The 561,952-nt window shown below is 39.4% G+C and overlaps 14 protein-coding genes and 4 long non-coding RNA genes across 57 annotated transcripts; 11 read left to right on the top strand and 7 right to left on the bottom strand.

The window, feature by feature from the left end:
* The first annotated feature begins 2,452 nt into the window (after positions 1-2,452).
* bicd2a (BICD cargo adaptor 2a) lies at positions 2,453-46,624 on the top strand. Its single transcript, XM_077512066.1, has 10 exons — positions 2,453-3,022; positions 18,118-18,330; positions 31,728-31,880; positions 33,239-33,453; positions 33,537-33,768; positions 35,084-35,341; positions 36,740-36,943; positions 37,024-37,572; positions 38,584-38,735; positions 46,267-46,624. Exons 1-10 carry the CDS (start codon positions 2,783-2,785, stop codon positions 46,613-46,615), a joined length of 2,565 nt encoding a protein of 854 aa, XP_077368192.1. The 5' UTR covers positions 2,453-2,782; the 3' UTR covers positions 46,616-46,624.
* Positions 46,625-47,723: 1,099 nt separating this feature from the next.
* Positions 47,724-124,347, top strand: fgd (faciogenital dysplasia). 4 transcript variants are annotated; one of them, XM_077512063.1, is made up of 21 exons: positions 47,724-47,839; positions 55,714-55,843; positions 58,307-58,426; positions 99,051-99,209; positions 101,900-102,083; positions 103,484-104,093; positions 106,494-106,583; positions 110,995-111,131; positions 111,299-111,455; positions 112,318-112,456; positions 114,055-114,113; positions 114,513-114,659; positions 114,750-114,842; positions 115,684-115,763; positions 116,166-116,196; positions 118,114-118,218; positions 118,583-118,636; positions 118,719-118,820; positions 119,884-120,012; positions 122,075-122,215; positions 123,168-124,347. In XM_077512063.1, the coding sequence occupies exons 3-21, from the start codon at positions 58,405-58,407 to the stop codon at positions 123,405-123,407; spliced, it is 2,679 nt and encodes an 892-aa protein (XP_077368189.1). In that variant the 5' UTR covers positions 47,724-47,839; positions 55,714-55,843; positions 58,307-58,404; the 3' UTR covers positions 123,408-124,347. The 4 variants fall into 4 exon arrangements, with proteins under 4 accessions (XP_077368189.1, XP_077368188.1, XP_077368187.1 ...); XM_077512062.1 differs by lacking the exon at positions 47,724-47,839 and adding an exon at positions 53,744-53,996; XM_077512061.1 differs by lacking the exon at positions 47,724-47,839 and adding an exon at positions 53,744-54,030.
* Positions 124,348-126,055: 1,708 nt separating this feature from the next.
* Positions 126,056-132,055, top strand: LOC144013339 (uncharacterized). Its single transcript, XM_077512060.1, has 6 exons — positions 126,056-126,167; positions 128,422-128,683; positions 129,966-130,163; positions 130,881-131,028; positions 131,095-131,223; positions 131,318-132,055. Exons 1-6 carry the CDS (start codon positions 126,165-126,167, stop codon positions 131,565-131,567), a joined length of 990 nt encoding a protein of 329 aa, XP_077368186.1. The 5' UTR covers positions 126,056-126,164; the 3' UTR covers positions 131,568-132,055.
* mul1 (mitochondrial E3 ubiquitin protein ligase 1) lies at positions 130,610-137,416 on the bottom strand. 2 transcript variants are annotated; one of them, XM_077512059.1, is made up of 5 exons: positions 137,296-137,416; positions 136,458-136,575; positions 136,286-136,373; positions 135,244-135,364; positions 130,610-133,422 (listed from the first exon to the last, which is right to left on the bottom strand). In XM_077512059.1, exons 2-5 carry the CDS (start codon positions 136,569-136,571, stop codon positions 132,684-132,686), a joined length of 1,062 nt encoding a protein of 353 aa, XP_077368185.1. In that variant the 5' UTR covers positions 136,572-136,575; positions 137,296-137,416; the 3' UTR covers positions 130,610-132,683. The 2 variants fall into 2 exon arrangements, with proteins under 2 accessions (XP_077368185.1, XP_077368184.1); XM_077512058.1 differs by having other exon boundaries at positions 137,054-137,406.
* A 5,075-nt stretch (positions 137,417-142,491) lies between these two features.
* On the top strand, positions 142,492-144,354 carry fam43b (family with sequence similarity 43 member B). The gene has a single exon (XM_077512057.1). The coding sequence runs from the start codon at positions 142,745-142,747 to the stop codon at positions 143,723-143,725; it is 981 nt and encodes a 326-aa protein (XP_077368183.1). The 5' UTR covers positions 142,492-142,744; the 3' UTR covers positions 143,726-144,354.
* Positions 144,355-188,596: 44,242 nt separating this feature from the next.
* LOC144013335 (tubulin alpha-1B chain-like) lies at positions 188,597-194,474 on the bottom strand. 3 transcript variants are annotated; one of them, XM_077512053.1, is made up of 4 exons: positions 194,405-194,474; positions 193,067-193,289; positions 192,836-192,984; positions 188,597-190,311 (listed from the first exon to the last, which is right to left on the bottom strand). In XM_077512053.1, exons 2-4 carry the CDS (start codon positions 193,185-193,187, stop codon positions 189,337-189,339), a joined length of 1,245 nt encoding a protein of 414 aa, XP_077368179.1. In that variant the 5' UTR covers positions 193,188-193,289; positions 194,405-194,474; the 3' UTR covers positions 188,597-189,336. The 3 variants fall into 3 exon arrangements, with proteins under 3 accessions (XP_077368179.1, XP_077368178.1, XP_077368180.1); XM_077512052.1 differs by having other exon boundaries at positions 193,691-194,468; XM_077512054.1 differs by lacking the exon at positions 194,405-194,474 and adding an exon at positions 193,417-193,543.
* Positions 194,093-204,548, top strand: agmat (agmatinase (putative)). Its single transcript, XM_077512056.1, has 7 exons — positions 194,093-194,484; positions 196,445-196,647; positions 198,791-198,839; positions 200,931-201,126; positions 202,298-202,477; positions 202,567-202,651; positions 202,735-204,548. The coding sequence occupies exons 1-7, from the start codon at positions 194,165-194,167 to the stop codon at positions 202,806-202,808; spliced, it is 1,107 nt and encodes a 368-aa protein (XP_077368182.1). The 5' UTR covers positions 194,093-194,164; the 3' UTR covers positions 202,809-204,548.
* A 1,584-nt stretch (positions 204,549-206,132) lies between these two features.
* Positions 206,133-359,868, top strand: hspg2 (heparan sulfate proteoglycan 2). Of its 10 annotated transcripts, XM_077512043.1 has the most exons (87): positions 206,133-206,770; positions 209,390-209,810; positions 248,214-248,343; positions 249,563-249,622; positions 261,600-261,709; positions 262,778-262,836; positions 263,908-264,080; positions 266,335-266,460; positions 267,450-267,641; positions 267,707-267,826; positions 269,771-269,902; positions 271,073-271,217; positions 271,805-271,962; positions 272,055-272,195; positions 274,504-274,667; positions 275,834-276,013; positions 276,087-276,283; positions 277,681-277,828; positions 278,865-278,992; positions 279,110-279,196; positions 279,299-279,363; positions 279,525-279,583; positions 280,368-280,508; positions 280,629-280,802; positions 282,194-282,373; positions 282,469-282,587; positions 283,552-283,663; positions 283,741-283,854; positions 284,052-284,179; positions 285,132-285,215; positions 292,776-292,846; positions 293,465-293,529; positions 293,625-293,765; positions 295,920-296,111; positions 296,288-296,326; positions 299,135-299,365; positions 299,483-299,539; positions 301,627-301,710; positions 303,317-303,409; positions 303,492-303,584; positions 304,724-304,954; positions 305,044-305,157; positions 305,234-305,361; positions 307,609-307,695; positions 307,993-308,051; positions 308,436-308,600; positions 308,692-308,802; positions 310,437-310,537; positions 310,654-310,834; positions 315,900-315,959; positions 320,369-320,491; positions 320,595-320,747; positions 321,935-322,095; positions 322,319-322,396; positions 325,750-325,885; positions 325,964-326,115; positions 327,407-327,542; positions 327,837-327,980; positions 328,117-328,251; positions 330,124-330,305; positions 330,409-330,604; positions 331,514-331,693; positions 332,736-332,996; positions 334,461-334,623; positions 334,999-335,096; positions 335,640-335,906; positions 337,357-337,469; positions 338,963-339,110; positions 339,196-339,312; positions 339,446-339,463; positions 342,000-342,084; positions 343,458-343,602; positions 343,680-343,782; positions 343,871-343,980; positions 344,055-344,163; positions 344,983-345,081; positions 345,267-345,488; positions 346,236-346,480; positions 346,561-346,732; positions 347,733-347,855; positions 349,750-349,825; positions 349,913-349,991; positions 350,199-350,240; positions 351,434-351,504; positions 351,581-351,664; positions 352,377-352,480; positions 357,060-359,868. In XM_077512043.1, exons 2-87 carry the CDS (start codon positions 209,754-209,756, stop codon positions 357,233-357,235), a joined length of 10,992 nt encoding a protein of 3,663 aa, XP_077368169.1. In that variant the 5' UTR covers positions 206,133-206,770; positions 209,390-209,753; the 3' UTR covers positions 357,236-359,868. The 10 variants fall into 10 exon arrangements, with proteins under 10 accessions (XP_077368169.1, XP_077368177.1, XP_077368168.1 ...); XM_077512042.1 differs by lacking the exon at positions 206,133-206,770 and having other exon boundaries at positions 209,305-209,810; XM_077512045.1 differs by lacking the exons at positions 206,133-206,770; positions 209,390-209,810 and adding an exon at positions 246,626-246,790.
* Positions 357,795-371,178, top strand: LOC144014998 (mucin-5AC-like). Its single transcript, XM_077515296.1, has 11 exons — positions 357,795-357,822; positions 362,803-362,891; positions 363,142-363,169; positions 363,379-363,550; positions 365,008-365,111; positions 365,195-365,366; positions 365,444-365,547; positions 367,988-368,168; positions 368,261-368,367; positions 369,350-369,521; positions 370,974-371,178. Exons 1-11 carry the CDS (start codon positions 357,795-357,797, stop codon positions 371,101-371,103), a joined length of 1,287 nt encoding a protein of 428 aa, XP_077371422.1. The 3' UTR covers positions 371,104-371,178.
* Positions 371,179-373,521: 2,343 nt separating this feature from the next.
* Positions 373,522-385,528, top strand: tmem269 (transmembrane protein 269). Of its 5 annotated transcripts, none has more exons than XM_077512040.1 (7): positions 373,522-373,681; positions 374,192-374,238; positions 375,862-376,009; positions 376,974-377,071; positions 379,846-379,989; positions 381,454-381,654; positions 383,464-385,528. In XM_077512040.1, the coding sequence occupies exons 2-7, from the start codon at positions 374,214-374,216 to the stop codon at positions 383,571-383,573; spliced, it is 726 nt and encodes a 241-aa protein (XP_077368166.1). In that variant the 5' UTR covers positions 373,522-373,681; positions 374,192-374,213; the 3' UTR covers positions 383,574-385,528. The 5 variants fall into 5 exon arrangements, with proteins under 5 accessions (XP_077368166.1, XP_077368164.1, XP_077368165.1 ...); XM_077512039.1 differs by lacking the exon at positions 373,522-373,681 and adding an exon at positions 373,692-373,845; XM_077512041.1 differs by lacking the exon at positions 373,522-373,681 and adding an exon at positions 373,716-373,845 and having other exon boundaries at positions 374,192-374,968.
* A 401-nt stretch (positions 385,529-385,929) lies between these two features.
* On the bottom strand, positions 385,930-389,314 carry LOC144013331 (uncharacterized). The gene is made up of 2 exons (XR_013282226.1): positions 387,337-389,314; positions 385,930-386,013 (listed from the first exon to the last, which is right to left on the bottom strand). It is a non-coding gene; the product is annotated as an uncharacterized LOC144013331 (long non-coding RNA).
* Positions 387,739-485,860, top strand: magi3a (membrane associated guanylate kinase, WW and PDZ domain containing 3a). 5 transcript variants are annotated; one of them, XM_077512016.1, is made up of 22 exons: positions 387,739-388,813; positions 444,192-444,308; positions 449,381-449,500; positions 457,167-457,373; positions 458,798-458,966; positions 459,351-459,430; positions 461,943-462,000; positions 466,535-466,629; positions 469,226-469,423; positions 470,786-471,409; positions 471,867-471,898; positions 473,702-473,960; positions 474,735-474,829; positions 474,920-475,112; positions 476,358-476,567; positions 477,318-477,503; positions 477,588-477,681; positions 479,724-479,766; positions 479,916-480,053; positions 480,145-480,283; positions 480,505-480,577; positions 482,183-482,335. In XM_077512016.1, the coding sequence occupies exons 1-21, from the start codon at positions 388,507-388,509 to the stop codon at positions 480,555-480,557; spliced, it is 3,417 nt and encodes a 1,138-aa protein (XP_077368142.1). In that variant the 5' UTR covers positions 387,739-388,506; the 3' UTR covers positions 480,558-480,577; positions 482,183-482,335. The 5 variants fall into 5 exon arrangements, with proteins under 5 accessions (XP_077368142.1, XP_077368143.1, XP_077368140.1 ...); XM_077512017.1 differs by having other exon boundaries at positions 480,505-480,598; positions 482,183-482,319; XM_077512014.1 differs by lacking the exon at positions 480,505-480,577 and adding an exon at positions 485,777-485,860 and having other exon boundaries at positions 387,740-388,813; positions 482,183-483,061.
* On the bottom strand, positions 477,865-486,646 carry LOC144013330 (uncharacterized). Its single transcript, XR_013282225.1, has 3 exons — positions 486,183-486,646; positions 480,125-480,728; positions 477,865-478,032 (listed from the first exon to the last, which is right to left on the bottom strand). It is a non-coding gene; the product is annotated as an uncharacterized LOC144013330 (long non-coding RNA).
* A 924-nt stretch (positions 486,647-487,570) lies between these two features.
* ptpn22 (protein tyrosine phosphatase non-receptor type 22) lies at positions 487,571-503,163 on the bottom strand. Of its 8 annotated transcripts, none has more exons than XM_077512019.1 (22): positions 503,006-503,163; positions 500,808-500,951; positions 498,995-499,103; positions 498,022-498,098; positions 497,826-497,921; positions 496,141-496,179; positions 495,977-496,048; positions 495,810-495,869; positions 495,537-495,679; positions 493,739-493,805; positions 493,568-493,645; positions 492,808-492,894; positions 492,247-492,709; positions 491,860-491,937; positions 491,019-491,084; positions 490,861-490,932; positions 489,753-489,889; positions 489,299-489,326; positions 488,970-489,026; positions 488,437-488,549; positions 488,319-488,349; positions 487,571-488,211 (listed from the first exon to the last, which is right to left on the bottom strand). In XM_077512019.1, the coding sequence occupies exons 2-22, from the start codon at positions 500,928-500,930 to the stop codon at positions 487,946-487,948; spliced, it is 2,262 nt and encodes a 753-aa protein (XP_077368145.1). In that variant the 5' UTR covers positions 500,931-500,951; positions 503,006-503,163; the 3' UTR covers positions 487,571-487,945. The 8 variants fall into 8 exon arrangements, 7 of the variants coding, with proteins under 7 accessions (XP_077368145.1, XP_077368147.1, XP_077368144.1 ...); XM_077512021.1 differs by lacking the exon at positions 503,006-503,163 and having other exon boundaries at positions 487,571-488,039; positions 488,143-488,211; positions 500,808-501,330; XM_077512018.1 differs by lacking the exon at positions 503,006-503,163 and having other exon boundaries at positions 500,808-501,343.
* Positions 492,237-515,421, top strand: LOC144013329 (membrane cofactor protein-like). Of its 10 annotated transcripts, none has more exons than XM_077512036.1 (14): positions 492,237-492,472; positions 495,491-495,574; positions 503,894-503,987; positions 504,060-504,248; positions 505,296-505,395; positions 506,903-506,982; positions 507,058-507,237; positions 507,315-507,494; positions 508,978-509,028; positions 509,509-509,559; positions 509,737-509,757; positions 509,850-509,897; positions 511,656-511,740; positions 513,136-513,401. In XM_077512036.1, exons 3-14 carry the CDS (start codon positions 503,927-503,929, stop codon positions 513,206-513,208), a joined length of 1,119 nt encoding a protein of 372 aa, XP_077368162.1. In that variant the 5' UTR covers positions 492,237-492,472; positions 495,491-495,574; positions 503,894-503,926; the 3' UTR covers positions 513,209-513,401. The 10 variants fall into 10 exon arrangements, with proteins under 10 accessions (XP_077368162.1, XP_077368160.1, XP_077368154.1 ...); XM_077512034.1 differs by having other exon boundaries at positions 492,239-492,472; positions 504,054-504,248; XM_077512028.1 differs by lacking the exons at positions 492,237-492,472; positions 495,491-495,574 and adding exons at positions 502,562-502,715; positions 513,408-515,421 and having other exon boundaries at positions 504,054-504,248; positions 513,136-513,196.
* Positions 515,422-517,585: 2,164 nt separating this feature from the next.
* On the bottom strand, positions 517,586-527,297 carry LOC144013325 (uncharacterized). Its single transcript, XR_013282223.1, has 4 exons — positions 524,764-527,297; positions 524,557-524,682; positions 524,394-524,453; positions 517,586-519,029 (listed from the first exon to the last, which is right to left on the bottom strand). It is a non-coding gene; the product is annotated as an uncharacterized LOC144013325 (long non-coding RNA).
* Positions 527,298-532,391: 5,094 nt separating this feature from the next.
* On the bottom strand, positions 532,392-561,176 carry cd34 (CD34 molecule). Its single transcript, XM_077512012.1, has 10 exons — positions 560,785-561,176; positions 560,578-560,679; positions 554,374-554,706; positions 543,360-543,431; positions 542,034-542,284; positions 541,882-541,959; positions 535,668-535,776; positions 535,521-535,570; positions 535,215-535,379; positions 532,392-534,132 (listed from the first exon to the last, which is right to left on the bottom strand). Exons 2-10 carry the CDS (start codon positions 560,579-560,581, stop codon positions 533,944-533,946), a joined length of 1,251 nt encoding a protein of 416 aa, XP_077368138.1. The 5' UTR covers positions 560,582-560,679; positions 560,785-561,176; the 3' UTR covers positions 532,392-533,943.
* On the top strand, positions 533,182-536,717 carry LOC144013324 (uncharacterized). Its single transcript, XR_013282222.1, has 3 exons — positions 533,182-533,354; positions 533,433-533,634; positions 535,238-536,717. It is a non-coding gene; the product is annotated as an uncharacterized LOC144013324 (long non-coding RNA).
* Positions 561,177-561,952: the final 776 nt, after the last annotated feature.

Raw genomic sequence — 561,952 nt, 5'->3', positions numbered from 1 at the left:
AAGGCATTTATCAACAAATTATTCATAAAATTAAGAAACTGGTAGTATATTTATTTAACACAAATCTAATCAAACAGGGTTACTCAAATGATCAAATTGAATAAATGGCATTTGAAAAAAAAATAATCATAAAAACATTCATTTTAAACGTCAAAATTAAAACTACTCTGAATAAATGACAAGAACAAAACAAAATACAACTTTGACGAAGAAGATAAAGTAGTAGTACTATATCCTTCTGCTACTTCAAAGGTAGGTTAATAATAATAATAATAATAATAATATACATACATACATTTTTTTTTTTTTTTTTTTTTACCGCTTACTCCTCACAAGTTTTGTGGGGGTGCTGGAGCCTATCGCAGCTGGCTCCGGGCAGTAGGCGGGGTACACCCTGATCTGGTTGATGATGATGATGATATTAATAATAATATAAATAATAATATTAATAATTTTAAAAAATCTGACCTTCCTCTGTTCTTTATTGATCAATGGCAAGCAGGAGAAGATCAGAGTGCCCTTAGAAGCCAGGATCTTTAGGTAGTAAATGATGGCACATCATGGCAGTTAAGTAACATTTTTCCATGTGTTATGCTTTTTGAATGCTGCTTTGTATGAGAATTACATTTATCCTTCCACATATGTTAGTTTTTTAACGTTAATTACCTTGCGAAATTATTACTCCGTTGTAAACCCCAACTGTTCGAATATGCTTTGCATGAAAATATGTCATTGACACACAAGGCATTGTTTAGGATAGGATTCTGCAATAAGTAAACATGTTCATCTTACTGTGAGAGCTACTTGACATAGTACATCAAAGTGATTCTAGTTATGATTTATTTACTTCAGGCTTTCACGTTAAAATAATGATCATCCGTCCATCCATTTCCTTAACCGCTTTTCCTCACAAGGGTCGCGGGGGGTGCTGGAGCCTACCCCAGCTGGCTTTGGGCAGTAGGCGGGGTACACCCTGAATGGGTTGCCAGCCAATCACAATTAAAAAATAATGAAGATTTTTAATTAAAATAAAACAAGTGACTCTTCTTTGAGGTATTCATGTGTTAACAATTATCCAAGGAGCTAACTTTTGGGGGCTTTATGGCAGGGTGACCCAAGGCAACTAGGTCCTCGATGAGGGACAACACAAAACGTGGCTCTGAACCCCCAATGAAGAATAAAATATTTGTAATGTGTCATGTTCATCAGGCCTCACACAGATATGGATTAACACTACAGCCTGAAAAAAAAGCCAAATGTCAGGAAAAGCCTACTAGAACGTTTTAACTTGATTTGGGGTTATTCAAAGGCATGCACATTTCTTTAATGTTTCAATATTAATTTCCGTAGTATAACAGTTACACATATTGGTAGCAGTAAACAATCATGAAAACCGTACATACATTGGTTGGTGCTTACACAAATCTTAAACAGGCTACATCAGGTGAAAATTGGTATTATAATCAGATTAAAAAGGACATATGCTGTTTGTTTTTAGTCTATTAGTTCAGCAGACATAGTGTGCGTCTGAATGGGTGAATGAGACGCATTAACTTTGACACTGTGCATACACTTGCATTAATTTATGAACAGTTCTGCCACATCCAATATGGCGGACGCACTGACGTAGGTTCAATGATCCTCTTTATTCATTTCCCTCAGGAGAAATGTTTCTTGCAGCAAGGGACAGTTGCATACATCAACATTGCATATAAACACCACAAAGACCATATACAGATGTTTACATTAGTGCAAAACGCCCTCACCCACCCAAACAGTGACAGTCACACCTAATCATTGTTCATGTTGATTAAGAGAGGAACAAATACGTTTTCCTATCTGTTGTTACCTAATATCGTAGCAACGGACCAACCCCACAAGGCGACGCCTCGTGTACATGTTCAATATTTCATTAACGTCATATCGTATTCGACGGGTTCAAGTAATTTCCAGCAGATGGCAGCAGGCAGCCATATGGTATCTAAAGCCTTTAATCCCCAGTTGCTTGACAACAACCGGCGCTGACAGATATTTCCGGGTTCCACATAAGCAAACGCGTAAAGCGTAGCGGGAAATGTTGTCCTTTCACTGTGTCGCCAGCCTTCTTTCACTCACGACAGTACTACGTTTCCCAAAATGCACCGCAATCGTTGTAGCGGCTGACCCAACCGGCTGCGCAGATTTCTAAACAGCGCGCTCAGCTGTTTCATTGAAAACGCTACCACTTGCATGAAAGCACCGGAAGCTGATTGACTTTACTTTCAAAATAAAACTACATTTTGTTTATATTTTGGTGAGACGTGATACAGTTTCGCTTTACACGTTTCATTTGTGTTTAGATACACGTCATTACACGGAAATTATCAAATATGGCCAAAAACTACACAGTGTTGTGTTATAGTCTGGTTGTGATCATTTAATTTAGAAAGTCGTAAATAGAAGGAGTCCATCCGTTCCCTCGTCGTCACAATGAGTACACTCCCACTTCTGCGGTAAGAGCTGGGACAAGTCGATGGAGGGGCGAGAAAAGCTTCGAGCGACAACGATGAAGCTTTTCTAAGGGGTTACGGCGTATATCCTTAGTGGGTATTGACCGGAGTCAGCTCCATGACCAAAGACGCTACACCAGCAACGAAAGACGCAAACGCCGCAATCATGCAATTCAAATACAGACGAATTTGAGCAACCACCTACCGTTCTTCAAGGTTACATCGCCTGAACACGTACCATCATCCTTCTTGTCCGAGACCAGCTGTTTGGCCCGTCGTCACCCGCTACGAAAATGTCCGCGGAAGAGCAGTGCTATCCCGACGCTTTGCTGTTGCTCCAGGCCGGTCCGGAGTGGATGCGGGCCGAGATCCAGCGCCTGTCCCGGGAGTTGGGCGAAACCACCAACGAGAAGATCCAGGCGGCCGAGTACGGGTTGGCGGTACTGGAGGAGAAACAGCAACTCAAACAGCAGTACGACGAGCTGGAGATCGACTATGAAGGTGTAAGGCAGGAGCTCGACTTGCTGAAAGAGGTAAAAATGCTGAAGAAATCGTGTGTACAGTACTTGAGTATTTAAAGAATTGGCCTCGAACGATCGTTGAATTCGGTGATGTCAGCTGAGCTGATGCATATTCCATTAATTATGCTTTTTAAATGTGGGTTTTGGATATGTCAAACGGTGTGTGATTTGAAATATCTTCCACCATAACGTAGTTGTCTCTCAATGCTGCAAGGTCAAGATAATGATGGGCATTGGTTGCTGTACACTGTACAGTGTACAGTGTACACCCAACCCCCACTTTGCTCAGGGTATCCCTGTCTCACTTCAACCTTTATTATTATTATTAATTCATGATTTTTCCTCAAAATGTCTGTTGTGGCTATGCAAGACATTGGTTTTGTGCCTTATTTTCATCATGTTAAACTTGGTCCTGTCTTTTGGTTATCTTATGAAAGTTGGTTAAGACTTGATTTGTTTCCCTGACCAAAAAAAACAAAACAAAAAACAAAAACTGCACTTGACGTTAAATTTGTTATATCAAAATTAACATTTTCAAATCACATTCAAAATTGCCACATTTGCATGGCTTCTAACTTGCAAAAAAAAAAAAAATTCTGCTAACAAGTATGACCAGTTTCCGTTGCAAGGGGCGGTGTAGGTTTGAATTTCGAAACCTTCCCGCGCAGAAGAGAGGAGGACGGGCAACCGACAACGGAAAGCAGACTTGTTCCAATCCTTTGGGAATGGAAAGAATGTGACAGCTGAAGTTAGAGTCACATGAAAGGAGGTTCCTGTTTCTCAGCAGTGGCTGGCTGGACTCACTCCCGCCCTTCTCTCATACTGCGTCCAACTGTTTACTCCAGTCGAGATGCACTTTATTATATTGTGGACAGAGAGGAATGCAACTAAAGCATTACATGCTCTCATGGAGGGTGACAAAAAAACAAAACAAGATTCCTGTCCTGAAACAGGCTAGTTTTGTGGTTGCTCACATCCTGTTGTCAGGTCACTGCAGCCAGCCAGGCCAGATAAGACCACAACTGGTTAAATGATAAAGAATTCTAATCATCCCTCCTTAGTTTTTGTTCTTTTTTTGTGAAGTCAATGAGCTTTTGAGTTCTCTAATTTTCATTTTGTTTTGTTTTTTGGGTGGCCAACCATTAATGGCTTGTTCAGGCAAGAAGTCCTCGAGCTCTGCATGATTTGTTTTTGGTCACCTCGATGTGCCCATATGTGTTAAAGCCAGTTTTGATGGGAGAAATTAGTCATTGAGGTCATCGAAATATGACTTTGTCCTCGTCTGGGGTGAGCTTACCGGTTTCAACGGCAATATTACATGTTTAAGAAATGCTTCAACTCCACGTTTCAGTTGAAATTCAGTCAAAATGTCACTTAAACCAAGAAAGCTGTTTTCCATTTAACTCATTCACTCGCCGCCATTTTCACATTTCGCAATCCCGTTCGCTCCCGGCTGTTTTACTGGATTTTGACTCATTTTGCAAGGCCCACAGAATATTGTGTTCAATTGCTATAAAAGCAAAAGAAAGATTAAAGTCTCTTCTTTCATCAGGAAAAAAAAGTATGTTTCTATCTGTTTCCATTTTGCAGAAATTAGCATTAGAAGAGAGCTAAGTTTCATCAGTTTTCACAAATCTATTTAAAATTGTAAGTAATTTAGCTTTTTTTCTAGATGGCCCTGGTTGATCTCCTTTGCTCTGCTGCCACCTGCTGGCCGTTTGTGTAATAACTACCATTTCTGCAACCGTTCTTTGCAGTTGAGAGGCTGCATCAAAGCCTTCTGTATGCTCTTGCATAAAAAAACAACAACAAAAAAACGTATAAAGACGTCTTTGGGACACTTACAGCATTAAAAAAACGTATTTACACGTCATTGGGAGCAAATGAGTTAATAAGTATTGGACTTTGGATCATTGTAATTTCATTTGTGATGATTATTTTGATTCAAAAACGTGATCAAATGTTGTTTGACTGCTATAACAATATGCTGGTTGTTTGTATGCAAGTCATAGGCAAAAGCAATCCAATACGCCGTGCAAAATGAAGCGTATAATATCACATTGTAGAAATATAAGAAGTGCGAAGCTCTTCGGAATTGTCAATTAGTGTCTTTCTCAAAGGACACCGCAGCCCCGAGGTGATAGCGTCATCTTCCAAACAATTTTTGAAGTATTTGAATCACTCTTCTTTCATAACTTTAAACAACAAAGCGTATGTATGAATGGAGACTACTGCCGGTAGAGAAACTACACCATTCTCACTTGATGCATAAATACATCTAAAATCGATTTCTACAGATTTGATATGTACGTGGATATGTAGTGTCGCACAACTAGCAAGATTTGCCTCTTGTTCGATGTTGGACAGAAACCACTGGCAGTGTGCATTGTGCAAATATCCACGTCTTGTCTTCTGTAGGATGGGCTACTAATATTTCCACCCACTCATTCACACTAACCTCCAGGCAGTGTGATGGAGGAATTTTGTGCTGTGGCGTTGCTTAGTAACAACACACTTCTATTCCCGCACGTAAGCGGCCACGCTGCTTCCAACAGTAGGTGTTGATTGGTGTGTTCCGAGGGAGCCTTTCATAGCTAGATGGACTTGATTCTGATATTTTGCAGTCTAACTAGATTAGTATTTACTAGGGGTGTTAAAAAAAAAAAAGATTCGGCAATATATCGCGATACTACAGCACGCAATTTTCGAATCGATTCAATAGGCAGCCGAATCGATGTTTTAACATCCATTTTTGATGGAAAAATATTCAACAAAAACGTCTAACTTTCACACCTTAAGCATGGAAGAATGTTATATTAATGGAACATTAAGCCTTAATACTTTATTTCAATCCTGTTCAAACATGAAAAATGTTACAACCTGTTTGTTAAATACTAGTGTTGTTCCGATACCGGTTTTTGGCCCCCGATACCGATAGCCAGCTTTGCAGTATCGGCCGTTACCGATACCATACCGATACATTAGTTTTTTTTTCCTCAACATGAAAAAGCTGTGCTGCCATTGGTTCAGAGCATTCAAGGGCCAATAGGATATCTTAGATCAGCATGCAGTGAACATGTCACATACCAGTGAATGTCGTGCACGAGCAAGACACAAGATGCTGCATCCAAAATCCTATATTAGCGTTGGAATTAGTGCTATCGGCATGTTATTTGTGAGTACTCACCGATACCGCTGTTTTAATGTAGTATCGGTGCCCCTGCCGATACCAGTATCGGTATCGGAACAACACTATTAAATACAGTGGCTCACAGTTCTAAGACTGAAGTTTCAGATCAATAAATAATACATTTTCATACAAATCTTACAGAGTACATGTATAAGTTTACTGAATGGTATTTTCTAGGGGTGTTAAAAAAAAATCGATTCGGCGATATATCGCGATACTACATTGCGCGATTCTCGAATCGATTCAATAAAAAAAAAATCGATTTTTTTTTTTTTTTGAGCTCAGAATTGTTCATTCGGTAGTCTTACCGATTCAACGTCTTATCATCATTGCCTTTTTGTGTGTGTGTGTGTGTGTGTGTGTGTGTGTGTGTGTGTGTGTGTGTGTGTGTGTGTGTGAATCGATTTTTAAACTTCCATTTTTAATGGAAAAATATTCAACAAAACGTCTGACTTCGGGTTAGGATTCACACCTTGAGCATGGAAGAATGTTATATGAACGGAACATTAAGCCTTAATATTTTATTTTAATGCTGTTCAAACATGAAACAGATTACAATTACCTCTATAAGACTGAAATTTCAGATAAATAAATAATACATTTTCATATAAATCTTACACTCTACAAGCTTACTGATTAGTATTTTCTAAATATGAATGACAAAAAATCGTAACAATCGACTTATAAATTCGTATCGGGATTAATCGGTATCGAATCGTGACCATTCGTATCGGGATTAATCGGTATCGAATCGAATCGTGACCTGTGAATCGTGATACGAATCGAATCGTCAGGTACTAGGCAATTCACACCCCTCGTATTTTCTAAATTTGAGTTTAAAAAACAATGGCAACAATCGACTTGTAAGTTCATATCGAGATTAATCGGAATCGAATCGTGACCTATGAATCGTGATACGGATCGAATCGTCAGGTACGAGGCAATTCACACCCCTCGTATTTACATTGTCAATAAATTGCATTGTCAGCCATCTGGGTTTTCCAATCTCTCATTAACTTCGGACAACGTCATTCCTCCTCCCATCGTTTGCATCTCCCCCGGGATGCAGTGCAATCCGTTGGGTTTATTTCCTTTGAGGGTGACAAAGACGTCTCTTAGACGAAAAAGAATGAGGTAAACTAAACAAAACACGTCGACTGGCAACAAACGCGATGGTGCTCAAGGCCATCTGCTGCGACGGTTTTGCTATTGTGAACTTGCTGGATCCATTCAAAGGACACAGTACGAACCCGTTCCAAAAATGCAAAAGGCACGCACCGTATTGACCTAAGACGGCGCTTCTCAATTATTTTCTGTCATGCCCCCCAGTAAGAAGAAAACATCTCGCGCACCCCCCCCCCCCCCCCCCCCGCTATTATAAATAGTATCATTTGTCTATGAAATTGTTATAAGCACACCTCTGCATAAAGGTATAAGAGAATAAAAAAAAGAAAGAAATATGGAATAGCTTTATTAACTGTAACAGAAAAGATTTAAAGTGCATCTGAAATTGAAAAATAAAATTAAATCCTTAATTAAACTATAAACATTTTTTGACTGACCATGTCAAGCCATATGATACGGAAAAATAACATAAAATTAATAAATAGTGCAATCAAACTGATCACCAACATTAACTCAGGAACACAATATTTTAAAAAAAACAAACTTTAACCTGCAAAACAAAAATATGAAATAATTTGTGCTGATTTATTTATTTTTTTTTTTGCTGTGCGCAAAGCGCGCATGCTCAGTGCAAACAAAACCCCCACACCACCAAGAGAATGAGAAGCACTGACCTAAGCCAAGCTGGCGTGCATGTTGGAGGAAACAAGGCCAAACCTACTCACTATTTGCATCGTGTTGATAAAAACTGCATACCCGGCCTGATAATGAAGTTGTTGGTTTACTGTTGCAGTCATGTGAAGGCACGTCAAGACATAAATTGTCAACCGTAAAGGTGGCATGTATGTATATCGCGAGGCGGAAGGCTGATTGCTCCCTCAGCTGTTGTTGATAGTCTTACCCTAAGCCAATCACAGATGACATCATGTGGCACACCTTCAACTGTTCATGCACGTGTGAGGGAAGCTGTCGCTCCTGTCAGTGTGTCGTCAAATATGGAGTTTCGGTCTTATTTTGCTAACATGTATACTAAAATTGGAATGACACAGACAAGGATCACATGCACAATAGTGAAGTGTTACAAAAAAATCTCTCTCTATATATATATATATTTATTTTTTTTCTGCTTACTTAATGGGATACTTTACTTATTGAGCCATTTTTGGCAGTCAAATATTAATATTTTGCCTATAATGTGATATTTTCATTATTTTTTTATGTACAATTAGTACCTTTAGAAACACATTTTGCGACTGACTTGCTGTGGACTGAAAATGACATCACAAGGGCTCAGGTAACCAATCACAGCTCAGGTTTGGTCATGTGACATTCACAAGCTGCGCTGTGATTGGTTACCTGAGCCCTTGTGATGTCATTTTCAGTCCACAGCAAGTTGCAAAATGTGTTTTTTAAAGGCACTAATTGTACATGAAAAATGAATTGTATGTGAAAAATAATGAAAGCATCAAATTAATGATATAAATATCACAATTAAGTCGTTGGTAGCTATTTGTAAACGTGTCTTGTCAACCACCCATCCACAATTCTGCCACTGGTGCAAAATTACAACTCACAAAAACATTTGGAAGTAACAAGAACGTAAGAACAACAGCTTTTAATAATCCAGAAGACAAAACTCATGATTTAACAAATTTTCAACGATTCGAGTTTTAAAAGACGATGTATTGAATTAATTAATTTATTGCCCAGCCCTCGTACGTATACATAAACTAGCATCCATAATATTCTATGACCTTGTAAAAGAAAAGAAAAAACCAACAACTCTCAAACCTTTCAGCATTTTTGAGCGATGTTGATCATTCCTTTTATCCATTCTGGACTACAAGTCTGCAGTTGAGGGGTAATCTTTTCTAAATGGCCCTAAATAAAGACCCAAATCCCCTTCTCTCGGGCCAAAAGAGGATGAATCCCAACCACTATGCGGGGTTTAGAGGGGACTGGGCATCTGCCAGGCCCGCCCATTCTCGGCAGTGACGGGCCAGTCTGACAGGCCCTAAGGTGGGACCCCAGGACCCTTGACAAGAACTCAAGCGTTAAAGTTCTCAGTCGTCGGGATGGATTTCTGACATTTATAAAAAATTAAGTCCATGACTGTGTCCGAATGTCTACCAATATCCCCTAACCATATATATATATATATATATATATATATATATATATATATATATATATATATATATATATATATATATATATATATGTGTATATATATATATATATATATATATATATATATATGTATATATAATAGTCAACACGTCCCTCCTTTGCTGTATCATCTCCAGTACATCCTGTTTATGTGAAAGGTATTTTTTTGTATTTTTTTTTTAAATAGCTGGATTGGGAAGCACGAGTGGCTCACAATAGGCCGGATATCTTGAAATGGATCAGAGGAAATGATCACATGTAGCCCAGCAGTGAAGTCAGCTCAGCCAAAAACATGGAGGAAGTCAACACCCATTTTGTGATTACTTCTGTTTACAGCATCAGTGTAATGCCACTGCGATTTTATTTATTTTTTCCCAAGAAAAGAAACTGAAAGTGAACTCCTCCGTATTTCAATTGGACACTTATAAAACATATGTAAATGCAATTTAAAAGGGTTGCCGCTTCAGCTTGGGGATTCGTTTTTTTTCTTTTTTTTTTCTTTTTTTTTTCTTGACACGACGATACAATCGGAGACCAGCGGAATGAACATTCTCTCCAAACATTACAATTGAAGGCAAATAGAAGTAGAATTAACTGTGGGGATGTTATTTTTGTTGTTGTTGTTGTTTTGTTTTTAGGCAAGCATGATCAACACTTGGCTTGTTTTTCTCCAGCCACTCCATATCTTTCAATTGCTTCAGGCTTTCTCTCGTTCTCTGCCAAGAGAACCTCTCGTGATACACTAACTGGTAGGGAAGATGTTTTTTTTTTTTGTTTTTTTTTTTTTTTGTTTTTTTTTTTTTTTGTTTTTTTTTTTTTTTTCTCTCTCAAGTGGCATACCTCAAGTGAATTGATTTTGTACTGGAGGCAAAAAGTATGTATTTTTAAGGAAGTATAAATTCCCTTTCCGCTTGTATGTTCTCTTGTGCTCGCCCTGCTTCACCTTGATGTGTTTTCAATGTGATTTACGACCGATTTTGCCCCCACGCCTCCATTACAAAGGCGAGAATATCCACAAGAGCTGAGCACCAGGTGCTGCTGTACTGTTGACTGGTGGGCAGACTTTCAAAATTCATACCCCCACGTTTCTGATGTCTATAATTCACAGTGGTGCAGTGCCACGGAGCAGATAATATTTCAACCTGCCTCCCTGTTATTCCCCTTGGATACCGTTACATGAATTTCTCTCTGTGAATATTCATCTAGAATTACCACTCTTTGTGCACAAAAGATTCAAAGTTGAAATCCACAATTAACTCATTTGCTCCCAATAACGTGTAAATACGTTTTTTTTGTTTTTATGTGTCCCAAAGACGTATTTATACGTTTTTTTTTTTTTCCTTATGCTAGAGCATACAGAAGGCTTTGATGCAGCCTCTCAACTGCAAAGAACGGTTGCAGAAACGGTAGTTATTACACAAACGGCCAGCAGGTGGCAGCAGAGCAAAGGAGATCAACCAGGGCCATGTCGAAAAAAAGCTCAATTACTTACAATTTTAAATAGATTTGTGAAAACTGATGAAACTTTGCTCTCTTCTAATGCTAATTGCTGCAGAACTGAAACAGATAGAAACATACTTTTTTTTCCTGATGAAGGAAGAGACTTTACTCTTTCTTTTGATAGGTTCCATGTTTTTATAGCAATTAAACACAATATTCTGTGGGCCTTGCAAAATCAGTCAAAATCCAGTAAAACAGCCAGGAGCGAACGGGACTGCGAAATGTGAAAATGGCGGCGAGTGGATGAGTTAATGATGAAACTGTGAGTCGATAAAAATGGGGGAAGAACTCAAACCACTTGGGAGCTCATTTCTGCAGATGGTCGCTGAAGACTCAAATCTAAAGCAATCATTAGCTACTCAGTTACTCATTCGAGCAGCGAGCGTCACTGGTGTTGACATCCGCTAATCAGTAACTGGCTGTAAATTGAGTTAACTCCCGCCGGCACGCAGTGGCACACTGGCACGTGACCTGGCGCGCATTCCTCACAGAACCGTCTTGTGACAAAAAGAATATTGTGCTGGCTCAGTCTGCAGCGTCGGATCGCGGATGTGTTTTCATACTCTAAACAGTTTTCATGCCCCCTAAAGAACTTTATTGCGAAGAGTTGAGAGTCAAGAGCTCAATAAAGCAACGCAACACATCTGGGAGCAATGTCGCTGACTGCTCAGTGGCCCGTGAGTCAATATGGAGACGCAGGAAGGAGGAGGGAGGACGACGTGCCGGTTTATCGTGGCAAACTCTTCTCTCCACGTGAGCTGTGATTCACGAGGCAGGAGATTCCATTCACTGCGTTGGACTGATTTCCCCGCTTCCTGTTCCAGTTCTTCATCCGCAGCAACGTTCGCCGTCTTGGCACTTTCTTTCAAGCGGTCTCTGCGTCGGAATGTGGAAACTACTTTTGGAAAGTTGCAGTCTTCCACACGACTCGCATGCCTTCGTGTCGTGGCAAAAAGAATGTTGCAAGAAAGCCTAAACAGCACCAGCACGTCATGTCCGGGCATGTTTATTGCAGTATCGCGTTTTAACATCTCAAGGGAATGTGCTTTTCTTTTTGCCCTTATGGCATCATCTCATCAATATTTTTATAAACATGATATGTTTTCTCCTCGGTATTAAGCGAAATGATCATCTCCTGTCAGCTTGGACATTGATTGGTTCTGTGCAATGTACTAAATGAAGACTTATTGTGACACTTGTCTGAATGGGAGCTGCAACATCTTTGAATGTGTCATCATTAGGGGTGTTAAAAAAAAAATCCATTCGACGATATATCGCGATATTACATCGCGCAATTCTCGAATCGATTCAATAGGCGGCCGAATCGATTTTTAAATATCCATTTTTGATGGAAAAGTATTTCCCAAAACGTCTTAGCACCTTAAGCATGAGAAAATGTTATATTAATGGAACATTAAGCCTTAATATTTTATTTGAATGCTGTTCAAACATGAAACCGATTACAACCTGTATAAGACTGAAGTTTCCGATAAATAAATACATTTTCATACAAATCTTACACTGTACAAGTTTACTGATTAGTATTTTCTAAATTTAAATAAAAAAAATAAATAAATCACAACAATGGACTTATAATTTCGTATCGGGATTAATCGGTACCGAATCGAATCGTGATCCGAATGGAATCGTCAGGTACGAGACAATTCACACCCCTCGTCATCATTGAATAAAAGAATCTGCCGTTTGTCACATTTTGTTTTGAATTTGGCCGTTAAAGTTTTGAGGTCAAAGTTTGGTTTTGGAGTGGGGTTATCCAAATGGTGCTCTGGTGTTGCAAACCCCGAAATTTTTGTCACACATGCAATCATTTGTTTATCTTTTGAGTAGAGACTGAAAAATGGATATTTGTAGTTTGTTTCAAACCATGAGTATTGATCTAGAGGGAGAACGAAATTCAATTTCCCATTGCTCTTCATAGGCAGTGGATAACAAAATTTGACTGTATTGACCCATATTTCCTCTGCGTTGTCTCATCCTTCACCAGGGAACAATTTGCCTTTTAATTCTACGTGAGCAGGTGGTCATGGCAGTAAAATTGAAAAAAAACAGAAAACATTTTCATTAATTAAATAAAATAATTTTTTTTAAAAGCTTAAAAAAAAGAAAAGAAAACAAACTTCATCTTATGTTTCTAAAACTAACTAAAGCTAACTACAATTATTGCAAAAATGTGCTTAGTTTTTAATCTGGTCAGTTCATTTATTTTTTATTTCTTTATATTATTGTATGTCTGTACAGAAGAAGAAAGGTCAAACAGTCGCTTGAGAATTGTGGTCTTTGGTCTCTTCACTTTTATAGCGCTTATCCACTTGGAGGATACTTTATTAATTTGAATCATTTCTTAGTGACCTTTTTTTTTTTTTTTTTTTTTTTTTTTTTTTTTTTATTAAATCTTGTACTAGACAAATACTCCATACCATATATTAAAAAAAAAAAAAAAAAAGACTAAATTACAGCATTTTCGTAAAAATTAAAACTACTAAAAACTAGGGGTGCACCGATCACAATTTTCCGGCCGATCGCCGATCCCCGATCATTTAACAAGTCTGATCTGCCGATCCCGATTTTTGCCGATGCCGATTCCCCCCCCCCCCCAAGCAGCAAGCAGCATATACCTTCAGTGTTCGAATCTTGTTTTATTGGAAAACATTGAACAATATCAGCGAAATAATACAAATTGGTTGTTTTAACTGCACATAAAGTTGTTCTTTAAAATAAAAATGACTTTTTCAGACCTCTGAGGAGGGGAGACGAGGTAGGTGGAAAAGATCGGTTTATTCTTAAGGGATCGGCCGATCACCGATCTTCCAAAATTAAGGAAATCGGGGCCGATAAATCGGCCGGCCGATCGATCGGTGCACCCCTACTAAAAACTATCATAACTACTTTAAAACTAACCAAATAATTAAATGAATTAATTGATATAAAAACGAACTAAAATGCAAAATCCAAAACTATTATATTTTAACGCTGGGTATTACATGTGCAGGCGAAGTCTAAAACGCCGGATCTCAAATTATAGCCACACTCAGAACCTGTTCTGACATGTTTTCAACAATCCGCATTGTTTTTAAATCAACGATTTGGCCATCAGTAGAGTTGCTGAACAATCGAGCCACAATTGGCCGTGCGGAATCGATCGCATTCAACTAACGATGCGGGACATAGCAACTTGCTCGTTCGTATGCGCTCAACTGGAATCAAACATCAGAAGTTGTGAAGAGGTTATTAATGTCCGTATGTTCCATAGCGCCGTAACGAGGGCGGATTTTTCAATCTGTCAGGCAATCCAGATTTCGTACTGTAACAATGACTGAAGACCAGCTTTTGATTAGCTCCACATCGGATGAATAATCCATGCTCTCAATGTGCAACGTAAAACTGCAGCATATGGCAAGCTAAAGATGAATATTAAATTGAGTCGGCACTGGCAGCTCCCCCTGAGATTAGAGGCTCGGTGGCGCGTGTCCCAAAAAAGTTACACTCCCTCAATCCGTGCTTGGGCTCTCCAGATTAGAGGCCTTCAGTTCAGTCGGCTTTTGTCTTGGGGGGGTGCGCACGCTTTAAAGGACAAACCTTTTTGATTGGCGTGGAATCGGAATCCAGCATGCGGCAAAAATAAACGGATGGGATTCCCCGGATTTGTGATTTGATTCATCTTATTCACTTTGAAATCCACTTCAAAAATAAATGCCTTTTTTTCCTCTTGTAACAGGGGTGGAAAGATATGAGGCATTTTCTGTCCTTTAACAGAAATGAACTTTTGAATGATGCCAAAAGTCTCAGTCGTGTCCTTTGGCTGCCTGACTGGTTGATCGGCAACTTGTTTTGACCAAATTTGCATTGGCCAGGTAGACCCGTGTTAGTTACTTAAGGAGGAAATCTCTTCCTCTCAATAGCCTTCTCAGACTAATCCATTATTTTCATTGGTGGAAGGAGGTTGTTTTTGCCAGCGTTCATTTGTCTGTCTGTGAGTAGGATTAGACAAAAAAACCTTGCGGTTTATTTCTTTCAAGTTTTGGTACAAGAGTATCGAATGAGATGATGATGAAAAATAATTAGATTAATTCAATATGGTGCAGTGTCGGGCTGGGTATTTATTCAGATTTCCAGAATCGATTCGATTCGATTCACAACAATTTTCGATTCAGTTGAGGAATTCGCGCAGTAGCTATTTTAGGCAGTCAAAATGACCAATGCTGCAAATAGTAGAAACTTATTAATCTAATTTAATGCTTTAGTAAAAATATGAATATTTACATTAAGAATTGAATCCATTGCAGTTACAGTAATAGTCTGTTTTATTTAACATGGCCTTATGAAAACGAATAATAATTTAAATCAATTACAACCACAGTACAGTGTGTAAATAAAATGACAAAAAAAACTGACACCACTTTCACATCCATCCATCCATCCAACCAACCAACCATCCATCCATTCATCCACCCAACCAATCATCCATCCATCCAACCAATCATCCATCCAACCAATCATCCATCCATCCAACCAATCATCCATCCATCCAACCAATCATCCATCCAACCAATCATCCATCCAACCAATCATCCATCCATCCAACCAACCAACCATCCATCCATTCATCCACCCAACCAATCATCCATCCACCCAACCAATCATCCATCCATCCAACCAATCATCCATCCATCCAACCAATCATCCATCCATCCAACCAATCATCCATCCATCCAACCAATCATCCATCCAACCAATCATCCATCCAACCAATCATCCATCCATCCAACCAACCAACCATCCATCCATTCATCCACCCAACCAACCAATCATCCATCCATCCAACCAATCATCCATCCATCCATCCAACCAATCATCCATCCATCCAACCAATCATCCATCCAACCAATCATCCATCTATCCATCCAATCATCCATCCATCCATCCATCCAACCAATCATCCATCCATCCAACCAATCATCCATCCATCCAACCAATCATCCATCCATCCAACCAATCATCCATCCATCCAACCAATCATCCATCCATCCAACCAATCATCCATCCATCCAACCAATCATCCATCCATCCAACCAATCATCCATCCAACCAACCAATCATCCATCCATCCATCCAACCAATCATCCATCCATCCAACCAATCATCCATCCATCCAACCAATCATCCATCCATCCATCCAACCAATCATCCATCTATCCAACCAATCATCCATCTATCCAACCAATCATCCATCTATCCAACCAATCATCCATCCATCCATCCAACCAATCATCCATCCATCCATCCAACCAATCATCCATCCATCCAACCAATCATCCATCCATCCAACCAATCATCCATCTATCCAACCAATCATCCATCCATCCAACCAATCATCCGTCCATCCATCCATTTTCTTAACAACTTTTCCTCACAAGGCTCGCGGGGGTGCTGGAGCCTCAGCTGGTTTTGGGGGGTGAATCGGTATATCGATACATGGTTTTATGTATTGATATTGGGATATGAAAAGGCGTATCGATACGATATCGATATTTTGAACCGAGCCCGAGTGCAGTGGTGCACTTTTCTTTGCTACACATGAGACTGGTTTCACCTGTGGGGACTAAAATTACCTCTTCATATTACCTACATACTGTATTTCATAAATATATACGCTATGCTATAATATGATTTCCAAAGAAAAAATATTCGTTTGCTAAAGTCCCAAAAATAGGTCAGTTCGACTTGATACAAAATGCCACTTTTTTTTTTTTTTTCTTCCTAGAGCTTAATCTAATACAGTGTTAAATGGCGACAATCCGGCAGCAGCCACACACGTGCGAGTCTGCATTCCTCGATGAGAGCGCTACGCCACCGCAAACAAGCTCAGATGAATCCCGCAGGTGATTCTCGATTACGCGATGCACTTGACTGTGAAGCAAGATGAGAATCTGCGTTTGTCAGTGGAGCGCTGCTGATTACAGAGTGGGGAATTAAATCTGGGAGGTGATTATGATGGGAGGGAATTTCCTAACCTCGATTCTACTGTATATATTTCCCACTCGTAACTGGCTGGGCATCCATACATACACTTTTGCCCCTCTTCATTAACTCATTCACTCACAGCCATTTTCACATTTCGCAATCCCGTTCGCTCCCGACTGTTCCACTGGATTTTGACTGATTTTGCAAGGCCCACAGAATATTGTGTTCAATTGCTATAAAAACATGGAACCTATCAAAAGAAAGATTAAGGTCTCTTCTTTCATCAGGAAAAAAAAAAAAAGTATGATTCTGTTTCCGTTTTGCAGCATTTAGCATTAGAAGAGAGCTAAGTTTCATCAATTTTCACAAATTATTAAAATTGTAAGTAATTGAGCTTTTTTTCAACATGGCCCTGGTTGATCTCCTTTGCTCTGCTGCCACCTGCTGGCCGTTTATGTAATAACTACCATTTCTGCAACCGTTCTTTTCAGTTGAGAGGCTGCATCAAAGCCTTCTGTATGCTCTAGCATAAAAAACAACAACAACAAAAAAAAACTCACAAAAACAAAACAAAACGTATAAATACGTCTTTGGGACAATTACATTTAAAAAAACGTATTTACACGTTATTGGGAGCAAATGAGTTAAAAGCCATAAACAAGTTAAGTGTAAAAATGTATTTATTTACAAATGTTACCCTGCTGACGAGAATTATCTTCAAATGTGCCCTCCTTTATTGACTTAATCTGCATAAAATTCAAATAGCCAGTGACCTTCCTCAACTCTGTGATGATCTCCCTCCTACAGTATTAAGAGTATTAGAATACAGGCCTCTCATGATCGCCCACTCTTTTCGACCCATTGCTCTACTTTTTCCTGTGTGCATTCCCATCCGTTGAGTCGCTGCAGTGCACATGCAAGGGGAGGGGGAGGATGGGGTGGAATTTATGAAGCGGTCCAGATGGAGCTAAACTGATTATTTTTCTGATTATTATTGCGAGCCCCAGTCCATAGCTCAGCCTCACTGATAGACCAGTTACTGAATATTAAGTCCTGCTGAGAATAAATCATTGACTTCTTTTTTTTTTTTCTGCATTCTAAATGTTCTAACTCAGGTTGTCTTCCTCTTTTTTTGTTCCAGGCATTTGGTCAAGCCTACTCCAACCACCGGAAAGTGGCAGCGGATGGGGAGAGCCGGGAGGAGTCTCTCATCCAGGAGTCGGCCTGCAAGGAGGCCTATTACGAGCAGAGGGTCCTCGAACTGCAGAATGAGCTGCGCCAAACTCGCAACATTCTGACCAACACCCAGTCTGAGAACGAACGCCTGAGCACGATCTCCCAAGAGATAAGAGAGGTAAGAAATTACCTTCAAATTATTTTTGCTCAACTACGATATTTTTTTTTTTTTTATTGCTTGCATCCGTTGTGCTCAACAGCAAATAAGAGCTTATCTAACTAAAAACAATGTGCAGTGCATCTGTGTAGCATGTTCATCTGTACTAACGTTGTGTTCGTTCTAGTGATAGACCGATCCGTTGTTTTTTTTGTTTTTTTTTCAGAGCCGATGCCGATACCGATTATTAGTCGTCAAGGAGGCTGATAACTGATAGTTAAAGCAGATATTCATTTCCAGTAAAAGAGAAAATAATAGAGTAAAAAAAAAATAAGAAATTATTATTAAACAGATAAAGAATAGCTTTGTTTAATTTAAAAATGTTAACAGAAATGATAGAAATTGTAGGGAACTTCCAAGGGTTATCAGCATATGTTCAGCTAAATTCAAAACTAAGTAAGCAAATAAATAAATAAATAAATACATAGTTTTCAACAAAATTTCAACATAATTTTAAAAAAAAAAAGAAGTTTTTTTTTAAAATATAAATTGAAAAATGTTGGGACTTCCCAGTGTTTGCAGTGAATTAATAAATAATGAAATAATAAAACAATCTACTGTAATTAAAATTTTGCAAAATTTCAGCATAATTTCTAAATTTAATTTTAATTTTTATTATTATTATTTTTATAAATAGTGTTGGGACTCCCCAGTGTCAGCAGTGGCAAATCTATGCAAAATTAAATATCTAATTTTGGGTTTTCGTCAGGGTTCAAAAGATCTTCACAGACAGTGAAAAAATTGTCTGAATATGTTTGGAATGTCTTTGCAACAAGTACAAACGGAACATCTTACAAATCCTGATGAAAACACAAAATTTGCTACGTTTGCAAGCATTTTCACTGCTCAGTGAGATTCCAGCTTTATCGGCCTTTAGAGGCGAAAAAAGGCCGATGCCGATATTTGTCAACGTGCTAAATATCGGCACCGGTAATCGTTCCGGCCAATCATCGGTCTATCCCGAGTTCATTCCATAATATGCAAGGATCAGTTTCTCATTGAAATGCAAGCAAGTGCATGAGTGTGGTGTTAGGTCAACCATAATTCTTTCAGTGTTGTCCAAGCCATGAGGAGTTGGTGTTAGATTGCATAACTCGGTCTTTTTTTTTTTTTCTTTTTTTTTTTTTTTTTTTTCACCTGCCTGCTAATTATTTTTGGAGATTTGATTTGAATTGAAGGAACGTCTGCTTTGGCTTTTACTGATGTCCTCTACCTGGCTTTTTGCGGCGCTTGGCTATATCTCGAGCTAATACATCCACTCTTGCCAGGGAACTGCTTTTTTTGCACATTCTATTCCTGCCAGCTTATTGTCTATGCCCCACTTTGGACAATGTCTGACCCCGTCATCGCATCTATCACTTGCACTATTAAACTGACCTCATTAGGAGAGACAAGAGAGCTGTGCAGAGGCGGGAGGGTGCCTTGTGTGTCTTAAGTCATGTGATGTGTGATGAGGAGAGTAGCAATCAATCTTGAAGAGCTTTGAAGAGGCCCCGTTTGACTGACTGACTGACTGACTGACAGGGGAGACCCAAACGGATGAACAAACTGATGAGAGCAGAATTTGCGGTTCACCTTCACCGCCTTTATTTGATGTCTCCATATAGACTAGTGACCCCCCCCTCCAGGGTGCGTTTGACCTTGGGGAACATGCTTTTTTATTTTTTTATTGAGATTTTTTTTTTTACTGTCCTAGAATAAAGTGTAATTGCACCTCCACTGCATTAGGGGGCAGTGGCGCTCTCATTATTGGCAGAGTGTGCGCAGGGAGCATTCGCTCGGTGGTGTCGGGGTTTTGTTTGCACTGAGCATGTGCGCTTTGCACACAGCACAAAAAAAAATCAGCACAAATCATTTTATTATTTTTATTTTTTTTAATATTGTGCTCCTGAGTCAATGTTGGTGATCAGTTTGAATGCATTATTATTTCTTGATTTTATGTAATTTTATTTTTCCGTATCATATGGTTTGACATAGTCAGTCAAAAATGTTTATAGTTTAATTAAGGATATAATTTTATTTTTGAATTTCAGATGACAGAAAATAATTGAGAAGCACTGATTTCGACCAATTTTTTAGATGCTGGGTTAGAAGACTTTTTGGGCTTGAAAAATATGCCCCCATCCAGTTTTCACTTTGACACTTAAATGCATCATTATTCTGTCTTATCACTATATATGATCAAAGCAGAACCTTAAGGTCAAATATATAACTACAGCATAGGCTATTGGTAAAATGGTAATAAAAAAATAAAACTACGGTAATATAGCGGCAGGGGATCGCTGCTGTTTTCTATGACCCGTCGCTTGAGACAGATGTCAGCAGTGTTTCTTTACTGAGATTAGTGAAATACTTAAAAATAGCATGTCGGTCACGACTTAAGTTTGGAAAATCTCCGAGTCGCTCTTTTTAATTGGGTCAACTGCTGCTGAGCACCGCATCCGAGTTGGTATTTGTCGGGTGTCACGGAAACCAGATGTGCCTCGCCGGATTTGCTTCAATAGAGCATTTGTATTTTCAAACATTTTATAAAATGATGTATCTAGTTAATGTTTAATGGAAAATAATGACTTTATACACTAGGGCCCGACCGATAGGCTTTTTGTGAGGCCGATGTTGATACCGATTTTTGGCAGGAAAAAAATACCGATTACCGATTAATCTGCCGATTATTTATTAAAAATATATATAATGCAAATACTGACAGCTAAGGCTGTTTGAAAGTACTATACAAATTAAGATTATTGACTGTTCCCGTGCGTTTTGGCCTCTTGGGGCAGTGTGGTGACATGCATCCATTGGGCTACACACTTAGTGAGTACAGAAGAAAGTTGCGAGTGAATTCGATTAAAATAACTCGTTTTTCACACATTGGAAAAAATGTGTGCCTTTGCGTAGTGTTATCCCATCTGTGGGAATGTCTTCCCACAAGATTTGTGTGTGGATATTCGTTATTTGAAGGGAAAACACTCCTGAAGTTGACGCTAACTTCCCGTCTTAGGCTAGGCTAGCGACGTGTTTGAAACGAAGCATGTTTTGTATTTAAATAAACAGTGGATGTCATTTTTAACGTTGTGTGTTTTTTACTTTTACGGTTAACGCCAACTGCGGTGTCATTAAAAAACTTAAAGGACGCTTAGGGACAACAGAATAACCAGAATAACATACGCACACACTTGCTATTTGCTAATGCTATGAAAGCAAAATGGTGCATTCGGGGCACTTTCACAGCGTTGGAAACGTTGGTTTTCTTCGAAAATGTTTTAAAGGAGAAATAATCAGCCATTTGGCCCAATTGGCCGATTGTTTTGGCTGAGGTTTGAAGGCCAATAATCGGCCAATTATAATCGGCGGCCGATTAATCGGTCGTGCCCTATTATACACCATCCATGATCCACTTTTCAAAACAAGTTACAAAATACTAAACAACAAAGCAGATACAGCCGAGTTTTTGGGAACTTAACTCATTAGCTCCCAAAAGCGCATAAATACGTCATATTTTAAATGTTTTAAGTGTCCCAAAGACGTATTTATACTTTTTTTTTTTTTTTTTTTTTTTTTTTAGTTTTTTTTTTAATGCTAGAGCATAGAGAAGGCTTTCATGCAGTCGCTCTACTGCAGAAAATGGTTGAGTGGCAGCATAGTATAAGAGATCAACCAGTCCATGTTAAAACAAGCTGATTTTCCCATAGTTCTAAGCAGAATTGTGAATAATGATGAAACGTAGCTATGTTCTATTGCAAATTGCTGCACAGCGGAAACAGATTTTTTCCTGATAAAAGAAGAGACTCTAATCTCTCTTTTGGTAGGTTCCATATTTTTATAGCAATAGAACATACAATATTTCGCGGGCCTTGCAAAATCAGTCAAAATCCAGGAAAACACTTCAGTGAAAATGGTTGGGAGTGAATGAGTTAAGAAGTGGGAGGATAGGCTCATAGAGAATAAGCAGGTCACCGATATAAACAGCAGCTCTGACCGTTTGAGTCTTTCGATATGTATTTTTAGTATTTGTAAGTATGACATGAAATGCGAGCCATTCAAACACAGCATGTTTGAGGTACGTCCTTCGCCTTTGAAAACATGAAGCGATTGCCTTGTTTACACTGCACACTTGCCAATGAATTACAGTTACAGAGCACAAGCAGGCCACCAAGTATTTTTCTGGTGACCCGCATTACTGTATTGTCCACACTTTTCCATCACTAATGGGCCTCAGCCAATTTCAGTTGGTTTCATGGAACCGTCTGAATCGTTGAATAGCCCCATCTATTGCAGATAATGACCCCCTCTAATGGTGCTTGGCAGAATTTGTGTGGCAGGCAAATGGAGGCAGCCGACGTTGGCATTGTGACGAGATCTCAAAGAGGTTTTTTGTCTCTTGAATTTAAATTAGCCCGGAAGCTGAAACTGGGAAAGAAAGGAGGAGATGAAAATGGTGCGATAAGAAGGAAACCAGCATCAAGTCTTTTAGGAAAGGAGACCAGCTTATTTGATAGGGGACAGTAGTCCGTTCCCGAGACAGAATTTGTCTGAATAATTAAAATGATTGTAGAATAAAAGTCGTAATTAGGCTTTTTTTTGTGTGTGTTTCCTCAAAGGCTTTCATGGCATCCAGCAGATCTTGAACAGATCCACTAGGCACATCACAGTTAAATCTCACAGGCGGTATCTCAACATGTCCAAATTAGTGATAGACCGATATGCTTTTTTGTTACAGGGCCGATGCAGATACCGATTATTAGTCGTCAAGGAGGCCGATAACCGATATTTCAGGCCGATATTCATTTGCCGTAAAAGAGAAAATAATAGCGTAAAAAAAACCCAAAAACGTTTCTTTTAATTTTAAACATATTAAGAATAGACAGTTTTGTTTAATTAGAAATTAACAGAAATTGTAGGGAACTTCCAGGGTCATCAGCATGTGTTAAGCTCAATTCAAAACTAAGCAAGTAAATAAATAAATAGTTTTCTACTGTAAATAACGTTTTCCAAAATTTCAACATAATTTCTAAATTTATTGTATTTTTTATTATTATTTTTTATATAAATTAAAAAGTGTTGGGACTTCAGTGTTTGCAAAGAATAAATAATTTTCTAAAATTTTCTACTGTAAAGAAAGTTTTCCAAAATTTCAACATAATTTCTAAATTTATTGTATTTTTTATTATTATTTTTTATATAAATTAAAAAGTGTTGGGACTTCAGTGTTTGCAAAGAATAAATAATTTTCTAAAATTTTCTACTGTAAAGAAAGTTTTCCAAAATTTCAACATAATTTCTTCTTCTTTTTTTTTTTTTTTTAATTATTATTATTATTTTTATAAATTAAAAAGTGTTGGGACTTCCCAGTGTCAGCAGTGACAAATGTATACAAAATTAAATGTATCTAATTTTGGGTTTTCGCCAGGGTTCAAAAGATCTTCGCAGACAGTGAAAAATTGTCTGAATATGTTTGAAAAGTCTTTGTAACAAGTAAAACGTGTCAATTTGCTACGTTCGCAAGCATTCGCTGCTCGGTGAGATTCCAGCTTTAATCGGCCTTCACGTTCGTAAAAAGGCCGATGCCGATATTTGTCAACATGCCAAATATCGGCACCGATAATGGGCCCGGCCGATAATCGGTCTATCCCTAGTCCAAATGTATCCCCCTTAGAATGACACATTTCACACATGCAAGACACATTTCATCGCTGCTTTTCAGTCGACAGGATTAAGCCTACACAAAGAGTGGGAAACATCGTAGGGAGGCGCGCGCTAATAGGCATAAGCTCATTAAATCCATTTGCATGTCATCAGAGGAATATGCCTCCAGTGATGGCTTTCATTATGTGCACAAAATGGGCATTCACATTGCTAACGTTTTACTGCAAGTGCTACACTGAAGATAACCGCTTTTTGTTGTCACAATAATCTCCATTTGCTGTTTGCAGTCAGATAATTTTGGTCCTTCAAGGCTTCCTTTCTACAGGGGGCCTCACTCCATCTGGTGCACTCTTCACATGTTCACTCCTCCCAGACCTCATGTCAGTCAGCAGAATGAGAAATTGAGGGAAACCCATTCAAATGTCAAACATGATTGATTAGACATGGAGTCGACATTAGCATCTTTCCATGTGGATTTGTTGACATGGTTGGTTTGCTTTGGGGTTGGTTGGTTGCATCAAGACAACAAATTGACATGAATGGATTTTCATACCGCATGCAAGCTTGAGGAGGTTGATCGTGGAAAGAGTTGCAAAATGAGCTATCTTTTGTTCTCTTATTCTCTAGCGCAGGGGTGTCAAACTCATGCTAGCTCAGGGGCCGCATGGAGGAAAATATATTATCAAGTGGGCCGAATCGGGAAAATAACGGTATATAACTTAAAAACAATTGCCATAATTGATACGCATATTTTCGTGGACCAGCCCTAAATTACGGAGCTCATCTGTAATCATATTGTTCCGAAAAATAAGACGGATGCAAATGGAATGCGGCAACACTTTGCCGGTATACATTCCGGACGTGTTAAATTGACCTGTTTTCAATATATATTGTTCCCAGAATGCATTGCATGGGTGTTAATAATGTTATAAGCACGTTAATCCTTGTCATATCTATTTGTGTTACCAGTAATTTAACACATTTATGTCTGTGAATGATTTAAAAAAAAAAAAAAAAAAAAAAAAAAGTTTAAGTTTAGTGCAAAATAAAGACATCCAGGATGACGATTCCCCGTTCAAGTTGCATTACTCATCTGAGGACTGCTTGTGAAATTACAAATGTGTATGTTTTGATTGTGGCTGGCTGATTAATTAGACATTACATTCTTTTTATTTTTTTTAACTTTACAAAATCAACTCGCGGGCCGGATTAAACCCACATGCGGGCCGGATTAAACCCACATGCGGGCCTGATCCGGCCCGCGGGCCGCAAGTTTGACACCCCTGCTCTAGCGTAAGGAAAATGTAGCAGGACTCCGCGAGGGCTTCCGGCTTTTTGAAATCATCAGTCCTCATTCATGATGTCAATCAAGACGGCTCACCCCTTGTTTTTTGGGACCATGAGTGCCTTCAGCAGATTAAGACAATGCAGCATTAGATTGAAAATGTATTTTTAGGTGTGATTTGGAAGATTGGATAGGCGCTAGGTGTCTTATGATCAATGTACCATACTGTTCAGCCAAATCCAATTTTAATATCAGGCGGTTGTATTTACCATTCTCATTCAAATCCCCAAACGTTTTCCTCAAACTGCTACTACTTTTTGTTTTTTCTTCGCCAATGTCCAGAACATGCATTTGGAATCATGCTGACTATAGACAATGATGGCTACTAGAAATAATGATGAAAACTGACTTGTTGAAATTGGCTTCATAGTGACTGACGGTTTTACATCTTGAGCAGCACAACTAAAGCAACAAATGGAAAAAACTCTTTTGGAGAAAACTCTTTATTGATGGATGAATTAGCAAAACATTGGACGATCTCAATAACCGGGCGCACTTAATTGTTCAGTGAGCAACTGTTAAGCAAACACATTCGGAATTATTATTGAACTACTCGGGCTGGGAATCTTTGACTGTCTCACGATTCGATTCGATTGCGATTTTTGGGTCTACGATTCGATTCAGAATCGATTTTCGATTCAACATGATTTGATTGACAAATGATTTCTGCTTCAATTTACAGATATGCACAACATTGTCAGGATCGACTCCAGTCTGCTTTGCAAGACAAAAAGACAAATAGAGACATTCAAGTGTCTTTTTTTTTTTTTTTTTTTTTTTTTTTTTTGAAACATTTATTAATTTTGTATTGTAAGTGCCTTTTCCCACAAAAACAGCATGTGGGGCTACAACTGCCTTTTCTCCTTCTTCTTCATTTCTAATTGAAATAAAATCGATTTTTGGATATTAATATCGATTCGCTTCATAAATGAGAATCTCGATTCTTGGATGAATCCATTTTTTGGCACACCCCTATGAACTACTGCATTTCTGACCGCTGTGAGCCTGTGAGGACTTGACAGCTCTACTACTGTACTCTAAACCCTCCAGATGTGATGCGGGTTAGCGGGTCGCAGCAGCCAGCGCCATTTAATCCAACTCTGCTAAATCTGTCAATGTGTCCATTTGTCGCCTTTCAAGTCACTGGACCATATCAGACAGAATTGCCTTTCCATTAACACCAGAAGATGTCTCGTCTTTTGTCTGCTTTCAGGGCGCAAACAAAGTGTCAGTCTTGATTTAAGCCCGAGGCTCCGTTGACAAGAGGATGCTGCCGTGCTGGATCAATTGACTTGAATAAATCGACAGCACATTGACACATTCACATGCACTTCACGAATGGGGACAGGTTTCTCCACCTTTGTCCAAATGGCCTAAAAAAAACAACAACTTTATGCAGACTGGCCATTCAGCAGTTGCAGACTTGGAAATGTGCAATCAAGTACACACTTGCAACTCTTCAATTCAAACTCTAAAGCTTTTATTTTGAAAGTATGTCTTCCTGACTGTAGTCAGGGAAAAGTCCAAGTCAAATAATACTTGACGAAGAAACACAAATACAGATCGTGCTAATTTTCTCTCTTTCATAATCCATTTATTTTATTTTTTTATAATTGTGCTGTTAACCCTCACAGACTGTAGTAAATGTTGACTGAGCACCATTGATATCACGTGATGACATTGGAGTTGGGTGAGCATTTTCCTAATCTACTGAAGGTGATCTGAGATATGAACAAGCAAGATACTGAGCACGTGTTGGGTTTCATTTTTAGTATAATTATTTTATTTGGGGTGTGAATTGCCTCGTAACTGACGATTCGATTCGTATCACGATTCATAGGTCATGATTCGATTCAATGCCGATTAATCCCGATACAGATTTATTAGGGATGCACGATAATGCTATTTTCAACCGATACCGATAAAGCAATCTTTTAGAAAGTGCCGATGTCGATAACCGATAAGTGTTTGCAAAATTAATTTGAATACAATTGAAATCAAATTGGTCGATAATTGCAGATAACTTTTAGCAAATTTCTTTATTATCTGGTTTATCTGTATGATGTCAAATTGGTCAATAATTGCCGATAATTTTTGGCAAATTTCTTTATCTGGTTTATCTGTATGAAATCAAATTGGTCGATAATTGCCGATATTTTTCTGCAAATTTCTTTATTATCTGGTTTATATTTATGATGTCAAATTGGTCGATAATCGCCGGTAATTATCGGCCGATTTCTCTATTATCTGCTTTATCTGTTTGAAATCAAATTGGTCCATAATTGCCGATAATTATCTGCCACCGATATTATCGTGCACCCCTAAAATTTATAAGTCGATTGTTACGATTTTTTTTTTTTTTTTTAACTTAAATTTAGAAAATGCTATTCAGAACACTTGTACATGTACACTGTAGGATTTGTATGATACACTGTAAGATTTGTATGATTTGTATTTTTATTTATTTATCTCAAAAATCAGTCTTATAACTGTGAGCCACTGTATTTAACAAACAGGTTGTAATCTGTTTCGTCTTTGAACAGCAATGAAATACAATATTAAGGCTTAATGTTCCATTACTGTAACATTCTTCCATGATTAAGGTGTGAAGCCTAACCCTAAGTAAGATGTTTTGTTGAATATTTTTCCCCAAAAAAATGGATGTTTAAAAATCGATTCGGCCGCCTATTGAATCGATTCGAGAATTGCACGCTGTAATATCGCGATATATTGCCGACTCGATTTTTTTTTAAACACCCCTAATACTTATCTATTTATTACTATATAATATAATTACAGTAAGCAAATGCTGTACTGTAAGTGTCAGCCTGAGTCTGGACAGCACCCGCTTCCGATCATCCAAGCCATCGGCTTAATTAAATATCGGCTGTAGAATGGTAAGTGAGATTCTCTGGCGTTAAGAAAATAGCATTTAACAAAGCACGAAAATCCTAATCTACAGTCGGCGTAATCCCGATACTTTGCCACTATGACTGAGCTATTTCCCATTGAAGTTTTGACTGTAGCAGCTTAAACACATTGGGAAATAACTCCGCGCTTTGGGGTGACTTAAGCAGGCTCAGCATCAGCGTGCTGTTAAGCTTTTATTGCTGCACTTGACAGCCTTGGAGGGTCCATCAGACGTTTTGAGCTGGGACTTTTAAAAGCCTTCCCGAGTAAGGTTTTTTTTTTTTTTTTTTTCTGCAGCACTCTGTGGCCGAGAAGTAGTACAGTATATAGTATGAAAAGTGACCCATCTGCTTGATCATGCATACATATTCACTGTAATCTGGATTCTTCCTTCAAAACATGACTACCGTAAGAGCATTTATTGCAAAAAGCGACCACCCACTTTGAATGGAAGTGGCACATTTGTTGGTCTGTGGGTGAGCAGCTGTCAAGGCGTCGCCTGTTATGGTTGGGGGAAGAAGCGAGCTCTTTTTTTTATTTTTTGTGATCCCTCGAATGGCTGTAGATCACACCTGGCTATCTAATCTGCCACACACATTTTGCCACCTCCCTAGGAGATATTTTAGTGTCATTTGCCTGTTTAGTTCACAAGGTCGGGCAGCCAGGCCGTTTGCGCCAACCCCCAGTGTGGAAAAAGAGAGACTTGCGCAGGATGTGGAGGTGAAAGGTCAAAGCTCTGGCCCGCCGTGTTAATCGGATGCATGGGGGGATTTTCATCAAGACCCCCTCCAGCAGCTGAGACAAATGACATTTGACCGAGAAGACACTTTAAGCAAGCAGCTGCCACGACTCTTGTACAAAAACATTGAACTCCATGTAAAACACATTGCTTCTTGCCACACAAGTCTCCCATCATGCAACGCGCAAACATCCTCCTTATTGATTAAATGTCTTTTGAGGCACGTGAGTGATGTTAGTGTTGTGGGGGAAAAAAATGCATTTTAGTGGAAATCAACTTGAATTGTGTTGGAAGAACTCACTGATGCTGTGGTTATTGAAAGGAACCTCCTACTATCAGGCCACCCATTCAGCACAGGTGATCACCTAGTACCGTTACTAGCGATGTCACGATAAGGGCAATATCGTGATGTCGCGATATTAAAACTGCCACAATATCGTTGTTGTCATGTTCACAATATTTAAAAGGAACAGATTTGTAAAAAAAAAAAAAAAAAGTTGTTGATTTCCATGTGTGCAGTTCTAGCACCCTCTAGTGGCTAGTTGATTAGTGCAATTTAATTTTCATGAGGGATGTTTTGGCCTTCTATGTTTAAAATCTCTGCTAATCGTCAGATGAAGGGGAACCGAATTTGCTCGTGAAGCGATCAATGTGTGCTTGCATTAGCAAGTAAGTGCCTCAATATTGTTATTAGAGATTGTAGGTGGTTTATATGCATTGCTGTTATGTACAAAAGCACAATATTGTGCTTTTTTTTTTTAAGTATGAGCGCTTATTTTTTTTCCCAATATTGTGATCTTTTTTAAATATCGCCACAATATCGTGATAATATCGTATCGTTTGATAAATCGCTCACACATGACACAGGACGCTTGCACCTCAGAAGCCAAAGTTGCAACATTGAGCAGCAAAAACAATCGTGTGATACGTATCGCGATACATATATATCCCATTACTTGATCTTCAAGGCAATACGTATCCCGATTTATTACATGAATTTTCTTGCATTTTATAATAACTACGTATACCTAAACGATAGGGGTGTGAATTGCCTCGTACCTGACGATTCGATTCGTATCACGATTCACAGGTCACGATTCGATTCGATACCGATTAATCCCGATACGAATTTATAAGTCGATTGTTGCGATTTTTTTTCATTCAAATTTAGAAAATACTAATCAGTAAGCTTGTAGAGTGTAAGATTTATATGAAAATGTATTATTTATTTATCTGAAATTTCAGTCTTATAGAGGTTGTAATCTGTTTCATGTTTGAACAGCATTAAAATAAAATATTAAGGCTTAATGTTCCGTTCATATAACATTCTTCCATGCTCAAGGTGTGAATCCTAACCCGAAATCAGACGTTTTGTTGAGTATTTTTCCATTAAAAATGGAAGTTTAAAAATCGATTCACACACACACACAAAAAAAAAAAAAAAGGCAATGATGATAAGACGTTGAATCGGTAAGACTACCGAATGAGCAATTCTGAGCTCTTAAAAAAAAAAAAAAAAAAAAAACCGATTTTTTTTTTTATTGAATCGATTCGAGAATCGCGCGATGTAGTATCGCGATATATCGCCGAATCGATTTTTTTTTAACACCCCTACTAAACGATATGTTTGTTATGCTGCCTGACACAATTATTTTTGTTAGCAGCTCTTCTGGTTTGCCACCTAGCGGCATGCCTGGTCGAAATGTGAACGCGCTGCAGAGCAAGGAGGAGTTTTCACAGACACACCAGGAACATTTATTAATAGGCATGAGCCGATAGGAGCAAAAATATCAAAGTGTTAAAATTACAGCTCTAAAATATGCTTATTTGAAAAATATGGGAAATAAAAACAGCATTTTTTTTTCCATGTAACACATTCTATTTCGTTTTTAAACAAAACGTACATTAAGACACATGTGCCATGTTAAGTTTATAAGTAAATAAATGTTGATATTCTTCCTCTGCTTTCATTTTTCTTAGCAAGACACGTTGTCCAATCACTGGTGAGCTATTTTTTGCATTAATTGAAGGCAATTAACTTCAAAGACGCTGCTGGTTTTTATTTTTTAGGTACAATGCAAGCTGCAAAGGCAAACGTTAACTGCCTATTTAAAGTTAACGAGCAATATCGATTCTGATGCCTGCGTATCGATACGTGTATTGTAATGAGGCCCGCAACGATATATTGCCGTATCGATTTTTTGAGCACACCCCTACAGGTGGCTTAGTAGGACTGACGGCATCCTTACAGATTCAGGTTTGCGGGTAAAATTGGGGGAGGGGGATTTCTTTTGGCTCTCTTAGCTTTTCATAATTAATGAAGGCTTTTCTGCACTGCACGACTCCTGCCAGCACGTTTTCTCTTGAAACGTACGTTCATTCTGTTCGACGTCTTCAATTGCGCCATTGAACACTTGTCATCAAGGAGGCTTAAGTGTCATTTTTGTGGCACCACAGACGGAAGACACCTGGCATCTCACGTCGTCATCCAGCACACGCAGCAAAGCAAGCACATGTTGCTAATGAGCAGATGGGGATTTAGATTTAGTTAATGAGACAATCTGACACATACAGTTGCGCTAAAGCAACATTATCCTGAATGTCAGTCGCCCTTTTGTCCTCTCCTGTGTTTAAAATAAAAAAAAAAAAAAAAGGTTTGGAAAGGTGTTTCCTGACAACTATTTTTCTCGTTCCCTGTGTCTTGCTTTGATGCCACAGAACAGCCAGATGGTGGAGCTCCAGAGGAATCAGTTGCGCGATGACGTCAAGGAGTACAAGTTCCGGGAGGCTCGTCTGCTGCAGGACTACACGGAGCTGGAGGAGGAAAACATCTCGTTGCAGAAGCAGGTCTCAGGGCTCAAGCAGAGCCAGGTGAGGTCGCGCTTGCTCATATACGGAAAATTTCAGGGGCCGTTTTTTTTTTTTTTTTTTTTGAGGCTTTATTGTGTAGATAATTTCATGAAGATTAACTTCCTCTCGGATTGCATGATACACCAAAACTCCATTTTAGGGATACTCTCTAAAACAAACGGTGTCTTGAATAAAAAAATGATTATATACATTATATTGTTCATTATTATGACCATATTTGATCTATTGTGTGGAAATCTGGGGAAACGCATATAAAACAAATAAAAAAATAATAATAATGTCTTCAAATTGCAAAAGCGTGCCATAAGAATTATTAATCGATCAAAATTTAGAGAACCAACACATTCACTATTCATTAAACTAAATATAATGAAATTTTATGACTTGGTTGAGTTTAAAATAGCACAAATAATGTACAAAGTACATAACAATCTACTCTGCCACATTACTCGGAAGCTATTTGAAATTAGACACAGTCCTTATGACATAAGGGGTACAAGTGTCTATAAAAAAAAATAAAATAAATAAGAACAAATATTAAGCTAAGGTGTGTTTCTGTAAGAGGTGTAAATTTGTGGAACAATTTTGGTAATGAGCTGAAAAGATGCAAGTCAATCGTTGAGTTTAAAATTTTTTTTAAAAGTAAAGTTCAAGAGAATTATTTAAGTCTGACATAAGCTAGTACAATTGTAGCAATGTAATTTCTTTTTTCGATGTACAGTGTTCCCTCGTTTTCCGCTGGGGTTCGGTTCCAAAAAATACCCGCAATAAATGAAATCCGCAAAGTAGTTCGCTTTATGTTTTACAACTCTTAGAAATGTTTTAAGGCTCTAAAATCCCCGACCGCACAATTTATACACTTTTCTCATTGAGGCATTGATAATGTTCAAAACTTCATAAATTTTATAAAATGGGTATATTACTGCAAAAAAATATGCAAAATTGCACTTAAAAAAAGAATCCGCGAAAAGTGAACGGCGTTATAGCGAGGGAAGACTGTACCAGAATGAGTGTCATGAAAATTGTATATGTGAGCACGTGGATGTATTATTATCGTGTATTTCTATTAATTTTATGTATATACGCTATATGAGTAGGATCATATATTTTCTTTTATTGAAATATAACCTATTGTATTATAAATGAAATAAGTTCAAAGATATAATGAATAAGGGGAAGGACTAGATAAGTTTTCAACTTCTTCCTACTCCCTTTTTGAACATGCAGATTGTTATTGACTGATTTTGCGTTTCTTCTATGTTCAATTTTCTTTTCTGCTGTCTCTCTGTTTGTGTGTTTATGCTGTATGTTCAATCAAAAAAAAATCTTTTTTTTTTTTTTTTTTTTTTCCTGCCTAGGTTGAGTTTGAGGGTTTGAAGCACGAAATCCGTCGTCTGGAGGAGGATATGCAGTTCCTGAACAGCCAACTGGAGGATGCCATCCGCCTAAAAGAGATTGCTGAGCGTCAGCTGGGCGAAGCCCTGGAGACCATCAAGACTGAGCGTGAACTGAAAGCTTCTCTGAGGAAGGAGCTGTCCCACTACATGAACATTGGCGACACACTCTACAACAGGCAAGCGATGAACAGCGGCAGAAAATCCCGATCATCTCTCAGTGCCATCAAATGTTCTCAACAACCACTTTCCTCCTTTTCAGTCCTCTCAGTATATCTCTGGATGGCCTCAAATTCTCTGACGATGCCGCCGCGGAGCCCAACAACGACGACGCCCTCCATGGTTACGAGAACGGCTTCAGCAAGCTGCTCACCGATGACAACCGCATGTCGAAGGAGGCGGAGCTCTTCCACCCAGCACCCAGCCTGGTGGATGATCTACTGAGTGAGCTGAACATCTCCGAGATCCAGAAGCTCAAGCAGCAACTGATTCAGGTTTGTATTTTGAACAGGAGACCGGATTGTCGGCATCTCCGTTTTATTTTTGTGGTGTAACTCAAACTCAACCCGAGCGACGAGGACTTACTGTAGGTTGCAAGCTCAGGCTGATGGGATGTTGGCGTACACATCGAAGCGCTCACTCTTCACATCCTGAGCAGTCACACGGCGGGTGTTGGCACCAGTTGACCTGCCATCTGCTTCATTGCCACTCCATCAGTTCAACTCTTATCTCTTGAGTGGCTACGAGAATGAGTCTGGATTTTTTTTCTTATTTTTTTTTCTTTCACACACATTCTACTGTCTTTTGTCCAACATAAACACAATGTCAGATTTTCTTGTGCTATGACCGTATTTTTTATAATTTTTTTTTTCTGTAAGCTTCAATTCCAGACAGAAGTTGACGAGACTACGATGACGTCAGCTGGGTATCAAAATTAGGGATAGACCGATTATCGGCCGGGCCGATTATCGGTGCCGATATTTGGCCTTTTTACGAATGTGAAGGCCGACAAAGCTGGAATCTCACCGAGCAGCGAATGCTTGCGAACGTAACAAATTTTGTGCTTTCATCAAGATTTGTAAGATGTTTATAAGACACTTTTTACTTGTTGCAAAGACTTTTCAAACATATTCAGACAATTTTTCACTGTCTGCGAAGATCTTTTGAACCCTGACGAAAACCCCAAATTAGATACATTTAATTTTGTATACATTTGTCACTGCTGACACTGGGAAGTCCCAACACTTTTTAATTTATAAAAAATAATAATAATTTAAAAAAAAAATTAGAAATTACGTTGAAATTTTGGAAAACTTTATTTACAGTAGAAAATTTTAGAAAACTATTTATTCTCTGCAAACACTGAAGTCCCAACACTTTTTAATTTATATAAAAAAAAATACTAATTAAAAATACAATAAATTTAGAAATGATGTTGAAATTTTGGAAAACTTTATTTACAGTAGAAAACTATTTATTTATTTATTTATTTATTTATTTACTTGCTTAGTTTTGAATTGAGCTTAACACATGCTGATGACCCTGGAAGTTCCCTACAATTTCTGTAAATTTTTAATTGAACAAAACTGTCTATTCTTAATATGTTTAAAATCAAAAGAAAAGCATTTTTTTACGCTATTATTTTCTCTTTTACTGCAAATGAATATCGGCTTGAAATATCGGTTATCGGCCTCTTTGACGACTAATAATCGGTATCTGCATCGGCCCTGAAATAAAGCATGTCGGTCTATCACTAATCAAAATGGTCAACATCTGATTACAAATCTCGGTGTGGTCGTCTCTCCTCAGATGGAGCGCGAGAAAGTCAACCTGCTGTCCACTCTGCAGGACTCCCAGAAACAACTTGAGCAGGCCAATGGTGCTCTGTCAGAGCACCAGGAGAAAGTGAACCGTCTGACGGAAAACCTTAATGCCATCCGCAAGCTGCAGGCCAGCAAGGAGCGCCAGTCTGCCCTGGACAATGAGAAAGAACGCGACAGCAATGAAGATGGGGACTACTACGAGGTGGACATCAATGGGCCAGAGATCCTGGAGTGCAAGTACAAGGTGAGGAGCTTTCTTGGACTTGAGTAGAGTAGAAAGAACAACTTAACCTTGTGTGGTATTTGTACAAAATTTTGACATTTTAGGATTATTTATAGTATCATAGATAAAGCATTTAAAAAAAAATCACTGAGGGGGCTGAAATTTCACCCAGATTGTCCAAACATGTTGAAATTCAAAATGGCTCCAACCATCATTTTTTTATTTTATTTTATTTTTTTTAAATTATCATTGTCATTAACTCATTCACTCGCCGCCATTTTCACATAAGCTCCCGGCTGTTTTCCTGTATTTTGACTGATTTTGCAAGGCCCACAGAATATTGTGTTCTATTGCTATAAAAACTCGGAATGAAAGATTAAAGTCTCTTCTTTCATCAGGAAAAAAAGTATGTTTCTATCTGTTACCGTTTTGCAGTAATTAGCATTACAAGAGAGCTAAGTTTCATCAGTTTTCACAAATCTATTCAAAATTGTAAGTAATTGAGCTTTTTTTCTAGATGGCCCTGGTTGATCTTTACTCTGCTGCCACCTGCTGGCCGTTTGTGTAATAACTACCATTTCTGCAACCGTTCTTTGCAGCTGAGAGGCTGCATCAAAGCCTAAAATAAAAAAAACGACAACAAAAAAACATATAAATACGTCTTTGGGACACTTAGAACATTAAAACAAAAAAACAAAAACATATTTATACGTTATTGGGAGTAAATGAGTTAATATATGTGGGAGCCAAATACTTATTGTGCAAAATGAGTATTTGTCCAAAATTTGGACCCATTGACTCCCATTATAAGTCATAATTTTGCATGTTTTTTGATGCACTGCACACCTGATGTTTAATAGGGTATATGCCACGGAAGCGGCGGAACATGATTTTCCACAACAGTTTATTTTCGGTCTGGGTTGCGAACGCGCAACCAATGGGCACAAAGTCAGAAGCACAAATATTTTTGACGCATCCCACACGTCCGAACCGAACCGGAAACAAACTGATGGGCAAAAACCAGTCCCGCCTCTTCTGTGGCATATACCCCATCGGGTATTTCCCATGATTACCCAATTCATCTCTTCAGTGGGACCTCAACTAAAGGTGGAAAAGACAAAATGAGTTGAGAGACTTAAAAATCATAATCCTCCAGGTGGCGCTAAAGAGCTACTTAGCATTGTTTGCTTGAGCTGACGTATGTCTGAAACGTGACGATAGTCGGACCAAAACAAGCCAGCATGGTCACGATTGATAGAACAGGTCTGATGCCACTGAACATTTTGAGTGGTTGAAAATAAAATAATATTCATCAATGACTTAGTTTTGACAAATTTTGGACCATATGGGGTACAAGTGTTTTTTTAGTCTCAAGGGTTTGAAGGAAAGGTTTTGTTACCGTCATCTTTGCTTTTCTAGGTTGCTGTTTCAGAAGCTGGGGAGCTGAAGGAGGAACTCAAAACTTTGAAGGCGGAGTTTCAGGCGTGTCAGTCCCGTTACGAAGAGGAGCGCAGCCGGCTGGAGAACGATGTCACGACACTCGGGGAGAAGCTGTCGGTTCTGGAGAAGACGAGAGGTTTCGAGAAAGACGAGAAAGACAAGCTGGAGAAGGAGTTGCGCAAGGTAAGCTTCATCTGACGTCCTTACTTGAAAGTCGGCACCGAGTCCGTTCGCGCGCATCATTTCTGTCCCTTTGCCAACAGCTGAGCGACGTGGCCGGCGAATCTCAGGGCAGTCTGAGTGTGGCTCAGGACGAGCTGGTCACGTTCAGCGAAGAACTGGCGACCCTCTACAACCACGTGTGCATGTGCAACAATGAGACCCCCAACCGCGTTATGCTCGACTTCTACAAAGAGGGCAAGGGTGGGCGCAGCAGCCCCGAAGGCCGCGGCCGCCGCTCTCCCATCCTGCTCACCAAGGGCCTCTTCCCCGAGCCCGCCAAGAGCGAGCACAATGACGGCGTTCCGTCCCCGGGTTCCTCCCTGCCTTCCCCCGTGTCGGAGCACCGCCGCGAGCCCATGAACATCTACAATCTGGTGGCCATCATCAGGGACCAGATCAAGCACTTGCAGCTGGCCGTGGACCGCACCACCGAGCTGTCGCGCCAGAGGGTGGCCTCTCTGGAGCTCGGCACCGTGGCCGACAAGGACCAAGAGGCGTGCATGGAGGAGATCCTCAAGCTGAAATCGCTTCTCAGCACAAAGAGGGAACAGATCGCTACGCTGAGGACTGTTCTGAAGGCTAACAAGCAGGTCAGTTTGTCTTGCAGGTAATTCAACATCACAAACGTGTTCGTTTGCCTTGAAGGGCAGAAAACGAAGAGGCGGGGTGGAAGCCATTTCAAGGCGTTTCAGCTGTTGAGCAAATGTGGACGTGGTTGTATAGCTAACATGGGTGGGGACAAACGTCCTTTGGTGTCAGCTGCACAAAGAAGTGGAGCCGAATTGTATACGGGATGCAGTTGTCTCTTTGAAGTGTGTGGCAAAATTACAACAGAGACATGAAAGCCCCTCATTTTTAACTCTTTTACTGCCACACGTTATTTATAAAAAATAAAATGCCAGCGGATTTCGAGCATTTTAACTCATTTTTCGAAGCAAACAGAATATTGTCTTCTTTTGCTACATCAACAACACATGAAAGATCGCGTTCCATTCTTTCATTAGAAAAATAAAGTATGTTTCTACCTGATTCCGTTCTTTAGTAATCACCATTTGAAAGTGGGTCATTTGAGTGACATTGAGCGAAAATTGAAAAGAAAAGTTACATTTTCTTCACAACAGTGACTTTGATGCTAATATTTTTTGTTTAGTGACGCTCCGTCGAATTAGGTTTAATGTTACAAAGGCTTTGATGATTCGCGTCAGCCTTGAAAACGTTTTATTTCATCAGATTTTTCATTGTAATTTGCAGCTCTAGTTAGGGCCCGAGCAGCTACCGCTGCCATCTGCTGGCCATAGTTAGTGGGTGTTTTTGATTTCACAACTCATTGACCCGGCTGCGCTGCACTTGGATGTTGCACTAACCACTGATATATTTAAAAAAAATAAAAAATAATAGTTGACGTCACTTACCGTTTATGGCGGCATACATCGTGATTTTACGAAACGTGATTAAACGTTTTTGGCGGTCAAAGAGTTAAACAACCGACTGTATGATTTACTGTACACATGGCAAAAATTAAGTAGATCTATCACAAAAGTTAATAGTTGTCCTTGGTTTTCAACTTCACTTACGTTGTTCTATTTTTCTGCTGCCTCCAGACAGCGGAAGTTGCTCTCGCCAACCTGAAGAGCAAGTACGAAAACGAGAAGGCAATGGTGACTGAGACCATGATGAAATTGAGGAATGAGCTCAAAACCCTGAAGGAGGACGCCGCCACCTTTTCCTCCCTCCGAGCTATGTTTGCCACACGGTAAGACACTTGACAGACCTCTTCCCAGTTCACGTCATAGGTCGTAAAAACATTTACGATCGTCAGCTGCTCTGTTGCTATCGTCGCGATGTTAGATCAGGCGTGTCCAAACTACGGCCCGGGGGCCATTTGCGGCCCGCCATACACTTTTTGACGGCCCGCGGCAAATACTAAAAATAATTTTTCAATGCTGTTTTAAAAAAAAAATTGAAAAAAAGAGGGTGGATTAAACATTTCTAGCTATGCAAAGACACAAATTTGCAGCTCATAATTCATTTTCAGAAATAAAAATAATTCCATCCACTTGTTGCTTAGTGTCAAGGTCCAATTTGTGAAAACATCACATTAGATTAATGGTTCTTAATAGGGATGTTCGATACCACTTTTTTTCAGACCGATACCGATACTCACACCCTCAGTACTCACCGATGCCGATACCAACTGCCGATACCAGTAGTACATTCTGAAAAATCACTAAAAGATATTTTTAAACAAATATATCCTTTAATTTTTTCACCAAAAAAACAGCACAGTCACTCTTCAATAGTCTTAACGCTCAAAATAAAACACAAAAATGCTCGTTTAGTTTAAGATTCACAATTTTGAAGTATTTCTAAACCGGTGAAGCTCTGGTGAAAAACTGCCGCAAGCTAGCGCCACTTACAGGCAAGGAGGACTCACTTAACGTCTTCCCACTCCGCCATCGGCCGCTTGTACTCGTCTGCGTCACGAGTACTCGAGTACTTGAAAAAAGGCTGGTATCGGACCGATACCGATACCTGGTATCGGTACTCGCCCATCCCTAGTTCTTAAATGTGGTCAGTTGACGATCGATTGTTCTTGTTGTGGTTCAGAACGTCAAGTTGGGATTCAGCTGCTGCTCAGTGGAGAGGCGGATCCATTATAGTGGCACACAGGGGTCACGATTTGCCTTGTGACTGTTAGCAGTTTTCAATAAGTAACTGTACAATTATATAAACTATTTATAATTGCTTCATTGATTTTTACCATGTTTAACTCATTCAATGCCATTGACGGAAAAAGACGTCAAATTTTTTTTTTTTTTTGCTCGTCTGGCAATGAATGTGTTAATAAATATCTTTAAAAAAATCAAGCAGCTTTCTATTTTTCCGTATGTGGCCCTCAGAGGAAAAAGTTTGGACACCCCTGTGTTAGATGGTTAAGAATGTAGTTTCCTACGTTAACATGCAGTTGTTTGCTGAGATTTCTTAATGTTAATCGTGTACAGTTTATATACAGCATCTCACTCAAGTACACTGTGTGCCTGAGATGTTTTGATCTGCGTATGTCCAAAGGAGGGGGGGGGCACCATGGTCCAATGCACTCGCTAATCTTTTGGTATTGCACAGAGAAGCCGGTCAAAGATTCTGTGTGTAATCCCACTTTAGTTTTTGTCTGGATTACACATCGACCCCCTTGACTCAAATGCGTTCATATGTTCCCTGACGACGTGTTTACGTTTGAGTTTGCTGACGAAGATAAATGACTGGTTGTAAAGGGCCGCGTTTCCCTTCCTAGCCTTGCTCAGTTGCCGCCACGCGACGGTCCCGTGAACATCATCGCTGACCCAAATAGCTGCTCTCCGTTCCACATTTACGACCACTCTTTAATCCACGGCCCGACTCAGGTAGTGGAGAGATGGCGGTGGTATTAAGAGTGTTTGGTTTTCTTCCAGTGCGCAGGGGTTGGACATGGACAACTCCCTTGTTTTGCAAATGTAAAAGGCCCTGCAGAACCACATGGTCGCAGGTTGTCCATGGAACGCTGGAACGGGATCACTGATCACGCTTTTGTTGCTCTCCATCATGTGTTTTCTCCTCCAAAACGCCTCCCTTGATGACAATATCTGTCAGGCTCTGGTTCTGTTTCCTCCTTCGCATGAATTACTGTTCTGTTTTTACGGGATCCTTATATTGGTATGTTAATTTTGTCCTATACAGCATGAGGTTAGGTTGGGGGGAATGTTTGAGGGACTGGAGTTTTCCCACACTCTCTTTCCTTTGTGTACCCTCCCCTCCATCCTTCCGCATCTCACCTCCGAAAGAAGAAAGGGAGGAAAGAGTCCTTCATGTGCTGTTTTTTTTTTCTTCCCAGTCACAGTGTTCACCACCATGGCAATGCCAGTGATGGTGGAGAAATGTTACCGTTTAGAAACCAAAAGGAGAAATGTGTGGGTTTTTGTGTGTGAGTTCACGCTGCGGTGACAGTTTGGAAGAGAGTAGGACAGTGGTGTCCAAACTACGGCCCGGGGGCCATTTGTGGCCCGCCGGCCATTTTTCAGTGGCCCGCGACATATGCTAAAAAAATGGCATTTGACTCAGTTCAAATAAAATAAACAAAACAAAAATGTTTGGAGATGGTCAAAGCAAGAAGGGAGGCTACCGAAAATCAGGTGCCATTAAAAGGTTATTTAAATTAAATAAAACTAATGAAAAAACTAGAACTAAAACTAAAAAAATGTTCACCAAATAAAATAAAAATGAAAATGCTTTTTAAGAAACAAAAACTAACTGAAACTACATTTTATGTTTACAAAACTAACTAAAATGAACTATAATTATAGCAAGCATGTCCTTCGTTTTAGTCTTTGGTAATTAATTTAATGAATGAGCCTTTGGCGATGATTTTAAGTGTGATTTTTAGTAGATTTATTTTGATATAAACCGGAATAATGACGTTTGGAAAGTATGTCACACAGAAGTGACGTCATCTAGCAGCAGCCAATAGAAAAGCACCAAAAGATGACATCACTCCCATGCTGTTTTTAAATATTGCGCACAAGTAATACACATTTAAAAAAAATAAAAATACTAATACTGAAACTAACACACTAAACTAAAACTAAGCATTTTTTTGAAGTTTGAAGTTTATTGAACATATGCATATATACATATATAATTATATAAACACATAAACAAATAAAGAAAGTTAAAAGTAAAAAATAAAAGAAACATCCAAAGAACTAAACTAATAAAAACTAACTAAAATGAAAAATTCCAAAACTATAATAACCCAATTGGCATATTACAAATAAATTGGTTTATATACTGTAGCATTTAAATCAATTATTTGTGCAATTTTTAGGACTAAACACAATTTCTCTTCATAACATGATGTGGCCCTTGCGTCCTTCGGATTTTCTGTATGTGGCCCTCAAATGAAAAAATGTGGACACCCCTGGATTAGGGTCTGTATGTTGCTTTTATCTGGGCTGCTGTCATTCCAGCTGTGGTTAGCTCTTAACCTCTTCACATTCCGAAAACATTTTCTCAATAAACTTGCCTTGCCTCATGAACAGCCTTTCCATTCGCCCGAGTCACTTTTGCTCCTCACCCTCGTCGGACCTGCTGCCCCTTTGTTAGTCGTCGCCTCCCGTCATCATTCAATTAAAGCTCCTCCGCCTTCTCTTTGCGGTGTCGCCAACCCAGCATGACCAATCAGGTTCCAGACAACACAGCAGCTGTGCACGAATGATGCAACAGTTGAGAGATCGTCGTTTGACACGATTTTTGGTCACATGATGCAGAAAAGTTGCTGTTTGTTAAAATTTGTGAATGTGGTTAACTATTCCAGCAGCCTTCCCTGCAATTGTGCGCCATCAACCAGCACAGAAACGCTCCTATTGTGTCCAAGCAGTCCCAAGAATAGACTCCTCAGTTTGTTTGTTTTCCCGGGGGAAGAAAAACACTCTTAGCCCCCACCCACCCTTAAGTCAAGCCCACCCGCCCCACCTCCCGTATCATGGTGGGTTTCACGAAGCAGGACTGACCCCTTTTTGTCCGCGTGTACGACCCACTGGGAATCGAACTGCAAACACAAGGGGGAGGGGCTATGGATATGTTTGTCCGGCGGCGGTCACTCGGGTTCACGTTGTGCAAGCACGTGTAACATCTGCACATGGTCTCACTCTTTTGAGACAACGGTATCCTTTTTACACATCAACACATTTAGTTTGTTTTTCTGTGTCTTATAACTAGAAAGGAAACGAACTTAGAAATTACATTTAGAAGACATTTTAGAAAATGAAAAAGAAGTAAATAAAAGGTGCAACCTGATGATTAAAAAAAAAACTGTGGGCGGAGACCACAACATCAGAACGTTTAGGGAAATAAACAGACAACACAGTAAGTACTAGGGGTGTGAATTGCCTAGTACCTGACGATTCGATTCGTATCACGATTCACAGGTCACGATTCGATTCGATACCGATTAATCCCGATACGAATGGTCACGATTCGATACCGATTAATCCCGATACGAATTTATAAGTCGATTGTTGCGATTTTTTTCCATTCATATTTAGAAAATACTAATCAGTAAGCTTGTAGAGTGTAAGATTTATATGAAAATGTATTATTTATTTATCTGAAATTTCAGTCTTATAGAGGTTGTAATCTGTTTCATGTTTGAACAGCATTAAAATAAAAATATTAAGGCTTAATGTGCCGTTCATATAACATTCTTCCATGCTCAAGGTGTGAATCCTTTAAAAAAAAAAAAAAAAACCTATTCTGCCGATTATTGAATCGATTCGAGAATCGCGCGATGTAGTATCGCGATATATCGCCGAATCGATTTTTTTAACACCCCTAGTAAGTACACAAGTGCAAACGAATTGTGCAAACTCGTCGGGCAAATGCGGGAAGTGCGCAAACTAGGGCTGCTCGATTATGGGGAAGAAAAAAAAAAAAAAACCCGTGTAGTTGTCCGCTGTCAATAAAGACTCGCTTCCCATCGTTCACATTGACGAGCCAGTCAAATGACTCGATTCGTTCATCATTGATAAACTAAAAAGGCGGCCAAACCAGCGTCCGGTTTCGGGTTACGCATGACGGCTAACGCTGCTGTTAGCTCGCTGTTAGCTAGCAGTCACGGCTAACCGCTGGCAACAGGCGCCGTACAATACAACATCAGCATAATTGTGTCTTATTAGCCTCTTACATGAGGCTTGAACGTAACTTCAGGACGAGGTTGCGTTACTGACGTCTGGCCCAACAGTTTGGTGCATTGATGTTGCCAACGTTCACAAACTCGGAATGGAGGCGCACATCTACAGCCCCGATGACACGCTTCCCGTAACAATTTCAAAATAAAAGTTACAATGCATCGATCTGCATATACTACTTGGTAGGGGTGTGAATTGCCTAGTACCTGACGATTCGATTCGTATCACGATTCACAGGTCACGATTCGATTCGATACCGATTAATCCCGATACGAATTTATAAGTCGATTGTTGCGATTTTTTTTCATTCATATTTAGAAAATACTAATCAGTAAGCTTGTAGAGTGTAAGATTTATATGAAAATGTATTATTTATTTATCTGAAATTTCAGTCTTATAGAGGTTGTAATCTGTTTCATGTTTGAACAGCATTAAAATAAAAATATTAAGGCTTAATGTGCCGTTCATATAACATTCTTCCATGCTCAAGGTGTGAATCCTAAAAAAAAAAAAAAAAAAAAAAAAAAAAAAAAAAAATAAATCGATTCTGCCGATTATTGAATCGATTCGAGAATCGCGCGATGTAGTATCGCGATATATCGCCGAATCGATTTTTTTTTAACACCCCTACTACTTGGTAAGGTAAGGTTTATTTTGAAATTTGGTTTCTCACAGACCCGTGTACTGTCATGCATTCTGCCAGACAGAGAAATAGGAGACGGGTGAGGTAACCATTGGAGAATTATATGAAATCAAAAGACTCCTCCCCACTCGGGGAGTTGTCCTCCAAGGAGCGTCACTTTGATGTCTTTGTGAAGCGACTGTGAGTGAGTCACTGTCACTTTTCTACATCAAATTGCACCAAGTGTTGGATGACGCAGTGCAGCGTGCATGCAGCAAGTCATGTGGGACAGTGCGCTGTTGTGCACTATTTTGCACAGAGATGGTACCAAAAAAAACAGTAATATGATCTGACTTTTTGAAAATTTAAGATGAGGTCTGCCACAGAGTGATCAACAATGTTGTGTGAGAAGTGAAGCTAGATTTTAATTTCTTCCTCTTCCTCATGTGTAATGGATTCTTGCAAGTGGCTTTTGGTTTTCAAGTAGAGAGTGTAAAAAACAAAACAAAACAATAAGAAGAAGCCAATTTAGATCAATTATGAAAATGGAACCAGTTTAGTGACAAACGTATGAGAACTGAACTTGGGTAATGTCTGTATAGACCTGGAGGCTCAACAGCACCACCTGATGGTGGCAAAGAAGAACAAATCTGGGAAGGGTGTGTTTGGACGCGCGTTTACATTCAAAACTTTCAGATTATAGATCGACAATTGATGTGATTTCAAGTATTTATTTGTTTATCTTTACATGATTTGGGCTTCCAGCTCATAAAACCCATGAAAACGGGATTTCAGAAAATTCGAATACTGGGAAGAAATCACCATAAATACTTCCCATAAATGGATGGATGGTCATGGATGGTATTTTCAAAACAATATGTCAATCTTTAGTAGTTTGTTATTTGCCGTAATGCGCCAGGCTTGCTGTCAGCTCTTTGGTTTTCATTTTCCTCTTGCTAATACTATACTGCATTGTGGCTCTCGTTTTCCTCTTGTAATACATTACAGCCCCGAATCTATCATCTATGAAAGTTTGACTTTTTGAAAGGAATTATGGCAAATGGCACTTCATTTATATCGCGCTTTTTCACTTTTTAAGGCCCTCAAAGCGCTTTACATTTTTGACTACCCGGTCGCCGACTGATGACGCAGCATCAGGAGCAATTGGGGGTTCATCGCTCGCTTGTACTCGTCTGCGTCACGAGTACTCGAGTACTTGAAAAAAGACTGGTATCCGCCCGATACCTGGTATCGGTACTCGCCCATCCCTAATTTATGTATTCACTCGACTACTTCTTATTTATTTACTGATGTAAAATGTATTGTATTGTAAACAAACAAACAAAAAAACTTGTATTTGCACTTCAAAATGTTTGCTTTGTTCTTGCTTACTGCAAAACTGATATTTATGTTTATGTACAGCAATTTGTATACAGCAATGCCTGTTCTTAAAGCGCTTTATAAATAAAGTTGAGTTGAGTACAGTACTGCAACTGTTATAATGTTAGAATGTTTAACTCATTCACTGCCTTTGACAAGTATACTTGTCAATTGTATTTTTTAGAGCGGTGCTAAATCTGAGCATGCTCCACTGTAAATATCAAACTTGGAAACAACTTTACTGATGCCCAACCACCGGTAGATGACATCATTGCCCCATTTTATAGGAAATAAACACAGTTTCAGAGTCCATGGGAGAAATGGCTGTATTTTGGCAAACCTACATTTTTCTGCTGTCAATTATAAAAGAACGGGACGGGACAAAAAGTAGGGAGTCTATTCTGTTATTTGGTAGATTCGGTTTATATATAATTATTGAATGTAATATCACGTGAGTATTGGAAATGTAAAAATTTTCTAGAATGACTGGCAGTGAATGAGTTGTGACTATACTGCCATCTCCTCCCAGTAAAAATTCCCCACGTTTTTTGTCTCCCCTCCAGTTGTGACGAATACGTCACCCAGCTTGAGGCCATGCAGAGGCAGCTGGCCGCGGCGGAGGACGAAAAGAAGACCCTCAACTCCCTGCTGCGGATGGCCATCCAGCAGAAGCTGGGCCTGACGCAGCGCCTGGAGGACCTGGAGTTCGACCACGAGCAGACGCGCCGCACCGGCGCCGGCGTGCGGCCGAAAACCCGCGGCAAGGCTCCGGCGGCCGCCAACCCCAACATGAGCCACGGCGGCGGCGGCGGCGGCGTCTGCGTCGGGCACGGCGCCGACGCCGTGCCCAGCGGCCTCCTGGGCGGGCCCGCCGTCTTCTGCAGCGAGAAGTACAAGATCTACTGCGATTGAAGCAGGCTGCAGAGGGTGTACAGAAGGGGGAGGGGGCGGCCCCTCCCCCTTGCCATAGTGTTAAAGAGCCCCACTCGCTCGCTTTGCTCCCTGGTCGGCCTGTGCTCCTCTAGGGACGCCCGTGTGACTAACCAACCATCTGCTTGTGTGTGATCGTGCCGAGGCTTGATGATGCACAGGTGTGCGTACAGTGTGCACTCGACGTTTGGACTGTAGTAGACAAAACGAGGCATGTGGATTGCATATTCCGACCGGAGTGTCTATTCGTTCCATAGTCTCTTGTGCTGTACATAGCAAGTACACGGTGGCGTTTGTGCTTCTTTTTTTTTTTTTTTTGTGGCCTCCTGACTGTGTCTGTTGCCCGGCAACAGGAACACATCATGGAGCTGTGTTGAGCCAAGGATGTCCAAAAGATGACATCTGGTGGCACGGGTGCTCCTTTGCAAACAATGAAAAGTTGTTCAATGTTTACCAAAAGAAGATTGAAGAGAAATATATTATGCAAGCTCACCCAGCCCCTGCAGTGGGGACCGTTTTGAATCAATACATGAGAATCAGGAACTTTTTTTTTACAGCAAAAGGAAGCACCCGTGACCGCGGCAGGTTTGTTGTTATTATTTCAAGGATTTGCTTTGGAGTTGAAGCTGTGACTCGAGTTACAGCGAGACGGCTCGTGCACGATAGAAACGCATGGCTTTGCAGCTGTATGAGCTTTTTAAGTGCTTTTCTTTTTTTTTGTGGAAGTGTGTACTAGATTGTCAGTTCAAACGTAAGGGCGTCTTTCCAGTGTTCGGGTTGCATTGGACGATTTCAGAGCCATACGAGGAGGGAGAACAGGATAATATGACAAATCGAATCTCCAAACCTAAAATAAGTGCGCTTCAGCATCGGTGCCTCAGGTTCAACCTTCTGGCAAAAAAAAAAAACAAAAAATGGCTTTCTTGATTACTGTGAACAGAGCTAACATCTCGTTTTTTTTGGACGAAATGGTTATTTTCAAATCCTAAAAGAGCACAAATTGGATGATGAATCTCCAGACGTGTAAAACCACGCGGCGAAAGTGCCTGACGAAGCAAACAACGGATAGATTTATTTATTTATCCGGTTGATCTTGTGTCCTACTCTCCCTTTTACCTCCAGTTGGCCGTGAGGAGCATTTCGATAGCCGGCGTCCCCTCGCAAGGTCAACCTTAAAAGTACAATTGAGGATTTGTGTCGGTTCAGGTAACGTCCTCAGTCTTGTGTTTAGAACGCGTGTTATGTGTGTTCAAATGGTACGGAGCCCCTAAGGTGACATGGTAGAAAAAAAGAAAATAAAAACATCTTTGTGTTCCCTCGCAAAACAACTTTGCGGGAGAGCGCAAAGTTGTTGTTTTTTCGCCTACCATGTCACCAAAGGTGCGCCGTAAACACTTCCGGGTCGTCTTTCATGTGAACAAAAGCGACGTGTAAACAAAGCAGTGGAAAAATACATGCTCCATCCTAGTCGCTTTGGGAAAGCTTTCCCACTGTTTTGCTTCATGTTTACAAACGTTCCATCCTCGTCGCTTTTGTTCACATGGAGGATGACCCGGAAGTGTTTACGGCGCAGCGAAGGTGCCATGGTAGGCGAAAAAAACAACTTTGCGTTCGCAAATGTTTTTTGTTTTTTTTTCTACCATGTCACCTTAGGGGCTCCGTAAAATGGAAACTCATCCTCCATTTTATTATTATTATTTTACTTTGTTTGGTGTGCGAGGACAAAGCGAAGTACTGTCTTAGTAGCCAGAATAGCTTTAACCCTTTGCCGAATTTATGTTACGCAAACAGTCAAAACATGAGTGGGGCTTGTGTTTATACTCAAACGTATTGCTTGTGGATCATAGAAACATTTAGCTTTATGATTCTAAAAGCAGGGTTGACGCGAGGGATTCCTGCAAGATGGAGCAAATTTTGCAATTGTTTTTTTTTTTTTATTCTACCAGTATATATGAATCTATATTCTTAACGCGATCTCGTTCAGGTGAAGCATCTTGCAGGATCCTGCTCCAGTATTTGTTCCTCGCGTCACAAATATCGGCGTCGCGTCAACCCCGCTCGAGTGAGCGCCGATTAAACGAGCGCTCGCAGAATGGAGATGATGATGATGATGATGATGATGATGATGATGAGCAAACTCCTCACAAGTCCGTCGCTCTTCCGTTGACTCTTCTCACATCTCGAGAATCACTCGTCGTTTCCGACGGAGACGCTCGTTTCATTATTTTTGGAGGAGAAAACTGCGGACTGGTTGTTCAACCGCGAGACTCTGATTTGCCGAGTCACTCGTTCTTCACGTCGGAGCTCAGAAAAAAAGAAAAAAGAGAGAGCGTTAAATAGACCTTTACTTTGATTCCTACATCTGCGTCCATTTTACGTGTTATAGCGTGCCACCTGATTGGCTCCTCCTACCTCCTATCACGTTTAATCTTTCCGTCTATCATATAAAAACATCCTGCATGTCAAAAGCATTACGAATTTGTGTGCACGAAAGCATCCGAATTGATTATGATTGGCTAATCTCATCCCACCTGTGAGAAAGCAGAGATGTTTTTTTGTTTTTTTTTTTGTCCATGTTTATTTTTGTTGTTAGTTTGTTTTTAATCTGTGCACTTTCATAATATAGAACTTTAACAGATTATGATTAACCTTTAGGAAAGTGTGTTAGTTACGATGGTTTGTGAGATATTCACGATAGGATATTATAAATGCGAGTTATGACTGTATGCGTGTCCCACAAAATATGTACTCGACTAAAGTTTACCGCACAAACCACAGAGCTACAACTTTTGCCTAATCCTAAAGGAATTATACATCAGTTACTCATTCTTTGATATGTTTCATCACATGTTGTTGTTATTTATCTGTTGTTATGTTTGTTCTACTGCCATATTCGCTACAAAAATCCAGGGTGATCGAATTCTGGGGTTTTTCGTGTATTTATTATTCCTAGGAATAGTTCAAAAATAACGCAATGAAACTTGACGACGCTCTCACTTGAATCGCTAAGTTGCGTCTTTGTGACTTTTTTTTTTTTTTTTCCTCGCTTCTTACCGAGGGCGTTCCACTAAAAAAAAAAAAAAAAAACGGGATCGCTGACCTTCAGAATTCTCTGCAATCGCGACCATTAAATTCCAAATTGGAATTGTTTCGTTCTCTCTTGGTTTTATCGTGCCAAATCTTGGTACACCGTTTTAACGGTCTGACAGACAAAAGCACCGACTGCAAAAAAAAAAGTGTCAGTTGGGCTTGGGGATCTTTTTTGTTTGGTTCCGTTCTTTGTTTCTGACCAGTAGTGCCTTTCATTGTTTCAAGGGAGAATTTTAGACTAGCGTTTAGTGTTTTTTTTTTGTTTTTTTTTGTCTCGCCGGGTGAGGGCTTGGGACTCCAAAATGACGATGAGCAGCAATAAGCGCAAAAGGGAATCGTGCCCCTTTTTTCTGCATGACGAAGAAGTTTTTAGAATTAGCTCGGTAAATATCAAGATTGTATTGAATTCTGCCGGTCAGTGAGCCTCTCAAATAAATTCAGGGGTATTAAAAAAATGTTTTGTTTTTTTTCAATCAAACTTTTGAGAACCAAAAAGTCCCTTTTGGCCGACGGTTGTTGAACAAAACGGCTCCAAGCATCTTTCGTGTGTTTGTGTAGCTGAGTGTGTTGTTGGAAAACTACAAGCTTTGTTTGGTGAAGGTCGTTTGGTATCGATAGTATTATTGGAAAAAAAAATGTGCAGAGAGCGCATTTTATGTTATGTTTGTCTCTTTTTTTTTTTTTTTTTTTTTTTCATTTTCAAATCTTTTTTTTTTTTTTTTTTTTTTTTACTACATTGTTAAGCAATTTGTTTTCAGGAAACAGAAAACTAAATTAGCATCAACCAACGTGAATAGTGCCACGATAGCCAGTGCTCGTTTGTTGAGGCGTCAAAGTTAACAATACGGAAGTGAAGTTAACAAGAACAATAACAAAAAAAAAAAAGTGCAATTCTGATACTGCTGAAGATTTTAAAAAGAAAAGAAAAAAAGGTTTTCTGTTTGCTGGAAGCTGCCGCATTATGATAATTAAACTAGCCGTGCAAACTTTATATTGTGTTTTCAGTATTGATCCATAAGAGTTTGATATCTTTATATGAAATAATGACTTCACCTGTGCGTTCATATTTATTTGACTTGTCATGCAGTACTGTATTCTTATCAATAATGTGCATTATGATTAGCGGTCTGGATTACAACTAAATGTCATATGCATGTTTCATCAGTTATGGGACCTTTACACAGCGGGTGAAAACAAACAGGTGAACTTTTTGGGGTGTTGGAAAATTAGGACATAAATAAATTATCGTGAGACGAATCGGATGCAATACTGCTGAACTAACCCGGTTAAAAGTGTTTTGTTTGCTTTCCAGCTGGGATGTGGGTGCAACTGTGTAAAGGTAGTCATGCTGGCTAAAATCAATAAACGTGACTTAAGTCGCAGAGTTTTTTTGTTTTGTTTTGTGTGTGTGTGTGTGTTTAGACTTGACTTTATTGATCCCTTTGAGATGGCTCCCTCTGGGAAATTTACATGACCGGCAGCAATGAGAACAGATAATAAAATAAAAATTCAATCAATCAGTAAATGAGGTTATTACACCAGAGATTGAATTAGTAATAACAGTAAAATAACAAATAAAAAATTCAATCAATAAGGTTATTACACCAGAGATTGAATTAATAACAATAAAAATAAAATAAAAATTCAATCAATCAATAAATGAGGTTATTACACCAGAGATTGAATTAATAATAATAATAAAAATAGAATAACAAATAAAAGTTAAATCAATCAATAAATAAGATTACACCAGAGTGAATTAATAATAATAAAAATAAAATAAATAAAAATTCAATCAATCAATAAATAAGGTTATTACACCAGAGATTGAATTAATAAAAATAAAATAAATAAAATTTCAATCAATCAATAAATAAGGTTATTACACCAGAGATTGAATTAAATAATAATAATGAAATAAATAAAAATTCAATCAATCAATAAATGAGGTTATTACACCAGATTGAATTAATAATAATAATAATAATAAAATAACAAATAAAAATTCAGTCAATCAATAAATGAGGTTATTACACCAGAGATTGAATTAATAATAATAATAAAAAAAATAAAAATTCAATCAATAAATTGAAGATTGAATTAAATAAAGTACAGTATAGTGCCATATTTGTGAAGTGCATGCAACCCCCTAAAATGAGGAGTTGTAGAGAACAATGGCACGGTAGACAAAAAGAGTTCTTTAGTCTGTAAAAATTATTATTATTATGTATATTCAGTAGCTCCTCCACAGCAGCAGTTGCAGGGTTAACTCTGGAAGTGTGTGGCAGGCACTCCCAGATGGACGCCACGCATGGGAGAGCTTCCCAGCTGTGGACGGCTTCAGGATCACGTTTCATACAATGCGCAACAACAACTCCCACTTGCTGACTCTTCCCGGCCGGCCTTCGGGCTCAGCTGCCATCACTCTTGTTTTCCTCTCATTCTCCTGCTTCCCTCTGGGGACACACCCACACATCTCATCGCAGAGAATTTCCTCTGACCTTTGGTGACCCCCCCCCCCGTGCTTCCTGTTCAGGCTCTGGAGACCAGCAGATGTTGGGGCTCGTAGTACAGCCTGCTTTCTAAATAACTTTTTAAAATCCATTCAAAGATGTATTTTGTAGGGCTGTCAAAGTTAAAGCGTTAATAGATTAATTCATCACAGAAAAATGTCGCTTTAATCACGTATTAGCGCATATTAATCGTACTATTTTATTTTTTTACCGCACTTGAGCATTGAACGTAACCGCGGATGGTTACATTGAAGGCTGCGCATGTCAGTGATGAGGTCAATGCACGTCATTTCCGGCGCCTGTTTTTCCAAGTTGAGCGGGGAGACTCCAGTCGGTATGCTCGGTGGTAAATTTCGCTTAAAAAAAACAAAAAAATAAAAAATAAAAACACCCCGATGGGATTTTAAATAAAACAAAAGTAATTTGCGTTTAATTAATTAAGAATTGCTGAATGGCACCCAGTTGATATGATGCTGCATTTAAATCAATGTTTGCAAATGACATTCAGATAATAAAATGCGTTAATGTTAAAATATTACGGTATTTTGTATTTATTTTGTATTATGCAAGTAATTTAGCTGATTAATCAAAATTTAAAAGTGTGATTAATCATATTAAACATTTTAATCGTTTGACAGCACTCATTTTAGTGCATAAGTAAAAAGTGTCCCTTTCATTTGCTGGCTTTACATTAATAAGTCTTGAACCTCTTTATTAACTCATTTGATCCCAATAACGTGTAAATACGTTTTTGTTTTAATGTTTTAAGTGTCCCAAAGACGTATTTATACGTTGTTTTTTTGTTTTGTTTTTTATGCTAGAGCATACAGAAGGCTTTGATGCAGCCTCTCACCTGCAAAGAACGGTTGCAGAAATGGTAGTTATTACACAAACGGCCAGCAGGTGGCAGCAGAGCAAAGGAGAAAAAAGCTCAATTACTTACAATTTTAAGTAGATTTCTGAAAGCTGATGAAACTTAGCTCTCTTCTAATGCTAATTGCTGCAAAACGGTAACGGTAACGGATAGAAACATATTTTTTTTCCTGGTGAAAGAAGAGATTTTAATCTTTCTTTTGATAGGTTCCATGCTTTTATAGTAATAGAATACATTATTCTGTGGGCCTTGCAAAATCAGTCAAAATTCAGTACAACAGCCGGGAGCGAACGGGATTGCGAAATGTGAAAATGGCGGCGAGTGAATGAGTTAATAACCATGCCATTTTTAAAATAAATAAATAAATACAATAATAAGCAATGTGTTACAAGGCGTCACTTGTAGCATAAAGCTGATCATCACGTCTGTAAAAGTGGAGCCTCTGTTGGCTTTCTCACTAGGCTGCACTGGCAGACTTAAATGTGGGTCAGTAGGACTGCTCCCATGACTCCAATGCAGTCATGTTTAGGGCGGAGTCACGCGGCAGCAGCAGAACAGCTGTTTCCCATCTGAGACGTCGGAAGCGTTACCAGAAAGCGCCACTTGATGTCGCTCTAAGACCGTTTGAGTTGAGCTTCGGCACAATTCGCTGAAGGCAACTTTGAAAGATTTGGCCTGTGTGAGTTTGTGCCGACAAAAGAGCCCTCTTGCTAAGCATCGGCCATGTGATCAATCCATGTGGAGCCTGAAGGAGCAGTGAGCCATGAATCAGCTGGTCGGAAGGAAGACAAACTCTCACGTGGCTCTTCTTCGTACACACACCAGAGAGAGAGAGAGAGAGAGAACCACTGGAGCAGGAATAAGACCATTGATGGCGGAAACAAATGTGAGCTCGACCTCATGATGTGATTCAACGCGAGGTGAACTTGAGTTTTATCTCCACTACACATATTTGACCGCAGAATCGCTTTTCAGATGATGACTTGACAAAACACGCCATCAAAATTACACATTTATTATACAGGACGGTATACATCACATAAGCTAACTATATTGACAATAAGCGAAGTGCGCATCGCGAATTCAAGGTGCATTATGGGTAGGTGAAACTACCAAACGGTCATTGAAAATGACTGATAGAAACGGCTGGAAAGTTGCTGTTTTTTATTAACACGTATAGCATGTGGTTTACTGACATCGGAGAAGTTGACTTGCAAGCTTTAAAGTGTACTGTTAGGCAAAGATTGTCACTAATCTCCGCCATTCAAATTGATAGGGTAGTTGGGAGCCTCGTTGTTTTGTTTTGTTTTCTTCCCTCGCGCATGCGCAAACTTAATGCGCACTCTGCTTATTCCGAACAGCCCGGCATTTCTTATATTTCTTATATTATGTTATATATATATATATATATATATATATATATATATATATATATATATATATATATTAGGGGTGTGAATTGCCTAGTACCTGACGATTCGATTCGTATCACGATTCACAGGTCACGATCCGATTCGATACCGATTAATCCCGATACGAATGGTCACGATTCGATACCGATTAATCCCGATACGAATTTATAAGTCGATTGTTGCGATTTTTTTCCATTCAAATTTAGAAAATACTATCAGTAAATTTGTACATGTACACTGTAAGATTTGTATGAATATATTTATCTAAAACTTGAGGCTTATAACCGTGAGCCACTGTACACAAACAGTTTGCAATCTGTTTCACATTTGAACAGCATTAAAATAAAAATATTAAGGCTTAATGTGCCGTTCATATAACATTCTTCCATGCTCAAGGTGTGAATCCTAAAAAAAAAAAAAAAAAAAAAAAAAAAAAAAAAAAAAAAAAAAAAAAAAAAAAAAAAAAAAAAAATCGATTCTGCCGATTATTGAATCGATTCGAGAATCGCGCGATGTAGTATCGCGATATATCGCCGAATCGATTTTTTTTAACACCCCTAATATATATATATATATATATATATATATTCCACAATGCAACACTTCATTCCCACAGCGTATTGTATTGCTTTTGCCTGTTGTGACTAGCATACAAACCGGGCATATAGAAGTCAAACGGCATTTTATCACGTTTTCAAGCTAAAATAATCCTCACAAATGAAATTACAATGATCCAAAGTCGGATCGAACAACGTCCTTTCACCGAGGATAAGTGAGGCATTCAAGGAAAGTGGGAAATCGGACTTATCCCGCTCGGCTTGCGTCAGTTCCGACCTCAAAGCATTCAGGCAAATGAAAATACAAGACAATATAGTTCACATGGCACGACGTGATTTGGAATGACTGCGTTAAACAGAACAACATAGAATTTGGACAAATCGGCCTCCGCTTTGCAGTCCCTTTGAGACACTCCGAGTGGGATAAGTCCGATTTGAAAACCTGCCATTTAGACTTGTTGTGATCTTACTCGGAATGGTCAATACAGTAGTCTGTGGACCTATATGGATGGTGAAGGGTATCAGACAACTTTAAGGTTTTAACCGTAAACATGTTATAGTATTTTCATGTCTCATAATGTACTTAATACCGAGCTATGTATTTATTTACCATTACGTCTGTGCTTCGTTGCAGAACACGCTAACTGTTGATTCAAACAGTAGGAGGCATCTTGACACCTCCAAGACAAACAATGCTGACAAGCGTCTCAAGTCTGTGCGGTTATTAGCACCAGAGAAGATTTGAAATGTGGACAAACAACCAGGTAGCTCACGTCACACTCATCACTGGTCGGTTTCGCACTTGTTTTCTCGACACCTTTTGTGTGGTTATTCGTTGAGTTTCATGTTTATCCAAAAACAGTTGAGGGGAGAATATATCCCAGAGGGACCGACCGTGTTCAATTTGCTATTAAATCGACTCAACTCGAGTCACTGAATTTATGACTTAGGATTTGCTTGGCAAAAAAAAACAAAAAACTTCTGAAAGACTCAAATTGAGTTTGGCATTCAAGACTCGACTTGACTTTAACTTCAATTCCATGACTTGAAAAGGCGTTCTGTTTAAATTCGATATAGCGTTCCTTCAGCTAATTTGTGGAGTAAGTGTCACGGCGGATGCTCACAAATGATTTATTGGGATTCAAGTGTGATCTTTTTTGATGAAAGCAGAAACAAAAAAGACAACACGCAGGGTTTGTAACTCAAAAATAAGAGGCACAAGCTCTCTGATGTTTGCCTTCAACTGCCAGATGCGGATAAACTAGCTGCGCGAGATGTGAAGGGGAAGCTAGCTAGGTTAGCTTGAACCTTGTAGTGAACCAAAACTAAACATTCTTTGCTTGCGTTTGTTTCTGTCGCTTTGTTATAAGTGTGGCTGTGATGTCTTTAAAGTTGACGGCGCCAAGTGACGTCCTTTAACCACATATGAGGGAGTTACATGACATTATAGACTCCATTTTGAGCAACTGTTATCTTAGCTCTAAACTTTTATGCGAACTATTACAGAAAACAAATAAACAAACATGCATTCTTGTGAATAATATACATTCCATTCTCTAAAGATGTTTCATTTTTCAAGACCGAAATGTACTTTTTATGTGTGTTATGTGCCTCGATGCGATACGCAACATTTCTTCGAGAAGACCGAGATGCCGTCATAAGATGTCCGCCAGCCTTTGAAAACGACATGTCAAAGTTCAAAGAAGATTGCTTTATACTTGAGGAGCTTGTCGAATCTTTGATCATAGCTACTTTGTAGTCTAAAAAGATAGATTTTTCCTTTATTTGTCCCACAATATGGACATTTACATTGTTTTGTTTCTGCAGCAATAATGTCTGAAAGATTAAAAAAAAAAAAAAAAAGACATGCAATAGAAGACATTCGTACATCATTAAATGACTACTGAACTTTGACTAAATCCCAACTGCTTTCCATTTATCTTATGATGACTACTGTCACTCGTTTATGACTCATAAAGGCAGTGACTCGTTCATCTGATTGGAAAGCAGTTCAAAGCAAGCATGCAGCAAGTTGTTTTTGAGCTATTCCTCACAAATGGCTGGCCCGGAAACGATCAAGGCAGATTTGTTATTGGCTCCAACAGTCATCCTTATCAAAACGTTTCCAAATACAGTGCTTAATATTTACATTAGTACTGTATAGCTGCTCTCATGATGATGATGATTATTATTATTATTTTAGCTTTGCTAGACTTTTATAGCTAGTATTATTTTTGTAACAGCATTAAATACATTTTGTGTTTATGTGAACATTGACAAATTGCAACATTTGTGGGGGTATTTTATTCATTGACTTTTTAAATTCTTTTATTTTTAGTATAAGCGGGCAATGTTTCCAACTAATCTGTTGGAGTGTAATTATTTGTGCTGAGCACTGCACATAACAGCCTGTGAGGTAGGATCAAAGTTTTTTTGTTTTTGTTTTTAGTTGTGTGAATATTTGTGTCTTGATATACTCAGTATGTAATACTTCTTCAGATACCCGATTAACTTTTAATTATAATGAAGTCTTTTCAAACGTATTAAAATGTTTAAACCTAGAGCACTTTGGAGTTCAATAACAAACATTTCTATACAATCTCTTGTCATAGGGTTCAATTCGTCTTTAGTGCTATTGTTTAAAATATTCATATTATTGTACATATTCATATTCTTGTATGTGTAAGTTGATTCACTAATATAATTAGTATCAAGTCAAAAGTATATAATTGAGTGCTTATTCAAATACTTTTCTCTTTGTATATTCAGCTTAGCCATCACCATTTTAGTATAAAATAAATACAAAAATGCCACACCTGGCTGAGCTATAGAAAACTTAAAAACACAAAATTACTATTTTTATTGAGTACTGTATGTAGGCTAGTAGTTTTAAAGAACACTACAGGATCCAAGTGGCCTTTTTTTTTTATTTAATTTTATTTTTTAAACTTGATAAGTCACTTTCAAGTCGAACTCAATGAATGAGATTTGGCGTGAGCGCGCTTGGCACCGGTAGCGCGCATTTTCATTTTTCCAGCAGAAGGGAGGACAGGATAGAGTTCTTTATGTGTGGAGAGGGAGGAGGAAGGAGCAACGCAGAACCACGGCGATTTTTACAGAAAGAAAAAAAAAAAACTTCATAATGACCCGGTTTAAATCTGTTTTATCCACTAGCGAAATCATGGGCGGGTTCTTTTTCTTGTTTTAAATCCATATTTATTTTGAAGGGGTCCGCGAAGAGGAGACGCTTGTCCAAGCTGGATGCTCCACTTTCTCCTTGGAAAAGGATAAGCCTGCCGAGCAACTTTTTGTTTGTGTGTGCAAGATGCAGGGACTTTCAGCAACTGGTAAGTTACCGAGTCTGTGAACGCACTGTGTTGTGTAAAAAAAAAAGAAAAAAGGTCGCTTTTCCAAAGTTTTGATTCCGGGTTCGTCTCGCGGCTTCTTGTTACGTCTCGAAATGGTTCTTTTGAGAAGAGGGGGAGGAGGAGAAGGAAGATGTTTGTGTTGTTGTTGCCAGCTGTCAGCGGGACAGCTGCGGGCTTTTATCGGCTCCACGTCGGCCACACGATCGGGTTTCTGCCGGAGCTGACTTGACAAAATATTGGAGCACATTTGGGCCCAACTCTAAAGTTCCGACACACTTTCACTGCCGATTCCGTTGACATTCTAAATCGGATTTGCTGATAGCGTGATTATTGTTTCAAACCTGATTGATTCGTGTTTTACTCTGCATGGGTGTGTGTGATGGGCGAGGAGGATGCATAGAGGAAGAATGAATATGCGTGTGTGTGTGACACAAAGCGAGCGAGGTCACTACTTCCGGTCCAAATGTAGTGGAGTTGAGGTCCTGAGTTATTCAGTAGTTGTAAGCAGTGCGGCGAGGTACAGGTTAGCATGTCTGTCTCACAGTTCAAAGGTTTGAATTTCAGCTCATAGGCCATAATGTGTGGCATTTGAATATTCGTACGACTCCAAAAATGTTGATTGAAAGAAAGAAAGTGACAGACTGCCCCAAACGGAGATATACGAGCCAAGTCGAGCTGGTAACGTGTGGTGGAAAAGTACCAGTTAGGTAGGTTACAATACACGTAAAGAAAACTACAATACTGTACTCTTATTCTATCTAATGGACATACTGTTGTAACATACAGGCTTTTTTCATTACTGGCTCCCCCCCCCCCCCCCCCCCCCCCCCCCCCACCTTTTATGGCTACTTACAGGGTTCATTAAAGCTCAGTCATATATTATGCTACTAATGCTAGCTTACGTCCATTTGGCTCTTTGAATCACAAAGTAGATTCTGCTCACACTTTTCCAGTGGATGACACAAATGAAGGAAATTACAGTAAATATTTATTATTCATATTAACAGTAATCTCTGCTCTGTATTATACATAAAATACGTAACAGGGGGAAAATATTAAAACAGCGCCATCTGGTGGTCAAAATACATCCCAGCTGTTTTCTCCCACTTTCACTCAATCAAGGCCTTTTCTTGTTATTATTTTTTTGGAATTTGCCACTTGTCCCATATCAAACTTCAGTACCCAACTCTTTCGACACATTCTCGTGCACACGCACACATTTTTTTTATTTTTTTTTGCCAGTGTGCTCTCAGGTTGCTGACGGCAGTGTTTCCCAAGCCTGGTCCTCGGAGTCGTGGCACACTATCCATCCAGTTTTCCATGTCTCCTGATTCCAACGCAGGTGAGGATCGTTATCAGGCTTCTTCAGAGCTTGCTAACAAGGCTGTCATTGGAATCACCTGCGACGGGAATAGGGAGATATGGACAACATGCTGGAGTGGATATAGTGCGCCCCGAGGACCAGGCTTGAGAAACACTGGCTTCCAACTATCCCTTCCACATGGGAACCAAAGCAAGCTTGCGTGTTGCACGTTTTGCCTTATTTTCATTTCGGCCGGCGGAGGGTTCAAGTGAATTGAAGAAGACTCATCGTCTGCATATCTGTTATCACGATTATTAGGTGTTGCATGATTTTAAGTGACATTTGTATCACAGACTCAGGACTGAATTATCCCCTACCCTCCCTGACCCCCAGTTTATATAGCACAATGGTGGTTGGTTCTCACTAAGCATAGACGTCCTGGCTCGCTGTTTAAGTTATTTATTATTAACAAAAGCTATGCGAGCCTGTCTGTGTTTAACCAAGCCAATGTAAACATCTCCTCTCTTTGTGAGATAAACACCGTGCGAGAGGAAAATGAACAGGACGGTGAGAATATTATCTACTCGGCTTCCCTTGGTCCATCTTCTTTTTTTTTTTTTTTTTAAGACTTTTTCTTGCATTTTACATACTGGCTATCTAAGATGACTTTTTCTTCCCACATTTCTGGCAGCTACCTTACCCATGCTCAAACACCGCCTGCAATTTCAGGTCCTGTGAAAAATTATTACTTTGGGCGCCACCATTTCATTGGTATTAAATCAAAACACTGTTACCGTATTTTCCGCACTATAAGGCGCACCTAAAAGCTGTCAATTTTTTTCAAAAGCTGACCATGCGCCTTATATATGGATCAATATTGAGCCGCGACAGGTCTCGCTGTCAAGACGCTATCGGTGACCCTGCACGATCGGTGACGCGCATGCGCAGAAGATCCCACCATCTTGGATCACTCGCTAATACTAATACTTTACCTGAGAGAAAATAATAAAACAGCTGTTTATTCATTTTGGGAGTGAATGGAGTTGTCAGAAAGCTGGTTTGTAATCTATTAATAAAGTTTGACTGACCTATCTGACTGTTTTGTTGACATTCCCAATTAGCGCAGCACCATCTAATGGATGCATAACGTAACCCCAGCCTCTACTGTAGCGCCTTATATATGGAAAAAGTTTTAAAATATGTCATTCATTGAAGGTGCGCCTTATAATGCCTTATAGTGCAGAAAGTATGGTGAATTTTTTGAAGTCTTTAAAGTCATCACCACTTTTCTCCCCTTTAAAGAACCACTATTTCTTTGTTAAATGTACAGCTGGGGCTGAATTTTTCCAAGGTAGAAACAAAGGCACAACTTCACAAGGGTCGGGGGTGGGGGTGTTGGGGGGCTGAGGTTTAACACCAGAAAATGGCTGCACATGGCCCTTTATGTCAAAAGCGGTTGCTGCTGTTGCATGTCATGACATTGCCACACATCTAATGAACTCAATACGCGGAGCCGCACTGGCTGTGCCGTTGAAAAGGCACCGGTGATTAAATCCCACCTCGACTTGTTGCGTCCAGAAGATGCTACAATTTACAAGCCACAGTGTGAACGTGCTTATGAGGACAGAGACATCACAAATATCCACGCAATTGGACTCCCAAATGGGCACATTTTTGAGTAACAACACATTTAAAATGTTACTTTTAACAGTCAAGAAATCAGACTACAGTTACGACTGTAATATCACAAAGTGTTACTTTGTAGACTGCATTTATTTCCGCATGTTGGTAATATCAGTATTTCTGATCCCTAATGCATGATTTTTTTTTTTCCGTAAAACTAATAGTTAATGATTAGGAGAACACCTATTCCTAAAAACTATAGCAATCACTCTAGTCATTTTTTTTTTTTATGCTAGAGCAGGGGTGTCACAGTCATTCAGGGGCCGCATGAAGGAAAATATATTACTAAGTGGGCCGAACCGGTAAAATAATGGTGTATAACTTAAAAACAATTGCCGTCAATTATACGCAGATTTTTTTTGCAATTTTTGGGCCAGCCCTAAATTACGCTGCTTAACTGTAATGTGTTGTTTAAAAAAAATGACATGAATGCGGCAACACTTTGCCTGTATGAGTTCCGGATGTGTTAAATCTACTTGTTTTGCATATCTATAGTTCCCAGAATGCATTGTGTGGCACAGTTAATGACATTATAAGGATGTTAGTCCTTGTCCTATGTATTTGTGTTCCCAGTTATAGAATTTGTGTCGTATTACACATTTTTGTTGGTCTATGATAAAAAAATAAATAAATAAATATATATATATATATATATATATATATATATATATATATATATATATATATATATGTATATTTATTTATTTATTTATTTATTTATTCATTTTTAACCAATGCCCTGCGATTGGTTGGCAACCAGTCCAGGGTGTCCCCCGCCTACTGCCCAGAGCCAGCTGAGATAGGCGCCAGCACCCCCCGCGACCCTTGTGAGGAATAAGCGGTCAAGAAAATGGATGGATGGATGGATTTTTAACCAAACCATAACTTTAAGTTGTGTGTAAAATAATGACTCACAGGGCAATTCCGTGTACAAGTTACATTACTCATCTGTGGACTGCTTGTGAAATTACAAATGTATATATATTTGATTGTGGCTGGCTGATTAATTGGTCCGACATTACAATTTTTATTTTTTTTTTACCTTACAAAGGGCCGGATTAAACCCCTTTGCGGGCCTGATCCGGCCCGCGGGCCGTATGTTTGACACCACTGTGCTAGAGCATAGAAGGCTTTGATGCATCCTCTGAACTGAAGAAAAAGCTTGAAGCAATGGTAGTTATTACTAAAGCGGCCAATAGGTGGCAGCGGAGTATAAGAGATCAACCAGGGTTATGTTGAAACCTCTTTTCCCACTGTTTTAAACAGATTTGTGAATGATGATGAAACTTAGCTCCATTCTAATGCTAATTGCTGCAAAATGGAAACAGATGGAAATATGCTTTTTTTTTTTCCCTGATGAAAGAAGTCCGACATTCACACAGTTGCCATTTTCACATTTTGTCCACAGCCGGACTTGAAGCGCGACCTTCCGGTTGGAAAGTCCTCACGGATGAGCGACTGCACTTTTTCACCTGTTGATCTGCCATATTGGACGTAATATGGACAAATCGTTTTGCCCTTGAAGCTTAATCGAAATTACTGAGCGGCAGTAATGCAATACCGAGAGAACATTGAACCTAAAGTGCTGCGCTGCACTTTGGTTTCAAACGATATTTTCTCCAACCCCTGACAGATTCACGGAGCCTGAAATAAGTGCGGAAATCATGACAAGTTGAACTGCTTACCTTTTTATGCTTTGCTAATTTCTTTTCCCTGCCCAAAGTCGACATGCCGGGCGGTACATTTTCTCCTATTTCGCCAGTTTTTGCTATTTTGCGTTGTACCTTGCGGTTATTTTCATTTGCAGTCTCTCGATAAATCAATAAAACGACACAGAAAAGTGGTTGCAGTATTTTTGGCCCCATTGAAGGGGTGTCCGAACTTTTTCATTTGAGGGCCACATACAGAAAATCAGAAGGACTGAAGGGGCACATAATGTTATGTTGTACAAATAATTTATTTGTGCTTTTGCATATTTAGAAAAAAAATGCTACAGTATATAAACCAATTTATTTGTAATATGGCAGTAGGGTTATTATTATAGTTTTGGAATTTTTCATTTTCGTTCGTTTTTATTAGTTTTCAGGGTGGTTCTGTTACTTTTTGTTAGCTTAGTTCTTTAAAAAGATGCTTAGTTTTAGTTAAATTTTTGCTATAATTCTAGTAATTTTTAGTTAGTTTTGTAAACATAAAATGTAGTTTCAGTTAGTTTTCGTTTTTTTAAAAGCATTTTCGTTTTCATTTTATTTCGGTAACAGTATTGTTTTTTTAATTTTAGGTTTAGTTTTTTTTTTTTTTTTTAGTTTTAGTTAACTAAAATAACCTTTAATGACACCTGTGTTTTTCGATACCCTCCCTTCTTTCTTTCACCATCTCCAAACATTTTTGTTTTATTTTATTTGAACTGAGTCAAATGCCATTTTTAGCATATGTCGCGGGCCACTGAAAAAAAAATGGACGGCGGGCCGCAAATGGCCCCCGGGCCGTAGTTTGGACACCGCTGCCCTATTGTGTATTATATTTATTATGTGTATTGTGTAGTTTTCCTTTTAAACACATTGAAAACTAAGTTTTAATTGAAAATGTTTTATAATAGTACTTGGGCTCTCAACATAAGATGAAACCCTGTGCGACGCAAACGAAAACACACCTGTCACAACTTTCAGGTCTCCCAGTAAGCCGAGAACCAGTCCAACAGCCGCGTTTTCCTTTTCAAGATCAACACTTCACCTGACCTGACAGCTCTGCCGTGCGACTGACTTGATGCTCAAGTTCCGTTTTCTGAACCGCAGTACCTGATAACACTTTCCAATAGGGTGTGAATTGCCCAGTACCTGACGATTCGATTCGTATCACGATTCGACTCAATACCGATTAATCCCGATACAAATTTACAAGTCAATTGTTGTGATTTTTTACTCAAATTTAGAAAATACTATTTGGTAAACTTGCACGTGTACACTGTAAGATTTGCAATCTGTTTCATGTTTGAACAGCATTGAAATAATATATTAAGGTTTAATGCTCCATTAATTAATATAACATTTTTTCATGATTAAGGTGTGAACTAGGGGTGTGAATTGCCTAGTACCTGACGATTCGATTCGTATCACGATTCACAGGTCACGATTCGATTCGATACCGATTAATCCCGATACGAATGGTCACGATTCGATACCGATTAATCCCGATACGAATTTATAAGTCGATTGTTGCGATTTTTTTCCATTCATATTTAGAAAATACTAATCAGTAAGCTTGTAGAGTGTAAGATTTATATGAAAATGTATTATTTATTTATCTGAAATTTCAGTCTTATAGAGGTTGTAATCTGTTTCATGTTTGAACAGCATTAAAATAAAAATATTAAGGCTTAATGTGCCGTTCATATAACATTCTTCCATGCTCAAGGTGTGAATCCTTAAAAAAAAAAAAAAAAAAAAAAAAAAAAAAAAAAAAAATCGATTCTGCCGATTATTGAATCGATTCGAGAATCGCGCGATGTAGTATCGCGATATATCGCCGAATCGATTTTTTTTTTTACACCCCTAGTGTGAACCCTAACCGTACGTAAGACGTTTTGTTGAATATTTTTCTATCAAAAATGGATGTTTAAAAATCGATTCGGCCGCCTACATAATCGATTCGTGAATTGCAAGCTGTAGTATCGCGATATATTGCCGAATCGATTTTTGTTGACACCCCTACTTTCCATTATTCATATCAAAAGCCGTTTATGAGGCTTATTGCATCCTAACTTTAAACCAAATAACCATCAAATCTGATTGATGAGTGATGATTGGCTAAAGGTCAAGTCCAAGTCATTTACCACTTTTACGATTCACAAAAATTGGGTCAAGAGCCTCAGATGGGTCCACGTTTAGGACAGTCGGAAAGATAGAGAAAAAATGTCCAGTCAGAAAAGTGAGCCATGACAATCTCGAGCACTTTTCCCCCACATACACGCTTGCAAGAGCTGCAGTGGCGTCTTGACTGTGCAGCAGCAGCAGCAGCGTCCGCACATGACCGCCATTAGGAAAATCAATGTGACACTCAGGCCAGCGTGGAAAGAGCCTTGAGCTTCTGGATGGCCTGAAAAGTGACTCATGCTGTCTCACTGGCGTAACGTGACTGACAAGAAGATAGCGGAATGACGTGTGCGTGCGTGCGCGCCATCGGTAAGCAGAGTAATGCTCAAAATTTTGACTTCCAGGAATAAACAATGTTCACGAGTGACTGCTGTCGTGCTCATCCGTTCAGCGGCGAAAACTCTCTTGCTGTTAAGTGGAGAGAAACATCCTCCTGGCTACCAGCAATTCAAATGTGTCCTCTGTAGTGGACCTTTTTAAACCTGAATATCTCCCACCCAAGTACATACGATTGAATTAACTAATTTTGTGCTCTATAGAGGACATTCGGAGCTTTCCAGTTATACCAAATGTGTAGGGGCGGGGCTTTGCTACCTTGAATTGCATCATAAAAGAAAATGGCTTCCCTCAGTGCAAGCACTTTTTAGGAAAGAGGAAAAAGTGTATAACACATTTTATTGAACAAATTTCGGCTTTAAATGTTGTTAGCATGTTTTCTATAAGACTCTTAAGACCACATTAAAGTATTGTTTGAATCATTTTAACTGTATTTGAGCCGAGCATTTAAATTTAAAAAAATGTCCTCTGTAGTGGACACATCATAGCTTAACTCATTCACTCGCCGCCATTTTCACAGAACCAGTCCCGTTCGCTCCCGGCTGTTTTACTGGATTTTGACTGATTTTGCAAGGCCCACAGAATATTGTGTTCTATTGTTATAAAAGCATGGAACCTATCAAAAGAAAGATTAAAGTCTCTTCTTTCACCAGAAAAAAAAGTATGTTTCTATTTGTTTCCGTTTTGCAGCAATTAGCATTAGAAGAGAGCTAAGTTTCATCAGTTTTCGCAAATCTATTCAAAATTGTAAGTAATTTAGCTTTTTTTCTAGATGGCCCTGGTTGATCTCCTTTGCTCTGCTGCCACCTGCTGGCCGTTTGTGTCATAACTACCATTTCTGCAACCGTTCTTTGCAGTTGAGAGGCTGCATCAAAGCCTTCTGTATGCTCTAGCATAAAAACAAACAACAAAAAAACGTATAAATACGTCTTTGGGACACTTAAAAACATATTTACACGTTATTGGGAGCAAATGAGTTAAATATCGTGAACATGACGACGACGATATTGTGGCAGTTTTAACATCACGATATCACGATATTGCTGGCATCGTTACATCCCTATTATAACACGGTAGAACATAACGCTGCATGTATGTTTTTTTTTTTTCCTCCTCATGTTTCTCTGGGACACAAGTGACGTAGAGTTTGAACGCAGCTATCACATTTGAACAACTTTGACCTCCTCTTTCCACACGTTGGGAGGGAAAAAAAAAAAAAGTTCCAAAGTTTCTACTCGAGAGCTGAAGCTGCAGCATTGACATGCGATATCGCAGCTCGAGTGGCGCTCCAGCGCCCACAGAACCTCGACTCATGAGAAGGTTGCATAGTTGGAGCGCTTGAGGAGAGGAGACATGTTTGGTTTGAGGATGTTTCTGCTCAGAGTAGCACAACGTGTTTATACTGGAGGTCTCTCGGCCTATTGGAGGGTCCAGCAGAGGCGCGCACGCACGCACACACATACAGGAGGAGGAGGAAGTGACCTAGTTTTCCTAAATGGTACCAACTGTTGAAGTCAAACTGTGGCACCTAGTGAAGGACTCGCGTGTCTCATCAATATCATCCCGATTGTTGCACTTTGTTCACAATATTAACATGCCTTGCGAGGACAATTCTGAAGATTAACGGGTGGGAAAAAAATAATAAATAAATAAAAATAAAAATAGCAGCTCAACTGCAAAAGCCTTGAAAGAAGTCCGTCTTTGTGTCTTGGTCATGGGACTAAAGGCTGGGGTGTCCAAACTACGGCCCGGGTGCCATTTGCGGCCCGCCGTCCATTTTTCAGTGGCCTGCGACACATGCTAAAAATGGCATTTGACTCAAATAAAATAAACTAAATAAAAAATGTTTGGAGATGGTCAAAGTAAGACGGGAGGGTGTCGAAAAACAGGTGCCATTAAAAGGTTATTTTAGTTAACTAAAATGAATGAAAAAACTAAAACTCAAATTCAAAAAACAATATTGTTACCAAAATAAAATTAAAACTAAAATGCTTTTTAAAAAACAAAAACTAACTGAAACTACATTTTATGTTTACAAACTATAATTATAGCAAACGTCGTTTTCGTTTTCGTGTTTTGTAATTAATTTTATGCACGAACCTTTGGGGATGATTTTAAATGTGATTTTTAGTAGATTTATTTTGATATCAACCGGAATAATGACGTTTGAAAGTGTGTCACACAGAAGTGATGTCATCTGAAGCAGCCAATCGAAAAGCACCAAAAGATGACATCACTCCCATGGTGTTTTTTTTTTTTTAAATATTGGGCACAAGTAATACAGTTTTTAAAAAAACAACTAATACTAATACTGAAACTAACAAACTAAACTAAAACTAAGCATTTTTTAAAGAACTAATCTAATAAAAACTAACTACAATGAAAAATTCCAAAAGTATAATAACCCTACTGCCATATTACAAATAAATTGGTTTATATACTGTAGCATATTTCTAAATATGCAAAAGCACAAATCAATTATTTGTCCAATTTTTAGGACTAAACACAATTTCTCTTCATAACATGATGTGGCCCTTGCGTCCTTCGGATTTTCTGTATGTGGCCCCTCAAATGAAAAATTTTGGACACCCCTGGACTAAGGCATCAATTTCTCTTCATTTCACATCGTTTGTATCTGTCTGTCTGTCTGTCTAGTTGAACCTTTCCCAGATGAGGGGGGATTTTCCTGGGAAAGTCATATGGAAACAAAACAGCCCTAATAGTAAAAGCATGTTCCATTCCTTATTTCTCTGCCGTTGTGTGTGCGTGCGCATTTTATGAGCGCGGCTCCTCGAAGCACACTGAAGGCATTGTGTCGTTCGTCTGATCATCAGAGGAGTCGTCTCTGTAGAAACCGGCTTCCTTCGTGTACCGGGGGGCGGGGCTTGTGGGATTTGGGGGGTGGACGTGCTCAGGTCGAGGTTACATGTAGCAGATGGCAAGCAGTTGTTAGCATTATGATGTCACTCTAGCTTCATTTTGCACGTTTGTTTGTTCGGGCGGGGGAGTCTTTGTGCCTCAGGTTCTTATTCTTGTCCAAGTAAGTTCAAAGGGGACTCACAGGATTTGGACTGATAGTCATTGAAGGCCCAGTATGCCGATTTCACTCAGGAAAATGCACTTTTATAAATACAGGATTTAAACAAATTAACTACTTTTCAATTTATAGATATGGGCTTTTCTTAATTTCTGGTGGTGATTTTGTCCTAAACCCCCACGCCCCCAGCCTGTATTTTGCCATTTTGTGTTTGTTTTGGAAACAGCGGGATGTTTCTGTGGAAAGACAGTGTTTACACCCCTCCAGCCAATCGCAGAGGGGGGGGGGGGGGGGGGGGGGGGGGGGGGGGAGGGGGTGCCGCAAACGAGGCCGGCCGAACGTGTCGGCTGTGTGACGTCACTCCCGCGGCAATTTGAAAGCACGCATGGATTATTATTTTTTTTGTTCACTCACTCACTCACTCACTCACTCACTCACTCACTCACAGAAGCTTACGTGTGTGAATGAGTGAGTGAAAAAAAAAAAAAATCCGTGCGTGCTTTCAATTTTGTATTGTAAGTGCCTTTTTCCACCAAAACAGCATGTGGGCTACAACTGCCTTTTCCCCTTCTTCTTCATTTCTAATTTAAATAAAATCAATTTTTGGATATTAAATATCGATTCGATTAATAAATGAGAATCTCGATTCTTTTATGAATCGATTTTTTGGCACACCCCTAATCATTAGCATGATAATCGTTCAATGATCAAATCGTAGCACCCTTAATCGTAATCGATGGCACACCCCGAGTATGAAGGGATTCAAATCAAAAAGAATTCACACAATGTACGTTGACAAGAGTCACGAGTCGACTACTGATCGCACCAAATTGGTGGCAGAGAAATGATTGTAAAAAGCTAACCAAAATGAAATTGAAATACTTTAGTCTCACGTGTCCGGATGTTTATTTCCTGCTTGGAATGTAGGAAGTCCATCTAAAAGTCAATTGGACTCACTGTGGAAAATGACCAGAAGACAGGCCTTGCTAGATCATGTTTACTGTTTTTTTGTTTTTTGTTTTTTCCTTCTCTAAATTTAGAAGCCCCTCCTCCCACCCGAGCTTGTTTGCGTGTCCTAATCATCGCACACGCCCCCCATTCACTCACCTGGTGCGACCGTTAAGCATGTTGTAAATGTTGGTTGGCTGATTGTGGGCCAACAAAGGCGGCCTGTGTTGAGTCCTCCATGCCTTTTCCCCCGGGTGCCCTTCGACCCTCCACCACCGTCTGCTTCCTCGATACATTTTTCAGCATAATGTCCATGTCATTGGTTGTGTATACACTTATTGTGGGAACGCTATTTGACCAGTAGAGGGCAGTAATGTTTCAGATTTATTTTTCCTCCCTTCCAGTCTGACTGAAGGATGAAAGCTGTTGTTGAACTTCATAGATATTGGAAATCATTTTGTGGTGTTGGGAGTCTTTACTTTCATTCTGCTGGGTTTATTCAGGCAGATGTAAAGCCCTCGTAGGTACGGCACATTGGCATAGGCCAGCGCCAATTATTTTCTGTCATGCCCCCCCAGTAAGAAGAAAACATCTCGCCCCCCCACACACCCCCACGCGACTATAAATAGTATCATTTGTCTATGGAATTGTTATAAGCACACCTCTGCATAACACTGTATCCGTATTAACGTATAAGAGAATTTAAAAAAAGAAAAGAAATATGGACCAACTTACAACAAAGAATAGCTTGATTAACTGTAACAGAAAAGATTTAAAGTGCACCTGAAATTCACAAATAAAATTAAATCCTTAATTAAACTATAAATTTTTTTTGACTGACCATGTCAAACCATATGATACGGAAAAATTAAATGACATAAAATCAGTAAATAAGAATGCATTCAAACTGATCACCAACATTAACTCAGGAGCACAATATTTAAAAAAACAACAACTTTAACCTGCAAAACAAAATTATAAAATACTTTGTGCTGATTTTTATTTATTTTTTGCTATGTGCAAAGTTGCGCATGCTCATTGCAAACAAAACCCGTACACCACCGAGCGAATGCTCCCTGCGCGCACTCTGCCAATAATGAGAGCGCCACTGCCCCCTAATGTAGTGGAGGTGCCCCCACTATTTGAGAAGCACTGGCTTAGGCCAACTCTGCTTTATTTACGTTAGCTGTGTATCATCTGTATGGTTCTGCTTTGTTCCTTTCTGTAACAAGCTTCTGTCTGAATAATAAATAATCTTTCGTACTACCATCGTCTCATCATTGATCAAATTGCTTCTCCATTATGTAGGTAGTATTATTTTTGACATGAAGTCCCCCCACCCGCCCACCACCCCAACCCCCTCCACACCATATTGCACCCGCCACAGCTCTCATCACTGGACAGTCATAAGACCCTGATCCTAATGAAGAGATGAGAGCAACATCCACACAGATGGATCCGGTTCCATTGCCCCACTGTGGATTATCTTCCTCCGTTATTTCAGGCTTTTAGCTTTTTTTCCTCCCCTCTTTTACTGGGACTCACAACTTACCACCTCATGTGATGAGATATTATTAGGGCTGTGCATCTCTTCACTAAAGATTAGGGGTGTTAAAAAGAATCGATTCTGCAATATATGGCGATATTACATTGCGCAATTCTTGAATTGATTCAATAGGCGGCCGAATCGATTTTTAAATGTCCATTTTTCATGGGAAAATATTCACCAAAACGTCTTAGGGTTCACACCTTAAGCATGGAAGAATGTTCTATTAATGGAACATTAAGCCTTAATATTTTATTTTAATGCTGTTCAAACATAAAAGAGATTATAACCTTTATAAGACTGAAGTTTCAGATAAATAAAGAATACATTTTCATACAAATCTTACACTGTGCAAGTTTATTGATTAGGATTTTCTAAATTTAAATAAAAAAAATATATATATCGCAACAATCGACTTATAAATTTGTATCAGGATTAATCGGTTTCGAAACGAATCGTGACCTATGAATCGTGATACGAATCGAATCGTCAGGTACTAGGCAATTCGCACCCCTAGTTCACATCTCATTTGCTGCTGGTGACAAATTCCCTTTGTGTTTTTATTAGGGGTGTGCTCAAAAAAATTGATACGGCAATATATCGTTGCGGGCGTCATTACAATACACGTATCGAATCGATATTGCTCGTGAACTTTAAGCAGGCAGTTAACGTTGGCCTTTGCAGCTTGCATTGTACCTAAAAAATAAAAACCAGCAGCGTCTTTGAAGTTAATTGCCTTCAATTAATGCTAAAAATAGCTCACCAGTGATTGGATACTGTGTCTTGCGAAGAAAAAATAAAGCAGATGAAGAATATCAACATTTATTTACTTATAAACTTAACATGGCACATTTCTTAATGTACCAATTTTCATATATTTTGTTTAAAAACGAAATTGAATGTGTTGCATGAGAAAAATGCTGTTTTTATTTCCTCAAATATTACAAATAATCACATTTTAGAGCTGTAATTTTAATACTTTGATATTTATTTATTTAATACTTTGACAAAGCAACCCGGCGTTGTTGTGTTTTCTTCGACCTTTAACACGGCCGTTTTCACTTAACACCGTCCTCACTTTCACCTCATCGGAACTATTTATTCCCACTCTCCACGTTTCTATTTCCCTCTGCTGCACCCTAATCTGCGCTGATCCGTACGTAATCGCAGGCCATCTGGGCGCCGCAGGCGGAGATGAGCCCCGCGGCTCGTCAGATGACCAAAGCTCGCCGTCCGTTGTTCGTTCGTGGACGCTTGCTCACGTGCGTCCACGTGCTCTCGCTCTCGCACACAAACATGGTCGCACCTTCATTGGAGAAAAAAAAACCTTCACAGATGTCTACTTTCATCATCACCTTTTGTTCAGACGTGAGTTATGATATTGTTGTTATGTAGTGATGATGAAATGTATGGAATCGCATCCTGCTTTAAGTGTTAGCCGCGGCTTGTCATTTTTCTCGCTTCCTTAGTTTCTCTTTCTCACCACATCACTGTTCGGCATGAGCTTGATTTAGGAATATTGTAGACCAGGGGTGTCAAACTCATATTAGCTCAGGGGCCGCATGGAGGAAAATATACTACCAAGTGGGCCGGATTCGTAAAATAATGGTGTATATAACTTAAAAACGATTGCTCTTTTTTTTTTTGCTACCCAAAATGTAGAAATATTTGGGCTGGGAATCTTTGAATGTCTCACGATTCGATTCGATTACGATTTTGGGGTCTACAATTCGATTCTGAATCGATTCTCGATTCGATTCCGATTTTCGATTCAAAATTTTTTGCTTGACAAATGATTTCTGCTTCAGTTTACAGATATGCACAACATTGTCATGATCGACTCCAGTCTGCTTTGCAAGACAAAATGACAAATAGAGACATTAAAGTGTCTTTTTTGTTTTGTTTTGTTTAAACATGTATTAATTTTTATTAATTTGTATTGTAAGTGCCTTTTTCTACAAAAACAGCATGTGGGCTACAACTGCCTTTTCCCCTTCTTCTTCATTTCTAATTTAAATAAAATCAATTTTTGGATATTAAATAAATATATAAATATAATAAATATAATATAATAAATATATATATTTGATTAATAAATGAGAATCTCGATGCTTTTATGAATCGATTTTTTTTTGGCACACCCCTAATATATAGCGTTCCCAGAATGCATTATGTGGCACAGTTAATGACATTATAAGGGCATTAATCCTTGTCAGATGTATTTGTGTTATAATAGTAATAATAGTAATGAGTAATTGAATTCGTGTCATATTTAACACGTTTGTCGGTCTGTATAATAAAAAAAAAAAAAAAAAGTTTTTAAACAAACCGTAACTTTAAGTTGCGTGTAAAAAAATGACATCTAGGACGATTCCGCGTACAAGTTGCATTGCTCATCTGAGAACTGCTTGTGAAATGACAGATTTATGTTTTGATTGATGCCAGCTGATTAATATTTCCAACGTTACAATTTTTTTAACTTTACAAAATCATCTCACGGGCCAGATTAAACCCCTTTGGGGGGCCGTTCTCCAGTCACAGCAGTTCTTGCCATTTGATTTTATTTTTTTTTAACTCTTTGACCGCCAAAAACATTTAATGACGTATTCTAAAATCCTAATGAATGCCGGCAAAAACGTAAATTTATGTTTTTTTTGTTGGTTTTTTTTTGTTTTTGTTTTTGTTTTGTTTTTTCTCTTAATGGGCAGCGCAACGTCTTGTGCAGCGCTGCCTTGTCACTAAACAAAAAATATTCGTGTCAAATTCAAAAAATGTATCTTTTCACAAAAAGCTTGTTTTTCTATGAATATTTTTGTATTTTCTCTTATGTCACTCAAATGACCTAATTTCAAATGGTGATTACTAAAGAACGGAATAAGGTAGAAACATACTTTTTTCTCTCATGAAAGAATGGAATCCAATCTTTCATATGGTATCCACTAGGGGTGTCACGATTCGCCAACTCCACGATTCGATTTAAATTTCGATTTTGGGGTCACGATTCGATTTTTTTTTCGATTTTTTTTTTTTTTTTTTTTTTTCCGCTCCCCCACTTTATAACACAGAGGCATATGCTTCTGTAGGCTAAGGCTAGTCTATGATCATTGGTTCTATTCATTGTACAGTAAATCTTATTTCAAAAGATCGGCTACATATAGGTGATGCAATTTCCATATTATTTTTGTGTAAATTTATGTAATATATGATAATTGACATTAGGCAGGAATGATCAAATTCAAAGAATTTATTTACAATATAAAGTTAACCGTCTTGTTCTTACTGAAGTGTAAAATAAAAAATAAAAAAACAAAAACAAAAAGTCACAGTGGGTGCCTGCCATCTATTGACTGTTTTTGGTTACAACAGTGTGCTGTGCGTTCCTCTTAAAATAATGTGCAATGTGCAACAACAACAAAAAATATATTGTATCCAAAGTCATGGAACAAATACAGCCTGAACAAACTATATCCCAACATTTACAGTTGCTGGGCATACTGTAGCGTGGTTCAAGTACACTAATTAAATGTTTGAATCCAGCGTTTTCCAAGGCTGCAGGTCTGCTGCTATAAATAGACCTATGGATCTGGCGTTTCGCGCGAGCTGAAGTGTGTGGAAGTTTCACTGTAAATGAGGATGAAATAGTTGGTTGGACCGTTGTTTTCCCACTTCTAGTTGAATTTGATAAATCTAAATCTTTGTGATGCCTGCGTAAATGTCCCGTCATGTTTGTCGTGTTTCCCGTTGTTACGGCTGGCGGCTCGGGCCCGCCGCCGGCTCCGCTCCCCTAGTATGTATGTGTGTGTTTGTGTCGGCTGGTGCCCGTATAATGGTACTTCAGTTTGAATGCGCCAGCGCGACACTCTGATTGGAGGACTGTGCCAGCGCGACACTCCGATTGGACGACTGTGCCAGCGCGACACTCCGATTGGACGACTGTGCCAGCGCGACGCTATTGTGTATCCGTGTATTATACCCCTATTGGTTATTGTTGTTTCTCCTCCGTTCTGTCAGTTCTGTCAAATGCGGTTATTATTTGTTCACCTTCCACTTTCACTCCCTTGTCAAACCCCTGCCTGAAATTTCAATTAAAACTACTCAGATGTTAAAGTCGACCCGTGTTTATCTACTCTATATTTTCTGTTATTGTGTTACTTCCCTTCCCCTTGACGAGCCGGGCGTAACACCGTGGCCGAGTACAGTACGCGCACATAGCATATCTTGCAACTGTGGTCTTTTTATCGACAACGTGAACGTTGTCGACATAACTCACCGGGAACGCAAAATGTTTCCAAACTGGTGACGAGAGAAGCGGGAGCGGCTTGAAGCACCATTGCTGTGTCTGTCCGCGCTTGCCATCATGACTGCAGGAGAAGTCAGCTAACAAGTGCCGTTAGCTAGTAGCTGAATGGCTGCGTCTCATTTGCTTTCCTGGGAGGTGGCGGTGGCGGCGGTGGCGGCGGGCGCGGGGGGGGGGGGGGGCATCGAATCGTGTGTCCTCTCTTCTATTTCGATGCTCGAAATCGTGACGTAATTTCGATCGATTTCGATAAAAAATCGAAATCGTGACACCCTTAGTATCCACCATATTTATGTTGTCATAGCGCACAATATTCTGTTTGCTTTGAAAGATGAGTGAAAATGCTCCAAATCCGCTAGCACCGTTGGGCTTTTTTTGGATAACGTTTGGCAGTCAAAGAGTTAAGCAGTGACGGACTGAAGATTGATACTGCAAGGTTTCAACCTTTTTGTAATGCAGATGAGACCTTGCCCCTTGCTACATGTATTAATAATGAATTGAAGGATTCTCCTGTGGCTGAAATATTAATGGCATCTTCTTTAAAGTGACTCCCATGGGATTGAGGGAAGATGGCGTGCTTGTTAATATTATTGAAGACGTCTTTGATTTTTTTTAGGTGCTGAATGTTTTAAGAGCTTATGTCAAAGGTGGCGCTCAGCAGGCACATAAGAGTTACATACACTTTAATGTAGGGATAGACCGATTATCGGCCGGGCCGATTATCGATGCCGATATTTGGCATGTTGACAAATATCGGCATTGGCCTTTTAACGAATCTGAAGGCCAATAAAGTTGGCGGATGCTTGCGAACGTAGCAAATTTTGTGCTTTCATCAGGATTTGTAAGATGTCTATAGACACGTTTTACTTGTTGCAAAGACATTTCAAACATATTCAGACAATTTTTCACTGTCTGCAAAGATCTTTTGAACCCTGACGAAAACCCAAAATTAGTTTAATTTTGTATACATTTGTCACTCTGACACTGTGAAGTCCCAACACTTTTTAATTTATAAAAAAAATTAATAAAAAAAAAAAATTGAAATTACGTTGAAATTTTGGAAAACTTTATTTACAGTAGAAAATTTTAGAAAACTATTTATTCTCTGCAAACACTGAAGTCCCAACACTTTTTAAGTTATATAAAAAAGTAATAATAAAAAATACAATAAATTTAGAAATTATGTTGAAATTATGGAAAACTTTATTTACAGTAGAAAACTATTTATTTATTTACTTGCTTAGTTTTGAATTTAGCTTAACACATGCTGATGACCCTGGAAATTCCCTACAATTTCTGTTAATTTTTAATTAAACAAAACTGTCTATTCTTAATATGTTTAAAATTAAAAGAAAAGGTTTTTTTTTTTTCTACGCTATTATTTTCTCTTTTATTGCAAATGAATATCGGCTTGAAATATCGGTTATCGGCCTCCTTGACGACTAATAATCGGTATCTGCATCGGCCCTGAAAAAAGCATATCGGTCTATCACTAGTATAAAGTTTATTTTTCTAAAGGAATGTTAGCTTGTTTTGTACTGTAAATTGCTTCCATGGCAACAGTAACGGAAGTCAAGGTCACGATACGATAATTATCGTGATATTGTGGGGGCGTTGGCGATATTTAAAAAAGATCACTATATTGTAAAAAAAAATAGCTCATACTAAAAAAAAAATGTTATGTATAAAAGCACAATATTGTGCTTTTATACATAACAGCAATGCATATAAACCACCTACAAAATAACAATATTGAGGCACTTACTTGCTAATGCAAGCACACATTGATCGCTTCACAAGCAAATTAGGTTTCCCTTCATCTGACAATTAGCATCGATTTTAAACATAGAAGGCCAAAACCTGCCTCATGAAAATTAAATTGCACTAATAAACTAGCCACTAGAGGGTGGTAGAACAGCATGACACATGTTCCTTTTAAATATTGTGAACATGACGTCGACGATATTGTGGCAGTTTTAATATCACGATATCACAATATTGCCCTTATCGTGACATCCCTATTTTTTAGTGCAATTAAATTTTCATTAGGGATGTTTTGGCCCTTCTGTGTTGAAAATCTACACTAATTGTCAGATGAAGGGGAACGTAATATATCTAAATGCCTGTGAAGCAAGTCAATATGTGGGAGAACTGTCCTTCCCGTCTCAAGCGATGAATACATAATTCACCGTGTTCGCGATAATGTTCAGCTACGTGATGGCATGATGGGTCAGTAATCATCAGGGCATGAACTTGAGGACCAATCGGGAGTCTTGACAAGCTCCCGGGCAGACTTTGCTGATTGTCATACACAGGCGCCCACGTCCGCTGTTGCTATGGTTACCAGTGGCATTCGCCACATTCAACACAGGTTTCAGGCAATGTCACCCGCTCTTTTCGCCCGACGTTACTATTGAGTTAGACGAGGGGGTTTGTGGGGTGGATCTGGAGCAAACATTCTGCTTGCAATTATAGGTGCATAAGAAGCGGGTCGGTGCAGCTCGGGCCCGTCGATACGGCAGCTTTGGTGACCTCTGTTAGTGGGGGAAGACACACGGATGTACTCCCCAGAGACTCCTGTGACACTGGGACCCTCAAAACATGATTATTTAATCCCCCTTTTCAAGCAGACACACAAAATCTAACATTAGTAATTAGGGATGTTCGATACCACTTTTTTTCAGACCGATACCGATACTCAGACCCTCAGTACTCACCGATACCGATACCAAAAAAAAAAAAAAAAAAAAAGAAGAAAAAAAAAAGAAAGCTGTTTCTTCTTCGGTTGTTGCTTCAGGTCTTTTCGGTGTACTACTGTTGATATAGCGCCTCCATAATGGCGCAACACTGCAACTGCAGTTAAAATGCGTTCCTGCCAGGCTCAATCAATCAACACAGCTTTACAGCCACACGTTATCAAAACATCATCATTCACGTCATCCTCGAAAACGTTCTATTTCATCAGATTTCGTCATCTTTCATTGTAATTTGATACACGGGCAGCCCACTGAAGAGATACAATGCTGCCATCTGGTGGCCATGGTTAGTGAGTGTTTTTGATTCCACAACCCATTGACCAGGCAGCGCTGCACTTAGATGTTGCACTGCCCATTGATTTAAAAAAAAACAAAAAAAAACGTAGTTGACGTCATTTAACGTTTATGGCGGCATACATTGTGATTTTATTAGTCGAGATTAAACGTTTTTAGCAGTCAAAGAGTTAATGGGAGATATGCGACGGAAGAGGCGGGACTGTTTTTTGCACATGTTTGTTTCCGGTTCGGTTTGCGACGTGTGGGCTGCGTCAAAAATACTTCAGTGCTTCCGACTTTTGTGCCCCTCGGTTTCGCGTTCGCAACCCGGACCGGAAACAAACTGATGTGCAAAACCATGTCCCGCCTCTTCCATGACATATACCCCATTACTCAGGCTGGAGGTGGGGAGCAAATTAAGTGGAGGTGGCCGCCTCTGAATTTTGTATACAGGGAAAAACCCTGCAGTATAAAAAAAAAAATGGATTCGGACTTAGGACATGTTTTGATTTTTACTATTGTTGATCTGATACCGATACTGGTATCGGCAGAGGTGCCGATACTGCATAAAAACAGTGGTATCAGTATCGGTGACTACTCACAAGTAACATGCCGATACCATTAATTCCAACGCTAATATAGGATTTTGGATGCAGCATCATGTGTCTTGCTCGTGCACAAAATTCACTGATATGTGACATGTTCACTGCATGCCCATCTAAGATATCCTATTGGCCCTTGAATGCTCTGAACCAATGGCAGGACAGCTTTTTCATGTTGAGGGAAAAAAAACCCTGTAAGTATCGGTATGGTATCGGTATCGGCCGATAATGCAAAGCTGGGTATCGGTATCGGGAGCCAAAAAACGGTATTGGAACAACACAAATTTTTACACACCATGATTCTTTTACAAGATTTAATTACTGTAATTTTTGTTTATACTAATTTGTGTATGGGTTGTGTTAATATTAGTGAAAAAAATGTGTCGACTTTTCTGTCCCAAACAACAAAACGTGCAGGCACACTCGCCGATGCAAACGCACACTTCCCCCATCCTCCTTCATTCAAGCCACTTCTCTCGCTTCACTCTCCCCTCCGTCGCCATCTCCCCCTTCTCAACCTCCCTCCTTCCAGCCATCCAGTTTGTTGCCATGGAGACGGGTTGGGAGGCATTATTGCCGGTTGAGAACTGCTCCTGGGTTCCTTTCAGAACGCTGGCGGCGCAGGCATTGTTCGGTCCTTTTTTGCTCTGAATGGTGCCGGGATCAGGACGGGGAGAGCGGACCACAGGACAGGAGTGCAATTTTTCCCCTGGCTGGCTCGGTGCATTTGTAGAGGGTGCTGCTAAGGAGGAGGGGAAAGAGGAGGAGGAGGAGACGTAGGAAGAGAGAGAGGCAGGAAGTGCGGTGCTTGGAGTGAGTCAATGAGGGCACGGAGGAGAAGCGGCAGCCGCACACTCATGATCACGTAGCGAGAAGGCTACGCAAGCATCCAGGCTCCTCGTGCTGGACTGGATCGGCATTTTTAGTCTTTTACGTCTGCGTCGGATGACTTCCGGGTCTGAACAAACACCAAAGGCGGATTTTCGAATTGAGTTTTTTAGCTGGTGAGCGTTCCTTCTCCATTTTGTTTGCATTTGCATGCGAGTACAAAATGTTGTGAACATTTGATGAGGCACAGACGATTTCTCTCTATTTCTGTCTGCATGCGAGTGTGCGTGTGTGGCAGGTGGGTTATATTTGCATGTCTCTGAGTGTCTGGGTTTGGGTGTGTGGGCTCCACACCGTCTGCTGAATGCAGAATAATTCCCACTAGCCTCTGAAATATACATGCCGGGTCTGCATGTTTTATTAAGGATGCACGTTAGGGGCTATTTTCTGAGTTTTCTGTTGTTCCCCCCCCCAGATATTTCTAGGTGGCAGAGTTTGTTGGATTTCCTTTTCTGTCTGTGGCACACTTGAGTAAATTGGGAGTGAGCGTTGAGCCCTCCGGCTCCTTAACTCTTTTACCGCCACGCGTTATCAAAACGTTATCATTCACGTCATCCTTGAAAACGTTCTATTTCATCAGATTTCGTCATGTTTCATTGTAACATTGGGGCAGCCCATTGAAGAGATACAATGCTGCCATCTGGTGGTCATAGTTAGTGAGTGATTTTGATTCCACCACCCATTGACCAGACAGCGCTGCACTTAGATGTTGCGCTGCCCATTGATTAAAAAAAACAAAAAACAAAAAAAACATAGTTGACGTCATTTAACGTTTATGGCGGCATACGTTGTGATTTTATTAATCGTTGATTTAAAACAAAAAACAAAAAAACATAGTTGACGTCATTTAACGTTTATGGCGGCATACATTGTGATTTTATTAATCGTGATTATACGTTTTTGGCAGTAAAAGAGTTAACCAAGTGAAGTGTGCTGAGAATTGTAGTGAAAGGTGATTGGTGTTTTCTTTCTTTGCCTCTTCATGCCTTGTCACGATAAAACAGGATGAAGACCATTTCCCTCTGGCACTTACTACTGTATATAGACGACTATTGTTTACCACTTGCGGTTGTATTATGACCATCAGTGGCGCCACAACATCACTTCATAGTGTCATGATGTCACCTATTTCTTGCCGCACGTTGCGCGTTATCATTTCACCGGGATTTTTTGCTGAAGGAGTGTCGAGTGTGGATGTTTCCATGACGACCGGCAGCAGGCGGAGTGTGTGGCAGACACTGTGGCATCGCCTAGAGACGATGTGGCTCGGTCTAATCGCTGACCTTTTGACCCGGATCAATAGGATGATGCTGAGCCAAGCGTGCATGGGGCCCGCTTGACACATATTGTGTAGTCGGACCCCCGTGTTGAGCAGCTGCGGCCGCTTACACGATCGTTGACTGATCCTCCAAGATGGGTGGCGATAGGCTTCTTGTGTATCAACATCATCAAGTCCATTCGATGGATTTATTTACGTATAATTAAAGCGTGGCCTCGGAATATCCAAGTAATTGTCGATACTGGGTTTCTTGTTCTTTGATGTGGGATGATTTTACATCCAAAGTGAACATGGGAAAGCAGAAAGCTTCTCAAGGAAAGACTTTTATAAACAAACCGCAGAATTAGCTGGCGCACGGGTTCCAAACTTTTTCTGCTGTGCATCTTTAGGAAACTTTTTAAGCAGTCTTATTTCATTTGAAAAATTGTAAGTTGTCATGCGTCCGCAAATAATATTGTACATTTAATTAGGAGACTTTTAGAGCATCTTCCACATGAATGCACCTAAACTACTAAAACTAGCATTAGTACATTTTTATCCAGCACTTAAAAGGCCCAGTCTGCCGGTTTCACTCAGGAAAATGCACTTTTTTAAATACAGGATTTAAACAAACTACTTCTCAATTTACAGATGTGGGCTTTTCATAACATGTGGGGGTGATTTTGTCCTAAACCCCCCCCCCAGCGTGTATTTTGCCATTTTGTGTTTGTTTTGTAAACAGCGGGACGTTTCTGTGGAAAGACAGTGTTTACACCCCTCCGGCCAATCGCAGAGCGGGGGGTGTGGCATGTCGCAAACGGGGCCGGGCGAACGTGTCGGCTGCGTGACGTCACTCCCGCGGCAATTTGAAAGCACGCACGGATTATTATTATTATTATTTTTTCACTCACTCACTCACAGAAGCTTACATGTGTGAATGAGTGAGCGGGAAAAAAAATCTGTGCATTTAAATCCTGTATTTAAAAAGTGCATTTTCCTGAGTGAAACCGGCAGACGGCCCCTTTAAAGGTCACTCATACATCACTCGAAGAATAAACACTGAAGTCAGTCTGTAGCTTTTAAACTAGAACTGTCACGATTAATCACATCTTAGAATTTTGATTAATCACGATTAATGGCTGAATTAAAAAGGCTTTTTTATCAACTAATGAGGACGTCTTTCAACATTATTATCCCCTGCACATGCTCATCCTCCTCTATTTCTAATCTGTTAATTACTTGCATAATTTAAAATGGGAAAAAAGAGCCCAATAGTTTGACATGAACAAATATTCTGACGCTCATACGCAAACATTTATGAAATGCCTTACTTTAATAATGCATGTAGTTAAGTTTATTGCTCAAACACAACCTGTGCTACTTTTAACGTAACCATCCGCCGTGATTAATCTGCGTTAATATATGATTAATGCAATTCGTTTTTGTGATTAATCAGTTAATGCTTTGACAGCCCTATTTTAAACGAATAAATGTTGATCTTTAGCCTCTTACGAATTGTCATATTTTGTTGTTTCCTGAACAAATCTGAAAAGAAATGACTTTTAAGAAGGCATCGATATTCATGCATTTATGCTCAAGCTGTCCTGCTGGGATGACATTTGTTGTCAAGGTGACCGACAAAGACTCTCACAGTAGCCGTGTGTGAAAGGCAAAGCCCGCGAGTCTGCGAACCGCTGAGAAATGGAAAAAAAACTAGTGCGTCATGTATCACCTCAATCCTTTCGGGGACTGGACAGGTTGACTTTTAGAGAGAGCCAAAGGAAGGAATGTGTACAACCCACAACTACATAAATACATGGTGTGAAACAGCAAGGGCCGCTCGTCTGTGGAATTGGCAGCAATGTATGAAATGGTTAGCGTCACTTGCTTAAAAAAACGTTCTTATACTATTGTGAAGGTCTTTATTTTTATTATTTCGTCCACTCCCTGTAATTTTGAGCTCATGAACATCATTCCAGTGGTTTTTTTTCCCCCCCTCTTCATTGGGGAAGAAGCCATTTTGGTCAGAGTTGCTGGTGGTGATATGTTGCACGCACAGCGAAGAATGCACGCTAACATGCTGACTTTAAAGCAAACGACACCGATGTAAGGATGTCGCTGTGGAGCTTCTATAGCGTCGGGATGGCACATTGAAATTCTTCTGTTGCCATGGTGACCCCGGCTCAACTGAATTGATAGTCTATAATTCTGTTGGCCCAGCCTCTCATATTGCTAGCACTAGCTAGCGTCCATGCTAATGTTGCTGTGTTCACGATTGTGTTCAGTTTGGCAGTTATTTTGTCAACAAATGTATGTTTACTGTTGTTGTGTTTATCATAGAAATGCACAACTGTTGAGTGGACGTGAAACTGACACTTCGCCCCCAAAAATAGCTACCCTAGGCACTTACTTACTTTATTCAGTCATCATGGCGATTATGTCAATGGCTTCCCTCCTTTTTGAGTTGCTGATGGCATTTCCTGAGGTGTTAAGAATGATAAGAATCAGCTATAAAATGAAGTCAAATGATTGAATAAAAATAGAGCCGCATCCTTTGCAGCCGTCTTCTATCTTCACCAGAGTCCAACACGCTTGTCTTAAAGATGCGTGGATCGAACGGTATAAGACACAAGTGCTGCTTTGTGTGTCCTTTTGCGTGCATGCGCCCTTCACTTTTTTTTTCATCTGTTGTGGGCAGTCAGTCAGAAAGTGTTAGGAGCCCTCTTGTCTCCGTTGAAGCATGCGCGTTGTCTTTGAATGGGACTTTGGCATCCGACAGAAGTAGCTGCGAGGAAATCGCACGCAAACGCACCATACCAAAACATAACAAAGCTGTCCGACGAAATCACATTTAGCGTCTGATCAGCTGTGCGTGCTCACAAATAGGAGGCCTCTAATTGTGTCCCGTTTTTAAACCCGCTTGCTCCCATTTCAGTCTTTGTAAAGTTGTGTCCTGCTCATAAAGGAGGACATAGACTGGTTTCCCGAAGGTAGTAACCAGATAGTTAACTCATTTTCTACCAATAACGTATAAATACGTTGTTTTTTTTAATGTTCTAAGTGTCCCAAAGACGTATTTATACGTTTTTTTGTTGTTTGTTTGTTTTTATGCTAGAGCATACAGAAGGCTTCGATGCAGCCTCTCAACTGCAAAGAATGGTTGAAGAAATGGTAGTTATTACACAAACGGCCAGCAGGTGGCAGCAGAGCAAAGGAGATCAACCAGGGCCATGTAGAAAAAAAGCTAAATTACTTACAATTTTAAATAGATTTGTGAAAACTCTTCTAATGCTAATTGCTGCAAAACGTTAACAGATAGAAACATACTTTTTTTTTTCCTGATGAAAGAAGAGACTTTAATCTTTCTTTTGGTCATTTTTTCCATGCTTTTATAGCAATTGAACACAATATTCTGTGGGCCTTGCAAAATCAGTCAAAATCCAGTAAAACAGCCGGGAGCGAATGGGACTGCTTCTGTGAAAATGACGGCGAGTGAATGAGTTAATGAGGACGAAGTGTGTGTGCACGCGTGTTTTTTATTTATTTATTTATTTATTTATTTATTTATTTATTTTTTAATGAATGCTACAGTACTGTATGTGCATAATCTTCCAGACTGTCTCAAAACATACATCCTGCTTTGGGGACATTTTACCAGAGAGTCCGTTCCTGCTATATTCCCATCGGGGGGGGGAGACTTTATTACATCCTTGTAAAATGCAATCTTAGTACCTGTGCACACACATGGAGCAGCTCTCAACAGTCTGAGCAACTTCCTTACATGGTGAATAGCGAGACAGAAAACGTTCCTTCTGATCTCTCTTTTGTACTTTAGCCAGTTGCCGTTTTTATTCTTATCTTTTTTTTTTTTTCCCGCGTGCTTGAATTGTTGTGTTCTACAACTCAACCACACATGGCAGAACACGTGTCAGCAGCCAGGTCAGCATTGAAGAAGAGAATATGTTGGCGAATACATGAACTCGATTAGCAAAGGTATTGAAGAACTGTAGATTTTGATGATGATGATGATGAAGCTTTATTACTGAATAAAAGCATATATTTCCTTTAATTTTGACAAAAAACAAACAAACGCACAGTCACTCTTCAATCGTCTTAACGCTCAAAATAAAACACAAAAATGCTCTTTTAGTTTAAGATTCACAATTTTGAAGTATTTCCAAACCGGTGAAGTTTTGGTGAAAAAACTGCTGCAAGCTAGCGCCACTTACAGGCAAGGAGGACTCACTTAACGTCTTCCCCCTCTGCCATCGGCCGCTTGTACTCGTCTGCGTCACGAGTACTCGAGTACTTGAAAAAAGGCTGGCCTCGGTACTCGCCCATCCCTAGTTTTTATAATGAACGTTTTGTTTAGAATTGATTCATTTGTAGCAGTGTCACACGAGGACACCAATAAGAAAGCTTTGCTAGCCTCGCTCTCCATGTTGTCTAATAGGTGGAGCGAAACTCAACTCGACATAGTTATGGTCGTTCTTCCAGACGAGCTTCCGCTGTGCGAGTACGCTAGCGTGGCTCCGCGTTTTATAGCAGTGCTGCTGAAAGGGGAAATACTGGAGCCATTAGGGAGGAAATTGAAGCCTTTATTAGTCTGTCTAAGTGTACACCTGGATTTTATAACAAGTCTTTTCCTTGTGGAAAAATTGGTCTGGACACCGGGAACTTGTATGATTTGGCAATTTAAGGCTCCATCTTTTTGTGCTTGAATGCCTCATTTAAGAAATTGTAGCCAAGTGGACTTAGCGTTGTTCATTAGTAGGCTACAGACTGCTGACGCAGCCTTTTAGCAGCCAAGTGACATTTTGAAAACGATTGTGACGTCAAAAGAGACACAATGATCTTTTTGTCCCATCAGCATAGATGAACAGCGACCAGGGTCGGGTCATACTCGCCACCCGCCAGTTCCTCACCCTTATCGCCTCTTCCCTCGCCGCCCAGTCCCGGTCACGACGACACGCTGACCTGTGCTGGGCTGGGCTCATGTGCACTGAAACACTTTGGCTGTCAGCGGGCTCCCAGACGCTCCCCTCCACATGCTGACGTCCATCCTGCCTGGAACAGATGCTAAGGTGGCGCAGTGGGCATTTCCTCTCAGTCGAGTTGCCAGCACACGACATGAGTACAGTGCTCTGGATACATATTTAACTCATTTGCTCCCAATAACGTGTAAATACGTTTTTTGTTTTTAAAAAAAAATGTTTTAAGTGTCCCAAAGATGTATTTATACGTTTTTTTGGTGTTGTTTTTATGCTAAAGCATACAGAAGGCTTTGATGCAGCCTCTCAACTGCAAAGAACGGTTGCAGAAATGGTAGTTATTACACAAACGGCCAGCAGGTGGCAGCAGAGCAAAGGAGATCAACCCTAACCCTAACCCAAACAGATAAACCAGATCATAAAGAAATTTGGCAATAATTATTGGCAATTGTTAAATAATTTGGTGTCATAAACATAAACCAGATAATAGAGAAATTGGCTGAAAATGATTGGCAATTAGCGACCATTCGACCAATTTGATTTCATACAGATAAAGTAGATAATAAAGAAATCGGGCTATAATAATAGTCATGCCACGTTGGTCCATTAGTTGTGGTTGTGGCTCATATCAATCAAATTCAGCTTCGTGGCGCTTTACATACTTTGAAACATTGCGTAAAGTTTACACAATGTTTAGACTTAAAGTGGGAAATGAGAGTATATTTGTATTCAAGTTAATTTTGTAAACAATTATCGGCTTACTTATCGGTTATCGACATCGGCACTTTCTAAATGATTGATTTATCGGTATCGGTTTAGCATTATCGTGCATCCCTAATATGCATATGGTCAATTTATTGATTTTGCCATCAAATACATGTTTCAGTCTTTGACTGTTTTTTTTTTTGTCCTTTCCATCGAAATGTGGTAAATACTGGAGATTATAATATTTCGGCTTCGGAGACCTTCAAGAGATTGCTATCATCCACGTTATATAATACAGCCTTTGTAGGAGAGTGGATGATAGTAATTTGTTTTGAAAATGCTATTTCAGGCTTTGGATGCTGATGACTCATGGAGAAGACCCGCGTTTAAGACCTCAACCCTAATGACGATGGAAATAGAGAGAGTATCTATTTGTTTTCTCCCATGTAGGTGTGTTATTAACTCATTCACTCCCAACCATTTTCACTTAAGTTTTTTCCTGGATTTTGACTGATTTTTCAAGGCCCGTGAAATATTATGTTCTATTGCTATAAAAATATGGAACAGACCAAAAAAGAGATTAGAGTCTCTTCTTTTATCAGGGAAAAAAAAGTATATTCCTATTAGGGCTGCACGATATTGGAAAAACATGCGATATGCGATATACTTGCTGAACATAGCGATATCGATATTATTACGATATTTAACATTTACCTAAAGAAATTACATTTTTTTTACCTACTAAAAGAAAAATATTTTTCATGGGGCAAAATAAGCAACCTTCATGTAATCTTAGTTAATTAATTGTAATTATGTCTTGATAATTTTCAACTATTGAATGGCGATGCACATTTTAGTTAGCATCTGACTGGTCAAATTCATATAAAAAGCATAAAATTCCATATAAAACTTATTGCGTGCCTTTGCGATATGCATATTGCAAGGGCCAATATTGCGATATCGATATTTTTTCGATATATTGTGCAGCCCTAATTCCTATCTGTTTCCGCTGTGCAGCAATTTGCAATAGAACATAGCTAAGTTTCATCGTTTTTCACAATTCTGCTTAGAACTGTGGGGAAATCAGCTTGTTTTAACATGGCCTGGTTGATCTCTTATACTCTGCTGCCACTCAACCATTTTCTGCAGTAGAGAGACTGCATCAAAGCCTCCTCTATGCTCTGGCATAAAAAAAAAAAAAAAAAAACAAAAAAAAAAAAACGTATAAATACGTCTTTGGGACACTTAAAACATTTGAAATATGACATATTTATACGTTTTTGGGAGCTAATGAGTTCAATAAAACGTTCTGACAGGGAGCACTGTCTTCAGGCCTGAATTCTGTGCTAATCGACCAGTTGGGTTTTGAGTGTTGCAGCAGTGAAAGCCTCCATTGACAGTCGCTCACATTAGGCTTCAGTAGTTTCTGGGACGGTTCAGCAGTCTCTTCCATGGACATGTCTGTCAAAAAAACAAAAACAAAACCTTGTTCTCTTGTGTGTCTGCCCTAATTGCTAATGTGTGGCTGCCTCCTTTACAGTAGTGCTCTGGGCAACTACAGTTCACTGCAGACGGAACAAAACTGAGCATTGCTTCTCTCTTTTTTTTTTCTAAAACCATCTCTTGATGCTGTGGCTACGGAGGAACGCTTTTGAATCAGAGGTGAAATGTGCACAATTTTGCGTTGTTGTCTCGTCTACCGTTTGTCCTTGTTACTGTAAAAGTCTGACTGGTCCTCGTGACATCTGCTGCATGTGGCTGCTGAGTCGTTTGGGGCCTTGAGTCATGCTGCTGGAAAAAGGTCTCAGGTCAGTGAGTGTGTCACAACCCATCCCGTCTCTTTTTTTTTTTTTTTTTTTTTTTATGCAGGCAGCAAGGACATGAGGTAAATAAAGACTACTTCTTGCCCCGATTCTTTTAGTGGCTGTTGCCGATCTTCTCCTCTGCTTTGTAAAGGGCAACTGCCAAGATACTTCGGGATTTATGCTTCCACTGAGTAGTTTTTGTTCAACTCTTTTAGCATGACCTACCTACTATATTAACAATGTAGATCATCAGTGTTGCCAGGGTAAGAACCAAATCTGCTGATTTTTTTTCTTTTCCCTTCCAGGGCTTATTTAGAGACTCATTATTTGAGCTTGATATCGTTGTATCTGAAAACAGAATGTTGCGGTGCTGTCCCATTAGAAAGGCTAATTTGCATATACATGAGAATATCATATCCTTACTTGGGTTCATTCAATGAATGGATCTGTATTAATGTTTTTAACTCATTTACTCTCAATAACGTATAAATACGTTTTTTTTAATGTTCTAAGTGCCCCAAAGACGTATTTATACGGTTTTTTTGTTGTTTTTATGCTAGAGCAAACATAAGGCTTTGATGCAGCCTCTCAACTGCAAAGAACGGTTGCAGAAATGGTAGTTATTACACAAACGGCCAGCAGGTGGCAGCAGAGCAAAGGAGATCAACCAGGGCCATGTTGAAAAAAAAGCTCAATTACTTACCATTTTAAATCGATTTGTGAAAACTGATGAAACTTAGCTCTCTTCTAATGCTAATTGCTGCAAAACGGAAACAGATTACAACATTATTTTTTTCCTGATGAAAGAAGAGACTTTAATCTTTCTTTTGATAGGTTCCATGCTTTTATAGCAATAGAACACAATATTTTGTGGGCCTTGCAAAATCAATCAAAAACCAGTAAAACAGCCAGTAGCAAACGGGATTGCGAAATGTGAAAATGGCGGCGAGTGAATGAGTTAAACATACTGTTAGAGTCTCATACGAATTCTGTATTAATATTGAGAGCATTCTATCGTCAAGTATTCTATCTTAAGCTAGCTTTACTGGAAGTGAAAGCAGACAGAGCTATTTAACTTCCTCTGCCAGTTCATTTGCTGCTTCAGCACCACTTGACAATGTGGCGTGATTTTTCTCACAGCATCTCCGGTAAACATCTACTGTGCCATGCTGTGTTGTTTCTGCTCTATTCTCAGCCATCTGATACATCCGCGTCCTCTTGTGACCTCAAACATTTAGCCCATCCTCCCATGTATTTTTTTTTTTTTGTTACTGACTGGATTCAGCCTATCAAGACGACTTGAGGTCAGACGCAAATAACATCGTTAGATCCTGATTTGACTTGCCATTTTTTCTGAACATTGGTTCCACGTCAGTTCGTGTTTGCAATTATCGCTAACGTCTGTCTTGACCATCTTTACATCAATGTTCAGTCTTGCCTGTGGCCCCCGCTCATTATAAATTGTCTTTCAAGCTAAATGACTGTAGATAAATGATGATGATATAAGCCAGTTAACTCATTCACTCCCAGCCATTTTCACAGAAACAATCCCGTTCGCTCCCGGCTGTTTTACTGGATTTGGACTGATTTTGCAAGGCCCACAGAAAATTGTGTTCAATTGTTATAAAAGCATGGAACCTTTCAAAAGAAAGATTAAAGTCTCTTCTTTCATCAGGAAAAAAAAGTATGTTTCTATCTGGTTCCATTTTGCAGCAATTAGCATTAGAAGAGAGCTAAGTTTCATCATAATTGAGGAGTTTTTTTCTAGATGGCCCTGGTTGATCTCCTTTGCTCTGCTGCCACCTGCTGGCCGTTTGTGTAATAACTACCATTTCTGCAACCGTTCTTTGCAGGTGAGAGGCTGCATCAAAGCCTTCTGTATGCCCTAGAATTAAAAAAAAAAAGAAAAAAACATATTAATACGTCTTTGGGACACTTAGAGCATTTCAAAAAAACGTATTTACACGTTATTGGGAGCAAATGAGTTAAGAGAGAGAGAGGCAATATTATGTTCCATGCAGAATGAACCAGTACAGACGTTGTAATGCATCCAGCACCACTGGGAAATGTGATAGTCATATGGGAATAATGAGATGTCACGCACACACAAAAAAAAAAAGAAAAAAAAAAGAAGAAAAAAAAAGGTCTTGTTTGGTAGTCAGAAAGGGCATGGGGTTGGGTTGCTCTGCAGGAGCTGCGTCCAGCTGATTGACTGACTGACTGTGTGGTTGCTGAATGTCCCTGATCGACTATACAGGACTGGGGCGGGAGGACTTTACTGAAGGGATGATGGGTGATAAATGACGCTGATGAGGTTGCCTAAGGGTTGACAGTGACGGGCAGCCAGCGAGGTTTGTGTATCACCTCGATCTGCTAATATGGTGCAAATAAAGATAAGCATCAAGGCTGCTTCAAAGCTTCATGTATTTGAATAATAATTTGAATTTGAATACTATTTGAAATAACGTCTTATGTATTTTGCATATTCATCATTATGACAGGAGAATGTCAACGGCAGAATACAATATGCTGGATACTTGAAGAATCATTCAGAAACAATGACATGTCTTTAAAGGTTCAGAAAGTGGAGAAAAAATCAGTCAAAATAAAAATAAAAAAAAATAAAAAATCTAAGAATTTTCTCAGAATTTGACATACCTGGAAATATGAGCAATTTGTTTGATAACAAAGCTGACATTCATGCAAACTAGCCTGATTTGTTTGAGGCCGTGCAGTGGTCTAATGATTTTAGTTCACTGAACAATGAAAGGAACAAGTATTTTAATTGTAGAAATTATCAGAGCGTGTTATGGAGGAATGCATGGTACATGTAAATAGGGGGTGTGGCCTCAAAATCTATGCCAGAGGTTGTTGTGTGCCGTGTGCAAAGATGAGTGCTTTCAACTTTATTTAGATGTAGGTGCCAAAGTGTTATAGTCAAAATGTCAGTCTGTTTCTGTTAATTCCTCTCCAGCATGCTTCTCAAATAGTGGGGCGGGCCCCCCCCCAGGGGGACGCGTTTGACCTCGGGGAACATGCTTTTTTATTTTTTTATTTTGATTTTTTTTTCCACTGTCCTAGAATAAAGTGCAATTGCACCTCCACTACATTAGGGGGCAGTGGCGCGCTCATTATTGGCGGAGTGTGATTTTATTGAGTATTGATAGTAATTTTATTTTCCCGTATCATATGGTTTGACATGGTCAGTCAAAAAATGTTTATAGTTTAATTAAGGATTTAATTTTGTTTTTGAATTTCAGATGCGCTTTAAATCTTTTCTGTTACAGCTAATAAAGGTATTCTTTGTCGTAAGTTGGTCCATATTTCTTTCTTTTTTTATTCTCTGATACGTTAACTCATTCACTCCCAACCATTTTCACTGAAGCAAACCCCTTTTGCTCCCTGCTGTTTTGCTCGATTTTGACTGTTTTTGATTTTGATTCATCAGGTTAAAAAACAACAACAATATTTCTATCTTTCTGTTTCCCTTTTGCAGCAATTAGCAGTAGAATATAGCTCAGTGTCATCATTATTCACAATTCTGTTTAAAACTGTGGGGGGAAACAGCTTGTTGCAACATGGCCCTGGTTGATCTCTTATACTGTGCTGCCACCTGCTGGCCGTTTTTTTTAATAACTACAATTTCTTCAACCGTTATCTTCAGTTCAGCGGCTGCATCAAAGCATACAGTATGCTTTAGCATAAAAAACAAACAAACGTATACATACGTCTTTGGGACACTGGTAATGGTTAAAATAGAACGTATTTATACGTCTTTGGGAGCAAATGAGTTAATGCGGATACAGTGTTACGCAGAGGTGTGCTTATAACAATTTTATAGACAAATGATACTATTTATAGTCGTGTGGGGGTGTGGGGGGTCGCGAGATGTTTTCTTCTTACTCGGAGGGCATGACAGAAAATAATTGAGAAGCACTGCTCTCCAGAATGGTCTCATATTGGAGCTCCTATACTGTGATGTTAGGAAATTGTTATCCTCAACTTTTCCATGATACCGTGTGTTGGTGAATATTTGTGGGTCACCTAAACAGCTATCAGTCATACGCCGTAATCCAGTCTTTCAGGTTTCTCTCTGTTACAGTGACAGAGGTGCGTGTATATTACAACCAAGAGACGAAACTTGTGACACGACAGCTTCATTGTTGTCTGTTACCTGTTATATTTTTTTCCACCTAATTAATATGCTGTGAGGAAATGTGGCTTCGATATTTGGAGCAGTGGCTGGTTGTCATGGTGATGGGCAGCCAGTCGAGCTTAGTGCCAATGATGGTTCTCAGATGTGTAATTCCTGCCTAATTGTCCCATTCATCCCTCTCTCAATAACGGACTGAACTGAGTCAATTAATGAGCCTTTCTTTATCCTCGTGTGTTTTCGATTGTGTGTTTTTTTTTAGAAAATCCCTCTTAAAAATGGACACACGTGCCGTGTCAGTCACATCAGCTGTTTTCCCCAACGTGAGCGTCGCTAGTCTCGATGTCAACAGTAACTACGCTGAGGAGGCGTGGTCCATTTGTAAAGGTGTCTTTGTTTCGTCGTCCGGCCACTCTCACGCGTCACTTCTTCCCTGGGAAGGAGGAACTCGGATCGGGTTTGGCAGGAGGAGAATTAAGAATGCGCGGTACCGCGTACACGCGCCTGCGAAAGGACAAGTACGTGCTTATTAATGCGGGAATGAGCTGTAAAGAACGTCTGGCTGCGACCTCGTTTTCATCTTAATACAGTACATGGACTGTTTTTTTTTTGTGTGAGACGTGTGTGGTTAACTATTGATGAAGTTCTCTTGGAGTTGTTTACCTCCATTCCTGCTCTTTGAACTCCATGGATTTGTGAAACTAAAAGTGGATGTGAGGTATTGTGCGTATACTAGACAATTGTTATGACTAATTCTGTATTGCTTACCCTTTGAAACAACAACTGACATGTATTTATTTCAAATGAACTTCCGTCAATCCATTTTCTGAAGCACTCGGCATCATACTACTTCAGGACAATTTAGTCTTCAATGAACTTTCTTGGAATTTAGGAGGATTCTGGAGCCTTCGAAACTGTGAGGCGAATGTGTTAACTAGTGATAGACCGATACGTTTTTTTTTTTTTCAGAGCCGATGCCGATACCGGTTATTAGTCGTCAAGGAGGCCGATAACCGATACATCAAGCCGATAGTCATTTGCAGTAAAAGAGAAAATAATAGCATGAAAAATTACTTCTTTTTTTTTTATTTATTTTTTTTATTTTAAACATATAAAAAATAGACAGCTTTGTTTAATTAAAATTTTTTACAGAAATTGTAGGGAATTTCCAGGGTCATCAGCATGTGTTTAGCTAAATTCAAAACTAAGCAAGTAAATAAATAAATAAATACATAGTTTTCTACCAAGTTTTCCAAAATTTCAACATAATTTCTAAATGTATTTTATTTATTTTTTTAAATATAAATTAAAAAGTGTTGGGCCTTCCCAGTGTTTGCAGTGAATAATGAAATAAATTTTCTACTGTAAATAAAGTTTTGCAAAATTTCCACATAATTTCTAAATCTAAATTGTCTTTAATTAGCTTTTTTTTTTTTTTTTAAATAAATAGTGTTGGGACTTCCCAGTGTCAGCAGTGACAAATATGTATGCAAAATTAAATATCTAAGTTGGGGTTTTCATCAGGGTTCAAAAAGATCTTTGCAGACAGTGAAAAATTGTCTGTATATGTTTGAAAAGTCTTTGCAACAAGTAAAATCCCGATGAAAACGCAAAATTTGCTACGTTTGCAAGCAATCGCTGTTAGGTGAGATTCCAGCTTTATCGACTTTTAGATTCGTCAAAAAGGCCGATGCCGATATTTGACCGATAATCAGCCAGACCGATAAATCGGTCTATCCCTAGTGTTAACCACTTGAGCACTGCGCCATCTGAAATCCACTTCATTAGGGAAAACAATCTGCTACTTGACTACTTTCTGTGCTCAAGTTTGTGTTTAATGCTTTGATATGTGGGCCAAATCTTTTTTTTTTTTTTTTTTTTTTCTCGCTTGTTGCTTGGCTACGCAGAGTTGCCATAGGTACCAGCCCCGAGCCCCTTTGCCACCATCTTCCATGCTTGTTTGTTTTTCCCAGCCGCGACCCCTGAACGTTCCTGGTCGCAAAACTGCTTGGCTGGACAGTTGTTTCGAGGAAAAACCTGCACGTTGACTTGGTTCTCCTTTGACTTAATTCTGGCGCTCTGCAATAATAGTGCATGAATGATTAACGATAACATTTTTCTCTCCTGGCACGCTTCTTATTATGCCACGGAGCAAAAATGGTGTGAAGCCTGCGGCGTGCCACATGGGGCCGAAGGCGTAACGGGACTCATTACTGAGAGAATTCTCTCCTTCTGTTGCCTGGAGCTTCACAAAATTTGATGTTTCTTTGGAGGCTTTGTGCCATTTTGTTTCTAGTTGGGAAAGTATTCAACTTCACCCTGTAGTCAGTGCGACTTTTGTAGATCTGTAGCTCACAACATACTCTATGCACGTACAAACCGCAGTTCCAATGAAGTTGGGATGATGTGTAAAACAGAAACAACAACTAAATAGAATACAGTACGATTTACAAATATCTTTTAGCCTCTGTTCCAATGCAATACACTACAAAGACAAGATATTTAAAACTCTTTGACTGCCAAAAACGTTTAATCACGATTAATAAAATCACAATGTATGCCGCCATAAACGTTAAATGACGTCAACTACGTTTTTTTTTGTTTTTGTTTTTTTTTAATCAATGAGCAGTGCAACATCTAAGTGCAGCGCTGCCTGGTCAATGGGTTGTGGAATCAAAAACACTCACTAACTATGGCCACCAGATGGCAGCATTGTATCTCTTCAATGGGCTGCCCGTGTATCAAATTACAATGAAAGATGACAAAATCTGATGAAATAGAACGTTTTCAAGGATGACGTGAAGATAACCTTTTGATAACGTGTGGCAGTAAAAGAGTTAATGTTCAAATTGATGAACGTTATATTTTTGTAAATATTAATTTTGATAACTGCAACATGTTCCATAGAAGCTGGCAAAGGGGTGACAAAAGATAGGGAAAGTTGAGGAATGCTCAAAAACATTCCACAGGTGAACAGGTTAATTAGAAAACAGGTGAGTGTCATTATTGCGTGTAAAAGGAGAAAAAAGGATTTGACATACAGCTAACGTTTGGTTAGCTAGCGGTTAGGATATTCGCGCATGTAGCATCATGTAAATGCGGACTTATTGTAAGTCCGCGCATGTAAAAAGAATCCCACAAATAATGACTAATTTAAGTAATTTCAATCCCAACTAAATCTAGCCCTTATCATTGTCCAGGCTGAATCTGATCGTTTAATCTTACCTGATATGAAGTGTGACTGGCAAAGGCTGGGATGCGATAAAATTTCAAGTTTTTGTTGGTGCTTTTACAGTTCTGGCTACCAAAAACACAAGAAGACGACATTTTCGACAGACAACCAGCGTTGTTTACTTCTAGCTGCACTTCCGTTGCCTGCAGCGGCAAGTTTATTTTTATTTTTATTTTTTTTTATTGTAATTAAAAGCCAAACATGTCAAATACAACACAAAAAAATCATCACACAAACAGTAAAGAGAAAGGGAAAAAAGAAAAAACAATAACAAAATAAAAGTTGCCAGGGGTCTTAAACTAAGAAATATTAAAAATACCAAAATGAGAACACAACGTCAAAGTCTTGACAGCCTTCTTATTTTTGGAAGTAGAAATGGACTGAAAATATTCATCAATCTCTTTCATAAACAGAAAGAAATAGGTTTCGATTTTGCACATTTACATTTATGAATATAAAACTTACCAAGATAAATTAACAGATTAATCAAATAATATTAGTTGTAAAACCCCCCAAAAAAACATTTGACAAAGAAAGCACAAAATTACAATAGATATTGTCCAAAATAAATTTGCAAATGTCTTGCCAAAGCTTGCGAGCATAAGTACATTTGGAGCAGTTCAAATCCATATCATAACCAAATTTAACAAAAAATGATTTCACAGGATATCAACGATGAATCATTTTAAAAGACACTTCCTTCACGTTGTTGACCAAGAAGAATTTCTGAGGCAGGGTCCAAATTTTTTCCAATATAAATTCTTTATACGAGAGTTCCAGTACGATATTACAGGTGACACAGACACAATATCAGATTGGAAAAGAGCACAAACTTTGCAATTATTTTTATGACTAGAAGGATTAAAACATAATCTACCAATTGGTGATTCAGTAACCCTGCAGCGGCACGTTGCTTTTGCCTCCGGTAAACACCGTGACGTCATCGTGACGTCGGCCACAAAGGGGTCTATACGATAAAAAAAAAAAAAATCAGAGGTCATTCAAAGCATTTTGTTTGTCACTCATCTCCAAACGTGTTCAATCTGTTCAGCGCAGAGCCTTGTCGTACTTTTGTCGTTCAGAATCTGTTGATCCCAACGAACTCTTAATTTGACCTAGTTATTTTCCACCCCCATTAGGTTCATTTTGTAAAAACACACACAAACATTACATCATGTGGGACAGAAAATATTTGTAGTTGTTGGGTTTTCTGACCACTTTTCACTTCCTGTCATTGCAATGTCATTTCCTGTTACTCACAGGTGGAACTTGCAAAATAACCTTTGGATGCCTCATCTTCTCAAAAACGCATGTTTAACTCTCTGACTGCCAAATGTTATTAAAAGCCGCTTTGGAGCATTTTCACTCATCTTTCAAGGCAAACAGAATATTGTGTGGTATGACGACATAAATATGGTGGATACCATATGAAAGATTGGATTCCATTCTTTCATGAGAAAAAAAAAGTATGTTTCTACCTTATTCCGTTCTTTAGTAATCACTATTTTAAATTAGGTCATTTGAGTGACATAAGCGAAAATACAAAAATATTAAGAGAAAAACAAGCTTTTTGTGAAAAGATACATTTTTTTGCACAACAGTGACTTTGACACTAATATTTTTTTGTTTAGTGACAAGGCAGCGCTGCACAAGACGTTGCACTACCCATTGAGCGAGAGAGAGAGAAAAAAAACTTAATAAACGGAATTAAGGTTTTTGGCAGCATTCATTAGGATTTTAGAATATGTCATTAAACGTTTTTGGCGATCAAAGAGTTAATATTCTCAGTCATCCAGTTTATGGATGTCAAAGTTGCAGGCAACCCATCAAACCTTTTTGGAGTTGAATCTTCAAGTTGGCATATACGCCAGGCAAACATTCTCACGCCCGCCTAGTTGGGACATTCCCGAAAGGATTAAATGTAGTCAATCAGATAGCGATCTGCAGTTCAGTCCGCTGCCTCAGGCCGGTAGGGCCGATCAATATGGTGACTGCACCCCCCCCCCCCCCCCCCCACACACACACACTCGACATAATCCCGAGAACACAGTGAGTTCAAGGTCACCCGCCTTCACTACCGCACCTACAAACGCAAGCTGCAGCGTTTGTTCACGGATGCCGTGTGTTGGGTCTGTTAACTCTTTGACCGCTAAAAACGTTTAACTCATTCACGCGCCGCCATTTTCACAGAAGCAGTCTCGTTCGCTCCCGGCTGTTTTGTTGGATTTTGAGTGATTTTGCAAGGCCCACAGAATATTGTGTTCTATTGCTATAAAAGCATGGAACCTATCAAAAGAAAGATTAAAGTCTCTTCTTTCACCAGGAAAAAAAAAGTATGTTTCTATTTGTTTCCGTTTTGCAGCAATTCGATTTAGAAGAGAGCTAAGTTTCATCAGTTTTCACAAATCGATTCAAAATTGTAAGTAAAAAAACAAAAACAAAAAAAACGTATAAATACGTCTTTGGGACACTTAGAACATTAAAAAAACGTATTTACACGTTATTGGGAGCAAATGAGTTAATAACGATTAGTAAAATCACGATGTATGCCGCTATAAATGTTAAATGATGTCAACTATGTTTTTTTTTTTTTTTTGTTTTGTTTTGTGTTGTTTTTTATCAATGGGCAGTTCACCGTCTTAAGTGCAGCACGCGCTGCCTGGTCAATGAGTTGTGGAATCAAAAACACTCACTATCTATGACCAGCAGATGGCAGCACTGTATCTCCTTTAAATGGGCACTTTGCGTATGAAATTACAATGAAACAGGATGAAATTGAACGTTTTCAAGGATGATGTAAATGATCAAAGCCTTTGTCATATTAAAGTTGTTTTTTTCTTGATAACGTGGCAGTAAAAGAGTTAAGATCAATCCCGTCATACTCGTCTTTCTTCATGTTGATGTTTTGTTCTCCTCAGACCTCCCTGCCGCCCCCATCCAGTACCAGTATGGGTCGGCGGATTGCCCGTCTTCTCCACGGCTGCTAAAAAAAGGATCATGTCACGAGAAGCCCGCCGTCAAACCGCGGCCCCAGCAGTCCGCCTCTCCCAAACTGCCAGTGGCACAGAAACCTCGAGGTAAATAAAGCGCTGCCAGAAGCACAGCGACCACTGCTGGCGCCATTGCAATGTCTTGACTAGCTCTTTTCTGTTTAAAAAAAAAAAAAAAAGGAAAAGGAAAGCAAAATGCGTAGGTGTCTGCTCACTGGCCTCATGCCGTCACTCACTCTGCTCACTAGGTCACTTCCACGCAAGCTGCTGCTTTTAAAGCAGGCCAAAGGATCCCGTGAGATTCGACTGTGACATCTTTGATGAATGCTAATTATCAACATGTGTTGTGTTTGGGGAATTTGGGAAAATCACAGTCAAACTTGCCTCAAATTTCAAGTGGCCTATATTCATCCATGCTTTCCTGCTGTAGTAGAATAACAGTTAGATTCCCTTATTTCCATTTTCTGGCATGTTAGTTGGCCTCATTTTTTTTTTTTTTTTGGGTGGATATAACAATTGTGTCCGTTTGAAGTTGAAAACAATGGATTTGTGATTCCGTCTCCATTAGCAACCAGTGGAGCAAAATAGAAAAGTGAATCTAAATGATTTCATCCAAATCATTTATGTATAACAGGTGGTGTCCAAACTACGGCCCGGGGGCCATTCGCGGCCCGCCGTCCATTTTTCAGTGGCCCGCGACATATGCTAAAAAAAAAATGGCATTTGACTCAGTTCAAATAAAATAAACAAAAATGTTTGGAGACGGACAAAGTAAGAAAGGAAGGTGTTGAAAAACACAGGTGCTATGAAAGGTTATTTTAGTTAACTAAACTAACGAAAAAACTAAAATTAAAAAAACAATTTCGTTAACGAAATAAAATAAACACGAAAAAAGTTTGTTGTTTACAAAACTAACTAAAATAAAACTAACTATAATTATAGCAAGCATGTCCTTCGTTTTAGTCTTTGGTAATTAATTTAATGCATGAGCCTTTGGGGATGATTTTAAATGGGATTTTTAGTAGATTTATTTTGATATAAACCGGAATAATGACATCACGCCCACGGTGTTTTTTAAATATTGCGCACAAGTAATAAACATGAAAAAACTAAAACTAATACGGAAACTAACTCAACTAAAACTAAGCATTTATTAATGAACTAAAACTAATACGAAAACTAAAAGAACCACCCTGAAAAAATAAATTATTAATTAAAACTAACTAAATTTAAAAAAACAAAACTCAAAACAAAATAAAAACTAAAATGAAAAATTCCAAAACTGCCATATTACAAATAAATTGGTTTATATACTGTAGCATTTTTCTAAATATGCTAAAGCACAAATAAATTATTTATACAATTTTTAGTAGGGGTGTTAAAAAAAAATCTATTCGGCGATATATCGCGATACTACATCGCGCGATTCTCGAATCGATTCAATAAAAAAAAAAATCGATTTTTTTTTTTTTTTTTTTTTTTTTTTTTTAAAAGAGCTCAGAATTGTTCATTCGGTAGTCTTACCGATTCAACGTCTTATCATCATTGCCTTTTTGTGTGTGTGTGTGTGTGTGTGTGTGTGTGTGTGTGAATCGATTTTTAAACTTCCATTTTTAATGGAAAAATATTCAACAAAACGTCTGACTTCGGGTTAGGATTCACACCTTGAGCATGGAAGAATGTTATATGAACGGAACATTAAGCCTTAATATTTAATGCTGTTCAAACATGAAACAGATTACAACCTCTATAAGACTGAAATTTCAGATCAATAAATAATACATTTTCATATAAATCTTACACTCTACAAGCTTACTGATTAGTATTTTCTAAATTTGAATGAAAAAAAAATCCCAACAATCGACTTATAAATTCGTATCGGGATTAATCGGTATCGAATCGAATCGTGACCTGTGAATCGTGATACGAATCGAATCGTCAGGTACTAGGCAATTCACACCCCTAATTTTTAGGACTAAACACAATTTCTCTTCATAACATCATGTGGTCCTTGCATCCTTCTGATTTTCTGTTTGTGTGAAAAAGTTTGGACACCCCTGATGTATAACATGGGAATACGTTTAAACAAAAATGATTGTCCAAATTATATTAAATGCAGGATATGAAAATAGTTTTATTTTGTATTTTATTGACTGCAACTGTCGTGCTTGCAACTGGAACCGTTCATGTTTCAAATTACGCATTTAATTAAAGTGTTTCAATTTACTTGGAAGAACAGAATAGAATTTTAGATACTTTCCTATATTTGGCATCCAACATATTTTTAGGCTTGTCCGACTTCATTTGTGCTGTTTTGACAGGCACGTTCCATTTATCTGTAAAGAAACGTGGACAGATAAATAAGACACAGAAGAAGCTCACTATCAGCATCAACATGTCAGCCTGCCATTTATGAAAATATGAACACTTGTCAAATGACGGCGAGCGGGGAAGCATGAGCGCTGCGTGCATGCTTACGATAATCCACTCTGTGTGTCTGCGCATCTTTTCTAAATATACAGGAACTGTTGCGGCTCACGTGCACGCACGTCTCAGTATCCTGTTTGAAACAAGGAAGTCGTCAGAACGCTGAAGAAGTAGTTCAGCACTGCTATTTTTGATTACTATTTGCTGTTTTTGTTATTAAGATAGGACCAGGCAGGCTCAATTCTCAGAAACAACCATGGAGGATTTTTTTTTTTACATGATAGACGACTGATGACACGTTTGTCTCTCGTTCTGCTTTTCTCACTTTTTCCGGACGTGCTCCTCTTAAGTGCCCCCTAAACCGGCGCACCTGCTCGCTCTCGGCCAAGACAAGAAACCCAAGAGGATCCCGCCGGCGCCCTGCAGGCCTCTCCCGGCGCCGCCGCCCAAACCCAAACCCTTTGCTGCGGGAGCGCAGCCACAGAGGGAAATCCAGAAAGTGGGTCTGCTCATCGAGAAGTTTGAAAATTCCAGGTGAGGATATTTGTCGGGATGTCTTCAAATGAGGGGTGTTAAAAAAAAAATTATTCTGCAATGTATCGCGATACTACAGTACGCAATTCTCGAATCGATTCAATAGGCAGCCGAATCGATTTTTTTAACATCCATTTTTGATGACAAAATATTCAACAAAACGTCTAACTTTCACACCTTAACTCATTTACTCCCAATAACGTATAAATACGTTTTTTAATGCTCTGTGTCCCAAAGACGTATTTATACATTTTTTTTGTTTTTATGCTAGAGCATACAGAAGGTTTTGATGCAACCTCTCAACCGCAAAGAACGGTTGCAGAAATGGTAGTTATTACACAAACGGCCAGCAGGTGGCAGTAGAGCAAAGGAGAGCAACCAGGGCCATGTAGAAAAAAAAGCTCAATTACTTAAAACTGATGAAACTTAGCTCTCTTCTAATGCTAATTGCTGCAAAACGGAAACAGATAGAAACATACTTTTTTTCCTGATGAAAGAAGAGACTTTAATCTTTCTTTTGGTAGGTTCCGTTTTTTTTAATAGCAATAGAGCACAATATTCTGTGGGCCTTGCAAAATCAGTCAAAATCCAGTAAAACAGCCGGGGGCGAACGGGACTGCTTCTGTCAAAATGGCGGCGAGTGAATGAGTTAAGCATGGAAGAATGTTATATTAATGGAACATTAAGCCTTAATATTTTATTTCAATGCTGTTCTAACATGAAAAAGGTTACAACCTGTATGTTAACTCTTTTACTGCCACACGTGTTGAAAAGGGGGGGAAAAAAAAAAAAAAAACCACAGTGCCATTTCGCCGATTACGAGCATTCATCAGATTCCATCAGATTCCGTCACATTTCATTGTAATTCCATACACCAGCAGCCCATTGAAAAGAGACACAATGCTGCCATCTGCTGGCCATAGTTAGATGGTGTTTTTGATTCCACAACCCATTGACCAGGCAGCGCTGCACTTAGACGTTGCTCCGTCCATTGTCGGAAAAAAACAAAAAAAACGTAGATGACTTCATTTCACGTTTATGGCGAAATACATCGTGATTTTACTAATCGTTATTAAACGTTTTTGGCAGTCAAAGAGTTAAATGCAGTGGCTCACAGTTATAACACTGAAGTTTGTGATCAATAAATAATACATTTTCATACAAATCTTACAGTGTGAATGTACAAGTTTAGTGAATGGTATTTTCTAAATTGAGTAAAAAAAAATCGTAACAATCGACTTGTAAATTCATATCGGGATTAATCGGAATCGAATTGTGACCTATGAATCGTGATACGGATCGAATCGTCAGGTACGAGGCAATTCACACCCCTAGCACCTCCATTTTTTTTTTTTTCATCGTCGCTGTGCTTTACATGTCGTCCCTTCCTTTCTTGCCAGGGTCCCCATCTTGGGGGCGCTCCCCCGCTCCCAGCTGCACCTGTGTCTTAGAATGGACACTGCGAGTGCCATCGCGTCCTCCTGCGACCAGGGCACCGCAGCGAAGACCGCCGGAGACTCCTCCGCTTCGAGCAAACTCGCGCCCTGCTGCGCCTCCGAAGGAACCGACGACGCGGCCGAGCTGTCCCGTCTGGCGTCCATGCACCTGGACGGCTCCGACGACACGCCGTTGGACGTGGAGGTGGACATAACCCACGGCGACGGTTGCCTCGACGACGGGGAGCGGGACGAGGGCTCCTCCCACGATTTTCTCGACAATCCGGACTCCTCGGAGCAGACGAAGATCCCGAACCGGGACAGCGGCATCGACAGTCCGTCGTGCGCCGCCGAAGGCGAGGCCTTCCCCAACGAGGACGCCATTGACGAGGAGGATCGTTACGACAGCGTCACGGAAACGGAGAGCGTGTCTTGTTGCGTTGCCCTTAGCAACAAGCGGGATTCGACTCAGGACGAGGACAGTGACTTGGATGAGGGGAGCGGTGGAGAGATCAACTCTCTGACGGACACGCAAACCGGGTATCTGACGGACGCGCACACAGAGGCACAAAAAGTGAGTACCTGCAGTAAGCACGCTTCCGTCTCATTAGCACGTAAATTGAGAAATCGTAACAGTCCGTCACGTTTCATGTTCAATCTCCCAACGTCACATTCAGCAAGATTGTTTACTCCTGATGCTGTGTCATGTTTTTGCAACGGTTTTATAAAATCCTGTGTCATCATTATGTGAATGAGGCACTTCACTTTAGGGATGCACGATAATATCGGTGGCCGATAATTATCGGCAATTATCGACCAATTTGATTTCAAACAGATAAACCAGATAATAGAGAAACCGGCCGATAATTATCGGCGATTATCGACCAATTTGACATCATACAGATAAACCAGATAATAAAGAAATTTGCCGAAAAATATCGGCAATTATCGACCAATTTGATTTCATACAGATAAACCAGATAATAAAGAAATTTGCCGAAAATTATCGGCAGTTATCAACCAATTTGACATTATACAGATAAACCAGATAATAAAGAAATTTGCCGATAATTATCGGCACTTATCGACCAATTTGACATCATGCAGATAAACCAGATAATAAAGAAATTTGCCAAAAAATGTCGGCAATTATCGACCAATTTGATTTCATACCGATAAACCAGATAAAGACATTTGCCAAAAATTATCGACCAATTTGATTTCATCCAGATAAACCAGATCATAAAGAAATTTGCCAAAAGTTATCTGCAATTATCGACTAATTTGACATCATACAGATAAACCAGATAATAAAGAAATTTGCCAAAAATTATCAGCAATTATCGACCAATTTGACATCATACAGATAAACAAGATAATAAAGAAATTTGATTTCAATTGTATTCAAATTAATTTTGCAAACACTTATCGGCTTACTTATCGGTTATCGACATCGGCATTCGGCACTTTGTAAAAGATTGCTTTATCGGTATCGGTTGAAAATAACATTATCGTGCATTCCTACTTCACTTACATAAACATCAGTTCATCCCAATTTTCACGCCACATTTGAATCATCCTGAGAGGGGGCAAAAGCAGCCGCTCTTCTATTATTATCTCAGCCTGGTTGAAGCCCTTCAAAGAATCCTCTTGATGAAACGTTATACGCTGTGACGACCTCACACTGGTGGCCACAAGTGATCGACTTGACTCTAAAAGCGGCTCTGCAGTTCCATAAAGAGACAAATACCTGCCCGAGAGCGGTAACAGGAGCTCGCGTTGGATGAAAGACTGCCCACATTTAAGCTAGTTTCGCTTTTCTCTTGTCCTTCAGCTCCGCTATTGATCGGCGACGGCACCGCCCATGCACATCCCTCGACTGTATGTGCCGCGGCGCTAATAATTTGCCACTTAAAGGCAGCAGAGGCTAATCCCTTTATTTTTGTCCAATTATCCAGCCACATAGTGATGAGGGCTTTATAAATAAATTTAACCTGTAAATTAGGTGATAGATTTTAAAAAGTAAAAGTACATTCTAAGTGTATATTACAGTATGTAAACTTTGAGTTTAACTCATTCACTCGCCGCCATTTTCACATTTCGCAATCCCGTTCGCTCCCGGCTGTTTTACTGGATTTTGAGCATGGAACCTACCAAAAGAAAGATTAAAGTCTCTTCTTTCATCAGGAAAAAAAAGTCTGTTTCTATCTGTTTCCGTTTTGCAGCAATTAGCATTAGAAGAGAGCTAAGTTTCATCAGTTTTCACAAATCTATTTAAAATTGTAAGTAATTGAGCTTTTTTTCTACATGGCCCTGGTTGATCTCCTTTGCTCTGCTGCCACCTGCTGGCCGTTTGTGTAATAGCTACCATTTCTGCAACCGTTCTTTACAGTTGAGAGGCTGCATCAAAGCCTTCTGTATGCTCTAGCATAAAAAACAAAAAAACAAACGTATAAATATGTCTTTGGGACACTTACAACATTAAAAAACCGTATTTACACGTTATTGGCAGCAAATGAGTTAAAAGTAAACACAAGCATACTTAAATATACTTGTTTTTGGTGAAGGATATCATGACAACTTTGCATTTTGAGACTCCGTTTTAGAGGATGTGGGTTTGGTGAGTGATGCACTTTGCAAAACGGCATAGGGGAAAAACAGAATTGACTTTTTCACAATGTGAGATTTTTTTTAAGTAATAGAAATACTGCAAATAAGAAAAACAAGAAACGTGTTGTTCCCGCAGCTGTTAGCGAAGCGACTCAAGGTTTGAAGATTAGACTTTGTGTTCACATTCAATTTGAGCTTTTAGGGGAGAGGGAACATTTTCACTCGGGTAGCTGCGCAAATGAAGCTGCTCTGAAGGTCAAAGGATATCGCAGGAGGTCAACGGCTGAAACGTTTCTGTACGCGATGTTTGGAGGTTTGTTGTAATCCTTGCCGCGTGCGTGTGTGTGTGATGTGTCCCCATCAGTGCTCGGAGGTGCACAGGTTGCTGAACATTGCCAAAGAACTTCTCCACACTGAAGAGGCCTACGTCAAGAGGCTCAACCTCCTCGACCAGGTAACCTGACGGAAATCGGCTTCTCCCAAATGGCGCTTTCGTCATCGGTCCGCCTGCCTCTGGTCCAAATTTCAATATCCTGAGTGTTGCCAGCGGTTTTAGTGATTGAGATCAGGGCTTAGCCGGATTAAATAAGTGTTCCGTGATCCCGGAGGGTCACCGGCGTTTCCCTTGCGGTCCGAATTAATCCGCGTAAGCACGGTTGTGGGAGACGGCGAATCCGTGTTAACATGCGTGAGATTTATGCTACATGCTATTTGGTTACCTCAAAGCAGAGTTTACACCTCTGGACATCTGCAGAATGGCACATGTGCAAATATGTGTAAATCCCTTTAACTCATTCACTCGCCGCCGTTTTCACAGAAGCAGTCCCGTTCGCTCCCGGCTGTTTTACTGAATTTGGACTGATTTTGCAAGGCCCACAGAATATTGTGTTCTATTGCTATCAAAGCATGGAACCCATCAAATGAAAGATTAAAGTCTCTTCTTTCATCAGGAAAAAAAAACGTGTTTCTATCTGTTGCCGTTTTGCAGCAATTATCATTAGAAGAGAGCTAAGTTTCATCAGTTTTCAAAAATCTATTCGAAATTGTAAGTAATTGAGCTTTTTTTCGACATGGCCCTGGTTGATCTCCTTTGCTCTGCTGCCACCTGCTGGCCGTTTATGTAATTACTACAATTTCTGCAACCGTTCTTTGCAGTTGAGAGGCTGCATCAAAGCTCTAGCATTAAAAACACACACAAAAAAACGTATAAATACGTCTTTGGGACACTTAGACCATTTAAAAAAAACTTATTTATACGTTATTGGGAGTAAAACATTGTAAATATTATTTTAAACTTTTTTATGTTAAATGTTTTAAAGTTTGTTGAATAATGTTTTAAGATTGTTATTGTATGGTTTTTTTTGTTTTGTTTTTTTTGTTTTTTGTTTTTTAGTAAATTTTGTAACCTATTTTTATTTATTTATTTTTTTCCTCTGAATGTTTACTGTTTCTTCATGCTTATGTGTTGTCTTTCCTTGTGTAAAGCACATTGAGTTGCCTTGTGTATGAAATGTGCTATACAAATAAACTTGCCTTGCCTTGCCTTGCCTTGCCTAAATGAGTTTTAAGGATTAATGATGGATTAATGGTGTGTGTCTCCCAAATCTTAGCAGGGTTGGTAATTGGAAAGCTCGTGAAAACAAGTTTTAGATGGCGTCTATGTTAAGATGTGACTCGTTTGTGTGCAAAACACTGGTTACCATTTTATTAACAATGTTTTGACAAATGTAAGAGACTTTTTTTTTTTTTTTTTTGCTAAAGGGTTCATTTAGATCAGTGTTGTCCAAACGTTTTCATTTGAGGGCCACATACAGAAAATCCGAAGGACGCAAGGGCCACATAATCTTTTTTTTTTTTTTTTTTTTTTTTTTGTGCGTGCGTGCGTTTGCGTGCGTTTGCGTGCGTTTGCGTGCGTGCGTGTGCGTGCGTGCAAATACGTATAAATTTATACTCATTCATTCACCTAAAACCTTATAAATATCCCATTACCCTTCGCCTTAACCAGGTACTTCAGAATCTTGCCAGAGTCGTGAGATTTAAATGGTCAGGAGACCAGAGAAAAGGTCAGAAAAAAAAAGAAATAAAGAGAAAAGAAAGGTAAATCAAAGTGACATCCAGCACCGACCAAACACTTCCTGCCTTCCCCATGATTACAAAATCAAAGTCTTACGCCAACCCCGGAAGCCTCTAAATTCCAGCAAATTTAGCGAGATCTCAAGAGCCCAGAGGAAAAACTAAAGAGAGGAAGGAGGGAAGGATCGATAAGGCAGAGTGAGATCAATAGAAGCCAGTACATCCAATCCATCAAAGTGAAGTCCAGCACCAACAAGACCCCTCCTGCGTGGTTACAAAACCTTAGGGGCCACATAATCTTATGAAGAGAAATTGTGTTTCGTCATAAAAATTGCACAAATAATTTATTTGTGCTTTTGCATATTTAGAAAAATGCTTCAGTATATAAACCAATTTATTTGTAATATGGCAGTAGGGTTATTATAGTTTTGGATTTTTTCATTTGAGTTTTTATTTTGTTTTGAGTTTTGTTTTTTTAAATTTAGTTAGTTTTAATTGGTTTTCAGGGTGGTTCTGTTAGTTTTCGTATTAGTTTTAGTTCTTTAATAAATGCTTAGTTTTAGTTTAAGTTTTTTTTATGTGTATTACTTGTGCACAATATTTAAAAAACACCATGGGCGTGACGTCATTATTCCGGTTTATATCAAAATAAATCTACTAAAAATCACATTTAAAATCATCCCCAAAGGCTTTAAATTAATTACCAAAGACTAAAACGAAGGACAATTTTGCTGTAATTATAGTTATTTTTATTTTAGTTAGTTTTGTAAACATAAAATGTAGTTTCAGTTTTCTTTTTTTCAAAAGCATCTTCGTTTTTATTTTATTTCATAAACGAAATTGTTTTTTGAATTTTATTTTTTTCGTTAGTTTAGTTAGCTAAAATAACCTTTAATAGCACTTGTGTTTTTCGACACCTTCCCTTCTTACTTTGACCATCTCCAAACATTTTTGTTTTTATTTTATTTGAACCGAGTCAAACGTCATGTTTTAGCATATGTTGCGGGCCACTGAAAAATGGACGGCGGGCCGCAAATGGCCCCCGGGCCGTAGTTTGGACACCCCTGATTTAGCTGCAAATGAACTTTTCACTACATTTATCCCAAGCAAGCGTTTCCACTTAAGTCTGTTTTCCCCACTGAACACGTTTGCATGTTTTTGCCGTTTTTTGATGAGCTTTTGCGGCGCTTTCACCTCACATCAAATAGTTCGTCTCCTCTTGGTGTCATGTGACATTGATTGATTTCCATGGAAATGTTTGTGCCCATCCATGACTTTGCCTCTGGCTACAGTAACAAAAGGTTCCGCATGTAATTAATTAACAGCAGACAAATTCCAAATCTTAGCCCGATTGCAGCAACATATTAGAGCTGTCAAACGATTACATTTTTAAATCAGAGTAATCACATCGTAGAAATTTGATTAATCATGATTAATCACTGACCTAAAAAAGCTTTTTTTCCCCAACATATTTTGCCCGCTAAATTTGAAGCTCACCTGTTATGTGTTCATGTTTTCGACATTTAATTTAATTTATGAGGACGTCTTCAAAAATTTATATCCACTGCACACGCTCGTCCTGCTTTTTCTAATCAATTAATTATTTGCATAATTTAAAATGGGGAGAAAAAAATGACCTACGGCATATGTAAACGTTTATTAAATGCTTTACTTTAATGCATGTAGTTATGTTTATTGCTCAAACTCCAACAGCTACCTTTAACGTAACCATCCACTGTCGGCTAAAAAAGGATCATCTGCGGTCAAAATTAATAGTGTGATTAACTCTTTGACTGCCAAACGTTATCCAAAAAACAACCCCGACAGTGCCAGCTGATTTCGAGCATTTTCACTCATCTTTCAAGGCAACAAAATATTGTGCACTACGACTACATAAACATAAAAAAAAAAATGCGTTTCTACATTATTCCGTTCTTTAGTAATCACCATTTGAAAATGGGTCATTTGAGTGACATAAGCGAAAATAGAAAAACAAAATGGAGAAATTTTTTTTTGCACAACAGTGACTTTGACACTAAAACTGTATTTTTTGTTTAGTTTAGTGACACTCAAAGACTTTGATCATTCACGTCATCGTTGATAAATGTTCTACTTCATCAGATTTGTCATATTTCATTGTAATTCATACGCCTTGAAAAGATATACAATGCTGCCATCTGTGGCCATAGTTAGTGGGTGTTTTTGATTCCACAACCCATTGACCAGGCAGCGCTCCACTTAGACCTTGCAGTACCCATTGATTGAGAAAAAAAAAAAAAAACTTAGTAAACGTCAATTAACGTTTATGGCGGCACTCATTAGGATTTTAGCATACGTCATTAAACGTTTTTGGCGGTCAATGAGTTAATCTGTGGTAATGCGATTATTAATGTGATAATTTTTTGTGGTTAATTAATTAGTTACTGCTTTAACTTTGACAGCACTATATAATGTTTTTTAAACGTTTTCTTATTTTAATTTTGCACCATTTATAGGTTAGATTAAAATACTGTAAGGCACTGACTTGACATAGCAACCATAACTCATCTTCATTTTTTTTTTTTTTTTATCTATAATATTGGTGAACCAATCAGGTTTGAAGGATTTTATGCAGCTCATATAAACTTTGCTGCACAAATGTTTACATTATTATATTTTATGATCAGAGACATTTACATCCTGCTGTAAAATGTCTCCGGCCATTAATTAATGGAATTGAGGAAAACGTTTTTGGGGTATGTCCCCCCCCCCTCATTTGTTTTTGACACTTGCGCATATGTTCTCTCTTGCAGGTATTTTGCACTAAGCTCACAGAAGCCGGAATCCCTCAGGACGTCATTACAGGGATCTTCTCCAACATCTCCTCCATCTACTGCTTCCACGACAAGTTCCTGCTTCCAGAGCTCAAGACGCGCATCACTGGAGAATGGTGAGGAAGGATGCGCTGTTCCGCAGACGACTCTGGTGCTCAGTTAGCAGTCAGGATGTTTAGTTTTCGTATTGGACTCTGCGGGCTTTAGCAGAAAATCAGGAGACATACACCCTGGACTCCTCAGGTGGTTTTAATCAACCTTTAAATGCTTTTTTCTCCCGCAGGAATTCCAACCCTCGTATTGGGGACATCCTCCAGAAATTGGCACCTTTCATGAAGATGTATGGAGAGTATGTGAAAAACTTTGACCGAGCGATGGACTTGGTCAACACGTGGACGCAACGATCTTCACAGTTCAAGAGCGTCGTCCAAAATATTCAGGTGCGTGTGTGTGTGTGTTTTTTTTGGCTGGGTATGGTGCCATTTTTTCATGTCACTTTACTGTTAATTTCAAACTAAAAAGTCATTCTTTTTTTTTTTTTTTAAGATTTCTTTTATTGTAACATTTTCCTTTCACTCCCTCTTTTTATTTTTTTTAGATTTCTTTTATTGTAACATTTTCCTTTCACTCCCTCTTTTTTTTTTTTTTTTAAGATTTCTTTTATTGTAACATTTTCCTTTCACTCCCTCTTTTTTTTTTTTTTTTAGATTTCTTTTATTGTAACATTTTCCTTTCACTCCCTCTTTTTTTTTTTATTGTAACATTTTCATTTCACTCCTTTTTTTCAGATTTCTTTTATTGTAACATTTTCCTTTCACTCTTTTTTTTTTTTAGATTTCTTTTATTGTAACATTTTCCTTTCACTCCCTCTTTTTTTTTTTTTTTTTTAGATTGTAACATTTTCATTTCACTCCTTTTTTTTAAGATTTCTTTTATTGTGACATTTTCCTTTTACTCCCTCTTTTTTTTCTTTTTTTAGATTTCTTTTATTGTAACAATTTCCTTTCACTCCCTCATGTCCCAGTTTACAGGAACGTGGTCATGTCTCGGAATCTCAGTCATTTGTAATTAATGCTCGCTGTTATATTTACACTACCTGTACACTTAATTAGAGAAAGAAATGACACTGTTACAAAATTTAGTTTAATTTCGTACACATCAACACCAGTACAACTAAAATATAAAAATAAATCGCTACCTTTATCGGTGTCACTAAAAACTGAGCTCTTCTTGAGGCGTGAACATTCTGCAGGTCTGTTGAATGTTTTGTTTCTGTTTTGTTTGTCACGGCCGAACGCTCAGAAACAGGACGTCTGCGGCAACTTGACGTTGCAGCACCACATGCTGGAGCCCGTCCAGAGGATTCCCCGCTACGAGCTCTTGCTCAAGGACTACCTGAAGAAACTGCCCGATGACGCTCTCGACCGAAAGGATGCAGAAAGTGAGACCAAGATTCCGTCTGCCCTCGACTCGACACTGTCACATGAACGCATTGTCGCGAGTGTTTCTATGAGATTGGGCGTAGTAGCACTTTGGGGCTGGAAAGGTCAGATCATACTTGATATGCTCCATCGTCCAATTACGAAAGGCGTAAATGCAATCCTTTTGTTTAGTTTATAGAATTTCACTCATCCACTTCACATTCCACGGTAGTTTATCACAGTGGTGTTGTTTGCAACTTTCAACCGGCTTTCTCACACAATTAACTCATTCACTCGCCGCCATTTTCACATTTCGCAATCCCGTTCGCTCCCGACTGTTTTACTGGATTTTGACTGATTTTGCAAGGCCCACAGAATATTGTGTTCTATTGCTATAAAAGCATGGAATCTATCAAAAGAAAGATTCAAGTCTCTTCTTTCATCAGGAAAAAGAAAAGTACGTTTCTATCTGTTTCCGTTTTGCAGCAATTAGCATTAGAAGTGAGCCAAGTTTCCTCAGTTTTCACAAATATATTTAAAATTGTAAGTAATTGAGCTTTTTTTCTCGATGGCCCTGGTTGATCTCCTTTGCTCTGCTGCCATCTGCTGGCCGTTTGTGTAATAACTACAATTTCTGCAACCGTTCTTTGCAGTTGAGAGGCTGCATCAAAGCCTTCTGTATGCTCTAGCATAAAAAAAAACAAAAAAAACAAAAAAACGTATAAATACGTCTTTGGGACACTTAGAACATTAAAAAAACGTATTTATACGTTATTGGGAGTAAATGAATTAAGAGTGACCACGTTCAAATTTCTTGATAATAATATGGTCTATGCTAGTTGAAATATAGCATTCTTGTTAACCGCCAAAAACGTTTAATTAATAACGATCAGTAAAATCATGATGTATGCTGCCATAAATGTTAAATGACATCAACTACGATTTTTTATTTTATTTTTTTTTCCTCTAAACTTTCTTTTGGTAGGTTCCATGTTTTTATAGCAGTACAACACAATATTCTGTGGCCCTTGCAAAAATCAGTCCAAATCCAGTAAAACAGGGAACGAGGTTGCTTCAGTGAAAATGGCTGGGAGTGAATGAGTTAATGGTTCCGAAGTGTTATGTTTTGTTGGATATGTTTTAAGTTAAAGTTTCTTTGAGTCCTTTCGTCATAACGAATTAAAGGGGAAGTCAACCCAAAAAAATATTTTTACATTTCTAGACATGTTCTATGCAGCTCCACTAGTCCAAATACGGCATTTTAGTTAACATTGTGTTTTTTTTTTTGTGGAATATGAGTAAAGCAACAAAATGCCTCAATTTTTATCAATGCCGGCCATTTTGCCACTTGCTGTCGAGTGAAAATGACATCACAGTTGCTCAGGTCTCAGGTGGCAACCAATCACAGCCCGGCTTCAGAAAACAGGTGAGCTTTGATTGGTCTGTGATGTCATCTTCAGTCGACAGCAAGTGGCAAAATGGCCACCCCCTGAGATGGATCTAAACGGCTGGGTTTTGCTTCATAACTCATATTCCACAAATGGAACATTAACAGCATTATACTCTGTGTATTTTGATTTGATGCTAACATACAGTATTATTTCCGTTATTTCTACAGAGGCACTGGAGTTAATATCTACTGCAGCTAATCACTCCAACGCAGCAATCAAGAAAATGGTGAGACTCAACAAAATCTGTCACCGTCTGACTGAACTCTGTGCCGAGAACCCTCACATGAGCTGACGCATCGCCGATGCTGAACTCTTGCTGCAAGTGTTGGTCTGAGGGAGTGAGTCGCTTCAGACAGGAAGTTGCCGTTTCCTGCCTCATGTTTCACCGCTTGCGGATATGTCTGACGGGGCGTTCTGTAACACCCATCCCCTGCATCACTTTCCTCGGTCCCACTTGTGTTTCTTACTTCCCCGAAACCTCCAAATGTGCTCTAATGATCGATAAAGAAATGTAATATCTGCTCCCTGCCTGACCCGGTCAAGCTATGGATGACTGTTGTGGCAAAACAGCGCCCTCCGGTGGTGTGGATCTCATTCGCGTTGGTGCTTGTTTTATGTTTTCCAGGAGAAGATGCACAAACTGCTTGAGGTTTATGAGAGGCTGGGAGGGGAGGAGGATATTGTGAACCCAGCCAATGAGCTTATCAAGGAAGGACATATCAAGAAGATGTCCGCCAAAAATGGAACAGCACAAGACAGATACCTCTACTTGGTGAGAGGAAATGTCAAGACAGACAGATTGGATGCCCACAGAGAAGAGCCCCGTTATGACGATGATTTTTTTTTCTTTCTTGTCTTTCAGTTTAACAACATGGTGCTCTACTGTGTGCCTAAACTCAGACTGATGGGGCAGAAGTTCAGCGTTAGGGAGAGAATTGACATTGCTGGCATGGAGGTACTTTCTTAACTCTTTTACTGCCACACGTTATCAAAAGAAAAAAAAAAACAAAAAAAAAACTTTCATGCATCCTGGAAAACGTTCTATTTCATCAGATTTCGTCATTTTGCATTGCAATTTCTAGGGCTGGGAATCTTTGACTGTCTCACGATTCGATTCGATTACGATTTTTCAGAATCGATTTTCGATTCAAAATGGTTTTATTGACAAATGATTTCTGCTTCAATTTACAGATATGCACAACATTGTCATGATCGACTCCAGTCTGCTTTGCGAGACAAAATGACAAATAGAGACATTAAAGTGTCTTTTTTTTTTTTTGAAACATTTATTTATTTTGTATTGTAAGTGCCTTTTTCCACAAAAACAGCATGTGGGCTACAACTGCCTTTTCCCCTTCTTCTTCATTTCTTATTTATATAAAATCTATTTTTGGATATTAAATTTCGATTTGATTCGATTAATAAATGAGAATCTCAATTCTTTTATGAATCTATTTTTTGGCACACCCCAAGTCATTTCATACACCAGCAGCCCATTGAAAAGAGATACAATGCTGCCATCTGCTGGCCATAGTTAGTGAGTGTTTTTGATTCCACAATCCATTGACCAGGCAGCACTGCACTTAAGACGTTGCACTGCCCATTGATGAGAAAAAAAAATGTAGTTGACGTCATTTACCGTTTATGGCGGCATATATTGTATTTTTACTAATCGTTATTAAACTTTTTTGGCGGTCAAAGAGTTAACAGGATTTTTTTTTTTTTTTTTTTTTTAATGCAACATTACCTACATAGGTTTTATGAAAATTAATCATTATGCTTCTTTGTTTCTTCAGGTGCAAGAGAACGTGAAGCAGAATCTTCCTCACACATTTGCCATTATTGGCAAACAACGCTCACTCGAACTTCAAGCCAGGTTAATAAACAAAAACAAAAAAACATTTAAACTGTCACTATAGAAGCATTCCAAAGTTTTACTTTCATCTATATTAATTGTTGTCAAACAATAACATTCTTGGGTAACTGTGTGTGATTATGCTTGACAAAACCGTTAATGCAACACTTCATTTCATTTGTTCATTTATTTCAGGCAATAATCAACATTAACAATCAATAAATTTTTCTCAACATTTTTTTCCTTGCCTGAAAAGGAGTGGGAGGAAGAAAAACTTATTAAGTCCCACCCCCAATATCATTAGTATCAAAAACAAATTTAGCTACTTTCCTACAAACTTGCACTAACCAACAGCGGTTGTCACAATACTGAAAAACACGTATATAATGATGAGTTGTTGTTTTTTTCCTCTCTCTCTTATAGGACAGCTGAGGAGAAAGAAGATTGGATTCAGGTAAGGATGACATGCTAGTTTGGGCGATACCAATCTATTTAAACAAAAAAAAAAAAAAAGGAGGCTGTAATATTGCCTCTGGAATATGTCGGTGGAAACTTTTTCGATGGAACGCTGGCAAAAGAGTTAATGGGAACATTGTGTGTAAACAAACAAAGCAACATTATGGTGGACGGTGTTGCGCAATCTCGATGTGAGGGGCGGCGGGGGTTGGTGAATGATTTTGCCGGGAAATTGGAGGTCAGTCCTGATGACCCTTTTCGGTAGTTTAGCTGAATGAGAGGATGCAATTAGAAAAGATTTCCTGCCCACCCACATTGTGTCGGGGACGTCCATTCTCCGCTGAAGCCCCTCTTTAATGGCTCATTTAGCTCATTAGAGCTTTCAGAGAAAAGCTGATTAGGAGTTTTGCAGGCTTGACGAGGAGGTGGTCTCATTGCGAGGAGGGTCGAGGGCGAAAGCTTGCAAGCCGACAAGACGGTTACACGCAAAAGTTTTTGGATCGGGAGCAGGTTTGAATGCATGACGAGACAAACGAGCGTTACTATCTCATGTAGATGGACATGAGAAGATAACAAATCATTTTGAGAGACCACACATTATTAGAAACTACTGTCTGTACGCCACTTTGAAGAAGCATGATTATTTTTGTAATTAATAATTAATTAATTAATTAATCATTTTTGGGATGCAGTGTTTCCCTCGTTATATGCATTTTTTTTTATTATTATTATTTTTTTTTAGCAGCGTGCTTTTTGGTTTGTTTATTAATTTTTGATTTTTTTTGGTCTTTGCGCAGCCGTATCTCTCGAACCTTACATCCGACCGGGGACATACGAGCATCCGCGGATTCGTCTCGACGAGACCTTTCCAACTGTGTCTGTCCCGTCTATATAAATAAAGTTGAGTTGAGTGGAGTCACTGCACGGCATTGCATTCTGGAGGTAGAAAATAATATACTGTGCTGTCTAAATAAATTTAAAAAAAATAAATAAAAAAAACATACTTTTAATGGAAAAAAAAATAATGTAAATTAAAAAAAAACAAATGATGAATGAAAAAGCATTCATAATAAACTAAAAATCATACGAAAACGAAAAAACATATTTAATAAATGAAAAAAATATATATATATATACTGTGCTGTATAATAAGTACATTAAAAACAAAACAAAACATTACCGTACTTTTAATGGGAAAAAAATGAATGTAAATGAAAAAAGTACATATAGGATGAATGAAAAAGCATTTATAATAAAGTAAAAATCATACCAAAACGAAAATACAATATATAATAAATGAAAAAATATTTATCATCAACGAAATTTATTTTTTTAATTCCAATATTGTGATAAACGAGGGAACACTGTACAGCGCTTAACTCATTTGCTCCCAAAAATGTATAATTACGTTCTATTATTAATATATTAAGTGTCCCAAAGACGTATTTATACGTTTTTTTTATGCTGTTGTATTTTATTTTATTTTTTTAATGCTCGAACATACACAAGGCTTTGATGCAGCCTCTCAACTACAGAAAACGGGTGGAAAAAATGGATGTAATTACAAAAACGGCCAGCAGATGGCAGCAGAGTATAATAAATTAGCCAAGGCCACAAGCTCTTTCCCCACAATTGGAAGCATATTTGTGAATAATGATGAAGCTTAGCTATATTCTAATGCTTATTGCTGCAAAACGGAAACAGAAAGACTCTAATCTTTCTTTTGGTAGGTTCCGTGTTTTGTAGCAATCGAACGCAATGTTGTGTGGGCCTTGCAAAATCAGTCAAAATCCAGTCAAACGGCCGAGAGCGAACGGGACGTGCTTCATTGAAAATGGCTGTTCGTGAACGAGTTAAACTCCACGATTATCTCCATCATCCTCATCATCTACTCCAAATGTCTGTTCACGCTCAGGTCATCCGAGCCACTATCGATCGGCACAAGCAAAACAGCGAGACTTTCAACAAAGCCTTCAACAGCAGCTTCTCGCGGGACGATGACCACGCCACGGAATCACCGGTGAGCCCGCCTTGATCGTTTCATTGAGTGAAGTGTGAGACGTAAAGAGGCACCGAGCACGTTTTTAACCGTCATCTGCTCTTTGTCTGCTTGAACAATTCTCCATGTATGGATGTGACTCATACACGCGTTACAATTGAAGACGTTTGCAACTCGCTCATGACCTTATATAGAAAGCCCAAGTCCAAGTTTATTCCTATGGATGTGCTTTGACCCACTTTAGCTGGCGCACAGCCAAACACAACTGGCGTCTTCTGTCAATTTAGTTTAGACTGACATCTAGTGGAGGAGATGCACAACTGCAGGAGGAAGCCTGTGACGCTCAGATGTTGTTTTTTTTTGTTTTTGTTTTTTAAATTTCCAGGGTCCCTGGTCCAACACATCCATCGACTCTGACGGCGAAAGACTGCATGAAAGGGTGAGATATTTTATGATTCATATTCTACTCATGTGTTATGCTGAACAATCTGTATTATTATTATTTTATTTATTTTTTACAGAAGAGTTCAAGGAAAAAGGACAAAGAGAAGCAGACGTGTAAAGGATGCAACGAGAGTTTCAATTTCACAAAACGCAAACACCACTGCAAGTCTTGCGGAGGGGTGAGCGCTCACACAATCGCGTTGGAATTTGCACAGACGCTCGCCAATAGACCAGAGTTGTCCAAACTGCGGCCCGGGGGCCATTTGCGGCCCGCCGTCCATTTTTTAGTGGCCCGCGACATATGCTAAAAATGTCATTTGACTCAGTTCAAATCAAATAAAAACAAAAATGTTTGGAGATGGTCAAAGTAAGACGGGAGGGTGTCGAAAAACACAGGTGCCATTTTAAAGGTTATTTTAGTTAACTAAAACTAGCAAATAAATTAAAATTCAAAAAACAATTTTGTTAACAAAATCAAATAAAAACAAAGATGCTTTTTAAAAAAAGAAAACTAACTGAAACTACATTTTATGTTTACAAAACTAACTAAAATAACACTAACTATAATTATCGCAAAAATGTCCTTCGTTTTGGTTTTTGGTAATTAATTTAATGCATGAGTCTTTGGGGATGATTTTAAATGTGATTTTTAGTATTTATTTTGATATAAACCGGAAAAATTACGTTTGAAAGTATGTCACACAGAAGTGATGTCATCTAGCAGCAGCCAATAGAAAAGCACCAAAAGATGACGTTGCTCCCGTGCTGTTATTTAAATATTGCGCACAATACTACACATAAAAAAAACTAAAACTAATACTGAAACTAACTAAACTAAAACTAAGCATTTATTAAAGAATTAAAACTAATAAAAAAAAACAACTAACAGAACCACCCTGAAAACCAATTCAAACTAACTAAATTTAAAAAAACAAAACTCAAAACAAAATGAAAACTAAAATGAAAAAATCCAAAACTATAATAACCCTAATGCCATATTACAAATAAATTGGTTTATATACTGTAGCATTTTTCTAAATATACAAAAGCACAAATAAATTATTTGTACAATTTTGAGGACTAAACACAATTTCTCTTCATAACATGATGTGGCCCTTGCATCCTTCTAATTTTCTGTACGTGGCCCTCAAATGCAAAAGTTTGGACACCCCTGCAATAGACGGACCGATTGGGCCGATTTGACGTCAATGCTGTTCTCTCTCTTTCGGTGTCGTCCCGCAGGCCATATGTGCAAAGTGTTCCAAGACCTTGGACAACAAAACAAGTCGAGTGTGCCCGGAGTGTTTTGAGGCCAGCGTCAGTCTGGAGAATCTTGCTGGCGGTGAACAGAAGAGGAAAACGCCGCCCGAGGTCAGACGCGCGCCGAGAGACCAAAAATCTCACATGATTGGAATAGCCTATACTGATGCATAGCTAAGTCATAACTGTAAATATTTGTGGACAAATACTCTTATTTCAAAGCCATTATTAATGACATGAAGACACCAAAATCAAATACGGGCATAAAATCGGAAATGGCCACTTGCAGTGTAAAACCGATCATCTGGTGTACGACAATTCTCATAACAGGAAATACAACTGTCTACGTCAGGGGTGTCAAACTCATGTCAGCTCAGGGGCCGCATGGAGGAAAATATATGACCAAGTGGGCCGCATCGGTAAAATAACGGTAATAGAACTGAACTCTTTTACTGCCACACATTAAAGAAAAAACTCTGCTATGACAGCGGCTTTGATCATTGACGAAAAGAGAGACAATGCTTCCATCTGCTGGCCATGGTTTAGAGTGTTTTAGATTCCACAACCCATTGACCAGGCAGCGCTGCACTTAGACATTGGAGGGGGGGAAAAAAATAATAATTATGTTTTAACGTTGATTTTACTGATTGTTATTAAACGTTTTTGGCGGTCAAAGAGTTAAAAACGATTGCCGTCAATTAGACGCAGATTTTCGCTATTTGTGTGCCAGCCCAAAATTATGGAGCTCAACTGTCATCATATTGTTCCAAAAAAGAATACAAATGCAAATGGAACAGAGTCCTGGACGTGTTAAATCGACGTGTTTTTCATATATATTGTTCCCAGAATGCATTGCGTGGTGCAGTTAATGACGTTATAAGGACACTAATCCTTGTCATATTGATTTGTGTTAACTTACCAGGAATTGAATTTGTGTCGTATTTAACACGTTTGTTGGTCTAATGATAAAAATAAATAAATACATTAATAATAATAATAATAATAATAATAATAATAATAATAATAATTAAACAAACCGTAACTTTACGTTGTGTGTAAAATAATGACATCCAGGACGATTTCCCCCGTACAGGGACTGCTTGTGAAGTTACAAATTTGATATATTTTGATTGTGGCCGACTGATTAATTAGTCCGACATTACAATTTATTCATTTTTTTTTAACTTTACAAAATTATCTCGCGGGCCGGATTAAACCCCTTTGCGGGCCTGATCCGGCCCGCGGGCCTTATGTTTGACACCCCTGGTGTATGTAGTAAAAAGCAATCAATTCAAATCTGAAAAACTTGAGAAATTGAAATTGAGCAAATCTATTTACAAAGTTGTAGGATTTATTTATTTATTTTTTATCTATATTGCAGCCAGCAACCAAGCAAGCAGTGAATACAAACACATTCGCATTGTAATCCCTGTCTGGTGATGAATATCATAATGATAAGATGCTTATGCGGACGATCTTGTCTGCTAACTCAGCTGTCTGCTTGTGATCGTGTTATGCAGACAAGCGAGCTTTTCCCCTCTTCAACCTACTGACGTAATGCGGGTGAACAATTCTGATTTGGCTTCAAGCCCACCAAGGTCAAAAGGTCAAAACTTGAAATTCTATAAGGTTTGACCTAAATTATACATATTGGTAAACAATTACAAAAAAAAAAATGCTGTGGAAGTTGTTATCCAAGTACAACACACAAGGATGTTCAACCAATATTAGATGTTACAAAGTCATACTTGCTTAATTAACTCCCAATAACGTGTAAATACGTTTATTTATTTAGTTTTTGTCTTTGTTTTAAGTGTCCCAAAGACATATTTATACGGGTTTTTTTTTGTGTGTGTGTTTTTTTTTTTATGCTAGAGCATACAGAAGGCTTTGATGCAGCCTCTCAACTGCAAAGAACGGTTGCAGAAATGGTAGTTATTACACAAACGGCCAGCAGGTGGCAGCAGAGCAAAGGAGATCAACCAGGGCCATGATGTTGAAAAAAAAGCTACATTTTTTTCCTCCAATTTAATGAGGACAAAATTGATTTTGTGTGTTGGCCCCGAAAAGCTCTGAGGCTTTGTTGCGATTGGCATGCCAGAAACCTCGGCGTCATTTTTCCAGGCCTGCGTTTTCCCACCGTACTGAAGCGGGTGTGATGTCATCTGTTTAGAGACAAGCATCATTAACGGGGGACGGCTGCCTCTTGTGCGGACACCTCCACGTGCAGGAGAAAGGAAAGAGCTGGACCAAGATGTGGGTGGCGGTCACCAAGTCCGAGCCGCTGGTGCTGTACCTGCAGAGTAGCGGGCAGGTAGGACGGAAACACAACAGTCGGACTTGGACTACATCAGGGGTGTCCAAACTACAGCCCGGGGGCCATTTGCGGCCCTCCGTCCATTTTTTTTTTAGTGGCCCCCGACATGTGCTAAAAATGGCATTTGACTCAGTTCAAATAAAATAACAACAAAAATGTTTGGAGATGGTCAAAGTAAGAAGGGAGGGTGTCGAAAAACACGGGTGCTATTAAAGGTTATTTTAGTTCACTAAAACTAACAAAAAAACAAAATTTCAAAAAACAATTTCGTTAACGAAATAAAATAAAAACGAAGATGCTTTTTTAAAAAAGAAAAGTAACTGAAACTACATTTTATGTTTACAAAACTAACTAAAATAAAACTAACTATAATTATAGCAAAAATGTCCTTCGTTTTAGTCTTTGATAATTATTTTAATGCATGAGCCTTTGGGGATGATTTTAAATGAGATTTTTAGTAGATTTATTTTTATATAAACCAGAATAATGACGTCGCGCCCATGGTGTTTTTTAAATATTGCACACAAGTGATACACATTTAAAAAAACAAAAACTAATACTGAAACTAACTAAACTAAAACTAAGCATTTATTAAATAACTAAAACTAATAAAAAACTAACAGAACCACCCTGAAACCCAATTAAAACTAAATTTAAAAAAACAAAACTTAAAACAAAATAAAAACTAAAATGAAAAAATCCAAATCTATAATAACCCTACTGGCATATTACAAATAAATTGGTTTATATACTGTAGCATTTTTCTCAATATGCAAAAGCACAAATCAATGATTTGTCCAATTTTTCGGACTAAACACAATTTCTCTTCATAACATGATGTGGCCCTTGCGTCCTTCTGATTTTCTGTATGTGGCCCTCAAATGAACAAAGTTTGGACACCCCTGGACTCCATCTTGAAATATTGAACGTGTTCCTTCTTCCTCGTAAGGACCTGAAGGGTGCGAGAGCCGTTCCCCTGCCGGGGTTTGAGGTGACGTCGCCGTCCGCAAGCGAGAGGTCGGAGGTCAAGCACGCCATCCGGCTCAGCCACAACCAGCAAACTGTGCTCCTAAGTGCGCAGGACGGCGACCTCCAAGCCAAGTGGGCGGAGCTCCTCTCGAAAGCGGCGCGCGGCGAAAGCGCCGCCGACGCTCCGGCCAACGTGACGGAACACAGGAAGAGCCAGTAGTGGACACGCCCTCTTTCCCTCCCGTAACTCCTCCCACCACCCGTGTGTGCCCTGCGTAACGAGAGCACACCTTACTTGAATTTGCTCACCTTGGCACTTTTTGTTTGGGGGAGGGGCCTGCGCTGTCCTTCCTGTTACACCACTTCCGCCTCATCCCCACTCACGCTCGGGCGCATCTTTTGACGGACTCGTCTTTTATTTGTATTATAGCTGCAGATTCCCACGTGATTTGAATAGGTTACTTGTACATTGCCATATTATTATTATTGACTGTTAAAAAAGCATTAAGGTTTTTCCATGATGTGAAAGCGTGCGTGCGTGCGTGCGTGCGCTCCTTCCTGTGTATATGAATGAAGCGTTTGGATGTTTATTGTGTCCATAAACCTGCAGCACCTCTCTGGGGCACAGTGGCAGTTCAGTTGGTGTCGTTTTTGTACAGTGTGTATACTATCGCGTGATGTGAGAAAAAGAAAGAAAAGTTCAATTTTTAAGTTAAAAGAGGCGTGTACAAGTCGTGGCTGGCCACCTGACGCTCCCACTTGGCAGCTCCTCCCGTTGGACGAACACAATCTCGCCGCAACGTCCCGTCTCCAATCCCGTATTTAATTTCCCGTTATTTGTCTTCATACTTCAAATGTTCACCTTTTTCGAGACGGCTGAATTTGTTTTGTTTTCACGTGTTTTTCTGTCAGCGTAGCAAAACACTTGACCTCCTCTTCAGCCTTTTTTGGTGATGTGATGGAGATGAAGTACTGTTCGTGTCGCGTTCTGCTGCCTTTCCCTCGCTACCCTGCTCCTATAAGCACCAGCCTTTAACAACAAAAGTAGCAACAAAAATAAAAAATGTTGGATGTCATCTTGCATGTTAAGTCACCCATAAAGCAGTAAAGCATATCATCAATAAACGGACAATGTGCTCAACAAAATATGTCCAACAAGCTGTTTTTTTTATTTTATTTTATTTTTTTTTAAGAGAGAGCTCAGGATTGTTCATTCACTAGTCTTACCGATTCAACATCTTATCATCATTGTGCTTTTTTTTTTTTTTTTAAACCTAATGCAAATCCCATTACCCTTCACCTTAACCGGATACTTCAGAGTCTCGCCAGAGTCGTGAGGTTCAGACGGTCAGGAGACCAGAGAAAAGGTCAGAAAAGATAAAAAGAAAAGAAAGATAAATCAAAGTGAAATCCAGCACCGACCAAACACTTCCTGCCTTCCACATGGTTACAAAATAGTCTTATGCCAACCCCAGAAACCTCTAAATTCCAACAAATTAAAGAGATCTCAAGAGACCAGAGGAAAAACTAAAGAGAGGAAGGAGGGAAGGACAAGCTGTTTTGATTTCGTTTTGAGTTTTGTTTTTTAAAATGAGTTTTTATTCGTTTTCAGGGTGGTCCTGTTAGTTTTAGTTAAATGTTTTTTTTTTAAGTTAGTTTCAGTATTAGTTTTAGTCCCCAATTGTGTATTACACTATGCAATATTTAAAAAAAAAAAAACATGGGAGCGACGTCATCTTTTGGTGCTTTTCTATTGGCTGCTTATAGATGACGTCACTTCTGCATGACACACTTTCAAATGTCCTTATTCCGGTTAATGTCAAAATAAATCAACATCAAATCACATTTAAAATCCCCAAAGGCTCATGTATTAAATTAATTACCAAACATTAAAACAAAGGACATTTTTGCTATAATTATAGCTATAGTTTTGTAAACATAAAATGTAGTTTCAGTTTTCGTTTTTTAAAAAAGCATTTTGATTTTTATATTATTTTGTTAATTAATTTTTTTTTTTTTATTTTTTTTTTTTAGTTTGTTTGTTTTCGTTAGTTTTAGTTAACTAAAATAGCTAGAAACAACAGTTTCATTACCAAAAAATTTGTTAAAACAATTTCAAACTAATGGCTGATTTTCATTTGTTTTCATTAAACTGTTGTCATCAGTGATAATCGTCCGTTTTCTTTGAGAGGCTTCTAAACCATTTTTGGTCCACCTTTTGTATACTGTATTTGAGGTTAAAAGTATGAAATTTGATTCTCAAATCGCAGCTGAAGAGAATGGCTGTCACGGGAAAGCCGTCAATTGCCATTGAAGCGTACGCCTATTACCAGATGTTGGCTTTTTTTTAGTGCGTGCGTGCGCACATCTGTGTGGCCCAGAAAACATTTGCATTTCCAAATAACACCCCAGATGACCCATGTCTTTGCTGAAGTGAGATTTTAGGGGATTTTTGTAGGACATTACAACATGCAAACTAGCCAATTCTTCTCTTACACTGTTGGCGAGGCGAATTGTTCGTTTGTTTTTTTTATTTGGTTCCTTCACCTCTTCGATTAATGGCTGACAGAGAGAGACTTGTTTTTACGCGTGACAACAGCACGATAAAAAAGACCGTGTTGCTGTAGCCATCTTTTATTTCCTTCTTCAACAATGTACAGAATCTACGGAGCCCCTAAGCCTTAGGGCCTAAGGTGACATGGTAGGAAGAAAAAAAACTTTGCGTTTGCGAGGGAACGCAAAGTTATTTTTTTTCGCCTACCATGTCACCTTAGGTGCACCGTAAACACTTCCGGGTCATCTTCCATGTGACCAAAAGCGACGAGGATGGAACGTTTGTAAACATGAAACAAAGCAGTGGGAAAGCTTTCCCAAAGCGACTAGGATGGAGCATGTATTTTTCCACTGCTTTGTTTACACGTCGCTTTTGTTCACATGAAAGACGACCCGGAAGTGTTTACGGCGCAGCGAAGGTGACATGGTAGGTGAGAAAAACAACTTTGGGAACGCAATCTTTGCGTTTGCGAGAGAACGCAAAGTTTTTTTTTTTTTTCTAACATGTCACGTCAGGGGCTCCGTAAGAATCACACTTCTTCTTCGTATACAATAAAAACAATGAACTTGCGCCCCCTATCGCAACATTCTATAAGTAATTCAATACAAAAAAATATACACCAAAAATGTAATTTGTCTTTCATAAAAAAAAAATCAACTTAGAAAATATTCAAATATTTAAATCAAATATATTGCCAAAAATATAAATATCTAAACTTAAATGGCATTCACTTTAAATCAACTGAAATGGCGCTTACAACTGTAATCCCAAAAACAACATTGAAACATCCCCAAAATGTTGATTTCTGTGATTAGGGAGGATCGAACGTTGTGCGCAAATCAGTATTGCATTTTACAGTTTTGAAATTCCTCTTGGTGAGCAAAAGTCCAAATGATGTCCATTGCAAGATGCACCACAGGAGAAACATAAAAAGAGGTCATGTAGTCGTCAAACGCTTAACTCTAAAATATTGTCAAACGACTGTAGACAAATATGTTAACATGCACGCGCAACGACATTTTTTGCCACAAATGGAACCTCGTACATTTTTTTGTGCCAAAGAAAAATGTTCAAATGTTCAACAGACAAATAAATGTCCTTTCACATGCACAGAAGACGCATAATTGCATATGACAAAACTTGGTAATCAGTTACATTCACACAAGGTCGATGATGCGTCATGTTTCCTCCACCATCACATTTACGCAAAAGACGCGATTTACGAGTGAAGCGAGTTCTTCTTTTGTGTGGTTGCACCTGTTTCCTGTTGAGTGAGAATTTACACGATGAGATGAAACTTCTTGTGATGCTTCAAAAAGAAAAAGAAAAAAACAAAAAACGCCCGTGGGTAAATGGTAAGAAACAATGCTGAGAATAAACGACAGTAGAAAATACTTATTAGACTTAGATTTAGACTTGACTTTATTGATCCCTCTGGGAAATTTACATGTCCAGCAGCAATGAGAACAGATAATAAAATTAAAAAAATAATTCAATCAATCAATAAATAAGGTTATTACACCAGAGATTGAATTAATAATAATAATCCATCCATCCATCCATTTTCTTGACCGCTTATTCCTCACAAGGGTCGCGGGGGCTGCTGGCGCCTATCTCAGCTGGCTCTGGGCAGTAGGCGGGGGACACCCTGGACTGGTTGCCAGCCAATCGCAGGGCACACAGAGACGAACAACCATCCACACTCACACGCACACCTAGGGACAATTCGGAGCGCCCAATGAACCTACCATGCATGTCTTTGGAATGTGGGAGGAGACCGGAGTACCCGGAGAAGACCCACGCGGGCACGGGGAGAACATGCAAACTCCACCCAGGAAGGTCCGAGCCTGGACTCGAACCGGAGACCTCAGAACTGGGAAGCAAACGTGCTAACCACTCGACTACCGTGCCGCCCTAATAATAATAATAATAATAATAATAATAATAATACTAATAATAATAATAATAATAATAATTAAAAATTAAAATTCAATAATTCAATACATCAATAAATAAGGTTATTACACCAGAGATTGAATTAATAACAATAATAATAATCAATAATAATAATCAATAATAATAATAATAATAATTAAAAATTAAAATTCAATAAATCAATAAATAAGATTATTACACCAGAGATTGAATTAATAATAATAATAGTAATCAATAATAATAATAATAATAATAATAATACATTAAAATTCAATCAATCAATCAATAAATAAGGTTATTACACCAGAGATTGAATTAATTATAATAATACTACTAATAGTAATCAATAATGATAATAATGATGATAATAATAATAATAATAATTAATAATAATAGTAAAAATAAAATAAACAATAAAAATTCAATCAATCAATACTTTCTTCTCCTTTGTCAAAATAGGCTTCTGTTTTTAACTTCCGCGGATGACAACACAACAAAAAATAAATAAATTAAAGACGTAATTAAAGTGAGTCAAAGCCAATTTGAAAGGTTTTGTTGTTAGCTAAATGAGGACGTATTTGTGTACAGTAACGTTTATAGTAGGCAAAGTGCTCCTCTATTTTTTCTGTCAGCCTAGCCAAGCACCAGAACTCACATTTGTTGTTGATGAAAGTTTTTATGATGCTGATCAAATCCGTCCGTTACACCCACTTCTGCATTATGAAAACGAATTGCTCGCTCTCAGGCTGCACGCAAGAACAACAACACGTCAGTGCAGAACGCGCGATGCTCCCTCCACAACTGGCGCGCCACCCGGTGGCGTCACGTGACAATTGCTTGCGCCTGCGCAGCTCGCGCTGTGCTGCTGCTCTCCACAAGTTGCACGCACTCGTGCAGGTTGCTTACACGGGCGGAGAGACTCGCTTGGACCGCAGTCACGTCCTTCGCTTCGAACGCACCTGAGTCCAAAATGGATTCGACGAATGGAACTGACAAAAACACGCCGGGTAAGTTGATCGTTATGTCGTGAAAGTTGCCCGTGTTCGGTGGCTGGTTTGAATAAACTGTCGTGAGTCTTTTAATGAGTCCATTTTTTAAAAACTACTCTTAAGGCATGAAGATGTGGCAAAAAAAAAAAAAAAATTAGTTAAAAGTAGTTAGCTGATCAACGTTCCTGTTCCGTGAAGTTAAAGTTCAGACTCCGAAATTTGTTTGTTTGATAGATTTCTTAACAGCACATCTGCACACTATGTATTTATTTGAAAAGGTTTTTGTTTCATAGCAGCAGAAAACGGAGATCTTAGCAAAACAATCACAAAAAAACATTTCCCATCATTTTCCATAGAAGACAGAAAATATAATACTGTAACTGTGAGTATAAAATAAAAAAAATTAATAAAATGTAAGCAATCAAAAGTAATAGAAAAATGAGGATAAAGCATCATACATGACTGATTGGTTGGCCATTGATGTGACGTGTTATTGTCAAGTCAAATGTGGTGGAATTGTTATTAAATGTTTTCATTACAAATGTGTCTCTCTTTTTTTTTTAATAGAATGTATGAGAGCATGTGGGAATGAATTGGGAGTTTAAAATGACACTGCATTATTTTTTTTTTACTCTCTAGCAACTCATTTTGAGTGTTAAAAAAATATAACACTAAATAGTGTAATATTTTAACACTATACTCTAGTGTAGTGTAAAATCAACGCTGACCAGTTGTTGACTCGTGTTAAATTTTAACTACCATCAGAGTTGTTTTAATAACTCGCACTTAACTAACACTTTTGACACCAATATAAGCACTTTTGAAGTGTTAAATTTGACTCTATAGGAGTTGAATTAACACTGCTGATTTTGCTGTGCAAGGTCGATTTAAAGGTCAACTACAACAAAAAGTTAAATGGTTACTGGTTGAATTCCCTTTCTAACAAAATATATGTTTTGTAAAGATTGTAGTTTCTGAGAGAGAATGGTTCAGGCCACGCCCCTTTTTTTTGCCCAAAAATTGGCGGACAATAAACCTTTGCTCCAATTGACCTCAAATGTGAGATTCAGTGTGCCATCACTATATTAACAAGGACCACCAAATTCAAAATTTGTGCTGGGTGATTTGACGTGGAACGACCTGTAAAAAGCCAAAGTTTTGTACAAGGCAAAGATCTGGTAATTATCCCAAATATCAGTGGCCATATAATGTGCCATAATCTCGCGTCTTGGTCTCACTTGGCTTCTGGAACGCGTTCATTCATCTCCCCGTTGACGAGGAACCGTGCATGTGTTTTTAGCGCATTTCCAGGCTCAGTGCCCGCCTCCCCCCTCACCTCGCCCGGGTACCCACATCGTCAACACGGGCAACGGCCGCAGCGTGGGCACCGCCATTTCCCTGCAGTGCCCAAGCAAACACCGGCTGGTGGGCGGCGAGCTCAAGTGTGTCATGGATGGTGCCAGCAGCCCCCGCTGGGTGGGGGAACCTTCCTGCAAACGTACGTTGCTCGACTTCGAGATGGCGACTCCAAAGTGGAGCCCGCAACTCCCCGCGCGTGAATCGATAATGCAAGTGCTGCTGCTCATGTCTGTGTTAAGGATTCAGCCAATCACGTAACTGGCTCCGCCTCATGTCATTTGATTGACAGATCAAGTCATTCGGCTGTAAAACGCCATCACGTAAAAGTGGAAAAGGACATTATGAAATAAAAACTGACTTTGTAAAACAAACTTTTCTTATCTTATAAAACCTTGAAAATAAATTAAATGTCATTATTTTTTAAAAAGTATGACGTTGTTAAAAGAATCATTATGAAATATTTCATCAAAATAAAAATATTTGTTACATATTAAAGAAGAGCAGAACACTTTTCATAATAATACTAACACCTCATTTTAAAATGTAATGGCCATATTACATATTTGTTATTTATCAAAAGGATAGTGATTTTAAAATGACCTTTTTATTTATTGAATTTTGACACTTTTGGGCTTCCATAGTTTATAACCCCATATCATAGATTATTAATCATAAAAAGAAGAGTAGTATTTTTTCTTTTGGTCCGTTTTGGTGAAACTGCAATTAACCAACTTTCCCACTAGGTGGAGCTCCTACACTTTGACTCAACGCTAACACATACAGCTAAAAATAAAAATAATTAAAAAAACCACATACAGCTTCTAAACCTAAAATATGCTCTCTTCTCACTGTCTAGCGTTATCTCTCTACAAAGATGGCGGCTTCCGCGTGGCTGTCCTTGCATCCATTGTCAGCATGGGCATAATATTCATCATGTCCTTGGCATTTATCACCTGCTGTATTTTGGACAGTGTCCACAAAAACACGAGAAAAAATCAGCGCAGGTGAGTTTGTTCTAAGATTATCTGTCATTGTTGTTCCTCTGAAAAGTGGAAAGTTTTCCTTCCCAGGGATTCATTCAAAAGGCATTTGGAGGACGGCATGTCCCACTACAGCATTGAAGGCAGCAGCGATGTCCAACTGGGAGAACATTTCTCAGCACGGGACGCTGACGTCCCAGAGAACCTCAGTGGCAACAGGTGAGAACTTGGCCATGAAACAAAAAATTGAAGGAAATCCAACTGGCTTCAAAGACCCACTTAACTGAAACCGTTCATTTCCCCGCCCCAACAGTCCTCCTGGATGGTTCACGTATGGTCTCGGCCACACAAAGACCATCACGCCTCCACGTCCGTCTGGATTCCACGAGAACCAACATCCAATCCCACAAAAATCTGACTTGGGTCGGCCTCATTACGTCGCCGTTTCGTCATGTTGCAAGTGTTCAAGTTCAGGTCTGGTTTGGATCCCCAGCCAAGAAACTGATTCGGTTTGGCAGCCTCCCGATCAGAAGCGAAGTTTGTCGCAAATGAATTCCAAGTGAGTCCCCAACAGCAACAATGCGGGACGCTCGCCATTTGCAGGCGGGTTATGGACCAAATCATGGACACCGCGTGGGACGTGCTGCCGACTTCCCGAAGACAGCTGGGATGGGATCCAGCATTCCTCCGACCCCCTCGTGAGGACACCGTGCACTTTGGGTTTGGACTTCTGTTAACTTAATTCAGTCGTTTTAAAACGTAACATTTATCAATTGGAACTGAGAATAATTGAGTTGCTGTAACAGAAAGCTTCAAAGTAAAATGTATCAAAACAATTATGATGGCTGCAATCAAACCATTCAAGTTCTGGAAAATATTAACTTTTGAGTTCATCAATCAACTCGAAAAAAGTGTGGCAACTGATTACCTCACTTTTTTTTTTTTTTTTTTTTAGTTCTGCTAATTTATTCGGTGTAACAGCGTATTTAATCATTGGAAACACGTCTGAAGTACAAACAAAGTACTTTGCACATTTGTGTCGTTTTTTTTTTTTTTTTTAAATCAATAAAAAAAAACACTTATCAGGGTTTTTCCTGTGTACAAAATTCAGAGGTGGCCACCTCCACCTAATTTGCTCCTCACCTCCAGCCTGAGCTCAGAAGGAACACATTTCAACTGCAGTTGCAGTGTTGCACCATTGGAGGCACTATATCAACAGCAGTGCACCGGAAAGACCTGAAGCAACAACCGAAGAAGAAACAGCTTTCTTTTTTTTGTTTAAATTTTAATGTACCGAAGAAGAAATCTATATTTACAATTTAATATGCACTAGTGGATGAATTTTTTAATGATTGTAGTTGGCAAAAAATAATGGCAACTTTATATTCATATAATTTCTAGTCCCTGATCGTAAAGAGGCTGCAGGAGGGCGGCCCATAATAATATAATAATATCGGTCACCACCCCGAGTACCGATACCTGAAAATTAGACTGGTATCGGTAGTTACCGATCATAGTCAGGGTAATACCAGCTCTGCCTCAATTTGAGCCAGGAAAAACCCTGCTTGTGTTTTATATACACAAAGATTTGGACATATTCCGAAAATAAAAACAACCTAGTTGATGAAGAAAATGTAGTGAGAGCCATGAAAACGTATCGTTTGACCAAGATGTCCGCATTAGATGTTGTATATGAGCACGATCCTGTCGATATTTGCCCTGCAGATGGGACATTTCTTGGGCTCCGGCAGAGCCTCGTAGCATCCGGTGCACGCGCACACGTGGCCGCACTCCAGGAAGACGCACGAGCGCTCCCGGTGCAAGCAGACGGCGCACCTGCCGGCCGGCGCGCCGCCCTCCTCCTCCGCATCCCGCGCCTCCTTATTTTCCCTCTCTCGCTCCTCCAGCTCCCGCAGCATGCGGCCGACGCGCTTCTTCTGCCTGCGGCCGGCGTACTGCCGCCACAGCAGGTAGACGAAGGCGGAGCAGGCGGCCAGGCCGAAGAGCGCCGTCAGGATCCTCCACAGCCGGACGCCTCGCTCCTGCTTCCTGACGAGAGCGTCGTAGTCCATCCGGGTGAGGAAATAGGGGACGCCCTGCTTGGGCGGCTGCAGCTTGACCACGTCGTTGTCCAGCACCAGCTCGCCCACGGCCGTCACGCTGTCGCCCACGCGCAGCATCTCCTCCGTCTCGTGGACGCCTTTGGGTCGCTCGCCGCTGATGAAGTTGCCGATGGCGCTGGACAGGGACTGGACCGCCGGGTGGAAGTTCTCGTACGTGGTCTCCAGGTTCAGCTCCTCGGCGTCCAGCGGGCGCATGATGCGCACGGCGGCGGCGGCGGCGGCGGCGTCATCGTGGGGGCCCAGCGCAAACGGAACGGTGTTGGTGCGCTGGTGGATGACTTTCCGAGTGTTGTTCCTGCACATATGAAACCATTTCACGCTTACGCTTTTGGGCGGAATAATCATTCGATATGGCAAAGCCACCAATACAGTCCTGTTTGTAAAGATTTATGATATTATTTATTTTTAGGGAAGTTCGATTTGGCTTTCTTTTAGACTGATACCAGTACTCAAATCTTGAGTCGTCACAATAGACTTCGACTTCGACTTGACTTAATTGATGTCCAGCAGCAATGAGAACAGATAATAAAATAAAAAATAATTCAATCAAATAATAAATAAGGTTATTACACCAAAGATTGAATTAATAATAACAATAATAATAATAATAAAATAAAATGAAAAATATCAATAAATAAGGTTATTACACCAGAGATTGAATTAATAATAAGAAAAATAAAATAAAATAAAAAATTATTATATACTTATAATTTCTCCGCAAAAAACAATGACATAATTGTCATAATTGTTCCCTTTTTCTATATCTATACATATGCTTTCAAAAATTGTATTTTAATGGCAGTGATAATTTCGTCAACAAAAAATTTGTCAAAATTTTCGGCAAGAAATTTTTATTTTCATACGGAAATTAAACCAAAACTAAAATAGAAAGCAATTAATTGAGATTATAACTATAACCAAAATTGACTGAAAATTTTGTCAATGACTAAAACGAAAATGAAAACAATACAGTGACGGAAATTTACACAATTGAATCAAAAGGAATGAAACGTGGGTTGGAGAAAAACAAAAAAAACAAAAAACAGATTATATTATTGTCAGTTCAACAATTAATAAAAGACACCAATACTGTATTAAATGTGTCTTGGGTTTTAAACTAAAGTTACAAACAGGTGTGCCCTCATTTTCTGTATAAAAGTTGAAATGTATGCTGAAGGAAAATATCAACTAAAATGACAATTTATTCAACTAAAATTGCTCTTTTTTTGTCGACTAAAATTGGATTAAAACTAAAATACAACCAGACGACTAAATTATGACTAAAACTTTAATTAATTTTAGTCAAAAGACTAAAACTAAATAAAAATTTCTTCTCCAAATTAACACTGCTTAATGGGAATCTGTTTGCTTCTAGTTCTCAGTTGTAAAATGGCCACAAGAGGGCGACCAATAGCTTAAAATGAGGCTGGTATTGGCACACTATGAGCGCAATATGAGCGCAGTACATTTGCCATTACTTGATTCCATTTTCTTAACTGTTTATTCCTCACAAGGGTCGCGGGGGCTGCTGGAGCCTATCTCAGCTGGCTCTGGGCAGTAGGCAGGGGGGACACCCTGAACTGGTTGCCAGCCAATTGCAGGGCACACAGAGACAAACAATCACTCACACGGGACAATTCAGTGTCAATGAACCTGCCACGCATGTCTTTTGAATGTGGGAGGAGACCGGAGTACCCGGAGAAGACCCGCACGAGCACGGGGAGAACATGCAAACTCCACCCAGGAAGGCCGGAGCCTGGACTCGAACCCGAGTCCTCAGAACTGGGAGGCGGACGTGCTAACCAGTCAACCACATTACTTACCATTTAATATTATTTAATATATTCATAATGAATTTGATCAATTCCGAAAAGGAACCTATGAAACGTCACCTGCACTGTCAAGTTTCCAGGTATTTGTTTCAGTTGCATTGGTGGAATTTTTGGCTAAAAAGTTACTGAATCAATTTCCATCCACTGATTGGTTTCCGGTCAGGCTGCCCTAAATGAAGCGACGACCTTGACGATCCTTGACTCCAAACGGCAAACGCGGATCCTCGTTCCAATGGAATCATGACACCGCAACGTACATTTGAAATGCTCGTTTGCCGACTTACCACAGTTGAGTCGTGCGGTTCCACACCATTTTCTCCTCCTTCAAAGTCAGTCGCTCAATGACACCTTTGCAGTTGTCCAGAAACTGGCTGTTTAGAGTTTCCTTCACAGACCTCACGACTCCTGCGAATGCCAGATGGTGCGGAAGTCGTCATTTGACATATTGAATTAAATTGTGTTAATTCTGAGGGTCCGTGGAGACACCAAATGCGTAGTTGTATCAAGAACCTATTAATAAATCAAGAGAAGATGTGTTTCTGTATTCGTGTGGGATAAATACAACAAAAGAGCTTCTTTTTGTTGCTGGCGTATGTTTATGGTCATTGTAAACCTGCTACCGCTAGGGGTGTGCTCATAAAATCGATACGGCGATATATCGTTGCGGGCCTCATCACAATACACGTATCAATACGCAGGCGTCAGAATCGATATTGCTCGTTAACTTTAAATCGGCAGTTCACGTTTGCCTTTGCGGCTTGCATTGTCCCTAAAAAATCAAAACCAGCAGCGTCTTTGAAGTTAATTGCCTTCAATTAATGCAAAAATAGCTCACCAGTGATTGGACACTGTGTCTTGCTAAGAAAAATGAAAGCAGAGGAAGAATGTCAACATTTATTTATTGATAAACTTAACATGGCACGTGTCTCAGTGTACCAATTTTCCTATATTTTGTTTAAAAAAAAATAAAATGTGTCTTATTTGGGATACATATGTATCGCGATACGTATCGTATCGTGGCCCCTGTATCGCGATACGTATCGTATCGTGAGGTTGGCGGCAATACCCAGACCTCGCTACCGCTACGTCTGATTGTCAGCAGCCCAACCGTGTGTGAGTACATAGAACATCCAAGATTCTCTCTCAGCATGTGTGCAGGCTGCTCATGGTGCATTCAAGGGCAACTTTTGTGTAGCAAAAGGGGGAAAACTTCAATGGGTGTTACTACTACACTTATGAACCGAGTTGTGCATTCAATAAATCTTTGGACCAATTAAGTGAAATCTGAACTTTGCTCATGTAGTTGGGACTCACCCGTCTACTCACCCTCAATGACAGCATAAGGGAAACATCTTCCAGGTGTTTCAGAGAGAATCATTTTCAAATCCTGGTCAATAGAAACTTTCTTGGCTTCCTGCGCACAGGAGAGATTTCTGTTGCGTGACACCACCACATTGGCATTATTGTGACCCTGCGGTGACGGACGCGCGTTTGGAACCTTCAATTTGGCCACCGTCGCTGCTCTGTTCCTGTACACATTGAAGAAGACGGCAGTGAGGGCCGAGCTGGTGGCCAGGAGGCCGACCTGGATAGCTGACGGATTCCAGTCCATGATGCTGTGACGACAGAGGCAAGAGCACATTTGTGTGAAAATGTTCTACTTTGAAATAAATGTGATTATTGGGGATGACATGCTGCCTGCTTCGAAGCTTACTTCTATAAAGTGGAACTGAAAATGAGGGTCAGCGCAACCAATTTATTCATGTCGAAGACACTTTTATTTAACAAGGAGATTCTTAATTAAAAAGCTGCCTTAAATTCGGGCTTTCATTTTTATAATTCTATTCTCTTCGATCAGCCATGTGTTTTAAAGGCGATCTTGAAATGAAGATTAGGCCGCTAATATGATGGCAACAACTTTAACAACGACGGAATGATCAGATAGGAATTCCGGTGACACATCACTGACTAATTAACATCCGATTCGAACTTACTATTGATGACTCGAGTCTTTAATGAGTCAATGTGTTTAATAATCCCGTCGCAATACGCTCATTAACGCAATATGATATAACAAGCAAGAGGCGACCTTACCTTTTCTTCCCAATAGAAACTGGTGAAAGTTGACACTTTATTTAAAACAAGCGATAGTTTTGCGTGGAAACTCCGTTCATGAACGCTTTCGTTTCGCACAGGTTTCATTTGAGACGCTTGCTAGCATACATGCTAGCTCCCAGAATTGAGTTCGCTAGCGTCACTTGAGCCAACTAGACGACACGTTTCAAACGGTTACACAAGTTCATGTTGCTTGAGACATTTCCCAGTTGTCGGCATACCAGTAAGGACCATATGTGCGTCCAAGATGAGGTCACGGCGGCCTGTAGTCAGAGAAGCTTTGTCAACAAACCTTCAAAAACTGACGTCATTGCGTTGCCAGATACTGATGACGTTTCCGGTCATTATTGTCCAAAGAAAGACGGTGGTCAGTTATTTGAAATACACCGACATTTTGCTGAAAAATAATGTTATATATTAAATTATATTCTAATATTCATACTTAGTGACGCGCACGAGCTTGCAAAAATGGCATCAAGAGTTAAATACAAAAAGAATACCTGGCAACCTTGCACATGCACTTCGTCCTTTTCACCAGCAGATGGCAGTGTAGTTGTGTGGATTCTTTGGAACCGTGTAAGAGTTGAGTGTTGGCCATCCACATTTATTTATGTGGGCAAAAATATGTTTCTTGATTTACTTAAATTCCGTACTTACGCTATTACTACGTACTTAATCTACTTGTGGAAAAAAAATACTATAGTATAAGTAAAACAAACAAATAAGTATAGAGTAGACTGTGTCATGTAATTTTTACTGCCAACTGCGAGCTGATAAGCAAAAGATAATGTTGCATATTGCATGTAGTCTTCTATCCATCCATTTTCTTGACCGCTTATTCCTCACAAGGGTCGCGTAGGCGGTTTACACCCTGAATTGGTTGCCAACCAATTGCAGGGCACACAGACGAACAACCATTCACACTCACAAGCACAACTAGGGACAATTCAGTGTTCAACTTCAATTGACCTGCCAAGCATACTCTGTTTGATCCACAGCTCTTGCTTCTCCCCTGGCTGGATGTGTGTGACATGATCAACCTGACATGTGAATATTAGACCTTTGAGAATCCTTCTGACAGGAAGAGGTGTGAACTTCTTTGCAACCTCAAAAACATCTGCAGGCCTTTTGCTGTTTTTTTTTTGCGTTATTAGGACAACAAATCGATGTTGTGTTATAGCTCACACTGTGAGTGACAGGAAATGAAAATACAACTAGATTCATTGGAGAGACGCTAGTTTGGATTCTGCCTACGATCAAGGTGCTCATGAACCCTCCTGTTTGGTTATGTCTAATGATTCAAAACACATCCCAATATTAACCACTTTCGTTGTGTATATTTCACACTAACGATTTCAGCAAGTTTCACCACAAAATACTTGGGATGTAACGATATCCAAACATCCTGATACGATATTATCACGATATGAAGGTCACGATACGATAATTATCACGATATTGTGGGGGGGGGGGGGGGGGGTTGGCGATATTTAAAAAAAGATCACAATATTGTAAAAAAAAAATAAGCGCTCATACTTTAAAAAAAAAAAGCACAATATTGTGCTTTTGTACATAACAGCAATGCATATAAAACACCTACAATCTTTAATAACAATACTGAGGCACTTACTTGCTAATGCAAGCACGCTTTGATCGCTTCACAAGCAAATTCGGTTCCCCTTCATCTGACAATTAGCATCGATTTGAAACATGGAAGGCCAAAACATCCCTCATGGAAATTAAATTGCACTAATAAACGAGCCACTAGAGGGTGCTAGAACTGCACAAATGGAAATCAACCTGACTTTTTGAACAGATGTGTTCCTTTTAAATATTGTGAACATGACGGCGACGATATTGTGGCAGTTTTAATATCACAATATCACGATATTGCCCTTATCGTGACATCCCTACAAAATACTACTGTTTGGAGTCATTTAACTTTGAAATGGACCAATTTGACCCGGCTATATCCCAAACGCATTCTGCTAAACATTACTAAGCATTTCAATTGAAATTGTGTCCAAATTGGGGAATCGTGTTTATTTTATGAAATGAGTTATAGTATGTTTCCCAAAGTGTCGAACTTGCTCGTCATCTCTCCCATATCATGTGAAATTTCCTCTTTGATCGGTCCTGCACACTCAGTCCTCATTACTGTCGGCTAATTGTTGGATCTTCTCATTATTTGACCTTACAAGCTCACTTAATCGCTCGCTGTGGCACTTTCCTGATAACGGGGAGAAAGCCGCTGATTAAAAGTGAGCTGTGCTGCTTGCACATCTGGCTCCTCATTACATCATGAATGAAATGAGGTAGCTCCTAAATGTATATTGGTTTCCTTCCAACGTTGTTCACTCATTTACTCCCAAAAACGTATAAATACGTTCTATTTCAAATATTACCATGCTCCCAAAGATGTATTTATACGTTTTGGCTTTGATGCAACCTCTGAACTGAAGCGAATGCTTGAAGCAATGGTAGTTATTACAAAAACGGCCAGCAGATGGCAGCAGAGTATAAGAGATCAAAAAACTTTTCCCGTAGTTTTAAACAGATTTGTAAATAATGATGAAATGTAACCATATTTTAATGCTAAATGATGCAAAATGGAAAAAGATAGAAGTATACATTTTTTTTTTTGCTGATGAAAGAAGATGCTCTAATCTTTCTTTTGGTAGATTCCATGTTTTTATAGCAATAGGACACAATATTCTATGGGCCTTGCAAAATCAGTCCAAATCCAGTAAAATAGCGAAAAGTTAATAATTCTTCCTTCCTCATAACAACGCTCAGCAAAAATTTCCCAAGACTTTTTTTTTTTTTTTTTTTTTTTTGTGGGGAAACACAACACCTCTCATTATGGGATGCATTTGCTTTTCTTATCATCTTCCCTCCAGCGCGTTGCTGAGCGCTGCGCTGTCTCACCATAACCCTCGCAACCAGACATTAATCAGCCTTCCCAAAGGTGGGGCACTCTCACAAGGCCCTTTTTCATTTCATTGATTACTTTGCACTGTTGTGTGATGAAGAGTCTGACTCAGTGACGGCGCCCTTGCTTGAAAGTAAAACGAACAAACGCAGCTCCAAAATTCCCAACGTAATCTAATGGAAAAACAAAATGTGGAAGAGGATGAAGCATCACGACTAGACTATATTTATGAACTATGAGGAAATTATCTTTACCCGAGAGCAGCGGCATTCAAACTACGGCTTAAGGGCGTTTGTGGCCATCCATCCATTTTTCAGTGGCCCGCGGAAGATACTAAAAATGACATTTGACGTGGTTACTAGTAGGGATGTAACGATATCCAAACATCACGATACGATATTATCACGATATGAATGTGACGGTACGATAATTATCACGATATTGTGGGGAGGTTGGCGATATTTAAAAAAGATCTCAATATTGGAAAAAAAAAGAGAGTTCATACTAAAAAAAAAAAAAAAAGCACAATATTGTGCTTTCGTGGATCTACAATCTCTAATAACAATATTGAGGCACTTACTTGGTAATGCGAGCACACATTGATGGTTTCACAAGGAAATTCGGTTCCCCTTCATCTGACGATTAGCATAGATTTTAAACATAGAAGGCCAAAACATCCCTAATGAAAATGAAATTACACTAATAAACTAGCCACTAGAGGGTGCGAGAACTGCACAAATGGAAATCAACCTGATTTTTTTTTTAACACATGTGCTCCTTTTAAATATTGTGAACAGCATGACGATATTGTGGCAGTTTTGTTTCACGATATCACGATATTGCCCCTATCGTGACATCCCGAGTTACTAGGCTAGGCTACTTTGTAAAGAAAAGGGTGGAAGTGGGAAGAGTGAGAATGGAAGGTGTCACAAAAATACGTATTAATGGGGCTCTGGTGTGGCCGAGTGGTACCGTCACTACTTGCCTTTGATGCGGGTTCACTTCCCCACCTGGGAGACCATGTTTGTATGTGAGGGTGTTTTTTTTTTTTTTTGAGTGAGTGTACAAAAAAAAAAAAACATACTAAAAATTATATATATATATATATATATATATATATATATATATATATATATATATATATATATATAAATTAACTATTTATTCTTCAAAACACTGTGTTCAATAAAGATCATTCAATTTTAGAAGCAAAAAATGTTTCTTCCACTTGTCAAGATCTGATTTATGAACATGAATGATCATCAAAAAACTGCTTTAAGGGAGGTCAGCTTGCGTCAGTTTGCTCTCATTTTGTTTCTGAATGTGAAGATGGGATGTGGTCGATGTTCAGTGCAGAGGTTCTAACTTCCAATATACTGGTTGAGGCCACCCAGAATGTGACACCAGACATGCAGTCTTTGCTTTTCATCTTGACTCCTGCCGCCGCGTCGCTGACTATGATGAGTACACAAAAAGACAGTTTCGCCAACTAGGCGGTCTGAATGACATATTTGAAATTGGGTATATGATGCTTGCACCTGAACAGAGCACCGATAGGAATAGGAAGTCGGACAGATGCGCACCGTGGAAATTACTTAGGAAACAGCACTTGAAGGAGTTAGGAAAGTAGTAATTTTATAAACTTTTTATTACATTTGAAAGAGGCATTATTAACTCATTCCCTCCCAGCCAATTTCACAGAAGCAAGCCCCTTCGCTCCCGGCTGTTTTACTGGATGAATATTGTGTTCTATTGCTATAAAAATATGGAACCGACCAAAAGAAATATTCGTCTTTACTTTCATCAGGGAAAAAAAAAAATCTATTTACATTTCGTAGCAATTATAGCTAAGTTTCATCATTATTTGCAAATCTGTTTAAAACAGTGGGGGGGGGGGGATGAGTTTCTTGCAACATGGCCCTGGTTGAGCTCTTATACTCTGCTGTCACCTGTTGGCCGTTTTTGTAATAACTACCATTGCTTCAACCATTCTCTTCAGTTCAGAGGCTGGATCAAAGCCTTCTGTATGATCTAGCATTAAAAAAACATTCAAGAAAAATGTATAATATGTCTTTGGGAGCATGATAATATTTAAAATAGAACCTATTTATACGTTTTTTGGGAGCAAATGATTTAAGAAAAAATCACATGACACAAAAAATGACATTCTGCTCTGATACTTTTCGGACAAATCTCTTTTGTTGGTGTGTGCATCACACTCATTTAACAGATATGTGACACGTGTGAAGATTCTTTGCAAATTCCTCTCCCAAACACGAAAAAATGTTTGATGTTCTATCAAGCAGAATCCTAAAGTGGTCATTTGAGCCCCCTCGAGACTTCCCGCGGAGGATGGATCCTCTGCCACCGTTTATAGGAATCGTAAATACGTTGCGATACCTCGTTGCGGAGCTGGACAGCTCCGTAACGCTTCAGAGGGGATCCATTTGGAAGCCAAACAAAGAGGCGGGCGGGGAGGGGTGTGCAAGCTCCCAACACTCGGCTCAGCGCATCATGATGCAAACAGCGGAGGAGAAAGAAGAAAGAGGAGGCGAGGGAAGGAGGAGCGAGCAGACTGAGCGAGCCCGGTTGCTTTCAGTCGCTCTTCCGTGCTCGGCAAAGCGGCTTCTCCGTCTTGTCCTCTCTCGCTCTCAGCCGCACGGAACCCTTGCAGCTTTCTAGCCTGAGCTGAAAAGAGGCAACCGAGGAGCACAGGAGCTCCTCCCGCTGCCACAAACATGCTGCCCTGGAGGAGGAATAAGTTTGTTCTGGTGGAGGACGAGCATAAAATGAAAGGCAAGAGTCTGGGGACCGGACTGACCTACCACTCCATCCTTTCTTCTCTGCTGCGCTCCTGTCCTGACCTGCTGCCCGACTGCCCCTTCGACTGGGTGGGAAACATCTTCCACAGCAAGCGACAGAAGGTGGAACTCAACAGAGAGGAGCCGGTTTACAACGTGCGCTACCTGGGAAGCGTGGTCACCATCACGGCGAAGGGGGACGGTTGCACCCAGGACGCGGTGGCCAAGATCTGGGCGAAGAGCGGCTACGGGGAGCAGAGCGTCAAGATGAGCTTGACCGTGGGACCGCAAGGCATCCGCATGAGCGCCGGCAAAAAAAGTCCCGTCCATCTTTACTCCCTGAGCCGGATCACCTACTGTACGGCGGACCCGTGTCGGCCCAAGATCCTGGCGTGGATCTACAGGCACCAGATTAAGAACATGGCCGTCGTCCTGCGTTGCCACGCCGTGTCGGTGAGCAAGCCGGAGAAGGCCCAAGCCGTGGCGCAGAGCCTCTACCGGCACGCCACCTCGGCCTTCAGCGAGTTCAAGCGCCTCAAGCGGCAGAGCGACTTCCGGCACTGCCAGCGGCAGCTGCTGGGGGACGAGGCGGTGCCCCTGATGCCGCTGAGGAGGCTGCTGAACGGGCAGTGCCACTACAGGTCGGCCGCCGACACCCCCGGGAGCGCCACTCGGCTCCGCTCCATCACGGAGGAGGAGGAGGAGGACGACGACAGCGACGACAGTGACGGCGAGAAGGCGCGAGGACCCGAGAAGGAGCCCGAGAGGAAGCAGAAGGTTTTCACGACAAACACGGACCCAACTCAGTTGCTGTCCCAGTTGGATCTCGGGGATATCGCTCGACTGGAGCAGTGCCAAATCAACTTTGTCAGTGAGAGCAATAACAACACGTTTACGTTCATAACCTCGCTGGTGTAAGTGTGAACAGACAACAAATGGCCGAATCGCCACTTGGGCTGCCTCCTTTCCCCGTCCTTGAAATTTATTCACCAGCGTCTGTTCGCTGGCTGGTCTTTGTGCGAGGGCACTTTGTGTTCCGGCCAGATGGCTGTGACGCCGGCGCGCCAGATCGACTGTAGCGAGTCGGGCATGTTTACAAGGAGAGTCGCTGATGCACACCCTTACGAGCACAACGGCCAACGTCGCTCTTAGGCAGCGTGAGATGACGTTCGGCCAAGTTTTGATGATACTAGCGGTCGTTATTTTTGCTTTTTTTTTAAGCAAGGTGTTTGTATGTTTGTGTAGTATTTCTAACGTGACAATCCTAACTTATATTCAGATGGCAGAAGTTTGTAACTGATTTATTAACTCTTTGACTGCCAAAAACGTTTAATAACGATAAGTAAATTCGCGATGTATGCCGCCATAAACGTTAAATGACGTCAACTACGTTTTTTTATTTTATTTTATTTTTCTCAGTGCAGCGCTACCCGGTCAATGGGTTGTGGAATCAAAAACACTCTTAACTATGGCCAGCAGATGGAAGCAATGTATTTCTTTTCGTGAATGATCAAAGCATTTGTTATATCAAAGTTTTTTTTTTTTTTTTTTTTAATAACGTGGCAGTAAAAGAGTTAAAGAGATACTTTACTTATTTAGCCATTTTTGGCAGTCAAACATGAATATTTTGCCTCTAATAAATTTGATATTTTCATTATTTTTCATGTACAATTAGAAGAAGTTTGTAGCTGATTTATTAACTCTTTGACTGCCAAAAACGTTTAATAACGCTAAGTAAATTCGCGATGTATGCCGCCATAAACGTTAAATGACGTCAACTACTTTTTTTTTTTTTTTTAAATCAATGGGAAGTGCAACATCTAAGTGGAGCGCTGCCTGGTCAATGGATTGTGGAATCAAAAACACTAACTTTGGCCAGCAGATGGCAGCATTGAATCTCTTTTTCAAGGGGCTGCCAGTGTACGGAATTACAATGAAACATGGCGAAATCTGATGAAATTGGATGAAATCAAACGTTTTCAAGGATGGCGTGAACGATCAAAGCCTTTGTCACATTAAACCTAATTTGCAGAGCGTCGCAAAACAAAAATATTTTGTGTCAAAGTGACTGTTGTGGAGAAAAAGTATCTTGACAAAAAGCTTGTTTTCAATTTTTACTCAATATCACTCAAATGACCTCTTTTTGTTTTGTTTTGTTTTTTTCTAATGAAAGAATGGAATGCGTTCTTTCATTTGGTACCCAGTGCCCACATTGTATATGTAGTAAAAGTACACAATATTCTGTTTGCCTTGAAAGATGAGTTAAAATGCTCAAAATCGGCTGCTACTGTTTTTTTTTTTTTTTTTGTTGATAATGTATGGCAGTAAAAGAGTTAACGAGTTTGGCAACGGATTAGGATGCAAGCCATTGATGGCACGTCTTGATTACTGCCATTTGTTACCGTCCTTATCATTTATGCATGACGTGTCAACCGTAACATTTCGCGTGAAGCTTTTTGTCTTTAATCATGTGACACCTTCAAAGAGAACACTGTGATAAATGTGTGAGCAGGGACAAAGACATACAGCCAAGTCCAATTTACGTTGTGCATCTTTTTTGTAAGGCAAATCTCAGTCTGTCCTAATTGTGCTGTAGCTAAGTTTCCTTCCACGTCAGCTCTTGCATAACTTCACAGTTTGAAGGAATTGTTTTGGAATATGGCTGGCGCGCTACTTTCCTTTTAATTCAGTCCCTAACGACTGACAGCGTTGTGTTGTATGAAACAAAGCATTTAGGATATTTATTTTCAAAACATGATGAATAAAAAAAAAGGCTTCTGTATAATTCCTTGGTGATCTTCGAAAGATCAAGCGGGTTATTCAAATGAAGCTGAATTTGCACCTTTCAGATGGGAATAAATATCTTTCAATCCAACACTTCAGGGACACACAACAACCAAATACGCGACGACATATTCTATTTCCCGAGTCGACTGAAATAATGCAAACAGAGATTGGCACATTGGAAGTCAGCCCTATTGAATGTAGTTTGATGATTTCCCGCTGGCCGCTGCCGCCTTCCGGGCCGCGCGTGCTGAGGGGGGCAATTAATCAGCGGATTGAATTGTGCAAGGGGAGAACATAAAGAACCTGCCACAGCAGTTGGGCTGTCAGGCTCTGACATCACACACGGCTCCAAAACCAGGACAGCGACTCACGCGTCATCAGTTTTTTACCTCTAACATCAGCATTTTGTATTGACGACAAGCCTTGAAGATGTTCTAGAATCTCACACAATCTGCAGGTAGACGTTGCACTGTTGTATTTGATTTTGCTTGGCCTACATTAAGTTCCCGGCTGCCCCGTATTGAATTTGGGTTGTTGTGGGGCCACTGGAAACATAAACTTGTCTCAGACCCTGAGCATCATGTCATGATTGAATATAACACTTCATATCACACTGGGCCAAAAAATTAAAAAAAAAGAGATAGAACGTGACAAAATGGCGACCATGTACCCTATCTTGCTGTGAGAAACTGTGACAAAAGGTGGCAAATGAGACTAAATGTGCACAAAAGGTGGCAGACCGTCACAAACCTTCAAAGGACTGCGAGTTGCTGGAAAATAAATATACTGCTCGTCCCAGTATGGACCAAGTTTTTGTTGCGTACAAAATAAGCAGTCTCACGTCGCAATTTTCGCGTCAAAATGTGATTTTGCGAAACAAATGGACACACTGACTAGCAAAGCTGCGAGCAGGCGTTTATGTAGGGATTAAAATCTACGTCGGAATTCTGTCATTGGGGGGGGAAAACAAAAAAAAACAAAAAACGAGCACTTTCTTTCACTTAGGCAAAAATGACAATTGCGCACAGTGAAATGCACTGTTGTTGTTGCACCTCGTCACAATAAAGGTCTCTTGCCAGCTGGACCGCGTAGAGACGTTTTATTTTGTAAGTGCTGCGGGAAGTGGTAAAGTGAATCTTTACGACTTGTCTTCAAAACGATGCCCAGTGCACAGCCGCTGTGATAAACAAATCCACTGACACGTTGGCTCCACAAAGAAAGAGCCATTGGAAAGAGAAGTAAACCTTAAACACGCTTATTAACATCGTCCTCACCTGCTCCCCAACAGCTCTGACAAAAACAAAAACAAAAACAAAAAAACGGACTGAGTGTCTTATTTTGCACATAACGTTATTTGTTTCCTTTCACAGTAGTTAGAATTTTGCTTCGTTTAAGTTCCAAGTAGATTTTCCCAAATAGATTAGAAAATCAAAACCTGATTGTGTACTGTGTGTGTGTTTTATCAATTTATAGCAGGGGTGTCCAAACTACAGCCCGGGGGCCATTTGCGGCCCACCGTCCATTTTTTTAGTGGCCCGCGACGTATGCTAAAAATGCCATCTGACTCAGTTCAAATAAAAATAAACAAAACAAAAATGTTTGGAGATGGTCAAAGTAAGAAGGGAGGGTGTCGAAAAACACAGGTGCTATTAAAGGTTATTTTAGTTAACTAAAACCAACGAAAAAACTAAAATTCAAACAAATTTCGTTAACAAAATAAAATAAAAATAAAGTTGCTTTTTAAAAAAGAAAACTAACGGAAACTACATTTTATGTTTCCAAAAATAACTAAAATAAAACAAACAAAATAAAAAAAATATTGCGCGCAAGTAATACACATTAAAAAAAAAACTAAAACTAATACTGAAACTAACTAAATTAAAACAAAACATTTATTAAAGAACTAAAACTAATAAAAAAACTAACAGAACCACACTGAAAACTAATTAAAACTAACTAAATTAAAAAAACAACAACTCAAAACTAAATAAAAACTAAAATGAAAAAATCCAAATCTATAATAACCCTACTGCCATATTACAAATATTTGGTTTATATACTGTCGCATATTTCTAAATATGCAAAAGCACAAATCAATTATTTGTACAATTTTTAGGCCTAAACACAATTTCTCTTCATAACATGATGTGGCCCTTGCGTCCTTCTGATTTTCTGGATGTGGCCCTCAAATGAAAAAGTTTGGACACCCCTGATTTATAGTAACCTCTAAGCTGAACAAAAAAAAGTCACAAAATTGTAAAAAAAAAAAAAAAAAAAAAAAAAAAAAAAAAAGAAAGGGTACAACCTTCATTTTAATGACTGATTCAACGAGGTTCTCATCTCTTATCCCGATAAAATGATCAAAAATAGATGTGGTGCTCCGCAGCCTTAGTCAAAATTAGGTTCAATATTAAGTTTGAGTCTCCTACACTAACTCATTCACTGCCTTTGACGAGTATACTTGTCAATTGTATTTTTTAGAGCGGTGCTAAATGGGGGCGAATCTGAGCATGCTCCACTGTAAATATCAAACTTGGAAACAACTTTACTGATGCCCAACCACCGGTAGATGACATCATTGCCCCATTTTATAGGAAATAAACACAGTTTCAGAGTCCATGGGAGAAATGGCTGTATTTTGGCAAACCTACATTTTTCTGCTGTCAATTATAAAAGAACGGGACGGGACAAAAAGTAGGGAGTCTATTCTGTTATTTGGTAGATTCGGTTTATATATAATTATTGAATGGAATACCACGTGAGTATTGGAAATGTAAAAATATTCTATAATGACTGGCAGTGAATGAGTTTAATGAGTCAATTGATCATTAATGTAATCATGAACAATTCTTGATTTAATCATGAATTGAAGCACTTTCCCTGACAAAGTTGATGGTTGGGTGCTTGCGAATGCGTCATCTCGTCTGTATCTCTCGTTCTGTTTGTCTCGCACTCTGCGTTGTGTCTCACTCTCGGCCCACTCACTCACTCACTCTCGGGCTGCCGCTTTGTCTCGGCGGCGGCGCTCTCAACTTGCCTCGTTCGGTTCTCGCTGCGTCATCATCTGACTGGCTCAATGTCTGCCTCATTATTTGAGAAATAGGACATAATGTCCTTTATTCTCTTTTGAACTAAAACACAATGGAGAGGAGTACACAACGTTTCGGCAATCCTGTCTATAAATAACATTTAATAAAATAGGCTTTTTTTTTCTTTTTTTTTTTGTTAGGCTTGCTTGTTTTAGCTTTATGGTAAGCTTAACTAGTGCTAGATAGAAGTAGGTTGAATCTACCGCAAAAAACGAACTTAAGTAAGATATAATTTCTTAAATTAAACCTAAATTTGCTTATTTCCATCTGTCAAATTCTCTTGTCAACACACCCATGTGGGTTGGATATGCGCTGGTGAACGGGTCCCATTTTGGGCTGCCCAGCTGGGTCCCAGTTCATTTTGGCCAGGGATTTTATGGTGGCCCCGTGTGGGCAAGCCAAGATGGGATCAAGGTGGGCCTCATATAGGGCCCCTAGCTAAAACCCACATGGGCCCCATCTGAACCAGGGTAACATGGAATCAAAGTCAAACACCCCTAACCCAGTGCGTCTCAATGATTTTCTGTCATGCCCCCCCCCAGTAAGAAGAAAACATCTCGCGCCCCCACACACCCCCCCCGCGATTATAAATAGTATCATTTGTCTATAAAATTGTTCTAAGCACACCTCTGCATAACACTGTATCCCTATATAAGAGAATAAAAAAATAAAGAAATATGGAGCAACTTACAACAAAGAATAACTTTATTAACTGCATCAGAAAAGATTTAAAGTGCATCTGAAATTCAAAAATGAAATTAAGTCCTTAAACTATAAACATTTTTTGACTGACCATGTCAAACCATATGATACGGAAAAATAAAATTACATAAAATCAAGAAATAATAATGCATTCAAACTGATCACCAACATTAACTCAGGAGCACAATATTTAAAAAACAAACAAACAACCTTTAACCTGCAAAACAAAAATATAGAATTTGTGCTGAATTTTTGACATTTTTTTAATTTTTTTTTGCTATTTGCAAAACGCGCATGCTCAGTGCAAACAAAACCTCTACACCACCTGCGCACACTCTGCCAATAATGAGAGCGCCACTGCCCCCTAATGTAGTGGAGGTGCAATTGCACTTTATTCTAGGACAGTAAAAAAAAAAAAAAAAAAAAATCTAAATAAGAAATAAGTTCAGTTGGCTCGAAGAGGGAAAGATTTTCCCCATATCTTTTTGGAATGCTGTGCAGCGCTTTCTTCGAGGTCTGAATATTAATCTTGTGCTCTCAACCTTGTATGAAATAGACCCATTAATAGTCCAAATAATACATGTCGTTATCCTCATAAAATAATTGCCGAAGTCATGTTTGTTTGTTTTGTTTTGTTTTTGCAACAAAATATTATCTGTTGAACAGATAATTTTGCTTATTTGACTTTGCTGATTTAACTTTTCTTACTATTTTTTTCCCCTTAAAATTTCTTGTCCTTTTTGCAATGTGCCTCCCCCCCCGCCCACCATATCAGATCAATATAAGCGCTTTCTTGAAGTAATCCAGCTCAAAGGGTCGTTGCGTTGAATTCCCGTGGCCTCGTTTTATCGTCCAGGTTATTTCCATCATCTGCTCAAACCGTGCCCGAGTCACCACAAGGTGCATTGGCGCTACCGTGTTTACATGCGGCGCTTGGCAGAACAGCAACGGCGCTTTTATGTCAACATAACTCTCGGGCAAAGACGGTTGCAGCAGACGGTTGCAGCAAAAGGTGCACACTGAGCTTTATCACCGATACCGTCCAGAAAAACAAGAGCTGCACATCGCAAGCTTTGTTTTGTGTCACATTGTCGGCCACACGGGACCGCTAGGAGGAAATTGATTCACTCCTACAATACAGCTTGTCACTTCATATTAATAAATGTGCCGTTGCAGAGCAACGCACGGCGCTTCAAAATGTGAAAAGATGAGTGGCAGCGTCATGGCAAGCGGCATCTCATTTATTCCCGAGGTGTAATGTTCAATCAGAGCTAATTAATAAGACCAAAGAGAGGCGCTACTTTAAATGCAAATATTATGTTGATGTTTTTTTTATTTCATATTTTAAATATATTATTCATGTATGGGTTTTGAGGCTCTGCATAAAGTTTGTTGTACTGACGTAATGCAATTAACAATTCTTTACCTGTGGCGAGTTGGCAACACTCGCGTGTGAAAATGTTTGTATTTTTTGCTATATTGTGTTATATTCTACGATAATCAGTTTTGAACCAAAAATCTCTTGCATCATGTTACCTTGATATTTTAAGTTTTCTCAACTTTTTTTTTTTTTTTTCAGTGCTTATCACTTTTGTTTAAAACATAAAGTCAAGGAAGGAAGCGGTTGCTTCAGAAAGAAGACACGGGCAAATCCAAAAATGGGCTGCGGCTCGCTCCCATTCACTTGAACGTACCCGGCACAGTGTGTGCTGCTTACCCCGGGTTTTCACCGGATGCGGTTGCGGTGCGGTGCGTCTTGACTGCGTGCTCCGGACGGGTCAATTTTTTTGTCAATCCACACCGGCTCCGCACAGCTGCGGTCCGGCAGCTCCGTCGCCGCCCACTTCCCAACGTGTCTCGCGGGACCGCGCGCGCGCGATCATGTGGCATTTCACAACGAGAGGTGGACTTCTTTTGATTGAACATTTTCTTCTTCTTCTGCTATGAGATTCCATGCAGCATCCTTTTTTTGGTTGTCCTTGTAAAGTATATTAATAACGAGAGTCGGGTCAGTGCGGGTCCACTCTTTATTTCTGTCTTCCGCGTCCGGCTGCCGCTCAGTACGGCAAGCGAGACGGGCACAACAAGCAATCGCGAACATCAAACTCACAATACATTACAGTCCTTATAAAAAGGATGTGCCGTGTCATATATTATTTTGTGGTTTTCCACCTCCAATATAAACCTCTCCTCGTCCATGTTCGCTGGTGTCTAAACCGTGAATGAGCACATGGCCCGGCGACGCCCACGTCACGTTTTGCTGAAAAACTTGCGAAATAGGAGCTGGCGAGTGTTTTATTCTGAAAGGTAACCGGAAATTTATTTTGAAACTGCCTCGGTCTTCCTGTCCCGCTCGATGTGTTTTGTGCTAGCTTGCCATTTGCCGGAGGCCTACCGCTGCGGCGTCCGGCAAAAATAGAAAATAGGTCTATCCTTGCGGAAGGCTTGCGGCACGCCGCAGGCCTTCCGCAGTGGACACGCAACGCACCCGCAAGCGGTGTAAACTGCACCATTCGAATGAATGGAATCTAATTGCTTGCGTCGCCGGACCGCACCGCAACCGCACCGCAACCGCACCGCAACCGCATCCGGTGAAAACCCGGGGTAACACCCCGGAGAGACCGTCTCTCGGCTGGCCTGGCAACGCCTTGCGATAGCGCCCGAGGAGCTCGTTTGGTGTTCCCTTGCTAAAGCAACCTCGGATAAGGGGCAGAATTGGAGTACCACTTGTTGGGACAATTGCACTGACGTGAGCTCCATTGCAACCCGGATGCTGTTGTTCTGCGGGTAACATAATCGGCATGCTTTGCGGGAAATTTGCTTTTGGTCAGTGCACACTTTAGACCAGGGGTGTCCAAACATTTTCATTTGAGGGCCACATCCAGAAAATACGAAGGACGCAAGGGCCACATCATGTTATGAAGAGAAATTGTGTTTAGGCCTCAAAATTGTACAGATAATTGATTTGTGCTTTTGCATATTTAGAAAAATGCTACAGTATATACACCAATTTATTTGTAATATGGCAGTAGGGTTATTATAGTTTTGGAATTTTTCATTTTAGTGAGTTTTTATTACTTTTCAGGGTGGTGCTGTTAGTTGTTATTAGTTTAGTTCTTTAAAAAATGCTTAGTTTTAGTTTAGTTTGTTAGTTTCAGTATTAGTATTATTATTTTTTAAATGTGTATTACTTGTGCGCAATATTTAAAAAAAAACACCATGGGAGCGACATCATGTGAAGGTACTTTTCTATTGGCTGCTGCTAGATGACGTCACTTCTGTGTGACATACTTTCAAACGTCATTATTCCGGTTGATATCAAAATAAATCTACTAAAAATCACATTTAAAATCATCCCCAAAGACTCATGCATTAAATTAAAGACTAAAACGAAGGACATGTTTGCTATATAGTTAGTTTTGTAAACATAAAATGTAGTTCCAGTTAGTTTAAATTTTTTAAAAAGCATTTTCGTTTTTATTTTTACTTCGGTAACAATATTGTTTTTTTAATTTTAGTATTTTCATTAGTTTTAGTTAACTAAAATAACTTTTAATGGCACCTGTTTTTCGACACCGTCCCTTCTTACTTTGATCATCTCCAAACATTTTTCTTTTGTTTATTTGATTTGAACCGAGTCAAATGCCATTTTTAGCATATGTCGCGGGCCGCTGAAAAATGGACGGCGGGCCGCAAATGGCCCCCGGGCTGTAGTTTGGACACCTAGACATTTATTTTAAGACAATCGGGCCTTTGAAATTCTCATAGGCCACATTAAATAACATCTCAAGCCCATTTGGCTCGCGGACGGACGTTGAGTGCGAGTCCGATGAAAACTCGAGACGACAACGACGTACAAACGTTGTGAACGTGTATTAATGGGAGCGATGACCCTGGCATTAAAATCTGGCAAATACCTGAAAAAACGAGCAGTGTCAGATGGGAGCTTGTGAAACGTTGGAAGCAAAGTTATGCAGTGCATTCAAAATCAGACATTACACTCATGTGAAATTTGAATGTTGATGTAAACAACCCTTGGGATCGTCCCACGTTATTATAATCAGAATACAACACGAGTTCAAACTTTTCAGGCAGCTAAAACAGCCTCATGGCAGCTTCTGGGAGAAGAGCTGCAAACTTGTTTTGCTAGTCAGCAACACTGTCACTGTTGCTGTTGATCATCTCTGCTGCACGGCTCAAATGGCACAAGGTGCATCGTACTATTAATATTCATATTCTTGGTTTTTGTTTCGTGTTTAGTTGCAATCCAGTGAAAAGCAAGACAAGTTATTCAAGTAGCGAGATGAGCTCCGACATCCAAAATGTTTTGGCTTCAGTAAAACAAGAGTTTGCTCATTCCTGAGAATCAGTTATTAGTCGCAGTCGTCAGACAAGGAAGGTTTTCATGCCAAAAGAAGATTAGAATACACCAAAATGGTCTAAGGTGTGAATAAAGAAACGGGAAAAAAAAGTAGAGCTGTCCAACGATTAATCAGATTAATCACATCTTCGAATTTTGATTAATCATGATTAATCATCGACTTAAAAATGCGTTTTTTCCCCCCCCCAACATATTTTGCCCGCTCAATTTGAAGCGCACCTGTTGTGTTAATTTTTTTTCACATTTAATGTTATGAGGACGTCTTCAAAAATTGATATTCACTGCACACGCTCATCCTGCTTTTTCTAATCAATTAATTATTTGCATAATTTAAAATGGGAAAAAAATGACCGACGGCATATGTAAATATTTATTAAATGCTTTACTTTAATGCACGTAGTTATGTTTATTGCTCAAACTCAGGGATGTCAAACATAAGGCCCGCGGGCCGGATCAGGCCCGCAAAGGGGTTTAATCCGGCCCGCGAGATAATTTTGTAAAGTTACAAAAAAAAAAAAATTGTAATGTCGGACTAATTAATCAGTCGGCCACAATCAAAATATATCAAATTTGTAACTTCACAAGCAGTCCCTGTACGGGGGAAATCGTCCTGGATGTCATTGTTTTACACACAACGTAAAGTTACGGTTTGTTTAATTATTATTATTATTATTATTATTATTATTATTAATGTATTTATTTATTTTTATCATTAGACCAACAAACGTGTTAAATACGACACAAATTCAATTCCTGGTAAGTTAACACAAATCAATATGACAAGGATTAGTGTCCTTATAACGTCATTAACTGCACCACGCAATGCATTCTGGGAACAATATATATGAAAAACACGTCGATTTAACACGTCCAGGACTCTGTTCCATTTGCATTTGTATTCTTTTTTGGAACAATATGATGACAGTTGAGCTCCATAATTTTGGGCTGGCACACAAATAGCGAAAATCTGCGTCTAATTGACGGCAATCGTTTTTAACTCTTTGACCGCCAAAAACGTTTAATAACAATCAGTAAAATCAACGTTAAAACATAATTATTATTTTTTTCCCCCCCTCCAATGTCTAAGTGCAGCGCTGCCTGGTCAATGGGTTGTGGAATCTAAAACACTCTAAACCATGGCCAGCAGATGGAAGCATTGTCTCTCTTTTCGTCAATGATCAAAGCCGCTCTCATATCAAAGTTTTTTCTTTAATGTTCCCCGACCTTTCTGGCTCCATCTACTGCATCTGTACAAGGTGAAGGAATGCGAAAGGCAACTGTTATTGTTTTCCAGAGATAAAAAGATGTACCTAATATAATCATAAATCCAACATCGGTACATTTAACAGTGTCAACCTTTCACACAATCGTCCTCTGATGTCACCAGAGAACACTTTAAAGATCAAGGCCCGCGTTTCTCTATGCCAACAGTATTTCTAAAAAAGAAAAATATTTCCTTAGAATTTGGCATTGCACAATCACTCTCTGAAAATGATCCGAAAGAGGATTTGCAGAATGAGAGTTGTATTGTTCGTACCAGGCCTCAAGTTTGCGATATATTTAGGCACCATGGTTACATGCCGGGCGGCACCGTGGTCGAGTGGTTAGCACGTCCGCCTCCCAGCTCTGAGGGCTCGGGTTCGAGTCCAGGCTCCGGCCTTCCCGGGTGGAGTTTTCATGTTCACCCCGTGCCCGCGTGGGTCTTCTGCGGGTACTCCGCTCTCCTCCCACATTCCGAAGACATGCATGGCAGGTTCATTCGGGAATCGTCCCGAGGTGCGCTTGTGTGCGTGGGTGATTGTTCGTCTCTGTGTGCCCTGCGATTGGCTGGCAACCAGCTCAGGGTGTACCCCGCCCAAAGCCAGCTGAGATAGGCGCCAGCAGCCCCGGCGACCCTCGTGAGGAATAAGCGGTCAAGAAAATGCCTGACTCTGCTTCCTCGTCCTTCGAAGGTTAAATGCAGTGGAAAAAAATCTTTTGGGAGTGGTACAATGAAGTGGTTTAACAATACATCAATACCACAAGTTCAACCATTCACATAAACAGTCAATAGTTTCATTCATTTTGTCAATGTGACATTTGCAAGGTACGTTCATATTGACTTTTTCCAAATGAGCAAGATTGAATTCATCCATCCGTCGTTATTTACATAAGCAGAAGTCACCTTTTTTTTTTTTTTTTTTTGAACATATAAACAGATGAACAGCAGAGATAAAACAAAAAACAACAACAATCAAAATAGAAGAAAATCCCAATAACATAATCATTCAATTAATCATAACTTACATGTTCAAAAGGGAGTAGGAAGAAGTTAAAAACTTATCTAGTCCTACCCCTTTTACTAAATATATTTAAACTTATTTCATTATTAATACAATTTTAATTTACTAATTATTAAAAATAATAATGAAATAATAAATGATATATATAACCCAAGTTATATATATATATACACAAGTGCACTTAACATATTCACATTTACCAAAAACATATATATATAAATTTACTAAACATATACCATAATACCTATCCAGATCACTTACACATACTCACATGTACATTTTTCATATACTGGTCTGACATAGATAATTTTTTTGAACTTTACTTTTAAACATTTTTTTAAACTCCAGCATTGAGTCACAATTTTTCAGAGCAATTTCCAGATGATTCCACAGATCAACACCTTTTACAGATACACACCTTTGCTTAACATTTGTTCTTGTTTTGGGGTTTTTGTACACACTTGTACCCCTTATATCATAAGGACTGTGTCTAATTTCAAATAACTTCTGAGTACTTCTCACAATACGGAATGAATAAATATGAAGGAATCACATCATGAGTGTATGTCTCCATCTACGGCGATGTTTGTCATTTTCATTATTACAAAGCACTTTTTTCGCCTTTACTTCACACCTGATTTGCTTCCCCTTAAGATATGCTGGCAGTTTACGCGACTCTTGTTGAGCCGTGAGAGAGAGCGAGCGGGAGCAGATGGCGGCAACGAGGTGCATGTTCGGCTGTAGCATTTTCAGGCCTCCTGGCATGAGAACGTAAAAGGTCGCCGTTCCCCGGCTCAAGAGAAAGAACATCCAAATATAATTCTTGCATACTCAGGTGAAAAGGAAGAGAATGAGCCTCAGTGACTTTGCGTTTGAGCGAGATTTCAATTAAAATGCAAACAACCTGCTCATGCTGTCATTAAAACTGCTGCAATCACGTTTAATAATAAATTCTTAAAAATGCCACCGGAAGCGATGATGGACGGTTATGGTTAAAATGCAGGATTACCTCTTATACACACTACTGTAATGCTCACACATATCCAGAGGTGGGTAGTAACGAGTTACATTTACTTTGTTACATGTACTTGAGTAACTTTTTATAAAAAAAAAAAAAAAAAAAAAAAAGTACTTCTAAGAGTACCGTATTTTCCGCACTATAAGGCGCACCTTCAATGATTGACATATTTTTAAACTTTTTCCATACATAAGGCGCTACAGTAGAGGCTGGGGTTACGTTATGCATCCATTAGATGGTGCTGCGCTAAAGGGAATGTCAACAAAACAGTCAGATAGGTCAGTCAAACTTTATGAATAGATTACAAACCAGCATTCTGACAACGCCATTCACTCTCAAAATGAATAAACAGCTGTTTTATTATTTCCTACGGAGCCCCTAAGGTGACATGGTAGGGAAAAAAAAAACTTTGTGTTCCCTCGCAAAACAACTTTGCGTTCCCTCGCAAAGTTTGTGAGGGAACGCAATCTTTTCGTTCGAACGCAAAGTTGTTTTTTTTCGCCTACCATGTCGCCTTCGCTGTGCCGGAAACACTTCCGGGTCATCTTCCGCGTGACCAAAAGCGACGTGTAAACAAAGCAGTGGAAAAATACATGCTCCATCCTAGTCGCTTTGGGAAAAGCTTTCCCACTGTTTTGTTTCATGTTTACAAACGTTCCATTCTCGTCGCTTTTGGTCACACGGAAGATGGTTGGGTGGCAGAATTGCATGGATCAAATAACAGACATATTTATTTTACAACTAAAAACAAAAAAGACAGGGCTAACAAGTCAGGTGGAATGAGAAATACAAGCTATAAAGTAAGTAACAAACCAAAACTGGAGAAGGGGACAAGAGACAAACCACAAGGAAAGACCAAAATCATCCATCCAACCATGGCAACACGTTCCAAATTAAATCAAAATGGCTGACTTCCTGTTAGGTTTAGCATATGGTTCAAAAAGAGTTTTTTGTACCCTGAGGGCTGTTACATATGTCTTCAAATTTTGGTAAAGGTGAAACGTACAGCCGGGAATGCTTCATTAAGTAAGAATTTTGAAACACAAAATTTGATGCCTCGCCTCTGGCGGACTTCCTGTTAGGTTTAGCATATGGCACCAACAGACGTTTTTGTAGGTCATAGTCTCTTACATATGTGTACCAATTTTCGTGGCTCTCGATTAAACGTACAACCGGCAATGCTACGTTTAGTAAGAGTTTTGAAACTCTACATTTGATGCCTCGCCCCCGTCATATAGTATGTCAAAATCTTTAGATTTTTTACCATGATGTTGTCCCAGGTGTTGAGATGGTACAGCCCAAGTTTGAAGTCAATCGGGTTAACCGTGTAGGAGAAGCGGGCAAAAGTATGACCCCTGTAAATGTGCAAAAATGGGCCAAAATTGGACATTTAAATACTCATACCTCACTTCCTGTCGATTTTAGGGTACACATATCAAAGAGGTTTTTGTTCATCTGGATGTGCTACGGGTGCCACACAATATTTGTAGCCGTAGGACAATCGTAGCGGGACTATTCCTCACGTACAAATCTAAACAAAAACACAGATCATGACAGCATCATATCTTTCATAAATCAGTTCATCTTACCACACAACTTGGATTAAACTCAAAGTTAAGACACACAGTTAATCAAGGCAACAGCTGGAGCCAGCGACACACATTCCGTCTCTCCCTGTGGCAACATAATGAAGACTCGTTGAGGAACGCAAGCACAGCACGTGCGCCCGGCTGCGGGATATTTTGTTTGTTTATTTTATTGCTCTTCTTCAGACTGACACGGGAGACGCCGCCTTTGTGCGCTAATTGTCGTTAAAGAGAGTTTTTGTGTATTTGCCTCCAGCTGTTGACAACAGTTTTTGGCGCTGTGAGGAAAAGACTAAACTGACAAAACGCAAACTGGCATGTCCTGCATATCTGCGGCTGTATGTAAATAAGTGATGAGCAGCGATAGAGGAGAAAAGGAAACATAGTTAATATACATGAAGGTACGAGTCGTCGAATCAAGCTCGCTCTCCCTGCCATCGCCTCGATGTGATGTAACATGTTGCAAGTTTAATGAACTCTATGCTTAACTTTTTGGAGTTGCCAGCTTTCTGCGAGTAGTCAAGCGCACCCCAAAACGTCCATAACAACACGTCACATTCTCATCTGTAAAGTCGGGATGCCTGAAAATGCTCCCTTTGCTACGTTACATGATAATCGAGCGGTCTGCGTACCCTTGACTATTTCGAGCTTTGTGCATTTGCATCAAGTTAAATTGATATACAGTGGTACCTCTACTTTCGAAATTAATTGGTTCTGGAAGAAAGTTCTTAAGTAGAAAAGTTTGTAAGTAGAGACGCATTTTCCATGTAAATGCCCTAATCCGTTCCAAGCCTCCCAAAATTCAGACATAAATGTTTTATAAAGCATAAAAATGCATCAAAACATGTAACAAATACATGTTACAATTAGATTATTGCACAATAAATGAGAGTTGTGCGTAATGTAAAAAAAACAAAGAATAGAGTAAAGAATAAAAATGATGCTCATTCACCTTTTTGCTCATTTCGTTTTTTGCCCTCTTTGGTTCATGTTCTCCTCTCTCAGAAGTGTTTTTTCTTTTGCCCGGTGTTTTGTAAAGAACGGATCCATGGATGTTTTTTTTTTTTTTTTTTTTTTTTTTAAACAAAAAAAACAACAACAATCATTCGTAAATGTCCAAGGCAAACATCATCTTAGTGAGCAAACGCCCGACTGGTGAACACTTTTTCTGGCCGATTCTTTTAAACTAATTCTGAAACTTCATGGAAACTTCCGGTATGGCGAGGCATCTTTTTTTCCAAAAAAAGGCCCGTCTCGTCACAATTAAAAACTTACTGTGCCTTCATCAATCACCGATTGTTTGAATTTTTGCACAAATTCGTTGGCCGTTAGTTCAGACATTTACGAAAAACTATCGGAACACCTCATGGGCCGCTGATGAATGATGAGGACGCTGTATAGACACCGATCGAGTATACGCTCATCGATACCTATGGTAGGAAATAGCCATAGCCGAAAGTAAAGTATGTTGCGTTCGGTAATGTATTCTTACCTTTCGTATCTAGAAATTTCTTTCGTAACAAGAGGCAATATTTTCCCGTTGAGGCGTTTCGTAACTCGAAAATGTCGTATGAGGAGACGTTCGTAAGTCGAGCTTCCACTGTACTGTGTTCTTTCTCCCCAATGAACAAGAAACGATTCTTGTCGGTTTTATCCATGCAGGGGACAAATGGGTTTGAGCTGAGGGATTATTTTGTGTGCTCAGAAGAGAATGTTTGATTTTATGCTTCAAAGGAGAGAGAGAGAGCGGTGACTTGTAAACTAAATGAGCGTGATAGACTTTTTAGAGTTAAAGAATGATATGGGGGTCAGGAAACTGTAGGACTGAATCCTGGTGGGATTAGGGGGACGATTCTCGGGACTGATGACTGACGGGGGCTCGAGATAAGGACATGAAGCCAAGCAAAGGGATTTTTGTTCACCCCCTACTGGCAAAATTTGCTGCTAACAAGACATTTACAGTCAGAATATAAACGCTGCAGTGCACACAGCAAATGAAGAAAGATTTTGGTTCGGCTCTGTAGTAAAAAGGAAGGAATAGCTCAGTAGGGTGTGTCTGACAGGAGCGCCTCATAAACCCACAAATGAGACCACTGTAGCTAAGGTAACGCCGCAAGAGATAAATTAGCATGAGAGCCGTCTTGGGAAAGTGCACGTCGATGAACCTCAACCAACTTAAGCATCTGCCTATGAAATCATCAGGAGACCAAATCCAAGCCACTCCACTAATAATTCATGGCGAGAAAAGGGAATATGGGGACTCAGAGTAACTTTTATTTTAGTGCAGGAGTTTTTTAAACCCTGGCAACTCAACTTCACACACTTTTTTTTTTTTTTTTATTAAATGTCAGTTTCTTAGTTTGCTGAACTGCAATGCTCAAGTGAAACTGCATTTTTATTTCCTTTTTTTTTTCTGGACTCTAATGCTGCGTTCTCACCAAAAGCGGCGATTCAGCGGCGCGTTTGCATTGTAGTCAATGGAGTTGGCGTGCAACGGAACGAAAGTGCGTGGGGCGGCGCGGAGGACGAGTTTCGCGCGTTGGGACGCCGTGCCCGGCAGCGAAAATCCGCACATTCGCATATTCGTCGAAGTTCAAAACATTGAACTTTTTGCGCGTTTCGCCTCGCGGTAGCCAATCGGCTTCGAGTACGGGCCACGTCACGCACAGCGTCCTCTCTATTGTCACCCCGAGCGCAACAACATGGCCAGCAAAAAAGTAGCATTCGAGTGCTGGTAAATCTGTTTACATGCTAATGAACTGTACCGCAATGTTTATCATCCATGTTGAAGCTATTTTTAGCACAAATGTCGCCCGATTGCCATTAAAAAAGCGAAAGTGTCATCACATACCTCAAAAAAGGAGAAAATAGTGCCACGGCTGTTTAGTCCCAGGAAAGAAGTGAAAGTAGTTGGCGGTGCTCACTTTTTGTTGACTCGCTAAAGTGCTCCACTTCCTTGTTCACCAAGGGGACACGCCTCCTCCGCTCCGGTGAGCACGAAAGAGTAGCAACCGTTCCGAAAACGCTCACGAAGGAAGTGTTCCTTCCAGTTCGCCTTTTCGGATTCGGTGAGAACGTAGCATAAGTCACAATGTCGCAGTTCTCAACAAGTTTATCAGACTACCGCCCAATGTTTGGTTTTCCACAGATAATAGTAGACTATTAACCACTATGTTAGTACAGCCATGACCAGTATTAAGAATTTCTATGGAGCTCGAATTGTACTTGTAATTATTGTGATCTATCAATTTGGGATTTGATAGTTTCACAAAAAGAAAATAGTACCGCACTATAAGGTGCACCTCATAAGGCGCACCTTCAATGAATGACATATTTTCAAACTTTTTCCATAAATAAGGCGCTACAGTCGAGGCTGGGGTTACGTTATTGCATCCATTAGATGGTGCTGCGCTAAAGGGAATGTCAACAAAACAGTCGGATAGGTCAGTCAAACTTTATTAATAGACTACAAACCAGCTTTCTGACAACTCCATTCACTCTCAAAATGAATAAACAGCTGTTTTGTTATTTTTTCTGAGGTAAAGTATTAGTATTAGCTAGCGATCCAAGATGGCGGGATCTCCGATCGTGCAAGGTCACCGATAGCGTCTTGACGCGAGACCTGTTGCGGCTCAATATTGATCCATATATAAGGCGCACCGGATTATTGACAAGGCGAGGTCAAGTAGGACTCAGACGCAGGCGTAAGGTAGGCCACCAAGGCAGCAGGTTTATTTCCGGCCAACAGAGGTCTCCTCTCAAACTGAGAGGAGAACAGGGAGGGGAAAAAGTGGAGAACAAAAAGCGCTCCACTAGGGAGGAAAAAACAGGCAAAAGGTACTGGGGACAACAGAAAGCGCTCCGCTAGGGAGGAAAAAGGGCACAAGGCAAAAGGGGTAACTAAAGGCGCTCCAAAAGGGAGGAAAAGGCACAAAAACAAGGCAACAACGCTAGGCAACATGAACAAGGACATAAGGACTGTGGGACGCTTCCATGCACTGACGGTGACACTTCGGCAACGGAGGGGAGAATGCAGGTGGCTTTTATTGTGTGGGTTGATTGGTGGCAGGTGGTGATAATCATGGGCGGGGACCGGTAATGAGTGAGCGGCAGGAAGGGCAAGTGACCTGGGGTGAGAGGAGAGTTTAGGATTTCAGAGTAAAACGGGAAACAGAGACACAAAAATAAAAGCATGAGCCGCCACGCCTGGTGGCGGCGTGACAGTACCCCCCCCTCAACGGCCGGCTCTTGACGGCCCAGGAATGTCAGGGTGATCTTCATAAAATTCATCAATTAACGAGGGATCCACGATGAACCGGGAGGGGACCCATTGCCTTTCCTCCGGGCCGTATCCCTCCCAGTCCACCAGGTATTGTCTTCCGCGGCCCCGATTACGAACATCCAAAAGTTTTCTAACCTTGTAAACGGGGCCGCCTTCAATCATCTCCGGGGGGGGTGGGTCGGGTTCGGAGGGCACCAGTGTGCTTTCATGAACAGGCTTGACTTGGCTGACGTGGAATGTAGGATGAACTCTGAGGGATCGTGGCAGACGGAGTCGAACGGCGGCAGGTCCTATGGACTTGGTTACTGGAAAAGGCCCCACAAAGCGCGGGGCCAACTTTGGACAAGGTACCTTGAGCCTGAGGTGTTTGGCTGATAGCCAAACTCGCTGGCCTGGGCGGTATTCTGGTGCCGGTCTCCTCTTCCGGTCGGCGGCCCTCTTCACCCGGTCTCCCTGGCGTTGAAGCGCCGTCCGGGCCGCCGACCAGACCTTGTGGCACCGACGGATCATGGCCTTGACCGAGGGGACCGTTGCCTCCTCTTCCAGTTCGGCGAAGAATGGCGGATCGTAGCCGTGGACGCATTTAAAAGGGGTGAGACCTGTGGCAGATGTGGGCAAAGAGTTGTGCGCGAGCTCGACCCATACTAGATACTTGCTCCAGGTTGTCGGGTTCTGGGAGACGAGGCATCGGAGACCGGTTTCGAGCTGCTGGTTCAGCCGTTCTGCCTGCCCATTGGCCTCAGGATGGTACCCAGAAGTCAGGTTAGCTTTGGCACCTAGGGCTTTACAAAATTGAGTCCAAAAACGGGAGACGAACTGTGGTCCACGGTCGGAAACGATGTGTAAGGGGAAACCATAAAACCTGAATATGTGGTGGATCATGATGTCGGCTGTGGTCTTGGCGGATGGGAGCTTGGTTAATGGGATGAAACGAACCATCTTAGAGAATCTGTCGACGACTGTGAGGATTGTGGTTTTACCATGGGATGGTGGTAGTCCGGTCACAAAATCCACTGAAATTTCCGCCCATGGTCTGGATGGGATTGGTAGTGGCTGGAGTAGACCCATCCGGGACTGGTTTGACGTCTTGTTGCGGGCACAGGTAGGACAGGCAGCTACGTAGTCCCTGATTGTGGTCTCCATTGCCGGCCACCAGAATCTCCGGGCGACAGCATACATGGTCCTGCGGACTCCAGGATGGCAAAATAATCGTGAAGTATGGGCCCAGTGTATTACCTGGGCCCTCAGTTCCTCAGGCACAAAGAGTCGGCGTGGTGGGCATGACGTGGGGGGAGTGACGTTCCGTAGTGCCTCTTTGACGTCGTCCTCAATTTGCCACCTCATGGCCCCGACTATGCAGTCCCGGGGCAGAATGGTCTCAGGCTCGGCTTCCAGTGGTTCGGACTCGTGAATTCTTGACAAAGCGTCAGCCTTGACGTTCTTACTGCCGGGTCTGTAGGTCAGAGAGAAAACGAAGCGGTTAAAAAACAAAGACCATCTGGCCTGTCGAGGGTTGAGTCTTTTGGCCTGGCGTAGGTATTCCAGATTTCGGTGGTCGGTCCAGATCACGAAGGGGAGTTCGGCGCCTTCCAACCAGTGTCTCCACTCTTCGAGAGCCACCTTTACAGCTAGGAGCTCCCGATCACCGACTGAGTAGTTGCGTTCTGCTTTAGATAACTTTCGTGAGAGGAAGGCGCAGGGATGTGTCTTGCCGTCCTCCTGACAACGCTGAGACAGTACTGCCCCAATTCCAATACTCGAGGCGTCCACCTCCACCACGAACTGGCGTTTGGGGTCAGGGACTCTGAGGATTGGCGCATTGGTGAAGCGAGCCTTTAAGTCCTTGAATGCTCTTTCTGCTTCCGTGTTCCACCTAAATCGAACCTGTGGGGAGGTCAAGGCGTGCAGAGGGGCGGCAATGGTGCTGAAGTTTCTGATAAATCGCCGGTAGAAGTTGGCGAATCCGAGGAATTGTTGCACCTTCTTTCGTGAGTCCGGCGTGGGCCAATCTCTCACGGCGCTGACCTTGTCCGCTTCCATCTCCACTTTTCCGGGTGACACGACGAATCCCAAGAAGGAGATGGTGTTGACGTGGAACAGGCTCTTTTCTGCTTTCACGTAAAGCCGGTGATCCAGCAGGCGTTGCAAGACTCGGTTCACGTGGTTTCGATGGTTTGCTTGGTCAGGAGAGTAGATCAGGATATCATCCAGGTAGACGTACACGAAGTGGTCGATGAAATCTTTGAGTACTTCGTTTATCATGGCCTGGAAGACGGCGGGAGCATTCGTGAGGCCAAATGGCATGACCAGGTATTCATAATGTCCCCGAGGAGTGTTGAAGCCTGTCTTCCATTCGTCTCCCTCACGGATCCGAATGAGGTGATAGGCGTTCCGCAGATCGAGCTTTGTGAAGATTCTAGCTTGTTGCAACTGGTCAAACACAGAGGACATCAATGGCAATGGGTACCGGTTCTTGACCGTGATGTCATTCAAGGGGCTGTAGTCAATGCATGGGCGTAGGGATCCATCCTTCTTGCTCACAAAGAAGAAGCCTGCTCCTGCAGGCGAGGAAGACGGTCGGATGAGGCCGGCTTTCAAGGATTCGTCAATGTAACTGTTCATGGCTTGGCGTTCGGGTCCAGAGACCGAGTACAGTCTCCCCTTGGGAATGGTTGAGCCGGGAATCAGATCGATCGGGCAATCATATGGGCGGTGTGGAGGGAGAGTCATGGCTTTGGTCTTGCTGAAGACCTCCCGCAGATGGTGGTAGCAGGAGGGAACAGTGTGCAAGTTCGGGTACTCTTCTTGAGCCGGTGGGACGAGAGTCACCTGGTGAACCTGGGCTGTGGAGTTTCGGGGTGCGAGTTGTTCCAACCTGTGAGAGCTGCAGTCTTTTCCCCACTCCAGCACAACTCCAGTGTTCCAGTCGATTCTGGGACCATGTAGACACAGCCAAGGGTGTCCCAGAACCAAAGTGGGGGAAGCAGCGTGGAAAACGTGGAAACGGAGAGTCTCGAAGTGAGGTCCGATTCGGACTTCCAGAGGTTCAGTAATATGGGTGATTTTGAAGAGCTCCTTGCCATTCAGCGCTTTAGCCAGGATGGTCGCGGAAAGGGGTTCAGTGGAGCATCGTATTTGCCTTACGAGCTCCCAGTCCATGAGACTTTCGTCGGATCCGGAGTCGATAAGGGCTGACAGAACTGTGGTGACTTTGTGGTGAGTTATCTGAATTTGCGTGAGTCTGTGGTTCTTGGCTGGTCGGGGTGACGGAGAACTCACCGGAGGGTTGCCCTTCGTGGTGCAGGCTTCCACCAAGTGTCCAAGACCACCACAATAATAGCAACGGCCCTCTCGGCGTCGGCGCTGTCTCTCCTCCGGCGAAAGCCGAGCCCTTCCCAGTTGCATGGGTTCGTCGCTGGCGAGGTCCACCTCTCCTGGTTCCGGTCGGGAAGGAAAGATGGGTCGCAGCCTTCTGGCCTCCGGTGGCCGCGTCCAGGGGGTGGGTTCCTCCCTCCTTCGCGGTCCGCCGATCTTGGCCAGCTCCTGACGACGATGATCGGTCCGGATGGCGAGGGAAATCAAGGCGTCCAAGTCCGCGGGGAGATCTACGGGAACCAGAAGCTCTTGAATGACAGGTGAGAGTCCTTTCAAAAAATGGTCGTGAAGTGCGATGTCGTTCCAGCCACTGTTTGTTGCCAACGTTCGAAAGCGAACTGCATAGTCGCTGACAGATTCTTTGCCTTGCTGAAGTCGGCTCAGTGCTCGTGCCTTCTCTCGGTCATTGTTTTCTGGATCAAAAACTCGGCGCAAAGCGATTTGAAAGTCCTGTACGCTTTGGCAGACCGAGGAACCCCTGGCCCATTCCGCGGTCGCCCAGGTTTTGGCCCGACCCGTCAGGTGAGACAACATGAAGGCCACTCGGGATCGGGCTGTGGGAAATGCCTGTGGTAACTGTTCATAATGAATGTCGCATTCCGTGAGGAAAGTCTGACAGCGTCCGGGTTCACCGGAGTATCGTTCTGGGGAGGCCAGTCTCAATCCTACCCCGGTGAATGGCGTGGTCGATACGGAGAACTCAGGGTGAGGAATCTGTCCAGTGGGAGCTGGCGCTCGACGCCGTGAAAGGCTTACCAGCTCGTGGACCTGGCTGGTCAATTCCTCCATCCGGAACAGCATGGTCTGTTGGATCAGGTCCTGGTTGTTGAGCCGGGTCTCCTGGCTCTGCAGTGCGGCCTCGACCGTGCCTGCTGGGTCCATGCTGGCCGAAGTGTACTGACAAGGCGAGGTCAAGTAGGACTCAGACGCAGGCGTAAGGTAGGCCACCAAGGCAGCAGGTTTATTTCCGGCCAACAGAGGTCTCCTCTCAAACTGAGAGGAGAACAGGGAGGGGAAAAAGTGGAGAACAAAAAGCGCTCCACTAGGGAGGAAAAAACAGGCAAAAGGTACTGGGGACAACAGAAAGCGCTCCGCTAGGGAGGAAAAAGGGCACAAGGCAAAAGGGGTAACTAAAGGCGCTCCAAAAGGGAGGAAAAGGCACAAAAACAAGGCAACAACGCTAGGCAACATGAACAAGGACATAAGGACTGTGGGACGCTTCCATGCACTGACGGTGACACTTCGGCAACGGAGGGGAGAATGCAGGTGGCTTTTATTGTGTGGGTTGATTGGTGGCAGGTGGTGATAATCATGGGCGGGGACCGGTAATGAGTGAGCGGCAGGAAGGGCAAGTGACCTGGGGTGAGAGGAGAGTTTAGGATTTCAGAGTAAAACGGGAAACAGAGACACAAAAATAAAAGCATGAGCCGCCACGCCTGGTGGCGGCGTGACAATTATAAGGCGCATGGTCAGCTTTTGAAAAAAATTGAAGGCTTTTAAGTGCGCCTTGTAGTCCAAAAAATACGGTACTTTATTATTTGTTGATAAAGATGTCAAATTATACCAATTTACTTGAATTGCTGAAATTTTTTTTTCAAAACAAACCAGATGAGTGCACTCTGGGAGGCTGTGCTCTAGAATAAATGAAACCTACATGATTCACAGTGTACCTGACCTCAGAAGCTCAGTGAGGATGAAGTTGCCTGGAGGCGGAGGCATCGCTGTGGGGGCTATAACCAGCGATAATCCCCCCCCACCCTTGCAGCTCCAGGCTGTTTCAGTCTTTGTTGACAAGCTTCTCTTACAGTTGCTCAGCGGGTATAGCCTGCGGTTCCCGGCCCAAAGGTTCCCCCAGAGAGGCAGAGCCAACATCCATTCAGCGGGCCTGCCGTCATTTCTGCGGCAGTCGTATCAGAGGCTGGCAGCAGGCGAGGCTCAACTAATCTCATGAAGCTTTGAAACAATGTGTCGGACCTTCCGAGTCCCCCAGCTACAGAGACAAGTTTTCCACAAGCCTCGGGACACGAGTGGGATCTGGCTTCATTTGAAAGTAATGCATCCTTAAACTGACTGAGAACCAACTCTGAACTGTACACAATTTTACTGTCGTCGTAAAAAGAACGTTTCTGCAAGATAGTATTTGTCGTGTGAGAGGCTGCCGTCTGTTTCAACCTGCTCACTCGCGAAGAAAGTGTACAACATTTGGAAGCACTTTTTAATTAGGTCTTCTTTAAATTAGCACAGCAAAGATTAAACTCCACAAACTATTTACATGTGTTGTTAGATGCCACTATGACACCCAGTCAGTAAATGCTGGAATGCCTTCTTTGAAAGTGTCACGTTTTGGGTTTAAGGGTTGTTGTTGTTGTTTTGTGTGTTGTTTACTTTAGCTGCATTGTGGTTTGTTTTGTTGTGATTTCCTTGTATCCTTTTGTCTTGTTAAGTGTGACCTGTGTTACCAATCAGCACCGTCTGCCACTCATGTCTTGCCCATGTGTGTCTCATTGTGTCAATTAGTGTGTATTTAGGCACTTGTCTCCCCTCTGTCTGCGTTGATCCATTGTTGTTTTCCTCTCGTCATGCTGCTAATTTTTTTTTTTTGCCTTGTTGGTCCCCCCCACGTCTTGCATCGCTTGTCTTTTGGAGATTGCTTTTGTTTTGTTTAATTAAACTTCCTTTTGTACTTCACCTCTGCCTCCTCGCTCTGCTTCTCTGCGTTTTAACAGAAAGTAGGTTTCGACAAATGTATGAATGCCAAAGTGAAATGTTTAATGGCAACTGACTTTATAAATGTAACAGCACATTTACAGATAAAATAAATAGCTGGATAAAATAAACTGCTCCTGTTTAGTTGCCAAACTGTAAAAAATAAAAAATAAAAAATAAAAAAAATAAAAAAATAAAAAAGTTCATTCAAAGCGTAGCCCATTAAAGATACAGTGTGTAATAAGTGGCCAGTAGATGTCGCTCATCCTTTTAGAAGGACACACACTATAGTGGCTCAGAGAGACCACACTCCGCAAGCCTACCACCAATTCTGATTTGCTAGCGGGAGAAAATAGTTTAAAAAAAAAACAAAAACAAAAAGCTAGTAAAAATGTGCAAAAGCAAAGCAGAAGGTGACAAGCCTGAATCACGGGACTCAGCGACAACCACCTGTTGTGGTCGACCCATTCGACACTCCGACACTAGATGCGAGCACCACCAGGGCTAACTACTGTATGTTTGTGAAGTTGACCTTTGGGCATCCATGGCAGGAAGATGGCGGTGAAACATGTCAGCCTTTTGTAAGGTGAGACTCTAGCCATGTAATGTAATTACAAGACCTACGATATATATCTAAAAAAAAAAAAAATGCACGTTAATGTGGTAGAACATTATTGAAATCAATCAGTTTTTAAATTGAATGAATTACTCGTTCACCACTATATTACACACTGTCACTTTAAAGACTTTGTAAAGTGAATTCTGAGATTTGTTTGTGAATTCTTTATAATTCTAATTGGTGTTTATTCATTGCAACTGTGAGTTACTATTACGAGTCTCATTTCTGTCATTGCAGCGTGAAGCTAACTGACTAGCTTGTGCCTATGTGGGCAAAGTCACGAGAAGGTGACGTCTATCAGTCTATCCTTGCTTGCCTTATTTACTTACAAAACCAAACAAAGTTGGTAAATATTCAGCAGTGACAAGCTACATGTCATCGGTCAGTTGCACTTATTAACTAGCCAACTAATGGTAAACACGCTGAATTGAAAGAGCCCTTCTCATCAATCATTGGCATTAGCGGCCAGCCGCTAACGGCAAGCTAGGAAGCCTCAAGTTGCTCCCGCACTAGGTGGACTACTTTTCAAAGAAAGTGTAATAGGCAAAAATTAATCTGGACACTAAGCTTTGATGCTGATAGTCTGACACCGTTTCAGTTTCTGCCGATTCATCTTATTAAAAAAAAAAGAACACAAGTAAATGTGTGTTGTTGTTTTTTTGTTTGATTTTAAAAACTTTATTGATCTCGTCTCTCTGACATTTTCTCCTAAAATGGTACGTGCTGCTCCTTTTTTTTTTTTTTTTTTTTTTTTAGCTTGCTAAAAGGCCCCCAAATGAAATGGAAATCTGAAATAGCCTATGAAGAAAAGATTTACTGCATCATGAATTCTGGTGTTGAATTTTAGCTTTTGAATAAAAATGGACTCACGGTGTTTTTCTAATTAGTCATGTATTCTAACAAAACAACTACAAACATATGTTTCCACTACTTGAACTTTGGAAAATTCCTGTTTAGAGTACAATGTCATTAGATCAATCAGACTAGAGGACGGCATGGTGCAAAATCCCCCCCGGCATGTGAAAGCTTTTGCCTCCCACACTTGACACAGTTCACCATGAAGCTCTCATTGACGTCCATAAATAGCCACCCACTCGCGTGTTCTGCATGAGATGAGTGGATGACACAACTCTTAAACAAAAAGCAGCAGCGGTTGTGCCCACACACATGCTGGCGACTCATTTAATTTCTTCTCTGGCTGAATGCAGTTTCCTTAGATGACTCTGACTAAGCGTGGATGAAATTTGGGTTCACTCAAAATATGAACACGTTTCAATGTTTGTATTTGCTCTCAAAAAAGCATTTATCTTACAAAACAGTGATTGTTGACAAGGTTAGACTTCAAAAGACTTACTTCAAGAGTAAACATATTTCTACAGCGTCAATGTGTCTTCTCACGCAAACGCCTATGAGAAATGGTTAGAAACGAGTGAGTTCATTTAGCCCAATTCCCTGAGGAACACCCGGCTGACTTTCAGTCTTCATTAACATTCCACATGTCAAGTATAGTTACACAAGTAAGCAGGGTAAACAAATGATGAATTCAGAAGCCTCAACCGCAACTTGATGAATCATACGAGATGAAAATGCATTTGGGAATAACGTGCGCTTTTTTCCCTACATGGCTGAAAAGGACAACAGCAATATAGTAAATGACAGGGATAGATAGAGAAGGGGGGGGGGGGGGGGGGGTATTTGAAGAGAGCGTAAACTGCCACAATGCTACATAAAAAAAAAAAAAAAAGTAGGCCAGGAAAAAGAGGAGTTGCGTTTGGGAGTCTCTCCTCAGAACGCCCAAGCAGGAATATCAAGAAGATTCCACCAGCTGAATGATGAATTTAGGTTTTCCTTGGTTATTTTGATGTACAGAATGTGTTATGTTGCGACACAGTTCACATTCACCTCAATGTCAGTATAATAATAAGCACGGGTTAGAAACTGAAGCAAGTTCATTTCTGCTCACTGACAGCGATTTAATGTGAGCGCCTTAACTTACGTTTATACATTTTCTTATTGGCCTATTTTCTGTCTTTCCTTAGGAAACCACACACTCACACACACACACACACACTCACGCATACAGACACAAACAACTTAAACCAAAAGCTGCAAACAATGAAGATTGTTTGAAGATTGAAGAAATGCTGGAAGTGCATTTTTTTCCTCATCATTTTAGATAGGATATCTTCTATTAAAATAAAACTATATTATTAAAAATATTTCTACCCTTTTCTATTTATGGTAAACAGTATATAGTGCAGTTTATGGTGTAAAATAGTAAAAAAAAAAAAAAAAAAAAAAAAACTTAGAAAAAGTTTTTTTTTAAACTTGGAACGGATTAAAATTATTTACATTAATTTTAATGGGAAAAATTGTTTTGGATTTCGAACAATTCGGTTTTGGAACAGCCTTCTGGAACGGATTATGTTCGAAAAACCGAGGTTTGACTGTATTTACATAATTTACTTTTCAATATATAAGAGCTACTTGATAATGCGTGATCATTCAATCATGAAGTGACTTTCGGGCCATATGCACATTCACTGCCAAGAACGTATTATATTATTCATTAGCATTTGGCTTGTCTACAAAAGTACTCAGCCTGTAGGCTTCCCAAGACAAGCACATGTCCTTGTTACTGCAGCTTCAAAAGTTCTGATTCAAATGTGTCACTCATAAATTTGTCTGCGCATTTGTTTTGGTGTGTATATGTGCATGAATGTATAAAAAAAAAGAAAGAAGTGAATTTCAATTGGAGTTTGAAATGTATGCATGGTTGTACAATGAGCTTCATGACTGAAATCATGTCCAAAATAGTACAAATAAATTGACACATATGAAAGTAACTAGTTATCAAACGGCAAATGAATAATGTAGGAACGTGTTGGTTAATTAAGTAGCAGCAGGCAAAACTGCTTCAGGCTTCACAACAGGGCTAATTACTTCATTAGTGAATACCACTCGTTGGTACTCACGAAAATTTACCAAACATGCAAACAAACATCCGTGCACATAATACCTCAGTTATAATCATAATGTACTGTATAAATACTGATGTAGAAGAAAAAACACAGGGAAATTCTCAGCAAAGGGATGATGGTTGTATTTTATTTATTTTATTTACTGTGGCCTCTGTTTGACCTTGAATAATACGAATTCAAAATAATGAAAAGAAAGGTTGCTAATTAATTTCACTTTCTGCTATTGCATCATAAAACAGCCCTGAAGTCGCCATGAAGCTGCTTACGAATCACTTTGCCACAGACAATCTTCTCATCTCGACAACGGCAATGTCCGGTCATGGTTATTATTATTACCTTGCACAACTGGACTGTGAAAAAGCGCCCGAGGCGCAGTCGTAACTACGGCAACCGCGTTTGTGCCGGGTGACTTCCACTGTCATTAGTTGCAAATATTGTGTTACGTTTAGGATAATTGTCATTGTGATGGCCAATTGTCATTAGAATGATCATAGATCGGCAAGCTTTTTCCTCATCATATTTAGCCCCTTGTTGCCGGGCGGATTTCGCTGGGCCCACTCTGATGAGAAAATTACATATGACAGTGCAAACACATTGCTGTACTCGTACACATTTAAAATATACAGTGATACCTCGGCTCACGAACATAATTGGTGCCCAGAAAGTGTGTGTAAGGCAAAAAGTTTGTCTTCCGAACATTTATTTCCCATAAGAAACCATTAAAATGAGAATAATCCGTTCCCAGGTCCCTATAAAACATAATTTTCTACTAAATAAGCCTTAAAACGACACAAAAATATACCTTATTTTATGTATAATAAATGTGCTATTGTATTGTAATTAAAGAAATAAACTGTACTGTATAATAAAGTCGTTTTATTTACCTTTGTGATGGTAGTTCTTAAGGATGGTAGCAATGGTAGACTTACTTCATTCGCGAGCGTTTCACCGCGTAGAGTGTTTATGGAACGGTTGCCGCTCATTGTCGGAGGAGGCGTGTCCCTTGGTGAACAAGGAAGTGGAGCACTTTCGCGAGTCAACAAAAAGTGAGCACCGCCAACTACCTTCACTTCTTTCCTGGGACTAAACAGCCGTGGCACGATTTTCTCCTTTTTTGAGGTACGTGATGGCACTTTCGCTTTTTTTAGTGGCGCGAACTCCATTGACCACAATGCAAACGCGCCGCCGAATGGCCGTCGCTCGCTTTTGGCGAGAACGTAGCATTAGGCTTAACACTAGCCTGTGGTGGGGTCTTTTTCGGTCCCATAATAGCAAAAGTACCCTCAAAATGTCTATCAAACACAAACCGCGTCCGCACTCAAAGAAAGGTTGTGACGAACTGGGACGGCGTGAGCGTGCGTCAGCTTCTCGTGGCCGCTTTTCGACCGCGTGGTTTGGTTCGTCCGCCGAAAACTAGTTCGTCAGCAGAGACTAAATTCTCGCGAATTTAATGTTCGTGAGGCGAAAAGTTCGTGAGCTGAAGCGTTCATCAGCAGAGGTATCGCTGTATTGTGAACATGACGACGACGAGGATATTGTGGCAGTTTTAATATCGCGATATCACGATATTGCCCTTATTGTGACACCCCTAATAGACACACATGTTTAATAGGCTCATGGCCAACATAATTGGTGCAAAGCCTATACTGTCAGTTTCACTAATAACATCATTAAGTGTCAAACTGTGGTTCTCCCCAGGGAGTCACCACAAATTCATCACATCCTTTCATCATATCTGTGGTTAGCAGGGAGCTCTCTGTGTTGACTCGGCCGCGTTTCTTTCATGTGGCTTGTGTTTTCTCGTGAGATTGATTGGCCCGAAGCCGCACATAGCCAAGAGCAAATCCCAGCGAGCGGCCGGCAAGCAGCCGCATCCTTCTGGTCTCTGTGCTTTTAATTTGAAAGAAGAGTCTTGACGGCCCGGGCCAGAGTTGCAGTCGCTCTCTTTAATTGCTTCTTGTGCCGCTTTACAAAAGGGAGCTACAATATTGCTGCTTCAGCCTCTGAAATCCCCGGTGGATGTTCTCAAAAAGCCTTGCTTACCCCCCCTTAATCTGCTTTATAGTAGAAATGTGCTGAAACAGACTGAGAATGCATCGAGCGTAAATGAAATAAAACGCTTGAGCTCAAGGAAGAATCTTGTCTTTAATAAAATAGACTGCGGTTCCCCTTTTGATAACTCGCGACACCGATTTTCCTTTCACGTTTGCGACTCGGTTGTCCAAAGAATCAAAACAAACCATCTCCGCGATCGTCTCCCTTCATGTGACAGCCGAACATTTGCAACGTGACACTTCAAAAATCACTCGAGTTTGGTGTTTCCGTCACAAGTGTTCTCATGCTATCATAAGAATGCGATTTTTCCTCCTCCGGATTGCAAAGCAATGTTCCCATTCGGAGCTTTCAACATCTGTTAAGCTCAGAAACATTTTCCAAAGTTGCACTATCTTTTTTTTTTTTTGAAATCGCACTTTTACTTGTTTTCGCTCTAGCATCATCTTGTAAAGGAGCACAAATGTGACGGTGTATGCATATTTTAAAAGCCAAACCAATTAGGTGGGAGGCCACAAATACGCAAGGAGGCTCATAAAAAAGGTACTTCAAGCCCAAACAGGCCACCAGTCAGGCTGTTAATCGACCGATTGTCCAGTTTCACTGGGTGGGCTTCTTATTAAAACGCAGCAGCTGGAAAATGAGGAATCATGAGTTGAGGGGAGCCCGAGTGAGACATTAGCGTGCGAGGTGTGGAAGAGAAATGCTTTGCAATTTTCTTCTCTCACCCGCAGCAAGAAACGCGCGCGCGCACACACAGAGAACACACAACTATGGCGGATGGCCAGCAACGCTGACTCAACAGACTCAAGCCAACCGGATCGCTCGAGTGACTCAGAGTCACTCGAGTTTATAAAATTCTCAAATTTTCTGGCCGAAAACCGATTTGGTCGAGAACAGAAGCGTTCGAAAACCGAGGTTTGACTGTAGGTTGGCGATGAAGTATTTGCATACTAGGGGTGTGAATTGCCTCGCACCTGACGATTCGATCCGTATCACGATTCATAGGTCACGATTCCATTCGATTAATCCCGATATGAATTTACAAGTGGATTGTTCTGATTTTTTTTACTCAAATTTAGAAAATCCCATTGAGTAACTGTGAGTCACTGGATTTAACAAACAGGTTGAAATCTGTTTCATGTTTGAACAGCATTGAAATAAAATATTAAGGCTTAATATTCCATGAATATAACATTCTTCCATGCTTAAGGTGTGAAAGTTAGATGTTTTGTTGAATATTTTTCCATCAAAAATGGATGTAAAAAAATCGATTTGAGAATTGCGTGCTGTCGTATCGCGATATATTGCCGAATCGATTTTTTTTTTAACACCCCTATTGCATACTGTCAACCAAAACATTGATTAGTCTTATTTTAACCGATTCTATAAAGGAAAATCAGGAGCATCCACTAGGGGTGTTAAAAAAAAAATCGATTCGGCAATATATCGCGATACTACATTGCGCAATCCTCGAATCGATTCAATAGGCGGCTGAATCGATTTTTAAACTTTCATTTTTAATGCAAAAATATTCAACAAAACGTCTTACTTTGGGTTAGGATTCACACCTTGAGCATGGAAGAATGTTATACGAACGGAACATTAAGCCTTAATATTTTGTTTTAATGCTGTTCAAACATGAAACCGATTACAACCTCTATAAGACTAAAGTTTCAGATAAATAAATAATACATTTTCATACAAATCTTACACTCTACAAGTTTACTGATTAGTATTTTCTAAATTTGAATGAAAAAAAATCGCAACAATCAACTTAGAAATTCGTATCGGGATTAATCGGTATCGAATCGAATCGTGACCTGTGAATCGTGACACGAATCGAATCGTCAGGTACTAGGCAATTCACACCCCTGGCATCCACCAACAAAGTGTAAATATGAAAACCAGATTTTACAAGTCGACATGGCAATCGGCGGTTTAGTTCTCATGCAGCGCGTGTTCGACGACGTCCGTCACATTCGAGGTCAAAGCAAGGAGAGTGAAAAGGACAGAGGCGTGATTCACATGCAAAAACAAAGCCACGCTCATCAGTATAACGACATCAAACCTAAAATTGAAAATCAGCACATTATTGAACCAAAATGCAGATCCAACAGATCGCACAAACATAAAGAGGCTTCAACACTGAAGCATGAAAATTTGAAATGAAAGTTGAAGACCAAATAAGTGCAAAACTTATTTTTTTGAAGCAAAAGAGTTTTTTTTTTTTTTATGTCTTAGGTAATTTGGGTCACAATGAATTTCTTGTTAAGCTGCTTTTCTGCAAAGAGGATTGTCTTTACTCTTGTAGAACCCTTATTAAGTTTGCGCCTGGGGGCTCGACATATCTCAGATTGTACTTGACAAAGCATTAAAGCGAATCTTTTGAGCTTGCGCCCGTGCGCTTTTGTGTCCAATCGCTTTCGTCGCATATTGATTGCCAATCGGCCCTCTTCTCACAACTAATCACTGCATAAAGACAAGAGAAGACCGATGGCAGCAGTTCATCTATTGTGCATGTGGAAAAACGTGTAACGTGTGTCGGCCTTCTTCAGCTAAACGCGCTTCTCGTAACCTGCCGGTCATGGCGGCAGAAACGACTCCGTTATGTTCAATGACGATTCCCTCCCGGAAGATATTCCTTTTACGACTACCAGAGACGGGTCGTGCCTTTGCTGAGCCAATCGAAGACTCTCAAGGCCTCGTTGTACTTCTGCACCCGTTGAGGATTACAAATTTAAATTCTGCGATCGCATCACCTGTCCAGATTTGGAATGAAACGGCGCAATGTGGCATACTTTGAGTGGCAGTTATCCACGTAGCTCTCTGATTAGTCCGCGTTGTCCTCTCTTTGCCTTTGCCTCACACAATCGCATCTTGTTTTACAGTTGTCAGAACAATTATGCGTACTTTGTCAACACGACACTTTGGCCTACTTCTCAAAGTCTTACGAGTGGTTTGATCAGCGTTTGTACGACAAAACATTTCACTTTCTGTCTGAACTGCGCTGCTCCTATGTTCTCTATGATGCAACATGTGTACCAGAGGCTTGATACTAAGGGAAACATGCGCATTTAAATTGAGTATTTATGATATATTCCATTTTGTTATCTTTCTATTTCAACTACATTTGACTGGAGCCAGGCAGTGTTAAAATACAGAGTAAAAGTCGGAAAAGTAACTTTGGTAATAATGTTGGGCCTCGACACAAACTCATGATGTTTTTTAGATACACGAGGATGCCAAGTGCTGATAAACAGTACAGAGTATTCCAAGTACTGTATGCAATACTGTATTGTAGGGGTGTGAATTGCCTAGTACCCGACGATTCGATTCGTATCCCGATTCACAGGTCACGATTCGATTCGATACCGATTAATCCCGATACGAATTTATAAGTCGATTGTTGCGATTTTTTTTCATTCAAATTTAGAAAATACTAATCAGTAAGCTTGTAGAGTGTAAGATTTATATGAAAATGTATTATTTATTTATCTGAAATTTCAGTCTTATAGAGGTTGTAATCTGTTTCATGTTTGAACAGCATTAAAATAAAAATATTAAGGCTTAATGTGCCGTTCATATAACATTCTTCCATGCTCAAGGTGTGAATCCTAAAAAAATAAATAAAAAAAAATCAAAAAAAAATAAAAAATCGATTCTGCCGATTATTGAATCGATTCGAGAATCGCGCGATGTAGTATCGCGATATATCGCCGAATCGATTTTTTTTTTTTTTAACACCCCTACTGTATTGTGTATTTTTTTCCATTACATTGTGAAGAAACATAAGGGTAGACATTTTAGCGTTGCATTTCATCAACATGGAGCATTTTATTTTCACAAGATTTATTGCCAGTTGCCACTTTGATGGCATATACTGAGCATGGGAACAATAACATAAAACACAGGGTGGGTGCATAATAAAGTCATTGGAAAGAGCAGCTTGGTAAAGTGCTGATGGAATGCAAATGACTGAACATTTGCCAAGTGCTGCATTCTAATATGAATGAGTGAAATGAGTTCTGTGTCATCGACAATGTTGCAGAAAATATTTTGTTCTTTTGTATACATTACAAACCCAAGTCCACTGATGTTGGGACAATGTTTTAAACAAATGAAACCAGAATGCAATGATTTGCAAATCATGTTCAACTGACATTTAATTGAATACACGACTGACTTAGAATTTTCGATAAATCGATTTTGAACCGTAACCGTCTTTTCTGGTTAAAACGGTTTGAAAAACGCTCACATCGGCACTTTCGAATTTCAACCCGCACTATTTTTGGTTAATCTAAACCCGGCTGTAGTTTCCGCGTCATTTCCACTTCCTCCCAAGAGCGCAGCTGTTTGATGAGCATTCTTCAACTTTGTCAGTCTTTTTTTTTACTACCTGTCCCTGTTTTGTTTGTTTTTGTTTTTTTGGAACATGTTGCAGCTATACAATTCTAAGTTAATGATTACTTGCTAAAAGTTCAGTTTTTTTTTAATATGTTGTCTTTGTAGTGTATTCAATTAAATATGAACATGATTTGCAAATTATTGCATTCCATTTTTCTTTGTTTGACACAACGTCCCATCTTCATTGGAATTGGGTTTGTGTGACGATCCAGTGGGGGGATGTAGATTAGACTGTGTAATAACCAACCCTGGAGAAACACATCATGCAAACTCAAATATAGATTGGCCTAATATTTATTCAGAGGCAAAATCAGTTTTTCATCTGGAGTAGAAATAGAAGGCATTCCACTAACCCAAAACTGCAGATGGTTTATTATGCATATGGTTGCTTCAAAAGACCTTCTGGGAAAGTGATATGTGGAAACCGTACGGATGGAAATGTGCAGGCTCAGACGTTCTTTGGATTAGTGTTGCGCTCACAACCATGAAGGCTCAGTCAGATCAGAAGCATGAAGTACATAATGCTATCTTGAAAAGCAACCACTCTCTCGCAGATGTCAGTCAGGAGTAGCATTTATTCAATCAAAAATGGCGTCCTGTGCTTTTAATCTTCTTTTAATTCATCAAAATAATTCATCAAACTGCTGCTCAGGCATGTGAAGCTCGTTGTTTACCAGCTCCAGGTGTGCTATTGTTTATATTGGAAAATACAGGTAGCAAAATAATGTTAGACTCCTTGAATTGTTGCGACAAAATCCGTCCGCCTCACAAAAGTGGGCTGCCGGCGGCTTATCAGCAATAGCTTGTCCACAGAACAAAGCAATGACTCCCTTTGATGGCGGCCCACAGGACGGAAACATGATTAAAGTGTTCCACTTTCTGTCAATTCTCTCAGGGGAAACTTGATAAATGTACTGAGTGAGAGAAAAAGACAAGGAAGGGATGGAAGTTTTTTATTTATTTTTTAATCCAAAATGCATTTTGACATTCTTTTCTGTTAAATGCTAAAACAATGGACGTCAACTGACTTCATTTGACAGCGTAAGAACAAATTGTGCAAATGAGGATCTCTCTCTTTCCATCTCTGTTCTATCTAACTGTCATGGAAATTGACCGACTGTTATTTGCAATTATTTTTAGGCTTCCCACAGCTCATTACTCATCACTGGCCTTGTTCTCCTGCCTAAAACCATTTCCAGCTTTCTTGCGCTTGAAGGCTTCATCTCACTCCTGCCAGCGTCTGTCTAATGCAATTGTTTACCGCTTTTATCCATGTGAACTGTCAACACCTCAAAGCAACGCGGCTGTAGAGTTTCTTCTCTGTGTTCGAACTTCTACCAGTCCAACTCCTCAACTGATCTTCCTTTCATATAAACAAGTGTTTCACTATGCGGGGAAAAAAAAAAACAAAAAACTGATTGCTTTTCACTGATCTACTATGGAAGCCCAAAAGTGTAAAAATTCAATAAATAAGACTTATACTTGACTTTATTGATCCCTTTGGGATGTATTATTGTTATTATTATTATTATTATTATTAATTCAATCTCTGGTGTAATAACCTTATTTATTGATTGAATTTTTATTTTATTATTATTAATTCAATCTGGTTCAGCAAGCCTGTGATCGCCGCGGCTCCTCATCAGACGCTAAACTCTCCGCGCGTGAATCGATAATGCAAGTGCCGCTGCTCATGTCTGTATAAGGGATTCAGCCAATCACGTAACTGGCTCCGCCTCATGTCATTTGATTGACATGACCAAGTCATTCGGCTGTAAAACGCCATTATGTAAAAGAAGACCATTGTGGAAAAGGACATTATGAAATAAAAACTGACTTTGTAAAGAAAAAAAAAAAGAAAAAAAGAAAAAAAAAGTTTTCTTTATCCTATAAAACCTTGAAAAATAAATAAATGTCATTATTTTTAAAAAGTATGACATTGCTAAAATAATCATTGAAATATTTAATATTTGTTACATATTAAAGAATAGAATAACACTTTTCATAATAATACTAACACCTCATTTTACTATTTAATGGCTATTTTATATAATCGTCTGTTTTTATCATTAGATAGTTATTTCAAAATGGCCTTTTTATTTATTGAATTTTGACACTTTTGGGCTTCCACATTATTATTAGTAGCTCGGATTAGCTGTCAAATTAGAATATTTCATGTGTGCCAAGACTGATTAGTTAATTGAAAGTACAGATTATCAATTATTATTTTTCTCCTCATGCCTTGGCACCAGGAGGATTATTTATTTATGTATTTATTTATATTTTAAATCAGAAATGTTCATGTTCTATTCTCCAGACGATCAAGGACCATTTGGCTTGTAAGTGTTAACCGACCTTTTACACAATAAATTATCCAGCATATCAAATAAAATGTCTGACATTATCATAAGCGCTACGAAGTCAATACAGGAAACCATTTTTCCACCTTTTTTTTGTTGACAGAGAATCTACAGTACATGAGTGCAAAGATAGAACACACATTGAACCGTTCTGCATCGCACGCTAGAATAGACAATTCTCATGTTAACTCATTTGCTCCCAAAGACGTATTTATACGTTTTTTTTGTTTCTTTTATGCTAGAGCATACAGAAGGCTTTGACGCAGCATCTCAACTGCAAAGAACGGTTGCAGAAATGTTAGTTATTACACAAACGGCCAGCAGGTGGCAGCAGAGCAAAGGAGATCAACCAGGACCATCAAGAAAAACAGCTCAATTACTTACAATTTTGAATAGCTTTGTGAAAACTGATGAAACTTAGCTCTCTTCTAATGCAAATTGCTGCAAAACGGAAACAGATAAAAACATACTTTTTTTCCTGATGAAAGAAGAGACGTTAATCTTTCTTTTGATAGGTTCCATGTTTTTATAGCAATAGAACACAATATTCTGTGGGCCTTGCAAAATCAGTCAAAATCCAGTAAAACAGCCGGGAGCGAACGGGATTGCGAAATGTGAAAATGGCTGCCAGTGAATGAGTTAAAATTCATTGTTTATTATTCAGATGAACACTGCATAGTAGCGAGTCTGATTGCATGTAACTTGGATGTATTTCAGTAGCGGCTCCAGGCATCAACAGTACATCATCGAATCCAGATGTGTTAGATCGCACTTTTTAATTCATGAAGCACAGTTTCACGTGACGCCACCCAACTTGGCCTGAGCTTTCCAAATGTTTTCTGCAAGTCTACAGAATGAAATAAGGAGGAAATACTCTTGAATTCAAATACAAGCTAATAATAAATCAATCAAACTAATTGCATGATGTGTCTCAAACACAAAACTGCTGTTAATAAAAGCAACAGGCACGTTTTTATTTTAGTAGTACTGTACTGTATAAACGATACGGTCAGAAATCTGTGCACGTATAATCCTCATCCAGTCTGTTCTTTAAAGAAGTCGTTAAATGGTGGAAAGGAAGAACAGCCTAGCCAGTTCTGACAGCAACATCAAATTGTGCGTGTGTATGCGTCCAACCTTCAAAAGGACAGACGCATCTGAAATTCAAAAGGCTTTTAAAAGGTATCATGAAATGAACCTGCAAGGACTTGTCGGATTAAAAATCAAGGCGGTTCCTCTTCGTTAAACCAAAATCTGTTGAGCAATGGGCATTCAGGTTATATTTTGGCAAAGAACTGTCCAAAAAAAAAAAAAAAAAAAAGTGTCATGTGCTGGGGGTTGGATCCCAAAGCGCAGACACAAATAAGATTTGAACAATCCATTCACATCGAGAGGCATGGAACAAACTTGACTAGACGAGAAACAAAGAGAGTTGCACAGAGGTAACAGAAGTAATAATCCGACAAAGACACAAACTTCTCAGGAGGCTTATATAGACAAGGAATCGATCTGATTGGTTGTGGCTCGACATGTGGGTAACAGGACTGACATGGAATTATCTGATTGGCTGTTGACCAGGTAAAGGGATTAAAGATTCTTGGCATCACGTAGCCTAAAACTAGTTGAAACTAGATGCTAGTGACATCACATCAAAACAGACACTTGTTTACATCAGTACATAACAGGCACTTGACCTCACGGTCATAAACCCAATTTAACAGGTCATGAACTCAAACTCGACCCTGGCGTGACGCCAGACATGACAAAAAGTATATTTTGAAGAATTACGAGCATAACGTAATTTCCAATATTCTCTTTTGAGCTTTCACTTTGAAGCCAATTGTTTTGTTTGTTGTCCAGAATGATCACATACTATGAACTAAAAATATATTTTCCTATGAAAATAAAATAAACAGCATGATGGTAACAAGTAAATATTCCTCATATTGTGTCCATTTAAATGGAAAATAGAGTGATGGTGAAAGGAGGCATGTAGACCTGCTGTCCTAGATTCCGGGAAAAAGGCCTCCTGGCTGAAGCCATGTTGACAAATTAAGATGAGGAATCGCTAACGAAATGAATGTGCCTCCTCGGGGCCAGCACGGAAAGAAAGGAAGTGGACATCATAAATGGAAGGGGGGGGGAAAAATGAAAAGAATAAGAAAAAGCTTGTCTGGGAAGTTGAATGGCTCTTTGGTTCTGGAGGACAAAATAATAATCAAGTCACGTTTTCATACCAGCGTTCAGCATTCCTCAGAGTATCGACGCAAAAAAAAGTAACCTAACTGTGCCTTCTTCAAATCCACTTCTCATGTTTAACATTCGTGTTACAATTTCTGATTGAATTGATTTTAATTTACTTATGTGTGACATTCCGGCCCATGAATCGCACTTTGAGCTTTTCTTAAAAAAAAAAAAAAAAAAAAAAAAAGAAAGAAAGAAAGAAAGAAAGTGCCCCAGCAGGCGTTCACCTCAGCTGCTGTTGCCATTATGAATGCTTAAATGATCAAATGCCCCATAGTGGCTTTAAGTAAGTCATGCGCATTTCAATTTCACTCTTTTGTTGTTGTTGTTGTTGTTGTGGTCTTACGACAAATACTTTTTGGGTTATCTGGGCAACATATAATAATACAGTGTAGTCACAATTCTCATTTATTTGCACCCAGAAAACTTTACCCTTTACATAGAAACTTGGCTAAGTGTCATTTTCCATACTGAAGTAAGTCACGCTTGTCTCAGGTCCGTGTCTGTGCGTTGGTTTTTGCTTCTTTCCTTCTGTCAGAGTTAAAGCAGAAGATTCAAGAACACAAACTTTTCTTTTGCAAAATTAGGTCAATTTCTTTGATTTATTGCAATGCCATTCCAACGTCTTCTGACCGTCTCCTTGTTTTCTCAAACAGGGTGTGTTTTACAAGCTTTTAAAGGAATTCCACCTGTGGTTAATTGACCCATTCCTCACCACCAGGTGAGGAAATTCCAGAACATGACCTCTTACATGCAGAATTTTTCCTTATTTAAACAACAAACATTTTAATTGTTTCTTACTACACTATGCTGAATAAGTAAGTATTGAATACACATGTTAAATGTGTTTGAATGAGATAACATATATAACATATATACATTTTCCATCGCCTTCCTATTATTCTTTTAGTGATATACTGCATTTGAGGAAGGCGGGAAGTTGTACTTTTCCGACATCATACCAGGAAGTATGCACAGGAACGCCCCTTTGAACTCAGAAATCCGAGTTGCGAAGTCTGGGGGAAAAAAAAAAAAAAAAAAAAAGGACCCGGCTTCAATCTGACATCACTCAAAAATGCCGTAGAGACGAAGACCCTGAATGGCAAAACATAATTTACATGATGATAAAAAATATGTATCTATTTATTTATTATACATTTATTTCGTGATTCAGAAAAAATAACTTTGCATAACCCAACGTGATTTCGACTACTTCACAACCTGAGAACTCGCAGTCAATAAACCCTGAAACGTGGGAAACTCTGCGTTAAGGTAACTGAAACCAGAGGAAAAGAGGCAACTCTAGCCTGTTTCATAAAAAGAGGTAATTTAAAGGGATTTTTTTTTTTTTTTTTTTTTTTACATTTTCAGCAGTAAAAAAGTGAATATTTTGTCTATAATTAATGTGGTAACTTCATTATATTTCATCATGTACAATTAATACATTTAAAAGGTCATTTTTATACTTGCTGTCGACTGATGATGACATCACCTGTGCTGAGGAAGTAGGTAATGACCAATCATGGCTCAATTTACTGACCAAACCCAGAAAACAGGTGAGCCACGATTGGCCGTTACCTACTTTCTCAGCACAGGTGATGTCATCATCAGTCGACAGCAAGTAGAAAAATGGCTTTTTAAAGGTATTAATTGTACGTGAAAAATAATGAAGTTATCAAATTCATTCTGGACAAAATATTCACTTTTGACTGCTGAAAATTGTTCAATCAGTCAAGTATCCCTTTAAGCTCTCGGTCAGTTACCGTAATAACTCCTTTCAGCGACACACGACATTTCATTTCCTCAATTCATTCAATCTGCTGTGGCAACTTTTTGCGCAAATATGCTTATAGTCTATAGCGCAAAGTCGACTTTTGTCACAAACATGGCATGTCCTTTCGACAACGACCCTGTTGATGACGGTTTCGCATTATTGTGCAGAGATTTAAATATTCGTTGATAGAGATTGTTATCAGATCGCGCATGGATATGCTGCCATTTCCGGACACTTTTTTTTTTTTTTTTTTTTAGCAGTACCGTTTCACACAACTTAATCCGTCCTTACATTTGCAACTTTACCAGACAAAGTTACAGCATGTGTTGTGTATTGTGCTGTGTTTTTTTTTTCTTCTTATAACCGTTTGAATTATGTTTTTATATTTCATCTTAAGTCAAGTGCTATGCAGGAGGTGCTGCTGGTCAAAAGCAAACCCACTCACGGTGTCCTCCACATCCACTTACTACACTACAAAACAGTTTTATTTTCATCTCAGAACCAGGCCTTTTGAAATCTATTACATTTATATGACATCTCAAGTTACATAACCGTTTTTATGGTCCACTTGAACTATTTATCAGAAGATTTTGAATATTAATGTCTATTATCATCAAGAAATCATGAATTTGAGAAAATAACATTTCATGAGTGAAAGCCCTTTCTTGAGGATTATGATCTGTGAATCATCGTCGACACTTTTACTGTAATTGATGAGAACGTGAATCAACTTTTAGTATCGTTCGCCGTTTCAACCGTTTTAATGCTCACATCTTGATTCATCTCCGAGATGAAATGTGTCACTTGTCTCATTCGTCGCTTCATCTCGACTGCTTCCTCCTCAGCTGACACCGACGGCGGTGCGACAAGTATCTACGATAGCGTCTGCCTCTTGCTGTCGTCGCTGTCACTAATGCACATTCATCAGAAGGGGAAAAAAAACAAAAAAACGTGTTGATAAAAGACGAGAACTGTGCATTCCTTTCAACTTCTCGTTTCCCCTCCACACTCACAACACACCAAAAGGTTTATTTTGCTGTTTATTTTGGGTCGAGACACCACATGCGCTGTAAGGCGAGATTTGTAGGTCGCTTGGTACTGTTGGTTTAAATCTTTGTTGGGTGAGACTCAAAGTTTAACGGCCTCAAAGCCATTAAACAGATTGCTGAGACGGGAAGACAGATTGCATGCATATTTCATGGAGACGTTACAATTTTGGCAGCTGTCAGTGACCAGGATGAACATTCTGTTCTTGAAGGTAGCTTTTACAAAAATCTATTATTTATGTTAACATTATCGTTGATACTTGTATAAATTACATTTATTGTAGTCCCCCATATTGGATTTTTCTTAACAAACTTCAGTACCAGTAACTAAAACATTTTCTTTTGATACTCAACAACATTCTGATGGTAAATTATTTAAGTGTACCAAACATCAAAGTACACATGTTCATTGTTCCACTGACATTCAATCCAGCAAAGTGAGTTTATAAAGTTAGCATGCAAGTATTATACAGCTGCACAATTACAACGCAGGAAAAAAAAAATGCATCATGTTTAAATGTGCGCCATCTTGTAAAGAAAAAACAAAGAATTGAAAAATGTCATTGACTTGTGGCGGCTGTCTATACCGCCCACTGATTGCATGCGAGTCTCCGGTGCCTTTCACATGTTTATTGCTCAGCAATACACCGTAGAACTAAAAATTTAGACATACAAAACAAACGTATTTACGACAAACATAGCATTGCCTAGCATCTAAGCTAACGATAGATCATTGAAATGCTACTGACCACTTTGGCCTGCTCAGTCAACGGCAGTCTTCTTCCACAAGTGATAATCACAGTCATGAATGCTATAACAGCTTCTTAAATCAACTTTATCCATTTGCTCAACTTTTCCAACGAAGAATGATGACGAAAAGACGTGTCGTCCAATGCTTGTGGCTGTGTCAACATTCGGAAACGCTGTAAGCCCGCAACTTCCGGTTTAACATGTCAAAATAAAAACATCGTATTGAAAAAGGAAATAAAGATGGCAGCATTTACACTGTCGCTTGTCCACAGAGGTTGAAAGATCACATGGTAAGTAACTTTCTTTTGCAGTTGCGCATTTTCATGCTCACAACAGTTCAAAACGTTTGCAGTTCAACTTTCAAAATTCAGCATTATTACCCTTGTAAAATTAAACAGAAGTCAGATTGTATAGGAAATATTTCCATTTCTAATAAAGCCTTAAACCCTACTGGACCGCCATGATTAAAATATTTAAAGTAAAACTGGATTTCACACGTTTGAAGATATATTAGAGTTGCATGAATTCTCCACATCAGTGGACCACAAATCAATTTTGCACACTTAAGAGCTCATCCAAGTGGACGGTTGTCCACCACATGACTGACATTGAGCCTTTTCCACATGGCCTTTAGAGACATTCGCAGAAAGGGTTATTAGAGGTTATGCGGTCCAGCAGGACTCCAGCAAGTTTTTTTTTTTTTTTTTTTTTTTTTTTTTTTTTTTTATAGGACTCCAGCAAGTATCGGGCAAGTCTTCAATTTCAAAGTGTGCTGAAGAAACGGAAGCACTACTGTGGGTGGTGTCTGCTGCCCACTGCTGGAAACCGTAAGTACTGCACTAGAAGAGTCTCAGGAATTTAATGTGGTCACAAAAAAAACAAAAACACAATGCTATTGTTTAACTGTATGCAAACCACGTTATGCTTTGTGTGGGACTTCAAGGAGCAATAATGAGGGTGGTGTTAAAAGGATTTGAACTTTTTTCTGTTGACAGAGAATCTACAGTAAAAAAAAAGAAAAAAAAAAAGATTTGAACAGATCTTCAAGGTCTAAAAGATCTATGACTGCAAGTTTACCTACAAGACATTTTGACAATGACATCATGCTTATCAAGGTAGCAGAGGTTTGAACATGTACTTTCTAAAAAAAAGTAAAACATTACTCATGTTTAGTCTAAACTTTAGATTTTGCTAAAATTTCTGCACTTTCATTGCTTTCTCAAAACATTATTTTGACTTACTTTCATTATCAGCTCTTTGTAGTGTCATTTATGAACTAAAAGTGCATATTGAGTTGATACCAACATGCTTGTGCTCAACATTGACTACATGAAAAAGACACGCTCCAACAATTCGTCCACGGCTTTATTTTAAAACAGATTCCAGACATTTAAGTCCACCCATATAAACACATTCAACTGTTTAACTCTTTTACTGCCAAACGTTATTAAAAAAAAAAAAAACAACCCCCAATGCCAGCGGATTTCAAGCATTTCAACTCATTTTTCGAAGCAAACTGAATATTGTGTTCTTTTGCTACATAATCAACATGGTACCACATTAAAGATCGCATTCCATTCTTTCATTCGAAAAAAAAAGTATGCTTCTACTTTATTCCGTTGTTTTGTAATCACCATTTGAAAATAGGTCATTTGAGTGACATTGAGAGAAAATTGAAAAGAAAAGATATTTTCCCCACAACAGTGACTTTGATACTAATATTTTTTGTTTAGTGACGCTCCGTCAAATTAGGTTTAATGTTACAAAGGCTTTGATCATTCACGTCAGCCTTGAAAACGTTTTATTTCATCAGATTGCGTCATGCTTAATTGTAATTCGCAGCTCTAGTTAGGGCCCGAGCAGCTACTGCTGCCATCTGCTGGCCATAGTTAGCTGGTGCTTTTGATTTCACAACTCATTGACTCGGCTGCGCTGCACTTGGACGTTGCACTGATATATTCCCCCCCGCAAAAAAAGAAAAAGTAGTTGACGTCACTTAACGTTTATGGCAACATACATCGTGATTTTACTAAACGGTATTAAACGTTTTTGGCGGTCAAAGAGTTAACAGCTACCTGAAGATTTTTTTTACTCCTCTCCTTCTTCGCCGTCGCCATCGACAGAGTCGACTCCCACCTCCTCGTAATCCTTCTCCAGAGCAGCCATGTCTTCTCTGGCCTCGGAGAACTCGCCCTCCTCCATGCCCTCGCCCACGTACCAGTGAACAAAGGCGCGCTTGGCGTACATCAGGTCAAACTTGTGGTCGAGCCGAGCCCAGGCCTCTGCTACCGCCGTGGTGTTGCTCAGCATGCACACGGCCCTCTGGACCTTGGCCAGGTCTCCACCGGGAACCACAGTGGGCGGCTGGTAGTTGATGCCCACCTTGAAACCGGTGGGGCACCAGTCCACAAACTGGATGGAGCGCTTGGTTTTGATGGTGCCGATGGCGGCGTTGACGTCTTTGGGGACCACGTCGCCGCGGTACAGAAGGCAGCACGCCATGTATTTGCCGTGACGCGGGTCGCACTTCACCATCTGATTGGCCGGCTCGAAGCAGGCGTTGGTGATTTCCGCCACCGACAGCTGCTCGTGATACGCCTTCTCGGCCGAAATGACCGGGGCGTAGGTCGCCAGGGGGAAGTGGATGCGAGGATACGGCACCAGGTTTGTCTGGAATTCCGTCAGATCCACGTTGAGGGCGCCGTCGAAGCGGAGGGAGGCGGTGATGGACGAGACGATCTGACTGATCAGCCTGTTCAGGTTGGTGTAAGTCGGGCGCTCGATGTCGAGGTTCCTTCGGCAAATATCGTAAATGGCCTCGTTATCCACCATGAAGGCACAGTCGGAATGCTCGAGGGTGGTGTGGGTGGTCAGGATGGAGTTGTAGGGCTCCACCACAGCGGTGGACACCTGGGGGGCCGGGTAGATGGAGAACTCCAACTTGGACTTTTTGCCGTAGTCGACCGACAGACGCTCCATCAGGAGGGACGTGAAACCAGAGCCAGTGCCGCCTCCGAAGCTGTGAAACACCAGGAAGCCCTGGAGACCGGTGCACTGGTCGGCCTGGACACACAAAAAGGACACTTTAAAAAAAAATAATAATAATAATAATTACAACTACAATGGCAACCAGTTGTTCAAAAGCCTTCTCCAATTTCTAAGAATTAGCCAGGACAAAAAAAAAAAAAAAAAAGTTGATTGACGCTCAGTTTGTGTATTTATTAACTCATTCACTCCCAGCCATTTTCATGTTCTATTGCTATAAAAACATGGAACCTACCAATAGAAAAATGTCTCTTCTTTCATCAGGAAAAAAAAGAACACGGTATATTTTTTTATCCGTTAGAATTAGCGTTAGAATTAGCTAAGTTTCATCATTATTCACAAACCTGCTGAAAATACTTGGAAATAACTACCATCGCTTTAAGCGACCACTTCAGGTCAGAAACTGCATCAAAGCCTTCATACAAAAACCCTAGCAAAAAAAAAACTAAAAAACGTATAAATACGTTTTTGGGAGTGAATGAGTTAATTGAGCTTGACGTAATTCATACCATGTCCATTAGGGGTGTTAAAAAAAAATCGATTCGGCAATATATCGTGATACTACAGCACGCAATTCTCGAATCGATTCAATAGGCAGCCGAATCGATTTTTTAACATCCATTTTTGACGGAAAAATATTCAACAAAACGTCTAACTTTCACACCTTAAGCATGGAAGAATGTTATATTAATGGAACATTAGGCCTTAATATTTTATTTCAACGCTGTTCAAACATGAAAAATGTTACAACCCGTTTGTTACCGTAGCTTACAGTTATAAGACAAATCATCAGTCAATAAATAATACATTTTCATACAAATCTTACAGTGTACATGTATAAGTTTACTGAACGGTATTTTCTAAATTGGGTAAAAAAAAAATCGTAACAATCGACTTGTAAATTCATATCGGGATTAATCGAATCGAATCGTGACCCATGAATCGTGATACGGATCGAATCGTCAGGTACTACGCAATTCACTCCCCTAATGTCCATACTGGTGACTGAAAACACACCTTCAAATCATCACCAATTCAAATGAATAAAAAAAGCCATTCATCTGTTGTGGCCCCGCAAAATCTTTGGGGAAAAAAAAAAATATCTACACTATTGTACCTAATAAAAACATACAGTAATAACATAAATAGAATGCAAATAAATATTGCATCACAATTTCCTGCTTTCTTGCCGATTCACATTATCCTTCTTCTGGTGTATGTGCCTTGGCCACCAGGGGGCAGTATAACACATTTAAAGGATAGGAGCTTTTGTGTAAAAATAGACGATTTTGTGTCCTCTCAAGCTCCTCTGCCACATGGGGTTCCACAGGGGTCAATTCTTGGCCCTCTTTTATGTGCAGCACAATTTGGTTCCCCTGTGGATTTTTAAATGTGCTATACAAATAAAGTTGATTGATTGATTTATTAAATAAACAAGTTTCACAAAAGAGGCAGTAAACGGCTGTATTATTGGGAGTTTGTCTGAGCGTCGGTTTTATTGTCTGTCTACACCACTGCTTTCAAATATCCAGTGTTTAAAGCAGGGGTGTCAAACTCACGTTAGCTTAGGGGCCGCATGGAGGAAAATATATTATCAAGTGGGCCGCATCGGAAAAAATAACGGTATATAACTTAAAAACAATTGCTGTCATTTATACGCAGATTTTCGTGGACCAGACCTAAATTACGGAGCTCAATTGTAATCATATTGTTCCGAAAAATAACACAAATGCAACACAGCAACACTTTGCCGGTATACATTCTGGACGCGTGAAATCGACCTGTTTTGCATATATATTGTTCCCAGAATGCATTGCATGGCGCAGTTAATGATGTTATAAGGACGTTTATCCTTGTCATATCTATTTGTGTTACCAGTAATTGAATTTGTGTCGTATTTAACACATTTATGTTGGTGTAGGATTACAAAAAAATAATAATAATTAAACAAACTGTAGTTAAAGTTGTGTGTAAAATAATGACATCCCGGACGACGATTCCCTGGACAAGTTGCATTGGTCATCTGAGGACTGCTTGTGAAATTACAAAGTTATATGTTTTGATTGTGGCTGGCTGATTAATTAGTCGGACATTACAAATTTTAAAAAAAAATTTTATTTTTATTTTTTTGACTTTACAAAATTATCTCGCGGGCCGGATTAAACCCATTTGCGGGCCTGATCCGGCCCGCGGGCCGTATGTTTGACAACCCTGGTTTAAAGGGTTGCAACAGGCTGCATTGATATTAATTCAGCAAATTTTCAGATGTTATGTAATTTAGTTAAATACATCACATAATGTGTAATTTGTCTTAGTTGTATGTTGATGCTGGGACTGGCAATTAGCTTGAGCAGGCACTTGGCAGCGTTTTCGAAGAACAGTTCACTCTCTGCTGATTGTTGTGAAGTTCACCGCCACCGCTTATAATTTGTATTTGCTCAACAACAACAACAACAGAAAATGGCAGAGCAGCAGATCATATCTTGAAAAAAAAAAAAACAAGAGTCATCTTTCATTTTGACACGGGTATCACGTTACAGACCAGTTTGCGAATCCTGTCCAGCACCAGGTCAATTATCTCCTTGCCAATGGTGTAGTGTCCGCGGGCGTAGTTGTTTGCGGCATCCTCTTTGCCAGTGATCAGCTGCTCAGGGTGGAACAACTGGCGGTAGGACCCAGTGCGCACCTCATCTAAGAATATATTAGAAATGAAATGAGTGAGACGTATACATAGCAGGCCACGAGCCATATACTGTGTAGGAGGACGAGTTACCGATGACCGTTGGCTCCAGGTCCACAAAAACAGCCCTGGGGACGTGTTTGCCCGCTCCAGTCTCACTGAAAAAGGTGTTGAAGGAATCATCGCCGCCGCCGATTGTCTTGTCGCTGGGCATCTGTCCGTCAGGCTGGATGCCGTGTTCCAGGCAGTACAGTTCCCAGCAGGCGTTGCCGATCTGGACTCCAGCCTGACCAACGTGGATGGAAATGCACTCGCGCTGTGGAGGGGGGAAAGATTTCACCATCAGAAACATTCAATTGTGCGTCCGAGTCTTTTCCATCACTGCGAATTGGGGATTACTGCAGACGAAAGGGGATTGGCTAGCCGAAATCGGCTTTACTCACCAAAAAGGAAATGCGGAAAGGTATTGTGTTAATATGAATCAAATAATATGAGCGCGTGCATGTAAAACTACACAACACGGAAAGAGCGTGACGAAATTGTCATTTTCCTGGATGGGAGCCATTTTGAAATAAACACTTTCCCGCCTCAAGAGACGAAAATGTAAAAAAAATAATAATAATTGCTTCAATTGTCAACGATTATTAAAGTAAGGCCCAATTATTTGTCCTCTATCTTCATTCACACTAAGACAGATTTCACATAACAAGAGCTTACCATGTTGTCTCGTTGTAGAAGTTGAAAGTTGATCCAAATTAGTGAACAGGGTGATGACGTCACGAAATCTCCGCCCCGGGTTCGGCAGTAAACTTTTTTTTTTTTTTTTTTTTTTAACTCTACTTTATTGAGGAATAATGGTCCGAACAAACGAACGAGAGTTCGCGTACTGAGAAAAATCAGTATTAAAAGAATAAAATAAAAACGAATCAAACCGATCCTTCAACTTCGCTGATAATTCAACAATAAAATGCAAGTGATATACACAAATGTGTGAAATAAGTTGTCCGCATAATGGTTCAACTTTCATACCAACAGTAGGAGTGAAATTTGAAGTCGTGTCGAAATCAACACGAATAAAACACGTGTGCCAAGTTTCGAGTGAAGCCACCTTTTATACAAAGTTGCGGGAGGGGTCGAAGGTTCTCATATTCAGAGCTCCAAGAGCTCGAGTAACAAGTCCGACGTTGAACCATGTTCACAGCTCTGATAAGTCGTCCTCGTCTGTTTTCAACAGCTGCACGCTCGTTTTCGCCACCACTTCGTCTGCCACTTGATAACACGTCAGAGAGGCGAGTTTCGAGCCGAACCGGGTTCGCCGAACCCCGAACTCCCAACAGAAAATGTTCCGGCGGGAAACATTTCAACGTGCCGCCCAGCGCCGAGTTTGTCGCGAGGGTCACCGGGATCCCCACAATGGGGAAGCTGCCTTACCGGGACACGGCGGACGGTCTCGATGCAGCCTTCATCGGGGTTCCGATTGATACTGGAACCTCCAACCGACCCGGAGCCAGGTGCTGTTCACAAGCCTCATGATTCGGTCATTTTTATGCCTTGGTGGCTCTGTATGGTTTTATACAAATGCATTTATTTGTACACATCGGCATTGCGTTATTCACATTAACTCATTCACTGCCATCCCAGTAAAAATGGATCTGTGACGTAGGGCTGCTCGATTATGGGAAATATACAAATTATTGTGATTATTTTTGGCAAAAGTTGAAATCACGATTATTCAAACGGTTATTTATGTTTTGGCACAAAACAAGAAAATGTTTAAGCGTTTAAAAATATGAGGACCAATTAAAAAAAAAAAAAAGAAACACTATAATTTATAATAATATATATTTATTTATATTGGCAAAAACGTGAAAGTTTGAGTGCAGCATGTGCACTGTGCAGTAGGGCAATATATATTTTTTTTTTTTGGTACAAAACAAGAACATTTTTAAACATAAAAAACTAATAAAAAAATATTAAGACAAATAAAATTATTTCAAAAACTATATGGAAGTTCCTTTTGGGTGAAAAAAAAATATCAAAAATGTTTAAGCGTTTAAAAATATTAGGACCAAATAAAAAAAAAATAGAAACACTATAATTTATAATAATAGATATTTATTTATATTGGCAAAAACGTGAAAGTTTGAGTGCAGCATGTGCACTGTGCAGTAGGGCAATATTTTTTTATTTTTTTATTTTTTGGTACAAAACAAGAACATTTTTAAACATAAAAAAATATTAAGACAAATAAAATTATTTCAAAAACTATATGGAAGTTCCTTTTGGGTGAAAAAAAAATATCCAAAATGTTTAAGCGTTTAAAAATATTAGGACCAAATAAAAAAAAAATAGAAACACTATAATTTATAATAATAGATATTTATTTATATTGGCAAAAACGTGAAAGTTTGAGTGCAGCATGTGCACTGTGCAGTAGGGCAATATTTTTTTATTTTTTTATTTTTTGGTACAAAACAAGAACATTTTTAAACATAAAAAAATATTAAGACAAATAAAATTATTTCAAAAACTATATGGAAGTTCCTTTTGGGTGAAAAAAAAATATCCAAAATGTTTAAGCGTTTAAAAATATTAGGACCAAATAAAAAAAAAATAGAAACACTATAATTTATAATAATAGATATTTATTTATATTGGCAAAAACGTGAAAGTTTGAGTGCAGCATGTGCACTGTGCAGAAGGGCAATATTTTTTTATTTTTTTATTTTTTGGTACAAAACAAGAACATTTTTAAACACAAAAAACAAATAAAAGAAAATATTAAGACAAATAAAATTTGAAAAACTATATTTATGTAAGTTCCTTTTGGATGGAAAAAAATATCAAATTGGTTATTTTAAAATTTAAAAAAGGTGCAAATGTATAAATTTAAACAACACTAATCTTTTTAGTTTATGATTATGCTGATTTTGTAATTGTGGAGTGTAATAATTGAAATTATAATTGAATTTCGATAAATTGCACAGCCCTACTTTGACGTGTATAGCTGTCAATGGGACTGAATGAGTTACCGGGCTATAGCAATGTATAATATCTTAAAGTGTAACATTATCATTTATTTATTTACATTTTTTATTTTTAGTGGTTGAATGTTATGCTTGATTAATTTCTGACTTGTGAGAGAAGCCTGCAGTGAGCTGTCTCGAATTCGGCTATTAAAAGTCTGCACCCTGGACTGTCACAGGGTGCATAAGCCACAAGAACATTCATACTCACAATAGCAATGAGCAGGGGGGAAAAAAAAAAAAAAAAAAAAAAAAAAAAGCAATGAGCAGGAACTCAACCAACGCTTTCTGCATGTAAGACTGGCAAATGTACCACTACAATCGACAGTCACCCGCATACCAAACACGATAGAAATTCTTCATTCCTGTACAAAATGGTCAGTTGTCCAGAGCTCAGTGAAATTGAAGCTTTAAGTTTGAATGAGATTCCCGTTCACCATCTCAGGTTCGGTCCGAGGCAAATCCGAGTGGAATCGGCCTTGTTGAGAGCCTATAACAGCGGCACCAGAGCTGCTCCTTTTGAGTCTCTCGTGGTGGCTGACATTGGGGATGTCAACGTGAATGTGTACGACCTGAAGGACACGTGCAGACGTATCAGGGAGACCTACAGAAAGGTGCTGGCCTCTGGCTGCATCCCTCTGACAATGGGTGAGTGTGCTTGGTAAATGACATAAATGACACTTTTTTTTTTTTTTTTTTTTTTCTTAAAGCTGCCGTGTGTAACTTTTTTTTTTGTTTAAAATAAATAAATAAATAATGGTGAAATTCTCAATTGAAATGACAGCTAAATTCCAACTCCACGACTGGATGAATTTTTCTGTATTTTATTTTGTACATTTTGTGTCGACCAAGGAGATTCCTGTGATGGCGTAGCGAAAATGATAGACGGAGGGGCGCATTTGACCTAGCAATGGGTTAGCACAGCCACTTGTCTCCAATGAACACATTCACTGCCAGCCCAGCAAAAAAAAAAAAAAAAAAAAAATGCATCATTTGACGTCTTTTTCCGTCCATGGCAGTGAATGAGTTAAAAAAAAAAAATAACTATAATGAAGCATATTAGTTTGCATATCTCTCAGGGAAGTAATAATGCAACTATTTGATCATCTGCTGTCCAGCTGTCCTTCAAAAAGAAAAAAAAATTCTGACTAAAAGCATTCTAGAAACACACAATGAGGAGGCGCAGGGGCTTGCAGGAGCCGACCTCGTATCAAACTGTTGTAATATCAGAATCGTAATCCCATCTATTTCTTCTGAAAAGATACTTCAAGCTCTTTATTTCCACCGCAGTTAACGTTTACTTTCAAACCAGGCGTAAAACAAATAGAATTACACCTTGCTCATTTCAAACACAACCTTAGGTGGTGTAACCCTTTAAGCGATATTTGGAGGGAAAAAAAGGGTGCATCAACACATGGAGGAAGACGCACACATGCGCACACGCACTGTATGTGTCAATACAGTAATGTAAATTTTGCATGATTGTTCCTGCGCTAACACACCCTAAAAGTTTGACAAAAAACGAGATGAACATTGTGACTCATTGGGCGCTGACAAATCACAATAAGGAACTTTTAAAGTGGAAGTCACCCAAAAATGTATTATTATTTTTTTTGACAATAATATGTTCTATGCAGCCTCACTAGTCTAAATATGGTATTCTGGTTAATATTGCATTAGTTGGGGCGGCCATTTTGCTACTTGCTGTCGACTGACGATGACGTCACAGTTGCTCAGGTCTCGCGTTAACAACCAATCACAGCTCAGCTTCAGAAAACAGGTGAGCTTGTGATTGGTTGTTGGCTGAGCCCTGAGCAACTGTGATGTCATCTTCAGTCGACAGCAAGTGGCAAAAATGCCTGCCCCCTCAGATGGATAAAAACAGCTGGGTTTTGCTGCATAACTCGTATTCCATAAATCTAATATTAACTCTTTCACTCGCCGCCATTTTCCCTGATGCGAACCCTTTTGCTCCTGTCTGTTTTTACTGGATTTTGACTGATTTTGCAAGATCCACAGAATGTTCTGTTCTATTGCTATAAAAAAACATATCCGTTTCCATTTTGCAGCAATTAGCATTAGAATATTGAATAAGTTGATATAGACATAGTTAATATAGAATAAGTTGCATCATTATTCACAAACCTGTTGAAAACACTGGCAAAAAGAGCTTGTTGCAAATGGCCCTGGCTGATCTCTTATACTCTTCTGCCACCTGCTGGCCGTTTTTTTGCAATAACTACCATTGCTTAAACAACCTCTTCATGTCAGAAGCTCTATCTTTATGCTCTAGCATTAAAAAAACAAAACAAAACAAAAAACCCAGATAAAAACGTATATGTTATTGGGAGTAAAGAACAAAGTATTGAAAAACGTATTTATACGTCTTTGGGTTTGAATGAGTTAATCAGAATGTTATGTTTTAGACTAGTGAGGTCCCATATAGCATTATTGTCAAGAAATGTTCACAGTTGACTTCCACTTGAAGGGATTTTTGAGACACAGCAGATAAACAATAGTTTTAGGACCTAGCGCAGACCCTTGGAGAAAAAAACGCCACGAGTGATCTTCAATTGTTCTGATTGCATGTTGTTGAAGTGCCAATACTGATATTTGTTATTACAGTTCCTTGTACTTTGTGGAAGATGGATCAAAATTTTTTTACAAATAGCCTACTGAGAAGAATGACATACTCAATTTGACCTTTGAACTTCGAAAAGACTCGGGTTTCTGCTGCATAGAACACAGTTGACCAAACGGCACTTTTTTTTTTGTTTTTTTTGCTGTCCAGGCGGAGATCACACAATTACATATCCTATTCTGCAAGCTGTTTGTGAGAAGTAAGTATTATGTCGCGAGGAAGCTGCAATTATTATTTTAATTAACAATAAAATCTTTGATTATCTTCTGTTAATTTCCACGAAGAAAATAATCTTTTGCAGTAAAGTGAAACCCAAGTCAGGTGAAATTGTCATACCTCCGAAAGCTTCATTTTTCAGAGGACTTGACGGGTTTTTTTGTTGTTGTTTTTTTGCCAGTTGGCGAATAGCTTTGATGCGTTACCGCTGGTGGCCAGAAGGTGGCAGTAAATTCACCAAGCATTGCACACTGAGCATATTCCCGAAGGTGTCTGGGACTAGAGAACGAGTCTGAGATCCACTTTTCTTAGTGTTGGCTTTCGTAAAATAAATTACTCCAAAAAACATGTTTTAATATTCCGGAATGACTTATAGTCTGATAAATACTGTATCAGTATAAGGAGACTCCATTCGAAGCTTTAAAACTCTTTCGTCATAACTTATTTATGTTAAGTCGTTTCCTATTCACTATTAACTCATTCACTGCCAATGACGACTATAGACGTCAAAAATCCAAGCAAACAGCCAGGGCAAATTTTGACAAGAAATTTGATTTTAGTTTTAGTTATTCATTGTTTTCATTCATAGTTATTAACTCATTAGCTCCCCAAAACGTATAAATACGTCATATTTTAAATGTTTTAAGTGTCCCAAAGACGTATTTATATGTTTGTTTGTTTGTTTTTTTTGTTTGTTTTTTATGCTAGAGCATAGAGAAGGCTTTGATAGAGTCTCTTGACTGCAGAAAATGGTTGAGTGGCAGCAGAGTATAAGAGATCAACCAGGCCATGTTAAAACAGGCTGATTTCCCCACAGTTCTAAGCAGAATTGTGAAAAATGATGAAACTTAGCTATGTTCTATTGCTAATTGCTGCATAGCCGAAACAGATAGGAATATACTTTTTTTTTTTTTCCCTGATAAAAGAAGAGACTCTAATGTCTCTTTTGGTAGGTTCCATATTTTTATAGCAATAGAACATTAATATTTCGCGGGCCTTGAAAAATCAGTCAAAATCCAGGAAAACACCTTAAAGTGAAAATGGTTGGGAGTGAATGAGTTAATCATTGTTGTTATGAATAACAACGATGACAACAATTTCATTGCTAAGTGCTGCCATCGTGCGTAGAACGGATTCCTGTTACCCTACAACACGGGCGTTGACGTTCTTGTGATCGGTCTTGGTCTTACTGAGACCACATACTGGGTCTCGGCCTCCAAAAGCCAATTTTAGTCGACTAAAATTGCTCTTTATTTTTGACTAAAATTGGATTAAAACTAAAATACAATCAGATGACTGAGTTATGACTAAGGCGTTAATTAAATTTAGTCAGACTATAACTAAAACTAAATTAAAATTTATTTATTTTTTAATTAAAATTGTAATTTTATTTATTTATTTATTTTTTTCAAAATTAACGCTGGCTGTTTGCTTGGATTTTTGACGTCTATAGTTGTCATTGGCAGCGAATGAGTTAAATATGGTTGACTTGTTTTTGCACTTGAGGGCAAGAACTACAATTGTTTGTATAATAATGTTAATATTAACTCATTCACTCCCAGCCATTTTCACTGAAGCTCGATTTTGACTGATTTTGTTTTGATTCGTGGGGGGATATATTTCTATTTGTTTCCGTTTTGCAGCAATTAGCATTAGAATATAGATCGGTTTCATCATTATTCACAAATCTGTTTAAAACTGTGGGGGAAAACGGCTTGTTGCAACATGGCCATGGTTGATCTCTTATACTCTGCTGCCACCTGCTGGCCGTTTTTGTAATAACTACCATTGCTTCAACCGTTAGCTTCAGTTTCATAGGCTGCATCAAAGCCTTCTGTATGCTCTAGCATAAAAAAAAATAAAAAAAAATAAAAAATCATTTAAAAAAACGTATAAATATAGAACAGAAATAAAAATATAAAATTGAACATATCTATACGTCTTTGGGAGCTAATGAGTTAATAAAGTTTTGTGGTGACAACAGAAAAAAAAACATATCCTAAAATAGATTGTTTGACTTGAGAAGTTTCTCCATATCGAGGTTATTTATGATCCTACCTTGTGCAAACACCAGATATGGACCCGTTGGGCTCATCCATGTGGACGCTCACTCTGACACCAGTGATGTGGTCTTGGGGGAAAAGATTGGCCACGGGACCCCATTCAGGCGATGCGTGGAGGAGGGCCTGCTGGACTGCAAGCGAGTGGTCCAGATCGGCTTGAGAGGTTCCGGCTACTCTCCTGATTCGTACCAGTGGAGTCGGGCGCAGGTTCATCCTTCATCTTATAATTGGCAACAATAATAATAATATGACAATGGTGGCATTCTGGGCAAGATATGAGCTGTTGTCCTTAGGCAGATTATTTTTTTGTCTTCGACTTTGCAAGAAAAATATGTGTTGGCGGCAATGGATTGAACTCATCATCAATTCGCTTTTTTTGTGCCATTTCTTCTGAAAAGAAGCTTCCAAAAGCTCTTATATCCACTGAAGTTGAAGTCTACTTTCACACCAGAACAATTGTTGAACGGTGTCCTGGTTCTTCCAATACTGACTCATTCACTCGCCGCCATTTTCACATTTCGCAATCCCGTTCGCTCCCGGCTGTTTGACTGGATTTTCACTGATTTTGCAAGGCCCACAAGAATATTGTGTTCTATTGCTATAAAAGCATGGAACCCATCAAAAGAAAGATTAAAGTCTCTTCTTTCATCAGGAAAAAAAAGTATGTTTCTATCTGCTTCCATTTTGCAGCAATTAGCATTAGAAGAGAGCTAAGTTTCATCAGTTTTCCCAAATCTATTTTAAAATTGTAAGTAATTGTCGAGCTTTTTTTCTAGACGGCCCTGGTTGATCTCCTTTGCTCTGCTGCCACCTGCTGGCCGTTTGTGTAATAACTACAATTTCTGCAACCGTTCTTTGCAGTTGAGGCTGCATCAAAGCCTTCAGTATGCTCTAGTCTAGCATAAAAACAAAACAAAACAAAAAAACATATAAATACGTCTTTGGGACACTTAGAACATAAAAAAAAAAAAACGTATTTACACGTTATTGGGAGCAAATGAGTTAAGAGTAGTCAAGCAGACCGAGAACTGATACACAGAGTCAATATTTGTTAGTGGTGAAACTGAAAGTACTTACTCTTAAAATTGTAATGTTCAAAAGTAGATTTAGTTGTTTATCAAGGCAAGGCCATGTTTTCAACCTGAGCCAAGATGCCTGCGGTGGTAAGTGGTAAAGATTTACGACACTTCAATCGAACCACATTGATAACATTCCTTTTATCATTTCATGTCACTTTATGAGACATAATGTTTAAGTCTGCAAGCTCCCTGATTAGTATTTTAAAACAAATACGTCTGTTTTCTAAGTGGAATATTGAACTGAAAGCTTTAGTTTCAGAAAATAGTTAAATGATCTTTTTTTTTTTTTTTTTTTACAGGGATTTCGGGTGGTTCAAGTAGAGGAATGCTGGTTCAAATCTCTGGCACCTCTCATGGATGAGGTCAGGGGTCAAATGGGAAGTGGCCCCGTATACTTGACTTTTGACATCGATGCTCTTGACCCAGGTTTTGCCCCTGGAACAGGGACACCTGAGATTGCTGGGCTCACTCCGATTCAGGTATATATTTTTTGTTTGTTTGTTTTTTTATCATTAACTGGTCTTAACACATATACACAAATCTCTGTTTTCATGTCTCCGACATGAAGGGAGTCGAGATTATCCGAGGCTGCCGTGGACTGAGTCTTGTGGGATGCGATCTGGTCGAGGTGTCTCCACCCTACGACACGACGGGTACTTGACCTATTTTTGTTATCTTTCAAAACGCCCGACGACCGACGTTCTAACCGCTGTTTATCATGTTTTTCTTTTCACAGGAAACACTGCCCTGACAGGTGCCAACCTCCTCTTTGAAATGTTGTGCGTCCTCCCAAATATGAAATACTACTGATCATAGACAACAAACTGGTGCCACAAAAGAAATGTTCCTATTTCTAAGATAAATGCTAATAAGTACACAATTTCAGTATTTTTATTTTGTGTATTTCGGTTATGTTAACAAGCAGCTAAAAAAAACAAAAATGAATGTGAACATGCATTTGTTTATTTATGCCATAAATCAGGGGTGTCCAAACTTTTTCATTTGAGGGCCACATACAGAAAATCCGAAGGACGCAAGGGCCACATCATGTTATGGAGCAAAATTGTGTTTAGTCCTAAAAATTGCACAAATAATTTATTTGTGCTTTTGCATATTTACAAAAATGCTACAGTATATAAACCAATTTATTTGTAATATGGCAGTAGGGTTATTATTAGGGGTGTGAATTGCCTAGTACCTGACGATTCGATTCGTATCACGATTCACAGGTCACGATTCGATTCGATACCGATTAATCCCGATACGAATGGTCACGATTCGATACCGATTAATCCCGATACGAATTTATAAATCGATTGTTGCGATTTTTTTCCATTCAAATTTAGAAAATACTATCAGTAAATTTGTACATGTACACTGTAAGATTTGTATGAATATATTTATCTAAAACTTGAGGCTTATAACCGTGAGCCACTGTACACAAACAGTTTGCAATCTGTTTCACATTTGAACAGCATTAAAATAAAAATATTAAGGCTTAATGTGCCGTTCATATAACATTTTTCCATGCTCAAGGTGTGAATCCTAAAAAAAAAAAAAAAAAATCGATTCTGCCGATTATTGAATCGATTCGAGAATCGCGCGATGTAGTATCGCGATATATCGCCGAATCGATTTTTTTTTTTAACACCCCTAGTTATTATAGTTTTGGAATTTTTCATTTTAGTTAGTTTTTATTAGTTTTCAGGGTGGTTCTGATAGTTTTATTAGTTTTAGTTCTTTAATAAATGCTTAGTTTTAGGTTAGTTTCAGTGTTAATTTTAGTTGTTTTTTTTCATGTGAATTACTTGTGCGCAATATTTAAAAAAAAAACACCATGGACGCGGCGTCATTATTTCGGTTTATATCAAAATAAATCTACTAAAAGTCACATTTAAAATAATCCCAAAAGGCTCATGCGTTAAATTAATTACCAAAGACTAAAACAAAGGACACTTTTGCTATAATTATAGTAAGTTTTATTTTAGTTTTGTAAACACAAAAATGAATTTCAGTTAGTTTTCTTTTTTAAAAAGCATCTTCGTTTTTATTTTATTTTGTTAACGAAATTGTTTTTTGAATTTTAATTTCTTCGCTAGTTTTAGTTAACTAAAATAACCTTTAATAGCACCTGTTTTTCAACACCCTCCCTTCTTACTTTGACCATCTCCAAACATGTTTGTTTTTATTTTATTTGAACTGAGTCAAATGCCATTTTTAGCATATGTCGCGGGCCACTAAAAAAATGGACGGCGGGCCGCAAATGGCCCCCGGGCCGTCGTTTGGACACCGCTGCCATAAATGTATTTCTGGAATAACTTTGCAAACATTTTGTGCTGTGTTTCTTCATTTTCTTGAAAGGCATTTACAGTACTTTGTATTGAATTGATTGTGGAGAATTAAGAGATGGTGTGATGAGAACGGTGTATTTGTTGATATATTCACTGTTGGTTTATGGGAGGTGAGGAAGATTCAAATAATCCAATTCCAAATTCTGTGGTGAAAAAAAAACAAAAACCTTAAAGAAATAAAGAGGGGAACTCTCCTGTGAGTGGCTCTGTTTGTGTCTTGTCGATTCGAAAGCATATCCAACTCGAAAGGGCGTTGACCACCACGGAGAGCGTCAACATGTCACGTGACTTACTCTCTTATCACAGCTGCTTCCTGCAGCTGCCAAGTGCTGAGTCCAGTCTCGCTTGGACCGGACCAGAACATGTATTGTTATTTTCTACGGAGCCCCTAAGGTGACATGGTAGAAAAAAAAACAACTTTCCGTTCCCTCGCCGCAAAATTGTTTTTTTCGCCTACCATGTCACCTTCGCTGGGCCGTAAACACTTCCGGGTCATCTTCCATGTGAACAAAACCGACGTGTAAACAAAGCAGTGGAAAAATACATGCTCCATCCTAGTCGCTTTGGGAAAGCTTTCCCACTGTTTTGTTTCATGTTTACCAACGTTCCATCCTCGTCGCGTTTGTTCACATGGAAGATGACCCGGAAGTGTTTACGGCGCAGCTAAGGTGACATGGTAAGCGAAAAAAACAACTTTGCGTTCCCTCGCACCTCGCAATCTTTGCGAGGGCACGCAAAGTTTTTTTGCGAGGGCACGCAAAGTTGTTTTTTTTTCTACCATGTGACCTTCGGGGCTCCGTAATTTTCAGCGCCGTACCAGGTAGAACATAAGACTTTTTTTTTTTTTTTTTTTTTTTTAAATCCCGTTCGAACTCACAGGTGGGATCGGGTCATGGGCATGGAAGAGGATTTAATTGGTCACCAGTCATCACGGGGCACATACAGACAAGCCTTCTCAACAATGGGAAATTTCGAGCTTTCAATTGACCTTCAACCTGACATGTAAGATTTTGGATTATGTGAACAAACTGGAATAGTAAATTCACCCAAACACCTCAGAATGGTTCGATTTGAGCCAAGGACCTTTGTGATTATGCTTGGATTTAATCTGAAATATTGCAGGTTGACTACTCCCATGATTAACAAACTGCTGGTCACTAGCGTGATGGACGAGAATAATTTAATTTCAAGGGCTCTAAAATGGGTAATCTTTCAAAATATTTGAAGTATATATTGTCAGAATACATTGCTTGGATGAAATGTATGCATTTGCACATGTTTGGAATAATCACATGACCAGAGCTGTTTACTTCCTGGTTATACCTTGAAGATGGCTTCAACTCGTCCCAACATACATAAAACATAACATTTCACCTATGTGTCCATATTTATTTTTGTTGTTGTTTATTAAAAGGGCTATCAATGACACAAGTCATCTTGGTTATGCTTTCCCCTGCCTAACTAAAGATAACATACTTTAACCTACATATATCACTAAAGGCCTGATATAATGAAGGCTAATATTAATTTGGCATCACAGTATGGAAAACAACTAATGCAAGCAACTTGTGCCCAAAAAGATGCTCAATTTGTATTGAAACTGCTAGAGGAGGGACATTATCAACATTTAAATTGTAGCATTGTAGTTCTACACAACTGCAAATTACAATGATACAGTAATTGTTGCGGGTGGTCGAGATTGGCTTGTGTGTGACTGAGGGTGGAAAGAGACGCGAGTAGTCAGTGCGCATGCGTGAGTGGAAGCGGAAGCGGAAGCGAGAGAGAGAGGGAGTACGGTTGAGAGGGAAGCGTGGTTAGAGTAAGAAATAACGAAAAGTGTGTGAAAACTGATAATAAAAAGAAGACTACAGTGTCACTCTCTGTCTCCCGGTGCCCCCTTAAGCGACGTGGGTTTGGTTCGCAGGAAGGTTTCTTCCCGTGCTGCATGAATGACGCAACTTTTCCATAATTGCTAACAGGCTGGAACTGCTGAGTCAAAGATCTTCATATTTTAAGACTGTAAAAAAACGAGACACCTAAGTGCTGTGATCTGTTGTTGATAGGTATATTGGGGGCTAGTTTTGATGAGCATGTAAGTGCAGCTCATTTCTATTTCTATCCAGGCCTCAGCCTTTAATTGGCAGCAGCTGTTGTGACAAATCTGGTGGTAACAGTTGCTCTTCACACTGACTGCTACAGACACAATGAGTGGATTCATTCGAACCCTCTGCATTGGCTCGGCAATTATGCCCACATGTTTGCAAACTCTGGCGGCACCGTTCAAGTGCCATTATTTTTAATCTCATGAAAGAGGCACTGAACTCTCTCTCTCTTCCACAACTCGGACTCGTTCCAATTTTGGAGTATGGATTTTTTTTTTCCTCCACTAGAGGTCGCTTGATGATCAAGAATTCATTTAATGTGAGTAATCGTCTGAAAAAAAAAAAACACAGGTTGTGTATATTTTTCATGTATGATATTTTATTACCCTGTTTCATTAAACCCAGTGGGAATTATGTGGATAATAAAATAAATATCTCACCATGCAGGATGAATAAATGCTCCCTTGGTATATATCCTATATAAAGAAGCAAAAAGCCCATGATGGTTTGTGGACTAGTGCTGACACGATAGCCAAAAAACATGAATAATTGACTTTTGACCCCCTCCTTATTTTTGTTTTTATATTTCCCAACATCATCAGGCCCACAGCAATATCAACTACACAGTACACCACAAACTAGGATCGCAAAACTGTCTCAATATCAATTTAAAACTCATTTTATAATAAAAGAGAAATTGTTTTACCGATAATTTAATTTTGAAATTCTAACATACCAGGGACAGCTCCAGGATTATTATTATTTTTTTGCTTTCCAGGACTAAATGGGGGATTGACCGATACATCGGGGGACTGAGAAAATAAATTGGAAATATAGTTTTAGGATGCCAAATAAAATTTAACTGAAAAAAACAAAAAATAAATTAACTAAAAAACATTTTGCACTACTGTTGAATAAATTCTTTACAATTTAATACAGTATAATTGCATTTAAATATCAATTTGATTTTAGTATTACTGTAATTATGGTAACGGTTGTAAATCAATGCTAATGTTGAGCATTTTCCTCAAGAGCAGTCTTGTAACGTAGCACAGTAGAAATACTTTGCGACTGTACATAATTGAATTGTCATATCTTGTACTTTGTTATATTTATTTCTGGCAATTTCCAAAGTAAATGTATTGCTGTAGCCCAATACATTTCCCCTATAGCCATCGTCGTTACTCGTTAGTAGGCTGCGAGATCAAATCAGAAGAAATTCTTTGTTGTAGGGCACAAAGCAGAAGGTAGTCCTGCCGGTATTGACTTTTAAAAGAAAAAGAACTGGATATGTGGATGGAGCCTGAATTGTTTGCTAACTTTTTTTTTTTTTTTTGCTGTCAATCAACTGGCCAATCAGATCATCTCTTTGGCACTTGTCACCTCCCCTCCTTTTCTCTTAGCGCAAACAGTTACAAAGTTTATTCTAAAGCGTGAAATCAACTCAATAAAAATGTATTAGAAACATATATAACAATTAGGGATGGGCGAGTACCGATACGAGGTATCGGGTATCGGGCCGATACCAGCCTTTTTTTTTTTTTTCTCCTAAAAAGAGCTCAGAATTGTTCATTCGGTAGTCTTACCGAGTCAACGTCTTATCATCATTGCTCTTTTTTTTTTTTTTTTTTTGGTGTGTATGTGTGCGTGCGTTTGCGTGCGTTTGCGTGCGTGTGCGTGCAAATACGTATAAATTTATACTCATTAATTCACCTAAAGCCTTATAAATATCCCATTACCCTTCGCCTTAACCAGGTACTTCAGAATCTTGCCAGAGTCGTGAGGTTCAAATGGTCAGGAGACCAGAGAAAAGGTCAGAAAAAATAAAGAGAAAAGAAAGATAAATCAAAGTGAAATCCAGCACCGACCAAACACTTCCTGCCTTCCCCATGGTTACAAAATCAAAGTCTTACGCCAACCCCGGAAGCCTCTAAATTCCAGCAAATTAGCGAGATCTCAAGAGACCAGAGGAAAAACTAAAGAGAGGAAGGAGGGAAGGATAGATAAAGCAAAGTGAGATCCACAGACACCAGCACCCACTGATTCAAGGGGCTGTGGGAGGGAGAGGGTACTTCTGTTGAGTTTCAGTAGATGCTGGTGCGATGGATCTGGCATGCATAAGGACCACCACCAAAGAAAGAAGCCGTCAACCGCGGTCCAGCAAAGCCAGCACCGCCACCCCCCCCCGGAAATCCCCAGGCCGCGGCAGCACCAAGGCCACCCCCAAGCCACCCGAGCGGACACCGGTCGGCGAGCCGACCCAGACGCCCGGAACACCCCCGCCCCAGCCCCGGCCCAAGGCCGCAGAACGAGGCCCGGCGGGCCCCCACAGCGCCCCACCGGTCCCCAGCCACCATCCCCCCACGACCCCCCCGCACCCCACCCAAACCCGCCACGACCCAGGCCCCGCCACCCCCAGCCCCCAAACCCCCGAACACACCCCAGCACCCCAACACCGCACCCCACAGGGGGCCCAGGGAGCGGCCAAGACGCAACCGCTATCGAGCAGACAACGGGGGGGGGGGCAGAGCCACCCCCAGCCTTTTTTCAAGTACTCGAGTACTGGTGACGCAGACGAGTTACTTAATTAGTTAACGCTTTAACTTTGACAGCACTACTTTTAACTGATGAGAGAGAGAGAGAGAGAGCAAGAGAAAGAGTGAGAGAGAGCAAGAGAAAGAGAGAGAGCGAGAGAGAGAAAGCGAGAGAGAAAGAGAGAGAGGGGGAGAGAGAGAAAGAGAGCGAGAGAGAGAAAGAGCGAGAGAGAGAGAGCAAGAGAAAGAGAGAGAGAGAGAGAGAGAGAGAGAGAGAGGGAGGGAGGGAGGGAGGGAGGGAGGGAGGATTTGATTTGCGTTTTCCGGAAGTGTCTCTCCCAGGCCAGTACCGAGATTAGCCACCGGCTCCCTGAATTCCATTCCGCCTTTTTTTACTTTCCCAGTGCGCTGTTCCGTCCCACAACAGGACTTCCCAGTGAGTGACTTGCAAAGAGTGCTTTCACCCACCCCGCGACCACTTCACACAGTGTTGAAGCGCACAGAGCAGCGCGCGCACGTTTGGTGCCCCATCGCCGAACGCAAAAAAAGAAAAAGAAAAAGAAGCCAAATCAAAGAGAGGATCTCCCACTCCTCTTTTTTTCTTTTTCGCACCTGTTGATGCAGTCCGGACGGGTGACGGGACGCCGAGGAGACGTGTGATTTCGTCCCCGGAAGAAACACGCGGACCAGGCGCAGGAGTCGCGGAGAGAAGGACCTTGTTGTTTCCACTTTCGCCGGCAGTTGCAGCCTGTGCTGGGTTGGAGGAAAATGGGCTCTTGGATCTATGGACTTCTATATTTATTACTCTCATGCCAGTTGGTTACTGTAAGTAATGAATTTCTGTGACTTTTCTTCCCTTGAACTGCTCTTGTGCGACGTCTCTCTAATTATGATATATGAGTAATCGCATATACCTCCTGTAAGCAATAAGAGGAGCTTTTATTGACTTTTATTTACTTTTAAAGGCACCGAACTGATATTTTACTACACAGGTGAATACTGAATAGTAGCACTCACATGCAAGGTGGGCTGTATTACAGATTCCACTGCAGCATGCGAGGATGCTTTTTTAAAAGTGACAAATTAGAAGAGTCGTCTGGAGTGAGGCTGCTCTAAGTTTGTCCACAGAAACAAGCTATTCATAGTCAGACATGCACGGCCTTAATTCTTGTCTCGGCTTCAACCATCAAGCACTCACACAAGCATCAAAAAAGCCGTGCGGTAAAAACCTGGCAAAAAAAGAAATCGAAACAAACAGATATTTTTTTTGTATTTGGGTTAGCCAGCATTGATTACGTTTTTGTATTAATTACGAATTTGTTATGATTACAATTTGATGCTTTCAACACTCAGTGTATGAACTTCATATACTATTTCTTGAATTAAGGGATACTTAACGAATTTTGCCAGTTTTCAGTAGTAAAAAAAATGTTTAAAATGAATTTGATAACTTGCAAAAAAGCCTTTTTCAAAGTGTTAATTGTACATGGAAAAAAAATCTTTTTATGATAGACAAAAACGTTTTTGGGAGTAAATGAGTTAACTTTGTACTCCTGAAAATCGCAAAATTTATAAAGTATGCCTTCGATGAGAGTATGTGTACACTGAAAAGTAGGGATGTTCGATACCGCTTTTTTCCCCAGACCGATACCGATACTCAGACCCTCAGTACTTACCGATACCAACTGCCGATACCAGTAGTACATTTTGACAAAAAAAATCACTAAAAGATATTTTTAAACAAATATATTTCCTTTAATTTCAACTTCAAAATGTCTGCTTTGTTCTTGTTTATTGCAAAACTGATGTTTATGTACAGCATGTTGTATACAGCAACGTCTGTTCTTAAAGCGCTTTATAAATAAAGTTGAGTTGAGTTAATTTTGACACAAAAAAACCCAGCACAGTCACTCTTCAATCGTCTTAACGCTCAAAATAAAACACAAAAAATGCTCTTTTAGTTTAAGATTCCCAATTTTGAAGTATTTCCAAAGCGGTGAAGTTTTGGTGGAAAAACTGCTGCAAGCTAGCGCCACTTACAGGCAAGGAGGACTCATTTAACGTCGTCCCCCTCCGCCATCGCTCGCTTGTACTCGTCTGCGTCACGAGTACTCGAGTACTTGAAAAAAGGCCGGGGGTGGTGGGGCCTGGGTCGTGGCGGGTTTGGGTGGGGTGCGGGGGGGTCGTGGGGGGATGGGGGCTGGGGACCGGTGGGGCGCTGTGGGGCGCCCGCCGGGCCTCGTTCTGCAGCCTTGGGCTCGGGGGTGTGGGGCGGGGGTGTTCCGGGCGTCTGGGTCGGCTCGCCGACCGGTGTCCGCTCGGGTGGCTTGGGGGTGGCCTTGGTGCTGCCGCGGCCTGGGGATTTCGGGGGAGGGGGGGCGGTGCTGGCTTTGCTGGACCGCGGTTGACGGCTTCTTTCTTTGGTGGTGGTCCTTATGCATGCCAGATCCGTCGCACCAGCATCTACTGAAACTCAAACAGAAGTTGCCTCTCCCTCCCACAGCCCCTTGAATCAGTGGGTGCTGGTGTCTGTGGATCTCACTTTGCTTTATCTATCCTTCCCTCCTTCCTCTCTTTAGTTTTTCCTCTGGTCACTTGAGATCTCAATTTATTGGAAGTTTGAGGTTTCTGGGGTTGGCATAAGACTCTGGTTTTGTAACCACGCAGGAGGGGTTTGGTTGGTGCTGGATTTCACTTTGATGGATTGGATGTACTGGCTTCTATGGATCTCACTCTGCCTTATCGATCCTTCCCTCCTTCCTCTCTTTAGTTTTTCCTCTGGTCTTGAGATCTCGCTAATTTGCTGGAATTTAGAGGCTTCCGGGGTTGGCGTAAGACTTTGATTTTGTAACCATGGGGAAGGCAGGAAGTGTTTGGTCGGTGCTGGATTTCACTTTGATTTATCTTTCTTTTCTCTTTATTTTTTCTGACCTTTTCTCTGGTCTCCTGACCATTTGAACCTCACGACTCTGGCAAGATTCTGAAGTACCTGGTTAAGGCGAAGGGTAATGGGATATTTATAAGGTTTTAGGTGAATTAATGAGTATAAATTTATACGTATTTGCACGCACGCTCTTTCTCTCTCTCTCTCCCCCTCTCTCGCTTTCTCTCTCTCGCTCTCTCTCTTTCTCTTGCTCTCTCTCTCTCTTGCTCTCTTTCTCTCTCTCTCTCTCTCTCATCAGTTAAAAGTAGTGCTGTCAAAGTTAAAGCGTTAACTAATTAAGTAACTCGTCTGCGTCACCAGTACTCGAGTACTTGAAAAAAGGCCGGTATCGGCCCGATACCCGTACCAGCTGTCGCGGCTGCGATATCGGCCTCCCATTGCCGATTTGAACAGCGTTGAACAGACATCCACATCTTTCATCTACACCAAAGTATATTCTGAAAGCATTTTTGCCAACCGGCAGTGACATGCCGAGACGCGTCTTGTGTAGTTACAGACGCCAGAAGGCATCAGGTAAAGTCGTCCGCGCTTGAACCGCGGCCTCGATCCAGCACCGGCCGCAAACATACCGAAACATCATTGAATTATCTGGAACCACGAGCCATACGTTTCCTCTATGGTGGCTTTGAACTACGGCAGCAGGCTTCCCTGTTCCAGGATTCGATTAATATCATACGAGCAATTTTGCCGAAAATGCTTTAAAAAAAAAAAAAAAAAAAAAGAGTTGCATTCAAAATCAGTTTGAAGCTGTTCCTGAACCATTTAGAGTATCGGCATAGTTTATATATATTTTTTAAGAATGTTTGCCCACCAGAGACCATCCGAATTTTAAGGGGTTTTAAGTAGTGTTGTTCCGATGCCGTTTTTTGGCCCCCGATACCAATACCCAGCTTTGCAGTATCGGCCGATACCGATACCATACCGATACTTGTGTTTTTTTTCCCCTCAACATGAAAAATCTGTCCTGCTATTGGTTGAGAGCATTCAAGGGCCAATAGGATATCTTAGATCGGCATGCAGTGAACATGTCACATATCAGTGAATGTCGTGGACGAACAAGACTCAAGATTCTGCATCCAAAATCCTATATTAGCGTTGGAATTAATGGTATCGGCATGTTACTTGTGAGTAGTCACCGATACCGATATCACTGTTTTTATGCAGTATCGGCACCTCTGCCGATACCAGTATCGGTATCGGAACAACACTAGTTTTAAGCCCCGAGCACTGACGGTGTCGCCACGGGCAAATCCTCCCACCCTGCTGGAATGTTTGGGGTCATGCACATCAGCAAACCAAAAAAATCAAAGTCGGTGCAAATTCTCAGCGGACAAGACCTCGCGGGCCTCATTACAATACACGTATCGATACGCTGGCATCAGAATCGATATTGCGCGTTAAGTTTAAATTGGCAGTTAACGTTTGGTTTTGCAGCTTGCACTGTACCTAAAAAAAATAAAAACCAGCAGCGTCTTTGAAGTTAATTGCCTTCAATTAATGGTCACCACTGATTGGACACTGTGTCTTGCTAAGAAAAATGAAAGCAGAGGAAAAATATCAACATTTATTGACTTAAACTTAACATGGCACGTGTGTCAGTGTACCAATTTTTTGTTTAAAAAAAAATGAAATAAAATGCATCTTATGTGGGCTACCATATGTATCGCAATACGTATCGAGCGTGGCCCCTGTATCGTGATACCTATCGTATCGTGAGGTTGGTGGCAAAACCCAGCCCTAGAATCAACTATGGGTGTGAATTGCCTCGTACCTGACGATTCGATTCGCATCGCGATTCATAGGTCACGATTCGATTCGATACCGATTAATCCTGACACAAATTTATTCATCTATTGTTGCGATTTTGTTACTCAAATTTAGAAAATACTAACCGGTAAACTTGTACATGTACACTGTAAGATTTGCATGAACATGTTTTATTTATTGATCTGAAACTTAAGTCATAACTGTGAGTCACTGTATTGAACAGGTTGTTTCATATTTGAACAGCTTTTTAATAAAATATTAAGGCTTAATCTTCCATGAATTAATTTAACATTTTTCTATGAACCCTAAACGTAAGTAAGACGTTTTGTTGAATATTTTTCCATCAAAAGTGGATGTTTAAAAAAATCGATTCGGCCGCCTATTGAATCGATTCGAGAATCGTGCCATGTAACATCGCGATATATTGCCGAATCGATTTTTTTTTAACACCCCTAGAATCAACGTTAGAGTGCAAAGTTTTTTGTAATTTATCAGCTTTGGCTTAACTTGTTTCGGGTCACGTGACTTGTTTGTGTCATGGCTCACACGGTTGCTGAGACTTTTTGGCTCTGTGTTGTCTCCAAAGTGACACAAAGTGTCCCCTGACTTGATTGCTGGGGTGGGCTGGACTCGAGTCGGCCGGGGGTGGGGGTGGCCCGAATTCCTTTGACAGTATATCTTGCATGTGTGCCATTGGTGTAAATTGTTTCTCCGCTGTCACCCAACCATCAAACATCAAACTATTTCAACCTGACAACTTTAACTCTTGATTTATTTTTGCTCCGCAATATCTGACTCATTGACGAGGTAAGAGTTGATGTGCGGCTCTTTTGTTGATTCAGACTAGCTGGTGGTTCGTTCCCATTGCGAGCACAGCAGTGAGTGCAAACACCAGCCGCACTCCATCGTTTGAACAGAAGGGGAGCCCGTTCACGTTAATTGCTTGAAGACTTGGTTCAGTAAACATTGCGTTGTTGAGTTATAGCCCAGCAGAGAAGCCATCTTGGCCGGTGGCAAGAGGCCGCGCTGAAGCGGCGCGCCGACTCCTCAAGCAGACTGGTTTGTTGTGTGACTCGGTTCCGTGTGGAGGTCACAGATGTGATTTGATGAGTCATCAAGGTTTATTTCAAATTGAGATGGGCCAATCTCAACATTAACTCATTCGCTCGCCGCCATTTTCACATTTCGCAGTCCCGTTGGCTCCCGGCTGTTTTACTGGATTTTGACTGATTTTGCAAGGCCCACAGAATATTGTGTTCTATTGCTATAAAAACATGGAACCTATCAAAAGAAAGATTAAAGTCTCTTCTTTCATCAGGAAAAAAAAGGATATTTCTATCTGTTTCCGTTTTGCAGCAATTAGCATTAGAATATAGACAAGTTTAATCAATTTTCACAAATTTGAAATTGCGTTTTTTTTTCCAACATGGGCCCTGGTTGATCTCCTTTGCTCTGCTGCCACCTTTTGGCCGTTTGTGTAATAACTACCATTTCTGCAACCGTTCTTTGCAGTTGAGAGGCTGAATGCTCTCGCATGAAAACAAAAGCAAAAAACGAATAAATACGTCTTTGGGAAACTAAAAATACGTATTTATAAGTTATTGAGAGCAAATGAGTTGATATAAAATAGAGGTAGATTTATCTTGTTTACTTAAAAAAAAAGAGTCAGCAAATGTCAAAGTATGCATTAGATTATTTTAAATTAATCATTTCTAAATACGTTATTTCTGGTTAAAATATTGCGATAGTGGAATATGAGTTAAGCAGCAATATCTGGCAATTTTTTATCAATATCACAAGGCGGCCATTTTTGCCACTTGCTGTCGAGTGAGAATGACATCACAGTTGCGCGGGTCTCGGGTAACAACCAATCACAGCACAGCTTCCGAAAAACCGCTGAGCTGTGATTGGTCGTTGCCTGAGCCCTGAGCAACTGTGATGTCATCTTCAGTCGACAGCAAGTGTCAAAATGGCCGCCCCCTGAAATGGATGAAAAAAAACCAGCTGGATTTGAAGTTCTATTCCACAAAAGCAACATGCATCAGAATGTCAAGTTTAGACCAGTGAGGTCACATATAACTTATTATTGTCAAGAAATGTTTGAGGTTGACTTCCCCTTTTAAATAAAGGTTGGCACTGTGATAGTCACGCTTCACTTTTTGTGCATATCACTGCATCCGTGCAGGGCAAAGCCGCAGACTCCACATAGGCAGGGCTGCACCTCAGCAGCACTGTGCATGTGCCGACATGTGTGCGCATATTCTCCGTTGCTTCTCATTGTAACTACCGTCCCACTCTTTCCATTTGCACCTCTGAACAAAGTAGGGCCTTTTCCTATGTATTGCGCACGCTCACAAAGTTTCACTATAGTGTCTGCTTGAGCGCTCTGGGAAGGGCTCCAGCACCCCTGCGACCCTGAACAGGATAAGCACTGTTGAAAATAGTTGTGTCGATAGTTCAGTTGTGTTCTCAGTGCGTGTTGGGCCTTAGACCTCGAAACATGTGACAACTCTCGTCTGTTACGTGTTCATTTTCGGCATTCCGGGCCCTATTTTCATTCCCAGTTGCAAGTCTGGCGCGCGGGGCAGTTTATTGGATGTGGCAAAGTGACGCGATGTGAAGATGCCTCGTTTATTTTCTCCTCTGAGATGCATCGTCAAGCCATGGGATTAATACTTCATCGTAACTTTTGACTGTATAACGCCATTTGATAATAATATAACGTGCCGATTCTATGGCTCATGCGAAGGCCACATCCAATATGGCGGCCACACTGCCGTATTTCATGGAAATGGCCACCTGCTCATGCCAGTATCTGCAGCGGAAATAATAAAGAAAAGACAAATGATGTTGATTTTCAGTCCTGTTCTCTGTTTGAAAAGTGTTCAAATGTGTTGTAAGTAATCATCAAAATAGTGCGCATGTGACAATTTCCAGGAATCCAAAATTCAAATGTAGGGATGGAACGATAACGGCAATATCGTGATCTCGCGATATTAAAACTGCCACAATATATCGTCGTCGCCATGTCGCAATATTAAACGTTAGCACATCTGTTAAAAGGTCACGTTGATTTCCATTTGTGCCATTCTAGCACCCTCTGGTGGCTATTTTTTTCATGCAGTTTAATTTTTGCAAGGCATGTTTTGGCCCTTCTATTGTTTAAAATCCACGCTAATGGTCAGATGAAGGGGGAACGCAATACATGTTTACTTGTGATTTGTGCAAGTGAGTGCCTCAATATTAACTCATTCAATCCCAAAAATGTGTAAAAACGTTTTTAAATATTTTGTCATTCCCTCCCAAAAACATGTAAAAACGTTTTTTGTTTTTTTTGTTTTTTAATGCAAGAGCATGCAGAAGGCTTTGATGCAGCTTCTGACATGGTGTCAGCAGAGTATAAGAGATCAAGCCATGACATGTTGCAACAAGTTCTTTTTGTCAGTGTTTTCACCAGGAATATGAATATTGATGAAACTTAGCTCTCTTCTAATGCTAATTGCTGCAAAAGGGAAACAGATAGAAACATACTTTCTTTTTCCTGATGAAAGAAGAGACATTAATCTTTCTTTTGGTAGGCTCCATGTTATGATAGAAATGGAACACAATATTCTGTGGGCCTTGCAAAAGTGGCTGGGAGTGAATGGGTTAATAATAATAATAATAATAATAATAGACTTTATTTATTACGTATTATTCATGATTGTAGGTTGTTTATATGCATTGCTGTTATGTACAAAAGCACAATATTTTTTTTACAATATTGTGACCTTTTTTTTTTTGTATCGCCGTCCTCCCCACAATAGCGCGACAATTATCGTATCGTGATAATATCGTATCGTGATGTCTGGATATCGTTACATCCAAAGTTCAAATGTGCCCGTCGGCTCCTATATTATCATCCTCATTCCTGCGTTATGAAGCTACAGGTGCACTAAAACCCCGACAGAGTTCAGAATCGGGTCGCAGATGACTTGAGGACAAGCAGCAGCAGCAGCAGCAATAAAGGGCAATAAAAGTAGCGAATGGTCAGAAAGTATTTGCGTGTGGCAAATCACAACTTGATGTATGTGTTTAGGTTGTAAAACTCTGCCCTCTCCTTTGGAATTTGCTCTGACTCAACAGGAGTGATTGTTTTATCTAGCCTTGTTTTTTTGCCCTTTCTACAAGGGACCACCAGCAACAGGCTTTTCTTTTTTTTTTTTTTTTTTTGTATGCACTTAGTGGCGATCCATTGAAATGCTAAGCTGAGTGTAATGCGGCCAATGAAGCCGCTCCGTAGTCACCCATTGTCTTTTCTAAGTATATCTAAGAAGCCGCCGCCGCATTGTCTTATGTGTCGCGTTCCCTGTTTGAATATTCCTCACTACTCTTCCGATTGGAGTTGTTGCCCCTTTTTCAGGAGAAGTGGAGCAGGATTGCGCTCAAGCTTTTTTTTTTTTTCTTTTTTTTTTTTTCCAAAAGAATGTCACTGCTCTTTTGTGTCTTTCATTTTATAAGTTGAATAAATACGACCCTGTTGTTAGCGGAGGCTTCCTCTTAACTGTACAACAAGTCTCGACCTGCGTATCAACCCACCCGCGTGGCTTGTTTGCTCGACCGTTGTCTGAGGATCAGGAATTAAAAATCCACAGAAGCGTTTTTACGAAGCAACACGTAGCCAAATCAAATGTTTTATTCAGCAACACAGTAGAATAACAAATATGTGTGATTATGTTTAGAGCTAAATCAAGTGTAACCCTCACACATGACAACTGTAGATGCATCTTGATGTAGTTTGAAGAAGAAGCTTTTCCTGTCTGAGTTGCTGCCCCACCAGACATAACAACAACCCTCCAACCCCTCTCCAGACACACGTACATTTTTTTAATTTTTTTTTTAATCTCGCCATCGCCTCTCTCTCAATTCTTGTCTGATAAACTCGGGATGGGCAGTTGATGAATGCAACTCTCATGGCATACGGACTGGTAGCATATCTCAATATACACGTCTTCACGTTCGAAATGCACAAGCCAACTGTCACAAATGAAAATTAATGACCTATTAATTATTCTTGAGAAGTATGAACGACTCGTCACAGTGACGCCATTTGCAATTTATGTTGGTAAGTTCAAGCTATTTTTCTTATCACTTAATTTAATATGCAGCAATAAGCAATTGATGATAAATTATGTTGGAAGCCACATATAGAAAATGTTAAAAGGAAAATGTCAAAAATCATCGGGATACTCTATAAAACTGTCCTGAACATGAACTCATTATATATATTTATTATATAGTTCATTATTATTACCATATTTGACCTATTGTGTGGAAATCTGGGGAAATGCATATAAAACAAACACTTAACTCTGTTTTCAAATTGCAAAAAAAGAGCCATAAGGATTATTAATCGATCAAAATATACAGAATCAACACATCCATTAGTCATCAAATTAAATACAATGAAATTTTATGACTTTGGTTGAGTTTAAAATAGAACAAATAATGTACAAAGTATATAATAATCTACTCTGCTATAGTACTCAGACGTTGTTTGAAATTAGACACAGTCCTTATGATATAAGGTGTGTACAAAAAAAACAAAACAAGAACAAATATTAAGCAATGGTGTGTTTCTGTAAAAGTTGTTAATTTATGGAATAATTTGGGAATTGACTTGAAAAGATGTGACTCACTTGTTGAGTTTAAAAAATAGTTTAAAAGCAAAGTTAAAACAAAATTACTTATGTCAAATAAGAGCATGAAAATTGTATATAATGAGTATGAGTATATGATTTCTAAATGTATTATGGTATATGTCTCGGAATTTCATGTACATATGTTGCTGGATAATGCACGCATCATTTTATTTGTAAAAATATTAACCTAGTATTCTATTAATAATGAAATAAGTTTAAATGTATAATGTATGAGTGGTAGGACTAGATAAGTTTTTAACTTCTTCCTACTCCCTTTTGAACATGTAAAACTATGATGAGTTTGTTTTTTGTTTTTTCTTTTCTTCTTTTCTTTTTTAACTTTTGTTTCTATGCTGTTTGTTTTTATGTTTATATGTTCAATCAATCAATCAATAAGCATTAATTGCTATAGGTGGCTTGCAATCACGTGATTCTGGCGCAAAATTCAACGGTGGGTGTGGTCAGGAAGTAGGGAACACCCATTGAAAACAATGGAGAGTGACTAAGCAAAAGTGTTGGGTGAGCCTGGACGTAGCTGACAGGCTCTAAAAATAGAACAATATGTCGGATATGATCCTTACACTCTGAGGAAAAGAGATTTTTCCGAGCTCGTGTCGGATTTGCCTGGTGTCCTCCAGACATCGGACTACAACCGCTAGCCAAATGAAGGCGTTAAAAAAAAAGCCTGGAGCCTTACAACTATTTCGTGTTTGGTTGGGTCAGCGAACTCGGATCAAAAGAAGCACTAAATGACTTGCCTTTCTTGTTTTTGTTCGGGTGAGTAAATGTGATTCAGAATCATTCTCTTTTCAACTCAAATGTACACAAACGTACCAATGGCGTCGGGCTACAAGCTAGCCGACTAACTGTTACTTTTTAGCTGCTATTTTCTACGTGTTGCTAGGTTAACCATTCGCAGAGGTCTCTTCACGTAATGTTGTGGCCTTCCTGGAAGAAGGACCTCAATTTAAGAACCACTCGGTGTGATAGCTAACGTAGCTAGCGTCGCTAAAAACAAAGACACAGCCACCTAGCGTGGACACACAAGCTGTAGAACAAACTCCACATAGTATTACAGTGTTCCCTCGTTTTCCGCTGGGGTTAGGTTCCAAAAAAATACCCGCAATAAATGAAATCCGCGAAGTAGTTAGCTTTATGTTTTACAATTCTTATAAATGTTTTAAGGCTCTAAAATCCCCGACCGCACAATTTATACACTTTTCTCATTGAGGCATTTACATGTTCTCACATTTCTCTCTTGTTCAAACTTTGACAATGTTCAAACCTTCATAAATTTTATAAAATGGGTATATTACTGTAAAAAAATATGCAAAATTGCACTTAAAAAAAAAAATCCGCGATACAGCGAGACTGCGAAAAGTGAACCGCGTTATAGCGAGGGAAGACTGTAGCACGGTTAGCTATGTTTCCGGTAATATCACACCGGCCTGTTGAGAGTTTTATTCAGCTATGTAAGTAGTTTCGTTACTAGTTACTATCCATCCATCCATTTTCTTGACCGCTTATGCCTCCCCAAGGGTCGCGGGTACTAGTTACTAGTTTTCGTTAATTCGGCATTTTCACAGCTCTTTCCTATGGGGGAATTATTTCCCGTCCCCCAACTGGGGTTGGGCGCTTGCCGGGACGTCACATGAAACCCACCTATTGGAACTGGCGCAGAATTTATTCAAGGTCTTTCATTTCAACGCTGATTTACAACTTAACGGGTTCACAGCATGAACTTGTTAATGGAAACAATAGAATGATTAAATCCTCATAACAGATCAACTTGGTCAGCAAAATCAACGTATCATCATCTACCCAACTTGAAAGTATTATTTACACAACTGACCAGTCTCAGCTTCAGTAACGAATTCGGCCGTTCAAGATGGAAATGTTTGTGGTCGGCTATTGTTCAGGTGCATCTGCCTGTGATTGTTTGAAACCTTTTGACCCGCGCTGAGTCATCATCTTCCTGGAGGGGAAATGAAATCTGGTGTTGTCCTCACGCCAAGAGGACCGACCCCAAGTTGATTCAGGCTTTTCCTGTATGTAGTTTGAATGTCCTGCTTTATGCAGTATGCTCAGGCAAAATATGCAGCTGGGTTGGATGTGATTTTTTATTTTTTTTTCCTAACCAAGTGCCCTATTTTTTTTCCCACTTGAACTGGTGTGACGCATGCACTCATTTATATGACCCTAGTCTTTTTTTTTTTTTTTTTTTGTATGTGCAAAAAGAGGCTTTGTCATGGCAATACAGTGGAACCTCAACTTACGAACGTCTTTTCATACGAAATTTTCGAGTTACGACGGGAAAATATTGCCTCTTGTTACGAAAGAAATTTCTAGATACGAAAGGTAAAAATACATTACCGAACGCAGCATACTTTCGGCTATGGCTATTTCCTACCATAGGTATCTATGAGCGTAAATACTAGATCGTGTTTGTGCATTTTCTGGCATCCCATTGGCTAAGAGGAACCTCTACCATAGGTATCTATTAGCCTAGATACTAGATCGGTGTCTGTACAGCGTCCTCATCATTCATCCCGCGGCCCACGAGGTGTTCCGATAGTTTTTCGTAAATGTCTGAACTAACGGCCGACAAATTTGTGCAAAAGTTCAAACAATTGGTGATTGATGAAGGCACAGTAAGTTTTTAATTGTGACGAGACGGGCCTTTTTTTTTTTGAAAAAGATGCCTCGCCATACCGGAAGTTTCCATCAAGTTTGTTGAATTTGTTGAAAAGAATCGGCCAGAAAAAGTGTTCACCAGTCGGGCGTTTGCTCACTAAGATGATGTTTGCCTTGGACATTTACGAAGGATTGTTAAAAAAAAAAAAAAAAGCAAACATCCATGGATCAGTTTTACAAAACACCAGGCAAAAAAAACAAAACAAAAAAAACCCACTTCTGAGAGAGGAGAACATGAACCAAAGAGGGCAAAAAACGATGAGGACAGCAGTTAAAAAGGTAAATGAGCATCATTTTTATTCTTTACTCTATTCTTTGTTTTTTTTTACATTACGCACAACTCTCATTTATTGTGCAATAATCTAATTGTAACATGTATTTGTTACATGTTTTGATGCATTTTTTATGCTTTATAAAACATTTATGTCTGAATTTTGGGAGGCTTGGAACGGATTAGGGCGTTTACATGGAAAATGCGTCTCCACTTACAAAATTTTCTACTTACGAACTTTCTTCCAGAACCAATTAATTTCGTAAGTAGAGGTACCACTGTATACATTTGGCCATCATATTTTAATGTAAGAAGTCAAACGTAGCCACGGATAAGATTGGAATGTGAATCCTGTTAAGTGCTGAAAGCGTTTAACAAGATTAAAATCAAAACTCTTATTGTAAGCTTGTGGAAATGATGTCCACTAAGCATTCTGATCATGTTGAAACTCCCAAAGCTTGCACAGATTGCTATCAGTGAGAGGAGGATTTCACCTTTTATCCCCGCTCATTTTCAGTTATTCCAAATAAACCCAATGAAACCCAAAGACTTTACAAAGTGTCTCTGTCGCGCATTCGGCGCTTCGCAAGTCGAGCCGACACCGAGCAAGTCTGAGGCTGAAGGTTACACAGTTGCGCAATAGTAAAGCAGACAAATAAACGTCCAAGGTTGAGACTCAAGTGGCTTCGCCCAGGTGGGAGCAACGATTTGTTGACCTTGATTAACAATGTCTCTATGCAAGCGACCATTTTGTATGTTCCTGGCCTAGTCGCCAGTCAGTTGAAGGGCATAAAAACCATTCACGCTCACATTTCTGCCTACAGCAGTGCTTGTCAATTCATTTTTGTGACGCTCAAGGAGGAAGAAGAAATTTTGCGCCCTCCGCCCCAACTCGCCCAACAAAAGTGCTTTTACAAAAAATGGAAAACTTAAACTGAAACTACATCAACTAAAACCAACGATAATCCGTCGATGGCAGTGAATGAGTTAATTTTGTCATTGCTGTATTTGTGTCCATAAGAAGGAAAGTCAAACGGTTGTTTGGAGTTGAATCAATTACATAGCGGTGAATGTGATATCTCTTTTTTTTTTTTTTTCTTGTATCTGAAAAATACTCCGATATATAAATAAGGCTAAAACATTTTCAAAAAAACTGCTCTCAAAACTAATTCAAACAATTAAAAAAAGGAAAAACTGGAATGAAAATCCAAAACATAAAGTTGAGTTGAGTTGAGTTGAGTGTAGTGTAGTGTTCTTTTATCGGAAAACAACATTCTATTCTATTCTATTCTATTCTATTGAACCATAAAAACATGACAGGCTGTGACTACAAATATTATCATTTGTGTACAAAATTGCTCTGCAGTGGAGCTAATACTCGTTGCGCACCCTCTGATAATGAGAGCACCGCCGCCACCTACTGTAATGGATGTGCAATCAATTACACTTTATTCTAGTATGCCAAGAAAAAAAACAACAACCCCGCTAATACCTCGCTAACATGCGTCATATTTTTGGAATCTGGAGTACCTGATGGCCCAGAGTTGAGATTCGAACTCCAAACCTCAAAACTGAGCGCGAGATGTGCTAACCACTTCGTCAGAGTTCCGCTTAGCATCTTATGTTAATGAAAAAATAATCTTCTATTTGTGAAACAAAGTCAAACGGTAACATCAGTCTTGACTTCCGCAGCGCGTGTCTGTTAAGCCTCTGCGGTTCCGTCTAGAAAACAATTGATAAGATAACCTTTACAAGTCCCACAATGGGGAAATGTGTATTAACTCATTGACTTCCCGTCATTTTCATTGAAGAAACACCATTTTGACAGATTTTGCAAGGCCCACAGAATATTGTGTTCTATTGCTATAAAAACATGGAACCTACAAAAAGGTCAAGATTAAAGTCTCTTCTTTCATCAGGGGGAAAAAAAAAAATGTTTGTATCCGTTTCCATTTTGCAGCCATTAGCATTAGAATATAGCTAAGTTTCATCAATATTCACATTCCTGGTGAACACACTGAAAAACATAGCTTGTTGCAACATGGCCCTGGCTGATCTCTTATACTCTGCTGCCACCTGCTGGCCGTGTTTTTAACTCATTCACTCCCAACCATTTTCACTGAAGTGTTTTCCTGGATTTTGACTGATTTTGCAAGGCCCGTGAAATATCATGTTCTATTGCTATACAAATATGGAACCTACCAAAAGAGAGATTAGAGTCTCTTCTTTTATCAAGAAAAAAAAAAAAAAGTATATTCCTATTTGTTTCCGCTGTGCAGCAATTAGCAATAGAACATAGCTAAGTTTCGTCATTATTCACAATTCTGCTTAGGACTGTGGAGAAATCAGCTTGTTTTAACATGGCCCGGTTGATCTCTTATACTCTGCTGCCACTCAAACATTTTCTGCAGTAGAGAGACTGCATCAAAGCCTTCTCTATACTGGCATAAAACAAAAAAAAACAACCAAAAAAAACCAACAAAAAAACAACAACGTATAAATACGTCTTTGGGACACTTAAAACATTTAAAATATGACGCATTTATACGTTTTTGGGTGCTAATGAGTTAATAACTACCATTGCTTTAAGACACATCTTCATGTCAGACGCTGCATCAAAGCCTTCTGTATGCTCTTGCATTAAAAAAAACCAAAAACGTTTTTGGGAGTGAACAAAGTATTAAAAACGTTTTTACACGTTATTGGGCTTGAATTAACCCAAATGACATCATTAATGGCAGAGGAAATCTGTAGAGCCATTACTATCAGATTCCAAAAAAAAAACGATAATTGTATAAATGAAGTGTTTTGTATGCTTATGTGAGCCAAACTAATGAAAAACATCAATCCAGCCATTATCTGAACCGCTTATATACGTGCTTAATTATAACACTAAGATATTGAATTCTACATCATAAAACAAAACATTAATAGTCAACTAATTAATGTAAATACTTTCAATATTTTTGATAGATTTGACTGATTTGTGCAATTATAGCTCATAAATATGTCAGTGTTGCGCATCATGATTTTATTAAGTGCTCTTTTCGAACCACATCTGTCGCCCGTAGCTGAAGCGAGGAAGAATGCGCGGTGGCCATAATTCCAACTTAAACTACAAACAACAAGCCTAAAAGTGTAATAATATAGTAAGAAAACACAAGCTATCGCATAAGGACAGCTTGTAACGAGTACAAAAGGCGAGTAAAAGTTTCGACGCTAACGCAAATGTAAGCTAGTTCCCCGTGACTTGTAGTATAAAGTTGTAGCGAACGAGCAAAAGCGGGGAAGAATGGGACACCGTTGCCGTATATATCTGCTATCTAAACAGGATTTTTGTTTTCCCTATAAACACAAATAAAGATATGATAAAAAGGCACTGTGTTTTTCACAAACAGGAACGAGATGTTAGCATCAAAACAAAAAACAAAAACCCACCGGCAAGGCCATTACAAACAAAGTACAGAACATGCTTGGTGATTATTAAAATTATTATTATTTTTTTATAATGTTTATAAACAAATCATTTTTAAAAATTCAGAAAGGCATAAGTTGAAGTCAGTTTGGGATCCCGACGTTTTCCCCCCCCGCCGACTTGTTCAGAGGAGAGTTATGTAATAAAGGACTAAAAACAGAGTGTGAGCGTAGTTCAGTCTTAAATATGAAACCGCGGCCCAGTGGCTGGAGGGAGGCCAGTTTCTTTTCTTGCTTCCCATTTGAAGAAGGCACCGATTTCCAACTGCTGTGGGGTGTGACTCGGTTTGCACAGCACCCTCAATCTCGCCACAGGCCTCCACTGGGGATCAATAAGTATCATAAATCAACTTTACTGTATATATACATTTTGAATCATGTTCCCAGCCTGGACCTCTTGCAGTAGCATGTTTCAGTGAAGGGCAGGTCTTTTTTTGCTCTGACAAAAAAAAACGTTAGTCAGTAAAATTGTGACAGGTTGAAAAATAAAAATTGACGCGCTATTTTTGTGTGTGAGTGTGTTCATGACTCAGTTTGTTTGGTGTGAGGTGATGGCTTTTGTTTGCTATAGGTTGCTGTTATAAACCTCTGTCAGTTCTTCAGCCGACAACCATGTTGATGTCAGTGCTATGTAGCCCGAAAGTAGCGACGCACAGTTTTAATGCTGCCCCATTTGTTGTGGTGGTCACATTTCATACTAGCATAACAGACATAGCGTATTTTCCGCACGATAAGGCGCACCTAAAAGCTGACCATGCACCTAATAATCCAGTGCGCCTTATATATGGATCAATATGATGCCGGTAACAGGTCTCGCTGTCAAGACGCTATCGGTGACCCTGCGCGATCGGTGACGCACATGCCCAGAAGATGCCGCCATCTTGGATCGCTAGCTAATACTAATACTTTACATCAGGGAAAATAATAAAACAGCTGTTTATTCATTTTGGAGTTGTCAGAAAGCTGGTTTGTAATCTATTCATAAAGTTTGACTGACCTATCTGACCGTTTTGTTGACATTCCCTTGAGCGCAGCGCCATCTAATGGATGCATAACGTAACCCCAGCCTCTACTTTAGCGCCTTATATATGGAAAAAGTTTAAAAATATGTCAATCATTGAAGGAAAATACGGTACATGAAAAGAAGGCAAATGTTCGCATTGCGGTTAATAAGGGCACGAAACTCTCAACGTGTTCCATTGCTGACACACAGTTGGCCACATGTTTTTGGTCATCACGTTTTCAAACTTTGGTTACTGCTCATCAGTGGCGTCATCTGCTCCAATTTTGTAGTTGGACTTCTGTGGGGCGAGTATGAGTCAGCCTGTTGTAGTCACTTGAGAAGGTTTACTTCTACATCAAGTCTCTGGTGGCGAGCAGGGCCTGCGCCACACCACAACACAGGATCAAGTTGTGGGAACAGCAGCTGCCTTTTTCTTTTCTTTTTGTAATTGTTTCACAACTGCGGTATTTGCTTCAATGTGACACCCCCCAAGTCACTGTCTTGTATTCTCTTCATTTCGTTTCGAATGCCAGTCATGGAAAAATGATGCGATTTATGGTCTGGGTTGGGACAGTCGGGATGCCGCTTTTCTCAGTCATCTTCATGCCGGCCACACCTCTGGCCAAGTTGGTCAGTTAAGACTTTCAAAAAGGGGGTACGTAAACGTTGCTATTCCCACACCGTGTGATTTATGTGGGACAAACGGGAGTAGCGGGCTCTGCCAAGATCAAGAGGCGGGCGGGTGACTCGTGTATTGGATGCAAGGGGAGGAGACGAGGGCACGCGGGAGGCAAAGAGGTCGTCGACCTTCTACGACAGGCGAGGGCGGGCGGGCGCTGTTAGTTGACGTCCATTTTTCCATTCGGTTTCTGTTCAACCCTCTCAGGCTTGTCGACGCTGTTGCAGCCATGGAACTCGTCATTTCATCATGCTTGTCAGCCACGGATGATAAGCTCGGGCGGCGTATAATCATAATTAGAACCGTTTTGAATACCAGGCCGAGATCATTTATAGATAGCCGTCAATCAACACTTTTGCGCATAGTCGTAGGCTACAAGCATCAGTGCTAAAGTTTATTCAGCCTTCATCAGTTTTTGGCAAGGCAAGTTTATTTGTATAGCACATTTCATACACAAGGCAACTCAATGTGCTTTACACAAGGAAAGACAACACATAAGCATCAACAAACAGTAGTTAACATTCAGAGGAAGAAAAATACATGAAAATAGGTTACAAAATTGACTAAAAAGGACACACAATAACAATCTTAACACATTATTCAACAAAGTTGAAAACATTTAACATAAGGAAGTTTAAAATAATTTTAAAAAACAACAACACTTAATTAAAGTTGTTTAAAAGTCCCTCATCAAAGGTATCTGAAAAAAAGCAAAGTTTTTAACCTGGATTTAAAAGCATTTCCACTCGGGGCTGACGTCACTTCCGTTGGTCGCCTAATTCCATCTGTGTGCAGCATAATAGCTAAATGCAGCTTCACCATGTTTGCTTCGAAGTTTGGCTTCCACTCGTTGGCCCAAGTCAGCGATGAGATGCCAGCAAATGAGTGCTTGGAAATAAATGTTGGCGATATGTACCACCTCCAAAGTTGAACAATCTTTTCAAACCTAAGGTCGACACATGTTTACACTTTTCCTTTTTTTAATTTATTTTTATTTTTATTTTTTTTATAAAGAGCTCAGAATTGTTCATTCGGTAGTCTTACCGATTCAACGTCTTATCATCATTGCTCTTTTTTTTTTAAATTGATTTTTATTTTATTTCTATTTTTTTTGTGTGTGCGTGCGCGTGCGTGTGCGTGCAAATACGTATAAATTTATACTCATTAATTCACCTAAAACCTTAGAAATATCCCATTACCCTTCACCTTAACCAGGTACTTCAGAGTCTCGCCAGAGTCGTGAGGTTCAAACGGTCAGGAGACCAGAGAAAAGGTCAGAAGAGATCAAGAGAAAAGAAAGATAAATCAAAGTGAAATCCAGCACCGACCAAACACTTCCTGCCTTCCCCATGGCTACAAAATCAAAGGCCCGGAAGCCTCTAAATTCCAACAAATTAATGAGATCTTAAGAGACCAGAGGAAAAACTAAACCTCACGACTCTGGCGAGACTCTGAAGTACCTGGTTAAGGTGAAGGCGAATGGGATTTTTATGAGGTTTTAGGTGAATTAATTAGTATAAACTTACACGTATTTGCACGCACACATACACGTAATAAAACTAAAACTAAAAAAAAAGGGAGCAATGATGATAAGACGTTGATCGCTGGTGAAGGCTTGTCTGCGCCTTTCCTGCTGTAACTTGCTTGTTCTCGCTCGTCTGTATAAGCACAAGTCGTCAGTGATGTTCACCAGTTGTTGTTTTTTTTGGTGTTTCATTGCTGATTAACCAGCCGTCCTCGGCGTGTTTTCACGCAAGCACACCGTGCCTATAATTACATCTAATTATAGAAGGAAACGGCGCTCTCGCATCTGTGCCCAATGAAAGGGCTGCTTGCCTTCTTGTACGCATGCATCAACTCCCGCTTAACAGATGTTCTGTGGAGGTGTGGCGCACCTTCCAATTAAGGCCGGTTTGAGAGTTATGAGGACAGGTGAAATTTTATCTGCTGTGGGACCGATGTTCCAAGGTTCCGTTTTTGGACCGTTTCTTGTTGGTGCCGATGGGCTCCTGCGGTTAGTTGGTGGTAGGGGTGTTTAAAAAAAAAATCGATTCGGCGATATATCGCGATACTACATCGCGCGATTCTCGAATCGATTCAATAAAAAAAAAAATGATTTTTTTTTTTTTTTTTTTTTTTTTTTTTTTAAGAGCTCAGAATTGTTCATTCGGTAGTCTTACCGATTCAACGTCTTATCATCATTGCCTTTTTTTTTTCTTTTTTTTTGTGTGTGTGTGAATCGATTTTTAAACTTCCATTTTTAATGGAAAAATATTCAACAAAACGTCTGACTTCGGGTTAGGATTCACACCTTGAGCATGGAAGAATGTTATATGAACGGAACATTAAGCCTTAATATTTTATTTTAATGCTGTTCAAACATGAAACAGATTACAACCTCTATAAGACTGAAATTTCAGATAAATAAATAATACATTTTCATATAAATCTTACACTCTACAAGCTTACTGATTAGTATTTTCTAAATTTGAATGAAAAAAATCGCAACAATCGACTTACAAATTCGTATCGGGATTAATCGGTATCGAATCGAATCGTGACCTGTGAATCGTGATACGAATCGAATCGTCAGGTACTAGGCACACACCCCTAGTTGGTGGGAAGCCAAAATCTCTCGTCAAGGCCCAATTTGCTCAAGTGAGCAGTGGACCCAAAAGCTGCACCTCGACCCTTCTGCAGTGTTTTACTTCAAACAGATGTTTCTAGACATGACTAAATCAAAGCAGTCTTGTTGTTTGGAAACACATGGCCGCGATTAACCTTAACCTGTAAAAAAAAATGGCTTGTAAAAATGTCAAAAACCATTTGGCCAATTCTTGTTTTCTTGGTATATTGAACGGCCTAAAACGGATGACGCGAAAGCTGCTTTTCCACCAACAAGCCCAGGAACTTTGAGTTCGGGGTTAAAGGGAGTTCTTGGTTGTAAAAGTTCAGCAGGGAATTTCGAGTTGTGTTTCCACAGCGTCTTAAGAGTTCTCGGTAATTAATTCGAATGAGTTTGATTGAGTCCGGACGATGTAAAGACAAAGGCCCCCAAATTTGACCAATCAGCGGTGGTCATTGCAGCCCGCCCCCTCTCAAAGTTCCTGCCTGGCTCAGCAAGACCCTGTTGCTGAGATAGTACTTGGATGGCCCCTGGGGAACTTCATTACTCTGGAAATTGAAATTGGAAAAACGCACAACCTGAATTTTACCAAGATAAACTGAAAAGTTCTCCAGAAGAAGAAAAAAAGAAGAAAAAAAACAACCCTTATCATTATCATTTTTTTGCCCTAGTGCCCTTTTTGTGAGCTGCCCCATCGTCTTTCTTCATGGCTGACTTTTATATCCCGTGTCCGACCATTTGTAACAGGAGTGTTTTTACAAAGCAGGCTCATTAAATGGCTCTTTTGGACAAGCTCAACATCTGTAATGATTAACTTCAATAAATATAGCACTCCCAATTAGTTGTTCAGAGCAGTCTAACGAAACATTCTTCGAATGTTTCATGGATTTTGTGCTATAGGATCTATTGTTTATGATAAATTCCTTTAGGAACAAACCAATATGTATTTAAGGTGCAAGTAGCTTCGTTTTGGAGCTCATCATAAGAAGAAGTAAAATTGAAGTTGAATTCTTGCGGTGTTTGTGAGTTCACAAACTACCAAGAGTACATCTTGTACCGAGCCCGTTGATTTCCATTGATCGGTTCGGACCAATCACAGAGCGACATTGTGTTTGGGGGGCGGGACATGCGGCTGTGACGAAACCAGGAAGCCAGCGCTGATGCCGGGGCAAACAAACCAACAAACAAACAAACAAACAAACCTAACATGGACGAATAGACGCTGTAACTAATCTGTTCCGTTTCCTTGTTGAATGTTGAACAGCGAGAGACGCTTCGTGCATTTTTAGCTGCTAAATATATTCGTGTCCCATCTTAGTAAATTAATTTGCATGTATAGGTTTTAAATACCGTATTTTCCGCACTATAAGGCGCACCTAAAAGCCATTTTGTTTTTTTTCAAAAGCTGACCATGCTCCTTATAATCCGGTGCGCCTTATATATGGATCAATATTGAGCCGCAACAGGTCTCGCTGTCAAGACGCTATCGGTGACCTTGCACAATCGGAGATCCCGCCATCTTGGATCGCTAGCTAATACTAATACTTTACCTCAGAGAAAATAATAAAACAGCCGTTTATTCATTTTGGGAGTGAATGGAGTTGTCAGAAAGCTGCTTTGTAATCTATTCATAAAGTTTGACTGACCTATCTGACTGTTTTGTTGACATTCCCTTTAGCGCAGCACCATCTAATGGATGCATAACGTAACCCCGCCTCTAATGTAGTGCCTTACATATGGAAAAAGTTTTAAAATATGTCATTCATTGAAGGTGCGCCTTATAATGAGGAAAATACGGTAATTAATATGTGTTTCACTTTTTGTATTTATGTGCTCTTTTTTTTCTTAATTCTTTTATATTCATTTTACAACTGTCAAACTATTAACTCGTTCACTCGCCGCCATTTTCACATTTCGCAATCCCGTTCGCTCCCGGCTGTTTTACTGGATTTTGACTTATTTTGCAAGGCCCACAGAATATTGTGTTCGATTGCTATCAAAGCATGGAACCTATCAAAAGAAAGATTAAAGTCTCTTCTTTCATCAGAAAAAAGGTATGTTTCTATCTGTTTCCGTTTTGCAGCAATTAGGATGAGAAGAGAGCTAAGTTTCATCAGTTTTCACAAATCTATTTCAAATTTGAAGTAATTGAGCTTTTTTTTTTTCAACATGGCCCTGGTTGATCTCCTTTGCTCTGCTGCCACCTGCTGGCCGTTTGTGTAATAACTACCATTTCTGCAACCATTCTTTGCAGTTCTGTATGCTCTAGCATAAAAAAAAAACAAAAACAAACAAAAAAACGTATAAATACGTCTTTGGGACACTTAGAACATTAAAAAACGTATTTACACGTTATTGGGAGCAAATGAGTTAAATGTTTAAATCAGATTAATCACATCTTTCCACTTCACAATTTAATTACAATTTGGTGGTCGTTTGGTGTTGTCAATACATTCTTTGTACAGAGATCATAAACACCGCACCTCTGCTTGTGTTAAATCTTATACTTATAAACCAAAACAAAGCCTTCTTGTCAGTATGTTTGATTAAAAATGGGACAGATTGCCGCAGGCCTAAAGTCTCGACAGGATGATTCACCAGGTGAGTTAATAAACTGCAGTCAGCGAGTTCGCACCGTCAATAAAAAACATCCATATGTTGGTCTTATCGATGATAAAAACAAGATTCACAGTGCAAGTCGTACAATTAAACGTGACACTCCTTGCAGGTGCACCGCACTACATTGGTTCCCCATAAAACTAAACGGTGCCGAACAAGTCGGGGCTTGTCTCCCGCAAAGCCTCAGTTTGACCTTGGACGAGAGTGCGTATCTCCCCAAGCAACAGCATTTCCCTGCCCTGACCCGCATTTATACTGTCGCCGTATCGCCATCCTGCACTCTCCCTCATTGCTTGTCCAAAGTCTGCTCTCACTCTCTTGGCCGTCTTGGATTTGTTCACTTATTTCCAAACATGGAGGCACGAGACGAGCACCGAACGCCTCAGACGAGCGTTCAACTGTTAAACAGCCGTCAGAGCTTGTTCAAAATTTAACAAGCTACGATTTTGCTCATAAATTCATTAACAAAAGGCTGTTCCAACAAATTAACAGGGTTGATTAAACAATAAATCGGAAGGGACGTTTGTAGGTGTAAAAAAAAATAAAATACAAATACAACCCAGGAAATGATTGAAATGTAAGCATATCGCCCTTAAAAAAACCGCAGTTTATCCTCTTTTCAAACTGGCCGAAAGAAAAAAGTACTTTGCCGCTTGAGCGATCCCACCTTTGCATGACTGGGATCCTTCTTCTTGAACCAGCGGCCAGAAGATCAAGCCAAGTTTTTTGCAAGTGTCCTGCCTCTTGATCCTTTTGTCACGGGGTGACGGGGGGAATCTGAATCGAAGGGTTTGAAACCATATGGAGATTGTCTGCACCAATCAGAGACGAGGCATTTGATGCCGGCAAAGTGGGCACCTGATCCGCTCTCACATGCTACAAGCTCGTAATTGGCTTCAGGAATGTTCACCTTGCTTTGCTTTAGGGTAAATAGTTAAAGCAGTAAAGCTCGCTGACTTTTTTTTTTTTTTTTTTGGAGGATGGTTAAGATTTGCCTTGATCCCGGGATCGGGGGGGGAATAAATGACTTCCTTCACCAAACAAAGGAGAAACCTGCTGGGAAGTCCCCTTTTAGGCTCCAAAAGTGTGAGTGGGAGCCTATTTGTAGTCCGGCAGACTGGGCCTTTAAGCCACCACTCATAAAAAAAAAAAAGTGGGCGTGTCAGTACGGTGGGCAGCAATTGGCTGCGCCTGCTGTCCCTTTCTTCAGTATTTTATTGGTTCTTGTCCAAACGCAACCTCAAATTGTAAGATGGGGGAAGGGTTGCCGATCACAGCAGCAGCAGCAGACGTATGCAGACATTTGCATGATGCATCCACATACTGTCGCGTATCCCACTCAAGCTGCAAGTCATCTGGAGCAAGGGTGAAATAGCAGCCAGGTATTTTTATCTCCCTCTTGAATTCCATCTCTGTCCTCCTCTGGGCGTACAGTTTTTCCAAACCCAAGTTAAAGCATGAGCTAACTGTGACAATTTTTGGAAAAACTGAATGCAATTTCACTGCCCACAGCCAGTCGAGTCTGCGTTACTCCCGTACTTGTTTGAATCAAGAAATCATCGGAAATAGCTCCGGTCAGACAAAGTGAAATCGAATACAAGATGTCAAAATATTTATATAAATTACATCAAAATCTGAGAGGAATATTTTCATTCTTACCCTCCTTTTAGTTGACTTTCTTATTTTTGTTTCGCTCTTTTTTTGCACGGCTTCCAAAGTTGTGTGAAAAGCGAGAAAGACTTTGATGTGCTTAAGATGGCGCCCTGGCTTAACAGCGGGTTCTGTTGTGATGTCCCAAGTTGGAAGTGCATCTCGGGTTACAAAGCAAAACGTCAATGTGATGGAATTGTTTTTGCATTCCAGAAGCGTCACCATGGTGTCGCCACAAATCCTTGTTTATTCACTTAAAAGTGTCTTTCGTGTCCTGTGTGAAAATCAGGAATAAGTAAATATTTCGTTTGTTTGTATTATTTTTTTAATGGGAAAAAAAGGAGCAGAGAATTATTGAAGTTTTTACATATAGACCATATATATATATAGACCGCAGGCCATTTGCGGCCCACCGTCCATTTTTCAGTGGCCCGCGACATATGCTAAAAATGGCATTTGACTCAGTTCAAATAAATTAACAAAAACTAAAATGTTTGGTGACGTTTAAAGTAAGAAGGGAGGGTGTCGAAAAACAGGTGCTATTAAAGGTTATTTTAGTTAACGAAAACTCAATAACTAAAACTAAAAATCAATAAACAATTTTAACGAAATAAAATAAAAACGAAAATGCTTTAAAAAAAAGAAAACTAACAAACTACATTTTATGTTTACAAAACTAACTCAAACTAAAACTATAATTATAGCAAACGTCCTTCATTTTAGTCTTCGGTAATTAATTTAATTCGGAAGCCTTTGGGGATGACTTCAAATGTGATTTTTTTTTTAGTAGATTTATTTTGATAAAAAACCAGAATAATGACGATTGAATGTATGTCACACAGAAGTGACGTCATCTAGCAGCAGCCAATAGAAAAGCACCAAAAGATGACATTGCTCCTAAGGTGTTTTTTTTAAATATTGCACACAAGTAATACACATAAAAAAAACTAAAAAAAAAAAACTAATACTAATACTGAAACTAACTAAACTAAAAGTAAGCATTTATTAAACAACTAAAACTAATAAAAACTAACAGAACCACCCTGAAAACTAATTAAAACTAACTAAATAAAAAAATCAAAACAAAACAAAAACTAAAATAAAAAAATTAAAAACTATAATAACCCTACTGCCATATTACAAATAAATTGCTTTATATACTGTAGCATTTTTCTAAATATGCAAAAGCGCAAATAAATGATTTGTACAATTTTTCGGACTAAAGACAATTTCTCTTCATAACATGATGTGGCCCTTGCGTCCTTCTGATTTTCTGGATGTGGCCCTCAAATGCAAAAGTTTGGACACCCCTCTTATATTATAGACCTTTTGAAATTTGTGAAAATACATGACGTACTGTTTAACACGAAGCTCTTGTTATAGTGTGCCTAATGGTATGTGGAAGCTGATGGGAAATCGCTTTGTGGGTGGCCAACTTACTCTCTTTTAATGATAGACGTGTCAAATTGGAGGAAGAACTCGACGATGAAGCGCCTCGTGCAATCGAGGTTGCGTAAGATGTGTACTTATGTTTGGCTTTATTCAGCCAGTTTTCCCCCACACTTGAGAGATGAGCTCATGCAGTGCACGGGGGGGGGGGGAGGGGGCGGGGTTACGTGAGCGAGTTGTGGCCTGCCATTATGTTGGACAGCATGAGTGAGGCCAAGTCAACAGGTGGTGTCCAATTATTTGGTCCTGAGGCAGGAATGAATAGTGTGAAATAAAAGGGAGGAGGCTGAGTGGAAGCTGTTGACATCAGCGTGGGGAAAACCAGAGCGTCAATGACAGCTCTCCTCTCCAACTTGATGTGGTCTTCAAACTTTTCCAAAGTGAAGGACAATTCCCAATTGCAGTTTAGCTGCAATTGTGCTTTTCTGCAGCCTCCATGAATGGTTGTCGACTTTTTTTTTTTTTTTAATAACTTTTACACTATGAAGATCCTGTAAAAGCTGTCACTTAGGATTCGTAACAATCTCCCAAATGTATTCATAATCACAAAATGGCAAACAGCAAAGTCTGTTGTTTTGATTGTGACATACTACACGAAACATTCATGTCCTCTGTTTGTCAAGGCGGCCATTTCAACAGTTACCCAGAACAACAATTTTTTTGTTTTGTTTTTAAATGTTCCCTATTTTATTGCCATAGGTAAAATGCTAAATAGACTACTTTCTATATAGAGCTTTATTTACCGTATTACTGCATTATAAGGCGCACCTTCAACGAATGACATATTTTCAAACTTTTTCCATATATAAGGCGCTACAGTAGAGGCTGGGGTTACGTCATGCGTCCATTAGATGGTGCTGCGCTAAAGGCAATGTCAACAAAACAGTCGGATAGGTCAGTCAAACTTTATGAATAGATTACAAAGCAGCTTTCTGACAACTCCATTCACTCCCAAAATGAATAAACAGCTGTTTTATTATTTTCTCTGAGGTAAAGTATTATTAGCTAGCGATCCAAGATGGCGGGATCTCCGATCGCGCAGGGTCAACGATAGCGTCTTGACAGCGAGACCTGTTGCGGCTCAGTATTGATCCATGTATAAGGTACGCTGGATTATACGGCGCATGGTCAGCTTTTGAAAAAAATTGAAGGCTTTTAGGTGCGCGGAAAATACGGTGCGCTTTACAAAGCCTCACATTCACACACCAGTGGTCAGCTGCCGACATGCAGGACGCTGCCAAGTCCACTGGGAGCAAATCGGGATTCGGTATCTTGCTCAAGGACGCGTCAACATGGTCACCAGGGCTGAGCATCAAACCCACAACCTCACAGATGGGAGACGTTGTACTCGACAACTCCTCACTTGTAGCATGCACTTCACTTCACAAATATGGCACTTTACTGTACTTCAATTTATTTAATTCAATCTCCGGTGTAATAACCTTATTTATTGATTGATTGAATTTTTATTTTATTTTTCTTATTATTATTATTAATTCAATCTCTGGTGTAATAACCTTATTTATTGATTGATTGAATTCTTATTTTTCATTTTATTATTATTATTATTATTATTATTATTAATTCAATCTCTGGTGTAATAACCTTATTTATTGATTGATTGAATTCTTATTTTTCATTTTATTATTATTATTATTATGAATTCAATCTCCGGTGTAATAACCTTATTTATTGATTGATTGAATTCTTATTTTTCATTTTATTATTATTATTATTATTATTAATTCAATCTCTGGTGTAATAACCTTATTTATTGATTGAATTCTTTTTTTATTTTATAATTATTATTATTATTATTATTAATTCAATCTCCGGTGTAATAACCTTATTTATTGTTTGATTGAATTCTTATTTTTCATTTTATTATTATTATTATTATTAATTCAATCTCTGGTGTAATAACCTTATTTATTGATTGATTGAATTCTTATTTTTCATTTTATTATTATTATTATTATTATTAATTCAATCTCTGGTGTAATAACCTTATTTATTGATTGAATTCTTTTTTTATTTTATAATTATTATTATTATTATTATTAATTCAATCTCCGGTGTAATAACCTTATTTATTGTTTGATTGAATTCTTATTTTTCATTTTATTATTATTATTATTATTATTAATTCAATCTCCGGTGTAATAACCTTATTTATTGATTGATTGAATTCTTATTTTTCATTTTATTATTATTATTATTATTATTATTAATTCAATCTCTGGTGTAATAACCTTATTTATTGATTGATTGAATTCGTTTTTATTTTATTATTATTATTATTATTAATTCAATCTCTGGTGTAATAACCTTATTTATTGATTGATTGATTGAATTCTTTTTTATTTTATTATCTGTTCTCATTGCTGCTGGACATGTAAATTTCCCAAAGGGATCAATAAAGTCAAGTCTAAGTCTACCACTGAGCCATGCCGGCCCTATTAGGTACAATGTTCTCATATCAGCAATAATGTGCTTGATATCATAATATGCAAGCCGGAACAAAGTAGCCAAAACACTTCCAGTAAAAAAAAAATAAAAAAAAATGTTGATGCTATTCGATCCAATCTGGCTGATGCAGCATCGGGTCGAAGCGCTCAACCATTTGACGTCATCATCAGCTAATTTAGGGTGTGTACGGGACACCCGGCGTTTTTACGGCACATGTTTCCGTTATAAATACGCAGGTCTCAGAAGGCCACGTTGGCACCACTGATCTTCCCTCCCGAGTGTCCGCCAGTCTCCGTAGCACAGCGGTCAGCTGTCGTCTGGGGCAACTGGAGCCCGTCTCGCCAACCACTCGACTCCCTTGCACGTCGCTCTCAAAAATGTTGCCGGAAGCACACGCGAAATATCTGGCGTTGCTTGCACACCCTTTTTATTTTGCCGTCAAGTAGAAACAAGTTGTTTGACTTTGTACTTTTTTGGATTTGTTTTGCCTATAAGTCATAACATCACCAATGGTTTTTATTACGAGCCAAAATCCCGCCCACCAGATTGGCCTCCCCCCCCACAGACCACCTATAAAATTAGAATGTGCTCATTCCTGACTGGAACAGACATCTGATAAATGTGTTCCACCTTCAGCTGGTGTCTTTCATTTCATGTGCACGAGCGCGCGCGCGTGTAAATAAGGTTCTTTGGGAGGTCTTTTGTTTACAGCTGGTGAGAGTTTGTGCTCGTGGTGTCAACCGGGCCTGCATGCCTGATGAGGACTTTTGCGTATGATGTTATCCCGTGTGTACCACTTATTAAAACATCATTCAAAAGTCCTTAACGAGCTTGCTTCTAAAAATGAAATGCGTCGAGTCGAGTGTGTCATTCATTTTGCTCTCTTTGGCTAAGACTGGGTTCAAAATAATCGATATATCGATATCGTATGGATACGCCTTTTCATATCCCAACATTGATACTTAAAATCATGTATCCTCGGGGAACATGCTTTTTCATTTTTTCATTTTGATTTTTTTTTTTTTTTTTTTTAACTGTCCTAGAATAAAGTGCAATTGCACCTCCACTACATTAGGGGGCAGTGGCGCTCTCATTATTCGTTCGGTGGTGTAGGGGTTTTGTTTGCACTGAGCATGCGCGCTTTGCACACAGCAAAAAATAAATAAAAAATCAGCACAAATTATTTTATTTATTTTTGTTTTGCAGGATAAAGTTTTTTTGTTGTTGTTTTTTTTAATATTGTGCTCCTGAGTTAATGTTGGTTTCAGTTTGAATGCATTGTATATTGATTGACTTTATGTCATTTCATTTTTCCGTATCATATGGTTTGACATGGTCAGTCAAAAAATTAAATTAATTAATAATTAAATGTTATTTTTGAATTTCAGATGCACTTTAAATCTTTTCTGTTACAGTTACTAAAGCTATTCTTTGTTGTAAGTTGCTCCATATTTCTTTCTTTTTTTACTGTGTTATGCAGAGGTGTGCTTATAACAATTTTATAGACAAATGATACTATTTATAGTCGAGTGGGGGGGGGGGGGTTCAAGAGATGTTTTCTTCTTACTGGGGGGGGGGCACTGAATTAGAGTAAGAAGTTTCTACTATTTGCAGCATTGGTCATTTTGACTGTCTAAAATAGCTACTGCGTTAAGCCCTCAACGTAATCGGAAATTGTTGTGAATCGAATCGGGCTCTTGTGAATCGATTCTGGAAATCTGAATCGATACCAAGCCCTACAGAGAGCATGTGGGTGATGATGACCACGTCAAGTGTCACATTTCATGCGACATTAAAAGATACGATATCTGTGGTCTTTTACGACTGTTCTGTCGCCAGCCTCTGACCTTTGGCCTTTAAAATATGTTACAGTGGTTTTCTAAGCCTGAATTAATAACGATCTCGTTGTCGTTCCTCAAGGATATGGCGTTAAAAGGGAGCTTCCTGCGTTTGAGCAAACGGCAAACGCACGTACACGTGACAGCTTTTGAAATGAATGAATGACTCTCACCTTAAATTTGTAGCTTTTTTTGGGGGGCCGTCGTTCCTTCCCATATTTGGCAACGGCAAGTCCACACAGGCCGGACGTTTCATTCAACAAGCTTGCATGCGTGCTGCAGGCTCTGCTCACTTGACAGGGAAGCTTGACTCGTATTTACACAGCCTGGTCAAGGTGCAAATGTTGCTCGAACACGACAGAAAAGTTGTTCAGCTGTTGTTCCGGGAGCACAAGTAGCCAAAAAGACGAAATCATCTGTGAAGAAAATAGGCAGCATGACGGGATGGTGTCACAACAGACAGCCACACTTCTCAATTACATGCATCATACCTCTGGAATGTCGGCACACCATCTTAAATTCTAAGGGGTGTTTAAAAAACAAAAACAAAATAAAAAATAAAAAAAATAAATAAATAAAAACGATTCGGCAACATATCGCGATATTACATTGCGCAATTCTCGAATCGATTCTACAGGTGGCCGAATCGATTTTTAAACGTCCATTTTTGATGGAAAAATAATCAACAAAATGTCTTACGTAGAGTTAGGGTTCACACCTTAACTCATTTGCTCCCAATAACGTGTAAATACGTTGTTTTTTTAATGTTCTAAGTAAAGACATATTTATACGTTCTTTTGTTTTTTTATGCTAGAGCAAACATAAGGCTTTGATGCAGCCTCTCAACTGCAAAGAACGGTTGCAGAAATGGTAGTTATTACACAAACGGCCAGCAGGTGGCAGCAGAGCAAAGGAGATCAACCAGGGTCATGTAGAAAAAAAGCTCAATTACTTACAATTTTAAATAGATTTGCGAAAACTGATGAAACTTAGCTCTCTTCTAATGCTAATTGCTGCAAAATGGAAACAGATAGAAACATACTTTTTTTCCTGGTGAAAGAAGAGACTTTAATCTTTCTTTTGGTAGGTTCCATGCTTTTATAGCAATTGAACACAATATTCTGTGGGCCTTGCAAAATCAGTCAAAATCCAGTAAAACGAACGGGATTGCGAAATGTGAAAATGGCGGCAAGTGAATGAGTTAATCATGGAAAAAATGTTATTTTAATTAATGCAACATTAAGCCTTAACATTTTCTTTCAAAGCTGTTCAAATATGAAACAGATTACAACCTGTTTGTTTCAGATAAATAAATAATACATTTTCATACAAATCTTACAGTGTACATGTACAATTTTACACTGGTTAGTATTTTCTAAATTTGAGTTTAAAAAAAAATCGCAACAAACAACTTATAAATTCTTATCGGGATTAATCGGTATGGAATCGTGACCTATGAATCGTGATACGAATCGAATCGTCAGGTACTAGGCAATTCACACCCCTATTAAATTCATTGTTTTTTTTTGTAAGCCAAGATTGACCGATTTAAGAAAAATTGTACTTTATGCTCAGGCGCTTGAACGCACACTGTAAGCAGGAAATCTAGCTCACTCTTTTTTTTTTGAGCTTCGTTAGTTGCCTCTGAGGATCAGAGTGACAAAGCAAACGTCCCTAAAAGTGAGAAAGATCAAGTGTGAAGGCAGCAGCACACCAAGCCTGACTTGTGTGTTGTGTGGGAGACTGACAAGAGGCCCGTGAAGAAGAATAAAAAGCTCCATTCTTGACTCTTCGCAATGTCTTCCCCCACCCTCTTTTTTTTTTTTTCGGGCCTGTTTGTTGCGCCCATCCTGTTAGTCATGGAACCTTTTGGGAAGACAATCCCTGCACCTGTCAATGAGTGTTTGTTGAATGAGGAACTTCTTTCCATTTCCTCCACCGTCCAATCGCTTTAAGATTAAAGCCTGTAGAAATGTCAAAAGGGCTGCACGGAGCTTCAGGACCTCACTCATCAAGCGCTTTTATGCAGCAGGGGCCCGGGGCCCACGTTGGAGGTTCTGTGTCGTGAGTGGCAGTTTGTCAGCTCGCTTGCCGTTCCAGGCGCACAAAGCGGTTCTGTTGCCACAAACATCTCAAGTACAGGAAATCGTTTGTCAGCGCAGTTTCAGGGGTGTCCAAACTATGGCCCGGGGGGCCATTTGCGGCCCGCCGACCATTTTTCAGTGGCCCGCGACATATGCTAAAAATGGCATTTCAGTGAAAACAAATGAACAAAAACAAAAATGTTTGGAGATGGTCAAAGTAAGAAAGGGAGGGTGTCGAAAAACACAGGTGCCATTAAATGTTATTTTAAAATTAACGAAATAACTCAAACTAAATTAAAAAAAACAATTTTGTTAACAAAATAAAATAAATAAATAAAACGTAAATGCTTTTTAACTCTTTGACCGCCAAAAACGTAGAATAACGTTAAGTAAAATCACGATGTATGCCGCCGTAAACATTAAGTGACATCAACTACTTTTTTTTATTTTTATTTTTTTTAAATATATCAGTGGTCAGTGCAACGTCCAAGTGCAGCGCAGCCGGGTCAATGAGTTGTGAAATCAAAAACACCCACTAACTATGGCCAGCAGACGGCAGCAATGTACCTCTTTTCAATGGGCTGCCGGTGGATGGAATTACTCAACTCAACTCAAGTTGATTTAACCTCGCAGCGGTAGCTGCTCGGGCCCTAACTAGAGCTGCGAATTACAATGAAACCTGACGCAATCTGATGAAATGGAACATGTTCAAGGCTGACGTGAATTATCAAAGCCAAAAATGCTCGAAATCCGCTGGCATTGGGGGTTGTTGTTTTTTATAACGTGTGGCAGTAAAAGAGTTAAAAAATTTAAAGTAACAAACTACATTTTATGTTTATAAAACTACGGTGACTAAAACTAATTATAATTATGGCAAACGTCCTTCGTTTTAGTCTTTGGTAATTAATTTAATGCATGAGCCTTTGGGGGATGATTTTAAATGTGATTTTTTTTTTTTTTTTTTTTGTAGATTCATTTTGATAAAAACCAGAATAATGACAATTGAAAGTATATCACACAGAAGTGATGTCATCTAGCAGCAGCCAATAGAAAAGCACCAAAAGATGACTTTTTTTTTTTTTTTTTTAAATATTGTGCACAAGTAATACGCATTAAAAAACAAAAACAAAACAAAACACTAATACTGAAACTAACTAAATTATAACTAAGCATTTATTGAAGGACTAAAACTAATAAAAAAAAAAACTAAACAGAACCACCCTGAAAACTATTTAAAACAAACAAAACTCAAAATGAAATAAAAACTAAAAAAAAAAAAAAAAAAAATCCAAAACTATAATAACCCTGCTGCCATATTACAAATAAATTAGTTTATATATTGTAGCATTTTTCTAAATAAATTATTTGTACAATGTTTATGACTAAACACAATTTTGCTTCATAACATTTTGTGGCCCTTGCGTCCTTCTGATTTTCTGTATGTGGCCCTCAAATGAAAAAGTTTGGACTAGCATGATGAACGCCAATTTATTGCAAACCTCCGAAGCATCCCGACAACGGAAATGTGACAAAAATAAGGTTGCTTAGTTTGTGCAGCTCAGGTCTGTCTGAGAGCGCTGGACGGTTTCCTTTCAGCCTTCCGCTGTAACGCGTCCGTGTCAAGCTTGCGTGCGCCTGACATTCCATTCATGTCCATTGCATGTTGCCACTTCAAGTCTCAGCAGAGGAGAGAGCATAAAACAGAGAGGTCATGCAGGAAGGAAAAGTTGAAGAGGTCAGGCAGGGGAGGTTCTGCGCTGCCTGCATGCGTGAACGCGGGAGTTTGTTTGCGACTCCCATTTATGGTCGCATTCTAACTCTCGATCACGAATTATTACATAGCTTGTCCTGCAGCTGCATCAGCAGCTTTCTTCACAACTGGGAAAAATCCAAGTTCCCAGAAGAGTTATTATAACGCTGTGTCTCGCAGACGTTTGTTGCAAGTGACGAGTAGAGGAACTTATTGGCGGGTGTGGACACATGATTGGTCCAACAACTGAAAATCTAAAACAGGGGTGTCCAAACTTTTTCATTTGAGGGCCACATACAGAAAATCAGAGGGACGCAAGCGCCACATAATGTTCTGAGGAAAAATCGTGTTTGGTCATAAAAATTGTACAAATAATTTATTTGTGCTTTTGCATATTTAGAAAAATGCTACAGTACATAAACCGATATATTTGTAATATGGCAGTAGGATTATTATTAGTGTTGTTCCGATACCGATACTGGTATCGGCAGAGGTGCCGATACTGCATTAAAACAGTGGTATCGGTATCGGTGACTACTCACAAGTAACATGCCGATACCATTAATTCCAACGCTAATATAGGATTTTGGATGCAGCATCTTGTGTCTTGCTCGTGCACAAAATTCACTGATATGTGACATGTTCACTGCATGCCGATCTAAGATATCCTTTTGGCCCTTGAATGCTCTGAACCAATGGCAGGACAGCTTTTTCATGTTGAGGAAAAAAAAATAAGTATCGGTATCGTATCGGTATCGGGAGCCAAAAAACGGTATCGGAACAACACTAGTTATTATAGCTTTGGAAATGTTCATTTTAGTTTTTATTTCGTTTTGAGTTTTGTTTTTAAAATTTAGTTAGTTTTAATTAGTTTTCAGGGTGGTTCTGTTAGTTTTTATTAGTTTTAGTTCTTTAATAAAGGCTTAGTTTTGACTTCCGGTATAACTCGAAAAGAAATGGGGAACTAGCACCACCCATTGACACAAACGGGCATTACACAGGTGAATTTAACAATGCGGTTTTTGATGTGTTCTCTTAAGAGTTACCTTTTTTTCACCTGGTTACATTAAGTTGGAACAAATAGTCTACTAAAGGTGTGGAGCACATTCACTAGATTGCACTACTAAGGAACAGTTTCACAACATTAAAGCATAACTTTTAACGAATGGAAGCACTTGCGTTGGTCGAACTAGTAAGACTTAAATCCATTGGTACATAATATTTGCGGACCGTGTCCCAGACACTTTCCATATTGTATTAGCACTAACCTTCTTCATAATTGGATCAGGTTCTTTTCATTTTGACCATGACTTACACTTCCTTCACAAAGTTAAATTGTGATTGTCCAGCAGATATTGGCAACTAAGCTAATTGTTAATGAATAAATAATTAAAAAAAAAATGCACAGGTAAATACAGTATGAAGATGATCTTCATGTTTGGGAGCATATTTACTCATTCGAGAAAATAAATTGTGGGTATTTGTTCTTGAACTGTTTGATAGTCAGTCTTATGCTTTCATCTCATACAAAACTCTCTTCACAGCTGACCTAAAAAAAAAAAAGCATGATTGTGGCTTAAGATTTGGCTTCAGCACCGTGTCGAGACCAGTATGTAGATTGGGTGGAAATACTGACAGGTTAAGAATACTAGTACTTCGACCTCCATATTTAAATGTCCTATTCTTGACCGTTGCATAGTTAGTTTGTGAAAGCCTTATTTTGTGACACAAAACAAAATACTGTATTTTTTTATGTATATGTGATGGATTGAATTAACTATGAGATCATGGATATCTGTCCCCAAATTACGATATGAGATTTTGCAGAGAATTCTTTAGGGGAAAGAATCAGGTAATTCTCACAGGCAGACCATTCGGTTTCTTGTCTCAGAATAAACTAACGAAGTGCGGCTTGTTGAAATAATGAAAGAAAGGGGAAAAAAACGATGGGTGGTGATGGCCTTTTAGGAGATGATGGAATCCAGCTGTTAAACTCAGTAGCAAGTTTCTCAACTCAGTTACGGTCATTCCAGTTTTGTTTTAACTTTCTTTTTCATTGTTTGTCAATCGTTCGCAGAACATATACTGATGATGATCTGATGTGTTTAATTTAATTGCAGATGCTGTATTAAATATAAAAAAATATCTGTTTGCCAAAATAAAAAAAATACAGTACATTTTATTTTATTTTTAATTTTGACAAAGATAAACGTTTTTACCTTTTTTTCTGACATGGTATGGATGAAATGGTAGAAAGGAAAAAAAACTTTGCGTTCCCATCTTTGCGAGGGAACACAATCTTTGCGAGAGAACGCCAAGTTGTTTTTTTCGCCTACCATGTCACCTTCGCTGCGCCGTAAACACTTCCGGGTCATCTTCCATGTGAACAAAAGCGACGTGTAAACAAAGCAGTGAAAAAAATACATGCTCCATCCTAGTCGCTTTGGGAAAGCTTTCCCACTGTTTTGTTTCATGTTTACAAACGTTCCATCCTCGTCGCTTTTGGTCACATGGAAGATGACCCGGAAGTGTTTACGGCGCAGCGAAGGTGACATGGCAGGCGAAAAAAAACCCAACTTTATTGCGAGGGAACGCAAAGTTTTTTGTTTTTTTTCTTCTACCATGTCACCTTAGGGGCTCCGTAAACTAGTGACTGAATCATGATGAATTCATTAAAAAAAAAAAAAAAAGTCAAATCAGTTTAACTGATTCTTATTTGCAGTCGAAGTATGAACAACTTGCAACGTAACCTGTAAAAGCTGTTAATTAATATGAACTCAAGAAGTAGCTCGGTTTCAAAAACATTGGTGAGTACATCGCTCCCTCTTATGTGCTGTTTGCTTAATTGTTGTTTATTTGGTTTCTTAACCTAATTGTTCTCCAGCCAAATCATTTGAATTTAAATAATTGTATTTCTTAATCGGTATCCAAGCACAATAATTGCATGTATGCACTTACCGCCATGCTGGAGAGTGACTGGATATTTGAGAACATTAGCTCAAACACCACAGAGCAAGTTTGTGCCTGCATTTTGACTAGCTGACTAGCATGGTGAAAACACAAAATATTACCCAGAATTCCTATCTGCAGGTGCAAAATACTATTAGAATCACAAGCTCTTTTGTACATTTATCGAGGTTTTCTCCCAGCTGGCACGCAAGCAGATGATAGCCCAAAAGGAGCGGGACGTACGAGAAGATCATACTGATGGTTGACTGGTTGGCACCGCCGAAAGGAATTTGGTTAGTCAGCGGTTTCCTTTTGAAAATGGCCCAGGATTGTTGTTGTAAGGGTGTTCAGTCAGTGGGGAGAGGATTTGGAGGGGATAGATCTAGTTATTTATTATCTGGAGCCGTTTAAAGGGGAAACTAGCATGACGGAGTCGGGTGGAAATAGGAACTGGCGGGCCATGCAAGCTGTAAATGCCAACGGTGTCATCCCGCCAGGGTCCTAATCTAAACTTCTAAGCCTGCGTCTGAGCAGTTCGGGAAAAGCAAAAGGCACTCGAGCAAAAGGGGGTGCGCTCCATCGAGATGATCAGATAGCAGAACGTCTGGCTCACTTGAAGTCTCCTCACTGAAATCATGCAGATCCATCTGATCGATACAAGACAAGAAGGCCTTTTAGTCATTGACCTTGGCGAGGATGACTGCGCTCCGTAGAAGTTTCTTTTCAGAGCTCGGCCACCCACGGCCAGTCTTTTTTTTTTTTTTTTTTTTTTTACTCTCGGGGGTTACTGTTTATGTGAAAACAAAAACAATAGGGTTTGTAAAGGACTGCCAAAGCAAGTTGAACTTTGAATGGTCTTACTGATTTGGTTGGTAGTGAATGAGGAAAGGTAGCTAGGTTATGTTCACCCGAGGGAACAAAGACAAAACATGTTTGAACTGATTTGATCCATGCAAGTCATTGCAATCAATTCCTCACTCGCTTCCTTGTTTGGAAGTAGCCATATGTGGATCATTTATGTACTCTGTATACTCAAGATGTAAGTACAAAAAAAAACAAAAAACCTGTTCATGAACTTTTATTTGCGTGTGAACTCATGAAAAGCCCTCAAGGAGATAATAAATGTTGAAAGTAAACATCAATGTCACAATGCTTTGTTTCCTTTTCCCGCCGCAGCCTTTTGTTTTCCCTCCACCCTTCCAGGGTCCACGCATATCATTGGGTGGACGTCTGCTCCGTGACGACTTCAACCTCGATAAATCGTTTCTGTGTTTGCTTCAGGTGACACAAGCCTCCAAGGTATGGGGAGAGGTCCCTTTGCCAGATGACTTAGTGGAGCAGAAGGACGTCCAGGCGGCGCCAAGCTTACTCGACGACGATGAAGACTTCTTTGCCGATCAAGCTTCTGGAGGTGGGCGGGGCCGCAAACTTACGCTTGTTGTGCTCATTTCAAAACTTGCTAAATGGAGCGTTTGTTTACTCATCCAATCCATCCATCCATCCATCCATCCATCCATCCATCCATCCATCCATCCATCCATCCATCCATCCATCCATCCATCTATCCATCCATCCACCACCCATCCAACCAAATCCAACCCACCCATCCATCCATCCATCCATCCATCCATCTATACACCCACCCATCCATCCATCCATCCATCCATCCATCCATCTATACACCCACCCATCCATCCATCCATCCATCCATCTATACACCCACCCATCCATCCATCCATCCATCCATCATCCATCCATCATCCATCCATCCATCCATCCATCCACCCAACCCCACCCATCCATCCATCCATCCATCCATCCATCCATCCATCCACCCAACCCCATCCATCCATCCATCCATCCATCCATCCATCCATCTATCCATCCATCCACCACCCATCCAACCAAATCCAACCCACCCATCCATCCATCCATCCATCCATCCATCTATACACCCACCCATCCATCCATCCATCCATCCATCCATCCATCTATACACCCACCCATCCATCCATCCATCCATCCATCCATCTATACACCCACCCATCCATCCATCCATCCATCCATCATCCATCCATCATCCATCCATCCATCCATCCATCCACCCAACCCCACCCATCCATCCATCCATCCATCCATCCATCCATCCATCCATCCATCCATCCACCCAACCCCATCCACCCATCCACCCATCCATCCATCCACCCATCCACCCATCCATCCATCCATCCATCCATCCACCCAACCCCATCCATCCATCCATCCATCCATCCATCCATCCATCCACCCCATCCATCCATCCATCCATCCATCCATCCATCCATCCATCCATCCATCCATCACATTATCCTCATGAGTGTTATGTACTGAAAGGTTTGGGTCCCAAATGCAGACACAAATAAGATTTTCTCCATTTATTCACATCGAGAGGCAGAAACTCAAGAGACGCTGTACACAGGAACAGGTGGACAATAATCCGGCAAACCACACACAATTCTCAGACTGCACCCACAGACAGTGGATCGTAAAAGACTAAAGAACGACATCACATACATAAAGGATTAAAGGTTGACATCACGAACATCACGTTTTGTAAACAGACACTTGTAATTCTTTTTTTGTCTCCATAGATCTGCCCAGTGGTGAGGACGATGGAAGTACACCATGGCCTCCAGTCTCGGAGAGCACAAGTAAGAGACCAGAAACTACATGTTGTGTGTGTGTGTGTGTGGCATCTCATCCATTATGTGACTTCCACAGTGTTTGCATATGCGCCATGACGTGCTCACATCCTGCTTCGAGCCGTCGCCAGTCAGGTCATAACAAGATGCTTTAAGCTTTGTCTCGGAGACGTAAACATCTCCACTTTCATCCTCTTACCCGGCAATAGAGGTGGCAGCACAGTAATATCTACAAAGGCAGACAAACCAAAAATGCTGCAATGATAGTCGACAGCATTTGTGTCACATTTCATTTCCCGTAGTGCCCTTTCGCCAGCCCATTTATGTTTTCCTCAGCCCTAAATTCCACAGTGGATCCTTAGAACTCGGTTACAAAGTTTTAATCCAAACCATTAGCCCTCCATGTTACATCTTTAGCTTTTATTTCCTATGAACTCTTCTTATTCAACATGGAGCCTTGAGCTTGTACACTCTTATTGACTGACCATGATGGTATGAGTTGGACGAGGCATGCGAATGCCATATATAGATCTGAGGACATTGGTAGGAAGGAAATTAGGTTTCCTGTGTTGAATGCCGACAGCTTTGAGTGTCTCTGTCCTGTTGGCAGCTCGCACTCCCTTTCCTTTCCTTTCTACCACATTCATGTAACAGTACGCTGACACACTTCTCATTATACCTGATTTCCTGTTGTGTTATTCACTCGCATGGTGTGGAATTCCCGATTCCATCTATCCCTGACGGATGGAGTGGCCATCTGGAATGCACATTAATGTGATGATATTTTATTTTTATTTCGCCATTGTTGCCCTATTTCCAGAGGCGGAGTCCCATGTCCTTCAAAATCCTCTTTTGACCTCTACAGTCCAGGGGTGTCCAAACTTTTTCATTTGAGGGCCACATACAGAAAATCAGAAGGACGCAAGGGCCACATCATGTTATGAAGAGAAATTGTGTTTAGTCCTAAAAATTGGACAAATAATTTATTTGTGCTTTTGCCTCTTTTGAAAAATGCTACAGTATATAAAGCAATTTATTTGTAATATGGCAGTAGGGTTATATTGGAATTTTTCATTTTAGTTTTTATTTTGTTTTGAGTTTTTTTTTTAAATTTAATTTAGTTAGTTTTAATTAGTTTTCTGGGTGTTTCTGTTTTTTTTTTTATTTAATTAGTTTTAGTTATTTAATAAATGCTTATTTTTAGTTTAATTAGTTTCAGTATTATTTTTTATTTTTTATTTTTTTTTTTTAATGTGTATTACTCGTTCGCAACATTTAAAAAACACCATGGGCGTGATGTCATTATTCCAGTTTATATCAAAATAAATCTACTAAAAATCACATCAATCAGGCTCATTCATTAAATTAATTACCAAAGACTAATACGAATTTTAGTCGAACGATATTTAAAAAAAAGATGACAATTTTGCAAAAAAAAAAAAAAAAGAGCTCATACTAACAAAAGCACAATATTGTGCTTTTGCACATAATAGCAATGCATATAAACCACCTACAATCTCTAGTAACAATATTGAGGCACTTGCTTGCTAATGCAAGCACACATTGATGGCTTCACAAGCTAATTAGGTTCCCCTTCATCTGACGATTAGCATAGATTTTAAACATAGAAGGCCAAAACATCCCTCATGAAAATTAAATTGCACTAATAAACTAGCCACTAGAAGGTGCTAGAACTGCACAAAGGGAAATCAACCTGACTTTCTTTTTTTTTAACAGATGTGTTCCTTTTAAATATTGCGAACATGATGACTACGATATTGTGGCAGTTTCAATATCACCATATCGCTATATTGCCCTTATCGTGACATCCCTGCGTTTCAATTGACAATGACTTTTATTGACAGTACTCCTAATCAGTAGCATCTTTCGCTACGGCTGCCACATCAGAGGCCGAACAGTCAAGATGGGAAATAGGTGAGAATAAACATCTGGCTTGGAAGGCCAATATGTAAGAGGCTCATGACTCCATGTTGGGGACAAAACTCTCTCGACAGCCACAATTTTTTTTTAGTTACAGTTGTTGCAATCGGAGTTTGCTTATGTTGAGTCATTATGCATTGGGATGAGCGCTGGCAGCTGTGGTTATTTTCAATCTCTTTGTTTGTTTGGCCGCTGTGGGCCCTCAAGGGGCTCATGAGAGCAAAAGACGGGGGGGGAACAAAACAACCCAAGAGTACAGTCGAGACTTAAGATCATAATCCGATAATTTAGTTGCGTTTGTGCCGCAGAACGTGCCACGTGTTACTAGTTTGAACACTTGCACTACTTTTTCCCCAACAGTTGTTTGATTTTGTAACATGCACTCATTAAGGTTGATGACTCCTGCAGAATGATCACATTATGGGCACTAAAGCCCATGATGAAACAATATTGTTCTAAACACAAACGTGTTGCCTTGGAGAGCTGACCTGCGCCGCTCCTCCTTAAGGACAGGGATTAAGTCTTTCATTGTGTCACTGCCGGTTTTCCTCCTCTGGCAGTACACTGTAAAAAAAAAAAAAATAAATAAATTGTTTTTACGGTAAAAAAAAATGGCAGCTGTGGTTACCGGGGAAATTCTGTAAAAAAAAAATACAGTGGGGAAAATGTAAACAACTTTAACAACAACTTTTTAAAATTTTACTTGTATTGAATGTACAATAAACAGCAAGTGCATGTCAATTTTACATAAGAAAATAGTATAAAATCAGCGTGCGCTTGGAAAATGGTGCTTCATTTGTGTAGCACTTTACTACCTTACAAGGCCCTCAAAGTGCTTTGACTACTCACTTAAACATAATCAGAAACAACTTGACTTAGATTACATTGTCGTGGGTCTTCAACACCATCACGCTGCACTGGGATTGAACCAACAACCTCAGGGGTGCAAGCCAACCACTCTTCCACTCATCAACTTCAACTTCAAATCACTTTATTTCACTCTTTAAAATAAAAGAAATGAAAGGGGACAGAAAGAAGTAAAACTTGTTTTGTCTGCCCCTAATCAACACACACAAAAAAAGAATCAGCACAAAATCAATGACAGCAAGCGGTCAAGACACTTTTGGTGTTACAATAATACCAAACAATTCAAAAATAATTCAACTGCATGTCCTTTTATGATATATATTTTTGCAGTCAATATGCTTTTATACATTTTTTAAAAATACAAATAGATTGAGAAGATTTTGCTTTACAATCCAAATTGTTCCATTGACTGACACCTTGAGTTGAAATACATCGTTCTTTTTGTTTTGTTCTGTATTTAGGTTTAGAGAAAATGTATATTCCTCTTCATTTATACTCACTTTCCCTTTTTATAAATCTAGTTTGTATATTAACTGGTAGAATTTCACGGTAGGCTTTATACCACATTTTAAGGCGGTTAAACTCCATCAATTCATTACATTTTAAAATCTTTAGTTGTATAAATAATGGATTTGTGTGGTCTCTGTATCCACAACCTAAAATAACACGGATTGCACGTTTCTGTATATAACTCAGAAATACCTTTTAAGGGTGAATTTGAATTCTGCTTATCGGCAGTTTCAGTTTCACAACTTAGCTGAATTTATTTGTGTAAGTCTCCCTGATGATCGGTAGCTTCCTGGCCAGGAACTGAAGTGTGCATATCGGGAACATAATTCCTCTCTTGGGGATTATGCATCCGAATGGGAAAAAAAAAAAAAGCACAATTGGTTATGTGTGCGTGTCCATCCTGCAACTTCAAGATTGCGTTACGGGAGTTTCCTGAAAATTCAAAGATGACCTGAATAGATGGTGGTTGTCAAAAGTCAAGGTCACACTCACCTCAAGTCACTCCTTTACTCCCGATAACTCACAAATACCTTGAAGGGGGTTTCAAATCTGCACTTAGGTACACTGTGGTTGTTTCACTGGTGGTGAATACTTAAAAAAGGGACTCTCACTAAATATTGTATTTTTTTTTTTTATAGTTTAGTTCAAACATGTGACACCTTAAAACTCATTCATTTTCACATTTCACAATCCCGTTCGCTCGCGGCTGTTTTACTGGATTTTGACTGATTTTGCAGGGCCCACAGAATATTGTGTTCAATTGCTCTAAAAACAGGGAACCTACCAAAAGAAAGATTAAAGTCTCTTCTTTCATCAGGAAAAAAAAAGTATGTTACTATCTGTTTCCGTTTTGCAGCAATTAGCATTAGAAGAGAGCTAAGTTTCATCAGTTTTCACAATTTTTAAAAAATTGAGCTTTTTTCAACACGGCCGTTGTTGATCTCCTTTGCTCTACTGCCACCTGCTGGCCGTTTGTGTAATAACTACCATTTCTGCAACCGTTCTTTGCAGTTGAGAGGCTGCAACAAAGCCTTCTGTATGTTCTAGCATAAAAAAAACAAAAACAAAACGTATAAATACGTCTTTGGGACACTTAAAACATAAAAAAAAAACATATTTACACGTTATCGGGAGAAAATGAGTTAAGTGGAGTGAAGATTTCTTTATTTCTGTGTCATATAATTCCCTGAGTTTCTCGTCGGACGGACTCAGTCAATGACCATAATAAGAAGACTAAACCCAAAGCAGAGACTAATCTACAAGTAATGTGAAGCCATGACCTTCTTCTCTCTGGACTTAAGACCTATCCTGACCAGGATCAGAGCAAAGCTTCAACCTTGAAAGCAGTGGCTACTCCTTCGGGTTTAATTAGTTTGGCTGAGCATGAGAGACTTCAAATCGAGAAGGGCACGTTTTATGTCAAATGTTTCCTGGCTGGACTTCAACCCTGAGTTATTTTTACATAAAAACCGTTTACACACTTTTTCACACAGTAAATATGATCAAGTAATTGTCAGATGAAGACTGAACCAGGCAAATCGGACTTCACACTAACTTTTTTTTTCCTGTACATTTCGACTTTGAAGCAGCTGCATCCACAACAATCACTTGATTGTGCAAAGTGAAGGGCCGGTTGTGTTCCAGTTTATAAAGTGGATTCATGCAGAATCTGGCTTGGACGTGAAGAGTAAACTTTTTGCACAAAGGCACCTTTTATAAAGCTGTCATCTGCAGCGGCCTCGTCATCTGACATTTCATGCCGTAAAGCTTCATACATCTAAAGTGGTGGAAAATGAGTCACCATAAATCAGAAGTGACACGGGCGCCGGTGCCCATACAAGTAGCGCTCAACTTTTCGCAAAGTGACGGTTGTAAGTGGGGCTCGGTTATTTCCGGCAAAACAGGAAGCAGCTCCTGCCGGCATCAGCGCGGGTGCGTCTCGGACAACAGAAATGTGAAGGGCAGCGGGCAGTTTGTTTGGTTTGTAGGATATCCTCTTTGTGAAGTTGGGAGCAAAGAGTTGTCTTCTCCAACGGGATACCCTCGGGACCTCGCGTCCTTGATGACTTCCACGTTTGCTTCCAGATACGTTTGACTCACTCATCAACTCATGCCAAGCTCCCAAAATTCTTTGTCCTCCTGGCATGATGCATACCAATGTAGGTTGTAGTGGCACAAAGGATACAAAAGCATATAATTGCGTTTTGGACCTGCGTGTCTCATTGAAAAGAGTTTGCTTTTCCAGGTCAAATGTCAAAAAAGTACAGTAAAGTTTTGTTGCCAGTCTCGACCAGACACATTTTTTACACACATCAACTTCAGGCTATCAGAAAGTTACACTGTCGCACTGTATAGAATTAAAATCTTGCCATTCACAGATGATGAGGTATATACTGTACCTCATAGTATTCTCAATATTTTCCTCTACATCAGCAGTGTCCAAACTACGGCCCGCGGGCCATTTGCGGCCCGCCGCCCACTTTTTAGTGGCCCGCGACATATGCTAAAAATGGCATTTGGCTCAGTTTAAATAAAATAAAAACAAAAATGTTTGGAGATGGTCAAAGTAAGAAGGGAGGGTGTCGAAAAACAGGTGCCATCAAAGTTTATTTTAATTAACTAAAACTCACGAAAAAAATAACATTCAAAAAACAATTTTGTTAACGAAATAAAACAAAAACAAAGATGGTTTTAAAAAAAAGAAAACTAATTGAAACTACATTTTATGTTTACAAAACTAACTAAAATAAAACTATAATAGCAAAAATGTCCTTCGTTATAGTCTTTGGTAATTAATTTAATGCATGAGACTTTGGGGATGATTTTAAATGTGATTTTTGGTAGATTTATTTTGATATAAACTGGAATGATGACGCCCATGGTGTTTTTTAAATGTTGCGAATGAGTAATACACAATAAAAATAAAAAAACTACTACTGAAACTATTTAAACTAAAAATAAGCATTTATTAAAGAACTAAAACTAATACCAAAAAAACTAACAGAACCACCCTGAAAACTAAAACTAAAATAAAAAAAAAACAATTTCGTTAACAAAATAAAATAAAAACGAAGATGCTTTTTAAAAACGGAAAACTAACTGAAACTACATTTTATGTTTACAAAACTAACTAAAATAAAACAAAATAAAAAATATTGTGCACAAGTAATACATAAAAAAAACAAAAAACTAATACTGAAACTAACTAAACTAAAACTAAGCATTTATTAAAGAACTAAAACTAATAAAAAGACCACCCTGACAACTAATTAAAACTAACTAAATTTAAAAACAAAACAAAACTCAAAGCTAAATAAAAATTAAAATGAAAAATTCCAAAACTATAATAATAACCCTACTGCCATATTACAAATAAATTGGTTTATGTACTGTAGCATTTTTCTAAATATGCAAAAGCACAAATAAATTATTTGCACAATTTTTATTATTAAACACCATTTCTCTTCATAACATGATGTGGCCCTTGCGTCCTTCTGATTTTCTGTACGTGGCCCTCAAATGAAAAAGTTTGGACACTCCTGATCTACATCAACGCATATTTACATATTTTATTTATCGTATACCTGACCATGAAGGCAAAAATTACTCATAACTTTACAATTTTCCTCTTATCAGCGGCACACTTCTGCCTGCCATCTTTCTGTTATTTTACACGTGTTGAAGTCATTTATTGTGTTTCATGTACTTGCTGTAAGTCATGAAACTTTTCTCTGTGTATTTCCACTACTTCTCATGAAATCTTTCTATTTTTTTCCTTTTCCTTTTCAATCACTTTACTGTCTAACTCCCCCGATGGCCTTAACCTCCCCGCCCCTGCTTGGCTAACGTCATCCTTCTGATTATGTCGCTTTTGTTGTACGACCCTTGACATGTTGCTTCCCTCTTGGTGTCCCGCATCTTCTCCTCGTGTTTTCCTGCTCCTTTGCTTCTTTCACCCCCAACATTGCTCACTATAGAGTACTGGTTGGACTCTTCCTATGTGGTGAACATAAAGAGCAAAGTCGAGCCAGCCTACAGTAAGTTCTCCTGATGTCATTTCCTCCTTTTTGTGTAATATCCTAAAAAAAAAAAAAAAAAAAAAAAAAAGAAATCTTTCCTGCTATCTGCTGTGCTTAACTCATTCACTCCCAGGACATTTTTGCTATTCTACTGGATTTTGACAGATTTTGCAAGGCCCATAGAATATTGTGTCCTATTGCTATAAAAACATGGAATCTACCAAAAGAAAGATTACAGCATCTTCTTTCATCAGGAAAAAAAAAAGTACATTTCTATCTTTTTTTTCCATTTTGCATCAATTAGCATTAGAATATGGCTAAGTTTCATCATTATTTACAAATCTGTTTAAAACTGTGGGGAAAAAGAGCTTTTTGATCTCTTATACTCTGCTGCCATCTGCTGGCCATTTTTGTAAAAACTACCATTGGTTCAAGCATTCTCTTCAGTTCAGAGGCTGTATCAAAGCCAAAACGTATAAATACATCTTTAGGAGCATGGTAATATTTATAATAGAACGTATTTATACGTTTTTGGGAGTAAATGAGTTAATCATCTGTTTTTCTGTAGGAGCTTTTTCAACATGGCATGATTGTGTTGAGTGGCCGTGTTGTTTTGTTGTCAATTGAAAATCAATGAGCATGTTCTGTCACGTAATACTGACAGCACAATTATCTTTGTTGCGGGATTACATAATTGCACGTCATATTGGACAGTCGACACCAAAACAACGTTGGACTTCAATGCTGTTTAAATGAAAGAGCTGTTTCACAGTGTAACAGGACAATTCCCAGAGACCAGTGTCAGTTTCTGCTACTTAGAGTGATCAATTTGCAGCTGACAGAAAAATAAAAGCAGAATTGGTTGCCAATGGCAGGGCACATATGGATACAAATGACTCATATTCACACTTGGGCACGCCTTCTGGGAGGCATGGCTCAGTGGTAGAGTGGTCGTCTCCTGTCTGTGAGGTTGCGGGTTCAATCCTCAAGACACCTAACCCTGATTTGCTCCCATTGGACCTGGCAGCTAACGATCGCTGTGTGAATGTCAGGCATTGCAAAGCACTTTGGGCACCATATAGTGTAAGCGCTATAGAAAAAGGACTCCTATATGCTGTTATTTATAGAAAAGAAAATTATTATTATTTTTTTTTTTACAACAAAATGTGGATATGAAAAAATACAGTCAGTGAAAAAACAAAAAGTTATCAATTATTTTCAATGTAATGCCGCCTTCTATCCTCCCCTGGCTTGGCTGGTTGTGGGCCATTGCCGTAGGCACTGCCTTGGGGGGTTGAAGGTCAAGCCCAACGCGGCTGGGCTTTAAAGGCCAGGCCGGCCTCATCGCTCAATCAACTCTTTGTCTTTGGTGTAGGCTTCCCCGCACTGGCGGGGGCCCAAGGCACAATGCAGCCACAGTTCTGCTGAGCAGGTTTAATAGCCAAATGCATTTTTGAATCAAGAGCTCAGAATGTATTTCTCCAGACTCTTTTCTGTTTTTTTTGTTTTGTTTTTTTTGTTTTTTTTAAATCCATGTCAGCTCTAAAACTCCCATTTCATCACCTTTTGATAGTAGCGCTGCTTTCGGGTATTTCTCCAACTGGAACCTGCGAATGACATAATGTAGAATTGGTCTTTGCTTGTTAGGAGCACTAACAGTCATCAAAAAAATCTCAGACGGCGGCGATAGCATACTTCCGAGGCCATAGCGCTAAACGCAGCAACCTCGGAATTAGCAGCGAGCTGACCTGGCGGCGAGCGCCCAACTCGATTGATGCGATTAGATGCGGGTCAAATGAAGCGCTTTGATGAGGAACTTTGATGTTGCCCGTCTTTCTGCTTCCGCATTCAGGCAATTCAACAATTATTCACTTTCAGTTCAACAGTAACAGTGTGCACCATCGAGAGCGCCGGCACCCTGCCAGGCTGCACTCAAGCCTGAAAAGATCACTTATGGTCTCACTCTCCCACTATAACAACAACAGAGGGAAATAAAGTTATACATGTAGGTCAAATGTAGAGAGAACAAATACTATTAACAATAATAAAGTGTGCAACAGTGCAGTAATTCTGATCGACAACATATAATAAATAATGATAACAAATTTGGAAATGATTAGAGCCCAACCGATCAATCGCCAAGTTGGTTAATTGGACAAATTCTAGGGTATCAAGAGATTTTGTCGCGCTGTGTATGTGCAGCATGCACAGCGTGCCTGGCCCCTCCCCCTCACACCCTTTGTGAAACAAGCACACAAGGAAACAAGGAGATCATTTTGATTTCTTTTCATGCAAGTTAAAGGGGAAGTCAAAAAAAAAAAAATTCTAGACAATAATATGTTCTATGCAGCCCCACTAGTCTAAATACGGTTTTCTGGTTAATATTGCGTTAGTGCAGTGCTTCTCAAATAGTGGGGTGACACCCCCCCGAAAAAAAAAAAGGGGCAAGGCTCCATCAAGAGGGTCATTTATGACCTCGGGGAACATGCTTTTTTAATTTTTTTATTTTGATGTTTTTTTTTACTGTACTAGAATAAAATGCAATTGGACCTCCACTACATTAGGGGGCAGTGGCGCTCTCATTATTGGCAGAGTGTGCGCAGGCAGGATTCGCTCGGGGGTGTAGGGGTTTTGTTTGCACTGAGCACATGCGTACGTTTTGCACACAGCAGAAAAAATCATCACAAATTATTTTTATATATTTTTGTTTTGCAGGTTAAAGTTTTTTTGTTTTTTTTTGTTTTGTTTTTTTAATATTGTTCTCCTGAGTTAATGTTGGTGATCAGTTTGAATGCATTATTAGTTATTGATTTTATGTAATTTTATTTTTCCGAATCACATGGTTTGACATGGCCAGTCAAAAAATGGCCCTGGTTGATCTCCTTTGCTCTGCTGCCACCTGCTGGCCGTTTGTGTAATAACTACCATTTCTGCAACCGTTCTTTGCAGTTGAGAGGCTGCATCAAAGCCTGCTGTATGCTCTAGCATAAAAAACAAAAAACAAAAAAAACACCCCAAAAAACGTCTAAATACGTCTTTGGGACACTTACATTAAAAAAAAACGTGTTTACACGTTATTGGGAGCAAATGAGTTAAGAAGTTCATGGCAAGAGAAGACAAGCTGTTGGAATGCCTGCTGAGATCTTGTGACACTCTTCAGGTGGTCCAATGCTTTGCATTTAAAGGTTGTTCAGGTGTTGTTCACTTCGCTGTGCGCTTTTACAGGCACTGCTCGATTTACTCTTAGTAAAAAAAAGACCTTTTCCTCATTGACAAGGCATGTTTTTAGTGCCCCGCGAACAAGGGAGCCAGCCAACACTGGGCCAAGCAGTTGAGAGCCTCCACAGGCCTTTCAATCGGCACCACTCCAAACATTCCCCTTTTGCTTTTTGCATGGCAAGTAGCGTGGGGATGCAAGAAACGGTTCAAATATTGACTTCCTTCCCGGACTCCAATGGCAGCCCAACTGAGGTTGGCGCACACTCTAACTAACAAAGTGTTAGCAACAATGTGAGTCAAGGGCCACCTGCGGCCAACCAATCATTTAGCTAACTTGGGATAATCATGTCACATGGCAAAAGTCATAATGGCACCTGACATTCTGCACTTTATGGTATGATTATGGTATGGTTTTTATTTATTTATTTTTTCTATCGTGTTTAACCGTATTTTCCGCACTTTAAGGCGCACCTAAAAAGCCTTAATTTATTTTATTCTTTTTTAAACTGACATTTTATTAAGTTATTTTTTTTACAACAATAGAGCATTTTGTACAACATTCCTTAAAAGAAAAACAATATACATGTATATGAAAAGAAAATACAATAATTAGGACATAAACAGTGTCGTCTATATACTTGCGCATGCGCAGAAGATGCCACCATCTCGGATTGCATAACTACGGCAACCCCGCTAGAACAAAATACCTTTATATGCCTGCGCGATAGTGTGCGTTCGTAAAAAACACGATACATCATTGAAAAAAAAATCTTACATTCTTGATGCATTATAAAGAAACTATTTTAATTCTACAGGTTTTAAAGACAAACGTTTTACTTTTGACCCCATTAAATGCCTAGTGAGTCTTCATTGTTATAATTTACGTTTAGTCTGCAGTATGTTTATTGTCTTTAGAAGAATATTTAAAATGTCATTCTCATTCATTGACGGTGCGCCTTATAATGCGGTCCGCCTTATAGTGCGGAAAATACGGTATATATTATTGGCAGTATAAAACCTATAAAAGGTGCTGACAGAGGAAGGCATATTCTAATTTCACAGTTATATTTCAGACCATGTGTTATGGACACAACTGTCAAAGCACGTGCCTGTGTGTAGCGACACTGCACAGCAGCTAGCGGTTTCACTGAAAACCCAACCACAATTGAAATATGGAAATAGATCCCATAATTGGAACGTGGTTTTCGTTCAAGCCTCAGGCAGGCCTGTTAAGTTTGTGCTCTTCAATTGAACCAAAAGCTTTCTTAGGGGAAATAAAAGTTGAATTTGGTGTGCTTTAGCACTTAAGATGATGCTCAAGATTTCCCGCACGCTGCTTTAGAAGCCCGCCAACGATTTGACAGCAATCGTATAGGCTAAGTTTAGTGCGGTTTGGCTGACAGATTCTTATTCACGCTCTCTGAATGTAGTTTATTACAGAGCTCTCGTCAACTTCACCGACTCCATCGTCTACAGCCCAGAGCTGGAGGACATCTTCTCACCGGCCTTTAATGAGATCTCAGAAGCTGTGGTTGACACGGTATGTCTTCGTTATTTCTCAATTGTGCTCAAAATGGGGCACAGCTGCCTTATAAGGCAGGAGTGTCCAAACTTTTTCATTTGAGGGCCACATCCAGAAAATCAGAAGGACGCAAGGGCCACATCATGTTATGAAGAGAAATTGTGTTTAGTCCTAAAAATTGAACAAAGAATTATTTGTGCTTTTGCATATTTATAAAAATGCTACAGTATGTAAACCAATTTATTTGTAATATGGTAGTAGGGTTATTATAGTTTTTAATTTTTTTTATTTTAGTTTTTATTTTGTTTTGATTTTTTTTATTTAGTTAGTTAGTTTTCATTAGTTTTCAGGGTGGTTCTGTTAGTTTTTATTATTTTAGTTCTTTAATAAATGCTTAGTTTAGTTAGTTTCAGTATTAGTTTTTGTTTATTTATTTTTATTTTTTATTTTTTTATGTGTATTACTTGTGCACAATATTTAAAAAAAAAAAAACACGATGGGAGCAACATCATCTTTTGGTGCTTTTCTATTGGCTGCTGCGAGATGACGTCACTTCTGTGTGACATACTTTCAATTGTCATTATTCTGGTTTTTATCAAAATAAATCTACTAAAAAAAAATCACATTTGAAGTCATCCCCAAAGGCTTATGAATTAAATTAATTACCGAAGACTAAAACGAAGGACGTTTGCTATAATTATAGTTTTAGTTTTAGTTAGTTTTGTAAACATAAAATGTAGTTTCAGTTAGTTTTCGTTTTTTTTTTTAAAAGCATTTTTGTTTTTATTTTATTTCGTTAACAAAATTGCTGATGGATTTTTAGTTTTAGTTATTGCGTTAGTCTTAGTTAACTAAAATAACGTTTTTCGTTCTTACTTTGACCATCTCCAAACATTTTTGTTTTTGTTAATTTATTTGAAACTGAGTCAAATGGCATTTTTAGCATATGTCGTGGGCCACTGAAAAATGGACGGCGGGCCGCAAATGGCCCCCAGGCCGTAGTTTGGACACACCGGTTATAAGGCATGTGTATTTATTTCAAACTTTGCTGATTATGTATTTTTATTTATTTTTTTCTCTCCACAGTTGGAGTCCGAGTACAACAGGATTCCAGGGGTCCAGACAGTCAGCGTGGTCCTCATTAAGTATGCATTCAAATGCTTTCAATCAACTTTTGTGGCACCTTAAGTAGAATCCCTGCAGCTGCGTTCGGGACACCGGTGATTTCGTTTGTTTTTAAACACCACACAAGGTGTCGGTCTGCCATTCATTAATCCTCACAATTTTAATTTAAAGTGTAATCCAGGGGTGTCCAAACTTTTTCATTTGAGGGCCACATACAGAAAATCAGAAGGACGCAAGGGCCACATAATGTTATGAAGAGAAATCGTGTTTAATCCTAAAAATTGTACAGATGATTTATTTGTGCTTTTGCATATTTATAAACCAATTTGTAATATGGCAGTCAGGTTATTATAGTTTTGGAATTTTTCATTTTAGTTTTTATTTTGTTTTGAGTTGTTTTTTTTAATTTAGTTAATTTTAATTATTTTTCAGGATGGTTCTGTTAGGGTTTTTTTTTTTTTTTATTCATTTGAGTTCTTTAATAAATGTTTAGTTAGTTTCAGTATTAGTTTTTTTTTTGTTTTGTTTTTTAATGTGTATTACTCGTGCGTAACATTTAAAAAAAACACCATGGGCGCAACGTTATTATTACGGTTTATATCAAAATAAATCTACTAAAAGTCACATTTGAAATCATCCCCAAAGGCTCATGCATTAAATTAATTACCAAAGACTAAAACGAAGGACATTTTTGCTATAATTATAGTTAGTTTTAGTTTTGTAAACATAAAATGTAGTTTCAGTTAGTTTCTTTCTTTTCGTTTTATTTTGTTAACGAAATTTTTTGAATTTTTTTCATGAGTTTTAGTGAACTAAAATAACCTTTAATGGCACCTGTGTTTTTCGACACCGTTTCTTCTTACTTTGACCATCTCCAAACATTTTTGTTTTGATTTGATTTGAACTGAGTCAAATGCCATTTTTAGCATATGTCGCGGGCCACTAAAAAAAAATGGACGAGGGGCCGCAAATGGCCCCCCCGGGCCGTAGTTTGGACACCCCTTGGTGTAACCCATTCAAGCGAACGTGTTTTCTCGTGTCAGCATCAGACAATGATGTCATCTCACCGGACCTTTTCTGCTCTCCTCCAGGAAGATGATTCGAGAGGACGGCATCGATGTATTTGTGGAACTGGACGTGGGCTCCGACTACAACAGCAACAGTCAACAGATCCGAAGCGTGCTGTACAGCGTGGTGCAGAATGGAGCGATCGCCTCCTACGTCACGTCGGTGGCCGGCTTTCAGTTCAGGGAGCTCGGGGAAGGTAAGAGACGACATTGCTTGGCGCTGCTCCATGCTGGCGTCTTTCACACAAAAGCGGGTTGGAGCCGACTGTAAGGTGTCACCACAGTAGGGCAGGGCTGCTAACGTTTCCATTTGGTTTCTAGTTCGACCTCTGCCCTCAGTGGAACCTTTAGCAGTGCCAGGTTTGTACTGCGCTGAGTAGCGTTTGCATGGCGAATGAGCCGACGGTGCTGCAGAAGCAGTAGGATGACTGTGTAGCGGCTTTAGGAAGAGACTTTGATGACACGTGCAAGTACATCTATCACGTGGTCCAAAGAATGTTTTGCATGGAGCACTAATGTAAGAATAAAAATGCACAGTAAAAGAAAAAAAAAAAAAAATCAGAACAACACCCGCATGGCATGACTTTGATTAAGAATGAGCAATCTATCAAGTGATCAAGCCATTAACCAACACGCCTCAAAAAGTAAAGTTAGGAATATTCAGCTTTGGGCTGAAATTTTATTATTGACCTAAAATGCTATATAACCCGTACAGACAAACGAAATTTGATCTTCTTTAAACTTTTAACTCATTCACTGCCTTTGACAAGTATACTTGTCAATTGTATTTTTTAGAGCGGTGCTAAATGGGGGCGAATCTGAGCATGTTCCACTGTAAATATCAAACTTGGAAACAACTTTACTGATGCCCAACCACCGGTAGATGACATCATTGCCCCATTTTATAGGAAATAAACACAGTTTCAGAGTCCATGGGAGAAATGGCTGTATTTTGGCAAACTTACATTTTTCTACTGTCAATTATAAAAGAACGGGACGGGGCAAAAAGTAGGGAGTCCATTCGGTTATTTGGTAGATTCGGTTTATATATAATTATTGAATGTAATATCACGTGAGTATTGAAAATTTTAATATTTTCTAAAATGACTGGCAGTGAATGAGTTTTAAATGCACATTCCAATGTTTCAGTGCAATTTATTATTTTTTTTTTTACTTTACAAAATCATCTCGTGGGCCGGATTAAACCCATTTGCCGGCCTGATCCGGCCCGCGGGCCTTATGTTTGACACCCCTGATCTAAAACCTATAGGACTCTTGCCCTCAAAGACCAGAATTGGGGAAGCCTGATCTAGAGTATCTCTTTGTCTAAAAGATGACCCCACGAGGTGGCCGTCATTACCCGAACTAAGAAATCTGATAGAAAACTTTACCATAAGAAACACGAGCTGCAAAGCAGACATGGTGTCTGCATATTTTATGTGTGGCGCTTACAGCAACTTAACACGTTACCCTTTTAGGCGTGTCTGGTATAGATACCGTATTTTTCGGATTATAAGTCGCAGTTTTTTTCATAGTTTGGCCGAGGGTGCGACTTCTACTCTGGTGCGACTTAGATGTGAAATTAATTAATTAATGTTATTTTCACACTAAACGCTGTAGGCCCGTGTTGGTAAGTTCAACATTGCATCGTCTACCTCCCGAGTTGGGGGAGTTGTTTAAAAGTGTCACCGAGGATGAAGATTTCATTGGATTTAGTGATTTGGAGTGAAACTGATAGTTTGGTAAACTTGTTAGCATGTTCTTTATGCTAGAGTTATATGAATAACTTGTAGTGATGGGAACATAATTCACCCACGGAACGTTGGGACGAAGGGAGAGTTCCGGGTGGGAAGGTTTTGTTATGTGGAAAAGGGGAGTTAGCCTGTTAGCTTCTAGCTGAGTGGGGAGTTGCTGTGAAGACCTCAGAAGCTGATGTCAATAAAACGCCAGCCTTTGGCTCCGCCCTTCAACACTCCGCCTCCGACTCCCGTCACTGCTCGCTACAAACTCTAAATATGTTACGTCATTACTGACATTACCAGGCGTGTCAGTCATGTAACGTTAGCATACCGGACGCTTATTCAGCCTGTTGTTTTATTTTAAATTGCCTTTCAAGATGGCATGTATGTTTTTGGTGTTGGATTTTACCAAATAAATTTCCCCCAAAAATGCGACTTATACTCCAATATATGTTTTTTCCTTCTTAATTATGCATTTTTTGGCTGGTGCGATTTATAATCCGGAGCGACGTATAATCCGAAAAATACGGTACTATAGCACAAATAGGCGTTATACACAAGGAATCTTCCTAAAATAAAAACGGTTTGATTGTGTTGCAATGAACTTCTTGCTGTTAGCTGCTTTATTTGTATTGTAGTTGTGCCGAACGTGCTGTCTTGCATGTTGACCCTTCACCACGTCCCTCCTCCTCCCAATCTGCATCTTTCGTAGTAATCCCTAGCATCAGGCCGTGCATGCCGGATGAGCACAGGTGTGGTGACGGGACTTGTATCCTGTTGGAATACCTGTGTGACAATCGACCGGATTGCCGCGATATGAGTGATGAGACCAATTGCGGTGAGTCGCTTCAGCTCGACGTGCTGGCAGTTTGTATGTAACGTGGTCAGCTGCGGCATGCACGGACGACGCGCGATGCTTTATGTACAGTGGTACCTCTACTTACGAAATGAATTGCTTCTGGAAGAAAGTTTGTCAGTAGAAAAGTTTGTAAGTAGAGACGCATTTTCCATGTAAATGCCCTAATCCGTTCCAAGCCTCCCAAAATTCAGACATAAATGTTTTATAAAGCATAAAAATGCATCAAAACATGTAGCAAATACATGTTACAATTAGATTATTGCACAATAAATGAGAGTTGCGCGTAATGTAAAGAATAAAGAATAAAAATGATGCTCATTTACCTTTTTAACTGCTGTCCTCATCGTTTTTTGCCCTCTTTGGTTCATGTTCTCCTCTCTCAGAAGTGTTATTTATTTATTTATTTATTTATTTTAATTAACAATCATTCGTAAATGTCCAAGGCAAACATCATCTTAGTGAGCAAACGCCCGACTGGTGAACACTTTTTCTGGGCGATTCTTTTCAACAAATTCTGAAACTTGATGGAAACTTCCGGTATGGCGAGGCATCTTTTTCAAAAAAAAAAAAAAAAAAAGGCCCGTCTCGTCGCAATTAAAAACTTACTGTGCCTTCATCAATCACCAATTGTTTGAATTTTTGCACAAATTCGTTGGCCGTTAGTCGGAACACCTCATAGGATGAATGGAGGATGAATGATGAGGACGCTGTATAGACACCGATCTAGTATACGCTCATAGATAACTTATGGTAGGAAATAGCCAAAGCCGAAAGTAAAGTATGTTGCGTTTGGTAATGTATTTTCACCTTTCGTATCTCGAAATTTCTTTCGTAACAAGAGGCAATATTTTCCCGTTGAGGCGTTTCGGAACTCGAAAATGTCGTATGAAGAGACGTTCGTAAGTCGAGCTTCCACTGTACTGTGGAACCGCCACAGTTGCTTAAGTTTAACCCGAGATCTGTTGCAGGTATAAGACCCGTTATAACCACCCCTGCCCCCGCCACCACAACCGCCGTCGTCAAACCCCCACAGCCGCCCGTCATCCCGGGATTGTGTCGAGCGGATCAAGCGAAGTGCCAGACCGGAGAGTGCATCCCGCGAGATTACATCTGCGACGGGGAGAGGGACTGCTTGGACGGAAGTGACGAATTCCGATGCGGTAAGTCATAGAACACGCACGCATGCCCGACAGCACCGTTGGCACGCATCCACTTGCCTTGACAGGAACGCCGTCGCCGTGCGAACCGAACGAGTTCAAGTGTAAAAACGGGCGTTGCGCCCTCAAGCTCTGGCGTTGCGATGGAGACAATGACTGCGAGGACAACTCGGATGAGCTGGACTGCCGTGAGTCTTCATCTGTGGCTCTGTTCAGACATGCGTCCGGGGTGACGTGATCATGAGTGGAAAGATTCGTTGATGTGCTTCTTGAGAGGGAACTTGCTTCCCGAATGTCACAAACCACATTCATTTTTAAAAACGGGAGTTTTCATTGGGAAAAGTTACGAGATCGTAGCGTGTTTCGCTTCCTTGCGTCTGTAAGACGTTTCCTCTCAACGTTTGCTTTTGATTCTTCAACTCGTGTTTGAAATTCCAAATTTAATGAATAAAAAATACTTTTAAAGCATTTGCTCCCAAAAACGGATACAATCGTTCTGTTTTAAATATTTCCATAGTCCCAAAAACGTATTTATAAGTTTTTTTTAAACGTGTTTTTTTTTTTTTTTTTTTTTTTTAATGCGCCTACAGATCTTTCTGATGAGCTTAAATATGAATCATCTGTGTTGAACGTGGGAAATCTCGAAAACATGCAGGACTCAGGCCCTCGAGGACCGGATTTTGACAGCACTGTGCTATAGAGCATACAGAAGGCTTTGCTGCAGCTTCTGACATGTAGAGGTCGCTTAAAGCAATAGTATTTATTACCAAAAAAAAGGCCAGCAGGTGACAGCAGAGTACAGGACTGTCTCCGAAACTGAGAATATTGTGATAAAGTCCATTATTTTCAAAAATGCCATACATTCTGGATTCATTACAAATCAACTGAAATATTGCAAGCCTTTTGTTGTTTTGATATTGCAGATTATGGCTTTTTTTTTAGTTTTTTTTTTTTACTTGGTCTGAGAAAATATTCAAATATTTTGAGATAGGATATTTGAGTTTTCTTAGAGCTGTAAGCCATAATCAGCAATATTAAAATAATAATAGGCTTGCAATATTTCAGTTAATTTGTCATGAATCCAGAATGTATGGCATTTTTGCTTATTTCATTGCATTACAGAAAATAACGGACTTTATCACATTATTCTAATTTTCCAGAGACAGTCCTGTATAAGCGATCAACCAGGGACATGTCGCAACAAGCTCTTTTCCCCAGTGTTTTGAACAGGTTTGTGAATAATGATGAAACTTAGTTATATTTTAATGCTAATTGCTGCAAAACGGAAGAGATACAAATATACTTTTTTTCTAGGGGTGTGCCAAAAAAATCGATTCATAAAAGAATCGAGATTCTCACTTATGAATCGAATCGAATCGATATTAATATCCAAAAATCGATTTTATTTAAATTAGAAATGAAGAAGGAGGGGAAAGGCAGTTGTAGCCCACATGCTGTTTTTGTGGAAAAAGGCACTTACAGTACAAAATGAATAAATGTTTAAACAAAAAAACAAAAAAAGACACTTGAATGTTTCTATTTATCATTTTGTCTTTCAAAGCAGACTGGAGTCGATCATGACAATGTTGTGCATATCTGTAAATTGAAGCAGAAATCATTTGTCAATCAAATCGTTTTGAATCGAAAATCGTTTGAATCGAGAATCGAAAATCGATTCTGAATCGCATCGTAGACCCAAAAATCGTAATCGAATCAAATCGTGAGACAAAGATTTTCCCAGCCCTACTTTTTTCCTGATGAAAGAAGAGACAAATTTTTTTTTTTGGTAGGTTCCATGTTTTTATAGCAATAGAGCACAATATTCTGTGGGCCTTGCAAATTCAGTCAAAATCCCGTAAAACAGTGAAGTGGGTTGCTTCAATGAAAATGACTGGGAGTGAATGAGTTCGTAAAATTCTGAGCCAGAATTTTATTGATTGCGACGGTCCGATCCGTCCATCGGTGAGGTACTTGCACTCGAACATCAAGGAGTTCTGAATTTCTGTCGTTTTTCCAATTTCAAACCATCCACTTGTGTTTGCTCACCCTGGATCTGAACTGATGCAACTGTCACCATTAGCCATGTTTGTAATTCATATTAATGCCATCATGTCCAACTTGCTATGGCGCAGCCACCAAGGGTCCGGATGACAGGTGTGCTCCCGAGCAGTTTGAATGCCTCAGCGACCGCACTTGCATCCCGGCCAGTTACCAGTGTGACGAAGAGCCTGACTGTCCCGACCGCTCCGATGAATACGGCTGCAGTACGTCCCAACCGCACTTCACCCCACTTGGATATTTCTCTCTCGTACTCCACATTCTGCACTGCTGCCTTGCTTAATTTTCCTTTTTTTAGTACAACTCTTAGCCCCTTTGTGTACTCTGACTAATTCTCTGTGAATCACATGCTCTTTACACATGGCTCATCTCAGACAGAGCTTTTTTGTCATACGTCCTCTTCATCGAAATAAAAGGGAATTGTTTTGCATCTATGAGAGTCACTGCATCACCAAATTCCAAGAAGCCTTTGTGGGTACATTAACTATGGAGTTTAAGCAGGTTTTTTTTTGTTTTTGTTTTTTTTTAACTAATGCTGTCAAAGTTAAACCGTTAACTAATTAATTAATCACAAAAAAGTATTGCATAAATCATGCATTAACGCAAACTAATCACACTAGTTTTTTATATATATATTTTTTAATTATTATTATTTTTTTTTATTTTTTTTTTTTTTTTTTATTTTTTTTTTTTTTTTTTAGGCACTCAGAATAATAATAATAATAATAATAATAATAATAACATGCTATTAATTTGGAGCGCAGATGATCGGACCAGCGTTAACTAATTAATTATTCACAAAAAATGATCGCATTAATCATGCATGAACGCAAATGAATCACATTTGTTTTTTATATATTTTTTTTAAATTTTTATTTTTTTAATTTATTTTTATTTTTATTTATTTTTTGTTATTTTTATTTTTTAAGCCCTCAGTATTATAATAATAATAATTTAAAAAAAAACATTCTATTAATTTGAGTTCTATTAATCCTTTAGATTGACAGCATTAAAGGTAGCACAGGTGGTGTTTGAGCAATAAACATAACTACATAAAGCATTTAATAAATATTTGTATATGACATTCAGAATATTTGTTCATTTTAAACTATTGGGGTCATTTTTTTTCCCCCAATTTTAAATTATGCAAGTAATTAACTGATTAGAAAAAGAGGAGGATGAGCGTGTGCAGTGGATAAATTTTTTTTGAAGACGTCCTCATAACATTAAATTAACACATAAGTGCTCTATTGATAAAAAAAAAAGGAAGCCTTTTTAATTAAGCGATTAATCGTGATTAATTAAAATTCTAAGATGTGATTAATCTGATTGAAAAATGTCATAGTTTGACAGCTCTTATTTTTAACACAAAACAGCTCCTCCGTCTGTGACGAGCCCACCAGAAGAATCCATTCAAGCTGCTCGGGGAGCCACTGTGACGTTTACCTGTCGTGCTGTTGGAGTGCCGACGCCCATTATCACCTGGAGGCTGAACTGGGGACACATTCCACTCAGCGGCAGGTGGGCTTCCGCAAAACCATCATTTCACAAATCGTTGCCCAAATTTCACATTTGATTTAGGCCGTTTATATTGCAGCTCAATTACCTTTTTTGCAAAATAACACATGAATCTGATTTTTTTTTTTCATATAGTGTGAACAGCACAATTCCTATTTTTCAAATTTATAGTCCAGGCCTTTTGCATTTTTTGCCCCCAATACCGATTCTGATACCCAGCTTTGCAGTATCGGCCGATACCGATACCATACCGATTCCTAAGTTGTTGTTTTTTTTCCTCAACATGAAAAAGCTGCCCTGCCATTGGTTCAGAGCATTCAAGAGCATTGGCTACTCATAATCGATAGCGATATCGACCCTGAAAAAAAACTAAACAAAAAAAAACATATTGGCTTTCCTCTAATTTCTACCTTCTCACACCTCGTTCATTCCTCTGTTGATATGAGATGATAAAATGAGCCGTTGCACACGGGACCAAATTTACTTCCACTCTGCCGTGTGATGTCATTTTTTACACAATATGGATCAATAATAATCTTTTTTTTTATTTTTTATTTTATTTTTTTATTTTTTTATGTGCGTTATCCCAGAATCTCCATGACCAGTGAGAACGGTCATGGCACGCTGACCATCCGTGACGTGAAGGAGGCCGATCAGGGGGCCTACACTTGCGAGGCCATCAACGCCAAAGGTCTGGTGTTTGGTATTCCGGATGGAGTGCTAACTCTTACGTCCAATCCCAACCCAGGTACATTTCGGCGGACGCATGACGCTTCTTCATCCCAAGTCGCGGATGAAATTGAATTCAGTTGAGGAAATCGATTGTCCCCACCTTGCCAGGCAACTGCCCAGACGGTCACTTCAGTCTGGAGGGCCGTTGCGTTTCTTGCTTCTGCGCTGGAATCACCAAGAACTGCAAGGGCACCGGACGCTACCGCAATCAGATCAGTCTGCGATTCACTGAGGAGGAAGATTTTAAAGGTACTGATTTATTAATGAATTGGAGGAATGCTCACATCAAACTTACAACTGTGGCACAGAATTTTTCCACGATAGGGCTGGACAATTATTGGAAAAAATAATCATCAAATTAATGAAACGATTATTGCTTAATTTTAGAACTTAATATTTTTTCAACTACTAAAACTCAGCTACTCAAAACTATGATCCTTAGCCTTACCTATGTCCATTCATCGCTTAATGTTGAACACTTTTATTCTTGAACACTATTCTTTTCGTCAAGTTTAACATATCCTATCATTATATGAAATTCAAGTCTTTTCCATTTTCATTCTCCATTTGCAAACTCTTTACCCTCTTTATCATATTTATTTTATCTTATGTTATGTAGTCTGGGGACTTGGTGGGCTAACCGGCTGGGACATCAGGCCATGAGGCTCAGGGATTGTATTTTGTGCTATCATGTGAAAATGTGTGTTGGTATGACCCCCCCCCCACTAACACCACCACAACAACAACAACAACAAAAAAGTCCTTGGATATGTTTGTATCCTTAAATTTTGAGGAAAAGAAAATTCTCTGAAACCTTAAACTTAAAAAAAAAAAAAAGTTAAATAAATAAAAAGTCAAATAAAATGAAAATACTGCATACTTTTCCCTGCGATTGGCTGGCAACCTGTTCAGGGTGTACCCCGCCTACTTCCCAAAGCCAGCTGGGATAGGCTCCAGCACCTCCCACGACCCTTGTGAGGAGCAGGCAGTTAAGAGAATGGATGGATGGATACTGCATACTAAAACAGTCATTGCAAAACAAACACGTGTTCCTGCGCATTTCGGCCTCTAACCCCGGGTTTTCACTGGATGCGGTTGCGGTGCGGTTGCGGTGCGGTGCGTCTTGACTGCGTGCTCCGGACGGGTCAATTTTTTTGTCAATCCACACCGGCTCCGCACAGCTGCGGTCCGGCAGCTCCGTCGCCGCCCACTTCCCAACGTGTCTCGCGGAACCGCGCGCGCGCGATCATGTGGCATTTCACAACGACAAACATACAGAAAGTCTGCTCAACAGAGAAGCAGAAAGATATGAGATTCCATGCAGCATCCTTTTTTTGGTTGTCCTTGTAAAGTATATTAATAACGAGAGTCGGGTCAGTGCGGGTCCACTCTTTATTTCTGTCTTCCGGGTCCGGCTGCCGCTCAGTACGGCAAGCGAGACGGGCACAACAAGCAATCGCGAACATCAAACTCACAATACATTACAGTCCTTATAAAAAGGATGTGCCGTGTCATATATTATTTTGTGGTTTTCCACCTCCAATATAAACCTCTCCTCGTCCATGTTCGCTGGTGTCTAAACCGTGAATGAGCACAAAGCCCGGCGACGCCCACGTCACGTTTTGCTGAAAAACTTGCGAAATAGGAGCTGGCGAGTATTTTATTCTGAAAGGTAACCGGAAATTTATTTTTAAACTGCCTCGGTCTTCCTGTCGCGCTCGATGTGTTTTGTGCTAGCTTGCCATTTGCCGGAGGCCTACCGCTGCGGCGTCCGGCAAAAATAGAAAATAGGCTATCCTTGCGGAAGGCTTGCGGCACGCCGCAAGCCTTCCGCAGTCAACACGCAACGCACCCGCAAGCGGTGTAGACTGCACCATTCGAATGAATGGAATCTAATTGCTTGCGTCGCCGGACCGCACTGCAACCGCACCGCAACCGCATCCAGTGAAAACCCGGGGTTAGGGGCAGTGTGGTGCCGTGCATCCATAGTGTACACTTACAATAAGAACAGAAGAAAGTTGTGATTAAATTTGATGAAAATACCTTGTTATTTACAAATTGTGAAGGATTTGTGCCTTTGAATATTGTTGTCTTACCTGTGGATGTGTTTCCACAGCATTTGTGTGTGAATATTCATTATTTGAGGGACTATTATTCCCGAAGTTGTTAGCATTTGAATGGGATCCGCAATGCTCTTTAGCATAAGCGCTAAGCTAGCGATGTTTTATTAAAAACGAAGCACGTTTTGTATTTAAATACACACTGTATGTAATTCTCCTTATAGTATGTTTAGTTTTACAGTTAACTCCAACTCGCGTGGCATTAAACAACTTAAAGTATGCTTAAGGACAGCAGAATCACACTGATTCGTTCCGGGATTGCTACATGCTACATGGTGCATTCGCGGTACTTTCACAACTTAGAGAAGTTGTAAATGCACAGAAAATCTAAATCACGATGAAATTTCTGTGAATCGTCCAGCCCAAGTTTCATGTCATCCGGACATACGTGTATAGCGCAGAAATCTGGGAGTATACTCTTATTTTCTGACGCTCAGGAGTGGAAGTCAGCTACCCATCCAGGCCAGGCACTCCGCCTCTTTCGTCCACTCAGCTCCTCATCAACCCTGAGATGGAAGAGTTCCAGCTCGTTGATTTGTCACGTCGCTTTCTCAACCTGGACTCTTTCTGGACCTTGCCTGGCCAGTTTCTTGGCAACAAGGTATCTCTTTGCAAAAGGCTCATTTTCTTTACATAAACCGTGTTTTCCGCATGATAAGGCGCACCTTCAATGAATGACATATTTTACAAATTTTTCCATATATGAGGTGCTACAGTAGAGGCTGGGGTTACGTTATGCATTCATTAGATGGTGCTGCGCTAAAGGGAATGTCAACAAAACAGTCAGATAGGTCAGTCAAACTTTATTAACTCATTCACTCGCCGCCATTTTCACATTTCGCAATCCCGTTAGCTCCCGGCTGTTTTACTAGATTTTGACTGATTTTGCAAGGCCCACAGAATATTGTGTTCTATTGCTATAAAAGCATGGAACCTATCAAAAGAAAGATTAAAGTCTCTTCTTTCATCAGGGAAAAAAAGTATGTTTCTATCTGTTTCCGTTTTGCAGCAATTAGCATTAGAAGAGAGCTAAGTTTCATCAGTTTTCACAAATCTATTTAAAATTGTAAGAAATTGAGCTTTTTTTCTACATGGCCCTGGTTGATCTCCTTTGCTCTGCTGCCACCTGCTGGCCGTTTGTGTAATAACTACCATTTCTGCAACCGTTCTTTGCAGTTGAGAGGCGGCATCAAATCCTTGTGTATGCTCTAGCATAATTTTTTTTTATTTTTAAAAAAAAAAAAACAACGTATAAATACGTCTTTGGGACACTTAGAACATTAAAAAAAAACATATTTACACGTTATTGGGAGCAAATGAGTTAATAGATTCCAAACCAGCTTTCTGACAACTCCATTCACTCCCAAAATGAATAAACAGCTGTTTTATTATTTTCTCTGTGGTAAAGTATTAGTATTAGCTAGCGATCCAAGATGGCGGGATCTTCTGCGCATGCGCGTCACCGATCGTGCAGGGTCACCGATAGCGTCTTGACAGCGAGACCTGTTGCGGCTCAATATTGATCCATATATAAGGCACACCGGATTATAAGGCGCATGGTCACCTTTTGGAAAAATTGAAGGCTTTTAAGTGCGCCTTATAGTGCGTAAAATACGGTACACTTCTCTGAAAACATTTCTCTCATATTTATCTTTTGATGTTAAATAAATATTGGCATTCTACTACAGAAATTAAGCAATTGGTCTCCATAGGTTTGGAAGGGAGTGTGTATTTGTATGATAATAATCAATCATCTATGCATTTTAGATTGATTCCTATGGAGGATCCCTGAAGTACAAAGTCCGCTTTATATTGGCCCGTGGTCTGTCTGAACCTGTGGAGAAGCCGGACGTGATACTCGTCGGGAATGGCCGCAGGCTCATTTACCGCCGAGGGAGCGCCACGCCCGCTGGTGTGGTCAACCAGCGAGAAATCGAATTCACTGAAGTAAGTGCCCGAAGGGAACGCCGTAAGGTGAAAAACGATCAGGTTACATGAATCGCTGTGATGATTGGCGAAGGATAACTGGCAACACTCCAGCGGACGCCAAGTGAGTCGGGAGGAACTCCTCATGACGCTGGCTAACTTGGACAGCATCGGCATCCGCACCATCTACGACAACCACATGGTCAGCGTGGCTCTCGGTGATATCGTTATGGATACCACCACTGTGGAGTTTAGTACTCGGGGTCATGCTAAGGATGTTGAAGAGTGCAGGTAAGGGAAGCAAATATGTTGTTGGTTTGTTATGGTTGTGTTATTGTTAATGTTTTATATCATGTGTTCGTTTGTTACACCTGCCGCTGTCCTAAATTTGCTATAGAGTACAAGGAGTCCTCAAATTAAGGCGCACTTGACCTAAGGCGTTTCAACTTTAGAACAGTTACGCCCGGTCCGCCATTTTGGTCCGTCCGCCATTTTGGCTCCTCGTATAACCCGCAATGTTTTCCTCTCGTCCGCTATTTAGCCCTTAGCTAGTGCTAGCACTTGTGCACTTGTGGCAGTATCTTTGGCTTTTTCGCCCCCTCTTTTTTTTTTTTTTTTTTCACATCATGGCCCCAAAGAAGAAGAAAGCTACGTTTTTTATCAATTTTGGTCCATCCAGAAGAAAAAGCAATTACCGTATTTTCACTTAAGAGCCTTCATTTTTTTCTGACCATGCGACTTATAATCCGGTGCGCCTTATATATGGATCAATATTGAGCCGCAACAGGTCTCGCTGTCAAGACGCTATCGGTGACCCTGCACGAACGGTGATGCGCATGCGCAGAAGATCCCGCCATCTTGGATCGCTAGCTAATACTAATACTTTACATCAGAGAAAATAATAAAACAGCTGTTTATTCATTTTGGAGTTGTCAGAAAGCTGGTTTGTAATCTATTACTAAAGTTTGACTGACCTATCTGACTGTTTTGTTGACATCCCCTTTAGCGCAGCGCCATCTAATGGATGCATAACGTAGCCACAGCCTCTACTGTAGGGTCTTATATATGGAAAAAGTTTTAAAATATGTCATTCACTGAAGGTGCGCCTTATAATGCGGTGCGCTTTATATATTGAAAAAGTTTTACAATATGTCATTCATTGAAGGTGCGCCTTATAGTGCGGAAAATACGGGACATTGAGTGTTCAGTCAGCAAAACAGGTACATGCAACCTACCAATGTGACCTGGACTACAGTGGTCATCTGTTGTAGGTAAAATTCAATTTAAAATCAATGGATTTTTTTTTTTTTTTTTTTTTGCGTCTGTAATGTCTTTTTTCGCAGATTGGATCGGTGAATTAACACATGACAGTCAATCACAAAATGTGCATGAAACGGTGTTAAGTCAAGTTACCTTCTTAGATTTGAGGGTTAGAAATGATGCTGGTCATAGTAATGGAATGACTATTAATATACAAAACCAGTGTGATAACGTCATCAAACGGTAGTGCGGAGCCCCAATGACTCATCCTGTTAAAACATTTGAGACACCAATGTTGGAGATTTTCTTGCTGTGATTTCAGCTGTTTCTATGAATAACATCAACAGTTGTGATATCCATTGACATGTCACACTGTTGAGACAGCTGGTGTAAAAAGCCTCGATGACGATCGCATTTATGGTTCCCAGATGTCCTCCTGGATACGCGGGCCTGTCCTGTGAAACGTGCGCCTCTGGTTTTGAGCGTGTCCCCGGTGGCTCCTATCTGGGGACCTGCGCCGGTTGCAACTGTCATGGACATGCCAGCGCCTGCGATCCAATCAGTGGACACTGTCTGGTAAACACAGCGCGATGTGATGTTGATGCCATTGAAAAAGGATAAAACCCCAAACTCTTCCCCCGTTATTCTTACGGAGCCCCTAAGGTGACATGGTAGAAAAAAAAACAAAAAACTTTGTGTTCCCTCGCTGATCTTTGCGAGAGAACGCAGTTATTTTGCGACGGAACGCAAAGTTGTTTTTTTTGGCCTACCATGTCTCCTTCGCTTCGCCGTAAACACTTCCGGGTCATCTTCCATGTGAACAAAACCGACGTGTAAACAAAGCAGTGGAAAAATACATGCTCCATCCTAGTCGCTTTGGGAACGCTTTCCCACTGTTTTGTTTCGTGTTTACAAACGTTCCATCCTCGTCGCTTTTCTTCACATGGAAGATGACCCGGAGGTGTTTACGGCGCAGCTAAGGTGACGTGGTAGGCGAAAAAAACAACTTTGCGTTCCCTCGCAAAACATACGGAGCCCCTAAGGTGACATGGTAGAAAAAAACAAAAACAACTTTGCGTTCCCTCGCAAGACAACTTTGCGCAATGTTTGCGTTCGAACGCAAAGTTGTTTTGCGAGGGAACGCAAAGTTGTTTTTTTCGCCTACCATGTCACCTTATCTACGCCGTAAACATTTCCGGGTCATCTTCCATGTGACCAAACGCGACGTGTAAACAAAGCAGTGGAAAAATACATGCTCCATCCTAGTCGCTTTGGAAAAGCTTTCCCGCTGTTTTGTTTAATGTTTACAAACGTTCCATCCTCGTCGCTTTTGTTCACATGGAAGATGACCCGGAAGTGTTTACGGCGCAGAGAAGGTGACATGGTAGGCGAAAAAAAACAACTTTGCGTTCCCTCGCAAAACAACTGCGTTCGAACGCAAAGATTGCGAGGGAACGCAAAATGTTTTGCGCCCCCGCAAAGACGCAAAGATGTTTGCGAGGGAACGCAAAGTTTTTTTTTGTTTTTTTTTCTACCATGTCACCTTCGGGGCTCCGTATATTCTTGCTCTTGATGACAAGAATTTTTTTTCATCGCATTTTCAAAACTGCAGAGCTGCCAGCACAACACGGAAGGGCCACAATGTGACAAGTGTCGCCACGGTTACTTTGGCGACCCAAGACGAGGCCGATCCGATGACTGCAAGCCTTGCCCCTGTCCATACTATGAAACCTCTCGCCGGTAAGCCATTAAGAAAATGTCAATTCCATATTCGAACAATGCTTCGTTCATTCCGCGTGCTACTTATTAACACGCCGCTGTAAATGGTTACCTGCGGCTCTTTGTTTGTCGCTGCAGGTTCTCTGACACCTGCTTCCTTGACTCTGACCAACAGCCAACATGTGACGCCTGCAAGCCCGGCTACACGGGAAGACGCTGTGAAAAGTCAGAGAATGCAATATTTTATTGTAAATTACTATAGAATAAATGGCAGCAATATTATAATTTTCTAACGTGCGGCAAACCTGTCACTCCATTTTTTTTCAGGTGTGCGCCCGGTTACCAGGGTAATCCCCTGTTGCCGAATGAAAAATGCGTTCCTAACCCAAATCGTGAGTGCATTTTAGTACTTTCGAGAATTTTGTTTGCCCTTGTAGTCGAGTTGGCTGTACAATGTGCTCACGGCACAGGTATGCAGTGCTTTTGGAGCATTGGCAGGTGAACTTTCCACGCCATATGTCTTCATCTTTCCACTGCTCTCCCCCCCCTGCAGAAATCAAGTGTGATAACAGAGGAAGCATCAGCTCTAGCAGTAGGCCGTGCAGCTGCAAGGTACACATTGCTTAATTGTTCATGGGATAGTATGTATTATTTAGTGCCATCTAGTGGTGAACTAATAATTCACTCATTTTAAAAAAACCACAATGCAAAAAATATGTTCAATTACCGTATTTTTCGGATTCTAAGTATTTTTTCATAGTTTTGCCGGCGGTGCGATTTATACTCTGGTGCGACTTATGTGGGAAATTAAGACATTATTATATCATTTCACGTGTTCTTTTCACACTAAACCACAAGAGGGCGCTCTAGGCCTGTGTTGATAGGCTCAACATTGCCGGTAGAAGAGCATCGTCTACCTCCCGACTTGGGGGAGTTGTTTAAAAGTGACACCGAGGATGAAGATTTCATTGGATTTAGTGATTTGGACTGAAACTGATAGTTTGGTAAACCTGTTAGCATGTTCTTTACATAATTCACCCACAGAACGTTGGGACGAAGGGAGAGTTCCGTGTGGGAAGGTTTTTTTTATGTGGAAAAGGGGAGTTAGCCTGTTAGCTTCTAGCTGAGTGGGGAGTCGCTGGGTTGCTCTCTTGCTCACTCACTCCAAATAATAATCGGTTGATTTGCAAAGTGTGGTGTGTATGAGGCACGGTAGTGCGCATGCTTCAAAATCATCGTATTACATTGGTTCACCACTTGAGGGCACTAAATTCTACACACTGTACTTTAGTGATGTCGATTTTTTTCCCATTTCTGAGTCTTATTTCCCTCATTTATCCGATTTTACTCAAAAAAATGAGCCTGGCATGTGTATCTGTTTTTCTTTTTGTCGCAGAACTATGTGGCAGGCGCCGTCTGCGATGAATGCAAGCCAGGATTCTTCCACTTATCAGGAAACAACCCCGAGGGTTGTCTGCGTTGTTTCTGCATGGGCGTCACCAAACAGTGCGCCAGCTCTTCTTGGAGTCGAGATCAGGTACGGTAGACATGAATAGTATAAAGGGAGGGGTTCATATTTTCACAAGATGCGCCGTATCAGCAAATCTTGCAGCTGCTAAACGTTGAGGCGTGAAAATGGTATTTGGTGCGCTCCTAGGTACGAGGAGGAGTGAACGGGCAGCTTTTTACACTCACCAACAGCGGCAACACGAGAGCTATCAGCGAGGGGATCTCTCAGAAGGGCCCCTCGGAAGTCGTCTACCGCTCCTTTTCCAGCATCCCCAACGACGTCTACTACTGGGTCTTGCCTGAGACTTTCAGAGGAGATAAGGTGAGATCAGTCAACAAAGTACACCAGAAAGCATGCGAGGGGAGGGGAAAGATCCGTCAGGTGTTTCATTCAGCTCTTCTTCTGTCACACTCAGTCATGTCTCAACATGTTGAGAGAAAATAACTGGACCTGCCCGTACAGTAAAGATCCTTTGAAGCTTAAATTCACAGTGAAGCCCAACAACAAAAGCTCTTTTCCAGGAAATTCGGACTATTTTAGACCAGGGGTGTCAAACTCATATTAGCTCAGGGGCCACATGGAGGAAAATATATTACTAAGTGGGCCGAATCGGTAAAATAATGGTATATAATTAAAAAATAATGGACTTTATCACAATATTCTAATTTTCTGAGACAGTCCTGTACTCTGCTGTCACCTGCTGGCCTTTTTTTGTAATAAATACTATTGCTTTAAGCGACCTCTACACGTCAGAAGCTGCATCAAAGCCTTCTGTATGCTCTAGCACAGTGCTGTCAAAATCCGGTCCTCGAGGGCCTGAGTCCTGCATATTTTCGAGGTTTCCCGCGTTCAACACAGATGATTCATATTTAAGCTCATCAGAAAGCTCTGCAGGCGCCTGATAATGATCCTGATCATTGAATCAGGTGTGTTGGAGTAGAGAAACCTCGAAACATGCAGGACACAGGCCCTCGAGACTCTGACACCTGTGCTCTAGCATTTAAAAAAAAAAAAAAAGTTTAAAAAAAAACGTATAAATACGTTTTTGGGAAGATGGAAAAATTTAAAACAGAATGACTATCCGTTTTTGGGAGCAAATGCTTTAAAAGTATTTTTTATTCATTAAATCTTGAATTTCAAACACGAGTTGACAAATCAAAAGCAAAAGTTGAGAGGAGACGTCTACAGACACAAGGAAGCAAAAAATTCTACGCAGATTTTTGCGATTTTTGGGCCAGCCCTAAATTACGTAGCTCAACTGTAATCTATTGTTTAAAAAAAAACAGCACGAATGCAAATGAAACACGACAACACTTGGCCTGTATGAGTTCCGGGCGTGTTAAATCGACCTGTTTTGCATATATATATATAGTTCCCAGAATGCATTGTGTGACACAGTTAATGAAGCTATAAGGATGTTAATCCTTGTCATATGTATTTGTGTTACCTGTAATTGAATTTGTGTCGTATTTAACACGTTTGTTGGTCTATGATTTAAAAAAAAAAAAATAATAATTCTTTTTTAAACAAACCATAACTAAGTTGTGTGTAAAATAATGACAAAGTCATCTCACGGGCCGGATTAAACCCCTTTGCGGGCCTGATCCGGCCCGCGGGCCGTATGTTTGACACCCCTGATTTAGACTGTACTGATCTGTCAGAGAATAAATATGATCATCTTTTTTTTTTTCCCCGCACTATGTTGCTACAAGGTGACAGCCTATGGTGGGGAGCTGCGCTACACCGTGCGTTTCGAGCCACTTCAGCGTTCCCTGAAGATTGACGGTCAGCCAGATGTGGTTCTCCAGGGCAATGGCATCTCTCTGGAACACTTCTCCCAGACCAAGCCCCTCTCACGCGTGTCACAAACAGTCACTGTGACATTCAGAGAAGTGTGTATCATTATTTTTTTTTTTTGAAGGGTATTGCTAAATCTGAAGCCACAATTACGACAAAGGTTGAACTTTTCCATTTCCGTTCCTGGCAGTCTGCATGGCGTCGCGCGGACGGGCAACCGTGCACACGGGAACATCTCCTCATGGCCCTGTCTGATGTTAGCGCCTTGCTTATTAGGGCCACCTACGCTGACAACATGGCAGAGAGCAGGTACGTTTAAGGGACATCTACAGGACTGTCTCAAAAAATTAGAATATTGTGATAAAGTCCTTTATTTTCTGTAATGCAATAAAAAAAAACCAAAAATGTCATACATTCTGGATTCATAACAAATCAACTGAAATATTGCAAGTTTTTTATTATTTTAACTCATTTACTCCCAATAACGTATAAATACGTTTTTTTTTAATGTTCTAAGTGTCCCAAAGACGTATTTATAAGTTTTTTGTTTTTTTTTCTTATGCTAGAGCATACAGAAGGCTTTGATGCAGCCTCTCAACTGCAAAGAACGGTTGCAGAAATGGTAGTTATTACACAAACGGCCAGCAGGTGGCAGCAGAGCAAAGGAGATCAACCAGGGCCATCTAGAAAAAAAGCTCAATTACTTACAATTTTAAATAATTTGTGAAAACTGATGAATCTTAGCTCTCTTCTAATGTTAATTGCTGCAAAACGGAAACAGATAGAAATCTACTTTTTTTTTCCCTGATGAAAGAAGAGACTTTAATCTTTCTTTTGATCGGTTCCATGCTTTTATAGCAATAGAACACAATATTCTGTGGGCCTTGCAAAATCAGTCCAAATCCAGTAAAACAGCCGGGAGCGAACGGAATTGCGAAATGTGAAAATGGTGGCGAGTGAATGAGTTAATATTGCTGATTATGGCTTACAGCTTAAACAAAAACTCAAATATCCTTTCTCAAAATATTAGAATATCATCAAAAGTATACTAGTAGGCTATTCAACTAATCACTTGAATCGTCTAATTAACTCAAAACACCTGCAAGTAATTCCAAGTGAATCCAGAATGTATGACTTTTTTTTTTTTTAATGCATTACAGAAAATAAAGGACTTTTATCCCAATATTCTAATTTTTTGAGACAGTCCTGTAAACTGGATCAAATTCATGTCGAATGAATTGGAAAAATGGTCACACGCGCCACCTTTTTACAGTATATCGGATATCAAAATGGATATTGCTGTTCCGCACTCAACTGGAAATGAACCTGCCCTTGAGGTGGAAGAGTGCGCATGCCCCCAAGGATACACGGGGCCGTCTTGCCAGGTACGCAAGGCCGCCATTCCCGATTGTTTGCCCAATTGTTTACCTCACCTTTGGGTGTTATTCCGTGATGTCGCCAGGAGTGTGAGGAAGGTTACACGCGGACCAGCTCCGGTCTTTACCTGGGCACATGTGAGAGGTGTGACTGCAACGGGTACGCCAGCGGCTGCGACCCAGAGACCGGCAGGTGTCTTGTAGGTTTTATGTTACTTGTTCCCTCTCCTAATTATTTTTCCAACTGTTTGACTTTGCTTTCATCGCCGCGCTGGAATGCAATAAAGATTTCTTTGGCAGATCTCAACATGTGAAAACAAGCTCTGTGCGCACTGTATAAACCTTTTTAGTGACCTCACCTCATTTTTTTTTTTTTGTGTGTGTGTCTGTCTGATAGCAATGCCAACATAACACTGATGGGCCGAGGTGTGAACAGTGTCAGACTGGTTACTATGGCAACCCAGCAGCTGGAGCTGCCCAGGCCTGCCAGCCTTGCCCATGTCCCGGAACATCATCCACTAACCAGTGAGTTTACGTCGAAAACGTTTTCTTGATTGAGGGTCAGTTTAGGTGCGACTGTTGCAGAAAAAATGACGCCCATCGTCCTTGTCAGCATTCTTTGCTTGGAGTTTGCATCTTGACACTTTTATTATGCAGTAAGTCAAAAGCAATGAGCTTGGAGATGTTGAAATTCAGTTCACCCAGAATGGCCAAACTTTCTGTGTACATGTGAGTTTTGGACTTATTTCTCAAGCCAGAATAAGAATAATAAAATTCAGTTAACTCTTTTTAAATACTTTGTCCTTCACTCCCAAAAACACATTTACACGTTTTATGGAAGAGCATATAGAAAGCTTTAATGCAGCTACTGACATGAAGATGTGGCCTAAAGCAATGGTAGTTATTTAAATAACGGTCAGCAGGTGGCGGCAGAGTATAAGAGATCAGCCAGGGCCATGTTGCAACAACAAGCTCTTTTTGTCAATGTTTTCACCGGGAATGTGAATAATGATGAAACTGAGCTACATTGTAATGTGAATTGCTGCAAAACGGAAACAAATACAAATATACAATATATTATATAAATAAATATAATATATCATTATATATATATATATATATATATATATATATATATATATATATATATATATATATATATATATATATTAATATGTAATAAAATAATATAATAAAAAAAAAATGCAAATATATATACAGTATATATTTTTTTCCTGATGAAGGAAGAGACCTTAATCTTTCTTTTGGTAGGTTCCATGTTTTTATAGCAATACAACAATATTTTGTCTGGAGCAAACAGCTGGAAGCAAAAGGGGGGGGGGGGGGTGCTTCAGTGAAAATGGCTGGGAGTGAAGGAGTTAATCACAATTTCAAAACCTCTTTTGGATGATCAATGTTTACGATTCATTTGATGACAAGTGGAGCAAAATTCTTACTCCAAATACCGTTTGACCAGATTCTCCTCAACCTGTTATTTGGACACGGATGGTCAGCCAACGTGCAACTGCCCCACTGGATACACCGGCCGACGCTGTGAAAGGTACACGCCCCGCCCTGCCTCAATTTCCTATCGTTTCTCTCTACATCTTCTTCTGAGGCTCATTTTAATACTGCTGTGGGTTTAGGGTTACTGGGTTAAAACCAGGGCTGGCACTCGCATTTATTGGCTCGAGTTGTAGGAAAGGGACGGACGCATGTTGGTGGTTGACTTTAGTCATGTCTGAAATCTACACTGGTTGTGTAGTTGCGGTGCAGGAATCATTTATCTTTGAATCGACATTCTCTATCCCAGTGATTCCCAACCACGGTGCCGTGGCTTGTCAGAAAATGATTACTTAATGGTAAATGTCTTCTTATAGTTCATCCATCCATGCCAGTGACAGTTAGAACAATGCTCTTCCTTTATATGGTAGAAGGAACAATTAACCTGTTGCCATTCGACTCTATGGTCAATTAAATCAGGCCCATATTGAGCACTGAGTAAATCATTATGTGAGTAAATTGAGCCGAGATGGTTATTTTAGTATTCATACTTTTTGTGGCATTTTTGTTTGGTGGCAGATGGATAGATGGGTTTACAGTGCAATTGTTTTAATCTAATGCAGGGGTGTCCAAACTACGGCCCGGGGGCCATTTGTGGCCCGCCGTCCATTTTTTTTTAGTGGCCCGGGACATATGCTTAAAAAATGGCATTTGACTCAGTTCACATAAAATAAAAACAAAAAATGTTTGGAGATGGTCAAAGTTAGAAGGGAGGGTGGCGAAAAACAGGTGCTGTTAAAGTTTATTTAAAGTTTAGTTAACTAAAACTAACAACAAAAACTAAAATTCAAAACTACAATTTTGTTAACGAAATAAGGTAAAAACGAAGATGCTTTTTAAAAAAAGAAAACCAACTGAAACTACATTTTATGTTTACAAAACTAACTAAAAATAAAACTATAATTACAGCAAAAATGTCCTTAGTTTTAGTCTTTGGTAATTAATTTAATGCATGAGCCTTTGGGGATGGTTTTAAATGTGATTTTTTTAGTAGATTTATTTAGATATAAACCGGAATAATGACTTTTGAAAGTATGTCACAAAGAAGTGACTTCATCTAGCAGCAGCCAATAGATAAACACCATCAGATGACGTTGCACCCATGCTGTTTTTTAAATATTGTGCACAAGTAATACACATTAAAAAAAAACAACAAAAAAACTAAAAACTAAAACTCATAGTGAAACTAACTAAACTAAAACTAAGCATTTATTAAAGAACTAAAACTAATAAAAAACTAACACAACCACCCTGAAAACTAATTAAAACTAACTACAATTAAAAAAAACAAAACTCAAAACAAAATAAAAACTAAAATGAAAAATTCCCAAACTATAATAACCCTATTGCCATATTACAAATAAATTGGTTGATATACTGTACCATTTTTCTAAATATGCAAAAGAAAAAATTAATTATTTGTGCAATTTTTAGGACTAAGCACAATTTTTCTTCATAACATGATGTGGCCCTTGCGTCCTTCTGATTTTCTGGATGTGGCCCTCAAATGCAAAAGTTTGGACACCCCTGATCTAATGTGAAACGGGTACCCTGGCTCAATCAAGGTTGGGAAACGCTGCTCTATCCTGGGCTACTGTCCGTCCATTTTCTTGACCGCTTATTCCTCACAAGGGTCACGGGGGGTGCTGGAGCCTATCTCAGCCAGCTTTGGGCAGTAGGCGGGGGACACCCTGGACTGGTGCAGTGCATCACCTTAACCACTCGGTCCTGGGCTACTGGATATCTAGAATTGAAGTAATACTGTATGCAGTTTTCATCTGGAATATACTTTTACTCGACTTTTGTGGTGCCATTTAGTAGTTTATGTGGTGAAAAACAAGCACAAATCACTTCTTGTATGTCTTAAGGAAAACTTAAGTTTGGTTTGTGGTGTTTTTTTTACTTGTGTGTTCTGCTTCAGCTTTTGTGCTTTACGGGTTGCATACGTTAAGCCTGCGTTGGCTCTCCACATACATTTTCTGGGTCTCTATAAGCATAAATGTAGACGAGGCATTTATGAGGACGGCTGGCTGGCTGGCTGCAAAAAAATCTTTGCTGGTCTGACGGCAAAGATGACGAGGAGACTTGGGCTGCTGATAATGAAAATCATTGAATGTTTGAAGTATCTTTACGAGCAACAATCCGCATTGTGCTGTTTTGACATGAAGAGAAGAGATGCCATCTGCAGACAGTTGCGGGGACCCTTTCCAAGAGAAGCTGCTCGATGGCTACCTACCTTTGGGATGTGGTGCTGAAGCAGTATTAAATTTCAGCGTGGATAAAGTGATAACACCTTTTGGCAGTGGAGATAGTGACGAGGATGACTATCAATGGCACGACACCACGACACAAAGCGCCCTCTCGACCAAAAAAATGCTTTCTACTCCTTCTCACAACCGCACGACCGCCTCTGCTTCGAAAATCGGGACGGACGTCGTTACAGTCGCTCCCAACAAGCCGGCAGCGACCAGACTCCCGCCACGCTTCACGCCGGACCCAGACAGCAGACGCTCCAGCTTTCAGCACTTGCTCCGGGTTCATCTCAACACCTTCAATCAGCGTCTCAGCATGCTCGAGAGCAACACTCTCGACATGAGGGAAAGCATTCATAGAATGGAGGACCAACAGAGCCATCTCAGTTCCCAGCTGAAGGAGCTCATTGCCGTCGAGTCGACTGCGGAGAAGACCAAGAGGGTGACTGAGCTGGAGAAGGGTTACACCGACATGGAAGCCCGTTTGAGCAGACTCGAAGGAAGGCTGGAGATCCTGATTGATGGCTTCACGGCACTGGCTCAGGAGATGAACAAGATGAAACGCGCAAGGCACACTTCCCGTTCGCTCCAGGAACGGGTGCCCCTGCCTTCGCTTAGCACGGTACTTGCACCCCCGAGGTACTCAACGCCGCAGCCTCCAAGCAAAATAATACCGACAAAGAGACCGCTCGCCCAACGGGCCACGGTACTCCAAAGCATACCGACCCCAAGTCTCCTTGATCTTAAAACCGCCGCTGCACCTGGGAAAGAGAGAAAAAAATCGGCAGTATCCACAGAATCACCGAAACATACCACAAAGTCTGTCACTTCTCTATCCAAAGATAAAGTCTCAAATTCTAAACCGAAGGTAAAAGGAGATGTCAAGAGTGCCGCTCAACCTCAATCGACAACTAAAGCCATCGCGACGGCCAAGCCGGAGGCGACGAGACGAGCGAACAAGACGCCCATCGGGACGACTAAACGTGGTTCACAATCAAACCAAACACGACCAAAGCGAATTCACGATGAGGTAGCGGTCACGAAATTTCAACTGGAGCCACCATCTCACAAAGAAATCCCCCCAAGAACACCCACAAACACCGGACGTGATAAAACGTTTCGATCCGATGAACCGATTGACAAAAATGTCCAAAGGAGAAGAAATAACACCGTTAAAAGCACAAATTCGGTCAAGGTTGTGACAGCCGACATCAGGCTTAGCACGACAAAAACAACATCGCCTTCGCTTCGAAGTCGAGAAAAGAATCGGAACGCACCAGCAACTGTAACATCGACTCCTGCGAGATCCACGACAACTAATGCAAAGCATTTAAGCATAACAACCAAAGGAACACGAGCCCCCCGTAGAACTAAGGCAAAAACCTCAAAGACGTCAAGCACGCCAACCAAATCCACATTGAGTCGTGCGCAAACAAAAGCGACAACTGCCGCAAAGTCAGTGAAAAAGCCGACATCGAAAGCAAAAACCAAGGCGAAGGGAGGGAAGAAAAAACAGCAAAAAGACAAGAAAAATACAAGTTCAGGGATTTTGGACCTACTGAAGATATTGAAAGGAGAACATAAAAGTCAAGATGGTTCTCTTCATGTAGTCTTGGGAAGGCTGGCCATCCCGATAAGGATCATCCCCGATGATTGAACTGTACTGTACCATGACTGAGTTTATTTGATGTTTTTTCGCCATTTCTTTATTTATATTTAACCATATGTACGGAACCTGATGAAGGGATTTATTAGACGACACTGTATGATGTTTGCTTGTGATTTTTTTTTTTTCCCCCCCACATTTTATGTCTTTTAATTAAGGTGCTTGTCTGCTATGAAGAGATACGTTAGCTTAGCATTAGTACTTGTTTTTTTTTTTAGTTTTTGATGATTGGACTACCTCAAACTTTGCACCTGCCTCCAATCTCTTTGTTAGTTAATTTTTGAAACGGTCACGTCTCGAGTGTGTTGTCAATCGTGGCCATCAAGATCATTTGTGGGAGTTCTGTGTGACCGTATTAGAATAAATTACAAAATTAATAAATACATATTTCTGTGTCATGGTAAATGAAAAAAAAAATGATGAGCCAATAATATGTTTACTTGCTGGAGAAGTGAGTTAAATTTGGTCCCGAGATACTCAAATATATTTTCATTCTTTTATACACAGCACATTTGCTCCGTATTTTTCGGATTATACGTCACTACGGAATATAAATCGAAGCAGCCAAAAAATGCATAATTAAGAAGGAAAAAACGTATATAAGTCGTACTGGAGTATAAGTCGCATTTTTGGGGGAAATTTATTTGGTAAAATCCAACACCAAAAACATACATGTCATCTTGAAAGGCAATTTAAAATAAAAATAAAAGAGAGAACAACAGGCTGAATAAGCGTACGGTATGCTAACGTTACATGACTGACATGCCTGGTAATGTCAGCAACGACGTAACATATTAAGAGTTTGTAGCGAGCAGTGACGGGAGTCGGAGGCGGAGTGTTGAAGGGCGGAGCCAAAGGCTGGCGTTTTATTGACATCAGCTTCTGAGGTCTTAACAGCAACTCCCCACTCAGCTAGAAGCTAACAGGCTAACTCCACTTTTCCCCATAACAAAACCTTCCCACCCGGAACTCTCCCTTTGTCCCAATGTTCTGTGGGTGAATTATGTAAAGAACATGCTAACAAGTTTACCAAACTATCAGTTTCACTCCAAATCACTAAATCCAATGAAATCTTCATCCTCTGTGTCACTTTTAAACAACTCCCCCAACTCGGGAGGTCGACGATGCAATGTTGAACTTATCAACACGGGCCTAGAGCGCCCTCTTGCGGTTTAGTGTGAAAATAATGTGAAATGATATAATAATGTGTTAATTTCACACACAAGTCGCACCAGAGTATAAGTCGCACCACCGGCCAAACTATGAAAAAAAAAAAAACTGCGATTTATAATCCGAAAAATACGGTAGTTATATTGTAACTGTTACCGGATATATTTGAATCTTCCACAAGTGCAGCAGTGGTGTGGATTCTAACTTTTTCTGAATAATATTCTTCTTTAAAATCTTTACGGAAATCTAAATTTGCTTGGCTCAACTTTTATGTACTCTGTTGGACTTTTAGATTGCTTTTAAAATCAGAGATATTCACTGAAAATGACTACCTGCGACCCACCATATAACAATATTTACATACATATAGCATACATCAATCAATACTTGCATTTTTTTTTCCTTTGGGGGGTCTTATTGATGTCAATAATCTGACAGTTGAGATGCACTAAAAGTGTATGCCCAAGTTTGGATCAACTGATGGTGGACGTTGAGAATCTGCAGCGTGTCTCAGATGTTAGACTAGTTTGCCAAGCATGGAAGCAGTTTGTTGACAGTTGACCTCTTCGGAGCTGCCATAGGACAGGTGAGCGAAGGCTTCATATCATTCAGGCAACCTGCGCAGTCTGTACTTAAATTAAGTCTCTCCTCTGGTGGTAGTGCTTTGCAACTGGCTTGGGTCAATGGCACGTTGTCTTACTAACTGTCATACTTGTAGCAAAGTCTCTTCTTCATAGACTTAGCATCTTGTTCTGTTACTGAATATTTTACCTTTCCCAATGGTTCTGGTCATTTCTGTTCCTCTGTGTGTCAAGCATATGTCATACTGTATAGAATCAGCTTTCGGGATTTGTTGACTGAAAAGTGTGTTTTCGGCTGTGCTTTATGCATTTCTGAGGCAAACAATCAAAAAAGCTTTTTTTGGTGAAGCTTTTTTGTGCCAAATAGAATTGGTTGGTTTTGTTTTATGAATAAGAGCAATGCAGTTATTGTTACACAGCGATATACTGTAAAGCAGGGGTGTCCAAACTTTTTCATTTGAGGGCCACATCCAGAAAATCAGAAGGACGCAAGGGCCACATCATGTTATGAAGAGAAATTGTGTTTAGTCCTAAAAATTGGACAAATAATTGATTTGTGCTTTTGCATATTTAGAAAAATGCTACAATATATAAACCAATTTATTTGTAATATGGCAGTAGGGTTATTATTAGGGGTGTTAAAAAAAATCGATTCGGCGATATATCGCGATACTACATCGCGCGATTCTCGAATCGATTCAATAATTGGCAGAATCGATTTTTTTTTATTTATTTTTTTATTTTATTTTTTTAGGATTCACACCTTGAGCATGGAAGGATGTTATATGAACGGAACATTAAGCCTTAATATTTTATTTTAATGCTGTTCAAACATGAAACAGATTACAACCTCTATGAGACTGAAATTTCAGATAAATAAATAATACATTTTCATATAAATCTTACACTCTACAAGCTTACTGATTAGTATTTTCTAAATTTGAATGAAAAAAATCGCAACAATCGACTTATAAATTCGTATCGGGATTAATCGGTATCGAATCGAATCGTGACCTGTGAATCGTGATACGAATCGAATCGTCAGGTACTAGGCAATTCACACCCCTAGTTATTATAGTTTTGGAATTTTTTATTTTAGTTATTACTTTTCAGGGTGGTTCTGTTAGTTTTTATTAGTTTAGTTCTTTAAAAAATGCTTAGTTTTTGTTTAGTTTGTTAGTTTCAGTATTAGTATTAGTTTTTTTTTTTTTTTAATGTGTATTACTCATGAGCAATATTTAAAAAAAACACCATGGGAGCAACGTCATCTTTTGGTGCTTTTCTATTGGCTGCTGCTAGATGACGTCACTTCTGTGCGACATACTTTAAAAAGTCATTATTCCGGTTTATACCACAATAAATCCACTAAAAATCACATTTAAAATCATCCCCAAAGGCTCATGCATTAAATTAATTACTAAAGACTAAAAGAAAGGACACGTATAGTTAATTTTAGTTACTTTTGTAAACATAAAATGTAGTTTCAGTTAGTTTTTGTTTTTTTAAAAAGCACTTTCGTTTTTATTTTATTTCGGTCACAATATTGTTTTTTGAATTTTAATTTTTTCATTAGTTTTTGTTAACTAAAATAACCTTTAATGGCACCTGTTTTTCGACACCCTCCCTTCTTACTTTGACCATCTCCAAACATTTTTTGTTTCCTTTATATTATTTAAACTGAGTCAAATGGCATTTTTAGCACATGTCGCGGGCCACTGAAAAATGGACGACGGGCCGCCAATGGCCCCTGGGCCGTAGTTTGGACACCACTGCTGTAAAGGATTCATCATCATTTTGTGATTTTTGTATTTGCTAAAAGACATACCAATTGATTGTTGCAGGTTGTGCCACTCACTTTTTTTTTATTTTATTTTTTTTATCCAATCCAGATGTGAACGAGGATACACAGGCAACCCATTGCATGGACAGAAGTGTGTTTCTGGCAACAATGAACTCAATGGTACATACTATGCTTTGATGCAGATTAACTCATTTGCTCCCAATAACGTGTAAATACGTTTTTTTTTAATGTTGTAAGTGTCCCAAAGACGTATTTATACGTTTTATTGTTTTTTTTGTTGTTTTTTTATGCTAGAGCATACAGAAGGCTTTGATTCAGCCTCTCAGCTGCAAAGAGCGGTTGCAGAAATGATAGTTATTACACAAACGGCCAGCAGGTGGCAGCAGAGCAAAGGAGATCAACCAGGGCCATGTAGAAAAAAAGCAAAATTACTTACAATTTTAAATCGATTTGTGAAAACTAATGAAACTTAGCTCTCTTCTAATGCTAATTGCTGCAAAACGGAAATAGATAGAAAGATACTTTTTTTCCCTGATGAAAGAAGAGACTTTAATCTTTCTTTTGATAGGTTCCATGCTTTTATAGCAATTGAGTAGAATATTCTGTGGGCCTTGCAAAATCAGTTAAAATCCAGTAAAACAGCTGGGAGCGAACGGGACTGCTTCTGTGAAAATGGCGGCGAGTGAATGAGTTAATATTATCCCATCCAAATATGGTCTGACTGTGGTTGGAAAAAAAAAAAACCCTGACACTATCTGCTTCGACATGCACTTATAGGTAACTGCTATCACTGTGACACAAGGGGAAGCGAAGGCTGCGTCGGTGGCTCTTGTCGCTGCAAAGTAAGTCCAACTTTGTCATTTTGTTGTGCAATGTTTGCGTCATACGTAGCATGGATTGGACGTAACTTGCTTATCAAAATCCTGCTATCCTATAGATGAATGTTGAAGACCCATCCTGCTCCAGGTGCAAGCCTGGAACCTTCCATCTTAGCCAGCACAACAAAGATGGCTGCCTGTCCTGTTTCTGTATGGGCGTCACTCAGCAGTGCTCCAGCTCCAACTACTACAGAGACCTGGTAAGCAAAACAATCTGTGATCATAAGGCCGTGGTTCTGTGCTCATGGTTCAACGTTTACATAAGAGCAAAAGGTTTAATGTCAATCGAGTAGCATTTAATTCCAAAAAAGAATTGATGCACAGATCAGACCACCACACCAGAATCAAAATAGCCCGTCTAGCATTTCTCAGGGAAATATCCAGCACAAAACGCATGACTGTGGAAAGAGCGAATTGGCTCATGGGAGAGGCCTTGCAAGGCAATAAACTCTGTGGTTTTGTTGGTTTCCACCTTGGGAACAGCAACTCGTCTCTGTTTTCTATGGCCATGCAGCAGCAATTTTCTAAATGTTTATGTGAGACTGTTTGGTTTTATAAGAAAGCAGTTTGCACACTGAGGGGCCTATTCACGAAAGGTTTGCGTCGCCAAAAATGGCGCAATCCGGGAGCGCCTAATTCACAAAACACGCGCAGATGGGGAAATCCGTCACTTAAGTGCACGGCCAAACAGATTGCGTCACGGTGGTATTTGCGGCTATGTAAATGAGGTAATTTGCATATATTTGACGCAAAATATGCCCACCCCAATGCAAATGGGACTCATTGATATGCAGCGTCTAATTCACTAACGTCAAATCGCCACACGGAGTTTGCGTGACGTAAATAACGTTTTTGGAAAGCAACCTCGATCCCGGGATCATAACAGCAGCGCATGGCACGGTGCACCATCGCTCTCTGGCTGTTCACACAGAGAGAGAGAGACAGAGAGAGAGGGGGGGGGGGGTATTTCCGTGTTAGTTTAAGACACATAACGTAACCTGGGCTGATCGGCAATGGCGGGGAGGCGTTTTATGATCATTCTCACCCCGGGTTTTCACCGGATGCGGTTGCGGTGCGGTTGCGGTGCGGTTGCGGTGCGGTGCGTCTTGACTGCGTGCTCCGGACGGGTCAATTTTTTTGTCAATCCACACAGCGGTCCGGCAGCTCCGTCGCCGCCCACTTCCCAACGTGTCTCGCGGGACCGCGCGCGCGCGATCATGTGGCATTTCACAACGACAAACATACAGAAAGTCTGTGCTCAACAGAGAAGCAGAAAGAGAGGTGGACTTCTTTTGATTTAACCTTTTCTTCTTCTTCTGCTATGAGATTCCATGCAGCATCCTTTTTTTGGTTGTCCTCATAAAAAGGATGTGCCGTGTCATATATTATTTTGTGGTTTTCCACCTCCAATATAAACCTCTCCTCGTCCATGTTCGCTGGTGTCTAAACCGTGAATGAGCACATGGCCCGGCGACGCCCACGTCACGTTTTGCTGAAAAACTTGCGAAATAGGAGCTGGCGAGTGTTTTATTCTGAAAGGTAACCGGAAATTTATTTTGAAACTGCGTCGGTCTTCCTGTCCCGCTCGATGTGTTTTGTGCTAGCTTGCCATTTGCCGGAGGCCTACCGCTGCGGCGTCCGGCAAAAATAGAAAATTGGTCTATCCTTGCGGAAGGCTTGCGGCACGCCGCAGGCCTTCCGCAGTCGACACGCAACGCACCCGCAAGCGGTGTAAACTGCACCATTCGAATGAATGGAATCTAATTGCTTGCGTCGCCGGACCGCACCGCAACCGCACCGCAACCGCATCCGGTAAAAACCCGGGGTTACGTGCCAGATGCATATTGTACGCCCACGCCAACCTCTGAAAATGTATTTTTTAAAAACGATCGCACCAATAATTTGTACTGTATGAACGAATGACGTCGTTGTCGTCCTCTCTTTGCTCTTTCCAGCTTAATGGCGCTCTAAACGCTTCCTCTCGGTCCAAGCTCGCTTTCTGATGACGTCATCTTTCTGGCAACTGTTACTATAACAACCATGTTGTTGGCGCAAATCCGTTGCCATGTGTGGTAAATCAGGTGCAAGTTTGCTCCAAGCTGTCAGTTTTGTGGGCGTGTTTGCGCCGGTATATGATTGGAGCAATATCCTTCGTGATTAGGTGGCTAACTGGGCGCAGTTGTGGTGCAATATTTCCGGACGCAGCGCATTCTGAGTCAATATGCCCCTGAAATTCTCTGACATTAAAGCCCAACTTGACTCGTGATTACTGTGCCCATATTTTTTTTTTCTTTCCAGTTCCAAGCTTGACATTTTTCCTCAGCTCCCTTGTGTTCCTTCATGTCCTCCTGCAGGTATCATCAACGTTTTCTCCAGGGAACTTCCAGGGATTTGCGCTGGTGAACCGTCAACGCACGAACCGCATCTCCACCGGTTTCACAGTTGAGGTTTCCACCGAGGGGACTCAACTATCTTACAGCAACTTTGACTACCTGGGACAGGACCCCCACTACTGGCAGCTTCCTGGGGTCTTCCAGGGAGACAAGGTCAGTAACCAAAGAACTTGTGGGAAGTGCAATTTGTGTGGAATTTGTAGATCTCTCTTTCCCTTGCTCTGCTTTTCTCTCATCATCTATCTGTCATTTCTACATACAGCACTCATCAAATCACTTGATTTGATTGAATTATCTTTCTTTTTTTTCCCCCCTCTTACCACTCATAGAAAGGTTCGTCTTTTACTCGTATGAAACGAGCAGAACAGGTATGAAAGCGTGACCCAGTGGTATGGCTACTGTGTGTGTTTTTGTCGTGCTTTTTTGGTGCCATAGGAATATGTTAAGCAGGATAACATTTTCAATTTTGAAGGCTTGCATCACATACATCACATGAAGCGAAAGCCAAGTAAATGAATGGAGCATGAAAGACCTTCTTACATTTTAACTCGGCTTAAATAACACTGGGAAAACAATTCCAAATACAGATCACAGAATACAAATCAGTTCAGTGATAAGGAAAGGGATCAAAGCGTGAATCTTTATCCACATCAACGGAATCGCTCTGAGTTGCAGAGGAGCAGTTCATGAAAGTTGCATCCATTTTGAACCGAATGGCTTCAAAGGGTAAAGACACCCACAAGCTGAGAGACGCAGTGAAGTATTTGGTACAGACTGCCAAATTGTTGTGACTAGGGGTGTTAAAAAAAAATCGATTCGGCGATATATCGCGATATTACATCGCGCGATTCTTGAATCGATTCAATAAAAGAAAAAATCGATTATTATTTTTTATTTTTTTTTTAAGAGCTCAGAATTGTTCATTCGGTAGTCTTACCTATTCAACGTCTTATCATCATTGCCTTTTTTTTATTTCTTTTTTTTTTGTGTGTTTGAATCGATTTTTAAACTTCCATTTTTAATGGAAAAATATTCAACAAAACGTCTGACTTCGGGTTAGGATTCACACCTTGAGCATGGAAGAATGTTATATGAACGGAACATTAAGCCTTAATATTTTATTTGAATGCTGTTCAAACATGAAACAGATTACAACCTCTATAAGACTGAAATTTCAGATAAATAAATAATACATTTTCATATAAATCTTACACTCTACAAGCTTACTGATTAGTATTTTCTAAATTTGAATGAAAAAAAATCGCAACAATCGACTTATAAATTCGTATCGGGATTAATCGGTATCGAATCGAATTGTGACCTGTGAATCGTGATACGAATCGAATCGTCAGGTACTAGGCAATTCACACCCCTAGTTGTGACAAGAATAGGGGTGCACCGATCACAATTTTCCAGCCGATCACCGATCCCCGATCTTTTAAAAAGTCTGACCTGCCGATCCCGATTTTTGCCGATACCAATTTTTTTTTTTCACGACAAGCAGCTTATATTTTCAATGTTCCAGTCTCGTTTTATTGGAAAACAATGAACAATATTGGCGAAATAATACAAATGGGTTGTTTTAACCGCACATGAAGTAGTTCTCTCAAATAAAAATACAAATGCTTTTAGTCATCTCAGCAGAAGAGGACAGTGGCTGATTTTTTTCAGACCTCTGAGGAGGGAGATGAGATTGGTGGAAAAGATCGGTTTATTTTTAAGGGATCGGCTGATCACCGATCTTCCAAAATTAAGGAAATCGGGGCCGATAAATCGGCTAGCCGATCGATCGGTGCACCCCTAGACAAGAATGTGTAAAACAGGTCAACTCACAGCTTTGATAGGCAATTTAGATTGACAAGGAACTTGACATACAACAAGTACCGTATTTTCCGCATTATAAGGCGCACCTTCAACGAATGACATATTTTCAAACTTTTTCCATATATAAGGCACTACATTAGAGGCGGGGTTACGTTATGCATCCATTAGATGGTGCTGCGCTAAAGGGAATGTCAACAAAACAGTCAGATAGGTCAGTCAAACTTTATAACTTTATTAACTCATTCACTCCCAAAGACGTATTTATACATTTTTTTAGGTTTTTGTTTGCTAGAGTTTTTCTATGAAGGCTTTGATGCAGTTTCTGACCTGAAGTGGAAGCTTAAAGCGATGGTAGTTATTACAAAAAAAAGTTTCATTCATGAAACAGATGAAGCACACTTTTTTTTTTTTTTTTGTAATAACTACTATCGCTTTAAGCGACCACTTCAGGTCAGAAACTGCATCAAAGCCTTCATACAAAAACTCTAGCAAACAAAAACATATAAATACGTTTTTGGGAGTGAATGAGTTAATGGATTACAAACCAGCGTAAAATGAATAAACAGCTGTTTTATTATTTTCTCTCAGGTAAAGTGAGTATTAGCTAGCGATCCAAGATGGCGGGATCTCCGTTCGTGCAGGGTCACCGATAGCGTCTCGACAGCGAGACCTGTTGCGGCTCAATATTGATCCACATATAAGGCCAACTGGATTATAAGGCGCATGGTCAGCTTTTGAAAAAATGGAAGGCTTTTAGGTGCGCCTTATAGTGCGGAAAATACGGTATGTCAAAACAGATTAGGAGTGAGGAAAATCTGTGAAACATTGTAGCTTGATGGCTGTAGAGCACCGACAGAGGAAAGTGTAACCAAAATGTCTTCAGCCAATCGAAGCAGCTCCGGTCTTATGCTATTCATAATCGGTGACGTTGGCACTGTTGACAGTGCAGCCCTCGCCTGAAAGGTTGAAGATGGATGGAAAATTGACCCGCTGGAATGGAAGACTGGTGACGAAAATGTCGATTTGAACTTTTTGTGAACTCTGGCTTTTGATGTGGATAAATACTGGAAACACCTCAAGACTTTGCAACAGCACTTCAAAGAAATTGATGCTTTGTTGGACCCCAGTTTCAAAACAGTAAAACGTGAACTCGCAGAATGTTGCTGTTTCAAATCTACTCAATCTCAACGTTGAGTCGGCCTCATTCGTGTGCATGCGTGCAAGCTTGACTACCGCTTCCAGTCAGGTCGCATTCATGGTGTGATAACGCGAAGCCCCCCTGACCGGGTCACCTTGACTGTTCGCATGGCTACGAATCCTTCGGGTATCCCCCACTTGATGCCTCCTTTTAGGGTGACGTCAGACAGCTGGATGATGAGGTCTGGGCGCTCCTCTCAAACTTTTCCCTTCAACAAGTTCCACTCTCCTCTCGTCATCCGACATCCTCCTCTTCTTCTTCATCCTCTTCTTCTCGATGGCCTTTGCGTAACGTGAGGCCGCTTCCCGGTCCGTCCGGCATCACCGCTTCAGTTCGAGCCGCCAGACCCCAATCGTACTCGCCAGGCCATGCGCCTCATATGCAGGTACTCTCTGCCAGAGTTTGTGAGAGTGACGTTGTTGATTCTTCCGCTTCCCCGTCACCTCACGATTTTTATTTTTATTTTTTGGCTTGTGGTTTTTGTTGTTTTGTTGATCAACAGAGCGAGAACACAGTGAGCAAGACGACTCGTGCTCGTGCTTCTGGAGTGGGCAGCCAGGTACAGCACGACAGCTTAGCTCGATGATGAGCAAATCGAGAGCGACGAAATATGATTTGCAGTCGGGCTGGGTAGATCCGCCAACCTCACGATACGATACGTATCGCGATACATATGTGTTCCAATTAGGGGTGTTTAGGGGTCGATTCGGCGATATATCGCGATACTACATCGCGCGATTCTCGAATCGATTCAATAAAAAAAAAAATCAATTTTTTTTTTTTTTTTTTTTGGGGTAATTTATTTTATTTTTTTTAAGAGCTCAGAATTGTTCATTCGGCAGTCTTACCGATTCAACGTCTTATCATTGCCTTTTTTTTTTTTTTTTTTTTTTTTTTTTTTTTTTTTTTTTTTTTTTTTGTGTGAATCCATTTTTAAACTTCCATTTTTAATGGAAAAATATTCAACAAAACGTCTGACTTCGGGTTAGGATTCACACCTTGAGCATGGAAGAATGTTATATGAACGGAACATTAAGCCTTAATATTTTATTTTAATGCTGTTCAAGCATGAAACCGATTACAACCTCTATAAGACTGAAATTTCAGATAAATAAATAATACATTTTCATATAAATCTTACACTCTACAAGCTTACTGATTAGTATTTTCTAAATTTGAATGAAAAAAAATCACAACAATCGACTTATAAATTCATATCGGGATTAATCGGTATCGAATCGAATCGTGACCTGTGAATCGTGATACGAATCGAATCGTCAGGTACTAGGCAATTCACACCCCTAGTTCCAATACTTGATCTTCATGGCAATACGTATCTCAATATGCCACATTAATTTTCCTGCATTTTATAATAGTCATATGTATGCCTAAAGGATTTGTTTGTTATGCTGACTGACAAAAATATTTTTGTTAGCAGCTCTTCTGGTTTACCACCAAAGCGGTGTGCCTGGTCTAAATTTGTAGCTTTCACAGACACACGGGGAACAATTATTAATAGGCATGAGCCGATATGAGCAAAAATATCAACGTATTAAAATTACTGCTCTAAAATGTGCTTATTTGAAATATTTGGGGAAACAAAAACAGCATTTTTTTCATGTAACACATTCTACTTGGTTTTTAAACAAAATATAGGAAAACTGGTACATTAAGACATGTGCCATGTTAAGTTTATAAGTAAATAAATATTAATATTCTTCCTCTGCTTTAAAGTGTCCAATCACTGGTGAGCTATTTTTGCATTAATTGAAGGCAATTAACTTCAAAGACGCTGCTGGTTTTTTATTTTTTTAGCTACAATGCAAGCTGCAATGGCAAACGTTAACTGCCTCTTTAAAGTTAACAAGAAATATCGATTCTAACGCCTGCGTATCGATACGTGTATTGTGATGAGGCCCGCAACGATATATTGCCGTATCGATTTTTTGAGCACACTCCTAATTTGCAGTAGGGCTGCACAATATATCGAAAAAATATCGATATGGCGATATTGGCCCTTGCAATATGCATATTGCAAAGGCACGCAATAAGTTTTATATGGAATTTTATGCTTTTTATATGAATTTGACCAGTCGGATGCTAACTAAAATCTGCATCGCCATTCAATTGTTGAAAATTATCAAGACATAATTACACTTAATTAACTAAGATTAAATTAAGGTTGCTTATTTTGCCACATGAAAAATGTTTTTTCTTTCATTAGGTAATAAAAATGTAATTTCTTTAATTTTCTCGTGTTAAATATCGCAATAATATCGATTATCGCTATGTTCAGCAAGTATATCGCATATCGCATGTTTTTCCAATATCGTGCAGCCCTAATTTGCAGCAGAATAGAATATGGAATAGATATACTACTGTACCGACACTGAGAACAGCTTTAGTCTCACCGACGTCTGTTTAAAGTCAGCCTCAGATGTCTTAAGCTGTCATTTTTTTTTGGTCATTTCTGTGAGTGGAAGTTGTCCGATGGCGGATTTACGAGCGCCCCCGGAGCACGTACTTGGAAAGACTTGGAGCGTTATGCTCTGCATTCCTCCGCTCTCGGCTTCCTCTTTTGCCTGCTCGCCTCTCTCCATTTCCGCGGCTCATTTTCCTTTTCTTCCCTCACCGCTTGCCTCCCAGTACGCTCTGGTCTACAAAGGTTTCAGCTTGCAGCAGGACGATCTGCTCGACTGGCAGCTCCCCGCGCACTTCACAGGGGATAAGGTACTGTAACTGAAAACTTGGGGTCAAATCCCCCGGCTCCATTCTTCCCAGCGCCCTTTGACCCCGATCCCACAATCCCAGTGCCCTTTTCCTTCATCCCAGTCATCCGGGTTTCCCATATGCAGCCTCTGTTGGAAAATGTTTTCTCTCGCATTATTCTTTGTTGACGGTTCCTTGTCGCATAGTCCTCAATGTTCCTCCTCATTAATTAAGTTATATTGTCATGAATATTAAAAAGATGATCTGAATCATTTTATTACTGATTTTGTGGATCTCACCTCATACGAAAAAAAATAACGGCAAAAGTTTTTTGTTAGTGCTTATTGATTGATTGAATTTTTATTTTTTTATTTTATTTGTCTTATTATTATTATTATTATTATTATTATTACTACTACACCTCTGATGTAATAACCTTATTGATTGATTGAATTCTTATTTTTCATTTTATTATTATTATTATTATTATTATTATTATTATTATTATTATTAATTCAATCTGGTGTAATAACCTTATTTATTGATTGATTGAATTCTTATTTTTTATTTTATTATTATTATTATTATTATTATTATTATTATTATTATTATTAATTCAATCTCTTGTGTAATAACTTGATTTATTGATTGATTGAATTCTTATTTTTCATTTTATTATTATTATTATTATTATTACTATTATTATTATTATTATTATTATTATGAATTCAATCTCTGGTGTAATAACTTTATTGATTGATTGAATTCTTATTTTTCATTTTATTATTATTATTATTAGTATTATTATTAATTCAATCTCTGGTGTAATAACCTTATTTATTGATTGATTGAATTCTTATTTTTTATTTTATTATTATTATTGTTATTATTATTATTATTATTATTATTATTATTAATTCAATCTCTGGTGTAATAACTTGATTTATTGATTGATTGAATTCTTTTTTTATTTTATTATCTGTTCTCATTGCTGCTGGACATGTAAATTTCCCAGCGGGAGCCATCTCAAAGGGATCAATAAAGTCAAGTCGAAGTCTAAGTCTAGTAGTAGTTTCAAGAGATGGGATACTCCAGTAGATATGAAAGTGAAAAGAAGCACATATTTCAGGGGTCTGACGTGAAGTCTTTATGGGCAGTAGGCCAATAAGATTATTTTATATTTAGCGTATTTACTGTATAATAGTATCCTTTGTTCAGTCAATTTTTTTTTTTCTTGTATTGTCACCATGTCCTGTTTCTGTTACATTGTTTCAATGTTAAGTATTTCAATCGGAAACACAAAATGCACTTTTGGCCCATTTTGGGTGCAACCTAAAAATTGGGACTGGCCTGGTTAGGCCAGTGTCTAAACTCTGAAGGTGGTTAATGCCCCGCCCCCAATACAGGCATAGTAACCACAGGCAATCGTGTCACCATTACTGTTGGAACCATGCGTTTTCAGGACGTTGTCAATGACAAATAACTTGTTCACTAATCGTCACTAATTTAATGTGTTTCTGATTCGACTTGGCTTATTTTTGATGATGAATCTGCTGGAGTTTGCTTCCATTTTCGAGCACTTTGTGACCGAGCGAAAATGTGTTCATTCCCGTTCAATGCGTTTAAGGTGGGCTCGTATGGTGGCAAACTGAAATACACAATCTCCTACGTGGCTGGTCCAAGAGGAACGCTGCTAGAAGATGCCGATGTGCAGATCATTGTGAGTGCACCCCTTCTTGCATACTTTTGCGCAAAGTTTGGCCATATTTCGCTTTTCTTAAACCTTCCTGATGTTTCTATAGGGAAATGACATCACTCTGGTCGCGAGACAAACCTGGCAAAGGAGGCAACAAGGCAGCAGAGAGACTCAAGAATTTGAAGTCGTCTTCACTGAGGTAAGAAAAACATCCCACAGACGATAAGCTGCAGTGAAAGTGGCGGAATTGCCCATTTTTCTGTCTCACTGATTTCCATCTGATGATCACAATCAAGTTGAGAGACCTTTGGTTCAACAAAGTCTTCTTCCAAGGCCCAATCATAGGGCAACTCACAATCATCCTTGCATCTCAAAAATTGTGAAGAGCAACAGTCTGTATTTTGCACATTTGATCTTCATTTCATCCCATTTGAAAGAAAGCATAAAGTGTGAACGCCTGTCATTAACTCAGTCACTCCCAAAAACGTATTTATACGTTTTTTAGGTTTTTGTTTGCTAGAGTTTTTGTAATGAAGGCTTTGATGCAGTTTCTGACCTGAAGTGGTCGCTTAAAGCGATGGTAGTTATTACAAAAAAAAAAAAAACAGCCAGCAGGTGGCAGGAAAGTATAAGAGATCAACCAGATCCGTGTTGCAACAAGCTCTTTTTTTTCCCAGTATTTTCAACAGGTTTGTAAATAATGATGAAACTTAGCTAATTCTAATGCTAACTGCTACAAAACATAAAAACAGAGAAAAAAATATATATAGCGTACTTTTTTGTGTTTTTTTTTTTTTTCCTGATGAAACAAGAGACACATTTTTCTTTTGGTCGGTTCCATGTTTTTATAGCAATAGAACATGAAAATGGCTGGGAGTGAATGAGTTAAGTGATAATTCAGCCACACATACGCATGACAATGATGTGATGTCAGTTTAAGGCAACTCAAGTTTATTGATATATATTATATTATATTATGTATTTATATTTAGAAGAGAGCTAAGTTTCATCAGTTTTCGCAAATCTATTTCAAATTGTAAGTAATTGAGCTTTTTTTCTACATGGCCCTGGTTGATCGCCTTTGCTCTGCTGCCACCTGCTGGCCGTTTGTGTAATAACTACCATTTCTGCAACCGTTCTTTGCCGTTGAGAGGCTGCATCAAAGCCTTCTGTATGCTCTAGTATAAAAAAAAAAAAACTAAAAAAAAACGTATAAATACGTCTTTGGGAGACTTAAGAGCATTAAAAAAAAACATATTTATACGTTATTGGGAGTAAATGAGTTAAAGAAAGTGAAAAGTAGCCTCTTTCTCATTTTGTGTCCTTTGTCATTTCCAGGACCACTGGCGTCGTCCCGACGGCATGCCCGCCACACGGGAGCACTTGCTGATGGTTCTGGCTGACCTGGACGACATCCTGATCCGAGCGTCCTACTACACCGAGATGCGCTCGTCCAGCATCTCCGACGTCAGCATGGAAGTGGCCGTGCCCAACTACAGCGGCCTGGCGCAGGCCCTGGAGGTGGAGCAGTGCCGCTGCCCGCCCGCCTACCAGGGTCTTTCCTGCCAGGTTTGTCCTCCTCGTATTTCTCACTTCAAATCAACCCGTGGAAGACGCCGGCTTCGTTTGAGTGCTCCCATCATCTGAATGTACTTCAGGACTGTGCACCCGGATACACCCGCACCGGCGGTGGCTTATACCTGGGTCACTGCGAGCTGTGTGAGTGCAACGGCCACTCAGACGCCTGCCACCCCGAGACCGGCATCTGCACAGTAAGAAACAGAAAATGACCAAAATGAGTCTTTGTAGGTGTGATGGATGCATGTCAAAAAATATTTTTCTTTCCAGAACTGTCTGCACAACACTCAGGGTGAGCTCTGTGAGCAGTGTGCTTCCGGTTTCTTCGGTGACCCCACTGTTGGCACACCAGAGGACTGCCAGCCCTGCGCCTGCCCTCACACTGACCCGGACAACCAGTGAGTTCTGGCACAGATGCCCGAGCGGCACATTCCTCCTCTATTTATAGCTTTTAAAGTCTTATACTGCTCACGTGTTCATGTTGACAGCACAGTCGACCTTCTTGTGAAATCTGGAGGGTCTGCACCTACTGTAGGATTCTTCCTTCTAAATCAAAATACTTGCACTCTCACTGATCCGACTATTTGCATTCCTCTTTTTAGAAAATTCACTTTTTTTTTTCTGTTGCAAAACATTTGGGCCATTGTTTTATGAGCAGGGTGAATGAGCTCATCCTGAAAAAAAAAAAAAAACTCAGTACATAAATAATAAGAACAAAAAATACAGTATAGAAATACAGTAAAATATTGTGGAAAATCTGTGGTGACCATGGTGGTTTTTCCTGGCTCAAATTGAGTCAGTAGTGGTATTACCCTGACTATGATGACTACTAGGTATCGGTATCGGTGCCAAAACCAGTGTTATTTTAAGGTATCGGTACTCGCGATGGGAATTCCAGGTCCAGAAAGTGGAAAAACCTGCCACAGTTTGGCTTTAGCTACAAGGTGCTTGCACTCAACCGGCAGGTGAACGAGGTCATTACAAGGAGGAGCACCTGTGGCTAAAGTCAAACTCTGGCAGGGTTTTTACTTTCTTGACCTGGTTTTCCCATCTCTGACCGATAACATTACGGGCCACCCTCCTGCAGCCATTTTACGATCAGGGACTAGAAGTGAGAAATTATATGTATACAAAGTTGCCATGGATTTTTTGCCATTTTTTTCAACTACAGTCATTAAAAAAAAATCATCCACTAGTACATATTAAATGGTAAATATAGTTCAGCGTTGCTGTAAAACACTATTATGTTAATTGTGTATTATATGTATATTATGTGGGCGGCACGGTAGTCGAGTGGTTAGCACGTCCGCTTCCCAGTTCTGAGGTCTCCGGTTCGAGTCCAGGCTCGGACCTTCCTGGGTGGAGTTTGCATGTTCTCCCCGTGCCCGCGTGGGTCTTCTCCGGGTACTCCGGTCTCCTCCCACATTCCAAAGACATGCATGGCAGGTTAATTGGGCGCTCCGAATTGTCCCGTCGGTGTGCGTGTGAGTGTGGATGGTTGTTCGTCTCTGTGTGCCCTGCGATTGGTTGGCAACCGGTCCAGGGTGTCCCCCGCCTACCAGCTGAGATAGGCGCCAGCAGCCCCCGCGACCCTTGTGAGGAATAAGCGGTCAAGATAATGGATGGATGGATGTATATTATGTGTTTTTGTGACTTTGACTTTATGACTTTATGATGGCGCAACACTGCAACTGCAGTTAAAATTAGGGATGCACGATAATACTATTTTCAACCGATGCGATAAACGAATAATTTAGAAAGTGCTGATGTCGATAACCGATAAGTAGGCCGATAATTGTTTGCAAAATTAACTTAAATACAAATATACTTTCGAGTCCTCTTATAAGTCGAATGATGGCAAACTTGAACACACTTGTACTTAACTCATTCACTCCCAGCCATTTTCATGTTCTATTGCTATAAAAACATGGAACCTACCAATCGAAAAATGTGACTCTTCTTTCATCAGGAAAAAAAAAAAAGTACGGTATATTTGTTTTATCTGTTAGAATTAGCATTGGAATTAGCTAAGTTTCATCATTATTCACAAACCTGTTGAAAATACTTGGAAAAAGAGCTTGTTGCAACATGGACCTGGTTGATCTCTTATACTTTGCTGCCACTTTCTGGCGTTTTTTTTTTTTGGTAATAACTACCATCTCTTTAAGCGACCACTTCAGGTCAGAAACTGCATCAAAGCCTTAATACAAAAACTCTAGCAAACAAAAACCTAAAAAACGTATAAATACGTTTTTGGGAGTGAATGAGTTAAAAATCTTCCACTCAGCACCGTGTTCCAACGATGTTTTGCATTTGCATTTTTAAGGGTTAGAACACCCGTGTAACTAGGGGCATGAAAACCAAATAAAAAGAGAGTGTGAGGAGAGGATTTTATTGATATCTCTGCTTCAAAGACAAGCAGTAACTCGTTTTGATCTTGCCAAAAACACAACGGTCATGTTTGAATGCAACAAAACACTGCAAGGGTAACATTTTGTTGAGACACAGTAAAGAAAACCCACACTGGCGACTGCCATATAGATTTGGGCCCAACTTGAGCCACAAATACAACTGATGGACCAACGTGACATGTTTATTATTATCGATGGATTTCTTTATTTATCTGGTTTATCTGTTTGTGACAGGTTCTCCCCAACCTGTGAGAGTCTTGGAAATGGAGGCTACCAGTGTACTGCCTGTCAGCCTGGATACACAGGACAATACTGTGAGCGGTAAGTAGTTTTCTCCAACACTAATTGCACTTATATAGTGCTTTCTACACCATATAGCAGCATGATTACTTCTCACAGTAGACTGTGTAGGTTCTCAGTAATCCAGTTCTCGGTAATCCACAACTCGACCCATCATACTTTTGAACAACCAAGAAGTGTCCAGTGTCCTGAATTCAACTTTTATAAATTACAACTTGTGTTCTCCATGTGAGATGATAACTTGCCAGTAATTCTTTTCTTATTTGCTGGTATACGGGCGTTCCAATTGTTCACTTGGTCTGATTTTCCCATCAACAGATGTGCTCCTGGTTATGTCGGCAACCCACAGGGGAGACAGAAGTGTCGGCCTCATGATGGTAAGATGACAAAAAAAAACATGCAGTACTCTCATAACAGGCACATTACATTATATTGAGAATCGGATTCCATTTTAAAAGTCGAGCTTTTGATAGGCTGTTGTCAGTGAGATTATTGTGGTTGTAGTTTATTCAGCACTGGCACTGTGAGTCTCCTCAAATGTTCTGTTTATCAGAAAACTATTTCCAGTTACGGTATATTTATCTGCATTTACTCTCCATACTCAACATCACAATTTAAAGAAAAACTTTCAGCTTGGAATGCATAGCATTAAATCTTAACTCGCTTGTAATGCATATTTGGATTTGACCGTAACTTTCGATGAAACATCAAGTGAGACATTTTCACAAACTCTTCTGCTCCTCATTTTGGTTTCTCTGCAGCTGCAGCATCCTTGGTGGTGAGGGTGTATCCAGAGAGGGTCCTGACAACCCAGGGCGGCTCCGTCACCCTGCGCTGTCAGGCCTCCGTGTCGACTCCGCACCACATCTACTGGTCCAGACAGGACGGACGGCCCATCTCGAGCAGCGCTGACCGACGCAGACAAGGTACGATCGCTTCAAACGTGTGCTGTGTGATATCGAGATATTTAGGACTCAACATTTCTTGACATAATTGATGTTTTTGGCCTTTACGCAGGAGCAGAATTGTACTTCTCCAATGTCCAGCCGAGCGATGCCGGTGTTTACATCTGCACCTGCCGGGACCAGCTCAGCACCAACAGGAGCCGTGCTGAGATTGTTGTGACAAGTGCGTATGAGTGGAGACGCGTCCTGTGCGCTTACAACATGCACTGACCACCAGTCACCTCGGGGATCGTTCGGCATCAAGATTATCTTCTATGTCACTGCTAACCTTTGTACACAGCAAAATCGCCAGTGTTAGATTAACACATGGGGATATATTCACGAAGAATGCGCTGCGTCAGGTAATAGCGCGAAATATCGCACCCGCAGTCTGCGCCAAGTTAGCCACCTAATGGCGAAGGATATTGCTCCAATCATATACCGGCGCAAACACGCCCACAAAACTGACAGCTTGGAGCAAATTTGCACCTGATTTACCACACATGGCAACGGATTTGCGCCAACAACATGGTTGTTATAGTAACAGTTGCCAGAAAGATGACATCATCAGAAAGCGAGGTTGGACCGAGAGGAAGCGTTTAGAGCGCCATTAAGCTGGAAAGAGCAAAGAGGACTGCAACGACGTCATTCGTTCATAAAGTACAAATTATTTGGTGCGATCGTTTTTAAAAAAAATACATTTTCAGAGGTTGGCGTGGGCTTACAGTATGCATCTGGTACGTAAAATTGTAAGCGTAAAATGCCTCCCCACCATTGCCGATCAGCCGTTACGTTATGTGTCCTAAAACAACATAGAAAAATGTCCCCCTCCCTCTCTCTCTCTCTCTCTCTCCTCTCTGCGTTAACAGCCATGTTTGGATATCGTTTCATCCCAACGAAGCACTTTACATTTTGGCTACTGATGACACAGCCTCAGGAGCAACTGGGGGTTCAGTATCTTGCTTAACTCATTCACTCCCATCCAATTTCACATTTCGCAATCCCGTTCACTCCCGGCTGTTTTACTAGATTTTGACTGATTTTGCAAGGCCCACAGAATATTGTGTTCTATTGCTATAAAAGCATGGAACCTACCAAAAGAAAGATTAAAGTCTCTTCTTTCATCAGGAAAAAAAAAAGTATGTTTCTATCTGTTTCCGTTTTGCAGCAATTAGCATTAGAAGAGAGCTAAGTTTCATCAGTTTTCACAAATCTACTTAAAATTGTAAGTAATTGAGCTTTTTTTTTTCTAGATGGCCCTGGTTGATCTCCTTTGCCACCTGCTGGCCGTTTGTGTAATAACTACCATTTCTGCAACCGTTCTTTGCAGTTGAGAGGCTGCATCAAAGCCTTCTGTATGCTCTAGCATTAAAAAAACGTATAAAGACGTCTTTGGGACACATAAATCATTTAAAAAACGCATTTACACGTTATTGGGAGCAAATGAGTTAAGGATACTTTGACATAGTCACACAAGCCTGGGATTGAACCCGTGCTCTCAAGGTGTGAGACGACCAATCTATCACTGATCCTTGCCACCCTATGCGAGTGGATGTATCGCTATTGAAATGTTGACCGCGCGCTGGAAAATTGGAACTTCTCTCCTTCGCCGGTAATGAGGGTGTGGTCAGTTTAACACTGAAGGTATTCAGGTGACGGCCAACATCCACCCCAACACTCAAGGACATTTACTCTGACAGTGTAACTTTTTATCCTAACAGTGCTTACTGCATATTTGATCAGACGCTGGAAATTTAACGCGGACCGATTTGCTGTTCGTCCCTGTATTAGCAACTCAGCATTTTCTTCTTTATTCAGGCATCCCAACCAAAGCCATTGAGGTGACAGTCGAGGAACCCAAAGCTCAAACAGTCAGGGTGGGGTCGACTGTGAACTTCATCTGTACAGCAAAGAGCAAGGTAAGAATGACCACTCGCTTTTGCACGCTTTTTAATCTGAATCTGAGTCAAGTCAGAAAATGGCAAGCGTTTGTTTATCATGGCGAGCGCCTTGAAGTTTTTGCCTTTCTTTTCAGTCGCCGGCCTACACGCTGGTGTGGACCCGGCAGGGCAACCGGAAGCTTCCCAACCGGGCCATGGACTTCAACGGCATCCTGACCATTCAGAACGTCCAGCCGGACGACGCCGGCGTGTACGTCTGCACGGGCTCCAACATGTTCGCGATGGACGAGGGCAATGCCGTCCTCTATGTGCCAGGTTTGTGATCCTTGGCACCGTTAGCATCCTCCGCCATACAATCAGCTCTGAACCCCCCTTACCTGCTTCAGCATGAAACGCCGCTTGCTTCTCTGCTTTTTGTGCTCTGCGAACACTCGGCTGGCGACTGGCTAACAACAGCGTAAGCTTGCAGCCCTAACTTCCAATAGTTTTTTTGTTCTCGACATTTTCTCATATGAGGTGCGTTTCCATGACCCTTTTTTTTCGCAAAAATAAAAGCGATATTGTACAATTTAATAAATTCGAATTGTCGGTGTTTCCATTGAAGAGAGTTTCGCTTCTGAGGCGCAATTCTCAAAATGTCCCGTCTCGCGAGACCTCGCTGTTCTGTCGGAGGTGCTCATGATGTTTACGGTAGACGGACGCCCGGTGTAGTTATATTACTTTAAAAAAACACTCACCCCTCATCGGGCGGCTTCGGGCATTTAGTGTTGGTGTTGTTGTGTGCGTTCCTCGGCAGTCGGCAAGCAGTTCTGACACCAAAGCGAGTGGCACCGCAGGGTGACCCAAAAAGATGCGTAGCCAGATCTTCTTGGATAAAAAATGCATTTTTTAACGAATGTCTTTTCTGTTGCAGTACGTGAAAGGTGAACCTATGGATGATCATTTGCAGCTATAGTTGCCCTGAAAATGTCTTGGACAAATCAGCAGAAGATATTCTCCCTGGAGACCGATTTTGCGACAAAATTTTGCGACAGAGTGTACAGATTCCGTTTCCATTGTCGCAACTTTCCATCCAAATCAACGATTGTTAGTTGGATGAAGACGTTCAGAGAGCATGGGACTGTAGTGGGCCTATGTTCTAAAGCCACAGGGGGAACTTATTCAGGAATGCAGGAAGAAGAGTGCAAGGACAGGAGAAAACATTGCTGCAGTGAGGGACTCAGTAGGACGCAGCCAAGAACTCGGAATCACTGCGGCGTGTTCTTACGTCTGATCTGCACCTACACCCATACAAGATCCAAATCAAGCAAAAATTCACTGATGCTGACAAGGAAAAGCGAGTAACAATGTGTGAAGGCTTCTGTAATGTGCTTGAAAATGATGAAAACTTTCTTGAGAACGTTTGGTTCTCAGAACTGAACTCTGAACTTCTTCATCCAACTAACAATCGTTGATTTGGATGGAAAGTTGCGACAATGGAAAAGGAATCTGTACACTCTGGTATGATTTTGTCGCAAAATCGGTCTCCAGGGAGAATATCTTCTGCTGATTTGTCCAAGACATTTTCAGGGCAACTATAGCTGCAAACGATCATCCATAGGTTCACCTTTCACGTCCTGCAACAGAAAAGACATTCGTTAAAAAATGCATTTTTTATCCAATAAAATATGTCTACGCATCTTTTTGGGTCACCCTGTACTTCCTGTAATCCTAAAATGTTGTTGTTGTTCCCATGCAGAAACTGGGTAAAAGGCGGTTTACAAGTTGTTAAAAGTTTCTGATGTTTTCTGCTCTATTAACCAGACATGGCAGGACAGGATTTCAAGCTCTCCTCTCCTTCACCTTCTCGAAGGAGTCTAGCTCGATTACACCTCTCTCTCTTTTGACGTGCAGCGTGTAAAACTAAAATAGAAAACCGAAATGAATCATTCTCAAAACAAATAGTAATTGCAAGTTTCATAAAAATACACACAAACAACGTGTTACAGTCCTTTCCTTTTCACATGACTACTAATGCGCAAAAAGTGTTTCCATGACACTTTTGCGAAATACTTCTTTTTCGATACGTCTCAAAAACCACCTCATGAGAGCGCAAAAACTGTTTTTTTGCGATATTTGAGAGTTTTTTGTTTTGTTTTTTTTCGCAAATCCGGTGTTTCCATTACCAGCTTGCTTTTACGAAACGTGCCTTTTGCGCAAAACTCTGAGGGTCATGGAAACGCACTTATTGTCACAGCCCGTCCAGCTCTTCCAACTTCATTTTTATTCTTGCTTAAGTGCAACTGTCTGATTCAAGGAACTTTCAAGGAACTTTCAAGGAACTTCCTGCTCTATCTGCATTGATACAGCTTGTGGGTTTTTCTAATTCATACTTTGGACCAGACGTTTTTACCGCATTGATAATGCAGTTTGACAAATTTACTAATGGGCACTCACCCTTGACAAGAGCGCTCCTTTATCAATTCTCTGCTTTTTTTTTTTTTTTTCCCATATGGGTTGAATAAATCGGTGGTGGTTCATTTGCTAATTTAAGGCTACTACTATCAGGGTGTTGAATTCTTTGAATTTTGGGCTCCTTGGTGTCCGACCTGCCAGAGCTGTATAGTGTCATGGTGAGGAGGAATTTGGAAGGCCCAACAGATGTTTTAGGGACGATCAAAGGACTTTCTCGAAAGAGCAGCTGAACGACACCCAAGTATTCCTTCATCAATTAGTTGTGATTTCAAATCATCAAGGTCACGGATGCTCGTGACCCAAACGGTGCTGTCGGCCACGCAGGTGGCAAAACTTGGGTTTGATTTGTTGTTGTTGTTGTTGTTGTTGTTGTTGTAATGTTCCTGTCATCATCTTTGTTTCCCGAGTGACGGCACAAGTCGCACTTACGGCGCATTGATCGGTTGTTTCGTGTCTGACTTGAGATTCAGAAGAAGCATTAAAACAATGATGATATTATCATCTTCAAGGTTGTTTGTTGACTGACATCTTTGACTGAAATGTTGTCGTGACGTGTTTCCATGTGGCAAATGTAACAAGCCGCCAATCTTGTTGATGCTTCGTTTTAGCCCATATGCTTTTTATTTGCATCACTTTGTTTGTCCGTACTCACTGATGCCTTGTTTGTCATAAAGTTTGCAAATATGCCAAAAATTGCTTCAATAAATGTGTTTTCGATATATATATATATATATATATATATATTGGGGGTGTTAAAAAAATTGATTCGGCGATATATCGCGATACTACATCGCGCGATTCTCGAATCGATTCAATAAAAAAAAAATCAATTTTTTTTTTTTTTTTTTTTTTTTTTTTTTAAGAGCTCAGAATTGTTCATTCGGTAGTCTTACCGATTCAACGTCTTATCATCATTGCCTTTTTTTTATTTCTTTTTTTTGTGTGTGTTTGAATCGATTTTTAAACTTCAATTTTTAATGGAAAAATATTCAACAAAACGTCTGACTTCGGGTTAGGATTCACACCTTGAGCATGGAAGAATGTTATATGAACGGAACATTAAGCCTTAATATTTTATTTTAATGCTGTTCAAACATGAAACAGATTACAACCTCTATAAGACTGAAATTTCAGATAAATAAATAATACATTTTCATATAAATCTTACACTCTACAAGCTTACTGATTAGTATTTTCTAAATTTGAATGAAAAAAAATCGCAACAATCGACTTATAAATTCGTATCGGGATTAATCGGTATCGAATCGAATCGTGACCTGTGAATCGTGATACGAATCGAATCGTCAGGTACTAGGCAATTCACACCCCTAATATATATATATATATATTTTTTTTTAAAGATGTCACATGTAACGTCCACATGCTAAATTGTTTATGTTTGAATTTGTAATATTTATGGTGACTATGAAAATATTTGGTGGAAATATGAATTAAAGTGATGGTAAGGAATTTTTTTTTCTGTAATTGTTTTTCTCATAATTACAAAATGACCACAAGCTGTATGTTTGTAATGGCTGCAATGTAACACAATATTTTCTTTTGATGTGTCTGAAATGGCTTGTTGTGACTAACCTGCATGTCTGGCCATGACCTGCATATTCATCCCATTATCATTCTCTGTGTGTGTGTTGAAGCATTGTGAGAAATGTTTTCATTGTCGTACAATCCATTTTTTTAAATGGTGTTTTACCTTTATTTTTTACAATTTTATTTATTGGCCACTCCGGAGTTAAACAAGCCTGATGCAACTCGCATCAACACGCACAGTTGACCTAAATTCTCAATTTACAGGTGTCAGAGGTAAGTATGAATAACAGAGACCAAAATTCACAAGTCAGATGGCATGGAACTTTTCAACAAATCATGTGATATGCATATTTAGCACCATAAATTATTTGAGGATACCTGGCATGAGATATCGTGTTCATCCACAACCCTCCGTTTATATCAGTGCTTCTCAATAATTTCCTGTCATGCCCAACCAGCGACTATAAATAGTATCATTTGTCCATAAAATTGTTCTAAGCACACCTCTGCATAACGCTGTATCCTTAATAACATAAAAGAGAATTAAAAAAGAAAGAAATATGGACCCAGCTTACAACAAAGAATAACTATTAACTGTAACAGAAAAGATTTAAAGTGCATCTGAAATAAAAAAATATATAATAAAATCCTTAATTAAACTATAAACATTTTTTGACTGACCATGTCAAAACCATATGACACGGAAAAATAAAATTACATAAAATCAAGAAACAAAAAATGCATTCAAACCGATCACCAACATTAACTCAGGAGCACAATATTTAAAAAAAAAAAAAAAAAAAAAAACTTTAACCTGCAAAACAAAAATATATAAAGTAATTTGTGTTGATTTTTGTTTTTTGTTTTGCTGTGTGCAAAGCGCGCATGCTCAGTGCAAACAAAACCCGTACACCACTGAGCGAATGCTCCCTGCGCACGCTCTGCCAATAATGAGCGCCACTGCCCCCTAATGTAGTGGAGGTGCAATTGCACTTTAGTCGAGGACAGTAAAAAAAATAAAAAAAAAATAAAAAGCATGTTCCTCGAGGTCAAACGCGCCCCCCTTGATGGAGCCTCGGGCCCCCCCACTATTTGAGAAGCACTGGTTTATATTTACAGTAAGTAGAACTGCGAGAATTTTCCTTTTGAATGCACCTTTCCTATTTTTACAGCATACCAGGAACTCCCAAAGTCTACCTGGCTCGATCCTGTGAGCATAATAATGCCAGTTCACTTCGATACTTTCATAACATTTTGACATTTATGTTTGTCCTCGTAACTGGAGAATGTCTCACGCAGAGACCAGGAGGTAAACGACCCCAAAAACTGACCTGTCAGTTGACCTGTAACCTTCCCTCTCCCTTCCCCCATCTCTTAGAGGCCTCACAGACACAGATGTTTTACACAGCCTATGAAATGTTTGAAGGACACAGAAAGCGTAAGTGGGCACGCACGGTTTTCACTCTCCTCGGAAGAACGCTCATCTCTCGCATCTCTCTGCATTTGCATGCGCTCATCTACACGAGGATGTCGTTTTTGGCCTGGCAGGGCCCATGCACAATCAACTGCGAATTGGTTTTAGTCCATGACATGTTCTAGATCAGGGGTGTCCAAACTTTGTTCATTTGAGGGCCACATACAGAAAATCAGAAGGACGCAAGGGCCACATCATGTTATGAAGAGAAATTGTGTTTAGTCCTCAAAATTGTACAAATAATTGATTTGTGCTTTTGCATATTTAGAAAAATGCTACAATATATAAACCAATTTATTTGTAATATGGCAGTAGGGTTATTATAGTTTTGGAATTTTTTATTTTAGTTAGTTTTTATTACTTTTCAGGGTGGTTCTGTTAGTTTTTATTAGTTTAGTTCTTTAAAAAATGCTTAGTTTTTGTTTAGTTTGTTAGTTTCAGTATTAGTATTAGTTTTTTTTTTTTTTAATGTGTATTACTCATGAGCAATATTTAAAAAAAACACCATGGGAGCAACGTCATCTGAAGGTGCTTTTCTATTGGCTGCTGCTAGATGACGTCACTTCTGTGCGACATACTTTCAAAAGTCATTATTCCGGTTTATACCACAATAAATCCACTAAAAATCACATTTAAAATCATCCCCAAAGGCTCATGCATTAAATTAATTACTAAAGACTAAAACAAAGGACACGTATAGTTAATTTTAGTTACTTTTGTAAACATAAAATGTAGTTTCAGTTAGTTTTGTTTTTTTTTAAAAGCATTTTCGTTTTTATTTTATTTCGGTCACAATATTGTTTTTTGAATTTTAATTTTTTCATTAGTTTTTGTTAACTAAAATAACCTTTAGTGGCACCTGTTTTTCGATACCCTCCCTTCTTACTTTGACCATCTCCAAACATTTTTTTATTGTTTGTCCTAAAAATTGTACAAATAATTTATTTGTGCTTTTGCATATTTAGAAAAATGCTACAGTATATAAACCAATTTATTTGTAATATGGCAGTCGGGTTATTCTCGTTTTGGAATTTTTCATTTTCGTTTTGAGTTTTGTTTTTTTAAATTTAGTTAGTTTTAATTAGTTTTCAGGGTGGTTCTGTTTTTATTAGTTTTAGTTATTTAATAAATGCTTATTTTTAGTTTAGTTAGTTTCAGTATTAGTTTTAGTTTTTTTTTATGTGTATTACTTGTGCGCAATATTTAAAAAAACGCCACGATGTCATTATTACGGTTGATATCAAAATAAATCGACTAAAAATCACATTTAAAATCATCCCCAAAGGCTCACGCATTAAATTAATTACCAAAGATTAAAACGTTGCACATTTCTCCTATAATTTGTTTTATTTTAGTTAGTTTTGTAAGCATAAATTGTAGTTTCAGTTAGTTTTTTTTTAAAAGCATCTTCGTTTTTATTTTATTCCATTAACAAAATAGTTTTTTGAATTTTAGTTTTTTTTTTCCGTTTTAGTTAAATAAAATAACCTCTAATAGCAACAGTTTTTCGTTCATACTTTGACCATCTCCAAACATTTTTGTTTTTATTTTATTTGAACTGAGTCAAATGCCATTTTTAGCATATGTCGCGGGCCACTAAAAAAAGGCACAGCGGGCCGCAAATGGCCCCCGGGCCGTAGTTTGGACACCACTGTTCTAGATTGTACATGAGCTTTACCGTCTCTCTCCTTTTGGTTTATGCGGCTCTATCCCCCTTGTAGGGAATTTTACACATCAACCCTTTCCAGACAACTCCTCATGAATGTCGAGTTCACTTTCATTTACTGAGTGAGTTTTTTAATGGTCAACCTCTGGAAACATTTTTGAACGTCAGGCAAACAGAGCTGCAACACATTCAACATAAAGTTTCCAAAATGTAAGCATATCACATATGAAAGTGGACCCTTGGAATAAGCATAATTCATTCCAGGAGACTCTTTGATTCAAATAAATGTTTACATTAGATGGATGGAAAAGAGCATAACATGTACAAAATGTTTTTACAGTGAGTAACATTTTATCATAGTTATGTTTCATACAAATCCAAAAAGAAACGGCACAAACACAAAAAATAAAAAATGTCTATTGTACCTTCACTATGATCAGTACATTTTATGTAAATTATGAGATGAGTTTTCAAATCAGTAAATTGTTTATAGTGAATTCCTAGTTTGTTCCAAGGGTCCACCTCAAATGTAATCGATATGAACACAATAATCAGAAGTGTCTCCACATTCAGACTTTGGAGGTGTCCTTTCTTTTTGTTTTCCTCCTCTTTTCCTCCATCTTGTCAAGGAAACATGCTGAGCTGGGAAACTGGGCTTCAAACATCATACTGTGCTTAATACATCCCATTACAACCTCTTTGCAATCTGCAAATGTAACTTGTGAATTTCGGGGTTCAATGGAAATCAAATGGAAATGCATGAAACAGAAAAACAGGTGCACATTTATTTTCTTAAGTGATTTTTCGAGCCTTTATTTTCCAAGGGGAAGAATGAGAATGACTATTATCGACACAGATAAAAAGTGTTGCGTGTACTGCAAGTCTGTGGTGAGTCCTCACTCAAGTATCTTAAATAACATAACTCGTTTTTATTTGCCCTCTTTTTCATTTAGGACCCGAAAGGCTGTGTTATTTTTTTGCTTCCTTTTTAATGACTTGAACTTTTTGGCTGGAACCCCAAAGACGATTCATTGATCGTCACCATCTTTTTTTAATTGGCAGCGTAAATTGGTGACTCTGATTTAGAATTGAGATTTTATTTCATAGAAATTCCACTTTTTTTTTTTCCGACCCAAGTTTATGGCGGTTTGAAGGTCTTTTACTGTACCTCAATTAGGGATGTAACGATATCCAAACAATCACGATACGATATTATCACGATATGAAGGTCACGATATGATAATTATCACGATATTGTGGGGGGGGTTGGTGATATTTAAAAAATCACAATATTGTAAAAATAAAAAAAAGCTCATACTAAAAAAAAAAAAAAGCACAATATTGTGCTTTTGTACATAACAGCAATACATATAAACCACCTACAATCTCTGATAACAATATTGAGGCACTTACTTGCTAATGCAAGCACACATTTATTGCTTCACAAGCAAATTCGGTTCCCCTTCATCTGACAGTTAGCATAGATTTTAAACATAGAAGGCCAAAACATCCCTCATGAAAATTAAATTGCACTAATAAACTAGCCACTAGAACAGGGGTGTCAAACTCATATTAGCTCAGGGGCCACATGGAGGAAAATATATTCGCAAGTGGGCCGGATCGGTAAATTTGTAAAATAATTTTTAAAACGTTGCCGTCAATTACATGCAGATTTTCGCTATTTGTGGGCCAGCCCTAAATTGCGGGGCGCATCTGTACAAATATTGTCCCCAAATTTTTTTGCATAAACCTGTACATTGTTCACTGATTGTGTGCCGGGTGCCGTTAATGAAGTTATAAGGACGTTAATCCTTGTCAATGTGTAGTTGAATGTGTGTATTATTCAGCACGTTTGTATTTGATTCATGTTTTTATTTTTTAAACAAACTCACTTGAAATTGTTTTTAAAATAACGACATTCAGAGCAATTCCATGTACAAGTTGCATTGCTCAACTGAGACTTACTTGTGTAATTCTGAATTTATAAGCTTTGATTGTGGCCGGCTGATTAATTGGACCGACATTACTTTTTTTTTTTTTTTTAACTTTACAAAACTATCTCGCGGGCCGGATTAAACCCCATTGCGGGCCTGATCCGGCCCCCGGGCCTTATGTTTGACACCCCTGCACTAGAAGGTGCTAGAACTGCACAAATGGAAATCAACCTGACTTTTTTTTTTTTTTTTTTTAACAGATGTGTTCCTTTTAAATATTGTGAGCATGACGACGACGATATTGTGGCAGTTTTAATGATATCGCGATATCGCCCTTGTCGTTACATCCCTCACCTCAATAGCAAAAGATGAAGTTTAAACACTTGATGGGGAAAAAAAGGAGACACTTTGTTGGCAAAATAAATAAATAAATGAATACTCGGACTCAAATCTGAGCACATTTACCTTCCTTATCAAAAATGATGGCGTCTCTCGGGACTCTTGACATCTGCAAGGTCAGAATGTTTCCGTTTCAGCAGTCTCGGAGCTTTTCAGCTGGCCTGCGTATAAAACCGCTCCAGTCCTACTGAAAGGATCTCTTCCAAGCAGCAACATGCTCAGAGGCCACGCCAATGGCGCCGTGCCACTTTCCTTCTCCTTCATTAAACTCTGCCGAGCAAGCCTTACTAAAAAAAAAAAAAAAAAGTGCCCATGCGGCACTCCATCATCACCCGTTCCGCCAATTGGCATGCTGACCGTTTTGTCTTGTGCAGCTGCAGAGGCGGCCCAGCCCGTGGCCACCATCAGCCCGTCCACGCTGACCGTCCAGCAGGGCCAGAGGGCCGACTTTCGCTGTTCCGTGACCGGCAACCCAAAACCTGCCATTGAGTGGATCGGTACGACCGGTTGGACCGACAGTTGAATAAATTGTTGTCGCCCCCTGCTGGTGTAGTGACAGGATGTATTTGTGATTTTTTTTTTATTTATTTTTTTATACAGGCGGTCCCGGGAACCGAATGAGTCCCCGGGCAGTAATAAGAGGCAACATGTTGACCTTTACAGCGGCAGACCAGGCGGATGAGGGGGAGTACGCCTGCAAAGCTCTCAACACACACGGCGAGCACACAGCGCGAGTTTCGCTTTTTGTCACAAGTATGCGCTCACTATCGTCGGATGCGACTCGTCGTGCTCTCACCATAGAAACATCTTTGTCCCAAGAAGTTCTAATGCTGCATTCGAGGATGGTCGGAAGCCGGAAATATCCGAGTTCAGACCAGGAAGTGCGTCCGGGAACGCCCCCTTGAACTCGAAAAATTCCACTCGCGAAGTCGGAAGAAAAAAAACAAGGACGCCGACTTCACCGGCGGACTACAATGTGACGTCACTCTGAATGTCAAAACACAATTTACTCGAGTATAAAACTAGGTAGCTTTCTTCATTCATAAATATTCGCCGTAACTTCACGTAACGCAACGTACGTGACAGTATTGCCGCCATATCCCTGCATGAAATGATACGGTCAACTACTTAACTGCATGGCTGGCTTATGAAATAAGATTAAAAGAATAAATGAAGCAAAAATAACAAAAAGGTAAGTTTCCTGGAGGTCAAATTGAGTTTTGAAGACCAAACCCTTCGGCGTTATTGTGACCGGTTTTCGGCTTTTGATGGTTCTGACCAAGTCATTTCAAAATAAGATAATGCCCAGGGGTTTTAAAAAAAACTATTTATCACTATCCGCCATTTTGGCCTCGAACGCTTTCAGATCGGAACTGGGAAGTTTCAACTCGGATATTTCCGACTTCCGACCATCCTCGAATGCAGCATTATAAACACACTTCTTGGAGTGGGTCTTTTCAAAGTTAAATTAATACTGGTACATAAAATGAATTCAAAAAAAATCTCTATCTGTGATTTTATAAATGTTTTAGGCTATGACTAGCTTTGTTCTGTAATTGTTTTTATTTTTATTTATTTTTTTGCTGTGTGCAAAGTGCACATGCTCAGTGCAGACAAAACCTCTACACCACCGAGCGAATGCTCCCTGCGCACACTCTGCCAATAATGAGAGCGCCACTGCCCCCTAATGTAGTGGAGGTGCAATTGCACTTTATTCTAGGACAGTAAAAAAAAAAAAAAGAAAAAAAAAGCATGTTCCCCGAGGTCGAACGCGCCCCACTATTTGAGAAGCACTGCATTAAATTGATAAAGATGACAGGACATGACTGTATTGAGAAGAGAAGTATGTGCAGAGGATATATTTGGAATCGTAATCATTGCTGTGTTTCTGTTTTAAGGATTATTTGGAATCGTAATCATTGCCGTGTTTTTCTGTTAAGGATTAAACCCCAACGGAGTTGGCACGCAGCCCCAAGTCCAAGTCAGCCCCCAAAATATTGACGCTCACGAGGGGGACACCTTGAGGCTGTACTGCCGCGCGTCCGGATCGCCAGCCCCGAAGCTCACCTGGCTGAAAAACGGAGGACAAATTCCAGCCCAGGTGAGACGACGACGACGCTAACGTAAGATTATGCTAACGTGAACAAACGTATCCCCGACCTCGCACAGGTGATTCCGACATCAATCACGCTGTGACTCTTTCTGCATTTTGACCATTCTGTTTTTTTGTTTTCCTTCCTTGTGTTGGTGTTGGTGTCCTCCCCCCTCCCCCCACCCTGTTTGTTTGTTTTTGGGTACCTCCCCTTGTTCTGACGTTTGCTCAGGCCGTTCCCTCTCACGGTTTCCATCAGTATAAAAGCAACAGTGTGGATGTGTTACACGGCCGTATTGAGGACATGCAGGTCTGTCCATCTGTCCACTGTCTGTCCGTCCCGTCCTGTTCTGTAGATCGCATCCGTTTGTCCTCAACTGACGCGTTGTTGACTAAGCGCATGATCCAACGTGTCGTTGATTCGCGCCTTTTTAGGAAACGTTCATTTCCTTTTCGAGTTGGTGCCAAATCATTCAAAGCAACTCGGCTTCCGAATGTGCTTGCATGCGGCTCTCGCGTTTATGTCGTCGCCTTTTGATGATCCATTGTCCTTCGTTTTGTACCGCCCCCCCCCCCCCCCCCTATACCATTACTCATGTCATCTATGAAGAGTACAAAGCATGCAGTATAGTCCAAAGGTGTCCAAACTACGGCCCTGGGACCATTTGCGGCCCGTCGTCCATTTCTCAGCAGGCCCGCGACATATGCTAAAAATGGCATTTGACTCAGTTCAAATAAAATGCAAACAAAAATGTTTGGAGATGGTCAAAGTGAGAAGGGAGGGTACCAAAAAACACAGGTGCTATTGAAGGTTATTTTCGTGAACTAAAACTAACGAAATAACAAACTAAAATTCAAAAAACTATTTCGTTAACGAAATAAAGTAAAAACGAAAATGCTTTTTAAAAAACGAAAACTAACTGGAATTACATTTTATGTTCACAAAACTAACTAAAACTATAATTATAGCAAAAATGTCCTTCGTTTTTTTAAATATTGCGCACAAGTAATACACATTAAAAAAAACTAATACTAATACTGAAACTATCCATCCATTTTCTTGACCGCTTATTCCTCACAAGGGTCGCGGGGGCTGCTGGCGCCTATCTCAGCTGGCTCTGGGCAGTAGGCGGGCGACACCCTGGACTGGTTGCCAACCAATCGCAGGGCACACAGAGACGAACAACCATCCACACTCACACGCACACCGACGGGACAATTCGGAGCGCCCAATGAACCTGCCATGCATGTCTTTGAAATGTGGGAGGAGACCGGAGTACCCGGAGAAGACCCACGCGGGCACGGGGAGAACATGCAAACTCCACCCAGGAAGGTCCGAGCCTGGACTCGAACCGGAGACCTCAGAACTGGGAAGCGGACGTGCTAACCACTCGACTACCGTGAATACTGAAACTAACTCAAACTAAACTAAAACTAAGCATTTATTAACTCATTTGCTCCCAATAACGTATAAATACATTTTTTTTTATGTTTTAAGTGTCCCAAAGACGTATTTATACGTGTTTTTTGTTTTTGTTTTTGGTTGTTGTTTTTTTAATGCTAGAGCATACAGAAGGCTTTGATGTAGCCTCTCAACTGCAAAGAACGGTCGCAGGAATGGTAGTTATTACACAAACGGCCAGCAGGTGGCAGCAGAGCAAAGGAGATCAACCAGGGCCATGTCGAAAAAAAAGCTAAATCACTTACAATTTTAAATAGATTTGTGAAATGCTAAATGCTGCGGAAACAGATAGAAAGATACTTTTTTTTCCTGATGAAAGAAGAGACTTTAATCTTTCTTTTGATGCTTTTATAGCAATTGAACACAATATTGTGTGGGCCTTGCAAAATCAGTCAAAATCCAGTAAAACAGCCGCGAGCGAACGGGATTGCGAAATGCGAAAATGGCGGCGAGCGAATGAGTTAAAGAACTAAAACTAATAAAAACAGAACCCTGAAAACTAATAAAAACGAACTAAAATGAAAAATTCCAAAACTATAATAACACTACTGCCATATTACAAGTAAAATGGTTGATATACTGTAGCATTTTTCTAAATATGCAAAAGTACAAATACATTATTTGAACTAAACACAATTTCTCTTCATAACATGATGTGGCCCTTGCGTCCTTCTGATTTTCTGAATGTGGCCCTTAAATGGAAAAGTTTTGTGCAAGATCTTTTCCCTTGCCCCTTTAGTTTTTGTTTTTTCTTTTTTTTGTCCGCTCCAACACGCTCCGGGGCACAGTTGAAGCTCTCGGGCCCGTTTAGTTGCGCCACTCCGTCGCTTCGGCCGTTCCCAGGCCAAGCCCGACCGTGCCGTGCAAGCGAGCAGAAATTCTGTATGTTCTGGCAAACGGCTTCCTTTTGTCAAGCCGTCAGTGTTGTTCAGACGCACGCTGCTCGCTTTTAGCCCGGCTTACGTCCGGACGGGCTGCAGCTAAGCAGCTTTGTCCATGCCCCAATGGCCCCCAGATGCGGAAATGCCTTCCTTGACCCCTCCCCTCCTCCTCCTCCTCAATCCTTTCCCCTTTTTTGGAATTTTAATAAAATGTCATTGTCGGCCTTGAAGCCAAACAGTCGAGTACTGGTTTGCATATGTGTTCAAAAAACGTTTTCTAAGCTGCATGGGCTTTGGGCTCCCCGTTTTTTTATTTATTTTGTGTCCATTTTTGTGTCCAACATACACACAACCGTCATGTGTCATCGTTTCTTCTAACAGCGCAAATGTAGTCATCCTTTAATACAGGGGTGTCCAAACTACGGCCCGGGGGCCATTGGCGGCCCGCCATACATTTTTTTGCCGGCCCGCGGCAAATACTAAAAATCATTTTCAATGCTGTTTATTTCAAAAAAAGAAAAAAAAAAAAGAGGGTGGATGAAACATTTCTAGCTACGCAAAGACACAAATTTGCAGCTAATAATTCAGTTGTAGCTTAGTGTCAACGTCCAATTTGTGAAAACATCACATTAATTAAAGGTTAATTATTAATGAAAAAAAAAAAAAGTGAAAACATCACATTAATGGTTAAGTGTGGTCAGTTGACGACCGATTGTTCTTGTTGTGGTTCAGAATGTCAAGTTGGGATTCAGCTGCTGCTCAGTGGAGAGGCGGATCTATTATAGTGGCACACAGGGGGCACTATTTGCCAAGTGACTGTTAGCAGTTTTCAATAAGTAACTGTACAATTATATAAACTATTTATAATTACTTCATTGATTTTTACCATGTTTAACTCATTCACTGCCATTGACGGAAAAAGACGTCAAATGATTTTTTTTTTTTTTTGCTGGTCTTGCAATGAATGTGTTAATAAATAACTAAAAAAAAAAAAAAAATCAAAGTGGCCCTTGCAGCTTTCTGTTTTTCTGTATGTGGCCCTCAGAGGAAAAAGTTTGGACACCCCTGCTTTAATACAATCATCTGTGTGTCAAATGTAGAGATCAGGCACGAGCCTCTATAGCAGAATCTATTCCGGTCTACATGTAACGTAGTGCTTGTTGTGTTAGCTAGTGATGTCACAATGTCACATTTGTTTGTTTCACATGACTCAAGCCAGGTAAGTAGCAAGTGTTCATCAGCTGACTGCTGCGATGTCACTATAGACCAAACGATGAAGAATTGTGTTTGACTTCTCACTTCCTGGTTTGTCCTCTGTAGGCCGGCTCGGACCGCACCGACATCGGCACGCTGCTCATCCCAAATGTCAAAGTTTCGGATTCGGGCACGTACACGTGTGTCGGCAGCAACAGCGTGGGCTCCAACAGTGCGCCCATTCAAGTTTCCGTGCTCAAAGGTCAGATGTTCTGTCCCTTCATTCGTGGGGTTTGATTGGCAGCAGAGGCCTTCAGTGGGTGCGTTTGTGCTCACGCAGGAGGTCAAAGTTCGTCAATTGTCAGAATCCAGCCGTCAGAAGCAGACGTCCACGAGGGGCACAACCTGTACCTCAACTGTCTCGTCTCTGGAAATCCTCCTCCCCGAGTAACTTGGACGAGAGCCGGCGGAAGCCTAGCGTCCAATCATCAGGTAGATTTGAACGGAACTCAGTCATTCTCAAATATCACCTTGTGAGTAGGGATGTAATGATCATGGCAATATTGTGATATCGCGATATTAAAGCTGCCACAATATCGTCGTCGTCATGTCACGATATTAAAAGCAGTGCATCTGTTCTGCAGTTCTAGCACCCTCTGGTGGCAAGTTTTTTTTTTTTAGTGTAGTTTAATTTTCACAAGGCATGTTTTGGCCCTTCTATGTTTGAAATGCACGTTAGTGGTCAGATGAAGGGAGATCTAATATGTTTGTGAACCAAGTCAATACGTGGAGGAACTTAATGTGTGTTTGCATTGGCAAGTAAATGCCTCAATATTAAAACTCATTCACTCGCCGCCATTTTCACATTTCGCAATCCCGTTCGCTCCCGGCTGTTTTACTGAATTTTGACTGATGGAACCTACCAAAAGAAAGATTAAAGTCTCTTCTTTCCTCAAGAAAAAAAAATACGTTTCTGTTTCCGTTTTGCAGCAATTAGCATTAGAAGAGTTTTCACAAATCTATTTAAAATTGTAAGTAATTGAGCTTTTTTTCTACATGGCCCTGGTTGATCTCCTTTGCTCTGCTGCCACCTGCTGGCCGTTTGTGTAATAACTAAAAAAAATCACAATATTGTAAAAAAAAAAAAAAAAAAAACGTATAAATACATCTTTGGGACACTTAAAACGTTAAAAAAAACGTATCTACACGTTATTGGGAGCAAATGAGTTAAGTGTTATTTGAGATTGTAGGTTATTTATATGCATTGCTGTAACGTACAAAAACACAATATTGTGTGCTTTTTTTTTCGTATGAACTCATTATTTTTTTTTTTTTTACAATATTGTGATTTTATTTTTTTTTGTAATGCCAACCTCCCCACAATATTGTTGTTGTTTTTTTTTACTCCTGTAGGGGGAGGTGGGGTCGTTGTAAAAATTATTAAGAAGCATTGAAATAACTGCCGAAAAATGTTGAACGTTTGTTATTACTGTTATTTATTATTGTCATTTATCATATGATGAAATTCCTCTCAAAATAAAAAAGGTTAAAGGTTGTTTATATCACTATGATTACAAATTCACTTGAATTTCTGGGTTTCGCTGTTGGCCAGATTGACTTTTCTTTAGGAATTTATTGAACGTCAAAATGTTAACTGAACCAAGTGTGCAATATGGCAAATGAATGTTTAAACATAACATTTTATTTCATTTTTTCTATTGTTTGTTGCGTTAAATTGTAATAAATGCTACAGAATTGTTCCACCTACTGTAACTGCACGCAGGTTGTCGGCAGTCAGCTTCGTATACTGTCAGCGAGCCCACATGACTCGGGAGAGTTCGTCTGTCAAGTGCAGAGCGCTGCAGGATCTCAAATCCACCGGGCCAGCGTCTCCGTGTCGGTCACGTCGTCTTCCTCACGTAAGGTCATGAAAATGGTCATGCAATCAGTCAGCGGCTCACAAAGTAAGACAGGACGCTACGGAAAGCAACACTGCTTGCTTCCTGAATAAACGTTTGACCTCCAGATTGAACCAGCTTAGTTTTTATTTCTATTTGTGGACTTCATTTGTTGATGCCAAAATATGCCGTGGCTAGACTCTCACTCAGAATTTGTCAATGCCGACGATAAATCAGTTAGATGATGCATTGACTTTGTTATTTAAAAAAAAAAAAAAAAAAAGTCTTTCCAAAAACACTCCTTCCTTTTTGTAGGTCTTCAAAGTCCAATCATCGCCATTGAGCCTCACAGCGCCGCAGTGCGTGTTGGCGAATCGGCCAGCTTCAGATGCAAAGTGTACAGCGGGGCTCAACCTGTCAGACTGGAATGGAAACTATCTGGCAACCAGCCGCTGCCAGGTACTTACCAAAAACAACTCCGTCTCTCACTCGGTCTCTCGCACAGCCAGCGGGACTCCAATCAAGAATTCCTTCCTGTGACGTGGGCGCCATTTTGTTTGTTTCTTCTAATGTCATTTTGACCCCTCCCCATCAGACAATGTCAAAGTTGGCCCCGATGGTTCGATGATCACCATTGCAAATGCAAAACCCATCAATCATGGCGCTTACCGCTGCGTGGCCAGCAACCCGTTTGGCATCACCCACACTATTGTGTCCTTGATTGTGAAAGGTAAGTGAATGGCATATACACGAACGGGATATTTTCTGTACAATCCTTTCATCTATTCAAAATTGTCAAAATCAAAAATAAGTGAATGAATAAATATATAAATAAATAAATACATAAATGCATAAATAAATAGATAGATAGATAGATAAATAAAAGTGGATATACACATATAATTCAAACATTAAACACAAAAAAAAAAAAATACAAGATTGTGTTTGAACAATATACATAATTACCGGTACGTGCATTTAATACATATTTGTGCATGACTTTCAGAATATTTGTTCATGTCAAACTACTGAGGTCATTTTTTTTCTCCCATTTTATATTATGCAAGTAATTAACCGATTAGAAAAAGACGAGGATGAGCGTGTGCAAAGAAAAAAAACAAAAAAAAAACACAACAGGTGCTCTTTAAATTTGGAATGCAAATTAAAATGATTGATTGAGTAAAAAAGCCTTTTTAATTAAGCGATTAGATGGATGGATGCATGGATGGATGCATGATAGATGGATGGATGGATGGATGGATGGATGGATGGATGCATGATAGATGGATGGATGGATGCATGGATGGATGGATGGATGCATGGATGGATGGATGCATGGATGGATGCATGATGGATGGATGGATGGATGCATGATAGATGGATGGATGGATGCATGGATGGATGGATGGATGCATGGATGGATGCATGATGGATGGATGGATGGATGGATGGATGCATGATGGATGGATGGATGGATAGATGAATGGATGGATGGATGGATGGATGGATGGATGGATGGATGCATGGATGGATGGATGCATGGATGGATGGATGATAGATGGATGGATGGATGCATGGATGGATGGATGCATGGATGGATGGATGCATGGATGGATGGATGGATGGATGGATGGATGCATGGATGGATGGATGCATGATAGATGGATGCATGGATGGATGGATGGATGCATGCATGGATGGATGGATGGATGGATGGATGGATGCATGGATGGATGGATGCATGATGGATGGATGGATGGATGGATGCATGATGGATGGATGGATGGATAGATGAATGGATGGATGGATGGATGGATGCATGGATGGATGGATGCGTGATAGATGGATGCATGGTGGATGGATGGATGCATGGATGGATGGATGGATGGATGCATGGATGGATGGATGGATGGATGGATGGATGCATGGATGGATGGATGCATGGATGGATGGATGCATGGATGGATGGATGCATGGAAGGATGGATGGATGCATGGATGGATGGATGCATGGATGGATGCATGGATGCATGGATGGATGCATGATAGATGGATGGATGCATGATAGATGGATGGATGGATGGATGCATGGAAGGATGGATGGATGCATGATAGATGGATGGATGGATGGATGCATGGAAGGATGGATGGATGCATGATAGATGGATGGATGGATGGATAGATGAATGGATGGATGGATGGATGGATGCATGCATGATAGATGGATGGATGGATGCATGGATGGATGGATGGATGGATGCATGATAGATGGATGGATGGATGCATGGATGGATGCATGATAGATGGATAGATAGAAAGAAAAGTACAAATAAATAATGTGCATGCTAATCAACCTGAATACAGGAAAAGTAACAATCAATTTGAATGCCCTTTTTCAAATAAGTCAGATTCTATTTTACTCGCATTGCTTTTGGATGTTACAGACTCCACCCAAAGCTACGAACAATCAAATTCCACCAACTTTAGATCTGCACTTAATAATTTGATCATGCCCATCCCTGTGTCACATTTCGAACATTTTCGTATCCTGACAGTCTCGAGCGTTCCGTCCGATGGATGCTTTTGCATTTCTGTCCAATCAGAGTCCCCCGTAGCCGCCGTCACCCCGGTTGGGCCGGTGCACGTCCGGCTTGGCGAACCGATTAACCTGGAGTGTCAAGCTTCAGGCGAGCCCCGCCCTTCCGTCTCGTGGCACAGATTGGACAGCGAGCGCAAGATCAAGCTGAGCAGCCCCGTCCCTGCAGAGTCCAATGCGGTCATGCAGGTGCAGTCGGATAAAAGCTCTTTTTTTTTTTTTTTTTTTTTTTTTTTTTTTTTTTTTTACACTGAGCGTGACGTGAAATGTTAACTTTTTTTTTTTTTTCAAGATACTCGTGGCTCGTCCGGAAGATAGCGGCACGTACGTGTGCGTGGCACGCAACAATGAAGGTAGCGCCGAGACGAGGGTGGAAGTCATCGTGCAGGGAAGCTCCCAACTGCCGTCGGTGCCCAGAGTCATCGTTCCCGAGCCGCTGATGATTGTGGTGGAAGGACAGACCGCAACCCTGCGCTGCGAAGCTCACGGTAATCAAACAAATCAACATCTGCCTGCCTGCCTGTGATCGCCGGTGTCGTCACTGCAAATTGAGTACAGAAGAGAAGGGACTACTTTAACTCATTTGCTCCCAATAACGTGTAAATATGTTTTTTTTTTAAATGCTTTAAGTGTCCCAAAGACGTATTTATACGTTTTTTGTTTTTTTTTATGCTAGAGCAAACAAGGCTTTGATGCAGCCTCTCAACTGCAAAGAATGGTTGCAAAAATGGTAGTAGACACTGCAATTAATTCTGTTCTTACAGAATTACTCACCGTTTCCTTGTTGAATGTTGAACAGCGAGAGGCGCTTCGTGTATTTTCAGCTGGTAACGATGTTCGACTGACGGCGTGCTTAACTCATTTGCTCCCAATAACGTATAAATACTTCTTTTTTTTTAAACGTTTTAAGTGTCCCAAAGACGTATTTATACGTTTTTTTGTTGTTGTTTCTTTTATGCTAGAGCATACAGAAGGCTTTGATGCAGCCTCTCAACTGCAAAGAACGGTTACAGAAATGGTAGTTATTACACAAACGGCCAGCAGGTGGCAGCAGAGCAAAGGAGATCAACCAGGGCCATGTCGAAAAAAAAAGCTAAATTACTTACAATTTTAAATAGATTTGTGAAAACTGATGAAACTTGCTCTCTTCTAATGCTAATTGCTGCAAAACGGAAACAGATAGAAACATACTTTTTTTCCTGATGAAAGAAGAGACTTTAATCTTTCTTTTGGTAGGTTCCATGCTTTTATAGCAATTGGAACACAATATTCTGTGGGCCTTGCAAAAATCAGTCAAAATCCAGTAAAACAGATTTGCAGATTGCTTCTGTGAAAATGGAGTAAATAAGTTAAATATAGGTTCATTCAAACGCTTTCTATCCACTTGGCTGTCCAAGGTTTCCCTGCCCCAACCATTACATGGTCCAAATTGCGGTCGAGAATGCCTTGGAGACATAAAGTGGTGGACAACAAGCTGGTACTGCCCAACGTGGGACGCCAAGATTCTGGCGAATACATCTGCAGTGCTGTCAACAACATGGGCACGACTGAAGTCACCGTCACGCTGGATGTGGAAAGTAAGTAACAGAGTTTGGATTTCTGCTCATGCTTAGTTTCTAATTTACGGGCGCCGTGCAGTTGTTTTTTCAGTTATGAATTGGTTTCAGTACACAAATAAAAATAATAATCTTGTACAGATTCTAAACTTTGTTTGTCACTTGACTAGTTTTTAATAGAACATGTTTTATTTATTCAAATCTACTACGGAATAGATGTTTTTATTTATTATTCATCTTTGTTCCAAATGTTGAGATGCTATTCACAAACATACAATAGCCATGTTTTCATATTATTGAAAGTATGTATGCAAATCTTATAACTTTTACTTTTGTTGTTGTAGTATTATACATACTGTATTTTACATTAGTTTTTTTGTTGTTGTTGTTTTTTTACTTTTAGTTGCACCGGAGTATAAGTCACACCATTCATAAAAAATGCATAATGAAAAAAAAAAAAAAAGCATCTATAAGTCTCTTCAAATTGTAAATTGTATTTTGGGGGTCATTTTATTTTACAAAAACTGAGACCAACAACAGTAAAGCTTGGACTCCCACAGAAAATACCCGTTCCTTTTCATCCATCTCTCAATTTGGAAACTTTTTTTTTTTTTTCTGTAAAATTGCTAACCTCAGCTAGAATTCTGCATTGCATCGTGGGCAAAGGTCGAATCCTGTGGATTTTGGGTGCCAGTCCGATCTCTTATTTGAATATACAGTATACTAGTTACACTTGTGAAAAAAGAAGAAAAACTGAAAAAGTGTGATTTATTTTTCGAAGAATATGGCACAAAATACAATATCGTCGCCTTCTTAAAATAATTTTTTTTCTCTTAGATTTTTCAGGAAACAAAACAAATGAACAAATTTGCATCATGAGGAGATGAATTTTGCACAAAAAAATGACTTAGGCAATTAATTTAAGAGAGTTACACTATTACTTTTGAATGTATTTACATCTTTACAATATTGGTGGCTGTAAAACGTAACTTTTTGAATGTTTTTACTGCTGTGTGATGATCCTCATGTAACTCACGATCAAACCTGGTCCGCGTTTCCGCAGCCCCTCCGTATGCTACGTCAGTGCCTGACGACGTGGCAGTGCGTGTGGGCGAGGTGATCAGGTTGCAGTGCCTTGCTCATGGCACTCCTCCACTGACCTACATTTGGACCAAGCTGGACGGCGCGTTGCCCTCCCGGGCCCAGGTCAGCGACGGCGATCTGCAGATCAATCTGGCGACCGCGGACGACGCTGGGAGCTACAAGTGTGTAGCGAGCAACAGAGTTGGCCACAGTGAAGTCGTGGCCAAAGTTACAGTCAGATGTAAGTTAGCGATCGTCTGCTACTCCTTCCGTCAAAAGTATTTGAACAGTTTTTTCAAACTTAAAAAATGTGCTCGACTTCAGAAGATGAATATGAGATACCATCAGTGTTTTAGCTTTTACTTACAGGGTTTTACATATTACGGAAGTGTAGAGCTGCCAATGTGGAGTAAACAGTTTTGGCTGACGAGTATGTTTGAACATACTCGCAAACATGTTTGAACGTATTGAAACATGTTCGAACACACTCGCAAATATGTTTGAACATACTCGCCAATATGTTCGAACATACTCGCAAATTTGTTCGAACATAGTCGCCAATATTTTCGAACGTACTCGCCAATATGTTCGAACATACTCACAAATATGTTCAAACATACTCACAAATTTGTTCGAACATACTCACAAATATGTTCGAACATACTCGCAAATATGTTCAAACATACTCGCCAATATTCTCGAACGTACTCGCCAATATGTTCAAACATACTCGCAAATTTGTTCGAACATACTCGCAAATATGTATGAACATAGTCGCCAATATTTTAGAACGTACTCGCCAATATGTTTGAACATACTCACAAATATGTTCAAACATACTCACAAATTTGTTCGAACATACTCGCAAATTTGTTCGAACATACTCACAAATATGTTCGAACATAGTCGGCAATATTTTCGAACGTACTCGCCAATATGTTCAAACATACTCGCAAATATGTTCGAACATACTCGCAAATATGTTCGAACATACTTGCAAATATGTTCAAACATACTCGCAAATATGTTCGAACATACTCGCAAATATGTTCGAACATACTCGCCAATATTCTCGAACGTACTCACCAATATGTTCGAACATACTCGCAAATATGTTCAAACATACTCGCAAATATGTTCGAACATACTCGCAAATATGTTCAAACGTACTTGTAGGCTACATGCTACAAAGTTAGCATAGCTTCCCATAATGCCATGGGGTATTATTTGAGCATGTGCAAGTAAAAAAAAAACAATTTTTTAGGTATTTCGGCCACATTAACAATTCATTATAAAATTAAGTAGACAAAAAACAGTGTTTATGCGTAACTTTTACGATTTATTATGTCTGCCGTGCATGATTTTAGGTTTGTCATTTTTTTTTCACTTGCGCATGCGCAAATAATACCCCGTGGCATTATGGGAAGGTATGCTAACTTGGTAGCATGTCGCCTACAAGTACGTTCGAACATATTTGCGAGTACATTCGACCGTATTTGCGAGTATGTTCGAACGTACTCGCCAGCCAAAAATGTTTTACTCCACATTGGCAGCTCTACGCTTCTGTAACATCTGGATCTGATAGCAACACCAATTAGCCAATACTTTGGCTTTTAGCAACAATCAACTAACTCTCCGAACGTATTTGGTCGGCGGGCCGTCTGAACATCGTTAACAGATCCTCCGCGATGTTCCCTTTTCGTAGCGCCATTGGCGGTGCGCGTGTCACCACAAGTGGAGGTGAAGGCTCAGGGCAGCGCTGTGGAGTTCACGTGTTCGGCAGCCGGTGGGGTAGAAACGAAAATTGAGTGGCTGAAAGAAGGAGGCGGCCTTCCGCCAAACCACCACGTCAAAGATGGCGTGCTCAGGTGATACATTGCCAACACATATCTCTGCCACTGTTATAATGGACAGTTGTTTAAATGTGTGCATGAACCTAAAATTTCTTAACTTCAGAGAGAAATTTGACAATTTATACACTTCCACCCAAATGTTTGGAAACAACCTGAATTATTGTATGTATGTGCTTAATTTTTCGCAGTTATTTACAGCATCGTTTTAACATTCAGTGCAGGATCCTTCTCTCCATTATATGACTGCATACTCAGCTTGTGTTCATAACAAATCACTCAACCTATCATTAAAAAAGGGCCGAGAACATAAAGTGCGCTCGTTCAGTTTGATAAATATTGACGTTGAATGTTAAATGTGAGCCATAGCTTTTCTTTATGCTTCTTCTTCAGGATTGAAAACCTTGAGCAGAGCAATGAAGGTGTTTACGTCTGCAGAGCAAGCAGCATATATGGTCAAGCTCAGGACGCAGCCAGGCTCACCATCCAAGGTACGTTTCGTTTAGTACACACTCAAGCTGCAAACTGTGCACTTTATTAACTCTTATCAAAAAAAAAACCAACGGTGCCAGCCGATTTGGAGCACTTTCACTCATCTTTCAAAGCAAACAGAATATTGTGTGGTATGACGACATAAATATGGTGGATACCATATGAAAGATTGGATTCCATTCTTTCATGAGAAAAAAAACAGTATGTTTCTACCGTATTCCGTTCTTTAGTAATCACCGTTTGAAATTAGGTCATTTGAGTGACATAAGCGAAAATAAAAAAATATTAAGGGAAAAACAAGCATTTTGTGGAAAGATACATTTTTTTGCACAACAGTGACTTTGACACTAATATTTTTTGTTTAGTGACAAGGTAGCGCAGCACAAGACGTTGCGTTGCCCATTGAGAGAAAAACCGTAATAAACGGAAATTAACGTTTTTGGTGGGATTCATTAGGATTGTAGAATACGTCATTCAACGTTTTTGGCGATCAAAGAGTTAAAGTATGTTTTGTTTAGTTTTTTTCTTTTCTTTCCCCACAGCGCTGCCCAAAGTGATGATCAATGTGCGCACGTCAGTGCAGACCGTCATGATCGGGAACTCGGTGGAGTTCGAATGCCAGGCGGTCGGCGACCCCGAGCCCACCGTCACCTGGAGCAAAGTGGGCGGGCCTCTGCCCACCCACATCGTGGTGATGGGCGGCATGCTGAAGATTGAGCGGGTGACCGAGGCAGACGCAGGCCAGTATCGCTGCACGGCCACCAACGATGTCGGCTCCGTGCGCTCCCAGGTGGTCCTCAATGTCCAGTGTGAGTACATATTTCACAACATTTCACTGGAAATGCTTAGAAAGAAAGCTGATAGGGAGCAACCTGGTCACTTGTTGCAAGGCAGAGCTCAATCCTAACATATATATATATGTATATATATATATATATATATATATATATATATATATATATATATATATATATATATATATATATATATATATATATATATATATATATATATATATATATATATATATATGACGATTCGATCCGTATCACGATTCATAGGTCACGATTCGATTCGATCCCGATTAATCCAGATATGAATTTACAAGTCGATTGTTACGATTTTTTTTTTTTTACTCAATTTAGAAAATACCACTCAGTAAACTTGTACATGTACACTGTAAGATTTGTATGAAAATGTATTATTTATTTATCTGAAACTTCAGTCTTATAAGCTGTAAGCGACGGTATTTAACCAACAGGTTGTAACCTTTTTCATGTTAGAACAGCACTGAAATAAAATATTAAGGCTTAATGTTCCATTAATATAACAGTCTTCCATGCTTAAGGTATGAAAGTTAGACATTTTGTTGAATATTTTTCCATCAAAAATGGATGTTAAAAAATCGATTCGGCTGCCGATTGAATCGATTCGAGAATTGCTTGCTGTAGTATCACGATATATTGCCGAATCGATTTTTTTAACACCCCTAATATATATGTATGTGTGTGTGTGTATACACATATATATATATATATATATATATATATATATATATATATATATATATATATATATATATATATATATATATTTCTGACCCACTTGCTATATATTAGGGGTGTCAAAATTAGTGCATTAATTTTGAATGAATTTTAAATTCCTTTAACGCCACTAATTTTTTTTTTTTAAATGCACGACTAATGGCCGCCCTTGCTTGGAAAGCCAGTCACAATGCAGCAAGACACATCCATGTCAAAATTTATCAGGAATAAATTGAATAATAATGCATATATTTGTGGAAAACTGGGGTTAAGTTGTATTTTACAATTTTAAAAATGTGCAGAATTTCACAAGGTACCTCATGTTAAAGATTCGATCGCTCTTAATATGAAAAGAAAAATGTATTGAGCGGTCTCCAACGTCTTACAAATGCAATTATGCCATCTAGTGGCAGAAAAATGACCTCAACACAAATCAATATCACACTCGTTTTTGACAGTACAATACATCTTTTTAATTTAACTCAAGCTTATGAATTATTATGAAATTACTGTATCAATGACTGAAAGATGATATTTTTATTAGTTTATCATTTTTTCCCACTATGTTAACACGAGTATGAAAACTTACAAAAACATTTTATTGTACATTTAGAACAGACATAAAATTTGCGATCAATCATGAGTTAACTATTGTAGTCATGTGATTAATTACGATTAAAAATGTTAAGCGTTTGTTTGTTTGTTTGTTTCATAGCACTTCCTCAAATTTCTACACTCCCGGAAACGAAGGAAGTGACTGTTGGGTCAGATGCCGTCTTGCCATGCGTGGCATCAGGATATCCTGTACCTGAGATCAAATGGACCAAGGTCACCAAGATCAAGTTGCTTTCATTGTTTTTCATAACGTAACTGGAGTCAAAAGGTGGAATCGGTGCATGCTTTTGAATTCTTTTGGTTCATTTTGGAGAAGTTAGCCAAACTTGACAAGCTCATTCTTGTGACTCCGGTTTGGGGATATATTGAAACTAGGTAGCTTAGCTCACACACGTTTGCTTTTAGGGGTGTGGCTCATGTGTCTTAATGTGCCAATTTTCTTAAATTTTGTTTAAAAAAAAATGAAATAGAATGTGTTACATGAAAAACATGTTTTTATTTTGCCAAAATGTTTCAAATAAGCACATTTTAGAGCTGTAATTTTAATATGTTGATATTTTTGCTCATATCAACTCATGCCTATTAATAAATATTCCCGGTGTGTCTGTGAAAACTGCTCCTTACTCTGCAGTGTGTACACCAGTGGTGTCCAAACTTTTTCATTTGAGGGCCACATCTAGAAAATCCGAAGGACGCAAGGGCCACAAACTGTTATGAAGAGAAATTGTGTTTAGGCCTAAAAATTGTACAAATAATTTATTTGTTCTTTTGCATATTTAGAAAAATGCTACAGTACATAAACCAATTTATTTGTAATATGGCAGTTGGGTTATGATAGGTTTTGAATTTTTCATTTTAGTTTTTATTTTGTTTTGAGTTTGTTTTTTTTTTTAGTTTGTTTTTTACGGAGGTTGTATTAGTTTTTTATTAGCTTTAGTTCGTTAATAAATGTTTAGTTTAGTTAGTTTCAGTATTAGTTTTAGTTTTTTGTTTTTAAAAAAAAAAAAAAAAGTGTATTACTTGTGCTCAACACTATGGGCACGACGTCATTATTCTGGTTTATATCAAAATAAATCTACTAAAAATCAAATTTTTGTACATTTTTGCTATAATTATAGATAGTTTTATTTTTAGTTAATTTTGTAAACATAAAATGTTTTATTTTTTAAAAAGCATCTTCATTTTTGTTTTATTTCATTAACGAAATTGTTTTTTGAATTTTACTTTTTTCGTTAGTTTTCGTTAACGAAAGTAACGTTTAATGGCGTCTGTGTTTTTCGACATCCTCCATTCTTACTTTGACCATCTCCAAACATTTTTGTTTTTATTTCATTTGAACCGAGTCAAATGCCATTTTTGGCACATGTCGCGGGCCACAAAAAAATGGACGGTGGGCCGCAAATGGCCCCCGGGCCGTCGTTTGGACACCCCTGGCGTTCACATTTAGACCAGGCATGCCGCTTGGTGGTAAGCCAGAAGAGCTGCTAACAAAAACGTTTTTGTATCCAGCGTAATAAACGCATCCACCCCAAACATATGAAAATGCAAGTAAATGAATGTAAAATACACCTTGAAGATCTTGTATTGGGAAACACGTATCGCGATACGATACGTATCGCGATACGTGTCGTATCGTGAGGTTGGCGGCAATAAGCAGCCCTATTTGCTGTAGTCGTCACATCTCTACTCTGCGTTTCCACTTTCAGCTTGGAGGCGACCTGCCCTCCAAGTGCTTCCAGGAAGTAAACGTGCTGACGGTTCCCCGGGTCACGCACAGCGATTCGGGCACGTACGTGTGCACCGCCTCAAACAAACAGGGCAAAGTAGAAGCCTTCACTCGACTGGACGTTCACGGTTGGTCTGCCGCGTTTTCGCGGGTGTTGTGTGATGCTAAACATGGTCGAGTGTCTTAACTGTGGGAGCTTTTGTCCGGTTCCAGAAAGAGTGATGCCGTACTTTGCCCAGGAGCCGCTCTCTTATCTCACCCTGCCCACCATCAAAAACGCCTACAAGGCTTTCAACATCCAAATCAACTTTAGGCCTGATAATGTGGATGGTGAGTACATATGCGTTACATTGCGCAAGAATATTGGCGCCTCTGCATAGTTTTCAAGCGTGTGACCTCATTTGTGTGATCTTGGTCCCTCTCTCGTCCTTGACCGCCTGCCCTCGCCCATGTGGTTGGGAAGGTCTGATATTGTACGCTGGTGAGTCTCACAACTTGAAGACCGTTCTTGATGCTGCATCCAGCTTTCACATCTCACAGCTCCAGAGATGGTTTTTCTTGCAAATACGCTGCATGGTGCTCAGTTCTTATGTTCTCAGGGGGCCGATTGGGCAAAGGTTTGCGTCGCCTTTGCACCGCGCTAACCGTCAAAAATGGCGCAATCCGGGAGCGCCTGATTCACTAAACACGCTCAGATGGGGAAATCCGTCGTCACTAAGTGCGCGGCCAAACAGAACGCGGCCACGATGCGCCGGTGTTTTTTGCGCGTATGTAAGTGAGGTCATTTGCATACATTTGCCGCAAAATATGGCCGCCCCAATGCAAATGAGACTCATTGATATGCAGCGTCTAATTCACTAACGTCAACCGCAAACAGCCAACACCGCGTTTGCGTGACGCAGATAACGTTTTTGGAAAGCATGTATTAACCTGATGTAACCTCGATCCCGGGATCATGACAGCAGTGCATGGCACGGTGCACCATCGCTCTCTGAGAGAGAGAGGGGGGGGGGGGGGGGGGGGGGATATTTCCGTGTTTGTTTAAGACACATAACGTAACCCGGGCTGATCGGCAATGGCGGGGAGGCGTTTTACGATCAATTTTACGTGCCAGATGCATATTGTATGCCCATGCCAACCTCTGAAAATATGTTTTTAAATTAACGATCGCACCAATAATTTGTACTTTATGAATGAATGACGTCGTCGTCGTCCTCTATGCTTAATGTCGCTCTAAACGCTTCCTCTCGGTCCAAGCTCGCTTTCTGATAATGTCGCCTTTCTCACAACTGTTACTATAACATCCATGTTGTTGGTGCAAATCCGTTGCCATGTGTGGTAAATCAGGTGGAAATTTGCTCCAAGCTGTCAGTTTTGTGGGCGTGTTTGCGCCGGTATATGATTGGAGCAATATCCTTCGTGAATAGGTGGCTAACTGGGCGCAGACTTGCGGGCGCAGTTGTGGTGCAATATTTCGCGCTATTACCGCATTCTTCGCGAATATGCCCCTCAGTCGTGTCAGTAAGTTGTCAATCATCAGGCAACAAACAGGAAACTTGCCTTAAATCGAAATACATGTATCTGAATCTGTATTTGCGATGTGTCAGTAATGCGCCAAGCAGACATTTTACGGTGAGGATTTGTCACGGCAGCATGTGTTTGCTACCCAGCATGTGGAGATGCACGGCACACTCACAACGTGAAACGGGACCGCTTTGAATGGGCCCAGTGAGGTCGTAACTTTCACATTGGCCGGCCGGCCACTTTCCGCCACCGTAGCATGCTGCCGCTTTTCAAACACCGTGGACAAGTGTGTGAATGAACTCTCTGCAACAAGGGTGCAGTTTAAAATATTTAAAAAAATAATAATAAACAAATACATAAAAGTGTCAATAAACACGCATATAAAAATATAATTTAAAAAATTAAATACAAAAAGTAAATATACATGTTCTCACTTTTATTTATTTATTTATTTATTTATTTGTTTGTTTGTTTGTTTTTGAATTGCTCGTCTTCTATAACGGTCACTGACATTAATTAATGCACAAAAAACCTCAATGAACAATTGAATTACTTCATTCATAAAGCAATCCTTTTTCATTTATTTTCGGCTTTGTGTTAATTAGTCAGTTAGCTCGGCACAATATTAAAACAATTGAACAATAAGAAGCCTTGAATAAGTAGAGAATGACAAAAGCACTTTATGAACTCGTTAACTCGCCGCCATTTTCACTGAAGCAACCCCTTCGCTCCCAGCTGTTTTACTGGATTTTGATTGATTTTGCAAGGCCCACAGAATATTGTGGTCGATTGCTATAAAAACACTGGGGGAAAAAAAGAAAAAAACCTGTTGCAACATGGCCCTGGCTGATCTCTTATACTCTGCTGCCACCCGCTGGCCGTTTTTTTGTAATAACTACCGTTACTTGAAGCAATCTCTTCAGGTCAGAAGCTGCATCAAAGCCTTCTGTATGCTGTAGCATAAAAAACAAACAAAAAACAACAACATATAAATACGTTTTTGGGTCCATGGCAATCTTTAAATTAGAACGTGTTTATACGTTTTTGGGAGCAAATGAGTTAATTTAATGAGCGAAACAATTGATATCATGATATATCAACATGCATTTGTTTAAATTGTTGTTCAACGTTTACTATCATAAAAAAAAAGTGATTTGAAAGCCGGAAGCTTGTTTTTAATGGAAAGTAAATGTTTTGTGTAAATTATTTCTCATTATAAATGGTAAAATAATACATTTATAAATTGTAATATATTAACATTTCAGTTCAGATTAGTGTCCAGTGAATAACAACAATAAAAAATAAACAGTTAATGTTTGTTTCTTTACTAATTAATGGTAATTATGTAGCCATAAAGTTTTCCTTGTTGCCCTTCACACCTTCCCATGTTCTTTCCTGCTTATAATTTTTGAATGAATGAAAATATTTATCCAGGTTATTTGTATATTGTATATTTCGTTTCTATTATGTTATTTTTCTTTTCACTCACACAGGTATGATCCTTTACAACGGTCAGAAGAGAAGTACAGGAGCAGACTTCATTTCACTCGGCCTTGTCGGTGGCCGCTTAGAGTTCAGGTCAGTTTTTTTTTTTTTTAAAGTGCCTTAAAGGGGAAGTCAATATGTTGTAAGTGATCTCGCTCGTCTAAACATGACATTCTGATGAATATTACGTTCGTGTAAATATGAGTTATGAAGCAAAATCCAGCCGTTGTCATCCGTCTCTCGGGGCGGCCATTTTGCCACTTGCTGTCGACTGGAGATGACATCACAGTTGCTCAGAGCTCAAGGCATCAACCAATCAGAGCTCACCCTGTTTTCTGAAGCTGCGCTGTGATTGGTTGTTACCTGAGACATGAGCAACTGTGATGTCATTTTCTGATATTGATAAAAAAATAATAATAAAAATGCTGGATTTTGCCGCTTAACTCATTGACTGCCATTGACGGAAAAAGACGTCAAATAATGCATTTTTGCTGGGCTGGCAGTGAATGTGTTAAACACAATGTGCCAATATATTTTGTGATTATATTGCAGCATCCGTTTTTCCTTTTTTCTTTTTTTAAGGCAAATTTTGCTTAAAAATCCGTCAATTTTGGTTACATCTCATCTTAACTCATTGACTGCCATTGACGGAAAAAGACGTCAAATAATGCATTTTTGCTGGGCTGGCAGTGAATGTGTTAATTCATATTCCAATATCACACTAATAACTCTTTGACCGCCAAAAACGTTTAATGACGTATGCTAAAATCCTAATGAATGCTGCCATAAACGTTAATTGACGTTTACTAAGTTTTGTTTTGTTTTTTCCTCAATGGGCAGTGCAATGGCTTGTGCACTGCCTGCTCAATGGGTTGTGGAATCAAAAAACACCCACTAACTATGGCCAGCAGATGGCAGCATTGCATCGCTTTTCAATGGGCTTACGGTATATGAAATTACAACGAAACACGACTGATGTGTTGAAATTGAACGTTTTCAAGGATGGCGTCAATCATCAGAGCCTTTGTCGCATTAAATCGAATTCACAGGGCGTCAAACACAAAAAAAAAATAGTGTCTACGTCACTGTTGTGCAAAAAATGTATCTTTTCAATGTCACTCAAATTACCGATTTTCCAGTGGTGATTACTAAAGACAGAATAAGGTAAAAACATTTTTTTTTATTTTTTATGTTTATGTAGTCGTGGTGCACAATATTTTGTTTGCCTTGAAAGATGAGTGAAAATGCTCGAAATCGGCTGGCACTGTTGGAGTTGTTTTTTTGGATAATATTTGGCAGTCAAAGAGTTAACGGGAAAAAAAAAAGAACTAGTGGTGCTGCATAAAACATATTAGTGTCAATTTTTTTAATTTATTTATTTTTTTTGACTTCCTCTTGAATGTGACTGTTGCTTACTCGATATTGAGGACGTGCCGGCAGCAAAAACATCCTTTGTGCCATCACAGGTTTGACGTGGGTTCGGGCATGGCCACCATTCGTGACCCCAACCCTGTCAAACTGGGAGAATTCCACACGGTGGAGCTGTTTCGCAACCTCACCCTGGGCTACGTCACGGTGGACGGGGGGGAGCCCGTCAATGGCAGCTCGCAGGTACAACATGACATCACTGTGAAAGCGGCATATGTGTCGTTTGTGTCTCATAGCAGCTGTTTTCATGTCCTTGTCAGGGCAAGTTCAAGGGTTTGGATTTGAATGAGGAGCTGCACGTGGGCGGTTACCCCAACTACACTGCTGTGGCCAAAACTGCTGGCATCAAGACTGGTTTTGTTGGTAGGAATTGAAAAAAATGACGCAAGGGTGCTTTTTTTTTTTTTTTTTTTTTTTTTTTTTAATCACCGACCATTACTTGAATATGCAGGTTGCGTTCGCCAGCTGGTTATTCAAGGTGAGGAGGTCATCTTCAAGGACGTGGACCGCAGCTCCACGGGCGTTACCAACTGCCCGACATGCAAAGATCACCCGTGCCAGGTCAGTTTTCTACCTCGCGTTCGTCGTCTTTTCACCGCTTCTTACACTCATTTCCGTTTTCATTTCTTTTTCAGAACGGAGGCAGGTGCGAAGACTCGGACACCAGCTTGTACACGTGCGGCTGCCCCAGAGGATTCACCGGCAGCAACTGCCAGCACCACTCATCCCTTCACTGCCACTCAGGTACCGTATTTTTCGGATTATACGTCGCTCCGGATTAGAAGTCGCACCGGCCAAAAAATGCATCATTAAGAAGGAAAAAACATATTGGAGTGTAAGTCGCATTTTTGGAGGAAATTCATTTGATAAAATCCAACACCAAAAACATACATGTCATCTTGAAAGGCAATTTAAAATAAAAATAAAAGAGAGAACAACAGGCTGAATAAGCGTACGGTATGCTAACGTCACATGACTGACATGTAACGGTAATGTCAGTAATGACGTAACATATTAAGAGTTTGTAGCGAGCAGTGACGGGAGTCGGAGGCGGAGTGTTGAAGGGCGGAGTCAAAGGCTGGCGTTTTTATTGACATCAGCTTCTGAGGTCTTCACAGCAACTCCCCACTCAGCTAGAAGCTAACAGGCTAACTCCCCTTTTCCACATAACAAAACCTTCCCACCCGGAACGTTCCGTGGGTGAATTTCGTTCCCATCACTACAAGTTTTTCATATAACTCTAGCATAAGGAACATGCTAACAAGTTTACCAAACTATCAGTTTCACTCCAAATCACTAAATCCAATGAAATCTTCATCCTCGTGTCACTTTTAAACAACTCCCCCAACTCGGGAGGTCGACGATGCAATGTTGAACTTATCAACACGGGCCTAGAGCGCCCTCTTGCGGTTTAGTGTGAAAATAACATGTGAAATGATATAATAATGTGTTAATTTCACACATAAGTGGCACCGCCGGCCAAACTATGAAAAAAACTGGGACTTATAATCGGAAACATACGGTATGCGACGCCTGTGACCTTTTGTGGCTCGTGTGTGGCAGAGGCCTGCGGACCGGACGCGACTTGCATCAATCGCCAAAGCGGTCTGGGCTACGATTGCCGATGTCACCTGGGCAAGTTTGGAAACAAATGCATGGATGGTAAGACAGAAAGTCAACCGAGTTGTCCGTCTGTAAATGCTTGCGCTCTTTGTCAGTCCATCTTGTAGTTGTAACTTTCAAATGATATTCTTCACATGGAATTCAGGCAACAGAGTTCGATTTTGAACGTGTTTTTAACGTGACAAACAGGTTGATGACTTGTCCCGCCTCCTCATCTTCCCCAGGGGAACTGGTCGCCACTCCGCTGTTCGACGGAGAAGAGTCGTACATTTCCTACCCGCCGTTGACCATCGTCCATGACGACCTGCGAGTTGAAATGGAATTCAAACCCATTGACAGAAATGGGCTGATGTTCTTCTGCGGAGGGAAGAAGATGAAAGTGGAGGACTTTGTGGCCATCTCCATGGCGGATGGGCATGTCGAGTTCAAATATGAACTTGGCACAGGTAACGAAATCAATCAATCAAATACAAATAATGCATTATTATTATTAGTAATAATAATAATAATAATAATAATAATAATAATAAGAAGAAGAAGAAGAAGAAGAAGAAGAAGAATAAAAATATTAATAAATAAAAATAAATAAAAATATTAAGAAATTAAAAAAAATAAATACAAATATTTACTGACAATAATATGTTGTATGTGACCTCACCAGTGTAAACATGACATTCTGGTGTAAATATGTGTTGTTGTTTTTTTTTAATGTTATAAGTGTCCCAAAGACGTATTTATACGTTTGTTTGTTTTTTGTGTTTTTTTTTTAATGCTAGAGCATACAGAAGGCTTTGATGCAGCCTCTCACCTGCAAAGAACGGTTGCAGAAATGATAGTTATTACACAAACGGCCAGCAGGTGGCAGCAGAGCAAAGGAGATCAACCAGCGCCATCTAGAAAAAAAGTTTTAGTTAGTAAATTTTAAGTAGATTTGTGAAAACTGATGAAACTTTGCTCTCTTCTAATGCTAATTGCTGCAAAACGGAAACAGATAGAAACATACTTTTTTTTTCCTGATGAAAGAAGAGATTTTAATCTTTCTTTTGGTAGGTTCCATGTTTTCTGTGGGCCTTGCGAAATCAGTCAAACTCCAGTCAAACAGCCGGGAGCGAACGGGATTGCGAAATGTGAAAATGTCGGCGAGTGAATTGAGTTTGAAATGAATTCAAGCTTGCGGCCATCTTGATTTTCAGGCCAGGCCGTCCTTCGCAGTCCAGAACCGGTCTCTTTGGGCCAATGGCACAGAGTTGTGGCTGAGCGGATCAAGCGGGACGGTCACCTCCGAGTTGACCGTGGGCCGGTGGAGAAGACGACGTCTCCTGGCAAAGCCCAGGGCCTCAACATCCACACCCAAATGTTCTTGGGAGGCGTCCCCAACATGGAGATTCTGCCAACGCCTGCCAATATCAGTCATATGTTTGAGGGCTGCGTCGGAGAGGTAACCTCTGGACTGCTCTGCAAGCGTGTCATTTGATGGATTCTCCAACTTTTCGGAATTTTCCGCACTTTCTGGCTTAGGTCTTCATCAACAACAAGAAGGTGGATCTGTCCTACAGCTTTACCGAGAGCAGAGGGATCCGCAAGTGCGTGGATACGAGCCCTTGTGACCGCCGGCCCTGCTTGAATGGGGGCCACTGCATGCCCAATGCCGAGTACGAGTACCAGTGCCTCTGCAGGGACGGATTTGAAGGTTTGCGCGACAATCCGATTGCTTTAACTGCCTGCACCGGAGGCGGACAAACTTTTTCACTTGAGGGCCACGTACAGAAAATCAGAAGGACGCAAGTGTAATGTTATGAAGAGAAATTGTGTTTAGTCCTCAAAATTGTACAAATAATTGATTTGTCCTTTTGCAAATTTAGAAAAATGCTACAGTATATAAACCAATTTATTTGTAATATGGCAGTCGGGTTATTATAGTTTGGGAATTTTTCATTTTAGTTTTGAATTTTGTTTTTTTGTTTTAATTTTAATTAGCTTTCAGGGTGGTTCTGTTTGTTTTTTTTTATTAGTTTTAGTTCTTTAATAAATGCTCAGTTTTAGTTCAGTTAGTTTCAGTATTAGCTTTAGTTTTTTATGTGTATTACTTGTGCGCAATATTAAAAAAAAAAAAACCACCATGGGCGTGACGTCATTATTCCGGTTGATATCAAAATAAATCGACTAAAAATCACATTTAAAATCATCCCCAAAGGCTCATTCATTAAATTAATTATCAAAGACTAAAACAAAGGACATTTTTGCTATAATTATAGTTAGTTTTATTTTAGTTAGATTTGTAAACATAAAATGTAGTTTCAGTTAGTTTTCTTTTTTTAAAAAGCATCTTCGTTTTTATGTTATTTCGTTAATAAATTGTAGTTTTGAATTTTGTTTTTTTTGTTAGTTTTAGTGAACTAAAATAACCTTTAATGGCACCCGTGTTTTTCGACACCCTCCCTTCTTACTTTGACCATCTCCAAACATTTTTGTTATTTGATTTGGACTGAGTCAAATGCCATTTTTAGCATATGTCGCGGGCCACTAAAAAATGGACGGCGGGCCGCAAATGGCCCCCCGGGCCGTAGTTTGGACAACTCTGGCCTACACGATCATTTCCATACGACATCTTGATGTCTGCATATTCCGAAACAATCTACTTACTGATGATTTACTAACGCTTGTCCTGTAATTGCTGGCTGACCCTGCAGGTGAGCGTTGCGAGATCATGAGAGACGTTTGCCAGCGTGACTATGAGTGCCAAAATGGCGGCAGCTGCGTTAACGGACGCTGCGTGTGCCGCTCGGGATTCACGGGCCTCAACTGTGAACAAAGTAAGTGTTGAATGGGTTGCTACATTGCTGTGAGATTAAACACTAGGGGTGTTAAAAAAAAATCGATTCGGCGATATATCGCGGTACGACATCGCGCGATTCTCGAATCGATTAAAAAAAAAATCGATTTTTTTTTTTTTATTTATTTTTTTTAAGAGCTCAGAATTGTTCATTCGGTAGTCTTACCGATTCAACGTCTGATCATCATTGCCTTTTTTTTTTTTTTTTTTTTTTTGTGTGTGTGAATCGATTTTTAAACTTCCATTTTTAATGGAAAAATATTCAACAAAACGTCTGACTTCGGGTTAGGATTCACACCTTGAGCATGGAAGAATGTTATATGACCGGAACATTAAGCCTTAATATTTTATTTGAATGCTGTTCAAACATGAAACAGATTACAACCTCTATAAGACTGAAATTTCAGATAAATAAATAATAAATTTTCATATAAATCTTACACTCTACAAGCCTACTGATTAGTATTTTCTAAATTTGAATGAAAAAAATCGCAACAATCGACTTATAAATTCGTATCGGGATTAATCGGTATCGAATCGAATCGTGACCTGTGAATCGTGATACGAATCGAATCGTCAGGTGCAATTCACACCCCTATTAAACACAAAACATTTTTATCATGACACAAATTTGAAAAAAAAAAAAAAAAAAAAAAAAAGATTTAAAGATTTCAATTCAGCGGTATGACGCACCGGCGGCCCTCCTCGGCATTGTACGGTATGCCGGGCGTGATCTCCATCAGTGATTCATGTTGTCATTGCTTTGTACTGTATAAATCGCTCGCAGGCGTCTCCAGCTTCCCCGAGGCCGCGTGGAATTCGGCAGCTAGCGAAGCTAATGGTCCAGTATGCGAACATATTGAGTCTGACTGACCCGTCTGCGGTTCGAGGGGCCCCATAACCTCCCCGACACATACCAAAAGTACCTGCACGTCTGCAACTGGGAAAACTGGGAAGGGGGAATCGCTACGAAGTGCTAAACGGACTCGCGGTTTTCCAATTTTACAAACTGGAATTCTTCCTCTTGTCGTTTCAGTTCATGTAAGATGCTCACTCACAACTTTTTTTCTGCCTGTTGACCGCAACTAAAGCTGGAATAATGTTTGACATTAAAACTGTCCATATTCCAATGTGGAATGTTGACCTCTATTCACATCTTAAAGCACTGACTGTCGTTTGAATGACTCGGATTCCTGCATCAAGTCACACTTTTTTGGTGGTGGGAGATGGAAAGTGTCAAGATTGTGATGTGATTGTCATAATGCAACTTGCTCTGAATGGACTGCAGATATTTGTTCTCATTTGTTAACTTATTCTCTCCCAAAGACATATTTATACGTTTTTTTTAGGTTTTTGTTTGCTAGAGTTTTTGTATGAAGGCTTTGATGCAGTTTCTGACCTGAAGTGGTCGCTTAAAGCGATGGTAGTTATTACAACAACAAAAAAAGTGTGCTTCATCTGTTTCATTAATGAAACAGATGAAGCACACTTTTTTATTTATTTATTATTATTTATTTTATTTTTTTTAAATGTTTTATTTTTTATTTTTTGTAATAACTACTATCGCTTTAAGCGACCACTTCAGGTCAGAAACTGCATCAAAGCCTTCATACAAAAACTCTAGCAAACAAAAACCTAAAAAATATAAATATGTTTTTGGGAGTGAATGAGTTTGATCACGTCACTTTTTTTTTTTTTCATAAATGCTCCAAATATTCCCTCCCACTTGTTGTCTAACACAGCCTGTCTCACCAGGTGTCAAAGTATTCGCCACAGGAGGGCGCCCTAACATTACAGATGTTAAGCTTGGCTGCTGTTTAAACACTATTATGAACTGTATTTTTTTTTATTTTATTTTTTTATATTCTGCGTAGATTCCCCCTATCAATATGCAGCTCATTTTCAGAACAATGGATACGTTGCCCTTCCGAAATCCATTCTGCAAAGACGGTAATGTTTACATTTGTTTGTTCTCACTTTTTTTTTTTTTTTTGTACGTTTGATAGTATTTATCATTGCATATTTTTTATACTTCAGTGCACATGACTCACCGGAGACGATCGAATTGGAGATCAATACGCTCTCCTCCGAGGGTCTGATCCTGTGGCAGGGAGTCGTAAGTCCTGATCTTTAGTTTCCAACAAGTCCTTATTCTCATCTTACAATTGGACTGATATCACGTAACATTTCATGCCATTCATTTCCACTTCTGTTTGCATTCACCTCAACCGGTTGCCGAGCATTTGCACGGGCTCGTTCTCATTCTTGCGCAATCTGTTGTAAACGCACGTTGCTTCTCTAACCTGCCCTCCATTTCCTTCAGGAAACCAACGGCAATTTGCCAAAGATGCATGCTCGTAAAAAGGTACCCACTGACACACGGGACACGCCTATCTGGCATGAGTCCACACACGTGGGCTGTTGGTTCTATACCAGGGGTGTCCAAACTGCGGCCCGGGGGCCATTTGCGGACCGCCGTCCATTTTTCAGTGGCCGGCGACATATGCTAAAAAAATGACTCAGTTCAAATCAAATAAACAAAACAAAAATGTTTGGAGATGGTCAAAGTAAGACGGGAGGGTGTCGAAAAACATGGGTGCTATTAAAGGTTATTTTAGTTCACTCAAACTAACGAAAAAAACAAAAATTCAAAACTACAATATTGTTACCGAAATAAAATAAAAAGGAAGATGCTTTTAAGAAAAAAAAAAAAATAAATAACTGAAACTACATTTTCTGTTTACAAAACTAACTAAAACTAACTAATTATAGCAAACATGTCCTTCGTTTTAGTCTTTGGTAATTAATTTAATTCATGAGCCTTTGGGGATGATTTTAAATGTGATTTGTAGTAGATTTGTTTTGATATAAACCAGAATAATGACTTTTGAAAGTATGTCACACAGAAGTGACGTCATCTAGCAGCGGCCAATAGAAAAGAAATTTCAGATGACGTTGCACCCATGTTTTGTTTTTTTCTTTTTAAATATTGCGCACAAGTCATACACATAAAAAAAACTAATACTAATACTGAAACTAACAAACTAAACAAAAACTAAGCTTTTTTTTTTTTTTTTAAGAACTAAACTACTAAAAACTAACAGAACCACCCTGAAAACTAATAAAAACTAACTAAAATGAAAAATTCCAAAACTGGAATAACCCTACTGCCATATTACAAATAAATTGCTTTATATACTGTAGCATTTTTCTAAATATACAAAAGCGCAAATAAATGATTTGTCCAATTTTGAGGACAAAACACAATTTCTCTTGATAACATGATGTGGCCCTTGCGTCCTTCGGATTTTCTGTATGAAAACGTTTGGACACTCCTGCTCTATACTAATCCTGTATGTGGACGTCACCACGTGCTTTGGAAGGTTCCAGCTTTCTTTGCATGTCAACAATAGGAGATGACGTTCATACATTTAAGTATGAACAGATGAATGTTGCTAATGTTTGCTATCAGACAACCACTCAACTGACAGCAGTTAGTTTCAAGGTTGCTGGTTGCATCATCTCTCGACACACGACAGTAAACAATCTGACCTGCAGGAACACGGAGAACACGGCCGAGGCAAGGACTTCATCAGTCTGGGAATTCACAACGGACGCCTCGTTTTCAGGTTCCACCTTGCCAGTTCTGTAAATATACTTTTGCTTTGACTTGAAGTCTTTCTGATGATTTTTATTGATCTCCAGCTACCAGCTGGGCAGTGGAGAAGCAGAGATCATGTCACAACAGTCCATCAATGACGGGAAATGGCACAAAATTCAAGCAGTCAGGTAGATTGCATTGCTTTTTTTTCTCTTTTTTTTTTTTGCATCAGCATGTACAAACTTTGGAACTTCAATAGGTTATATTAACTCATTTACTCCCAATAACGTGTAAATACGTTTTTTCTTTTTTCATGTCGTAAGTGTCCCAAAGACGTATTTATACGTTTTGTTTTGTTTTTTTTATGCTAAAGCATGCAGACGGCTTTGATGCAGCCTCTCAACTGCAAAGAACGGTTGCAGAAATGGTAGTTATTACACAAACGGCCAGCAGGTGGCAGCAGAGCAAAGGAGATCAACCAGGGCCATCGAGAAAAAAAGCTCAATTACTTACAATTTTAAATCGATTTGTGAAAACTGATGAAACTTAGCTCTCTTCTAATGCTAATTGTTGCAAAACGGAAACAGATAGAAACATACTTTTTTTTCCTGATGAAAGAAGAGACTTTCTTTCTTTTGGCATGCTTTTATAGCAATCGAACATAATATTCTGTGGGCCTTGCAAAATTAGTCAAAATCCAGTAAAACAGCCGGGAGCGAACGGGATTGCGAAATGTGAAAATGGCGGCGAGTGAATGCGTTAAGAATATAGATACAGAATATAATATTCTATGCCTGAATCATTTTGAAAAAAAAACGGTTAAATTCCTTGACCCAAACGTACGTGATTGGCAAACTGCACAGACAATGCAAGTTGCGTCGCTTTCCTTCCCTGTTGCAGGACTGGAAAAGATGGCTCCATCCAAATCGATGGAGGTGCTGCGCTCCATGCACAATCGAAGGGAAAAAGCATCATGGTCAACACCAAAGGCCCTCTTTACCTCGGTGAGTGGACTTCTTCAAAACATGTGACATCTACTCATGAAAATTTAAAAAAAATCTAATTTAGTGTTATAGATGCTACTGTCCCACCGCCTAGTGGCTGGAAGTGGAATTACAACCCAAAATAACAAAAATGAGTTATCTGTGGACCCCCCCAAAAAAAAGCAAAAATAAAAAAATTCTAATTTTGTGTTATAGATGCTACTGTCCCACCGCCTAGTGGCTGGAAATGGAATTACAACCCAAAATAACAAATTGAGTTATATATGGACTCAAAAAAAAGCACAAAAAAATCACTTCTTTCAAATGTAGTGTTTTACATGCTACTGTGCTACCACTTAGTGGCTGGAAGTGGTATTACAACCCAAAATAACAAATTGAGTTATACCTGGACCCAAAAAAAGCACACGCAAAAAAATTCTAATTTTGTGTTATAGATGCTACTGTCCCACCGCCTAGTGGCTGGAAATGGAATTACAACCCAAAATAACAAATTGAGTTATATATGGACTCAAAAAAAAGCACAAAAAAATCACTTCTTTCAAATGTAGTGTTTTACATGCTACTGTGCTACCACTTAGTGGCTGGAAGTGGTATTACAACCCAAAATAACAAATTGAGTTATACCTGGACCCAAAAAAAGCACACGCAAAAAAAATCAAATTTAGTGTTATAGATGCTACTGTGCCACCACCTAGTGGCTGGAAATGGAATTACAACCCAAAATAACAAATTGAGTTATATATGGACTCAAAAAAAAGCACAAAAAAATCACTTCTTTCAAATGTAGTGCTTTACATGCTACTGTGCTACCACTTAGTGGCTGGAAGTGGTATTACAACCCAAAATAACAAATTGAGTTATATCTGGACCCAAAAAAAAGCAAAAATAAAAAAATTCTAATTTTGTGTTATAGATGCTACTGTCCCACCGCCTAGTGGCTGGAAATGGAATTACAACCCAAAATAACAAATTGAGTTATATATGGACTCAAAAAAAAGCACAAAAAAATCACTTCTTTCAAATGTAGTGTTTTACATGCTACTGTGCTACCACTTAGTGGCTGGAAGTGGTATTACAACCCAAAATAACAAATTGAGTTATACCTGGACCCAAAAAAAGCACACGCAAAAAAAATCAAATTTAGTGTTATAGATGCTACTGTGCCACCACCTAGTGGCTGGAAATTGAATTACAACCCAAAATAACAAATTGAGTTATATATGGACTCAAAAAAAAGCACAAAAAAATCACTTCTTTCAAATGTAGTGCTTTACATGCTACTGTGCTACCACTTAGTGGCTGGAAGTGGTATTACAACCCAAAATAACAAATTGAGTTATATCTGGACCCAAAAAAAGCACACACAAAAAAAATCTAATTTAGTGTTATAGATGCTACTGTGCCACTACCTAGTGGCTGGAAATGGAATTACAACCCAAAATAACAAAATTGAGTTATACCTGGACCCCAAAAAAGCACACACAAAAAAAATCAAATTTATTGTTATAGATGCTACTGTGCCACCACCTAGTGGCTGTAAGTGGTATTACAACCCAAAATAACAAATTGAGTTATATATGGACCCAAAAAAAAGCACAAAAAAATCACTTCTTTCAAATGTAGTGCTTTACATGCTACTGTGCTACCACTTAGTGGCTGGAAGTGGTATTACAACCCAAAATAACAAAATTTAGTTATACCTGGACCCAAAAAAAGCACACAAAAAAAAAATCAAATTTAGTGTTATAGATGCTACTGTGCCACTACCTAGTGGCTGGAAATGGAATTACAACCCAAAATAACAAAATTGAGTTATACCTGGACCCAAAAAAAGCACACAAAAAAAAAATCAAATTTAGTGTTATAGATGCTACTGTGCCACCACCTAGTGGCTGGAAATGGAATTACAACCCAAAATAACAAATTGAGTTATATATGGACCCAAAAAAAAGCACAAAAAAATCACTTCTTTCAAATGTAGTGCTTTACATGCTACTGTGCTACCACTTAGTGGCTGGAAGTGGTATTACAACCCAAAATAACAAAATTGAGTTATACCTGGACCCCAAAAAATCACAAAAAAAAAAAATCTAATTTATTGTTATAGATGCTACTGTGCCACCACCTAGTGGCTGTAAGTGGTATTACAACCCAAAATAACAAATTGAGTTATATATGGACCCCAAAAAAGCACAAAAAAATCACTTCTTTCAAATGTAGTGTTTTACATGCTACTGTGCTACCACTTAGTGGCTGGAAGTGGAATTACAACCCAAAATAACAAAAATGAGTTATCTGTGGACCCCCCCCCAAAAAAAGCAAAAATAAAAAAATTCTAATTTTGTGTTATAGATGCTACTGTGCCACCACCTAGTGGCTGGAAGTGGAATTACAACCCAAAATAACAAAAATGAGTTATACCTGGACCCAAAAAAAAGCACCAAAAAAAAAAAAAAAATCAAATTTAGTGTTATAGATGCTACTGTGCCACCACCTAGTGGCTGGAAATGGAATTACAACCCAAAATAACAAAAAATGAGTTATCTGTGGAACCCCCCAAAAAAAAGCAAAAATAAAAAAATTCTAATTTAGTGTTATAGATGCTACTGTGCCACCACCTAGTGGCTGGAAATGGAATTACAACCCAAAATAACAAATTGAGTTATATCTGGACCCAAAAAAAAGCACAAAAAAATCACTTCTTTCAAATGTAGTGTTTTACATGCTACTGTGCTACCACTTAGTGGCTGGAAGTGGTATTACAACCCAAAATAACAAAATTGAGTTATACCTGCACCCAAAAAAAGCACACAAAAAAAAAATCAAATTTAGTGTTATAGATGCTACTGTGCCACTACCTAGTGGCTGGAAATGGAATTACAACCCAAAATAACAAAATTGAGTTATACCTGGACCCCAAAAAAGCACACAAAAAAAAAATCAAATTTAGTGTTATAGATGCTACTGTGCCACCACCTAGTGGCTGTAAGTGGTATTACAACCCAAAATAACAAATTGAGTTATATATGGACCCAAAAAAAAGCACAAAAAAATCACTTCTTTCAAATGTAGTGCTTTACATGCTACTGTGCTACCACTTAGTGGCTGGAAGTGGTATTACAACCCAAAATAACAAAATTTAGTTATACCTGGACCCAAAAAAAGCACACACAAAAAAAATCAAATTTAGTGTTATAGATGCTACTGTGCCACTACCTAGTGGCTGGAAATGGAATTACAACCCAAAATAACAAAATTGAGTTATACCTGGACCCAAAAAAAGCACACAAAAAAAAAATCAAATTTAGTGTTATAGATGCTACTGTGCCACCACCTAGTGGCTGGAAATGGAATTACAACCCAAAATAACAAATTGAGTTATATATGGACCCAAAAAAAAGCACAAAAAAATCACTTCTTTCAAATGTAGTGTTTTACATGCTACTGTGCTACCACTTAGTGGCTGGAAGTGGTATTACAACCCAAAATAACAAAATTGAGTTATACCTGCACCCAAAAAAAGCACACAAAAAAAAAATCAAATTTAGTGTTATAGATGCTACTGTGCCACTACCTAGTGGCTGGAAATGGAATTACAACCCAAAATAACAAAATTGAGTTATACCTGGACCCCAAAAAAGCACACAAAAAAAAAATCAAATTTAGTGTTATAGATGCTACTGTGCCACCACCTAGTGGCTGTAAGTGGTATTACAACCCAAAATAACAAATTGAGTTATATATGGACCCAAAAAAAAGCACAAAAAAATCACTTCTTTCAAATGTAGTGCTTTACATGCTACTGTGCTACCACTTAGTGGCTGGAAGTGGTATTACAACCCAAAATAACAAAATTTAGTTATACCTGGACCCAAAAAAAGCACACACAAAAAAAATCAAATTTAGTGTTATAGATGCTACTGTGCCACTACCTAGTGGCTGGAAATGGAATTACAACCCAAAATAACAAAATTGAGTTATACCTGGACCCAAAAAAAGCACACAAAAAAAAAATCAAATTTAGTGTTATAGATGCTACTGTGCCACCACCTAGTGGCTGGAAATGGAATTACAACCCAAAATAACAAATTGAGTTATATATGGACCCAAAAAAAAGCACAAAAAAATCACTTCTTTCAAATGTAGTGCTTTACATGCTACTGTGCTACCACTTAGTGGCTGGAAGTGGTATTACAACCCAAAATAACAAAATTGAGTTATACCTGGACCCCAAAAAATCACAAAAAAAAAAAATCTAATTTATTGTTATAGATGCTACTGTGCCACCACCTAGTGGCTGTAAGTGGTATTACAACCCAAAATAACAAATTGAGTTATATATGGACCCCAAAAAAGCACAAAAAAATCACTTCTTTCAAATGTAGTGCTTTACATGCTACTGTGCTACCACTTAGTGGCTGCAAGTGGTATTACAACCCCAAATAAGAAAAATTGAGTTCTATCTGTACCCCCCAAAAAATGGGCAGGAAAACCCGAACCCGCGATGGAGGGATGTTTTACTGTCCTTCTTCCAAGTGGTGTTAGCGCTAAACATGCAGCGCGTGTGGTTGTGTGCCAGGCGGCGCTCCAGACATGGCAGCCATGACAGGAGGGAAGTTCTCCTCTGGAATGAGCGGTTGCGTGAGGAACCTGTCCCTGATGAACGCCCGGCCGGAAGATCAGCAACAAGCTCGGACCGTCGACCTGCAGGCCCACGCGGCCCGCAGTGTCGACGTGCGGCCGTGCACGTCGTAGACCCGACACATGCAAAGACAAACTCCCAAATGCACAACACATTCAGTAGCACGCAGACTGTGGAGTGATTTTATCTGCACCCTCGTACGGAGAGACTGACACATGTAGAAAGTTACGCAAACTTTGGTGCTTAGCTGCTACCAAAAATCAGAAGTTACAACGAGATCTTTGTGTGGAAACCAAAACAAATCCGAAAAACATTAACAATTTCTTCTATTCCTCATTTTTTTATTTTATTTTTTTTAATTCTGGAAGAAGGATAATGTGCAGTTTACATACTTTGAGAAGTAGTTTTTAGCCATGACAAATCAGATCCTTTGGCGTTGAAGAGGTTTTTACAGCACTGAATTTTTATTTATATGCATATGAATATATTATATCTGTGTGGGAGGGGGGAAACTTGCAAACTCACCATAACTGCACTTCCTAGAAATTGTTCTGGCATCTAACATTGCTTAATCCAGAGGTTTTCACCGTTCTACGACTATGACTTGACGATGTCGAAGATGTTCTTTTTTTTTTGTGTGTCATTTGTGTTTGGCGTGATCGTTTGTTGGCGATGGGGACGGAGCGCACGCTTGGAACGCGTATACAGTAAACAGCCGCGTGCAGTTTCAGAACACAACTCAGGTCATCAACAACAACAAAAAGTCATCACTTGTTTTGACGTTACCTTTGGAGCACTTCTGTTTTTTTGTTTTTTTTTAAACATGAAAAAGAAGACTTGGTGCTAAATAATCAGACACTCGCATACAGTGTAGACTTTAGTCATGTGGTTACTTTAAAAAAAAATTTTTTTAGTTAAGGCTTTATCAAGTATTCAACATTGTTTGGTGATGGCAACCCATCAAATCAAATGAGATTGTCTGACACAAGATGGCCGACGTAACAAAAGTCTGAATGTGCCTTTTCGCCGTTCATTTCATCACAATTTGGCCTTTGCAACAAAGCAAGTCATTTTGATCGAAATGATTTTCACTGGGGTGGAATTGCTGTTGCAAGCAAATGTTTGTATCATTTGTTCAAAACGTTCAGGATGACGATGGCTTTGCCCGGGATTTTACACCGGATGCGGCTGCGGTGCGTTCCGGCGACGTAACCGATTAGATTCCATTCATTCATTCGAACGGTGCAATTTACACCGCTTGCGTGTGCGTTGCGTGTCGACTGCGTCTCAGCCCTTCCAGTCGGATTTTTGCCGGAAGCCGCATCCGGCAAATAGCAAGCTAGCACAAAACACATCGAGCGGGACAGGAAGACCGACGCAGTTTAAAAAATAATTTTCCGGTTACCTTTCAGAATAAGACACTCGCCAGCTCCTATTTCGCAAGCATGTTAGCAAAAACGTGATGTGATGATGTGGAAAGCCACAAAATAATAAAAGTCCAACTCTCTTTCTGCTTCTCTGTTGAGCGCAAACTTTCTGCGTGTTTGTCGTTGTTTTTAATGCCACGTGATCGCGCGCGGTCACGCGAGACACGGCGGGAAGTGGTCGGCGACGGAGCTGCCGGACCGCAGCTGTGCCGAGCCGGTGTAAATAAAGTTGGCAAAAAAAAATTGACGCGTCCGGAGCCGCAGTCAAGATGCACCTCAACCGGTGTGAAATCTCCCGGTTACGCTTATATTTACCCGCGTGTGTTGTTCGGTTTCACAATGTAAGTGAAATTGTACGTTTTTTGACACCACGGCCTTGTTTGATTGAGTCGATCTCACAAAATGGAGTTGTTTGATTGAGTCGATCTCACAAAATGGAGTTTCATATTTTCTGAATGCCACTTGGGTAATTTCTCTCAGCCCAGCGTCGCCCAGGAAATGTTTTGTTAGCCCAGAGGTGCCTTGAGATATTTGTGTTCGTGGTGCTTTAGTGTCATGTGGAATTTTCAGTGCCAAATGTCAGCGTGTTCTTTTTCTTTGGTGTTGCTGTGACCCGTGTGGCTCCGATCAGGAATGCGCCCCCACCCCACTTTTTTTTTTTTTGTTTTTTTATTAATTAAAGAAGAGGACCGTTTTCTCTCTTTTTTAAAAAAACAAACAAAAAAAACTTAAAATGTTTATAGGTTATGAGCACCATCTTGTAAGTTAGTGCTGCTTCATTCTTATTTATTATTCAGTTCTTTGCCTCCCTTCACGCTGCAGTTTTAGGGATTTACCCCCCAAACCTTCTGGGTATCACATGACGTCTGTATATCTGCCCCTCACGGTTGGGCACATGCCCCAAATTCCTCCCCCCAAAATTCTTCCAAACATCAGACTACAAACTTGAGTTCTAAAATGACTTTTTTTTTTTTTTTTTTTTTTTTAATGTGAATATGAGTTAATGGAGTCCAAGCTGCGGTCCAGTTTAGGACGCGATAAAGCTCAAGTTCTGAAACTGGATTTTCATATGAACACTTGTTGCAAAATGGAAGCGTCGTTACCCGAGATGTGTTTTGGTTGTGAAAGTCGGTGTCGGTCATCGCTTTGACCTCTTCATGAAAGGTGCACTTTTAGTCGTGGTGTTTTTATTTGATTTTTTTTAAGTTTTGGCTCAATTGATCAAATTGTACTGACAGTATTTTGATGATGTCGGGACAACATGATGATGACCCCAAAGTTGAAGCGACATGCCCCCCCCCCCCCCCCCTTTGTGTTTCTTAAATAAAAATACATTCATGTGCTATTTTTAATATTGTGGGCTTTATTTTGTCACCTGGAGATTGCGACAGCATTTTCTCCCTTGATGGATTCCGACGACATCCCAAATGGTTTAGGTCGGGCGAGAGCGATACTCGCAAAGTGGAAATATGACCTTTACCCCCAAGCCTATTAGAAAGTGTGATTCCGTTTTATATTGCAGGTTACACCCAAGTCAGTTCGCTCGTTTTACACATTTCATTATCTCGCATTGTTAACATGCAAACAGTGAACAAGCGGCTCCCAAATAAAGAATGCAGACCTGCAGTGACACACGATGCGCAAGTGAGGTACAATTAAGAATAAAAAAAAAAACTCAACTTAGACTGAAAGAGAAAAGATTTCACCAACAATGTGATGAGAAGAGGCACTTGCATAAGAGAATTAGAGGGGACAACAATCCTTCTCAAAATCCACATGCCGCTTTTGTTTTCGAACCCAAGATATCATCATGATCATCTTGCCGAGCATCCTCCAAAATGCACTGGTAGACTTTTGGCTTTTTTAAAGGTATGTAACAATATTCAAACACGATATGAAGTCACGATGCCATAATTATTTTGGGGAGGTTTGCGATATTAAAAAAAAAAAAAAAAGCACAATATTGTGCTTTTGTACATGTCAGCAATGCATATAAACAACCTACAATATCTAATAACACTTAATTTTGAGGCATTTACTAGGGCTGCACAATATATCGAAAAAATATCGATATCGCGATATTGGCCCTTGCAATATGCATATCGCAAAGGCATGCAATAAGTTTTATATGGAATTTTATGCTTTTTTTTATGAATTTGACCAGTCAGATGCTAACTAAAATGTGCATCGCCATTGAATAGTTGAAAATTTTCAAGACATAATTACAATTTATTGACTAAGATTACATTAAGGTTGCTTATTTTGCCACGTGAAAAAAATGTTTTTCTTTCATTAGGTAATAAAAATGAAATTTCTTTAGGTACATGTTAAGTATCGCAATAATATGGATATCGCATATCGCATGTTTTTCCAATATCGTGCAGCTCTACCTCGCATTTACTTGCTAATGCAGGGCCCCATTAGACAATCCAACTGCCTCCTAACCATTAAGGTGAGAATTAAAAGTATTTAATTGAAATAAATAAATAAAAAGATACATATAAATCAACCTGTAATGAGGCAACTGAACCATGTTCGTATCATATCCAGAGTTTTCTTCAACACAACTGAATACTGGGCGGTGCCTCGTGTCTTTGTGACCCGATTATATTGCGAGCTCTATTTGGAAATGGGGTCAACATTTTCAATCAATTCTAATCTCAAAGAAATGCGATATGAAGACTTCCTCTGCTTTCAGGTCAACCGCGCTTCACCCATCAGGCCGTTGTCATATTGAGAAGAGGTGTTGTGTTTCTTTTGGACCGCATCCCCCCCCAAGGACACATTCGACTCATTTTACATCCATTTTCAAGTGGCGTGGACTGCAATTTATGGAACCTTTGACAATAGTTCAACACATTTTTAATGGTGTATTTATTGATTTAATGTTGTAAATCAATAAATACACCCTTAAATAATTAAAGTGACATTAATTAATTAAATGTTTCATTTATTAATGAAATGTGTAATCAATTCATTAAATTCCCTATGATTATTTGTAAATGTATTTATTTATTTAATTATTTCATGGTCACTGTGTAGCGTATGGAGGACCAAAAGTAAATCAATAAATAAATTTACAAATCAGAGGGAATTTAATTAATAAATGAAACATTTAATTAATTAATGTAACTTTTATCGAATTGTTTAATGGTGCATTTATTGATTTAATGTTGGCACTTTTGGTCCTCCAAATGCAACACAGTGACCATGAAATAATTAAATAGAGAAATAAATAAATAAATTTACAAATAATCATAGGGAATTTAATTAATTAATGACACATTTCATTAATAAATGAAACAATTAATTAATGTCACTTTAATTGAATTATTTAATGGTGTATTTATTTATTTAACGTTGCCACTTTTGGTTCTTCATACTGCAACTTTGACATTGTTGAAGACATTATATGTAATTTTAGACCAATCTCACAGCAGTTTTTTTTTTTGTCATTTATTTGCAAGTGTATACAAATATTTAAAGAATAAAAAATAGAAATGACCACATAAGTTTCCTCCATTACATTGGTCAAAAAAAATAATGTTTTAGTGCCTGAGTGAGTTGCTTTCTAAATCTAAATCTTCATGTTTTCACTTATATAACTGCTTTAACTTCTAAAAATGAAACAAAAAACAAAAAAACCCCACTCATATATTAACTCATTCAAACCCAAAGACGTATAAATACGTTTTTCAATACTTTGTTCTTTACTCCCAATAACATACACGTTTTTTGTCTGTTTTTTTGTTTTGTTTTGTTTTTAATGCTAGAGCATAAAGATAGAGCTTCTGACATGAAGAGGTCGTTTAAAGCGATGGTAGTTGTAGCAAAAAACGGCCAGCGGGTGGCAGAAGAGTATAAGAGATCAGCCAGGGCCATTTGCAACAAGCTCTTTTTGCCAGTGTTTTCAACAGGTTTGTGAATAATCATGCAACTTATTCTATATTCTAATGCTAATTGCTGCAAAATGGAAACGGATGTTTTTTATAGCAATAGAACAGAACATTCTGTGGACCTTGCAAACATCAGTCAAAATCCAGTAAAATCAGACACGAGCAAAAAGGGTTCGCTTCAGGGAAAATGGCGGCGAGTGAAAGAGTTAAGTGAGATAAATTGGAACATTCATGATGTCATTCGAAAATAATAATTCACTCATTGATTTCCGTCATATATTCATGGCGACTGAAAATGATCACAAGTTTAGCCAATCCCAACAGCAAGAGTGGCGTGCGTTCTTTTTGTTTCCCAAGTGAGAGTCACCCAACAGGAAGTGCGGAAACGCGAAACGCTGCCCGCACCCTTCCACAAAATCCCGGAGGAGTCCGCGCCCATTGGCCAGGTGAGAGGACTTCATCACCTGTCATCAACGTTACGTTACGTCCTGTCCAGTCTCGTCGTGGCAGATCAACCTTGTGACTCAACTTCAATTGGACTTGATTTGATGTCAAGCATCCATCATTTTAATATTTTTTCCCCTCCTCAAATATACACAGCCATGATTTTCTTTCAGGTAATTCCATTTGATATTTTTCCTTCCTTCCATCCTTTTGTATTCACTTACAAATTGCTCATTTTGTTTCGTTTTCCAGAGCGTCGCATTTTGTCTCTTTGTCTCAGGTAACAAAATGAAAGATTCTCTGAACTGTCAAAATCTTACTATGAAATGTGATTAATCGACAACCATCATCTTCCTCCAGACTTGCACTTTTCTGCCATTCATGCGCTTGAAAGTAAGTACGGCGGCGCTCAGATTGTGAAGTTTGCCGATTGTAAAAAGGACGTGAAGGAATAAATCAATCAATAATTGTTTCTCTTCCCCCCCCAAGCGTGTCAGACGGCCTGGTTTGACGACGGAGACGTTTCAGGAGAAGGCGACTCGGAGCTCTTGGCCGACTTGAAAAGGAAACACGGGATCCGGATCTGCTCGGATCCGGTGGACATGGAGGCTTGGACGGTTGCCGGGATCAAGTCTCAGCACACGGGGGACGTTTTCTTCACGTAGGACACTTTTGCTTTTTTTTTTTTTACATTTTCTTTTCGTAAAGTGGCCACATGAATCTTAAAATGATCAACTTGATTTTAGCTACTGAGCATGGGATTGGTGTGATGCAGTACAGGTCTAAACTTGTAAATTACAACCATAATAATAGAAGAAAAGTCAATTCAAGTCCGTTTTGTGCTGCAAATTCATGAATTGTTACCATAGGAAGTGATGTGAAAATGATAGTTATGTTAACTCTTTACAACCCGCAGACGAGAAAACTCGTCACGTGACACCCGGAAGTTGTCACCCGCAGACGAGAAGAATCGTCAGCTATATTTTTTTGGGGTTTTTTTTTAAATGAAGGGGTGGATGAGACTCTTGGGCAACTTCCCTCTGAGTAGTGAGCCCGTGAAGCACTGTAGTGACGAACTGTGCCCTCTTGATGGCAGTGATGGTCTCTTTACATGTGATTTTCCTAGCAAAGAAGAAAAAGCGGAGTGTCGTGGACTGGTGGAGGCCGGTGGGTGGGGGAGAAAAGACGAGTGCTAACGGCTAACCGGAGGCCGCTAAAGGCCTTGAAAATGGGTGAAAATGTGTGAAATCTGGTGGGATTCTGGAGTTATCTTGTCAGAAAATGTGTGGGATTTAAAGAGTTAAGTAACTGCTGAAAGAATTTTCATTTGACAATTTTCTATTATAATGTTTGTATGAAATTGATTTTGTGATCGAAGGCGATTTCAACAGATTTTCATTTTGGATGTAAATTAGAGCTGTCAAACAATTATTATTATTATTTTTTTAATCAGATTAATCACGTCCTAGAATTTTGATTAATCCTGATTAATTGCATAATTGAAAAAGGCTTTTTCTAATCAAACATTTTTTTGCCCACCAAATATAAAAAGCACCTGTTATTTAATTATTTTCACATTTAATGTTATGAGGACGTCGCCAACATTTTTTGATCCACTGCACATCCAGTTAATTACTTGCATAATTTAAAACAGAAATAAATGACCCAATATTTTGACATGAGCAAATATTCTGAATGTCGTACACAAACATTTATTAAATGCTTTACTTTGATGCATCTCGTTATGTTTATTGCTCAAACTCAACCTGTGCTAACCATAAACGGAACCATCAAGCTAAAGGATCATCTGCAGTCAAAATTAATAGTGTGATTATTCTGTGTTAATACATGATATTTTCCAAGATAAATTAATGAGCTAACGCTTTTTAACTTTGACATCAGTAATTTAAATCTGTTTTGTGTGGCTAGTTGTTCAAATTCATGAACTATTACCATAGGAAATTATGTGAATTATGTTAAGTGACTGCTGAAAGAATTTTCATTTGACAGTTTTCTATTATAATGTTGCATTAAATTGATAGATAAAATGTGCACGGTTGGGAAATGCAAAGGAGACGAAGTGAGGTTAAATATGTGCTTTAATCATGATGTTTTCAGCCACAGCGCATCCGAGGGCCTTTTGTGCCTCAACGTGGAGCAAGTGTGGGGTCCATGTAACGATTATAAAGTCAAGTTCACCTGTTCTGGACAGTTCTGTTCAGGTTTGTGAAACGCAAACACAAAACCACATTCCCAGTGATTTCTTCCGTTTTAAATGCGGTTTTGTTGGTTGGAATTCCCGCAGAGTGCCAGACGGACTGGTTCGACCTGGACGACCCTGAAGGAAATGGAGATTTTGAGCTACTCGATCACATTCGCTACAAGTACCCCGGAAAGGTCTGCTCCCAGCCAATCGCCATCCAAGCCCGGCCTGTTTCCGCGGACCGCGCCCCGAGCACACCGGAGATATTTTTAAAGTGCGCTAATTAGTCAGAAAATGCAGTCTAGGGACAATCCGAAGCACAAACTTTGCTTCATAATCTTTTCTTTACAGTCTCGACGCTACGAGAGGCTTCTCTTGTTGGAATGCGGATCAGACTGACAAGGTCTGTGAGGACTACAAGGTCAGGTTTACGTGTCCCTCAGAGTTCTGTCAAGGTAAGCGGAGGACAAAGTGTTACTGAAAAAATGGATAGATGAGCTTTATTATACAGTACGTGCACTTGTGTATTCATTCATCATCTTGATATAGACCCCTTCAAAGGTTGTAAACAATGTGACGTAATTTAAAGGGCGGGGCTTAGCTGGAGGCAAAAAACAAAACAAAAAACACGTCAGTAACACCGGAAGACAAACCGTACAACTGGTGAGACAAATGTACAATGAAACAAACTTAGCTTTACAAAAGATAGAAAACGTAAAATACAAATAAAACACATACATACCACTTTGGCCTGCTAGTGAACAAACGGTTACTTGTGCAACTTAATTAGCCTCACTTAAGCTCTGCAACTGTCGCGACGAAGAGCTGCTGTGGCCGCATCGGACTTCTGCCTTGCTATGCTAACCAAAACAGGAAGTGACCTAATCGTGCTCTAAAAGTCAAACATAAATTCTACCCTTTTAATTTACTTGCAAAATAATTATTAATGAGTATATAGTCCTACTAAGCATACAAAAATAACAGGAAAATAAAAACAATGCACCTAAACAAAATAAGTTTGCGCACCATAGTAACCTTCAATTACAATTACTGAAACACCAGCTCCTCCTACTGGCGAAACACAAAACCGCAACTGCTTCAACCGTTACAACATGTTCCAAATTTGAAACATAACAACTTGAGCGAGGACTTTTGTGTCGTGCGGTCGCCAAGTGCTGCCAAGTCAACGACAGGGACAGAAGACGAGGATAATACGAGGCATGGACCTCTCCTACAAAAATTTGACAAGTTATCGGAACCATTGTGGGGGCTTTTGAAACGACAAAACTGAAACATACAGCTAACGTTTGGTTAGCTAGCGGTTAGCATATTCGCGCATGTAGCATGTAAACGCGGACTTTTTGTAAGTCCGTGCATGTCAAAATAATCCCACAAATAATGACTAATTTAAATAATTTCAATCACAACTAAGTCTAGCCCATGTAATTGTCCAGGCTGAATCTGATCGTTTAATCTTACCTGATCTAAAGTGTGACTGGCAGAGGCTGGGATCCGATAGAATTTCAAGTTTTTGTTGGTGCTTTCACGGTTCTGGCAACCAAAAACACAACAAGACGACATTTTCGACAGACAACCAGCGTTGTTTACTTTTAGCTGCATTTTTTTTTTTTAATTGACAGAAACTATATGAACAATTTAACAAAGCTTGTCAATACAGCAATAAAGAACAAATAAATATATATACAATCACTCAGACAATCCAGTTCAATTTGCATAAAAAGACGAAATTACAAATTCCTACACTGAAATAAAAATTTTAAAAAAAGGAAAAAAAATGGACAGACTTAAACAAACTAGATAATAGTTTCAAAATATTTTAACTTTTCTTATTATTTACAAGTTTAAGAGATTTTATGTAATGATTAATATCAACCAAAAATACTTTAAAACATGGATTAAATTTGAAAGATTTATCTTTGTGAATGTGAAATTTCCCTAATAAAATAAAAAGACCAACAATATTACAAATATCTGTATCTTTGTATGTAAACCAAGTAATAATACTTTCCCCTTTAATCTTTACCTGCAGCGGCAAGTTGTTTTGCCTCCGCTAAACACCGTGACGTCATCGTGACGTAGGCCATGAAGTGGTCCGTCCATATGAGATGATTATGTCATGTCATGAGAATTTTTAAAAGTAGTGGTGAAAGTACAAATATTTCTTATTATATTTAAAAGTACAACAGTAGTACCTTGTAATTGGCTAATCTTTTAAAAGACAAAACAAGAAAAACATCTTCAATACTGTGTTGTTGTAAGATTGCCATCTGATTTGATTTAAATAGGAAAAAAAAAATCTGTAAACAAAACACTTAACTCTTTGACCGCCAAAAACGTTTAATGACGTATTCTTAAATCCTAATGAATGCTGCCAATAACGTTAATTCACGTTTATTACGTTTCTCTCTCTCTCTCTCAATGGGCAGCGCAACGTCTTGTGCTGCGCTGACTTGTCATTAAACAAAAAATATTAGTGTCAAAGTCACTGTTGTGCAAAAAATTTGTCTTTTCACAAAAAGCTTGTTTTTCTCTTAATATTTTTGTATTTTCGCTTGTGCCACTCCAATGACCTAATTTCAAATGGTGATTACTAAAGAACGGAATAAGGTAGAAACATACTTTTTTTTTTTTTTCTCATGAAAGAATGGAATCCAATCTTTCATATGGTATCCACCATATTTATGTCATCTCACCGCACAATATTCTGTTTGCTTTGAAAGATGAATGAAATGCTCCAAATCGCTTGCCACCGTTGGGTTTTTTTTGGATAACGTTTGGCAATCAAAGAAGTTAAGAGGTTCTTTACTCGACGAACACGAAACGGTGCCAAATATGCATGATCACGTTGAGGAAATGTATGAATTGATATCTCAGTTCCGCAGGAGTGCCGCACACGATGGCTCAGTAGCGATAACTCGTCAGTCGAGGGCGATGTGGAGTCCCTGAATAAGCTGAAGAAGGCTTTCCCCGGTCAGGTGTGCAAAAATCCCGTCCATATCGAGGCCAGGACAATCAGCGGTTTGCCTTCGAAACACACTGACGACGTCTTCCTCTTGTGAGTCCTCCCATTTACAAGTCAAGAAGTTCGGAAAAGAAAGCAGCGCTCAAGTTGTGATTTTTAACCTTCTCCCGTGTTTTCAATTCCAGCTACGACGTTACTTTTGGCTTCGCATGCATCAATGACAAACAGAAGAATGACAAACAATGTGAAGATTATGAAGTGTTGCTGACTTGTCCCTGCGATTTCTGTCGCAGTGAGTTCATATATAAATATATATATTAGAGGTGTCAAAATTAGTGCGTTAATTTTGAGTTAATTTAAAGTTCTTTTAACGCCACTATTTTTTTTTTTTATTAATTAAATTAAATTAAATTAATTTTAACTTATTTATTTGGAAAGCCTGTACTGGGGGAATTCCAAATGCAACATAGCAAACAGGTCCACGTCAAAATCTAGAAAATAATAATAATAATAATAATAATAATGTGCATGTATTTGTGGAGACTGGTGTCAAATTATATTTTACAATTTAAAAAATGTGCAGAATTTCACAAATTTTAACTCTTTGACCGCCAAAAACGTTTAATAACGATTAGTAAAATCACAACGTATACCGCCATGAACGTTAAATGACGTCATCTACGTTTTTGTTTTTTTGTTTTTTTTTAAATCAATGTGAAGTGCAACGGCTAAGTGCAGCGCTGCCTGGTCATTGGGGTGTGGAATCAAAAACACTAATTATGGCCAGCGGATGGCAGCATTGTGTCTCTTTTCAATGTGCTGCCGGTGTATGAAATAATCTGATAATGCTCGTAATCACCTGCACTGTTTTTTGTTTTTTTGACAAAGTGTGGCAGTAAAAGAGTTAAAGATTAGATAGCTCATTCATCTTTTTTTTTTTTACAGTACATCTTTTTCATTTTAACTCAATTTTATGAATTATTAGGAAATTACTGTATTAACGACTAAAAGATGCAGCCATATTTCTATTAGTTTAACATTTTTGCCCCCACTTTTATTATAACAAGAGTGTGAAAATAAATATTTTTTTGTGCATTTTATTGTACATTTAAAACAGGTATAAAATTTTTGATTAATCATAAGTTAACTATGGAAGTCATGCGATTAATTCCGATTAAAAAAATTTAATCGCCGGACACCCCTAATATATATACATATTCTGTCTATATGCTGTGCTGTGTTTTTCAGACATATTTTATCTCTGTTCACGGCAGCTTGCAGGACGGGCTGGTTCGACGTCGACAATCCCACCGACGGTGGCGATTACGAGACTCTGGACAAGGTGCAGAGTGTGAACGCTGCTGCGGTTTGTTCTCACCCGGTGGCAGTGGAGGCCGTGACAGTCGCCGGCATCCCAGCAGCCAAGACTGGCAACGTCTTTCAAACGTGAGCAGACGGAAAACACAATCACTACTGTTGGTCTACACCAGTGGTGTCCAAGCTACGGCCCGGGGGCCATTTGCGGCCCGCCGTCAATTTTTTCAGTGGCCCGCGACGTATGCTAAAAAATGGCATTTGACTCAGTTCAAATAGAATAAAACCAAAAATATTTGGAGATAGTCAAAGTAAAGAGGGAGTGTGTCGAAAAACGCAGGTGCTATTAAAGGTTTATTTGAGTAAAGTAAAACTAACGAAATTACTAAAACTAAAATTAAAAAAAACAATTTTGTGAACTAAATAAAATAAAAAGAAAAATGCTTTTTAAACAGCGAAAACTAACTGAAATGACATTTCATGTTTACAAAACTAACTAAAACTAATTATAGCAAATATGTCCTTCGTTTTAGTCTTTTGTATGATTTTTTTAGTAGATTTATTTTGATATCAACCGGAATAATGACGTTTGAAAGTAGACGTGAAGCGACGTCATCTAGCAGCAGCCAATAGAAAAGCACCCTCAGTTTACGTCGCTTCAATGGTGTTTTTAAATATTGCGCACAATACACATGAAAAAAAACGAATAATAATACTAAAACTAAACTAAAGCTAAGCATTTATTAAAAAACTAAAACTAATAAAAAAGAAAAACCCTGAAAACTAATAAAAACTAATTAAAATGAAAAATTCCAAAACTATAATAACCCTACTGCCATATTACAAATAAAATGGTTTATATACTGTAGTATTTTTCTAAATATGTAAAAGTACAAATACATTTTTTGTCCAATTTTTCGGACTAAACACAATTTCTCTTCATAACATTATGTGGCCCTTGCGTCCTGATTTTCTGTAAGTGGCCCTCAAATGAAAAAGTTTGGACACCTCTGATCTACACTGTTGCTGCGCCAATCATTTTTCATTTTTATAAATCCAATATCTTATTGCGGTCCCGCGACCAACACTACGTGGCAGTATAGCAGAGAATGCTGATTTTGCACAATATTTCATGTTGCAGAAAGTTTCAAACATGAAAAGATCCAAAATGTTGACGCTACCTGAAGTCAATTTTCAACATTAACTCATTCACTCCCAAAAACGTATACGTTTTTTAGGTTTTTGTTTGCTAGAGTTTTTGTATGAAGGCTTTGATGCAGTTTCTGACCTGAAGTGGAAGCTTAAAGCGATAGTAGTTATTACAAAAAACAAAAAAAAGTGTGCTTCATCTGTTTCATGAATGAAACTTTTTTTTGTAATAACTACCATCGCTTTAAGCTTCCACTTCAGGTCAGAAACTGCATCAAAGCCTTCATACAAAAACTCTAGCAAACAAAAACCTAAAAAACGTATAGATACGTCTTTGGGAGTGAATGAGTTAAGAGACGGATGAAAGATATCACAAGAACGCAATTCGTCAGACAAGCAGCATATTCCAATTTCCCACCGCACTGTATTTTCCAGATATGATGCAGCTAACGGCTTTGCATGTGTGAATGACGAGCAACCTGATCAGAAACCTTGTGAAGATTACAAGGTCCGATTCACCTGCCCACCAGACTTCTGCACCTCAACCAGCAATCTCGTATCTTAAGCATCAGCTCTTCGACGATTGTTGTTACGGGAGTCTTCATATAGTGTCACTATTTTCAACAATATCATTTCATGTGTCCACAATACCATTGTAAGTGCAATTGCAAAAAAAATAAAGTACACTTTAAATTTGATAAAGCCTTCCACTTTTTTTTTCTTCAATATAAGATAAATCTAGCAAAAGCAATTCAACACTGTGCTTATTATGACTGAACGCATGTGCACACGCGTGTACCAGCACTGCACTGCGGTCCACAAACTGAAAAAGGAGAACAATGGATGAAGCAACAAAACAAAACAAAAAAAAGAAAGAAATAATATTCCTATATATTTAACATAAATACTTTTTCAGTCTGTTTTGGCTTGACTCGTCTTTCTCTCTCCTTCCTCCATTATTATTTATTTCATGTGGTCAAAATATGACATCATTGACTATCCTAGATGGGAATACAAATTGTGAACTCCCAGTAATTCACTTCAAGATGTAAACTACCAATATGGTCGCCCCCAAGGACCACTTGAGTAACCTTAAGGCCTCTTCTAAAAATAGTCCCTTTTAAATAAATACATAAATAAAGTAATTCAGTGTGTCCCCCGCCTACTGCCGGAGCCAGCTGAGATAGGCGCCAGCACCCCCCGCGACCCTTGTGAGGAATAAGCGGTCAAGAAAATGGATGGATGGATAAATAAAGTAAATATCTCCAAGCTGTATCAAATCTTTTTGTTGCTATTCTAGTATAAGGGAACAACTATAGGTCAAAGGTCAGCGTTGTTTTGTCTGTTTGTGATCTAGTCATGTTCTCTTGTCGTTTTCACACAAACTTTATTTTAGCCTTTCAAGCAACATAAAGTGCTTTCAGTTTGTGCCAAAGCGTCACTGATCCCATTCGCTCCCTGGACCGACAACGCCCCCGTGTGCCAAAGTGCGGCACTGCAACACTCTATCGCCCTTCATACTCTTCTTGAAGGGTCAATCTTGGCCTATAACACGTCATGTCTCTTGTTACGTCACTTTGATTCTGGACTTTGTTGTTTTTGTTTTGGCTGCCAGTACCGTGTTCGCTTCGATGTTTTTGTTGAATTAAAAACCAAAACATTTGACCACATCCCTGCCTAGCTTGCTTTGCTTCCCTGCACTTAAGGTGCAAATTCCCTCAACCGCACTGGACAAACCTAACAAAAGGCAGATGGAGTGAACGTTCAAGTGGGGTTCAAAAGTCAATGAAAATGAAACGAAAATGGTGACAATGTAAAAAGCAGTCAAAAGATCCGAGGCGCCGGTAAACCAGTATTTTGTCAATTCCTGCTTCCGCAATGTCAAGGACTGTTGTGTGCCTCAAACGCTCTGATTTTAACTCATTTGCTCCCAATGACGTATAAATACGTTCTATTTTAAATATCACCAGTATCCCAAAGACATATTTATACGTTTTTGTTTTTGTTTTTATGCTAGAGCATACAGAAGTCTTTGATGTAGCCTCTAAACTAAAGATAATGGTTAAAGCAATGGTAGTTATTACAAAAAAACGGCCAGCAGGTGGCAACAGAGTATAAGAGATTAACCAGGGCCATGTTGCAACAAGCTGTTTTTCCCCCACAGTTTGAAACAGATTAGTGAAACTGAAAATGATGAAACTGAGCTATATTCTAATGCTAATTGCTGCAAAACGGAAACAGATAGAAATATATATATATATATATTTTTTTTACCTGATGAATCAAATCAAAATCAGTCAAAATCCAGCAAAACGGGGGTTTGCTTCAGTGAAAATGGCTGGGAGTGAATGAGTTAAAATACTATGTGGAGCCGCTTCAATTGGCCTGGAGTGGGCTGCGTTCCATCCCAAAAAATGGCACATAATGTCAACACAAAATGCCCCATTTGATCTGTACTCGTCAAGCAAAATATGTACAAAAACGAAGAAACAATTTGACTGCACTCTGCGCTAGAATTGCGCTGGGCCCCGAAAATAGGGCCCTTTAGTGGCCTCATTTCCCCAAGCGCTTATTGAGTGTTGTTAAAAGGTGACGTAACACAGTGGTAAATATGACCCTGTCCCAGATTTTATGGAATGTGTTGCAGGCATCAAATTCAAAAGCAACGCATGTTTGCAAAAAAATTAAAAATTAAATACAAATAAAGTTGAGCAATTTGAACATTAAATATTTTGTCTTTTTAGTGTATTTAGTTGAATGCATTTGCATTGTTTTTATTGTTTTACACAACGTCCCAAACACATTTGTTTCCACTCAATATAATCTTGATATATGAATGCTTAAAAATTCAATAGACCCGGCAGGAACCCAATTTTTTTTTTTTTTTTTTTTTTTTTTTTTTTATATATAAACGCCTCGTGCGCCATGACAAAAACTGTCACTCATGTGTCCCACTTTGCACTTGTCCCGCGGTCCACACACATTCTTGCACGCTTTGTCCGCGAGCGCTGGCCACATCCGAGCACAACATGATGGAAAGTAGTAGAAGCCGAGGACGCGTCACTTCCGGTGGAATATTCCAGCGCTTTTTCTCCTTGCTCTTTAAAAAGGCTGCGTCGGTGACGCTTCTGCGACGTTGACAGGTAAACGTGCTTCTCTGACGCCGCTGACAGAATAAAAAAAAAAAAAAAAAAAGGTCACAACAAGTAGAAAAAAAAAAAGAGAAATAGTCGTAAATAGAGTTCGGGGGAGTGTTTAAATCAGCATCTTCGCTTAATTTGTGGACTCCTTTGGCGCTCACTTTCAGGTAAGGGGATGAAGAGTCACGCAAAATGGCACTTTTAAAAACCGAAAAGGATTTTATTGTTTGTCACGCAGTTGTAATATAGCCCGCAGATAGTTCGGATGATGAGTTTGGTGTTTGATTGCATTTGACCCGCTACATCATCTCAAGCAATTAAGCAGGTGTCAAATATTTGGAGCGGCGTTTCAATGAAATGAGAAGGATAATTGACACTTTTACGACTGTTTCGTCTGCATGGCAAACATTTTTAAATGTCTTTTTTTCCAGTTAGAGTAATTCGTGCTTTTTTTTAAATGTCGTTTTTCACGTGTGTTTTTTTTTTTTTTTTTTTTGTCACGTTGTCTTTCAGCTGTTGTGATTCCGAGACAGTCATGATCCTGTTGACAACATCCTCCGGTAGGTCCAGTGGTTACTCATCAATCTAATCGGGATTACATGTGCCGCTCTCGTTTGTGCAAGCCGAAACTAGAGAGACCTATTTAGAGGTTAGACTTCATAAATGAGATGGAGTTCTTGTGAAATCAGCATGGACTCGTGTAGCAGGCGAAGTGTATATGATGTTCCCGTTGTTTTAAAAACTGCATTTGATGTAACTGCTTCCCTTTTTTTTTTTTTTTTTTTTTTTAATTTAAAAAACTAAAATAAAAATATCCTGTTGATTTCTGCTTTATTTATTTATTTATTTATTTATTATTTATTTATTTTTTTATTTTATTTTTAATTAAGGCTTTCAGTCATTACACAGTAACGTCGTTATGCAATGTGGGACTTCCCATCATTTTTTTTGCACTCATTAGGCAGCAATTGAAATGAGCTGAATCTTTGTGTCTTTGCATTTTTATTTCCAACGAGGACTCGAACAACCCCTCAAACATGAGCTGCATGGCGCTCTTTTTGCGGTACAGTACTCACAAGTCAGTGTGCCTGAAACTATTTTTTATTTTTTTTAGGTGTAATACAGAATAAGAAATTTGTTGTCAAAAAAAAAATCGAATACAGCAAATTCAAAGCATGCTTTCAGTTTAAAAAGTTGTACTTGGCTGTGTGCTCTTGTCTCATCCGCTGTTTTCTTTCAGATGAAGAGTCTCTTGAACTGACCTGCCTTTGGACTCACAGGAAGTTCAGGGTGAAACTTGCTATAATGGGCTGCATGATGCCACATTTAAATCCATGTTATACGTTTCGAAGTCATGATCTGAGCACACTGTCTTGGACGGGTACTATGACATGAGAGAAAGCAATTTAAAAAAAAGATGGATTGAAAGCACATGTTTGTCTGTGAGGGCAAAGACAGTTTTTTTTTTTTTTTTTTTTTTTTTAGGGCAGTGCAAGCTGTTGTCAGCTTTTGTTACGTCTTGCTGATGTTGTGTCATGACTAAAGTGTATGTAGCCGTTACTATTAACCAGTCTAGTAAAATGTAGCGTCGCCGTAAGACAATGAAAATTCAAAATGAATCCAAAAGTTTCTCTATAGCGGTAAACTGGAACAACGCAGAAAGCGTTCTAAACTTCCAAATCGATGCTTGCGTGGCTCTCGGCAATAGACCGGGATCCGTTAGCTGCTGCCACGTTGTCCAAGGTCACCGCGTTTGATTGGCGCTAACGGACAAAATTGATCTCACGTCTGGTATGTGTCAATGCAGTTGTTGCAAATTCACACTGTCGTCAATGGCGTATGTTTGTTACCTAAAAGTCCATTGTTTTGTCCCCTCACGAGCACTGAAAAAAATAAAAATACAAATAAATAAATAACATTGATCATGTGGGAGCACAGTGGATGACTAATTAATACATCCGCCTCACAGTGCAGAGGTTGTGGGTTCAACTCTGGCCTTCTTATGTGGAGTTTGCATGTTGCTGATATTTGCTTCAAACTGAGACAAATGATTCCCGTTTAGACACACTCAGGTCAGCCAGTATAGTGGTGGGGTGGTGTTTTAGTTTTAGTTTTAGTTTTAGTTTTAGTCTGGCACGAGCTCACCCGGATGGCTGCTAACTGCTGCTGTAATATGGTCGCAGGTCTTTTCCAGTGCACCAACGAGTTGTTTCTCAGTCACCAGGCCGCGGGACTCCAGATCAAAGAGTTTGCTCGCAGGAACGCTGCCAACGCCCTGTCAGTCGCCAACATGGTCATGGGCTTGGCCTCCATCCTCAGCAGTCTTGATGGGTGAGTGGCTTCAAATCTCGATAGAAATAGTCTAAATTCCAAAACCATTAAAATATGTGACCAAAAAAACTTTTTCCACTATTAATGTAGTGCTTCTCAAATAGTGGGGCGGGTTTGACCTCGGGGAACAATAATAATAGTTTTTTCATTTTTATTATTATTATTTTTATTTTACTGTCCTAGAATAAAGTGCAATTGCACCTCCACTACATTAGGGGGCAGTGACGCTCCCATTATTGGCAGGGAGCATTCGCTCGATGGTGGAGGTTTTTTTTTTTGCACTGAGCATGCGCGCTTTGCACACACAAAAAAATAAAAAATAAATAAATAAATAATAATATTTTATATATTTTTGTTTTGCAGGTTATTTTTTATTTTTATTTTTTTTTTTAAATATTGTGCTCCTGAGTTAATGTTGGTGATCAGTTTGAATGTATTATTATTGATTGATTTTATGTAATTGTATTTTTCCGTATCATATGGTTTGACGTGGTCAGTCAAAAAATGTTTATAGTTTAATTAAGGATTTAATTTTATTTTTGAATTTCAGATGCGCTTTAAATCTTTTCTGTTAGTTAATAAAGCGATTCCATATTTCCATTTTTTTTTTATTCTCTTATACGTTAATACGGATACAGTGTTATGCAGAATGTGCTTATAACAATTTTATAGACAAATGATACTATTTATAGTCATTGGGGGGGGGTTTCTTACTGGCATGACAGAAAATAATTGAGAAGCACTGCATTAATGTAATTTATAGCCTGTACAACTCGTATGACTTTTAAAGATATTTCTAGAGGGGTAACGTAAAATAAATAACAAAAATAATGTGGTTGCACAAGTGTGCACACCCTCTTCCAGCTGGGATGCGTCTGTCACCCCAAAACACTGAAAGCAAATTGATTGTCTATCAAAACCAGAATAAGTCAGGTCAAGTGACTTCCAACTGTGTTTTGTTCAGGCAGCACCACACGGCATGTTGGCTGATTCTGATTGGCTACCTGCTGGATTTGGCAGACGGAGCGGTTGCCAGGCGACTTGACGCCTGTTCTGCCCTCGGTAAGTGGTCGATAACGTGCCAAAAGATCAACTTCAAAATGGAGCGTTGGCCGGCAAGCTCTCTGCTCAGTGTCTTTTGCCGGACTTTTCAGTTTGCAAAAGAGATTACGTTGATTCATCATCTGGATTGTCTAACAAAAAGTCCTTAGCGCAAAATGAGGCCTGAGAAAGAAAGTCTGTTGCTTTCAAATAATGTCAAATATATTCGAGTTCAGCTTGAAACAGAAAGTACTATTCTACTGTAAGTTGGTGTAAATGCTGCCATCTTTATTTACTTTTTCAATATGATGCTTTTATTTCGACATGTTAAACCGGAAGTTGCGGGCTTACAGCGTTTCCCTCAAATTGACACAACCACAAGTATTGGGCGACACGTCTTTTCCTTTCTTTCGAGGCTTGTTGCTTTTCGTCATCATTGTTCGTTGGAAAAGTTGAGCAAATGGATAAAGTTGATTTAAGAAGCTGTTAAAGCATTCATGACTGTGATTATCACTTGTGGAAGAAGGCTGCCGTTGATTGAGCAGGCCAAAGTGGTCAGTAGCATTTCAATTATCTATCGTTAGCTTAGATGCTAACACAATGCTATGTTCGTCGTAAAGATGTTTGTTTTGTATGTCTACATTTTTAGTTCTACGGTGTATTGCTGAGCAATAAACATCTGTGAAAGGCACTGGAGACTCGCATGTAATCAATGGAATTGGAATTATTAATGGTAAAGGTAAAATATGTTATGTACCTGGATATAGTTGAACATTTTTATCATTTTTGACTCCGCTTTCATCAAATTTCCTGTAAACACACTAAGTTAAATCATTCAGGGGTTGTTAAATAATTTTCGTACAGCCCGCGACATGATTTTTATAAAATAAGAATAAAAAATAAAACAATATTGCCAGACCAAATTAATCAGCTGGCCATAATCAAAACATATATATTTGTAATTTCACAAGATGATTTCACTTATATGAGCAATGCAATTTATACATGGAATTACTGGATGTTATTTTATTTTATTTTTGCACACAACCAAAACATACAGTTTCTTTAACTCTTTAACTGCCAAAAATGTTTAATGACGTATGCTAAAATCCTAACGAGTGCCGCCATAAACGTTAATTGACGTTTACCAAGTTTTTTTTTTTTTAATCAATGGCTAGTACACAGTCTTAAGTGGAGCGCTGCCTGGTCAATGGGTTGTGGAATCAAAAACACCCACTAACTATGGCCAGCAGATGGCAGCAGCATTGTATATCTTTTCAATGGGCTCAAGGTGTATGAAATTAAATAAATGACGGACTTTAGTCGACTGGTGAATCAAAGCAGCCAGAAAAGCATGCGGCCGCACTTCTTTTCCTGTTTCCAGACACGAGAGAATGTGTGAAGTTATCATGCATTTTTCTCATTTCAAAAGCTCATCACTTCATCACTTTTTTTTTTTTTTCTTTTCTCAATAGCCCAAAATAGCTCCGAGGTGCATCATCCATTGTCGACTGCACATGTCACGCGGGCCTTTGTGTCTGTGCCGTGTTTTTTTCTGCACGACTTTGCGGGTGGATGTTGTTTTGCCCCTCTCACGTATTATGTCAAATGAACTTTGTGATTAGGCAGACTAATTCCACTGGATCGCCTTTCGATTGTTGGTGTGATCCCCCGTTGCTTTTGGCTTCTCTGCATATCTGAAATTGCTCAAATGGTTGACCGTCGGAATGCCACCTCGTTCATTCCAGCTGTGGCCCGGACGCGCCTCGTCCTCGTCTGCCTCAAACGCACGCGCGCTTCTCCGGAGGGATCAAGAGTGGAGAATGTTGTTTTGCTGAATGGCCGCTGACGCTGAAATTCCCGCATTGCAGATGGACGGGCGGAACTTTCTGTTCAAGAAATAACAATAATTGTTCTTCTTTTTTTATTTTTATTTATTTATTTTTATTTATTTATTTATTTATTTAATCAAAAAAAAAAAAAAACCCGACCGTGCCAGCTGATTTTGAGCATTTTAAATCATCTTTCAAGGCAAACAAAATATTGTGCACTACGACTACATAAACATAAAAAATGTGTGTTTCCACCTTATTCCGTTCTTTAATAATCACCATTTGAAAATGGGTAATTTTGAGTGACATATGCGAAAATAGAAAAAACAAAATGGAGAAAACGAGCTTTTTGTCAAGATTTTTTGCACAACAGTGACTTTGACACTATTACTGTATTTTTTGTTTAGTGACACTCTGTGAATTAGATTTAAAGTTAGAAAAACTTTGATCATTCACCTCATTGTTGAAAATGTTCTATTTCATCAGATTTGTCATATTTCGTTATAATTTCATACACCTTGAGCCCATTGAAAAGATATACAATGCTGCCATCTTCTGGCCATAGTTAGTGGGTGTTTTTGATTCCACAACCAATTGACCAGGCAGCGCTCCACTTAGACGTTGCACTACCCATTGATTAAAAAAAAACAACCCGTAGTAAATGTCAATTAACGTTTATGGCGACACTCATTAGGATTTTAGCATACGTCATTAACGTTTTTGGCAGTTAAAAAGTTAATAATAATAATTAAAATTCAATTTTATTTGTTATTATTATTATATATATTTTTATTAAATTATTATTACATTTTATTATTCTTTTTTGTATTTTTCTTTTCCTTTTCTTTTTACAATATGTTATCTGTGTTTGTTATATGGACCTGAGTCTGATCAATAAACGTGAATTGAATTGATTGAATTTGTAACTGTTGTTTTCTGCCCCCCCTCCGTTTCTTCCTCAAGGTGCGAAGCTGGATGACTTTGCGGATTTCACAACATTCGGGATCGCCACGTCGCTGCTCCTGCGGACGCCCGACCTGTTGGATAACATCCTCTGCATGTGTTACGTCCTCTCCGTTTTTGTTCGCCTCTGTTTCTTTTCAAGTGGTGAGTTGCTAGAACCCGAAGAGAACTGCAGATGTTAGTAGAAATACAAAGAAGGTCAAAAAGGTGATACAGTTCCTGCATAAGGACGTCTGGGGTTGAAGAGAAATACGGACCCGAAGATACTGTGAATAATACGCACCCATGTGTATTATAGGGATGAATAAAGATTCAAAGCATGTCAATAACATTGAAATGTTTTTAAATCCAGGTTAAACTATGGTCCATTCCAGTGGTGTCCAAACTACAGCCCGGGTTGCCATTTGCGGCCCGCCGTCCATTTTTCAGTGGCCCGCGACATTTGCTAAAAATGGCATTTGACTCAGTTCAAATAAAATAAAAACAAAAATGTTTGGAGATGGTCAAAGTAAGAAGGGAGGCTGTCGAAAAACAGGTGCCATTAAAGGTTAGTTTCGTTTACTAAAATAAAACTAATGAAAAAAACTAAAACTGAAATTCAAAAAAATCAATATTGTTACCCAAATAAAAAAAACGAAAACTAACTGAAACTACATTTTATGCTTACCAAACTAACTAAAATAACAGTAACTATAATTATAGCAAACATGTCCTTCGTTTTTAGTCTTTGGCAATGAATTTAATGCATGAGCCTTTGGGGATGATTTTAAATGTGATTTTTAGTAGATTTATTTTGATATAAACCGGAATGATGACGTTTGAAAGTATGTCACACAGAAGTGACGTCATCGAGCAGCAGCCAATAGAAAAGCACCAAAAGATGACGTTTTGTTTTAAATGTTGTGCACAAGTAATGCACATTAAAAAAACAAACTAATACTAATACTGAAACTAACACACTAAACTAAAACTAAGCATTTTTTTTAAAGAACTAAACTAATAAAAACGGACAGAACCACCCTGAAAACTAATAAAAACTAAATTTTAAAAAACAAAACTCAAAACAAAAAAAATAAAACTAATACTGAAACTTTCTAACCTAAAACTAAGCATTTATTAAAGAACTAAAACTAATTTTTTAAAAAAGAGCCACACCAAAAACTAATTAAAACTAACTCAATTTAAAAAAAACAAAATAAAAACTAAAATGAAAAATTTCCAAACTATAATAACCCTACTGCCATATTACAAATAAATTACTTTATATACTGTAGCATTTTTCTAAATATGCAAAAGCACAAACCAATGATTTGTACAATTTTTAGGACTAAACACAAATCTCTTCATAACATGATGACATGACACCCCTGGTTCTACTCCTATAATGTACCTCTGTTGTTTTCAAAAAACATGTTCTTGCACTGTATACGCTCTTTTTCGTAACGTGAATAAGCTATTCCATGGTACGAGTTACTGCATCACAAATCTGTTGGCAGTGGCAACGGACAGGCTGACAGATGAATTGAGATGAAATGCAGATATGACATTGTGGTAACAACAAGGAGCAAGCCCTAACTAAACTGGAGCGTTGGTCTTGTGCTTGCGCAGGGATCCCGTTCATGTATCGCGGGCTGCCGTGCATCTACTCGGCCGCGGTGCTGGCCAGCGCCTCGCTGCTGTCGGGCAACAACAAGGCCATGCTGCGAGTCATCGCTGTGGCCATGATCCCCTTCATGATCAGTCACACTTTCTACCCTCACGACCGAGTGCTGGAGTCGCAGGCCTGGAAGAAAGTCGTCTATGCTGGCGGTAGGGCCCTTCTTTTTCGTGATGCTTTCAATGCAATGTGATGAGCGTGCTATGTTCATTCGCTATAAAATGAATGGTGAATTGCTGAAGACATTAAATGTTGAATTCGTCCTCTTTATTGAATTCATTGGCAGATTGGCGAACCAGCCACTTTGAGATAGATGTGTCGCCAAGGAAATTAATGATAAAAATACAACAATAAGAATAGGGAAGCTACGGAGCCCCAAAGGCAGGGGTGTCAAACATAAGGCCCGCGGGCCGGATCAGGCCCGCAAAGGGGTTTAATCCGGCCCGCGAGATGATTTTGTAAAGTTAAAAAAAAATAAAAAAAATAAATAACATTGTAATGTCGGACTAATTAATCAGCCGGCCACAATCAAAATATAGAAAATTTGTCATTTCACAAGCAGTTCTCAGACGAGCAATGCAACGTACGGGGAATTGTCCTGGATGTCATTTTTTTTCACACAACTTAAAGTTATGGTTTGTTTAATTGTTATTATTATTATTTTAAATCATAGACCAACATAAATGTGTTAAATACGACACAAATTCAATTACTGTTAACACAAATCGATATGACAAGGATTAGCGTCCTTATAACGTCATTAAATACGCCAGGCAATGCATTCTGGGAATGCATACAATATATATGCAAAACAGGTCGATTTAACACGTCCGGAACGTATGCCGGGAAAGTGTTGCCGCGTTCCATTAGCATTTGTGTTATTCTTCGGAACAACATAATTACACTTGAGTTCTGTAATTTAGGGCTGGTCCACGAAAATCTGCGTATAAATGACGGTAATCGTATATAAGTTATATACCGTTATTTTACCGATGTGGCCCACTTGGTAATATATTTTCTTCCATGCGGCCCATGAGCTAATATGAGTTTGACACCCCTGCCCTAAGGTGACATGGTAGAAGAAAAAAAACTTTGCGTTCCCTCGCAATCTTTGCGAGAGAATGCAAAGTTGTTTTTTTCGCCTACCGTGTCACCTTCGCTTCGCCGTAAACACTTCCGGGTCATCTTCCATGTGAACAAAAATGACGCGTAAACAAAGCAGTGAGAAAATACATGCTCCATCCGAGTCGCTTTGGGAAAGCTTTGCCACTGTTTTGTTCCATGTTTACAAACGTTCCATCCTCGTCGCTTTTGGTCACATGGAAGATGACCCGGAAGTGTTTACGGCGCAGCGAAGGTGACATGGCAGGCGAAAAAAACTACTTTGCGTTCCCTCGCAATCTTTGCGAGAGAACCCAAAGTTGTTGTTTTTTTGTTTTTTTTTCTACCATGTCACCGTAGTACGGAGCCCCTAAGGTGACATGGTAGAAAAAAAAAAACAATTGCGTCCCCTCACAAAAAACTTTGCGTTCGAACGCAATCTTTGCGAGAGAATGCAAAGTTGTTGTTTTCTTCGCCTACCGTGTCACCTTCGCTGCGCCGTAAACACTTCCGGTTCATCTTCCATGTGACCAAAAGCGACGCGTAAACAAAGCAGTGGAAAAAACATGCTCCATCCAAGTCGCTTTGGGAAAGCTTTCCCACTAATTTGCTTTTGGTCACACGGAAGATGACCCGGAAGTGTTTACGGCGCAGCGAAGGTGACATGGCAGGCGAAAGAAACAACTTTGCGTTCCCTCGCAAAGACAGCAAAGTTTTTTTTGTTTTGTTTTTCTACCATGTCACCTTAGGGGCTCCATAGATACTCACTTGATGTCTTGCTTAACTGACAACACATGTCCTCTCTTAACTAAATGATCTCTTTTTTTCTCCCCACGCCACTTTTCATCTCCCCTCTTTAGGAGTGATCATGTTGTTCTGCTCATTCTTCCCCCCCCCTTGCGTGTACTACCTACTGTGGTCCATCTCCTACATTTTGTTCCCAACATCTCTATGGAGCAGTAAAGTGTAAGAAGTGAGAAAGAAGGTGGACACTTCGAGACTGCGGCGAGCTGCCATGAAGGTTTCAAGCTCATTCCTCACAAACAAACACGACAGTATTTTAAGCACAACCTTTTATTAAAAAATGTTTCTATTATTGTTGGATGTGACGGAAACAGATCCAGATGAGAGACTTGACAGGATTCGCTCTCTCGTGCTGTACTTTCACGAAAGGCGAACAAGACGAGCCGTGTCCCGTGCCCTAAAAGTATTTGTCATTTGTTTGCTCTCCCGCTGTAATCTCCCGACTACATTTTGAATCCGCTTTGTGTGAAGGGCTGCACGCAGTGGCAAATAAACTAAATAGTGTGTGTACATATACATTACTTGTAACTTTTCTAAGTTTACCCCTGATTTGCTTCTTACATGTTGTAGTCCGTAATCACATACGACAACATATTCTCAATGGCAAATTTGGTGTCTTTTGTAAAAAAAATAAAAATAATAATAATAAATAAAATATAAAAAAAATAGTACTCGCATCAACATGGTTCGCTTTAAGTGGGAGTTTACAATTTTATATAAAAAAAAAAAAACCATTTAGTCACATTTGTCAGAACTGTCATTATCTGACGGTAGCAAATGATAAATATGATCTCTGAAACAAATCAGATGCACAGCAGTATGTAGGCCCCAGTATCCTTGTTACCCCAAAAAAGCACCTTAAACGTAATATAATAGTGTTACTATAACTACATTTTTGTGGTTTGGAGTGGGTTTTTTTTAAACTGTCAAATCATAATGACAGCTTTAACAAATATGACAAGTTTGTTGTTGTTGTTGTTTTTTAACTCATTCACTCGCCGCCATTTTCACTGAAGCAACCCACTTCACCCCCCCAGCTGTTTTACTGGATTTTGACTGATTTTGCAAGGCCCACAGATTATTGTATTCTATTGCTATAAAAACATGGACCTACCAAAACAAAGATTAGCATCTCTTCATTCACCAGGAAGAAAAAGTATATTTGTATCTGTTTCAATTTTGCAGCAATTAGCAATCTAGCTAAGTTTCACCAATAGTCACATTCCTGGTGAAAACACTGACAAAAAGAGCTTGTCGCTACATGGCCCTGGCTGATCTCTTATACTCTGCTTCCACCTGCTGGCCATTAAAAAAAATAACTACCATTGCTTTAAGCCACTTCTTCATGTCAGAAGCTGCATCAAAGTCTTCTGTATTATCTTGAATTAACAAAACAAACACGTTTTTTTTTTTGGGAGAGAAGGACAAAGTATTAAGAAAACAGTTTTAGACATTTTTGGGATTGAATGAGTTAATTGAAAACTCCCCTTTCATCATGAACTATTTACTACATTTGTTTGATCTCACACCTTTTGAATATTCTGTCAACATTATTCTTGCATGTTTTTTAGTGTCACTGTGAGTGACAAACCTCCTCCTTTGTCATCTGGGATTTAGGGAGACATGCAAAATTGAGATTTCTTGTGGCCTCCGTTTTAGGAGGATTCTGAATTGTACCGTAAATCCGCACTGGATTGTCTGAACGACATACTCTCCGACTGAAAACTGTATAATGTTAAGTATTGTTTTTAATTTTGAGTGACAATTATAGAGGGCGGCAACAGGCAACGTGACCTCATTCCATGATAATATATAAGCACAAGATTTACCAGCTCATCATCCACATTCCTTCCGCGAAAGTCGTCGTCAGCTTTTTTTTCTTTTTGACCTGCTTTGTAATTAAAAAATAAAATAAATCTTTTGAGTAAATGAAATTTGTACAACAGAGTGTTCATAGATAAGTTGACAGTTGCTTTGTGTGGGTAGTATTTCAATAGCGAGATATAGATATGGCACAAGGACTACAACAAAAAAAATATTTTGCTGTCAGTCACTACATTGTTGAAAATGTGGACAGATAACCATAAAAAAAAAAAAAAGCTTTCATACACAGTAGAGATACAAATTTAACCATAATTATTCATGTAGGTTTTGAGTCAACCATCAGAACTTGTAAATCAATTAACCAAATTGTATTTTGGTTATTATTAATAATGCTGCTTTTGTTATTGTTGCAAAACAATGTTTTAATCCATCTTGCAGAAGTGGCTGATACTGCAAAATGAATGAGGAATAAAAAGAAAAAATCCAATAAAAAAAAAAAACGACTATTGTGGTTACTCTCCAAAATCTTCACTTCAAGTAATTAGTAGATATTGATTTGATTGATGTAATTTGACATACTGTAAACGTACAGTACTGTACCCGTAAGTTCAGGCAATTGTTTTGGTAATGGCAAAATTTGGCAAAAATTGCTCACCAATCAAATCACCGTACACGATAGAGACAGCAAAGTCCACAAGTCCGATGGAGAAATATTCATTTTATTATTTTTCTTTATTGAAAATTTTCAATATTCCAGAAGGTCCAGTAACAGTTTATTGTACCTGTAAAGAAAAAAATTCAGATTTATATAGAACTACAAAACTTTAAAAAAATAAAATAAAATCAGTATACCCTCTTTTCCTCTCATATACCAATTGTGTTTTATTGATCAAACGTCATATTCTGTAGATCAAAATATGAAAATGGGGCATTCCAAAGTAAATTCATATTGAACTTACTCTCAGCTGTGCATTTTTTCTCGTCCACCCCTCAATACAGGCTTCTATAACTTCTATTATACACAATATCTGCTGCGATCAGAATATGTACCATACTAGTCATCACAATTAAACTACAACTAATAAAACACATTTTGCAACTTGCTGTCGACTGAAAATGACATCACAAAGGCTCAGGTAACCAATCACAGCTGAGCTTGTGAATGTCACATGACCAAACCTCGAAAACAGCTGAGCTGTGATTGGTTACCTGAGACCTTTGTGATGTCATTTTCAGTCGACAGCAAGTTGCAAAATGTGTTTTTAAAGGTTCTAATTGTACGTGAGAAAAATAATGAAAGTATCAAATTAATTATAGACAATATATGAACTTTTTATAGTTATAATGGGCTAAATAAGTGAAGTATGTCTTGAACATAAATTGGGCCTCAGTGAAAACTAATAGAATAGACGTTTCTTGGTGTATTAATACTTGTAGATATGGACTTTAGGGACACGAAAAAATACAAATGAATTTTGAACGTCAAATATATACAATGCTACAAAGATTTTTTCAGATTAGCCTGCGAATTTCTGACCTTAGAGGATGGTGTTTTTTTTTTTAGGCTGGCACAACAAACAACATAGTTGTAGACAACAATCAAATCTTTCGTAAACTAGGGAATATCTAACTTCTCCGAATCTGTTGCCTTCCTTGTAAATACTCCTTGGATTCTCCTCCTGCTCCTCAGCCAAGACCTCAAATGAGGGAGACTACATTGTTGGCATTTGCAGAGGTAAAAAAAAAAAAAAAAAAAAAAAAAAGAAAGAAAGAAAGGAAAAAAAGCAAGGAGTAGAAATTAAAAACAAATCGTCTGAATTTTTTTGTTTCAAGTGAAGTACAAGTGAAGCCAATTTGAGCAATTGGTCAATATGTGTACAGTATATATATATATATATATATATATATATATATATATATATATATATATATATATATATATATATATAGATATATATATATATATATATATATATAAAGAAAAAGCATAAAAATGAACAATACGTGTACAGCACAATAAAAAAAAACAAAGGTAAAAAACCCTATTTGAATTTAAAAACATCAAGTTGAGCCGCCACAATAAGTAACGTATGTATTTTACTTACCGCATCAAAATACAGGGATTGGAGTTGCATCTTGTAACCACGAGAGGGCAGGCTCGTACAGGAAATGAAAGCTCAAACGCCCACTCTAAATCCATATTGCCGTCGTAAATTTCCAACAAGGTATTGCAGGAATCTGTTGGTCCATCCATCCATCGATTTAAAAAAAGAATTAAAAAAAAAAAAGAGTTGCTAGATCACCACTAATTTCCCAAATTTCTCAATTTGCGAACTAAAAAAAAACTTGTTTATCCTCGGCAACTTTGCCTCCGTTTGCATATTGTAGTAACAAAACGCCTACACGTCAGTCACAAAGTCCCGCCTTCTGCCGCTCGCCATTGGCTGAATCAGTTCCGTTCGACTCCCACCCCTAACTGCCCATTGGACAGAAGACAATCTCATCACAAAGCAACGCGGAACAAGCTTGGGGAGGGGGAAAAGTTATGGAGTGAAGTATAATCGGATCATTCTCTGTTCGTGTTCCCGCGATTGTTGTTTTTGTTTAGTAACAATCGCAATCGCCCGGCGATCAAAGATGAACACATTCGGAGGCCGTCCCGGGCGATAAGAGGACGGAATTCTGCCTCGTTTGAGAGGAGGGTCAAAAGGTATGTTTTTCCGTTTCCAAGGACTGTGTGTTGCTGATGTCACGGCGGAGGAGGAGGAGGAGGGCACCAGACAAGGACAGGTGCGCGTCGTAAAGTTGCCCATCCAGTCTGTTTGGATCGAGCTCGGAAACAAACAGCTGATACGGGGGATCCGTGTGCCGAACGTGTTTTGACTGCAATTTCAGCAACGAGGAAGACTACACTTCTGTACGGTTAGATTCAAGTTTAACCGGGGAGGGGGGAAAAAAAGGAAGGCTCCGTTCACAAGAGGGGTGTGGGGTCGAGGCACCCCAGCACCGGAACCGAAACCTTCCGTCTCGATGCGACACTGACGCAGCCCGGTTGGCCTCGCGTGCCAGTGTGCGAAGAAGGCGATGCGTGAGTGATATCCAGTGGGACGACCGACCACCTTCGATGCGCAAGCGACCACTCACCATCCAAGTGGAAGATGGCACTTGACTTGTACAAGCTGCAATGATTCGCCGGTGCGTCACAGCTGCGTCTTAGCACCGCCGGCCGCTCTCAAGGACGATCGTGTTCGGACTACAAAAAGAAAACAACAACAATGTCCAAGACCCTGAAAAAGAAGAAGCACTGGTCGGCTAAAGTGCAGGAGTGCGCCGTGTCGTGGGGGGGCTCCGGCGACCTGGTCACGGTGGTGGAGCTGCTTGGCGGCGCCGAGCAGGGGGAGTTCCCCTACCTCGGCCACATAGCAGCCGAGGCGATGGTCTGCCACGCCGGAAGATTCCCCGGCGGCGGGGACGTGCTGCTGGAGGTCAACGGCACGCCGGTCAGCGGGCTCACCCACCGGGACACGTTGGCCGTCATCCGCCACTTCCGAGAGCCCATCCGCCTCAAGACCGTCAAGCCAGGTGCGTGTGCGCGCGCGCGCGAAGCTGACCGAACCGTCTGTGACGATGCCGGTTTGGAACTTCCATGTTGTTTTCCGGGGTCTGTTTTTTTTTTTTTTTTTGCTGCAGTACGCTCCCGCCAAACGTGCGCGTCAGCGAGGCCACATCTGGCCGCGCTGCAACATCCGCTTGCCGCCCTTTGTCTGAACTCGTTTTGTAATCTGCTTTGCATCCATGCACGAAACATTTGCTATTGAGACAATTCGGAGCTGCGTGTGGGGGGGGAGGCACCGTTTATAGCTTGACTTACGAGTTTGATCTCGTTCCATGGCCACACTCGTAAATCAGGACCCCACTGAAATGAATTCAACTGCCATTGATGCCTCCTAAAATAAGTTTTTAATAGAGGGAAAAATACACCGCATTGTTAAAAAAAAAAAAAAAACACACACAAAACAAACATAGCCTAATAAGAGAATGTCGAGAAATAAATATTAACTCATTCACTCCCAACCATTTTCACTGAAGTGCTTTCCTGGATTTTGACTGATTTTGCAAGGCCCGTGAAATATTATGTTCTATTGCTATAAAAATATGGAACCTACCAAAAGAGAGATTAGAGTCTCTTCTTTTATCCGGGAAAAAAAGTATATTCCTATCTGTTTCTGCTGTCCAGCAATTAGCAATAGATCATATATAAGTTTAATAATTATTCACAATTCTGCTTAGAACTATGGGGAAATCAGCTTGTTTTAACATGGCCTGGTTGATCTCTTATACTCTGCTGCCACACAACCATTTTCGGAAGTAGATAGACTGCATCAAAGCCTTCTCTATACTGTGGCATAAAAAAAAAAAAAAAACACAAATACGTCTTTGGGACACTTAAAACATTTAAAATATGACGTATTTAGACGTTTTTGGGAGCTAATGAGTTAATATACGTTAGTAGTGAATGTAGTCAGGAACGTGGTAGCTTAATCTTAATGTGAGTGTGAATGTGACTGTTGACTTAACTGAAGCTTTGTGCTCGTGTACTGTTAACGTTTTTGTATTTGTATGTTTGTAGCGTACTGTTTAATTTCGTGTGAATTGGCGAGTTTCACCAAAGCGACTAACGCAAACTGGCCAGCGGTGCTGCTGCGTGTCCCGATTGAGACTGCAGGAATGTGTAAATGTCTGCTCAGAGTTGTGCAACCGAGTAGTAGTAGTCGTAGTAGCAGCAAATCTAAATCTAAACCGACCCGTCAGGCCGACATTCCATCATACTTGAGGGCGTAACCATGGTCACATGGTCTGGCGTGTTTACATGCATGCGTACCTGTTGATAGCGGCTGTTCATCTCGGCGCATGCACTGCAAATTGAAGCTATCTAACCTAAACTTAAAGACTCATATCAAGCCATAAAGTCTTATTGAGCTTGTTATGAGAATTATTTACTATACAAGAGCAGAATTTCTAAGATTATTTGTCTTTTATTTCTTACTTAGTTTGTAAATCCTAAATTAGTTAATTTTCACGCATTATAAGATAAAATGCTCTAAGAGTCTATGTTCACTTAAAAAAAAATAAAAAATAAAAATAAATCAGATATCTAACCTCGACTTAAATGCTTATATCAAGCCATCGTCTTCTTTGTCTTGTTTTGAGAATTATATACTTTGCAAGAGCAGAATTTCCAAGATTATTAATCTCATTTTAAGTTTTTTTTTGTCTCATTTCTCATTTAGTTTGTAAATCTTAAAATTGGTAAATTTTTATGCACAATAAGCTAAAACAACCCTACAACATACTGTTGCATTGTCAGCAATTTCCTGGTTATACTTACTAAGCTCATTTGCCCTCTTTCCAGTGAACAGGCGAACTGCTCCGTGGTCTAGTGGTAGAGTGGGTTCGATCCCAGGCTGAGTAAAAACAAATGCAAGTCAAAATGCTCAAGTGTTTATGGCTTATTTTAAGATTTAATTGCATGTTTTGTTACTTGGAATAAGTGCATACAGCTTATTTTAAGATTTAATTTCCTTGATTTGTTGCTTAGAATAAGTGTTTTAAGCTCATTTTAAGATTATTATAGAGCGACACATTTTTCTTCTTTGAAGAAATCTAAGTAAATAAAATTATCTTACTGCACTGGCAGATAATTTCAATTGTTTCGAGTAAATTTACACGAAGAACAAATGTGTTTTATCTCATTATTAAGCAGACGTGGTTTTTGCAGTGTGGCAAGATTTTATCGCAATGCAAACGGTTATTGTTACGTGCTAGGCTACAAAGTGTGCCGCAACACAATTTGTCTCAAGATGTTTTGAGATTGACATGAAACATTGTTTTGGATTGTGAGCGTACTTCAGGGTTTTTGATTGTTGTAAATGGCCATGGACTGGAGTGGCTTCATTTGTGCAGAAATCCAACTTAAAACACTCACCTTGTGGTCTTTAACTCATTTACTCCCAACAACGTATAAATACGTTTTTTTAATGCTCTAAGTGTCCCAAAGACGTATTTATAAGTTTTTTTTTTTTTTTTATGCTAGAGCACGCAGAAGGCTTTGATGCAGCCTCTCAACTGCAAAGAACGGTTGCAGAAATGGTAGTTATTACACAAACGGCCAGCAGGTGGCAGCAGAGCAAAGGAGATCAACCAGGGCCATCTAGAAAAAAAGCTCAATTACTTACAATTTTAAATAGATTTGTGAAAACTGATGAAACTTAGCTCTCTTCTAATGCTAATTGCTGCAAAACGGAAACAGATAGAAACATACTTTTTTTTTCCTGATGAAAGAAGAGACTTTAATCTTTCTTTTGGCATGCTTTTATAGCAATCGAACATAATATTCTGTGGGCCTTGCAAAATTAGTCAAAATCCAGTAAAACAGCCGGGAGCGAACGGGATTGCGAAATGTGAAAATGGCGGCGAGTGAATGAGTTAAGCTGAACTAGGAAGCATCTTGTGTCAAACGGCTTAAATACACATAGATTGTGTAGTAAGGGAGAAGATTTTGTATTCTTCCGGTATGTTCGCAGGGGATGGTTAATCGGCACTGTAACTCCACTTTGACACGTTTCAGATGGGCTCCTCGGTTCCCCCGTGGGGCCCTACTGTGTGTTTATATCGCAGTCTCCTTTCTCATGATTAATTCAAGCCTCATCTATCATTTATGGCTGCCCGGTGCTGAGATGAGGTGGCTGATGGGGAGGATCAAATGATAGCACCCTGGTGTCGAAGGAAACCTTGTAAAGTTGGGACAGAAATTACACTCTGTGTTTTGCTCATGTACAAGAAAAAGTGGTGATCTGACAACAACAACAACAACAACAAAAAAAGGTCAAATTTATGTCAGTGTGTTGTGTTTGCGTGCTTTCAGCTAAGGTTCGATTATTTCTAATCAGTGTTGAATTGACTTGAGTTCTTTATTTTGAGAATAATAAACACGACTTTGTCCGAAGGAATCAGTGGATCATTGTGCCTTGTCACATTTTCCTTTTTTTTCCCTCCTTTTACCTAAGAAATTTTCTTCTCTTCTTAAGAGTTCCATCGCAGATTCAATTCCCGCCAACAGACTGTGAGGCATTTCAAATTCCTTTATTCATATTTGGTTTCGATTTCCAATGTTGGTTCCCCCGATGCTACTGATAAAGCAATGCGCTTCCCAATGCGTTTTTGTGCCATTTCTTTGGGTCACAATCATGAAAAAGGAGACTTAAATTCTTCATGCCGAAGCCGCAGTTGGGCAAATGTTGTTTTTGGAACAAGATAATTGAGGTAGCGGAAAGATCAAATGAAGTTGTGTTAGGATATTCATGGACGAGCGTTTTGAAGGTTTTGCGGCAGCTGATCAGAAACGGTTGTGAGGGAATAATGTAACCTGTTTCGCACAAGAGTTTTTTTTTTTTTTTTTTTTACCTCCCTATAGTCTTGTCATCATTTCATGAGTGGAAGCTAGCTGACAGCACGAGAGCTTGCTGCTTTTGTGCAACATAGATCGGCAGACTTAAAAGCACTGTCTGCCAGTTTCACTCTGGAAAAGGCACTTTTTAAATACAGGATTTAAACAATCAAACTACTTCTCAACTTACATATCAGGGCTTGTCTTCATTTCTGGTGGTGAGTTCGTCCTAAACCCGCCATTTTGTGTTTGCTTTGTAAACAGCGGGACGTTTCTGTGGAGAGACAGTGTTTACACCCCTCCAGCCAATCGCAGAGCAGGGGGGGTGGGGGGGGCGTGTCGCAAACGGGGCCGGCCGAACGTGTCGGCTTTGTGACGTCACTCCCGCGGCAATTTGAAAGCACGCACGGATTATTTTTTTTTTCACTCACTCACTCACAGAAGTTTACATGTGTGAATGAGTGAGTAAAAAAAAAAAAAAAAAAAAAAAAAAATCTGTGCGTGCTTTCAAATTGCCGCGGGAGTGACGTCACAAAGCCGACACGTTCGCCCGGCCCCGTTTGCGACACGCCACACCCCCCTGCTCTGCGATTGGCTGGAGGGGTGTAAACACTGTCTTCTCACAGAAACGTCCCGCTGTTTACAAAACAAACACAAAATGGCGGGTTTAGGACGAACTCACCACCAGAAATGAAGACAAGCCCTGATATGTAAGTTGAGAAGTAGTTTGATTGTTTAAATCCTGTATTTAAAAAGTGCCTTTTCCATAGTGAAACTGGCAGACAGTGCCTTTAAAAGCGGGAAATGGAAGTAAACCGGAAATGAAGAGCTATGATTCGATATGTGGACGGAGGCCCGCGGGCGAGCAGGTAATCTTGACAGCCGATTGAACCGCGTCTCCTCACGGCGCTCGGAGGTGGGCCCATCTGTTCTGTTGCTTTTTGGGGCCACGGGGGTCTCCGGCAGAGACGATAACCAAAAAAAAAGAGCACTGCTGCCGTCTTAAGATATAAATTGAGTCAAGTGATGCAGAGGATTGCAGAGTTATGAGAAGCACGTACCAGATGACAGAGAGTATTACTAAGCTCAGAACCGGGGGGGCGATTATGCTGCCATTAATCATGATAATAGGACTGATACTCCGCTGCGGTTGCCTAAAAGGATTGTGCCAACATTTATTGTTACGACGTACGGTCGTCTGAACTCAATGATCTTGAGGTCAACGATAACAAAAACATACATCAGGATTGTTTGTTTCCGTCGTTTAGTTTTGAAAGTGACATATGAGAAGAAAAAGAGTATTTGTGTTTGGAGGCGAGTCTACAACTACAACTAGTTAACTTTTATGGATCGATATTGGGCTATGAAAAGGAATATCGATTCGATGTCGATATATCGATATTTTCGACCCAGCCCTATGCTTCTCATTCATTTTTTTTTTAACTTACCCCTATCTTCATCCCTAGTCAAATAGTGACTACAAAGTGTCAAATAATGAGAGCGCCACTGCCCCCTAATGTAGTGGAGGTGCAATTGCACTTTATTCTAGGACAGTAAAAAAAATAAAATAAAATAAAAATAAAAAAAGCATGTTCCCCAAGGTCACTTGCCCCCCCTTGATGGAGCCTCGCGCCCCCCTGGGGGGGCCCGCCGCACTATTTGAGAAGCACTGATTTAGACCAAGCCACATGAATATCGACATTAATTATCTGTTGAGTCGTGAAAAGATTGCAGTTTTTAGAGACTGACAAACAAGATATTTTATGATCCAAACCATGCTACAATTGTCCTTTTGGGAAGAGGAGGAGGCCGCAACTCTCCATATTGGAATGCAAAGTGTATACTCCTTCAACGGTGAGATGTCGAGCTTGCTGGAAATGAGGTTCCCGAGTGCCCTCATTTGAATTCATGAGCATACGGCCAATTTGGCTTGTTTTTGCTTCCGAGTGATACTAGGAGGTTATTGATCATGTCCAATCTTATCCCTGCCCGCCACAGCGTCCAATCCTGTGCTATCTATGTGGTCGGCGCTCGTGCATTTGCTAGAGATAGACCGATAAGGTTTTTTCGGGCCTGATACCGATACCAATTATTAGTAGTGAAGGATGCCGATAACCGATATTTGGAGCCGATATTGATTTTCACTAAAAAGGGACATCAAAATTTGGAAAAATACAAACTCCAGCTCTTATCTTTTTATTTTTTATTTATTTTTTTTTATTTTAAAGCATATGTTTATTGAGCAACTTTTAGGGTTAGTAAAATATTTTTAAGGTTTTTTTTTTGTTTTGTTTTTCAAAATCTTAGTCAATTGACAAGTTCTGGGATCTCCCAGGCACAGTAGCATGTTTTCAAAAGTTAAATTAAAAAAAAAAAAAAAAAAAAAAAGTCTTCCAAAATTTCAAAATATCCAAATTATTACATTTTTACTTATCTTAGTTTTAATTTCAATCAAAAACAGAAGGTGCAGAGTTCCCTGGGTGGACAAAAATGAAAATAAAAACTTTTTTTTTTTAAAAATGTACATTTAAATTAGTTCCCTGAATTTAACACTTAAAAAAAAATGTCTCTATTATCGGCCATGTGATTCTTCAAAATGGCCAATGCCGATATTTCTCAAAATGCTGAATATCGGCCCAGCCAATAATCGGTCTATCCCTACCATTTGCATCGTGCGCACTTTGCGAAGGGTGAAAATGAGCTCTTGAGCACTTTCATGTCATTTTGGCGCCAATCAGCCAATTTAAGAAGCTTCATTGGTTGTCGCTGCGTTCATTTTCAAAGTCGACATACACATGGTGACATTGCTTCCGCTGGCCAGCTCCAGACAACTTTGAGTAAATTGATACAAGAGGTCACATGTTTATTCGTCGCTGTTTCAAGTACGCGGAAGGACGTGCCACTCGTGCGAGCGTGACGTCACCATGTTGCAACCGGTGGAGGATCCTCGTCCTTGTTGTAGTTCACATGGTGTAAAACCGTCGCTTTGCCTTGGGTTGCATGGCTTTTACCAATGACTCAACTGTCACACTGTGTGTCCTGCGGGGCTGATTGAGCATTCGTCTGCGATTGAGAGTCAGGTGTGGAATGCAGTTATTTGGAATTCATTGAGCGCAATCAGACTGGCTGCGCAGTTTCACTCGTCTATTGTTACCAACAGGTGTTGCTCTTGGCAGCTATTTGTCATTGTTGACGTTCCTAGCGAACAATTTCCTCAATGCAACGGGGAGAAAACTTGAAGTGATTCGGCATTTAGAAAATACATCATTAACTTGTGTTGTTTCTTTGGAACAAAGCTGTTTACTTCAGCTTAATTGAATCCATAACTTAATAGACAGTAAATAAGCTCTGCTTTGACTCTGTTGCCATTAACGCAGCTCCAGTACAGTCAAACCTCGGTTTTCCAACGCTTCTGTTCTCAACCAAATCGGTTTTCAACAAGAAAATTTGAGAATTTTACGTCTAAGAACTCGTCCAAAAAATTGGCTCTCGACCAAACTGGAAAAAAGCCGAGCGTACCTGAACGCGACTCGAATGCTTCCTCCGTAGCACATTCGTGTTCAAAGTTCGTTTGGAGCAGACCTGTTCATTGTTATTTACGCAAATCTTTTTTTTTTTTTTTTCTAGTTTTGCATCGTAGCCCCTAATCATGGGTCCAAAGAAAGCAAGTGCAAGTGGTAAAGCTGGTGAAGAAAAGAGGAAAGTAGTGCGCAGAACTATGAAATGTTTGCATTTTGTTTTTTTTTTTCATCATTTTAGATAGGATATCTAAATAAAACAGTGTCTATTTCTACCCTTTTCTATTTATGGTAAACATGGTTTACGGTGTAAAATAGTAAAAAAAAAAAAAAACTTGGAATTTTTTTTATTAGACTTGGAACGGATTCAAATTATTTACATTAATTATAATGGGAAAAATTGGTTCGGATTTTGAACAAATCGCTTTTTAGAACAGCCCACTGGAACGGATTATGTTCGAAAACCGAGGTTTGACTGTATATAAAACAAAACAAAACAAAAACAACTCTATAATCGAAGTAGAATTCTAAACAAATACACGCTTCCAATTGCTCCTTAACATGATAATTACAGTGGGGAAAATAATTCCAATGTGGTTGTAACAGGAAGCAATTTAAGTGGAATGTGGTTTAACAGGTGGCACAGAGGCACAACCTCTGTTTTGTATTTTTACAGAAGCAAAATGAAAACAAATAAGACATTTTGGAAGTGTCTTTACATATTTTCTTTCCTGTTTTTTTTGTTGTTGTTTTTTGTTTTTTTGTTTTTTAAGCTTCAGTGTTTAATTTTTAGTGTTTAATTGCATTTCTTGGAAAGACTTTTGTCATTCAGGTGTATCCAGAACACAATTTCAATGCATTTGGCTCAGCACGGCATTTAGATTATGAATTTCAAAATTAACAGATACAATAAGTTAATTCAAACTGCACAGCTATAGTCTATTATGCAGCAGTAATTTAAAATTGCCTGATTTTGAGAACTTCAGTCACGTTGTACGTGATATTCTTCCTCTGCTTTCATTTTTCTTAGCAAGACACCGTGTCCAATCACTAGTGAGCTATTTTTGCATTAATTGAAGGCAATTAACTTCAAAGACGCTGCTGGTTTTTAGTTTTTAGGTACAATGCAAGCTGCAAAAGCAAACGTTAACTGCCAATCTAAACTTGACGCGCAATATCGATTCTGACGCCTACGTATCGATACGTGTATTGTAATGAGGCCCGCAACGATATATTGCCGTATCGATTTTTTTGAGCACACCCCTATAAAATGCCTACAATACATTCATTGCTTCACGGTAATTGAACAGCATAACATTGTTAATATTAACAATAAACGTCACACATGATTTAAAAAAAAAAAAAAGATCAACAACTAAACATCAATTTTTTTTTCTCTGTCATGAATGAGTTAAATAAAGATGTGTTGATGTCACGATAGAATATAAAAAGTTCCCTCAAGTTTGTCTGGTTGCAAATAGCTCTTGTGTGTTTCGTGCCATCAAACTTCCTCTTGACTGCCACAGGGCTTTAGCAGAGCTGGAGTGAGACGGGGGTCGTCTGCTTGCCCAGGCAGCCTCAAAGCCTGTGTGTGTGTGTGTGTGTGTGTGGGGGGGGGGGTTCTTTAGAAGCTGACTGAATCGTGCCGCTCACGCTAATTCAACAGTTTTGCTTACAAGCGCCAAAGTGAACACACAAACACGCACGCGCGTCTGTCGACCTCCGTGACCCCTCGCAGCAGTCAAGCAAGAAGATGGCTTAAAAGGGCGGCCATGTAAGAGCCAGAATAAAACTATCCGCTGCTCTCAGTTTCCTGGCGACAAGTACAGCCAAACCTCGGTTTTCGAACATAATCCGTTCCGGAAGGCTGTTCCAAAAGCGAAATGTTCGAAATCCAAAACAAATTTTCTCATTATAATTAATGTAAATAATTTTAATCAGTTCCAAGTCTAAAAAAAAACTTTTTCCAAGTTTTTTTTTTTTTTTTTTTACTATTTTACACCATAAACTGCACTGTATACTGTTTACCATAAATAGAAAAGGGTAGAAATAGACAGTTTTATTTTAATAGAAGATATCCTATCTAAAATGATGAAAAAACAAAATGAGTGAGTGAGAGTGTGTGGTTTCCTAAAGAAAGACATAAAATAGGCCAATAAGTAAATGTATAAACGTAAGTTAAGGCACTCACATTTATAAACAAAGCAAATTAAATTAGCACAGTTAAGCTAGCGACATTTAGAACATCATTTCCTGTAACGCTCTTATTGTGAAACTAAATGGTGACACTTCCGGTTTCGGGCTTAGCAGCGCAACATCAACTTACGAGTGCTGTGTGGTAACGTGCGGATGGGAAAACACCGCCCAAACATTCGTAACAAACATTTTAGAAGAAACAAGCTATCGCTGATTCTGGCAAGAAGGTTACAGACAAGAAATAAGGACAAGAGGACCCACCAGTCATTGACGCACACGCTAGCTAGCGCCAGACTTCCTGTTGCTATCGCTGTTGGCGAAGACTGATTCTGTTCAAGTGTCCACACGCACGAACGCGAGGGTAAGTTGTGTCACGTGAACTCGCTTTCCAATGAACAGACGACAAATTATGCAAATTAGGATTCGTCTCAGTTACGCAGTTAAAGTTGAACATATCAGACTTTAGAATAGACAGCTTTGTAGCCGTTTCTACACTCGGCGAGTTTGTCGCGTTCAGGTACGCTCGGCTTTTTTTCAGTTTGGTCGAGAGCCGATTTTTTTGGACGAGTTCAGAGACATAAAATTCTCGAACTTTCTGGTCGAAAACCGATTTGGTCGAGAACAGAAGCGTTCGAAAACCGAGGTTTGACTGTATGTCACGCTCGTGTTTCTTTTGCGCGTGTGTTGCTGTCATGATGATGAAAACGACTCTCTGGGATGTCGATGATGCAGTAAATAATATCCCCCAGTAGTTGCTTGATTCACTGATGAGGTCATTAAAAAAAAACAGTACAGTTTTGTCTGGTTTCCACATCCAGTTTTACTTTGACATTCAGGGTCTGCATTTAGCAATTCATGATGCATGGACATGTGCTGTTCTTTTTAAATTTGATTTAGTTTTTTCTTTCCCTCTCAAAAAAACTGGTAACTGCAACTGTGATCATGGAAAGAAAGCTGTCAATCATTAATCGTGTCCTAAATTCCTCTCTCAGTATCAACACGGGTGCACAAAAGCGTTCAGAAATGTTGCCAATTAAAAGCTACCGCGGCTTTCGATGATGCGTTCGATGACTTATTAACCTCAGCTGTGAGTCACACCGGAATGAATGTTTGTCCTTTGTGCTGACTTGTTGGCATTCTGCCTCTGTGGCACTTCCAGTTCGCAGCTCGTCATCTTCCTTCATCTTCCTTCATCTTGTCACTGAGACCAGAAGCACTCAAAACACAAGGGCAAAAATCAATGACTGGTTATTTCCATCCCGCTCTAACACAAGATAGTCTGCGCCTTATTGATCTGTAATTATGATGCAACATCACGTCTGGCTATGAAAAGAAACTTTATTAAAGGCCCGTGCTGTTTTGTTTATCTGGGTGTTAGTCAAACACAGCAAACAGACTTATTACAATATGACCAAAAATCAAGGCTAAAACAAGAAATAGAATTAGGGATGTAACGATATCCAAACATCACGATAAGATATTATCACGATATTGTGGGGGCGTTGGCGATATTTAAAAAAGATCACAATATTGTAAAAAAGAGAGCTGGTCATCCCTGCCAATACGGATTATTCATTTATTTATTTATTTAGTTAGTTAGCTAGTTTAAAAACAATTCTTCAACATACTGTATGTAGCTGTAATCATTTGCCTTCATTATTGGAAAACATGACAGCGTGCTCTTTCGGCTTTGCGGGTCCTCGGTGCCGAGTGCGCCGTTTGATCCAGCCGTCTGTTTGTTTAACCCACTTTATTGTCCATTTTATCGCTGTTGCTGCTGCCGCATGAAAATTTATGACCAGCTCCGTCTCAAGCAAATAGCAGCGCGAGCCCAACATCAGGAGTCGTGACACGACCGAGGAGACCGGCACTGCGGTCTTTGCGTGAAGCAGGCCCCCAGCTTGCTCACAGTCAACACGGACACGTTTTCGTCTTCCGTTTTACAGCTTTTATCAAATGTTTCGTCCGCTTTGTGAATAGTGCCAGTCAGAGAATGTTTACCTACTCTAAAAATCCGCTAAAGGTCTGTTGCGACTCATCCAATCATCCAGCTTGGTTTCAAATGTCATTATTGGCTGCTTGCTAATCAAAACAAGTGCGGCTTTTCCTTCTGTCACAACACAACTAGCTCCATCCTTCATTATCTTCCTCTTCCTTAATATATGTCTGGATGTGACTATAGGTAACGTGGAATGGATTAATGAAATCATATTTATTGTCATTGCATGTCACGTGTACAGAGCAACCGAATTCACTTCAGTTACAACTCGCCCAAGCGACATCAAATAAAATAACAATGACCAACAGAGAGAGACCAGCGGAAGCCTGACGGGCTGCCAGACGGCGCCCTGATGTTCTTAGATGAACAAGAAAAAAAAGAAGGGGAAGGGAATAAGCAAGCCCTAAACCGTTTGACGTCATGCTACAGGATTGTCTGGAAATTGTCCATTTACAATTGTTCAAAATAACAACATTCATGGACAAAAATTGTAAATAAACCTACAAATATGAAAGCATGATACTTTAAGAGTGAAAAAGGAAAAAAAAATAGATTGAAGCGCCTTCGCACTTGCCGGTGATGTCAGTACAGAAGCGCTAACAAAGTTAGCGTCGGTTCGGTTTCTTTTTTAGCTGTTTACAAATCAATCACAATCACCAAAAAAAAAGAATCTAAATGAAAATAGGAATATATTAACAATCTAAACTGACAATATTTGTCACATCTGAGACAATTATTTTGTGTATTTATCATTTAGTCAATCTATTTTATTATTTATTTAATATATTTTGCGTTTATATTCTTACATTTTTTTTTTTTTTTTTTTTTTTACAATTTCAGTCCGTACATTTCGTTATTTAAATTACATCTTTAATATTTTCTTTTCTAAGCGGGGACGTGTTCTTTGGGCGACCCCGATTCGATCCGACAGCCCGATCACATCTTACACCGGCAACGGCTCGCAGCTGCCAGCTTGACTCATCCTCACGCGACTGTCGACTTTCAGCATCAACACGGCGCCACCTGGAAATTATATTTAATTGCCCATTAAGAACGCTAAGAAATTTAATTAGTCTGTTAAATGGCCCGTCGTCGTATGTACGCACGTCTGCGGCGTTAGCAACTAGCCGGTAGCCGCTAACGGGAGCGTAAACAAATGACAACGTTGGGCATATGTCTGTCAATGAATCAAAAATAAAGAATAAACTTGCTGTTTTATATAATTCTTATAATATTTATCATCAAAAATAGGAGCACCTTTACTATAGTCACTTTTAAAAAGGCATTAAACAAAACATTGAACAGGAAATACACAGTCATAGTGTAGCAGTTTTGATTTTATTTTCATCAGTTACCCGAGTTTCCACATACCCCCTGCAATGTGCTCACATACTCCTGGTTGGGAAATACTCCATCAAACGACCAAATCTAAAGTAGTGTTGAAGGGCCAAACTTGACTGATAGGCAGGCTAAGAGCTGGCCCCATCTGCATTCAACAAACTAATGTTCACAAAAGCAAAGCCTTTTTCGCCAATTTCTTTTAAAGTATTATTCAATAATTGACCTGTTTTAGTGCAGACAAATCTCGTTACAGTAAAATATTTTGCAGCTGTATGTTGAGTCGCGGTCATTCTTTATGTCATCTGAAACTACGTTAGGCAAATACGATCAAGCTGTATCTATCTACCTCAAAAAAAGGTGCAACCAACTGAAAATGTTTCGCTGAATATTTTTTGTTTGCGCTATTTTGCTGACTTTTAATTTTGATTTGAGATTTGCACAATGTTATCCATCCATCCATCCATCCATCCATCCATTTTCTTGATCGCTTATTCTTCACAAGGGTCGCGGGGGGTGCTGGCGCCTATCTCAGCTGGCTCTGGGCAGTAGGCGGGGGACACCCTGAACTGGTCGCCAGCCAATCGTAGGGCACACAGAGATGAACAACCATCCATACTCGCAAGCACACCTAGGGAGAATTCGGAGCGCCCAATTAACCTGCCATGCATGTCTTTGGAATGTGGGAGGAGACCGGAGTACCCGGAGAAGACCCACGCGGGCACGGGGAGAACATGCAAACTCCACCCAGGAAGGCCGGAGCCTGGACTCGAACCCGAGTCCACAGTACTGGGAGGCGGACGTGCTAACCAGTCATTCACCGTGCCGCCCACAATATTATTTGAAGTAAATTTATTCTTTTTTTTTTCTTCTTTTTTTTTTAATCCATATAGCTTCTATAAAGGACTATGTAAACCAGAAAGTAAATTATTAAATTAAAAAAACAAACAAAACAAAACAAAAAAAACCCACACATTTAACTCATTCACTCCCATCCAATTTCACATTTCGCAATCCCGTTCGCTCCCGGCTGTTTTACTGGATTTTGACTGATTTTGCAAGGCCCACAGAATATTGTGTTCTATTGCTATAAAAGAATGGAACCAATCAAAAGAAAGATTAAAGTCTCTTCCTTCATCAGAAAAAAAAAGTATGTTTCTATCTGTTTCCGTTTTGCAGCAATTAGCATTAGAAGAGAGCTAAGTTTCATCAGTTTTCACAAATCGATTTGAAATTGTAAGTAATTGAGCTTTTTTCTACATGGCCCTGGTTGATCGCCTTTGCTCTGTTGCCACCTGCTGGCCGTTTGTGTAATAACTACCATTTCTGCAACCGTTCTTTGCAGGTGAGAGGCTGCATCAAAGCCTTATGTATGCTCTAGCATAAAAAAAAAAAAAAAGTAGAAATACGTCTTTGGGACACTTACAACATAAAAAAAAACGTATTTACACGTTATTGGGAGCAAATTAGTTAATTCTATACCGTCATACATGTATATATTGTTACCTTGAAGGGGTGACATGAATTTTGGACCATATCGCCCAGCACTAGCCAAATATAGAAAAAATCAAAACAACGCAACAGCAGCCAAGTGGAGAAAGCTCCGTTCTCTTCTGTTGCGTACTTTTTCATTGCTTGAAAAGACAAAAGGGTCGTTTGTGGCGACACCATCAGGCAACATTTTGCAAAGAAAAATAAATGTGAGCGATCACATCGAGCAGCTTCTCCTCTTCACACGACCGCATTTTACTCGCTATGCCCGTAAAACCCGCCACACTTGTTTGTTGGTTTCGGGGGGAGTTTCTAAGATAGGATTGTATTTCCAGCTCCAGAGACGACGTTTGTTGTTGTACTTCCAGCTGACTTAAAGATCCGTGTCTTTTTTTTTTTTTTTTTTGGCCCCCACTGCAGCCGTGGACGGCATAATGGCTGCACAGCTACCTGCGGCTATCGATTTACACCTGTTCACTGGGTATTTGTTTCTGCCGTTTAAACTTTGAAGAGCAAGGCTTGTGCAGGGTTTAAAATAACACATAGGCCAAGAGCACTTTCATCCGCAGGTATGCCGAGCATTCTCTCAAGCAAGTGCAGTCGAGGGGAAGGTTTTTTTTGGGGGGCATGCTTGAAACAAAAAAGATGAAACATCTCTCAGGGTGTGTGTGTAAGCGCGTGCACGCTCGTGCTGAAGAATAGCGGAGGAAGACGCTGCAGTGAGACCAATTAGCTGATTCCTTGATCCCGCGCCCTACAGGGGCTCTTTTTTTGCGAGAGAGCCCCGGCAATGCAGCACTGCGGCATCGTGCACACGAGCTGGCTGCCTCTGTTTAATGCGGTGCTTCTCAAATAGTGGGGCGTGCCCCCCCCCCCACCCCCAGGGGGGCGCGAGGCTCCATCAAGGGGGGCGCGTTTGACTTCAGGGAACATGCTTTTTTATTTTTTTATTTAGATTTTTTTTTTTTTTTTTTTTTTTTACTGTCCTAGCATAAAGTGCAATTGCACCTCCACTACATTAGGGGGCAGTGGCGCTCTCATTATTGGCAGAGTGTGCGCAGGGAGCATTCGCTCGGTGGTGTAGGTTTTTTTCTTTTCGCACTAAGCATGTGCGCTTTGCGCACAGCACAAAAAAAATAAAAATCAGAACAAATTATTTTATATATTATTGTTTTGCAGGTTAAAGTTTTTTTTGTTTTTTTTAAAATATTGTGCTCCTGAGTTAATGTTGGTGATCAGTTTGAATGCATTATTATTTATTGATTTTAGCAATTTTATTTTTCCGTATCATATGGTTTGACATGGTCAGTCAGTCAAAAATATTGCTCCATATTTCTTTCTTTAGAGGTGTGCTTATAACAATTGTATAGACTAATGATTCTATTTATAGTTGCGGGGGGAGGGGGGGCGTGATATGTTTTCTTTTTCCTGGGGGAGGGGCATGTCAGAAGATAATTGAGAAGCACTGGTTCAATGAAACAACATTAATGCGCACACTTTTTTTTTTTTTTTATTATTAATATGAAGATTAGTCAGGTTTCTTTTCCTTTCGCTTTGATCACATTCACACCCTTTTTCATTTCCGCATTTGCTATACTATTCGCCGACTATAAATCTGTGCTGCCGTACGCATGAGTCACTATCTTGTGAAGTTGTGCCCATCAATACGTAATCATAAATCTAGGCCTCCTTCTTCCATGATAAATGGTTTCCATTCCATTACTTAATTATATGAATAACTTTGGGAAATCTGCAGTCGAGGTGTGTAGTTCCTTTCCTGTAGATGGTTTGGACTGGGTTAGTATCTGTTAATTATAAAACAGAACTAGCGATTTTTCTTAGGTCTTCTTCTTCTTTTTTTTTTAATACAGTTGATGAACATACTATTTTTATAATTCATAAAAATATTACGTTGACCATATTGGAATTACAAGCCATTTAATACACCACCTCAATTTTTAGGGGATCCATATTATTCGGACAATCAACTCCGAGGAGATGAACTGTCCAGGTGTGGCCTAATTGCTCGTTACTTGATGACAAATGAGGAAGATAAAAAGTCTGGAGTTGTTGGGTTTTAAGTTTGTTTTTGGCAGACGGAGGTACTTTGCAGAAAATGGTTATACTGTAATTAATTCTTAGTAAAAAAAAAAAAAAAAAGTTTTCTTCAAGGATAGACCGATTCTCAGCTAGTCTGATGATCAGTTTTCAAGAAATGTATAAAAGCATAGTTATTTAAAAAAAAATACATATGATCTTGACAAGTAGCAATTAATTATGTTATTGAATTTATTTTTGTTTGTAAGTGTTCCTTGACCATAGCTGTCATTCATTTTGTGTTAATGGGGCAGATGTTATATGTTTTACTTCTTTCTGCCCCTTTTCATCTTTTTTTTTTTTTTTTTTAAATAATGAAATAAATAAAATAAATGAAGAAATAAAGTTTGAAATTTCGAAAAACTTTATTTACTATTTACTATGCTTAGTTTTTAATTTAGCTTAACCTGTTCATGACCCTGGAAGCTCCAGGCATTTTTTTTTTCAAATTTTTAAACAAAGCTGTCAATTCGTTATATGCTTAATATTCAAATTAATGTTTTTTTTTTTTGTTTTTTTGGTATTTTGACATAATGTTATGAAGAAAAATTGTGTTCAGTCCTAAAAATTGTACAAATAATTTACTTGTGCTTTTGTATATTTAGAAAAATGCTACAGTATATAAACCAATTTATTTGTAACATGGCAGTAGGGTTATTCTAGTTTTGGAATTTTCCATATTAGTTTTTATTTGTTTTGAGTTTTGTTTTTTTTAAATTTAGTTAGTTTTAATTATTTTTGGGTGGTTCTGTTAGATTTTTGTTAGTTTTAGTTCTTTAATAAATGCTTTGTTTTAGTTTAGTTTCAGTATTAGTTTTAGTTTTAGTTTTTTTTTTTAAATAATGAAATAAATAAAATAAATGAAGAAATAAAGTTTGAAATTTCGAAAAACTTTATTTACTATTTACTATGCTTAGTTTTTAGTTTAGCTTAACCTGTTCATGACCCTGGAAGCTCCAGACATTTATTTATTTATTTATTTTAATAATTTTTAAGCAAAGCTGCCAATTCTTTATATGTTTAATATTGAAAGTAATGGGGTTTTGTTGTTGTTGTTGTTGTTGTTTTTTTGTTTGTTGTTTTTTTGTTTTTTTGGTATTTTGATAATAACATTTTCGCTTTTACTGCAAATGAACATCACCTTGAAATATCGGTTATCGGCCTCCTTTACTACTAATAATCTTTTTATCTTCAGATTTATATTTTACTTAAACTCTGTTCGGTTTGCAATATATTCAGTTCAACACAATTCTCAAATTCTCATATGCATTTATCAAGCAGGCTATGTTCAAACTTTTAATATATAAAATGTTGCATTCAGGTAATTCCAACACGTTACTTCACGTTATTTGCTAGCACGTTATTGACACAAGTGATTTGGGGATTTGCCTACACCACCACCACCACGTGTCATTTTAAAGCACAACTACAATCGAATGTTTCTGCCAATCACACCAGTGTCATGACTGGGTCATGCCAGGGTTAAGTTTAGGTCATGCAAGGGCATGACAGGGTTATGTTTGGGTCATGACCGTGTGGTCAAGTGTCTGTTTTGAACTGATGTAACCAGCATCTAGTTTTAACTGGTAAGACGCTATGTGATGTCAAGAATCTTTAATCTCTTTATCTAGTCAACAGCCAATCAGATAATTCCATGTCAGTCCTATTACTCACATGTCTAGCCACAACCAATCAGATCGATTCGCTGTCTATATAAGCCTGTCTGAGCAGTGTGTGTTTTTTTGTCGGATTATTACCTCTGTTCCTCTTTTCACTTTTTTTTTTTTGGGGGGGGGGGGCAACAACAAAAAAATACATATTATTGGAGGTGATAGATGTACTCATGCCACAAGTGTGTCTCTAAGCAGCCAACGATGCTCTCGCTGACCTCTGAGCAAGATCCCTCCCCTGAGAAGAGCTTAGAATGCTCTGGAGTCTTATCACTCATTCGGAGTCATTACCCAAGTGCAAGAAATATCCCTCAGGAGATCAAGCGGGAATTGAGGGGTGTGCTAATGGAGCCATTGTTCTCCTGGTGTGGTGGAGGGAGGGGGTGGGGTTGCGCTTGAGGGGGCGTGTATTAATGTATATGTGCGTGCTGTCAGCGGCCAGCTTGTGGTTTGAGTCAGGTGCTGGCGTGCCTGGCCGAGCGAGCCTCGTCTTGGGGGTCACAGGAACAACAGGGGCGTGTTTTGCTCAACTCCGCTGGAACCCAGCTGAGGCATTATTATGAACACACGCACGCGGTCACGCTTTTTATAGTTGACTGAGCACAGTGCCCAATCATTGTGATTGTGATTAGTGATAGACCGATATGTTTTTGTTTTTTTTCAGGGCCGATGCCGATACAGATTATTAGTCGTCAAGGAGGCCGATAACCGATATTTCAAGCCGATATCATTTGCAGTAAAAGAGAAAATAATAATAATAATAATAATAAACATTTCTTTTAATATTAAACATATAAACAATAGACAGTTTTGTTTAATTAAAAATTTTAACAGAAATTGTAGAAAATGTAGGGAACGTCCAGGGTCATCAGCATGTGTTAAGCTAAATTCAAAACTAAGCAAGCAAATAGTTTTTTTTGTTACTGTAAATAAAGTTTTCCAAAATTTCAACAATTTCTAAATTTATTCATTTTATTATTATTATTATTATTATTATTATTATTATTATTATTATTATAAATTAAAAAGTGTTTGGACCTCCCAGTGTTTGCAGTGTATAAATAAATAAATAAATAAATTTTGTAAAGTTTTCTACTGGAAATAAAGTTTTCCAAAATGTCAACATAATTTCTAAAAAAAAAAATTAAGTATGATTTTTAATCAATTAAAAAGTGTTGGGACCTCCCAGTGTTTGCAGTGAATAAATAAATAAATAAATAAATAAATTTTCTAAAGTTTTCTACTGTAAATAAAGTTTTCCAAAATGTCAATATAATTTCTAAAAAAAAAAAGAAAATTAAGTATGATTTTTAATAAATTAAAAAGTGTTGGGACTTCCCAGTGTTTTCAGTGAATAAATACATAAATAAATAAATGATAAATAAATACATTTTCTAAAGTTTTCTACTGTAAATAAAGTTTTCCAAAATGTCAACATAATTTATATATATATTTTTAAATTATTTAATGGCATAACTTGATTCCAGCTTTTTTGGCCTTCAGATTTGTAAAAAGGCCGATGCCGATATTTGTCACCGATAATCGGCCCAGCCGATAATCGGTCTATCCCTACTATGGATTAGTTGCGTGCGAGGAAAGGGCGCAGACACGCGCTTGGTGCGTATTTGTCGGGATTTCCCGCTCCTTCGAGCGGACTTGCGTCTGCGCGTCGCGAAGCCGAGCGTTCACGTCACGTGTACGCAACTCCGCGCCCTGTCTGATTCTCTCTCTTATCTCACTGCTTCATTTGCCTGCTGCCTTTCAGCCAATAAAGCCCAAAGAGAGAGAGAGAGATGGAGGGCACTTTTTTTTTGCTTTATCGCACCGTAACAGGTGTGCACAGGTGCGTGTGCGTGTGCGTGTCTGATCAGATATGCTTTGCTACTTTGTTCACTCATCATCCATGTGTGGATGTTGAAAAGCGACAGCTGCAAGGAAGGAATCTTAAGCTTTTGATTCTAAGTGTTTCATTCCCTCCCGAATGTTGTTTTCCTCCCATGCCGGCCTCTTTCAGTCTAATTTTCGAGGCCTTTTTTTTTTTTTTTCCCCATGCATGCCTCAGTGCTGCGTCACTCCTTGTTGCCTTGCCTGCCTGCTGTGACTCTCTGGAGGCTAAAAGTGCAAAGCTGTTAGTTTTGAAATATTACAGCCTTGCCGTTTAATTATGATCCCAGCTGCCGTGTCCGTAGAGGTTTCGTCTCCGTACTTGTTAATTTCTTATTTCTGATTCTAACTTTCAATGTCAATGAAGGTCTGTCGCCGTTCTTAACTCATTTGTTCCCAATAACGTATAAATGAGTTTTTTTAATGTTGTAAGTGTCCCAAAGACGTATTTATACGTTTTTTTTGTTTTTTTTTTAATGCTAGAGCATACTGAAGGCTTTGATGCCACCTCCCAACTGTAAAGAACGGTTGCAGAAATGGTAGCAATTACACAAACGGCCAGCAGGTGGCAGCAGAGCAAAGGAGATCAACCAGGGCCATGTAGAAAAAAAAGCTAAATTACTTACAATTTTAAATAGATTTGTGAAAACGGATGAAACTTAGCTCTCTTCTAATGCTAATTGCTGCAAAACAGAAACAGATAGAAACATACTTTTTTTCCTGATGAAAGAAGAGACTTTAATCTTTCTTTTGGTAGGTTCCATTCTTTTATAGCAATAGAACAAAATATTATGTGGGCCTTGCAAAATCAGTCAAAATCCTGTAAAACAGCCGGGAGCGAACGGGATTGCGAAATGTGAAAATGGCGGCGAGTGAATGAGTTAAGTGGTCACTGTTTTTTTTTTTTTTTTTTTTTTTTTTTTTCTGCAGTCATTCCTCCTCATCACAGCCAGATCTCTATTGGTTGTGAGTACAATCTCTAATAATAGGCATTAGTGGACAAAATTAAAAGTTGCATTTGACACCAAGTACATAAATCATAGCTGCCCAAATCATATTGTCAGCCAAAGACAGGCCCAAAGGATGTCACCTGTTTTTATTTAGAGACTCTCGTTTGTTTGCCCCCCCCTTCACCATCTGCTTCTCCCCTTTCTGTCTGTCAGCACCTTCAATCCTCCTTTAAAGCTCACCGAAGATGTACGTAGACGGTGAGGGCCTAGAGAATTACATAGCGCATTCTCTGCTTATGACTGTTGCACACTAGTCAGCGTTTTCAAGGTGCCAGATGTGCTTTTTCGGAGCGAATTGGGGGAACAACGGTTTTACTGTCATCTGTAATCCAAATTTGGTGAGCAAATATTCAAACTAGCAGGATGGCCATTATTCCACCTGGACTCATTAATTTCCTGAAAGTAGAGAGAAAAAAATATGTGGTTTTATTCAGGGCCGGTACTGATTATTACCAGCTAAGGAAGCCAAAAAACGATATTTGCCAATATTTATTTGCACTAAAATAGGGATAGACCGATAATCGGCCGGGCGTTTGTTTCCCCCCCGCGTCGGCGCTTCCTGGTTTCGTCACAACTGCATATCCCACTTCAAACACGATGATGGTTCGGATCAGTGAAAATCAATGGGCTCCATACAAGATGTTATCCTCTGGAGTTTGTGAGCTCACAAATACCACAAGAATCCGTTACCTCATCCTGCACGCCTCCGTCGACAAAATAGTTTCGGGCCATTAAAAGATGGCCGTTTGCCCTGGGCATTGTTTGCACAAAAACATTGAATAATATGGAAATGATCCACAATAATGTTGTGATGTTCGTTAATATGTTTTATCTTCAGCGCATCACTACCTGAAAGTGAAAATCATTCATAAAACCCTCAATGAATTAGCTTTTCAGAACAAAACAAATCTTGTTTGTGGTCCAGCTGCTGCGTAATCGCTTTATGTAACTGCGCAGCAAATTTTCATGGTTGGAGTGTTTACTCGGGCTGCTTCCTCTGTCAAACCTCCGCACGGATTGGATGTCAACCTCGCAGCTCCTTGCTCACGTTATGTAGAGCGCAGAGCGTAACAACGAGTGGGACGGGCGATGAGAATTTCTGTGATGGTCAGAGCTCCCTGTGCGATCCAAGTCGACAGAAAAAGAAAGACGTGCTTATCTTAGCAAGGTGTTTGCTCAAGGTTTCAGTATGTGTTGCTCAGTGATCATCGAACAAAAACCAAAAACACAACAAGACGACATTTTCGACAGACAACCAGCGTTGTTTACTTTGAGCTGCACTTCCATTGTTTTTGCATCCAGTAAACACTGTGACATCATCGTGACGTCATCGTGACGTAGGCCACGAAGGGGTCCATAAATATTCATCATCCAAATAGGATATTTGCAAACATCTGTTTTAACTTGGGAAAATAAATGATCCGCATTTTCCCCTAGTTTTAGACATGTTACAGACCAAATCAGTAACTGGATCATAATTTATGTTTTGTGCATTTTCGGAACTGTCAATTTGAAATAATGGTGTGTTTTTTTTTAGTTTTTTCATGCCCTCCTGCGGGAGTTACTTGGGTTTTGTCGTTCATGTTTCTCAACTGTGGGTTTGTGAAGCCCTTTGAGACTGTTTGTGGTGAAGGCCACATAAATACATTTGACTTCATCGTGTCATGCTTTTAAATAACAAAGGCATACAAATTTAAAAATCTTTTTCTTATTAACTCATTCACTCCCAGGACATTTTCGCTATTTTACTGGATTTTGACTGATTTTGCAAGGCCCATAGAATATTGTGTCCTATTGCTATAAAAACATGGAATCTACCAAAATCTTTCTTTCATCAGAAAAAAAAGTATATTTAAATCTTTTTCCATTTTGCATCAATTAGCATGAGAGTATGGTTAAGTTTCATCATTATTTACAAATCTATTTAAAACTGTGGGGAAAAATAGCTTTTTGATCTCTTATACTCTATTGTCAGCTGCTGGCCGTTTTTGTAATAACTACCATTGCTTCAAGCATTCTCTTCAGTTCAGAGGCTGCATCAAACCCAAAATGCATAAATACATCTTTGGGAGCGTGGCAATATGTAAAATAGAACGTATTTATACATTTTTGGGAGTGAACGAGTTAAGCAAAAAAAAAAAAAAAAAGTAGATGAAGTGCTTCTTAACCTTATTGGAGGTACTGAACCCCACCAGTTTCCTATGTGCATTCATCAAACCTTTTTTCGTTGAAAAATCAAATATGATTCCACCCCCCAAATTCGAGACATAAACACATGTAATCAACCAATGCTCTAATATGAATTGAAAATTGTATAGCAATGTTACAGCTATATTGGAATCAGTGTTGTTCCGATACCGTTTTTTGGCTCCCGATACTGATACCGATACCCAGCTTTGCAGTATCGGCCGATACCGATACTTAAGGTTTTTTTCCTCAACATGAAAAGCTGTGCTGCCATTGGTTCAGAGCATTCAAGGGCCAATAGGATATCTAAGATCGGCATGCAGTGAACATGTCACATATCAGTGAATGTCGTGGACGAGCAAGACACAAGATGCTGCATCCAAAATCCTACATTAGCGTTGGAATTAATGGTATCGGCATGTTACTTGTGAGTAGTCACCGATACCGATACCACTGTTTTAATGCAGTATCGGCACCTCTGCCGATACCAGTATCGGTATCGGAACAACACTAATTGGAATCAGTATCGGCCGATCTCAGTCATGAATGATCGTATTGGAATCAACTGCATAAAACCGTGATCAGAACACCCCGACTGTAAGGCAGCTTTTCAAAAACGTATTAGCTAGCCATGGATCCCCTTTAACGTCTCCACAACCGCCATTTTGGGAGGTCATGCTCTCGGGATGAAGTGTTTTTATTTTTGTCAAGCTAAGCTGCAAAGCTTCAAGGCAGTGCGCTTGGTGGCGGGAAGAACAAAAGGCTCCGCCAAGTGATTCATTTGAATTATTGTAAAAAGATTGTTGACGTTTTGTGGTTATCAATGGAAACAGTTGTTAAATTTGCAAGTAACTTGGAAGGATTTGAAAGAGTGTGTTGGGGTTTTGTTGTGTGTGTGTGTTCATTCTGAATGTAACAAAGCCACTATTGATTTTCAGTGCTTTTCAAGTGTTTTTTTTAATGAGCAGAACCTCATTTGCAAGACACTCTTTGATGGCAGCAAAATGCAAATACAGTGCTGGCTAATGAAAGAGCCGCATGTATTTTATTGATTCTTTCAGCTACTTTTCAGGGTAAACAAGGAAATAAATATTCTCTAAGTACCTTACCTATAAAAAATACTCTACTTGTAAGACCTTCGTTTGTGCTGATTTGGATAATACCAAATAAGCCCTTTGATTTGATTTTTTTTTTAAATTTTTATTTATTTATTTTTTTTTGCACACACTTTTCTTAACCTTCAGTAAATCTGCAGTAGTGCACTCGAGTTTGGCCATCTTCCTAAATCAGGCTTTTCCACATCCCTTGAACACCCCCCACACCTCCCACTCCACTTATGTAGCCTCAGTGCCTTCTGGTTTTAAAACTATATCTTGTCAGGACCATAATAAAGCCGCATGTTGTGAGTAGGTGGTCTGCAATGAGCGACATAAATAGCGAGTTAATGCGCCTGTGAATCCAACAAGAAACAGAAACATGACATGGAGCAGGGATGTGTGCGGTTACCTAAAATCGAACGTTGAAAATGCTGTAAAAAATGCATTTTATTGTCGACCGATCAACAGATGGCAGTTTGTCTGGTTTCAGCTTACACGTGCAAACAGTGCCGCTCAGTACTCAGTACCGTTTGTGTAATAACTATCATTTCTGCAACCGTTCTTTGCAGGTGAGAGGCTGCATCAAAGCCTTCTGTATGCTCTAGCATAAAAAAACAAAAAACAAAACAAAAAACGTATAAATACGTCTTTGGGACACTTAAAACATGGGAAAAAAACGTATAATATATATATATATATATATATATATATATATATATATATATATATATATATATATATGCTCCTAATGTAAATGATGGAATGTCTTACAACTACTGACACTAGCAGGCCAATGAAAATCAATAAATCAATTATTCAGTCAATACTTCATTTTATATAAGCTTTCACATATCTCAAAACACTTCACACAACAGGTATTTAACTCATTTGCTCCCAATAACGTGTAAATACGTTTTGTTTTTTTTGTTTGTTTGTTTTTTTAAATGTTTTTATGCGCCGCAAACCGAACTGTTGCGCAAAAAACAGTCCCGCCTCTTCCGTGGCATTTATCCCATACTGTTCCAGAAATAGCATGTTGAATGAATCCAGTTAACTCATTTACTCCCAATAACGTATAAATATGTTGTTGTTTTGTAATGTTCAAAGTGTCCCAAATATGTATTTATACGTTTTTTGTTTTTTTTATGCTAGAGCATACAGAAGGCTTTGATGCAGCCTCTCAACTGCAAAGAACGGTTGCAGAAATGGTAGTTATTACAAAAACGGCCAGCAGGTGGCAGCAGAGCAAAGGAGATCAACCAGGGCCATGTAGAAAAAAAAAACTCAATTACTAACATTTTTAAATAGATTTGTGAAAACTGATGAAACGTAGCTCTCTTCTAATGCTAATTGCTGCAAAATGGAAACAAATAGAAACATACTTCTTTTTTTTTTCCCTGATGAAAGAAGACTTTAATCTTTCTTTTGATAGGTTTCATGCTTTTATAGCAATCGAACACAATATTCTGTGGGCCTTGCAAAATAAGTCAAAATCCAGTAAAACAGCCGGCAGCGAACGGGATTGCGAAATGTGAAAATGGCGGCGAGTGAATGAGTTTTCAATGAGTTAATAAAAGAACTGACTGAGTAAAAAACAAAAACAAAAACAAAAAAAAGTCTGACATCCTTCATCAGCTGAGTGAGAGATATGCTATCTCTCTGCTATGAAGGTCAAAACTCCTGAGTGACTTCGAGGTAGCAGGTCATCAACAACAGCCTGCCATCAGTACTCCTTTCTCATCTTGAAGTTTCAGTGGACGAAGCTTTTCCTGGCATGGCAGCATTCAGATGGAGTACAAACTGTCACTGGGTGAATCTGAATCACTCGTTTATCGTCTCTCAGGTCAGGCTACAAAAAAAAAAAGACGGTAAACGATGTCTGAGTCGATGTTGCCGGAACAAGAAGGTGTGAGGAAGGCATCGGAAGAATGTGAGGTGGATGACGGATGATTGAGGGGAGGAAGGAAGGAAGAAGTCGGGGAGTGAAAAGTCAAAACGAAGCAATTACCCATCATTCCATGCTACTGCCCTTTCTTATCGCTGACAGCAGAGAGCGTCTTCTCTGACCTCATCAACAGGATGGTTTCAACAGATGACCTACAAGGATGACCGTTCAGTGCGGGGGTTGGGTTACGCGTAACCATCAGGGGGCCGTCACAGGAAGCTACATCCATGAAGTACTGAGCAATCAGCTCTGATTAGGAAATATGTGTGCATTTTAGTATGCTTTATCTAGTTTAGTGGTAGGAATTGTCCAATGTGAAAACCTAAAGGATTATATGTAGTAGGGGTGTTAAAAAAAAATCGATTCGGCAATATATCGCGATACGACAGCACGCAATTCTCGAATCGATTCAATAGGCGGCCGAATCGATTTTTTTAACATCCATTTTTGATGGAAAAATATTCAACAGAGTGTCTAACTTTCACACCTTAAGCATGGAAGAATGTTATATTAATGGAACATGAAGCCTTAATACATAATAGAGAAATTGGCTGAAAATTATCGGCAATTAGCGACCAATTTGATTTCATACAGATAAACTAGATAATAAAGAAGTCGGGCAATAATAATAATAATAGACATGCCACGTTGGTCCATTTGTTGTGATTGTGGCTCATATCAATAAAATTCAGCTTCATGGTGCTTTACATACATTGAAACATTGCGTAAAGTTTCTAACGATGTTTCAATGTATTTAGGGCTGGGCGATATGGCCAAAAAAATCAAATCTCGATTTTTGCAGTCATTCAGGACGATTACGATTTTAATCGATTTTAACCTAATAAATCCAACAAACGTTTACTTAAAGGTTTCGTTTATTCAAAAATAATTCCTGTGCAAAATGTTTAGACACTAGTAACGTATACTGATTCTAGATCAGTTTTAACTCAAAATTACATCACATGAAAAGCATTTGGATGTCACGGAACATAAGAACAACAGCTTTTAATCATCCAGAAGACAAAATTCGATTTCACGATTTAGCAAACTTTCAACGATTCGATTTTTTTAAAATGACGATGTATCGAATTAATTCGATTTATTGCCCAGCCCTAAATGTATTTATTAGACTTATAGTAGGACTCTGAAATATATTTGTATTGAAGTTAATTTTACAAACAATTATCGGCTTACTTATCGTTTATCGACATCGGCGCTTTCTAAATTCTAAGCACACAACCACGACCGAATGTCTGGATGAACGAGTGGCCCTATCATCAGGCTGTAGTTATGAAAATGAACATTTTAAGGTGCGTATGGCCCTTGATGTTCCTGCAGAAAAATCGTGTTGTCGATTTGACGCAGCCCGCATCGACTCTCGCTCGCTTGCGTATCATTTTGGAGCTTCGGCGATACAGGAGAGCCACAGATGGGAAATGATGTTGACCAGATTGGAGGCAGCTTAAAACCTTGCGTCCTCCAGGGATTACTGACATTTTGTCGGAAATTGGCCTAATCCGCAGTAAATTCGTTCGGATATATTCTTGTGAATTAATCACTTGTGACGCGCTGTCCTTTTGACCACGAGCAAGGCACGTTTGACAGAGCTTTTTTGTTCTCACGCCTCAGTGAGCCTGGTCGCGACGCTTCAAACTGAAAGATATCATCAGGCAGTCAGGAAGCTTGCGCAAGACATCTTGCATTGGACATGAAGGATGGGTTAATTCTTTGCTGAAATAGCACGAGGAAAGACTGAAAACATAATCATTCAGATGATTCATTTAACCGTGAAATAATTACGCTTCCTGTCAGCTCTCCGCTCAGCAGTTTGATGGTTCTCCGTCGACTTTCAGTGTTTAGGGCTCATGATGGCAAAGCGTGCAAATGAAGATCTGTCCGAACTTGTCAGCACGTTTGTACTACTGTTTCTTTTTTTTTTTTTTGTATGAAAGCAGACATCCAATGTGTTCATGTTCTCGATGCAGATGCTTCACATGGTGATGGTGAACGAGGCATATGTTATTTAGCAGCCCACTTCTGAACAACAGTTGACTTTATCAATGTTAGTGTTTAAAAAAAATAAAGCGTTTTGAACATTTTGCAAGGCCCACAGAATATTGTATTCAATTGCTATAAAAGCATGGAACCTACCAAAAGAAAGATTAAAGTCTCTTCTTTCATCAGGAAAAAAAAGTATGTTTCTATCTGTTTCCGTTTTGCAGCAATTAGCATTAGAAGAGAGCTAAGTTTCATCAGTTTTCACAAATCTATCTCGCTTTTTTTCTACATGGCCCTGGTTGATCTCCTTTGCTCTGCTGCCACCTGCTGGCCGTTTGTGTAATAACTACCATTTCTGTAACCGTTCTTTGCAGGTGAGAGGCTGCATCAAAGCCTTCTGTATGCTCTTGCATTAAAAAAAACAAACAAACAAAAAACGTATAAATACGTCTTTGGGACACTTACAACATTTAAAAAAAACTTATTTACACGTTATTGGGAGCAAATGAGTTAAAGGTTATTTTAGTTAACTAATGAAAAAACTAAAACTAAAATTCAAAAAAACAATATTTTTATCGAAATAAAATAAAATGCTTTTCAAAGGCACAGTCTACCGTTTTCACTCAGGAAAATGCACTATATAAATACAGAATTTTTACACATGAATTATGTCTCAATTTACACCTCTGGGCTTCTGTTAAGGTGTGGTGGTGATTTATTTATTTTCCTAAATCCCCACCCCCCAGCCTGTATTTTGCCATTTTGTGTTTGTTTTGTAAACAGCGGGACGTTTCTGTGGACAGACAGCGTTTATACCCCTCCAGCCAATTGCAGAGCGGGGGGGGGGGGGGGGGGGGGGGGGGGTTGGGGGCGTGTCGCAAACGGGGCCGGGTGAATTTGTTGGCTGCATGATGTCACAAAAAACTAATACTAATACTCAAACTAACAAACTAAACTAAAATTAAGCATTTAAAAAAAAAACTAAACGAATAAAAACTAACAAATGAAAAATTTCAAAACTATAATAACCCTACTGCCATATTATAAATAAATTGGTTTATATACTGTAGCATTTTTCTAAAAATGCAAAAGCACAAATAAATGATTTGTACAATTTTGAGGACTAAACACAATTTCTCTTCATAACATGATGTGGCCCTTGCGTCCTTCGGATTTTCTGGATGTGGCCCTCAAATGAAAAATTTTGGACACCCCAGCTGTAGATTGTTCCTCTTTTGTAAAAGCAGTATAGTTATTGATGTATGTTTATCTGATGCTTGAATTTTCTGAAGTCATATTGACATGGCCGCCAAGTGCATAGCATAAGGCACTATTGTCCGCCACAGTTTTGTTTTGTACTTTACTAGTTTTATGTCCAACTGTTGGCGAAAAGGCCTCGTGATTTATCAATAGTAATACAATCCTGTAAATATTATTAAATAGTTGCTTAGCAAACTTTTTATGAGGGATGGTGTGCTTCCAAACGCGGCCAATTCTTTTCTTCATCCATGTGGAAATGGTTTAAATGACTAACTGTGTCACGTCATCTTTTGTTAATTATATTCAGCATTGTGTCTCTCCCACCACTTCTACCCATTACACCCTCAACCTGACATTTGATCACAATTTGACCAATGACACACAAAAGTATATACTTTTTTTTTTTTTTTTTTTTTTTTTTTGTTACAGATCTTCTCTCATCTCCTCCCTTGCCACGTAGCTGCTGTTTATCACCCATTCCCGACAACCCTCCCTTTACCAAATGCACTCAGAAACAGAATGGCTTCTCACCCCTAACTTAGGCTCCCGATGCTGCCAAACGACACATCAAATTGAAATCAAAGCGGCAAAAGGTAATGAGAAAGAAGCAAAAGCGACGTGTCCCGTGAAAACGAATGAGGACGAAAGAAGTTGTAAGCAGGAGGGATATATCATCCCCTCCCCAGCGGGCGGGGCAGAGCTTGTTGCCATGGGGCTTTACATAAATAACCAGGCTACGGGGGAAGGAGCGAGAGACGGCGAGGAGGTTTTGTTGCCGTCTCCGCACGCTGACACACGAGCAACCGAGCCTTTTTGATTGTTCCCTTCTGAGTCAGCAGTGCCGCATAACTGCAGAGAAGTTGTGGCGTAGCATCGTTGTGTTGCTTAAATTTGTTTGCAAACGAGACGCGAAGACTCGGAGGGAAAGGCGCCTCGTTGTTCGTGATTGATGAAAGGGATGAGGCGCAGTCTGTTGAAAAACATTGGCTCCATTGGACATTTGAGTAGTTGGAAGTCTTTAACTCGTTGACCGCCAAAAACGTTTAATGACGTTTAATAAAATCACGATGTATGCCGCCATAAACGTTAAGCGACGTCAATTACTTTTTTTTTTTTTTTTTTTTTTAATATATCAGTGGTCAGTGCAACGTCCAAGTGCAGCGCAGCCGGGTCAATGAGTTGTGAAATCAAAAACACCCACTATGGCCAGAAGATGGCAGCGGTAGCTGCTCGGGCCCTAACTAGAGCTGCGAATTACAATGAAATATGACGCAATCTGACGAAATTGAACATTTTCAAGGCTGACGTGAATGATCACAGCCTTTGTAACATTAAACCTAATTTGACTCACTAAACAAAAAACATTAGTATCAAAGTCACTGTTGTGGAGAAAATGTATCTTTTCTTTTCAATTTTCGCTTAATGTCACTCAAATGACCTATTTTCAAATGGTGATTACTAAAGAACGGAATAAGGTAGAAACATACTTTATTTTTCTAATGAAAGAATGTAATGCGATCTTTCATGTGGTACCCATGTTGTATATGTGGCAAAAGAACACAATATTCTGTTTGCTTTGAAAAATGAGTTAAAATGCTCAAAATACACTGGGGGTTGTTTTTTTAATAACGTGTGGCAGTAAAAGAGTTAACGTAGTCCGGTCTTACCATGAATCTTGTATCTTGCATTCTGTCTCCGCACCCGCCACCAATCCAAACAAGTCCTGCCCTTTGAATTGACGCCAAATTCTGCCCACATCTGTCCCAGCCGGAGCATTAATTGCCACATTGTTGTGTCTTCTCTCATTCCGGCGCAAGGGCTCATCAGACACTTGTGGCATTTTCAGCGAAGGTCATTCCTCAAAGAGGCAAAACAAAGGCAAAGCGACCCTCAGTGAAAGGTCATGCTGTGTCATGCACTGCTCGGTCTTTGTTGTACACCAATTCAACTAAACCTGAATGCTCAAGTTGCCACCACAGTCATCTACACTGACTGACTCTCACCTTCAGTTCTGTTGTCAATAATGTATTTTTTGGACTATACGTCGCTCCGGATTATAAGTCGCACCAGCCAAAAGTCGCACTGGAGTATAAGTCGCATTTTGGGGGAAATTTATTTGGTAAAATCCCAACACCAAAAACATACACATCATCTTGAAAGGCAATTTAAAATAAAAATAAAAGAGAGAACAACAGGCTGAATAAGCGTACGGTATGCTAACGTTACATGACTGACACGCCTGGTAATGTCAGTAACGACGTAACATATTAAGAGTTTGTAGCGAGCAGTGACGGGAGTCGGAGGCGGAGTCAATGGCTGGCGTTTTATTGACCTCAGCTTCTGAGGTCTGAACAGCAACTCCCCACTCAGCTAGAAGCTAACAGGCTAACTCCCCTTTTCCACATAACAAAACCTTCCCGCCCGGAACTCTCCCTTCCCTTCGTCCCAACGTTCCGTGGGTGAATTATGTTCCCATCACTACAAGTTATTCATATAACTCTAGCATAAAGAACACGCAAACAAGTTTACCAAACTATCAGTTTCACTCCAAATCACTAAATCCAATGAAATCTTCATCCTCGGTGTCACTTTTAAACAACTCCCCCAACTCAGGAGGTCGACGATGCAATGTTGAACTTATCAACACGGGCCTAGAGCGCCCTCTTGAGGTTTAGTGTGAAAATAACATGTGAAATGAAATAATAATGTGTTAATGTCACACATAAGTCGCACCAGAGTATAAGTCGCACCCCCAAACGATGAGAAAAAACTGCGACTTATAGTCCGAAAAATACAACAAAAATTGCTCTATTTTCGGAGACTAAAATTGGATTAAAAATTTAAAACAAAGAATCAGATGAGTAAATTCTAACTAAAACTTTAATTAATTTTACTCAAAATACTGTCACAAATTAAAAATTTCTTGTCAAAATTAGCACTAGTTTATTGTTCAGCACAAATGAAGGAATTTGTCTTATTATTCCAATATGAAGTGTCCCTTGTGGAACAACAAAACACATTTTGATATTGGCGCCTCAATATTTGAAAAGGCAGATTCATTCAATGAAAAAAATGTCTTACCTTTATATGAAATGAGAAGAAAAATACTTCTATTTCTTTTTGTCTAGAAAATCAATTAATTATCCTTAAGGAAGAGAACTAAAAGAAAAAAAAATGAATTTTTGTTTTGTTTTATGTAAAGCCAAGAATTCTATCTGTTCAAAGGATAGCTGAACCAAAATACTTGATGCCGGAGTTAAAAGGTCATATCAGTACATTTTTTGTTTTTTTGTCTGCGCTCTACTGTTTGAAATATTCATGAGATGTTCCTCCTTGCTATTGAGCAAGGCCAGGCAAGGAGACATTTAACAGTGTTGTAATTTTGCAGTCAGTGAATTAAAGGTCAGGGCTTATAAATGAATGTATCTTTTTTTTTTTTTTCTTCATATATTTAATATATTACCAATTCTGTTCAAGAATACAAGCGCCGAGCAAAGTAAATGTTAAAATGAGGCGCTGGAGCGACAGCCAAAATGAAGGCAGAGGCTTAAGAAGTTTCACATTGGAATAAAAGTTTGTCACATCCTGATTTTTCATTGACGACTGCAGGATTTAAAAAAAAAAAAAAAAAAGAAGTTTGACTGGAAAAAAATGCGTTCAAATGAACAGATGACGACCAACTAAAGCAGCAGCAACACTGCTCTTCTGCCAAGTGTCGTTTGTCCGAGGGCAAAGCAAGAGATGAAGCAGCTCGTGATTGATGCCGCACTTCTGTGCTCCCCTTGCTGCCCTTGGCACCGTCGCACTGAATGCGGCGTGAAATGAGCGCAGCTTCAGATTGACGGTTTTCGGATGCCATTCTAAAAAAAAAAAATGATCAAGAGCCAAGTTGAGGTTTTTGGATGAATGAGATGGGGTTGGAGGGAGGGAGAGAGAGAGAGTGACGCAAAAAGAGAAAATTGTAATTGAATTCTGCAAGCATAAAGATGGAGGCAGCTTACAGTCGAATCGTTCTGTATGATAATAACAATGAAGAAAATTTGTGTTTTTAATTTCACTCCCAGCCATTTTCACTTGAAGCAGTTTTACTGGATTTTGACTGATTTTGCTCGGCCCACAGATTATTGTGTTCAATTGCTATTAAAAACATGAAACCTACCAAAAGAAAGATTGGAGTCGCTTCTTTCATAAGGAAAGGAAAAAAAAAGTATTCGCATTTGTTTCCACTTTGCAACAATTAGCATCAGAATAAAGCTAAATTTCGGCATTATTCACATTCCTGGTGAAAACATCCACAAAAGAATTTGTTGTAACATGGCCCTGGCTGATCTCTTATACTCCTCTGCTGCCACCTGCAGGCCGTTTTTTTTTTTTTTTTTTTTTTTTATTAAAGGAATGCCGACTGCCATGACAAGTTTGCTCTACATTATTTATTTGGTTGCTACTAACATAACTATGAGATTTATTTTTCAAAAATAATTTCCATTTTAACAAATTTTGTTGAAACATTATTTGGGCGTACGCCACCATTGTTATTTACATCGCAACGCATTCAATGCGTAGTGATGTAGAATGGCGGTGGTTCTCTGCCGAGCAATGTGAAATGCCGATAATTACGTGTAAATAAAGTTTCTACAAAATGTATTAAACTGGAAATTATTTTTCGAAAAATGAATCTCATAGTTATATGTTAGTAACAACCAAATAAATAATACAGAGCAAGCTTGTCATGACAGCAGAGGTTCCTTTTAAATAACTACCATTGCTTTAAGCCACCTCTTCATGTCACCTGTTCATGTATGCTCTTGCCTAAAACACAAACACAAAAACGTATAAACACGTTTTTGGGAGTAAGGACAAAGTATTACAACAGAAACGTGTAAACAAGTTTTTGGGTTTGAATGAGTTCAATACGAAACATTCCTTTTAGAAACATCACCAGTGCGAATGCTAGCAGTCAATGTAAAATACCATAGACCGGGGGTGTCCAAACTACGGCCCGGGGGCCATTTGCGGCCCGCCGTCCATTTTTCAGTGGCCGGCGACATATGCTAAAAATGGCTATGCTAAAAATTTGACTCAGTTCAATTAAATTAACAAAAACAAAAGTTTGGAGATGGTCAAAGTAAGAAGGAAGGGTGTCGAAAAAAGTTATTTTAGTTAACGAAAACTAATAAAAAATAAAACTAACATTCAAACAATAATTTTGTTCACAAAATAAAATAAAAACGAAAACGCTTTTTAAAAAACGAAAACTAACAAACTACATTTTATGTTTACAAAACTAACTAAAACTAACCATAGTTGTAGTAAACATGACATTTTAGTCTTTGGTAATTAATTTAATGCACGAGCCTTTGGGGATGATTTCAAATGTGATTTTTAGTAGATTTATTTTGATATAAAGCGGAATAATGACGTTTCAAAGTATGTCACACAGAAGTGACGTCATCTAGCAGCAGCCAATAGAAAAGCACCAAAATATGACGTTGCTCCCATGCTGTTTTTTTTTTAATATTGCGCACAAGTAATACACATAAAAAAAATAAAAAAAACTAATACTAATACTGAAACTAATTAACTATAACATTTATTAAAGACCTAAAACTAATAAAAAACTAACAAAACCACCTGGAAAACTAATTAAAACTAGCTAAATTTTAAAAAACTAAACTCAAAACAAAATAAAAACTAAAATGAAAAATTCCAAAACTATAATAACCTGACTGCCATATTACAAATAAATTGGTTTATGTACTGTAGCATTTTTCTAAATATGCAAAAGCACAAATAAATGATTTGTACAATTTTGAGGACTAAACACAATTTCTCTTCATAACATGATGTGGCCCTCGCGTCCTTCTGATTTTCTGTACGTGGCCCTCAAATGAAAAAGTTTGGACACCCCTGCCATAGACAGCCTAATAGAAAATGAGCGAGTGAAAGTCCTTCAAGTAATGAATATTCGCACACAACGATAGTTAGTTAGTAACACAATAATACGGCACTTGCAAATAGCCCTTTTTCAAGTCACTTCATGTAGCGACCAGAATACGATGTTCTCTTCCAGGCAGCTTTTAATCCACAAATCTGTCCTTTTGTAATTTGGCCTTTGTCGAGTTCCACCAGTTTGATAGATATAAGAGGCCATCTGTGCCAGGTAACTATAGTGTTTGCGTCGACTTTGTCCAAGGTGCGGACAGCTCCGAACCATCACTCAGGTCGCAGACAGCCTTTCCTTTGCAATGACTTTCTCCAAGAGGTTTTTACTTTCGACCATGCAGGAGTTGTCAGTCCGCACACTTGTCACAGAGTCGCGTCCATTCATCTGCCGGCCGTTTCTCACACCCGTTCATTCTGCTGTCATCCAGACGGAAGATAGTTGCAGAAATGGGATTAACTCATTCACTGCCATGGACGGAAAAATACGTCAAATGATGCATTTTTTTTTTTTTTTGCTGGTCTGGCAATGAATGTGTTAAGCTCAAATGAACCAACAAGAATAAATAGAAGCACACGCTTCTCTGAAAGGAGTCTCGGGGAAGTTAAGGGGGGAGGGGGGGTTGCTGATAGAAATTCCTGATCACATTTTACATTTTAAAGTAACTAATTTAATACATTTTTGTTTCTTCCAAAAGGAATTTGCATAATGAAAATTTCAAAGAATTGTAATAAAAAATAAAAAATAAATATAATAATAATAAAATAAATGATCGTCCAACTGCACAGTGCACATGCACTCCAGTTTTTTGCTAACATATTTATGTTAGCAAATTTATGGTAAATAAATATATATTATAAATTATAAAATTATTATAAATTATTATAAAATTCTTATGAACTAATATTATTATAAATATTATAAATTATTATAAGTTCTGTTTGCTCCAAAAGGAACTTACAGAATTATAGTGTTTCTTTTTTTGAAGTTTGAAGTTTATTGAACATGTAAACATAACATATAAACATAAACAAATAGCCAGTAAAAATTAAGACAAAGAATAGAGAGAAAAAGAAAAAGAAATCATAACAATCATTAGAAATTGTTTACATGTCCAAAAATTGAAATTGATCTTAATATTTTTAAATGAGTAAACATTTTCTGGTGTTTGTACCAAAAAATAAATGATCGACCTAGTGCACTCCAACTTCCAAGTTTTTGCAAACATAAATAAATTAATAATAATAATAATAATAATAATAATTATTATTATTATTATAAATTCTGTTTGGTCCAAAAGGAACTTACATAATTAGTGTTTCTATTTCTTTTTTAATTGGTCGTAATATTTTTTAAATGCTTCAACATTTTCTTGCTTTTGCATCAAATAATAATCGTTTGAATAATCGTGACTTCAATTTTTCCCAACATAATCGTGATTATTTTTTTCCCCCCCATAATCGAGAAGCCCTACTGCAAGGAATAAGGAAAAAAAACAAAAAAACAAAACACGCTTAAGGTTCCCACGTTTGCACTTCCAGACCTTATGAACGGCAGCCAGACACACTTCCAAGCAGTAAACACAGCATGTCAAATGCGTACATATTTATTGTGTTGCTTTTCTTGCCTCTGGGGGGAAGTAGCGGCTTAATAACACTTCACCTCCAGCCTGTTAACTTAAACCGCATGCTAACTATGTGCTGATGAACATCAGTAATTACTTCACATCATTAATCACACCTCTTTTTTTTTTTTTTTTCTGCACTGATTCGAACCCAACAAGTCTGATTCGGACTCGACAAACATGAACGAAGCCAGCAACAAGTCAGCCAGCCGAATCGGACTTTTCAAAATAGCGCGTGTTGTTATGCTGAACAAATGGCATGAGCATCGTGACACATTTGCTGAGACACTTCAGAGCGCTTCACAACGCTTGTGTCAAGGGGGGGGAGGCGTGTGCGTGTGTTGCTCTGCCTAACCGACCGAGCCGCGCACGCATCTTTTTTTTTGTTTTGTGTGTCGAGGCTGTGCAGTTGTTATAAATATGGAGGGTGACAATTGGAGGTGGGAGGCTTCGTTTTTCTTTCTTTTTATAACACGAGCAACATTGTGGGGATCTGTTTTCATCTGCAGTCGTTTGAAGGATTGAATTGCGTACGTACTTAGAAAAAGAAAGTACTTTACTTATTTAGCCATTTTTGGCAGTCCAACATTAATATTTTGCCTGTAATACATTTTATATTTTCATTATTTTCCATGTACAATCAGAAAAAAAATCACATTTTGCAACTTGCTGTCGACTGAAAATGACATCACAAGGGCTCACTCAGGTAACCAATCACAGCTCAGCTTGTGAATGTCACGTGACCACACCTAGAAAACAGGTGAGCTGTGATTGGTTACCTGAGCCCTTGTGATTGTGTCATTTTCAGTCGACAGCAAGTTGTAAAATGTGTTTTTAAAAGGTACTAATTGTATGTGAAAAGTTATCAAATTAATTATAGACCAAATATGAACTTTTTATTGCTATAATGGGCTAAATAAGGGAAGTATCACTTTCAATGGATCAGGATTGGGAATAATGTTCCTGATGACGGTCTCAGAAAATGAGAATATTGTGAAAAAGGCCATTATTTTCTGTAATGCAAATAAATAAGCAAAAATGTCATAAATTCTGTATTCATTACAAATCAACTGAAATATTGCAAGCCTTTTATTGTTTTAATATTGCTGATTATGGCTTTTTTTTTTTTTTTTTTTTACTTGGTCTGAGGAAATATTCTAATATTTTGAGATAGGATATTTAAGTTTTCTTAAGCTTTAAGCCATAATCAGCAATATTAAAATAATGAAAAGGCTCGCAATATTTCTGTTGATTTGTAATGAATCCAACATGTTTGCTTATTTAATGGAAATTACAGAAAATAATGGACTTTATCACAATATTCTCCTTTTCTGAGACAGTCCTGTAAGCAACACTGTTTGGCCATTCCAGGATGTGGAATGAGAAAATGCTCATCAAAACAGTTTCAACAATAGTCGTGAAAAATGTACTGTAATGTAATATTTTTGCTATATGTATAATAATATGCTAGGCTGTGGAGCCAGGAACATGTTCAGTTTTAAATAGGAACTATGCAGAATAATTTAGGGATGCTATGTTACAGCAAAGTAATTAGTGACAATCTATTTATTGACAAAAGCATTCTGCAATTCTGCACATCATTTGTTTTTGTTTTTGTTTTTTTTCTCTTGGAGAAAAGGAGCAGAGCAAAGAGCAAGACACTCGGGTGCTTGTAAAAAAAAAAAGAAAGGTTGACCTTTTTAAAAGCCTTGACCAGTTTGGCTGTTGATGTGAAGGTCACAATGCGGATTTAGATTTTCTTTGACGCAGAATTGTTGCAGGAAAATTGCGGCAAATAAGCCGATTGAGAGATGGGAAGATGGCGGGTCGAGAATCGGAGTACCGATGACTCGTGGTAATATATTACATTCCTCCATGTTGTTCGGGCAGACACGTCATGTCAGATCCATTTGTAATAATAATAATAATAATAATTAGGGGTGTTAAAAAATCAATTCGGCAATATATCGCGATATTACAGCACGCAATTCTCGAATCGATTCAGTAGGCGGCCGAATCGATGTTTAAACATCCATTTTTGATGGAAAAATATTCAACAAAACGTCTTACTTATGGTTAGAGTTCACACCTTAAGCATGTAAAAAGGTTATATTAATGGAACATTCAGCCTTAATATTTTATTTCAATGCTGTTCAAACATGAAACTGCCTGTGAAATACAGTGGCTCACAGTTAGAAGGCTGAAGTTTCAGATAAATAATACATTTTCATACAAATATTACAGTGTGCAAGTTTACTGGTTAACATTTTCTAAATTTGAGTAAAAAAAAAAATGACAACAATAATCAACTTATAAATTTGTATCGGGATTAATCGGTATCGAATCGAATCGTGACCTATGAATCGTGATACGAATCGAATCGTCAGGTACTAGGCAATTCACACCTATAATGATGATAATAATAATAATAATAATAATCACAATAATACTAATCACAATAATAATAATAACGCTATATTGTACTGTATTTAGCTAAGATTTTAATGAATTCCGTTCCCCATGCCCAAATCCAATTCTGGATTTGGATGAAATATTACCATGTTTTAGCTGTTATGATCATATAGTTTAATATAAGATGAAATTAGGGGTGTCAGACAGTTTTTTTTTAATCGTAATTAATCACATAACTTCAATAATTAACTCATGATTAATCACACGTTTAATATATGTTCTAAATGTACAATAAAATCCCCCCCCCCCCTAATTTTTCACTTGTTAACATCATTGTGGAAAAAATGTTAACCTAATATAAATATTATAATTTGTCCAAAAATAGACCAAATGCTTGCTTCAAGCTGTTTATTGGCACTCCCAGTTGAAGTTTAATCACAAACAACAATTACATGTTGTGATTTTAACCCAACGACACAACTTCGTATGCTAGCTTAATGCTAACAGCGCAAACCGCTGACACGGCTGAGCTATCATCGATCATCTGATGCTGCTTCTTTTGTTTAAATTCCCCCAGTTGGATTATTTGAAGGGAGCTACTTCATAAAATAGCGGCTCCAGTGAAAGTTTGCCTTGGAACGAGTTAAGTTTCTTTTCGACGCTATTGAGGTTTCGAACTCAACATTCAGTCTGAAAGGCTTCAACCGAACAGAAAAACATAGCGTAGCGGTTTGCAAAAATAATATTCCTAATATGCCTTTCCTCATCTCACGTAACCACACACAAAACACTCTTGTGCGCAAATGGTGCCAAAGAGAACTCGTCAACTTGTGAGTGGCATTTGAAGAAGGATCGCTTCTCCATAAAAACCACATTTCTTGGCCGCTAACTCACCAAAAGGAACTTCCTTTCCTCAGAAGATCAAACCTCGCGCCGCAGTTGCGAGTTCAGCGACGGTAGAAGAATGAACTTGGCTGACGTGTGAATGGTTCACATGTCGAGGTTACTGGTAATGGAAATGGAAAATCCGGCGACATTCCGTCGGTAGAGCGAGTAGAGACGAGAGCGAGGCAAAGTCAAGCTTTTCGCAAAGAATATGTCTGAGTAAGATCATTCTAACTTTGCGGTCTGATGACCTTAACTCATCTGCTCCCAATAACGTGTAAATACGTTTTTTTTTAATGTTCTAAGTGTCCCAAAGACGTATTTATACGTTTTGTTTTGTTTTTTTTCTATGCTAGAGCATGTTGAAGGCTTTGATGCAGCCTCTCAACTGCAAAGAACGCGTGCAGAAATGGTAGTTATTACACAAACGGCCAGCAGGTGGCAGCAGAGCAAAGGAGATCAACCAGGGCCATCTAGAAAAAAGAAAAAGCTCAATTACTTACAATTTTAGATATATTTGTGAATAATGATGAAACTTGTCTCTCTTCTTTTTTTTTTTTCTTTTTTTTTAAGAGCTCAGAATTGTTCATTCGGTAGTCTTACCGATCCAACGTCTTATAAAAAAAAACAACAACAAAAAAAATACGTAGCTCTCTTCTAATGCTAATTGCTGCAAAACGGAAACAGATAGAAACATACTTTTTTTTCCCTGATGAAAGAAGAGACTTTAATCTTTCTTTTAGTAGGTTCCATGTTTTTATAGCAATTGAACACAATATTCTGTGGGCCTTGCAAAATCAGTCCAAATCCAGTAAAACAGCCGGGAGCGAACGGGATTGCGAAATGTGAAAATGGCGGCGAGTGAATGAGTTAAACGACAACTCCTTGGCAAGTTCAAACGATAGATGGATAACGGTAGAAATAATGGGTCGATTTACTCTGTGCACAACATTAAGGAAACATTGGGGGTACTGCTGTTCAGGGCATACTAAGAAAAAAAAAATGCCCATATCAGGCCAAATTGTCAGTGAGGCTGTAGATCAGAAAGATAATAATGAAATAATGAAGCATTCCTTTAGGCCAGGGGTGTCAAACTCATGTTAGCTCAGGGGCCGCATGGAGGAAAATATATTATCAAGTGGGCCGCATCGGTATATAACTTAAAAACAATGGCCGTCAATTATACGCAGATTTTCGCTATTTGTGGGCCAGCCCTATATTACGGCGCTCAACTGTAATCATATTGTTTCAAAAAAATAATACAAATACAAATGGAATGCGGCAACGCTGAGTCCTGCACGTGTGAAATCTACCTGTTTTGCATATACACTGTTCCCAGAATGCATTGCGTGGCGCAATTAACGACGATATAAGGATGGCGAATCCTTGTCACATCTCTTTGTTGCCAGTAATTAAATTTGTGTCGTATTTAACAAGTTTGTCGGTCTATTATTAAATAATAATAAGAAGAAGAAGAAGAAGAAGAAGAAGAAAACAAACCGTAACTTTAAGTTGTATGTAAAATAATGACATCCATTATTGTATTGCTCATCTGAGGACTGCTTGTGAAGTTACAAATTTTATATAATTTGATTGTGGCCGACTGATTAATTAGTCCAACATTACAATTTTTTTATTTACTTACTTTAAAGAATCATCTCGCGGGCCGGATCCTTATGTTTGACACCCCTGCTTTAGGCAATAAGGGCTGAAAACATCTTCGAATAAAAACAAAATGATTTCCAGTTGCTGTTTTTCTGTGAAGACGCACGTCAATTACAATCCCAACATTAAACCCTGAGCCGCATAGTTCGCATTTCGGAACCCAAAATGTGGCGAGTCAGGTCCATTTGACTGTCGCTCTGGCATATAATTGGAAAATGCGGCAAGACCTCAAATCACTCGGATGAAATCACTTCTCGCGGGGGCAACCGGGACTCTTGTTGTCGCCTATTTTGATAGCGTAGATCTGCTAAACGGCACCCACGCATTCTTGACGCTTGCACTCCACCCCCCCACGCAAACTCGACGGCGAGCCAACCAGAGCGACGCTGCTGCTGTCGCCTCCTCTCGTGCGCGCTGCCGACAGCCTGTGCCAAAGCGTCCCTTGGGCAGCCTCATTTGGCGTCACGTGAACATTTATGGAGGGCGCCGAGCAGTCACATTCCAAAAAACAAGGAGATTTCCAAGAGAAGCACAGTCTGTATCTAAACAAGGATTCAAGGGGCAGGAAATACCGGGGGGGGGGGTAATGAACTCATGAATGGCATTTAGTAAATATTATCCATAACTGCTGACGTGGCGAACGGTTTCAGTGGAGTCAGCTGACGTTTTCTATGATTGGAGGACATCTGCTGGAAAATGGCTGCATAAAATATTTCTTAATGTAATATTTTATCAAGAGTGTCATGATAACCTTTAAACATGGTCTTGCTGATTATATATGACCAAAAAGTGAGGGGTGGTCAGGGAGCTTTGGTGCAATGCTGCATCTTTGGCACATAGTTGTTGTTGTTGTTGTTGTTGTTCCTTAACTGGTTCAGAGGTGGGTGGAAGTTGACTAACATCGTCTATTCAGCCCACTACAAACAAAAACTCACAAGCAGAAGGCGGAAAAAGACTGATCCAGAAAGTGTTGAAAAAAAAACAGGTGCTACATTCTTCTTTTTCTTTACTCTATACCAGGGATGTCTAAACTTTTTCATTTGAGGGCCACATACAGAAAATCAGAAGGACACGAGGGCCACATAATGTTATGAATTTAGTCAGTTTTAATTAGTTTTCAGGGTGGTTCTGTTATTAGTTGTAGTTCTTTAATAAATGCTTAGTTTTAGTTTAGTTAGTTTCAGTATTAGTTTTATTTATTTATTTTTATTTTTTTACTTTTTACGTGTATTACTTGTACACAATATTTAAAAAAAAATACCATGGGTGCAACGTCATTATTCCGGTTGATATCAAAATAAATCTACTAAAAATCACATTTAAAATCATCCCCAAAGGCTCATGCATTAAATTAATTACCAAAGACGAAAATGAAGGACATTTTTTATATAATTATAGTTAGTTTTATTTTAGTTAGTTTTGTAAACATAAAATGTAGTTTCAGTTAGTTTTCTTTTTTTAAAAAAAGCGTCTTCGTTTTTATTTTATTTGTTAACAAAATTGTTGTTTTGAATTTGTTTTTTTTCCCGTTAGTTTTAGTTAACTAAAATAACCTTTAATAGCAATAGTGTTTTTCGATACCCTCCCTTCTTACTTTGACCATCTCCAAACATTTTTGTTTTGTTTATTTTATTTGAACTGAGTCAAATGCCATTTTTAGGATATGTCGCGGGCCACTAAAAAAATGGACGGCGGGCCGCAAATGGCCCCCGGGCCGTAGTTTGGACATCACTGCTCTATACTGAAAGGAGGGAATGTGCCACAGTTGGACGGGTCTTACTTTTAACAATGAATGCAATTCTACGTATGTGCTTGGGGTCCAAGTCACCGTGTCAAAATATGCCTCAGAAACAGTAGCGACAGTGAGAATAACAAAGAAATGAAAAGGTGTCATTTCATTCACGTCAGCAGCTCCAGACTTCCCGTGCATTAGTGTGTGTCATATGCTGCAAGCAAAAAGTCTACATTTTGAAGCTGTGCTCAAATGAGGAGGCAGCACCAAGTGAAAGAAGCAAACTCCAAAACTGGGCTCTAAGGAAGCCGGTATTGCTGCATGTGCTGCTTACATGATTACTCATCGTTACACAAGCAAGGTCACGGGATAAGCTGCGTAGCAACTTCAAATTCACAACCAAAAGCATTTCGCCGTTGCGTACATCATCTCCTCCATACTCCAGATTTGAAAATAAACGCAGATGTCCTTGCTCGTCAGCCCGTGCGGGTTAATGCAAGTGTAACAAAGCACAACGATGTGTTCAGGAGGAAGAGACGTCGACGTTTCTCTCATTCACTTGCTCTGACACAAACCGTATTTTACGGATTATAAGTCGCAGTTTTTTTTCATAGTTTGGCCGGTGGTGCCACTTATACTCTGGTGCGACTTATATGTGAAATTAACACATTATTATATCATTTCACATGTTATTTTCACACTAAACGCTCTAGGCCTGTGTTGATAAGTTCAACATTGCATCGTCGACCTCCGAGTTGGGGGAGTTGTTTAAAAGTGACACCGAGGATGAAGATTTCATTGGATTTAGTGATTTGGAGTGAAACTGATAGTTTGGTAAACTTGTTAGCATGTTCTTTATGCTAGAGTTATATGAATAACTTGTAGTGATGGGAACATAATTCACCCACGGGACGAAGGGAGAGTTCCGGGTGGGAAGGTTTTGTTATGTGGAAAAGTGGAGTTAGCCTGTTAGCTTCTCGCTGAGTGGGGAGTTGCTGTTAAGACCTCACAAGCTGACGTCAATAAAACGCCAGCCTTTGGCTCCGCCCTTCAACACTCCGCCTCCGACTCCCGTCACTGCTCGCTACAAACTCTTAATATGTTACGTCGTTACTGACATTACCGTTACATGTCAGTCATGTAACGTTAGCATACCGTACGCTTATTCAGCCTGTTGTGCTCTCTTTTATTTTTATTTTAAATTGCCTTTCAAGATGACATGTATGTTTTTGGTGTTGGATTTTATCAAATAAATTTCCCCCCAAAAATGCGACTTATGCTCCAATATATGTTTTTTCCTTCTTAATGATGCATTTTTTGGCTGGTGCGATTTATAATCCGGAGCGACGTATAATCCGAAAAATAGGGTAAATTTGACTTGTCTTGAGTTTGACATCTGTTATTTCCACACATCCAAGCGTGCCGAATTGTGATCTTTATCGGAGGGGTGGCTGCATCTGCTCCCACCCTCGTTGACAAATAACCACGTTCAAGCCGTGGGCGCTATCGCGATACGCGCCACCACGGTGACACTTGAGTTCATCGCAGATGCCACCTGGCCGCACCGCTCGGCTTCAATCCATACCAGTAATTGAAAAGGATTCGCACGCTTCTTCCGCAGCCCTCTTCCGTCGCTTCCGCCTGCTTTCTGACAGATGTGGTCCGACACCGTGGAAATGTTGCAGCGTTATTCCCTGCGGTGTACATCTGCGGGAACACAAGCGCTTATGATTGACATCATTCGGTCTCTGCAGTCGTGTTGTTTAATCTCTGTTGCGCAGAAGGATGGCCAGCATTTACATGCGGGCGCGTCTCCTGAGAAAATACATATCGTGTCACCGTAAACCAGCGTCGCCTCTGCACGTGATGATGACGGAATTTGAACAAGGGTGTCATGGAACTGATATGGGAGAGATACCGTATGAAGTGAGGCTGTTTGCGCAGCAAACGCCGATGATTAGCGCCACTACCGGCGAAAAGTGCAGCCTTCAAGGGCCCGCACTCCCACTGTTCATCCCACTTGTTAACTCATTTGCTCCCAATAACGTGTAAATACGTTTTTTTTTTTTTTGTTCTAAGTGTCCCAAAGACGTATTTATACGTTTTTACTTTTGTTTTTTGTTTTTTTATGCGAGAGCAAACAGAAGGCTTTGATGCAGCCTCTCAACTGCAAAGAACGGTTGCACAAATGGTAGTTATTACACAAACGGCCAGCAGGTGGCAGCAGAGCAAAGGAGATCAACCAGGGCCATGTAGAAAAAAAAAAAACTCAATTACTTACATTTTTAAACCGATTTGTGAAAACTGATGAAACTTAGCTCTCTTCTAATGCTAATTGCTGCAAAACGGAAACAGAAGCATCCTTTTTTTTTTTCCTGATGTAAGAAGAGACTTTAATCTTTCTTATGGTAGGTTCCATGCTTTTATAGCAATAGAACACAATATTCTGTGGGCCTTGCAAAATCAGTCCAAATCCAGTCAAACAGCCGGGAGCGAACGTGATTGCGAAATGTGAAAATGGCGGCGAGTGAATGAGTAAATCTTCAGAGGAAAAGTGGATTCTCGAGCACAGTTTCATGCATTTCTCTGCAGTTGAATCTGCTGGTTAATTAATTAGATTTGCTATTGTCTTTGGAATGGCCACAACTCCCCCGTGCTCTCTTGCTGGGAAATGTGGTCTAATAAAACAATGTCTTGTTTGAATTATTCATTTTAATTCCTCTCACCTGGGGATTTCCTCATCTCTTTTGTAGCGATGGTATATAAGCTATACAAGCTACTTCTACTGTACATCCAACTCCTCTAACGTCTAATTGGTTGTTACGACAAGGATTCTCCCCAACCCAGCTCAGCTGAACCTTATTTTAACTGATGATGTCATGTTTTAAACGCTACTTTCTCAACGTGTACAAACGCGACCATAGGCCGGGATTCAGGTTTTAATTTGGAATTTGCCTGTAGTAAACAGTAAAGTAAACAGTTTAACCATCCACATTGTTACTTTTTTTTTTTTTTTTTTTTTTACAGTCTGATTGTATCCAATTGCTTAATGGCACGTTAAGCCGCCACCCCCTTTGTTTTGCGCGGCATCTCAGACCGACAAAATAGCAAACTCCTGCTTGAAAAGCTCCAACGAGTCATCTCTCTGACATTGTGGCGATAAAAAGGCGTACAGCTCATCAGGCAGACAACTCAGCTCTGCCCACATCACTTTCGGAGAAGCACAACATTATGACTCACCTGGCAAGATCGGCGCTGTTGCCGCAGCCACGCTTTTTTTTTTTTTTCTTTTTTGGGCCACCTTTCGTATTGCATTGCAACTTGAGAAGGACAATTATACAAATCTGTGGAGTTACAATTATGCTACACGTGAATACAATGAAATCCATATTCACTGATGTGGTGCCAAACCACAAGGAAAGCAATTTTTTATTTTTTTTATTTTGACATGAAACAATTTGAACACCTGGTGTATTAGACACCCCTCAGATCTCTACATGAGCCAGCAGGAAAAAAAAAACCTTTGAACAGGATCTCGGTTCCAAACAAAATGTGGGACAAGCATCTGCTTCCATGAAAGAAAGAAAGAAAGAAGAAAAAACGGCAAAAAAACAAACATTTGTGATCCTGTGTTCTAGCATGTTGGTTACATGACACTGTATATGCACTTGCAACATGCACGTTTACATTTGCAGCCAAATCACCGTATTTAAGTATGAGAAAAGTGAAAACAATTATAATAAATTTGATATTTTCATTATTTTTCATATACAATTAGTACCATTAAAAACATTTTTTTTTAAAACACTTTCTTTTTTTTTGTTAAAAACACTTTTTTGGGACACTTAAAACATGAAAAAAAAAACGTATTTACACGTTATTGGGAGCAAATGAGTTAAGTACGGGGCAAAACAATTATTGGAAAGTATTTGTATTTTTCGTTTAGAGTCCCATTGAGGAAATCAAATTATGGGAAAAAGGAAAGAAACAAAACAATTATAATAATGTATTGTTTTTTGTGATAATAATTTTGAAGTCTATTGAGGCAATTCTTTTAGTTCTTACTTAACCCACTATAGCAATAAAAAAGTTAATAGTTTATAATTAATTTGATACTTTCATTATTTTTCACGTACAAATAGTACCTTTAAAAACACATTTTGCAACTTGCTGTCGACTGAAAATGACATCACAAGGGCTCAGGTAACCAATCACAGCTCACCTGTTTTCTAGGTTTGGTCATGTGACATTCACAAGCTGAGCTGTGATTGGTTACCTGAGCCCTTGTGATGTCATTTTCAGTCGACGGCAAGTTGCATAATGTGTTTTTAAAAGCTACTAATTGTACGTGAAAAATAATGGAAGTATCAAATTAATTACAGACAAAATATGAACTTTTTATTGCTATAAAGGGCTAAATAAGTGAAGTATCCCTTTAAAATATCCATCCATCCATTTTCTTGACAATTCCTCACAAGGGTTGTGTGGGGGGGTGCTGGAGCCCATCTCAGATGGCTCTGGGCAGCAGGCGGGGGACACCCTGGACCGCAGATATTTTAAAAAAAAATTGCGTAAATAGTGACTGCAAATGATCGATTTTCCCGATTCAGAAGCAAAACGTTGCCGCCGTAAAGCATGCAAATTCTTGGATGAAATATTAGTGTGGTGACTGGTGAGAGAGGCAGCATATGTGCCCTCGCATAAAAAAAAATAAAATAAAATAAAAAAAAAAGCATTGCGACAATAATCGCGATTCACTTCAGCGTTTTCATCCATTAGCTGATGAAAACGTGCAGCAAACGCGACTCGTTTGTTTCCATGTCGCGTCTTTCTCGTGCACGGTGGAGGATTCCGTCAATGCAAGTGAAATGACTGCATTTTCCGTACTAGATTTGAAATGCAACGAGTTCATCCAGTCTTCAATGATTCCCCCGCCCCAACTGTGCCATCCGTTCTTTCTGATCTCGCGGCGTCAACGGATGCAAAGATGATATTCTATCACACAGATGTGACAGGATTCGTTGTTCTGCTCTTTGATCTCCTTCTCGTTAAACCTTGCGCATGTGTGAGTTGGGGTTTGTATGGCAACGCTCCGTTTTGACTCACTGACGTGAGTGCATTTCTACGGTCGCAGGAATGGAACTCGGAATGTTTACAGCTCTTCAGAATAATATTTTTTTTTTTTTTAAATGTGGTTGCTTCAGAATGTTTAATATCGAGGGATAATTTGCAATTAACTCATTTGCTCCCAATAACGTGTAAATACATTTTCTTTTTATGTTTTAAGTGTCCCAAAGACGTATCAAAGACGTATTTATACGTTTTTTTTCCTTTTCCTCAATGGGACTCTAAACGAAAAATACAAATACCTTCCAATAATTGTTTTGCCCCGTACTTAACTCATTCTCTCCCAATAACGTGTAAATACGTTTTCTTTTTATGTTTTAAGTGTCCCAAAGACGTATTTATACGTTTTTTGTTTTGTTTTATGCTAGAGCATACAGAAGGCTTTGATGCAGCCTCTCAACTGCAAAGAACGGTTGCAGAAATGGTAGTTATTACACAAACGGCCAGCAGGTGGCAGCAGAGCAAAGGAGATCAACCAGGGCCATGTAGAAAAAAAAAGTTCAATGACTTTGAATTTTAAATAGTTTTGTGAAAACTGATGAAACTTAGCTCTCTTCTAGTGCTAATTGCTGCAAAACGGAAACAGATAGAAACATACTTTTTTTTTTCCTGATGAAAGAAGAGACTTTAATCTTTCTTTTGCTTTTATAGCAATAGAACACAATATTCTGTAGGCCTTGCAAAATCAGTCAAAATCCAGTAAAACAGCCGGGAGCCAACGGGATTGCGAAATGTGAAAATGGCGGCGAGTGAATGAGTTAAAAATAGATACGTTACAGTTGGAGAGGATCTCGCATATCTGGTCTGCATTATCGCAGGTGATTACTGTAATAAATAATTACTCAGAGAGCGGAACTCAGAAAACGGGCACGTGGGAATTGCCACGAGGTCAGAATGTTCATAATTAATATGAGATGACCTCAATAGATCCCACGGGCGCTCTACAAAAAGGGAATGTGCTAACTCTGTCATAATAGAAAAATGCATCAGCAATTCTGGAGCCACAAGCCAAACATCGTATTTCAAACAGTTGATAAAGATGTTGCGCTCGTCTGACTCTGAACTCGGGTCAAGGAGAATTCAAATCGAGTTCCGTTGGCCTCGACTTCACCGTGCAAGGGAAAACGTCATTGAGACATTTCATGAAATCAACAGCTTGGAGATGGCTTAAAATAGAAACGACGAGCCAGATGGAGTGTTCTCAAGGCGCAGCTATTATAAACAACAGAATGATACCGAGTGCAGAGTCGAGCTTCTTCTTTTATTTGACATCCACACGGCAGATGAACAATAGAGCTGAAAGGAAATGATTGGCACAAACAGAAATAATCACACTGCTGCTGCTTTTTCTTATTTGGTTGAAAACATCCTCCAGTTGTGTCCCTCACAAGGTCTTCACCTGCTATTAGGACTAGAAAAAAAGCTCAATTACTTTTAAATCGATTTGTGAAAACTGATGAAACTTAGCTCTCTTCTAATGCTAATTGCTGCAAAACGGAAACAGATAGAAACATACTTTTTTTTTCCTGATGAAAGAAGAGACTTTAATCTTTCTTTTGATAGGTTCCATGCTTTTATAGCAATAGAACACAATATTTTGTGGGCCTTGCAAAATCAGTCAAAATCCACTAAAACAGCCGTTTGTGTAATAACTACCATTTCTGCAACCGTTCTTTGCAGTTGAGAGGCTGCATCAAAGCCTTCTGTATGCTCTAGCATAAAAAGAACAAAAAAACGTATAAATACGTCTTTGGGACACTTAAAACATTTTTTAAAAACGTATTTATATGTTATTGGGAGCAAATGAGTTAAGCTACGTTTGTGTTTGTGTTCATGTTAAAGTGCACACTTGTTATTCCCCTGTAAAGTAAAGGAATGCGCTCAAGCTACCCGACCGACTCGTCATTCATTCAATCATTACCAGGGAAGAATCAAAAGTCAACACTTTTATTGGTCGCCTAGCAGTAGTCAATATTTAACCAATTTGCGGAATGAGCATGTCTTTGCGATGACTGATTTCTCCACTGTTTGCCATGACGATTAATTGAGTTTTTATCCAGTTTGCTTTAGGATTGTGAATTGATTTATGATTGCCACACAAAATGGCGTGATTTCTTATGGGTCTGACCTTGCACTTTCATAATAGTAATTGAAAATGTCAAGCAATTGTTGGTGTGGTTTGCTGTTGTTTTCAAATCTCCAACACACGTTTTCGGTGCCAAGAACGTTTCAACTTTTTTTTTAGCGTATTTTGATGTTGCTGTTGTTCTTTTCCAAATTGGCTCTAATTATTGAAAAATCCCTGAATATTTAGTTTTAAAAGCGTTAATAATATGCAACTTCTGACATTGGTATTCGCTTTATGTCACAACTTGAAATGAGGCTTGCGTCTGTTCTTTCATTTTTGATGCAATATCGTGAAAGACAGCAACCGGTATTGCTTCTATATGCAAATCACGTCATGCGAAAATCAAGTCAAAAGTCTGGAAAATTGGGCAATATTAGCGGTAAACAAATGTAAAAACGTTAAAGCACAAACATGACTTTATGATCAAAGTGCATTTCATAAGCTGTGAAAGCACATTAATTATCAATCAAATATTGTCAAAAAATAGATATCTCAAAAACTAGAGACATTTCAAAGAAACTGATGAAAGTATCATTTGAATGATATCTGATTTGAGATGCTTGCAGTTAGTTGAGGGTATTGCTCAAATCAATAAATCAATGCATACTGTGTTGTTAGTTTTTACCTCACTCGTCTTTTTATTTATTTATTTTTTCTGCAAGAAAGTTAACATGAGCCTACACCAGAATCCTCATGGGGGCAGCAATAATTTATATATATAGGAAATTTGCAAAAATAGATAAAGCTGCCTTGCCTATAATTTATATAGTATGTAATCAGTATATATATGATCATAATATACATCCACACATTTGGAAATCTCGTACAATAATTTAAGTGCATCATCATCATTATTAACCCCCACTAACGACTTTAATGGGAACTTAGGAAAAGACATGGGAAATTGAAAATGTTAAAAGGTAAGCACTCTAGTGGGGGGAAGGAGAAAGAGAGGTGATTTTCAGTTGGTCGTCATTTGTGAAAGTGATCTCAAAAGAGGCGCGAGCAGTCTCGCAGGGAACCACACGGGATGATCAAAAATCTGCAGCAAGAAGGACGAAGATGAGAGATGGAGCGATAGAATGATGATGAGAGGAAGATTGGGAGGGGCTACGTTTCTATTAGGGATATTCGATACCACTTTTTTTCAGACCGATACCATACCGATACTCAGACCCTCAGTACTTACCGATACCGATACCAAGTGCCGATACCAGTAGTACATTTGATAAACTAGAAAAATTTCCACAGGAAATTTTGGATATGATTGCTGACTCTTGCAAGGTGGAGTACTTTACATCTCAATCAGTCAGCAAGCTAGCATAAGCATGCTAAGCTAATGTAACATTAGCATGAGCATGCTAATCTAGCATTAGCATGCTAACTTAGCATTAGCATTAACATGCCAAGTTAGCATTAGCATTAATATGCTAACTTAAGTGGTAGCGTGCTAATTTAGCATTGGCTTGCTAAGCTAGCATTAGCATGTTAACTTAGCATTAGCATTAACATGCCAAGTTAGCATTAGCATTAATATGCTAACTTAAGTGGTAGCGTGCTAATTTAGCATTGGCTTGCTAAGCTAGCATTAGCATTAGCATGTTAACTTAGCATTAGCATTAACATGCCAAGTTAGCATTAGCATTAATATGCGAACTTAAGTGGTAGCGTGCTAATTTAGCATTGGCTTGCTAAGCTAGCATTAGCATGCTAATGTACGTCAATTGAATCGATTTCAATTTTTTTTTAACACCCCTACCGGTATTGGTACTCGCCCATCCCTAGTTTCTATTGTATGCTGCCATGTAGGGGTGTTAAAAAAATCGATTCGGCAATATATCGTGATACTACGGCACGCAATTCTCGAATCGATTCAATAGGCAGCCGAATCAATTTTTTTAACATCCATTTTTGATGAAAAAATATTCCACACGTCTTAACTTTCACACCTTAAGCATGGAAGAATGTTATATTAACGGAACATGAAGCCTTACTATTTTATTTCAATGCTGTTCTAACATGAAAAAGGTTACAACCTGTTTGTTAAATACAGTGGCTCACAGTTATAAAACTGAAGTTTCAGATAAATTTTCATACAAATCTTACAGCGTACATGTACAAGTTTACTGAATGATATTTTCTAAATTTGAGTAAAAAAAAAAAATCACGACAATCGACTTGTAAATTCATATCGAGATTAATCGGTATCGAATCGAATCGTGATACGGATCGAATCGTCAGGCAATTCACACCCCTACTGCCATGTATCGCCATTACTCCTGTCCGCCAACAAAAGCCCTGCCCCTCCCTCTTTTGAAAGATTCTCCATCCCTAAATCGCACCCCTCACACCCACCAGTATTTGTCTAATAGCCAAATGAGGAGGCACAAAGACGTCTATTGTGTCCCACATGCTCCAATCTACGACCCCTGGCAGGCCAGCGATGCTGCTGCCGTGTAAGTTAGCGGGAAGCTCCGAGGTAGCGCTCCCTCTCTTTCTCTTTTTTTTTGTTTTCTTTTTTTTTTCTCTCCGCCCCTCTCTGTCTGCGGAGATATGATGTAGCACGCTAACGCAAGCTGACAGGCGGGCCACAAAGACCGGCCTGTTCGGTGCACTGGAGTCGGCGTCGGCTTTCGACAGGGGGAGGTGATTTGAATGCGTTTTGTGTTTGGGAGATTGATTTTTGTCCACCTTGTGTCGCTGCAATCTCGTGATGGCAATTAATAACCTTAAGTCCAGCTGATTTTTTTTCTGGCTATATTTCATTTTCCTGATCATTCCTAAGCAGGATACAAGACCATGTGGATGTGGGACATGAAAACTAAAACAGTTTTTTTTTTTTAATTTATTTATTTTTTTTATTGTTAGATTTTTAGTTTGAATTTCTTCCACATTTTTTTTTTTTTTTTCTGCTTCTGGGAACGCAGACCGCAGGCTTGCGGCTTCTGATGCGCAACGTGCATCGAGACCCAGTTTATATTCCCTTGACCTAAATTCCTTCACTCGCTCGCATTGTTCTGGTAAAAAGTCCAAAGAGTTGCATAACAGTGAGCTGAGCTGCGTGTCGATTGGCTCAGCGAGTGCCGCAGTTACTAGATAGTTTGAGTGAAGAAGCAGGCAGGCAGGCGCACGCCAGTTGTGTCAAAGTCCAGATGAAATATTAGTTCCAATTCTTCAACAAGGCAAGTGCTGAGTAACAAAATATTTCTTCATAAATGATACCCTTGTTTGTTGTTTGAATTTCAACTCATCGCTGTTTTTTTTTTTTTTTTCCCCACTGAACCAAACGTGCTTTGCTGTTCTTCCAGCTGAAATGGAAGCTTCTGCAAATGTTTTAGATTTCTCAATAGACTTAGACTTAGACTTAGATTTGACTTTATTGATCCCTTTGAGATGGCTCCCTCTGGGAAATTTACATGTCCAGCAGCAATGAGAACAGATAATAAAATAAAAAAAATAATTCAATCAATCAATAAATGAGGTTATTACACCAGAGATTGAATTCATAATAATAACAATAATAATAATAATAATAATAATAAAATGAAAAATAAAAATTCAATCAATAAATAAGGTTATTACACCACAGATTGAATTAATAATAAGAAATAAATAAAATGAAAAATAAAAATTCAATCAATCAATAAATCAGGTTATTACACCAGAGATTGAATTAATAATAAAAATAATAAAAATAATAAAATGAAAAATAAAAATTCAATAAATCAGGTTATTACACCAGAGATTGAATTAATAATAATAATAATAAATAAAATAAAAATTCAATAAATCAGGTTATTACATCAGAGATTGAATTAATAATAATAATAATAATAAATAAAATGAAAAATAAAAATTCAATAAATAAATAAGGTTATTACACCACACATTGAATTAATAATATTAATAATAATAAAAATAAAATGAAAAATAAAAATTCACTCAATCAATAAATAAGGTTATTTCACCAGAGATTGAATTAATAATAATAATAATAATAATAAGAAAAATAAAATACAAAATAAAAACTCAATCAATCAATCCTTTCTTTCAACTACCAAAAACAAAGATAATTACTTGTAAGGAAAAACAGATGAATAAATGACTATTGGCTTCAGGGCAGCACAATCATTATATTGTGCAAGTGATCATAAGGTTGTGAGTGGTCGGTGTATAGATACACGTGTGTGTATATAAACTTAGTCATATCTTTACCAGTCACAAACATTCAAAAGATTTTTTTTTTTTCCTACCTTAATAAAGCGCTGTGTATTTGTTGTACTGAAATATGGTCTTCTTCTTCTCGTAGGTAAGGTGCTGAATGCCGATTTGCATCACTACCTCAGTCTGCAGTTCCAGAAGGGGTCCCTGGATCACAAACTGCAGCAGGTGATCAGGGACAACTTGTACCTGCGCACCATTCCCTGTGAGTAGTGGAAACAAATAACTGTCATGTCAACTTTATTGATGATTTTAGCAATCGCTAATAAAAATTGCATATATATCTGATGTATTATTATGACTAGGGATGGGCGAAAAACCAGCCTTTTTTTCAAGTACTCGAGTACTCGTGACGCAGACGAGTACAAGCGACCGATGGCAGAGGGGGAAGACGCAATTCCCCCCCCCAAAAAAACGCCAAAAATAGGAATGAATGGAGAAGGGGGGAAAAGAGCCACAAATTAAGCACCTTTTTCCAAGCCACACTGTGCGCACATACATTGACCGACAATATGATTTTTAGCTCATTTTGCTGCAATTTTTCCCATTTAGCATGCTAATGCTAGTTTAGCATGCTAATGTTAGCTTAGCATAATAATGCTAGCTTAGCAAGCCAATGTTAAATTAGCACGCTAACATTAAGTTAGCTTATTAATGCTAAGCTAACTTGGCATGTTAATGCTAATGCTAAGTTAGCATGCTAATGTTAGGTTAGCATGTTAATGCTATGTTATCATGCTAATTTTACGTTAGCTTAGCATGCTAATGCTAGCTTAGCATAATAATGCTAGCTTAGCAAGCCAATGCTAAATTAGCACGCTAACACTAAGTTAGCTTATTAAAGCTAAGCTAACTTGGCATGTTGATGCTAATGCTAAGATAGCATGCTAATGCTAAGTTATCATGCTAATTCTACGTTAGCTTAGCATAATAATGCTAGCTTAGCATAATAATGCGAGCTTAGCAAGCCAATGCTAAATTAGCACGCTAACACTAAGTTAGCTTATTAATGCTAAGCTAACTTGGCATGTTAATGCTAATGCTAAGTTAGCATGCTAATGCTAGGTTAGCATGCTAATGCTATCATGCTCATTCTACGTTAGCTTAGCATGCTAATGCTAGCTTGCTGACCGATTTGAGAGGTAAAGTACACCAACATTTGGCAAACTTTTCAGTGCATTCGGCTTTCCACCTTGCAAGAGTCAGCAGTCGCATCCAAAATTTCCGCGGAAATTTTTCTAGTTATTATTATTGTGGACCAGCCAAGCTAGCTCTCAAGTTGCTGCTCACAGGCAGATCGTACTCACATTCTTCTGGTGTCTGTGGATCTCACTCTGCCTCATCTATCCTTCCCTCCTTCCTCTCTTTCGTTTTTCCTCTGGTCTCTTCAGATCTCCTTAATTTGTTGGAATTTAGAGGTTTTCTGGGGTTGGCGTAAGACTCTGATTTTGTAACCATGTGGGATGGCAGGACGTGTTTAGTCGGTGCTGGATTTGACTTTGATTTACCTTTCTTTTCTTTGACCTTTCCTCTGGTCTCCTGACCTTCTGAACTTCACGACTCTGGCGAGACTGAAGTATCCGGTTAAGGTGAAGGGTAATGGGATTTGCATTAGGTTTTAGGTGAATTCATGAGTATAAATTTGCACAAATTTACACGCACGCACGCACATACGCACACACGCACGTACGTGCACACACGCACGCATGAACAATTCTGAGCTCTCGCTCTCTCTCTCTAAAAAAAAAATAAAAAAAAATAAAAAATATTTTTTTTTTTTAAAAAGTACTCACATTCTGCACATAGCTTACAAACGGTTTCTTATCTAGTTGGCAATGTCATTTCCTAATATGTCAACATTCAGCAAAAAAATGAGATGATCAAAAAGCAACGTCTTGCTGTTGTGGTTTTGCTTCAAATGAAATTGGAGCCGATTGACTCCGGTAGTCGAGTCTGCTAGTTGACACTTAGCATGAGCCGAAGGAGCTTGTAGAAGCGTGTTTTTGTTTTGTTTTTTTTTTCTTACTTCACCAGACATCCTGAAGACTTATGAAATGTTGTGCTTGGCTCCTCTAAAGATGACAGGAGCTGAGTAGTGCCAGTGGTCCGGGGCCACCGGGTAATCCATCACGTCTTGGCAAAATCCCAAGTTCCATCCTCAGTGTCAGCCACAGCTCACCTTTTAGACTGTTTTATCCATCATGGGTGTGGAACCGACACGACACGGCTCACTGGGAGATACGAAACAAAAATTAATGTCGGAATAATGTTCAAGATTGAAGCTTATCTTTTGAGCAGCGATAATAATAATTAGGGATGTTCGATACCACTTTTTTTTTCAGACCGATACAGATACTCGGACCCTCAGTACTCACCGATGCCGATACCAACTGCCGATACCAGTAGTACATTTTGATAAATAAATAAAAAATCACCAAAAGATATTTAAAAAAATATATATTTCCTTTAATTTTGACCAAAAAAAAAACAGCACAGTCACTCTTAAATAGTCTTAACTAGGGGTGTGCCAAAAAATCGATTCATAAAAGAATCGAGATTCTCATTTATTAATCGAATCGATATTAATATCCAAAAATCGATTTTATTTAAATTACAAATGAAGAAGAAGGGGAAAAGGCAGTTGTAGCCCACATGCTGTTTTTTGTGGAAAAAGGCAGTTAAAATACAAAATTAATAAATATTTAAACAAAAGATTTGTTTGTCATTTTGTCTTGCAAAGCAGACTGGAGTCGATCATGACAATGTTGTGCATATCTGTAAATTGAAGCAGAAATCATTTGTCAATCAAATCATTTTGAATCAAAAATCGTTTGAATCGAGAATCGAAAATCCATTCCGAATCGAATCGTGCACCCAAAAATCGTAATCGAATCGAATCGTGATACAGTCAAAGATTCCCAGCCCTAAGTCTTAACGCTCAAAATAAAACACAAAAATGCTCTTTTAGTTAAAGATTCACAATTTTGAAGTATTTCCAAACCGGCGAAGTGTTGGTGAAAAACTGCTGCAAGCTAGCGCCACTTACAGGCAAGGAGGACTCACTTAACGTCGCTCGCTTGTACTCATCTGCGTCACCAGTACTCGAGTACTTCTTGAAAAAAGGCTGGTATCGGCCCGATACCCATACCTGGTATCGGTAACTCGCCCATCCCTAGACAAGATATGACATTACATGGGAAAAAAAAAAAAAAACATTAAAAGAGATTGTTAAATAATTGCTAATAAAAATAATTGAGAAGCACTGTTGTAAGGCAACATGAGCTAAATACTTGCGACCAGGTCGGTACTAGTAGCATATAAGTGAAGCTAACTTTAGCAACTCCTCTCCTAATAAGGAGCAGGGGATTTTGGCATCATTAAAATATAAAAAAATACACATATAGGCATGAACGTAAGCATTTTTAGCAAATACCTGGGGTCTACTTTTCAGCAAACTGGATAAGTCATTACCTTCACAAACGCTTAACCATAAGTTGAACTGAGATGAAAAATGTCCTCTTTTTGTAGTTCTGATCACTTCTCCCCATTGCAATAAACCATTGTCGACGTTTGGCAAAACCGAGCCGTTTTCGAAGTGATGGGCCCACAGCGGCAACCAAGGATGGATGTTGGCGCGGAAAGAAAATCAAGAACGGGGACATTAAATGCAAAGTCAAAATTCCCCCCCCACGCGTGTGTTGCAAAGCAGCCAGATAGCAAAGCAACTCAAGCTGAGGCTCTGTAAAAAATTACAGCTGAAAATGATGCTAAGCAGAGTTGGCGCGTTCACAAGCGTGAAGTATTTTCCGTAACAATGCGTTCCCCAGCATCTCCGAGATGAGAATTTCATCAAGGCAATACGCGGCACTTTCTTAACGAGAGGCAGCAGTTTGAGAGCGTTGTTTTTTTTTTTATGAAATAAGTAACTGCGGGGAAGTCGAGGCCCGGGACCGGAAGGAATCAAATCGAGTTTTAAGGTTGAGGAAAGTTGTTTCGAGATGTCGATTTCAAGTGGAGAAAAGGGAGCCATTTTTTTTATTTACCTTTGAACAATTGCATCAACGTTGTATCATATTCACAGCCGCTGGCATTCGCTGTCAGAGATTTTGATTTTATTTTTTTTACTACCCAGAACTTTATGACAAGTGGAAATAAATCTTCCTGAATGCGTTTGGATCTTCTTATTGAACAAGTACACACAAGTTTTTTTCTTTTTTCTTTTTTTGTTTTTGTTGTTGTTTTTAAAGTGGTTCTCTGACAAGTTAATTCCCTACATCACAGATTTTCTGTACTCTTCCAACTCGAGGCTGGTGGACGTCACATGACTGTGGCCAAGTTTTGGATTCGAAGAATCTCCGCTAGTTTTGTGGTTGGTTCCTCTAAACCAGGGATGTCCAAACGTTTTCATTTGAGGGCCACATACAGAAAATCCGAAGGACGCAAGGGCCACATCATGTTGTGAAGAGAAATTGTGTTTAGTCATAAACATTGTACAAATCATTTATTTGTGCTTTTGCATATTTAGAAAAATGCTACAGTATATAAACCAATTTATTTGTAATATGGCAGTCGGGTTATTATAGTTTTGTTGGAATTTTTCATTTTAGTTTTTATTTTGTTTTGAGTTTTGTTTTTTAAAATTTAGTTAGTTTTAATTGGTTTTCACGGTGGTTCTGTTAGTTTTTTTTTTTATTATTAGTTTTAGTTCTTTAATAAATGCTTAGTTTTAGTTTAGTTAGTTTCAGTATTAGTTTTTTTTTTTTATGTGTATAACTCGTGCGCAACGTTTAAAAAACACCATGGGCGCGACGTCATAATTCCAGTTTATAGCAAAATAAATCTACTAAAAGACATTTAAAATCATCCCCAAAGGCTCATGCATTAAATTAATTACCAAAGTCTAAAACGAAGGACATTTTTGCTATAATTATAGTTTTATTTTAGTTAGTTTTGTAAACCTAAAATGTAGTTTCAGTTAGTTTTCTTTTTTTTTAAAAAAGCATCTTTGTTTTTGTTTTATATCGTGAAACGAAATTGTTTTTTGAATTTTAGTTTTTCCGTTAGTTTGAGTCAACTAAAATAACCTTTAATACCACCTGTGTTTTTCCACACCTTCCTTTTTGACTTTGGCCATCCCCAAACATTTTTGTTTTTTATTTGATTTGAACTGAGTCAAATGCCATTTTTAGCATATGTCGCGGGCCACTAAAAAATGGACGACGGGCCGCAAATGGCCCCCGGGCCGTAGTTTGGCCTAAACTGTGCCCTTGTTGGCAGGTACCACTCGGCAGCCCAGAGAGGGGGAAGTTCCTGGAGTGGACTACAACTTCATCAGCGTGGAAGAGTTCCGTAGCCTGGAAGAATGTGGACTGCTGCTTGAGAGCGGAACCTATGATGGTATTTGTCAAATGGAAACACACATTACACAATCAGATGGATTTAAATGAATATTTCAATGTTTCCTGAATTCCTATCTTTTTATTTGACAAGAATTCTGAATCGTATTATGTATTCTTCCTTAAAATGCACATTATTTTCATTGTTTACCCTTTTTATTTATTTATTTATTTATTTATTTTTTATTCATATCCACGGTATATTGCTACACTTTTGTCAGAACCCCCCCCCCCCCCCCCCCCAAAAAAAAAAAACATTTGATTTTGACAATGTGTCCACTGCATGCAATGACCTGCGAACTAAAAAATGGAAATCAGTGGCTTGATGATGAAGTGCACGTTTATAGTCTTTATGGGTGCTCAGGTAACTTTTTTTTATCGAATGTAAAATTCTGATCCCATCTCCTGGTTGTCATGGTAACGCAAAGCCATACTCGCGTCCGTACACCCTACACTCGTGGGTTGTTGTTTTGTGCTGGGTGAGCAGTGGCTCAACTGCATGTGCTAAGTGTGGTAACCCCCTTTAAAAAAAAAAATGGAGAATTGAAAACGATTAAAAGTGTGATTGGATTCTTGATTTTCAAGGTGTTTTGTTCGACTTGACTTGACACGCATTGTTCAGAATTCTTCAAGTTGTTCTGTCTGCTTTGTTTACTACTGTCTTATTTTGAAACCAATGCTTTTAATTTGAAAGGCCGCGCTTGATTTCCGCTTCCTGTTTTTCCGTCCTCCGTGCATCTTTCAGATCGCGGCGTGCAGTAGCAAACGACGACATGAGTGTCCGTTCTGATTCGTTCCAATTCTAATTTGTGCTGATACATTCTTTTTTGTGTTTAGTAAGAAAATATGAGCGTTAGTGTCACTTTTGTGTTCGTTTTTTGGCAAATGTTTGCATTTGTTATCAGTAGCTGATAGCTAACTGCTAATGTGTGGCTGTTAGTAACTTGCTAATATGAGTAATGTAGACCAACAATACATTACGTTTCCATTTAAAATAGCCTGGAAACATTTATATATCTGAGTTTATTTGCATCAAAAGTGTAATTTACATTTTCATACAAATCTTACAGTGTACAGATACAAGTTTACAAGATTAGTATTTTCTAAATTTGAGTAAAACAATCGCAATAATCGACTTGTAAAGTCGTATCGGGATTAATCGGTATCGAATCGAATCGTGACCTATGAATCGTGATACAAATCGAATCGTCAGGTACTATGCAAGAGAGATTTGATTTGGAGTAGTCATGAGATAAAACTTCAATTTTAACATATAAATCCGTTTTTTTTAATGCTCTAAGTGTCCCAAAGACGTATTTATACGTTTTGTTGTTGTTGTTGTTTTTTTGTTTTTTTTTATGCTAGAGCATACAGAAGGCTTTGATGCAGCCTCTCAACTGCAAAGAACGGTTGCAGAAATGGTAGTTATTACACAAACGGCCAGCAGGTGGCAGCAGAGCAAAGGAGATCAACCAGGGCCATCGAGAAAAAAAGCTCAATTACTTACAATTTTATATAGATTTGTGAAAACTGATGAAACTTAGCTCTCTTCTAATGCTAAATGCTGCAAAACGGAAACAGATAGAAACATACTTTTTTTTTTTTTCCTGATGAAAGAAGAGACTTTAATCTTTCTTTTGATGGGTTCCATGCTTTTATAGCAATAGAACACAATATTCTGTGGGCCTTGCAAAATCAGTCAAAATCCAGTAAAACAGCCGGGAGCGAACGGGATTGCGAAATGTGAAAATGGCGGCGAGTGAATGAGTTAAGAAACTACTGTAAATAAACTATAGTAATGGTAAATGGTTTGCTTTCTATATAGCGCTTTAACAACACCATATGGTGCCCAAAGCGCTTTACAATATAAGCCTCATACCCTCTCATGAGAAACTGGAACAGATATTGCACGTGTTAATTCAATTGCACAACGTACACAAAGTAATAGCAAAGATGTTAGTTCTCTTGCTGTTCCGTGCACCAACACATTTCCTTCCAACAGCTTATAAATGTGAAATAAGGCAAGTTAATATGTACCAAGGTGATATGTGCCGGGTGTGTGTCCGTCCGCTCTCTTTCCCAAATGGGCCCCCAGCTGACCGGCCCTTCAACCTTGAAGCCATAAAACCAGTCAGCGAGATGAGTAATGGAGTTGCTCTGTCCTTCCCTTCATAATGCGACACAAACATCTTTATATTGATACCCAACATTCACAAGCTCCCAAAAGTTTCATTATAATCTCTAAATGTCAATACTGTGACTGAGGTTTTACATCTAAAACAGCAAAAAGAATTTAAAAAAAAAAAAAAAAGAGAGAGAGAGAGAGAGATGAGTTCAATTTGGACAGAAAAGTTTTGAAAACTGTGTTCTCTAAATTGAATTGTGTGATTGGCTGTCAACCCAATTCAGCCTCTCGCCCAATGACAGCTGGGATAGGCTCCAGCACCCACCCGACCCTGTCACCCTAGTGAGGATAAGCGGTTCAGATAATGGATAGATGAATAAATCAAATTAACCATGACCATATATGAATTATTCACGATAGAGGTCGCACTTCAATGGATGAGCTTCCTTGAGGTAATACGGACGTTTCCCGTCCATCAAACATCCACACTGGTTATGGTTGCTAACATAAATGTTGCGGCTGTAAGAACATAAACATACATTTTCTTTCTTATTAAAAGGGATACTTTACTTATTTAGCCATTTTTGGCAGTCAAACATGAATATTTTGCCTATAATAAATTTGATATTTTCATTATTTGTCATGTACCTTTTTACAAACACATTTTGCAACTTGCCGTCGACTGAAAATGACATCACAAGGGCTCAGGTAACCAATCACAGCTCAGCTTGTGAATGTCACATGACCAAACCTAGAAAACAGGTGAGCTGTGATTGGTTACCTGAGCCCTTGTGATGTCATTTTCCGTCGACAGCAAGTTGCAAAATGTGTTTTCAAAGGTACTAATTGTACATGAAAAATAATGAAAGTATCAAATTAATTATAAACTATTAACTTTTTATTGCTATAGTGGGTTAAATGAATGAAGTAGACTTAAAAATTATTATCACAAAAAACAATCCATTACTATAATTTTTTTTTTTTCCTTTTCCTCAATGGGACTCTAAACGAAAACTATAAATACCTTCCAATAATTGTTTTGCCCCATACTTAACTCATTCGCTCCCAATAACGTGTAAATACTTTTTTTTTTTTTATGTTTTAAGTGTCCCAAAGACGTATTTATGTTTTTTTGTTTTGTTTTGTTTGTTTTATGCTAGAGCATACAGAAGGCTTTGATGCAGCCTCTCAACTGCAAAGAACAGTTGCAGAAATGGTAGTTATTACACAAACGGCCAGCAGGTGGCAGCAGAGCAAAGGAGATCAACCAGGGCCATGTAGAAAAAAAGCTCAATTACTTACAATTTTGAATAGATTTGTGAAAACTGATGAAACTTAGCTCTCTTCTAATGCTAATTCCTGCAAAACGGAAACAGATAGAAACATACTTTTTTTTCCTGATGAAAAAAAGAGACTTTAATCTTTCTTTTGATAGTTTCCATGCTATTATAGCAATAGAACACAATATTCTGTGGGCCTTGCAAAATCAGTCAAAATCCAGTCAAACAGCCACGAGCGAACGGGATTGCGAAATGTGAAAATGGCTGGAATGAGTGAACGAGTTAATTGTAAAAAATATCATGGCTTACATTAATTATCCAAAAGGGTCCACAAAATATGATTATAAAGGTTGACATTTAAAGATGTAGACTTCAGTTTTTGGACACGTCGTGAGCTACTATAATAATGCGGTGGATATACTGCGTTTATTAAACGGCAGAGGCTCGTGTCTGTCAAGGGACGATTGGACAGAGAATGGAGATGCTTAAAATCGTTTTTATTAATACAAAACACAAATTCATCCTCCTGACACTCGTGAACTTTACTGGAAATGTAATTTTCCCACCCCGCTGTTTCGCCGCGCCACAAAGCCCACAACTGTTTCTAAATAGGACCCGTGTTTGTGTTTAACGGGCTTTTGTTGAGCCATGAGGCGAAGTGACATTGCTGTTTATTAGATAGAAATAGGGCAGCATGCCAAAAGTCACACAAGAGTTGGGGAGGTGCTGTGCTGCCAAGCGCGAACAACTTGGAGACAACAAAATAGTTTCTCTTTACGAGTGAGGAATAAAAAAAGAAAAAAAAGAAAAGAAAGTAAAAGTGTTGTATTGTTGATGAGAATGTCCCCGAATGCTCCCCGATGGGGGACAGAGGAACGCGGGGTTGGAACAGGTAACCGAAGCGAGGCCGCACTTGCCGAACGGCGCAACGGCCCTGCGCCAAAGCACAGAGAGCAAGATTGGCTTCGCATGCCTCGGGCTGCGCCAATCGCAATCGCAATCGCGGCCGGGGCACGCCGGCCGCTGCCCCAGAGAGTTTGGGAGCGCCATCCTGCAATGATTAATGAGGGTCTGTGACTGTGGCTGGCAGGGAGATAAACGCAAATGTGTTTGGGGAGGTTAATCGGGAAGGCCAACGATAAATCTCTTCGAAACGCTGCCTTTTTGCTGATTTATAACGATTTATCGTCAGTGTTTTAAATTGTGTTGACAGAATCTTTGCTACATAAAATACCGTCATGTTTTGGAATTCTTTTTTTGGGGGGAATTCCGTGCGTCTGGATTTCCCATCCGTCTATTCAGCACCTCGCATATCTTGTTCAATCTCACCGGGAAGCTGGAGTCTATCTCCCACCTGACCGTGGGTGGGAGCTACATTTTGGACAGATCACCTGTCAGTCAAGTATGCCTGTATTTTTCTTTGGCTTAATGGCAATGCACAGTATATTTCCCAGTTTGGTCTCAAAGTTGGAAGGTGGTCAAACAGGGCTCCCAATTAAACAAAAAACAAGGCAAAAGGCAAGGACAATGGTTTGTGGACTGTGAGACGTTTCCATGCACTGATGTGACACTTCGGCAACGGCATGTGGTGGATGATGACTATTTATTGGCGGGATGATTGGTGGCAGGTGGAGGTAATGCTCCATTCGAGGATGGTCGGAAGTTGGAAATATCCGAGTTCAAACCAGGAAGTGCGTCCGGGAACGCCCCCTTGAACTCGGAAATTCCACTCGCGAAGTCGGGGAAAAAAAAACAAAACAAGGACCCCGACTTCACCGGCGGACTACAATGTGACGTCACTCTGAATGTCAAAACACAATTTACTCGAGTATAAAACTAGATAGCCTTCTTCATTCATAAATATTCGACATAACTCCACGTAAAGCAACGTACGTGACAGTATTGCCGCTATATCACTGCATGAAATTATACGGTCAACTACTTAACTGTATGGCTGGCTTATGAAATAAGATTAAAACAATAAATCAAGCAAAATTAGGTATGTTTCCTGGTGGTCAAATTGAGTTTTGAGGACCAAAATAAAAAAACAATTTATCACTATCCGCCATTTTTGTTGTTTACTTTCACCTCAAACGCTTTGAGGTGAAAGCAACTGGGAAGTTTCAACTCGGATATTTCCGACTTCCGACCATCCTCGAATGCAGCCTGATCGTGGCCTGGAACCGGAAATGAGAAGTTGGCCCTCCTCGAGAACACCCTTTCCTTTTACATGATTAACTATTCATATTTGAATGAATAAGAAATAAAAGTAAACAAGGAGTCTAGTGGGGATACAAGCTAATTTCACAAAGCTTCTAAAAAAAAACACCGATTCCTCCAAGACACAACATACTCATTAAATCAGTAAAAACAACAAGCCTGCAGACTCTTTTAGTTCCCCTTTTGTAGGGTCGCATGGTTTTAGACGGATCCAGGAACGGCAACGATCTCCTTAAGCTACAATTTGCATCGTGACTAATGAGCAACAGCAGCCATTTTTACCACGGTCACAGTCCCTTATCTCCTTGGTGTCCTCGTGTACCTTCGATTGTTGACCATCATGAAATAGTGCCATCATGAATGATTTAAAAAAATAAATAAATAATGTTTTGCCTTCATCACTCCCTGTTGAAGTACGACATACTTGTGGTTCTCATCTCACATTTACAGTACAGCAAAGAGGTCCTTGAACGCAGCTTGGTATCCCCCTCCTATCTTTCTGTGTCCCCATCTTAGCAGGTCAGACCTCTCCGATGGTATATTTGAGGAAGGATGAAAACGAGCGGTGCTCTTGCTGCACTGCGCGCACTCGCTCCGCGGATGCAGTCAGCTCTGCGCCGCCTTGGGCGCCAACGTGACAGAAAAGGCTGATAGACTTGAAAGGGGAGAGAGCTCACGCTTTCACCACTTTTTATTTGGAATAAATAAGCGTATCTCTTCATCGCGCTTTACTGAGTCAAATAACCGGCTCACATTTACATAACGCCAAGTGATAACTTGCAACTCGTGGCTTTGGAAAGAGCAAAAATGCACGTGTTAAAATAAAATCATTGACTTTTATGAAGGTTGAGTGATGTTATTTCAGAAAGTTACTGGAAAGTATGCAGCACATTTAAATGTTAATGTTGAAAATTTGGTACAGCAGATGCCTCTTCAAACTGAGCAAATAAATAGCTTTTTTTTTTTTTTTTTTTTTTTTTTTTTTTTTGTCAAAAAAGCGAAAGTGGAAACCTACAGCCAAAGGGTGTACAAAGGTTTTCATTTGAGGGCCACATCCAGAAAATCAGAAGGACGCAAGGGCCACATAATGTTATGATTAGAAATTGTGTTTAGGCCTAAAAATTGTACAAATAATTTATTTGTGCTTTTGCATATTTAGAAAAATGCTACAGTACATAAAGCAATTTATTTGTAATATGGCAGTAGGGTTATTAGAGTTTTTATTAGTTTTTATTAGTTTAGTTCTTTAAAAAATGCTTAGTTTTAGTTTAGTTTGTTCGTTTCAGTATTAGTATTAGTTTTTTTTAATGTGTATTACTTGTGCGCAATATTTAAAAAACACCATGGGGGAACATCATCTGAAGCTTTTCTATTGGCTGCTGCTAGATGACGTCACTTCTGTGTAACATACTTTCAAACGTCATTATTACGGTTTATATCAAAATAAATCTACTAAAAATCACATTTAAAATCATCACCAAAGGCTCATGCATTCAATTAATTACCAAAGACTAAAACAAAGGACGTATTTGCTATAATTATAGTTTTGTAAACATAAAATGTAGTTTCAGTTAGTTTTCATTTTTTAAAAAGCATTTACATTTTTATTTTATTTCTGTAACAAATATTGTTTCTTGAATTTTAGTTTTAGTTTTTTTTCATTAGTTTTAGTGAACTAAAATGACCTTTAATGGCACCAGTTTTTCGACACCCTCCCTTCTTACTTTGACCATCTCCAAACATTTTTGTTTTGTTCATTTGATTTGAACTGAGTCAAATGCCATTTTTTAGCATATGTCGCGGGCCACTGAAAAATGGACGGCGGGCCGCAAATGGCACCCTGGCCGCAGTTTGGACACCCTTGCTATAGCCTACCATTATCCAGAGTTGCAATTGTAGTTAGGATGGCAACAATGTAAAAGCTGTGACTCATTGATGACAACGAGACTTTCCGTTTTAGACATGATCATCTGCTTTGTGACAGTTTTGTGGGTTTATTATTCAAATGTGATTTTTTTTTTTTTTTTTTTTTTTTTTTCCAGGTAACTACTATGGAACGCCAAAACCGCCCGCCGAGCCGAGCCCCGTCCAGCCGGACTTGGTGGACCAGGTTTTGTTCGATGAGGAATTTGACAGCGAAATCCAACGAAAGCGCACCACCTCAGTCAGCAAGATGGACAGGAAGGACAGTGCCGCGCCAGAGGAGGACGACGACGAGGAGAGGCCTCCTATGGTCAACGGTCAAACTGGTGAGACCAACAACAAATGCTGCTTTTATTTCCCCCTCACCATAATAGAGAGCAAAAATACAACACAGTCGTCCGGCGTGTGACTTGGAGGCCTTGTTGAATGGAAATTCGATGCAACAGGAGGAGATGATGACATCGAATTTGGACTCCCAGTCAAATAAATAGGAAAATTGCTAGTCGTTTACTGCCCTGTCTAGATTGTGAATCTATATGAGAAGGCCTTCTGGCAGAAGCAGGGGATGGACAAGTGTGAAAAGGTAATTGAGCATGTAGCAGATCATCCCATTTTGCAAGATAAACATCATCAGTGTAGCCCTAAAGAAGGTGACGCTGAAACTATTGCAACAGAAGATGCTGGAGAGGCGCATTGCAATTTAAAGGTTAAGTCAACCCCAAAAAAATATATATATTCTTGACAATAATATGTTCTTTGCAACCCCACTAGTCTAAAATTTGGTATTCTGGTTAATTCATTCACTCGCCGCCATTTTCACATTTCGCAGTCCCGTTCGCTCACGGCTGTTTTACTGGATTTTGACTTGATTTTTCAAGGCCCACAGAATATTGTGTTCTATTGCTATAAAAGCATGGAACCTATCAAACGAAAGATGAAAGTCTCTTCTTTCATCCTGCGAGCTGTTGTCTCATCTGTACATATAGCCTATAGTTCATATAGTAGACTGCAGAGGAGCAAGATGGCCGCCCTGTGACTTAGACGGCTTGCGCGGGCGTATATCGGCTATCGGCTATCCAGTCGTATATTCAGGGCCGCACAATAATATGTCACTGGACATATCATTGTCAAGTTTAAGGTTTGACTTCCCTTTGTCTACCTGTACCTGTATCATTTATATCTGCGTGTTTTGATGTACAAATGAGGCCAAAATGTCAGCAAAAAAAACCCAAAACACTTTTATCACGTTTGATCTTTGTCATTCAACCCCAGCTGATATGCAAACGGAGCAATCAATGACCCGATGAAGCTGCTCAGATGAAAACCTGCAGATAGAAGCCACACTCACACACGATAGAAACCGAGTCGGGATGCGGCGCTCTGGGCCGGGCTGCAACGTTGGTCAGCTCTGCTGTTGCCCGGGAGGCAGTTCCCAGTATATCACTGCTGACATGCAAAATTCTATGGCAATTGCTACACTCTTCTCTGTCTCACTCTCTCTCGCTCACTCTCTCTAGCCTTTCCTCTTTTTTTTTTTTTGGTGGGATGCAAGCATCCGCCCAGCGTGCAGAGGACGAGCAAGTTGAGCGGCGGCAGGGCACTATGCAAGGAGCCCAAAGGCGATCCAATGGTTCCACATTCTCACCTCCCGTCTCCTTCTCTTTCTACCACCTCCCGTACCCTTATTCCCACCCGCTTCCCCTTTCTGTGTCCGTGCCGGCGTCCCTGGCGGCATGTCGGGCCGCCGCAGAGCACAAGGACAAGGCGGACTGGAGGAAGGCCGTGCCCAGCTACAATCAGTCGGCTGCGGCCGTGGACCTGCGAGCGTGGAGTGTCATGGCGCAGGACGATAGTCAGGAGCCCCTGCCAAAGAACTGGGAGATGGCCTACACAGAGACCGGCATGGTCTATTTCATAGAGTGAGTAGCCCGAACGCTGCCTGGCTTCGGTCCACAATTGCTCTCCCGTCGCATGAGCTCCCGGCATTCGCATTAGTCTCAAGCGTAATCAAAAATACTCACCCGATTCATTTGTATTTATATCACAAATAAGACGCAATTCCCTGCAATGGGTCTTCTCGTCGTTTTCATTAGCATTCTTTGGATTAAAGATTACAACAGCATTCGGAAGACTTTGTTGGATCTGAAAATGTTTCGACTCTCAATGAGCCTTTAAATCTTTTCGCTTCCAAAAGAGCTGTTGAAATAGCTCTCGGGTAAAACGGTGCTGCTGATTGCTTAATCGTCTCGTTATCTTTGTCATGATCTTGACAAAGCCTGAAGACGAATTTTGTCTTTGCGCAGCCACAACAGCAAGACCACAACCTGGCTGGACCCGCGGCTCGCCAAGAAGGCCAAAGCACCTGAGAAATGCGAAGAAGGAGGTGAGGCATCATCGTGTGGATTCCGGTCGCTCAGTATAGTTACAGAGTATTTCGATCCCTCTCACCTTGCCCCTTCCCTCATTTTGTTGGGTCCCAACGTTTTTGTATTCCATGTGAATTTATTCCTCTCTCTTACATCATCCATGAAAGTTGAAGCGGTACCTTGACTTACAAATTTCCCCAGAAAACTTGCTAAGGCCGGCGGTTTGGACAGACCGGACAAAATTCGGTCCGGGAAAATATTCGTAAGGTTGTGCGGACGACAAACGATGTGCTGACATGAAATGAACTCATTCATACAGTCATTTTCACATTTCGCAATCCCGTTCATTCACAGCTGTTTTCCTAAATTTGGACTGATTTTGCAAGCCCCACAGAATATTGTGTTCTATTGCTATAAAAACATGCAACCTATCTAAACAAAGATTCAAGTCTCTACTTTTATCAGGAATTTTTTTTTTATATTTCTGTTTCCATTTTGCAGCAATTAGCATTAGAAGAGAGCTAAGTTTCATCAGTTTTCACAAATCTATTTAAAATTGTAAGTAATTTAGCTTTTTTTCTACATGCCCTGGTTGATCTCCTTTGCTCTGCTGCCACCTGCTGGCCGTTTGTGTAATAACTACCATTTCTGCAACCGTTCTTTGCAGTTGAGAGGCGGCATCAAAGCCTTCTGTATGCTCTAGCATTAAAAACAAAAAACGTATAAATACGTCCTTGGGACACCTAAAACATTTAAAACAGAACGGATTTATACGTTTTTGGGAGCGAATGAGTTCATGTGGATCGGAAATGGAGAAAAAAAATAAACTCCAAATTCATTTTGACCTGTACAGTCAATGTCTGTAATTTTAACCAAGAGTTTGTAAAAGCTAGACAACACTTTGCTGAAATCATTAGTAAGAACCTCAACAATACACGCACTCTATTTACTGTGGTCCACAAACTCACAAATCCTCCCGATCAAATAGCGCCAGAATTCCTCTCAAGCAGATAAATGCAATGAATTTTGCCCGCTGCTTTTATGAAGTACAATCCATCAAGTCAAACCAAATCGTCACAAAGCAGCAAAATGACAAAATGATGCAGCACTTAATATCGCCCAGGAATAATTCAATTACCAAGACGGAATTTTATTCAGTCGATCAAAATACTATAACAGACTTGGTTCAGCAGCTGGCTTGTGTCAGTAATCTGACTTTTTTTTTTCTTCTCAAAATCTTCACTTCTGATCAGATTGTTGGAAAAAAAAAAAAACGTTTTTTTTTTTTTTTTTTTTTTTTTTTTTTTTAATCCACACAGCAAATTCTTGACCTCAAACAGACTTTTTGATAAATTTATCAAACTAACTCAAATCAGCTGTCCTGAAACCGAAAAGGCAGTTTCCTATCTCAGGGTAGGTCAGTGCTTCTCAATTATTTTCTGTCATGCCCCCCCCCTCGGAAGAAGAAAACATCCCCCCCACCCCCACCACCCCATACGGGCGACTTTCGTTTGTCTCTTTATCTCCGTCTCTCTCCGCCTGTCTTCTCATCCCTGTTAAATATTTTTTCATGGTGTCACTTGAGGGTCCTGCTACACTTCATACTCTGTGCTGCGTGCAGAGCGCACATGCTCAGTGCAAACAAAACCCCTACACCACCGAGCGAATGCTCCCTGCGCAACACTCTGCCAATGAGGGCGCCACTGCCCCCTAATGTAGTGGAGGTGCAATTGCACTTTATTCAAAGACAGGAAAAATAAATAAATAAAAAAGCATGTTCCCCGAGGTCAAACGCGCCCCCCTTGACGAAGCCTCGCGCCCCCCTGGGGGGGGGGGGGGGGGGGGGGCCGCCCCACTATTTGAGAAGCACTGAGGTAGGTCAACTCGCTCTTCAGGTTAGTCTCAGAGTTTGTTGAACCTGCTTTCTGATAATGGACCCCTGTAACTAAAAAAAAAACTAAAAAAAACAACAAGTTGGGCATTGAAGACCTGCATGTACAATGGTACTTGCTTATTTGCACAATGAACAATGAGGCAAATTAGGCGATGTCATCATTTAACAACTTCTATGGACTTTTAGGTTAGCTAATGGCGGCTTCGTTACTGAGGAGTTGGCAATACCGCAGACAGTAAATGAGCAGTGGAGCAAGTGTTTGTTTTTTGTTTGTTTTTGTTTTCCCCAGGTGTGTTTGCTCCCCCTAAAGGCTTGTGAAGTACATACAGAGCACTCATCAGCACGCCATCCAACACAAGGCAATTCCTGCAAGGCCGCGCTTGCATCTGTTTGGAACACAGTAGCAGGAACTTGAAATGATGCTCACGTACACACAACCTCCTGAAACAAAGACTTGTTTTCTCGAGCTGTAATAACTCCCGCTTTTTTTCTCTGCTATCACTCCACACCTCATCTGTCATTTGGAAACGCAGCAAATAAAAACAGGCAATCTGTCCTCGAGGTGAACATGCTGCTGATTTTCAAAGCAGCCGAAAGTCCGTGAAGTCCTCACTTGTCATTTTGCTTCCCCTTAGAGTTGCCCTACGGCTGGGAGAGGATCGAGGACCCCCAGTATGGAACCTACTATGTCGAGTGAGTAACCGTCTCTTATTTGAGTGGTTAGAAGCAGCCAAAAGAGGAAGTTGAAGATGGAGGTGTTAGGTGACACAGTGAATAGATTCGGGGGCATATTCGCGAAGAATGCGTCCGGTAATAGCGCGAAATATTGCACCACAACTGCACCCGCAATCTGCGCCCAGTTAGCAGCCTATTCACGAAGGATATTGCTCCAATCATATACACAAAAGTGACAGCTTGGAGCAAATTTGCACCTGATTTACCACACATGGCAACGGATTTGCTCCAACAACATGGTTGTTATAGTAATAGTTGCCAGAAAAGATGACATCATCAGAAAGCGAGCTTGGATCGAGAGGAAGCGTTTAGAGCGACATTTTAAGCTGTACAGAGCAGAGATGATGACGACGACGGCGTCATTCATTCATAAAGTACAAATTATTGGCGCGATCGTTTTTTAAAAACATATTTTCAGAGGTTGGCGTGGGCGTACAGTACGCATCTGGCACGTAAAATTGATCGTAAAACGCCTCCCCGCCATTGCCGATTAGCCCGGGTTACGTTATGTGTCCTAAACGAACACGGAAATATTTCTCTTTCTCTCCTCTCTGCGTGATCAGCCGCGCATGTTGTGCGGCAAACGGCATGCACTGCCGGAGATCGACGTGCGTCAGGTTAATACAGTCCTGTAGTGATGGGAACATAATTCACCCACGGAACGTTGGGACGAAGGGCGAGTTCCAGGGGGGAGGTTTTGTTCAGGAAAAAACAGGAGTTAGCGGCGAACTGGCTAACTGTTAGCCTGTTAGCTTCCAGCTGAGTGAAGCGTTCACGTTGCTGTTAAGACCTTTAAGACCTCTCAGAAGCTGATGTCAATAAAACGACAGCCTTTGGCTCCGCGCTTCAACACTCCGACTCCGACTCCCGTCACTGCTCGCTATAAGTACACGCTTTCCAAAAAAACGTTATTTGCGTCACGCAAACGCGGTGTGGCTGTTTGCGGTTGACGTTAGTGAATTAGACGCTGCATATCAATGAGTCTCATTTGCATTGGGGCGGCCATATTTTGCGGCAAATGTATGCAAATGACCTCATTTACATACGCGCAAATGCCACCGGCGCACCGTGACGCAATCTGTTTGGCCGCGCACTTAGTGACGACGGATTTCCCCATCTGCGCGTGTTTAGTGAATTAGGCGCTCCCAGATTGCGCCATTTTTGCCGGTTAGCGCGGGGCAAAGGTGACGCAAAACTTTAGTGCAGTGATATCCAAATCCGCCGTCCATTTTTTAGTGGCCCGCGACATATGCTAAAAATGGCATTTGACTCAGTTCAAACCAAATAAAAACAAAAATGTTTGGAGACGGTCAAAGTAAGAAGGGAGGGTGTCAAAAAACATGGGTGCTAAAAGGTTATTTTAGTTGGCTAAAACTAACGAAAAAACTAAAATTCAAAAAACAATTTCATTCACAAAATAAAATAAAAACGAAGATGCTTTTAAAAAAAAAAGAAAATAAACTGAAACTACATTTTATGTTTGCAAAACTAACTAAAATAAACCTATAATTATAGCAAAAATGTCCTTTGTTTTAGTCTTTGGTAATTAATTTAATGCATGAGCCTTTGGGGATGATTTCAAACGTGATTTTTAGTAGATTTATTTTGATACAAACCGGAATAATGACGTCGTGCCCATGGTGTTTTTTAAATATTGTGCACAATACTACACATAAAAAAAACTAATACTGAAACTAACTGAACTAAAACTAAGCATTTAATTTAAAAAACAACAACAACAACAACAAAAACGAACAGAACCACCCTCATTAAATTATTAATTAAAACTAACTAAATTTAAAAAAACAAAACTCAAAACAAAATAAAAACTAACATGAAAAATTCCAAAACTATAATAACCCTACTGGCAAATTACAAATAAATTGGTTTATATACTGTCGCATTTTTCTAAATATGCAAAAGCATAAATCAATTATTTGTGCAATTTTTAGGACTAAATACAATTTCTCTTGATAACATGATGTGGCCCTTGCGTCCTTCAGATTTTCTGGATGTGGCCCTCAATTGAAAAAGTTTGGACACCCCTGCTTTCGTAAATAGGCCCCTCAATCACTTTTTTTTTTTTTTTTTTTTTTAGCACCATCGAGGCAAAGTGTGAATGATGTGTTGCGATCGGATGCTGGCGTGCTCCACTTTCCCACAGCCCCTCAAAGCAGCTAATACAACAAGACAATTCAAGTTTTGGGGCCCTGCGTGGGGAAAACAAAGGGGAGATTCCGTTTTGATCAAGACTACAAATAGAGCTCAATGTTTCATTTTGCTCCCATTACAGTGGACAAAGAGGCGTAGGGGAGGTTCGGCGCCTCTGTTTATGCAAGCGGGTCAACGAGAGGCTGCGTCTCCCATCTTTGCCTCTTTGTCTGCCCATTTATTTGACGTCTCGGGATTTTTCCGAAACACGAGTTGCAGTGATGAGGGAGTAAGAATAAGATCGAGTGAGGACCTTCACTCCAAAGCATGTTGCATCTTTTTATTTAATTCGCTGACACCGACGCGCCAACATTTTGTGTCAGCAGGCGGCCACTTTAGCGCAGCTTCAAAGTTGCCATTTTGACTCGTGTAACAAGCCGCTGCTGCGCCAACACTCGGGTGATAATGTTTTTTGTGGAGTTGTTTTTTTTTTTTTTTTTTTTTTGCCCAAGCGAGGCAGTTTACAAAGAGGTGGATTTGCGCGGTGAGTCAGCTCAGGCAGATAAATCACAAGTTGGCATAACAAGCAAAAACAATCCCTTCAAAAAGTATTGCAACATGAGGCCCATTTATTTATTTTTTGCTGTTGACTGGAAAACATTTGGGTTTGGTGTCACCATGAAAATGAGACGAGCTCAACATGTCAAAACTTTGGAGACGTTGTTGATAACCAAATTTGGAGATAGAAAAAAGGGTACAGCGGTAGACTTCAAATAGATTTTAATTTTTCTAGCGCAGCTCAGGTTACGAGTGACTTTCTTTCGGAACAAATCGGCGTAAGCACGATATTTTCAAAGATAATCTGCACCGATTAATGGGATACTTGACTTATTTAGCCATTGTTGGCAGTCAAACGTGAATCTTTTGCCTATAATAAATTTGATATTTTCACGATTTTTCATGTGCAATTAGTACCTTTAAAAACACATTTTGCAACTTGCTGTCGATTGAAAATGACATCACAATGTGCTCAGGTAACCAATCACGGCGCAGCTTGTGAACGTCACATGACCAAACCTGGAAAACAGGAGAGCTGTGATTGGTTACCTGAGCCCTTGTGATGTCATTTTCAGTCGACAGCAAGTTGCAAAATGTGTTTTTAAAGGTATTAATTGTACGTGGAAAAATAATGAAAGTATCAAATTAATTACAGACCAAATATTAACTTTTTATTGCTCTAATGGATTAAATAAGTGAAGTATCCCTTTAATGCACTATAGAGCTTTCAATAATTGAGTAATTGTTTGGAGCCCTTTTTTAATTAAAAATTGTCCAAATCGTCTGATTTCAACATTGTTCACTGATTTCTGTAGTCCTTCATGAAAGAAGACCGATTATTTTCTGTGTTGAATCAAAATAAGACATTTGCAAACATCTGTTTTTGGAACACAGTGACCAAACCGGTAACATAGTACAACATCAACAACATTTTTTTTTTTTATCACTATATGAATATGAATTAGAAAACAACCACAAATCACTGGTGAATAAACAGTAATCAAGGAAAAACATGATTTTGTACTTCACTTTAATGCAAAATTAAAATGAAACCGATTAATCGATTCTAAAATAATAATAATAATAATAATAATGATAGTATTCAATAGTGACAACACTAATGCGGGTATTTTACCTTTACCTCGCAAAATGTTCAGCTGTGTTTTTTCTCATGTTGTGTTGGCCCTTCATCACACAATTGCAAGTACATTACTGTATCTTTTTTTTTTTACTCTTAATTAGTGCTCCAAAGAACTCATAGCTAAAACTGCCCATTAAACTGACTTCTAAGAGAAGCCTCAGCTCAAATGTGGGTGTCAAAAGGTGAATTCAGTCCAAATGCTAAAAGGTCAAACGCTCAAGAGAAGAAAGAAAAAAAAAAGTCATTAACTTTTTTACTGCCACATGTTCTCAAAAAAAACAAGGGCTTTGATCATTCACAAAGAGAGATTCTACAATTCTACCATCTGCTGGCCCTAGTTAGTGAGTGTTTTTGATTCCACAACCCATTGACCAGGCAGCGCTGCAATCAGACGTTGCACTGAGGGAGAAAACAAACAAACAAACAAAAACACAAAACAAAACTTAGTTGACGTCATTTAACGTTCATGGCGGCATACATCGTGATTTTACTAATCGTTATTGGACGTTTTTGGCAGTCAAAGAGTTATAAAGGACTTGATAGTCAAAATACGTGTCGCTCACACGTCAATTATTAAACGATGCCTCAATGAGAACAAATTGGCTGAAACATTTTGTCGGCAACCATATTTTGTGTGTGCAGCCACATCAACCAGAAGACTCAGTTTGAGAATCCGGTCCTTGAAGCAAAGAGGAAGGTCGGCGTCGAGACGCCCTCGGCGACGTCCTCGACCTCAGGTGAGTCCTCGGAGAAGAAACGCTGCAGAAATACCGTCGACTGTAACCTGCGATTGACTGAAGTTGTTGTGGTGGCATTTGTGTGGCCTGCGCACGTCTCATCCCTCCTGCTGGGACGTTTTAGGAGTTGACAGGCTGCTGCTTATCAACAGCCTCCTTCTGAAGCGATGATAGTCAATTTGCATAATGAGAGTTGAGCTGCACTGGGCAACCAAACTTCATTTTGGCAGTCAGATATTAAATTCTGAGGGCTATTTTAAATCAGAGTCAAGGCGGTTAAAAGTAACTTTGTGATAAGAGAATTGTATTTTCTAGTAGGGATAGACCGATAATCGGCCGGTGCCGATATTTGGCATTTTGACAAATATCTGCATCGGCCATGTTTTTTAATCTGAAGGCCGGTAAAGCTGGTATCTACTTGCGAACGTAGCGAATTTGGGTTTTTTATCAGGAATTGTAAGATGTTCAAAGACAGTTTTTACTTGTCGTAAACACATTTGGAACATATTCAGACAATTTTTCACTGCAAAGATCTTTTGAAACATTTCACGAACCCGAATAAAAACCCCAAATGAACTACATTCATTAAATTAATTAATTATTAATTAATTATTAATATATTATATATTAATTAATTATTATTATTAATAAATAATAATTATATATTATATATTTTATATATATATATATATATATATATATATATATATATATATATATAAATAATGTAATTTAATATTATAATTATATTATATAATATTAATATATTATATTATTTATAATTATTAATTATTATTATAGATATAAATAATTAATTATAATTTATAATATGTATTTTTATAATTTAAAAAAATAAATAAATCAAGAAATTATGTTGAAATTTTATTTAAAAAAAATATATTTACAGTGGAAATCTTTAGGGATCTATTTACTTGCTTTTTAAATTTTTATTTATATATTTTTAATTTAGCCTAACACATGCCAACGACCCTGGAAGCTCCCTGCAATTGTTATATATTTTTTAAACAAAATGGTAATTATAGTTTTAATTTTTTTATTTTTTTTTTATTTTACTGCAAATGAATATCGGCATGAAATATCGGTTATCGGCCTCCTTGGCTACTAATACCCTGTATCGGTATCGGCCTTGATAAAACCATATCGGTCTATCTCTATTTTCTCGATCTACTGTTCATCGTTTGCGGCCTTGATTGAACGCTGCTTTGTGTTGTTATCCACGCAGGTGCTAATATTTCCCGTTTTCCGTTGCACGTGAAATACGAGGACATCAGCATTCAAGTGGGCCGCCGTATTTTCGAGCGAGGGTCTCTGCAGTCTGTTAGATGAAGAAACGGCCTTTTATTTATGCGCTGCCAACCTCTGCTTCAATACACCGCCGCCACCTTTTGACGCTCTTGCTAATGACAACGAATAATAACCAGTGAGCTAGCTTGCGAACGTGCGTGACGTGGCTTCGAAACAGGACAGCCGATCGGACCTATCAGACGAAGCGAGAGAAACCCGGCGCCGCACTCCGTCCTAATTATAGCGCTGACAATCCGGTCTGACATTTTATATAATTACTTCACCCCCGGAGACGTCAGACCGTCCCTCAGTGTGGCTCACGTCTTAATTACCACTCTGTAAACATGATTTGGGTGTACCATGTACACCCCCAACATCCTTTTAGTGTTGTTTTGCTCACAAACGTATTCGTTCAAACTCATTAATCGTTCAACGGAATCCGTTCCTAAACTGATTTTTCGGTTTTTCGGTTGTTGGGAATATTTTGCAAATGATGCAGCCACGTGTGGCGGGGGGGGGGGGGGGGGGTCGTATCATTCATTCGTAGTGTACAAATCATTCGGTAACGATTCTGCACTGATTTTAACGATTTTCTCTTTGTGGGGATGCACTTCATTGGTAGGGCTGCGTTTCAAATATCAATATATCGATATCATATCTATGCGCCTTTTCATATCCCAATATCGATACATAAAACCACGTATCGATACATCAACTTCCACATTTGCACAAAAACTGTCAATTGACAATGAATGTCATTTCAGTGTTTTTTTTGTCACTTTATTTACAGAACCTGAACTGTGGTTGTAATTGATTTTCAATTATGACATTATATCACATATTGTGATATATTGCTAATTTTTTTTTTTGACAATATATCAAAAATCGTTGATATCGTGTGTCATCGATATTGTGAGTCAAATATCATCACAGTATCGAATCGTCCCACCCCTAGTTAAGAACCGCTACGTTAGCTTCATTGCTATGACATTTTGTTTTTGTGTCAATTTGCAATTGTTTACACACAGAGAAGAAGTGTAAAAAAAAACAAAAAAAACACACAATTACACCTAACTTGGCACCAGTGTGTGCATTACTTGTTGCGAGCAATGTGCCGTCAGATGTGATATTTGTCGCACGAGTGCGGACAGATGGCAGCGTTTCACTTTTTTCACATCGCAAAAATGTCGACACGTCTCCACAAGCATATGTCGCACGTTAACAGCTTTTATGACGTTTGTCAACTTGCGAGGGGGCAAATCTCGATTCACCATTTCTGACTTTGCCACAGAGGAGCCCGGCGACGGAGTGCGGCGCTTCACGCGAGACCCGTCTCAGCTGCAGGGCTCCGTCTATCAGACTGCGCTTCGGAAAAGCCCCCAAGGCTTCGGCTTCACCATTATCGGAGGAGACCGTCCGGATGAGTTTCTTCAGGTCAAAAATGTCCTTCCTGATGGGCCGGCCGCACACGACAAGAAAATTGCCTCTGGTAAGGGTCCCCGTACGACACTTCAGGGTCTCGACGGACGAGTCAAAGAGACGAAAGGCGCAAGAGTCAGTCAAGTGCTAACTCCTAACATAGTTGTTATAAAACACGCAATGATTTTTATTTTTTATTTTTTTTGATATCCTGTATGTGAAGGATATTTTGAGGTTTGACGTCACATGCCGCTAATCTGATATGAAGGTAACTGAGGGAAGTCAACCTTTTAAAGATATTCAAAGGTTATTTCTCTTATGAGTAAAATGGGTTTGGATTATATCGAAAACAAGCTGCTTGAGGTAGCTGAAGTCCAAGTTCAGCATTCTACTGGTTTAAACTGGAAACCAGTAGGGGTGTGAATTGCCTAGTAACTGACGATTCGATTCGGATCACGATTCACAGGTCACGATTCGATTCGATATCGATTAATCCCGATACGAATTTACAAGTTGATTGTTTTCATTTAAATTTAGAAAATACTAATCAGTAAACTTGTAGAGTGTAAGATTTGTATGAAATTTCAGTCTTATAGAGGTTGTAATCGGTTTCATGCTTGAACAGCATTCAAATAAAATATTAAGGCTTAATGTTCCGTTCATATAACATTCTTCCATGCTTAAGGTGTGAAAGTTAGACGTTTTGTTGAATATTTTTCCATTAAAAATGGAAGTTTAAAAATCGATTCAGCTGCCTTATTGAATCGATTCGAGAATTGTGCGATGTAGTATCGCGATATATTGCCGAATCGATTTTTTTTTTAACGCCCCTACCAAAAATACATTTCATCTAATGCGAGATGCTTTTAGCACAGTTTAATGTTATGTCAATACATCTTTTTTATATTGGTCCATTAATGGCAAAAGCATTTACATGTTATGATGCAGCTTTTATGTACATCCAAACAAATTTCGGGGGTGGACTGCAGAATGCTCACTTTGCCATCTGTGTCAAATGCAAATGTTAGTCGCAAAGCTCGGTCATTTTTCAAAAAAAAAAAAAAGCTAAAGGATGTCAAGCCAGTCTTTGTGTGTTAAGTATATCATCATCATTATGTTACATTCTCTTCATTTTTCTTCCCGAGTTCCCTTTTTTGCTCTTTTTCGATGGGGTTCATCGTGGACGATAGAACTCGCCTCCGATAATGGAAATGGAATCTGTGTTTGTCAGTGAAGTGTATCGATCGCGTGGGCAGGTTGAGACGAGCGTGTCGGTCAGCAATTTAGCCGATTCATCGACCTGCTCGTCAGCCACAACCGTCCAACCTCCTTTCTTTTTTTTTTTTATATATAAGCAGCCGTATGTGTGCGATCTCTTTTCAAGCTGGTTCTCCAAAAGCGGTGAGACGCGCGCGTGATTCGCTCGTTGCAGGCGACGTGATCGTTGACATCAATCGCACGTGCGTGCTGGGGAAGACGCATGCCGACGTGGTGCAGATGTTCCAGTCCATCCCCATCAACCAGTACGTCGACATGGTCCTGTGCCGTGGTTACCCGCTGCCCGAGGATTCCGCCGGCGGCGGCGACGCGTCCGAGGACGACGCCTGCGCTTCTTCCAAGCCTCAGGACGCCCAACGCAAGGTCCAGGATGGAGGAACCCTCGCCAGGCAGACCGCTGCGGCGCCGCCCGTGGCTAACGGGGGACGTCACCACCACCAGCACCATCATCATCATCACAACCACCACCAGCACCAGCCGCACCCGCCAAACGTCCACAACCAGGAGGGCCCGGACGCCACCCTGCTTCAGCCCGAGCTCATCAGCGTGTCTTTACTGAAAGGCCCCGGAGGTTTCGGCTTTGCCATTGCCGACTGCCCCCTGGGTCAAAAGGTGAAGATGATTCTGGACGCGCAATGGTGCCGCGGCTTGCTCAAGGGCGACGTCGTCAAGGAGATTAACAGGCAGAACGTGCAGACGCTGAGTCACTCGCAGGTGGTGGACATCCTCAAAGACTTGCCTGTCGGCAGCGAGGTCAACGTGCTGGTGCTCCGAGGAGGTGAGTTCGCGTGGTGGCAGAAAACAACAACAAAAACAAACAAAAAACATGTCAATGTGTAGTGCAAACCACGGCCGGGGGCCATTTGTGGCCCGCCGTCCTTTTTTTAGTGGCCTGCGACATATGCTAAAAATGCCATTTGACTCTGTTCAAATCAAATAAAAACAAAACAAAAATGTTTGGAGATGGTCAAAGTAAGAAGGGAGGCTGTCGAAAAACACGGGTGCTATTAAAGGTTATTTTAGTTCACTAAAACTAATGAAAAAAATAAAATTCAAAAAACAATATTGTTACCGAAATAAAATAAAAACGTTCAAAATGCCACAATCTACCCGTTTTTTTTTTTGTGTGTGTGCCAATTTTGGTTCTCAAAGACAACAGGTGAAAGTCAATAAAAATACTGTATATGCAACGTTATCACCAAACGTCTTGACCGATTATTCCTTTCTGCTTCTAGGTCAGACATCACCTGTGAAATCACTGAAACCGGTAAGTTGAAACACACCAAATGTGTCAGAAAAAACGACATGTCCTTCCCTCCTTCCTCTCTTTAGTTTTTCCTCTGGTCTCTTGAGATCTCCTCAATTTGTTGGAATTTAGAGGTTTCTGGGGTTGGCGTAAGACTTTGATTTTGGAACCATGTGGAAGGCAGGAAGTGTTTGGTCGGTGCTGGATTTGACTTTGATTTATCTTTCTTTTCTTTTTATCTTTTCTGACCTTTTCTCTGGTCTCCTGACCGTCTGAACCTCACGACTCTGAAGTATCCGGTTATGGTTGAAGGGTAACGGGATTTTTTATTAGGTTTTAGGTGAATTAATGAGTATAAATTGACACGTATTTGCACGCACACGTAAAAAAAAAAAAAGAAAAAGAAAAGAGAGAGCAATGATGATAAGACGTTGAATCGGTAAAACTACCGAATGAACAATTCTGAGCTCTCACTTAAAAAGAAAAAAAAAAAAAAACAACAACGTATACAGCAAGTCAGCAACGCAATCCCGAACGATGACACATCAACACGTTGACTTGTGCGTGCTGCATTATTGTGGCAGCGCTCTTGCTGCAGGCGCATGTTTTCCAAAAAAGCATGTTGCTTTCTGGCAAACGGTGATTTTCACATCATTGTGTGCTCAGCTGTTGAAGACGATGTGCCTTATTTAACAGCTTGTTCCCGCATCGCTCCTCCGTGCTGCACTCTGGAAATAGTAAGCGGCTGAAGCAAGCAACTGGCTTGCTAATACCGGTTGATTGATTCCTGATTATAAGCCGCACCCAGTACATTTCTAAAGGAAAAAGCATTTTGTACATACAAAAGCCGCACCTGACTATAAACCGCATGTGCCCACATTAACTCATTTGCTCCCAATAACGTGTAAATACGTTTTTTTTATGTTCTAAGTGTTCCAAAGACGTATTTATATGTTTTTTTGTTGTTTTATGCTAGAGCATACAGAAGGTTTTGATGCAGCCTCTCAACTGCAAAGAACGGTTGCAGAAATGGTAGTTATTACACAAACGGCCAGCAGGTGGAAGCAGAGCAAAGGAGATCAACCAGGGCCATGTAGAAAAAAAGCTCAATTACTTACAATTTTGAATAGATTTGTGAAAACTGATGAAACTTAGCTCTCTTCTAATGCTAATTGATGCAAAACGGAAACAGATAGAAACATACTTTTTTTTTCCTGATGAAAGAAGAGACTTTAATCTTTCTTTTGATAGGTTCCGCGCTTTTATAGCAATAAACACAATATTCTGTGGGCCTTGCAAAATCAGTCAAAATCCAATAAAACAGCCGGGAGCGAACGGGATTGCGAAATGTGAAAATGGCGGCGAGTGAATGAGTTAAAGATGAGATATTTACAAAGAAAGATGGTAGACAGAAAGAGTTTTCAAAGGTTTAATAATATACCTTAGCTTTTCTTTCCAAACAGTGCCGGTGATGCGGCAGTAATACATACAGCAGCAATACGGTAGTACGGTAATATCGGTAAAAGTCACTGAGACTTGTTGTATTTTCCATGATGATGGTCTGTTTATGCTCATTTCATGCACAAAGTGCCAAGTTACATTAAACTTGCATCTTCCTCGACACATCTATTCCACCTGTCTCACTCTTACCTTTTCTGCTCAAGCTCCCCTGGCGGCTGTCGGAAAAAAATCCGTATATAAGCCGCATCGCTGTATCAGCCGCAGGGTTGAAAGCGTGTGGGAAAAAGTCGCGGCTTATAGTCCGGCAATTACGGTACTAGTACTTGTTATTTGAAACATTCCTGTGTGATTCCTTGGTTCCAGTGCACGGCAGCGACATCCCAAGCCGCTCCTCAGCATGCGTCCCAACCGACATTCCAGCCCGCCGCCCAACAGACTCCCCACCACGCTCACCCGACTCCCGTGGCGCAGTCGCAGAGGCCGGAGGTCAACAACGGCCCTGAGACCCCCGGTCACGCAGACGTGCCCCCGAATCCGCTCTCCGGCGCCATGCGGTCGTCTTCGCCCAAGCCAGATGCGTCGGAACTCTACATCAAGTCCAGGGCCATGTTGGATAGCCAGCGTACGTGTGCGACAATCGCTCAAATAATTGTTTGGGGTTTGTTTTTGTTTTTTTAAATACAATATAATTGGAAGCTTTGTAATTTACTTTGATAATAATTCGGGATGTTTGATACAATTTTTTAGACCGATACCAGTACGAGTACTCAACTCTTGAGTGGTCACCGATACCACTAGGACTTTATTTGAACTTATTTTGAGTAGGGTTGTAACGATATCCAAACATCACGATACGATATCATGATATGAAGGTCGCGATACGATATTTATCTTTTTCTTGGAGTCCTTTCGTCATAACAAATTAAAGGGGAAGTCAACCCAAAAAATAATTTTACATTTCTAGACATGTTCTGTGCAGATCCACGAGTATAAATACGGTATTCTAGTTAATATTGTGTTTTTTTGTGGAATATGAGTAAAGCAACAAAATGCCTCGATTTTTAGCAATGTCAGAAGGCGGCCATTTTGCCACTTGCTGTCGAGTGAAAATGACATCACAGTTGCTGAGGTCTCAGGTAGCAACCAATCACAGAAAACAGGTGAGCTTTGATTGGTCTGTGATGTCATCTTCAGTCGAACAGCAAGTGGCAAAATGGCCGCTCCCTGAGATGGATCAAAATGCCTGGATTTTGCTTCATAACTCATATTCCACAAATGTCATATTAATCAGAATGTCACGTTGAGACAAGCGAGATCGCATGTAACTTATTGTCGAGAAATGTTAACGGTTGACTTCCGCTCTTAATGCAATTCTTAATCAAATGTTTCTCTGCAGCTGCAAACACGAAGGACCTCGACGTGTACATCAAGAGAAACCAAGAGTCGGGCTTCGGCTTCAGGGTCCTTGGAGGGGAGGGGCCAGAGCAGCCGGTAACAACACAAAGACATTTTTTGCCTGCTGTAAGTCCAAATGCACGTTTGAGAATCTGAAATGCGTGTTGGGTTTTTTGGTGTCGGCAGGTGTACATCGGCGCCATCGTCCCGCTGGGGGCGGCTGAGAAGGACGGACGCTTGCGGGCGGGCGATGAGCTGCTTTGTATAGACGGCGTGCCAGTCAAAAGCAAATCGCACAAACAAGTGCTGGAACTGATGACCAATGCCGCCCGCAACGGTCAAGTCATGCTGACGGTCCGCAGGAAACTGACACATGCGGGTGAGGCCACTCCCACTTCTCGGACAAGAAACTCGTGCATATGAATGCCAATATGGATGCTTGTTTCTCTTTATGTGCCTTGCAATTAACTATTGACCGAAAACAGGGGTGTCCACACTTTTTCATTTGAGGGCCACATCCAGAAAATCAGAAGGATGCAAGGGCCACATCATGTTATGAAGAGAAATTGTGTTTAGTTCTCAAAATTGGACAAATCATTTATTTGTGCTTTTGTATTTTTAGAAAAATGCTACAGTATATAAACCGTCCGTCCGTCCATCCATCCATTTTCTTGACCGCTTATTCCTCACAAGGGTCACGGGGGGTGCTGGAGCCTATCTCAGCTGGCTTCTGGGCAGTAGGCGGGGCACACCCTGGGCTGGTTGCCAGCCAATCGCAGGGCACACAGAGACAAACAACCATCCACACTGTATATAAAGCAATTTATTTGTAATATGGCAGTAGGGTTATTATAGTTTGGGAATTTTTCGTTTTAGTTAGTTTTTATTGGGTTTTCAGGGTGGTTCTGTTAGTTGTATTAGTTTAGTTCTTAAAAATGTTAGTTAAAAATGCTTAGTTTTTGTTTAGTGTGTTAGTTTCAGTATTAGTATTAGTTTTTTTTTTTTTTATGTGTATGACTCATGAGCAATATTTAAAAAAACAGCGTGGGAGCAACGTTATCTTTTGGTGCTTTTCTATTGGCTGCTGCTAGATGACGTCACTTCTGTCTGACATACTTTCAAACGTCATTATTTCGGTTTATATCAAAATAAATCTACAAAAAATCACATTTAAAATCATCCCCAAAGGCTCATGCATTAAATTAATCACCAAAGACTAAAACGAAGGACATGTTTGCTATATAGTTATTTTTGTAAACATAAAATGTAGTTTGAGTTAGTTTTCATTTTTTAAAAAGCATTTTCGGTTCTATTTTATTTCGGTAACAATATTGTTTTTTGAGTTTTAGTTAGTGTTTTCATTCGTTTTAATGGCACTGATATCCTCCCTTCTTACTTTGACCATCTCCAAACATTTTTGTTTTGTTTATTTTATTTTATGTGTCAAATGGCATTTTTAGCATATGTCGCGGGCCACTGGAAAATGGACGGTGGGCCGTAGTTTGGACACCATTGACCTAAAAGATCGACTCGAGCTCAACCGTGCGCCATATGTGGTTATAAGCGGCATGGAAAATGGGTGGCTGGCCAGATGTTTCTAAGCATGTGTCTCGGTACGTGTCAGACGGCGTCGGCTGGGAAGACGACGTTGGGCAGCAGCCCCCGCACGCGGCACCTGTTCTGGTCGGCAGCTCTCCGACGAGCCCGCGAGGGGAGCCGCTGAGGGTCGCCCATCCCTCTCGACAGGAGTCCTTTGAAGTCACTCTGCATCGAAAAGAAAACGAAGGCTTCGGCTTCGTCATCCTCACCTCGAAGAACAAGCCCCCTCCCGGAGGTCAGACGCCTTCTGGTTTTTCATGCAAATTGCTGTGCATGACATGACGCTGCATCTGGAGATGTTCAGTTGCGCTTGGGTGATGTTGTCAGCCAACTGCGCAAATATGGAGATTCGGGATTCATTCCAGCGGACGAATAAGCACTTTCTAATCTTGACTCATTTTTAGCGCTGAATTAGTCTGCCGGTTTCACTCAGAAAAATGCACTTTTTAAATACAGGATTTAAACAAACAAACTACTTCTCAATTTACGGATCTTGGCTTTTCTTAACGTGTGGGGGTGATTTTGTCCTAAAGTCCCACAGCCTGTATTTTGCCATTTTGTGTTTGTTTTGTAAACAGCGGGACGTTTCTGTGGCGCGTGTGCAGTGAATATCAATTTTTGAAGACGTCCTCATAACATTAAATGTCGAAAAAATTAACACATAACAGGTGCGCTTCAAATTTAGTGGGCAAAATATGGTGGGGGGGGAAAAAAAGCCTTTTTAAGTCAGTTGATTAATCACGATTAATCAAAATTCTAAGATGTGATTCATCTGATTAAAGAATTGAATCGTTTGACAGCTCTAGTTTAAAGTTGATTTCCCCTTTAAGCGATACAAGACCTTGGACAGCCATAGTAAAGAAATTCAAACGTGAATAATATCACAATTACGAACCTGAGTCGTTTTTCCTACAATGACCGAAATACGACTACTTGACTGTAATGTGACAGTCACACGTTTGCATGCCATCCACGTGTCTTCCAGTCATACCTCACAAGATCGGACGCATCATCGACGGCAGCCCGACTGAGCGTCTGGGCCAGTTGAAGGTGGGCGACCGGATCTCTGCTGTAAACGCTCAGTCCATCATGGAGCTGTCGCACAACGACATCGTCCAGCTCATCAAGGAGGCCGGCACGTCGGTCACGCTCACCGTTGTACCCGAAGACGGTAACTCCACACGTTTTGAATCACACGCCGACGGCGTCGTTTTTGAATATGCTGAACGTGCCACGTGGCTTTTTGCTCTTCCAGACAGCATGCCTCCGTCGACCACCAACTCGGCCATGCAGAGTCCGTCGGTGCATCCGAGAGCTGTTGGCCAGCAGCCTCCCAACTATGTCGACAGGTAAACCGCTGAAGACCATCAAACAGGGATTGGAGATAAATGAATAATATGTCCAATCTTCTTAGTGCAGGTTTATGCAGCAAGCGTGGCTCACACGCAGCAAAGACGGAAAATCCCCGTCCGCCTCTGCTTGAATTTTGGAGAGAGAAAAAAAAAAAAAAAAAAGATTACACAGCAGTCAGGCCTCTTTTTTTTCTTTTTTCTTTTTTAATCCTGCAGCAGCAGTTCCTCACCTGCTTAGCATTCCAATTCTACTCATTAAGTGCCACTGCAGAGCCATTGAAGATGGAACCTTTGTGTATTTTGTCAGCACAAGAAACTGCAGCAAGCTCCTCCAAAAACCTTTCTGAACTGTCGAACCAGCAAAAATGTTTGGAGGATTTAGTACAACTTTGTCTTCACATGCTACAGGTGCTGTTAAAAAAAAAAAAAAAAAGTCCGGGAGGCTTTGTCATCATAACATTATTTTTTAGAACTGTTTTTCTTGTTATTGATGCGGGCAGGAATTCAGTCAGTTTCTAAAAATGGTGTTATGGGAAGCCCTGGTGGCTGTTTGCGGAATTGCACGTTAACGCTGGCGTTCATTTTAAAGGATAATAATAAGCATGTGATATTTTAGGTGTTTGAAAAATATCCATCGGTCCATTTTCTTAACCACTTACTCCTCACAAGGGTTGCGGGGGTGCTGGAGCCTATCCCAGATCATTTGAACAAAACATTCCCTGTGAATGTTGCTGTAGTTGTTTGATGAAAAACGTTGACAGATTGAGGGAAGTTCGTCACATGCGAGTCGCTGGATGCAGCCGAGTTTCAAACGTGGCTCAGCAACCTTTATTAAGAGCCATTATAGGGAAAATCAATAACATAAAATCTGTTTGGAGCCGCAAAATATGAGGAAACTGTGTTAGCAATCTGATGGTAAAAACTGAGCTACTTAAGAGCTTCTTCTTCCCTTTTTGGACATTTTATGGCAATTTTTTTACATTTAGTTTTCCTTTTTTACTATCAATTTTCTGACATTTTTGGCAATTTCATGGACATTTTATGGTAATTTTCTGCTTTTCCTATTCTTTTTGAATTTTAGTTAGTTTTTTTTTTTTTTTACTTTTTCATCTACATTTCATCCCTCTTTTTCTGATAACTTGTAGACTTGACAATGTTTAATTATATATATATATAAAATAATTAAACAGCTGAGCTGTCAAACTATTACATTTTTTAATCAGATTAACCACATCTTAAAATTTTGATTAATCACGATTAATCAGTTAAAAAGGCTTTTTATCAACAAATGTAAATTGCACCTCTTATGTGTTAATTTTTTCAGCATTTAATGTTAAGAGGACGTCTCATCCTCCTCTTTTTCTATTCAATTAATTACTTGCATAATTTAGAGTGGGGGGAAAAAAATGACCCCAATAGTTTGACATGAACAAAAATATTCTGAATGTCACACGCAAACATTTATGAAATGCTTCACTTTAATGCATGTTATGTTTATTGTTCAAACACAGCCTGTGCTACCTTTAACGCTGTCAAGCTAAAGGATCATCTGCAGTCAAAATTAATAGTGTGATTAATCTGCGTTAATACATCATTAATGCGATAATTTTTTGTGATTAATTAAGTAGTTAACACTTTAACTTTGGCAACACTAATATACATATATATATATATATATATATATATATATATATATATATATATATATATATATATATATTCATTTAAAGAATATTTCATCTAAAAAATAAAAATAAATATGTAAGAAAAATATTAATTTTGACATTGTATTTATTTATTTATTTATGAGTGATGGACAAGGAGAGAGTCTAAAGAGCCACATGTGTCTCCGGCGCCGCAAGTTGCAGACCCCTCGCTTATAATGAGCAGTGATGACGCTATAATGAGGCACCTCATTGTAGACTTAAAATATAAAACATTCCCATAATTCGATTTCAGAGGGTTTCCTGCACGGATTGCCAAAACAGCAGATGAAATACTGCGCATTTTCATGGTATTGATTGTCTTTTCTGGAGCAGGAATGGTGACATGGGAACACTGAACCCAGCAGGCCTCAGGCAGGTGAGACTGCATTTGTTCATTTTTGCAGCGTTTTGCCTCCTTCGTTTGGTTGCTCGACTGTAACGCGAGATGCTGTCTCAAGGAAGAGTTCAGATTTTCGAATTCCTAGCATATATTTGACGTTTTGTTGTTTTTTTTTCTGTGAAAAGGACTATTTTGTGGTGGAGTTGGATCGCAGCCCGAGAGGTTTTGGCTTCAGTCTGAGGGGAGGTAAAGAATACAACATGGGCTTGTTTATCCTGCGTCTGGCTGAGGATGGACCTGCACTTAAAGATGGAAGGATACATGTGAGTTTTTTTTTTCCCCCCATTTGGGTAGAAATGAAGACAACATGACCACAACAACAACAAAAACTCACAGCATAAATCCGCTTCTCAGGTCGGCGATCAGATCGTCGAGATCAACGGCGAGGCCACTCAGGGCATCACGCACACTCGCGCCATCGAGCTGATCCAAGCGGGAGGCGGCAAAGTTCATCTGCTGCTGCGACCCGGTCAGGGTTTGGTGCCCGATCACAGTGAGTGACGCCCGGCAACACTCGGCCGTTCGCAAAGATGCCGTCACATGCTTCTTGTTGTCACGCATGCGTCGCAAGTTTTCTCTCTGGCCTCTTGAAACTGGTGAGCTTGCGAGCTCTCTCATGCTCTTAAATCTGACTTGCCTTCTCTGTTCTGTTTTGTTTTTTTCTCCATTGGCACGGCTGTCTTGTCTGTTTCTATTTGTCTCTTCCTCCTCTAGGTCTGAACTCTTCTTCCACCCTGTGCTTCTACATGAAACCAGAGCATCACTAAAGGCCTCACTGCTTTTCTTGGTCTGTCCCTAAGTAACCGCGGTAAAACCTTGTGCTGCTCCTCCTCTCCCTCTTCCCGAGTGATCCATCTTGCCGCCGGATTGAAGTGTTGTCGTCTGCTCCTTCCGCTCGCTCGCTCGCTCGCTCGCCGTCAAATGAATCGACCGCTCGCCTGTGACAGCACATGTGATTATGTTAGGTTGTGTGCTTGGATGGCTAAAACGAAGCGGTGAGTCCGATCTGGAAGAACAAACGGACCTGCAGGCGGCTAAATTAGGGTCGTTATTTTGGATGCCACTGAACACGGGCCAGGATTTGGATCAAGAACTCTGCATTATATATTAGGGATGCACGATAATGATGTTTTCGACCGATACCGATAAAGCAATCATTTAGAGGTGCCGATGTCGATAACCGATAAGTGAGCCGATAATTGTTTGCAAAATTAATTTGAATACAAATATGCTTTCAAGTGCTACTATAAGTCTAACAAATACATTGAAACGTTGTATACACTTTGCACAATGTTTCAATGCATGTAAAGCACCACGAAGCTGAATTTTATTGATATGAGCCACAACCACAACAGATGGACCAACGTAGCATGTCTATAATTATTGATGGATTTCTTTATTATCTGGTTTATCTGTATGAAATCAAATTGCCGATAATTATCAGCAGATTTCTCTATTATCTGGTTCATCTGTTTGACGTCAAAATGGTCGATAAGTGCCGATCATTATCGGCCACCGATATTATCGTGCATCACTATTATATATATATTATCCACCATTTTGGTTGTCAGTATCAACTGCCCTCTTGTGGCCGTTTTACAATCAGGAATTAGACATGACAAAATAGAAATTGTCCTTCATTTCAATTTTTAGGAAAAATACTATTGTAATACATGTATATAGGTCTTTCTTTAAAGTGATTTATTTTGGCGGGGAATTTCATGAAGTATCGTATCGGTGACCACTCAAGAGTTTAGTATCGGTCTGAAGAAAACAAGTGTTATAGAACATCGCTAGTTTGGAACCATTGTTTAAAATCAATTTGTCGAAATCCTGCAATTTCAGTCTCTCAACATGAATTATGATTTATGATTTATGTAGTCCTTCATCAGAGTAGACTGATTGTCTTTTGCGTTTAATCAAAATAAAGACATTTGCAGACTTTGACTTTGGAAACCAGTGACTGAATTACATTCAAAAAGGGTGGTGAGTTCAATTCCTCTTATTGATATTGCTGAATTGATGTTTTGTTGTTTTTTTATCACGAAAAAATACTAAAGGAACCACAATAATTGGTTCATAATTGGGTTCTCTGGCATCCTCTCACCACAAAAGGAGGAATTTTCACAAGTTGTTGCTCCTGGAAATCGAGCACTTTGCTGCGTGCACAGTTCAGCTCAGGGACAAAACTCGTCGCAACACAGGATTCGTCTTTACTAAGTTCAGTAATGGCGTCCAAGCGCTTTTTGTTTTGTTTTGTTTTTCATCACGACAATATTGCACCTCTGACGCATGACGTTTTTATTTCCCCTTGAATGTGCAAAACCCCCCCAGTAAAGTTTGTGTTTGACTTTCAGCTTGCAAATGATCTTTCCAACCGCTTGTTTCTCAGGTTCCAACGACAACGTAACCGTCCCGACCTCAAGCTTGCCCAAACACTCTGTAACCGACGGGCAGTTACCGTCTCCGGCCTCGCCATCCTCGCTCGCCGTCTCTACCTCGGAAGTCTCCCCGTCCTCGCCCCCGCTGGCCGCCCCCGATGAGTCCTCCAGAACGGTCGGCTCGCCTGGCGCCGGGAGGGAGCGCGAGCGCGAGCGTCAGGATAACAGATTAAAAGGAGAGCGGCTTCCCGCCAAGCGGACCGCCAGCCCCGCCGCCCGCGCCAGGAAAACCAGCCGGAGTGACTCCAAGGCCGCCAGTCCCAAGAGAGCCGCCGAAAGCTCCCGCAGCCCCAGAAAAGCGGAGCGGGGCTCCTCGGAGGACGTGAGCCGGGATGGAAAGCGCGACGGGAGGAGAGATCGCCGCTCCGAAAGCCCCAAGAAGAGCTCCAAGAGGGAGCGCGACGCCGCCGTATCTTTCGGGAACCGGGAGGAGCCCCAAAGTCCGCGTCGCCCGGCGGGCCAGCAGCCGGCCGGGGAGGGGCGGAGGCACAAGGACGAGAAGGGCGCCGCCGCGGAAGGCGATCGCCACAAGAGGGGCAAAAAGCCGGAAGACGAGACGGCGCCGCAAAAGCCGCACGCGGCCAGGGAGCGGTCGGGGTCAGGCGGCGACGCGCTGAGCCGCGGGAGCGCGAAAGAGAAGGAGAGTCGCTCCCACGGCTTGCCTGAAAATGTGAGTAAGAAGGACCCCAGGGGGTCCAGCAGCAGCATGCAGGACCCCGGCGGCAACGGGACCTCCGCTGGCAAGAAGCCGCCCATCACGCCGGGTCCGTGGAAGGTTCCGAGTCCAAGCAAGATCCAGTCCCAGGTGGACGCCACATAGAAAGCGCACGGTCAGTGATTTCTTCCTGCTCACAACGCGACCACTTTTCCCGCACGCAGTCCCAATTTGAATCTTTTTTTTTTTTTTTTTTTTTTTTTTACTGGTCAGTACAGACTCCGACTTGAAGGAATCTCGCTTTTTTTTTTTCCCCCCGTTCACTGTGAGACTTGGATGAAGGTTGCGATTTTGTCACTGTGAAGGTCCGACGCGCGTTCTCGTGCCGGATGATCGCGTTGCTCGTGGACGTATTCCTTGCGTCGGATGAGTCGTTTGGTGTTTTTCCACAACACTTATTCGATATGTTAAAACTGACTGCTTTCAACGTCGGAGTTTAAAACTCTCGTGACCTTATCAACAATGTCGGTGGCTTTTTTTGCGGCGCTTTTGTTTTTGACACACAACTCAACAGACCGGACACTTGTGCTTATCGTTCTCGTGTTTGTTTCATCTGTGTTGTTCATAATAATGTAACTTATTGCAATTATAACTGTTAGTAGACATGCTAAGTCGTTTCACTTGTCGGGTCTTACAAGAAGGAAGAGAATGTGCAGATAACCAATACGGTTTCAAACTGCAAGGGGAAAAAAAAACACACTTTGGCATTGGGGGAGAATCGATACTCGCAAGATCTGCCTATATTTTTTTGAGGGTGACGTTGAAAATGCTCGCAATGGATCGGCATCGTGTGAACGTCTCCACACGTGCATCCACAAAGGGAAACTGTGATGTTTGTTAACGTTGGTGAGGAACAGGTGCAGCCCTGAAGGTTTTTTACAACTGTCAGAACTGCACAATCTATACATTCGATTTCCAAGATTCTGTCATCCGTTCGCAGCTCCGCCTTTCAGGTCATGCGGCTATTTGCGGGTTTGCGAGCTTTTCCATGTCGCTGTAAGCGTCGGCTTAATATGCTGGATCTGAGCATTATTTATCAAAGTGTTTACAACATACGGTCACAGATTTTACATTAACGGAATTAACAGTAGTGATAGACCGATATGTTTTTTTTCCAAGGCTGATACCGATACAGATTATGAGTGGTCAAGGAGGCCGATAACCGATATTTCAAGCTGATATTCATTTGCAGTAAAATAGAAAGGAAAAAACAAACAAACTTTCTTTTAACCCATATTACCAGATTTGTTTAATAAATTATAACAAAAATTGCAGTGAGCTTCCAGGGTCATTAGCATGTGTTAAGCTAAATTAAAATAATAAGTAAATAAAAATTATAAAGCTAGTAAATAGATCCCTCAAGATTTCGACTGTAAAACTTTCTAAAATTTCCACATAATTTCTTTATTATTATTATTTTAATAAAAAGTGGAAGGAGTTCCTATTTTTATATAAAGCGGAAATTGAAATCAATCCATAAATGAAAAGTTCCTTGCATCTCACTGAGTGACAAATGCATGTGAATGTAGCTCATTTGGGGGTTTTTTGTTCGGGTTCGTGGAACATTTCAAAAGATTTTTGCAGTGAAAATTTGTCTGAATATGTTCCAAATGTGTTTACAACAAGTGAAAACTGTCTGTGAACGTCTTATAAATCCTAATGAAAAACCCCAAATTTGCTACGTTCGGAAGTATTCACCGCTCAGTGAGATGCCAGCTTTATCGGCCTTCAGATTAAAAAAAGAAAAAATGGCCGATGCCGATATTTGTCAAAATGCCAAATATCGGCACCGATAATCGGCCCGGCCGATAATCGGTGTATCCCTAATTAACAGAACTGGATTGTAAAAAGCAAGAGCTCTGACTTCAGCATTGTTAACTCATTCACTGCCAGCCATTTTCACTGAAGTGTTTTCCTGGATTTTGACTGATTTTGCAAGGCCCGCGGAATATTATATTGTATTGCTATAAAAATATGGAACCTACCAAAAGAGAGATTAGAGTCTCTTCTTTTATCAGGAAAAAAAAAAAAAAAGTATGTTCCTATCTGTTTCCGCTGTGCAGCAATTCGCAATAGAACATAGCTAAGTTTCATCATTATTCACAATTCTGCTTAGAACTTTGGGGAAATCAGCTTGTTTTAACATGGCCTGGTTGATCTCTTATACTCTGCTGCCACACAACCATTTTCTGCAGTAGAGAGACTGCATCAAAGCCTTCTCTATGCTCTGGCATAAAAAAACAAAACAAAACAAAACAAAAAAACGTACAAGTACGTCTTTGGGACACTTAAAACATTTAAAATATGACGTATTTATACGTTTTTGGGAGCTAATAAGTTAAACAACATAGATTATCACCAAACGTATGGCCAACACATTTAAACATTACTCCCTTCATAATTTTTCGATTAGCTTCGGAAGCATTCGACTGCCTGTTGAAAGGTGTACAGAAAAACCCGTCCGTGGCATCGCTTGCATTTTTTTTTCCGTCCCCTCTATGCTGTTGATATGATCGACCACTGTACCGTTTACCGTGCATTCCATTTACTATGTATGAGACTGTGGCCTTGTATCGCTCCAACACGTATAAGAAATATAGTTTTAACATCAGTTAGTTGTAAATGTTTATAAATTGTACAGCACCTGTATAAATATTTGCCTTCATACAGATAAAAAAAAAAACAACCTATCATCTGTAAATTGTTTCATTATTTTTTTAAGGGAACTGACAGGAAAAGATCTAAAATTGGTGAAAATAATCTTGCATTCTGATCATGCACTGATAAATAAAGGTTTACTGAATAAACAGAAGCCATGTGTTTATTTCAGATAGAAAACATTCTTTGCCGTCTCAATCTCTTGTGGAGACTCCACGGAAGACAAAGAGAAGTTTAAAAAAAATAAAAATAAAAACCGTCACGGGAGGACGCGAGCAGCGTTCGTCAGGTGGAGACAGCTGAGAACTATCCTGGGGATGAAACGGGACCTACAGCTTGCTGACTTTTTGCTAAAAAAGGTAAGACTTCGTAACCAAAATACGATAGGGTCCATTTATGATTAGCAGTGCAGAATAAAACTACCACACGGTCGCTAACTAATAATGTCTCCGCACTTGGCCATATTAGCAAGTAATGCTAACCTCAATTTACGTTTGGAAGGTTGTAATTACGTAAGCTTTTGGCACCCAAAATGACTTTCACATACAAAGTAACTTGAAGATTAATATGTTTCTTACCTCTGTAGACATTATTAAGCCTATGAAAAAAGAAGTTGTGCTCCGTGTTGACGTTTGTTCGATTAACTTGGAGGTCGTGGTGCACGTCGCTGGGGTCCATTCCACGTTTCGCCAGAGGGGTCGCAAATGTGCAAAAACTCTGAATCTTGCATCAAGCCACTTTAAACTCAAAAAGTGAACATGATGTAGTTATTTATTTATTTGTGGCCATTTTTAATTCTGGGCAGTACTGTGGTGTAGTCTAGAAGTACCGTAGTCATCTTTCCTCGGGCCTTCCCATGTGGAGTCTTCGTAATCTGCACCTGCTTTCTCGTGTTTTCTTCAGCTTTCTCACACATTCTAAATATCTAAATACAACCCTATTTAACTGACAATTGTCCATAGGAACGAGCATGATTTCCGTCTGCGTGTGCTCTGAAAGTGTAGCCCGTCTCTTCCCCAAAGTCAGCTGGGGTAGGCTCTGGTTCACCGTGGGGAGAAAAAAAAAAAAAAAAAAAAAAAAAAGGAGAGCAACTTCAGTCAACATTTATTTTAAACAAACAAAAACAAGGACAACAAAAAAGGCGCGGGCTCGACGCCACCGCGCATTACCAAAGACTAGTTCAGGGAAATCCGGGCAATACAAAAAAAAAAAAAAAAAATCGCCAAAAAGGCAAAGGGAAAACGAACACACAAAGAAAAGAAAGCGCCACCTTGTGGTGCGGTGCCACACTGCCGATTGTGTTACACTATGTGGGAAATGGACGGCGAAGTTTGCTCCATCTCCAAAGCCGTCCGAGTGACATATGTCAGGTAAAATAAAATCATGAATTGAAGGATTCTTTTCATGAATTTATAGTTATTTATTTTAGACTAGCATTTAATGATGAACCTTTTTTTTTTTTGCCATTTTGTTTTTTTTATGTGCTATATTGTCTTTTGATTATTCTAAATAAATGAAATTTTCATATATAGCCAGTGACAAAGTTATAATGCTGGTTCGAAAGACCATATTTGTGGGTTTTCTTTGCATTAATACAACTGAACAAATCTAGGACAAACAGTTTCCTGTTTCATCCATTCACAGTTTTTTGTTTTTTTTTGTATACATTTGTTATAAGACTAACACACAAAGAGATTGCGATTTCACGAGGATTTCCATTCACCAGTCATCAAGGAGCATATTCTAAACATTGTGATACTTTTTTGGCCGCCTGTTTCGCAATGTTTCCCCGCGAGTCAAAATACAATCAAAGCTTGTTGAACCCCTTTGGAACGCATGCTTTATTTAATCCTGGCCTATTTTGACAATAGCTTGTTACAGACAAGACCTGGGAGGAGTTGAACAGTTTGGAGGAATTGCCCTTTAAATCCTTCAGAAAGCCAAAAAAAAAAAAAACGTGCACGAATGAATGAGCTGATGTGCTCAAAAAATGGGTTTTATTGTATCACATGAATTGACACCAATATTCTCCACACTTCAAGAAAAAAAAAAAATGATAGAAGGTGCTCCAAAACGCAATCCAAGTAAAGTTACAAGAAAGGGAAAAGCAAACTGTGGCCCAATCATGTGCTGGTGGAACACTGACAAATAGAAATGGAGGAGTGGGGGTCCACCGGTGAAGAGATATAAACAGTACATTCACCTTAAGTTATTAGCAAGGAATGTCCTTTTTTTTTTTTTTTTTTTTTTTTTAAGATAAATCTTACAGAAGTGAACTTCACCAAATGTCCACCAGGTGGCGCTAAGTGACCATTAATGATGACGTTTCGTTTCGAGTCCTTCACTTGGGGAGGAGAGTAACTAATTTTATTTCTAAAACCAGCTTTGTGGATAATTCCTGGGTCCTTTTGGCTTCCCTAACCTGTTCCCAAATCCTGCGCAAAGTAGAATAAAGCATGAAATGTTTTGCACTGAAATGGGCCAAATATGTAATTAGGTGTGATGATGATGATGAAGAAGAAGATGGCGTGAGCTTACCAAATTTAAACAGGGAGGTTACGACTCCCTTTGTGGATGATGGCAGTAGACTCGGAGTTGCTGGCTTGACTGAGAATTTGAATATATTTTTTAAACATATTTAAGTTGGGGTTTTTTTTTCTCACTGAGATCATTTTTTGTGTTTTATGACATGACATGAATGAACATATACTCACTTTTCTGCTTGTCTCTGAACAATTTCAGACTCTGAAGGAGACAAAATCATTCAGTGAGTCAACATGCAAGATTTAGATCCAGATTTTTTTTATTGTATTATTTTTTTTGTGAATATACCTTTTTGCAGAATGGGCCCTTCTCGTTGCTTTTTTCTGATTTGTCTCCCGACATCGACAGCCCACCATCGGCACGTGAGCCCTTTTGACTCACGTCGCACCCTCCGACTTGTGCTGATAAGCGAGAAGCAGAGCTGTTTTTTTTTTTGTTTGTTTTTTTTGGGGGGGGGGGGGGGTGTTTTTGTTTTTTTGCAACCACGAGCATGACAACTCGGTTCTGTGGTGTGCTTGCTCCTCTTAACTCTTTGACTGCCAAAAACGTTTAATCACGATTAATAAAATCACAATGTATGCCGCCATAAACGTTAAATGACGTCAACTACTTTTTTTTTTTTTTTTTTTTAAATCAATGGGCAGTGCAACATCTGAGTGCAGCGCTGCCTGGTCAATGGGTTGTAGAATCGAAAACATTCACTAACTATGGCCACCAGATGGCAGCATTGTATCTCTTCAATTGGCTGCCAAATTATAATGTAACATGACGAAATCTGATAATAGAATGTTTTCAAAGAGTTAAAAACGGAATCTACTCACCACTTCCTCCCTCAGCAACAGGAGGTTTGGGTGACAGCCACACTGAGGTCAGTGGCTCTGCAAAAAAAAAAAAAGACAATGATAAACAAAACCATTTACAGATTTGCTTCATGATGGGCATTGATAGATTGCATAAGATATGAATTATTTCAAAGGTTACCTTTTTCAAAACTGTTTGGTTAGTGAGTTCTTTATTATTGGATACACAAGTCTTATCAATCATTTTTTTTATTTTTCATCTTCCCTAAACATTAATAATTTATCACATGTATTTTCTTCACTTCCAATTAATGCGCGATGCTCACAAGGATGACAAATTTCAATCTTACCTGTGAAAGTCATTTTTGCTTTCAAACTCTGCAAGAAAAAAAAGCCACTATAAACATTTTTTGACTGACCATGTCAAACCATATGATACGGACAAATAAAATTACATAAAATTAATAAATAATAATGCACTCAAACTGATCACCAACATTAACTCAGGAGCACAATATTAAAAAAAAAAAACAACTTTAACCTGCAAAACAAAAATCTAAAATAATTTGTGCTGATTTAATTAGATAATTAGAGCGCCACTGCCCCCTAATGTAGTGGAGGTGCAATTGCACTTTATTCTAGGACAGTAAAAAATAAATAAATAAAAATGCATGTTCCCCGAGCTCAAACGCACCCCCCTCGATGGAGCCTCGCGCCCCCCCTGGCTTGGGCCCCGCCCCACTATTTGAGAAGCACTGGTTTAGGGCGTGTCGATATAAGACGGCAAGCACACGTTACGCTTACCTTACTTCTCACCCACGGCTTCGCCTCTCTCGCAAATGAATCGGCGAGCAGCTTTGAAGTACCTGACCACTCTGAGGACGTCCCAATTCTGTTCAGGCTCGCAGCTGGCGCCGCCTCTGGCTGACTGGCGACAGGAGCTGCGTGGAATGTCGTCGTTTAATATACTCACCGGCTGCAAAATTATGACCACTAGCACAATATAACAATATCAAATTCAATCATAAGCTTATTGTTAGGCATAGTTGAGCACAGTTTCAATTAGTGATAGACCGATATGTTTTTGTTTTTTTTCAGGGCCGATACCAATTATTAGTCATCAAGGCCGATAGCCAATATTTCAAGTCGATATTCATTTGCAATAAAAGAGAAAATAACAGCGTAAAAAAAAAAAAAAAAAAAAAAAAGACTTAAACATATAAAGTATAGACAGCTTCGTTTAAAATTTTTTACAGAAATTATAGAAATTGTAGAGGGCGCTTCCAGGGTCATCAGCATGTGTTAAACTAAACTAAAAACTAAGCAAATAAATAAACAAGTAGTTTTCTAAAGTTTTCTACTGTAAATAAAGTTTTCTAAAATTACAACATAATTTCTTAATTTATTTATTTTTATTATTATAATGTTTTTATTAATTAAAAAGTGTTTGGACTTCCCAGTGTTTTATCATCTTTTATAAAGTGGAAATTTACATAAATGCGTACATGAAACGTTCCCTGTAAAATCACTGAGTGACAAATGTTTGCAAAATTAAATGCATCTCATTTTGGGTTTTCGTCAGGGTTTGTAAAAGGTTTCAAAAGATCTTCACAGGCAGTGAAAAATTGTCTGAATATGTTCGAAATGTCTTTAGAACAAGTAAAAACTGTCAGCACAAAAAAAGTCGCTGCGTTCGCAAGCGTTCGCCGCTCAGTGAGATTAGCCAGCTTTATCGTAGCTTCAGATTCGTAAAAAGGCAGATGCCGATATTTGTTAAAATGCCAAATATCGGCCCGGCCGATAATCGGTCTATCCCTAGTTTCAATACAGTTCTTATGTCATGTAAGTGCTTATAGTGTTGTGCTTGTATTTGTTCAAAAAAACTGATTGATGATCGTATTACAGAAGACACCTTGCTGAACAGCCAACTCGTACGATTCTGGAGTTCGATCTGGAAGCGATGGGACAGGCGAAACGGGACTTTCTATGGGGAAATACACAATGGTGTTTATTTGAGAAATCTTTCTATTACGTTATATCACGTTCATAAAACGGTTCCGTATCTCTTACCCGCTGAGTCACCCCGCGCAGCCTCGGCAACCCCGATTGGTGGAATGGTGACAGTTGGCCGATCATCTGAGGTACCCGAATGTTCGGAAGACGCCGGCAAAACATCACAAACACACGTTATGGCTTATCTGAAATAATAAATGGAGCATTCTGTAGGTGCAAGATTATGTCAGCTCGAGCCTTTCTGTGTGGAGTTTGCATGTTCACTGCACTGTTCCAGTAATATGAGTGTAATGTAATAAAATTTACTAATATTGCAACAATGATAGCATTTTTATCGATAAATTAATACCTTATTACATCATTGGGGATTTATTACATTTTGAGGTGGGTCTTAAAAAAAATATCATTATGTAGAACTTGTTAGATAATACTAATGTTCATTTTCAGAAGTTCTGCCATTTTGTGTTTTGTGTTTTGAAAATCTGGACTGCTATAACTTATACATCCACAGCAGAAATTGGAGTGTTACAATGTTGGTGTTAAATGTTTCAGTTGATTTCAACGCGCAAAAAAATGTATTTTTAACACTGTGATTTAAATGGAGGTCAGTGTTGGAGTTATTTGACAGAGTTGATTCATTTAGTGTTAAGATAACTAACGTGGTATGTGACACCCTATAATGTAATAATTTCCTGAAAATGATTTATTTTGTTTTTTTTTTATTATTAATTATTGGTAAAATTAATACATTGTTGGGTTTTACAACATTTTTGACAGTTAAGTGCAAATTTGAATACATTTTCATGTGTTATTTATTCAATTTTCAGCAAATTATGACATTTTGGGTGCTACAATTGATCAAATGGATTGCGATGCTTGGCCAGCCGATTCTACCAACCTGTGTCGACAACTAGTTGATAGGATTCGGGGGTTCGTTCGGGCAGCGGTGGAGGTATGTCGACATCAGTATGAGCTCCTATTGAAATCATAAAATTTAAAAAATAAATAAATTAAAAAAAAGTTACTCCATTTGTTGACAGCGGAGTAATATGAATGTTGTCCTTTAAATTGAATGTAACATCTTTGTGTTTGTTTTTGTTGGATTCGTCTATCATTCCAAATCAATGAAATGATTGCTATCGAGTGGGATTATAATCCTTGAAATGAAACGTGAGGACACCGACTAACTAACAATAGAGATTCAACCGGGTTCGATTAAGGCCACATCCTTGTCGAGTAGACACGCTTCATGTGAAACGGAACACCGGATGTGACGTGCACTCACCCACGGCGACAGTTGAGTCATTCACGCGTTGTTTCACGGACGATGAGAAACCGCTGAAGATGGGACCGACTGTCCATCGCTTCCTCAAATGTTCTTCATTGTCAAACAGAGGGGCGTCGAAGTAGGGGTCCTCCACCAGCAGACAGACGGAAGTGGGTGAAACTGGAGGGTTCGGCGATGGAACGTCGTCGCCATGTTGTGTGTTCTCCACTGCAGCCGCTTCCTGGTCAGTGTGAATCCCTTTCGGTGAAGTTCTATGTCCTTCCTGACGGCTTGTTTGGGCTCCAGGAAGTGGGCGTGGTTGCTCTGGGCGATCGTTACTTTGTGTAAAGCCACCTTCCGCAGCAGAGGGCGCTATTGTCTCTTTCGGTGGTTTGTTCATTTCCTCATCACAGATGCTGTGGAGTTGTCGCTGCTGACTTGCAATATCATCTTGCTTCCTTGTCGATGCTCCCATCGTTACCTTGGTTGAGAGATTACGAGTCAAAAATTCTGCTGGAAGATTTTTATTTTTATTTTTTTATCTTAAATCCTATGAGGGTTATGTTATTTGTTGATAACCTCATTTTTGGTGCTCGGTTCATCCACGGACTGCAAGTATCTCTCAAACAGTAACCTGATGATCTTGTAGACTAATTCATACTGTTCCTAAGATTGATACAACACAACACGTGTGAATATGAATTTTACTTAAATATATATATTTGATAGGCGATAATGCAGTAGGGATGTAACGATATCCAAACATCACGATACGATATTATCACGATATGAAGGTCACGATATGATAATTATCACGATATTGTGGGGGAGGGGGGCAATATTTAAAAAAGTTCACAATATTGTAAAAAAAAAAAAAAAAGTTCATACCAAAAAAAACACAATATTGTGCTTTTGTACATAATAGCAATGCACATAAACGACCTACTACAATTTCTAATAACAATATTGAGGCGCTTACTTGCTAATACACGCGCACATTGAGTACCTCCACACATTGATCACTTAACAAGCAAATTAGGTTCCCCTTCATCTGACAATTGGCACAGATTTTAAACAAAGAAGGCCAAAACATCCCGAATGAAAATTAAATTGCCCTAAAAAACAAACAAAAAAAACTAGCCACCAGAGGGCGCTAGAACTGCACAAATGGAAATCAACCTGATTTTTTTTTTTTTTTTTTTTACAGATGTTGTCCTTTTAAATATTGTGAACATGACGACGACGACCATATTGTGGCAGTTTTAATATCACAATATCACGATATCGCCCTTATCGTTACATCCCTATAATGCAGAAGACAGAAAATTAAGGAAGCTACCTTGGTTTGAACCACAGACGGCCTTTGGGTTCTCATGTTATCAACTAAGTCACACAAATTAAAATCTGGAGTGATCATCTAAAAAAATAGCAAAGCAAACAAAAAGCTCAATGCAATTCTAGTCAAGTCTTTAACGATTAAATGAAGGAAGGGCTGGGCGACATTTCTTACCCCTTTCTTGAGGAGGTTCCAAGTATAATCGATAACGCAAAGGACTCCTGTTCTGCCACATCCGGCACTGAAACCACAGCAGCCAGAAGGACTTGAAGAATTGTGACACTCAGCATAACCGACCGACTTGAAACAACTTTCGGTTATAAAATAAAACAAATAATGTTTCTGTTCCGGTGGATGTCTTTTCTGGGCTTAGATGTAGCTTATAGAACCATTTTTCTCAATCTTGCATACTGTACAGGAAGTGGTGTCCAAACTACGTCCCGGGGTCCATTCGCGGCCCGACATCCATTTTTTAGTGGCCCGCGACATATGCTAAAGATTGCATTTGACTCCGTTAAAAAATTATTTTAGTTAACTAAAACTAACGAAAAAGCTAAAATTCAAAACTACAATTTCGTTAACGAAATAAAAATGAAAATGCTTTTTAAAAAAATACAACTAACTGAAACTACATTTTATGTTTACAAAACTAACTAAAAATAAAACTAACTATAATTATAGCAAAAATGTCCTTTTTTTTAGTCTTTGGTAATTATTTTAATGCATGAGCTTTTGGGGATGATTTGAAATGTGATTTTTAGTAGATTTATTTTGATATAAACCAGAATAATGACGTTGCACCCATAGTGTATTTTAAATATTGTGCACAAGTAATACACATAAAATAAAAACTAAAACTAATACTGAAACTAACTAAGCTAAAACTAAGCATTTATTAAAGAACTAAAACTAATTTAAAAAAAAAACAGAACCACCCTGAAAACTACTTAAAACTAACTAAATTAAAAAAAACAAAACTCAAAACAAAATAAAAACTAACATGAAAAATTCCAAAAACTATAATAACCCTACTGCCATATTACAAATAAATTACTTTATATACTGTAGCATTTTTCTAAATATGCAAAAGCACAAATAAATTATTTGTCCAATTTTTAGGACTAAACACAATTTCTCTTCATAACATTATGTGGCCCTTGCGTCCTTCTGATTTTCTGTATGTGGCCCTTAAATGGTAAAGTTTGGACACCCCTGCTGTACGGCATCTGAAGTCACTGGTCTTTTTTATTGTTAAAACAGCTCAAATAATAATAATAATAATAATAACAATAATAATAATAATAATAATAATAATAAATATCATATAGAAGGCAACCCTCATTCCATGTCCAACTATGTACAACTACAAAAATGTAATTTCTTCATAAATAAGTCCTTGTATTGACTACCAATCGGCATGTTTAAAGTTTAAACTCCACAAAATGGAAAATATATGATCTCTTTTGAGGCATAACTGAAGATTTGTTTTCCTGTCTTACAGAGATGATTTATTTTTAGATGTAGATTTTGTATTTTTTGGAAATACTTGTAGCAGCTCCTTAAAAATAGATGAATTGGTGTATTCTCTTTTAGCACAAAATACTCATGTCGGCTTTAAACAGTTTTCATGTAAGGGGAAAAAAAACGTGAGGGGAAACACAGTAGATTATTGGTTTCCTGTCTTCGTGATATAGGAGGGTCTTTTACAGTTGAAGCTGAGAAAAGACGTGCATCATAATAACACCAAACAACCACAACAATACGTGCACCTGTGCAGTCTGTGAAAAGTGCTTGATGAAGTTGCAAAACTTTCAATATTATCTCAGCGCCATCAACGTAATCTAAATCAGCTCATTAAAACATCGTGAAACGAGTAACTGAAACTGACATTGCCTCATTTTTATTTTTATTTTTATTTTTTTACAGTATATTACCATTTGAAGTTGATGTTATTCTAGCAGCGTACGCTCACCTGCAGTGGACGCACATCGGGACGTCATCGTGGGACTGGTAGGTGCGCATCTCCTCCAACATGTCCAAAATGGAAGGAATAAAATCTGGCACTCCGTGGTCGGGCCAGTTAACGTAATGCAACTGTTTCAATGTTCGTTGACGCTGGAGAAAGTTGAGACACACAAGACAAAAATTATTCAAAACATATCGGCAACATAAAATAATATTTGGCAAAGATTAAAGACAGTGAATTATGAAGACGATACATTTAGTGTTTGTTATCATCACTTACATTGTCATATGTCAATCTTAACGTCCTTGTCAGATAGGCTCTTTTGTCTTCTTCACAGTCCTACACAAAAATAATAATAACAGGGCACCCTTAGTTTTATTCTTTGGCTTTTGTTTGGTGAGATATTCCAAGGACTGACCATAGCCATCAGGGGAAGAAATACTCACACAGTCCATGGTGAAGGGCCCGCATACAAACGACTTCTCCTCCTTTTGTGGCCAATAACGCTCACACTTTTTCTGCAAACAACAGAAAATAACCACAAATTGGAGAAAACCAAACAAACAGACAAATGTTTGTGAATATTTTTTTTCCTTTTTTATTTTTTTACCTTTCCCATCTCAAATTCTCGGCAGGCCATGACTATAACCTAAAGAAAACAAAAATTAAAAATAATAATAATAATGTGATGGTGCAGATTACAGATTTTTGGCTACTTTGATTGTTATGTTAGCTAGCCTCACAGTTAAATTCACTGCCTTTGATAAGTATACTTGTCAATTGTATTTTTTAGAGCGGTGCTAAATGGGGGCGAATCTGAGCATGCTCCACTGTAAATATCAAACTTGGAAACAACTTTACTGATGCCCAACCACCGGTAGATGACATCATAGCCCCATTTTATAGGAAATAAACACAGTTTCAGAGTCCATGGGAGAAATGGCTGTATTTTGGCAAACCTACATTTTTCTGCTGTCAATTATAAAAGAACGGGACGGGACAAAAAGTAGGGAGTCTATTCTGTTATTTGGTAGATTCGGTTTATATATAATTATTGAATGTAATATCACGTGAGTATTGGAAATGTAAAAATTTTCTATAATGACTGGCAGTGAATGAGTTAGCAAAACCTACAAAACTGATTTGATTTCCACAAAACTTTCCACAACGCCAAGAAGTGACCAAAGTGATGAGGAACTGGATTAAAGTTCAAACTAAACTACATTCCACTTATTACGGAGCCCCTAAGGTGACATGGTAGAAAAAAAAAAACTTTGCGTGCCCTCGCAAAACATTTTGCGTTCCCTCGCAATCTTTGCGAGGGAACGCAGTTGTTTTTTTCGCTTACCATGTCACCTTAGCTGCGCCGTAAACACTTCCGGGTCATCTTCCATGTGAACAAAAGCGACGAGGACGGAACGTTTGTTAACATGAAACAAAACAGTGGGAAAGCTTTTCCCAAAGCGACTAGGATGAAGCATGTATTTTTCCACTGCTTTTTTTTTTTTTTTACACGTCGCTTTTGTTCACATGGAAGATGACCCGGAAGTGTTTACGGCGCAGCGAAGGTGACATGGTAGGCGAAAAAACAACAACTTTTCGTTCCCTCGTAAAGAACGCAAAGTTGCTTTGCGAGGGAACGCAATCTTTGAACGCAATCTTTGAACGCAAAATGTTTTGGGAGGGAACGCAAAGTTGTTTTTTTCGCCTACCATGTCACCTTGGCTGGGCCCCTTAGGGGCTCCGTAACTTATTAATGTAGGACAAGTTGTTGAACAGCGGCAGTTGGCATCGACTTTCACCTTTACTGCCACCTACAGGACCAAAGTAAAACACAATCGTCTGCGATGGACATGTTTTGGTTTGTTTGTCCTTGCATGATATTTGCGCTTTCCTGGGCGCCATTTTCCTTATTGTTGGCCTCCATGTGCCTTAGCAGGTCTTCTTTGGGATTTGGTCCATGTCCATCTTTTCCAGAGAGGCTTCTTGACAGCACTTTACTCTCTCTAAAAATGTTGACAATCATTTTTTTTGCCAAAAATTCTACTCACAATATATAATTTTTAGCCTTTATGACGACTGTGAGTGGAAAAGCGTTGGCAAGAAAATTTCAGCAGCAGAGTGTCTCGACTCTTGCCATGCTTTTTCACAATATATAATATTGTACATCAGATGGCAACTGTCGATGAGGTCAAAGGGAAAATTTGAGAATACCTTTTGATGGTAATTTATATCATCGAAGATAAAACAAATTAGTATATTTATGTGTCACCATGGCCATCAAGTGGTGCATACTTTTATGTCATACTCCCACAGCATCCTCAAGAAGTCCAGCACTGTGTGATGTAGTGGACCCTGAGTAGCGATGTAAGCCTTAGCGCCAGTCACTCCCTGCACACACAAAAAAACAAACAAACAGCTGGGTCACATTACGGTCACATGCTCACATATGAACTCATTTGTCTTCCTCTGACCCTGATATTCTGCTTACCTTGATGAAACTTGCATTAATGTAGTCGGTGTCATCTTTCGAGGTGCTCAATGTGAGCTTCACTCTGCTGTGGTCAACTACGACAGACGTTATTGAACAACGATATCGGGCAAAACGAACTCTGTTAGCATTTTTTATCCCAGTTATGTTCAATTATTGCAGTGCTTCTCAAATATTTTCTGTCATGCCCCCACCAGTAATAAGAAAACACCCCCCCTCCCCCCACAGCGACTATAAATAGTATCATTTGTCTATAAAATTGCTATAAGCACACATCTGCATAACGCTGTATCCTTAATAATGTAAAAGAGAATAAAAAATAAATAAATATGGAGCTTACAACAAAGAATAGCTTTATTAACTGTAACAGAAAAGATTTAAAGTGCATCTGAAATTCAAAAATAAAATGAAATCCTTAATCAAACTATAAACATTTTTTGACTATGTTAAACCATATGATACAGAAAAATAAAATTACGTAAAATCAAGAAATAATAATGCATTCAAACTGATCACCAACATTAACTAAGGAGCGCAATATTAAAAAAACAACAACTTTAACCTGCAAAACAAAAATATATAAAATAATTTGTGCTGATTTTTTTTTTTTTTTCTGTGTGCAAAGCGCGCATACTCAGTGCAAACAAAACCCCTACACCACCGAGCGAATGCTCCCTGCGCACGCTCTGCCAATAATGAGGCGCCACTTCCCCCTAATGTAGTGGAGGTGCAATTGCACTTTATTCTAGGACAGTAAAAACAAATAAAATAAAAAAATAAAAATAAAAAAGCATGTTCCCCGAGCTCAAACGCGCCACTATTTGAGAAGCACTGAATTACTGTGACTTTGGTTGCTTTATCTTTATCTGGGAAATGTGAATAAATACTGTAAAAGTCATGTTTTTTTTTTACATAGTGAAGCAAAAAAAAAAAACCTGAATGATTTAATTGATTTTCCTTGAATGACGCTTACATGGAAGTATGTCCTTGTATCTGTTCTTCTTTATGTTTTCCTGAGTTTCTGCTAATTTGCTGGGGTAGGTCTTGTCATCACGGTACTTAATTGACTGGTTTCTCAACCTCTGTAAAAAAAAAAAAAAAAAAGTTCAACAAACTGTTGGCTTGACACACTTTTTATTCTTGCGGTTTTTGTTTTTTTTTCTATAGGTGGTAGGAATATCGCAAAATTGTGGACGGCGTAGGATATGAATCATCAACACGCTCAGAATCACTGACTCATTTTACTACAAAGCAGACATGTACAAACCGGGAACTTCCACTTATATTCGGCCTTCGGAAAGATTTCCCATATCACGAGAATGAGCATGCCTGAAACGTTTCTTTAAACATTTGTTAATTTTGTATTGTAAGTGCTTTTTTCCACAAAGGGCTACAACTGCCTTTTCCCCTTCTTCTTCATTTCTAATTTAAATAAAATCGATTGAAAATGAATATTGATTCGATTAATAAATGACAATCTCAATTCTTTTATGAATCGATTTTCTGGCACACCCCTAGTGGTTGAATATATAGCCTCCCTCCTCGTCCCACAACAAACAGCTTCAAGGTTTTGTTACACCCTGTTAACTCTTTGACCGCCAAAAATGTTTCAAAACGATGAGTAAAATCACGATGGATGCCGCCATAAATGTTAAATGACGTCAACTAAGGTTTTTTTTTTATCAATTGGAAGTGCAACAGCTAATTGCAGCGCTGCCTGGTCAATGGATTGTGGAATCAAAAGCAGCCACTAACGATGGCCAGCAGATGGCAGCATTGTATCTCTATTCAATGGGCTGCTTGGTGGGTACATACAGTTGTCGGGGCAGTTTTAAACTCCCTCTTGATCACAATGGTATTTTTATATTCATATTTATGTATTCTGGATAATTTCATCACTATAAAAATCAGAATGTGTCAAATTTGCCACAAATTGTATTTAAAGTTCAGAATCTACTCATTGTGTTGACCCCTAACTCATTCAATGCCAGCCCAAGTTCAAATGAATCGTTTGACGTCTATAGCCGTCAATGGCAGTCAATGAGTTAACTCATTCACTCGCTGCCATTTTCACAGAAGTAGTCCCGTTCGCTCCCGGCTGTTTTACTGGATTTGGACTGATTTTGCAAGGCCCACAGAATATTGTGTTCTATTGCTATAAAAGCATGGAACCTATCAAAAAAAAAAAAGATTAAAGTCTCTTCTTTCATCAGGAAAAAAAAAAGTATGTTTCTATCTGTTTCCGTTTTGCAGCAATTAGCATTAGAAGAGAGCTAAGTTTCATCAGTTTTCACAAATCTATTTAAAATTGTAAGTAATTGAGCTTTTTTTCTAGATGGCCCTGGTTGATCTCCTTTGCTCTGCTGCCACCTGCTGGCCGTTTGTGTAATAACTACCATTTCTGCAACCGTTCTTTGCAGTTGAGAGGCTGCATCAAAGCCTTCTGTATGCTCTAGCATAAAAAAAAAAAAAAACGTATAAATACGTCTTTGGGACACTTAGAACATTAAAAAAAACGTATTTACACGTTATTGGGAGCAAATGAGTTAAAAAGAGATGATGACACGTTGTCAATCTGTGTTAACTGAACGCAAAAATCTAGTTGGTCTTTCTTGCGTTCACATTCTGCCATTGAACCGCATGGAAGAGGAAGCATGGTGGTGTTTTAATAAATACTCGTTTTGCTTCACTACGAGTGACTCTGGTCACTCATCTTACACTTCCTTCAGAAAACACCAATCCGCTGTAGGCCGTATTGAAATAATGTAGCGCGACACCAGACTCACCGCAAACTCCTTGTCCTCGTCCTGTCTCTCCAATTTGTCCAGCAAGCTTCTCACTATGCAGGTCTGCTTGCTGATCCATGACTGCGTTTCGTCTGTCCATAACAGCTTCGGCTCACCGTTCATGTTAGGACGCCGATCCACACGCTGTGGAAGGAGAAGAGTTCAGCAAGGCCCTGCTCGAGCGAGGCCTGCTCACTGCTGCACTTCTTTATTTGCCGCTTTCACATCAAGGAACTAAGCTGTGAGAAGAAGGAAGTTCACAGTTTCTGTTGGTTATGTCTCACTGGGTCCTAAAGTCGCTCGGCGCAGACAGTATTATGGAGGGAAACGTTGACACCCCCGTTGAGGGGATTGCAAGGGGAGCGCAGGAATTGCGTGGCTTTGGATCCTGAAGCTCCTGTAACAATATTAAAATCTGTAGAAACTGTCTATAAACAAGCCCTAAAAGTACTTGACAAAAAAAAAAAACCAAACAAACATATCATCATTGTCAGATCCTTAACTCATCCACTCGCCGCCATTTTCACATTTCGCAATCCCGTTCGCTCCCGGCTGTTTTACTGGATTTGGACTGAATATTGTGTTCAATTGCTATAAAAACATGGAACCTACTAAAAAAAAAGATTAAAGTCTCTTCCTTCATCAGGAAAAAAAAGTATGTTTCTATCTGTTTCCGTTTGGCAGCAATTAGCATTAGAAGAGAGCTAAGATTCATCAGTTTTCACAAATCGATTTCAAATTGTAAGTAATTGAGATTTTTTTCTACATGGCCCTGGTTGATCTCCTTTGCTCTGCTGCCACCTGCTGGCCGTTTGTGTAATAACTACCATTTCTGCAACCGTTCTTTGCAGTTGAGAGGCTGCATCAAAGCCTTCTGTATCCTCTAGCATAAAAACAAAAACAAAAAAATACGTATACAGTGTTCCCTCGTTTTCCGCTGGGGTTCGGTTCCAAAAAATACCCGCAATAAATGAAATCCGCAAAGTAGTTAGCTTTATGTTTTACAACTCTTATAAATGTTTTAAGGCTCTAAAATCCCCGACCGCACAATTTATACACTTTTCTCATTGAGGCATTTACATGTTCTCACATTTCTCTCTTGTTCAAACATTGACAATGTTCAAACCTTCATAAATTTTATTAAATGGGTATATTACTGTAAAAAAAAATATGCAAAATTGCACTTAAAAAAAAATCCGCGATACAGCAAGACCGCGAAAAGTGAACCGCGTTATAGCGAGGGAAGACTGTAGATACATCTTTGGGACACTTAGAACATTTTGCAGGGCCAGCCCTGGGCATAGGCGAACTAGCCTATGGCGCCATCTAGTGGAGATCGTGCCAAATTGCAGGCAAAACAAGAGTTCTAAATTTGACTTTTTTTTTTTTTTTTACACTAGTTTTAATTTTTTATTTTTTTTTATTTTTTTACTTTATTGACAAAATTGTAAGCAAAAGCCAAACATGTCAAATACAACACAAAAAATCATCACACAAACACTAAAGAGAAAGGGGGAAAAAAATAAAAAAATAACATTAATAAAATAAAAGTTGCCAGGGGTCTTAAACTAAGAAATATTAAAAATACCGAAATGAGAACACAAAGTCAAAGTCAGTCAAAGACAGCCTTCTTATTTTTGGAAAAAGAAATGGACTGAAAATATACATCAATCTCTTTCATAAACAGATAAAAAAAATAGGTTTCGATTTTGCACATTTACATTTATGAATTAGCAAGATAGTGTTCTAAATTTGACACTGGTACTGTCTGAGGCCGAGTGACGTCAGTTGAATCACGTGGTCATGGTGCGTTACGGCTGGCACGCCTTTTCCTGTCAAACAACTTCGGGACATAAATTCACCATCTTGAAATCCGCATTTCCGACCGGGACCACTGACGACCTTCGGGTGGGTTAAAAAAAAAAATCATCACGTTGTCTTTTGTTCGGTTTAGACCAAATATTGGAGTAGTTAGCTCACCGACGTTGTGTGTACCTTACTAACATGGCGCCGACGAACATGAACGTCAGTTCATGTTTTGCTAGCTTAGAACACACCACTAAACAAACGCAACCTCGTGCTAGATTGGCAGTTCCGAATAAACGTTCACTGCGCCACAGTGTGATGTTCAATACATAATAAGTAAACATGATATATTCCGTGTGTTGATGGGAAGTCTCCACGGAGCTTCTAGCTACCTAACTAGCATTGTGTCGTAGGTCTTGATAATCAGTCTTGCCCAAGTAATACTTTTTGTCCATAAACCGTCAGTCAACGACGTCTTCCCCTTATGAGTCATGAGTGTCTGTATCGTATATTTCAATCTGAAAGGAACAATCGTTTCCGTTTATCTATGTACTGTAAGTACCCTAACTTAAAATGCACACACGTAATGACGCAGATCTCATCAAAGGCTTGACTAGATCCGTTGCGTCATTTCCGTGCGAGTTTCTGAAGTTTACCAAGATCAAAACGAAAGCTTCCTGCTTTTTAAAACTATTTTTGGAGAGAATGGATTTGAGTCCCATTCTTTTTTTTCTTTTCTTTTTTTAAAACTGGAACAAGCCCAGTCCTAGACCATTTCAATTTTACTGTCTGGGCTTGTGCATGAAGTGGGTCTGCCCTTTTTTTTCTTTTCTTTTTTAACGGGGGAATCTTATTTCTTTTAACATCCATCCATCCATCCATTTTCTTGACCGCTTATTCCTCACAAGGGTCGCGGGGGCTGCTGGCGCCTATCTCAGCTGGCTCTGGGCAGTAGGCGGGGGACACCCTGGACTGGTTGCTCTTTTAACATTTATTTTATTTTTATTTTTTTTGTAGCTGGCTGGGAATTGACTTCCTTAGGAATGACCTTTTTTTTTTTTTTTTTCCTGTTCCAACATTATTGTGTCCATTTAGAAGATAAAGCGGGTTTGGTGTGGAGGCATTCTTTTTACTTTGTGGACCCTTGTTCAACAACAAAACGTTGGGGGTATTTCATTCAGTATTCTCTCATTTTCTGTTTTGATTATCCCATTACTTTTGTCAACTAAAATCTTAAGAATGCACTATTAGCATATTCATTCCTTATTATTGTTTACCAGGTATGTGTCATTGCTTTGCCTGATCCTACTACCATGGATGCCTCCTCCTCGTTTCTTCTCCCGTTCTATCTTGGCCTTGCCGTGGTTGCTCAAGGTGAGTGTCGTTTGCAGCGTTGGCGGGCTCACGTTGGCGTCATTCTCACCTTTTCGTCTTCTGCAGTTACAGCTCAAGACTGTTCCAGACCTACTGTAGGTGAACATATGACCCTAAAGGGCGGTGACATTCTTAAAGATACATTCCCAGATGGGAGCCAAGCTACTCTTGCCTGTGGTACGGGTCACGAGTGGGCTAAGGGGGATCTGGTCATCACTTGCACAGCTGGTGTCTGGAGTCCTGTGACACTTGAATGTGAGAGTGAGTCGTTTTTGTTTTAATTCATGTAAAAAAATTACCATGACTGTGTGCTGCATTTGAGTGTTTTCTGATGTCAAAATCCTGTGTATTTCATCAGCATGTAAATTCGGGGTGTTGATTTCAACACGAAAGCATGAGTCGATACGCATTTCGATACATGAAGTGTGATAAAGTCCAACCCAAGGACAATTGACATTTTCAAAGCGGAAAGATTCAATTGAGTTGGATCATGAAAACTTACTGCTCAGTTTGAGACGGTATATGTGATGCAGTGACTTAGTTGTCATTTTACAATATCAATAATTAAAGTGGGACAATTCAGTTCAATTTGATGCACTCGCATCTTTCAAATCAGAATCAGTTTTCCAATTAAAATAGTTATTTATTGATGGTTTTGCTACACCCAAGGATCGAACTAAGCGGTTTCGCATTTGCATTTTGTGCCTCATATCGACAGATTGAAAAGAAAAACAGTGAGCGGGCACAACATGCAGGAAGTCTGAGGCGTAAGCAAAGCTATTAGATTGATGGCGTGGGATGATGACACAAGTGTGGGCAAGGCGACCACAAATTTCCATTGGTGCAGTTCTAGTACCCTCTGGTGGCTATTTTTGTTTTTTGTTTTTTTTAAGTGCAATTTCATTTTCATGAGGGATGTTTTGGCCCTTTTATGTTTCAAATCTACACTAATTGTCAGATGAAGGGACTCGTAAAATACCTTTGAAGCAACTCAATATGTGGAGGACCTCAATGTGTGCGGGCATAAACAACATAACATTACATAACTTTTTTTTTTTTTTTTTTTTTTTTTTTAAACGATATTGTTGTGACCTTTTTAAATATCGCCAACCTCCCCACAATATCGTAATAATTATCGCATCGTGATGTCCTATCATGACGTTTTGCTATTGTTAAATTCCTATTGATTCGGAAAAATGCTTCTCAAAGGAGGAAAAAAAAAGTTATTTTGTGCCTTGTTTACATCCCTAATATAAGTCCTTTTGTGTTTGTTTTTGTTTTGTTTGTTTTTTTCTCCCTCCCCTTCAGGAAGATTTTGTGAACCTGCACAAGCAGTGACCAACGGATATCTTGATTATTCAGGGGGGTCTCAGTATGGTGACATATTACGCATCAGTTGCAAAAAAGGGTAAGAAATATAAGAAATCATCGCTTTGTTGTTGTTGTTGTTGCTTGATTGTATGAAGGCGTATTAGGGCCACACTGGAAAAAAATATGACTGTATTATGGTAGACATACTTAATTTGCTTTTTTAATTCTATGATTTTTTTAGTCCCTTTTATTTCAGTGTAATTGAAAAGTATTTCTTTTTCAGTATGGCCCTCGTTTATGCAAGGGGGTGTGTTTTTTTTATTATTATTATTTTTTTAAATAACTGATGAAAGGAAGTGACTCATCAATTATGTGACGTCTACATTGCATGTTCATGTGTGCGCTTCTGTGTGAGCAACTGTTCACATTTTCGAACTTGTGCTGGAGCGTGTACGTTGATTTTCCTGGATTGGAAGTTTCAGGTGTTCTTGAGAACTCGAGGACCGCAGTCCTGCAAGTTTTTGGATATTTCCCTTCTCCAACACGCCTGATTCATATGATCAGCTCATCAGCAAGCAATGGAATCAGGTGTGTTGGAGGAGGGGAAACCTCTAAAACCTGCAGGACTGTGGCCCTCGAGAACCGGAATTGCCTACCCCAGCCCTGCAGTGTACTTTTTGACATCCTTGTATGTACTTAAAGTGCTTTCTTCCAGAGTTTAATCCATCATTTAAGAGCGACACGGTTAGTTGTTACCATACCACCCCTGCACACCCATCATGTGTGCATGTTCTCAATGTGTCTGCTTGGCTTTTCTCTAGGTAATCTTGCTTCCTCCCATGTTCCTAAAACGTATGCGTTTGGTTAATTAACTCATTTGCTCCCAAAAACGTATAATTACGTTCCATTTTAAATATTGCCATGTTCCCAAAGACGTATTTATACGTTTTTTTGTTTTTTTGTTTTTCCCCTATGCTACAGCATTCAGAAGGCTTCGATGCAGCATCTGAACTGAAGAGAATGCTTGACGCAACGGTAGTTAGTTACTACAAAAACGGCCAGCAGCAGAGTATAAGAGATCAACCAGGGCCATGTTGCAAAAGGATCTTGTCTCCACTGTTTTAAACAGATTTGGGAATAATGATGAAACTTCGCTATATTCTAATGCTAATTGCTGCAAAACAGAAACATAGAAATATATTTTAATGAAAGAAGAGACTAATCTTTACTTTGGTAGGTTCCATGTTTTTATAGCAATAGAACACAATATTCTGTGGGCCTTGCAAAATTCAGTTAAAATGGCTGGGAGTGAATGAGTTAAAGACAGTAAGTGTCAATGTCAAATGGTCTGTCTACTGTATACATGCCTTGCGATTGGCAACCAGGGGGTGCAATGCTCAAAATCAGCTGAAATAGACACAATTGACATGAGTAATATGGATTAGGTCTAGATAAGTTCTTGTACTTCTTCCTACTCTTTGAACATGCAAACTGCGTTGATTTATGACAACTGTTGATAGTTCTTTTCATTCTTTCAATCCCCCCGTATATGTTTACACAATAAATTTAATTAACTTCCAATTCATGTTTTGCTCCCTTATTAGATACATAATGTCCTCACAGAACAGCGAACGAACCTGCTTGTCTGATGGGAAGTGGAGTGGCCACCCGCCATCATGTGAAGGTAGTCGACTTCAGTCGCTTGACCGATTGTGACAGTGCTGATGACTTTTTACGAGTTGATATTTTTCATTTGCAGTGGTGATCTGTCAACCGCCACAGGAATTGCCGAAAGGCTCTTTCAGCCCCGTGGAGGAGAACTATAAATATGGAGATGTTGTGCAATACACGTGTGATAAAAGTTATGTCCTTAATGGCTCTGAAAGAGTATCGTGTTCCGATGATAGAAGTTTCAAACCTGGTCCTCCTGTTTGTGTCGGTAAGTGGAACCTTTTACTACCCATCCGCCCCTTTTCCAACATAATCGGTAACGTGATGATTTCTTCTTCCCCACAGAGGTTCAATGTCCCGATCTGGATTTTCGAAATCTTGAGTTTATTTCAGGTGCTCAACCTCCGTATGAGCACAACGAATTTGTGAAGTTTGGCTGCAAGTCTGGATACGAGATGGTTGGACATCACACCGTGACGTGTCAAATCGACAGCCGCTGGTCACCAGAACCTCCGATTTGTCGGCGTAAGTCGTGTCCCGCTGCCTATGATCCCATACTGAAATGGATATGAAATACTGTATTGTCATAAGAAGTGCTTGATAAAACAGGTCAATTAATTTGTATAATTTCAACTCTTTGACTGCCAAACGTTATCCAAAAAAACAACGGTGACATGCCAGCCGATTTTGAGCGTTTTCACTCGTCTTTCAAGGCAAACAGAATATTGTGCACAAAGACTACATAAACATGGTGGATACCATATGAAAGATTGGATTTCATTCTTTCATTAGAAAAAAAGTACATTTCTACCTTATTCCCTTTCCGTTTTTTAGTAATCACCATTTGAAAATAGGCCATTTGAGTGAAAATAGAAAAGATAAGAAGAAACAAACTTTTTGTGAAAAGATACATTTTCTGCACAACAGTGCACTATTTTATTTATTTATTTATTTTTTTTAGTGACACTCTGTGAATTCGATTTAATGTGACAAAGACTTTGATCATTCACGTCGTCCTTGAAAACGTTCTATTTCATCAGATTTGTCATATTTCATTGTAATTTCATACACCTTGAGCCCCTTGAAAAGAATTACAATGCTGCCATCTTAGCGGGTGTTTTTGATTTCACAACTCCATTGACCAGGCAGCGCTCCACAAGAACTTGCACTTCCCATTGATTTAAAAAAAAAAAAAAAAAAAGTTAACGTCAATTACCGTTTATGGCGGCATTCATTAGGATTTTTTTTTATACGTTATTAAACGCTTCTGGCGTTCAACCAGTTAAAGGGTCTGTATCGTGAACAATCAACTTTTTAGCGCTTTTAGCAATGTTAAAATGCTAATTCCTCTCCAAAAACTAAATTCCCAGAAAGGTTCCGTGCTGCGGCTGACGCTTGCGTAAACTAAAATACGAATTTTGCCAGTGACTGTAGATGAGCGCATCGGTGCAGTGGTTAGCACGCTCACCTTGCTCGATCATCGAGACATACAACAAACCCCTCCGCCACACTCGGGTGACGGCTCCCAGAGGCACAATTGAAAGATTTAAGGGATTAATTGCTGACAACGTGCTAAGTTTGATAACTAGAAAGATGCGAGATATTAGAGACGGACTCCAATGCAAAAATCTCTTCAAGTCCTTGTAAAGTGAAAACAAAAATATGTTGGAGATTTGAGACAACCGAGAAGAGTGTTAACAACCCTGCCAAATTTGAATGATTACCAGTATATACAAAGAAAATAAAATAAAAAGAGAAATAATAAATAAAATTGCCATATATTTCTAATCAGACTTGAAAATTGTGGAAACACACAAAAAACATTTTCTCTGCTCTCAAACGCTGCAGGTATGTCCAATGAATCCACTAAAACAATGGATGATGCTTTGTGCATTGCACTATTATAAATCAGTAAAATACTTTATAAAAAAAAAAAAAAAAAAAAATGGGGTGGGGTGGGTGTCATGTGGCTTAGGACATAACAAGGTCTCTCTCTTGTATTCTACAGGAATACAAATTCCTACGACCACAACAACTGTTGACAAAAAGACAACAACAGGTATGTGTCGACGTGGACATTCCCACAGCGTTAAATTGAGAGCAGAGAAATTGTTTTTACCCACTAATTTGGAGCCTGATTAGAAATATATGGCTATTTGTTTATTTTTATTTTTATTTTTATTTTTATTTTATTTTATTTTATTTTATTTTATTTTATTTTATTTTATTTTATTTTATTTTATTTTATTTTATTTTATTTTATTTTATTTTATTTTATTTTATTTTTTATTTTTTTATTTTATTTATTTTGTTTTTTATTTTTTATATACCGGCAATCATTGAATTTTGGCAGGGTTGTTAAACAATTTTCTCTGTTGCCTCAAATCTAGAACACATTTTTGGTTTCACTTTACAAGAACTTCAACAGATTTTTGCATTGGAGTCTGTCTGTAATGTTAAAAAAAAGAAGAAAAAAAACAAAACCCTATTAGAAGTCAGTAAAATACTTATTTAAAAAAAACAAAAACCGCTTCTACAGGAATAGAAAGTCCTCCGACCACAACACCTGTTGACAAAGAGCCAACAACAGGTATGTGTCGACATGTGGCACATAATAAAGCAATACTGAGGTTTCTATTGGCTGTTTTCTTGCACTTTTCTCAATCCTTGACATTGAAGAACTTGGGTTTGCACATGCGCTCAACGTTGAGTATATAAATGTTGTTTCATCCTATGTTGCGTAACACGCATGTTGTGTCCATTTCAGCTTCTCCGAAACCAGATGACAGTAAGTACCAAATAAAATCCTTTAAGTTGAACTTCTTGATAAACTGCCGTTTCACACGTTTCTGACATGGAGCTGAATTTCTTTTCTTTTAGAAAGTGGCGGTAATCATTTGGGGATGTATCTGGGAGTTTCTTTAGCAGGTGAGTGGCAGGATTGGCGTTCTCGCGTGTTTGTTTGTTGGAGTGGATGTCAGGATAGTACGGCTGGAATGTGCTGTAAACGTACCAAGCTTATATTATATGTCACATTTTTTCCATTTGGAATCTGAAACTGTCTATAAACAAGCCCTAAAAGTACTTGACAAAAAAACAAACAAACATATCATCATTGTCAGATCCATAACTCATTCGCTCGCCGCCATTTTCACATTTCGCAATCGCGTTCGCTCCCGGCTGTTTTACTGGATTTTGACTGATTTTGCAAGGCCCACAGAATATTGTGTTCAATTGCTATCAAAGCATGGAACCTATCAAAAGAAAGATTAAAGTCTCTTCTTTCATCAGAAAAAAAAAGTACGTTTCTATCTGTTCCCGTTTTGCAGCAATTAGCATTAGAAGAGAGCTAAGTTTCATCAGTTTTCACAAATCGATTTCAAATTGTAAGTAATTGAGCTTTTTTTTCGACATGGCCCTGGTTGATCTCCTTTGCTCTGCTCCCACCTGCTGGCCGTTTGTGTAATAACTACCATTTTTGCAACTGTTCTTTGCAGTTGAGAGGCTCCATCAAAGCCTTCTGTATGCTCTAGCATAAAAAACGTATAAATATGTCTTTGGGACACTGAGAACATAAAAAAAACAATGTATTTATACGTTATTAGGAGCAAATGAGTTAATGATTCCGCCTGGCGATGTCGAATGCCTCCATGTCGCACAGCACTGGCAAACTTGTGTATGGACGGATTAAACCAGTCGACTTGTTTGGAAGGAATACACAAACGACACCAAAGTCGGACCTCAACTGCCATCTGTTGGATGCGGAAATGTTTTGCTACTTCGCGACCTGGTTGCATCATTCATGACTGGAAAAAATAACGCTGCACGATGTTGTTGTGGTATAAACATGGAAAGCAGCTCACGCCGAACGTTTCAACTTAATATTGTTGAAATGAAACCGTTTTGTAAAGGAGGTTTGGTCCAAAATTCGTCTGATCTGCAAACTGCAGCTGAAATGTTTGGTAAAAGTTATTGCCGTAAAAAGAACGTCAACTACTTAGTAAATCCGAAGGTTCACATATTTTTTCCACCTTGTGATGTTTATATTTTGTGTTGTGTCAAAAAGCTGGTTTAGGGTTTTTCCTGTGTATTTGTTTACAGTACAGTAAATGGTGAACCCGAGGAGGTGAATACGTACCGTATTTTCCGCATTATAAGGCGCACCTTCAATGAATGACATATTTTCAAACTTTTTCCATATATAAGGCGCTACATTAGAGGCGGGGTTACGTTATGCATCCATTAGATGGTGCTGCGCTAAAGGGAATGTCAACAAAACAGTCGGATAGGTCAGTCAAACTTTATGAATAGATTACAAAGCAGCTTTCTGACAACTCCATTCATTCCCAAAATGAATAAACGGCTGTTTTATTATTTTCTTTCAGGTAAAGTATTAGCTAGCGATCCAAGATGGCGGGATCTTCTGCGCATGCGCGTCACCGATAGCGTCTTGACAGCGAGACCTGTTGCGGCTCAATATTGATCCATATATGAGGATTATACGGCACATCGTCAGCTTTTGAAAAAATTGAAGGCTTTTAGGTGCAACTTATAGTCGTGAAAATACGGTACATATAATTGTGAATCCTATTTGACATGCTGGATATTGGTATCAATTCAGTTTATGAATTATGTGAATTATTCCGTCCAACTTTTTTCTTTTTTGTTCTTCCTGGTCATCAAAAGTCATCTTGGGACTCGCTGCCATCATTCTCGTTGGATGTTATTACTGTGGAGGACTTGCATTCCTCAGAAGAAAGCGCAAAAATGGGTAAACATCATCTCTTTTTTTTTTTTTTAAATTAATTTTATTTATTTATTTATTTTACAGCCGCTTATACAGACTAACACTTGCATGAGCACTTTCTGGCTTTTTTTGGTACAACCCCGTCCATGTTGTCACAGTGCCTTTTTTTTTTTTTTTTTTTTTTTTTTTTTTTTTACTTTTTGCTTTTATGCCGTTCTGTTTTGTAATGTACGTCTTTTCACTTTTTTCCCATGTTGGTGTTGTGTCTCTCGTCACGGGCAAACAGTAGATGGCACTAGTGCAGTGGTGTCCAAACTACGGCCCGGGGGGCCATTTGCGGCCCGCCGTCCATTTTTTTTTTTTAGTGGCCCGCGACATATGCTAAAAATGGCATTTGACTCAGTTCAAATCAAATCAAAACAAAAATGTTTGGAGACGGTCAAAGTAAGAAGTGAAGGTGTCGAAAAACACAGGTGCTATTAAAGGTTGTTTTAGTTAACTAAAACTAATGAAAAAAATAAAATTCAAAAAACAATTTCGTTAACAAAATAAAATAAAAACGAAGATGCTTTTTTTTTTTTTTTTTTTTTTTTTTTTTTTTTTTTTTAAAGAAAACTAAAACTACATTTTATGTTTACAAAACTAACTAAAAGTTACTATAATTATAGCAAACGTCCTTCGTTTTAGTCTTTGGTAATTAATTTAAAGCCTTTGGGGATGATTTTAAATGTGATTTTTAGTGATTTATTTTTATATAAACCAGAATAATGACGTCGCGCCCATGTTGATTAAATATTGCGCACAATACTACACATAAAAAAAACTAAAACTAATACTGAAACTAACTGAACTAAAACTAAGCATTTATTAAAGAACTAAAGCTAATAAAAAACTAACAGAACCACCCTGAAAACCAATTAAAACTAACTAAATTAAATTAAAAACAAAACTCAAAACAAAATAAAAACTAAAATGAAAAATTCCAAAACTATAATAACCCGACTGCCATATTACAAATAAATTGCTTTATATACATTTTTCTCAATATGTAAAAGCACAAATAAATTATTTGTACAATTTTTAGTACTAAACACAATTTCTCTTCATAACATGATGTGGCCCTTGCGTCCTTCTGATTTTCTGTATGTGGCCCTCAAATGCAAAAGTTTGCACACCCCTTGCATTAGTGACTGGCTGAATACAGCAACTTTGACGTTGGGTTGTTGGCACTCCAAGTTAAGTGAAAATAGACCAAAAATCACATTTGACGAATAACGACAGCCGTGACGACGCCTTCCCTCGTTTCGCATTCTCTCTTTCGGCACGTTTGCGTTTCTCTGGGAGCCATTTTCAGCTTTGCCCGCCAGCTCGTGCGTTCACATTTTTTTGTGTTGACTGGCCGTCGTTACTGCATTGCAGCTATCGGAAAGGCCGCTCCAAAGACGAGGCCGCCAAAGATGGGGAGGGAGTCGTTCTCTCGGTAAGACGCTGACAGCTCGAGTCCAAAATAAAACCAAACGTGCTCCTCATCCCATCAAACTTGCAAGTTGCATGTCGTGTCCATCGTGCATTAACGCTGACATGATGATTTATTTGTTATTATTTTTTTCCCGTCTTTGTTCCGCTTTCGCGGGGCTGCGTATCGTTTTTCGCATGTTTCTAATTCGTCTTGTTTCTTTCCTTGTCGACAGTGAGCACAGGACTCCTCCTGGTGCGACTTTGCTAGAAGTGGGAAGAGAACTGTAACTGTTGTCGGTCAAGTGGATGTCACTTTAGTTTCTTATCATGGATCAATAACATGGCGGTGCACTGAAGCACCCTGTGCGAGTTACATTTTTTTTTTTTAATTTTTTTTTTTAGCTCATACAATTTTTCCTCACTTGCAAATCAAATAATTTTATTCTTACAATTTTCCACTAGCGCTCTGAAATGCAGGCAAGTACAACATGGCTGCACCTAAATGGGGAATTCTAAACTTCCCGTGATAAGTTCGGCAAAGCGCTTGGAAGCAAATGCGCACTTCCTGCAGGCACGTCAGATTTTCCCCAAAAGTCCCAACGAGGAAGAAGAGGAGCAAGAGATGGATTTTTGGTGCCTACATGCACTTCAAGTGTTTTAGCTTGTGGCAAATATGTTTTTGTTTTTTGTTTTATTTTATTTTACTGCCAAAGACTTGCATTGTTATGAATCCTCTGTTGGCCAACCAAAAGAGGCTTTGCTGCGGCAAAAAAAAAAAAAAAAAAAAGGTTTCATGAATGTATTGTAAATAGAGTACAGATAGATCCTTTAAAAAAATAAAATAAATTAAAAAATTACAATGTAATGGAAAAGGTCATTTATTTTTGTAATTCCATTCAAAAAGTCAAACTTCCATAGATGATAGATTCCTGGCCTGCGTTTTAAGTGATTTTAAAGTATTCATTTGTTTATTTTTACTAGTGCTGTCAAAGTCAGTTAACTAATTAATTAATCACAAAAAAATATCGCATTAATCATATTACCACAGATTAATCACACTATTAATTTTGACCGCAGATGATCCTTTTTAGCCGAAAGCGGATGGTTACATTCAAGGTAGCTGTTGGAGTTTGAGCAGTAAACGTAACTACATGCATTCAAGTAATAAATAATAAATGTTTACATATGCCGTAGGTCATTTTTTCCCTTTTTAAATTATGCAAATAATTAATTGATTAGAAAAACAAGGATGAGCGTGTGCAGTGGATATCAATTTTTGAAGACGTCCTCATAACATTAAATGTCGAAAAAAATTAACACAACAGCTGCACTTCAAATTTAGCGGGCAAAATATGTTGGGGGGGAAAAAAAAAGCTTTTTTAAGTCAGTGATTAATCAAAATTCTACGATGTGATTAATCTGATTAAAAAATGTTAGCGTTTGACAGCTCTAATTTTTACATAATTTGGGCTTCCAGTTCATAAGCCCCACAAAAACAGGATTTAAAAAAAAATAAAAATAAAATAGAATATTGTTAAAGAAATCAGCCCAAATTTTGCAGGCCATTATTTATTTATTTATTTTTATTTTTTAAACTTGAGTATCTACTAAACCCAAAGAACCTACAAAGATTTCCCCAGGTATCATTACTTTGTTTCAATTTGGAGACGACCTTGATAAGTGGCCAGAAGAACGTCATTGATACCCGCCATTCCATAGGCTGGATATGCCACAAAAGTTCTTGTAGCCAAGGAGATTGTTCACGCTCTGTTGTCCAAGCATATCAATAAAAAGTTTAGTGGGCAAAATGTGACAGGAAAGATGCACCACCAAAAAGCGATGACTGTGGACTTCAGCGGATTATCAAACGGAGCAGATTGAAGAATCTGGTCGAGATGCAGAAAGAGTCGAATAGAAGCAAAGCAAAATATTGAAGCCACTTCTGAGCCATCGTTGGAAGTGTCTTAACTGGAGACGTTTTCTGATGAAAGCCCACACTAGGTACAAATAGATGAATAAAATCACTCAAATTGTGGGCCCTGAATGTGTAATCTATGAAAGTTTGACTTTTGGAACTGTGGAAATAAATGAACTTTTACATCTTTTTTTTTTTTTTTTTTTTTTTTAAAGAAGGATCTGATCACGTGGTAAATATTAAGCACTTATTGACCCTTGCCCGTATTTATTGGTTTAAAATCAGCTTTCATATTGCTTTAACTTAAATGAAATAAAAGAGTAGCCATCATGTTTCTGGTCGTTTTGTTTTTTTTATATATACTTTTTAAACTGTCTCCTGTGACTGTTGTGTGGCGTTTCTATGGTTGTGTATCTTCTGTGTGGTACATAACACGCGTGTGGAGGCACTTTTACAAGGTGAATCATAAACTAAATGCCAAGCACAGCTTGGTCACTGTCACAGTAAGAATCATAATGCCTAAAAGTCACATACATGGGAATGAACATATTTAGTCTTCAATGAAAAAAAAAAAAGTCCTTAGAAATAAGCGTGAAAAATACGAAGTGAAATATGTTTCAAATGAAGACTAAGTGTATCAAAAGTATGGTAAAAGATGTTGGTAAAATTAACTAGAGAGATAAAACTGCTGAACACATGACTGTTATCAGGAACTACTTTATTTTCAGGCCCCAGCGCCACCTTATGGCAGCAATGCGAACTGCTCAATTTATGTGGTCACTGTCTCGCTTTAACTAGATTTCATCATTTTCATGTTTACACATTTCAAGTTCATAGAAGTTAGCAGACATTTTTTGTTACCGGTAAGTACACATAAAAAACATCATTCAGTTCTCAATGATGGATCGATGATACGAGTCTTCTGTAGAGGGTGGGCGGAGTCTAACTTCAGAGTCATGTTGACATTTTCCATGTAATGGGTTGAAGGTGAGACGAGATCTGTCCTTCACTGTAACCGATTTCAAATGGTGCTAGAAACAAAAGCAGACTCTGAGCACCAAAAGAAATCGGTCAACCTTGGAAAAAAAAGGACAACGCTGACAAAAACGTCTCTGGTCACTTGTAGTCGACGGAGTGGAACTTTTTTTGTTTTTTCCCAGGTCAGCTGACTCTCACTGGCAGGTGAGTCTCACCTCCCGCCCCAAGAACACTGATTTCAAATGGTGCTAGATGGATGACAAAACTCTAAGCCACCATCTGAAGCCAGCTTCCAAGGGGGGCATTTCTGACGGGGGACATCCGAGCATGACGTCAACAAAACAACTATTTACAATCTTGAAATTTGACAATAAAAACAGGCAGAATAGTGACGACAGAATCGCGATTTGTTCATCGGGTGACATGAAGACAAAATGACACAAACGTAAAACATTCCGTTTACTGTAGTTTGTCAATATTATGAAAGGCTTCTGTGATGGTATGGAACTATATTGTGTGTGTGTGTACATAGTAGTAGGCGGAAGTATACGTGACGTCATCAGCGTGTGCTGAGAGTGGAGGGAATGATGAGCGAGAGTGCGGAGTGATTTGTTCAGCTGTTGTCCTCATGGTTGTCGTGTCGAAGCTTCTTCAAGCTAGTCCACGTATCCGGATTGGAGATCTGCAGAAAACTACAACTTCATGGCACATGTAGATTCTGGATACAATCTAAAGTTGGGCCTCTACACTGTATAAAAAGGGAGCAATATTTACTTGAAAAAAACAAACAAACAAAAAACAGTAAAGTTTTTTTCCACTCAGAAATTGTAAGTACATTTTACAGGGAAAATTGTGATTACATTTAACTATCCATCCATCCATTTTCTTGACCGCTTATTCCTCACAAGGGTCGCTGGCGCCTATTTACATTTAACTAGTTTATTAAAAAAAATAAAAATGTTATGTAACCATTGAGGATTTAACAGATCTTCAACCGTTACATAGCTTTTTATTAGCTTTTGAGTTGGATTCGAGCTTATGATCTTCAGCTTGACACTCTTGCTGTTTGCCACTTGTACTAAATTGCTGGCGCTTCCAAAATGTTCTCTTGGAGTTACGAGATTCCAATATACTAACATACAGAAGGCGTGTCATGGCTCAGCTGGTAGATTGGCTGTCCTCCACAAACTGTTCAAATGTACTCAAAACTCTCCTTGGAAAATTTAGCTAGAAACAGTGGTGTCCAAACTACGGCCCGGGGGCCATTTGCGGCCCGCTGTCCATTTCTTTAGTGGCCCGCGACATATGCTAAAAAATGGCATTTGACTCAGTTTAAATCAAATAAAAACAAAAATGTTTGGAGATGGTCAAAGTAAGAAGGGAAGGTGTCGAAAAACACAGGTGCCATTTTGAAGGTTATTTTAGTTCACTAAAACTAACGAAAAAACTAAAATTCAAAAAACAATTTCGTTAACGAAATAAAATAAAAACGAAGATGCTTTTAAAAAAAAAAAAAAGAAAGAAAACTAACAAACTACATTTTATGTTTACAAAACTAACTAAAAGTTACTATAATTATAGCAAAAATGTCCTTCGTTTTAGTCTTTGGTAATTAATTTAATGCATGAGCCTTTGGGGATGATTTTAAATGTGATTTTTAGTAGATTTACTTTGATATAAACCAGAATAATGACGTCGCCCATAGTGTTTATTAAATATTGCGCACAATACTACACATAAAAAAAACTAAAACTAATACTGAAACTAACTGAACTAAAACTAAGCATTTATTAAAGAACTAAAGCTAATAAAAAACTAACAGAACCACCCTGAAAACCAATTAAAACTAACTAAATAAAAAAATTAAAAAAAAAAACTCAAAACAAAATAAAAACTAAAATGAACAATTCCCAAACTATAATAACCCGACTGCCACATTACAAATAAATTGCTTTATATACATTTTCTAAATGTGCAAAAGCACAAATAAATTATTTGTACAATTTTTAGAACTAAACACAATTTCTCTTCACAACATGATGTGGCCCTTGCGAAGATGCTTTAAAAAAAAGAAAAAAAAAGAAAACTGAAACTACATTTTAGGTTTACAAAACTAACTAAAATAAAACTATAATAATAGCAAATATGTCCTTCGTTTTAGTCTTTGGTAATTAATTTAATGCATGAGCCTTTGGGGATGATTTTAAATGTGACTTTTAGTCGATTTATTTTGATATAAACTGGAATAATGACGTCGCGCCCTTGGTGTTTTTTAAATATTGAGCACAAGTAATACACACAAAAAAAGAACCTAAAACTAATACTGAAACTAACGAAACTAAAACTACGCAGTTATTAAGAACTAAAACTAATTAAAAAAAAAATAAATAAATAACGGAACCACCCTGAAAACTAATTCAAACTAACTAAATTTAAAAAAACAAAACTCAAAATGAAATAAAAACTAAAATGAAAAATTCCCAAACTATAATAACCCGACTGCCATATTACAAATAAATTGCTTTATATACTGTAGCATTTTTTCTAAATATGCAAAAGCACAAATAAATTATTTGTACAATTTTTAGGACTAAACACAATTTCTCTTCAAAACATGATGTGGCCCTTCTGATTTTCTGTATGTGGCCCTCAAATGAAAACGTTTGGACACCCCTCGTCTTAAGACATTCCGAGAAGGGGCGTGTCTATTATTCACCAGGTAGTTACGAGATGGCACGCAGAACTGCCGAGTAAGGCACCAGGAGCCGCCTCCCACTGGCGAAACACGCCCACACCTTGTGTTGTGTTCCCGTGCTCGATCCCAAGCGAAGAGGCCCGAACAACAGCCAAACGCCGGGCGACAAGACGCCGCCGTGCCGTCCGTCTTCGCATCCGACCTCGTCCGACGCGGGCGCCGTCTTCGCCGCCCCGTCCGAGACGAAGTGGAGCCGAGCGTTCCGGCCTGCGTGATCACAAGGAAGGACAAAAAAAAATCAATGGCTGGCAACAGGAGCCATGACGCACACACACCCGAGCAGAGTGAGAGAAAGGGGCGGGGCCGGCCCAGGTCGAGCGTCAACGTGCTGACTGGCTGCCAAGTGCAAAATCAACTCACCTCTGACGATCCGTCCTTGCCTATTTTGTTTGTGTGCGCACGGCGGCGACTCCCACCAAAAAAAAGATCGATCGAAATCAAACACAGGAAGTGAAGCGACTCACTCCAAAACATCAGATGTTTATTTTCACAGTAAGATGAAGGACAAAAAAAAAAAAATGTGTATCATGTACAGTACGTGTGTTTTTTGTTGACACAACCGTCAGACAGATTCGAACGTACGCAAAAAGTGTCCCGGCTGCTCGAACGCGCGCGACTGTCGCGCTCCCTCTTCTGCCCGCTTGATGTTTGTGTGCCGCTGGACCTGTTGTGTAACGCTTATAAAACATTTAAAGAGACAGCAGGCCCTTTCGTCGCTGCAGCCAAACAAAGAACAAAGACAGAAAGCCGCAAACACGTGCACACACGTCTGCTCTTATTAGCAAAGTGAGCGTTCCAGAGTAACGCTGCGCAATTCATCCAAATTCAGTTACAATCTTCAATTATTACACTCCACAATTACAAAATCAGCATTAAAAATCGTTACAAATAAATACATAAATATTAATACTGATAATAAATTATATTTTATTTAATATATATGTATTTTTTTTTATGCTTTAAATTTTCTTGTTTTGTACCAAAAAAAGATCATCCTGCACTCAAACTTCAAGTTTTTGTCAACATAAATAAATAAATAAATAAATATTAATACTCTCTTTTTTTTGTAGTTGTTTAAATGTATACATTTGAACCTTTTTTTTTAAAAATAACTAATTTAATAAAATTTCTTTTATCCAAAAGGAACTTGCTTAATAGTGTTTCAAAGAATTTTATTTAATGTTTTTTTTTTTTATGCTTGAAATTTTCTTGTTTTGTACCAAAAAAAAGATCATCCTGCACTCAAACTTCAACTTTTTGTCAACATAAATAAATAAATAAATAAATAAATAAATTATTATTCTTAATTCTGTTTGGTCCAAAAGGAACTTACATAATTATAGTGTTTCTATTTTTTTTTATTTTTTTTTAAGTTGTAATATTTTTACATGCTTAAACATTTTCTTGTTTTGTACCAAAAAAAAAAGATCATCCAGCACTCAAACTTCAAGTTTTTGTCAACATTTGATTTAATTAATTAATTATTATTAATTATTAATTATTATTATTATAATAAATTCTGTTTGGTCCAAAAGGAATTTACATAATTAGTGTTTATATTTTTTTATTTATTTTTTTTAAGTTGTAATATTTTTACATGCTTAAACATTTTCTTGTTTTGTACCAAAAAAAAAAAAAAAAACAGTAAATAATCGTTTGAATTATCGTGATTTCACCCCTGCCTTAAATGATTGGGCAGAGTAATTAATCATTGAAAGCAAGATTTGGCCTGAGCCTTTCGCACAAGGGGTGTCCAAACGTTTTCATTTGAGGGCCACATCCAGAAAATCCGAAGGACGCAAGGGCCACATCATGTTATGAAGAGAAATTGTGTTTAATGCTAAAAATTGTACAAATAATTGTATTTAGAAAAATGCTACAGTATAGAAACCAATTTATTTGTAATATGGCAGTCGGGTTATTATAGTTTTGGAGTTTTTCATTTTAGCTTTTATTTTGTTTTGAGTTTTTTTTTATTTTGTTAGTTTTAATTCGTTTTCCAGGTGGTTCTGTTAGTTTTTTATTAGTTTTAGTTCTTTAATAAATGCTTAGTTTTAGTTTAGTTAGTTTCAGTATTAGTTTTAGTTTTTTTATGTGTAGTATTGTGCGCAATATTTAATAAACATGGACGCAACGTCATTATTCCGGTTTATATCAAAATAAATCTACTAAAAATCTCATTTAAAATCATCCCTAAAGGCTCATGCATTAAATTAATTACCAAAGACTAAAATAAAACTATAATTACAGCAAAAATGTCCTTCGTTTTAGTTAGTTTTGTAAACATAAAATGTAGTTTCAGTTAGTTTTCTTTTTAAAAAAAAAAGCATCTTCATTTTTATTTTATTTCGTTAACGAAATTGTTTTTTGAATTTCAGTTTTTTTCTTCGTTTTAGTTAACTAAAATAACCTTTTAATAGCACCTGTGTTTTTCGACACCTTCACTTCTTACTTTGACGATCTCCAAACATTTTTGTTCTTATTTTATCTGAACTGAGTCAAATGCCATTTTTAGCATCTGTCGTGGGCCACTAAAAAAATGGACGGCGGGCCGCAAATGGCCCCCGGGCCGTCGTTTGGACACCCCTGATTTAAGGTTAACTCATTCACTGCCATTGACGGAAAAAGACGTCAAATGATGCATTTTTTTTCTTCTGCTGGTCTGGCAATGAATGTGTTAATAAAACTTCACATGAAAACAATGTCCACAAAACTTGTATCGATGGATTTAAATTTTGCTGAGGAACTGAATCGGAATGCAAACAATCCACCCCACAAGAATCACATTGGTGGCCCTCCTCCATTAATTGGCCAGGAAGTAGCCTGCATGCTAAAACAAAACTATCTGATTTTTTTTTTTCCATTGCCTTTAGTCTTGATGGAGGCATAAACGATACTTAGTGTGCTTCTCGACCTCAATCAAGTCAGGAATGAAATAAATCGTACAAGGCCCCCGAGATGCCGTCTCGGTCAAACAAGCGCGTTTTAAATATATAAATAAACGTCAATAACGATGCCACTTCTCAACCTTTCTTTTTGAACCAATTCTGGACCAATCAGCGTCTGTGATACCAACTGCCAACCAATTGCGCTGTGCAAGACGACTCGGAAAACCAGCATGGCGACTCCGAGCCAATCAGAGCGCCGCTTGGGGCATGTGATGCGGCAACTTAAAGTGCGGCACAAGTGAACGGGAGTGAAGCCAAAGCCGAGTCGCCGAGAGCGCAGAGTAAACAGCGTCTCTCGCTCTCGCTCTCATCCTGAGCTGTGACATTTAGCCCCTCCCACCGCTCCTTCTCTCCCATGACACAGAGCGAGAGAGGAAGTGGGAGCGATCCAAACGAGGTGACGAGAAGTCCAGCCCCGAAAACGGGGACTGCGTCACCGCCGCTGCCTCTTTTTCCGAACTACGCAGGAGCGAACGCGTCTCGTCTCGGGGGGGGAGGATTTGAATCGCAGCAGCTCGCCCTGCGGGGTGCAAACAGGTCACGTGACGGCGGACGCCAATCTGTTATCTAATCGCAGAGCGCCGCGCTCGACTCCCCTCTTGCCTCTCAACCGGCGCTGCCAACTTTCGTCCCCCCTCGTGAGACACGCCCACGCGGTCAACAAACACGGCTTCGCGAGCGAGGCCGTGAGATCAGACGTGATCAGACCGTCTTCACACACGCACACAAAAAAAAATCATTGAGCCCCCGAGCGAGCTTGGCCACCATTTCGAAGCTTCCGGAAGAAGACGGCGCCGTCAACCCTCGGCTCGGCCTGCGTTTCTGCCGGAAGCGCATCTCAGCATCCCGTCAAAACAATCGTGGCACATCTCAGCATCCATGTTGAAAAACTCCTTCGGCCGGGCTTAGCTGGAGCGACACAGCACACACAATCACACAAATGACACACATGCAGGCACATTTAGCAGCGAGTGACAGGAAGAACTGCCAAGAAGAGGACGAAGACGAGGAAGCCTCGGCTGTCCCAAACCACAACAACGTCCACTTCAGGTGGAAAACTCCACGACTGTTAGCTCCTGTTATCACAGCTTTTTGTTTTGTCCGGACATGAAAAAAGTGACGTAGCAACTCAACCCGACCAAACCAAAAAAAAAAAAAAAAAAAAAAAAAAAAAATCTCTCTCCTGTGTCTGACTCGCTCCCTCACAGCATCTCGCTGTCTTTATTTTCATCTGCCCGCAACGGCCCGACTACGATTAGCCTGCCACTTTTAGCACAAATACACACAAAAGTGATCAGACCCCACACGGGCTCGCTCGCTCGCTCGCTCGCACGCTCGCGTCGTTCCTCTTCCTGAGTGTGACGCAGCATTTAATTCTCAGCGCTTCTGTATCTGTCGTTCGCCTCTCCATCCCTGCCGAGACGCGATCGCCGGCACAAGGCCTTTCAAGGGACCACAACAGCACATTTGAACACGACTTTTCCGCCCTCGTTTTTTCCCCCCTTTCGTCGCTCTCTCTCTCCCTTTCTTTGCAAAGAGACACAATCTGACTCTTCGCTCCCAAAGTGAGGCCGAGCCTCTTCTTCCATCACCTGACAGCATTCTGCTTTTAAAGGGACATCACCGGCTTGGACAAGAACGGCTGATGTGGCCCTTTAAATGTGGGATGCTGCTAATGTGTCACACAAGCGGGAATGCTAACGATATACAGTTATTAACTCTTTGACTGCCAAAAACGTGTAATCACGATTGATAAAATCGCAATGTATGCCGCCATAAACGTTAAATGACGTCAACTAGGTTTTGTTTGTGTTTTGTTTTTAAATCAATGGGCAATGCAACATCTAGCTGCCTGGTCAATGGGTTGTGGAATAAAAAACACTCACTAACTATGGCCACCAGATGGCAGCATTGTATCTCAGATGGCTGCCAGTGCATCAAATTACAATGAAACATGACTAAATCTGATGAAAGAGGACGTTTTCAAGGATGACGTGAATGATAACGTTTTGATAACGTGTGGCAGTAAAAAGAGTTAAAAACCTGTTTGAATCAGAGCTCGTGGCATCGATTTCTTCCTTTTCAGCTGACCTTTTGACACTTGGCTTTACCGGTACATTGCTTGATATCCTTTGAGTTTATGTCAAATATGAGGTCATGACGAGGGAGTTGAGTTTCAAAAGGCGGATTGTGCTTTTTCTTTTTTTTAACTCTTGACCGCCAAAATTGTTTAATAACGTTTAGTAGAATCACGATGTATGCCGCCATAAATGTTAAATGATATCAAATATGTTTTTTTTTGTTTTGTTTTTGTTTTTATTAATCAATGTGCAGTTCACAGTCTTAAGTGCAGCACGTGCTGCCTGGTCAATGAGTTGGGGAATCAAAAACCCTCACTATCTATAGCCAGCAGATGGCAGCATTGTATCTCTTTTCAATGGTCTCAATGTGTACGAAATTTGATGAAACAGAACGTTTTTCAAGGATGATGTAAATGATCAAAACCTTCGTCATAGTACAGTTTTTTTTTGTTTTGTTTTTGTTTTTTGATAACGTGTGGCAGTAAAAAGAGTTAACATGAAACCCGAGGCTTAAATGCCTTTGTCAACCATGTCGCATTTACCTCTGGCCTGTGACGTCCGGTTTCCCACGGCGACCGACGGGAACTGCCAAAGGTCAAAACCTACACGACAAAGTATGAACAGTCATCAAGTTTATACTTGTGCGGCCTTGGTGATAGCATGATGACGTCAAATCACATTTAAAACGATATTTTCCAAACTTACAGATTCTTTTGTTGTGATATTCCTCCTCCGTTTGGTGAACGCAGCATTCACCTTCGCTCCGTCATCCACGTATCAGCTGCGCCAATGCCGCTTAATTAATTACCCTCTTGGAAAGGCGCTCGGTCACTTCACAGATATGCACAAAGAAACAAAAGAGGATTTTGTCAAGGTAAACAAACAAACAAACATACATACGTGCCTGTTTACCTGATTCTGGGTTAAGTTGGTATCATCTGTTGTCACCAGTTCATGTTCCAAATATCGCACACTGTCAATGAAAACAAGTACAACAGCCCCCCCAAAACACCTCCTCATCGCCTCCACCCCCTCCGCAGATTCCAGAGGAAAACCCGTTATTATTCCAAGACATGTCAAACAGTGTGCGGTGGATTTCAACACTTCCTCGGAGCTCGGCAAACTGCGGCCTCAAAGTCTTGCCAAAAATGACCTTTTATCCAGAAACAATGGCAGGTTCTGACGCACATTAAAATACTGGTGTTTTTACTTTATTGTCAACAATTACTACTCTCAAAAAAAAAAAAAGTTAGACTTGAAAATTGAGAGCATCTCATACTGTCTTGCTTTTATCATCCAGCCTTATGCTGTTTAGCTTTAATAATAGCGCCTTTTTGTTTTATTTTGACTGTGTCGAGTCGTCACTTTTGTGCTATGACGTCACATACATGTCCAGAGTTAAATGTGGGCGTGCACAAACAAATCAAGCGACGTGATGCCCTTCATGCCCACTCGGGCTGAGTTGCAGAAGTAAAACAACGCCGCTCGGTGTTCCTTAAGCGAACTGCACCCAAGAAGCTTTGTTTACATCAGGAATAAAAAGTGCGTATGACATAGAAACCTCTGGATGGATGGAGTTGAGCCAAGGCCTGTGCAATGCAGTATTTTAGACTTATCAACTATCAAAACCGTATCTGGTCGGATAAATTAAAAGTAAAATAATAACTTAATTCCCGTAATTCACTGAAGTATTTTTTATTTTTTTAATCGAGCATTACATACGTTCGCCCAAAGCCCATTCAATGGAAAATAACTTGGAATATCTTTTGTGATGTTCTTACGCCTTCGTTAGATTAAATGACTAATAATAATAATCTATTTAACGGCATCATTTGGTAACTTAAATGGAATAAAGTCATGTCAAATTGATTTATACAGTATCGCCCTTAATCACAAAAGAGTCTCAAAAGGGCTTTACAAGTCCACAGTTAACAAATAACGCATTTGTATTTATTGTTTTATTCCAAAAGTAAATATGGCGATAAACAAAGTGAAAGCATCGTGAGTTTACGCAGTGCAGCGCTTCACCAACCTCTTCATTCGTCAAGTAAATACAAGTGCGCAACATCCTCTCGCGGCAAGCATCCATCCAGCAACCTGGAACGTTCATCTGCTCACACACGTTCGGAAGCAAACTGCTGAGCGCGAATATTTCTGGGCCTTGTTTTCCGGGTAAGGTGAGCGAAAACACGTTGGCAACTACGCACTTCGAAATCGCTCGGCCACACGTAATTTGGCTTGTTGCTTTCATAACACAAGAGGGCCATTCGAAGTCAATCAGAAGTGAACGTACAATGACGTCATGTTAATAGCGTAATGTACTGTCGAACCACATTTTTACATTTTGCTTCCTGCGCGCCACACAAGTTCACATGTAGGAATTTGGGTTTTGTAACGATGCCCCCGAACGTAAACAACTTCCTCATTTAAAAGGAGGCCACTTACCCAGAGCGCATCTTTCGCAACGGCGTCTCAAGTTACGACGCCGCTTCCAGAAGCTCCCATCCAGCTCCCGGTTTGCCACTGAGTCGACTGTGGCTTGACAAAAAAAAAACTGGACGCAACGACATTTTCACGGCAACACCAACAGGCCACGCCCATGGGAACACACCTCCGCTTTCTGATTGGACATCGCGACGAAATGCGTCGCAGGCGTCACGTGCTTTTGACGTAAATGTTTACAAACAGGCAAAGAGCGGGCTGGATTTCACAAAGATGAAAAAGGCGGTGAGTGAGGTTCACTCACACAAACTTCCGCTTTCGCTCATAGCTTCGTTTCCGGTTCTTTATTTGGGTCAAAGAGAGAACAACGTTACGTTTATACATACGTAATGCTCTCTAAAGTTCACAAAAGGTAGAATAAGAAGGAAGCCAACAAGTGTACTTATTTATTTATTTTTTTACTTAATAACATCTTGGGAAGTTTTTCTTTCCTCACTGACGTCATACTGTTATTAGGTTTATGGCGTGGTTATTATTTTTTTTCTCACATGCAGGCTGTATTTGTCTAATCGTAAAACCTGATCAGACCCAAATGATTTTATACTTGTATTTTCAGGTGACCGTGCCAAATCTAATTTAGTTTACAGGATTACACACATGAATTGGCTTTTAGCTCGACTATTCGCCAACAGCAGGGGGCGTCCTGAAATCACATTTAACGGTCACGGTCAGAGCAATTTCTCTCATGTGTAAATGTAAATTGTGTTTATTAAATCAATCGATTACTGCTTGACCTTTTTTTGGGGGGCGTGTTTTTGACTCAACTGACTTTGAGCAAGAGGCAGGGTACAACCCTGGGCTTGTCATCAACTAAGCAACCACAAGAGAAACTAAACAATCATTCATAGTCACATTCACACCAATGCACAATTTAGAGATGATAATTTGCAAACTAAAAGATCGAAGAGTGATGAGACTCAACCTCACAACTGTGCGGCATTGTGCTGGCCTGTTTGTAGTAATACATTTTATTTTCTTCTGTAGCACTTAAAAAACGTGTTTTTTTTCCTATTTATTTCATGAATGAAATGCAGGGGGTGACGGTATCATAGATTCTGTATCCCAAGAACATATTCAAGCATATTCATTTTGACATTATTTTGTCAAAAGATGTGATGACTGCTGATTCCCACACGACAGCACATACCACTCAGCAACCACTCTGCCAACTCTCGTAACTGTATGTTCACAATGTTGATGTCATTTTTCATTGCATATTTGCTGCGTGACGATCCGATTGTGTGCTCTGCAGAGACCAAATTTTGTAAATAATCATTGGTGTGAGTCCAGCTGAACGAAGTTCCAGGGTGTGCTGTTGTATTGGACAGCTCGGGATAAGTTGGGGGGGAAAAAAAAAAAAAAAAAAAAGAAAAGACACAATGCCTTCCAGATTGTTTCCCCCTGCAGATGTTTGGAAATGCACAATGGCAGCATGCACCAAATGTGCAGGAAACAGATGTAATATCAGCCACAGTTTCTGTTGTTCTTCAATATTTTTGGTTTCCATGGATACAAAGTACTCGTCGTAAGGTTTTGGATTGTTAATCAGTTAGTTATTCCTGAGAAAATTCCCCTCTTGATCGTGCAAATTCCAGAAAAGGACGACAGAATGATTCATCCTGAAACGACGAGCTCTGGATACGCATTTGAGGCGGCACATGCTTATTGTATTTTATCACAAATAATAAACCATAAAAGCATAGCGGAACAATTAAGGAAGAAGCGGGTTGCCACAAAATGATGACGTGGGCCAAAAATACATTTTGGGGACAATGACGGCAAGCTTTCATCTTTCGGTACGTAATAAATTAGAAATGTAGCTAAATATTATAAAACACAATACATGCATACTTTCTGTATTTGTATGGCTTGACGGTGTCCCACTGTCTCTGATTTATAATTTTACTGGTGTAACATAAATCAGTCGTTGTAAATCAAATTAATTCAATTATTTTTTTAGTGTATGCTTCGAGATGAGCAATTTATAAAGACAATTAATGCATCTTTAATAATGCAAAATGGCAGAAATCCTCAGACTGTGATCACGGTGTGACGACGTGATCACATTTTCCTCAACAACAGCAAATGTTTGGAAGAAACACATCGGACAGCCAATGGTTTTCATTTCATATTTCAAATCAATGTATCCCTAAGTCTCAATCTTCACGACATTCATGTAGCCTTTGCATGAACTGGAAGAAGCTCAGAGACTCACAAGGACGACCGCGACCTTTCGACCTCAGAGTCCCGCTCCAACCTTATGTTGATTTCCCCAATGTTATCTTTCCGCAGATGAGTTAAGAAAGGGGAGACAAAACATGACGTACGGACTTGGCAGCTGTTGCTACGCTGACGGGGAGGGACAGGACACAAAAAAGAAGCAGCTGAGTTTTGTTGATCATCTGAGATTCCGATCCACACGTGTTACGCCTGATTGGACCAAAGTGTGCAGAGGTGGAGAACGTGAGGAGGGCGGAGGGAGGCTGAAGGGTGGGCCGAGCTCTGGGACCTTTGTGACGGTGATGGAAAACCATGAGAGAGATCAGATTTTTAACTCTTTGACTGCCAAAGACGTTTCATGATGATTAGTACAATTCCAATGAATGGAATGCGATCTTTCATTGAGTAGCCACATTGTATATGTAATAAAGGCAAACAATATTCTTTTTGCCTTGAAAGATGAGTTAAAATGCTCAAAAGCGGCTGGCACTGTGGATTCTTTTGTTTTGTTTTTATAACGCCTGGCAGTCAAAGAGTTTTTTAACATTTTGTTGCGGTAAGAATGCGACGAGATGATTCAGTTCTCTTTTTTTATTAGTCCAACTATGGCTGTGTGGCTACTTTGTACAAGTTATTGTATGTGTGTGTGTGGTTCCGTAACACAAATAAAATAAAGACATATCAGACACAACACTTTGTAAGGTACACAAATAAACAAAAAAAAACCCGCCTCAGTCGAGAGTATCTTATAAAATGAACTTGACTGGGCCATCAGCACGCTAGCGATTAGCATCGGTAAACAACGGCCAACGGCCCACGGATAATAGAACGACACTCTTTGCTACACGAATCGTGCATTAATCATCACATCGGGCTATGAACACAATACTCACTTTTATGACGCACACACTGACCCAACTGCGACCTTCTGCACATCAACGTGTAGAACTTAACGAGCCTTAACAAGCGGGTGCGCTCTCAACCAAACTCAGCCGACTTCTGATTGGCTACAGCGACTGTCAATCACACACACAAAGTCAAAAACGGGCCCGTCCTTCGTCACACATTTATTTATTTATTTATGTACAGTGATACCTCAGCTCACGAACATATTTGGTTCCCAGAAAGTGTGTGTAAGGCGAAAAGTTCGTCTTCCGAACATTTATTTCCCATAAGAAACCATTAAAATGAGAATAATCCGTTCCCAGGTCCCTATAAAACATAATTTTCTACTAAATAAGCCTTAAAACGACACAAAAATATACCTTATTTTATGTATAATAAATGTGCTATTGTATTGTAATTAAAGAAATAAACTGTACTGTAGAATAAAGTCGTTTTATTTACCTTTGTGATGGTAGTTCTTAAGGATGGTAGCAATGGTAGACTTACTTCATTCGCGAGCGTTTCACCGCGTAGAGTGTTTATGGAACGGTTGCCGCTCATTGTCGGAGGAGGCGTGTCCCTTGGTGAACAAGGAAGTGGAGCACTTTAGCGAGTCAACAAAAAGTGAGCACCGCCAACTACTTTCACCTCTTTCCTGGGACTAAACAGCCGTGGCATGATTTTCTCCTTTTTTGAGGTACGTGATGGCACTTTCGCTTTTTTTAGTGGCGCGAACTCCATTGACTACAATGCAAACGCGCCGCCGAATCGCCGTCGCTCGCTTTTGGCGAGAACGTAGCATTAGGCTTAACACTAGCCTGTGGTGGGGTCTTTTTCGGTCCCATAATAGCAAAAGTACACTCAAAATGTCTATCAAACACAAACCGCGTCCGCACTCAAAGAAAGGTTGTGACGAACTGGGACGGCGTGAGCGTGCGTCAGCTTCTCGTGGCCGCTTTTCGACCGCGTGGTTTGGTTCGTCCGCCGAAAACTAGTTCGTCAGCAGAGACTAAATTCTCGCGAATTTAATGTTCGTGAGGCGAAAAGTTCGTGAGCTAAAGCGTTCGTCAGCCGAGGTATCACTGTATTTATCTATTAATTATGTAGTTAGTCAAAGTTAACCAAGTTTGTTTCATTAAAGGGACATTCAGTTATCCATAACGCCATCTAGTGGTCAAAGACTTGGCAGCCGTTGTGAAGCCCGGCGAGTGACGCCGAAAGAATCGAGCGAGCCGGAATTAGCTGGCGCAGCTAGCAAGAGCGGCTAGCGGGAGTCAGTCGGAGCCAATAGGCCGGAGTGGCTAGCAAGAGCGGCTAGCGCAGTGCTTCTCAAATAGTGGGGCGCCCCTTTTTCTTCATAACATGATGTGGCCCTTCCCGTCCTTCGGATTTTCTGTATGTGGCCCTCAAATGAAAAAGTTTGGACACCCCTGCTTTAGATGCTCACTAAGCTGAAGACTCACAACATTTGTCATGTCGCGCGCGAGCATTGCTCCACTGCTTTTATCGGAAAATATTTCCCTCCCATTGGACTGTCGCAACGGCAACAAAGAGTTTCATCCCGAAATGTGGACCGGCTTCGTCAGATTCAATGAGGTCATGTCGTAAATATGAGCATGTCGAGCCAGCGGAATGAGACGCAAACGCGAACATGGGTGGAGTCCGAGTCCCGCTTAAGCTCAACGTCGCAAGTCGTGCTCGACGGGGGATTTACGCCTTTCAAATTGGACCCACGTGGCGTCTGATCGGCTGCAAAAGCGGAGATGAATATATTCGTGCGAACGTGCTGCTGGTGCAACTCTGGGATGAGCTGGGAGGGTGCTGGAAGTTGGCTGACTTCAAAGTCACTCGGGGTGTGAAATAAACTAGTCAGACACCCAAACTAAAAGTATTGTGCGTATGAGTGTGGAGAAAACACAGCTGGCGGAATGTGTCACTGCTCCGCCCAAACAAATCATTATAATGTGATGTCATCACTTATACAGGCCTGCTGGTAACCCAATGGGCTTAAAAAACTAAAACAAAAACAAAAAAAAAACCCTATGGGCTTCGGGATTTTGACATACCAAGCATGTTAGGGAACTGATTAGGGGTGTGAATTGCCTCGTACCTGACGATTCGATTCGTATCACGATTCACACGTCACGATTCGATTCAATACCGATTAATCCCGATACAAATTTACAAGTCGATTGTTGCGATTTTTTTCATTCAAATTTAGAAAATGCTAATCAGTAAACTTGTAGAGTGTAAGATTTGTATGAAAATGTATTATTTATTTATCTGAAACTTCAGTCTTATAGAGGTTGTAATCTGTTTGATGCTTGAACAGCATTAAAATAAAATATTAAGGCTTAATGTTACGTTCGTAAAACATTCTTCCATGCTTAAGGTGTGAACCCTAACCCAAAGTAAGATGTTTTGTCGAATATTTTTCCATTAAAAATGGAAGTTTAAGAATCGATTCAGCCGCCTATTGAATCGATTCGAGAATTGCGCGATGTAGTATCGCGATATATTGCCGAATCGATTTTTTTTTAACACCCCTAGAACTGATGTATGTGAGCCTTCAGTTCATGTCCATGTGCTCAGTGCGCTTTAGTGGCCAGTGTGCCTTGGCGGAGTTTTTTGTTGTCTATTTGACAACAACAACAACAACAACAACAAAAATCAATGGATTAGTGAATGTTTTCGTCAAATCTCATTAAACAATCTTCACTTGACGTGTGGCCATCTAAGCTAAACCTTCAATTAACAGAGCGGCTTTGCACAAAGTGTTGGCTGGCGACCAGTTCAAGGGGGTTCTACTGCCCGAAGCCAGCTGGGATAGGCTCCAGCAACCCCCGCGACCCTTGTGAGGAATAACCTTAAGAGGATGGATGGATGAAGGGCTTTTCACACACACAAAAAACACAAGAAGAAAAACAAGCACATCATAAAAAAACATTTATTTGATTGTTTGAACTTAAATCCATTTTAAAATGTCTGCTTGTAAAACAAAACAGGCCGAGTGGAATGTGAGTAATAACACGATACAAAATTAAATCAGGTCAAATTGGGTTCCAGTTGGACATTTAAACAGTAGTTTTTGATTCTATGTTGAATCTCTTGCAACTGAAATGTAAGAAGAAAAAAAAAAGAAAAAAAAAAGTCACACGCTTGCACCATGTACTTTGCCTGCTTTGTTTAAATGTGCCACAGTGTTCATGTTGTCCAACAGCTTTCAAGTGAAAACTCTGGCACGTTGAAGCATAATAACAGCGTAAACAACAATTGCGTCACACCGCTCATAAGAATACTGATATAAAATAGCATACACGGTAACAGTATAATGAATAGAAAATAACACTGATGAGTTAGACGTTGCAACCGACACTTCATCTTGCCTCTCAATGGCAATGTGACTATCGGAAAGAAAACGAAGAGGTTCAACTTCAGCACAACAAAAACATTTTTTGTTTACGTTAAAAGACCACATGCATACATACAGTTAGCAGAAAAAAAAAGCCTGCAGGGATGCGTGTACAACGGAGCCTCTAAGGTGACGTGGTAGAAGAAAAAAATAAAAATAAAAAATAGCGTTCTCTCGCAAAACAATTTTGCGGGGAACGCAATCTTTACGAGAGAACGCAAAGTTGTTTTGCGAGGGAACGCAAAGTTGTTTTTTTCGCCTACCATGTCACCTTAGATGCGCCGTAAAAACACTTCCGGGTCATCTTCCATGTGAACGAAAATGACGTGTAAACAAAGCAGTGGAAAAATACATGCTCCATCCTAGTCGCTTTAGGAAAGCTTTCCCACCGTTTTGTTTCATGTTTACAAACGTTCCGTCCTCGTCGCTTTTGTTCACATGGAAGATGACCCGGAAGTGTTTACGGCGCAGCTAAGGTGACATGGTAGGCGAAAAAAACAACTTTGCGTTCTCTCGCAGTTTTTCGCTAAGGCACGCAATCTTTGCGTTCCCTCGTGCAAAGATGTTTGCGAGGGAACGCAAAGTTGTTGTTTTTTTTCCCTACCATGTCACCTTAGGGGCTCCGTAGCACACACTTTCACACATGCTCAATAATTCAAGGGGACGACGCTTCATGAGGCACACGTCCGAGTGGAGGGTGGAGCGCCGAACCGGACGACTCGTTGGCTGATGGGCGTCGACGGTTACGAACCCGATCATCGCCGGTGAGTCATGCTTTAAAAAAAAAAAAAAAAAACACATTCCGGTCCCACCCAAAAGCGCTCATCTCCCATCTGTAGCTCGAGTGGCGTCAACAAGTCAGGAACGGAGCCGTCGTTAAGGTCCGCGCTCGCCGCCCTTCATCGGCATCCGACTCGTTTTCCTGACGCTTGTTGCCCGACCGAGCCAAAGACGCGGAGAGAGTTGATGTGTCCCTGACGACGATGACGTAGTTGGGTTATGACGTGGGTGGGTTTGCGTGCGTGCGGGTGCGTGTGTGTGCGTGTGTGTGCGTGCGTGGGGGGGGGGTGTCTTCACAGCTCGGTGTCGGCGGTCTTGGCGGCCGAGTGGCCGTTGGTGGGAGGGGGCTCGGTTTTGGCGGCTTCCGGAGACTCGCCGTTGGCGTTGGGTTTCTCTTGGTTTTCGGTCGGGGGGTTAAGCGGAGCCACGGACACCAGCGTGTTCCCTTGGTTCTCCTGTTCCGCTGGGTAAGCCTCCTCCGCCTGCAAGTAGAACGTCAACGCGCCCGAAACGTCAAAGTGGTAGTTGGCAAATTCACGTCGCAGATTGCAAATGTGGAACATTTTACGGATAACATTCGATCAAATGTTGACATGAAGCACTTAACTCAGTGTTGTCCAAACTTTGTTCATTTGAGGGCCACATACAGAAAATGAGAAGGACGCAAGGGCCACATAATGTGATGAAGACAAATTGTGTTTAGTCCTAAAAATTGTCCACAAGTCCACTTTAAATTTGGCAGGCAAAAAACCTTGATAAAAAGCCTTGTTAATTAAGCGATTAATCGTGATTAATCACAATTCTAAGATGTGATGAATCTGATTAGAAAAATGTAATCGTTTGACTGTCAAGTTATCACATTAATTACAAGAGAAAATATTCTCGTCTTAATGTTGAAAATGTCTCACTGAGTCAAGTTTAACGTGTGACTGTTCAAACTTCATAATATAATGGTGGCTTACAAAAATACATTAACTCATTCACTGCCAATAACGACTATAGACGTCAAAAATCCAAGCAAACAGCCAGTGCAAATTTTGACAAGAAATTTGAATTTAGTTTTAGTTTTTCATAGTTATCAATCATTGTTGTTATGAATAACCACGATGACAACAATTTCATTGCTAAGTGCGGCCATCGTGCGTAGAACGGATTCCTGTTACCCTACAACACGGGCGTTGACGTTCTTGTGATCGGTCTTGGTCTTACCGAGACCACAAACTGGGTCTCGGCCTCCAAAAGCCAATTTTAGTCGATTAAAATTTGCTCTTTATTTTTGTTGACTAAAATTGGATTCAAACTCAAATACAATCAGGTGACTGAGTTATGACTAAGGCTTTAATTAAATTGAGTCAGAAAACTATAACTAAAACTAAATTATTATTTTTTTTAATTAAAATTTTAATTTTAAATTTTCTTTTTTTTTTTTTTTTTTCAAAATTAACACTGGCTGTTTGCTTGGATTTTTTACGTCTATAGTTGTCATTGGCAGTGAATGAGTTAATGGAGAAAAAAAAAAAAAAAAGTGTTCTATTCCAGATGGGGAAAAAGTCAAACGACTCACCAGCTTGACTCCCTTTTTTTCAGTTCGGCGTTGGCATCTGCAGTAGCCGGCAACGATGGCGGCCGCAACCAGCAGACCGGTCACCAGAATCCCCACAAATACGGAGCGGCCTGATGAGGACGACGACGACGACGACGGCGGCGCCTGCACATTCGTCACTCCCAGCTGCAAACATGGACGTACGTGAATATCGCAGATGAAATAACTTTGGCGTGTCGGATGAGAAACACAAGCGGCAAAGAAAATCTGTCGAAAACGGAAAGAAGCGCAACCTCTTTTATCGTCAAGCGTGTTGCACTTTGTTACCTTGTCTTTCAATTCTCCCTTGAGGGCTTCAACCAGAGTGTTCGGTTGAGCTGCACATGGGCGAGAGAAACAGATTTTTTGAGAAAGCACCAACGATTAGCGGCATTACAAAAATGAATGTTGTCATGTTGTCCAGTCTCCACCCACCATCGTTTCTGACCATTTGGACGTTATTTCCCTCCTGGTAGACTTTGATGTGGCAGTTTTCAATCTGACACTGGATATTGCTCTCTTCGAGGATTTTTTTCGTCTCCTCCTGAAAAGGCAGAAATGAAATTAGGTCAGGTTGTCCCCCGCTTACTGCCCAAAGTTAGCTGAGATGGGCTCCAGCACTCCTCGCGACCCTTGTGAGGAATAAGCGGTCAAGAAAATGGATGGATTAACGATGGTTTGGTCATCATTGGCTCATTGGCTGCAGGTTGTAGCTAGTGCTGTCACTATTTTTTTTTTTTTTAGAATCGATTATCGATTACTCAAGCAATTAATCGATTAATCGGCTTCATTTTGAGTTTGCATTAAAGTGTATTACAAAAGCATCCCCCCCCCTCCCTGATTTTTTTTACTGTAACCAGTGATTAGTGTTTATTATGTACTTCGTATTCATATAGTGATTAAAACAAAATTGGTCTTACCGATTCAACCGATTCTTAAAAAAAAAAAAATTATGATCTACTACGGTTCGATCATTATTTTCCAAAGTAATAACAGACGTTTGCAAATGTCTTATTTTGATAAACACAGAAGATAATCGGTTTTCTTTCATCAAGCACGACAGTAATCAGTGAACAATTACTGTTTATATGCTGAAGTCAGAGAATTTGTACAATTACTCCATTATTGAAATAGCTGTTGATCAATTTGATAATCAATTACTTGTCGATTAATCCATTAATTTGACAGCTCTAGTTATTACATTGCTTGGCCTATTTGTGCTGCAGGTAATTTGGTGCGTACATTAGTTGACTTTTGACTATTGTGATGGTACATCGTGCGATTTCTTTATTATTATAATCAGAACGTCGAACAAAAAAAAAAAAAAGTGGTCGGACGTATATGTGAAATATAAATTCACATGTATAACAGAACGTATGGTGTTCCACAGAGTTCAATTCTGGGGCCTCTGGAGTTTTCATTGAATCTGGAATGTGCGGTGTGTTTTTTTTTTTCTAGTTTGCGCAAATCATATCTTAAAAATATTCACATTTGCTGCTCAGGGCCCAGAAGACAAATGTGATTTCCGGAACGTTCTCAGAGCGCGCGAAGGCTTTTCGAGCGCGTCACACGAGTCGAGCGCAGCTGTATGGAATTCTTGCTGACTTTCCTCCGCCCTCGTCCTGAATGATGACATCACCTCATTGCACAAGCAAGACTTGGGATCACTCTTCGTTTTCTATAATGCGATCCAGACGTTTCTCTTTTTGTTCCCGAGAGACGCTCGTGCGCAAACCTCGACTCACAGCTAATTGGGCCGGAGCCTGCAGCTGCACCATCCAGATTTTTTGGAGGCGGGGAGGAGAAAAAAACAAAAACAAAAACTCCATTTGTGATACTCCCATGGAAGCCACATCTGTCCGTGTCACATGTGGCGCGTCACATGTCTCCTGCACTCCGCTTGGCCTCGCGTGGCCGCCGGCCTACTGGACTCGCGCTTGAGGAGGAATTTGAAGTTCAACACAGGCCACTGATGCAAATGTTATCATATGGCTACGATTTATAGTTTAACGGGACTAGAGCAGTTGTTGTCCAAACTACGGCCCGGGGGCCATTTGCGGCCCGCCGTCCATTTTTCAGTGGCCCGCGACGTATGCTAAAAATAGCATTTGACTTAGTTCAAATAAAATAAACAAAACAAAAATGTTTGGAGATGGTCAAAGTAAGACGGGAGGGTATCGAAAAACAGGTGCCATTAAAGGTTATTTTAGTTCACTAAAACTAATGAAAAAACTAAAACTAAAAAAACTATATTGTTACCGAAATAAAATACAAACGAAAATGCTTTTAAAAAAACGAAAACTAACTGAAGCTACATTTTATGTTTTCAAAACTAACTAAAACTATAATTAGAGCAAACATGTATGAGCCTTTGTGGATAATTTTAAATGTGATTTTTAGTAGATTTATTTTGATATAAAGCCTGAAAAATGACGTTTGAACGTATGTCACGCAGAAGTGACGTCATCTAGCAGCAGCCAATAGAAAAGCTTCAATGATGTTCCCCCCCATGGTGTTTTTTAAATATTGCGCACAAGTAATAAACATTTAAAAAAAAAAAAAAAAAAAACTAATACTAATACTGAAACTAACAAACTAAACTAAAAAACGAAACTAATAAAAACTAACAGAACCACCCTGAAAACTATCTAAAATGAACAATTCCCAAACTATAATAACCCTACTGCCATATTACAAATAAATTGGTTTATGTACTGTAGCATTTTTCTAAATATGCAAAAGCACAAATCAATAATTTGTACAATTTTTAGGCCTAAACACAATTTCTCTTCACAACATGATGTGGCCCCTCAAATGAAAAAGTTTGGACACCCCTGTGCTAGAGCAATCATTTCTGGAGTAAAGTCATTCATCCGTATTCTTTTTTTTTTTTTTTGTGACGTGCTTCATTCTTTGGCAAGTTTAGTCCACGTTTAGCTTTAAAGTTGAGTGCAGCAGATGACACGGGCTGTTCGCTCCCTGTACGACCGTTGCCAGAGTTTGGTCCGCATCGCCGGCAGTAAGTCGGATTCGTTTCCGCTGAGGGTCGGACTCCGCCAAGGTTGCCCTTTGTCACCGATTCTGTTCATCACTTTTATGGACAGAATTTCTAGGCGCGGCCGAGGCGTTGAAGGGTTCCGGTTTGGTGGCCTCAGCATTGCATCTCTGCTCTTTGCAGATGATGTGGTGCTGTTGGCTTCATCAAGCCGGGATCTCCAACTCTCACTGGAGCGGTTCGCAGGAACCGAGGAGGATCAGCACCTCCAAATCCGAGATCATGGTCCTCAGTCGGAAAAGGGCGGAGTGTCGTCTTCGGGTCGGGGATGAGACGCTGCCCCAAGTGGAGGAGTTCAAGTATCTTGGGGTCTTGTTCACGAGTGAGGGTAGGATGGAGCGGGAGATCGACAGGCGGATCGGCGCAGCGTCTGCAGTGATGCGGACGCTGTATCGGTCCGTCGTGGTGAAGAAAGAGCTGAGCCAAAAGGCGACGCTCTCGATTTACCGCTCGATCTACGTTCCGACCCTCACCTATGGTCATGACTCGCTGCGGGTCGTGACTAGGGGTGTTAAAAAAAATCGATTCGGCGATATATCGCGATACTACATCGCGCGATTCTCGAATCGATTCAATAAAAAAAAATCGATTTTTTTCTTTTTTTTTTAAGAGCTCAGAATTGTTCATTCGGTAGTCTTACCGATTCAACGTCTTATCATCATTGCCTTTTTTTTTTTTTTTTTTTGTGTGTGTGAATCGATTTTTAAACTTCCATTTTTAATGGAAAAATATTCAACAAAACGTCTGACGTCGGGTTAGGATTCACACCTTGAGCATGGAAGAATGTTATATGAACGGAACATTAAGCCTTCATATTTTATTTTAATGCTGTTCAAACATGAAACAGATTACAAGCTCTATAAGACTGAAATTTCAGATAAATAAATAATACATTTTCATATAAATCTTACACTCTACAAGCTTACTGATTAGTATTTTCTAAATTTGAATGAAAAAAAATCGCAACAATCGACTTAGAAATTCGTATCGGGATTAATCGGTATCGAATCGAATCATGATACGAATCGAATCGTCAGGTACGAGGCAATTCACACCCCGAGTCGTGACCGAAAGAACGAGATCCCGGATACAAGCGGCCGAAACGAGTTTCCTCCGCAGGGTGTCCGGGCTCTCCCTTCGAGATCGGGTGAGAAGTTCGCTCACCCGGGAGGGACTCGGAGTCGAGCCGCTGCTCCTCCGCGTTGAGAGGAGCCAGCTGAGGTGGCTCGGGCATCTGGTTCGGATGCCTCCTGGACGCCTCCCTGGGGAGGTGTTCCGGGCGTGTCCCACCGGCGGGAGGCCCCGGGGACGACCCAGGACACGCTGGAGAGACGTCTGTCTCTCGGCTGGCCTGGGAACGAACGAGCTTGGGATCCCGCCGGAGGAGCTGGTTGAAGTGGCTGGGGAGAGGGAAGTCTGGGTTTCCCTCCTGAAGCTGCTGCCCCCGCGACCCGACCCCGGCCATTTTGCCACTTGCTGGCGACTGAAGATGACATCACAGTTGCTCAGGGCTCAGGGAACGACCAATTACAGCGCACCTGTTTTCTTAAGCTGGCAAAATGGCCGCCTTCTGATATTGGTAAAAACAAACAAACAAACAAACAAAAAAACTCCACAATAAAACTGACCCTGACCGCGCCACATGTGACACGGACAGATGTGGCTTCCACCTGTCCTAGAATAAAGTGCAATTGCACCTCCACTACATTAGGGGGCAGTGGCGCCTCATTATTGGCAGAGTGTGCGCAGGGAGCATTCGCTCGGTGGTGTCGGGGTTTTGTTTGCACTGAGCATGCGCGCTTTGCACACAGCAAAAAAATACAAAAATCAGCACAAATTATTTTACATATTTTTGTTTTGCAGGTTAAAATTTTTTTTTTTTAAATTTAATATTGTGCTCCTGATTTAATGTTGGTGATCAATTTGAATGCATTATTATTTCTTGATTTTATGTCATTTTATTTTTCCTTATCATATGGTTTGACATGGTCAGTCAAAAAATGTTTATAGTTTAATTAAGGATTTACTGTTATTTTTGAATTTCAGATGCACTTTAAATCTTTTCTGTTACAGTTAATAAAGCTATTCTTTGTTGTAAGTTGCTCCATATTTCTTTCTTTTTTAATTCTCTTATATGTTAATGCGGATACAGAGTTATGCAGAGAGTTACGCATTATTAAGCAAAACACCATTTACACTGCATAGAACATATTATTGTCAATCTTTTTTTTTGGGGGGGGGGTTGACTTTGCAAAAAAGGAGCCGCACCAGTGCACTTCTCCCGTTTTCTTATGGACACCAGACCAAGACAGGAAATATTCGTCAGGCCAAAGATTTACAATGGCTGCGGAATTTCGAAGAGATGCTTTGCAAAAGAAATTCCGTTTCATCTGGGTCGCTGTCTGAAGCAAAAAAAAAAAAAGATGGTCTGCATGCTGGATTCGTTTGGTTAAATGGACCATTTCAACTAACGCTTTTTACTGTTTATATGTGAACACATCACGAGAGTGGAACCCTTCTAAAACCGATTCCTGTTGCCTTGAAGTCAGGGGTGTCCAAACGTTTTCATTTGAGGGCCACATACAGAAAATCAGAAGGACGCAAGGGCCACATCATGTTATGGAGAGAAATTGTGTTTAGTCCTCAAAATTGGACAAATAATTTATTTGTGCTTTTGCACATTTAGAAAATGCTACAGTATATAAAACAATTTTTTTTGTAATATGGCAGTCGGGTTATTATAGTTTGGGAATTTTTCATTTTAGTTTTTATTTTGTTTTGAGTTTTGTTTTTTTAAATTTAGTTAGTTTGAATTATCTTTCAGGGTGGTTCTGTTAGTTTTTTTATTAATTTTAATTCTTTAATAACTGCTTAGTTTTAGTTTAGTTAGTTTCAGTATTAGTTTTAGGTTTTTATGTGTATTACTTGTGTGCAATATTTAAAAAACACCAAGGGCGTGACGTCATTATTCCGGTTTATATCAAAATAAATCGACTAAAAATCACATTTAAAATCATCCCCAAAGGCTCATGCATTCAATTAATTACCAAAGACTAAAATGAAGGACATTTTTGCTATAATTATAGTTAGTTTTATTTTATTTTAGATTTGTAAACATAAAATGTAGTTTCAGTTCATTTTCTTTTTTAAAAAGCATCTTCGTTTTTATTTTATTTTGTCAACGAAATAGTTTTTTGAATTTTTGTTTTTTCGTTAGTTTTAGTGAACTAAAATAAACTTTAATGGCACTTGTTTTTCGACACCCTCCCTTCTTACTTTGACCATCTCCAAACATTTTTGTTTTTATTTTATTTTGTCAACGAAATAGTTTTTTGAATTTTTGTTTTTTCGTTAGTTTTAGTGAACTAAAATAACCTTTAATCGCACCTGTGTTTTTCGACACCCTCCCTTCTTACTTTGACCATCTCCAAACATTTTTGTTTTTATTTTATTTGAACTGAGTCAAATGCCATTTTTAGCATATGTGGTGGGCCACTCAAAAATGGGCGTTGGGCCGCAAATGGCCCCCGGGCCGTAGTTTGGACACCCCTACTTGAAGTCATATTGTGAAGGAGATGATTTCCTTGTACCCACACAATCGATATAGGTGACCGCAGCCTTGACAGCTCTGCTCTCGTCAATCTCGTCCTTCCCGACACACTGCACCACGGGCTGCGGAGACAGGAAGTGACATGAGCTATAAACGCACGTCGAACATAAACGCATCTTTTGAGAAACATGCTCACCTTTGCTATACCGATGTCGGAGAAATCGGACGACTCCACGACGACTGCGCCGTCATCGGCGAGAGCGCCGGGGCCGGCCGTGGTGCCCGAGGCTCCGCCTTCCTGGTTGTCAGCACTGGGAGAATTGTTCTCCGGGGGAGGTGCGTTCTCAGCAGGTGCGTCAGAGTCTCCGTCGGCCACTGGAGGGACACCTGAATCTGGAGCAACGGTGGTCCCTGGCTGGGCATCCGAGTCCACGACAGCAAGGGTGACTGGGAGCACATAGATAAAGCTAATTCGTGCATCTTTCTATGGAGCGCCTGCAGATTTTTAAATTACATTTTTTTTAGATCGGTTTCTATTTTCACTGTTATTTATGTATCTATTTATTTACAAACTCAGGACCGCCCCCTCATTTCAGTAACATTTCCACCTGACAGAGCGTCTGCAGCATGAATAAAATGAAACAAATAAATGTGAGAACAGACCCTTTTTATTTATTGATATTTAATTGTATTTATTTTGACATTTATTTTTGTATATATTTTTTGAATGTCTTTTTTCTTTTTTTTTACTTTTATTTATGGATTTATATTTTATTGTTTTTATAACCTTTTATATTTAGGTTTTTGTATTTAATTTTTAAATTATATTTTTTATATCCGTTTCTAGTTTCACTGTTATTTATTTATTTATTTACAAACTTAGGACCGCCCCCTCATTTCAGTAACATTTCCACCTGACAGAGCGTCTGCAGCATGAGTAAAATGAAATAAATGTGAGAACAGAACGTTTTTATTTATTGATTGATATTTAATTGCATTTATTTTTGTATTTATTTTATATTTATTTTTTATGTCGTTTTTTATTTTTGGAATTTGAAATGTGCAAGACAGAGGTCCACATTGCTTCTGTATTTTTGTTTTTCTTTCAAATGACAACAACCTGAGTACAAGTGGGGGTGTTGCGAGATTATGTCCTCTGTGTCAGTTGATGTGTAATGTTTTATTTGTATATGTATGGAATGTAATATTTTTACTTTTATTTATGGATATATATTTTATTGTTTTTATTGCCTGTTATATTTATTTATTTATTTATTTTAATTTTTGAATTATATTTTTATATCCATTTCTGTTGTCACGGTTATTTATTTATGTATTTATTTTTAATTTTGGCCATATCTTTCCATCCATTTTCCATTTACTCAGTCTTATTGGTCAATTTGCTGTACCATATGAAATGTGTTGAAATCAATCACGTTGGAAAAAAAAAAAAAAAAACAAAAAAAAAAACATGCTCATATGAATTATCTTCAGTGCACAATTGCCGCATCCGGACACCTACCGTCACCGTTGCCTGCGTCCGGGTCGATTGCTGGTGTATCTGTTGTGACGTCATCCTGGCCCACCACGCCGTCTGCAAATTTACAGAAAGGACAAATCAGCTTTAAAGTAGCGTTTGATTGACAAACTTGGGCAACCACATGCAGGCAACAAACAATCTTGAGACTTTGATGCTGCCGTAAACAATGGCTTGTTTAAACAGCTTGGCGTGCCTAACTAACAATTGCAGAGCTTCGTCTGAGTGTTCTCCAACTAATTAGAAGACACGTATTGACCGATTGTTTCTGTACCTGCACAAATAAGCAGCCAAAGACTATCTGTTGTTCCTCATCTGGACAACGTTTGAAAATAACACGGACATTACGTTGGGCGGAGGGATGTGTTGTTTTCCTCAAATGGACAAATACTTTTGTCTTTGCCGAATCATTTTCACATCATTGATGTCGACTAAAAAAAAATCCCAGTGGTTTTATGTCTACCCTCAGAGAAAGTTTCCATCGCCATATTTTCAATCCCCCTTATTGTGTTCAGGGTCACCTGGAAGCCGAGAATCTATCACAGCTGGGATTCCGCCTGGCCTGATTGCGAGTCAACTGCAGGACTAACGCGCAGAGACGACCATTCGGACTCCAGGTAATTGTTTTCAGCATGAGCTGGAAGATTTACCGTATTTTGTAAAAAAAAAAAAAAAAAAAAAAAGTTTATTTTGTAATTTTGTATTTTGTAAAAATAAATAAATAAATAAATAAATAAATAAAATTTACATTTTTTTAAAAAACAAAACAAAAACAAAACTATTTGCACTTCAAAATGTTTGCTTTGTTCTTGTTTACTGCAAAACTGATGTTTATGTACAGCACTTTGTAGACAGCAACGCCTGTTCTTAAAGCGCTTTATAAATAGTTGAGTTGAGTGTTGAGTGTTTTTCTGCACTATAATAAGGCGCACCTAAAAGCCTTCAATTTTTTCAAAAGCTGACCATGCGCCTTATAATCCAGCGCGCCTTATATATGGATCAATATTGAGCCGCAACAGGTCTCGCTGTCAAGACGCTATCGGTGACCCTGCACGATCGGTGACGCGCGTGCGCAGAAGATGCCGCCATCTTGGATCGCTAGCTAATACAAATACTTTACATCAGGGAAAATAATAAAACAGCTGTTTATTCATTTTGGAGTTGTCAGAAAGCTGCTTTGTAATCTATTCATAAAGTTTGACTGACCTATCTGACTGTTTTGTTGACATTCCCTTGAGCGCAGCACCATCTAATGGACGCATAACGTAACCCCAGCCTCTACTGTAGCGCCTTATATATGGAAAAAGTTTGAAAATAGGTCATTCGTTGAAGGTGCAATGGAAGAAGCAAAATGGTTATTCACAACATGACTGGATTAGACCTCAATGTAAGCTTCGTAGAATGTTCTTGGCACTTCGCCGAATGAAAAATGCTGACAAAACCAGACACCCAAATCATTCCTACTTGCTACTCTGATTGAGCATTCTCAACAGAAAACGACACGATGTACATTCGGCTCCACGTAAACAGTACTTTGCACGATCAAACGCTCGACGGGCAACAACGAAGGAGCCGAATTACGGCCCGGGTGAGTTCCGCCAAGTTCCCAGCCGGGTGTTCCCCTTCTTGATGTGGCATACCACACACCATAAGTAGAAGACAGGATGCAATATAGAATGGTGATGGCGTGTGTTGGCTTCCATGCTGCATTTTTTCCCCTCTCTTGACAATAAAAAAAGAGAATGATAATAATGGAGTGATGGTCCGTTTGTTATAGTCACAGTGTTTGACTCGTGCCGTCACACTGAACCCAAACGGTGTGTGGCAGTGTGGTAAACGTTATCGGGTTCAGTGTAACAGGACTAAACAACGTTGGTGTGTGTGTGTGGGCTCTCAGACAAGACACGTCGTTTTGTGGCACCGTCAAGTTCCCCCTTAATACCTTTTCATATGAATGGCCGTAGGGATGTGTGATACCACCTTTTTTTTTTTCAGACCGACACCCGTACTCAACTCTTGAGTAGTCACCAAAACCAAGTGTCGATACCACAAATTGTAACAAAAAAAACAAAAACAATGTCAGATAATTTTGAAAATTTATATATCCCAATAAAATATTTTTCCTTATATACACAGTAAATTTCATTGAGTAATTTTTTACTCTTAAAAAAAAAAAAAAGACTATATTTGGTCCCGGGCTAAACGGAGTAAATTTGACATTCAGAAGAGAGTAAAATATATCTAATTTTAAAAATAAATAATGAATGAATCACAATTCAAGAACAATCCCACAACCTTCAGCATGAGAGACGTCCGCTCTACCACTTGAGCTATGCCATGGCTACTTTTGGATAACATTGCCGGTGTGTCCAAAAGGAGAGCAAACATGGTCGGAGGTATGAAGATTCCACGTGACGACAGCGATATTGCTGACACATAATTAGGACCGCCATGACTCAGTGGTTTGATTGACCATCTCCCAACCTGAAGGTTCTGTGATTGCTCCTCAACCCTTGAGGGATTTTTTTTTTTTCCAATATTTCACTCTCTTCCAAGTGTAAAGTTTACTCATGTTTAGACTGGGACAGAATATAGTCTTTTTAGAGTAAAATTTACTCTACAAAATTTACTGTGTAGTGGCAATTTTCTGTTCTTCGGCCATTACGAAATAAAGTGAAAACGAAGATGCTTTTTAAATAAAAATAAATCTAACTGAAACTACATTTTATGTTTACAAAACTAACTAAAATAAAACTAACTATAATTATAGCAAACGTCCTTTGCTTTAGTCTTTGGTAATTAATTTAATGCATGAGCCTTAATGATTTTAAATGTGATTTTTTATTAGATTTATTTTGATATAAACCGGAATAATGTGTCACGCACATGGTGTATTTTTTAAATATTGCGCACAAGTGATACACATAAAAAAAAAACTAAAACTAATACTGAAACTAACTAAACTAAAACTCAGCATTTATTAAAGAACTGAAACTACTAAAAACTAACAGAACCACCCTGAAAACTAATTAAAACTAACTAAATTTAAAAAACAAAACTCAAAACAAAATAAGAATTAAAATGAAAAATTCCAAAACTATAATAACCCTACTGCCATATTACAAATAAATTGTTTTATATACTGTAGCATTTTTCTAAATATGCAAAAGCACAAATAAATTATTTGAACAATTTTTAGGACTAAACACAATTTCTCTTCATAACATGATGTGGCCCTTGCGTGATTTTCGAGATGTGGCCCTCAAATGAAAAAGTTTGGACACATCTTGCCCTAGATATATTTTTGATCGGCCACATAAACAAAACGAAAACAAATTGATTGTATTAATAAGATGCCCAGGTCTTTCTATTCATCATGCAATGTGGAACCAGTGGCGGGAAACCTCAAAGAAATTGCAGCAAAAAACAAAACAAATACTCCCGATGAAATTTGTGAGAGACGTTTAGGGGACACCAGCGGCATTCTGCAAATGGTGTCGAGAGAGGAGGCCATAATCGTCTCTGTGGGCATTTTGGGGGTTTTGAGTCAGGAAGGGTAATCAGGGACATCAGCTGGCTCTGACAAAACTGACTTCATGCGCAAGGGGGAAGCGTCAGCAGCCTTAAGGATTTTCGATGTGACCTCCACCCAGACAATATAGAGACAACGCCCTGGCTGTCTTTTCTGTGCCACACCCGTTTTGCTTCCAGATGTCCAGAGAAGACCCATGAAGCAACCTTCAAATGTCTGCTTGTAAAAAAAAAATTAAAAAAAACCTCCTCAACTCAGTCAGGAATCCATTATATGTCACCATCAAGGTCACTTTGGTCAATATTTCATCTTGGGTCATTCAAGTATAAAAAAAAAAAAACAAAAAAAGTGCAAAACAAGTGAAGCCTCCAGGGGCATCTTCATCTCCTCTTTTTGAGTGACCAACAGGTCCGAAATAAATCAATCAGACAGAACCCGGAACTCCTCCCATTTTGGAGGCTGCAACCGCGACATGTTTGGCTCTTTTTGAAGTCGCCAGTCTGCAAAATGGTTGTTGGTTAGCTTGAGTCGGAAAGACAATACGTTTGACCACAACATGAGAATCCGGAGTGGCTAACAATTATCTTTCGGTCACTGCAAGTTGGTTGTCTGCTTAGATGTGTCAGCCGAGCCACAATAATACCATTTAAATCAGGGGTGTCCAAACCTTTTCATGTGAGGGCCACATATGGAAAATGAGAAGGACACAAGGGCCACATCATGCTATGAAGAGAAATTGTGTTTCGTAATAAAAATTGTACAAATAATTTATTTGTGCTTTTGCATATTTAGAAAAATACTACGGTATATAAACCAATTTATTTGTAATATGGCAGTCGGGTTATTATAGTTTGGGAATTTTTCATTTTAGTTTTTATTTTATTTTAAGTTTTGTTTTTTTTTAAATTTAGTTCATTTTATCATTTTATTTTTCAGGGTGGTTCTGTTAGTTTTTATTAGTTTTAGTTATTTAATAAATGCTTAGTTTTAGTTTAGTTAGTTTCAGTATTAGTTTTTTTTTAGTTTTTTTTGTTTTTAATGTGTATTACTCGTGCACAACATTTAAAAAACACCATTGGCACGACGTCATTATTCTGGTTTATATCAAAATAAATCTACTAAAAATCACATTTAAAATCATCACCAAAGGCTCATGCATTAAATTAATTACAAAAGACTAAAACGAAGGACATTTTTGCTGTAATTATAGTTTTATTTTAGTTTAGTTAGTTTTGTAAACATAAAATGTAGTTTCAGTTAGTTTTCTTTTTTGAAAAAAGCATCTTCATTTTTGTTTTATTTCATTTACGAAATTGTTTTTTGAATTTTGGTTTCTCATTGGTTTTAGTTAACTAAAAATAACCTTTAATAGCACCTGTGTTTTTTGACACTCTCCAGTCTTACTTTGACCATCTCCAAACATTTTTGTTTTTATTTTATTTGAACCGAGTCAAATGCCATTTTTAGCAAATGTCGCGGGCCACTAAAAAAAAATGGACGGCGGGCCGCAAATGGCCCCCGGGCCGTAGTTTGGACACCACCGATTTAAATGGACAGTCCAGATGGAGCAGATTTCTGCCAAGTGAAGTGAAGAAAAATTCTGCACTCATCACCAAAAATGTTTTTGTTTCTTTGACTTATTCCACAACACGTCACAATGTTTGTGAAATGTGTGTGGAGAGAGAAAATTCATTACTCTGCTCCTCAGTAAGATCACACTATATTGGAACACTATGGAAAAAAAAAAAAAATGACACTATATCTTTCCCTAAAGGCCTCGAACATCACTCGAGTACATGAATTGACAACTGTTTTTTGTTCCCACACGGAAGGGTGGTAAAAAAAAGTTGACTTTTCCACCCAGTCCACACCCGTGATGTTTTTAAACCAAACACAAGACCGTTTGGAGTTGAGGGGGAAAATGAAAGGAATGAACAACAACAGGTTTTGGAATGTATATCCATGCACATCCTTGGGCAGGATGCGTCTGTCACAGCGGCTCCCGCAGCCGCGGGCTGACCTGCGGGAGGTGAACCCGGTGTGGACGACAGATAACGCTCACCCAATCACATGCACGAGGGCGCTGGTGCTTTAGGTGCAGCGCTATGTATTCCAAAAAAAATAAATAATAAAAAATGCTCATTTGCAAAAATATGGCCCCTTTTCTTCATGGAGCTGCAACACAATTAAGGCTTCTGAGAGAACATCCAAGAAGGACCAATGGTTTGATTAGCCCCTAATTCGCTCATTCAAATAATTGGTGAAATTCTAATCCAGTGTTTCCAAACTAGTCTGTCCACCTTGTAAGAGGACAAGAAAGTGGGAACGCCAGCTGTGTCAGAGGTCGGCAGATGTTGTGTGGACTGCTCAAGTTCCAGCTGCTGCTCTTTGGGGGTGGTGAAGGTTGTAAAAAAGACTCACAGACCCCGAACACTTGTTGGGATATGACTGTGGCCCCGGAAAGCTAATACAAGCCTACAGAGAAAAACTTTCTCAAACACAATATGGAGGTCATACAGTAGGTGCGTTTCCATGACCCTCAGTTTTGCGCAAAAGGCACGTTTCGCAAAAGTAAGCCGGCAATGGAAACACCAGATTTGCGGAAAAAAAAACTCTCAAACATCCCAAAAAAGTTTTTGCGCTCTCATGAGGTGGTTTTTGAGACGTATCAAAAAAGAAGTATTTCGCAAAAGTGTAATTGAAACACTTTTTGCGCATTAGTAGTCATGTGACACCCGCCCGCTCACGGAAGAAAGGAATGTAACACGTTGTTTGTGTGTTATTTGAGAATTAATAATATCGGTTTTGTATTTTAGTTTTACATGCTGAAGTGAGGGCGGCACGGTAGTCGAGTGGTTAGCACGTCCGCTTCCCAGTTCTGAGGTCTCCGGTTCGAGTCCAGGCTCGGACCTTCCTGGGTGGAGTTTGCATGTTCTCCCCGTGCCCGCGTGGGTCTTCTCCGGGTACTCCGGTCTCCTCCCACATTCCAAAGACGTGCATGGCAGGTTAATTGGGCTTTCCAAATTGTCCCGTCTGTGTGCATGTGAGTGTGGATGGTTGTTCGTCTCTGTGTGCCCTGCGATTGGTTGGCAACCAGTCCAGGGTGTCCCCCGCCTACTGCCCAGAGCCAGCTGAGATAGGCGCCAGCAGCCCCCGCGACCCTTGTGAGGAATAAGCGGTCAAGAAAATGGATGGATGGATGGATGCTGAAGTGATTTGTACCGGCTACTGCACGTCAAAAGAGAGAGAGGTGTAATCGAGCGAGTCTCCTTCGAGAAGTTGAAGGAGAGGAGAGCTTGAAATCCTGTCCTGCCATGTCTGGTTCATTTAGCAGGGAGGACGCCAGAAAACATCAGAAACTTTTAGCAATTTGTAACCCGCCTTTTACCCAGCCTCTGCATGGGAACAACAACATTTTAGGATTACAGGAAGTAGGAAGTACGGTGCCACTCACTTTGGTGTCAGAATTGCTTGCCGACACAGCAACACCAACACTAGATGCCCGAAACCGCCCGATGAGGGGTGAGTGTTTTTTAAAGTCATATAACTACACCGGGCGTCCGTCTACGGCAAACATCATGAGCACCTCCGACAGAACAGCGAGGTCTCGCGAGACGGGACATTCCCAGAATTGCGCCTCAGAAGCAAAACTCTCTTCAATGGAAACACCGACAATTCGAAATTGTATTTTATCCAAATAGTACAATATCGCTTTTATTTTTGCGAAAAAGGGTCATGGAAACGCACCTAGTGAGTGTATATCACGTGGTAGCCGGTCCGAGCACCTTGCGCCATCTTTTGGAGAAGCGATTGTGTCCAATTAGGAAGGACTAAATATGCTTTCACAGAACAATAATTCCAGAGAGCAGTACAAAGTGCTGGGCCAGACTCATTAAAAACTTTTCTCCCCTGAGGTGAGCCGTCATAAAGTTCTTGTTTTGCGACCGATTGCGAGCATGGGTGTCGCCTGCCTCATCAAACTGTCCTCTCAAAAGTTTTGAGGAGAAACACGAGAAGAGGACGTTGTTTTGGCGTCTATGTTTTTTTTCTTTACGCTTGCTTAAATCATGCGGTCGTGCTGCAGGGCGCTTGGGGAACAAAGAACAATAAGGCTCACCAGAACAGCAGTAATTGGAACAGGAAAGTTTAACCGTTATCGCAGAGTCTGCTATTCATTAGGCTCGTTTCACTGGGTAAACGTTGTTACTCGATGATTTACTTCTCCAAGTCGGCCCCTTTCCTGAATGACAATTGAGCTGGCTGTGATGGAGGTCTTGGTTTTTTTGGGGGGGGTTTTTTTATCGTAAAAATGTTTTCTTTGGAAAAGAGCTGGCATCACATGAACTAAGCGCGAGATTGTCATGGCCGCCATTTCTGCAAAGGCTGGTAAATGATTTAATGAAGTGGACAACTGATGGCAGGCACTATTTGGTTTGCCGGTTTTGAGTTTTAACACTGGAAGCGGCGGTTGCGGATAATTGGCACATTGACGGCGCAAAGGCTCAAACATTTAATTACGAGATCACGCTGTAGCTTTGGGCCCAAGTGAACCCACACCCTGGTCTGACCTAAGACTGCTAAAGGCTTTATGTAACATGGCCACACCCTTCAGCATCTCACGTCAAGTTAACAATCAAAACATTTCAGCCAAAGAATGTTGGTCAATGGCTGCCTGAAGAAAATCTATGGTAATATTATGCCTTATACCATCCCACAACATCACACAAGATGCTCAAACGTGATGAAGTCTACACTAACTGAAAAAAAAAAATACTGATGTGTTTTACATGAACTCATTAGCTCCCAAAAACGTATAAATATGTCATATTTTAAATGTTTTAAGTGTCCCAAAGACGTATTTATATGTTTTGTTTGTTGTTGTTGTTTTTTATGCTAGAGCATAGAGAACGCTTTGATGCAGTCTATCTACTGCACAAAATGGTTGAGTGGCAGCAGAGTATAAGAGATCAACCAGGCCATGTTAAAACAAGCTGATTTCCCCACAGTTCTAAGCAGAATTGTGAATAATGATGAAACTTAGCTATGTTCTATTGCTAATTGCTGCACAAGAGACTCTAATCTCTCTTTTGGTTAGGTTCCATATTTTTTATAGCAATAGAACATAATATTTCGCGGGCCTTGCAAAACCAGTCAAAATCCAGGAAAACACTTCAGGGAAAATGGTTGGGAGTGAATGAGTTAATATTACCACTACATCATGAAAATGGAACTTGTGTATACTAATTTCAGTCTGTTTTTTTTTGTCATCTGAGTCTCCATGGCTGCCTTACACCATCTTGCATGGTCACATGACATACATTCACAAAGGGCATACTGATCACTGTCAAGGATATGCTGACAGAATCACATGCACGGCACACTTTGGAAACTCCCAACTCGATATCTTGGCGTAGTGTGGTTGATTTTAACACCGACTGTCACAGCCGCCGTCGACCTTGACTTCATCAAAGAGAGAGTCATTGAAGATGACGAGCAGAAGGGAGGCATAATGGTTCACCCCCCACCACCACCACCACCACTCCCACAGTCTTGAACAGTTTGGGTTTTTCCCCCTAAAAAAAATGGAATGCTAAAGGAGAGGTCAGATGACATCATCTAAAACTGCCACTTAATTTCCTTTTGTAGTGCTACAAACAACAAGAGTTGTGGGATCCGCCCACTCTTGAGTTGCAGTCAAATTTGTGCTAGTAAACAGTCACGCTCAGCAGTCAAGTTTTGCTTGCGTTTGTCCGTTGTAATCCTTATTTACAAGAAGTCCAAAACTAAAGATGTCTGCCAGCTGCATATGTGGTGCTACAATTGCAATTGGGAGTCGTTTGTTCCTGTGAATAAGTTTCGCTTTCATCTGCGCAACTTTGTCTCCTGAGCGTACTTGGTGGTTGACTCAGCCCGAGAGATGCGAGCTCTCTTTGCATGTTTGCGTGAATACAACAAAGTGGTGTTCGAAATGGGCCGGTCAGCTGCCTCGCCCTTGAGGAGCTGATGACATCACCGCTGCTAAATTTAATGTGGATTCAATTAAACCTCCTGATCTGCAGCAGTTCCACGCCAAGAGCAAGGCACCAAAAAGTCACTTCACTTCACGTGTTGAACTCCGGCCTCAAATACTAAAGCTGGCCTTTGTACTTTGCAATCAGCTGTAAGTGAAAGAATTTTTACCAATGTTTTTTTTTTTCCCTGTATCACATGTGCTCGCCCGACTGCGTATTCACACCGCGCTGACGAATAAACACGAGCGTCAACAATGTTTCAGGTCCGTGTGACCGCTGAAGAAAGGATGCTGGCCTCCGAAAGAAATCCGCTTCAACCCACAACAAGCACATGTTAATAGTTTGCAAGCATACGGAGGAAATATCAGATGTTAAATTAACGTCTGATAACCTCATCTCATTATCGCTGTCTGAGCTATTTGATTTTTCTCTGGCATAATCGTCAAGGACAAACTAAATTTGACACTACACATGTGACTGAACCTGGACTTAACTCATTTGCTCCCAATAACGTGTATATACGTTTTTTGTTTTAATGTTTTAAGTGTCCCAAAGACGTATTTATACGTTTTGTTTTGTTTTTTTTATGCTAAAGCATGCAGACGGCTTTGATGCAGCCTCTCAACTGCAAAGAACGGTTGCAGAAATGGTAGTTATTACACAAACGGCCAGCAGGTGGCAGCAGAGCAAAGGAGATCAACCAGGGCCATGTCGAAAAAAATCTCAATTACTTACAATTTTAAATAGATTTGTGAAAACTGATGAAACTTAGCTCTCTTCTAATACTAATTGCTGCAAAACGGCAACAGATAGGAACATACTTTTTTTTCCTGATGAAATAAGAGACTTTAATCTTTCTTTTGATAAGTTCCATGCAATTGAACAAAATATTCTGTGGGCCTTAGTTTGCAAAATCAGTCAAAATTCAGTAAAAAAGCCGCAAGCGAACGGGATTGCTTCTGTGAAAATGGCTGGCGAGTGAATGAGCAAGAACACGTTGAAATTTGGCGACGGCAGTTATCAGCATGCAATTAGCATTAGGGCTCTCACACACATGCCACAAGCATGCATGCATGCACGCGCACACTCAGGAACAATACAGAACACAAAGAACTCTTCTCAACTGCAACTTCCCGCTCCTGAGCAGACGTTTTGCGTCTGGGGCCACCATCCCGCCATGCCGACAAACATCTTCAGCTCACGCAATGTTTTTCAAACAACTTCCTATACTTCCGACTTTTGCTGATCCCTGAGGGGATTCTCTTTACACGCGAATGAGATACGTCGGCGTGAAGGCGCTGCAACTGGGTTACAAACCAGAACGGTCTTATCGGACTTATGTGCAAAATGTAACAAATGAATTGCCTATTTTACAAGACAAACACAAACCCCAAATCCACCTGAATGAAAGCCGAGAGACAGGAAACCAAGTTGCATTTCAAAATCGGTAACTTACTGCATAGCAGTGATGTGCAGAGCACCAGGACGATGGCGACGCCGTTCATCCTCCACATGGTCGGGAGCGCGCGCTGAGCGAGTGAAGGGGCAGGATGATGGGCGTTTGCTGCGAGCGGGGCGGCCGAGCAGGATAAAGTCTGCCTTGCGCTGTCGCTCTTTATATGCCCTCCTCTCGCTCGCTCTCTCTCTCTCTTTCTCCAAGTGTGCGCTCTGTCCACACCCCTATTCAGTTGGGCCGTTTCCCCTCGGTTCAACCGTCCCAGCTTCCGCTCATCATAATCCAGCCGGTGCGCCCAAGAGATATTGTGTATGTGTCCCAGCTGAGCTTCCTCTGTTGGTGAAGAGTAAGACATTAATTAAGTTTTGGGCAGAACCTCAAAACATGTTTTCAATGTTACACTTTATGTTACAGCCTTATTTCAAAATGAAATAAATTCATTTTTTTTCCTCAAAAAAAAAAATCATCAAATTTGCAAATAAAAAAATAAGAAATGTTATTAATAAAAAAATTAAAATGTTTTGAGCTTAATTCATCCTAATTTGAAAATTCCGTTGTGTTTATGGGGAAAAACCAGCAGCTGTGGTTACCAGGGAAATTGTGTAAAAAAATAAAATAAAATACAGTTGGTAAATGTAAACAACTTTACAGAACAACGTGTATATTCTACTGGGATTCAATGTACAAAAAGACGATCTGTATGTAAATTTTACAGAACAAAATACCGTATTTTCACGACTATAAGGCGCACCTAAAAGCCTTCAACTTTTTCAAAAGCTGACCATGCGCCTTATAATCCCGTGCGCCTTATATATGGATCAACATTGAGCCGCAACAGGTCTCGCTGTCAAGACGCTATCGGTGACCCTGCACGATCGGTGATGCGCGTGCGCAGAAGATCCCGCCATCTTGGATCGCCAGCTAATACTAATACTTTACCTCCGAGAAAATAATAAATCAGCTGTTTATTCATTTTGGGAGTGAATGGAGTTGTCAGAAAGCTGGTTTGTAATCTATTAATAAAGTTTGACTGACCTATCTGACTCTTTTGTTGACGTTCCCTTTAGCGCAGCACCGTCTAATGGATGCATAATGTAACCCCAGCCTCTACTGTCGCGCCTTATACAGTGATACCTCAGCTCACGAACATAATTGGTTCCCAGAAAGGGTTTGTAAGGCGAAAAGTTTGTCTTCCGAACATTTATTTCCCATAAGAAACCATTAAAATGAGAATAATCCGTTCCCAGGTCCCTATAAAACATAATTTTCTACTAAATAAGCCTTAAAACTACACAAAAATATACCTTATTTTATGTATAATAAATGTGCTATTGTATTGTAATTAAAGAAATAAACTGTACTGTAGAATAAAGTCGTTTTATTTACCTTTGTGATGGTAGTTCTTAAGGATGGTAGCAATGGTAGACTTACTTCATTCGCGAGCGTTTCACCGCGTCGAGTGTTTATGGAACGGTTGCCGTTCATTCGCGCTTTCGTGCTCACCGGAGCGGAGGGGGCGTGTCCCTTGGTGAACAAGGAAGTGGAGCACTTTAGCGAGTCAACAAAAAGTGAGCACCGCCAACTACTTTCACCTCTTTCCTGGGACTAAACTGCCGTGGCACGATTTTCTCCTTTTTTGAGGTACGTGATGGCACTTTCGCTTTTTTTAGTGGCGCGAACTCCATTGACTACAATGCAAACGCGCCGCCGAATCGCCGTCCCTCGCTGGTAAGCATTCGGCTTAACACTAGCCTGTGGTGGGGTCTTTTTCGGTCCCATAATAGCAAAAGTACACTCAATATGGTCCAAAATGTCTATCAAACACAAACCGTGTCCGCACTAAAAGAAAGGGGGTGACGAACTGGGACGCCGTGAGCGTGCGTGAGCTTCTCGTGGCCGCCACCGTGGTGCTGTTCGACCGCGTGGTTTGGTTCGTCCGCTGAAAACTAGTTCGTCAGCAGAGACTATATACTCGCGAATTTAATGTTCGTGAGGCGAAAAGTTTGTGAGCTAAAGCGTTCGTCAGCAGAGGTATCACTGTATATGGAAAAAGTTTTAAAATATGTCATTCATTGAAGGTGCGCCTTATAATGAGGTGCACCTTATAGTGCGGAAAATACGGTAGTCATGTGCTTGGAAAATGGTACTTCATTTTTGTAGTACTTTACTACCTTACAAGGCCCTCAAAGTGCAAACTGTTTTTTTTTTAAACAGTGTGTGGTCAAATAATTTCATTGGACATGGTTTCGGGTCACACAGATAGATGACAGTGCATGTCAGTGCACAAATTAAGCATGAAGTTCAAGGAACTGTCAATAAACCTCAGAGACAGGATTGTCTTGAGGTACGAGATCTGGGAACGGTAAAGACAACCGTCTGCAGCATGTCTATACCAAAATAAAAAAAAAAAAAACAAAACTGCACATTCCATTGTGGCCAGCCTAAGGCACACCTGTGCAAATCATGCTGTTTTATCAGCATATTGATATGCCACGCCCGTGAGGGTGGATGGATTCTCTCGACAAAGGAGAAATGCTCGCTAACACAGCTTTAGGAAGATTTGTGAACAATATTTGAGAGAAATGGCCTTTTGTGGATGTTGAAAATGTTTTTGACCTTTATGAGTGTAGCTCACGAAAAATGGGAACAAAAAAAAAACGGTGTGTTTATATTTTTGCTCAGTGTAGAAGCATTAAAAAAAAAAAAAAAAAAAAAAAAAAAGAAGACTTTTAAACAATCCACCAACAATCAGGCGCTTTCGGTAGAGTAGCCAAACAGAAGCCACATAGAAGCGTGCCTGAACTTTGCCCAAAAGGCACCTCAAGGACTCTCAGACCATGTGAAAGAAAATTTTCTGCTTTGATGAGACAAAGACTGAACTCTTTGTTGTGGATGCATTATGTTTGGAGGAAACCAGGCACTGCTCATCATGTGGCCACCACCATCCCTACCATATGGTGCTGGCAGCATCATGATGTGGGAATATTTATCAACGGTAAGAGACTAGTCAGGACATCCTGAGTGAAAACCTGCACCCAGAGAGCTTTTGACTTCAGACTGGGGATAATGTTCGTCTTTTAGGACGACAACTATCCATTGCATACAGCCAAAATATCAAAGGAATGGTTTCAAGACAACTGTGTTAATGTTCCTGAGATGGCCCAGCCATTTTACCGTTTTACCATTTTACCGTACCACATTTTACCAGTACTAGTGTACATATTTCTAAACATGTACACGTATTACATATTTCTAAAAGCTACTCAAGGGTTGAGGAACGAACCCACAACATTCAGGTTGGGAGACGGCCACTCTACCGCCTGAGCCATGCCGCTCCTGCTGTATGTTAGTATATATTGACGGTGTCAGGTGGAATCCTTGTACCTCCAAGAGACCCGTTAATGGTCTAAGTGTGGACACACCAGAAATGCAGCACAGTGGCAAACAGCAAGGGTGGCATGGCTCCCAAGCTGAAGGTCTTGACTTTGTTCCTGAATGTGTAACTTTTTTTTGTTTTTTTTAATAAACTAGTAAAATGGACTCAAAACTTTCCTCGCAAGATTTACTTAGAATTTCCGAATGAAAAGAAACTTTACTAGTATTTTTCAAGTAAATCATTTTTTTTTTAATAGTGCAGAAATCTTTTGTTTTCAAGTTACTTCACCTCCTCTATAACTCTTCTTTAACTCTTTTACTGCCACATGTTATCAAAACGTTGTCATTCACGTCATCCTTGAAAACATTCTATTTCATCAGATTTTGTCATGTTTCATTGTAATTTGGGGCAGCCCATTAAAGAGATACAATGCTGCCATCTGGTGGCCATAGTTAGTGAGTGTTTTCGATTCTACAACCCATTGACCAGGCAGCGCTGCACTTAGATGTGGCACTGCCCATTGATTAAAAAAAACAAAACAAAAAAAACGTCATGTAACGTTTATGGCGTCATACATCGTGATTGTATTAATCGTGATTAAACGTTTTTGGCAGTCAAACAGTTAATCTTCGTTTTTGGGTTAGCATTATCTGACTAGGTACAGAATTTGCTCACATCACAGGTAGGCATACTCTGCATCAAAAGGCCCGGGGGCCAATGAAAATCTCCGCAAATGCTGTCATTGGACAATGACGTTTTATGAGGCGCAAGTTGGCAATCTTTGACCACACTCCCAAGTCTTTTGGTTTCAAGGCTTCAGCTTAAATATGGCCACTTTTGAAATCAAATGCTGTGCGCTCTTAAAAAGGACCTCAAATAAGCTTATTATTGGTAAACAGGAAATGCTCCCTGTGTCGTGTACATGGCTGAGAGGCCTGTAAAAAAAAAAAAAAAAAAAAAAAAACCTCATACCGTCACTACGATTTGTTTGTCCCTAGTTAGATGAGTAACAGCCTATGGTGAGTCACCCAGTGAGATTTACAAGAACTGTACATGGTATGGACACACTTTGTTAATAGATGTGCACAAACAAGATCTCAAAATTATTGATGAATGTAACATACAGTACGTTGAAGTGTAGCGTGCTGGGCTGGGTGGTGTTCACCATTCATGTTCACACAGATGTTTTGTTCCTGATATTCTGGCAGACCACATCTGGAAGCACTACAGGACTGTTTCTTTCTTTCTTTTTTTTTTCTTTCTTTTTTTTTATATAGCTGCCTAGAGTCTAACAAAGCCAACCATATGAGTCACATCAAGCTGGTGTCTGGACACCAAGCCCTGATTTAAACGTTTTATGCATGGTTTGAAAAGGTTTACATTTTACTAAAACATGAATAGAACTTGACTTGTTACTTGAGTTCTAACACTTCATTGATATATTTTGCAGAGAACAGCAAGCGTGCACAAAGGCAAATTCCATTCAGGGTTTTCTTGTAGGCATGGCCTCTTCTCTGAAATGCTTAAAAAACTGCTTCTTAACAAACACACTATATACTGGACTGAGAGAGGAACACAATTATCCAGATACAGATTTGTTTAAGAATGCATGTCCATATAAATGACATCCATCCCACAAGTAATCTGTAATGTTGGGCAGTAGCAGCGTTACAAGTTACAGTACTAGGTCAACTACATTTTACTTTTTATTTTTATTTTTATTTTTTTAAAGAGCTGCCATGTTTCACTGCCGTCTTCCTGCTGTGGATGGCCAAAAGAGAATTTCGCAAATGTAGTGCGCCTGGGTGGTGCCTGCATCAAATATTGTACCCAATGGTTCGGCCACCGCTTACATTCCACAGTTGGGGCCTACAGATGGTCGTCTCTAACTCCTGTGATCGCTTTGCTCTCACATGCTTTAACTACTGTTTTTTTGTTTTTTAAACTAACTCCTCCCATTAGCCGCTCTTGTTATCCACTCTAGCCTATGGCGCCAACTAACTCCCGCTAGCAGCTCTTGTTAGCTGCTCCGGCTAATTCCGGCTTGCTCGTTCTTTCGCCGTTGCTCGCCAGGCTTCTGTCGCTCGCCGAGATGCTCGTTACCCTCGCACAACAAGAATTGTCGGTAGGCTTGCGAAATGTGGTCTCCCTGAGCCACCGTAGTGCGCGTGCTCCTGCGTGCTTCTAAATGCTATTCTTTGACCACTAGATGGAGCTAAGGACTACACATTGGGGCTTCAACCACCATGATTTAATTAAATGTACACATTACCAACAACTTATGTCCTATAAGTGGGTCACAAAGGAAAACTTTTGACTTAACTGACAAGGAGTAATTTGGGTGAGGTCAGATTATTAACTCCCTCCTCCTTTCATATCCCAGGATCATCATGCCTGGGGCCACTGGGTCACAGACCACATTCCTAACCATTGCTACCCGTCATAGCTTGGATTATTATATGGTCAGGATTTTTAGACAATTAGCCTTCTCCAAAACATATGTTGCAGCTCTCAACTGATCTTCAACCAGTTTGAAACATGTCAGAATCTATTAATGTAAAAGGAAGTTTTTTTGTGTTTTTTTTTGTGAGGATTGCCATTTTGAACATTTTCCTATCAGTGATCCCTTGTGTTGCAATGTCACGATAAGACTTCCTGTTGGGAAATTAGCATGCTCTACTTAATTCACCATAATGTGATGACAAGTCTTGAGTGGTGTCAGTTTTGCCAGCTTGGGTATCAGTAACCATTTGACTAGAGCAGAGACAAAGAAGTTTGATACACTTCACCATGAGGTCCTCCCCACCCTCATCATCCTGTTGACTTACCCATCCATCACCACTCCCGCATCCAGTTCCTCTTCTGTTTCCTGCTTTTCTCCTCCAGCATGACACATCTACGCAGACAGGCCCTGCCATGACCCCAACCCCCTGGAAGGCAAACATGGAAATGTATTGACATTCCTTGTTGACCTTGCGGCCGCGGTGCTGCGGCCATGCACATTTGTTGCATGAAATCATGAGAATGAGACAAACCTGTTCCACCGTAGCCACATTCTGCATTTGAGGGAGGTGTGTGGAAAGAGCTGCTGTTGAAGCTGTTGAGAATTGAATTTGTATTCAAATTTGATTTCATTAACCATCTTGTTTTCTTATTAACCACTTCCCAGCAAAATGACTCCTGAGCTTTGATTGGTAGCCTTGTTGACCTGAATTCATGCATTAGGTTTTATAAGCAGGAATATAAGCCTTTGGGGGGGAAATGTATTACACAACAGAGCTAACGTAATTTGTTAAAATATATATTAACTATACATTTATGTTTCTAGACTTATTAAGGTTAAAAAGCGACGTGTAAACAAAGCAGTGGAAAAATACATGCTCCATCCTAGTCGCTTTGGGAAAGCTTTCCCACCGTTTTGTTTCATGTTTACAAACGTTCCATCCTCGTCACTTTTGTTCACATGGAAGATGACCCGGAAGTGTTAACGGCGCAGCTAAGGTGACATGGTAGGCGAAAAAACAACAACAACTTTGCGTTCTCTCGCAAATATTGCGTTCTTGGGAACGCAAAGTTGTTGTTTTTTTCTACCATGTCACCTTTGGGCTCCGTACAATTACACTTTTTGTACAAGTAGCTAAAGGTGATATGTTGAATCTGCTGTTTTCATACGCTAAAGTTTGCTAGCTCCTGATTGGTTAAATGTTAGTCAGCTGATAAGGTATCAGGACAAGTGTTATGGCTGTAGCTGCCGTGTCTGTGACGAGTAAAAGCGTCGTCCAAGAATAACCCCGCTGATATATTCTCCAACCTGCTTTCTCAAGAGTGTTCCATTAACCACCAACGAACCCTCACATTACATTAGTACATTAGTACATGAGTGACTGCTTTGACCCACAATTCAAACAGAATTTATGTTTTTCAATGGTTGATTTCCATTAATTTAGCAAACAAATAGTAAGGAAAATTGGTTAAAACTAGTAAGAGGTCTTACAAAACCGTGACCATGTATATGTTGATATAATCTTTTGGAAAACAAAACAAAACTGTGCACTTTCAAGCCATAAATAAATAAATAAAAACAATGATACTTCGGCAGTCTAACAGAGTCAAAAGAGAAACGTGACGGAACAAATCAGCACTACTTTCATTCCAACTTCAGTTAAATATGGGGAAAAACATTTTTGCAAACACCCTCTTTTA

This window comes from Festucalex cinctus, chromosome 2, assembly GCF_051991245.1.
Source record: "Festucalex cinctus isolate MCC-2025b chromosome 2, RoL_Fcin_1.0, whole genome shotgun sequence".
NCBI classification, from domain to species: domain Eukaryota; kingdom Metazoa; phylum Chordata; class Actinopteri; order Syngnathiformes; family Syngnathidae; genus Festucalex; species Festucalex cinctus.
The sequence above is the reverse complement of the archived record's forward strand: the minus strand, read 5'-3'. Positions and strand labels throughout refer to the sequence as shown.

What these genes read in the sequence shown, in the direction of transcription:
- fam43b (XM_077512057.1), top strand. Translation starts at nt 142,745, where the DNA reads ATGCTGCCCTGGAGGAGGAATAAGTTTGTTCTGGTGGAGGACGAGCAT.
- LOC144014998 (XM_077515296.1), top strand. Translation starts at nt 357,795, where the DNA reads ATGGGGACGGAGCGCACGCTTGGAACGC. An exon ending in TCCCTGCGATTTCTGTCGCA is followed by an intron (nt 368,368 to 369,349) that starts GTGAGTTCATAT and finishes TGTTCACGGCAG; the next exon opens with CTTGCAGGACGGGCTGGTTC. An exon ending in ACTGGCAACGTCTTTCAAAC is followed by an intron (nt 369,522 to 370,973) that starts GTGAGCAGACGG and finishes TGTATTTTCCAG; the next exon opens with ATATGATGCAGCTAACGGCT.
- LOC144013339 (XM_077512060.1), top strand. An exon ending in GGGGGAACCTTCCTGCAAAC is followed by an intron (nt 130,164 to 130,880) that starts GTACGTTGCTCG and finishes CTCACTGTCTAG; the next exon opens with CGTTATCTCTCTACAAAGAT. An exon ending in ACGAGAAAAAATCAGCGCAG is followed by an intron (nt 131,029 to 131,094) that starts GTGAGTTTGTTC and finishes TTTCCTTCCCAG; the next exon opens with GGATTCATTCAAAAGGCATT.
- agmat (XM_077512056.1), top strand. Translation starts at nt 194,165, where the DNA reads ATGTTCACAGCTCTGATAAGTCGTCCTCGTCTGTTTTCAACAGCTGCA. An exon ending in TCCAACCGACCCGGAGCCAG is followed by an intron (nt 194,485 to 196,444) that starts GTGCTGTTCACA and finishes TCACCATCTCAG; the next exon opens with GTTCGGTCCGAGGCAAATCC. An exon ending in CTGCATCCCTCTGACAATGG is followed by an intron (nt 196,648 to 198,790) that starts GTGAGTGTGCTT and finishes TTTGCTGTCCAG; the next exon opens with GCGGAGATCACACAATTACA.
- magi3a (XM_077512014.1), top strand. Translation starts at nt 388,507, where the DNA reads ATGTCCAAGACCCTGAAAAAGAAGAAGCACTGGTCGGCTAAAGTGCAG. An exon ending in GGCATGGTCTATTTCATAGA is followed by an intron (nt 458,967 to 459,350) that starts GTGAGTAGCCCG and finishes GTCTTTGCGCAG; the next exon opens with CCACAACAGCAAGACCACAA. An exon ending in GGCCATGTTGGATAGCCAGC is followed by an intron (nt 473,961 to 474,734) that starts GTACGTGTGCGA and finishes GTTTCTCTGCAG; the next exon opens with CTGCAAACACGAAGGACCTC.
- bicd2a (XM_077512066.1), top strand. Translation starts at nt 2,783, where the DNA reads ATGTCCGCGGAAGAGCAGTGCTATCCCGACGCTTTGCTGTTGCTCCAG. An exon ending in TCTCCCAAGAGATAAGAGAG is followed by an intron (nt 18,331 to 31,727) that starts GTAAGAAATTAC and finishes TTGATGCCACAG; the next exon opens with AACAGCCAGATGGTGGAGCT. An exon ending in GGCGACACACTCTACAACAG is followed by an intron (nt 33,454 to 33,536) that starts GCAAGCGATGAA and finishes CCTCCTTTTCAG; the next exon opens with TCCTCTCAGTATATCTCTGG.
- LOC144013329 (XM_077512026.1), top strand. Translation starts at nt 502,611, where the DNA reads ATGGTGCGTTACGGCTGGCACGCCTTTTCCTGTCAAACAACTTCGGGA. An exon ending in CCACCCGCCATCATGTGAAG is followed by an intron (nt 506,983 to 507,057) that starts GTAGTCGACTTC and finishes TTTCATTTGCAG; the next exon opens with TGGTGATCTGTCAACCGCCA. An exon ending in TGACAAAAAGACAACAACAG is followed by an intron (nt 509,029 to 509,508) that starts GTATGTGTCGAC and finishes CCGCTTCTACAG; the next exon opens with GAATAGAAAGTCCTCCGACC.
- mul1 (XM_077512059.1), bottom strand. Translation starts at nt 136,571, where the DNA reads ATGGACTGGAATCCGTCAGCTATCCAGGTCGGCCTCCTGGCCACCAGC. An exon ending in CGACGGTGGCCAAATTGAAG is followed by an intron (nt 136,374 to 136,457) that starts GTTCCAAACGCG and finishes TCCTGTGCGCAG; the next exon opens with GAAGCCAAGAAAGTTTCTAT. An exon ending in AACCGCACGACTCAACTGTG is followed by an intron (nt 133,423 to 135,243) that starts GTAAGTCGGCAA and finishes TCATATGTGCAG; the next exon opens with GAACAACACTCGGAAAGTCA.
- fgd (XM_077512063.1), top strand. Translation starts at nt 58,405, where the DNA reads ATGCAGGGACTTTCAGCAACTG. An exon ending in AGAAAGAAGATTGGATTCAG is followed by an intron (nt 116,197 to 118,113) that starts GTAAGGATGACA and finishes GTTCACGCTCAG; the next exon opens with GTCATCCGAGCCACTATCGA. An exon ending in ACCACGCCACGGAATCACCG is followed by an intron (nt 118,219 to 118,582) that starts GTGAGCCCGCCT and finishes TTAAATTTCCAG; the next exon opens with GGTCCCTGGTCCAACACATC.
- cd34 (XM_077512012.1), bottom strand. An exon ending in CTGCACATCACTGCTATGCA is followed by an intron (nt 543,432 to 554,373) that starts GTAAGTTACCGA and finishes GTAAATTTGCAG; the next exon opens with ACGGCGTGGTGGGCCAGGAT. An exon ending in GGACGCAGGCAACGGTGACG is followed by an intron (nt 542,285 to 543,359) that starts GTAGGTGTCCGG and finishes ATGTGCTCCCAG; the next exon opens with TCACCCTTGCTGTCGTGGAC.
- tmem269 (XM_077512038.1), top strand. Translation starts at nt 375,828, where the DNA reads ATGGCTGCTAACTGCTGCTGTAATATGGTCGCAGGTCTTTTCCAGTGC. An exon ending in CCTCTGTTTCTTTTCAAGTG is followed by an intron (nt 379,990 to 381,453) that starts GTGAGTTGCTAG and finishes GTGCTTGCGCAG; the next exon opens with GGATCCCGTTCATGTATCGC. An exon ending in GAAAGTCGTCTATGCTGGCG is followed by an intron (nt 381,655 to 383,463) that starts GTAGGGCCCTTC and finishes TCCCCTCTTTAG; the next exon opens with GAGTGATCATGTTGTTCTGC.
- ptpn22 (XM_077512019.1), bottom strand. Translation starts at nt 500,930, where the DNA reads ATGAACGGTGAGCCGAAGCTGTTATGGACAGACGAAACGCAGTCATGG. An exon ending in ATACAAGGACATACTTCCAT is followed by an intron (nt 498,099 to 498,994) that starts GTAAGCGTCATT and finishes CGTCTGTCGTAG; the next exon opens with TTGACCACAGCAGAGTGAAG. An exon ending in GTTCAGAGACAAGCAGAAAA is followed by an intron (nt 488,212 to 488,318) that starts GTGAGTATATGT and finishes TCAAATTCTCAG; the next exon opens with TCAAGCCAGCAACTCCGAGT.
- hspg2 (XM_077512043.1), top strand. Translation starts at nt 209,754, where the DNA reads ATGGGCTCTTGGATCTATGGACTTCTATATTTATTACTCTCATGCCAG. An exon ending in ACACGGGGCCGTCTTGCCAG is followed by an intron (nt 283,664 to 283,740) that starts GTACGCAAGGCC and finishes TGATGTCGCCAG; the next exon opens with GAGTGTGAGGAAGGTTACAC. An exon ending in GTCAAAGATGGCGTGCTCAG is followed by an intron (nt 334,624 to 334,998) that starts GTGATACATTGC and finishes CTTCTTCTTCAG; the next exon opens with GATTGAAAACCTTGAGCAGA.
- LOC144013335 (XM_077512052.1), bottom strand. An exon ending in CCTGGAGCCAACGGTCATCG is followed by an intron (nt 192,985 to 193,066) that starts GTAACTCGTCCT and finishes ATATATTCTTAG; the next exon opens with ATGAGGTGCGCACTGGGTCC. An exon ending in TGGACAGGATTCGCAAACTG is followed by an intron (nt 190,312 to 192,835) that starts GTCTGTAACGTG and finishes TTGTGTGTCCAG; the next exon opens with GCCGACCAGTGCACCGGTCT.